The following is a 560,656-nucleotide window of genomic DNA, read 5'->3' as shown; positions in this document are numbered from 1 at the left end:
AGCTCTGGGAATGGAATGTGACCCTTATGGAGAGCCTATAAATGACCCTAAATCCCTCACTAACCTACCCCCACTCTCACTAAACTTAATAATAAATGCTGGTGTATCCAGTGCATTGGCAGCATTGCAGGACCAGAAGGCGGTGACACCCCTGGACACAGCTTTCATTATCTTGTGTGTGTCCTTTATTTCTCAATCTGCCTGGGAACAAAGAAAGAGCCCTGTTGCATTGCAGGTTGCTGGCCAGATCCCACAATATAGTCCCAGATAGTTGGGATGCTGAGGCATCTGTAGAGGGAGAGCTGCCCCAAATCATAAATCACAAATAAAAGCCAATTACATCTATAACTAAATTAGTTGTAATTTTGTCTTATCACACATGTTCACAGCAAGCAATGGCCAGTGGAGTCTTTCAGACTGCATCATTCTCACCCTGACCCTCCTGCCTTTCTCTTTCACTTACAAGGACCCTTATGATGACACTGGGAGCCACCCAGATAAGCCAGAATAAGCTTTCCATCTCAAGATACTCAACTTCATCACCTTTGAACAGTGTTTTTGCCAAGAAAAGTAAATGCATGTGTTCCAAGAGTTAGGATGTGGATTTTTTTTTTGTTGCTGCTGTTTTTGTTTTGAGACAGAGTTTCACTCATGTTGCCCTGGCTGGAGTGCAGTGGACAATCTAGGTTCACTGCAATCTCCGCCTCCCAGGTTCAAATGATTTTCCTGCCTCAGCCTCCCAAGTAGCTGGCATTACAGTTGCCCGCCACCACGCCCAGCTAATTTTTGCATTTTTAGTAGAAATGGGGTTTCACCATGTTGGCCAGGCTGGTCTTGAACTCCTGACCTCGTGATCCACCCGTATCAGCCTCCCAAAGTGCTGGGATGACAGGTGTGAGCCCCTGCGCCCAGCCCGGATGTGGACATTTTTAAGAGGCCATTATTCTCCCTCATAAGGGTCACTTTCGTAAACATCACCCAGAGCAAAAATGTTTTGCCTTCCTTCCATGTCTCACTTTTCTGTCTGCACAAACCACAGTGAAACACACTAGCTCTGCTATGAAGTGGCTGGATGACCCTGGGCCACTCATTTGACCTCCCTCAGCCTCTTTCCTCATCTGCAGTGTAAGGCTGACTCTTACTGCATCAGAAAATGACAGTGGAAGAGTAAATTAACATGTGTAAGACATTAGTCACAGAGCCTGGTACCTGATGAGCCCTTGGTAAACATTCCTTTCAGTCCTTTCCTTTCACCTTCCCATTTTTCTTGCCCGCACCCATCTTCTCCTTCAACTCCTTTCTCTTCAGTAACTTACTCAGTCTAACCTGCCAATTAAAGAAGCCACACTACCCATTCTCTCGTGATTCTGCTGGAACGTTCTTGTGATGCCATCTGCTATCCACTCAAGGCAATGGGTACTATTTATATGGAGAGGTCTGTTTGCAACAAGAAATCCTTTTTCTGTTCACAAAAATTTATACACAGTTTCTCTTAACTTACATGTAGCAGTCTCAATTCTACCCTGTTATTTCACACATGTACTTCATTATTTTATTCTTCGGTCTTTCTCCTTACACCTTAAAAATTAGGATAGCACAAAAACAAAAATAATGGCCTGGACCAGAAGAGGGGATTCCTTTAGCAAGATGAATGCTTTCCTTTTTCAAGATGAATGAATGCTATGTGCAAGGCAGCCCTGAAGCCCATTTCTGGGTTTGGCTTACATCAAAGCCATTTGACTCTAGAACACATTCTTAGATTCCCAGGAGATAATGATTGTCACGGAAGCCACACCCACTCTGAGTATTCCTACTGTTGGGTAAAGGAATGTTTACAGAATGTTGTGCATTCTGTTTACTCCTCCTAAATTCTTCCACTCCTGGAAGTTAAGCTTCCCTACTAATCAGCTTCATCTCCAGCTGGCCTGCCTGGACCCTGACCAGAAAATATCTCCCCACTCTGGATGGCCAGGGTGATACCTTTGTATATTCCCATAATTATAATAGCTCACACTGATGCAGCACTCACTATGCACCAGGCACTATCCTAAGAGCTTTCCAGGTAACTATAGTGCTCACCAAAAAATCCCAAGGGCCACAATCACCATTTTTACAGATAAAAAAAAAAACTGAGGCAGAGAATTATATACCCACTGTCACCTAAATCCATAATTCAACCTCAACCTCCAATTCTTCTGGTAAGAGGACACGCTAAGATGTACAAGGTCTCCTGAATGACCTCCTCCTTCAAAAATGATTTTTGTCCCATTTACTTTCAGGATTTGACAAATAGCCAGCATTTTGTTTTCTGTCTCACCCTTCACTTATGCATCTGTTCCCTAAAACTACACTCACAACTGCACAGCCCTGCATAAAAGCTAGCTTTTAGAAACCCCAATCTCTTTTGGAAAAAAGAAAGGCCAGCTTCCAAATCTCAGAAAACGTCATTTTTTATTCTATTGTCAACTATTTACATGGCCATTCTCTGGCCATAAATGAGTGCACTAGAAACAGAAAGAGTAATGAGAAGAAAGTAGGAGGAGGGTGAGTTTCTAGATAGACACACAGGGAAAAGATTATGAATCCAGAAAAATTCGTAAAATGCACCCAGGGTGTGTGGCTTTGAGCAATGACAGCCCCACCTGCCACTTTCCATGGCTGTTCACTTCTTACTTCCTTCTCAACCTGCCCCTCCTGGTCTTGCTTTCTTAGACCAATACAAACAACCTGGGAGCTGGGGTCAGATCAGAGCACACAGCACTGAGTGGTAGGGTTGGGAAAGACAGAAAGGAAGATGAGTGTTTGACTCATGAAGACCTGACTCACCTTACACATCACCTAGGCAGGCAATAGATTACTGAAGGGCTTTGCAGGACTCATGGTGGTTATCCAGAATCACTGACTGAGGCAAGCGTCTTGATAAATTGAGATTTATTGAGCCAGAACTTGAAAGTACACCCTGGGAATACATGAGTTGCAAAAAAACCTCTGTGGCTTGTGTTTTCTCTGAAGAGGTTTCAGGAGGCTTAGTATTTATACATTTGATTAAAGGAGATAAGGCATGTCGGAAGAGATGGTGTGGGCAGAAAAACAATTCATCTAATCTTGTCTTTCTTCTTTGCCTCAGAAAATAAATATTATCAGAATGAGAGTTAAAATACTTCAGTTTTAGGAGCTAGATTTTGATTGTTCACTTAAAGTTACAATTGGCATGTCCTTCTTTTACAAAGAAATATACATCTTGAAAGGTTTTGAAGCCAAGAGAAAACAATTTGTTCAGGCAATCATCTAGAGATGCCCGAGATCTTTGGCTTTCCTGCTTACCCCGTTCTTTTCCTTTCCTTTTTTTTTTCTTTTAGAGACACAACCTTGCTCTGTCACCAAGACTGGAGTGTACTCACTACAGCCTTGAACTCCTGGGCTGAAGTGGTCCTCCCGCCTTAGCCTCCCAAGTATATGAGACTATAGGCATGCATCACTGCACCTGGCTAATTTGATTTATTTTATGTTTGGTAGACACATGGTCTCCCTTTGTTGCTCAGGCTGGTCTTAAACTCCAGGTTTCAAGTGATCCTCCTGCCTTAGACTCTCAAACTGCTGGGATTACAGGTCTGTGTCAGCACACCTGGTCCCTCGATTCTTCAAAAGCTTTCAGAGAAAGCATTGTAGAGGACATGACTTTGTGACTGTATGTTTCATCTGATCCTACATCACTAGGAAGGCTCATTCTTAAGAAGTCATGCCCCATGGAAAAGGGGATGAAGACAAATCAGAAAAGGGCAAAGGGAAGTCTCAGCAACAAAGGGACAGTATAATCCTGGAACCTTATTAAAGTCACACAACTGCTGCTTCAATTAGAGCAATTCGTTTGACAAACATCACTCTAACCCTATAGACTAGGTTTTCTAGAGTTTCTGAAGCATCTTCTAATTGCAATGGAAATCTGACACATTTTTCTGAATTGCAGTCTGAATCCAGTGTTCATGTGTACCTTTTGTATAGTACACATCAGCAGGCACAAAGGTTGTTTATATATAAGTTGCTATGATTTCTCCAGAAGTTTACATAAGTCATCGAGTTTCAGCTTGCAAGGTTTAACCTATCCATCTGACAAAAGGCTAATATCCAAAATCTACAAGAAACTTAAACAAATTTACAAGAAAAAAAAAAGCCCATCAAAAAGTGGGTGAAGCACATGAACAGACACTTCTCAAAATAGGACATTTTTGTGACCAACAAACATACAAAAAAAAGCTCATCATCACTGGTCATTAGAGAAATGCAAATCAAAACCACAATGAGATACCGTCTCATGCTAGTTACAATGGTGATCATTAAAAGGTCAGGAAACAACAGATGCTGGAGACGATGTGGAGAAATAGGAACTCTTTTACACTGTTGGTAGGAATGTAAATTAGTTCAACCATTGTGAAAGACAGTGTGGCGATTCCTCAAGGATGTAGAACAAGAAATATCATTTGACCCAGTGATCCCATTACTGGGTATATACCCAAAGATTATAGATCATTCTACTGTAAAGACACATGCACACATATGTTTATTGCAGCACTATTCACAATAGCAAAGACTTGGAACCAACCCAAATGCCTATCAATGATAGACTGGATAAAGAAAATATGGTACATATACACCATGGAATTCAATGCAGCCATAAAAAAGGATGAGTTCATGTCCTTTGCAAGGACATGGATGAAACTGGAAACCACCATTCTCAGCAAACTAACACAGGAACAGAAAACCAAACACCGCATGTTCTCACTTATAAGTGGGAGTAGAACAATGAGAACACATAGACACAGGGAGGGGAACATCACACACTGGGGCCTGTTGAGGGGTGGGGGACTAGGGGAGGGATAGCATTAGGAGAAATACCTAAGGTGGATGATGGGTTAATGGGTGCAGCAAAACACCATGGCACGTGTATACCTATGTAACAGACCTGCAGGTTCTGCACATGTATCCCAGAACTTAAAAGTGTAATAAAAAAATGATAAAAATTTAAAAAGCACAGTTTTAATTTATAATATACCAAAATGGAAGAAAAATGGAAGAAAATTCTGAAACCATTAGTTTTGAAATTTGTAGCCAGGAAAAAATTTAGGATTCAGTCCAAATTGTAGGTAAATAACAAAATTCAAAAAAAAAATGAACAGATCTAAAATGTAATAACCATTTTTCTGTTGTTTCCTTCTGAAAAATAATTTTCCCCCTCCTGTCTCCCATTTTTATGAAACAGAAATTATATGGGACCAATGTATTTCCAAAATAAGTTTTAGTCTTATACCTGGATTGTTTACATGAAGTGCAGCAAGAATGTAGATTCAAGGCCTCTATGAATACATAAATTTTATATATAATATATAAATATAAGAATATATATATTCTATCATGTAGAATGGCATTAAAGTATATTAATGGCAGCAAATCTGTACAAGTCTGTAGCAGCCTCAATTCTTGCTTCTTCAGAAGAAAGAATTCAACTAAGTGTCATAAGGCAGAAGAAGAGATTTAGGCAAATTTTAGAGCAGGAGTGAAAGTTTATTTAAAAGCTTTAGAGCAGAAATTAAAGAAAGTAAAGCACACTTAAAACAGGGCCAAACAGGCGATGAGATTTCAAGTGTGTGGTTTGACCTTTGACTTAGGCTTTTGTACGTTGGCATAATTCTGGGGTCTGCATCTCTTCTCCCCTGATTCTTCCCTTAAAGTGGGCTGTCTGCATGTGCAGTGGCCCACCAGCACTTAAGAAGGGAGCCTGTGTAGTGTGTTTCCTGGAGTACAGTTGGAAAACAGAGACCAAAATAAAAGCTATGTATGGAAATAAAATTGGTCTCCTTATAAAATCCTGTTATAAATTTCTATCATTTTTGTGTTACCTTGACATCTACTTTTAATCTTCCATGAACACACCCAAACTCCTTCTCTGTGTGTGTGTGTGTGTGTGTGTGTGTGTGTTTGTGTGTGCTTTGAGATGTAAATTTACTACCTACTTTCTCTAAAACTCAGCAAGGGCTTCCTCAGATAAATGTTAACTTTTTCTATTTACAAAAGCACAATTTAAATCCAGCTTTTTTTTTAACAGTGAGTTTTACGTGTTCATGCATAAAGTATTAAAATCAAAAATCTGAAGTATTTCTGTCTCCCTCTATCTTTATGTGCACAAGTATATGTTCTATGCTGTATCACATATCACATATGTATATGTCCATACCTATGTTTATATATTGTTTATACATGGTATCAAATTAATGTAAAAATAAATGAGTACTCATCAATTAAGTAAATAATCCCAAATGCTTTTCAACACATGTGATTTTAGTAATCTTCAATAAGGGAAGAACACCTCAAATGAGCATGCATACCCACCTGCAGCCTCCTTAAAAAAAAATTATCAGGCCGGGCACGGTGGCTCACACTTGTAGTCCCAGCACTTTGGGAGGCCAAGACGGGTGGATCACAAGGTCAGGAGATCAAGACCATCCTGGCTAACATGGTGAAACCCCATCTCTACTAAAAATACAAAAAAATTAGCTGGGCCTGGTGGCAGGCGCCTGTAGTCCCAGCTACTCGGGAGGCTGAGGCAGGAGAATGGCGTGAATCCAGGAGGCGGAGGTTGCAGTGAGCCCAGATCGCACCACTGCACTCCAGCCTGGGTGACGGAACAAGACTCTGTCTCAGAAAAAAAAAAAAAAAAATTATCAGCCAAGAATTTTGTATCCAGCAAAACTAAAGTTCATAAATAAAGGAAAGATAACAGTCTTTTTCAGACAAACAAATGCTGAGAGAATTTGCCACTACCAAGCCAGCATCACAATAACTACTAAAAGGAGCTCCAAATCTTGAAACAAATCCTGGAAACACATCAAAACAGAACCTCTTTGAGCATGAATCTCACAGGACATATAAAACACAAATACAATAAATAAATGAATAAAACCAAGGTATTCAGGCAACAAATAGCAGGATGAATGGAACAGTACCTCACATCTCAATACTAACATTGAATGTAAGTGGCCCAAATGCTCCACTTAAAAGACACAGAATTGCAGAATTGATAATAGTTCACCAAGCAAGTATCTGCTGCCCTCAAGAGACTCCCCTAACCATAAAGTGTCACATGAACTTAAGGTAAAAGGGTAGAAAAAGACACCCCATGCAAATGGCCACAAAAGTGAGCAGGAGTAACTATTCTTATATCAAAAAAACTAACTTTAAAGCAACAGCAGTTAAAAAAGACAAAGAGGGACATTATATAACAATGGAACAGGGAGTGGCATTTGATGCTTTGTGTCATCCTAACCCCCACAGTCCCTGTAGTAGTTTGCTAGGGCTGCCATGACAAAATACTGCAGAGGAGTAGATAAGCAACAGGATTTTATTGTATCACAGTTCTAGAAGCTGGAAGTCCATGCACTTTCCTCCTCTGTAAGAGGTCACAGTGCTTCCCATGAGCTCATATATATGGCAGAGGGAGAAACAGAAGGAGCAAGTGCCATGGGAGTCTGAGTCACCCATTGGGTCACTGGTGCCCTGAGACCTGCTTGAGCCTGACCCCATACACAGCTCTCCCTGGGATGCTGGAGGCTGCTGTGCACACCCCAGGTAACTCAGATGTCACCAGGACACGATGTGCCACTCAGGTCCTAAAGCCCTTGGTGTCCTATGGTCAGGTATTCCAATTCCACTAAGCCCAGGGATAAGCCAAGAGCTGCTTCCTGAATGAAGAGTTACCTGCAGGAGGAGGCGTGGTCCTTCTCTAGAACCTCCAGTTCTACACGGTGAATCTTTAGGAGCTTGTGAAAGCCTGCATAAAATAATACACTGCATTTGGAACATAGATGCTCTTACATTCGTTAATTTCTTTTTTTTTTTTTTTTTTTTGGTTGAGATGGAGTTTCACTCTGTCGTCCAGGATGGAGTGCAGTGGTGCCATCTTGGCTCACTGCAACCTCCACCTCCTGGGTTCAAGCGATTCTCCTGCCTCAGCCTCCCAAGTAGCTGGGATTACAGGTGCCTGCCACGATGCCTGGATAATTTTTGTATTTTTAGTAGAGACGGGGTTTCACCATATTGGCCAGGCTGGTCTCAAACTCCTAACCTCAAGTGATCTGCCCGTCTCGGCCTCCCAAAGTGCTGGAATTAGAGGTGTGAGCCACTGCTCCCAGCCTCATTAATTTATTAGTAGGCTCTTCCAGGAGTTATTGAGAAGAATATTTTACAATTCTAAGTGGAATATTTTAGCAGGAAGGACCGTGGTTTATTTCTACGATAATTCTGTTGTGGCTTAAACAGTTAGTTCTTTTATAATTTGGGGTATTCCCTCTACCACCTATTGTTTACTTTTGACCTTTGATATTTACCCTATGCAGATTTATCAACCCCTGATTTTACTTCTTCAAAGCCAGCATGAGGCTAGTCAAGCCTGGTTTCCTCTTACAGGAAGTAAGGCTTTTGCCCCATGATATTTGAGTAGCCAGGTTACAGGAATTAAAAATCTATTGCAAGTGACAGTAATTAAAAAAAAAATCAAATGTGGGCTACTCTGGAAGAAGAAAGCATTGGAATGTAGATTTTATTTGTTTATTTGCAGAGAGATGAACCAGCTTATACTCATTTGATTTCCACATTATTCATGGAGAGTCTAAAATCAATTTCTGGGAACAAAAAACCAACTTGAAAAGCTGTTTAAATTCTATTAGTGCGACTTCCAAAGGTACAAGGGTTAAGAAAAAAAGAGGAGAAAAGAGAAAAGAGGGGTAGGGAGAAATGAAAAAGTGACACGAATGTGAGCCAGACAATGGAGATGGAGAAAAAGCAGTCGAGAGGGACAGAGGGCGCGGTGGAGGTCTGCAGGATCTGAAGATCCGCCTCTCTTCTCCGGACGCTCACCTCTTACCTGATCCCAGAAACAGACTGAGCTTTAACTCTGACCACACACTCCTCAGGGTGACGGAGAGTGGGGCCACCTGCACCCCGCCAGCCTTCCACAGCCCCTCTGCAAGGCCTCTGCTCCACACTCTACACGTGCTCTGAGGCCCCTTATTGCAACATATGACTTCCTCAGGCTTCCATTCCCTCCACCGCCTCTTTCTTCTCACTCAAGCATCTTCAATGGGCTGGATACGTTTCTTTGCTTCCATTTGTCGCCTTCCACTCACTCGTCCTTGTCCACTTCCATCTTCCCCTTTCTCTAACATTGCTTGTACTGAGATCAGCAACATCCTCCTTTATTGCTAAACCTGCCAGGAACTCACAGGTTAGTTTTGCATCCTTTGACACTGAGGGCCACTTCTTTTCCTGGAATAATCTCTGTGAGGCAAATATACATTTTTAAAAACTTTGTTTAGCCTGTTGCAAAAAGATAAAGAGACTCTCCTCTTTTCACTCAGAGCATTTTCTATTCATTCATTTATTCATTCATTCATTCATTGACAGAGTCTCACTCTGTCACCCAGGCTGGAGTGCAGTGCTGCCATCTAAGCTTACTGCAGCCTTAACATCCTGGGCTCAGGTGATCCTCCCTCCTTAGCCTCCTGAGTAGCTGGGACTACACGCACACCCCACCATGCCCAGCAAATTTATTATTATTATTGTGTGTGTGGAGATAGGATCTTGCTATGTTGCCTAGGCTGGACTTTGAGATCATTTTTTTTAGAAGAGGTGTAATTGAATACTCTTTCTCTATCCCTTAAAGATGTATGCAAAGCTTTCTAAAGCATACATAAGTATCTTGCCTGCCTCACAACCCAGAATTCTCCTCCTCAAGGCCATAGGAGACCTCTCTTTGAAAGGCAGGCATCCGGGCAGAAAGCGCCCCTGTCTCCCAGTTTCTGTGAGAAGGAAGGAACCTCAGTTCTGGGGGCATCTCACTCCCAGTTGCAAAACTACCTCCTGTCATAGATGAGAGGTTTGTTTTTCCTGTGGATAAAGCCAATTAACCACAGAGAGAATCAACACAGTTACTGGGTGAATTTAGGATGAACTATGTGTGACAAATGGTGCCGTTGAGTCCTCTCAACTGGGAACTAGTCACCATCTATCTGGAGACCACGTGTGTAATGGGTTGCACCTGCTTGGCTGGATACAAAGGTGGGATTTCTTTCTGTCTTTGTCATCTCTTAGCAGATTGCATCACATTTTGGCTTAATGCTTACTCAATCATAAGACAAGTTTCTTTTACTTCTACGGATGTGAGGGGGGTTTCTGGGCTGAGCAGAAATTTGTTTCTTAATTATATTTTTCCAGCAACCCCCACCCAAGCTACCCCACCTTCTCTGAAGCTACTTCCCCCAGGCTTTAAAGGACGCTGCCCCCCCGGGGTTCCTCCCGGGCCCTGCCTCTCCTGGTTCATCTGATCTCCCACCCTCGAGGCATCGTAGCTTCCCTCCCTTCCATGTGCTGATGCCTCTCGGATCTCTAACTCTAGGCAGAAGCTGGCTTCTCAGTTCCTCAGCTCAAATACCCACCTTGGGACAGGCTTCTGCACCGGGACATCCCTCCAGGAACTCTCCCGGTGGAACACGGTGCATGTTCTCTGGCTGCCCTGCAGTTCTTATATGCCACCAGTACACATGGGGAATGTTCTGCCTTCCCAAGGAGGAAGCCGGAAAGTTCATTTTCCCAGCACTCCTTGCAGGAGGGACACCGACACGGGTCCAGGCTTTCCCCATCAGGTGCTCCCGTGAAAGACTCAGGATCCCGAACAGCACCAGGAAGCAGAGGGTGCATGGCACCGATTTGTTATCGTTTTTGTTTTAATTTTTTGAGTACGGATGGGGGACAGAAGCTTCTGGTGTAGAAGCTTCTGGACTCCAGGGCCAGCCTCAGCAGTGCGGGGTGCAGGGTGTGGTTTCTGCCTCCTGCAGTAGCCAGAAGATCTTGACCGGAGCTGTCCTGTGCCTGTGGTTTGTCCTTGCCCTGAGCCCTGTGGCCTCCAAGCCGGATTCATGAGGGCCCTTGGAGCTTGGTGACCTTCCTACCCTCTCCTTTAACCGGTCCTTTTCTGCTTCTTGCTGGAGTGAGCTGGGCGGTTTTCTCTGAATCTGCTCCTGGGGTTCTCCCTTAGGGAAGGGCACCCTGGGCACCCAACCCCTCAGCCGGATGCCCAGCAGATGTTATCATGCTTCCACTTTCCTTGCCCCTTTACGTCCTGTGGTCACTCCTTTCTGTCCCTTCCATGTCCTACATCTCTCTCTGCTGTGTCCTGTCTTCTGCACCCTGTGGCCTCCACCCAAGTTTGCATCACCACCCATTCCTCCTTGAATGAATACAGTTGTCTCCCCGGGTCTCCCTGCCTCCACTGGGGCCAGCAGCATCTGAGCCAGCTTCTTCTCTGTGGCAGAGATGATCTTTTTCAGGCCTCCTCCGGCCATGGCCCTTTCCTGCTCCTCTTTCCAGAGCTCCCAAGTCCCCGGGATGCACTCCAGCTGCTAAGAGAGGCCTGGAAGGTTGGGCGATGTGGCATCCACAGTCCTCCTCAGCAACTGCCCCACCTACCCTCATCCTTCAGCCCCATTACATTTCCTTTTTCTGTTTGATTTTTTGAATAGGTGTTGTATTTAGATGGCTCAGTAATTTCCATCTGTGTGTATCTGTATATGTGTGCAGGCATGAAGAGCCTGTGTCTCATCCCTGTTCCCTATGCACCCAGGTCCTAGCCCCACACCAGCCACAGTGGCCAGCTGTGCTGTTCATGACCTGCAAAGCTTTCTACAGCTGTTTTATGCAAAACAATAGGAATTATTGTAAATTATTGTGAAATATATATAACATAGAATTCACCATTTTAACCATTTTTTTCTTTTCTTTTCTTTTTCTCTCTCTCTCTTTTTTTTTTTTTTTTTTTTTTTTTTTTGAGAAGGGTTCTTCTTCTGTCACTCAGGCTGGAATGTAATGGCATGATCTCAGCTCACTGCAAACTTGACCTCCCGGGTTCAACCACTTCTCCTGCTTCAGCCTCCTGAGTAGCTGGGAATACAGGTGCATGCCACCACGCCTGGCTAATTTTTTGTATTTTTAGTAGAGCGGAGATTTCATCATGTTAGCCAGGATGGTCTCGATCTCCTGACCTCATGATCTGCCCACCTCGACCTCACAAAGTGCTGGGATTAGACGCAAGCCACCTCGCTCGGCCCATTTTAACCACTTTTAAGTGTACATCCAGTGGCAGGAAGTACATTTAGGTTGTTGTTCAACCACCACCACTGTCCATCCCCACCCAGAACTTTTTCATATTCCCCAACTGGAATTCTGTACCCATTAAACACCAACTCCTCTTTCCCCCTCCCTCCAGCTGCTGACAACCACCTTTTCATTTTCTGCCTATGCATTTCATGACGTTAGGCACCTCTGTTAAGTGGAATCATGTAATATTTGTCTTTCTGAGTCTGATTATTTCACTTAGCAGAAAGAACTCAAGGCTTAATCATGTTGAAGCACGCATCAGAATCACCCTTCTTGTTACAGTTGAATCCCATTTGTTTGTATGCATAGACCACGTTTTGTTTATTCATTCATGGATGGATGGACACTGGGCTTGTTTCCAACTTTTAGCTATTGTGAATAATGCTGCTATGAACAAAGACATGCAAATATCTGCTGGGGCCCCTGCTTTCCGTTCTTTTTGGAATACACCAGAAGCCGAATTGCTGCATCTTGTGGTAAGTTTATGATTAATTTTTTGAGAAACAACCACAGTTGTTGTGCCATATTACAAACCCACAAACACTACACAAGCATTCCAATTCCTCCTCACCAACACTTTTCTTTTCTGTTTTTCTTTTTTTTCTTTGAGAACAACCATCGTAATGGATGTAAGGTGGTATCCCACTGTAGTTGTGATTTTTATTTTCCTAATGATTAGTGATGTTGAGCATCTTTTCATGTGCTTATTGGCCATTTGTAAATTAATTTTACATTTCCTCCTTTGTAATGTAAGAGCTAGCACACCATGCATTGTTCTGCTTCTTGTTTTTCTCACTCTGCAGTGTATCTTGGAAACCTTTCCTGGTGCACAGACAGAAGGATACCTCATTCATTGCCACAGCTGCACAGTATCCATGATGTGGATCATGGCTCATGGCCCAGTTCCCTAGGGATAAACATCAAGGTCGTTCCTGGTCTGTGGCCATCACCAACACTGCCGCGACTAGTCTAGAATGGGTGCCATTTCATGCATTTGCAATTCCCAGAAGTACATTGGTTAGTCAACAGGTGAGTGCATTGGTGAGACGATGTGACTCCAATCTCAGGAAATATGGAAAACTTCTTCCCTTTCTAGCTGCAGCACCCCTAGTCTGGACAGCATATGGAAAGCACCCATGATCATTTGAAAATCACAAAATAACTCTAAATTTCTGCACAAGTAGGTCATCTACCACTTGTCATTCTAATACCACACTAGGCACTTTAAGAACATGCACCCCTGGGCTTTTGCTACACTCTTTTCTTATGCTGGTACCCACCTTGTGGTGACTGAGGGTACTCTTAATATCCCCAAGTCTGAGGAAACTGAGGCACAATTCGATTATCCACTTATGAAGTGGTGAAGCTGTGGATTAAACTTATAAGACATATCCACTTCACACTCCAGAAAACTTCATCATTCCCAACATTATTGTCTTCCACCATTGGGAAAGAAGTACTTTTCTTGGTAATTAGAGGAGAAAAGGTGTTTGGTGTTTCATTGTCACTTTCCTGGTGTGGACCAGATACTTGCGGGTCTTTCCTAGGGCCAGTGAGTCCTAACATGTTTGAACATCTACCCATGCTATTTAAGGCAGCACACCAAACAGATTCCTGCTTCGACTGCAGTATCTGTTTCATCAAGAAGAGTATTTTCCTTAAATAAGTTTGAGGTGCCTACTACTTGGGGAAATACTAAGCCTTTGGTATGCTTCTGCTCATCTAGGCATGAGACGGCTCCCTCATTACTTTGGTCTTCAGTTTTCTGAATCTGCTTCTGGAAAACACTGCAAAATGTCATTTTTGAGAACTGCTGCTTTGCAAATACTTTTCATGCCTATGTGATGTGCTGTTATTCTCTCTCATTTCCTTGCTAACGTACAGTCATGTATATGAAGCAAGTTATGAGCCAGTTAAGACTGGATCTGAGTCAACTAGATTTGCATGCATCTTCAGTCCCAGTGCAGGTTCCTAAAAGTCATCACATGTCTAGTCTCAAAGTACTTATAGAATAGCATCTGATTATTATTAAGTAGATTTTTTAAGGCCTCTCAAGGATAAAGATCTGAGGTGTTATATCCATTGCTTTCCTCCCTCACACTGTTTTTGACTTTTAATTCTTCCCTTTCTCCACTTTAATTTCTAGTCTCCCACTGCTAATTCTCCATATGACCCATCCCCACCACCACCATCCTCAACAGCCACCAGTAAGAATTCTTACTACCTGAACTTCACTGTGACAAAAATCAGCCTTGGACCTGTGGGCTAAATTGTTCCAAGAGTCCTGATGAAGTTCTCAGATTCAGGCAAAGCTAGGTCTCCTGATACCCTGTCTTAGTCAGTTTTGCATTGCTATAAAGGAATACCTGAGTGAGGCTGGATAATTTATAAAGAAAAGAGGTTTATTTGGCTCACAGTTCTACAGGCTGTACAAGAAGCATTGCACCAGCATCTGCTTCTGGTGAGGCTTCAGGGAGCTTCCACTCATGGTGGAATGGGAAGGGGAGCTGCTGTGTGCACAGATGACATGGTGAGAGAAGAAGCAAGAGAAAGAGGAGAGGAAGGTGCCAGGCTCTTTCTAACAATCAGCTCTTGCAGGATTGAAAAGAGAACGCACTCATTACCATGAGGGCAGCACCAAGCCATTCATGAGGGATCCGCCCCCATGACCCAAACACCCCCCTGTAAATCCTCATCTCCAACATTGGGGATCAAATTTCAACGTGGGGTTTGCATTTTCCAGCAAACTCATGTGCTGTGCACTCCCTCATATCATCTATGAATGATCACCTGCCCCAGGACTTCCTTGAAGGAATAGCTCAAATTATTTTCTAAGAGTTCTGGGGGTAAAAAAGCAAAAAACTAACTCTACTGACACCCTTCTTTGTCTCCCAGTGTTTATGGAGTGTAACCAGTGTTCATAGCCCTCTGCCAGGCATCGCAGATACAGAGGTCAAGGAGATAGACATAGCCCTTCCCCTGTGGAACTTGTAATATAGTTGGGGAGACATGAAACCATTGCTCACATAAAGGTCTGATTGCCAATTATTACACAGGCTAGCAAGGGAAAGAACAGAGTCGATGACAGAACGGCTCTGGGCACCTAACTTAATTCAGGTCTTGTAAGGCCAAGGAGTGGGCCTCACTACAGAAATGGTGTGGAAGGTGAAATCAGGAAGCAGTAGAAGTCCAGCTTCTGAAATGTTAGAACACAGACTCATCATACAACACAGCAATTCTATTCTTTGATGTCTAACCCCCAATAAAAATGAAAACATATGTCCACCCAGAAACTTGTGCATGCATGTTCACAGCAGCTCTATTGATAATAAAAGGAGGAAATGACAAGAAACTACCAAAAGAGAACAATGTGAAGGACTAGGTGGAAGCTGGTTCTTCAATGAAAACTCACAAATTCCAGTGTTTCTAGTACTTCTTACCAACACTTACATGTATTCACCCTAATTAGCTCATGTGAAAAGGATCTTCCTGTATTTCTAACAAGTGTAATTTGGAGAGTAGATAGATCTCAGGTGAGGACTTCAGAACATGCCAAATGAATTAATGGACTCAGTCCATTCTCTAACTTAATATCACTCGCTTACTTAACAATACATGATGTTGGTAAGAAGAACCAGTGGAGGACACAGGAAGCAGAAGATGAGCTCACATCTGTCCATGATTTATATTGCATTTCAGTTTATGTTGTCATTGGAGACTCAGTTTGTGAAGGTAAGCCAATCCTTGCTTTGAGGAAAATATACATCTTTAGGGGATGATGGGTCTTACTAGATGAAAAGATAATAAATGAAAAGAGGGAGAAGGCAATGCACGGTGGCCCCGAGAAGCCAGAGAAGACAATTACATGAACATGGACATCAACTACCAAATGTTGTATAGGTCAAAAAAGAAAAGCAAAGGACTGGAGACCAAGCAGAAGGGCTCACACCCCTACCAGCTACTCAGGAAGATGAGGCCGGAGGATCTTTAGAGCTCAACAGTTTGAGATCAACCTGGGCAACAGAGTGACACCCCTGTCTCAAAAAAAAAAAAGAGAGAGAGGAATGGGAAGTAGAAGCTGAGATGATAGGAGGGTCACCTGTGGCTTGGACAGGATTAATGCAGGGACCATTGGACATCAGGGACAAACTGGAGAAGGTTGCACTGAAGAAGCAGAGATCATGAATGTAGAAAGCTTCAGAAGTTTTTCCAATCAGGAAAGCCAAGACATGGGGCTGTCACTACAGGGCAAAATGGAGCCTGCAGGGAGTCATGCAAAAGTATTTGTCTCTTTTGAAGTTTGGTGTGACATGAGGGATTCAAAGAGAGTTGACAGAGGAGGGGAAGCTTTTAAACTCCAGAGGATGAAAGAGCTCAGAAAGGAATCTTAACTTTCTTCCAAAGCGGATGAGATGGACGGAGTTTAAATTTCTCTTTAAAAAATGATGCCTTCAAGGGAACAATAAGAGGAGAGCAGGCTAAGAGGTCAGCCAGGTGGACAAAAAGCATGCTTTTTACACTTAAATGTGTGTAGTCCTGCAAGTGTAACACAGCCAGATAATTCCAGAGCTCCTGGGTCACCATTGCCTCTATCTTCTCAGACTTCACTCAGCAGAAGAGATGTTTGTTTATGGCTCTGCCCAGGAAGCAACTGCAAGCTCCTATGACTTCAGCATCTGAAAAGCACTTCAGATCCAAACTCTCACTTCCTGCCCTGAATGGAGCTCATCGCCACTCCCCTGTCACTCTGCATAAGATTCCAGGGTGGCATTTTCAGATGTGGTCATTAATGTCCTTTTAAAAATGCAAATCCCCTCAGAATGTGACTCTGCTCATCACCTGTTTGATCAGATCGCTTCCTTCTCATTTGTAGCTGAGAAGTGCTTTGAAGAGTGAAGCAGGGAAGAGGGCAAGGAAAGAAGGGGAGGATGAGAAGCAAAGCACTTTTGAAGAAGAAGCACAGCATGAGAGGAAATAGGTTTGAGTGGGTACTTGTTAGGACGCTGGAGAGGTTGGGTGTTAACAGGCCGGAAAGAAAGAGGGAGCTAAGAAGAGGGGTGTCAAGAGATGGGGAGAGGGGGTCTTAGGAAGGGGATGACAGTAGACAGCATGATGTCCCAAGCACTCATGTCTGTTATTCAGTTCTTGGGCGGAGGAGGTAAATGTGCATGTGGGAAGACAGGATTAGAAAACTACCATCTGAGCTGTCAGGGGCCTTTCTTGAATATCAGAGGAGCCTGGTACCATTCTTAAAAGTAGAACACTGCATGCATGCTACAAAATTCAAGCACTTATTTTCCTTGCACAATTCAGGGCCTGCTGTCTTCTTTGAAAACTCAGTGGTGCCCCTACTGTGGGCAGCACAAATGTAGCAAGATCAGGTTTGGAGAGGAGCATGCCCTGTACTCTCCAGGGAAGAGTGTCCAGTGTCTGGAGGCAAATCACTGCGACCTTTTTCTGTTCCCCTGCCCTTTCCTGGGACACTTCCCCAGGGCAGCTTTTCCATGTGTGAAGAGCCCTGTAGTAGCAGGCACTTGGCTGGCTCTTTTCTATGGTGGGCACAGATTGGATGGGAATATCCTGTCCTGAACCAGCTCCTAGAGCAGACCCCCAGCTCCGGGTAGGCACAGGTGCCCAGACATGAGGGTCTGCATATGAGGGTGATGTTGTGTGGGTCCAGCTTTCCAGGGAAAGCAGAATTGGGGCCCGAGTTCATAAAGAATCCCACCCCCACACCACTGCCCAGGGTGGGGATGCAGGTCAAGGGGCCGACCACGGGTGCTGGGAGAGTTCCTCCATGCTGAATGTTCAGCCTTTGTTTGGATAGAGAGTTATATGAAAATGGCAGATGTCTGTGTGATGGTCCCTTACCTGTGAAGGTCAGAGGTGGTGAACTCACAGAAAGAAACCCAAAATTCTGTGTTTTAGGATGGGAATGGTTAGTATTCCTCCTCCTAACCCAACCATGTTATGGCCTGGAGGGCATTTTTAAACATTATTCTGTGCCATTTTCTGCACTGATTGGAGTCTGCATTTCTCCCGAAGAATGTCAATATTATGCCCCCAAATTAGACACTCACTCATAGCAGCACCCATAAAGATAAAGTTTTGAACTCAACACTGGATAGTCATTTCCAAACCAACATTGTTATACATTATTTAAAGAAAGTCTTTGCACTCCCATTAGGCTGCTCAGGCAGCCATAACAAAGTCCCACATATGGGAATGCTTAAACAGCAGAAATTGTTCTTACAGTTCTAGAAGCTAGAGGTCTGAGATCAAGGTGTCAGCAGGGATGGTGCCTCCTGAGGCCTCTCTCCTGGGCTTGTAGATGGTGTCTTCTCCCTATATCCTCACAGGGTCATCTCTCTGTGTGTGTCTGTGTCCTCATCTCCTCCTCTTATAAGGACACCAGTCCTATTGGATTAGGGCCCACCCATGTGACCTCATTTTACTTTAATTTCCTCCTTAATGACCCATCTCCAAATACAATCACATTCCAGGTACTGGGTGTTAGGATTTCAACATAAGAGTTTTGGGGTAGGTGTGGCACAATTCAGTCTGTAACATTTCTGTTATATAATGCACTTGTAAATATCAGATTAATTTTCAAGTAAACCTTGTTGATGGTTGCTCAAATCTGCCTTTCTTTTAAAAATATCTGTTGTGAGATATTCAAAGGAAAACCTTCCTTCATTAGAAATGAAGGGACACACCTGTAATCCCAGCACTTTGGGAGGCCAGGGCAGAAGATCGCTGAGCTGAAAAGTTAAAGGCCAGCATGGGAAACATAGGGAAACCCAATCAATACAAAAAAAACTTAAAAATTAGTGGGGCATGGTGGCAAACACCTGCAGTCCCAGCTACTCAGGAGGCTGATGCAGGAGCATCACTTAAGCCCAGGAGTTCAAGGCTGCAGTGAGCTATGATTGTGCCACTATACTCCAGCCTGGGCAACAGAGCAATACTTCATCAATAAATAAATAAATAAATACAGAAATAGACCCCATCTCTAAATAAATAAATGCATACATAAGTGAATGAATGAAATGAACGCACAATCCGAGGAAAGAACAATACTCATCCCAATGGGATCTTGAGCTCTGAGTAAACCTAGGATTTTCTTCCATCCTTTAAATGTATGAGTTTTTTTCCTATAATTTCCTTTTTGTTGTGTTAATATAAGTATATGGTGATATGATGTGACTAAGTAATATGTATTCATTTCTTCCCAATCACAATGGTATGAGTTTTGAGAATAATATTGGTCTATTTATCAATTTTGAACTTTTTTTCCCTACCCATTGCACTATACCACTGGGAAGAATCCCTGTTCTTTTTAAACCTTTTAGTTTGTTTATGTCGGTCAAATGCTACAAGCAAGAGGTATCAAAACTAATGTCTTTCTGTAATCTCTCAGAAATCTACACACTTCACCTAATTTTAATTATTTTTAAAGATTATATTAAGCATCATGAAAATGAAAAGAACCCCCTATGTGTTCACTGCTGGGGGCTCTGAGGGTGATTTATACAACAAATCGGAATCCTCTTTCGTGTATTGCCAGCCTAAGTCACATAGCCCAGATGGATGCTCCCTAATATTTCATGTAAATATCTGCTGGGCTCACCTGGGCCAAATGTCTGCTGCACTCATCTGGGCCAACATTTTGGGAACTCCCAAGAGAAGGCTTTCTGCACAACAGCATGTTGAGCTCAAGTGGGAAAAATGTACTCTATAGCACTGATAAAATGTGAGGGAAAGAATAAAATGGAAGCTAAGGTAAAAGGATATATATATATATATATATATCTGCATCTTCTGGTGCATTTCAATCAAATACCCTAGAATTGAATGTGGCTGTGTATATAAGCAATCTAATTGTTTTGGATTAAAGAAAAAAAGGATGGCTATATACATCCCTCTAATAGAATTACAGTTCCTCATCAGGTTTGTTCCTGTAGCTCCTCATCCTCATTAATAGCATTTTTGCATAGTCTGTCCTTATATAGCATTAAAACTGCCATCATTAGACTGGTGAAATTTTCTGTGCCTTATACCTGTGACTTTTTGGATTTGAGTAGATTGGACATTCCCTTCAGTGCTCCCCTCACCCCATGAGATTCATTGGAAAGAAACAAAAAGGAATGAATTTGAAAGAAGGAATTTATCTTTTCTTTTCAAATGGTAGTATAAGTATATTTTTGTCTCATTTCCTTTATGAAACCAATCCAAAGCAAACAAGAGAAGAAGAAACAAACAAATGTTATCTTTGATGAAGCTACAGATCCCCTGTAACCCTGGATCACAGGAGATGCAGGAAGACAGCCAAGTGTATGAGAAGTGGATGGAGGTATTTGGGAACTCCAAGAGAAGTTGTCTTTCTATGTGTGACTCAGGCAGAGTGGACCCAGCTCGTAGTTATCCAAAGTGGATGGGTGGCACACATTGAAAGGGAATGTGTCTATCCTGTGCTTAGAAAGTTAAGATCAAGGTTCATGTCCTGGTTTTGGAAGCCTACATCATGTTTCAATCATGGTATAGGATAGAAGGAAGAGTCAATAAGATAAAAGCTACCTGGCCGTCTTTGCCCAAAGCTGCCTGGTGAAGATAAGTGAAGGTAAAATAATCACATTAAAATGTTCTGTAAAATGCACAGCCTCCTTGTGAGCCTGGAAGATGTCCTGCTATGCTGGACCAGATAACCCACAGGCCGAGTCCAGCTGAGAAACATCCTAGAGATAACAGACTGAAACCCAATCTTCCCATTTGTTTAGCACATTCCTCTTCCCCTTTCCCCAGAACTTTGCCCAAAATTCTAGTTTAAAAAGATGAGGAACAATGCTACTTAAAAAGGGCAGAGCCAGCTGGGGGCCTTTAAAATGATGCTGAAATAAAAAAGAACAGAACATGATTTACGAAGATGAGAACCGTAAAGATTATATACCACAACGCAGCCAAAAACCATGAACAAAGTTATTTCTAAGGAATCAATTAAAGACACTATTGTTTCTCTGAAATGAGAATTTAAAGAAGCAATATAAGGCTTTAAGGAAGAACTGATAATACATTAGGTTAGATGGGAATTAAAAGTGAGTGGGTAAAGCCTCAGAAATAAATTAGTAATATATGAGAATGAGAAGGGAGTAGACAGAGTCTTGGAAACAAATTACAAACAAATGAGAATAAAAATGGAATAGGCAGAGCCTCAGAATCTCAGAGAGAGAGAGAGAGAGAGAGACACAAAAAGAGACCAAAATCAAAGGTCATGATAGAAGCAGCAAAAGGGAGATGAGACACCAGTGAAGGAATTTAAAGGATGGTTTTGAGAAGAAAAAATGAGCATGTGAGATGGAAAAGAACGAAAAGTAAAAGATGGAAGACAGAGATAGAGAAAAAGAGGGGGATGGGAGGTGGTGGTAGGGAAGAGATCAAATATCATTAACACTAAATGCCTTGCATGGGTTAAAAAATGAATGGAACATGAAAACAAATTTTCAAAGATACAATTCAAGGTGAAATTCCTGAAATACAGTGAAATTTGAATCTGCAGACAGAAATAGCCCAAGAATTACAAGGCTGTGTTTATATTGAATAATTAACAAATACCCCAATAAATTCCTGGTATTTGAAGTTATGGAAAGAATTCTGTGGATATTCAGAAAAAAGAAAAACCTAGGAGGCTAAGATTCTTTATGGGACACATGAAATGCTAGAAGACAGTGGGGCAAGATATAAAAAGTCCTGTCCCTTTTGTGTTGCTATAAAGAATACCCGAGGGTGGATAATTTATAAAGGCAAAGGGATGATTTGGCGTATGATTCTGGTGGCTAGAAAGTTCAAAATTGGGCATCTTCATCTGGTGATGGCCACAGTCTTCTCCCACCCATGGCAGAAGAGGAGGGGAAGCCAGCATGTGCAGAGATTACATGAGAGAGGAAGCAAGAGAGAAACCGGGGAGGTGGCCCGCTCTTTTAACAACCAGGTCTTGCAGGAACTAATAGAGGAAGAATTCATTCACCATCAGGAGAGGACATTAATCTATTCAATGGGAGGGATCTGTCCCCATGACCCAAACACCTTCTATTAGGCCCAGCCTCCAATATTGGGGACTAAATTTCAACATGAGCTTTGGAAGGGTCAAATATCCTAACCTTAACAGTCCTCAGGGAAAGAAAATGTGCCCCAAGAATGCAACCAAACAAACTTCCATAAATTTCAAAGGCTACAAATAGCTATGTACAAACATACAATTCAGGAAATATATATTCATGAAGAAAACAAATGAGTAAAGGTTGGATCCTCAGCAACTGAGAGGAGCTGTGTCTAAAAGATTTCTTGTAATCTTTAACGATGCATTATGGTTAAATCTGTGCAAATTATGGTCACAGAGAAGAAAACAAATACCATCAACTGTGACAATGTACAGATAATTTAAGTAACCGATTAAAAATAAAATACCAAGTGCAGTTGAAACTGAAACTGACATCAAGGGGACACTGATTTTCTCATTTTTAGTTCCAAGATTCCAATATACGTTGTTTTAAAACTTATATCAGGCAAAACTGCACATACAGCATGTGTATTCATTTCAGAAAAATAATTGCATAAGTGGTTAATGACACCAGGAAACCTAATTTTTGCAGACTATATATATATATTACCTAAAAATAAGAATATTATAGCATTATATTCATTTTAAGAATATTTAGTAGTAAACCCATATGTATCTTATAAAAAGTTATAGTCTATTTTGTTCCAATAAAATAAAAATCATTGATATTAATAAAGCAACTTCTATACAGAAGGTGAGCAGTTTTCATCTGTGAGTCTGTTTTGTCTTAAGGAAGTTAATATCCCTTAATCCAAACTTTCAAAATAGTGTTCAAGGAACAGGAATATTATTCTTAAGTTGAAAATACTTTGCCCATACACATAATCTAGTTGAATCCATAAAGAGATTGTGGTATTTTGATACCTAATAATTTCTTTATAAAAAAAGAATTTATCCCCTAATAAAATTAAAAATAACTCTCTATGAAGATAGAGAACTAGACTTGCTGATATTAAAAATGAAAAACTCAGTTGGATGTTGCAGGTTTTCATGAGCAGCAGAGTCTCAGACCATTGGACATGAGCTGTTTCACTTGCATTTCATAGCCCTGAGTCCAGAAACTTGATTTTGAAGATTAGACAAAGTGGGGAGCAGAGGGCGGTATGGGCCAGTCCTGTAAATTTTGCAGTTCTGCATAGATAATTAGATGGATACACAATAGATAGATCATAGATGGATAATTATGATGAGGAAGACAGATAGATACATGCATATATACATACATACATAGATGCATGGATGGACACATTTGTTTTTTGTAAAAATTAAAATTATAAGAAACACCCACAAGACTCTACAATAATAATTAGAACTAAATCTCTAAGAGATGTATGTCTTGACATTCCAGGCCAGAAATGATATTTTTCTTCTTTTTTAAATACCTTTCCTAGAAAGAGTTGCATGATGAATACTTCTTAAGGATACTGTTGAAAAAAATCGGCCGGGCGCGGTGGCTCACGCCTGTAATCCCAGCACTTTGGGAGGCCGAGGTGGGCGGATCACGAGGTCAGCAGATCGAGACCATCCTGGCTAAAATGGTGAAACCCTGTCCCTACTAAAAATACAAAAAATTAGCCAGGCGTGGTGGCAGGCGCCTGTAGTCCCAACTACTCGGGAGGCTGAGGCAGGAGAATGGCGTGAATCCGGGAGGCACAGCTTGCAGTGAGCCAAGATTGCACCACTGCACTCCAGCCTGGGTGACAGAGCGAGATTCCATCTCAAAAAAAAAAAAAAACAAAAAAAGAAACAAAAAAGAGAAAAAAAATCTCCACATAGAAGTTTGAACTTTTCATGTAAAAAAAAGTGCATGTGTGAATCCAGAAAGCATATTTGTGTTACTCAGTATCACCACTTATATCAGTTGGGATGGTTCAACTTCAAGTTACATAATACCTGAGTCAGATTGGCTGAATCAACATGGACATGGCTGTCTCAAGTTAAGGAAAGGTCCAAGGTAGGGCTGGTGCCCTGCTTTGTCTTGTCCCATCCATACACTTTATTCCAAATCTCTCTCTTCCACCCTACCCTACCCCATAGCCAGCAAACTGTAATATGTCCTCAAATGTTTCTTAGAATATTCTTCTCAACTTCTATCCTTAATTAAAACTAGGTTGTCCTCTGAAGACCCTGACTCTGTTCCTATCTGTCATTGCTTAGGGATTGGGTGGGTCATAGACATGATTGCTGCTTCAGAACCATCTCCCTTCCTTTCACCTTGAAAAGTCCTGTCTCTTGACAAGTCATGCTATTCTGCTCTATTGGCATTCACCCCTCTCTCTTTGCTGTCTTCTATCAATCTGCTGGTCACACCCCAATATGTATTGACAATTGAAGCTCTGGGGTTCACATGATACTTTCCACCTCACTCTTAGCAGTACATCGGCTTCGTTCAGCATCCATGTTGATGCCCTCCCTCCGCTCCAGTTGTTCTTCCCTGAACTTTCTCATCACCACCTTTGGCACCCCCTTTAAAATCCCAATGTACCAATTCTCTCCAACCCCTAGACCATGAGCTCTAGGGAGCCAGGAACTATACATTCCTTACATTCACCCACTCCACACCCCACACTCAGCCCCTGCCACATAGGACATGCTCAACAGATATTTGTTGAACAAATTAATGCCAAAATCAATTTTCCTGTCTTTTACAAATTCATTATTAAGTGAAAACTTTAGACTTATTCTCAAGTTTCAGACAGAAAGTCTTTTTGGAGGTTGAGAAGATATTTATTGTTAATTAAGGCATAATTTACATTTAATAAAAATGCATAACTGTATTACTCAAGGTTCTCTAGACGGACAGAAGTAGTAGGATAGATGTATATATAAAGGGGAGTTTGTTAAGGAGCATTGACTCACATGATCACAAGGTGAGGTTGCACAATAGGCCATCTGCAAGCTGAGGATCCAGGAAGTCAGTCCAAGTCCCAAAGCCTCAAAAGTAGGGAAGCCAACAGTGCAGGCTTCAGTCTGTGCTCAAAGGTCTGAGTCCCAAAGTTGAAGAACTTGGAGTCTGATTTTTGAGGGCAGGAAGCATCCAGCTGGGAGAAAGGTGTAGGCCAGAAGACTAAACCCATCTAGTCCTTTCCCGTTCCTCTGCCTGCTTTTATCCTACCATGCTGGCAGCTGATTAGATGGTGCACACCCAAATTGAGGAAGGGGCTGCCTCTCCCAGTCCACTGACTCAAATATTAATCTCCTTTGACAATACCCTCGTAGACACACCCAGGAGCAATACTTATATCCTTTCAATCCAATCAAGTTGACACTCAATATTAACCATCACAATAACTTTTTGTGGTTTTTTAAAATTCTATTTTGAGTTGTAGAATCTTTTTATATATTCTGATGAGTTTACACAAATATATTCACCTGTGAAAACATCATCCTAATAAAGATATAGAATATTTCCGTCACTCCAGAAAATTTCCCCACATCGCCAAACCCCAAAACTTCAGGCAACTGCTGTTCTTATTACCATGGCGTTCATGTTGTCTCTTCTAGAACTTTATATAAATGGAATCATGCAACATATTCTCTATTGTATCTGGCCTATTTAACAACATACTATTTCTGAGATTTATATGTGTTTCCGTTGCAGGTAACAATAGTTATTCCTTTTATTATCTGTTAGTATTATGTCATTATATGAATATGAAACACTATGTTTATCCATTCATCCTTTGATAAGCATTTGGGTTCTGCTCCAATTGAAGTTATCATGAATAATGCTACAATGAATATCTGTGTACAGGTCTTTGTGTGGATGAATATATGCTTTCATATCTCTTTGGTATATATCTATAATTGGAATTGTTGAGCCATAGGGTAGTTATTAAAAGTGTTTGCACCATTTTATATTCTCACCTCAATACATGAGCATTCCAATTGCTCCACATCCTCATCAAAACTTAGTATTGTCAGTCGTTTTAACTGTAGCCATTCTAATGGGTATGAGTGTCTCATGGTTTTACTTTTTATTTCCTTGATAACTAATAATATTGAGCATCTTTTCCTGTGATTGCTAGCTATTTGCATTTCCTTTTTTGGGAGCTTTTTGTCCAAATAATTTGCTCATTTTCTATTTTTTTATTTTTTGCATGTGTTTTTGTTTTCTTTTTGTCTTTTTCTATTGAGTTTTAGAATTCCTTTACATATTCTGAACAGAAATACTTGGTCTCAAAGTCAGTGAATTGCCTTTTCATCTATCTTGAAGAACAGATGTATTTTTGATGAAGCACAATTTATGATTTTTTAATGGTTAGTGCCAGCTATTTGTAGAAGGAGTCTTTGTCTACCTTGGTTTTATTGTAAAAGCTTCGCAATTTTAGATTTTACGTTCAGATCAAATCTCAGTTAATCTTAATTTAATGCTTGTGCAGAGTATGGGGTAAGGGATCAAAGTTCATTTTTATCCATATAGGTATCCAGTTTTTCCAATTCCATGTGTTGAAAAAGACTATTCTTTTCCCATTGACTTGCATTGCCAGCTTTGTTTAAAAATCCATGGACTGCGTAAGTGGCAGGCAGTTTTTTTTTAATATAATTGAGCCTTTAAAAAGGCCAATCTTTGTTAAAAGTTAAACAAAAGTTAAAAGTGATGATGACAAAGGCCTAACTGGCTGTCCTTTGGCTTTAAAGCAGATGATGGAACAGTGGAGCGAGTTTAGCGTGGAAGGGTGACGCAAGCTTTAGGAACACTCATCATTACGTCTCAGGGGAAAGCTGAGACTTTCTTTATACCCAGAGATATATGTCAGCCAATTCTGTTCAGGTTGCATTGCCTCTGATGTCAGTGTCTGAGCATTATCTATTACATCTGTCAGAGACATTTGAACAAGAGCAACTCCATCTTGAATAAAGGCTGGGTAAAATGAGGGTGAGACCCACTGGGCTGCATTCCCAGACAGTTAAGGCATTCTAAGTCACAGGATGAGACAGGAGGTCAGCACAAGATACAGGTCATAAAGACCTTGCTGATAAAACAGGTTGCACAGAAGGCAGTGAAACTCCACCAAAGCCAAGATGACAAGAGTGACCTCTAGTCATCCTCACTACTACATTCCCACCAGCGCCCTGACAGTTTACAAATGCCATGGCAACATCAGGAAGTTACCCTATATGGACTAAAAAGGGGAGGTATGAATAATACACCCCTCGTTTACCATATCATCAAGAAATAACCATAAAAATGGGCAAGCAGCAGCCATTGGGGCTGCTCTGTCTATGGAGTAGCCATTCTTTTATTCCTTTACTTTCTTCATAAACTTGCTTTCATTTTATGGACTCGACCTGAATTCTTTCTTGGTGAAATCCAAGAACCCTCTCTTGGGGTCTGGATCTGGACCACTTTCCTGTAACACATCCACCCTAATTATTTTATTTTTGGCAAAATAATGTTAGAGCCAGTAACGTCTGAGAGGCCAACGTTCCATGGCCTCTCGCATATGAGGAAGCGCAGTTTACAGAGGGACTAAATGAGTCACCCAGTGTCACCTTGTCAGTGTGTGCCAGAGCCAGAACTGTGCCCAAGCTAGAGAGTGGCCTCCCCTCTCTTCAAGCATGTTCCAGAATGTGTGTTTTGCATACTGTTCGTCCCACAAGATGGCCTGAGCAGGGGCTGTGCAGGTCTGGGATGCGGGTGCTATGCCATTCTCCTGGAAATACTCTAAGATTTTCAGCATGGTTAAGGATTTGAGAAGCGTCCAACACAGAACACTGTTTGATTTTGTTTAACTCAGCTTCCCCATTCTCATTTCATCATGGAAGCCTTTTATCAAGTAGCTTGTATTAACTTGCTTCAAAACATTCCCCAAGAGATGTGGATCTAGCACACCATGGGGCAGGTCATGTTAGTTTTGTCATTATCCTTGTCATCTGGATGGCAAACATTTACATGGGCTATCAATACTAGGTTGTGTTGGCCGCCATGAATCTAAAACCCTGGTAGGTCTTGGTATTTCCTAAAGGTGATTTACTTAGATTCCTATAGCAGAGTAAAATGAGAAGGAAAGACAGAAATAGCCAGTGTTTCGGTGAGGACAGACAATGATTTTTTTAAAATACACCTGATTCTGCATTCTGAATCCTCCAGCCTCCTCAGCATGGGGATGGAGAATTGGAATGGGGCAAGACACACACATGCACACACACACACACACAAGCAGACACACACCCACAGAAATAGTCCTCTGAGGATTCATTTAAGATTGGCTTAGAAGAGTTTTAGAAAAAAAAGTCAACCTTTCTGAAACTCTCAATACCTCAAAATTAATCTTTGTTGAAATAACATTTTCAAGACCCTTTTTAGGAGCCTGCTCCCAGTCTCCATCATCCCTCCAGCCAATGAGTGTTGGGTAAAGTGAATGAGATCAAATTGCCAGTTAAGAATCTAAATGAAGCCTACTGCATGGCAATGAACAGGTTATCCCCAGAAGGTGGACTGTGAAATGCTTCACTGAATTCCACAAATAAATAAGGGAATTTCTCCCCACCACTGTAATCCCTCAAGTGCCAGTGTCTGCAGGGATATTTTCTTTTACAGCATACTAAATGAAAATCTATCAGGAGATTGAAATAGGCACTAATAAGTGAGCATTTCTCACCTCTATCACTTTGGGCTTGGGGAATGTCCTTGATATGTTTGATTCCTCCCCCTACATGGGGTTTGCCTGGGAAGTCTCTATTACTTAAATTGTATCTTTTCCATATTTCGTTATTTAAGCGACCACTTTCCTCAAAACAAAGACTGAGAACCACCATTAGAAGTATGCTGTTATGAGCTGAGTCAAGGCCCCCTCACCCAATCCATCCATGGAAGTCCTAGCCCCCAAGACCTCAGAATGTGACTGCATTTGTAGGTAAGGCCTTTAAAGAAGTGATTAAGGCAAAGGAGTCCAATCTTTTGGCTTCCCTGGGCCACAATGGAAGAAGAAGAATTGTTGTGGGCCAAACATAAAATACACTAACAATAGCTGATGAGCGAAAAAACAGGTCCGTGTATAAATCTCATGTTTTAAAAAAGTATGAATTTGTGTTGGGCAACATTCAAAGCTGTCCTGGGCTGCATGTGGCCCTAGGGCTGCAGAATGGACAAGACTGGATTAAGGTAAAACAAGGTCACTAGAGTGGGCCCTAATCCAACAGGACTGGTGTCCTTATAAGAAGAGGAGATGAGGACATAGACCTACACAGAGAGGAACAACCATGGGAGAACACAGGGAGAAGACAGCATCTCCAAGCCCAGGAGAGAGGCCTCAGGAGGAACCAGCCCCGCTCACACCTTGTCTCAGATTTCCAGCCTCCAGGACTGCGAGAGAATCAATGTCTGTGGTAAGCAGCCCCTTTAAGGAAAGCCTCATTTCCTGGCTCAACATGGTGGCATCCCATTCAAATGGAAACCATCTTCCATATCCAGAGAAGCTCTAAAAAATAATTCCGTTGTTTCACCAGTGTCTCGAATAGGCACGCATTAGAACCTCTTAAGCTCATATTCCACCAACTGGTCTCCTCACTATCTCTCCAGCATGTCAGACGTCCACAAACCCTCCTTCCACCTCACTTTGCCCAATCTCTCTTTCTCTCTCTCTCTCTCATTCTTCCTGCATCCTCCTTCCAGTACTATTCCTTTTTTTCCCCCTAAGATAAATTCCTGGATCTTTAAAAAAAATTCTCCCAATCTTTCCTAAGTTTTTCATGTTACATCTGAACTAATTATCCTTGCAGAGGCCAAGGTAAAACCTTCCTTTTTGCTCTGAAGTTTTGCTGGAAAATAAACTCATGAAAGGCAAAATTAATTGGAGAAAAGTCAAACAAATATACTCTCCTGCACACAGGGACCATCGTAGGGTAACTCATAGGGTGATTACCCAACCACATGCCCCGGATGGAGTGCAGAAGCTTTCACACCATCTTGAGGTTGAAGAATGGAGGCTTGCATTGTGGCAACACAGGCTATGGGAGAAAGAGAAGAAGAGGCCAAGCTAGCCGAGGTGGTCTTGTCATATACATGAAACCTCCCGGGTAGCAGGCCTCAGAGAGAATAGATGGCGAATGTTTCTTTCGTTTTTTTTTTTTTTTTTTTTTTTATACTTTAAGTTTTAGGGTACATGTGCACATTGTGCAGGTCAGTTACATATGTATACATGTGCCATGCTGGTATGCTGCACCCACTAACTCGTCATCTAGCATTAGGTACATCTCCCAATGCTATCCCTCCCCCCTCCCCCCACCCCACAACAGTCCCCAGAGTGTGATATTCCCCTTCCTGTGTCCATGTGATCTCATTGTTCAATTCCCACCTATGAGTGAGAATATGCGGTGTTTGGTTTTTTGTTCCTGTGATAGTTTACTGAGAATGATGGTTTCCAGTTTCATCCATGTCCCTACAAAGGACATGAACTCATCATTTTTTATGGCTGCATAGTATTCCATGGTGTATATGTGCCACATTTTCTTAATCCAGTCTATCATTGTTGGACATTTGGGTTGGTTCCAAGTCTTTGCTATTGTGAATAATGCCGCAATAAACATACGTGTGCATGTGTCTTTATAGCAGCATGATTTATAGTCCTTTGGGTATATACCCAGTAATGGGATGGCTGGGTCAAATGGTATTTCTAGTTCTAGATCCCTGAGGAATCGCCACACTGACTTCCACAATGGTTGAACTAGTTTACAGTCCCACCAACAGTGTCAAAGTCTTCCTATTTCTCCACATCCTCTCCAGCACCTGTTGTTTCCTGACTTTTTAATGATTGCCATTCTAACTGGTGTGAGATGATATCTCATAGTGGTTTTGATTTGCATTTCTCTGATGGCCAGTGATGATGAGCATTTTTTCATGTGTTTTTTGGCTGCATAAATGTCTTCTTTTGAGAAGTGTCTGTTCATATCCTTCGCCCACTTTTTGATGGGGTTGTTTGTTTTTTTCTTGTAAATTTGTTTGAGTTCATTGTAGATTCTGGATATTAGCCCTTTGTCAGATGAGTAGGTTGCGAAAATTTTCTCCCATGTTGTAGGTTGCCTGTTCACTCTGATGGTAGTTTCTTTTGCTGTGCAGAAGCTCTTTAGTTTAATTAGATCCCATTTGTCAATTTTGTCTTTTGTTGCCATTGCTTTTGGTGTTTTGGACATGAAGTCCTTGCCCACGCCTATGTCCTGAATGGTAATGCCTAGGTTTTCTTCTAGGGTTTTTATGGTTTTAGGTCTAACATTTAAATCTTTAATCCATCTTGAATTGATTTTTGTATAAGGTGTAAGGAAGGGATCCAGTTTCAGCTTTCTACATATGGCTAGCCAGTTTTCCCAGCACCATTTATTAAATAGGGAATCCTTTCCCCATTGCTTGTTTTTCTCAGGTTTGTCAAAGATCAGATAGTTGTAGGTATGCGGCATTATTTCTGAGGGCTCTGTTCTGTTCCATTGATCTATATCTCTGTTTTGGTACCAGTACCATGCTGTTTTGGTTACTGTAGCCTTGTAGTATAGTTTGAAGTCAGGTAGTGTGATGCCTCCAGCTTTGTTCTTTTGGCTTAGGATTGACTTGGCAATGCGGGCTCTTTTTTGGTTCCATATGAACTTTAAAGTAGTTTTTTCCAATTCTGTGAAGAAAGTCATTGGTAGCTTGATGGGGATGGCATTGAATCTGTAAATGACCTTGGGCAGCATGGCCATTTTCACGATATTGATTCTTTCTACCCATGAGCATGGAATGTTCTTCCATTTGTTTGTATCCTCTTTTATTTCCTTGAGCAGTGGTTTGTAGTTCTCCTTGAAGAGGTCCTTCACATCCCTTGTAAGTTGGATTCCTAGGTATTTTATTCTCTTTGAAGCAATTGTGAATGGGAGTTCACTCATGATTTGGCTCTCTGTCTGTTGTTGGTTTATAAGAATGCTTGTGATTTTTGTACATTGATTTTGTATCCTGAGACTTTGCTGAAGTTGCTTATCAGCTTAAGGAGATTTTGGGCTGAGACAATGGGGTTCTCTAGATAAACAATCATGTTGTCTGCAAACAGGGACAATTTGACTTCCTCTTTTCCTAACTGAATGCCCTTTATTTCCTTCTCCTGCCTGATTGCCCTGGCCAGAACTTCCAACACTATGTTGAATCGGAGCGGTGAGAGAGGGCATCCCTGTCTTGTGCCAGTTTTCAAAGGGAATGCTTCCAGTTTTTGCCCATTCAGTATGATATTGGTTGTGGGTTTGTCATAGATAGCTCTTATTATTTTGAAATACGTCCCATCAATACCTAATTTATTGAGAGTTTTTAGCATGAAGGGTTGTTGAATTTTGTCAAAGGCTTTTTCTGCATCTATTGAGATAATCATGTGGTTTTTGTCTTTGGCTCTGTTTATATGCTGGATTACATTTATTGATTTGCGTATATTGAACCAGCCTTGCATCCCAGGGATGAAGCCCACTTGATCATGGTGGATAAGCTTTTTGATGTGCTGCTGGATTCGGTTTGCCAGTATTTTATTGAGGATTTTTGCATCAATGTTCATCAAGGATATTGGTCTAAAATTCTCTTTTTTGGTTGTGTCTCTGCCCGGCTTTGGTATCAGAATGATTCTGGCCTCATAAAATGAGTTAGGGAGGATTCCCTCTTTTTCTATTGATTGGAATAGTTTCAGAAGCAATGGTACCAGTTCCTCCTTGTACCTCTGGTAGAATTCGGCTGTGAATCCATCTGGTCCTGGACTCTTTTTGGTTGGTAAACTATTGATTATTGCCACAATTTCAGATCCTGTTATTGGTCTATTCAGAGATTCAACTTCTTCCTGGTTTAGTCTTGGGAGAGTGTATGTGTCGAGGAATGTATCCATTTCTTCTAGATTTTCTAGTTTATTTGCGTAGAGGTGTTTGTAGTATTCTCTGATGGTAGTTTGTATTTCTGTGGGATCGGTGGTGATATCCCCTTTATCATTTTTTATTGTGTCTATTTGATTCTTCTCTTTTTTCTTTATTAGTCTTGCTAGCGGTCTATCAATCTTGTTGATCCTTTCAAAAAACCAGCTCCTGGATTCATTGATTTTTTGAAGGGTTTTTTGTGTCTCTATTTCCTTCAGTTCTGCTCTGATTTTAGGTATTTCTTGCCGTCTGCTAGCTTTTGAATGTGTTTGCTCTTGCTTTTCTAGTTCTTTTAATTGTGATGTTAGGGTGTCAATTTTGGATCTTTCCTGCTTTCTCTTGTGGGCGTTTAGTGCTATAAATTTCCCGCTACACATTGCTTTGAATGCATCCCAGAGATTCTGGTATGTTGTGTCTTTGTTCTTGTTGGTTTCAAAGAACATCTTTATTTCTGCCTTCATTTCGTTATGTACCCAGTAGTCATTCAGGAGCAGGTTATTCAGTTTCCATGTAGTTGAGCGGCTTTGAGCGAGATTTTTAATCCTGAGTTCTAGTTTGATTGCACTGTGGTCTGAGAGATAGTTTGTTACAATTTCTGTTCTTTTACATTTGCTGAGGAGAGCTTTACTTCCAACTATGTGGTCAATTTTGGAATAGGTGTGGTGTGGTGCTGAAAAAAATGTATATTCTGTTGATTTGGGGTGGAGAGTTCTGTAGATGTCTATTAGGTCCACTTGGTGCAGAGCTGAGTTCAATTCCTGGGTATCCTTGTTGACTTTCTGTCTCGTTGATCTGTCTAATGTTGACAGTGGGGTGTTAAAGTCTCCCATTATTAATGTGTGGGAGTCTAAGTCTCTTTGTAGGTCACTCAGGACTTGCTTTATGAATCTGGGTGCTCCTGTATTTGGTGCATATATATTTAGGATAGTTAGCTCTTCTTGTTGAATTGATCCCTCTACCATTATGTAATGGCCTTCTTTGTCTCTTCTGATCTTTGTTGGTTTAAAGTCTGTTTTATCAGAGACTAGGATTGCAACCCCTGCCTTTTTTTGTTTTCCATTTGCTTGGTAGATCTTCCTCCATCCTTTTATTTTGAGCCTATGTGTGTCTCTGCATGTGAGATGGGTTTCCTGAATACAGCACACTGATGGGTCTTGACTCTTTATCCAACTTGCCAGTCTGTGTCTTTTAATTGGAGCATTTAGTCCATTTACATTTAAAGTCAATATTGTTATGTGTGAATTTGATCCTGTCATTATGATGTTAGCTGGTGATTTTACTCATTAGTTGATGCAGTTTCTTCCTAGTCTCGATGGTCTTTACATTTTGGCATGATTTTGCAGCGGCTGGTACCGGTTGTTCCTTTCCATGTTTAGCGCTTCCTTCAGGAGTTCTTTTAGGGCAGGCCTGGTGGTGACAAAATCTCTCAGCATTTGCTTGTCTGTAAAGTATTTTATTCCTCCTTCACTTATGAAGCTTAGTTTGGCTGGATATGAAATTCTGGGTTGAAAATTCTTTTCTTTAAGAATGTTGAATATTGGCCCCCACTCTCTTCTGGCTTGTAGGGTTTCTGCCGAGAAATCCGCTGTTAGTCTGATGGGCTTCCCTTTGAGGGTAACCCGACCTTTCTCTCTGGCTGCCCTTAACATTTTTTCCTTCATTTCAACTTTGGTGAATCTGACAATTATGTGTCTTGGAGTTGCTCTTCTCGAGGAGTATCTTTGTGGCGTTCTCTGTATTTCCTGAATCTGAATGTTGGCCTGCCTTGCTAGATTGGGGAAGTTCTCCTGGATAATATCCTGCAGAGTGTTTTCCAACTTGGTTCCATTCTCCCCGTCACTTTCAGGTACACCAATCAGACGTAGATTTGGTCTTTTCACATAGTCCCATATTTCTTGGAGGCTTTGCTCATTTCTTTTTATTCTTTTTTCTCTAGACTTCCCTTCTCGCTTCATTTCATTCATTTCATCTTCCATTGCTGATACCCTTTCTTCCAGTTGATCGCATCGGCTCCTGAGGCTTCTGCATTCTTCACGTAGTTCTCGAGCCTTGGTTTTCAGCTCCATCAGCTCCTTTAAGCACTTCTCTGTATTGGTTATTCTAGTTCTACATTCGTCTAAATTTTTTTCAAAGTTTTCAACTTCTTTGCCTTTGGTTTGAATGTCCTCCCGTAGCTCAGAGTAATTTGATCGTCTGAAGCCTTCTTCTCTCAGCTCCTCAAAATCATTCTCCATCCAGCTTTGTTCCGTTGCTGGTGAGGAACTGCGTTCCTTTGGAGGAGGAGAGGTGCTCTGCGTTTTAGAGTTTCCAGTTTTTCTGTTCTGTTTTTTCCCCATCTTTGTGGTTTTATCTACTTTTGGTCTTTGATGATGGTGATGTACAGATGGGTTTTCGGTGTGGATGTCCTTTCTGTTTGTTAGTTTTCCTTCTAACAGACAGGACCCTCAGCTGCAGGTCTGTTGGAATACCCTGCCTTGTGAGGTGTCAGTGTGCCTCTGCTGGGGGGTGCCTCCCAGTTAGGCTGCTCGGGGGTCAGGGGTCAGGGACCCACTTGAGGAGGCAGTCTGCCCGTTCTCAGATCTCCAGCTGTGTGCTGGGAGAACCACTGCTCTCTTCAAAGCTGTCAGACAGGGACATTTAAGTCTGCAGAGGTTACTGCTGTCTTTTTGTTTGTCTGTGCCCTGCCCCCAGAGGTGGAGCCTACAGAGGCAGGCAAGCCTCCTTGAGCTGCGGTGGGCTCCACCCAGTTCGAGCTTCCCGGCTGCTTTGTTTACCTAAGCAAGTCTGGGCAATGGCGGGCGCCCCTCCCCCAGCCTCGCTGCCGCCTTGCAGTTTGATCTCAGACTGCTGTGCTAGCAATCAGCGAGATTCCGTGGGCGTAGGACCCTCCGAGTCAGGTGTGGGATATAGTCTCATGGTGCGCCGTTTTTTAAGCCGGTCTGAAAAGCGCAATATTCGGGTGGGAGTGACCCGATTTTCCAGGTGCGTCCGTCACCCCTTTCTTTGACTCGGAAAGGGAACTCCCTTACCCCTTGCGCTTCCCAGGTGAGGCTATGCCTCGCCCTGCTTCGGCTCGCGCACGGTGCGCGCACCCACTGGCCTGCACCCACTGTCTGGCACTCCCTAGTGAGATGAACCCCGTACCTCAGATGGAAATGCAGAAATCACCCGTCTTCTGCGTTGCTCACGCTGGGAGCTGTAGACCGGAGCTGTTCCTATTCGGCCATCTTGGCTCCTCCCCCGAATGTTTCTTTCAGACCTTTAAAGATGTCGGACTCTCTGTCCATCTTTCCTACAGTAGGACGAGGGAGGATGGCCTCTGAGAAAGCCTGGCTGCATCCATGCAGAATTTATCTGCAGATGCAAATCGCCCCATACAAGACTGCTTTGCAGGGCTCCTCCTGTTTGCTGGCTTTCTGAACAGCCATCTCAAACTATATCATAGAAATACATTTTGAAGTAAAAGAGTTTTATTTTCTTCATCCTGATAAACATAACAGCTGCCTCCTAAATTGACCAGGTGGATATGTTACAGGAAAGGGGTCTCAATCCAGACCCCAAGAGAGGGTTCTTAGGTCTTGGGCAAGAAAATTCAGGGCAAGTCCACAGTGCAAAGTGAAAGCAAGTTTATTAAAAGAGTAAAGTGGTGAAAGTACAGTGACTCCATAGACAGAGTAGGCCATTCCAGAAAGTAAGAGAAGGAACACACCCACCCCAAGGTACAGTGCTTATCTATATAGAGAATTAAAAAAGATCATGGGGAGATGTGCTCTGCTACAAGGGTTTGTGATAAAGGATTAATTTTTTCAATTACTATATTTTTCAAGAATCAACATTATTATCTTTAAAGCAAAATTAGGAATGCTTCTGTTCTCAAGATATTGGGATATCAGGACACTCCCAATTCTGGGTCTGTTTAGTGAATGTTATCAATCTATTGCCTTAACTGTAAACATCTAGAGGCTAGGAACACCTAACTTTCTGGGAATGCCGACCAGCAAGTTCAAGCCTCATTTTCCTAGCCCTCACTCAAGATGGAGCCACTCTGGTTAAAATGCCTCTGACAGATAAAACACCCTTCTTGGAAAGGGAGGGAGGAAGGAAGGCCATGGAGAACCAGCAAGTTAGCATTCATTAGCATTTTTGCATTTATCAATAAACACAATCTCAAAGGAGAAGACCACACTCTCATTGTGTTCCATGGGAATCAACCACATCGCCATTGCAGAAATGAAAAACACGTGGCCTGATCTATAAACAATGAGTTTTTGTTTCTTTAGCTTTTCGCAACAGTTGGTTTTCTCCAACGTGCATTAAGATATCAAAACGTCGTTCGTTCAACTCCTCAAGTTTTTCTTTGATTTAGACCCAATACACCAAAGGTGTGCTGGTCACGAGAGACATTTGGGATTATGAGTAAAATTACAATCATACATTATTTTCCTTATTTATAATTGTGTTTGCTTGGTGATGACCAAAAGATAAAATGAATAGTTCTTTTACTGGAAAGGGGTCCAGATCCAGACCCCAAGAGAGGGTTCTTGGATCTCGCCAAGAAAGAATTCAGGTCGAGTCCATAAAGTGAAAGCAAGTTTATTAAGAAAGCAAAGGAATGAAACAATGGCTACTCCATAGACAGAGCAGCCCCAAGGGCTGCTGCTTGCCCATTTCATGGTTATTTCCTGACAATATGCTAAACAAGGGGTGGATTATTCATGCCTCCCCTTTTTAGACCATATAGGGTAATTTTCTGACGTTGCCACGGCATTTGTAAACTGTCATGGTGCTGGTGAGAGTGTAGCAATGAGGACCACCAGAGGTCACTCTTGTGGCCATCTTGGTTTTGGTGGGTTTTAGCTGGCTTCTTTACTGAACCTGTTTTATCAGCAAGGTCTTTATGACCTGTATCTTGTGCCGACCTCCTATCTCATCCTGTGACTTAGAAGGCCTTAACTGTCTGGGAATGCAGCACAGTAGGTCTCAGCCTCATTTTACCCTGCTCCTATTCAAGATGCAGTTGCTCTGGTTCAAACACCTCTGACAATTCCACATGGGCTCATGTTACTTCTGTTTTGAGGGAAAACATTGGGTGGGTTTATACCACTCATCAGGCTTTGGTGTGTATGCAGGTTGGCATGAGTAAAGTAGATCATATATAACATCCAATTCTAGGAAGAACTCTGAGAAATCTCAGCTGACAGGAGAAAAGAAAGACTTGTTTTTTCTGCTGATGCATAGCAGGTAAAATGAAATCTATTCTCACTTCCCACAGTCCTACCAGCAAAAGCTGTTTTAACAGCAGGAAAACTGAAAGCAAGATTGCAACTGGAACATAGAACCAAGAACTAGCAATTTACTCTGTCCCATTCCCCATTGCAGTGGGATGTGTGGCCTGAGAAACTTGACAATAAATAATATCTCAGGATGCTGCTGTCATGGGCTGTGAAATACACAGACTTTATGGTCATAACAGCCTTTAAAGCAAGGACCTTTGTTTATTCACCGGTTCCCTCACCCTTCCCGAAATAGAGTGAATAGAAGGGCCTTTGAGGAGACCTAAAGAATGTGGTGCATTCGATATGTTTAATTGCAGAAAAAATGCTCTCCTGGCTACTCAGAAACTAACAACATCTATGCAACAATATAACATGAAAATGTGTAAGTGCAATGCCTTAGGCTTCGACTCTGTGTGCAGTGGCAGCTAATAGTGGAGGGTTTCGGCCAGTGGGGTGAAGCCCTGTGACTTTTCTTCAAAAACAATGTTTGCTGTAACGTCAACTCCAGAGCCAGGTTATCAATTAGGGGGTCATTGCAGAAGTTGAAGCCCAAGGTGATGGTGCATGGGACCACAGCCATACCATGGCAGGTGGTGGAAAGTGCTGGATTCTCGCAGATGGATCTTGTACATGGAAACAATATGCTGGACCCCTGTGGAACTGGAGTCTCAAGGTCTGGGGCTGTGGCCAGCCAAACACCACATCTTTGCTTGCACGAGAATTATTCCCAACATTGGCTCCAGTGTTCCTCTGCCCATAGTCTTGACCTCCCCACTGTCCAGCACCCAAAAAGATACTTCCTTCCAGTGCTCCATGAGCAGAGAGAAGACCCTCCTTACCCCCACTCTCATCTTAATCACAGCATCCTGGGCTCCGTGGCATTAGGGTCACTGAACCTCGTGTGGGCTGGAGGTCATGGAGAAAGGTATAGACCACTCTCTAACACTGTATGAATCCTGAAGTTTAGGAAGGGTCTCAGATTGGCATATGATAAATGTGGATCCCATTATTGAAATGGGTGGGGTGGGGAGGACTTTATCTTATGCTACTCAATCTCTTTTCCTGTCCCTACCCACCAAAGATGTATGACAGGCCTATGGGTGAAAGCATTCCCAAGTGGCCCAAGTGGGAGTCACAGTTTGATAGTTAAAAAATAGAGATTCTTATATGAACTTCCCCCATGACCTGAATACTGGTTCTAGGTCTAAGGCTCAGAAAGCAGTACCCCAAAATCAAAGCCTCAGAAGTTCACCACACCTTAAACTCCTGGCCTCAAGCAATCCTCCCGCCTCAGCCTCTCAAGTAGTTAGGACTGCAGGTACATGCCACATACCAGGCTATTTTTTCAAAATTTTTTGCAGAGATGGAGTCTTCAAGTGTTACCCAGGCTGGTCTCGAACTCCTGAGCTCAAGCAATCCTTCTGAAAGAGCCTCAGAAGCAAAACTTTCTCTCTATCTTAAATCTCTAAATGAAATCCAGAACCAAGTGGGCTACTTCCTAACTGATAACCATGATTGCATGGAGAGAAGATTCTGTTGTTTTGCAAGCAACAAAACTGGAGGGAAGTAATGATATCAGAAGATACCTAGACAGTTCATCTCACTATCATGAGGACGTCCTCATTTTCTGCAATTGGCCTTGTCTCTCATGGGTTCTTACAAACAAGAGGCAGAAAGGTACTCGATATCTCTACAATTCAGTTAATTAATAATCATGGTAGCAATCAAATCCAAAGGGCACATCTGCCCCAATCATTATCAACCGGAGATGTTTCTAATGAAGAGCCTTTAGAACCTGGGTTGAAAGTAGTAATTGATAGTTGAATGGCCAAGCCTTGGCACTGGTTTTCTTGAAGACATTTAATCAGATCCGACTCCAGGTTCTCTGTCATAACAGTGCTCACCCTCTTGGATTGTGCTGTGCTGTATTGAATAAAGGAAAGGGTCAGAGTGAGAAACTGTCATCCCATACCCATGGGGGGATGTCAGGAAGGCCGGGCTGGGCACATTGCTGAGGACAGTGGGCTTCAGTCTTGGTTTCATGTTAAATGAGCCTGGGCAGATTCCAAACATCCTGATGTCCAGATCTCACCCTATAGCATTACATCAGAATCTTGGTGGGTGGGATTCAGTATGGGTATCTTTCAAAGTTCCCCAGGCAGTTCTGGTGGGTGGCTAAGTTTGAGAAACACTGCTGCAAGGACTTCACTCTGCTCTTTGTCTCTATGGGCATCTTTTGGATGAAGATTTATGGACATTGAATCACATGAGTCAAAAAGTGTGTCTCCCATAAGAGGCTCTGCACATCTGCTGACAGACCAGTGTATCACGTTTAAGACTTTTAAAGGGGCTGTTCATAACAATCTGCCCTTGGATTCAGAACCCTTGGTGCAGCATCCACAGTGGTGCAGTGTCCATAGTGAATGCATAACATGGTGTGTGGCCAAGATGGTAGAGAATCTTGGAAATCAAGCCCCGTGAAGAATGGATGAAGATGCGGAGAGTCTTGGGCTCTAGGGACAGAAGATTTGGGTAGAATGACTGTTCCAGGATATTGAAGTGATGCTTCATGAAACAGGGATGGATTAGCCTTCTCCTACACTAGATGTGAGCAATTTGAGGTATTTTCTGATTGCTCTGAAAGTGCCAATGGGTCCTCACCAGATACGTCTTAAGTGACTATTCCAGGAAAGATTGCTAGGATGAATTGTGGCTGTGACAGTGTATTGACTTCCATGAATGTTTACTCAGCCTTTTTGGTAGACACTGGGGAGGGAGGAGAGCAAAGACAAAATTCAATATGACTTTTTTCATTATTCCAAACATTGGAAACTTCATTCAATGACATATTAAATTTTGACCTTGGGACATCCAAGGACACAATTCTTCTAGCTTGAATTCTGCACCTCTAGAATGTTTTCTTTTTTATTTAGATATAGTTTTCTTTCTTTTTTTAATTATACTTTAAGTTCTAGGGTACATGTGCACAACACGCAGGTTTGTTACATATGTATACCTGTGCCATGTTGGTGTGCTGCACCCATTAACTCGTCATAGATATTGTTTTCACTATTTACCCCAAATAAAGTTCAAAGGACATGCAGCTCCCTCATACCTAGCTCCACTCCAAAAGTAGGAAACATCACCAAACCAATGATGCTGCTAATAATAATAATAATAAAAAACAGTGCATTCTATGCTTACATCGGTCCTTCATCATAAAGTTCCTTGCTAGATTGATTTGTCTTCCTCAGAATCTGTTTTATGCAATCTTTCCATTCTTTCTGTATGGCCACGGAATTAATTGTCCTTTTCTGAACACTTAAAATAACACCACCTTCATTGTACCCCAGATTAACTAGTAGATGATGCCTGTTTTCTTCAAACTACCTTAGCTTTTCTTTTGAATCAAAAACACTTTTTACCCTCCGAAGTATCTGCCTTCCCTTCACTTCACTGCTTCCCTAATTTCCTAAATCCTTAAAATTGTCTCATGTCCCTCATTACTTATGATCATAACACTGTATTCCTTTGATTCATAGGAAGAATATACCAACTAAACAAAGTTCTCTAGAAGGCAACTTCGGAGACAATTTGATGCCCGACATTTACATAACATAAATCTTTTCATTTCTATCTGTAGTAGATATTTGTTGGCCATTCCAAGTGTTTTCTTTGACATTGCATTTTTCTAAAGGTGTTTATTTCATATGTGATAGAGATTATATTTTTCTTAATTAGGTCAGAAATGACTTTATAAAAATCTCTGTCTTATTACTTTCAAGTACTCCTATTTCAGTGTCTACTTCTATCTCAAAAATTCCATGAAACCACACATTAGAAAATGTAAATAGTTAAGTAGTAAATTTTATTTGTGCTTAACTGGTGTTTGACTACATTGTAAACCTCCCAACAAGCATTCAAGTAGTTTTAGTCCTTCTAAATTTTTATACTTACTGCTCCAAATGCTATTTTCAATGTTTCATGACCACAATGTCAGATTATTTGGACAAAAACCTTTGAGAGCAGGACTTTTCCTTAGGCAGAATGTATTTCTTGATTGTCGTCTTAAGGCATGGGTTCGGTTTATTTCATTTTAAAGCATGGGTTCTGGTAAAGAGAGAATGCCATTTGAATGATGTCTAGGTCTATGTCCCCATTAGTTACTCTGGGCACAGAATTAGCAAGAAACACCCTTTTAAGTAAAGCAGTTAGGAAAGCATTTTCCTACTTCCAGAGAAAAATCAGACATTGAAAAATATTTCTTTGAATGCCAGTGGCCTGGGCTATAGAGAAAGAATGTGCCCTGCCATAGTCATCCTGGTGTTGACCACCGAGGAGCACCACCTGTCCCTGGGTGTTTATGTGTTGTGCAAAGATCATGCAAATATTAGTTGAACTAAATTTAAGTTGTGCCAACACTAAGGCAGTATCAGGTAAGATAAACACCTGACTTAGAGGTGATTCACCGACCTTGGGATTATATGGAAAAGAGAGCACATTAAAAAAATATTTTTTTGGTCCGGTGCGGAGGTTCACGCCTGTAATCCCAGCGCTTTGAGTGGCCAAGGCAGGCTGATCACAAGGTCAGGAGATTGAGACCATCCTGGCTAACATGGGGAAACCCCGTCTCTACTAAAAATACAAAAAAAATTAGCTGGGTATGGGGGTGGGTTCCTGTAGTCCCAGCTACTCCAGAGGCTGAGACAGGACAATGGTGGAGCTTGCAGTGAGCCAATATCGCACCATTGCACTCCAGCCTGGGCAACAGAGCAAGACTCCCTCTCAAAAAAGAAAACAAATTTTCTGGGGGGGAGGAGCCAAGATGGCCGAATAGGAACAGCTCCTGTCTACAGCTCCCAGCGTGAGCGACACAGAAGATGGGTGATTTCTGCATTTCCATCTGAGGTACCGGGTTCATCTCACTTGGGAGTGCCAGACAGTGGGCACAGGTCAGTGGGTGCATGCACTGTGCGCCAGCCAAAGCAGGGTGAGGCATTGCCTCACTTGGGAAGCACAAGGGGTCAGGGAGTTCCCTTTCTGAGTCAAAGAAAGGGGTGACGGACGCACCTCGAAAATCGGGTCACTCCCACCCGAATACTGCGCTAATCCGACAAGCTTAAAAAACGGTGCACCACGAGATTATATCCCACACCTGGCTCGGAGGGTCCTACACCCACGGAGTCTCGCTGATTGCTAGCACAGCAGTCTGAAATCAAACTGCAAGGCGGCAGCCAGGCTGGGGGAGGGGTGCCCGCCATTGCCCAGGCTTGATTACGTAAACAAAGCAGGCGGGAAGCTCCAACTGGGTGGAGCCCACCACAGCTCAAGGAGGCCTGCCTGCCTTTGTAGGCTCCACCTCTGGGGGCAGGGCACAGACAAACAAAAAGACAGCAGTAACCTCTGCAGACTTAAATGTCCCTATCTGACAGCTTTGAAGAGAGCAGTGGTTCTCCCAGCATGCAGCTGGAGATCTGAGAATGGGCAGACTGCCTCCTCAAGTGGGTCCCTGACCCCCGAGCAGCCTAACTGGGAGACACCCCCCAGGAGGGGCACACTGACACCTCTCATGGCAGGGTACTCCAACAGACCTGCAGCTGAGGGTCCCGTCTGTTAGAAGGAAAACTAACAAACAGAAAGGACATCCACACCAAAAACCCATCTGTACCTCACCGTCATCAAAGACCAAAAGTAGATAAAACCACAAAGATGGGGAAAAAACAGAACAGAAAAACTGGAAACTCTAAAACGCAGAGCACCTCTCCTCCTCCAAAGGAACGCAGTTCCTCACCAGCAACGGAACAAAGCTGGATGGAGAATGACTTTGAGGAGCTGAGAGAAGAAGGCTTCAGACGATCAAATTACTCTGAGCTACGGGAGGACATTCAAACCAAAGGCAAAGAAGTTGAAAACTTTGAAAAAAATTTAGACGAATGTAGAACTAGAATAACCAATACAGAGAAGTGCTTAAAGGAGCTGATGGAGCTGAAAACCAAGGCTGAGAACTACGTGAAGAATGCAGAAGCCTCAGGAGCCAATGCGATCAACTGGAAGAAAGGGTATCAGCAATGGAAGATGAAATGAATGAAATGAAGCGAGAAGGGAAGTTTAGAGAAAAAAGAATAAAAAGAAATGAGCAAAGCCTCCAAGAAATACGGGACTACGTGAACAGACCAAATCTACATCTGATTGGTGTACCTGAAAGTGATGGGGAGAATGGAACCAAGATGGAAAACACTCTGCAGGATATTATCCAGGAGAACTTCCCCAATCTAGCAAGGCAGGCCAACGTTCAGATTCAGGAAATACAGAGAATGCCACAAAGATACTCCTCAAGAAGAGCAACTCCAAGACATATAATTGTCAGAATCACCAAAGTTGAAATGAAGGAAAAAATGTTAAGGGCAGCCAGAGAGAAAGGTCGGGTTACCCTCAAAGGGAAGCCCATCAGACTAACAGCGGATCTCTCAGCAGAAACCCTACAAGCCAGAAGAGAGTGGGGGCCAATATTCAACATTCTTAAAGAAAAGAATTTTCAACCCAGAATTTCATATCCAGCCAAACAAAGCTTCATAAGCAAAGGAGAAATAAAATACTTTACAGACAAGAAAACGCGGAGAGATTGTGTCACCAAAAGGCCTGCCCTAAAAAACCTCCTGAAGGAAGCACTAAACATGGAAAGGAATAACCAGTACCAGCCACTGCAACATCATGCCAAATTGTAAAGACCATCGAGACTAGGAAGAAACTGTATCAACTAACCAGCAAAAGAACCAGCTAACATCATAATGACAGGATCAAATTCACACATAACAATATTAACTTTAAATGTAAATGGACTAAATGCTCCAATTAAAAGACACAGACTGGCAAATTGGATAAAGAGTCAAGACCCATCACTGTGTTGTATTCAGGAAACCCATCTCACATGCAGAGACACACATAGGCTCAAAATAAAGAGATGGAGGAAGATCTACCAAGCAAATGGAAAACAGAAAAAGGCAGGGGTTGCAATCCTAGTCTCTGATAAAACAGACTTTAAACCAACAAAGATCAAAAGAGACAAAGAAGGCCATTACATAATGGTAAAGGGATCAATTCAACAAGAAGAGCTAACTATCCTAAATATATATGCACCAAATACAGGAGCACCCAGATTCATAAAGCAAGTCCTGAGTGACCTACAAAGAGACTTAGACTCCCACACATTAATAATGGGAGACTTTAACACCCCACTGTCAACATTAGACAGATCAACGAGACAGAAAGTCAACAAGGATACCCAGGAATTGAACACAGCTCTGCACCAAGCGGACCTAATAGACATCTACAGAACTCTCCACCACAAATCAACAGAATATACATTTTTTTCACCACCGCACCACAGCTATTCCAAAATTGACCACATACTTGGAAGTAAAGCTCTCCTCAGCAAATGTAAAAGAACAGAGATTATAACAAACTATCTCTCAGACCACAGTGCAATCAAACTAGAACTCAGGATTAAGAATCTCACTCAAAACCGCTCAACTACATGGAAACTGAATAACCTGCTCCTGAATGACTACTGGGTACATAGCGAAATGAAGGCAGAAATAAAGATGTTCTTTGAAACCAATGAGAGCAAAGACACAACACAACATACCAGAATCTCTAGGACGCATTCAAAGCAGTGTGTAGAGGGAAGTTTATAGCACGAAATGCCCACAAGAGAAAGCAGGAAAGATCCAAAATTGACATCCTAACATCACAATTAAAAGAACTAGAAAAGCAAGAGCAAACACATTCAAAAGTTAGCAGATGGCAAGAAATAACTAAAATCAGAGCAGAACTGAAGGAAATAGAGACACAAAAAACCCTTCAAAAAATTAATGAATCCAGGAGCTGGTTTTTTGAAAGGATCAACAAAATTGATAGACTGCTAGCAAGACTAATAAAGAAGAAAAGAGAGAAGAATCAAATAGACGCAATAAAAAATGGTAAAGGGGATATCACCAACAATCCCACAGAAATACAGACTACTATCAGAGAATACTACAAACACCTCTACGCAAATAAACTAGAAAATCTGGAAGAAATGGATAAATTCCTCGACACATACGTTCTCCCAAGACTAAACCAGGAAGAAGTTGAATCTCTGAATAGACCAATAACAGGATCTGAAATTGTGGCAATAATCAATAGCTTACCAACCGAAAAGAGTCCAGGACCAGATGGATTCACAGCCGAATTCTACCAGAGGTATAAGGAGGAGCTGGTACCATTCCTTCTGAAACTATTCCAATCAATAGAAAAAGAGGGAATCCTCCCTAACTCATTTTATGAGGCCAGAATCATTCTGATACCAAAGCCGGGCAGAGACACAACCAAAAAAGAGAATTTTAGACCAATATCCTTGATCAACATTGATGCAAAAATCCTCAATAAAATACTGGCAAACCAAATCCAGCAGCACATCAAAAAGCTTATCCACCATGATCAAGTGGGCTTCATCCCTGGGATGCAAGGCTGGTTCAATATACACAAAACAAAAACTGTAATCCAGCATATAAACAAAGCCAAAGACAAAAACCACATGAGTATCTCAATAGATGCAGAAAAAGACTTTGACAAAATTCAACAGCCCTTCATGCTAAAAACTCTCAATAAATTAGGTATTGATGGGACGTATCTCAAAATAATAAGAGCTATCTATGACAAACCCACAACCAATATCATACTGAACGGGCAAAAACTGGAAGCATTCCCTTTGAAAACTGGCACAAGACAGGGATGCCCTCTCTCACCACTCCTATTCAACATAGTGTTGGAAGTTCTGGACAGGGCAATTAGGCAGGAGAAGGAAATAAAGGGTATTCAATTAGGAAAAGAGGAAGTCAAATTGTCCCTGTTTGCAGACGACATGATTTTATCTCTAGAAAACCCCAGTGTCTCAGCCCAAAATCTCCTTAAGCTGATAAGCAACTTCAGCAAAGTCTCAGGATACAAAATCAATGTACAAAAATCACAAGCATTCTTATACACCAACAACAGACAAACAGAGAGCCAAATCATGAGTGAAATCCCATTCACAATTGCTTCAAAGAGAATAAAATACCTAGGAATCCAACTTAAAAGGGATGTGAAGGACCTCTTCAAGGAGAACTACAAACCACTGCTCAAGGAAATAAAAGAGGATACAAACAAATGGAAGAACATTCCATGCTCATGGGTAGGAAGAATCAATATCGTGAAAATGGCCATACTGCCCAAGGTAATTTACACATTCAATGCCATCCCCATCAAGCTACCAATGACTTTCTTCACAGAATTGGAAAAAACTACTTTAAAGTTCATATGGAACCAAAAAAGAGCCCGCATCACCAAGTCAATCCTAAGCCAAAAGAACAAAGCTGGAGGCATCACACTACCTGACTTCAAACTATACTACAAGGCTACAGTAACCAAAACAGCATGGTACAGGTACCAAAATGGAGATATAGATAAATGGAACAGAACAGAGCCCTCAGAAATAACGCCGCATGTCTACAACTGTCTGATCTTTGACAAACCTGAGAAAAACAAGCAATGGGGATAGGATTCCCTATTTAATAAATGGTTCTGGGAAAACCGGCTAGCCATATGTAGAAAGCTGAAACTGGATCCCTTCCTTACATCTTATACAAAAATCAATTCAAGATGGATTAAAGACTTACATGTTAGACCTAAAACCATAAAAACCCTAGAAGAAAACCTAGGCATTACCATTCAGGACATAGGCATGGGCAAGGACTTCATGTCTAAAACACCAAAAGCTATGTCAACAAAAGACAAAATTGACAAATGGGATCTAATTAAACTAAAGAGCTTCTGCACAGCAAAAGAAACTACCATCAGAGTGAACAGGCAACCTACAAAATGGGAGAAAATTTTCACAACCTACTCATCTGACAAAGGGCTGATATCCAGAATCTACAATGAACTCAAACAAATTTACAAGAAAAAAACAAACAACCCCATCAAAAAGTGGTTGAAGGACATGAACAGACACTTCTCAAAAGTAGACATTTATGCAGCCAAAAAACACATGAAAAAATGCTCATCAGCACTGGCCATCAGAGAAATGCAAATCAAAACCACAATGAGATACCATCTCACACCACTTCAATGGCAATCATTAAAAAGTCAGGAAACAACAGGTGCTGGAGAGGATGTGGAGAAATAGGAACACTTTGACACTGTTGGTGGGACTGTAAACTAGTTCAACCATTGTGGAAGTCAGTGTGGTGATTCCTCAGGGATCTAGAACTAAAAATACCATTTGACCCAGCCATCCCATTACTGGGTATATACCCAAAGGACTATAAATCATGCTGCCATAAAGACACATGCACACGTATGTTTACTGCAGCACTATTCACAATAGCAAAGACTTGGAACCAACCCAAATGTCCAACAATGATAGACTGGATTAAGAAAATGTGGCACATATACACCATGGAATGCTATGCAGCCATAAAAAATGACGAGTTCATGTCCTTTGTAGGGACATGGATGAAATTGGAAATCATCATTCTCAGTAAACTATCGCAAGAACAAAAAACCAAACACCGCATATTCTCACTCATAGGTGGGAATGGAAAAATGAGATCACATGGACACAGGAAGGGGAACATCACACTCTGGGGACTGTTGTGGGGTGGGGGGAGGGGGGAGGGATAGCATTGGGAGATATACCTAATGCTAGATGATGAGTTAGTGGGTGCAGCGCACCAGCATGGCACATGTATACATATGTAACTGACCTGCACAATGTGCACATGTACCCTAAAACTTAAAGTATAATAATAAAAGAAAAAAATAAAAAATAATAAAAAATTTAAAAAAAAGAAAATGTGGCACATATACACCATGGAATACTATGCAGCCATAAAAAATGATGAGTTCATGTCCTTTGTAGGGACATGGATGAAATTGGAAATCATCATTCTCAGTAAACTATCGCAAGAACAAAAAACCAAACACCGCAAATTCTCACTCATAGGTGGGAATTGAACAATGAGATCACACGGACACAGGAAGGGGAATATCACACTCTGGGGACTGTTGTGGGGTAGGGGGAGGGGGGAGGTATAGCATTGGGAGATATACCTAATGCTAGATGCCGAGTTAGTGGGTGCAGCGCACCAGCATGGCACATGTATACATATGTAACTAACCTGCACAATGTGCACATGTACCCTAAAACTTAAAGTATAATAAAAAAAAATCAAAAAATTAATCAAAAAAATAAAAAGAAAAAAAATTTTTTTTTGGTTTAGCATCCTTTGAAACTTCATCATCCATAATAAAGCCCTTGTGTACCTATTAGACTTTGGAATTTGTATAGTTTTCTTGGGGTTTCAAAGAATAAGATAATCGTTAATGAATGATGAAAATCCCCACAATCCTTTTACATTAGGCAGCAGCATGATGACCTTCATTAAATAGAGGACCAAGATTAAAGGACTAATCCTGAAGTCTGTCTGTGTCATCAGTCGTGGAGCTGGCAGCAGGATTTGGACTTCTGTGCCTGTTTTGGTGCCAAATGATTTGCCTGCACAGGAAATACGGGGAATGATTTAAGCTAAGTCCCCACTTGCAGTGCTCATATGGCTGGATCTGGTGAAATTATCAGGGGAAAAGTAGCAAAGTGGCATCTTCAGAGATGCCTCATCGCTCAATATAACTGAGTAAACAAATGGAGTTCACTGAGCTATATTGTCCCAACACACCACTTGTGTCATGCACTCTGTGTGTGTGTCAGAAACTGCTGGTGTTTTACTTACATTGCATCATTTAACCCTAACTGTGATAACTGGGGGGAAACCAGCTCAAGTTCCACACAGAACTGATATTTACAGGGTTTTTGAATAAACATAGAAATTGACCCATCTGGTCTTAAAACTTGAAACTTAACATTTGTCAGTCATCTGAGTTAGGAAACAGACCTTCAGGCAAGAGACTGAAATTCACCACATCACCATCAGACAATGAGACACCAGACCCCTCATTTATCATGATTGCTTCCTTACCCCTACTTAATTGCTGTTTTCCCTGCAGGTAGTTACCTCCCTTCCCAGCTATATAAACCCTCCAATTTGAGTCGGCTGCAGAGATGAATTTAAGACTGATCTCCCACCTCCTTGGCTGCAGCACCCAAATAAAGCCTTCTTCCCTGGCAATGCTCATTGTCTCAGTGGTTGGCTTTCCGTGCAGTGAGCAATGGGACCTAGACCCAACCCCTGGTGTTTCAGTAGCGTGGGAAAACCAAGGCATGTTGTTATCTCACAGAGCCAGGATTTGAACCTCAGATTCTGGACCTAGTGTCTTCTTGCCTGGCCACTGTGCCATTGTCTATTTTTCTGCTTACTTGTTCCTTGAAGGTGATTCTGCATGTTAGAATCACCTTCTTCCAGTGGAAAGTCTCCCTCTCCACCTATTCTTGCGTCAGTCTCATGTGTAGCCTGCTCACTGTCATCAGGCTGAAATTCTTTAGCAGAGAGCAGTCACACCATGTTCTTGCTCCTGGACCCTTTGTGGCTTCTGGTGAAATTCACACTGAATTTTGGAAAAGGCATTCAACCCCAGCCATGATTGAAACCAAACACACATTCTAATATCTCATACAACTTCTTGTGAAATCAATGGCCCAGCATTAGTGAAACACCACTGGTATTCAAAGATTGCCTTCTCTACCTAAACAACAGCAAAAAAAATATCAAACCAATTTAAACAAATAGGCAGATGACCTGAATAAACATTTCTCCAAAGAAGATGTACAAATGGCCAGCAAGCATAGAAAATATTGATCAATATCACTAATCATTAAGGAAATGAAAATGTAAACCACAATGAAATTACACCTTATGCCAATTTAAATGGCTACTCTCAAGTACAAAGCAAAAGCCCCAGAAAATAATAAGTGTTAATGAAACTGTGGAAAAATTGGAACCCCTGTGCACTATTCATAAGAATTAAAATGGTGCAGCCACTGTGAAAAACATTATGGTGGTTCCTCAGAAAACTAAAACTAGAGGTACTGTATGACTTGGCCATTCCACTCCCGGGTATAAACCCAAAATAATTGAAAGCAGAGACCCAAACAGATATTGGTACCTCCATGTTTATAGCAGCATTATTTACAATAGCCAAAAAGTGAAGGCAACCCAAGTGTCCAGGGATAGATGAACAGATAAACAAAATGTGGTCTATCCATACAACGAAATATTATTCAGCCTTCAAAAGAAAAAATTCTCACATATGTTACAACATGGATGAACCTTGAGGACATTATGCTAAGTGAAATAAGCCAGTCACAAAAAGATACACAGTGTATGATCTCATTTATATAAGTCCCTAGAGCAGTCAAAATCATAGAGACACTGCAATAGTGGTTACCTGGGGTGGGGAGGAGGAAGACTGAGGAGTTAGTGTTTCATGGATATGAATTTTCCCTGTTACAAGATGAAAAATACTCTCTGAAGATGGTTGGCGTGGATGGTTGCACAATGCGAATGTATTTCTGAACTGTGCACTTAAAAATTTTTAAGATGGGGTCAGGTGCAGTGGCTCATACCTGTAGTCCCAGCACTTTGGGGCTAAGGCAGGAGGATCATTTGAGTCCAGCAGTTCGAGACCAGCCTGGCCAACATAGGAAGACCTTGTCACTCCCAAAAATATAAAAATTAGCTGGGCATGGTGGTATATGTTTGTGGTCCCAGCTACTCAGGAGGATGATGTATGAGGATTGCTTGAGCCCAGGAGGTGGAGGCTACAGAAAGCCATGATTGAGCTACTGCACTCCAGCCTGGGCAACAGAGCCAGACACTGTCTCCAAAATAATAATATGGCAAATATTGATGTGTATTTTATAATACCACCATTAAAAAATTAAAACTGCTCACCCTTGCCTCACTCCTGTACCTCTGCTCACTTTCACTCTTCCTGCTTCCATATCCTTGCTTTTAAATTCTACCAACTTTTTAAGGTCTAGTCCAACATGACCTCCTCCATGAAATAGTCCTTCTTGCAAACTGTGGAATGGAACTCTACCTTCTCTGAACGGCCATCAGTTTACTTAGGTTTTGATAGCCCTTGACTCACAAGTCCATACTTAGCGCTGCTCCAGGCAGGTCACACCACCACCCCTAGTGGCCCCCACAAGACTGTGAGTTCCCTAGGGGTAGAAGTCATATTTCCTGCCTCTCTTCATCTGCCGACTGACTTATACATGCATAATAAGCATTCGAGTTGAATAATTTGATAGTTATTTTCCTTTTTGTCAGAACTTTAGGGAAGATACTGGAATTGTCTCCTGTGCTTCTAAGGCTTTGCATTCTTTCATCATTGGACTATATATGGTTTCTCAGATAGCAATTTACATTTTCCAGAAAGACCTCAAACTCGCCTAAAGCTCTTTGAATGAATCCAGATAAGCTGCTTCCTAAAGAAAGAACCTCCTGTCTTCCTAATACTCCTTTCATACCCTAATCTTTAAACAATGTTTCTAGCAATGATTCCATTTTCCACATATGTTGCAGAAGATCTGAGTATCATCTAAATATAAAATCACTATTTTTCAAATTTTATTAGGTTTCTGCTTAATGGAGAATTATTGCTGTCAGTACATCAGATCTAAACATATGGTCATTTAAAGGAATAAAAGGCAAACCTTTCATTATGATCTTTATGTTGTGGTAAGTTGTATATGTTTGTATAGAAAATTTTGGGAAATGAGCAAACTGTTTGGGTTGGATCAACTATTTCATATCAGCCTTTGTTTGTAAGCCACGTTATTGTTAAGGAGTCAGTCAGAAGCACCCTTTTTGGTAATTTTACCTGGCTCACACTTGGCAGATCTGGCTGTGAGCAGGGTTTAAAGCTGGCTTACTATATGGAATTATTTTTAGGACACCTTCAATGCACTCTACACTGAGCTAAAACAAAAAAAAAATCAGGCTTAGCTCCTGACTCTGGAGAATCTAAATCTACATTTGTTACATCCAAAGCAAATAATTTCATTTATTTATTTATTATTACATAAGGAGTTTATTCTTACTATAAAAAGCATAAAACCGGCAGGAGTGGTGGCTCACACCTGTAATCCCTACACTTTGGGAAGTCAAGGCGGGTGGATAACTTGAGTCCAGGAGTTCAAAACAAGCCTCAACAACATGGTAAAAGCCCATGTCTACAAAAAAATACAAAAATTAAGCATGCATGGTGGTGTGTGCCTGTAGTCCCAGCTACACAGGAGGGCGAGGTGTGAGGACTGCTTGAGCCTGGGAGGCACAGGTTTCAGTGAGCTGAGATTGTACCACTGCACTCCAGCCTAGGCAACAGAGTGAGACCCTATCTCAAAAAATAATTGGTTAAAACCCTTGCTGTCTTTATTATTTATTCCTTCTCCTCTTTTTTTTCCATGACAGCTGCTTCAGGACAAGAAAATTCTTTTGGTCTCTCAGTTGGGGCCACTGTCAGCATCATGACTGGAGTACTGGCCGGAGTTACTCCCTTTCTTATACCAAACTCTTATCAGAGTTTTAGCAATACTCATTTTACATGTTGGTCATTCACAGATAGTTGTTTTGATTCTTCCTGAAAGCATCTGTAATCAGCTACAGTTCAAAATTGCTTCTATTTCAAAAGATTTATGGAAAAGATACTGACAACTACTCTTGCATACATGTTTCTGAGCAGTTCAAGATTATATCACTGGACCGTCTATAGACTTCCAAAACTTTAACAAACAGGATGATGCCTTCATGAAATATGCCAACCTAGACCAAGCAGAACAAAAATAATTTCATTAAAATAAATGATAATGTGGATAATGTTTTTATAATTTTTATTTGAAAATTTGCTGATTCTTTAAATGATTTTTTCCAGATTTATGGAAATTTTCTCCTTTTAAGCTATCTACATCTAAAGCAATTTGGTAAAGTATACTTTTGGAAACAATAATTGAAGCCCATTGATTTTTGCTCTTTACCTAACTGTCCCAGGATTGGGAAACTATTCATGAGTATTCATATGATTATGCTAATACAGTTATTTGCACAAGTTTAGTAAGAATCTTCTCTCTTTACGAAAGGACACGTTTCAAAACATTGGTTTTATTACCAAGGCTTTGACTGAGATGTTATATTTGAGAATATACACAGAATGGACCCATAAGTACTGCAGGCAAAGTCTGAAGATGGCTTTCATTTGGCTTCCTCATCTCAAGAGGTTTGTAAAAGTTTAATCTGAGACTACTTATAAAAACTTCTAGCAAACCAAACTTTAGGAAGAGCCTCTGTGGTCCATTGCTACTCTTGATGCGCTTATGTAAAGAATCCCGGCAAAGGTTCATAAGACTAAACCTACTTCGTAAACAAATTTGTCCTACTGGGATTCTCTTTGGTAAAAATAGATATGCCTATAGAGAGAAAAATAATGTTGAAAATAAAAAGTGTAGTATACCTGCTATGACATTGCAGCTCTGTTCATTGTTTTTGAGTTTTTATTATTCACCGGTAGACTGGACTAGACCCTGAATTCTTCTAGTTCCTCCCATCCAGCTTTTTCTTATTGAATCAGTAAGAACAAAATCTGCTCTGTTACTGAAGTCCTATAAGCTGGAGGTGGAAAGCTCAATGTAAATTTCACAGGAAAACCCTCGTGCCTGAAGTATGAGTCACTCGGAGCTCACCAATATGTTTGATACCATAACTACAGACACTCAAACTGAAAACCAGGATAAGAAGTTGACAACTTCACACTGTCAAAAGCTTTTCCCAAGTTGTCAGAAGAAGTCTCCACATCAAAATCAGGCTCTTACCCCTCTTAATTTGTCCATGCTTATGCCTGCCTCTTTCACTTGGCAGGATGATGGTATCATTAGAATCTCACGTGAAGTAGCTTCTGAGAGTAGCATAACAGAGTGACAGATATATCATGTCACCCTCAAATTTTTACATAAGATATCATTTAGTCCACCCAATGGCTGACATTAGCAGCATTTTTAACACAATTGTTTCTTCAAATGTACAGTGGTCCCTTTTAAAGTTACACTTTCAGACTCACTTGTTCTCACTCCCTGTTTTAATTTAATGAGCCGTCGAATGCTACATAATAAAATTGTTCCCTACCAGCTGAAGAGGGAGGAGCCTGTGCAGTTTCTGACACTGATTGTTGCACATAAACAAATACATCGATTTCATAATGACTCAATCACAGAAGTTAACAAAGATACTACTTGGTTAAAATTGCTAGACTCTTCTGGCTCATTCTTTGATCTATTCTATTTTACTTGCTTTGCATCTTGCCTAAAGTGCATACTCCAAACTTTTGGTATTATCCTCCTAATAGTCATACTAGCAGCCTCTCTGGTGTGATAAATTCTACAGGCTTTTAAATTCTACATTTTGTTGTGGTGAATTCTACAAAAGTTTTTAAAAAGTTTTGTGTGCAGCCATCAACAAATACCAAAGGGTCTCTCTTTGGCTGAAATGACAAAAACTCAAAGAAATGTGTGATCAGGAAGACATCATAAACCTATAAATGATGGAAGCCCAATATGATGGTTACTGAGATGAATGCCAATGCTTTAAATTTTGGTCACACTCTCACCTAAGTGAGAGCCTAGAGACTCGAAAATAGAACCACTCCTGCTAAATGCTACAGTCTACAACTGAAATTTTAATGAAGCAAAGAGATACCAGAACAGACCTTTGTTTTTTGTTGAAAACAGGAGGTTCCACTCTACCTGAGACAGCATAATAAAAGTTTCCTCTGCTTTAACTTTTACAGAAAAGCGACCTGAAGTACCCTAATGTTAACCAATTTATTTATTTATATGGCTTTGTTTACTGGTTCCCACTTGACAAAACCCACTGTTTTGTTATTGTATAGCCCAGGGAGGGCTGTCACTATATTTGTAGAGTGAGAGCTGCCTCAAATAATAAATGAAAAATAAAATCTATAACTACATTAGTTGTAATTTTGTCTTTTGATGCATGCTCACAGCCAGCATTGGCCAGTGGAGTTTCACAGGCTCATCATTCTCACACTGATGCCCCTGCTTTTCTTTGTCACTTACAAGGACACTTCTGATTACAATGGGCCCACCCAGATAATCTAGAATAACGTCTACATCTTAAGATTTTAATTTTATCACCCCTGCACTGTGTTTTTACCAAGAAAAGTAAATGCACAGGTTCTGGAGCTAGGGCACAAACATTTTAGGAGTGCATTATTCTGCAAACACAGGTAACTTTCATAAATGTCACCCACAGCAAAAACTTGCTTTGCCTTCCATGTCTCGCTTTTCTGTCTGTGCACAAACGTCAAGGTGAAACACACAAGCTCTGTGAAGTAGCTGGATGACTCTAGACCACTCATTTGAGCTCCCTCAGCCTCTTTTCTCATCTTCAGCAGAAGGGTGACCCTTTGCACATCAGAAAATGAAAGTGGAAGAGTAAATCAAAATGTGTAAGATATTAGTCACAGAGCAAGGTACCAGATGAGCCCTTGGGTAACCTTTTTTTTTTTTTTTTTTTGAGATGGAGTCTCACTCTGTCACCCAGGCTGGAGTGCAATGCTGCATTCTAAGGTCACTGCAACCTTCGCATCCCAAGTTCAAGTGATTCTCCTGCCTTCAGCCTCCTGAGTAGCTGGGATTACAGGTGCATGCCACCACACCCGGCTAATTTTTGTATTTTTAGTAGAGATGGGGTTTCACCTTGTTACTCAGGCTGGTCTCAAACTCCTGACCTTGTGATCTGCCCGCCTCGGCCTCCCAAAGTGCTGGGATGGATTACAGGCGTGAGCCACCATGCCCAGCCGGTAAACATTTTTATCAGACCTTTCCTTTCACCATTCCATTTCTGTCACCCTCACCCATCTTCTCCTCTGACTTTTTTCTCTTCAGTGACTTACTTGGTCTAATACGCTGTTTAGCATCAAAAGCCACACTACAAATTCTTTTGTGACTCTCTTGGAATGTTCCTGTGATGCCCAGAACCTTGGAAGCCTAAGCCTTACATCAGTGTGCCCTGAATATGAGATATGGGGTCAATGGAGATTATTTTGGAGCTTTAAGTTTTAAAGACTGTGCTGCAAGGTTTCAGACTTTCATGGGGCCTGTATCTTATTTACTTCAGCCTATTTCTTCTCTTTGGAATGGGAGCATTTACCCAATGCCTAGATCTCCCTTGTGTCTTGAAAGTAACTAACTTGTTTTTGAATTCACAGGCTCATAGGTAAAAGGAACTTGCCTTGTCTCAGATGAAACTTGCTATTTTGGGCTTTTGAGTTAATGCTGGAATGAGTTAAGACTCTAGAGACGGTTGGGAAGCCATTCTTATATTATTAAATGTGAGAAAGACATGAGATTTGGGAGAGACGATGGAGAGAATAATAATTTTTTGGACCTTTACCCCCACCTAAATCTCATGTCAAATTGTAATCTCCAAAGTTGGAGGTGGAGCCTGGTTGGATGTGATTGGATCATGGAGGTGGTTTCTCATATTTTAACACCATTCTCCTTGGTGCTGTTGTAGCAACAGTGAGTTTTTATCTGGTTGTTTACCAGTGTGCAATCCTTGCTCTCTTCCTCCAGCTACCATTATATAAGATGTCTTCCTCCACCATTGGCTTTCTCCGTGATTGTAAGTTTTCTGAGGCCTCCCCAAAAGCTGAGCAGATGCCAGAATCACGCTTACTCTACAACCTGCTGAATCATGAGACCATTCAAACTTTTTTCTTTATAAATTATTCAGGTTCATGTATTTGTCTGTAGCAATGTAAAAACAGACTTATACAGCCTTATTTTCAGTAGAAAAAAACTAGGGAGTAAATCATTCTAACTATGTACCAGATGCAAAGCCCAAGACAAAGAACAGAGCTATGAAGAAAATGCCTGGATAATCTCACCTCTCCCAGCATGGCCAAAAGGCACAGCCGGAGGATGGGATGGGTTTTGTCCCCAGTTCTTATTATGGTCACTTATCTAGAACTCAGAATTTAAAGCTTCAAATATAAAGACATAAGCTCACAGACAAATTAAGAAAATGTATATATATGGAAGCAACTCTTTGATGACCTTAAAACATCTAGTAAAGACAATATAAACCTGCCTGCCAACAGACATAGGCAAAAACGTATAAATTATGAAGACGTTTATACTTTATTTTACCAACAATTTTAAAACTATCTATATTCACCAAAGGTTATTAAAATCACATGTATAGAAAAGCATTTGGGCTTATTCACTTAATTTGTGAGTACTCATTTATTTTTACATTAATTTGAAACTATGTGTCAACAGTATATAAATGTGTGACATATACATATATGTGATAAAACATATAACATATACATGTTCACATAAAGATAGAGAGAGACAAAAGGATTTTAGAATTTTGATTTTAGGACTTTAGGCATGAGATCAGTAAAACCCACCATTTTAAAGGATAGTTGGATTCAAATTGCTTTCTTGTAAATTGTAAAGTTTAACATTTATCTGAGGAAGGCTTTACCGAGTTTTGGAGAAAATAAATAGCACATTTACATCTCGAAGCAAAGAGAGAGAGAGAGAACTTAAGCTTTTTCAAGAAAAAATTTGGTGTGTTCAAGGAAGATTAAAAAGAGATGCCAAGGTAACACAAAAATAATAGAAATTTACCATGGGGTTTTATTTATTTATTTTTTAGTATACTTTAAGTTTTAGGGTACATGTGCACAATGTGCAGGTTAGTTACATATGTATACATGTGCCATGTTGGTGTGCTGCACCCATTAACTCGTCATTTAACATTAGGTATATCTCCTAATGCCATCCCTCCCCTCTCTTCCCACCCCACAACAGGCCCTGGTGTGTGATGTTCCCCTTCCTGTGTCCATGTGTTCTCACTGTTCAATTCCCACCTATGAGTGAGAACATGCAGTGTTTGATTTTTTGTCCTTGCGATAGTTTGCTGAGAATGATGGTTTCCAGCTTCATCCATGTCCCTACAAAGGACATGAAGTCATCATTTTTATGGCTGCATAGTGTTCCATGGTGTATATGTGCCACATTTTCTTAATCCAGTCTATCATTGTTGGACATTTGGGTTGGCTCCAAGTCTTTGCTATTGTGAATAGTGCCGCAATAAACATATGTGCGCACGTGTCTTTATAGCAGCATGATATATAATCCTTTGGGTATATACCCAGTAATGGGATGGCTGGGTCAAATGGTATTTCTACTTCTAGATCCCTGAGGAATCACCACACTGACTTCCACAATGGTTGAATTAGTTTACACTCCCACCAACACTGTAAAAGTGTTCCTATTTCTCCATATCCTCTCCAGCACCTGTTGTTTATTTAGAGATGTAGCTTTTAATTTGGTCTCTGTTCTTCAACTGAATCACTGTGCTCAAGGTAGAGCCCATTAAGGAAGAGGGCCAACAAAGTCTTTGCAATTTTTAGATTCTAATCATTTAAATATGTAAAAAAGGGAACCAGTTGGAAGGGACAACATTTAGACATTAAAAATCAAGGATTTCACTGAATCCCAGGTCCCCAAGAAGAGGACAATGCAGTGGGGACCATACTGTGCAACACTTCCACAGAGTACTTTGCTACAAAGGCATTTCCCTAATTGTTTAAACTGTGTCTTTTGCATCTAAACATGCAAGGAAATGAGTAGCACTCTGAAGCCAGAATAATTTATTATAATCACTGTTAGTCACCTTCAAAACCATAGCTCTTACCACTGACCCAGCAACCATTACACACACAAGGTCAAATATTTTTACAGTTCAAAGTAATGTAAAAGGCAAAGAGGTCAGGTAACACAATGGAGAAAAGAGCGGAGTTTTAGACCTGAGAGAAATCCGTTCACTTGCAACTCTTGGGGCTCCATGACAAAAAAAACTATGGTTACTTTCCTACAGGACAGTCTGTGTCTTCTTTTCTGTTTTCCTAAAGGGGTCCTAATACAGGAGTTATTGAGAAATTATTTTTAGGCAGCTAGAAAGGGTAAAAGAATTCTTGGTGGAATTTTCCTTTAATAAAACGCAGCCCCCAAACCATTTCTAACAGAAAACTGAATGATCAGGCTGCAAGCATAGATAGGCATATACAGATGCAGGCAACTAAGAGCCAGGTACTCCCAATATGGCAGTTCCTGCACTTTTTTCCTTGTCACCACATGTGCAGGTGTCATGGTGACCACCAAGTAGAAGCCACATTGGCATAATAAAAGATTAAGGTGGGAGGGCCAGTCTTTTCTCGGGCTATGTAAACAGCACACCTGGTCAAAACAATACCCTGGACCCTATGTAAATCAATCACTGCCTCCTCAAGTCTCCATACAAAATCAATTGCATTCCACCCCAAATTGGAGACCCTCTCTTGGGTGACTGCTTTCTCAGTATGAGAAAGCTTTTTCTCTCTCTCTTCTTTATTGTCTGTTAAATTTTTCACTCCTAAACCCACTCCTCATGTGTTTCCATGTCCTGAATTCTTTCTCAGTGTGTGACAAAGAACCATGAATAGATTCCCAAACAGAGCCATTTTATTTGGGAGTTCTCATCCGGGATTGTGATCAGAACAGAAGATAGAAACATCAGAATGGTGAGTATGGAGCAAACCTCAAATCTGTCCTTTAATTTCAAGGTTCTCTTCAAACTAGTTTCCTTTCATGGAGAACCTCACCATCACACGACGCTGGGGGATGTCATGGAGCAGCTGAGAATTTCTGGCCAGGAAACACCCTGATGTTATTCAAAGGCTTCTGGACTGAACACAGCCTCCGGCAGCTCATCCAGATGTTGGTAATGGGTCTCCTAATTTGCTACCCTGTTGCAAATTTGTTCTTCCTTTCTATCCATGGTCTCTATGTCTCCTGTTCTTTTTGTGTTTGCAATATGTGGAAATTTTTACAGTTCAGGGAAACAGTTCTGTTAGGAAAAATCGGTACATGCTATAATAACTAACCCAATAGGTCCCTCCCTCCCTCCCTCTCTCTCTCTCTCTCCTTCCTTTGGTAAGCACATGGTATTTCTAAGCCAACAGTGTCACCTAGTGGAAACAGAAATCCTCCTCATGAGGCACATTGTTGGTCCTTTGCCATAACACTGCACTTTTCCAATTCTTTCTTTTTGCACTGATGGAAAAGCCCTTTCTGTGAATGGGAAAGCTCTGCTTTCAACAGTTAGGAGTAAAATGTCTTCCATAGCCAAATTTTAGTTCCGATACTGTCCCATCAGCAGGAAAAACTGCCATTAGGTCCCTATGTTCATTTAAGGTACTTATTCTATCTCCAATTAGAACAGTATTTAATTAGTAAGGACATTTTAAGAACAGAGTCAACCAGGACCACTTTTCTGAGGGTAAGTGTTTTAGCATGGGCCATAACTGGCAACTGGCACATTCCCTCTCTTAAAGAAAGCTTGCTCAAAGGCAACTATTACAATTTCACCGGAGATCCATTTTTCAGGAAGCCAGGCAGATCACAGGCAGATAAGCTAAGGTTGCATGGGTAAAGTGTGGCTAATGCCATCACTTCATTTATCCAGTTCCATGGCTTAGAGGGCCACACCTACAACCATGGGTGGCACATTTAACACAGTGCCAGGACTCAGGAACCAAGGAGAGAAAACAGTTGGGGGGATGCTCCCACTGTCTTCCACACGACTCTGGGTTACAACGAAAGAAGGGGGACTATAAGGACACTTTTATTCTCACTTCTTTTTCTCGATGGCTAACAGAGCATCTTCAGCTTGCACCCCTCTGGAGTGCACTCTGAGGCACTAGAACTCTTTTAACCTCAGGACTTTGAAGAGAAAAGCAACTCATTCTATTTTGCACAATGACAGGGCATTTTTACTAAACCTTTACAAGCATTGTAACAGCAACCCAGATTTTTTTAACAGCCATATCAGGAAGGCCTATAAAGAATACTCCCCTAGAATTAGAAAAGCAACTTCCAAGGGAACCATCTGAGAAGAATCCCCATAATTTGGGGTCCCTCCAAGTTCCCTTCTCATTACAGGACCTTAGGCAAATAAAGTAAGACTTAGGCTGATTTTCAGACAATCCTGATAGGTATATAGAAGCTTTCCAGAATTTAAGTCAGGTGTTTCACCTCACATGGAAGGATGTTATGCTGCTCCTAAACCAAACCCTAACTGTAGCTGAAAAACAGCCAGCTCTACAAGCACCAGAGAGTTTTGAAGATGAGCAACATATCTCCTATAATACACCAAAAGGGAAGGAAGGAGATACAGAAAGTGAAGAAATAGCAGAAACACCATTCCAAATAAGAAGTGAAGCAGTACCTCTTGGCAACCCTGATTGAAACCCCAATAGCTCTGCAGATGAATGGAAAAGAAAAACTAAGGCCAGACCTCTTAATTCCTCTAAACTGTCTATGATAGACTCAAAGCCAGATGAGAATCCTGCAGCCTTTATGGATAGGTTAAGACGGGCACTATTAGCACACACCTTTTTATCTCCTGATTCACTCAAGCGACAGCCCATTCAAAAAGATAAGTTTATTATACAGAAAGCTCCCAATATTAGAAGGAACCTGTAAAAGGCAAGCTATAGTAGCAGATAGCACCTTGGAAAACCTTCTGAGGGTAGCCACTTCAGTCTTTTATAATAGGGACCAGGAGAAGGCCCAGAAGAAAGAGAGAAAGCTCAAGAGAAGGACAAAGCCTCTAGTAGCTGCTTTGCAGAGTTGCAAAGTCCAAGATCCCAGAGGTGTATCCACTAGTTGCTCTTGGTGTGGCAAGCCAGGGCATTTTAGGAAGGAGTGTCCAAACAGCAAGAGGAAGCCACCTTGACCCTGACCAGCCTGTGGTGGAGACCACTGGAGATGCAACTGCTCCCAGAGATGGAGGTCACTGGGTTCAGAACCAGTCTCACAGTGGTCCAGCAGGACTGATGGGTCCTGGGGCTCAAACCCCTGGCTCCAGCAGCTCAAACTGCCATTACAGCACAGGCGACACAGGTCATTCTGGAAATTATAGGGAGGAAAGTAGACCTCCTTCTAAACACTAGATCTAGTCTCTCTCTTTTCTCCTTTCTTATCCAGGCCTCCCCTCTTCCCATAGCACAACCATAAGGGGTGTCTCAGGAAAAATTCTAATCCAATATTTTTCTCAACCTCTTATTTGCCATTAGGAGGACCTATTGTTTACATCTGCTTCCAAACCACTGTCACAATAGCTCTACTAGTCAGAAAAACCTCCAAATTAACCCTAGGAAAAAACGGTTTACATCCCCACTTAATGTGGCAAAATTACTTTCCTCTAGAGGGAGCTCTTAGCTAACAAACAGCTGGTAAAGCAAGAAATACATATGGCAGGATAAGCAGTAGTCACTCTAAATAACATCTCCCTTCAGGTGCAGGTGCTCAATCAGCTAAACAAATGGTTCTTACAAGAGCACTTAAATTAAGCAAGGGAAAGGTAGCTAACATTTACACTGATTCCAAGTATGCTTTTTTAGTTCTTCATGCTCATGCAGCCATTTAAAATAAAAGGCATTTTCTTACCACTAATGGATTTCCTGTAAAATATCACCAAAAAATTAACAGGTTATTATCCTCAGTTTTCTTCCATGAGAAATCGCAGTGATACATTATAGGGAACATCAAAAGGGGAACAGATGATGTAGCCAAAGGAAATAGGTTCGCTGATCAGGCAGCTAAGTCACTGGCAAGGCATCAACACACCTCAAAGCCTTCTAATCTAGGAAGACTCCATAAGATAAATTAAACCTCAGTACCTTCCTGCAGAAATAAAACAGGCCCCTTCTCAGGGTATTCTTTCCAGTCCTCAGAATGGCTGCAGTCAGAGGATAGCAAACTCCATTTGCCAGCCTTCAGCCAATGGGAAGTCCTTAAAATCTTTCACCAAGCTTTTCACCTAGAAAAGGATAAAACTTATCAGTGTGCTCACAGATTATTTTCATACAGAAAATCTCTACATTGGTTAAGCATATAACCTCTCTAGCTCACTTCCAACAGGAATTGACACATCTAGCAAAAGCCCAAACCCAGGAAACAGGACCACCCTTATTTAACCCAGATTTGGTATTAGCAGAAACTCTCTTCTCTCTCTCTCTCCCCTTAAGTGGTTAAAATGGCACATTTTATATATATATATATACACACACACACACACACATATATATACCCATATACATACATATACATATATACATATACATATATACACATATACATATATGTGTATATTTATAGAAATGTATCTGTATATTAAATTTATATAAATATATAGTCACATCTAATGAATATAAGTATGTATGTGTTTCTATATACACACTCAACCACAATTTTTTGAAAAGTGTTTGGTGAAAAAAAAAACCCACTATGTAAAACACACCCATCCTAATCAGAGAGCCCTCATATACTTCCATGCAGACCTCTCATGACATTATCTGCAGACAGGTTCAAGAAGTTAGGGACATGAAACAGTCCAGGAAACAGCACATGCACAACATAAATGTATTTGCAGAGACTGAGAACTAAGCTGGAGGCAGGAACCTCAGCACTGCCAGGACACATACCCTCCCCCATGGATTTTGAATTTATCTGACCAAGCCCACTATCCAGATCTTGCTGTGGGGCTGGGGCAGAGAAAGTCACAAAGCCTGTTCCCTGGACACTCTGTGTGACACACAAGACCACCCCCACCCCATCATTAGGTCTCCCCACACAGGTCTGACAATCAGGCATCATGAGGAGGACTGTAGCATGGGCTCAGAAATCACACAAAAGAATTAGCCACAGAGAGAAACACTGAGCTAGAGGAGCTGGTTGCTGACATGGAACAGGGTCCCTGTAGTTCACCAGTCCAACCTGGTCTGAATTCCCCTCACTTCATAAGCCAGGCACCCCTGAAAAACAGCTTTATCCCACGGTCTCCTCTGTGGTAACACATTAGGGTCCCTCACTTTCAAGATTCCAGGGATGCAAGAAACCTGGACAGCACACATCCCAGCTTCACCCTTCCTCCCTCCCTCCCTCCCAGGAATCACGGCTCAGGGCTCAGGGCTCAGAAGGAAAGGCAGAGCCCAGTGAGGCCAGAGTTGGTGAGATATCTGAAAGGTGTTCAGTGAAAAAAGTGCATCCCCCTTTCATTCTACCTGACGAGCCCTGTCCTGCACAGCTTCCTCCACCCTGAGGACTTCCCCAGACACCCTCTCTAACAAGATTGACGGTTCCATTTCCTTCCTGCTCACACGGAGGACTGTCCTGCCTTCTGGAAAATGTAAAATGCACCAAAATCAGCCAGAGTAGCCACTCTGCCAGGATCCATAATGAGGCAATGTCCCCGGGTCACCAGGAGAATGAGCTTCCACTGTGTCCCAGTCCAGGGCTCTTTCCCTCTGAGAGGCTGACTCATGGAACAGGCCACCTGAAAGAGATCAGTGACTCCTCCATCCATTCTTATAATCACCTGACAGGTTCTTGCCCTCTGCACAGGCAAAGCCAATTTATTGTGAAGGTGATGTGTAGTAAAAAATGGTTTTGCTTAGCCCAAGGCTGCCAAACAGGAGGACAGAAATTTATTATGACTCAAATCACCTTCCCCAATGGCTCTGAGGTTAGAGTTTTTCAAAAACTTTGAGGGGCAAAGGTGTAAGGAATAAGTACTGTTGACTGGCTGGAGATGAAATGATGCAGGTAGGGAAAATGGTCTGTATTTGTTGAATCTGCCTCTGAGTGGGGGCCACATGACTGCTTGAGCAATTGGTCATGAGTCTAGATGAGGTCAGCTGGTTGCCAAAATGCAAAAGTCAGAAACATCTCAAAAGATAAATCTCAGATTCTATAGTAGTCTTGCTATCTATAGGAGCAACTAGAAAAGTCACAAATCTTGTGACCTCTGGATACATGACTCCTGAGCAGTAAGGGATTATAGAAACTATGCCTGCATTTTAGCAGAATTTGGGCCCCTCCCATAATTCGTGGTCTTTTCTTAGATTTACCAAGGTAGGCCCCGACAAGGAGGAGCTAATTTTAGGGAGAGACTATTATCATCCTTGCTTCAAAGTTAAACTATAAATTCCTCCCATGCTTACCCTGGCCTATGTCCAGGAACCAGAGAACAGAGCCAGTTTGAGGCTAGAGGTGAGATGCGGTCAGCCAAGCTAGCTTCCTCTCACCATCATATGCTTTGCAAAGGTGGTTTCACTTTCTACATGGACTCACCAGGGGGTCAGAGGCCGAAGGACAGATCTGCAGTTTCCAAAGCCCATGGGCTCATTTCACCAATTTCACTCATGACTCCATCCTCAACCTGCTGTGGGGCTCATATCCTCCAGTCATGCCCTAGAGACTTCGAATTTCCGTCAGGCATGTAAGTAGCTTAAAAATTTTCACTCAGTTCTAACAACAAGTAAAAAGCTGAACAAACTGAAAAATCAACAACTCGTTTAGATTTCTCAGGAAGCAAGGTCTCAGTGCTAACTGGTCCACATATTGGAGAGACCCACAGACAAATACAGAGCAGCGCACCGTACCTGAGCAGAAACACAGGCACAGAAACCCCAGCGGGAACCAGTGCTGGAGTCAGAAAACCTGAACTCTAATTGAGGAAATTCTGGAGGCTCAGTGTCGACACACTGCAGAGATAAATACATCAGAGGATGGATTAGTCTTGGGAGTAGGGGGACAGATTTATGACTCTTAGCTCCTGGAGCTCTACCAGTTTCTCACACTCAATATCCAAAAAGAATCCACATCCTTCTTCTAGGAAGAAGGGAAAAAAACACTTGGAAAGTTGTCGGTGAATTATATTCTTCTTAGTAAGACCTAAATTTAAGAGAAACTATTTTACTGCAGCCTAATTAGCTCGGGTTTGATGGGAGCTTAACTGGCCAGGGGGAGGGGAAGTATCCAACTCCAGCCTCCTCAAGTCATCATATCCCACCTAATGGAAAGAAAAACCTGAGAGGCACTTGTGACATTCACAGCCCAGGACACAGATCTCATCCAGAACCACAAAACCCTTCCCTCCCAACACTCACCACCGTGTCACTGAATGCCCGCCCACTCAAGTCCCTTTTACCCAGTACATCATGTGTGGTTTTCAAAAAAATACAAGACAGACTATCGCAAAAAAAAAAAAAAAAAAATGCAGTTTGAAAGACAGAGCAAGGATTGGAACCAGACACAGATGTGGTAGGGATGTTGAAATTATCAGACTGGAAATTTAAAACAACTCTGGTTAAGGATTATGATGGAAAAAGGAGACATCTTTCAGGAATGGATGGGTGATTTAAATAGAGATGGCTATTCTAAGAAAGAAGCAAAAGAAATGCTAGAGATTAAAAACACTTTAAGAGAAATAAAGAATGCCCTCCATGGGCTTACTGTTAGGCTGCACACAGCTGAGGAAAGAATCTCTAGCTTAAGTGTGTGTCAATAGAAACTTCCAAAACTGAATCAGCAAAGTTTAACGAGAGTGAGAAAAAGTGGAACAACATATTCAGCTTCATATTCAATATTTTGTATTGACAATAGCGTATTTTATATTCTGTGACTGTATTTTATATTTTGTAGCCTAAAAAGCTGTAACATACACATAATGGGAATACTGATGGTTCCTAGGACCAGGTGGAGCTGGCCAGGTGGGTCCTGTCTGATTTACTGCCTGTTTCATTCACACCTGTGTATTCATAATAACAACATTGTCATAAGGTGGGGTGCTTCGGTTGGGGAGATGCATGAGCCACTGCTGCCTCACTTGGGCTCTGCTCAATTTAAACAAAGTTAATCAAACTCTAATTGTTTGACCCTGCTCAATTCACACTTCACCAATATTGCTGCTCGATCCACACTTCAGAAGTCTGTGCATCTCCCACACAGAGCAGGTGGCCCCATGGCCTCTGAGCCTTCAGATCATCATGCATCCATCTGTCTTTTGACACACAGACCTGCTGTGGGCTTTTAAGGACTTAGATTGGCTGAGAGGTGGGAGATGTCAACTCTGATTGGAAAATGCTCGTGGAGAAATCAGTGGTGCCACACAGGGGAATCTTCTCTGTTATCTGCACAGCGAATCTGCCCAAGCCCTATGTCACCAGCAACCCCACAGAGGATGAGGAGGCTGTGGTCTTAACCTGTGAACCTGAGATTCATGGCACAATCTACATGTGGTGGGTAAATGGTCATAGACTCACACTCAGTCCCAGGCTAAAGATGTCCAATGACAACAGGATCCTTGCTCTACTCAGTATCACAAGGAGTGACACAGGACTCTATGAATGTCAAAGGAAGAATGTAGTGAGTACCAGCCACAGTGACCCAGGCACCTGGATGTTCTCTGTGAGTATCCTCTTTTCCTTCATGGACAAGGCTGCCAGCCCAAATCCACATAACATGAGGCCAGGCCTCTCAGTCCCTCTCAGGTCCAAGTATAAAGACACTTACCCCTGGACCCCCAAGCTGGCCATGACTTCCTGCCCCAGAAAAACCTGGGTAGGCCCAGGAGGGGAGGGGCTTCTCCGGTCTTAGGAGACTCTGGTTCCACAGCTTGTGATGGGAGAACACGTGAATTTCTTAGACTCCTCCAGTTCAGTGAACACAGAGGAAGTTTGGCTGGGACTTCGGAGTTGTGACTTGGCAAAAAGGAACACTGTGCCCCTTTCACAGACCAGGAGCTTCCCATTCCCTCTGATAACATTACCTGTGGCATTATTCTCTTTGCTCCAGATGGCCCAGATGAACCCACAACTTATTCTTCAGACACCTATTACTATCCAGGGTCAAACCTCAACCTCTCCTGCCTCATGGGCTCTAACCCATCAGCAGAGTATTCTTGGCTGCTGAATAGGAATAACCAGCAAACAGGACAAGAGCTCTTTATCCCCCAAGTCACTACTGAGAATAGTGGGGACTATCTGTGTTATGTCCATAACCCAGTGACTAATGGCAAAAACTTCGCAACCAAGAAAATCAGAGTCCCTGGTAAGTGGATCGCTGGAGCATTGGCAATATGCTTTCAGGTGAAGCCTATCTGGCTTTCCAAGAAAGAGCCAGGAAAACATTTTTATTCTCAGCCTGTATCCCATGCACAAAAGTAAATCCCGAATTTTTCTCCTGAACACTCCCAATTCATATCTACAGATTCTCTTCCCTTTGTTTTCCGGATTTCTGGCGGATGACCTTGGGTCCAGCCTGAGAAAGGTAGGGAAATGGCTTTATCAGCCCCAAGCCCTATGCAGTGTAAGGGCCTTCACAGAGGGAGAAAGAGGAGGGTCCTCATGGTCAAGCTGTTTCTGTCACCAAAAAATCCCTTCTGTCTCCTTTGTGTGTGTGTCTCTGTGTGTGTACTCCATGAGCTGCAATGAACATCAGAGGCTTCAAAACAAGCCCACACTTTTCTCCAATGAGAGGAGGAAGCCCATTGGGTGAGGGAGAAGCAGCTCAGACTCTGCTCCCTGCATTACTGTGGGCTCGCCCAGTGAATGACCCTGCCCTGACTCCACCTGGGCTGGGGCCAGGGCATGTGGATAAGGTGCCTGGGTGGCCGGTTCTGAATCTGGCTAAATCGAGCTGCCAGTAGAAGCCAAGCCTCCCATGGGTAAGGCTTTAAAAAAAATGGGAATAGGGCTGTGTCCTGGCTCTGAAGTCACTGCCTGTCTGAGTCTGTGGACACAGCTCTTGGAACACAGCACAGAGGACAGTGAGTGATGCACACTTGGAGAAATAGGGAGATTAACTCACAGAAACTCTCTATGGCAGGGAAGGAACAGTGACAAAAAGTGTGTATTTATAGAGAGGGTAAGAGTACCAGACACTATACATCTGAGACTTACTGTTAACTGTTTCTAAGCGTGCAATTTAGTGTTGTGTTACTATCAACACTATCCATTTCCAGAGCTTTTTTTATCCCACTATACTAAACCTCTGAACCCAATAAATGATAACTCTCATTCCTTCTCCCCTTAACCCCTGGTAATCACCATTCTAATTTCTGTCTCTATGTAACTGACTATTCTAACTATCTTACATAAATGGAAGTATATAACAATTATCCTTTTGTGTCTGGCTTATTTCACTTCGCATAATGACTTCAAGGTTCATCCATTTTGCACCATGTGTCAAAATTTTATACCTTGCTAAGATTGAAGAACATTCCAAAGTGTGGATATTGCTTTTTGTTCATCCACTTATCTTTCAATAGACTTTTCGGTTGTTTCCACCCATTGGCTATTGTGAGTGATGCTGCTGTGAACATCAGTGTACAAATATCTGTTCAAATATTTTTCAATACTTTTGGCTGTATGTCCAGAAGTAGAATTGCTGGTTCAAGTGGTAATGCTTTAATTTTTTTTAAGAAACTGACATACCATTTTCTTTTCTGTTGTTGATGTTGAGACAGGGTCTTGCTCTGTCACCCAGACTGGAGTGCAATGGTGCAATCTTGGCTCACTGCAACCTCCACCTCCAAGGTTCAAGTGATTCTCATGCCTCAGCATCCTGAGTAGCTGGGATTACAGGCGCATGCCACCATACCCAGCTAATTTTTGTATTTTTAGTAGAGATGGGGTTTCACCATGCTTGCCGGGCTGTTCTCAAACTCCTGACCTCAAGAGATCCACCCATCTCAGCTCCCAAAGTGCTGGGATTACAGGCATGAGCCGGCCGTGCCATGCCATTTTTTCCACAGTGGCTATAACACTTCCCATTCCCATCGGCAATACACAAATAGCTTCAATTTTTCCTCGTACTTGAAAACTTGTTTTGTGATGTTGTTGTTCATGTTGTTTTTATCAAAGCCATCCTAATGTGTGTGAGGTCGTGTATCACTCTGGTTTTGCTTTGCATATCTCTAAATATTAGTAATATTGAGAATCCTTGCGTGTCCTCGTTGGCCATTTGTATATCTTCTTTAATAAAATCTCTCTTTCAGTCTTTTGTCCATTTTTTAATTGGGCTTTTGTGTTTTTGCTGTTTTTGATTTGTAGTGTTCTTCATGTATTCTGGAAATTAATCCCTTATCAGATATATGATTTGCAGATATTTTCCCTATGTCATAGTTTGCCTTTTTACATTCTTGATAATGGCCTTTGATATATAAAAGTTTTTAATTTTCATGAAGTCCAATTTATCCCTTTTTTGTTGCCTATGCTTTTGTAGTTATAACTAATAAATCATTCTGAAATTCAATATCATGAAGCTTTTTCCTTATGTTTTCTTCTAAGAGTCTGGTAGTCTTCACTCTTCCATTTAGGTCTTTGATCCATTGTGGGTTCCTTTTTTTTGTATATGGTGTGAGGTAAAGGTTCAACTCATACTTGTCCATGGATAGCCAGCTTTCCCAGTATCACTTGTTAAAAAGACTGTCCTTTCCCCATGGAATGGTCTTGGCACTCTTGACAAAAATCATTTGGCCATATATGCAAGCTTTCTTTCTGGGTTCTCTATTCTATGTCATTCGTTTCTATGTCCTCTTTTATGCCAGTACCACACTATATTGATTACTGTAGCTTTGCAGTAGATGCTAAAATCTGAAAGTGTGAATCCTCCAGCTTCCTTTTTCCTTTTCAAGATTGAAGTTTTTAATTCCATCTTGGACATGCTGAACTCAGATATTTTTGAAGGTTTTGGGATGTGAGAAAGGCTGATTGCCATTTTCTATGACTTTAGAACTTTTCACCTTTTCATAGTTGCATCTTTCTCCCAGTGTCTCAGTTGTGGCAGCCATGAATGGCCTCCATGGCAGGGACTTGACTGACAGAGGGCCCAGGTCAGGGCATTCCAAATTCACCTTATATATGATAAGTCTATTGTGTATATACTTATTTATATATGATAAAATTGGCATTTATATTACATATGTGGATTTTATATATAAATGGCCTAGTGTTTATGTGTTACGTTTTTTCATAGATATGGAAATATGCATATATTTTAAATTGTTATATATTCTATATTTTTAGATATATTGTATATAAATATATACAGAGAAATATGTATATGCTTTTTCCATATATATATAGAAAAAGAGAACACATAAAACACTAGGAGGCTGTGGACACAGCACATGGGACATAGCACAGAGGACAGTGAATGACACAAACTTGGAGAAGTAGGGAGATTTGGCCATAGGAACTCTGCATGGGAAGGAAGGAAGGGGCAGTGACAAAAAGTGTGTATTTATAAAGAGGGTAAGACTACCAGACACTACATACATATATAACATATGTCAATTTTGTTATATGTAAATGTCCTGGTGTTTTATGTGTTACCTCTTTTTCCATATACATATATGGAAAATATGTATATGTTTTACATTATACATTTTACATTACACATTTTATTATATATATTACATATAAATAAGTATATGGAAATATATATTTTTTTCCTATACACATGAAAAAAGAGGTAACACATGAAACACTAGGACATGGTTACTGGCTACATGTGGGAGAGACAGAAAAAAGCTAAGTGCAAAAAATTCAAGCCTGGTATGTTAGTTTATGCGCACTGAGATGCATCCAAGATGAGATTAGACATGCAGGATAATTTATTAGGAAAAATGCCTGGGAGGGAAAGTGGGGCAGGCATGAAAAAAGTCTGGGGAACTTTGGGACCACTATGCAAATCTCATTCCTGTGAAGGAGAAAGACAAAGATTTAGCTACAGTTCAAAGAGAGCATGGGAAGACTGATAGGGAGTCTTCCCACCAGTCACCCAGGAGAATAAAGCAGAGTCTCATAGAACTGGGCTTGCTTTCATATCCCTGCTGAGAGCTTCAGGAAAGTGAGGACTCTATGCAAAGTAGGTTGTCAGTTTGGAATGCACTGATCTGGGCCTTCTGTCAATCAAGTCAGTTCATTATTAATTAATCAATTATTAGCTGAGAGTGCTAGAATTACCTAGCGAAATTTTTCAACATACATAAGCTTATACTTTCTCGGCCCTATTCATTAATGGGCTCCAACAAGGACTCAGTAATCCTCTTGAGAAACACAAGCTGCCATGGAGACCTGACAGAGTCTTATTCATGCCTACCACAACTGACACACTGAGAAAAAGATGCAACCATGAAAGGGTAGAAAGTTCTAGTGACACAGAAAATAGCAGTCACCCTTTCTCACATCATAAAGCTTTCGAAAATATCTGAGTGCAGCATGGTCAGGATGAAATTGACAGAAGACTGATCACTAACTTAGAAACACATTGAGAGAGAAAAAAGCTGCAAGAATATAGTTGGCTAATCATCTACCAGCAACCCTCCCACAAAATTAATGTAATCCCCGAAGGAAAAAGTAGAAACTACTTCATACTTAGTGATGGTTCCTAAGGTACCACCCTGTAAAATAACATCACCTTTATTCCTTCTCTTCTTTTCTTTCCATGACAGATACTTCAGTACAAGGAAGTTCTCCTGGCCTTTCAGGAAGAGCCACTGGCAGCATCATGATTGAAGTACTGGTCAGTGTGGCTCTGATCTAGCAGCCCTGGTGTAGTTTATTTCAGGAAGACTGGCAAGTATGATGGCTTTTCCTTTTGTCCTGTTTCCTGCAGGGCTGACTGCCATGCTTGGGAGAGAGAAAGGACTTCTTTGCCAGTATTTGGGACTGGATCTCCTCCTCCTCCCACTAAACTCCTGCTTCTCAGCACTCATTCCTGCAGGTCTCTTCTCCCCTGTTCTTCATGATCCCTGTACCCCACTGTCTCCTACAAATGATGATCCTCAGCCTCTGCTCATTTGTTTCCCAGATTCAATACCTTATAAAACCCTCTTGATCCTTTTTTATAACATTTCTCACTTTTGTCATTCTCTCCATTCCCACAACCTCAACAACTGCTAGAGGTACTGCTTGACTTATCTCCAGTCTTTGAAATCTTCCTTGTGTATGACTGTCTTATTGCCTTCCTAAATTCTAGTTAACTCACCTATTCAAAAATCTTCAGGGATCTACTCTTGCCTATTTGATAAGTTCACATTTCTTCTCTTTACTAATTTTTCTTGCTTTAATTACTTCTATTCCCTAGTATAATTCCTCCATTCTAATTAAATCTGTCTTTCTACACATCCCTTCCCCACCACCTGATACACATATAGAATGCTTAGTTCCAATGCTATAGCTGAAAACAGGGTGATCTCCCATCTACCATCTGCAGTATGGGCTTACCCATACCCTTCATCACAAGCAACCTCTGACCTCCCAGAGAACAATGACTCAAGCATTAATGTGTAAACCTGAGACTCAGAACACAACCTATATGTGATTGAGAACCTTTTCCTGATGACCAACTCATATGTTCGTGAAAGATACAGAAAAGAAGAAGGCAAGGTTTCTACCCCAAGGAACATAAAGCCTAAGATAGATGATAAGACCCAAAAAATAATTATAATAGCAAAATAGAAAAAAGTGAATGTCACAAGAAATCAGAGAAATCTGATGGGAAATACAGCTACACATTGGAATCACCGGAAAACGTTTTTTTAAATGGATGCCCAAGCCCCACCCATAGGATCCAATTTAATGGTCTAAAGCGAGACTCAGGCATTGGTAATTTTTAAGTCTTCCCAGATGCTACTAATGTGTAACCAGGATAAAGAACAGCTGTTCTAATAGGAAAAACTTAGACATAAATTCATGATTATTAGCTGGGAGTATTGGAATTATCTAGGGAAATTTTTCAGCATACATAAGCCTATACTTTCTTGGCCCAATTCATTAACGGCCTCCACAAAGAACTCAGTAATCCTGCTGAGAAACACAAGCTACATGGAAAAGCCACTTTATTCGATATGTAAAATTATATGAAAAGCATTTTCAAATCATAAGTGGTAAAGGATGCTAAACCTTCTCTATGTTATATTTATGGATATGTTACTGATATGATTGTTCCAGAAATTGTATGAGATTCCTAGAAATTAAGTATGTTATCAGCCACAATGTCATATACCACAGAAGTAACTAACTTTTTATGTGAGCTGTGTTATCAATGAATTCTCATCAGAGTTTTAACCATAGTCACTTAAAATCTTCCCCACTAACACACGTTGATTTCATTCTTCCTCAAAGCGTTTCCAATCAGCTACAGTCCAAAATTGCTTCCTTTTCAAGGAGATTCATGGAAAAGATGCTGACAAGTACTCTTTAACACAAGTTTCTGATAACTTTCACGTTACCCTACCGGACTGTCTAAGAACTTCCAAAAACTTTAACAAACAGGCTGATATCTTCATAAAACTCTCAGCCTACCAAGCAGGAAAAACATTGATTTCATTGAAATATTGATAATAATGAGGATAATGTTTTTATGATTTTTATTTGAAAATTTGCTGATTCTTTAAATGGTTTGTATTCTACATTTATGGAATTTTTTTCTTTTAATCTATCTATAGCTTATAGCAGTTCAATAAACTATACTTCTGGGAACAATTATTGAAACATTTACTTTTCTCTCTACCTGACTGCCCCAGAATTGGGCAACTATTCATGAGAATTGATATGTTTATGGTAATACACATATTTGCACAAGTACAGTAACAATCTGCTTTCTTTGTAACAGGACATATTTCAAATCATTGGTTATATTACCAAGGCTTTGACTGGGATGTTATATTTAAGAATATAGATAGAATGAACCAATATGAACTGCAGGCAAAGTCTGAAGTCAGCCTTCGTTTGGTTTCCTATTCTCAAGAGGTTTGTAAAAGTTTAATCTGAGATTCCTTATAAAAACTTAGAGCAAAGAAAATTTTAAAAGAGATCCTACACGGTCCATTGCTACTCTTGCTGCACTTATGTAAAGAATCAGACCATGTTTGCAGAAACTCAACCTATTTTGCAAACAAACTTATTCTACTGAAATTATCATTGGTAAAACTAGAGATGCCCATAGAGACAAAAATTATGTGGAAAATAAAAACTGTAGTACACCGGTTATGAGATTGCAGCTCTGTTCATTGTTTGTGTTTTTATTATGCACCTGTAGACTGAACACCACCCTGAATTCTACTAGTTCCTCCAATTCCATTTTCTCCCATGGAAGCACTAAGAACAAGACCCACTCTGTTCCAGAAGCCCTATAAGCTGGAGGTGGACAACTCAATGTAAATTTCATGGGAAAACCCTTGTACCTGAAACGTGAGCCACTCAGAACTCACCAAAATGTTCGACACCATAACAACAGCCACTCAAACTGTAAACCAGGACAACAAGTTGATGACTTCACACTGTGGACACTTTTTCCCAAGATGTCAGAACAAGACTCCCCATCATGATGAGGCTCTCACCCCTCTTAACTGTCCTTGCTCATGCCTACCTCTTTCACTTGGCAGGATAATGCAGTCATTAGAATTTCACATGTAGTAGCTTCTGAGGGTAACAACAGAGTGTCATATGTCATCTCAACCTCAAACTTTTACATAACATCTCAGAGGGAAATGTGGCACTCTCCACCTTGCATACAGGGCTCCCAATAGAAATGAACACAGAGATATTGCCTGTGTGTTTGCAGAGAAGATGGTTTCTATAAAGAGTAGGAAAGCTGAAATTATACTAGAGTCCCCTTTAAATCCACATAGTGTGTGGATGGCTCTCACCATTTCCTAAGAGATACTTTGTAAAACGTGACAGTAATACTGATTCTAGCAGAATAAAACATGTACCACATTTGCTAATACTGTTCTCTTAAAATAATTTTAAAAGAATGGGGTGGGCCCTCCCATGTGTCCAGGCCTGGTCTCTGAACAGAATCCTCCATCTGCAGTAACAATGCCTAAGAAGATGACATGGACTTGGTCCTGATATGCAGCCATTCCTGTGTACCCTTCCCCTGCTGCAGGGCCGTACCAGCCCAGGGCCCAAATCTTCAGCTGCAGAGCTGAGAGAGAACATGGGATACCCAGAATCCCTTACCTTCTTCCAGTCCACTGCAGTGGCTACCGGCATCGCCCATGTACCCGTGAGGACACCCATCTGCTGACCCACGGTTTCTAAGAGTCAGACTTTCCTGGCCTCTCTGAGCCTCAGCTACTTTCACTCTGCTGAACCTTTCTTCTCCCCACAGGTGGCATTGCCTTAGCAGACACCTCTTTCAGCTGCAGCTAACAGGCAAGCCAAGACCAAGACCCCAGAGGATAAACAAGGATTTCAAAACCTACTGTGTCCAATGGAGATGCCCACTTGTGGGCGGCAAGCCACCCAGGTGCTGAGGCAAAAGACTGAGGGCACGAGCCATTCCAGTATAATAAAATACAAAAGAAGAATAGTTATACCAGATATAGATCTTAGATATAATTATATGTGAATATCATTAATCATTACTTGGTAGCAATTACTCTTTATTCCAATATTATAAAAATCCTTGGTCTATAATCATAACCTAGGAAAAGCCAGGCCATACAAAGACAGGAGCTGGGGAGACATAGTGAGAAGTGACCAGAAGACAAGAGTGCGAGCCTTCTGTTATGCCCAGACAGGGCCACTAGAGGGCTCCTTCGTCTAGCGGTAATGCCAGCGTCTGGGAAGATGCCCACTGCCAAGCGGACCGTGGTCTAGTGGTAGCCTCAGTGTCAAGGAAAAACACCCACTACTTAGCAGACCGGGAAAGTGAGTCTCCCTTTCCCCGGGGGAGTTTAGAGAAGACTCTACTCCTCCACTTCTTGTGGAGGGCCTGACATTAGTCAGGTCCACCCGCAGTTATCCGAAGGCCTGACCGCCTCCCTGTGATGCTGTGCTTCAGTGGTCACGCTCCTACTCCCCCTTCATGTTCCATCCTGTACACCTGGCTCTGCCCTTTACTTAGCAATAGCAAATTAGTGAAAGTACTAAAAGTCTCTAATAAGCAGAAATAATGCTGTAAGCTCTCTCTCTTTCTCCTCTCTCTCTCTGCCTTGCCTGCCAGGCAGGGAAGGGCCCCCTGTCCAGTGGACATGTGACACATGTGGCCTTACCTATCATTGGAGATGGCTCACACTCCTTATCCTGACACTTTGTCTTGTATCCAATAAATATCAGTGCAGCCTAGCATTCGGGGCTACTACCGGTCTCCGCATCTTGGTGGTAGTGGTCCCCCAGGCCCATTTGTCTTTTCTTTTGTCTCTTTGTCTTGTGTCTTTATTTCTACAATCTCTCATCTCCACACACGGGGAGAAAAACCCATCGACCCTGTGTGGCTGGTCCCTACACCCACTGTACAGAGACATAAAGAAGTAGAGATGTATACATCTCCCCCAACAACATTGTATCCCAAAACACTGTCCTCTCTGCCCCTCATCATGGAATTCACTATCTCTCACCATCTGGGCAAGAGCTTCCAGGGTCTCACAATTCTTCCACAAGAGGCAATGCACACTTTAACATAGCACTTCAGCAAATAAAATGGTGACAGTTTACCTACTTAGATTAAGTTTCTTAAAAGATTCTCCCAAATTTCCCCATGAAGAAGACAGAAAAGGCTTTCCCAATTGTGAAATATTGGCCTCCCCACCTTTCAAAAAAGGACCCCTGAATAGCCAAAACAATCTTGCCAAAATAAATTGTAGGACTTGAACTTTCTTATTTGAAATCTCACAAACGAGTACACTTATTAAAACAGAAGCTGCTGCCAAAGAATAGACGTAAGCTGCTGGCAAAAGAATAGACATAAAGACAAATGGGATAGAATTGAGAGTCTAGAAATAAACCCTGACACTTATGGTGAATTACTCTTTGAAGAGGATGTCAAGACAATTTAATGGAGGAACAATTCTCCTTTCCAATGATAGTGCAGAAACAACTAGATAACCACAGGCAAAACAGTGAATTTAGATAACTCTACCTCCCACCATATCAAACCATTCTCTAAAAAATTCATCAGTGAGTTAAATATAAGACCTATAACAATAAAAACATCTCATAATAGACATAGAGGTAAATATTGATGACCTCAAATGTGCAATGGATTCTTAGATATGATACAAAAGCATGAGAAACAAGAAAAACAAGATAAATAGGGCTTTATCAAGATGTGAGCATTTTGTGCATCAAAGGAAATTATTAAGACAATAATTAATAGACACAGAATGAGAGAAAATATCTGCAAACCACATATAGGCAGTTTTCATGTCCAAATAATATCAAGAACTAGCTACAACTCAATAACAAAAGGACAAACCATCCAGTTTATAAATGGGCAAAAGACTCAAATAGACATTTCTTCAAAGAAGGTATACAAATAGTCAAGAAGGACATGAAAAGATACTCAACATCATTAGTCATTAGGAAAATACAAAGTCAAAGCTGCAATGAGACACCACACCACACCTACAAAACTGGCTACAATTCTTTTAAAATGTTAAATAACAAGTAGCAGCATTATGTAGAATTTGGAATCCTCATACATTGCTGGTGAGAATATAAAAAGGTACAGCCACTAGGAGAAACAGTTTTGCTATTCCTCAAAAAGCTAATCACAGAATTCTCATTTGAAACAACATCCATTCCTGGGTATAGGCCCAAAGAATTTAATCCAGGGACTCAAACAGGTACTTGCATGGAAATGTTGATTGCAGCATTATTCACAAAAGATAAAATATGAAAATAAGGAGTAGGAGCCAAGATGGCCGAACAGGAACAGCTCCAGTCTATAGCTCCCAGCGTGAGTGATGCAGAAGACGGGTGATTTCTTCATTTCCATCTGAGGAACCGGGTTCATCTCACTAGGGAGTGCCAGACAGTGGGCGCAGGTCAGTGGGTGCGCGCAACGTGCGCAAACCAAAGCAGGGAGAGGCATTGCCTCACTCGGGAAGTGCAAGGGGTCAGGGAGTTCCCTTTCCTAGTCAAAGAAAGGGGTGACAGATGGCACCTGGAAAATCGGGTCACTCCCACCTGAACACTGCGCTTTTCCGACGGGCTTAAAAAAAGGCACACCAGATTATATCCCGCACCTGTCTCAGAGGGTCCTACGCCCACGGAGTCTCACTGATTGCCAGCACAGCAGCCTGAGATCAAACTGCAAGGCAGCAGCGCAGCTGGGGGAGGGGCGCCCGCCATTGCCCAGGCTTGCTTAGGTAAACAAAGCAGCTGGGAAGCTCCAACTGGGTGGAGCCCACCACAGCTCAAGGAGGCCTGCCTGCCTCTGTAGGCTCCACCTCTGGGGGTAGGGCACAGACAAACAAAAAGACAGCAGTAACCTCTGCAGACTTAAATGTCCCTGTCTGACAGCTTTGAAGAGACCAGTGGTTCTCCCAGCACACAGCTAGAGATCTGAGAACTGCCAGACTGCCTCCTCAAGTGGCTCCCTGACCCCTGACCCCCGAGCAGCCTAATTGGGAGGCACCCCCCAGCAGGGGAAGACGGACACCTCACACGGCCGGGTACTCCAACAGACCTGCAGCTGAGGGTCCTGTCTGTTAGAAGGAAAACTAAGAAACAGAAAGGACATCCACACCAAAAACCCATCTGTACGTCACCATCATCAAAGACCAAAAGTAGATAAAACCACAAAGATGGGGAAAAAACAGAGCAGAAAAACTGGAAACTCTAAAAAGCAGAGCGCCTCTCCTCCTCCAAAGGAACGCAGTTCCTCACCAGAAACGGAACAAAGCTGGACGGAGAACGACTTTGACGAGCTGAGAGAAGAAGGCTTCAGACAATCAACTTACTCCGAGCTATGGGAGGACGTTCAAACCAAAGGCAAAGAAGTTGAAAACTTTGAAAAACATTTAGAAGAATGTATAATTAGAATAACCAATACAGAGAAGTGCTTAAAGGAGCTGACGGAACTGAAAACCAAGGCTCAAGAACTACGTGAAGAATGCAGAAGCCTCAGGAGCCAACGTGATCAACTGGAAGAAAGGTATCAGTGATGGAAGATGAAATGAATGAAATGAAGTGAGAAGGGAAGTTTAGAGAAAAAAGAATAAAGAGAAATGAGCAAAGCCTCCAAGAAATATGAGACTATGTGAAAAGACCAAATCTACATCTGATTGGTGTACCTGAAAGTGACGGGGAGAATGGAACCAAGTTGGAAAACACTCTGCAGGATATTATCCAGGAGAACTTCCCCAATCTAGCAAGGCAGGCCAACGTTCAGATTCAGGAAATACAGAGAACGCCACAAAGATACTCCTCGAGAAGAGCAACTCCAAGGCACATAATTGTCAGACTCACCAAAGTTGAAATGAAGGAAAAAATGTTAAGGGCAGCCAGAGAGAAAGGTCGGGTTACCCTCAAAGGGAAGCCCATCAGACTAACAGCGGATCTCTTGGCAAAAACTCTACAAGCCAGAAGAGAGTGGGGGCCAATATTCAACATTCTTAAAGAAAAGAATTTTCAACCCAGAATTTAATATCCAGCAAAACTAAGCTTCATAAGTGAAGGAGAAATAAAATACTTAACAGAGAAGCAAATGCTGAGAGATTTTGTCACCACCAGGCCTACCCTAAAAGACCTCCTGAAGGAAGCACTAAACATGGAAAGGAACAACTGGTACCAGCCACTGCACAATCATGCCAAAATGTAAGGACCATCGAGACTAGGAAGAAACAGCATCAACTAACCAGCAAAAGAGCCAGCTAACATCATAATGACAGGATCAAATTCACACATAACAATATTAACTTTAAATGTAAATGGACTAAATGCTCCAATTAAAAGACACAGACTGGCAAATTGGATAAAGAGTCAAGACCCATCAGTGTGCTGTATTCAGGAAACCCATCTCAAGTGCAGAGACACACATAGGCTCAAAATAAAGGGATGGAGGAAGATCTACCAAGAAAATGGAGAACAAAAAAAGGCAGGGGTTGCAATCCTAGTCTCCAAGGAAACAGACTTTAAACCAACAAACATCAAAAGAGACAAAGAAGGCCATTACATAATGGTAAAGGGATCAATTCACAAGAAGACCTAACTATCCTAAATATATATGGACCGAATACAGGAGCACCCAGATTCATAAAGCAAGTCCTGTGTGACTTACAAAGAGACTTAGACTCCCACACATTAATAATGGGAGACTTTAACACCCCACTGTCAACATTAGACAGATCAACAAGACAGAAAGTCAACAAGGATACCCAGGAATTGAACTCAGCTCTGCACCAAGTGGACCTAATAGACATCTACAGAACTCTCTACCCCAAATCAACAGAATATACATTTTTTTCAGCACCAAACCACACCTATTACAAAATTGACCACATAATTGGAAGTAAAGCTCTCCTCAGCAAATGTAAAAGAACAGAAATTGTAACAAACTATCTCTCAGACCACAGTGCAATTAAACTAGAACTCAGGATTAAGAATCTCACTCAAAACCGCTCAACTACATGGAAACTGAATAACCTGCTCCTGAATGACTACTGGGTACATAACAAAATGAAGGCAGAAATAAAGACGTTCTTTGAAACCAACGAGAACAAAAACACAACATACCAGAATCTCTGGGACGCATTCAAAGCAGTGTGTACAGGGAAATTTATAGCGCAAAATGCCCACAAGAGAAAGCAAGAAAGATCCAAAATTGACACCCTAACATCACAATTAAAAGAACTAGAAAAGCAAGAGCAAACACATTCAAAAGCTAGCAGAAGGCAAGAAATAACTAAAATCAGAGCAGAACTGAAGGAAATAGAGACACAAAAAACCCTTCAAAAAATTAATGAATCCAGGAGCTGGTTTTTTGAAAGGATCAACAAAATTGATAGACCGCTAGCAAGACTAATAAAGAAGAAAAGAGAGAAGAATCAAATAGATGCAATAAAAAATGATAAAGGGGTTATCACCAGCAGTTCCATAGAAATACAGACTACCATCAGAGAATACTACAAGCACGTCTACGCAAATAAACTAGAAAATCTAGAAGAAATGGATAAATTCCTCGACACATACACCCTCCGAAGACTGAACCAGGAAGAAGTTGAATCTCTGAATAGACCAATAACAGGATCTGAAATTGTGGCAATAATCAATAGCTTACCAACCAAAAAGAGTCCAGGACCAGATGGATTGACAGCCGAATTTTACCAGACGTACAAGCAGGAACTGGTACCATTCCTTCTGAAACTATTCCAATCAATAGAAAAAGAGGGAATCCTCCCTAACTCATTTCATGAGGCCAGCATCATCCTGATACCAAAGCCAGGCAGAGACACAACCAAAAAAGAGAATTTCAGACCAATATCCTTGATCAACATTGATGCAAAAATCCTCAATAAAATACTGGCAAACCGAATCCAGCAGCACATCAAAAAGCTTATCCACCATGATCAAGTGGGCTTCATCCCTGGGATGCAAGGCTGGTTCAATATACACAAATCAATAAATGTAATCCAGCATATAAACAGAACCAAAGACAAGAACCACATGATTATCTCAATAGATGCAGAAAAGGCCTTTGACAAAATTCAACAATGCTTCATGCTAAAAACTCTCCATAAATTAGGTATTGATGGGACATATCTCAAACTAATAAGAGCTATCTATGACAAACCCACAGCCAATATCATACTGAATGGGCAAAAACTGGAAGCATTCCCTTTGAAAACTGGCACAAGACAGGGATGCCCTCTCTCACCACTCCTATTCAACATAGTGTTGGAAGTTCTGGACAGGGCAATTAGTCAGGAGAAGGAAATAAAGGGTATTCAATTAGGAAAAGAGGAAGTCAAATTGTCCCTGTTTGCAGACGACGTGATTGTATATCTAGAAAACCCCATTGTCTCAGCCCAAAATCTCCTTAAGCTGATAAGAAACTTCAGCAAAGTCTCAGGATACAAAATCAATCTACAAAAACCACAAGCATTCTTATACACCAACAACAGACAAACAGAGAGCCAAATCATCAGTGAACTCCCATTCACAATTGCTTCAAACAGAATAAAATACCTCGGAATCCAACTTAAAAGGGATGTGAAGGACCTCTTCAAGGAGAACTACAAACCACTGCTCCAGGAAATAAATGAGGATACAAACAAATGGAAGAACATTCCATGCTCATGGGTAGGAAGAATCAATATCGTGAAAATGGCCATACTGCCCAAGGTAATTTACAGATTCAATGCCATACCCATCAAGCTACCAACGACTTTCTTCACAGAATTGGAAAAAACTACTTTAAAGTTCATATGGAACCAAAAAAGAGCCCACATCGCCAAGTCAATCCTAAGCCAAAAGAACAAAGCTGGAGGCATCACACTACCTGACTTCAAACTATACTACAAGGCTACAGTAACCAAAACAGCATGGTACTGGTACCAAAACAGAGATATAGATCAATGGAATAGAACAGACCCCTCAGAAATAACACCGCATGTCTACAACTATCTGATCTTTGACAAACCTGAGAAAAACAAGCAATGGGGAAAGGATTCCCTATTTAATAAATGGTGCTGGGAAAACTGGCTAGCCATATGTAGAAAGCTGAAACTGGATCCCTTCCTTACACCTTATACAAAAATCAATTCAAGATGGATTAAAGACGTAAATGTTAGACCTAAAACCATAAAAACCCTAGAAGAAAACCTAGGCATTACCATTCAGGACACAGGCATGGGCAAGGACTTCAAGTCTAAAACACCAAAAGCAATGGCAACAAAAGCCAAAATTGACAAATGGGATCTAATTAAACTAAAGAGCTTCTGCACAGCAAAAGAAACTACCATCAGAGTGAACAGGCAACCTACAACATGGGAGAAAATTTTCGCAACCTACTCATCTGACAAATGGCTAATATCCAGAATCTACAATGAACTCAAACAAATTTACAAGAAAAAAACAAACAACCCCATCAAAAAGTGGGTGAAGGACATGAACAGACACTTCTCAACAGAAGACATATATGCAGCCAAAAAACACATGAAAAAATGCTCACCATCACTGGCCATCAGAGAAATGCTAATCAAAACCATAATGAGATATCATCTCATGCCAGTTAGAATGGCAATCATTAAAAAGTCAGGAAACAACAGGTGCTGGAGAGGATGGAGAGAAATAGGAAGACTTTAACACTGTTGGTGGGACTGTAAACTAGTTCAACCATTGTGGAAGTCAGTGTGGTGATTCTGGAACTGGAAATACCATTCGACCCAGCCATCCCATTACTGGGTATATACCCAAAGGACTATAAATCACGCTGCTATAAAGACACATACACACGTATGTATATTGCGGCACTATTCACAATAGCAAAGACTTGGAACCAACCCAAACGTCCAACAATGATAGACTGGATTAAGAAAATGTGGCACATACACCATGGAATACTATGCAGCCATAAAAAATGACGAGTTCATGTCCTTTGTAGGGACATGGATGAAATTGGAAATCATCATTCTCAGTAAACTATCGCAAGAACAAAAAACCAAACACCGCATATTCTCACTCACAAGTGGGAATTGAACAATGAGAACACATGGACACAGGAAGGGGAACATCACACTTTGGGGACTGTTGTGGGGTGGAGGGGGGGAGGGACAGCATTGAGAGATATACCTAATGCTAGATGATGAGTTAGTGGGTGCAGCACACCAGCATGGCACATGTATACATATGTAACTAACCTGCACATTGTGCACATGTACTCTAAAACGTAAAGTATAAGAATAATAATGATAAAAAACAGACTATTAAACAGAAAAAGAAAAAAGAAAAAAATATGAAAATAATCCAAGTGCTCATCAACACATAAATAAATAAATATGGTGACACATACAACAGAATGTTAATCTGCCATACAGAGGAATGAAGCTCTGACACCCGCTGGAACATGCATGCACTTTGGAAACATTATGCTAAGTGAAATATGTCAGAAACAAAATAACATAATTGTATAATTCCATTTATATGAAACATCAAGAATAGGCAAATTCATAGAGACAGAGTAGAGAAGATCAAGGTCTAGGGTGGGACATACAGGGAGTTATTGTTTAAAAGATACAAAGTTTCAGTTTAAAATGATAAAAATTTTCTAGGAAAAATACTGGTGACGGTAATTTAACACTGTGTATGTGGTTAATTTCATTTGATTATGCATTTTAAAGTGGTTAAAATAGCACATTATTCACAGAACTGTGAAAAATAGATTTCTATTATTTAATTCACCCAGGCTAAGGTGTTTGTTATGGCAGTTGAAGCCCATGAATACATCATCTGACCCAGTGTTTCAATGAAATGCATCAGATTTTCAATCAAGTTAGCTGGAAGCTACTGTCCCCAGGAGAACCAGAGGCCCCAAAACAAGAGCTCCAGCAGGGGCTCAACCAGCACAGGTCCCATAAGGCAGCCTCAATGTCAGGCCCTGGATGGCATGTGAGGCTACAATGATACAACCACAACGTGAAAATGTAAGTACTTTTACTACTTACAGACACTAGGGAGCACTCAGCAAACCTGGAGACCACAGACAGAGGTCAGTGAGCCCAGACAGGGAGGAGAGAAGAGACCAGTGAGCCAATGGCTTTATTAAGTCCAGGGTGTTATCTGACAGGTTTCCAGCAGGGAGCTTTAATGGATGTGTTCAAAGCAAGCAGCAAACACTGGGACCAGGAGCTCACGCTGTGACTGAGAGGTGGTCACTTTAAATGTGAGGGCGAATGTCAGAATTATCAGTTTAAAGAAGCAGCTGGAGAGAGGGAAACCCAGCACACCAAGCAGCAGAGATGCCTCTAAGATTTTATCTCTGGCCACCAACTGGAGCCACTTGAACCAGACACAGTATTGAAAACTGCCATGGTGAACAAGCCCTGCCTCTGATTTGAGGCAAATAAACTTACACCTTATAAAAATGAATGCCAAGACAACATGACACTGTGAGCATCATGACATCCAGGGACACCAGCAGGGTGTGGTACTGTGCCCTGGAGTCAGAATCCTAGGTTCTGGTCCCTGGGAGTAAGAAAATGAAAATGACTTGTCCCTGCCCCCTGACATTGATCTTCCCACCCTGCTGCTCCCTCTTCTGCTTCCAAGCCCAATTGCAGTGCTCAGCCCCAGACATCACTGCCCCCAGGGTATACACAGTGCCGCCTACTGCACACAAACACAAACTCACAGAAGGTGACAAAAATCTGCGTTTGGGACATCTGATTGTGAAAAAGGGAGAACAGTGAACGTAGAGCCACACAGACTGGGACTCACGGGGCTGGAAGGTGAAGGAGCTGTAACATAACATATGTGTGACCTCGTGTGAAGTGTGCAGATCCATGTGGAACAAAACATGCAGCCTGGCCTGGGATTGCTGCCGTTCACACTTCCCTCCCTGTCCACCAGAGGGGGACAGAGTCCCTCCCAGCCTGGAGCCTTCCCAGGGGATGCCAACCGCCCTCAGCGGAACCCACAGCCCAGCAGGTTCCACCCTTACCAGGGTCACTTCGGCCCAAGTCCTCAGCGCCCTCCATGCTCCCCACACGGACTCTGCCAGCTCCTCCCTGACCTGGTGGCCGCCAACCTAACACCACTCCCTCTGCAGGGAGCTCCTCCCCACACACCTGCTCCTTCCCTGGGCCCAGCTAAAGGCATCTCCCAGGGCAGCGCTGGTGCACGCGACGCCACACTAGGCGCTTTCCCCTGGTGGCCTCCCTCCATCCTCATCAACTCTTTCTGTCACTGCTCCCTAAATGCCCGCCCCTGCCCCATCTATCCTGTTCTCTGGGGCATCCCAGGCCAAGCCTAGCACTGACACAGAACAGCGGCTGCCTGAGGGCCCACAGCCTCCCCGGGAATCAGCCAGGCACCCTATGACCTGCCTGCCAGCTGCACCACGGGGTGCTCAGAGCGCGTGTGATGGTCACACACAGGCACCATCCGGGATGTGGCCACCTGCCCCAGCTGTCCCTTGGGAAGGCAGACCTCTCCTGTGTGCTTGCAGGGAGAAGCGGGATGTTATTGGTCTTTGCTCCCAGAACACAACTCACCCCCACACGCCCTCTCAGGTGTGAGCAAGGTCCCTCCAGACAGGCTCTCTGGCCACTGCCTGTTCCTCCTCTACACACAGCAGCTTGGCCAGGTCAAAACCCTCAGGACAGACCGCTGGGTATGTCAGCACATGGAGGGCTAAGCCCATCATGGCCACGGAGTAAGTCAAGATGAATCTCTCCAGCTCTGAACCCCTGCTCTGTCCCAGGCCCCCCCTCCTGCGTCTCAACGAGCCATCTCCCGCGGGGTTCCTGGGTAACTCCCCACTTCCTCCTGCACCACCACGGGGAAGGTGTGGTGACCACAGGACAATCAGCTGGGCAGAGAAGAGAGGACATCAAAGATGGTCAGGAAGAACATGAGAAACCATGAGCTCCAGCTCAGCCGCCAGACCCCAGGGAGCCATAGAGTGACCGAGAACTGTCCCTTTGACTATGGGACTCACAGCCCCCACTGAGCAACCGGCACAGGCCTCTCCTCACAAGAGGCATGAGAGATTCACCCTGCACACCTCCAGGAAGGACAGTTTCCTCTGGGACACCCAGGTCCTGAATGTCCATCCTTGGAAGCTGCAGCCAAGCTAGACACGATTAGAGAAAGGAAGGGTCCCTCTCACCAGGCAACACACAGCTCACCCACAGCACAATGGGGCGTCACTCTGACAGGGACCTGGTATAGCTCCAGCCTCCTGCACTGAAGGGGAGAGCCAGATGGGGATGAAAGAGGCCAAAGGGCATGAATGTGCACCCCGACCCAGAGCCATGGGGACAGCAGGAGGCTGAGGCCCAGGACTCTGCTTGCCCAACCTGCAGGGTATGTTTCTGACTGTGTGGGTCTGTGTGTGTCTCTTCTGTGTGTGTGTGTGTGTGTGTGTGTGTGTGTGTGTGTGTGTGTGTGTGTGTGTGTCTGCACAAAGTGTGTGTTGAGGTTTGGTGAAAGAATCACTGCTGAAAAAGGCAGAGGCCTCCACAATTCCCAGGGACCCGAAACACAGACAAAAGTAAAAACAGGAGGGACAAGGAGGCAGGACTGAGAGAGGAGGGGACAGAGAGATGTCCTGGGCCTGACCCCGCCCATGAACCTGAGAAGTGCTCCTGCCCCGGGAAGAGGCTCAGCACAGAAGGAGGAAGGACAGCACAGCTGAGAGCCGTGCTCAGGAAGTTTCTGGATCCTAGGCTCATCTCCACAGAGGAGAACACGCAGGCAGCAGAGACCATGGGGCCCCTCTCAGCCCCTCCCTGCACACAGCGCATCGCCTGGAAGGGGCTCCTGCTCACAGGTGAGGAGAGAACTTCCTGGGAGAGGACAGGAGGAGGAAGCAGAGTGACTGGATGGGGTCTACTGGAGAGACTCCTGGGGTTCTAAAAAATAAAAGAAGCCAGCACTTAGGGAGGCTGAGGTGGGTGGATCACGAGATCAGGAGTTCAAGATCAGTCTGGCCAACACAGTGAAGCCCTGTCTCTACTAAAAATACAAAAATTTAACCAGATATTGTGGTGTGCTCCAGTAATCGTAGCTACCCGGGAGGCTGAGGCAGGAGAATCACGTGAATCCGGGAGGAAGAAATTGCAGTGAGCCGAGATAGCGCCACTGCACGCCAGCCTGGGCGACAGTACAAGACTCCGTCTCAAAAAAAAAAAAAGAATGGAAAGAAAAAAGAAAAAAAAGGAAAGAAGTCTCTGTTGGAGCCTGGATAGGGGAAAATACACCAGAGAGGGACAGGGGTCAAAACAGGAAAGTCACAGGAACCAGAATTGGTAAGAAGTAGGAAAATCTTAAGTGTTCTGTTTTCCTGATTAATCATCAGGGGCCACCACATTTTGAAAAATGATAATAATAACTATATCAGATGACACTTCAAATAAAAATATAAGCAGGACATGAAACACTGTCCTCAGCAAAAAACCTCAACAATTGGGGAAAAAAAACACCCAGGGCATGGAGGGCCCTAAGAACTCTCACATCTACAGGAGTCTGCAGCCTGTTCCAGGCACTGGGGTGCAACCAAGATCACAAAAGTCCCTGTCCTCATGGAGCTCACGCTGTCATGGGGGGGGGAAGACAGACATGCAAAGAGATCTAGAATGTGAGGTCAGGTGTTGACAAGAACCCTGGAGGGAGCAGAGCAGGGAAAGGTCAGAAAGGGAAGACCCAGGGCCTCTGAAGGAGGTGTCAGGAAAGAAGTCTAAGGATGCCCTGATGTGAGCAGGACCTGAGGGCAGTGTGGAAGGGGCCTTGCGGACCCCTGGGGAAGAGGATTCCAAACAGAAAATTGCCAAGGTCAGAAGTGTTGAAGGAATGGGGGTCATGTTGCTGACCTTCACCTAGTAGGACAGTAGGACACAAACACATATACACATGCCCCTTTTGTGTGTGTGTGTGTGTTTGTATGTGTGTTTGTGTGTCTCTTCAAAGCTGAGGATTGAAGAGACCTTCTCAGGACCCAGGGCCACATCTTTTCACCCCAATGCATAGGTCTCAATATTAACTGATGCTCTCTCTACTTCCTAGCATCACTTTTAAACTTCTGGAACCCGCCCACCACTGCCCAAGTCACGATTGAAGCTGAGCCAACCAAAGTTTCCAAGGGGAAGGATGTTCTTCTACTTGTCCACAATTTGCCCCAGAATCTTGCTGGCTACATCTGGTACAAAGGGCAAATGACGGACCTCTACCATTACATTACATCATACGTAGTAGATGGTCAAATAATTATATATGGGCCGGCATACAGTGGACGAGAAACAGTATATTCCAATGCATCCCTGCTGATCCAGAATGTCACCCGGGAGGACGCAGGATCCTACACCTTACACATCGTAAAGCGAGGTGATGGGACTAGAGGAGAAACTGGACATTTCACCTTCACCTTATACCGTGAGTGATTCCACGTCATCACTGGGTGTTGGGGGATGGGGTCTTCACTTCAGACACAAAGGATTGTCAGGCCTGGACTGTGCCTGTGTCCCTCTCTGCATTATGTCCCATGCTGGGGTTTGGGCACTTAGTGCAGGACACACACAGAGGAGACAAATTTCAACAGATCAAAATTCCATTCCCGCATCCAGACCCTGCAGACACTTGCTGCAGAGGAAGGACAGTCTGATGGGGGACTCAGCAGGAGGAGATCAGTCTCAGCCAGGCACCTCATGCCCTCTTCATAAATTTGACCCTGAGAAAGACCCTGGAGAACTGAGTAGGGCTTGGCCTCAGGTGCCCCATGAAATACTCTCAGAGAAGCTCAGCCCTAGAAGCCTCAACCCCAGAACCATGTCCCTAAATCCTTGCTCCAGATAAATCTGAGGAGCCTGTGCTGGGGCTGGGTTGTGGCTTCTTGGGCAGGGCTTACTGGGACCAAGGATTTACCAGCTGTCTGAGGACTGTGTCTCCTGGAGCTGTTCACCAGCCAGGGCTCAGCCCTCAGAGCCTCATCTGGGCAAGGACAGAGCTTTCTTCACCTGACACTCAGAGTGGAGAGGACAGAAAGACAAGCTTTGTAGGCCATCAGACAACTACCTTAGGAGGCTTAGGATAGTCCATAGAAAGTCTAATGTCCCCAGAAGCAGAAACAGAGGAGAGAAGATATACCAGGTAGCAGCTTGTCCACAGGCATCTGACATAAACGTGCTTTCTCATGGAAGCAAATTAATAATAAATGCTGTTTGTGTGAAACTTCCACTGAGCCAAGCATTAGGTCAGGTGACTGTGAATCATTTAACATTTATTCACAGATAGCATGAAAAGCCACAGTCCATTTGCCATTTAGCTTCTTTGTTTGAGAGAAAACTGAGGCACAGGAAGCCACAGTCACTGAACCACAGTCACACAAACACAAAGGGGAGATCAGGGTCACATGAGGTGTGTCTGGAGCCAAAGGCCCATCCTCTCCTCCACCAGAAGTGAGGGCTTACTGGCTTCCAAGCACCCTATAGTCATTTATTGGCTCAAATCCTCTCTTCTTAGGTATCCAAACCTCAGAGGAGTGAGAGCAAACGGTCAACTGATTAGTCTGTACTCCAGAACTAAATCACCTGCCTCAACCGTGAGAGTCAGTGGAAAAAACACGTCCAGGCCTCCCCCTCAGATCTTAACCGCCATCACTGAACCTGAAATCCTGTGTTTCCCAAAGTGTCCATGTCACTGTCACGAGAGGACAAAGGAGAGGACCTTGTTTTCTTTCCCCACTCACACCCTACACCACCATAGGCCCAGCGAGACAGACACACTTAGGAGCTCTTACATAATAAAAGAAGAAATGGAATGAAGAAATGAATGATCCAAAACCTCTTTAGAGACTGAATCTTGCATGCAGAATCCTAGGAGGTTCTAGCCACACCTGTCCCTTGTCCTTCAGAGGCTGATACCCACGTTTCATCCCCCGACTACCTCTTGACCCTAAAGCAACCCCACCTCATGTAACTCTGAAGCTCTTTGGCCACCAGAGGGTTCTCAGGGCTCCTTGGTCCTGGACTGTGGAACTCGGGGTACCTGGTCCCTGGGGTCTCTGAAGTCAGTGTAACCCTCGCTGCTCACTGCCATGGTGTCTCTGCCTCTCTCTGCTTCTCTGTGTCCCTCATCTTCCTCCCACTTCATTCTGACTGGCAAGCCCTGTCCTGCACAGCTTCTTCCTCCACCCCTAGGTCTTCCCCAGACACTCCCTCTAACTAGTCTGGCTGTTCAGTTCCTTTCCCGCTAACACTGTGGCCTGGCCCACCTCCCAGGAAACAGGAAAGGTGCAGAAATCACCTGGAGTTGCCACTCCTGACAGGCTTCATCTTGAGCCAATGACCCCAGGTCACTAAGAGAATGAGTTTCCACTGTATTCCCTTCAAGGGCTCTTTCCCTTTGTGAGGCTGACCTGTGGACAAGACCATGGGACAGGGATAGGCCGTTCCTCCATCCACTGTTATCATTGCCAGACAAGTTTTTCTGGCCTCCTGCACACACACACACACACACACACACACATGCACAAAATTTATTGAAATGGTGGTTTGTAGTAAAGAAAGATTTTAATGACTCCAAGTCTGCCAAACAGGAGGACAGAGGTTTATTATTACTCAAATCAGCCGCCCCAGTGGATCAGGGATTAGAGATTTTCAAGGGTAGTTTCAGGGGCACAGGACTAAAAAATGAGTACTGCTGATTGTTTGGTGATGGAATCATGCGAGCGGAGGGAAATGATGTGTTTGTGCTTGAATCTGCCTCCAGGTAGGGGCCACATGACTGGCTGAGCCATTAGTCATAGGTATGGATGAGGTCAGCCAGTTGCCAGAATGCAAAAGAATGAGAAACATCTCAAAAGACCAATCTCACGTTCTACAATAGTGATGTTATCTATAGGAGCAATTAGTTACAAATTTTGTAAACTCTGGCCCAACGACATTTGAGCAGTCAAGGATTATAGAAACTGTGCCAACATTTTAGCAGAATTCAGTTCCCTCCTATAATCTTAATCTCATGGTCTTTCACTAGTTTTACAAAGGCAGCCATTGGGCAAAGTAAGGGTGTTAGTTTTACAGAGGAACTATTATCATTCTTGCTTCAAACTTAAACAATAAACTAAATTCCTCCCAAGGTTAGCCTGGCCTATGCCCAGGAATGAGTGAGGACAGCCAGCCTGAGACTAGATACCAGATGGAGTCAGCCATGCTAGTTTGCTGTCACTGTTGTAATCTTAGCACTGACTCACCAGGGTGTCAGAGGCTGGACAGGCCTGCAGTCCCCAAAGCCCATGGGCTCATTTCACCCGTTTCACTCGTGACTCCATCCTCAACCTGCTATAAAGCTCACATTCTCCAGTCACTTCCTAGAGACTTCCGGCTTCCTGTCAGGCATATAACAAGCTTGAAATTTGTTCCTCAGTTCTAACACTAAGTAAAAAGTTGAACAAACTCAAAAGTCAACAACTCATTAAAATCCCTCAGAGATGGCTGGGCACAGTGGCTCATGCCTATAATCCCAGGACTTTGGGAGGCCGAGGCAGGCACAAGGTCAGGAGATGGAGACTATCCTGGCTAACATGGTGAAACCCCGTCTCTACTAAAAACACAAAAAATTAGCTGGGCGTGGTGGCAGGCGCTTGTAGTCCCAGCTATTTGGGAGGCCAAGCCAGGAGAATGCCATGAACCCAGGAGGCGGAGCTTGCAGTGAGTTGAGATCATGCCACTGCACTCCAGCCTAGGTGACAGAGCGAGACTTTGTCTCAGAAAAAAAAAAAAAAATGTTTTTAGAGAAATGAAGAATGCTTTTGATACTTAATGGTAGACTGCTCATAGCTGACGAAAGAATCCCTAACTTGAGGATATGTCAATAGAAACTTCCAAAACTGAAACAGGAAAGTTCAACAAGAGTGGGGAAAAAAAGTGGAACAACATTTCAACTTCATATTTAATATTTTGATTTGACAATAGCAATTTTTAAACTTTGTAGCTGTGGGACAGCTACAAAGGCTGTAACATACACGTAATGGGAATACTGGTGGCTTTGGGGACCAGTTGGAGGTGGCCAGGTGGGTGCTATCTGATGGCTTTACTGCCTGTGCCACATACAACTGTTTCCTCATGATGATGCCGTTTTCATAAGTTGGAGTTCCGCGTGTGGGGAGACACACGAACCATTGGCATCTCACTTAGACTCTTCCTAATTCACACAAACTTAAACACTAGTGGTGTTTCCTGAGCTTAAGAGAAAATGAAGAAAGCATTTCACATACCTGTTTTGGGGTCCTCCCCATTTTTCCTAACTCTGCACAGAATTTAGAAGCAGGGAGTTCTTTCTGTATTTACTAACATAACACACATCACTTCTTTTAATTTGGCATCATTCCTCCCTTTATGTAATTGACACACTAACCAGTTCGGTCCTTTTAACGGGACTCTCTCTACTTAAGGAGTTGCTAATTTCAAATCACCTTTGGCATTTTTCTTTGACCATAATGTGATCCTGCTGGAATTCATGGCACACCTAAACCTTATTTTGGTCTCAAGAGAAATACTACTACCAGCAATTGATCTTAGATGTTTGGACCATCAGTAAAAATTTCCACTTATGAAAACATTTTAATGTTTCCTCCAAATTTTTTGATGTTGTTGTTACTAGAGTCAGAACATAAGGTCTAAACTCCTGACAAATTTTTATGGGAAAATTACAGTATTACAAATTGAGCATCCCAAATCCAGAAATCCACAATCTGAAATGCTCCAAAACTCAACACTTCTGACCACTGATGTGATGCTAAAAAGAAGAGCTCACTGGTGCATTGTGGATTTTAAATTTTTCAGATTTGGGATGCTAAACCAGTACATATACGGCAAATATTCCAAAATAAAAAAAAATTAGAAATCCAAAACACTTGGTTTTAAGCTTTCTGAATAAGGAGCACTGTATCTGTATGAACTATAGGCATGAAGCTGTACAGGAGATCTCTAGAACCTCCTTGTCCTGCATAACTGAAACCGCACACCCACAGAACAACGCCCTATTCCCCTGATCCCAGCTCCTGGAAACTACTATTCTACTCTCTGATTCACTCTGGAATCCACTGATATCAGGTACATAGAGTAGTCAAACTCAGAATCAGAGAGTAGAATGTCTAATGAGAGAAAGTATCTGCAAGACTTCTTCCCAAATATTGGTCTAATATCCACCAAACACATATGGTCCATGAGGGCCAGACTTCCATCATCTGTTCATGTTCGCCCTTTCCACCAGTCGGTTCTGCATTTGCAAACATCCACATGTATTTCCAGAAAGATCCACATGGTCCTCACCTGCCCTCTACAGGGGGAAGGGAGCATCATGGACCCACAACAGGGAACGTGGTCTTGGTCCAAAGCTGTCAGCTCTTGCCTGTCCCCTTCACTCTTTGTAGGTCATTCCTTGGACTCTGCTCTATCTTTAGAGGTCACTGGCTCAAGTCAGTCACTATGAGACACCTGGGAAAACTGCCCCACCTTGTGGCTCCACTGCCTGATGACTGAACTGACCTCCAGGCTTGACTCTGTTCTCCCCTGTGTTATTTCTGCTGAAGTACCCAGTCCCAGGCCAGGCTTTCCAGTATCCAAAGGGTTTAAAGACAATGGGAAGTTCCATCACCCATCTCTAGGATGTCCTTGGCAAGGGAAGCTGCAGAGAAAACATACCTCGGGGGGCAAAGTAAGACTGAAACTAAGAAGATTCCAGCACTGCATGCTCCAAGTGAGGACCACAAGGTGGGCCAGGCAGGCACTTGGAGATGGAGGGACTCAGAGAGGCACCAGGGGCTGTGACTGCTGGTCCTGTGTCTTTCCGTGACCCAATGCTGCCGCTCAATTCACACTTAAGAAAGTCTGTGCTTCTCCCACATGAAGCAGGCAGCCTCACAATCTCTGAGCTCTCAGATTGCCACGCATCTGTGTTGTAACACACACACCTGCCATGGGCTTTTAAGGAACTTGGGTGGGCTGAGAGGTTGGAAATGCCAACTCTGATTGAAAAATGCCTTTGGCGGAATCAAAGGTGCCACACAGGGCAATCTTCTCTCTGTTTTCTGCACAGTGGAGACTCCCAAGCCCTCCATCTCCAGCAGCAACTTATACCCCAGGGAGGGCATGGAGGCTGTGAGCTTAACCTGTGATCCTGAGACTCCGGATGCAAGCTACCTGTGGTGGATGAATGGTCAGAGCCTTCCTATGACTCACAGCTTGCAGTTGTCCAAAAACAAAAGGACCCTCTTTCTATTTGGTGTCACAAAGTATACTGCAGGACCCTATGAATGTGAAATACGGAACCCAGTGAGTGCCAGCCGCAGTGACCCAGTCACCCTGAATCTCCTCCGTGAGTATCTCCTGTTCCTCTGTGAGCCAGGCTGCCATCCCAAATACACATGGCCAGAGGCCGGGCCTCTCAGTCCCTCTCAGGTCCAAGTACAGAGACCTTTACCCCTGGACATCAAACCTGGCCATGGCTTTCTGCCCCAGGCAAACCAGAGTAGGCCTAGGCTTGATCAACAGTAGGAGAAAAGAGGCTGCTCCTGTCATGGGAGACTCAGGGTCCACAGCTTGTGATGGGCAAAACAGGTGAATGTCTCAGGCTCCAGATCAGTGAACACAGCTGGGATTTGGCTGGGACTTCAGTGTTGCGGCTTGGCTCACAGGGTCACTGTGGCCCTTCCACAGACCAGGATTTTCCCTTCCCTCTGACAATACCACCTATGACATTATTCTCTTTGCTCCACATGGCCTGGATGCCATCACCATTTCCTCCTCATACACCTATTACCATACAGGGGAAGTCCCGAAGCTCTCCTGCCTCACAGACTCTCACCCACTGGCAGAGCATTCTTGGCTGATTGATGGGAAGTTCCAGCAATCAGCACAAGTGTTCTTTATCCCCCAATTCACTAAAACATATACAGGGGTCTATGTCTGTTTCATCCATAGCTCAGCCACTGGTGGAACAAATCTCATAATCAAGAGGATCATAGTCCCTCGTAAGTGGATCCCTGGAGCATTGGCACTATGTTTTCCAGTGAAGTCTATCTAGCTATCAGGGAAGAGCCACATGCCCTCTGCAAAGGGAGAGGGAAAATCAAAATCCCAGGACAGGGAATATGTTTCTGCTCCAAAACCACCAGCTTTTGCCTGTCCCCTTCACTCTTTCTAGAGCATTCTTTAGACTATACACTAACAATGAACAATCTGAAAGGAAATTAAGGAAAGAATTTCAGGTCACATTAACATCAAAAGGAATAAAATATTTTGGAATAAGTTTAACGACAAGGGTCAAATGATTATACCCTGAAAACTACAAAAGATTGCTGAAACAAGTTAAAGACGATATCAGTATATGGAAACATATTTCATTTTCATGGATTGGAAGAATCAATATTGTTAGAAAGATAATATTCCCAAAGTGAGTTGCGGATTCAATGTAACCCCTAACAGAATCCCAGTAACATTTTTTGCAGAATTAGAAAACACTGTCCTAAATCTCACCTGACAGGCTCTTATTAATGATTGCCACAACAGAAACACTGAGAAAAAGAGGCAACCATGAAAAGGTGGAAAGTTCTGATGACATAGAAAATAGCAATCACCCTTTCTCACATCCCAAGGCCTTCAAAAATATACAAGTGCAGCATGGCCAGTATGGAATTCACCGAAAACTAATCACCAAGCTAGAAAAGTGGTGAGAGAAAAAAAAAGGGCAAGAATATCTTTGGCTTATCACCTCCCACTTTTGCCTACTAATCTGATGCTGAAAAGAAATGCTCACTGAAGCATTTTAGATTTTGAATCTTTCAGATTTGGGATGCTAAACCAGTAAGTATATGACAAATATTTCAGAATCAAAAAATGTCAGAAATCCAAAACACTTTTTGTCCTAAGTCTTATGCATAAGAAATACTCAATCTGTGTGAACTATAGGCATCAAGCTCTACAGCAGATCTCTAGAACCTCCCCACCTTGCATAAATGAAACTGCACACCCACGAACAACTTCTGATTCTCCCCACTCCCAGCTCCTGGCAACCAGCAGTCTCTTCTCATATTCACTCTGGAATCCACTTACATGAGGTCCCTAGAGTAGTCAAACCCATGGAATCAGAGAGTAGAATGTCCAATGAAAGAAAATATTTGCAAAACTTCTCTCCAAATTTGTCTCATATCCATCAAACACACATGGTCCATGAGGACCAGATTTCCAGCAGTTCATTCCCACCCTTTCCACCAGTCAGTTCTGCATTTGCAAATGTCCACATATATTTCTGGAAAGATCCACATGGTCCTCACCTGCCCTCTGCAGAAGGAGAGGAAACTTAAAGAACCCAGGACAGGGAACATGGTTCTGCTCCAAAGCCACCAGCTCTTGCCTGTCACCTTCACTCTTTCTAGATCATTCCTTGCACTCTGCTCTATCTTTAGAGGTCACTGGTTCATGTAAGTCATCATGAAACACCTGCAAAAAACTGCCCCACCTTGAGCCTCCAATGCCTGATGACTGAACTGACCTCCAGGCTTGATTCTGGTCTCCCCTGTGTTATTTCTGCTGAAACATCCAGTCCCAGGCCAGGCTGCTCAGTATCTTCAGGGTTTCAGGACAATGGGAAGTCCCATTATTACTCATCTCTAGAATGTCCTTGGAAATGGAAGTTGCAGAGAAATCACATCTAGGGGGGCAAAGTAGGATGGAATTTGGAAGGGGCCCACCAGTTGCACATTCCAGGTAAGGAACCCAGGGTGAGCCAGCCAGTCAACTGATTAGGGAGGGACTGGGAGGGATACCAGAGGCTGTGACTCCCATTGTCGTGTCTGTCCATGACCCAACACTGCTGCTCAATTGACACTTCAGAAAGTCTGTGCTTCCCTAAGACAGAGCAGGTGGCCTCATAGGCTTTGAGCCCTTAGATCATCATGCATCTGTCTTGTGACACATGCACCAGCTATTGGCTTTCAAGGACTTGGGTGGGCTGAGAGGTGGGAGATGCCAACTCTGATTGAAGGATGCCTGTGGAGGAATCAAAGGTGCCACACAGGACAATCTTCTCTCTGTTATCCACACAGCGAAGCTGCCCAAGCCCTACATCACCATCAACAACTTAAACCCCAGGGAGAATAAGGATGTCTTAGCCTTCACCTGTGAACCTAAGAGTGAGAACTACACCTACATTTGGTGGCTAAATGGTCAGAGCCTCCCGGTCAGTCCCAGGGTAAAGCGACCCAATGAAAACAGGATCCTCATTCTACCCAGTGTCACGAGAAATGAAACAGGACCCTATCAATGTGAAATACGGGACCGATATGGTGGCATCCGCAGTTACCCAGTCACCCTGAATGTCCTCTGTGAGTATCTTTTGTTCCTCTGTGGGCCAGGACACCAGCTTAAATCCAAACGACCAGAGGCCAGGCCTCTCAGTCTCTCTCTGGTCCAAGTATAGATACCTTTACTTATGGACATCCGAGCTGGCCATGACTTCCTGCCCTGGGAAGATCTGGGTAGGCACAGCCTTAACCAAGAATATAAAGGGAGGGGACGCTCTTGTCATGGGAGACTTGGGGCCCACAGCTTGTGACGGGAGAAACAGGGGAATACCTCAGGCTTCAGCTCAGTGAACATAGAGGGCGTTTGGCTGGCACTTGAGGGTATGTCTTGGCTCAGAGGGTCACTGTGTCCCTTTAAGAGACCAGGAGCATCCCCTTCCCTCGGATGACATCACCTGTGGCTTTATTCTCTTTGCTCCAGATGGTCCAGACCTCCCCAGAATTTACCCTTCACTCACATATTACCATTCAGGAGAAAACCTCTACTTGTCCTGCTTCGCGGACTCTAACCCACCAGCAGAGTATTCTTGGACAATTAATGGGAAGTTTCAGCAATCAGGACAAAAGCTCTTTATCCCCCAAATTACTACAAAGCATAGCGGGCTCTATGCTTGCTCTGTTCGTAACTCAGCCACTGGCATGGAAAGCTCCAAATCCGTGACAGTCAAAGTCTCTGGTAAGTGGATCCCAGCATCCTTGGCAATAGAGTTTCAGGTGGAGTCTCTCTGGCTTTCAGAGAAGAGTCAGGAAAATATTTTTATTCCCAGCCTGTGTCCCATGGGCACAAGCAAATCCCAAATTCTCCTCCTGAACCCTCCCAATTTGTCTCTACAGACTCTCTTCTCCTTGTTTTTCTGTTTTCTCATGGCTGACCTTGTGTCTGGCCTGAAAAAGGTAGGGAGGGGGCTTTATCAGCCCTGAGCCCTATGTGGTAGAAGAGGCTTCACAGAGGGACAAGAAGGAGAGTCCTCAAGATCAAGTTGCTTCTCGCTGTCACCGACACATCCCCTTCTGCCACGTCTTTGTTTTCTTCTACCTATTCCATGAGCTACAAGGAACAGCTGAGGCTTTGAAACAGGCTCACACTTTTCCCCCAGATGAGAGGAGGAAGCCCCTTGGGTGAGGGAGGAGCAGCTCAGACTCTGCTTCCTGCTCTGCTCCGGGATCCTCTGGTGACTGGCCCTGCCTGACTCCACCTGGGTGGGACCAGCATGTGTGGAGAAAGAGCCCTGGTGGCCTGTCCTGAATTTGGCTAAATCGAGTTCCCAGTTGAAGCCAAGCCTCCCCCGGGCCAGGCTGCAGGGAAACAAAAAGAGAGGGAGCTTCAGGGCAGACTCCTGAGCTGTGTCCTGGCTCTGAAGTCACCGGCTGTATGAGGCTGTGGGCACAGCACCTGGGACACAGCACGGAGGACAGTGACTGATGCAGAGCTGGAGAAATAGGGAGATTCACCCCTAGGGCTCTGCATGGCAGGAAAGGGGCAGTGCCAAAAAGTGTGTAATTATAGAGAGGGTAAGACTACCGGACACTTTATATATATCTAATATAAGACTTACCATTAACTATTTCTAAGTGTGCAATTTAGTGTTGTGTAACCATCACACTATCCATTTCCAGAACTTTTTCCTCTTACCATATTAAACCTCTGTAGCCAATAAACAGTAACTCTCACTCCTTCTCCCCCTAACCCTTAGCACCCACCATTCTACTTTCTGTCTCTATGTAACTGGCTATTCTAACTATCTTTTATAAATGGAATTATATAATAATTATCCTTTTGTGTCTGGCTTATTTCAGTTAGCATAATATCTTCAAGGTTCATCCACTTTGCACGATGTATTGGAATTTTATTCCTTGTTAAGGTTGAACAACATTTCTATGTATAGCTACACCTCATTTGCCTACCCACTTATCTTTCAATGGACTTTTCAGTTGTTTCCATTTTTTGGCTAGTGTGAGTAATGCTTCTCTGAACATCAGTTTACAAATATTTGTTCAAGTTTCTTTCAATTCTATGGGAAGTATGTCCAGAAGTGGAATTGCTGGATCAAATGGTAATTTATTGTTTAATTTTTTGAGAGAGAGCCACACCACTTCTTACAGTGGCTATAACATTTCCCATCCCCATCAGCAATGCACTAGAGCTCCAATTTTTCCATCTACTTGAAAACACCTGTTGTTTTGTGTTGCTGTCATTGTTGTTGTTTATCAAAACCATCCTAAAGTGTGTGAGGTGGTGTAACAATGTGGTTTGATTTGCATATCTCTAAGTATTCCTGATGCTGAGGAACTTTGCATGGGCTTATTGGATATTTGTATATCTTCCTTGGAGAAAACTCCATTTTAATCCTTTGTTCATTTTTTAATTGGGTTTTTGGATGTCTGCTGTTGTTGACTTGTAGCTTTTCATGTATTCTGGAAATTAATTTCTTATCACACATATAATTTGCAAATATTTTTATCATTTCGTGGGTTGCTTTTTACTTTCTTGATAGTGTTCTTTGATATATAAAAGGTTTTGATTTTTATGAAGTCCGATTTATCCATTTTATTTGTTGCCTATGCTTTTGTTGTTACAACCAAGAAATCATTGTGAAATCCAGTATCATGAAGCTTTTCTTCTAAGAGTTGTATAGTTTTTGCCCTTACATTTAGATCTTTGATCTATTGTGGGTTACTTTTTGTACATGGTGTTAGGTAAAGGTTCCACTCTTCTTGCCCTTGGATATCCACCTTTCCCAATACCGTTTGGTGAGAACACTGTCCCTTCCCCATTGAATGATCTTGGCACACTCGATGAAAATCATTTGGCCATATATGCAAGCATTTCTTTCTGGGCTATGATATTTCATTAATTTCTATGTCCTCCTTTATGCCAGTACCACACTGTATTGATTACTGGGGCTTCGTAGTAAATGCTGAAATCAGGAAGTGTGAGTCCTCCAGCTTCATTCTTCCTCTTCAAAGCTGTGTGTCTATTTAGAGTCATGAGATGCAATATAAATTTTAGGACAGATTTTTCTTTTTCTGCAAAAATGTCACTGAGATTCTGATAGGAATTTTATTGACTCTACAGCTCACTTTGGGTAGCACTGTCCTCCTAACAATATTGAGTCTTCCACTTCATGAAAACAAAATGTCTTTCAATTTATTGATGTCATCTTTCATTTCTTTCAGCCATATTTTGTAGATTTCAGGTATAATCATTTCACCTCTTTGGTTAAACTCATTCCTAAATATTTTATTCTTTTTGAAGTTAATATAAATTGAATTTTTTTTTCTTAATTTCCCTTCAGATTGTTCATGGTTAGTGTATTGAAATACAACTGATGTTTGAATGTTGATTTTGTATTGTGCAACATTACTGAATTTATTTATTAATTCTAATAGGATTGTTCCATCTTTAGGATTTTCTACATATAAGTTCAAGTTATCTGTAAACAGAAATAATTTTACTCCTTCCTTCCAATTTGAATGTCTTTTTTTAAATTCTTGCCTAATTTTTCTGATTAGACCTTTCAATACTATGTTGAATAAAAGTGTCAAAAGCAGGCACCCTTGTCTTGTTCCTGCTCATACAGGGAAAGCTTTCAGTCTTTCTCCATTGAGTATGATGCTAGCATTGGGTTTTTCACATATTGCCTTTATGTTGAGGTGGTTTCCTTCCATTCTTAGAAAGTTTTTATTATGAAAAAATATTGAATTTCATCAAATGTTTTATTGATTCAATCTTATTACTGATTATAGTTCCATTCATATTTTTGTGTGTTTCTAGGGGTTTGTCTACTTCATCTAGGTTATCCAATTTATTGGCATACAATTATTTATAGTACTTTTGTAATCATTAGTTTATTAGAATTGGTAGTAATCGCTCCATTTTTCTTTTTTTTTTTTTTTTTTTTTGGTTGTTGTTATTGAAGAGAGAGAGACAGGCTCTCACTCTGTAGGCCACCCTAGGATGGAATACAGTGGTGTGATTATGGCTCACTGCAGCCTCAACCTCCTGGGCTCAATTAATTCTCCTTCTTCAGCCTCCCAAGATGCTAGGACTACAGGTGCATGTCACCATGCGCAGCTAATTGGCTTTTTTATTTTTTTGTAGAGACAGGGTCTCCTCAGGTTACCAACGCTGGTCCAAACACCTGGTCTCAAGAAATCCTTCTGCTGTGACCTCCCAAAGTGCTAGGATTAAAACATGACCCACCATGCTCAGAGTCCATTTTCATTTCTGATTTGAGTAATTTTAAACTTTTCTCTTTTTTTCTTAGTCAATCTAGTTAATGGTTGTCAATTTTGTTGATTTTATTTTGAAGAATCAACTTTTGGTTTCATTAATTTCCTCTATTCTTTTTCCATTCTCCATTTTATTTATATCCACTCTAATCCTTATTATTTCCCTCATTCACTGTGCTTCGGTTTAGTTTGTTCTTCTTTCATATCCTGAAGTATTAAAGTAGGTTGTTGACCTGAGATCTTTCTTCTTTTTTAATGTAAGAGTTTACAGTTATAAATTTCTTGCACAAGACTCAACTTCTCTGAACCTCTGATACCTCACCTGAAAACTGCAATAAGAGTGCTTTCTTCATACCTTTCTTTTAAAGGTTTAATGCAGTCAATAAAACAAGATGCCACACACAGAGGAACCAATGTCAGCTACTATATTACTACCATCATCATTAGCCTTCAGGTCAAATAGTCCTAGAATGAAATCTCAGATCCACCTGTCACTAGCCATATGACACCAGGAAAGTTTTACACCACTCTAAGCTTCTGTCTTTTCATCGGCAAAATGGAAATAATGTCTACCTGACAGGGTTATTTTGTGGATTAAATGAGATACAGGGAAAGTATTTAGCACAGGGCCTGGCACATAGGAAGTGCCCCTCAACAGTACCTTCCTTTTTCCATATATACATATATATATATATATATATATATATATATATATATATATATATATATGGAAAAAGAGGTAACACATAAAACACTAGGACATGGTTACTGACTACTTATGGGAGAGAAAGAAAAAAAGCTAAGTGCAAAGAATCAAGCCTGGTATGTTAGTTTTTACTAACTGAGATGCATCCAAGATGGGATTAGACATACAAGATAATTTATCAGGGAAGACACCTGTGAGGGAATGTGGGGCAGGCATGAAGGTAGTATGGGAGAACCCACAGACCACTATGCAGAGCTGATTCCTGTGAAAAAGAAAGAGAAAGAAGTTTCAGGTACCAACGCAATTCTAAGAGTTTTTGCAAGGCTGATGGGGAGTCCTCCAACCAGTCACCCATTAGAGTTAAAGAGAGCCTTAGAGAACTAGGCTTGCTTTCACACCCTTGCTGGGAGCCTGTAGGAAAGCTTTCTGTGCAAAGGAGGTGGTGAATTTGAAATGTACTGATCTGGGCCTTCTGTCAATCAAGTCCCTGCCATGGAGACCTGGCAGGGTCTCATTCATGACTGCCACAACAAAGACACTGAGAAAAAGATGCAACCATGAAAAGGTGCAAAGGTGGCAAGTTCTAATGACATAGAAAATAGCAATCAGCCTTTCTCACATCTGAAAGCCTTCCAAATATCTGAGTGCAGTAGAGAATTGACAGAGGACTGATCACCAACTGAGAAACATGGTGAGAGGGAAAACAAAACTGCAAGAATATAATCATCTCCCATCAAATTTCCAACAGAAATAACGTAGTCCTTGAAGAAAGAATTATAGAGTACCTCATGTTACATGCTTGTTCCTGAGGCTCCCCCATGTAAAATAACATCATCTTCATTCCTTCTTTTCTTTTTTTTCCATGACAGCTCCTTCAGGAACAGGACATCTTCCTGGCCTTAATCCATTATAGCAGCCGTGATGTCATTTCTGTATTTCAGGAAGACTGGCAGGTATGATGACCTTTCCTCTTATCCTGGTTCCTGCAGGGCTGACTGCCATGCTTGGGAGAGGGAAAAGACTTATTTGCCTGTATCTGGGCCTGGATCTCCTCCTTCCTCCACTAACTCCTGCTTCTCAGCACTAATTCCTGCAGTTCCCTTTCTCCCTGGCCTTTATTCTCCCTGTACCCCACTGTCTTTTAGACATAATTATCTCCAGCCTCTGCTCATTTGTTTCTCAGATTCAAATGAGAAACACAATTTCACATGGTGAAACCCTCTTCATTATTCTTAACATCTCTCAATAGTGTAATTCTCTCCATTCCCATAAAGCTCAACCACTTCTCAAAGTATTGCTTGCCTTCTTGTCTCCAGACTTTGAAATCTTCCTTGCATATGACTGCCTCATTACCTTTCTAAAATCTAGTTAATTCACTTAATCAAGAATCTCCAGGGGTCTACTCTAGCCACTTTGATAAGTTCACATTTCTTCTATTTACTAAGCCTTCTCACTTCCTTTACCTCTACTTCCTAGTATAATTCCTCCATCCTAATTAGAACTGTCTTCCTACACATCCCTGCCCCTTCACCCATATAGACATAAAATTCTTAGTTCCAATGCTATATCTGAAAACAGAGTGAAATCCCCTTTACCATCTGGACTGCAGACTTAACCACACCCTTCATCACAAGCAACATCTGACCTCGTGGAGAACTAATACTTTAGGATTAACATGTGAACCTGAGACTCAGAACACAACCTATGTGTGGTTGAGATCTTTTCCTGATGACCAGTTCATGTGTTTAAAAAAGATACAGAAATGAAGAAGGCAAGGTCCCTACCCCAGGAGACATAAAGCCTAAGACAGGAAATGAGACCTGAAAATAATCATGATACCAAAATAGAAAAAATTGAATGCCACAAGAAATCAGAGAAATCTGATGGGAAATAGAGCTACACATTGGAATCACTGGAAAACATTTTTAAAAGTGGATGCTCAAGCCCCACCCATTAGTTCCAGTTTAAAGGTCTGGAGAGGGACCCAGGCATTGGTAATTTTTAAGTCTTCCCTGACACTACTAACATGTAACAAGGATGGAGAACCCTTATTGTAATAGATAGAACTTAAAACTAAATCAATAATTTTCTGCTGGAAGTACTGGAATTACCTAAGGACCTTTTTCAACATACATAAGACTATACTTTTTTGGCCCTATTTATGAATGGGCTACACCAAGAACTCAGTAATCCAGTTAACAAACAGAAGCTGAAAGGAAAAGCCACCTTATTTGATAAGTTAAATTATGTAGAAAGCATTTTCAAATAAGTGATAAGTGATGCTAAACCTTCTCTAAATAATATTTATGGGAATGTTAATAATATGAGTATTCTAGGCTGGGTGCGATGGCTCACGCCTGTCATCCCAGCACTTTGGGAGGCCGAGGTGGGCGGATCACAAGGTCAGGAGATCGAGACCATCCTGGCTAACACGGTGAAACCCCATCTCTACTAAAAATGCAAAAACAAAATTAGCCGGGCGTGGTGGCAGGCACCTGTAGTCCCAGCTACTCAGGAGGCTGAGGCAGGAGAATGGCAGGAACCCGGGAGGCGGAGCTTGCAGTGAACTGGGATCGCACCACTGCACTCCAGCCTGGGTGACAGAGTGAGACTCCGTCTCAAAAAAAAAATTTTTTTAATGAGTATTCTAAAAATTATATGAAATTTCTGGAAATCAAATATGTTATCATAGTGTCATATGCCACAGAAGTAACTAGATTTTGTGAGCTGTGTCTTTACCATAATAAATTCTCATTAGATTTTTAACCATAGTCATTTTAAATCTTTGTCATTCCCAGACAGTTGCTTTCATTCTTCCTCAAAGTATTTACAATCAGCTACAGTCCAAAATTGCTTTTTCTTCAAGGAGATTTATGGAAAAGACTCTGACAAGGACTCTTGAATACAAGCTCCTGATAACTTCAAGATCATACCACTGGACTAAGAACTTTCAAAATTTTAATGAACAGGCTGATACCTTCATGAAATTCAAGACAAAGAAAAAAACCCAATTTTATTGGATTAAATAATCAAAACAATGTTTTCATAATTTTCTATTTGAAAATGTGCTGATTCTTTGAATGTTTTATTCTCCAGATTTATGCACTTTTTTTCTTCAGCAATTGGTAAAGTATACTTTTGTAAATAAAAATTGAAACATTTGCTTTTGCTCCCTAAGCGCCCCAGAATTGGGGAACTATTCATGAGTATTCATATGTTTATGGTAATAAAGTTATTTGCACAAGTTCAGTAAGGATCTGCTCTCTTTATAACAGGACACATTTGAAAACATTGGTTATATTACCAAGGCTTTGACTGGGATGTTATATTTGAGAATATACATAGAATAAACCCATAGGGAATGCAGGCAAAGTCTGAAGTGGGCCTTGGTTTGGCTTCCTAGTCTCAAGAGGTTTTTGGAAGTTTAATCTGAGATTCTTACTAAAAACTTCTAGCAAAGGGGAGTTTAAAAAGAGCCTCTATGGTCCATCGCTACTCTTGAAGCACTTAGGTAAAAAATCTGGGCAAGTTCGGTGAGACTCAACCTATTTTGCAAACGAGTTCATCCTACTGGAATTATCTTTGGTAAAAATAGAGACTCCTATAGACAGAAAAACTATGTTGAAAAGAAAAACTGTAGTACACCTGTTACCAGATTGAACCACTGTTCATTATCTTTGAGTACTTATAATCCACTGGTAGACTGGACTGGACCCTGAATTCTTTTAGTTCTTCCAATTCAATTTTCTCCAATGAAATCATTAAGAACAAGAGCAGCTCTGTTCCTCAGGCCATATAAGATGGAGGTGGACAACTCAATGTAAATTTCATGGAGAAACCCTCGTGTCTGAAGTGTGGGCCACTAAGAGCTCACCAAATGTTCAACACCATAACTTAGAGACACTCAAACTGCAAACCACGACAAGATGATGACTTTACACTGTGGACAGCTTTTCTCAAGATGTCAGAACAAGACTATCAGTCATGATGAGACTGTCACCTGTCTTAATTTGTCCTTGCTTCTACCTGTCTCCTTTGCTTCCCAGAATAATGCTGTACTTAGGATTTCACCAGAAGTAGCTTCTGAGAGTAAGTTAACAGTGTCCGATATATCATGTCAACCACACTTTTTTTTTTTATAAGATGGAGTTTCGCTCTTGTTGCCTGTGCCGGACTGCAATGGCACAATCTTGGCTCACTGCAACCTCCGCGTCCTGGGTTCAAGTGATTCTCCTGCTTCAGCCTCCCCAGTAGCTGGGATTACAGGCATGCGCCACCACGCCCACCTAATTTTGTATTTTCAGTAGAGACAGGGTTTCTCCATGTTGGTCAGTCTGGTCTCGAACACCCGACCTCAGGTGATCTGCACGCCTCAGCCTCCCAAAGTGCTGGGATTACAGGCGTGAGCCACCGCACCCAGCCCACGCATTTTTACATAAAAAGACATCCTTTAATCCACCCAAAGGCTTATGTTAGCTGCATCTGTAACACAACTTTTTCCTCAAATGTATGGAGTTTTTTTTAGGCTTCCACTTCTATACTTGCCTATTCTCACTCCCTGTTTTAATTTATTTTTTAATTAATTTATTATTATTATACTTTAAGTTTTAGGGTACATGCGCACAGTGTGCAGGTTAGTTACATATGTATACATGTGCCATGCTGGTGTGCTGCACCCACCAACTCATCATCTAGCATTAGGTATATCTCCCAATGCCATCCCTCCCACCTCCCCCCACCCCACAACAGACCCCAGAGTGTGATGTTCCCTTTCCTGTGTCCATGTGTTCCCATTGTTCAATTCCCACCTATGAGTGAGAATATGCAGTGTTTGATTTTTTGTTCTTGTGATAGTTTACTCAGAATGATGATTTCCAATTTCATCCATGTCCCTACAAAGGACATGAACTCATCATTTTTTATGGCTGCATAGTATTCCATGGTGTATATGTGCCACATTTTCTTTTTTTTTTTTTTATTATACTTTAAGTTTTAGGGTACATGTGCACATTGTGCAGGTTAGTTACATATGTATACATGTGCCATGCTGGTGCGCTGCACCCACTAACTCGTCATCTAGCATTAGGTATATCTCCCAGTGCTATCCCTCCCCGCTCCCCCCACCCCACAACAGTCCCCAGAGTGTGATATTCCCCTTCCTGTGTCCATGTGATCTTATTGTTCAATTCCCACCTATGAGTGAGAATATGCGGTGTTTGGTTTTTTGTTCTTGCGATAGTTTACTGAGAATGATGGTTTCCAATTTCATCCATGTCCCTACAAAGGACATGAACTCATCATTTTTTATGGCTGCATAGTATTCCATGGTGTATATGTGCCACATTTTCTTAATCCAGTCTATCATTGTTGGACATTTGGGTTGGTTCCAAGTCTTTGCTATTGTGAATAATGCCGCAATAAACATACGTGTGCATGTGTCTTTATAGCAGCATGATTTATAGTCCTTTGGGTATATACCCAGTAATGGGATGGCTGGGTCAAATGGTATTTCTAGTTCTAGATCCCTGAGGAATCGCCACACTGACTTCCACAATGGTTGAACTAGTTTACAGTCCCACCAACAGTGTAAAAGTGTTCCTATTTCTATCTCTGAATAGACCAATAACAGGATCTGAAATTGTGGCAATAATCAGTAGCTTCCCAACCAAAAAGAGTCCAGGACCAGATGGCTTCACAGCCGAATGCTACCAGAGGTACAAGGAGAAACTGGTACCATTCCTTCTGAAACTATTCCAATCAATAGAAAAAGAGGGAATCCTCCCTAACTCATTTTATGAGGCCAGCATCATCCTGATACCAAAGCCGGGCAGAGACACAACCAAAAAAGAGAATTTTAGACCAATATCCTTGATCAACATTGATGCAAAAATCCTCAATAAAATACTGGCAAACCGAATCCAGCAGCACATCAAAAAGCTTATCCAACATGATCAAGTGTGCTTCATCCCTGGGATGCAAGGCTGGTTCAATATGCACAAATCAATAAATGTAATCCAGCATATAAACAGAACCAAAGACAAGAACCACATGATTATCTCAATAGATGCAGAAAAGGCCTTTGACAAAATTCATCAACCCTTCATGCTAAAAACTCAATAAATTAGGTATTGATGGGACATATCTCAAACTAATAAGAGCTATCTATGACAAACCCACAGCCAATATCATACTGAATGGGCAAAAACTGGAAGCATTGCCTTTGAAAACCTGCACAAGACAGGGATGCCCTCTCTCACCACTCCTATTCAACATAGTGTTGGAAGTTCTGGCCAGGGCAATTAGGCAGGAGAAGAAAATAAAGGGTATTCAATTAGGAAAAGAGGAAGTCAAATTGCCCCTGTTTGCAGACGACACGATTATATCTCTAGAAAACCCCATTGTCTCAGCCCAAAATCTCCTTAAGCTGATAAACAACTTCAGCAAAGTCTCAGGATTCAAAATCAATGTACAAAAAATCACAAGCATTCTTATACAGCAACAACAGACAAACAGAGCCAAATCATAAGTTAATTCCCATTCACAATTGCTTCAAAGAGAATAAAATACCTAGGAATCCATCTTACAAGGGATGTGAAGGACCTCTTCAAGGAGAACTACAAACCACTGCTCCAGGAAATAAAAGAGGATACAAACAAATGGAAGAACATTCCATGCTCACGGGTAGGAAGAATCAATATCGTGAAAATGGCCATACTGCCCAAGGTAATTTACAGATTCAATGCCATCCCCATCAAGCTACCAATGACTTTCTTCACAGAATTGGAAAAAACTACTTTAAAGTTCATATGGAACCAAAAAACAGCCCGCATCGCCAAGTCAATCCTCAGCCAAAAGAAAAAAGCTGGAGGCATCACACTACCTGACTTCAAAGTATACTACAAGGCTACAGTAACCAAAACAGCATGGTACAGGTACCAAAACAGAGATATAGATAAATGGAACAGAACAGAGCCCTCAGAAATAACGCCGCATATCTACAACTATCTGATCTTTGACAAACCTGAGAAAAACAAGCAATGGGGAAAGGATTCCCTATTTAATAAATGGTGCTGGGAAAACTGGCTAGCCATATGTAGAAAGCTGAAACTGGATCCCTTCCTTACACCTTATACAAAAATCAATTCAAGATGGATTAAAGACTTAAACGTTAGACATAAAACCATAAAAACCCTAGGAGAAAACCTAGGCATTACCATTCAGGACATAGGCATGGGCAAGGACTTCGTGTCTAAAACACCAAAAGCAATGGCAACCAAAGCCAAAATTGACAAATGGGATCTAATTAAACTAAAGAGCTTCTGCACAGCAAAAGAAACTACCGTCAGAGTGAACAGGCAACCTACAAAATGGGAGAAAATTTTCACAACCTACTTATCTGACAAAGGGCTAATATCCAGAATCTACAATGAACTCAAACAAATTTACAAGGAAAAAACAACTGCATCAAAAAGTGGGCGAAGGACATGAACAGACACTTCTCAAAAGAAGACATTTATGCAGCCAAAAAACACATGAAAAAATGCTCACCATCACTGGCCATCAGAGAAATGCAAATCAAAACCACAATGAGATACCATCTCACACCACTTAGAATGGCAATCATTAAAAAGGCAGGAAACAACAGGTGCTGGAGAGGATGTGGAGAAATAGGAAGACTTTTACACTTGGTGGGACTGTATACTGGTTCAACCATTGTGGAAGTCAGTGTAGTGATGCCTCAGGGATCTAGAACTGGAAATACCATTTGACCCAGCCATCCCATTACTGGGTATATACCGAAAGGACTATAAACCATGCTGCTATTAAGACACATGCACATGTATGTTTATTGCGGCATTATTCACAATAGCAAAGACTTGGAACCAACCCAAATGTCCAACAATGATAGAATGGATTAAGAAAATGTGGGATCGGTGGTGATATCCCCTTTATCATTTTTTATTGTGTCTATTTGATTATTCTCTCTTTTTTTCTTTATTAATCTTGCTAGCGGTCTATCAATTTTGTTGATCCTTTCAAAAAACCAGCTCCTGGATTCATTAATTTTTTGAAGGGTTTTTTGTGTCTCTATTTCCTTCAGTTCTGCTCTGATTTTAGTTATTTCTTGCCTTCTGCTAGCTTTTGAATGTGTTTGCTCTTGCTTTTCTGGTTCTTTTAATTGTGATGTTAGGGTGTCAATTTTGGATCTTTCCTGCTTTCTCTTGTGGGCATTTAGTGCTATAAATTTCCCTGTACACACTGCTTTGAATGCATCCCAGAGATTCTAGTATGTTGTGTCTTTGTTCTCGTTGGTTTCAAAGAACATATTTATTTCTGCCTTCATTTCGTTATGTACCCAGTAGTCATTCAGGAGCAGGTTGTTCAGTTTCCATGTAGTTGAGCGGCTTTGAGTGAGATTTTTAATCCTGAGTTCTAGTTTGATTGCACTGTGGTCTGAGAGATGGTTTGTTATAATTTCTGTTCTTTTACATTTGCTGAGGAGAGCTTTACTTCCAAGTATGTGGTCAATTTTGGAATAGGTGTGGTGTGGTGCTGAAAAAAATATATATTCTGTTGATCTGTGGTAGAGAGTTCTGTAGATGTCTATTAGGTCTGCTCGGTGCAGAGCTGAGTTCAATTCCTGGGTATCCTTGTTAACTTTCTGTCTCTTTGATCTGTCTAATGTTGACAGTGGGGTGTTAAAGTCTCCCATTATTAATGTGTGGGAGTCTAAGTCTCTTTGTAGGTCACACAGGGCTTGCTTTATGAATCTGGGTGCTCCTGTATTCGGTGCATATATATTTAGGATAGTTAGCTCTTCTTGTTGAATTGATCCCTTTACCATTATGTAATGGCCTTCTTTGTCTCTTTTGATCTTTGTTGGTTTAAAGTCTGTTTTATCAGAGACTAGGATTGCAACCCCTGCCTTTTTTTGTTTTCCATTTGCTTGGTAGATCTTCCTCCATCCTTTTATTTTGAGCCTATGTGTGTCTCTGCACGTGAGATGCGTTTCTTGAATACAGCACACTGATGGGTCTTGACTCTTTATCCAATTTGCCAGTCTGTGTCTTTTAATTGGAGCATTTAGTCTATTTACATTTAAAGTTAATATTGTTATGTGTGAATTTGATCCTGTCATTATGATGTTAGCTGGCTCTTTTGCTGGTTAGTTGATGCTGTTTCTTCCTAGTCTCGATGGTCCTTACATTTTGGCATGATTGTGCAGTGGCTGGTACCAGTTGTTCCTTTCCATGTTTAGTGCTTCCTTCAGGAGGTCTTTTAGGGCAGGCCTGGTGGTGACAAAATCTCTCAGCATTTGCTTGTCTGTTAAGTATTTTATTTCTCCTTCACTTATGAAGCTTAGTTTGTCTGGATATTAAATTCTGGGTTGAAAATTCTTTTCTTTAAGAATGTTGAATATTGGCCCCCACTCTCTTCTGGCTTGTAGAGTTTCTGCCAAGAGATCCGCTGTTAGTCTGATGGGCTTCCCTTTGTGGGTAACCCCAACCTTTCTCTCTGGCTGCCCTTAACATTTTTTCCTTCATTTCAACTTTGGTGAATCTGACAATTATGTGTCTTGGAGTTGCTCTTCTCGAGGAGTATCTTTGTGGCATTCTCTGTATTTCCTGAATCTGAATGTTGGCCTGCCTTGCTAGATTGGGGAAGTTCTCCTGGATAATATCCTGCAGAGTGTTTTCCAACTTGGTTCCATTCTCCCCGTCACTTTCAGGTACACCAATCAGACGTAGATTTTGTCTTTTCACATAGTCCCATATTTCTTGGAGGCTTTGCTCATTTCTTTTTATTCTTTTTTCTCTAAACTTCCCTTCTCGCTTCATTTCATTCATTTCATCTTCCATCGCTGATAATCTTTCTTCCAGTTGATCGCATCGGCTCCTGAGGCTTCTGCATTCTTCACATAGTTCACAAGCCTTGGTTTTCAGCTCCATCAGCTCCTTTAAGCACTTCTCTGTATTGGTTATTCTAGTTATACATTCTTCTAAACTTTTTTCAAAGTTTTCAACTTCTTTGCCTTTGGTTAGAATTTCCTCCTGTAGCTCGGAGTAATTTGATTGTCTGAAGCCTTCTTCTCTCAGCTCGTCAAAGTCATTCTCCGTCCAGTTTTGTTCCGTTGCTGGTGAGGAACTGCGTTCCTTTGGAGGAGGAGAGGCGCTCTGCTTTTTAGAGTTTCCAGTTTTTCTGCTCTGTTTTTACCCCATCTTTGTGGTTTTATCTACTTTTGGTCTTTGATGATGGTGATGTACAGATGGGTTTTTGGTGTGGATGTCCTTTCTGTTTGTTAGTTTTCCTTCTAACAGACAGGACCCTCAGCTGCAGGTCTGTTGGAGTACCCTGCCGTGTGAGGTGTCAGTCTGCCCCTGCTGGGGGGTGCCTCCCAGTTAGGCTGCTCGGGGGTCAGGGGTCAGGGACCCACTTGAGGAGGCAGTCTGCCTGTTCTCAGATCTCTAGCTGCGTGCTGGGAGAACCACTGCTCTCTTCAACACTGTCAGACAGGGACATTTAAGTCTGCAGAGGTTACTGCTGTCTTTTTGTTTGTCTGTGCCCTGCCCCCAGACGTGGAGCCTACAGAGGCAGGCAGGCCTCCTTGAGCTGTGGTGGGTTCCACCCAGTTCGAGCTTCCATGCTGTTTTGTTTACCTAAGCAAGCCTTGGCAATGGCAGGCGCCCCTCCCCCAGCCTCGCTGCTGCCTTGCAGTTTGATCTCAGACTGCTGTGCTAGCAATCAGCGAGACTCCGTGGGCATAGGACCCTCCGAGCTAGGTGACGGATATAATCTCCTGGTACGCCATTTTTTAAGCCCGTTGGAAAAGGGCAGTATTCGGGTGGGAGTGACCCGATTTTCCAGGTGTCATCTGTCACCCCTTTCTTTGACTAGGAAAGGGAACTCCTTGACCCCTTGGGCTTCCCGAGTGAGGCAATGCCTCGCCCTGCTTCGGCTCGTGCACGGTGTGCGCATCCACTGACCTGCGCCCACTGTCTGGCACTCCCTAGCGAGATGAACCCGGTACCTCAGATGGAAATGCAGAAATCACCCGTCTTCTGCGTCACTCACGCTGGGAGCTGTAGACCGGAGCTGTTCCTATTTGGCCATCTTGGCTCCTCCCCTTTTTTAATTTAACATAGACATGCAATGATAGATAATAGAATTGTTCTCTACCAGCTGAACAGCAGGAAGCCTGTGCAGTTTCTGACACTTCTTGTTGCACATGGATAAATACATTGGGTATTATAAAGACTCGGTTGTAAAAATGAATAAATTTGCTGCCTGGTTAAAATGACTAGACTCTTCTGGCTTCTTCTTTGATCTATCCTATTGTAGTTTGTTTGCATCTTTCCTAAGGTGCATATTCCAAACTCTTGATATTTTCCTCCTGATAGTCATACTGGTAGTCTCCCTCGTGTGGTGCAATCTACAGATGTTTTTATTTGTGTGAAAATATTTGTGTGCAGCCATTCTTGAAATATCAAATGGTTTCTCTTGGGCTAGAATTACAAAAACTCAAAGAAATGTGTGATTTGTGGGCTGGGCGCAGTAGCTCACATCTGTAATCCCAGCACTTTGGGAGGCCAAGGCAGGCAGATCACCAGGTCAGGAGTTCGAGATCAGCCCGTTCAATATGGTGAAACCCTGTCTCTACTAAAAATACAAAAATTAGCCAGGCATGGTGGTGCGCACCTGTAGTCCTGTAGGGAGAACCCCTGAAACTATTGTTACAGAATAAAAGATGAAATGCTCCTGATTATTGTAAATACAAAGTTGCATGCAGGATTGTGTAAAGACAATGCCAGATTGGCTGCCAGAATGAGCCTACAGCGCGTGATGTGCTTTGTTATATGGATGGGAGATAGAATTATGAGTTTAGAACATAGATTACAAATTTAGTGTGATAGGAATACTTCTGATTTTTTTATAACTCCGTTCCAATATAATGAGTCTGTTCACAGTTGGGAATCAGTAAAATCCCATTTACAAGGAAGTGAAGATAATTTAAGTTTAGACATAAGCAAGCTAAAAGAACAGATTTTTGAAGCCTCTCAAGCACACTTAACTGCTTTACCCAGTGCTGAAGTTTTAGACAGTGTCTCTGAGGGGTTATCTAATCTCAACCCCATTCAATAGGTAAAATCTTTGGGAGGATCCACTATCGTTAATTTTGTTCTGTGTATAATTTGTGCTATTGGTTTATTGTTCATATGTAAAATTGGAAAAAAATATTCTTCAATCCAATCGTGATCAGTGCCAAGCTATGATTGCTATGGTTCATTTAAATCAGAGAAAAGGGGGAGATGTAGGGAGACCCCCTGAAACTATTGCTAAGGAATAAAAGATGAAATGCTCCTGATTATTGTAAATACAAAATTGCATGCAGGATTGTGTAAAGACAAATGCCAGGTTGGACTGCCAGAATGAGCCAACAGCACGTGATGTGCTTCCCCCTGCAGAGAGCCTATGAATGGATGGGCAGTCAGGGAGGTTTCACATTACCAAGATTCCTATCCCAGAAAAGCAGATGTCCATAGCTCTGGGAATGGAATGCAACGCTTGTGTAGAGCCTATAAATGACCCTAAATCCCTCACTAACCTAACCCCATTCTCACTAAACTTAATAATAAATGCTGGTATATCCAGTGCATTGGCAGCATTGCAGGACCAGAAGGCGGTGACCCCTCTGGACCCAGTTTTCACTATCTTGTGTGTGTCTTTTATTTCCCAACATGCTGATCTGCCTGGGAACAAAGAAAGAGCCCCGTTGCATTGCAGGCTGCTGGCCAGATCCCGCAATATAGTCCCAGCTACTTGGGATGCTGAGGCATCTGTAGAGGGAGAGCTGCCCCAAATCATAAATCACAAATAAAAGCCAATTACATCTGTAACTTAATTAGTTGTAATTTTGTCTTATCACACATGTTCACAGGAAGCAATGGCCAGTGGAGTCTCTCAGGCTGCATCTTTCTCACCCTGACCCTCCTGCCTTTCTCTTTCACTTACAAGGACGCTTATGATGACACTGGGAGTCACCCAGATAAGCCAGAATAAGCTTTCCATCTCAAGATACTCAACTTCATTACCTTTGAACAGTGTTTTTGCCAAGAAAAGTAAATGCATGTGTTCCAAGAGTTAGGATGTGGATTTTTTTTTTTTTTGAGACAGAGTTTCACTCATGTTGCCCTGGCTGGAGTGCAGTGGGACAATCTCAGCTCACTGCAATCTCCGCCTCCCAGGTTCAAATGATTCTCCTGCCTCAGCCTCCCAAGTAGCTGGCATTACAGGTGCCCGCCACCACGCCCAGATAATTTTTGCATTTTTAGTAGAAATGGGGTTTCACCATCTTGGCCAGGCTGGTCTCGAACTCCTGACCTCGTGATCCACCCGTCTCAGCCTCCCAAAGTGCTGGGATTACAGGTGTGAGCCCCTGCGCCCGGCCCGGATGTGGACATTTTTAAGAGGCCATTATTCTGCCTCATACGGGTCACTTTCATAAACATCACCCACAACAAAAATGTTTTGCCTTCCTTCCACGTCTCACTTTTCTGTCTGCACAAACCACAGTGAAACACACTAGCTCTGCTATGAAGTGGCTGGATGACCCTGGGCCACTCATTTGACCTCCCTCAGCCTCTTTCCTCACCTGTAGTGTAAGACTGACTCTTTCTGCATCAGAAAATGACAGTGGAAGAGTAAATTAACATGTGTAAGACATTAGTCACAGAGCCTGGTACCTGATGAGCCCTTGGTAAACATTCCTTTCAGTCCTTTCCTTTCACCTTCCCATTTTTCTTGCCCTCACCCATCTTCTCCTTCAACTCCTTTCTCTTCAGGAACTTACTCAGTCTAACCTGCCAATTAAAGAAGCCACACTAACCATTCTCTCATGACTCTGCTGGAATGTTCTTGTGATGCGGTCTGCTATCCACTAAAGGCAATGGGTATTATTTATATAGAGAGAGGTCAGTTTGCAACAAGAAATCCTTTTTCTCTTCACCCAAAATTTATACACAATTTCTCTTAACTTACACGTACCAATCTCAATTCTACCCTGTTATTTCATACATGTACTTCATTATTTTATTATTTGGTCTTTCTCCTTACACCTTAAAAATTAGGATAGTACAAAAGCAAAAATAATGGCCTGGACCAGAAGAGGGGATTCCTTTAGCAAGATGAATGCTTTCCTTTTTCAAGATGAATGAATGCTATGTGCAAGGCAGCCCTGAAGCCCATTTCCGGGTTTGGCTTACATCAAAGCCATTTGACTCTAGGACACATTCTTAGATTCCCAGGAGATAATGATTGCCATGGAAGCCACACCCACTCTGAGTATTCCTACTGTTGGGTAAAGGCATGTTTACAGAATGTTGTGCATTCTGTTTACTCCTCCTAAATTCTTCCGCTCCTGGAAGTTAAGCTTCCCCACTAATCAGCTTCATCTCCAGCTGGCCTGCCTGGACCCTGACCAGAAAATACCTCTCCACTCTGGATGGCCAGGGTGGCACCTTTGCCTATTCCCATAATTATAATAGCTCACACTGATGCAGCACTCACTATGCACCGGGCACTATCCTAAGGGCTTTCCAGGTAACTACAGTCCTCACCAAAAAATCCTGAGTGCTATCATCCCCATTTTTACAGATTTAAAAAAAAAACTGAGGCAGAGAAGTATGTGCCCACTGTCACCTAACTCCCTAATTCAACCTCATCCTCCACTTCGTCTGGTAAGAGGACACTCTAAGATGTACAAGGTCTCCTGAATAACATCCTCCTTCAAACATGATTTCGGCCCCCTCTACTTTCAGGATTTGACAAACAGCCAGCATTTTGTTTTCTGTCTCACCCTTCACTTATGCACCTGTTCCCTAAAACTACACTCACAAATACACAGCCCTGCATAAAAGCTAGTTTTTATGGAAACCTCAATCTCTTTTGGAAAAAAGAAAGGCCAGCTTCCAAGTCTCACAAAAAGTCATTTTTTATTCTATTGTCAACTATTTGCATGGCCATTCTCTGGCCATAAACGAGTGCACTAGAAACAGAAAGTGTACTGAGAAGAAAGTAGGAGGAAGGTGAGTTTCTAGACAGACACACAGGGAAAAGATTCCGAATCCAGAAAAATTCACAAAATGCACCCAGGGTGTGTGGCTTTGAGCAATGACAGCCCCACCTGCCACTTTCCATGGCTGTTGGCCTCTTACTTCCTTCTCAACCTGCCCCTCCTGGTCTTGCTTTCTTAGACCAATACAAACAACCTGGGAGCTGGGGTCAGATCAGAGCACACAGCACTGAGTGGTAGGGTTGGGAAAGACAGAAAAGGAAGACGAGTGTTTCACTCATGAAGACCTGACTCACCTGGGTACACATCACCTAGGCAGGCAATAGATTACTGAAGGGCTTTGCAGGACTCATGGTGGTTATCCAGAATGACTGACTGAGGCAAGCGTCTTGATAAATTGAGATTTATTGAGCCAGAACTTGAAAGTACACCCTGGGAATACATGAGTTGCAAAAAAACCTCTGTGGCTTGTGTTTTCTCTGAAGAGGTTTCAGGAGGCTTAGTATTTATATATTTGATTAAAGGGGAGAAGGCAGTTTGGAAGAGATGGAGTGGGCAGAGAAACAATTGATCTAACGTTGTCTTTCTTCTTTGCCTCAGAAAATAAATATTATCAGAATGAGAGTTAAAATACTTCAGTTTTAGGAGCTAAATTTTGATTACTCACTTAAATTTACAATTGGCATGCCCTTCTTTTACAAAGAAATATACATCTTGAAAGGTTTTGAAGCCAAGAAAAAACAATTTGTTCAGGCAATCATCTGGAGATGCCCGAGATCTCTGGCTTTCCTGTTTACCCCGTTCTTTTTCTTTTCTTTTTTTTTTTTTCTTTTAGAGACACAACCTTGCTCTGTCACCCAGACTGGAGTGCACTCACTACAGCCTTGAACTCCTGGGCTGAAGCAGTCCTCCCACCTTAGCCTCCCAAGTATCTGAGACTATAGGCATGCACCACTGCACCTGGCTAATTTGATTTATTTTATGTTTTGTAGAGACGTGGTCTCCCTTTGTTGCTCAGGCTGGTCTTAAACTCCTGGTTTCAAGTGATCCTCCTGCCTTAGACCCTCAAAGTGCTGGGATTACCGGCCTGTGCCAGCACACCTGGCCCCCCGATTCTTCAAAAGCTTTCAGAGAAAGCATTGTAGAAGACATGACTTTGTGACTGTATGTTTCATCTCATCCTACATCACTAGGAAGGCTCATTCTTAAGAAGTCATGCCCCATAGAAAAGGGGATGAAGACAAATCAGAAAAGGGCAAAGGGAAGTCACAGCAAAAAAGGGACAGTATAATCCTGGAACCTTATTAAAGTCACACAACTGCTGCTTCAATTAGAGCAATTCGTTTGGCAAACACTGCTCTAACCCTTTCAGTTGTATGTTGGCTCACCTGTAATGTCTGGAGCAGTCTATAGACTAGGTTTTCTAGAGTTTCTGAAGCATCTTCCAATTACAACGGCAATCTGACACATTTCTGAATTGCAGTCTGAATCCAGTGTTCATGTGTACCTTTTGTGTAGTCCACATCAGCAGGCACAAAGGTTGTTTATATATAAGTTGCTATGATTTCTCCAGAAGTTTACATAAGTCGTCGAGTTTCAGCTTGCAAGGTTTAATCTATCCATCTTACAAAAGGCTAATATCCAGAATCTACAAGAAACTTAAACAAATTTACAAGAAAAAAACAAACAACTCCATCAAAAAGTGTGCAAAGCACATGAACAGACACTTCTCAAAATAAGACATTTATGTGACCAACAAACATATGAAAAAAAGCCCATCATCACTGGTCATTAGAGAAATGAAAATCAAAGCCACAATGAGATATCATCTCATGCCAGTTAGAATGGTGATCATTAAAAGGTCAGAAAACAACAGATGCTGGAGAGGATGTGGAGAAATAGGAATGCTTTTACACTGTTGGTGGGAGTGTAAATTAGTTCAACCATTGTGGAAGACAGTGTGGCGATTCCTCAAGGATCTAGAACAAGAAATATCACTTGACCCAGTAATCCCATTACTGGGTATATACCCAAAGGATTATAGATCATTCTGCTATAAAGACACATACACACATACATTTATTGCAGCACTATTCACAATAGCAAAGACTTGGAATCAACTCAAATGCCTATCAATGATAGACTGGATAAAGATAATGTGGTACATGTACACCACAGAATTCGATGTAGCCATAAAAAACGATGAGTTCATATCCTTTGCAGGGACATGGATGAAGCTGGAAACCACCATTCTCAGCAATCTAACACAGGAACGGAAAACCAAACACCGCATGTTCTCACTCATAAGTGGGAGTTGAACAAGGAGAACACATGGACACAGGGAGGGGAACATCACACACTGGGGCCTGTTGAGGGGTGGGGGACTAGGGGAGGGATAGCATTAGGAGAAATACCCAAGGTAGATGATGGGTTAATGGGTGCAGCAAAACACCATGGCACGTGTATACCTATGTAACAGACCTGCAGGTTCTGCACATGTATCCCAGAACTTAAAAGTGTAATAAAAAAAGATAAAAATTTTAAAAGCACAGTTTTAATTTACAATATACCAAAATGTAAGAAAAATGGAAGAAAATTCTGAAACCATTAGTTTTGAAATTTGTAGCCAGGAAAAAATTTAGGATTCAGTCCAAATTGTAGGTAAATAACAAAGTTCAAAAAAAAAAAGAACAGATCTAAAATTCAATAACCGTTGTTCTGTTGTTTTCTTCTGAAAAATAATTTTCCCCCTCCTGTCTCCCATTTTTATGAAATAGAAATCATATGGGACCAATGTATTTCCAAAATAAGTTTTAGTCTTATACCTGGATTGTTTACATAAAGTGCAGCAAGAATGTAGATTCAAGGCCTCTATGAATACATAAATTTTATATATATGTATAAATATAAAAATATATATATTCTATCATGTAGAATGGCACTAAAGTATATTAGTGGCAGCAAATCTGTAGAAGTCTGCAGCAGCCTCAATTCTTGCTTCTTCAGAAGAAAGAATTCAACCAAGAGTCATAAAGCAGAAGAAAAGACTGAGACAAGTTTTAGAGCAAGAGTGAAAGTTTATTTAAAAGCTTTAGAGCAGAAATTAAAGAAAGTAAAGTACACTTAAAACAGGGCCAAACAGGCGATGAGATTTCAAGTGTGTGGTTTGACCTTTGACTTAGGCTTTTGTATGTTGGCATAATTCTGGGGTCTGCATCTCTTCTCCCCTGATTCTTCCCTTAAAGTGGGCTATCTGCATGTGCAGTGGCCCACCAGCACTTAAGGGAGCCTGTGTAGTGTGTTTCCTGGAGTACAGTTGGAAAACAGAGACCAAAATAAAAGCTATGTATGGAAATAAAATTGGTCTCCTTATAAAATCCTGTTATAAATTTCTATCATTTTTGTGTTACCTTGGCATCTATTTTTAATCTTCCTTGAACACACCCAAATTCCTTCTCTCTCTCTCTCTCTCTCTCTGTGCTTTGAGATGTAGATTTACTACCTACTTTCTCTAAAACTCAGCAAGGGCTTCCTCAGATAAATGTTAACTTTTTCTGTTTACAAAAGCACAATTTAAATCCAACTTTTTTTTTAATAGTGAGTTGTATGGGTTCTATGCATAAAGTTTTAAAATCAAAAATCTAAAGTATTTCTGTCTCCCTCTATCTTTATGTGCACATGTATATGTTCTATGTTGTATCACATATATGTATATGTCCATACCTATGTTTATATATTGTTTATACATGGTATCAAATTAATGCAAAAATAAATGAGTACTCATCAATTAAGTAAATAATCCCAAATGCTTTTCAACACATGTGATTTTAGCAATCTTCAATAAGGGAAGAACACCTCAAATGAGCATGCATACCTATCTGCAGCCTCCTTAAAAAAAAATTATCAGCCAAGAATTTTGTATCCAGCAAAACTAAAGTTCATAAATAAAGGAAAGATAACAGTCTTTTTCAGACAAACAAATACTGAGAGAATTTGCCACTACCAAGCCTGCACTACAATAACTGCTAAAAGGAGCTCCAAATCTTGAAACAAATCCTGGAAACACATCAGAACAGAACCTCTTTAAGCATGAATCTCACAGGACCTATAAAACAAAAATACAATAAATAAATATATAAAACCAAGGTATTCAGGCAACAAATAGCAGGATGAATGGAACAGTACTTCATGTCTCAATACTAACATTGAATGTAAGTAGTCTAAATGCTTCACTTAAAAGATACAGAATTGCAGAATTGATGATAATTCACCAAGCAAGTATCTGCAGCCCTCAAGAGACTCCCCTAACCACAAAGTGTCACGTAAACTTAAGGTAAAAGGGTAGAAAAAGACACCCCATGCAAATGGCCAAAAAGTGAGCAGGAGTAACCATTCCTATATCAAAAAAACTAACCTTAAGGCAACAGCAGTTAAAAAAGACAAAGAGGGACATTATACAATAATAACAGGACTTGTCCAACAGGAAAATATCACAATCCTAAATATATATACATCTAACACCAGAGCTCCCAAATTTATATAGCTATTACTACTAGACCTAAGAAATGAGATAGACAGTAACACAATAATAGTGAGGGACTTCATTAGTCCACTGACAGCACTAGACAGGTCATCAAGACAGAAAGTCAAGAAAGAAACAATGGATTTAAACTATGCCCTCGAGCAAATAGACTTAAGAGATATTTACAGAATATTCTACCCAACAACCACAGAATATACATTCTATTCATCAGCACATGGAACTTTCTTTAAGATAGGCTATACTATAGGCCACAAAACAAGTCTCAATAAATTTAAGAAAATTGAAATTATATGAAGTACTCTCTCAGACAACAGTAGAATAAAACTGGAAATCAACTCCAAAAGGAACCTTCAAAACCATGCAACCACATGGAAATTAAATAACTTGCTCCTGAATGATCATTGGGTCAAATATGAAATCAAAATGAAAATTTAAAAATTCTTTGAACTGAACAATAGTGATGCATCCTATCAAAACATCTGGAATACAGCAAAGACCATGCTAAAAGTTCATAGCCTTTAATGCCTACATCAAAAAGACTGAAAGAGCACAAATAGACAATCTAAGGTTACATTTCTAGAAACTCAAGAAACAAGAACACACCAAACCCAAACCCAGCAGAAGAAAGAAAATAACCAAGATCAGAGCAGAACTAAATGAAACTGAAACAAAATAATACAAAATATAAATAAAATATAAAGCTGGTTTCTTGGAAAAATAAATAAAATTGATAGACCATTGGCAAGATTAACCAAGAAAAGAAGAGAGAAGAGCCAAATAAGCTCAATCAGAAATGAAATGGGAGCTATTACAACGAATGCCACAGAAATACAAAAGATCATTCAAAGGTACTATGAACACGTTTATGTGCATAAACTAGAAAACCTAGAGGGGATGAATAAATTCCTGGAAATGTAAAACTCTCCTAGATTAAATCAGAAAGAATTAGAAACCCTGAGCAGACCAACAAAAAGCAGCAAGATTGAAAAGATAATTAAAAAATTAACAACAAAACAAATTCCAGGACCAGACAGATTCACAGCTGAATTCTACCAGACATTCAAAGAAGAGGTGGTACCAATTTAATTGACACTATTCCACAAGCTAGAAAGAGAGGGAATTCTCCCTAAATCATACTATGAATCCAGTATCACCCTAATACCAAAACCAGGAAAGGACATAACAAAGAAAACTACAGACCAATATCCCTGATGCACACAGATGCAGAAATTCTTAACAAAATACTAGCTAACTGAATCCAATAGTACATCAAAAACATAATCCACCATGATCAAGTAGGTTTCATACTAGGGATGCAGGAATGGTTCCACATACACAAGTCAATAATGTGGTACACCACATAAACATAATTTAAAAATCACATGATCCTCTCAATAGACACTGAAAACGCACTTGACAACATCCAGCATCATTTTATGATTAAAACTCTCAGCAAAATTGGCACACAAACCAACAGCCAACACGATACTGAATGAGAAAAAGTTGAAAGCATTCACTCTGAGCAGGGGAACAAGAAAAGGATGCCTGCTCTCACCACTTTTATTCAACAGAGTACTGAAAGCCCTAGCCAAATCAATCAAACAAGGGAAATAAATAAAGGGCATCCAAATCGGCAAAGAGGAAGTAAAACTGTCTCTGTTTGCTGATGATATAATCGTATACCTAGAATACCCTAAAGACTCCTCCAAAAAGCTCCTAGAACTGACAAATGAATTCAGCAAAGTTTCTGTATACAAAATTAATGCGCACAAATCAGTAGCTCTGCTACACACCAACAGCGACCAAGCAGAGAATCAAATCAAGAACTGAACCCCTTTTATGACAGCAGTTATAAAAAAATAATAACTAGGAATGTATCTAAACAAGGAGGTGAAAGACCTCTACAAGAAAAACTACAAAACACTGCTGAAAGAAATCACAGATGACGCAAAAAATGAAAATGCACCCCATGCTCATAGATGAATAGAATCATTATTGTGAAAATGACCACGCTGACAAAAGCAATCTACAAATTCAATGCAAGTCCTATTAAAATGCCACCATCGTTCTTCACAGAACTAGAAAAAACAATTCTAAAATTCATATGGAACCAAACAAGAGCCCACATAGCCAAAGCAAGACTAAGCAAAAAGAACAAATGCGGTGGTGTCATATCACCTGACTTCAAACAATACTCTAAGTCCATAGTCACCAAAACAGCATGGTGCTGGTATAAAAATAGACACATAGACCAACGGAACAGAATACAGATCCCAGAAATAAACCTAAATACTTACAGCCAACTTATCTTTGACAAAGCACACAAAAACATAAAATGGGTAAGGGTCACCCTATTCAACAAATGGTGCTGAAATAATTGGCAAGCCGAATGTAGGAGAATAAAACTGGATCCCCATCTCTCACCTTATACAAAAATCAACTCAAAATGAATCTAGGACTTAAATCTAAGACCTGAAACTATAAAAATTCTAGAAGATAACATTGGAAAAACCCTTCTAGACATTGGCTTAGGCGAAAAGTTCATGACCAAGAACCCAAAAGCAAATGCAACAAAAGCAAAAATAAATAGGTGAGACTTAAACTAAAGAGCTTCTGCACAGCAAAGCAACAGTCAGCAGACTAAACATATAACCCACAGAGTGAAAGAAAATCTTCACAATCTATATATCTGAAAGATAACCAATATCCAGAATCTACAAGAAACTCAGATTAGCAAACAAACAAACAAACAATCCCATCAAAAAGTGAGCTAAGAACGTGAATAAACAATTCTCAAAAGAAGACATAGAAATGGCTAACAAACATAAGAAAAAATGCTCAATATCACTAATGATCAGGGAAATGCAAATCAAAACCATAATGTGATACCACCTTACTCCTGCAAGAATGTTCATAATCAAAAAATGAAAAAATAATAGTTGTTGGCCAGGCGCGGTAGCTCACACCTGTAATCCCAACACTTTGGGAGGCCAAGGTGGGTGGATCACCTAAGGTCAGGGGTTTGACACCAGTGTGTACAACATGGTAAAACCCTGTCTCTACTAAAAATACAAAAAAATTACCCGGGTGAGGTGGCACATGCCTGTAATCCCAGCTACTCCAGAGGCTGAGGCAGAAGAATGGCTTGAACCTGGGAGGCAGAAGTTACAGCGAGCCAAGATCATGCCACTGCACTCCAGCCTGGGCGACAGAGCAAGACTCCATCCATCTCAAAAATAAATAAATAAAAATAATAGATGTTGGTGTGGAAGCAGTGAAAAGGGAACACATCTACACTGCTGGTGCGAATGTAAACTATAAATGAGTGGATAAAGAAATTGTAGTATATATATATGATTTAATACTACTCAGCCATAAAAGGAATTAATTAATGGCATTCGCAGCAACCTGGAAGAAACTGGAGACTATTATTCTAAGTAACTCAGGAATGGAAAACCAAACACTATGTTCTCACTCGTAAGTGGGAGCTAAGCTCTGTATCATCTAAGAATGATACAACGGACTTGGGGAAAATGGTGGGAAGGGGGTGAGGGATAAAAGACTACAAATTGAGTTCAGTGTATACTGCTCAGGTGATGGGTGCACCAAAATCTCACAAATCACCCCTAGAGAACTTATGTAATTAAATACCAAATCCCTAAAAACCTATGGAAATAAAAGATTTACAGATTTAAAAATAAAATAAAATAATAAAAAATTTAAAAACATAGTTCCTAAAAAATGATGCTTCTAAAATGTAAAAAAAAAAAAAAAAGTCCCTAGAAGGTCATATACCAGAAACTCTATTATGTTGCCTCTTAATGTGTATATTTGAGCCCACTTGCTCAGCTTCTGAGAACTTATTGGGAAGCTGCTGATCACCTGTTTCAGGTGTTTTCTATCTATTGTGAGACTATATCTCCCTGGCACTACCTGCAACCAATTATTACTTTAGAGACAGTTAACAACCACCTGACTTGACCATCACCTGGTGATGATCACTTGACATTTCTAGTGTGTGGGGGTGGAAAGCTCTCTCCTGCCCTGCTCATGTCTAACCAGCTACCTACTGTAACACTTTCAGATTTTCTTTTCTTTTTTTTTTTTTTTTTGAGATGGAATCTCGCTCTGTCACCCAGGCTGGAGTGCAGTGGCACGATCTTGGCTCACTGCCACCTCTGCCTCCTGGGTTTATGCCATTCTCCTGCCTCAGCCTCCTGAGCCGTTGGGATTACAGGTGCCCGCCACCATGCCAGGCTAATTTTTTGTATTTTTAGTAGAGACGAGATTTCACCGTGTTAGACAGGATGGTCTTGATCTCCTAACCTCCTGATCCGCCTGTCTCGGCCTCCTAAAGTGCTGGGATTACAGGTGTAAGCCACCGTGCCCAGTGTCAGACTTCTTAATATCAGATTTTAGGTAGGACAAACAGCTGATATTTCTGGCTTTTGATTTTTTTTTTTTTTAACCGAAAGTATCCTCCCAAATGAAACTAATAAGCCTTAACCAAGATTATGGCTTAGCCAAGGATGTATGAGGCATCTCCAAAGAGGTGAAGGAGCACCTCAAAAACTCAAAAATCACACAAATATCAGAACAAGTAAGGCTGGTTCCCTGACCCAAAATTAAATCCAGGCTACAGCAGTAAAAGCATAAGATTTTAACTATTCAATGACAAGGTAAAGTGGCTTCTATTCTTATTTTCTCAAATGATCTAAGTCAAGCAGTTTGAGCTTACAAAAAAATAACTTTGTTTTAGGTGAGATTTTTGCTCTGTAATTTAGTCAAAAGAAATTTTAAGGCTAGCCATAACACTATCAGGTGTCTTTCTTTGAAATTCAATCCTCTGATCAACTGTTTGGAACAAGAGATCTCTAAAATATTTTTTAACTTAGATGTCCCAATTTAAAGAATCCATCTTCTGGCCATGGACAATTAGAATTTCCAGTGGTGTACTGATTCTAAGTGACTCAATCCAACAGCCTCTTCAGTGAAAAGCCAATCCCAATTATCTTTTCCCCCACCCCAAAATAAAATATGTACTCTCAGGAATAGGCTTAGGAAAGCAAAAGACTCTTGTTGCCACAGCCCTATCCAAGCAACAAGACTTGGGAATGACAAAAGTCCCTGATGGATGGGACTTTTTTTTTTTTTTTTTTTTTTTTTGAGAGGGAGTCTCACTCTGTCGCCCAGGCTGGAGTGCAGTGATGCAATCTCGGCTCACTGTAAGCTCCGCCTCCCAGGTCCACGCCATTCTCCTGCCTCAGCCTCCCGAGTAGCTGGGACTACAGGCACCCTCTACCATGCCCGGCTAATTTTTTTGTATTTTTAGTAGAGACGGGGTTTCACCGTGTTAGCCAGGATGGTCTCAATCTCCTGACCTCGTGATCCGCCCACCTCGGCCTCCCAAAGTGCTGGGATTACAGGGTTGAGCCACCGCACCCAGCCTGGATGGGACTTCTTATGACAAGCCCTCCTGGGAGCTTAACACATTTGGAAAACAAAACAAATAAAAAACCTCAGGGTCTCAGCCATGTTACAGCTGGTCACCTAATGTGACTCAAAAATGACTCCTCCCCCTGATGGTGGAGACCAAGAGTGAGTGCTCTGACTTGGTCACAAATCAAGCCCTCAAGGACATATCACAAGATGAGAGAAAACTTTATCCAGTACCTCCCTTTATGAGCAACACAGAATGAAAGAGATAAAGGAAAAGACTACTTCTGGGAGGAAATGGATTAAACAATCAAAATACTCATACCCCAACATTACTAAAAAGTACACCAGAATTACTACACCAAGACTAGTCCAACACAAATCTCCCATTAATCAAAATTTGGTGGAGGAAACAGTGATTTTTACCATCCAATTGGAAAGAATGCACAGAGGGAAGCCAAGAAACTTGAGACTAATACATTTTTACCCTTTAGCTGGCTGATTACTTTTCTGCATTTCTGCATGTTCAAAACGAGGTTATGGAGGTAAATCAGGTTTTAGTGGTAATACAGGTAATGGGAGAAAGAAAGGAAGTTCAGTTAGCAAAGCTGGTCTTGTGTCAGTAAAACCTTGCAGGTAGCAGCCCTCAGAGAAAAATCAATGCTAAACTTGTTTATCTTTAAGGTATCAGATTCAGTCCATTTTTCCCAGATCCAGATAAGGGAAGACAAGCCTGCATTAATAATGATTCTCTATGATGTAGATTTTTTCCACAAAAGGCAACTGTGCAGGGCCACTTCTATTTGCTGGCCCTCTGACAGACATGTCAAAATTTGTCAAAGAAATATATTGCAGGTTAAAATATTGTTATTTTCTTCAACAAACAGGTGTTTCTAGAGGTGGAGTTGGATGTTCTGCCATTACAGAATTTTAGCCAGTTTAAAGGCCTGCTTCACCATACTTTAGAGCTCCTGTTAGATTTGGATTTGACCAAGTGAAAGGTGTTCTGGACATTAGACAAGGTGAAGAGTTGGTCAAATCCAAAGGAAGAATGATAAAAACCAAAAACACAAATAGCAATTGCAGTATTTACATACTGTTGAACACTCTAAGCATAAGGAGAGGTTAGAATGAAGTAGTAATAAGCCTTATCCTGCAGCTACCAAATTCTAAAAACCCCAAACCAGCTCCTTAGTTGAGCAGGGACCAAGCTGTAGTCTGCTCTCCATTGTTACAGGAGCAGGAAACTCATGTTCCTTTTAGGAAGTGAGCAAAGCTCCATGAGGAGAGCTCCATGAAGAAACAAAACTCAGATCTCAAACAAAAAAATCGGAGAGAGCAGGGACCTCAAGAGAAAGTAGGATCCAATTCTCAGAAAGTCACACGACTGGTCACAACTAAAGCTCTATAGTTGGTACAGAGCATGAACAAAAGAAGCACTGCAGGTCAAAGGTTCTAAACTCCATTAAGAGGACCCATTCATGGTTGGCAAAATGTTAACCAAATTGAGTGCCTGATTCAAGTGTCTGAATCAGTTGAGGTTTGTGTCTGAATCAATTGAGGTTTATTGGACCAGAGCTTGAGGGCATACCCTGGAAAAACACAAGTTGTAGAAACCCTCTATGGCTTGTTGTGTCCTTGAGGTGGTTTTCAGGAGGCCTGGCATTTACACATCTTCTTAAAGGAGGGAAAGCAGGTAGGAAGAGACAAGTAGGGGGAAGAATATTTGGTCTCATCTTGTGTTTATTCTGCACATAAAAAGAAAAAGCATTATCAGTGTAAAATCTGACAGACTTTAATAGCTGGTAATGTAAACGCAAATTTTTCTCTGTTCTGCGAGAGGAATAGTATAAAAACAGTCTTTTAAGTCAATAACAATTATAGGCCAATCTAGAGGAATCGCCGCGGGGGAAGGGGTCCCATAGGCTGTAGATTAGCATTAATAACACGTAAGTCATGCAAAAGTTTCCATTTGCCAGACGTTTGGGAATGACGAAATGGGCGAATTCCAATGGCTGTTAGATGGTTCTATATGGCCGGCTTTTAATCGTTCCTCAACTAATTCATGGGCTCTTTGTAATTTTTCTCCCTTCAGAGGTCACTCTTACCCAATTAAGATTTTCAGAGAGCCATATCAGGGGTAGCAGAGGAAAAACAGTGGCCATAATTATAATTTAACTTAAATTTTAACAGAGAATTATAATTTGGGATGTTCCTTGTATACAAAGAACACAGGCGATTTTACCATGGGCCCCACGTGGAGCCGGAGGGCAGCCGGGCGGGTCCTGGGCGGCGGCGGCACTGTGCTTGTTTAGGCGCCACTTTTTGTCTGTGCGGCTTTTTGTCTGCACCGCTCCCTCCTCCCACCGCGGGGCGGATGCTGACGCCTGGGCGAACCCTGTCAGCGGCGAGCTTTTTTGCAGCTAAGGCTTTCCTTTCGCCCTCCGCCCGCTTGGCTGCGCAGCTTCGGCTTCTAATGCCTTTTCTCCCTTTTTCATTATACTTTAAGTTCTAGGGTACACGTGCACAACGTACAGGTTTGTTACATATATATACATGTGCCATGTTGGTGTGCTGCACCCCATTAATGCCTTTCCTTATCTCTTTATAAACATACACCTGATTACCTTAGTGATTTTGCATCACCGGGCAGGCTAAAAGCTCCCCTTCTAATGCCGCTTGCTTAAGACAGGGTCCCACAGCTGTAGTGTATCCCTTGTCTTTTTTCTTATTTATTGGAGGAGGGGGCTCAGGCAAAACCTTCGTTTCCTCTTTGTTATTTTGTCCTGGTGATAGTGGGGCTGAGGGAATCAGAGGTGGTAAAATAGGTGACGGTTCTTCCTCCTTCCCCTTTTTAGGATCTTCTGTGTATAATGGGACCAGAGTCGCCCTCACTAAAGCCCATAGCGTTAAAGATTATACTGGGACCCGTTGCTCTTGCGCACGAGGTCAGGAGATCGAGACCATCCTGGCTAACACGGTGAAATCCTGTCTCTACTAAAAATACAAAAAAATTAGTCGGGCGTGGTAGCCGGCGCCTGTAGTCCCAGCTACTCAGGGGGCTGAGGCAGGAGAATGGCGTGAACCCAGGAGGCGGAGTTTGCAGTGAGCCGAGATCACGCCACTGCACTCCAGCGTGGGCGACAGAGGGAGACTCTGTCTCCAAAAAAAAAAAAAAAATTCGGCCGGGAGCTGTGGCTCACGCCTGTAATCCCAGCACTCTGGGAGGCTGAGGCGGGCGGATCACAAGGTCAGGAGATCAAGACCATCCTGGCTAACATAGTGAAACCCCGTCTGTACTAAAAATACAAAAATTAGCCGGGCGTGGTGGCTGGCGCCTGTAGTCCCAGCTACTCAGGAGGCTGAGGCAGGAGAATGGCATGAACCCAGGAGGCGGAGTTTGCAGTGAGCCGAGATCGCGCCACTGCACTCCAGCCTGGGCGAAGAAGCCAGACTCCGTCTCAAAAAAAAAAAAAAAAAAAAAAAAAATTTCTTCCCACTTGTTCCCAAAGCTCTATGTCTAGTGTACCTTCTTCTGGGAACCATGGGTTAAGTGATACAATTTGCATTAGGTCCCTTAATTGAGCCTGCAAAACCGAGGCTCCAGTGGCTTTAAGCAGCTGTTTGAATACTTTTATATACTGCTTCTGTTGTGCTGATAACTGTTGTCCCATGATCAAACCCTAGCCTCAACAATTCCCTCGAACTTGGAGATCCCAAGCGGGCACCAATGACCTACTGACTTACTGGCTTACCAACGGCACAGTCTTCTTCGTTTTCGAGGGTTCCCGATTCTTTGCAGCTATACCTCAGACCTGGGCACCAACATGCCAGGTCCTCACACAGGGCACTAACTGTCTGGGTCCGACCGGCAGACCCTGACCCAGCAACAGATGAACAAATACACTCAGACACAAATATCTGGCGAAAGAGCAGGCTAGGCGGCCGAGTCACTACTCACCGATACCAAGAAGGGGCTAGACCCTTCCGGTAAAGAGTCAGCAGCTGAGGCCCTGATCAGCCAGCGAGGTTCACATTTATTTAGCACAGATTAAATGACAAAGGTCTTGAGTAAACACCACTAGAAGGTAATTGACATTGCCGACCTCCCGAGTAGTTCCCCGAGCATAGGATTAAATGTTGGTTTTAGGACCGCCTGAGTAAACAAGCTATTTAGATAAACTCCTCTACGTTTCTATGTATCTACACCCTAAGCTTTTAAGATAATTCAGCTGCCTTCAGCCAAACCTTTTACTGAAGCTATGCAAACCACCCGGCCTTCCAAGAAGGTTTGTGACTATTTCCTATAACTATCTTTATAATTTTTCTTCTAAAATCTTTCCCACCACCTTGACTGAACTCCCACAGTTGAGAAGACAGGGAAGGGCATTACATAAGCAAGAAAAAATTCGAACAGGTTTGGACATAAGAAAGTAAAATGTTGGTCAGGTCTTTCAACACAGATCAGAAAAAAGGGAGATCAGGGATATGCTATGAGGGCACTGAATGGCAGCCTACATAATGGGAACTTCATCCTACAGATAAGAGAAGTCACTGGAAAGCTTTGAGGTCACAAACATGACAAACAGCATTTCCAGGAAGATTACTCTGACAGTATTAGGCAAGATAAGTTGGGAAATGGTCTTCAACTTTGGCAACTTAATAGAAATATCTAAAAGATCTATATTTCTTTTCTTTTAATGTTTAATTTTGAAATAATTTCAGACTTTCAAAAATGTTCCAAAAATAGGCAAAGTCCTCATATGCTTTTCATTCAACTTCCCCAAATATTAACATTATAGATATGCACCTAATCATCAAAATCAATAAATGATTATTAACACTGTAAAATGAATGCCTGTACAGACCTTATTCAAATCCCCTCTATCTTCTAACTAATGTCCTTTTTCTGGACCAGGATCCAATCTGGTATCACATATTGCATTTCATTGTACTGTTCTCTCAGTCTCCTTTAATCTGGGAAAGTTAATCAGGATTTCTTTTACCTTTAAGACCTTCACATTTCTTAACAGTGTTGGTGACTTACTTTGTAGAATGACCCTCAGTTTGGACTTTTCTAATATTTTCTCATGATTAAACTCAGGTTATATGCTTTGTACAAGAATACTACAGGGGTGATGCTGCACCCTCTCCATCCATCATATTTAGAATGCCCTAAGATGTCGTTATCTCTGATTACTGGGGATGTTAACTTTGATCACTGGGCTAAAGTTCCTCCACTGCAAAATGACCCTTTTCCTTGAAAGCATTTTTAAACAACCAATCCCTGAGCCACATCACACATCAGCCAAATCAGATACACTTGAGGGATGGTACAGGCATTGGTAGGCTTTAAATGCCCTACAAGTGACTCTAATCAGTATCCAGAGTTGGAAACCTATGGCTTAGACAGTGAAGATTAGCATCCTGAAAATCAGCTAGGAGACCATTTCTAAGGCTTCTCTTTAACAAAAAAAAAAAATTAATTCTAGACAAAAGCAAATACATCTGGATTTTGGCATGGACATATGGTAGAGAAATAGAGGAAAATTAGAAATCACCTGATGGGAAAAGTGATGAGTGAGTAGACTGCAGTCCAATTAAAAAAAAAAAAAAAAAAAAGGCAGAATCAGGTGTGATGACACTTGCTTGTAATTCCAGCATTTTGGGAATGAAAGTGGGCAGATCACTTGAGCCCAGAAGTTTGAGAGCAGCCTGGGTTTTCACCAGCCTGGGTGAAACCCCATCTCTACAGAAACAAACACAAAAAATTAGCTAGGCATGGTGGCAAGTGCCTGTGATTCCAGCTATTCAGGAGGCTGAGGCAGGAGGATCGCTTGAGCTCACAAGGTTGAGGCTGCAGTCAATTATGATCTTGCCACTGCACTTCAGCCTGGGTATGAGAGTGAGACCCTCTCTCTTAAAAAAACAAAACAAAAAAAACAGTAAAAATAATGTTCTAAGGTCAGATCTAGTACAAAAACTGCATCTTATTCTGTGATGTTTAGATGCTATAATTAAAACAGAACATGGTGGTGTTTCCATATGAATAGCTAAAAGATTCCATACTTTTTATGCAGCTGCATCATATTCTATTGTATAGATATAAGGTAACCTGTTTAATTAGCATTCTGCTGGTGAAAGTCTAGGTTGTTCCCAATATTTTGCTGTTAAACAATACAGTGAATAACTCTGATTAGGTGTCATTTTTTATGACTGTGACTGTGATAAATTTTTCCCAGTAAAGTTTGGGAGGCAAAAATATATATTTTTTAAATTTTCACATGCTTTAAGAAATTTTACTCTACAAGGTTTGCACAAATTTTTATGTTCCAAGAAAAGTAAGGGAGGGTAATATCACCTCAGTTGCTCTCACACAAAGGTCGTGAGTGACAGGACCTTTAGGGACACAGGCACACGGCCGTATCCCTGGTGCCCACACAGGGCAGGTGCATCTGGATCCTGGGAAGCTACAGGAAAGGTGAGGGTGCCCTCTAGAGGACACCCTGCTAAGGATCAGAAAGGGGCCAGGGGAGTTGAGAGATTACAGAAGGTCTTAAACTAAGGGCAAGTTCAAGTGGAGGGCATTAAGCTTCAAGGAGAAAGCTGAGGTGAGAAAGTGGTAGAGACTGATGGAAGGAGAAGGTAAAAAGCTCCAGAGAAGCTAGGGGAGGCATATCAGGGCTCTCCACTCCTCCTCAGCATTGAACTTTGTAGTGGTCATGCTGGTGGGGGCTCTGTGAGCTCTAGAATGTTCAGCACTATCTGGGGACTCTACCCACTCAAGGCCAGCAGGACTCCCTCCCCCAGCTCTGACAACCAGCAGTGTCTCCAGACTTTGCCAAATGCTTTTCCAAATGAAAAAATTGCCCGTGGCAGAAGCATTAATCTACACTAATCTATAAAAGCAAATCACCACTAAAATCCATCACCTCTTGGTAGAAGAATTACAAGTGTGAGAGGGGTAAAATTGAGGTCTTCAATATCGATTGAAATGACTTTTACTTAATCAGCAATTTGATGTCCCAGAAGGCATGTTTAGAGATGATGCCACATGGCTGCCTGTACCTCACAGCAGAAATGGTATGGGTTTTCCAAGGGTCTGTAACCATGAACCAGAAAGATCTGTAACTGCGAATGGGAATGACACCCACTGGGTTACATTACAAAGTGCAATGTAGGGAATTCTGTAGATATTGGGAGAAAAAAATATACAACGTAAACCCAAACCCCATTCTGATTCTCTCACCATCTTAGGGCCATCTTAGCTATCTATGAATGGTAGCATAGGGATTTTTGTATATTTTTGAAATTGTATACTGTTGGATCATTTTTAAAATATGAATAAATCCCAAAATGGACCAAGTAACTGGACACTGCTGGAGTCTCACTTTTGGCCAGGAGAGCTGACAACATCCTGCTCCCCCTGTCCTGGACACTGTCTGACTCAGGGGCTTAAATGCTCCCTTATTATGGAGAAAGAAGATGTTTTGAACATTCTCACCATTCACCCATCCACCTCTCACACCCGTCGACCTCTCAAACCTCTTGCCCACTCTTGGATTTCATTCTTAATTTACTGAGCTCTATTTCTGTCCCTCATCCATTCCAACATGTGTTGGGTCCAGGTGGTGGCTTCTGCCCATGATTTTGTTAAAAAAAAAAAAAGACTCTCAAAATTACTTTCCCTGACACCCACCTCCAGCCTGACCTCCACCTGCAGCCCCATGATCATTTCCAGCAGCATTTGGACACTTTCTGGTAGTCAGATGCTTTCCATCTCTCATTAGGAAATGTGACTCTCTCCACCCTGCATAAATGTTTCCCAGTAGAAATGAACACAGAGATACTGTCTGTGTGTTCCCAAAGAAAATGGTTTCTATAAGAACATATGAAAGCTGCAATTATAGAAAAGACCACTAAAAACATACATTATGTAGCTGATTCTCACCATTCCTTTAAGAGATACATTGTAAAACATGACATTAATAATTATTCTAGAAAAATAAAGCATGCATACTGTTTTCTTAAATTAATTTTAACAAGGTGGTTCCTCCCATGTGCCCAGGCTGGGCCTCTGAACAAAATTCTCCATCTTCAGTGGCAATGCCTGAGAGGATGACATGGACATAGGCCTGATATGCAGCCATTCCTGTCTACCCTGCCCCTGCTGCAGGACAGTACCAGCCCAGGGCCCAAATCTCCTGCTGAAGAGCTGAGAGAGAAAATGAGATACCCAAAGCCTCTTACCTTTTTCCAGTCCACTGCAATGGCTACCAGTGCAGTCCATTTGCCCCTGAGGACACCCACCTGCTGGTCTTTGACTTCTAACAGTCAGACCTCCCTGGCTTCTCTGGGTCCCAGCTGCTTTCACTCTGCTGAGCCCTGCTTTTTCCCATGGGGGTCACTCCCCTGCCAGGCATGTCCTCCAGCTCCAGCTGACAGGTCAGCCAACCCAGAACCAAGAGAATGAACAAAGATTTCAATATCTAGTATGTCCAGCAGAGATGCAAGTTGTACAAAAAAATAAAGAAGTAGAGATGCACACAGCTACCCTGACAACATTGTGTCCCAAAGCAATGTCTTCTGTGCCCCTAATTATGGAGCTCACTGTCCTTCACCACATGGGCAAGTGCTTCCAGGGTCTCTCAATTCTTCAACGGGAGGCAACACACATTTTAACACAGTACCTCAGCAAAGGAAGTGGTGATAATTTACCTACTTTGATAAAGTTCCTGAAAAGATCCCTAGACAGCAAAATTTGCCTCCAAAAGAAGACAGAAAAGGCTTTCCCAATTGCAAAACATTGGCCTCCTTGCTTTTCAAAAAAGTACCCTTGAAATAGCCAAAACAATTTTGCCAAAATAAATTGCAGAACTTGAACTTTCTTATTTGAAATCTCACAAAACATTACAACTATTAAAAAGAGAAGCTGCTGGCATAAGAATACAAATAGAGACCAAAGGGATAGAATTGACAGTCCAGAAATAAACCCTCACCCTTAAAGTCAATTGCTCTTGCACAAGGGTGTCAAGATAATTTAATGGAGGAACAATCATCCTTTCAAATAACGGTGCAGAAACAACTAGATAACCACATGCAAAACAATAAACTTAGAGAATTATACTCCAACCATATCAAACAATTATCTAAAAATGGATCAGTGAGTTAACTACAAGATCTATAACCATAAAAACATCTTAGAAAAAGACATAGGGGTAAAACTTAATGACCTCAAATGTGCAATGGATTCTCAGGTATGACCCAAAAGCATGAGAAACAAAAAGGAAAAATAGATAAATTGGGCTAAAGATGCAAGACTTTTGTGCATCAAAGGATATTATTGAAAAAGCTCTCCCTCTCCCTCTCCCCCTCCCCCTCCCCCTCCCTCTCCCTCTCCCCTTTCCACGGTCTCCCTCTCATGCTGAACCCTCTCCCTCTCCTTCCACGGTCTCCCTCTCATGCCGAACCGAAGCTGGACTGTGCTGCTGCCATCTCGGCTCACTGCAACCTCCCTGCCTGATTCTCCTCCCTCAGCCTGCCCAGTGCCTGCCATTGCAGGCGCCCGCCGCCACGCCTGACTGGTTTTCATATTTTTTTGGTGGAGACGGGGTTTCGCTGTGTTGGCCGGGCTGGTCTCTAGCTCCTAACCGCGAGTGATCCGCCAGCCTCGGCCTCCCGAGGTGCCGGGATTGCAGACGGAGTCTCGTTAACTCAGTGCTCAATGGTGCCCAGGCTGGAGTGCAGTGGCGTGATCTCGGCTCGCTACAACCTCCACCTCCCAGCCGCCTGCCTTGGCCTCTCAAAGTGCCGAGATTGCAGCCTCTGCCCGGCCGCCACCCCGTCTGGGAAGTGAGGAGCGTCTCTGCCTGGCCGCCCATCGTCTGGGATCTGAGGAGCCCCTCTGCCTGGCTGCCCAGTCTGGAAAGTGAGGAGCGTCTCTGCCCAGCCGCCATCCCACCTAGGAAGTGAGAAGCGCCTCTTTCCGGCCGCCATCCCATCTAGGAAGTGAGGAGCGTCTCTGCCCGGCCGCCCATCATCTGAGATGTGGGGAGCGCCTCTGCCCCGCCACCCCGTCTGGGATGTGAGGAGCGCCTCGGCCCGGCCGCGACCCCATCTGGGAGGTGAGGAGCATCTCTGCCCGGCCACCCCGTCTGAGAAGTGAGGAGACCCTCTGCCCGGCTGCCACCCCATCTGGGAAGTGAGGAGCGTCTCCGCCCAGCAGCCACCCCGTCCGGGAGGGAGGTGGGGGCCAGCCCCCCGCCTGGCCAGCCGCCCAGTCCAGGAGGTGAGGTGCGCCTCTGCCCGGCCGCCCCTACTGGGAAGTGAGGAGCCCCTCTGCCCGGCCAGCCGCCCCGTCCGGGAGGGAGGTGGGGGGGTGAGCCCCCCGCCTGGCCAGCTGCCCCTCCAGGAGAGAGGTGGGGGGGTCAGCCCCCCACCTGGCCAGCCGCCCCGTCCGGGAGGTGAGGGGCGCCTCTGCCCGGCTGCCCCTACTGGGAAGTGAGGAGCCCCTCTGCCCGGCCAGCCGCCCCGTCCGGGAGGGAGGTGGGGGAGTCAGCCCCCCGCCCGGCCAGCCGCCCCGTCCGGGAGGGAGGTGGGGGTGTCAGCCCCCCGCCCGGCCAGACGCCCCGTCCGGGAGAGAGGTGGTGGGGTCAGCCCCCCGCCCGGCCAGCCGCCCCGTCCGGGAGGTGAGGGTCGGCTCTGCCCGGCCGCCCCTGCTGGGAAGTGAGGAGCCCCTCTGCCCGGCCACCACCCTGTCTGGGAGGTGTAACCAACAGCTCATTGAGAACGGGCCATGATGACAATGGCGGTTTTGTGGAATAGAAAGGGGGGAAAGGTGGGGAAAAGATTGAGAAATCGGATGGTTGCTGTGTCTGTGTAGGGGGAGGTAGACATGGGAGACTTTTCATTTTGTTCTGTACTAAGAAAAATTCTTCTGCCTTGGGATCCTGTTGATCTATGACCTTACCCCCAACCCTGTGCTCTCTGAAACATGTGCTGTGTCCACTCAGGGTTAAATGGATTAAGGGCGGTGCAAGATGTGCTTTGTTAAACAGATGCTTGAAGGCAGCATGCTCGTTAAGAGTCATCACCACTGCCTAATCTCAAGTACCCAGGGACACAAACACTGCGGAAGGCCGCAGGGTCCTCTGCCTAGGAAAACCAGAGAACTTTGTTCACTTGTTTATCTCCTGACCTTCCTTCCACTATTGTCCTATGACCCTGCCAAATCCCCCTCTGTGAGAAACACCCAAGAATGATCAATAAAAATAAAATAAAATAACATTTAAAAAAAGGATATTATCAAGAAAATAAAAAGACCAAACACAGAATGAGACATAATATTTGCAAATCACATAGACAACGGTTTCATGCCCAGAATATATAAAGAACTGCTACAACTCAATAACAAAAATACAAACCACCCAATTTATATAAATGGGCAAAGGACTCAAATAGACATTTCTTCAAAGAAGATATGCAAATCATCAAGAGGGACATGAAAAGAAACTCAACATCATTAGTCATTAGGAAAATACAAAGTCAAAGCCACAATAAGATACCACATTACACCTATAAATATGGCTACCATTCTTTTAAAATGTTAAATAACAAGTGAAAGCCTTATGTAGAATTTAGAATCCTCATACATTGCTGGTGAGATTATAAAAAGGTACAGCCACTAGGAGAAACAGTTGTGCTGTTCCTCAAGAAGCTAATCATAGAATTCTCATACAAAACAGCATCCATTCCTAGGTATATACCCAAAGAATTGAATCCAGGGACTCAAAGAGGTACTCACATGGGAATGTTGATTGTAGCATTATTCACAAAAGATAAAATATGAAAACAATCCAAGTGTTCATCAACACATGGATAAACAAATGTGGTGACATATACAACAGAATGTTAATCTGCCATAAAGAGGAACAAAACTCTGACACACACTGGAACGTTCACAGAACTTGAAAACATTATGGTAAGTGAAAAACGCGAGAAGCAAAATGACATATATGTATGATTCCATTTATATGAAACATCAAAAATAGGCAAATTCATAAAGACAGAGAGTAGACTAGAGATTATCAAGGTCTAGGGTGGAAAAAATAGGGAGTTATTGTTTAAAAGATACAGACCTTTAGTTTAAAATGATAAAAATTTTCTAGGAAAAATAGTGGTGATGGTAATGTAATGCTGTGTGTGTGGTTAATTTTATTTGATTGCACATTTTAAAGTGGTTAAAATGGCACATTATATATAAATTTAATATATATTTATATTTCTATAAATATACGTCTATTTATATTTCTATAAATAGACGTATATTTATAGAAATATATATTAACATCTAACACATATAAATATGCATGTGTGTCTATATATACATTCTACTACAGCTTTTTGAAACGTCTTTGGTGAAAAATATCTCCACTATGTAAAACACACCCACCCTGATCAGATAGTTTTTATATACTTATATGCAGACTCTTTATTACCTTATCCACAGGGTGATACAAGAATTTAGAGACATGAGACTGACCAGCCAACAACACATGCAAAACATAAATGTATTTGCAAAGAAACTGAGGGTTAATCTGGGGCACAGACCTCAGCACTGCCAGGACACACACCCATGCTGGGGATTCTGACTTTATCTGACCCGGCCTACTATCCAGATCTTGTTGTGGGGTTGAGGCAGGGGAGGTCATGAAGCCTGTCCCCTGGACACTCTGTGTGAGCACAAAAGACCCTTCATTAGGTCTCCACACACAGCCCTGACCATCAGGTATTGTGAGGAGGACTCTAGAACAGGCTCAGGAATCAGGCCAAGAGAATCGGCTACAAAGAGGGACACAAAGTTGAAGGAGCTGGTTGCTGACATGAAGCAGAATTCCTGTAATTCACAGGTCCAGCCAAGTCAAAAGTGCCGCCACCTTGTGATCCAGGCCACCCTGAGAAACAGCTTTTTCCCACAGCCTCCTCCGTAGTGACGCATCAGGGTTCCTCATTATCAAGCTTCAGGAGAGGGCAGCAACCTGGACAGCGCCCATTCCATCAGACTGCCCCTAGAGATGGAGGTCACTGAGATCAGAATCAGTTTCACAGATGGTCCAATGGGACCGATGGGTCCCAGGATTCAAACCCCTGGCTCCAGCAGCTTAAGCTGCCATTACTGCACAGGAACCCCAGGTGATACTGGAAATTAAAAGAAGCGTGGACCTCCTTCTGGGCACTGGAGGCAGCCTCTCTCTTCTCTCTAATCCAGGCCTCCCCTCTTCCTGTAGCATGACTGTGATAGACATCTCAGGAAAGGTTCTAACCCGGTATTTTTCTCAACCCCTTAGTTGTAGAGTGGGAGACCTATTATTTATACATGCCTTCTTAAGTATGTCTGAAAGTCTCACTCCTTTATTAGGTAGAAATATTTTTAATCACATGGGGGCCAACATCCTTACAGCCCCAGGATAAACACTTTGTCTCCCCCAGTGGAAGCGAATATTAATCCAGAAGCGTGGGCCGTTCAAGGAAGGATAGGTTGAGTCCTCCTCAAACCCGGTAACAGCCCCTGCAACACCCCAATATTAGGAGTGCAAAAACTCAGTGGGGCATGTACGCTAGTTCAGGACCTCTGCCTCATTAATAAGGCCACAGTCCCAATTCATCCTGTGGTCCCTAATCCCTATATCTTGCTAACTCAAATACCTGAGGGAACTAAATTGTTCACAATCCTAGATATAAAGGATGGCTTTTTCTGTATACCATTACATCCTCACTCTCAATACTTGTTTGCCTTTGAAGATCCCTCTGGCCAGACCACCCAGTTAACATGGATGGTGCTGCCTCAGGGATTTTGAGACAGTCCTCACTTCTTTTGACAGGCATTGTCAAAGGACCTCTCTGAGTTTTCCCATCCTCAGGTCAGGGTCTTGCAATATATGAGTGACATGCTGCTCTGTGCTGCAACTGAGGAAGCTTCTCAGGAAGGCACTGAAAACTCTTCTTAATTTCTTAGCAGACAGAGGTTTCAGAATCCAAGGCCCAGCTTTGCCAAACCTCAGTGAAGTACCTAGGCTTAATATTGTCTGAAGGGACCAGATCATTAGGAGAAGAAAGGATTAAGTCCATTTCCTTTTTCCCACTCTCTAAAACCCTCAAGCAACTAAAGATTTTTGGGCATCACAGGATTTTGCAGACTATGGATACCTGGGTACGGTGAGATAGAACATCCCTTATATCACCTCATAAAAGAAACTCAAGTGGCTAAAACTCATTTTCTAACCTGGGAACCTGAAGCTCAAAAGGCCTTCAACCAGCTAAAACAAGCCTTACTTAAGGCACCATCCCTCAGCTTTCCCATAGGGAGGGCCTCCAATCTTTATGTATCAGAAATGCAGGGAACGGCCCTGGGAGTTTTAACTCAAGCCCGAGGACCAACTCAACAGCCAGCGGGCTACCTAAGCAAAGAACTTGATTTGATGGCTAAAGGATGGCCAGCATGCCTCCGAGCAGTTGCCACAATGGCCCTACTGGTATTGAAGGCCACCAAATTGACCCTTTGAAATGGCTTAACTCTTTATACCCCACATAATGTAGCAAGATTGCTGTCTTCTAGGGGAAGCCTTCAGCTAACAGACAGCTGGCTCCTTAAATATTACATTCTGCTGTTAGAAGGGTCTACAATCCAACTGAAAACTTGTTCTCACCTAAACCTAACCACTTTCCACCCTGAGGAACCTGAACATGACTATGAAGAAGATCTGGTAAAGACCTGCATAGCCAGGGAGGATCTCAGGGAACCTCCTCTAGAAAATCCAAACTGCAGCCTCTTCATGGATGGAAATTTCTTTGGAAAGCAGAGTCCATAAGGCAGGATATGTCATAGTCACTCTGAATGATGTTACTGAAAGTGGGCCCCTCTCTCCAGGCACAAATGCTCAACTAGCTGAACTGATAGCTCTTACAAGAACACTTGAATTAAGCAAGGGAAAGGTAGCTAACATTTACACTGACTCCAAGTATGCTTTCTTAGTTCTCCATGCTTGTTGCAGGAAGTCAGGGACCCTGAACGGAGGGACCAGCTGGAGCCATGGCAGAGGAAAATAAATTGTGAAGATTTCATGGACATTTATCACTTCCCAAATAATACTTTCATAATTTCTTACACCTGTCTTACTTTAATCTCTTAATCCTGTTATCTTTGTAAGCTGAGGACGTACCTCACCTCAGGACCCTGTGATAATTGTATCTAACTGTACAAATTGATTGTAAAACATGTGTGTTTGAACAATATGAAATCAGTGCACCTTGAAAAAGAACAGAATAACAGCGATTTTAGGGAACAAGGGAAGACAACCATAAGGTCTGACTGCCTGCGGGGTCAGGCAAAAAGAGCCATATTTTTCTTCTTGCAGAGAGCCTATAAATGGACGTGCAAGTAGGGAAGATATCACTAAATTCTTTTCCTAGAAAGGAATATTAATATTAATACTCTGGGAAAATAATTGCATTCCTGGGGGGAGGTCTATAAACGGCCGCTCTGGGAGTGTCTGTCTTATGTGGTTGAGATAAGGACTGAAATATGCCCTAGTCTCCTGCAGTACCCTCAGACTTATTAGGGTGGGGAAAAAAACCCGCCCTGGTAAATTTGAGGTCAGACCAGTTCTCTGCTCTCAAACCCTGTTTTCTGTTGTTTAAGATGCTTATCAAGACAATACATGCACAGCTGAACATAGACCCTTATCAGTAGTTCTGTTTTGCCTTTTGTCCTGTTTCCTCAGAAGCATGTGATCTTTGTTCTCCTTTTTGCCCTTTGAAGCATGTGATCTTGTGACCTACTCCCTGTTCTTGCACTCCCTCCCCTTTTGAAATCCTTAATAAAAACGGCTGGTTTTGTGGCTCAGGTGGGCATCACGGTCCTACCGATATGTAATATCACCCCCAGAGGCCCAGCTGTAAAATTCCTCTCTTTGTACTCTTTATTTCTCAGCCGGCCAAAACTTATGAAAAATAGAAAGAACCTACATTGAAATATTGAGGGCAGGTTCCCCTGATGCATGTTCATGCTGCAATTTGGAAGGAAAGAGTCTTACCACTAATGGATCTCCTATAAAATACCATCGGGAAATTAACAGGTTATTATCCTCAGTTTTCCTTCCACAACAGGTAGCAGTAATGCATTGTAAGGGACATGAGAAGGGAAGAGATGAATTAGCCAAAAGAAACAAGTTAGCTGATCAGGCAGCCAAGTCAATGGCAAGAAAGCCTCAGGATCTTAACACACTAAAAGGCTCTCTAATCTGGGAAGGCTCCATAAGAAAAATTAAGCCTCAGTACTCCCCTGCAGAGATAGCTTGGGCCATCTCTCAAGGGTACACTTTCCAGCCCTCAGGATGGCAATAGTCAGAGGATGGCAAACTCCACTTGCCAGCCTCCAGCCAGTGGAACACCCTTAATATCCTTCACCAAGATTTTCACTTGAGAAATGATAAAACTTATCAGTGTGCCCAGAGATTGTTTTCAGGAGATAACTTACTAAAAACAGTTGAGCATGTTGTTAACACTTGTGAAGTCTGTCTTAAAAATAATTCCAACAGGCGGCTTCTTCCTCCTCAAACTTAAAGGATGAGAAACTATCCAGGGGAGTACTGGCAGATAGACTTCACCCACATGCCAAAGACGAAGGGCATCCAATACCTCCTGGTATAGGTAGATATTTTCACTAACTGGGTAGAAGCATTTCTATGCCTTACAGAAAAGGCCTCTGAGGTAATAAAAGTGTTAGCTAATAAAATAACTCCCTGCTTTGGTCTACCTAAGTACCTCAAAATTGACAGTGGCCCCTCATTTAAGGCAACCATCACACAGGGGGTCTCAAAGGCATTAGGCATACAGTGTCATCTCCATTGTGCTTGGAGACCCCCATTCTCAGGAAAGGTAGAAAAGACAAATGATATTATCAAAAGACACCTCAGAAAATTGTCCCAAGAAACCCACTTTCCTTGGGTCACTCTTCTACCCATGGCTTTACTGTGGGTAAGAAATACCTTTTCAAAGTTAGGCCTAAGCCCTTTCAAAATGCTGTATGGATGACCTTTCCTTACCAATGATTTTCTTTTTTTTCTTCTTTTTTTTTTTTTTTTGAGATGGAGTTTTGCTCTTGTTGCCCAGACTGGCGTGCAGTGGCACAATCTCCACTCACTGCAACCTCTGCCTCCCAGGTTCAAGCCATTCTCCTGCCTCAGCCTCCCAAGTAGCTGGGATTACAGGTGCCTGCCACCATGCCTGGCTAATTTTTTTTTAATTTTTAGTACAGATGGGGTTTCGCCATGTTGGCCAGGCTGGTCTTGAACTCCTGACCTCAGGCAATCCGCCCGACTCGGCCTCCCAAAATGCTAGGATTACAGGCATGAGACACCATGCCCGGCCTTACCAATAATTTTCTATTAAACCTCTGAATTGGTTAAACATGTAACCTCTCTGGCTCACTTTCAACAGAAATTAACACAACTAGCAGAAGTCCAACTACAGAAAATAAGACCACCTTTATGTAACCCAGGAGATTTGGTATTAGGAAAGCTCTCCTTTCTCTCTCTCCTTCCCTAAGCTCAAGCTGGGAAGAAACTTACACTGTTCTTCTTTCAACACCCTCAGTGGTAAAAGTTACAATTATTGACTCTTGGATACGTGACACTCGAGCCGAAGTCTGGAAAGCTGAGGGAGCAACTCCTGACAGCCTAGAGGAATGTCCCAGATATCAATGTGAAGAGAGAGGAGAACTTAAGCTAAAAATCATAAAAGATAAGTAAATGAGTGAGGTCTACTCATCCTCCTCAGTCCCACCCCTACCTCACCAGATACTTTGTCATTTCTACCTTTCCTCTCAAGATTCACCACCAGACACTAGAACTTCTTTTTGACACATACTTGCAGGGAGATTTTGATTATCCATGGGATTACATTTGTAATTTCATAGACCCCTAAAGGGAAATTGTATATCTTGGGGAGTAAAATTTTACATGAAAATTATTTACTACACCACCCTTGTGGGAATTGTTATACTCACTCTACTATTTGCAGCATGACTATACACTGTGGCACTCACAATGTGAAACTCTGGATGGAAAATTCTAATTGCTGTAATATTCCACTTAATTATCATCTTTATAGCAGGACTAATCATTACAGAAAAGATTTAGCCAAAGTTAACACTAAAGTTATTCCCAGCACCCAATCCAATGTCACTTATCCAAAAAAAAGTTTCCATATTAACGCTTCTGGTGAGGTGCAGTGACATCTGGTGAAGGAAATCAGTATTACAACCCATCGGAACAGCTAACAGGTATCAAACTCTACTGTTATGGTTGTGGCCTGTAGTACCCCAACTAATAATGATAATCTTAATACTCATATTCAAACTCTATACTCTAAACCATCTTGTAACATTTATCTCTTCTCATCTAGGAGCTATTAAACTCCAAATGGTGCTGCACACAATGGAACCACACATGGACATGCATCTCTTCTGAGGACACTTAGATTGACCTCAGGAGGAAACTTAACTGTTGTTTCCCACACTACACCCCTTTTCAGCAGGAAGTAGCCAGAAAGAGTCATTGTCCAACATCCCTTAACAGCAGTTAGGGTTACTACTCCTAAGGGGGGAAATATGATACAGGAGATAGAAAGAAGATATTTAGGCAGATAGTAAAAGCAACAGAGTCCTTGGTGAAATTTCCCTTTTAACAAAAAAGCAGCCCCAAATCATTTCTTTTCTAACAAAGAGCAGCCTGAAAAATCGAACTGCAGAAATAGATAAGCAAGCTGGAATCTTGCACAGGTGAATGCCAGCAGCTGTGCCAATAGAAAGGAGCTACCGGCGGGTGGGGGGCAGACATGTTCTACATGGAGGCTCCATCTTTCCTTTTGTCACCACATGTACAGTAAAGAAACTGGCAACATGGTGCCAGTCAGGTAGAAAACCCATCTGCATAATAAAAGATAAGGGTGGGGGCAGCCAGATTTTCACACCCTATGTGAATGGCACACCTAGCCCTAACCAGCTTTTTGCACCTTATGCAAATGGAACACCTGGTCTGACTAATATCTCACGCCCTTTGTAAATCAGACACCACCTCCTCAAGCTCATCTATAAAACCTGCTGCTTTTCACCACAGAAGCAGCAACCCATTTCTCCAGGACCCCTCTCTGCTGCAGAGAGTTCTTCTCTTTCTTTCACCTATTAAACTTCCACGCTAAACCTAGTTTTCTGTGGCCATGAGACAATAAATCTTGGGAATTTACGCCAGACAATGATGCTGCTTCACTTTTCTGCTTTTCTTATTTGTTTCTTGAATTTTTTTTTTCAGGTGACTGGAATCATTTTAAATCATGTGCTTACTCTCTCTGTTCCTTTCTTAACAATTGTTCTTTTATTCATTCCTCTCTTTATCTCCCTCTTGCTACCATTGATGCCACATGAAGGGACCTAAAGAATTCTGAACAGCCTGGTACCACTTAGGAAAAACAGGAAAGATGCCACAGACTTTTCTGTTTGGGAAGATTCTGTGTTTTTCCACATGGAACCCCAAGAGTTGCGAGTGAATGGATTCCTTTCTGGTCTAAAACCCTGCTCTGTTTTCTGTTGTGTTACCTGACCTCTGGCTTTTAGGGTCATCAGCGATTACTTTGTACTGTACAAATACTTCATCTTGTGTGTGTGCTGGCTGCTGGGTCAGTGGTAAATCTATGGTTTTGGAGGTGACTAACAGTGGTTATAATAAATGAATACTACTTCAGAAGACTACTTATATCTTTGCATGTTTAGATAAGAAAGACACAGTTCAAACAATGAGAAAAATGCCTTTGTAGCAAAGTAAACTGTGGAATTGTTGCACATTATGGTTCCCATGGCATTTTACTCTTCTTGGGGACCTGGGATTCAGTGAAATCCTTGATTTTTAAAGGTCTAGGTCCTCTCCCTTACAATTGTGTCTTCTTTTCACATATTTAAATTATTAGGATCTAAAAATTGCAAAGACTTTGTCATCCCTCTTCTTTAATGAGCTCTGTCCTGAGCTCAGTGGTCCAGTTGGTAAACAGAGACCAAATTAAAGCTACCTATTAAAATAAAATTAGTTTTCTTATAAAATCTTATGGTAAATTTCTATCTTTTTTGTGTTACCTTAGCATCTATTTTTAACCTTTCTTGAACACATCCAAAGTCCTTCTTGTAAAAGCTTAAATTCTATCCCTTTCTGTGTTTTGAGAGGTAAATTTGCTACCCATTTTTTCTAAAACTCAGTAAGGGCTTCTTCAGATAAATGTTACCTTTTTCATTTACAAAGGCACAATTTGAATCCAACTGTCCTTTTAAAATAGTGAGTTTTACCCATCCCATGCTTAAAGTCCTAAAATTAAAACCCTACAGTCTTTTTGTCACCCTTTATCTTTATGGGTAAATGTATATGCAATATGTTACATTACATATATGTACATGTCTATCCATATGTTTGTATATAGTTTACACATGGTATCAATTTAATGTAAAGATAAATGAGTACTCATAAATAAAGTAAATAAGCACAAATGCTTTTCAGTTCATGCAATTTTAGTAATCTTTAAATAAAGATAGTTTTTAAATTATTGGTAAAATAAAGTAGAAATGTCTTCAGAATTTAATTTAGATATTTGTGCCTGGGTCTGTTGGCAGACAGGTTTATAATATCTACTAGATGTCTTAAGGTCATCAAACAGCTGCTCTGCATATATACATTTCCTTAATTTGTCTGTAGGCTTATGTCTTTAGATTTGAGCTCTTAGATTCTGAGTTCAAGTGATGTAACCATAGCAAAGCCAGTCCATGTCCCAGCTATGCCTCTTGGCCGTGCTGTGAGAGATTCCAGGCATTATCTTCATAGCTCTGTTTTTTGTCCTGAACTTCACATCAGGTACATAATTAGAACTGCTTACTTTCTAGTTTGTTCTACTGAATGTAAGGGTGTATTAGTCTGTTCCCATGTTGCTACCAAGAAATATGTGAGACTGGGTAATTTATAAAGAAAAGAGGTTGAGGCCAGGCATGGTGGCTCACGCCTGTAATCCCAGCACTTTGGGAGACTGAGGCGGGCGGATCACAAGGTCAGGAGATCGAGACCATCCTGGCTAACACGGTGAAACCCCGCCTCTACTAAAAATACAAAAAATTAGCCAGGCGTGGTGGTGGGCGCCTATAGTCCCAACTACTCGGGAGGCTGAGGCAGGAGAATGGAGTGAACCCAGGAGGCAGAGCTTGCAGTGAGCCGACATCATGCCACTGCACTCCAGCCTGGGTGACAGAGTGAGACTCTGTGTCAAAAGAAAAAAAAAAAGAAAAAGAAAGAAAGAAAAAAGAAAAAGAAAAGAGGTTGAATTCACCCACGGTTTGGCAGGCTGTACAGGAAGCATAATTCTGGCACCTGCTCTGCTTCTGGGGAGGCCTCAGAAAACTTACAATGCAGGAAGGCAAAGAGGGAGCAAGGCATCTCACATGATGGAAGCAGGAAGAAGAGAGCAAGGGGGAGGTGCTACACATGGTTAAACAATCAGATCTCACAAGAATTCTCAATCATTATGGCAGCACCAAGGGCAATGATGTTATATCATGAGAGACCTCCCCCATATTTCAATCACCTCTCACCAGGCCCCACCTCCAGCATTGGAGATTATAATTTGATATGAGATTTGGGCAAAGACACAGATCCAAACCATATCAAAGGGTTACTAGGAGCTTATTATGTAATTACACTATGTGATTAAAACAGATATAGACAAAACAACCCTATATGCAAAGTATATTATAAAAAGTAAAATATGTTTTTAGTTTAAAAAGGTACTAGAAGAAATGGATAAATTCCTGGACACATACACCCTCCCAAGTCTAAACCAGGAAGAAGTCGAATCCCTGAAGAGACCAATAACAAGTTCTGAAATTGAGGCAGTAATTAATAGCCTACTAAGCACAAAAAAGCCCAGGACCAGATGGATTCACAGCCAAATTCTGCCAGAGGTACAAAGAGGAGCTGATACCGTTCCTTCTGAAACTATTCCAAGCAATAGAAAAAGAGGGACTCCTCCCTAACTCATTTTATGAGGCCAGCATCATCCTGATACCAAAACCTGGCAGAGACACAACCAAAAAAGAAAATTTCAGGCCAATATCCCTGATGAACATCGATGCAAAAATCCTCAATAAAATATTGCCAAACCGAATTCAGCAGCACATCAAAAAGCTTATCCACCACGATCAAGTCGGCTTCATCCCTGGGATACAAGGCTCATTCAACATATGCAAATCAATACACATAATCCATTACATAAACAAAACCCATGACAAGAACCACAGATTATCTCAATAGATGCAGAAAAGGCTTTCAATAAAATTCAACACCCCTTCATGCTAAAAACTCTCAATAAACTAGGTGTTGATGGAATATGTCTCAAAATAATAAGAGCTATTTATGACAAACCCACAGCCAATATCATACTGAATGGGCAAAAGCTGGAAGCATTCCCTTTGAAAACCAGCACAAGACAAGGATGCCCTCTCTCACCACTCCTATTCAACATAGTATTGGAAGTTCTGGCCAGGGCAATCAGGCAAGAGAAAGAAATAAAGGGTATTCATACAGGAAAAGAGGAAGTCAAATTGTCTCTGTTTGTAAATGGCATGATGGTATATTTAGAAAACCCCATCATCTCAGCCCAAAATCTCCTTAAGCTGATAACCAACTTCAGCAAAGTCTCAGGATACAAAATCAATATGCAAAAATTACAAGCATTCCCACACACCAATAACAGGCAAACAGAGAGCCAAATCATGAGTGAACTCCCATTCACAATTGCTACAAAGCGAATAAAATACCTAGGAATACAACTTACAAGGGATGTGAAGGACCTCTTCAAAGAAAACTACAAACCACTGCTCAAGGAAATAAGAGAAGACACAAACAAATGGAGAAACATTCCATGCTCGTGGATAGGAAGAATCAATATCGTGAAAATGGCCATACTGCCCAAAGTAATGTATAGATTCAATGCTATCCCCATCAAGCTACCATTGACTTTCTTCTCAGAAAAAACTACTTTAAATTTCATATGGAACCAAAAAAGAGCCCGTATAGCCAAGACAATTGTAAGCAAAAAGACCAAAGCTGGAGGCATCATGCTACCTGACTTCAAACTTACTACAAGGCTACAGTAACCAAAAAAAAAATTGTACTAGTACCAAAACAGATATATAGACCAATGGAACAGAACAGAGGCCTCAGAAGTAACACCACACATCTACAACCATGACAAACCTGACAAAAACAAGCAATGGGGAAAGGATTCCCTATTTAATAAATGGTGTTGGGAAAACTGGCTAGCCATATGCAGAAAACTGAAACTGGACCCCTTCCTTATACGTTACACAAAAATTAACTCAAGATGAATTAAAGAGTTAAACGTAAGGCCTAAAACCATCAAAACCCTAGAAGAAAACCTAGGCAATACCATTCAGGACGTAGGCATGGGCAAAGACTTCATGACTAAAACACCAAAAGCAATGGCAACAAAAGCCAGAAATGACCAATGGGATCTAATTAAACCAAAAAGCTTCTGCACAGCAAAAGAAACTACCGTCAGAGTGAACAGGCAACCTACAGAATAGGAGAAAATTTTTACAATCAATCCATCTGACAAAGGGCTAATATCCAGAATCTACAAGGAACTTAAACAAATTTACAAGAAAAAACAAACATCCCCATCAAAAAGTGGGAGAAGGATATGAACAGGCACTTCTCAAAAGAAGACATTTATTGACCAACAAACATATGGAAAAAAGCTCATCATCACTGGTCATTAGAGAAATGCAAATCAAAATCACAATGAGATACCATCTCATGCCAGTTAGGATGGCAATCATTAAAAAGTCAGGAAACAGATGGTGGAGAGGATGTGGAGAAATAGGAACATGTTTACACTGTTGGTGGGAGTGTAAATTAGTTCAACCATTGTGGAAGACAATGTGTCAATTCCTCAAGGATCTAGAACAAGAAATACCATTTGACCCAGTAATTCCATTACTGGGTATATACTCAAAGGATTATAAATTATTCTACCATAAAGACACATGCACACGTATGTTTATTGCAGCACTATTTACAATAGCAAAGACTTGGAACCAACCCAAATGCCCATCAATGATAGACTGGATAAAGAAAATGTGGCACATATATACCATGGAATACAACACAGCCATAAAAAAGGATGAGTTCATGTCTTTGCAGGGACATGGATGAAGCTTGAAGCCATTATTCTCGGCAAACTAACACAGGAACAGAAAACCAAACACCGCATGTTCTAACTCGTAAGTGGGAGTTGAACAATGAGAACACATGGACACAGGGAGGGGAACATCACACACCGGGGCCTGTTGGGGGATGGCGGACTAAGAGAGGGATAGCATTAGGAGAAATACCTAATGTAGGTGATCGATTGATGGGTGCAGCAAACCATCATGGCACATGTATACCTACGTAACAAACCTGCATGTTCTGCACATGTATCCCAGAACTTTAAGTATAATTTAAAAAAAAGAAAAGAAAAAGTAAAAAAAAAAAAAAAAGAGTCACCTTCTACTGCAGATGAGAAGAAGCTGAGGGAATTTAAGTAACAAACCTGCACGTTCTGCACATGTATCCCAGAACTTAAAGTATAATAATAAAAAAAAAAGAAAATAAAAAAAGTAAAAAAAAAAAAAAGAGTCATCTTCTACTGCAGATGAGAAGAAGCTGAGGGAATTTAAGTCAGTGGTCCATGGTCATCCAGCCAGTTCATAGCAGAACTACTGTGTTTCATCTTAAAGTTTATGCACAGTCAGAAAAGTGAGACACAGAAGGAAGGCAAAGCTAATTTTTGTTGTAGTTGATGTTCATGAAGGGTACGTGTGTTACACAGAATCATGGCCTCCTAAAAATGTCCACATCCTGACCCCTGGAACCAGTGCATGTTACTATATTTGGCAAAAACACTTTGAAGATGTGATGAGGTTAAGAATCTTGAGATGGGAAGGTTATTCTGGATTATCTCAGTGGGCCCAGTGTATCACAAGGGTACTTGTAAGTGAAAGAGGGAGGCAGGAGGGTCAGGGTGAGAATGATGCAGCGTGAGAGACACCATTGGCCATCGCTGGCTGTGAACGTGCATCAAAAGACAAAATTACTATAGATCTATAACTAATTTAGTTATAAATCTAATTGGCTTTTTTTTTTCCTGAGACAGAGTCTCGCTTTGTCGCCCAGGCTGGAGTGCAGTGGCACGATCTCAGCTCACTGCAAGCTCCGCCTCCCAGGTTCACACCATTCTCCTGCCTCAGCCTCGAGGCGCCTACCACCATGCCCGGCTAATTTTTTTTTTTTTTTTTTTGTATTTTTAGTAGAGATGGGGTTTCACCATGTTAGCCAGGATGGTCTCGATCTCCTGACCTTGTGGTCCACCCGCCTCAGCCTCCCAAAGTGCTGGGTTTACAGGCGTGAGCCACCGCACCCGGCCAGATCAAATTGGCTTTTAATTGTGATTCATGATTTGGGGCAGAACTCATTCTATAAATACAGTGATAGCTCCCCCTGGGCAATACAATAACAGAACAGTGGATTTTGTCAAATGAGAACCAGTAAACACAGCCATAGAAATGGATTGGTTAACATCAGTGTACTTCAGGTCACTTTTTTTGTAAAAGTTAAAGCAGAGGTGACTTCCTTATTATGCTGACTCAGGTAGACTGGAATCTCCTGTTCTCAGAAAAAAAAAAAACTGGTCTGTTTTGGAATCTGTCTGCTTCCTTAAAATTTCAGTCAGAGTATGTAGCATTTAGCATGAGTGGCTCTGTTTTGGAGTCTCTAGGACCTCACTAAGGGACCAGAACTTAAGACATTAGCAATCCTTTCCATCACCATCATTTTGGGCTTCCATCATTCATAGGTTATAATGTCCTCCTGATCACACATTTCTTTGAGTTTTTGTAACTCCAGCCAAAGAGACACCATTTGATATTCAATGGATGGCTGCATGCAAACATTTAAAAACTTTTGGAGAATACAACAGAATACAACACACCAGGAGACTACTAATATGACTATCAGGAAGATAATACCAAGAGTTTGGAGTATGCACCTTAGGCAAGATGCAAACCAACTAAAATAGAACACATCAAAGAGTGAGCCAGAAGAGCCTAGCCATTTTAACCAAGCAGCACATTTGTTAATTTTTGCAACTAAGTCTCTATAATATCCGATGTATTTATCCATGTGCAACAAGAAGTGTCAGAAACTGCACAGACTCCTTCCTGTTCAGCTAGTAGTGGCCAATTTATTAACTAGCATCCCATGGCTGGGTTAAATTAAACAGGGAGTGAGAACAGGTGAGTCTGAAGGTCTAAAGTCTAAAAGGGACCACTGTACCTCTGAAAAAACAGCTGTGTTAAAGATGCTGCTAATGAGCCTGAGGCTCTCACCAGAGGCAGATGCCCAATTTTGAACTTTACAGCCACCAGAATCATAAGCCATATAAACCTGTTTTCTTTATAAGCTACCCAGTCTCAGGTATTTTGCTATAGCAACATAAAATGGACTAAGACAAGTATACAGCTGTAAAAAGACTAAGAGATTTTTTATATCCTGATGTGGAATGACCTGCAAGATGTATTGTTAAATGAAGAAGCCAGATGCAAACAGTGTGCCTCAAATGTTTACCATTTACTTTTGAAAAAAAGAAGAAAGACTAGACCAATGTGCTTATAAGATGTGTTGGTGGTATAGTGGGGAGCATAGCTGCCTTCCAATGTGCTTGTAAATATTAGGTTGTTGCAAAAGTAATTGTGGTTTTTGCCATTAAAAGTACGGGCAAAACCGCAATTGCTTTTGCACCAACCTAACACATAGAATATGTCTGGATAAGACATAAGAAACAGATATTCCTGGTTGCCTCTGCAGAGGGAAACCAGGTGATAGGATGGAGGAGGGATACGTGTTATGAGGAACACTTTCAGTATACGCTTTTCTACCTGTTGAAATTTGTACTGTTAATGCATTACCTGTTCAAACAAGTAAAATTTATGATTATAAAAATATACACTAAATCATTAAAAGTGGTTATTGCTGAAGGAAAAAAAAGATGCTGCTAATGTCAGCCATTGGGTAGACTAAAGGATCTCTTATGTTATGTGGAAATAAGGGAATGAATTCATCCCAGATTCAACACTCTGTTAAGCTACCCTCAGAAGATACTTCTTGTGAAATTCTAATGACAGCATTATCTCACCAAGAAAAAGAGGCAGACATGAGCAAGGACAAATTAAGAGGGGCAAGAGCCTCATCAGGATGGGGAGTCTTGTTTTGACATCTTGGGAAAAGCTGTCCACAGTGTGAGGTCATCAACTTCTTGTCCTGGTTTGCAGTTAAGTGCCTCTAGTTATGATGTCAAACATTTTGGTGAGCTCTGAGTGGCCCATACCTCAGACATGAAGGTTTTCCCATGAAATTTACATTGAGTTGTCCCCCTCCAGCTTATAGGGCTTCAGGAACACAGCAGATCTTGTTCTTACTGATTCCATAGGAGAAATTGGGTTGGAGAAACTAGAAGAATTCAGGGTCCAGTCCAGTCTACAGGTGGATTATAAAAACTCAAAAACAATGAACAGAGCTGAAATCTCATAAAAGTTGTGCTACAGTTTTTCTTCTCAACATAATTTTTCTCTCTATGGGCATCTCTATTTCTACCAAAGATAATACCACTAAGGCAAATTTGTTTGCAAAATAGATTGAGTCTCATCAAACTTGGCCTGACTGTTTACATAAGTGCAGAAAGAGTTGTAATGGATCACATAGGCTCTTCTTAAACTTTGCTTTGCTGGATATTTTTTATAAGGAATCTCAGATTAAACTTTCAAAAACCTCTCGAGACCAGGAAGCCAAACCAAGGCTTACTTTACACTTGCCTGCAGTATCTGTGGTTTCATTCTATTTATATTTTCAAATGTAATATCCCAGTCAAAGCCTTGGTAATATAACCAATGTTTTCAAATGTATCCTGTTATAAAGAGAGCAGATATTTATTGAACTTAAGCAAATATCTGTATTACCATAAACATATGAATACTCATGAATAGTTGCCCAATTCTAAGGCAGTCAGGTAGGGAGCAAAAGTAAATGCTTCAATTTTTGTTCACAAAAGTATACTTTGTCAAATTACTGTGTGCTATAGATTGGTTAAAAGAAAAAATTCCATAAATCTGGAAAACAAACCACTTAAAGAATCAGCAAAACTCCAAACAAAAAATCATAAAAACATTCTCATCATTATTATTATTTAGTCCAATGAAATTGAGTTTTTTTTCTGCTTGGTCTTGGCTGGCAATTTCATGAAGGTATCAGAAGAACTTGGAAGTTCTTAGACAGTCCAGTGGTATCTTAAATTCATCAGAAACTTGTATTAAAGAATCCTTGTCAGAGTCTTTTCTGTAAATCTCCTTGAAGCAAGAAGCAATTTTGGACTGTAGCTGATTGGAAATACTTTGAGGAAGAATCAAAACAACTGTCTATGAATGACAGATTTAAAATAACTATGGTTAAAAATCTGATGAGCGTTCATTACGATAAAGACATGGCTCATATAGAAATCTAGTTGATTCTGTGGCATATGACATTATGACTGATATTAGATTTCTATGAATCTCATATAATTTTTGGAAGATTCATATCAGTAACATACCCATAAATTAACATTGAGAATACTTAGCATCACTTACCATTTGACAATGCTTCCCATATAATTTAACATATCAAATAAAGTGGCTTTTCCATTTAGCTTGTGTTTTTTAACTGGATTACTGAGTTCTCGGTGTAGCCCATTAACGAATATGGCCAACAAAGTATAGGCTTATGTATGTTGAAAAACCTCCCTAGGTCATCTAGCTAAAAACCATTAATTTAGCCCTACGTCCTACCTATTTAAACAGGAGAGTTCTCCGTCCTGGTTACACGTTAGTAGCATCTGGGGAAGCTTAAAAATTATCAATGCCTGGGTCCCACGCCAGACCACTAAATCAGAAGGTATGGGGAGTGAGGGCTTCAGCATCCATTTTTTAAAAATGTTTCCCAGTGATTCCAATGTGTGGCTGTATTTCCCATCAGATTTATCTGAATTCTTGTGGCATTCACTTTGTTCTATTTTGGTATTATAATTACTTTTTTTTTCTTTTTGGTTGTAGGTTTATTCAATGCAAAATAATCCTCTCCAATTTTTCTGAGGTGGTTGACCACGTCCACATCCAAATCCGCCTCTAAACTGGAATTTGGTTGCTGACCCGGCCCCAGCCTTGGTTTTCTTGTCGGCACCAGGGGGCACAGCACTCCGTCTGTAGGTATCTCTGTCGGTTTCCTCTCTTTTGAGTCTTGCAGGTCGCTCACCCTCCAGACCTTTAGGCGGAGGCCTGCCAGTCTCTGGACGGTTGTGGCGTAGGGTGGCAGGCACAATCTCCAGGGGCAGATGAAGATAATCACGGAGATACTGGATGCCTTCATTGGTAACGTACCAGTAGAAATGTCTCCAGGCAAACTGTTCCTTCACGTAGTCTCGGGACTTGAGAGACTGCATGGCCTTCATGACATGAAGGTTGGGCACATTCTTGTCTGCCAGCTCCGGGTGCTTAGGCATGTGGACATCCTTCTTAGCCACGTGACTCCTTCCTTAAAAAGGAGTTCATGGCTGGGCGCGGTGGCTCACACCTGTAATCCCAGCACTTTGGGAGGCCGAGGCAGGTGGATCTCGAGGTCAGGAGATCGAGATCATCCTGGCTAACACAGTAAAACCCCGTCTCTACTAAAAATACAAAAACAAAATTAGCCGAGCGTGGTGGCGGGCGCCTGTAGTCCCAGCTACTCGGGAGGCTGAGGAGGGAGAATGGCGTGAACCTGGGAGGCTGAGCTTGCCGTGAGCCCAGATCACGCCACTGCACTCCAGCCTGGGCGACAGAGTGAGACTCTGTCTCAAAAAAAAAAAAAAGTTCATTAATGGCAATCCGATTCTTCTTAGGCATTAACATCTTGGCGGCTGTAGGGTCCAGGGCCAGAGTTTATAATTACTTTTAAGGTCCTATCTTGTGTCTTAGGCTTTACGATCCCTGGGGTAGGGACCTTGCCTTCTTCATTTCTGTATTTTTCATGAACACATAAATTGGTTATCAGGGAAAGCTTCCCAACCACATGTATATTGTGTCCTAAGTCTTAGATTCACACATTAATGCTAGAGTCATTGTTCTCCATGAGGTCAGAGGTTGCTTGTGATGAAGGCTGTGGGTAACTTTGCAGTGCAGATGATGGAGGGCGGTCACCCTGTTTTAGGCATACAATTGGAACTAATAATCCCTTGTGTATATGGCATGGGTGGGCAGGCATATGTAGGGAGACAGATGTAATTAGGATAGAGGAATTATATAAGGGAGTGGTGGTAAAGGAAGTAAGAAGGATTAGTAAAGAGAAGAAATGTAAACTTATCTAATAGGCCAGAGTCGGCCCCTGTAGATTCTTGAGTAGGTGAGTGAACTAGATTTTAGGAAGGTAATGAGGAAGTCATATGCAAGGAAGATTTCAAATACTGGAGACAAGGAGTCAAGCAGGAATTCAAGCAGTTGTTGAGGTCTATGAGAATGGAGAGAATGACACAAGTGAGAGATATTAAGAAAGGATCAAAAGACTTTCATAGTGTATTGAATCTGGGAAACAAATGAGCAGAGGCTGGGGATAATCACATCTAAGAGACAGTGGGGTACAGGCAGCATGCAGACCAGGGAAGAAGAGACCTGCAGGAATTAGTGCTGAGAAGCAGGAGTTTATTGGGAGGAGGAGGAGATCCAGTCCCGGGATATAGGTCCCTCTCCCAAGCATGGCGGTCAGCCCTGCAGGAAACAGGACAAGAGGAAAGGCCATCATACCTGCCAGTCTTCCTGAAATGCAGAAACTACCCCAAAGCTGCTACATCAGAGCCACTCTGGCCAGTACTCCAATCATGATGCTGACAGTGGCCTTAGTTGGGAGGCCAGGAGAACTTCCTTGTGCTGAAACATCTGTAATGGAAGGAAAATAAAAGAAGGAATAAAAGTGATGTTGTTTTACAGTGGGTTGCCCCAAGAACCAGCTCTCGGCATGGAGTACTGTACTTGTTCCTTCAAGGAATAAATTATTTGTATAAGAAGGCTGATGAGAGATGATTAGCCAACCACATTTTTGCCATTTTTTCCTTCTCTCACCATGTTTCTAGGTTGGTGATAGTCTGTCATTCCTTCCTGGCCTTTCTGCACTCAGATATTTTTGAAGGCTTTGGGATGTGAGAAAGGCTGATGGCTATTTGCTATGTCATTAGAACCTTCCACCTTTTCATGGTTGCATCTTTTTCTCAGTGTCTCAGTTTTGGCAGCCATGAATTAGACCCTGTCAGTCTCTATGGCAGGGAGTTGCTTGACAGAAGGGCCAGGTCAGTGCATTTCAAATTCACCACCTCCCTTGCAGAGACCTCACTTCCCAGGGCCTCCCAGCAGGGGTATGAAAGCAAGCCCAGTTCTGTGAGACTCTGTGTAACTCTAATGGGTGACTGGTGAAGGGACTCCCCTTCAGCCCTGCAGAAACTCTTTTTGAACTGCATTGCTATCCAAAATTTCTTTCTCTTTATCTTCAACAGAAATCAGATCTGCGTTGTGGTCTGAGAGCTCTCTCAGGCTTCTCTCACACTTGCCTTCCTTTCCCTCACAGGCATTTACCCTAATAAATTCTCTTCCATGTCTAATCCACTATTGGCTGCATCTGAATGGGTTAAAAACTAACATTCCAGGCTTGATTCTTTGCACTTAGTTTTTTTTCTCTCTCCCACATGTAGTCAGTAACAGTGTCCTAGTATTTTCTGTGTTACCTCTTTTTCCATATTTCCATATGTGTGTGTGTGTGTGTTGGGAAAAGGGATTGTGGGGTGCCTGTATAAACTGGCCACAAAAATATGGGACAATAAGTTGTGGAAAGCCACAAGAGGGCTCTGAGGAGGAAAGCCTCCTAATTGCCATCATATTCCCATGTTCAGAGTGAGACCTGCTCTCTTATCTATAAACACTGTGTTCAAGGAGAAAGACACTCCTTTGAAACACTGGAATGTGGACAGACATGCAGGCTCCCAGTTAAGCCCACTCCCACTAGCTACTCTCCGATAAGTTAAAGATATGCTGTTTGAGCACAAAGGAGATTCATTTAAACTGCTATTGCTATAGATTACACCTATGACATACTGCCTCCCTTTCACTGTTTTGCCCTGAACATCTGCTTCTTAGATCTAAGTAACTGTACTCAATAAACAGTATGGAGACCAGAGCTTGGCATCTTTTGCAGCCTCCATTTTGCAACTGGCCCCCTGGCTCCCACCTTTATGAACTCTTAACCTGTCTCTGCTCATTCCTTTGTCGCCACCAGACTTCAGGTACCCTACGGGTGGTGTTGAGGCTGGTCCCCAACAGTGTATTTGTATTTACATAAAATACCTTTTACACATACACACACACACACACACACACACACACATTTTTGGCATATGTTTCTTTATTTTTGTTGCAACCATTTACTTTTAGCCCTTAACAGTCAACTCAGGCTGATGAATAATGCTATGTTAGCTATGGCTGAGGGGCAATTCCTATGTGCCAGATTCTGTGCTAAGTACTTTGCCTGTATCTTACTTGATTCATACAATAACCCTGCCTGGTAGACATTACTTCCATTTTACAGATGAAAAGACAGAGGCTTGGAGTAGTGAAAAAACTTTTCAGATGTCATATGGCTAGTGAGAAGTGAATCTAAGATTTGATTCTAGGATTACCTGACTTCAAAGCTAATGATAATAGTAGTAATATAGCAGCTAACATTAACCATTTGCTGTGTGCATGGCATTTTTCTGAAGGTTAAATTGATGATTACATTAAACCTTTAAAACAATAGTATAAAGAAAGCGCTGTTACTGCAATTTTCAATTGAGGAATCAGAAGCTCAGATAACTTAAGAATTTTGTGCAAGAAATTTATAACTGTTAACTCTCATATTAAAAAAGAAGAAGGATCTCAAGTCAACAATCTACTTTACAACTTCAGGATATAGGAGAAGAACAAACTAAACCCAAACACAGTGAATGAAGGAAATAATAAGGTTTAGAGTGGATATAAATAAAATGGACAATAGAAAAACAATAGAGGAAATCAATGAAACCAAAAGTTGGCTCTTCAGAATAAGATCAACAAAATTGACAATCATTAACTAGATTGACTAACAGAAGAGAGAGAATATTGAAATTATTTAAAATCAGAAATGAAAATAAAGTCTTGGCATGGCTCATGTTTTAATCCTGTCACTTTGGGAGGCCATAGTGGGAGGATCACTTGAGGTAAGGAGTTTGAGACCAGTCTGGGCAACAAAGGGAGATGGTGTCCCTACAAAAAAAAGTTTTTAAACTAGCGGAGCATGATAACATGCACCTGTAGTCCAAGCTACTTGGGAGGCTGAGGTGAGAGGATCACTTGAGCTCAGGAGGTTGAGTCTGCAGTGAGCCCTGATCATGCCACTGCACTCCAGCATGGTGTGGCCTATAGAGTACAAGCCTGTCTCTCTATGCAAAAAGAAAAGAAAGGAAAATTTAGATATTACTATCAATTATACATAAATAATGATTAGAAAAATACTAGGAATAATTGTATACCAATAAATTGGATAAACTAGATGAAATGGACAAATTCCTAGAGACACACAAAATATCTGAATAGACCTATAGTTAGTAAGAAGATTGAACAACTAAAAGCATTTGACAAAATTTAATAATTTTTCATAATAACATTCTCCATATGAATGAAAAAAAACACCTCAACATAATATGTGAAAAGCCCAAGGCAAACATCATATTCAATGGAGAAAAACTGAAAGCTTTTTCCCTATGATCAGGAACAAGACAAGGATGCCTGCTTTCAGCACTTCTATTCAACATGGTATTAGATGTCCTAGCCAAAGAAATTAGGCAAGAAAAAAAAAAGATTCAAATTGGAAAAAGTAGTTATATTATCTATCTGTTCACAGGTAACTTTACCTTGTATGTAGAAAAACCTAAAGATGAAAAAAACCTGTAAGAATTAATAAATAAATTCAGTAATGTTGCCGGATACTAAATTAACATGCAACATCAGTTGTATTTCTATAAACTAATAATGAACACTCTGAAAGGAAATTAAGAAAAAATTTTCATTTCAAATTAACCTCAAAAGGAATAAAATATTTAGGAATAAGTTTAACCAAGGAGGTGACAGAATTGTATGCTGTAAACTACAAAACATTGCTGAAAGAAATTAAAGACAACACTAATAAATGGAAAAACATTTCATTTTATATGGATTGGAAGACTCAATATTGTTAGGAGGACAATATGCAAAGTGAGCTGCAGATTCAATGCAATTTCCACCAGAATTTTAGTGACATTTTTGGCAGAAATAGAAAAATCTATCCTAAAATTTATATAGAATCTCAGGACCCTAAATAACCAAGCAACCTTAAAAAGAAAGAACAAAGCTGGAAGTCTCACACTTCCTTATTTCAGCAAAGCCACAGTAATCAATACAGTGTGCTACTGGCATATAAAGGAGGACATAGAAACCAATGGCGTAGAATAGAGAGCTCAGAAAGAAATGCTTGCATATATAGCCAAATGATTATCAACAAGTGTGCCAGGACCATTCAATGGGGAAAGGACAGTCTTTTCAAAAAATAATATTGGGAAAGCTGGATATCCATGGACAAAAATGAATTGAACCTTTACCTAACACTGTATACAAAAATTAATCCACAATGGATCAAGGACCTAAATGGAAGAGTGAAAACTACCAAACTCTTAGAAGAAAACAAAGAAAAAAAGCTTCATGACATTGGATTTCACAATGATATATTGGTTATAACAACAGAAACATAGGCAACAAAAGAAAATGCATAAATTGTACTTCATAAAAGCTAAAAACTTTCAAATTTCTTTTTTTTTTTTTTTCCGAGACAGAGTCTCGCTCTGTCGCCAGGTTGGAGTGCAATGGTGCGATCTCCGCTCACTGCAAGCTCCGCCTCCTGGGTTCATGCCATTCTCCTGCCTCAGCCTCCCGAGTAGCTGGGACTACAGGCGCCCTCCACCAAAGCCCGGCTAATTTTTTTTGTATTTTTAGTAGAGACGGGGTTTCACCGTGTTAGCCAGGATGGTCTCGATCTCCTGACCTCGTGATCCACCCACCTCGGCCTCCCAAAGTGCTGGGATAACAGGCGTGAGCCACCGCACCCGGCCAAAACTTTCAAATTTCAAAAAACATTATTGAGAAAAGTGAAAAGGCAACCCATGAAATGGGAAAAATATTTGCAAATTATATATCTGATAAGGGATTAATTTCCAGAATATATGAAGAACTATTACAAATCAACAACAGCACAAATCCAAAAAAAAAAAAATTAAAAAATGAACAAAGGACTAAAATAGAGATTTCTCCAAGGAAGATATACAAATAACCAATAAGCACATCTAGAGATGCTCGACATCACTAATACTTAGAGATATGCAAATCAAAACCACAAGTATACTCCACCTCACACACTTTAGGATAGCTTTGATAAAAACAACAACAGCACAAAGCAAAAAGTATCTTCAAGTAAGTGGAAAAATTGGAGCTGTAGTGCATTGCTGATGGAAATGGGAAATGCTATAGCTGCTGTGGAAAATGGTATGGCTATTTCCCAAAAAATTAAACAAAGAATTACCATTTGATCCAGCAATCCCACTTCTGGACATACACCCAAAACAACGGAAAGAAATCTGATTAGATATTTATGCACTGCCATTCACAACAGCATTACTCACAATAGCCAAAATGGTGGAAACAACTGAAAAGTTTATTGAAAGATAAGTGGATAGAAAAATGAGGTGTATCCACACATTGCAATGTTATTCAATCTTAACAAGGAATAAAATTCCAATACAAGGTGCAAAATGAATGAACCTTGAAGACATGATGCTAAGTGAAAAAAGCCAGACACCAAAGGACAACTATTATATAATTCCATTTATGTAAGATAGTTAGAAAAGTCGATCACATAGACACAAAAAGTAGAATGGTGAGTAGTAAGGGTTGGGGGGGAGGGAGTGAGAGTTATCATGTATTGAGTACAGAGGTTTAGTATGGTAAGATGAAAAAGTTCTGGAAATGGATAGTGATAACTTTTACACAACACTAAATTGCATGCTTAGAAATAGTTAACGGTAAGACTTATTTTATGTGTATATATATATAGTGCCTGGTAGTCTTACCCTCTCTACAAATACACACTTTTTGACACTGCCCGTTCCCTGACCCCAAGGGTTAATCTCCAAATGTTTCCATTGTGTATCACTCACTGTCCTCTGTGCTGTGTCCCATGTGCTGTGCCCACAGCCTCATACAGCCAGTGACTTCAGAGCCAGGACAGAGCTCAGGAGTCTGCCCTGAGGCTCCCTCTCTTCCTATTTCCCTGCAGCCTAACCTGGGGGAGGCTTTGCTTCTGCTGGCAGCTAGATTTAGCCAGATTCGGGACAGGCCACCCAGGCACCTTTCCACCACCCTGTTCTCACACCAGGTGGAGTCAGGGCAGGGCCAGTCACCAAGTGAGCCTGAAGCAGAGCAGAGAGCAGAGTCTAAGCTGCTTCTTCCTCATCCAAGGGGTGTCCTCCTCTCATTTGGGAAAAAGTGTGAGCTTGTTTCAAAGCTTCAGATGTTCCTTGTAGCTGAAGGAGTAGGTAAAAGAAAACAAAGAGGTAACAGAAAAAAATGTGTTGGTAATAGAGAGAAGCAACGTGGCCTTGAGAATCCTCCTCCTTCCCCCTCAGTGAAGTGCTCTGGGGCTGACAAAGCCCCCTCCACATATTTCTCAGGCTGGACCCAAGGGCAGCCATGAGAAAGAAAAACAAGGGGCAGGGAGTCATATAGATGCATCGGGAGGGTCCAAGAGAAAAATTTGGGATTTCCTTTTGTCCATTGGACATTGACTGAGAATAAAATATTTTTCCTCACTGATCTCTAAAAGCCAGATAGACTCCACCCAAAAACATATTGCCAATGATGCAGGGATCCACTTATCAGAGACTGTGATCCTCTTGACTGTGAACTTACTGAGGTCAGTGGCTGAGTTACGGACAAAACAGGCATAGACCCCACTATTCTTTGCAGTGATTTTGGGGATAAAGAGCTCTTGTGTGTATTGCTGGAGCTTTTCATTGATAAGCCAAGAATACTCCTGGTCTGTAGAAAGGCCACAGTGTCCCTCTGAGCCAAAGAAGAAGAATCCTTAAGTCCCAACCAAACTCCTGCTGTGTCCACTGAGCTGGAGTCTGAGACATCCACCTGTTTCCCCATCACAAACTGGGGACCTCGAGTCTCCTGTGACAGGAGCATCCCATTCCTCTCTTATTCTTGGTTAAGGCTGGGCCTACCAAAATTTGCCTGGCGCAGGCAGTCATGGACAGCTTTGATATCCAGGGCTGAGAGTCTCTGTTCTTGGACCTGAGAGGGACTGAGAGGCCTGGATTCTGGCCATATCAATTTGGGTTGGCAGCCTGGGCTACAGAGGACATCCAGGGTGACAGGGTAACTGTGACTGGCACTCACTCGATTCCGGATTTCACACTCATAGGGTCCTGTGTAATTCCTTGTGACATTGAGTACAGTGAGGGTCCTGTTGTTATTGGACAGCTGCAGCCTGGAACTGGCCGGGAGGCTCTGACCATTTACCCACCACAGGTAGGTTGTGCCCTGGGTCTCAGGTTTACAAGTTAAGGCCACAGCATCCTTGTCCTCCATGGGGTTGGAGTTGTTGCTGGTGACAGAGGGCTTGGGCAGCTCTGCTGTGCAGATAACAGAAGATTGCCCTGCGTGGCACCTTTGATTCCCCCATGGGCATCTTTCAATCAGAGTTGGCATCTCCCACCTCTCAGCCCACCCAACTCTTTAAAAACCCATGGCAGGTGTGTGTGTCACAAGACAGATGCATGATGATCTGAGGGCTCAGAGACCATGAGTCTGCCTGCTCTGTCTTAGAGAAGCACAGGCTTTCTCAAGTATAAATTGAGCAGCAGCACTGGGTCATGGACAAACACAAAAGCAGAAGTCACCGCTCCTGGTGCCTCTCCTGGTCCCTCCCTGACTTGCTGCCTGCCTGGCCCACCTTGGTATCCACACCTGGAATGTGCAGGTGCTGTGCTCCTTCCAGCTTCACAGTCCTACTTTGCCCCCCACCCCCACCCACCGCCACCCAGTTGTTTTCTCTGTGGCTTCCCTTTCCAAGAGCATCTTAGAGATGGGTGACAATGGGACTTTTCACTGTCCTTAGCCTGGGACTGGATGCTTTAGTAGAACTAACACAGAAGAGACCAGGCGCAAGCCTGGAGGCCAACTCAGTCATCAGGCAGTGGAGCCACTAGGTGGAACAATTTTCACCAAATATTTCATGGTGAATGACTTGAACCAGTGACCTCTGAAGATAGAGCAGAGTCTAAAGAATGATCTAGAAAGAGTGAAGAGGACAAGCAAAAGCTGGTGGCTTTGGAGCAGAAACATATTCCCCATCCTGGGTTTTTGATGTTCCCTCTCCCTTTGCAGAGGGCAGGTGAGGACCATGTGGATCTTTCTAGAAATACATGTGGATGTTTGCAAATGCAGAACTGACTGGTGGAGACAGGGAACATAAACTGTTGGAAATCTGGTCCTCATGGACCATGTGTGTTTGATGGAATATGAGACAGACATTTGGGAGGAAGTTTTGCAAATATTTTCTCCTGTTGGACATTCTACACTCAGATTTCATGAGTTTGACTACTCTAGGGACCTCATATAAGTGGATTCCAGAGTGAATCAGAGAGTAGAATGGTGGGTGCCAGGAGCTGGGACTGAGGTGAATAGGGAGTTTTTCAATGGATATGCAGTTTTAGTTATGCAAGATGAGGAGGTTCTAGAGATCTGCTGTACAGCTTGGTTCCTATAGTTCATTAAGACTGAGTAGTTCTTATGCATAAGGCTTAAGACCAAATGTGTTTCGGGTTTCTAACTTTTTTAGATTTGTGAATATTTGTAGTATGCTTACTGGTTTAGCATCCTGAATCTGAACATTTTAAAATTCAAAGTGTTCCAGTGAGCATTTCTTTGGAGCATTACATCAGCAGCTGATAAATGTTGAATTTTGGAGTATTGCAGATTTTGGATTTTTGAATTTGGGGAGCTCCATGTGTAATACTGTAATCTGCCCTTAAAATTTTGTCTGGAGTTTAGAACTCATGTTATGTTCTGACTATAGTAACAAAAAAAAATTGGAGGAAACATTAAATTTTTTCCATAAGTGGAAATTGTTATTAATAGTGCAAATATCTAAGTTCGATTGATGGAAGTAGTATTTCTCTAGATACCAAAATAAGGTTAAGGTGTGCTGTGAATTCCAGCAGGATGGCATTATGCTCAAAGAAAGATGCTGAAGGTGGTTTGAAATTAGCAACTCCCTGAATAGAGAGAGGATCATGGGTCCTGTTAGGAGGACAGTACCAGTCAAAGAAGTCTTATGTGTGTCAATTACAATACATAAAGGGAGGAAAGATGCCGAATTAGGAGAAGCAATGTGTGTTATATTAGCAAATTTAGAAAGACCTCCCTATCCCTAATTCCTGTGCCGACTTAGGAAAAATGGGGAAGAGCCTGAAACAGGCATGTGAAATGCTTTCCTCATTTTCCCTAGACCTCAGGAAACACAACTAGAGTTTAAGTTCGTTTAAACTGGGCAGAGTCTAAGTAAGATGCCAGTGGCTTGTGCATCTCCCCACCTGAAAGACCCCACCTTATGGCAATGGCATCACGATGAGGACACAGATGTGTGTGAAACAGGCAGTAAACCCATCAGATAGCACCCACCTGGCCACCTCTGCCTGGTCCCAGTATTCCCATTATGTGTATGTTACAGCCTTTGTAGTTGTCCCACAACTACAAAACATAAAATATGCTATTGTCAATACAAAATATTCAGTATGAACTTGAATATGTTCTTCCACTTTTTTGTCACTCTTTTTAAACTTTACTGTTTCAGTTTTTGAAGTTTCTATTAACACACCAGAAAGCTAAAGATCTTTTCCTCAGCTGTGTTAAGCCTACCAGTATACACACTTTCAAAAGCTTATCAAGGGCATTTTTCATTTCTCTTACAGTGTTTTTTATCTCTAGCACTTCTCTTGGTTCTTTCTTAGAATATCCATCTCTCTACTTATGTCACCCATCTGTTTCTGCGTAGTGTCTAATGTTGCCTCTTAGTCTGCCTTGTATGGTTTTTTTGCAAATCAGACATGATGTACTGGGTAAAAGAAACTTGGGTGAGCAGGCATTCAGTGATGCCATGGAGGGAAGGGTTCTGTGGTATTGCATTAGAGCTGTGTCCTGGGCTGTGAACGCTGTAAGTGCCTCTCAGTTTTTTCTTTCCCTTAGGTGGGACATGATGGCTACAGGGGGCTAGAGTTGGCTATTTCCCCTTCCCCAGGGCATTTAGGCTCCGATCAAACCCCAGCTGATTAGACTCTGGTAAAATAGTTTCTCTTAAAGGCAGGTCTTGCCCAGAATAGAATTCACTGGCATCTTTCAAAGTGGTTTCTTTTCCCCTTCCCCTGCAGGAAGGATGAGCTGATTTTTACTGGGTATTACTATAGGAACCTGGTAGGGCTCCAGAAGCTAAGAGTCACAAACATGTTCCCCTACCCCCAGAAGTAATCCATTCCCCTGAGTGTTTAACTCTGGATCTTGTTCACACTGACCCTCCAGCAATTCATTAGTGACAGTTCAGGTTTTTCTGACCCCAGTACTGGTTCCCACTGAGGTTTCTGTGCCAGGGGTTTCTGCTCAGGTAAAGTGTGCTGTCTGTCTTTGCCTGTTGGTCTCTTCAATATATGGGTCAGTTAGCATTGAGACCTCACTTCTCTGTGGGATCTAAAAGAGTTGTTGATTTTTGAGTTTGTTCAGCTTTTTACTTGTTGTTAAAACTGAGTGACAAATTTCAAGCTTGCTATAGGCCTGACAGGAAACCAGAAGTCTCTAGGAAATGACTGGAGGATGTGAGCCTCACAGCTAGCAGGATGAGGATGGAGTCATAAGTGAAATGGATGAAAGGAGCCCGTGGGCTTTGGGGACTGCAGACCTGTACCCCTGCCTCTGACCCCCCTGCTGAGTCAATGTAGAGAGTGAAATCACCTTTGCAAAGATTAGGACAGTGGGAGCAAGCTAGCATGGCTGACTCCATCTGGCCTCTATCCTGACTGGATGTGTTTGCTCATTCCTGGGAATAAGCCAGGCTAACGCTGGAAGGAATTTAGTTTATAGGTTAACATTGAAGCAAGGATGATAATAGTCCCTTTCTAAAACTAACTCCCTCCTTGCTCAGGGACTGGCTTTCTAAAACTAATGAAAGACCACGAGATTATGATTACAGGAGCAGCTCAAATTCTGCTAAAATGTAGGCATAGTTTCTGCAATGCCTTACTGCTCAGGACTCATGTGTATAGAGGTCACAAGACTTGTGACTCCCCTAATTGCTCCTATAGAAAACATCACTATCGTAGAACCTGAGATTTATCTTTTGAGATGTTTCTCAGACTTTTGCATCCTGGAAACCAGCTGACCTCATCCAGACCCATGACTAATGGCTCAACCAGTCATGTGGCCTCCACTCAGAGGTGGATTCAGAAAATACAGGCCATTTTCCCCATCCTCATGATTTCATACCTGAGCAATCAGCAGTACCCATTCCTTAGACCTCTGCCACTGAAACTATGCTTGAAAAACTATAACCTCTGAGCAACTAGGGAGGCTGATTTGAGTCATAATAACCTCTGTCCTCCTGCTTGGCAAACAGAGTAATTAAAATCTTCCTTTTCTACAAATCACCATCTCAATAAATTGGTTTTGTCTGTGCAGTCGGGCAAGAAGAACTTCTCAGGTGATTATAAGAGTCGATAGAGGAGCTGTTCATCCCTGTCTAGTGGCCTGTTCCACATGTTGGCCTCATAAAGGGAAAGAGCCCTGGATGGGGACTCAATGGAAGCTCATTCTCCTGGTGACCTGGGGACACTGGTTCATGATGGAGCCTAGCAGGGCCTGCAGATCCAGCTGAATTTATGTGCCTTTCCTATTTCCTGGGAGCTGAGCCAGGCCACGGTGTAAGCAGGAAGGGAAACAGAACAATCAGCCTTTTTAGAGGGAATGTCGGGGGGAGTCCCAAGGGTAGAGGAGGCTGTGCAGGACAGGGCATGGCAGCTAAAATTAAGGAGAAAGAAGATGAGAGACACAGAGGAGCAGAGAGAGCCAGAAACACCCATGTCAGTGAGCAGTGGGGGTTACAATGACCTTAGTGACTCCAGGGACCAGGTGCACCTAGTGCCCCAGACCAGGACCAGGGAGCCCTGAAAACCCTCCCATGGCCAAGGAACTCCAGAGTCACATGAGGTGGGATGGCTTTAGGGGCAGGGGTTCAGAGGGATGGAACATGGGTCTCAGCCCCTGAGAAACAGGGAATGGGTACGGCCAGCAATTTCTATTATATTAGGATTCTGCATCCAGGATCCAGTCTCTAAAGAGGTTATGGATACTTCATTCAATCCCTCTATCCTTCATACAAGAACTAGAGTGTGTGTCTCACGTTGGGCCTGTGCTGGCACAGGGTGTGAATGGGGAGAGAAAGCAAAGTCTTCTCCTTTAGCCTCCCATGAGAGTGACACTGATACTCTGAAAAACACAGGATTTCGGGTGCAGTAAGGGAGATTAGGATCTGAGGAGGAAGTCTGGACATTCCTTGCACTGACTCTGATAGCTGAAGCAGGTGATTTAGTTCTGGAGTACAAACTAATCGGTTGTCCATTTACTCTCACTCCTCTGAGGTTTGGATGCCAAAGAAGAAAGGATGTGAGCCAATGGATGACGGTGGGGGTTCCTGGAAACCAATAAGCCCCCACTTCTGCTGGAGGAGAGGGTCATGTGACTCTGATCTGCCCCTCATGTTTGTGTGACTCTGGTTCAGTGACTGTATCTCCCTGTGGCTTAGTTTTCTCTCAGTCAAATAAGCTAAATGGCAAGTGGTGTATGGCTTGCTATGTTGTTGGTGAATGAACTTTAAATCATTCACAGTCATCTGACCTAATGCTTGGCACAGAAGAAGTGTTCATACAAACAGCATTTATTATTATTTGCCTCCATGAGAGGGTACCCATAGGCCTGATCCCTGTGAAAAAGGGATGCTAGGAACATCTTTTCTCTTCTGTTTCTGTCCCTGGGGACACTGAACTTTCTATGGAGTCTACTAAGCTTCCCACGGCAGCTGGCTGATGGACTAAGAAGCTTGTCCCTCTGTCCTCTCTACTCCGAGTCTCAGGTGGAGAAGGCTCTGTCCTTGCCCAGATGAGGCTCTGGGAACTAAACCATAGCTGGTAAGCAGCTCTAGGAGCCACAGCCTGTGGACAGCTGGTAAATATTTGCTTCCAGTAAGCCTTGCCCAGGAAGCCACAACCCAGGCCTGGCACAGGCTCCCCAGGGTCACGTGGAGTCAGGATCCTGAGACACAAGTCTGGAGCTGGGGCCTTCAGGGCTGAGCTTCTCTAAGAGAATCCCAGGGTGTCCCTCAGGCCAGGCCTTGGCCCAGCTCCAGGGTCTTTCTCAGAGTCAGGTCCATGGGGGAGGCATGAGGTGCTTGGCTGAGACTGATCTCCGGCTGAGTCCCCACATCAGACTGTCCTTTCTGTACAGTGAATGTCTCCAGGATCTGGATGCAGGAAAGGAATTCTGATCTGCTGAAGTCTGTCTCCCCTCTGTGTGTCCTGCACTAAATGTCCAAACCCTAAAATGAGACATAATGCAGAGGGAAATAAGGCACAGCTCAGGCCTGACAATCCTGTGTGTGTGAGGTAGAACTGACCCCCAACACCCAGAGGACATAAGGAATCACTCACGGTGTACGCTGAACTGTATGGTTATTTCTTCATTCATAAGATTTAGCTTTATAACTTGAAGGGTGTAGAATCCTGTGTCATTTTGGGTCACGTTATGGATCAGCAGGCATGCATAGGAGTTTATCATCTCCTGATCACTGTATGCAGGCCCTGGGGTAGTTACTTAAGTGTCGATTACATATCCTATAATTTGGTGGTTGGCAGCTACTCGGTCCCCTTTGTACCACTTGTAGCCAAGACAATCCTGGGGCAGATGATAAACAAGTAGAACAACTTCCTGCCCCTCTGCAGCATCAGACAGCAGGGCTTCAACAGTGACATGGGCAGTGGTAGGCAGGTTTCAGAAAATTCAAAGTAAGGCTAGGAAGGGGAAAGAGCATCAGACAATTTGGGGACCTATCTATTGGTATCAAAAGATGGGACCCTGGGTGTTGAGAAGGTCTCTTCAACCCTCCACCTTAGAGTGTGTGTGTGTCCTACTGGGTCAAGGTCAGAAGCATGACCCTGATTTTTTCAACACCTCTGACCTTGGCATTTCCCTGTGTGGAATCCTCTTCCCCAGGAGTCTGCATGCCTCCCTCCCCACTGCCCTCAGGTCCTGCTCACATCAGGATGTCCTTGGGAGACTTCTTCCCTGAAGCCTCTTCTAGAGACCCTGGGTCTTCCCTTTCCGACCTTTCCCTGCTCTGCTCCCTCCAGAGCTCTTGTCAACACCTGACCTCACATTCTAGATTGCTTTGTATGTCTGTCTTCCTCCCCAGGAGAGTGTGAGCTCTGTGAGGACAGGGGCTTGTGTGATCTTGGTTGCATCCCAGTGCCTGGGACAGTCTGTAGACTCCTGTGGATGAGTTCATGAGCGTTCCCAGTGCTATACACATCCCGGGGTTTACGTTCCAATTTCTGGGGTTGGTGGCTGAGGACAATGTTTCATGCCCTGGTTATGTTTTTATGTGAAGTGTCATCTGACATAGTTATTAATATCATTTTTCAAAATATAGTGGCCAGTGATGATTAACCAGGAAAATAAAACACTTGAGATTTTCCTGCTTCTTACCTATTCCAGATCAATGTGATTTTTTTTGTTTTGACCCCTGTCCCTCTTCCGTATCTTCTTACCTATTCAGACTCCAACAGAAGCCCTCTGTCCCCTCTCAGAGCCCCTTCCTTCCAGGAGACCCCAGCCAGTCACTGTGCTTCCTCCTCCTGTCCTCTCCCAGGAAGGCCTTCCCTCACCTACCTGTGAGCAGGAGCCTCTGCCAGGGAACATGCCATCTGCAGGAAGGAGCTGAGGAACTCACCATGGTCTCTGCTGCCTGCTTGTCCTCCTTTGTGGAGATGAGCATGGGATCCAGAAACTTTCTGAACACAGCTGTCAGCTGTGCTGTTTTCCTTCTTCTGCATTGAGCCTCTTCCCAGGGCAGGAGCATTTCTCAGGCTCATGGGCGGGGTCTGTGCCCCGGACACCTCCCTGTCCCCTCCCCTCTCAGTCCTGCCCCCTTTTTCCTCCCTCCCCTTCCCCTTCTGTCTGTGTTTCAAGCCTCTCAGAATTGCTGAGTCCTCTGCCTCTTTCACCAGTGATTCTCTCACCCAACCTCTACACACATTATGTGCAGACACACACACACACACAGAGACACAGACACTCACAGTCACACACACTTTGTAGGTTGGGTGAGCCCAGCCCTGGACCCTCAGCATTCAGCCATTTTCATGGCTCCAAGTTGGGGTGCACAGTCACTCCCCCTGCCCTCTCCCATCCCCATCTGTCTCTTCCCTTCAGAGCAGGAGGACAGGCTGCACCAGGACCCTGTCACGAGGACACCCCTACTGTGCTTTGGGTGAGCTGAGTGCTGGCTAGCGAGAAGGACCCTCCTTTTCTCTAATTGTGTCAAGCTTACTGCAGCTTCCAAGGATAAACTTTCAGGACCCTGGTGTTCCAGAGGGAACTGTCCTTCCTGCAGGTGTACAGGGTTAATCTCTCATGTCTCCTGGGAGGAGAGGCCTGTGCTGGTTATTCACTGGGGGCTGTGAACCTCGTGGTCACCAGGGACAAGTCTCAGCCACTCTCTTGCTCCCTGGAGTCTGGTGGCTGAGCTGGGGTTCAGGCTCCTCCATGTCCTCCCTGACCATCTTGGGTGTCCTCTGTTCTCTGCACGGCTGATTGTCCTGTGGTCACCCCACCTTCCCCATGGCTGGCAGAGCAAGGAGTGGGGAGCTGCCCAGGGACCCTGTAGGACACAGCTCTCTGAGACCCAGGAGAGGTAGCTTGGGACATAGCAGGGGCTCTGAGCTGGAGACACTAGTCCCGACTTACTCTGAAGCCAGGATGTGCTCAGCCCTTTTCATGTTGACATCTCCTGGGGTCTGTCCTGAGGATTTGGACCTGGTCAAGCCCCTTTGTGTAGAGGAAGCACAAGTAGTGGTCAGATAGCCCATCTGGGAGGACGGTGCTCACACCTAAGAGGGCGGGTGAAGGTGGGTTGTGTTCTAACCCAGGGAGCTCATGCTTACTCCCCACCCCATACACACCGGAGAGCTCTGTCCTCCCTCCTGACTTCATGAGGGACAGCAGGGGACAGGTGGACAAATCCCAGATGGTGCCTGTGTGTGACCGGCACATGTGCTCTGAGCCTCCTAGGGTGCAGAGGACAGGTTACAGGATATCTGGTTGATTCCCATTGGTACTGTGGGCACTCAGGCAGATGCTGTTCTGGAAGCCTGGAATGCCCCAGAGAACAGGAAAGATGGAGCAGGGGCAGGCATTTAGGGAGGAGTCACAGAAGGAGTTGATGAGGATGGAAGGAGGTCATGAGGGGAAAGTGCCCAGTGTGGCATCACATGCACCAGCACTGCCCCAGGAAAAATGGGGTGTGAGGGCAGGAGCTGCCTGCAGAGAGAGTGGCCTCAGGTGGGTGGCCGCTGGGCTGCAGGGAAAAGCTGACAGACTCGGGTGGGGAGCTTGGAGGAGCAAGGAGGACATGGGCCAAGTGACCCTGGTGAGGGCGGACCCTGCTGGCCTGTGGGCCCTGCCAAGGGAGGTCAGCAGTCTCTAGGGAGGTTCCAGGCTGGGAGGGACCCTGCTGACTTCTGTTGGAAGATGAGGGAAATGTGGACGGCAGCAGCCACAGGCTAGGCTGTGTTTTATTCCACGCGGATCTGCACATTTCACACAAAGTCACACGTCTGTTATGTCAGAGCTCCATCACGTTCCAGCCCCGTTCCATCACGTTCCAGTTTCAGTCTCTGTGGCTGCAAGTATGCTGTCCTCCCTCTTTCACAATCAGACGTCCCAAACACAAATTGTCATCACCTTCTGTGAGTTTGTAGTTTGTGTGCAGTGGGCTGCACTGTGCATGCCCTGCAGGCAGTGATGTCTGGGACTGAGCACTGGGTGGGGGTTTGGGAGCAGAAGAGGGAGGTGCAGGGTGGGAAGATCAGTGTCAGGGGAGGAGAGAGGGAGCAGGGAAAAGTTATCTTTATTTCTCACTTCCCTGGGTAAGAACCCAGGACCCTGACTTTGGGGCACAGCACCATACCCTGTTGGTGTCCCTGGGTCTTGTTTATGTTGTCTTGACATCCATTTTTAAGGTGTAAATTTAACTGCATCACGTCAGAGTGATTCCCATGTTTGTCACCATCACAGAGTTTCCACTGCTGTACCCGGTCCAAATGGCTCCAGTTGGTGGCCACAGATAAAATCTTAGAGGCATCTCTCTTGCATAGTGTGCTGGGCTCCCCTCTCGCCAGCTGCTTCCTTTAAACTGAAACAGTTGTGACATTTGCCCTCCAATTTAAAGTGACCACCTCTCAGTCACAGTGTGGTCTTCTTGCCCCAGTGTTTGCCTGCTTTAAACACACCCATTAAAGCTCCCTTCTGGAAACCTGTCAACAACACCCTGGACCCAATAAAGCCACTGGCCTACAGTTCCCTTCTCTCCTCCCTGCCTGGGCTCTCTGACCCCAGTGTCTGTGGTCTCCAGGTGTGCCCTGTGCTTTCCAGTATCTGTAAGTAGTTAAAAACTCTTACACTTTCACATTGTGGTTGTGTCACTGGAGCCTCACCTGCCATCCAGGCCCTGACACTGAGGCTGCCGCATGGGACCCGTGCAGGCTGAGCCCCTGCTGGAGCTCTTTTCTTGGGGCCTCTGATGCTGCTGGGGACACGAGCTGCCAGCTACGTTGATGAAGAAACTGAAGAGTTTGATTCAAAACAGTGAGTCAGATGATGTATTCCTGGGCTTGGGCTGCTATTAAAAACACCGTAGCCTTGGTGACTTAAACAATAAAAATCTATACCTCACAGTTCAGGAAGCTGGGAAGTCCAAGGTTGAGGTGTCAGCTGATTTGGTCCTGGTGAGGGCTTTCTTGCAGATGCTGCTTTCTTGCTGTATCTGCACATGGTGGAGGGTTGGGAGGGGGTGGAGGGACAGAAAAAAGGAGAGAGGGAGATCATTTTCCTGGGTCTTCCACTTTTTATAGGGGCATTAATTCCATAATGAAGCCCCTACCTTTATGACTGACTCTTATTCTAATTATCTCCCAAAGGCCCCACCTCCAAATTTTTTTTTTTTTTTTTGAGATGGAATCTCACTGTGTCACCCAGGCTGGAGCGTAGTAGCGTAATCTCGGCTCACTGCAACATCAGCCTCCCAGGTTCAAGCATTTCTCCTGCCTCAGCCTCCCAAGTAGCTGGAATTACAGGCACCCGCCACCACACTCAGCTAATTTTTGTATTTTTAGTAGAGATGGGGTTTTGCCATGTTGGCCAGGCTGGTCTTGAACTCCTGACCTCAGGTGATCTGCCTGCCTCGGCCTCCCAAAGTGCTGGGATTACAGACGTGAGCCACCATGCCTGGCACCACCTCCACCACCTTCACATTAAAAATGAAAGCTTCAAAATTTGGGAGTGTACACATTCAGTTCCTAGCAGGGGAGGTGGGAGTTGCTTCCCCTCCTGTTCACACCACCTGGGCTTCCCTGCTAAGATAGCCTCACAAAGGCTCACACTGGGCTATAGCCCCACAGAGCGTGTCTCCTCCTCTCCTCTCCTCTCCTGCCCATTCCTTCCTGTGCCACCTTCTCCTGTGGCCCCACCTGCTCCTGTTCCAGGCAGCTGTCCCTAGGTCCCTACCCCATTCACCATGTCTCCTCTCACTGCCCTCTGCCATTTCTGCTGAGCCCTGAGCCCCAAGGCACAGATGTTATGGGCACTATCCAAGTTGCTTTTCTCTCTGGACAGCTTGACAGTGAGAAACCTTGATGTGTTACCAAGGAGGAGGTCCTTGGAAAAAGCTGCTTTTCAGAGGTTCCTGGATCATGGCAGGAGTGGGAGTGGGGCTGGGAACTTAAGACTAGGCTAGACCCATGAACAACAGGGACCCTGCTCTGCGTTAGCAACCAGCTCCTCCAACTCTATGTTTCTCTCTGTAGATGATTCTCATGCATGATTCCTAATCCCTTGCTAGAGTCCCCCTAAAAATGCCTGATGACCAGAGCTGTGTGTGGAGATGTAATGGGTGTTGCTCGTGTACTCACACAGAGTGTCCAGGTGACAGGCTTCATGACCTCCCCTCCCCAAACCTAGCCATTCCAAGTGCCAGGTTACCTCCATTCTGATCTCTAGCACTACAGATGGGTTTTGCCTCTTGGGAACTTTATAGAGGTGGAATCAGTCTTCATTTTCCCCTCTGCACTGGCTCTTCTCTTGCAACTCTTTGTGTGAGATCATCCATGATTTACGCAGCAGGAATCCATTTATTTTTCATGTTGTAAATATCCGTTAGTTTGAATGCACCACAGTTTTATCCCCTGTAGTGTTACACATTCAAACTGCAACACTATTTGTGTCTTCTGAATCATGTTAATGTGGACATATCTACATATGTATCTTGGTGGTCTCATTTATTTCCTTGGGTGTAGAGACCATTGTATATGCTGGGACATCTTCTAAGATAGCTACAAATTATAGATTCTCTTGTTAGAGAGCTGAACACATCTAAATTCCCACCAGCAACATCTCTCTGTAGAGTTGTTCCAACTCTTGGGATTGTCAGCCCATTGAATTTTAGCCTTTCTTCTGTGGTTGGGATGAGATTTCAAAATGGTTTTAATATGCTTTTCCTAAGTAAACAATAGTGCAAATGCATCTTTTCATGTACTCACAGGCCATTACACATGTTCTAACATCTGGTGCCTCTTAAGAGTTTTCCGCCATTTAAAAACATTGTGTTATCAATGTTCCTCTTACTGTTTCTGTTGGATTTTCATATGTACCTTGGCTATGGCTTCTTTGTCGTATAGTAGATACACAGATCTGTCTCTGTATGTCTTGTGTATGTAGAAGTAACGAAGAAAATTAGGATCCTTTTGAAGAACATTCTCAATAACTTTATTGTGAAAAGATTATCGGCTGGGCACGGCGGCTCATGCCTGTAATCCCAGCACTTTGGGAGGCCGAGGCAGGCGAATCACGAGGTCAGGAGATCGAGACCGTCCTGGCTAATACAGTGAAACCCTGTCTCTGCTAAAAATACAAAAAAAATTAGCTGGGCATGGTAGCGGGCACCTGTAGTCCCAGCTACTCAGGAGGCTGAGGCAGGAGAATGGCGTGAACCTGGGAGGCAGAGCTTGCAGTGAGCCGAGATCACACCACTGCACTCCAGACTGGGCGACAGAGCAAGACTCCATCTCAAAAAAAAAAAAAAAGATTAGCATGTGGTGTGAATTACAGATGTAGATTTATTTTTTTTCCACTGTAGAAATATTCATCATCGTCTTAAAGTCATCTGCTTTTTCTGAGTATCCACATGTATGTATGTGTGTTTGTGTATGTTTGTGAATATTTAAAATATTAAGTAAAATTTCAAGATTGGGGCCGGGTATGATGGCTCACACCTGTAATCTCAGGACTTTCAAAGGCCAAGGAAGAACTTGAGCCTAAGAGTTCCAGACAAGCCTGGGCAGTATGATGAATCCCTGTCTCTACTAAAAATAGAAAAAAATAGCCAGCCATGGTGGCATGCACCTGTGGTCCCAGCTCCTTATGAGGCTGAGGTGGGAGGATCACCTGAGCCTGGGAAGTTGAGGTTGCAGTGATCCATTATTGCACCACTACACTCCAACTGGAGAAACAGGAATGAGGCCCTGTCACACACACAAAAGAAATTTTTTTAAACATAGTTATAGGACAGGTCAGAATTTCCATTTATTCCTGTGCTACTTTTTATTATACCTAATTTTCTAGGAACTTGTCAATTTTGTTTAAATTATCAATTAACTTAGTGTCGTGAAATTTTGAAAAGAAACTTTCAACTCCTGCTGCAGATGAGATTACATCCACTCTCTCTCACTGCTAAATCTGTTTCTTTTTTCTTTCTTTATTGTTTTGTTAATGAATTAGTCCAGAAGTTTAAATAACTTATCTTTTTCAACAACATTATTTTTGGGTCTATTCATGTTCTTGTTTTTTTTTTTAATTTGTCTTCTAGCTTATTATTTTCTACTTTTAGGTTTCTTATCAATTTTATTCTCCTTGCTTTGTTTTTCTCTCACTTCTTAAGGTGAGGATTAACTCATCTTTAATCAACCTTTTCTAGTATAAGCCTTTTGGGTCATGAATTCCCTGGGGCTCCACTGTGGCTGCATCTTACGAGTTTTGGCAAATGAACTGTCAGTCAAGTACCAAGTATTTGAATGTTCATCACTGTGTCTTGATTGACATGTGCTTTTAAAATCTCCAAATGCCTAATATTTAAAATTCATGTTTTAGAGAATAGTACCCACATTGCACAGTATACTAAATAGGTGATTGGGTAAAAATGATTCAATACTATTAATATTTATATTAATATTAATATTTGCTAATATATGACTTAGTTCAGTCTTCATAAATGTTCCATGTGGACTTGAAGAGAACATCTATGGTGCAGGGCATATGGACGTAGTGTGCTATTCTTGCTGCCTGTTGATTGTGTGGTTCAAATGCATATTCTTGTAGAGATTATGAATTTTTGCTAGAGTACTGACAAAGTCTTTTAAGTGACTTATTGTGAACAACATGGACATTCACAGTGTTAGATGGATAACTGGTAACCATCTTGAACAGGACAACATATTACTGGACATGTTCCAAATGGATAAAAATTGAAACCAAATCAAAGCCACTAAACCACCCCAAGGTGAAGAAAGACTTTCTTATTGTGTAGCCAAGAAAGAAATATTGATATACCTGAACCTTTCAAAAAGAGTGTTCATGTGGAAAAATTCTCTGTAAGAAAAGCAAATAACATCTTGCAATTATAATAAACAGATAATAAGCTCATATATAAAGAACACATAAAATTAATATAACCAAAATGTAGCAGAAAAGAGGGTAAATATATAATAGTTCACAGAAAAAAATGTTCATTCTCATTTTTTTCAGTGATAACTTTTATTTAACACTGTATTGGAGTTCCTACCCAAAAGCAGTAAGAAATAAATGACAAATAAGAGGTATGAAGGTAGGAAAAGTAGAAATAAAACTGTCATTATTTTCAGAGAATAGCATTGTTTATATAGAAAAATCCTAAAGACTAATAAAAAAGTAGAAATAAGAGAGTTTAGGGAGCTGAGTACTATAAGAATAGACTAAAATACATTAATTTCTCTATAGCAACAACAGGCAGCTAGATAGTGTAAAGGGAATACAATAGTGTCAGAAAATATAAAATATTTAGGACTCAATCCAACCAAAGACCAAAATCACCGCAATCTCTTCAGACAAAATTATAACAATCAACAGACATTAAAGAAGGCCTAAATAGAGAAATATACCATATTCATGGATCCGAAAAAATAAGTATTCTTAAGATATCAATTCCATCCAAGTAGATCTTTTGAATAAATATAAGTAGTTTCACAGCATTGATTACAAAGTTCTTGAGACTGTAAACTTGTAAAACTTTTCTCTTTATTCTTCAACTTTTATTTTAGATTCAGAGGTTACATGTGCACACCTATTCCCTGGGTATACTGCACAATGCTGAGGTTAGGGGTATGAATAATCCTCTCAACCAGATATTGTGCATAGCACTCAACACTTAGTTTTTCATTTCTTACTCCCTTCCTTGCTTCTCCCCTCTAGTAGTTCCTAGCTTCTCTTTTTGCCATTTTTATGTCCCTCAATATCCGACATTTGTTCTCACTTACTAGGTTATGGTTTATGGTTTTCTCTTCCTTTGTTATTTGCTTAGGATAATGGCCTCCAGCTGCAAACATATTACTGGGAAGGAAATGATTTTTTTTCTTTTTTTATGGCTGCCTAGTATTCCATGGAGCATAGGTATAGATTTCATCATCTAATCCACTGTTGATGGACAGCTGGGTTGATTTAATAGCTCTGAGACTTGTGAACAAAACACCCTCCTATACAGAAGAGAAATGGAAGTTGATGTCCTGGGACAGCAAATGTTAAAGTAAAATTCTGTGGCCTCAAATGTCCCCATATCCACATGTTTGATAACACAAAACATGGGAGCAAAACTCCACTCAGAGTATCCCTTAATGGTCACCAGAATGTTAACCAAAATGAGTGACTGAGGCAAGTGTCTGAATCAATTGAGGTTTCTTAAGCCAGAGCTTGAGGGCACACCCTGGAAAAACACAAATCATAGAAACCCTCCATGTCTTATGTTCTCTCTGAAAAAGGTTTTTAGGAGGCCTGGTATTTATACATCTCCTTAAAGGGGGAAAGGCAGGTAGGAAGGGACAAGTACAGTAAAGAATAATTGGTCTCATCTTGTCTTTCTTCTGTACTTAGAAAGATAAGCATTATCAGTGTGAAATCTAACAGGCTTTCATTTTAGAAGCTGGACTTAGATTGCACACCTAAAGTTACAATTGATGTGTCTTTGTTTTATGGATGGATATACATCTTGAAAGGCTTCAAGGTCACCAAAGGACAATTTGAGGACAGTCATCCAGAGATGCCTGAGGTCTTCTTGTAGGGGTCTGGCTATTGAACACTGCTTTCACACAAGATTGTAAATTAACAGTTGTTCACTGGGTAAAAAGATGGTGGCATTGCATGACTCAGTCTCCAGGCTGAACTATCCCTTTGGTGTAATGAGTTTGAAAGTCCTGAGATTTTTGTCTTCTCTTACATAATTTTAAGAGTTGTACTTCCTTAACGCTGCCCGACTGAGAGCAAAGGAATGGGTGCGGAAAGCATCACAGCTATCTCTTATTTAGAATCCCATTGACCTTCCCTTTTTCCTCCATTGGGTTACATTCCTGTCCATAGATCACTTATTTAGTTTGTTGTGTTCTTGAAAAAACAAATCTCAATGGAACTCCTTAAAGCCCTAAGCACTCAGTTCAGTTCAAGGTCATCTTAGTGATGGCCAGATAAAAATATTTTTTAAAAGCTCTACAAAAAAATTTGATAAGAGTCTTCACAGCACCCACAACACATTTGGGGACCACTGGGCTACAAAAATGATGAGGAAGGAAGCTACTATGTGCTGGGAACCTTTATGTTTGCACCTCATCCAATGCTCACAATGACCCTTTCAGTAGGCACTATTATCCTTGTATCCAAAGACATCAATAAACTTGTCCCTTATATCAGACCTGATAAAAAGTGGAAACAAAACTCAGACTCACTTATTTCTGAATCTAAAACTTCTGCTTTTAGCAAAAGAAACTATCAACAGAATAAACAGACAATGTACAGAATGGGAGAAACTATTTGCAAACTGCATCTGATAAAGGTCTAATATCTATCAGCTACGAGGAACTTATACAAATTAAAAAGAATAAAACAACCAGTAGAAAGTAGACAAAAGATATGAACAGACACTTCTCAAAAAAGACACACATGTGGCCAACAGCATATGAAAAAAAGCCCAATATCACTGATCAGTAGAGAAATGCACATCAAAACCACAATGAGATACCATCTCATACCAGTCAGAATGTCTATTATAAAAAATGCAAAAGATAACATGCTGTCAAGTTTGTGGAGAAAAGGGAATGTTTATACACTGTTGGTGGGAATTTCAACTGGTTCAACCACTGTGGGAAGCAGTGTGGCAATTCTTCAAATAGTTAAAAACAGAACTACCATTTGACCCAGCAATCTCATTACTTGATATATACCCAGAGGAATATAAATTATTCTACCATAAAGACACATGCACACAAATGTTCATTGCAACACTATTCACAATAGAAAAGGTATGGAATCAACCTAAATGCCCAACAATGAAAGACTGTACTTTTAAATGTGGTACCTATACACCATGGAATACTATGCAGCCATAAAAAAGAATAAGATCATGTCCTTTGCAGGAACATGGATAGAGCTACAGGATATTAACCTTAGCAAACTAATGTGGGAAAAGAAGCCGAATAGTACATGCTCTCACTTATATGTCTGAGCTAAATGATGAGAATACATGAACACAAAGGGAAACAACAGACACTGGAGGCTACCAGAGGGTGGAGGGTGAAAGGAGGGAGAGGAGCAGAAAAAAATTACTATTGGTTACTAGGCTTAGTATCTGAGTGATGAAATAATCTGTATATCAAATCCCTGTGACATGGGTTTACCTACATAACAAACCTGCACATGTACCCCTGAACCTAAAATAAAAATTTTTTTAATCCCAATGAAATTCAAACATCAATTTAATCTCTAATCCTTCTCCAATTAAAATTTTAAAAAATTTTTTACAAAAGAAACCTTTTTTCCTTTTTTTTTTTTTTGTGAGATGGAGTCTCACCCACTCTGTCACCCAGGCTGAAGTGTAGTGGCACGATCTTGGCTCCCTACAACCTCTGTCTTCCGGGTTCAAGCAATTCTCCTACCTCAGCCTCCAGAGTAGCTAGGATTACAGGTGTGGACCACCATGCCCAGCTAATTTTTATACTTTTTTGTGGAGGCAGGGTACCACCATGTGGGCTAGGCTTGTCTCAAACACCTGACCTCAAGTCATCCACCCACCTCGGCCTCCCAAAGTGCTGGGATTACAGGCGTGAGCCATCATGCCTGCCCTAAAAAAGGAAAACTTTTAATAAGCATACTAAATTGGCTTCTTTTTTTCTAAAATATAATAATAATAATAAAATAAAACTCACGTTTCACTCCACACCATTATATCTACCAGAATTCAAAGAGTGGAAAGTTAGCTGCTTCTAATAGAAATGAGCATACAGGATTCAGACAGGGTCTGAAGTGGGCCTTGGGACAAAGAACAACTCAAGAGGCTGAGAAGACAGGCAAGGGTGCTATATTAACAAGGAAAATAATTGGAAAATGTTTAGACATGATAAAGTAAAATGTGGTCCTTCAATGCAGATCAAAGAAGTAGATTGATCAAGGGGCCATTCTATGAGGGCTTTGAATGGCAGGATAAGGAATGGGAACTTCATCCTGTAGATAAGAGAAGTCACTGGAAATCTTTGAAAAGGACACAAATATGATAAACAACATTCCCAGGAAGATTATTCTGACAGTATTAGGCAAGATAACTTGGGAAATGGTCTTCAACTCTGGCAACTTGATGAAAATATCTGGAAGATTTCTTCTCCTTTTTTTCCTTTTTCTTTTTATTTTGAAATATATTCAAACTTTCAAAAATATCCCAAAAATAGTCAGAGTCCTCATATGCTTTTCATTCGACTTCCCCAAATATTAACATTATAGATATTTACCCAATCATCAAAATCAATAAATGATCTCTGACACTGCACAATTAATGAATCTATAGACCTTATTCAAATCTTCCCTATCTTCCCACTAATGTCCAAAAATAGTCAGAGTCCTCATATGCTTTTCATTCGACTTCCCCAAATATTAACATTATAGATATCTACCCAATCATCAAAATCAATAAATGATCTCTGACACTGCACAATTAATGAATCTATAGACCTTATTCAAATCTTCCCTATCTTCCCACTAATGTCCTTTTTCTGGACCATGATCCAATCTAGGATCACAAATTGCATCTCTTTGTTCTGTCCTCTCAGTCTCCTTTAATCTGGAATAGTGCCTGAAAATTTCTTTAGCATTCATGACCTTAACATTTTTGAAGAGTATTGGTGAGTTATTTTGTAGAATAACCCTCAGTTTAGGCTTTTCTAATTTTTTCTCATAATTAAACTAAGGTTATGCACTTTGGGCAAGAATACCACAGAGGTGATGCTGCGCATTATTCATCCATCATATTAGGATGCCCTAAGATGTCCATATCACTGATTACTGGGGATGTTAACTTTGAGCACTGGGCTAAGGTTGCTCCACTGCAAAATTACCATTTTTCTTGGAAGCATTTTTTAAAAACCAGTGCCCAGGACATACCACACACCAATCAAATCAGACATTCTTAGGGGAAGTCACATGTATGGGTAGGTTTTAGATGCCTTATGGTGACTCTAACCAGTATCCATGGTTGGAAACCTACAGCTTAGACCATGAAGATTAGAATCCTGGAAATCAGCTAGGAGGCCATTCCTTAGACCGCTCTTTTTACAAGAACATCCAATTCTAGACAAATAAATACATCTGGACATTGGCATGGACCCACAGTAGAGAAATGGGAAGGTTAAAAATCCCCTGATGAGGCCAGGCGCAGTGGCTCATGCCTGTAATCCCAGCACTTTGGGAGGCTGACACAGGCGGATCACGAAGTCAGGAGATCGAGACCATCCTGGCTAACACGGTGAAACCCCGTCTCTACTAAAAATACAAAAAATTAGCTGGGCGTGGCGGTGTGCACCTGTAGTCCCGGCTGCTGGGGAGGCTGAGGAAGGAGAATGGCGTGAACCCGGGAGGCAGAGCTTGCAGTGAGCCGAGATTGCGCCACTACACTCCAGCCTGGGTGACAGAGCGAGACTCCGTCTCAAAAAAAAAAAAAAATAAAAAATTCCCCTGATAGGGAAAGTAATGAGTGAGTAGACTGCTGTCCCATAAAAAAAGAATGCAGGGCCAGATGTAGTGGCTCAAGCTTATAATCCCAGCATTTTGGGAGGCCAAGGCTGGTGGATCACTTGAGCCCAGGAGTTGAAGACGAGCCTGGGCAATATGGTGAAACCCTATCTCTACAAAAACAAACAAAACACAAAATTATATGGGCATAATAGCACATACTGTGGTCCCAGCTACTCAGAAGGGGGAGTTGGGAGGATCACTTCAGCCTAGGAAATCAAAGCCACAGTAAACTATAATCACACCACTGCAAATTCAGCCTGGGTGGGAGAGCAAGACCCTGTCTCTGAAAAAATAAATAAAGATAACATTTTAAGGTAAGATCTAGTTCAAAAAATGCATCACATTTTAGGTTGTTTATATGCTACAATCAGAACAGAACATGGAGGTGTTTCCATATGAATAGCCAAAGGATTCTCTACTTTTTATACAGCCGTATCATATTCCATTGTGTAGATATAAAATAACCTGTTTAATTAGGATTATACTGGTGTAAAATCTAGGTTCTTCTCAATATTTTGCTGTGAAACCATCACTACAGTGAATAACTATGATTAGGTGTCATTTTTCATTACTGCAAATGTAATAAATTCTTCCCAGTGAAGTTTGGGAGGCAAAGAGAAATATATTTTAAATTTTGACATGCATTTAGAAATTTTACTCCACAAGGTGTGTACAAATGTTTATGTTTCCAAGAAAAGTAGGGGATGGTGCTATCACCTCAGTTGCTCCCACACATTATGTGATCAAACATGTGTATTTGGGGACATTTGAGGCTGAGGTTGTATTTTAACATTTGCTGTCCCTGGACCTCAAATTTCATTTCTCCTGTGTATAGGAGGCTGAGTTGTGTTCATATGTCTAAGAGTCATTAAATCAATCTAGGTGTCCATCAAGAGTAGATTAGATAAGGAATCCCTACCTACACACCATGGAATACTAGGCACCCATTAAAAAAGAAAAAAAAATCATTCCTTTGCAGCAATATGTTCACAGCTGGAGACCATTATCCTAAGCAAATTAACACAGGAAGAAAAATCTAAAAACCATAACCTGATAAGAGGGAGCTAAACATAGGGTATTCAATGACATAAAAAATGGCAACAGGAGAAGCTAGGAACTACTAAAGGGGGAGGGAAGAAAGCAGGCAAGAAATGAAAAACGAAATGTTCAGTGCTATGCACAATACCTGGATGAGAGCACCATTTGTACCCCAAACCTCAGCATCACACAATATACCCAGGAACAAACCTGAACATGTACCCTCTGAATCTAAAATAAATGTTGAGACAAAAGGAAAGTTTTACAACTTTTTGGCCTCAGAGATTCGTAATCAGTGTGGTGAACCTATTTATATGTAATCACTACATCAATTCAGACAGAATTGATATCTTTAGAAAATTTATTTTTCTGATGCATAAATATGGTATAGTTCTCCATTTAGTAAGGCCTGCTTTAGTGTTTCTTGATTGCTATAATTTTGTCTGAAGAGACTGTGTGCATTTTGGTTTTGGTTGAATTGATTCCTAAATATTTTATATTCTCTGGCACTATTATGTTCTCTTTAATTACACTATCTAGTTGTTTGTTGTTAAATTAATATATTTTAGTCTATTCTTATACTACTCAGCTCCCTAAACTCTCTTATTATTTCTAATTATTTCCATTAGATTATTTTGAATCTTTCTATATAAACTGTTATTCTTTGAAATTAATGATGGTTTTATTTCTAGTTTTTTAATCCTCATACCACTGATTTATCTTTCATTTCTTATTGCTTCAGGCTAGGAACTCTAATATGTTAAATAAACATCACGATCTTGAAAACAGTGAGCATTAACATTTCTTCTGTGAACTGATTTTCATATATTTGCCTTCTGCTATTCTTTAGTCTTGTTAATTTTGTGTATTCTTTATATAATAGCACATTATCTGTTTATTATAATGGCAAATATTTTAAGATAGTATTTGTTTTTCTTAAAGAGAATTTTTTGACATGAAGACTGTTTTTGAAATTTTCATGGGTATCAATCTTTTCTTCCTTGGCTATACAATAATAAAGTCCTTCCCCACTTTGAGGTGCTTTGGTGGCTTTGATTTGACATTTAATTTTTATTCATTTGGAACATGTCCAGGAATACGTTGTTCTGTTCAAGACAGTTGCTAGTTACCCACCTAACACTCTGAATGTCCATGTTGTCCACAATAAGTCACTTTAAAGACTTTGCCAGTACTCAATGAACATGCCTAATCTCTACAAATGATACACATTTCAACCACACAATCAACAGGCAATGACAATGGCACACTACAGCCAAATACCCTGCAGCATAGACGTTCTCTTCAAGTCCACAAGGAACATTTATGAAGACTGGGCTTACTCATATATTAGCAGATATTATTGAATAATTTTTACTCAAGCACCTATTTTGTATACAGTTCGATCTAGATGTAATCTCTATAACATAAATTTTAGAAATTAGAAAAATTAGACATCTGGGGATTTTCAAAGCACAGGTCAATCAAGACACAGTGATGAACATATTAAGTACCTGGTACTTGACTAACAGCTACATCTACCAAAAGTCGTAAGATGCAGCCACAGTGATGCCCCAGGGAATTCACAACCCAAAATGCTTCTACTGAAAACATTGATTAAAAATGAGTTAATCATCCAAATAAGAAGTGAGTGAAAAACAAAGCAAGTAGAATAAAAGTGTAAGAAACTTAAAAGTAGAAAATAATAAACTAGAAGACAAATTAAAAAACCCAAAGCATCCAAAAGGTTATTTAAACTTCTGGACTAATTCATCAACAAAGCAATAGAAGAAGAAGAAATAAACTGCATTAGCAGTGAGAAAGAATGGGTATAAACGCAGCTGTGGCAGGGTTGAAAGCTCCTATTTAATAAATGGTATTGGGAAAACTGGCTGGCCATATGCGGAAAACTGAAACTGGACCCCTCCCTTACATCTTATACAAAAATTAACTCGAGCTGGATTAAAGACTTAAACGTAAGACCTAAAACCGTAAAAACCCAAGAAGAAAACCTAGGCAATACCATTCAGGACATAGATATGGGCAAAGACTTCATGACTAAATCACCAAAAGCAATGGCAACAAAAGCCAAAATTGGCCAATTGGATCTAATTAAACTAAAGAGCTTCTGCACAGCAAAAGAAACTATCATCAGCGTGAAGAGGCAACCTACAGAATAGGAGAAAAGTTTTGCAATTTATCCATCTGACAAAGGGCTAATATCCAGAATCTACACAGAACTTAAACAAATTAAAAGAAAAAAATCAAACAACCCCATCAAAAAGCAGGCAAAGGATATGAACAGACACTTCTAAAAAGAAGACATTTATGCAGCCAACAAACATGAAAAAAAGCCCATCATCACTGGTCATTAAAGGAATGTAAATCAAAACCACAATGAGATACCATGTCATACCAGTTAGAATGGTAATCATTAAAAAGTCAGGAAACAAGAGATGCTGGAGAGGATGTGGAGAAATAGGAATGCTTTTACACTGTTGGTGGGAGTGTAAATTAGCTCAACCATTGTGGAAGACGGTGTGGCAATTCCTCAAGGATCTAGAACCAGAAATATCATTTGACCCAGCAATCCCATTATAACCCAAAGGATTATAAATCATTCTACTATAAAGACACATGCACACATATGTTTATGCTGCACTATTCTCAATAGCAAAGACTTGAAACCAACCCAAATGCCCAAATGCCCATCAATGATAGACTGGATAAAGAAAATGTGGCACATATACACCATGAAATACTATGCAGCCATAAAAAAGATGAGTTCGTGTCCTTTGAAGAGACATAGATGAAGCTGGAAACCATCATTCTCAGCAAACTAACACAGGAACAGAAAACGAATCACCGCATGTTCTCACTCATAAGTGGGAGTTGAACAATGAGAACACATGGACACAGGGAGGTGAACATCACGCAGTGAAAAAGTAAAACTGCATGCCTTACTTGGGAACAGAGAGGGAAAATCCACAAATGAAATATGACCCCAAAAAAGTCAGGATTTACCACATTGAGTTTGTTCCCCAAAAATGAAAGGTGAGTTTAACACCCAAAAGCAACAATTGCCTTTACTTCAAAAGATTAATTAGAAAAAAAATTATTAGCAGAACAGAAGCAAAATGACCTTGCATGAAATTCCACATCATTCCATCCTGATGCAGACAGTGCAGACATGAGTGGCAAATGATGAAAAGAGGTCCCTTTTTTCAGGCCCTGAGAGGAACCTGCACCTGGTGGCTGTCACATTCCTTCTGAGTCTTCCAGGCAACGGCCCTCCTTGAAATCCCTGGGAGGACTCGTGCTCCACTGGGAAAGGCCCCATGTGGAAAGCTCCACAGCAGCTCTGCCAAAGCCCTCAGGCACAGATCCTGAGTGACAAGACCTTTAGGGACACAGACAAATGGACATGTCCCCAGTGCCCACACTAGGCAGGGGCATCTGGACCGAGTGTGCAGCTCCCTCACCTGGACCCAGCCTCTCCCCAGTGACTTGGGCCTTGGGGTGGCTTCAGGTCTCCAGTCCATGCTACCAAAATCTCCAGAGTGACAGTCCTCCCTGGGGTCCATGATGCCTGTCCAGGTGCTGCTGCCTGAGCAAATCTAAAGAATGCGGAGGGCTGGAGTTGTGACAGTAAAAGCAGCCATATTTGTCTCAAAATTGAAAGGGAGGGCATGAGCTCCAGGAAGGGTGAGGGTGCCCTCTAGTGGTTCCCTCCTGCTAAGGAGCAAAAAGGGGCCAAGAGAGTTGAGAGATCAGGGCTGGCCTTGGACTAAGTGTGAGTTCAGATGGAGGGAACTAAGGTGCAAGGAGGGGGCTGAGATGGGAAAGCAGTCCAGAAAGATGAAAGGATCAGGTCTGGGGAAGACCCAGGGAAGCTAAAGAAGGGCACAGCAGGGTTCTGCACTCCTCAGCATTGACACAGGGGTGGTCATGCTAATGGGGCTCTGTGAGCAGCAGGGTGTTCAGCACCCTCTGGGAACTCTACCCACTCAGTGCCACAGGACTCCCTCCCCCAGTTCTGTCAACCAACAATTTCTCCAGACTTTGCCAAATGCCCACTCGGAGGGCAAAATTGGCCCTGACAGAATCATAGATCTACGCTAACCTCTCAAAGCAACTCACCAGTAAAATCCTTCATCTCTTGGTGAAAGAATTGTGGGTATGTGAGGGGTACAACTGACATCTTCAGTATCTGTTGAAATGACTTTTACTTAATCAGCAATTTGATGTCGCGGGAGAAGGCATGTTTAGAGCTGATGCCACATTGCTGCCTGTACCTCGCAGCAGAGAGGGTACGGGTTTTCCAATGGTCTGTAACCACAAACCAGAATGACACCCACTGAGTTACATTACAAAATGGAATATGGAGAATTCTGTAGATACGGCGTGGGAGAAATAAAGCATGAAACCACACCACAAGACACCAAACAGTCCACTCTGATGTTCTCACCATTTTAGGTCATCTTAGCTATCTATGAATGAAAAGTCAATTCTCTTATTAAGAAAAAATACCTTATGCAGAATAAACTTATAGCATAGGAATTTCTGTACATTTTCAAAATTGTCTACTGTTGGATCATTCCTTAAATATGAATCCATCCCAAAATTCCACCCCATCTGCCCTCTCAGGTGTGAGCAGTGACCCCCACATGGGGTCTGCCGCCACTGCCTGTTCTTCCTCTACACTGAGGGCCTTGACAAGGTCGAAACCCTCAGGACAGACCCCAGGGAATGTCAGCACAGGGAGGGCTGAGCCCATCCTGGCCACAGAGTAAGTCAGATTGAATGTCTTCAGCTCTGAGCCCCTGCTCTGTCCCAGGTTCTCTGTCCTGGGTCTCAGAGAGCCATGTCCTGTGAAGTCCCTGGGCAGCCCCCTACTCCCTGCTGCATCAGCCTTGGGGAAGGTGGAGTGACCACAGGACAGTCAGCTGGGCAGACAACGGGACACCAAAGATAGTCAGAGAAAACATGGATGGGCCTCAGCCCCAGCTCAGCAACCAGAACCCAGGGTTCCAGACAGTGGCTGAGACCAGTTCCTGGGACCACAGCCCCCACTGACCAACCAGCAGAGGCCTCTCTTCCCAGAAGGCATGAGAGATTCATCCTGCACACCTCCAGGAAGGACAGTCTCTTCTGGGACACCCGGGTCATTGAATGTCCATCCTTGGAAACTGTAGCCAATATTGACACTATGAGAAAAAGGGTCCCTCTCACCAGCCAGCACTCAGCTCACCCAAAGCACAGTGAGGGTAGATCCCTGTGACAGGGCCCTGGTGCAGTCCAAGCCTCCTGCTCTGAACGGAAGAGCCAGGTGGGGATGGAAGAGGGCAGAAGGGGTAACTGTGCACACTGACCTGGAGCCATAAACATGGCTGGATGCTGAGGACCCAGGACTGGGCTCACCCAAACTACAGGGTTTCTGTGTGACTATGTGTATCTGTGTGTCTCTTTGTGTGTGTGTCTGTGTGTCTGCACATAGCGTGTGTAGAGGTTGGGTGAGAGAATCACTGCTGAAGGAGGCACAGGCCTCAGCAATTCCCAGGGGCCTGAAACACAGACAGAAGAGAAAGGTAGAAAAGAGACAAGGAGGCAGGACTGAGAGGGGAGGGGACAGAGAGGTGTCCTGGGCACAGACCCCAACCATGAGCCTGAGAGGCGCTCCTGCCCTGGGAAGAGGCTCAGCGCAGAAGGAGGAAGCACAGCACAGCTGACAACCATGCTCAGAAAGTTTCCGGATCCCAGGCTCACCTCCACAGAAGAGAACACTCAGGCAGCACAAGCCATGAGGCCCCTCTCAGCCCCTCCCTGCACACAGCGCATCCCCTGACAGGGGCTCCTGCTCACAGGTGAAGAGAGAACTTTCTGGGAGTGAACACAAGGAGGAAGCAGAGTGACTGGCTGGGGTCTCCTGGGGAGGACAGAGCTCTGAGCGGGGACTGAGGGCTTCTGTTGGAGCCTGGATACGGGAGAGGACACCAGAGAGGGACAGGGGTCACAACAGGAAAATCATATAGAACTGGAATTGGTAAGAGGTAGGAAAATCTTAAGTATTCTGTTTTCCTGGTTAATCATCACTGGCCACTAAATTTTGAAAAATGATAATAATAACTATATCAGATGACACTTCAAATAAAAACATAACCAGGGCATGAAACATTATCCTCAGCCTCCAACCTCAGAAACTGGTCCAGGACATGGAGGACCTTGGGAACGCTCATGAGCTCATCCACAGGAGTCTGCAGCCTGTCCCAGGAACTGAGGTGCAACCAAGATCACACAAGACCCTGCTCTCACAGAGCTCATGCTTTCATGGGAAGGAAGACAGACATGCAAAGAGATCTAGAATGTGAGGTCAGGTGTTGACAGGAGTTGTGGAGTAAACAGAACAGGGAAAGGTCAGCAAGGGAAGACCCAGGGTCTCTAGAGGAGGTGTCAGGGGAAGAGTCTCCCAAGGATGCCCTGATGTGAGCAGGACCTGAGGGCAGTGGGGAGGGGGCCAAGCAGACCCCTGGGGAAGAGGATTCCAAACAGGAAAATGCCAAGGTCTGAGATGTTGAAGGAATAGGGATCACGCTGCTAACCTTGACTCAGTAGGACACACACACACACATACACATACACACTCAAAGGCTGAGGGGTGAAGAGACCTTCTCAGGACCCAGGGCCCCATCTTTCCCCCCCAATACATAGGTCCCAATGTTGATTGATGCTCTCTCTCTCTCTCCTAGCCTCACTTTTAACCTTCTGGAACCCACCCACCACTGCCCAAGTTACAGTTGAAGTTCTGCCATCCAATGCGGTAGAGGAGAAGGAGGTTGTTCTATTTGTCTACACTCTGCCCCAGGATATACTTGGCCACAACTGGTACAAAGGGGAAACAATAGATGCCGACCACCGAATTGCAGGATATGTAATACACAATGAAGTAACTATCCCAGGGCCTGCACACAGTGGCCAAGAGACAGTATACCCCAAAGCATGCCTGGAGATCTGGAACATCGCCCTGAATGACTCAGGATCCTACACCCTACAAATTTTAAAGGCAGATCTTACGACTGAAAAAGTAACTGCACAGATCAGCGTACACCGTGAGTGATTCCTCACGACTTCTGGGTGTCGGGAGTCAGTTCTACTTCAAACACACAGAACTGTTAGACCTGGACTGTGCCTGTGTAGCCCTCTGCATTATGTCCCATTTTAGGGTTTGAGCATTTAGTGCAGGACACACACAGGGGAGACAAACATCTGCAGATCAAAATTGTTTCCCCAAATCCAGACTCTGCAGACATTCACTGCAGAGGAAGGACAGTCTGATGGGAGGGACACAGCAGGTGGAGAACAGTCTCAGCCAAGCACTCCGTGCCTTCCCCATGGACATGACCCTGAGAAATTCCCTGGAGAACTGGGTCAGGGCCTGGCCGGGGGGCCCTCGGGGATTCTCTTAGAGAAGTTCAACCCTGGAAGCCTCAGCCCCAGAATCCGGTCCCAGAATCCTGACTTCATGTGACCCTCGGGAATGTGTGCCAGGGTTAGGTTGTGGCCTCCTGGGCAGGGCTGACTGGGAGCAAAGGTTTACCAGCTGTACAAGGGCCGTGGTTCCTGGAGCTGTTTAACAGCCAGGGCTCAGCACCCAGAGCCTCATCTGGGCATAGACAGAGCCTAGTCCTTCATCTGAGACTCAGAGTGCAGAGGACAGATGGACAAGCTTCTTAGGCCATCAGCCAACTGCCCTGGGAGACTTAAGAGACTCCGTAGATAATTCAATGTCTTCAGGGGCAGAAACAGAAGAGAGAAGATGTTCCTGGTAGCATCTTGTTCATCATGGATCAGGCCTAGATATGCTCTTTCATGCAGGCAAATAATAATAAACATTGTTTGTGTGAACACGTCCTCTGTGCCAAGCATTAGGTCAGGTGACTGTGAATAATTTAAACTTCATTCACAGACAACACGACAAGCCACAGACCATTTGCCGTTTAGCTTATCTGACTGAGAGAAAACTGAGACACAGGAAGGCATAGTCACTGAACCAGGGTCACACAAACACAAGGGGCAGATCAGAGTCACTAGAGGTCTGGCTGCAGCCACAGCCCCATCCTCTCCTCCACCAGAAGTGGGGATTTGGGGGTTCTGGGGACCCCACAGTCATCCATTGGCTCAAATCCTTTCTTCATACTTATCTAGACCTCAGAGGAGTGAGAGCAAATGGACAACTGATAAGTTTTTACTCCAGAACTAAATTGCCTGCCTCAATGATCAAAGTCAGTGCAAGGAATATCCAGTCCTCCCCCTCAGATCCTAATGCCCCTCACTGGACCTGAAATCTTGTATCCTGATGTGTTGGTGTCACTCCCATGGGAGGATAAAAGAGAGGACATTGCTTTCTCTCCCCACTGGTACCCTGCAGCAGCACAGGCCCAATGTAACATACACACTCAGAAGCTTTCTCGTGAAGGAGGAAGGGAATGAATGAAGGAATGAATAATCTATAACCTCTTTAGATACCTGATTCTGGATACAGAATCCTAGGAGTTTCTGTCCACACTGGTTTTCTGTCCTTCAGGGCCTGAGACCCATGTTCTATCCCTACGAACCCCTACCCCTAAAGCCACCCCATCTCATGTGACACTGAGGCTCCCTGGGCATAGAAGGGTTTCCAGGGCTCCCTGGTCCTGGACTAAGTAAGTGGGGGCCCCTGGACCTCGAGGTCTCTTAGGTCACTGTAGCCCCCACTGCTCACTGCCATGGGTGTCTCTGCTCCTCCCTGTCCCTCATTTTCCTCCCCCTTCATTCCAGCTACGATACCCCGCCCTGCACAGCTTCCCCCACACGTAGGCCTTCCCCAGACACTCCCTCTAACAAGGCTGACTGTTCTGTTCCCTTCCTATTCACACTGTGGCCTGGCCCACCTCCTGGACAATAGGAAAGGCACAGAAATCAGCCAGAGCAGTCACCCCTGCCAGGCTCCATCATGAGCCAATATCCCCAGATCACCAGGAGAACAAGCTTCTACTGTGTCCCCATACAGGGATCTCTTTGTCTATGAGCCAAAACATGAAACAAGCCACTGGAAAGAAATGAGCAACTCCTCAGGCCACTCTTATAATCACCTGATGGGTTCCTCTTGCACCCTGCACAGACAAAACCAATTTACTGAGATGGCGACTTGCAGTTACAAAAGATTTTAGTTAGGCCAAGACTGTCAAACAGGAGGACAGAAGCTTATTATTGTACAAATTAGCCTCCCTAGTGGCTCAGAAATTAGAGGTTTTCAAGGATAGTTTCAGCTGCAGAGGTCTAAGGAATGAGTACTGCTGACTGGTTGGGGATGAAATCATGCAGGTGGGGAAAATGATCTGTTCGTGTTAAATCTGCCTCTGGATGGAAGCCACATGAATGGATGAATCATTACTCATGGGTCTAGATGAGTTATGCTGGTTGCCAAAATGCAAAAGTCTGAGGAACATCTTAAAAGACCAATCTCAGGTTCTACAATAGTGATGTTATCTATAGGAACAATTAAGGAAGTCATAAATCTTGTGACCTCTGTACACATGAGTCCTGAGCAGTAAGGGACTGCAGAAACTATGCCTACATTTTAGCAAAATTTGGGACCCTCCAATAATCTTAATCTCGTGGTCTTTCATTAGTTTTACAAAGGCAGTCCCTGAGCAAGGAGGGGGTAAATTTTAAGGGGGACTATTATCATCATTGCTTCAAAGTTAAACTATAAATTCTTCCCACGGTTAGCCTGGCCTACGCCTGGGAATTAATGAGGATGGCCAGCCTGAAGCTAGAGGCTAGATGGAGTCAGCCATGCTAGCTTGCTCTCACTGTCATAATCTTTACAAAGGTGGTTTCAGTTTCTACACTGACTCACCAGGGAGTTAGAGTCAGAAGCGCAGGTCTGCAGTCCCCAAAGCTCATGGGCTCAATTTGTAACCACCCAGTGGGTTCACCTTGCCCACTGCCTAGACAGAGACAATTTATCAAGACAATGGATTGGCAGTAGAGAAAGAGTAATTCATGTAGAACTGGCTGTGCAGGAGACCAGAGTTTTATTAGTACTCAAATAAGTCTCTGAGCATTCGGGCATCAGAGATTTTAAAGATAATTTGGTGAGTGGGAGAAGGCAAGTGAGTCAAGAGTGCTGATTGGTTGGGTCAGAGATGAAATCATGGAAAGTTGAAGCTGTCCTCTTGTGCTGAGTCAGTTCCTGCATGGGGGCTACAAGGTCAGATGAGCCAGTTTATTGATCTGGTTGGTGCCAGCTGATCCACCAAGGGCAGGGTCTGCAAAATACCTCAAGCACTGACATGAGGGTCAAAATCTTGTAGCCTCCAGCTGTGTGACTCCTAAACCATAATTTCTAATCCTGTGGTTGTTAGTCCTACAAAGGCATTCTAGTCCCTAGGCAAGAGGGAGGTTTGTTTGGGGAAAGAGCTGTTATCATCTTGTTTTAAACCATAAACCAAGTTCCTCCCAAAGTTAGTTCAGCCTATACCCAGGAAGGAACACGAACAGCTTAAAGGTCAGAAGCAAGATGGGATTGATTCGGTTAGATCTCTTTCACTGTTTCAGTCATAACTTTGCAAAGACATCTTCAATCCCTTCCTCTGAGTTTTAAGACACTTTAAGATTAAGGTGTAGGCCATGAAGATAGAAAAAGGTCATCAATTGCTCTGGCTTCCTGCTGACAGGGGACATAGTGGGAATGGGAGTTGATCCCAAGGTGAGAGGAGTAAAACCACTTTGCAGCTGTCTAAGCATACTCATGTGAGCCACGCTAAAGCTCCAAGGCTTGCATGACAAAGGCATTAGTACTCTCATTTACAGTTTTAGTATTTAAGTTAACAGCATAGTATAAGGTAAATAATGACTACTAGGATGAAGAGTACAATTCCCAATTTTTAAGGTAAAGTTTTGAAAGCTTTAGTTTGGGAACTTGAAGCCCACTAAGAATCTATGATTTGGTCCAAACTGCAGAATAAAACTCAAGAACAACCAACAACAGGTGTACTATAGAATTTCTTTTAAAGCATAATTTTTCTCTCTCCAGACCCCATTTATTAAAAACAAATCATGATAGAAGTGTACTCTGGAATCCACTTATATGAGGTCCCTAGGGTAGTCAAACTCATGGAATCAGAGAGTAGAATGTCCAATGGGAGAAAACATTTGCAAAACTTCTTCCCAAATTTCTGTCTCATATCCACCAAATAAACATGATCTATGAGGGCCAGATTTCCAGCATTTTATGCTCCCCCTTTCCACCAGTCAATTCTGCATTTGCGAATGTCTACATATATTTCTAGAAAGATCCACATGGTCCTCACCTGCAGGGGGAGAGAAAGCATCAAGCACCCAGGACAGGGAACGTGATTCTGATCCAAAGCTACCAGCTCTTTTCTGTTCTCTTCACTTTTTCTAGATCATTCCTTAGACTCTCCTCTATCTTTAGGGGTCACTGGCTCAAGTCAGTCACTATGAAACATCTCAGGAAAACTGCCCTGACTTGTGGCTCCACTGCCTGAAGACCAAACTGATCTTCAGGCTTGCCCCTGGTCTCCCCTGCGTTATTTCTGCTGAAACATCTAGTTCCAGGCCAGGCTGCCCAGTATCCACAGGGTTTAAGGACAATGGAAAGTCTATCAACACCCATCTCTAGGATGTTCTTGAAAGAGAAGTCACAGAGAAAACACACCTAGGAGGGCAAAGTAGAACTGAAGCTGGAAGGGGCCCAGCAGCTGCACGTTCCAGGTGAGGACCCTAAGTTGGGCCAGCCAGTCAGCTGGACAGGGAGAAACCAGGAGAGACACCAGGGGCTGTGACTGTTGGTCATGTGTCAGTCCATGACCCAACACTGCTGCTCAATTTACACTTCAGAAAGTCTATGCTTCTCTAAGACAGAACGGGTGGCCTCATGGTCTCTGAGCCCTCAGATTGCCATGCATCTGTTTTCTGACATACACACCTGCCATGGGCTTTCAAGGACTCAATTGGGCTGAGAGACAGGAAATTCCAACTCTGATCAAAAAGTGTCCATGGAGCGATAAAAGTTGCCACACAGGGCAATCTTCTGTTTTCTGCACAGCGAAACTATCCAAGTCCTTCGTCACCATCAGCAACTCCAACCCCGTGGAGAATGAGGATGCTGTGGCTTTAACCTGTGAACCTGAGATTCAGAGCACAACTTACCTGTGGTGGGTAAATGATCGGAGCCTCCCGGTCAGTCCCAGGCTGAAGCTGTCCAATGACAACAGGACCCTCACTCTACCCAGAGTCACAAGGAAGGATGCAGGAACATATGAATGTGAAATCCGGAATCTAGTGAGTGCCAACCACAGTGACCCAGTCACCCTGAATGTCCTCTGTGAGTATCTTCTATTCCTCTGTAGCCCAGGCTGCCAGCCCAAATCCACATGGCCAGAGGCCAGGCCTCTCAGTCCCTCTCAGGTCCAAGTACAGAGACCTTTACTCCTGGGCACCCAGGCTGGCCATGACTTCCTGCCCCAGGCAAACCTGGGTAGGCCCAGCCTTGACCATGAATCCAAGGGGAGGGGCTGCTCCTGTCATGGGAGACCTCAGGGTCCACAGCTTGTAATGGGAGAAACAGGTGAATTCTCAGACTCTGGCTCAGTGACCACAGCGGGGGTTTGGCTGGGACTTCAGGGTTGTGACTTGGCTCAGAGGGACACTGTGGCTCTTCCACAGACCAGGAGCTTTTCCTTCCCTCTGATGACATGACGTTTGGCTCTATTTTCTTTGCTCCAGATGGCCCAGACAACCCCAACATTTCCCCCTCATACTCCTATTACCATCCAGGGGAAAACCTCAACCTCTCCTGCAACACAGCCTCTAACCCACCCCCACAGTATTTTTGGCAGATTAATGGGAAGTTCCAAAAATCAGCACAAGAGCTCTTTATCTCCAAAATCACTAAAAAGAATAGTGGAATCTACATCTGTTTCGTTCACAACTCAGCCACTGACAGCAGGCGTTTCACGATCAAGAAGATCACAGTCACTGGTAAGGGGAGCATTGGCAATAGGTTTTCAAGTGAAGTCTATTTGGCTTTCTGAGAAGAAGCAGGAAAACATTTTTATTCCCAGCCTGTGTCCCATGGGCACAAGCAAACCCCAAATTTTTCTCCTGACCCCTCCCAATTCGTCTCTACAGACTCTTCCCTTTGTTTTACTGATTTCTCATGGATGAACTCAGGTCCAGCCTGAGAAATGTAGGAAGGAGGCTTCATCAGCCCCAAGCCCAATGTAGTGGAAGGAGCTTTACAGAGAGGGAAGAAGGAGGGTCCTCAAGGTCAAGTTTCTTCTCTATCTCACCAACACATCCTTTTCTGTGCACCCCTTGGTTTACTTTTACCCACACTTGAGCTGCAGGGAACATCCAAGGCTTGAAACAAGCTCACATTTTTTCCTCAAATGAGAGAAGAAAGCCCCTCAGATGAGGAAGGAGTAGCTGAGACTCTGCTCCCAGCTGTGACTGGCCTTGCCCTGACTCTACCTGGGGTGGGGCCGGGGTGTGTCAAGAAGGTGCCCAGGTGGCCTGTCTGGAATCTGGCTAAACTGAGCTGCCAGTGGAAGCAAAGTTTTCCCCCCAGGTAAGGATGTAGAAAAATGGGAAGAAAAGGAGCCTTGGGGCAGACTCCTGAGCTGTGTCCTGGTTCTGAAGTCACTGGCTGTATGAGGCTGTGGGCACAGCACACGGGACACAGCACAGAGGACAGTGAGTGATGCACACTTGGAGACACACAGAGATGCATGGGAGGGAAAGGGCAGTACCAAAAAGTGTGTATTTATAGAGGGTAAGACTACCAGCCACTGTATACCCGATGTAAGACTTACCATTAACTATTTCTAAGTGTGCAATTTAGTGTTGTGTAACCATCACACTATCCATTTCCAGAACTTTTTCATCTCACCATACTAAACCTCTGTACCCAATAAACAGAAACTCTCACTCCTTCTCCCCCTAACCCTTGGTAACCATCATTCTACTTTCTGTCTCAATGTAATTGGCTATTCTATCTTTTTCTTTTCTTTTCTTTTTAAGACAGACCCTTAAGAGTAAGAGTCTGTCGCCCAGGCTTGAGTGCAGTGGCATAATCTTGGCTCACTACAACCTCTGCTTCCCAGGTTCAAGCGATTCTCGTGCTTAAGCCTCCTGAGTAGCTGGGATTATAGGCGCACACCACCATGCCTGGATAATTTTTGTATTTTTAGTAGAGACTGGGTTTCAACATGCGGGCCAGGCTGGTCTTGAACTCCTAACCTCAAGTGATCCGCCTGCCTTAGCCTCCCAAAGTGTTGGGATTACAGGCGTCAGCCACCTACAAATGAAATTATCTAATAATTGTCCTTTTGTGTCTGGCTTATTTCACTTAGCATAAATGTCTTCAAGGTTCCTTCATTTTGCACAACGTATCTGAATTGTATTCCTTGTTAAGATTGAATAACATTCCAGTGTATGGATATACCTCAGTTTTCTATGCACTTATCTTTCAATTAACTTTTCAGTTCAGTTCATCACAACAACCTGTTGGCTATTGTCAGTGATGCTGCTGTGAACATCAGTGTACAAATATCTGTTCAAATTCGTTTCAGTTCTTTGGGTATATGTCCAGAAGCAGAATTGCTGGATCAAATGGTAATTCTTTAATTTTTTGAGAAACAGCCATACCATTTTCCACAGCAGTATAACATTTTACATTGCCATCAGCAATGCAATAGAGCTTCAATTTTTGCACCTACTTGAAAACACTTGTTTTGTGGTGGTGGTGTTGTTGCTGTTGTTGTTTTATCAAAGCTATCCTAATGTGTGTGAGGTGGTGCATCCTTGTGGTTTTAATTTGCATATCCCTAAGTATTAGTGATGTTGAGCATCTTTGCATGTGCTTATTGGCCATTTGTATATCTTCCTTGGAGAAATTTCTATTTTAGTCCTTTGTTCATTTTTTAATCGGGTTTTTGGATTTTTGCTGTTGTTCATTTGTAGTAGTTCTTCATATATTCTGGAAATTAATCCCTTATCAGATATATGATTTACAAATATTTTTCCCATTTCATGGGTTGCCTTTTCATTTCACTTTCTTGATAATGTTCTTTGATATATAAAAGTTTTTAATTTTCATGAAGTCCAATTTACCCATTTTTTTAGTTGCCTATGCTTTTGTTGTTATAACCAAAAAATCATTGTGAAATCCAATGTCATGTAGCTTTTCCCCTATGTTTTCTTCTAAGAGTTTTATTTTTGCTATGACATTTAGGTCTTTGATCCATTGTGGGTTAATTTTTGTACATGGTGTTAGATAAAGGTTCCACTCATTCTTGCCCATTGCTATCCAGCTTGTCCAATATCATTTGTTGAAAAGACTGTCCTTTTTCCATTGAATGGTCTTGGCAGCCTTGTTGATAATCATTTGGCCATATATGCAAGCATTTCTTTCTGGGATCTCTATTCTATGCCATTGGTTTCTATGTCCTCCTTTATGCCAGTAGCACACTGTATTGATTACTGTGGCTTTGTAGTAAATGCTGAAATCAGAAAGTATGAGTCCTTTGCCTTTGCTCTTCATTTTCAGAATTGTTTGGCTATTTAGAGCCCTGAGATTCCATATGAATTTTAGGATAGATTTTTCTGTTTCTACAAATAATGTTACTGGGATTCTAATATAAATTTCTTTCAATCTGACGTTTTTGGATAGTATTGTCCTCCTAACAATGTTGAGTCTTCTAGTCCATGAAAACAAAGTGTCTTTCCATTTACTGATGTCATTTTTAATTTCTTTCAGCAATATTTTGTAGTTTTCAGGGTAGAATTCTTTCACCTCCTTGTTTAAACTTATAAATATTTTGTTCTTTTTGCTGTTAATGTGAATTAAAATTTTTTTCTTAATTTCCTTTCAGATGGCTTATTGTTAGTTTATAGAAATATAACTAATGTTTTCACGTTGATTTTGAATCCCGCAATATTGTTGAATTGATTTCTTACTTCTAATGGTTTTTTCTATCTTCAGAGTTTTCTAAATGTACATTCAAGTTATCTGCAAACAGAGATAATTCTACTCCTTTCCAATTTGAATGTCTTTTTTCTTCCTTGTCTAATTTTTCTGACTAGGACTTTCAATACTATGTTTAATGAAAGTAGATAAAGCAGGAATCATTGTCTTGTTTCTGATAATACAGAAAAAACTTACACTCTTTCTCCCTTAAGTATGATGTTAGCATTGGGCTTTTCACGTATTACCTTTACTATGTTGAGGTGGTTTCCTTCCATTTATAGTTAGAATGTTTTTATTATGAAAGAATATTGAATTTTGTCAAATGCTTTTATTGGTTCAATCTTATTACTAATTGTATGTCTACTCAGGTTTTCTTGTGTGTTTCCAGAAATTTGTCCATTTCATCTAGGTTATATAATTTATTGGCATACATTATTCACAGTACTTTTGTAATCATTATTTCTTTAGAATTGGTAGTAATGTCTCCTAAGAGAGACAGGGTCTCACTCTATAGGCCAGCCCAGGCTGGAATGCAGAGGCACAATCATGGGTCACTGCAGCCTCAACCTCTTGGGCTCATGCAATCTTTTTTCTTCAGCCTCCCAAGTAGCTGGGACTAGAGGTGCATGCCACCATGCCCTGCAAATTATGTTTTGAATTTTTTATACAGACTGGATATTCATGTGTTTCCCAGCCTGGTCATGAACTCCTGGCCTTAAGTGATCCTCCCACACTGGCCTCTGAAAGTGCTAGAATTAAAATATGAGCCGCTATGCCCAGACTCCATTTTCATTTCTGATTTTAGTAATTTAAACCTTCTCTCTTTTTTCTTAGTCAATCAAGTTAATGGTTGTCAATTTTGTTGATCTTATTTTGAAGAACCAACTTTTGGTTTCATTAATCTCTTCTATTTTTTTATTCTCCATTTTATTTATATTCACTCTAATCCTTATTATTTTTTTCATTCACTATGGCTGGGTTTAGTTTGTTCTTCTCCTATATCCTGAAGTTGTAAATTATGTTGTTGATTTGAGATCTTTCTTCTTTTCTAATGTAAGAGTTTACAGTTATAAATTTCTTGTACAAGATTTTTAACTTCTCTGAGCCTCTGATTCCTCAACTGAAATTTGCAATGAAAGTGCTTGCTTCATAGTATTGTTCTAAAGGTTTAATGTAATTATCAATGAAATCTTCCATAAAATGCAGAGGAAATGTCTTATAAATGTTACCTGCTTTATTACTACTATTATTATTAGCCTCGAAGTGAGGCCTAGAGTCAAATCTCAGATTCGCCTTTCACTAGCCATATGACATCAGGAAAGTTTCTTCACCACTCTAAGCCTCCAGCTTTTCGTCTGTAAAATGGAAACAATGTCTACCTGACAGGGTTATTGTACAAATCAAATAATACACAGGTAAAGTATTTACCACAGGGCCTGGCATATAGGAGGTGCCCCTCAACCGTAACTAACATAGCATTAATCACCAGCCTGAGTTGACTAGGGAGGGCTAAAAGTAAATGCTTGTAACAGAAATAAAGAAACAGATGCAAAAGGTATTGCGTGTGTGTATGTGTTTGTGTGTGTGTGTGTAGACAAGTTATTTTATGTAAATACACACACACACACACGTATACGTATATGGAAGCAGAGGTAACACAGAAAACACTAGAACATGGTTACTGACTACATGTGGGAGAGAAAGAACAAAAGCTAAGTGCAAACAATCAAGCCTGGTATGTTCATTTTTACCCACTGAGATGCAGCCAAGATGGGATTAGATATGCAAGATAATTTATTAGGAAAAATGCAGGTGAGGGAAAGTGGGGCAGGCATGGAAGGAGCCTGGGAAAGCCCTCAGACCATGATGCAGACCTGATTCCTGTGAAGGAGAAAGACAAAGAAGTTTTAGGTATCAAGGCAGTTCTAAGAGAGTTTCAGCAAGGCTGATGGGGAGTCCTCCAACCAGTCACACATGAGAATAAAACAAAGTCTCACAGAACTGGGCTTGCTTTCATACCCCTGCTGGGAGTCCCTGAGAAGCAAGGTCTCTGTGCAAAGGAGTGGGTGAATTTGGAATGCGCTGACCTGAACCTTCTGTCAATCAAGTCCCTGCCATAGAGATCTGACAGGGTCTAATTCATGCCTGCCCAAACTGAGACACTGAGAAAAAAAGATGCAATCATGAAAAGGTGGAAAGTTCTAATGATGTAGAAAATAGCAATCAGCCTTTCTCATATCCCAAAGCCTTCAAAAATATCTGAGTGCAGAAAGGCCAGGACAGAATTGACAGAAGACTGATGGCCAACATAGAAACAGTGAGAAGAAGACAAATTTCAAGGATATAGCTGGCTAACCACCTCCCAGCAACTTCCCCACAAAAATAATGTATTCCTTGAAGAAACAAGTAGAAATTACTTCATCCTGAGAGTTGGCACTCCACTGTAAAATAACATCACCTTCATTTATTCTCTTCTTTTCTTTCCATGACAGCTGCTTCAGGATAAGGAAGTTCTCCTGGCCTCTCAGCTGGGATCACTGTCGGCATCATGACTGGAGTACTGGCTGGGGTGGCTCTAATATAGCAACCCAGGTGTAGTTTCTGCATTTCACTAAGACTGGCAAGTATGATGGCCTTTCTTCTTGTCCTGTTTACTCCAAGGATGACTGCCATGCTTGGGAGAGGGAGAGAACTTCTTTGCCTGTATCTGGGAGTGGATCTACTCCTCCTTCCACCAATCTGCTTCTCAGCACTAATTCCTGTAGGTCTTCTCCCTGGTCTTTATGCTCCCTGTACCCCCACTGTCTTTTAAATGTAATTATCCCCAGCCTCTGCTCATTCGTTTCTCAGATTCAACACATTGCCAAAGCCTCTTGATCCTTTTTTAACATCTCTCACTTGTGTCATTCTCTCCATGCCCATAAACCTCAACAACTGCTCGAAGTCCTGCTTGACTTCTTGTCTCCAGACTTTGAAATCTTCCTTGCATATGACTGTCTCATTACCTTCCTAAAATCTAGTTAATTCACCTAATCAAGAATCTACAGGAGTCTACTCTGGCCAATTTGATAAGTTCACATTTCTTCTCTTTATTAATACTTCTTACTTCCTTTACTTCATCTATTCCCTAGTATAATTCCCTAGTATAATTCCTCCATCCTAATTAGAACTGTCTTCCTACACATCCCTGACTCTTCACCCCATATATAAATAATATTCTTAGTTCCAATGCTATATACAAAAACAGGGTGATCTCTCCTCCACCATCTGCACTGCAGACTTACCCACAGCCTCCATCACAAGCAACCTCTGATCTCATGGAGAACAATGACGCTAGCACTAATGTGTAAAGCTGAGACTCAGAACACAACCAACATGTGGTTGAGAACCTTTTCCTGATGACCAATTCATGTGTTCATGAAAGATACAGAAATGAAGAAGGCAAGGTCCCTACCCCAGGGAACATAAAACCCAAGAGAAGAGATAAGACCTGAAAAATAATCATAATACCAAAAAAGAAAGGAGCGAATGCCACAAAAATTCAGATAAATCTGATGGGAAATATAGCTACACATTGGAATCACTCAGAAACATTTTTCAAAATGAACGCTGAAGCCCCACCTATGAAGTCAAGTTTGATTACTTAAAGGAATCTACCATTCCAGTCAAAGCCTTGGTAAAAATAACCAGTTTTTCCAATTGTGTCCTGTTACAAAAGAAGACAGATTCTTACTGCACTTATGCAAATAACTATATTGCCATAACTTAAGAATACTCAGAGATAGTTTCCAAATTATCGAGAAAATCAGGTAGAGAGAAACAAATATGCTCCAAATTTTATTCATGGGAGTATGCTAAATTGTTAAAAACTGTCAATAGCTTAAAAGAGAAGTTTCTTTGACTCTGAACAGCAAAACAAAGGATTAGCAATGTTTTCAGCAAAACATTAAAAAGATCACTCCAGTCTGCTATTATTTCAGTTCATGCAGTTAATTCCTGTCCTGCTTGATATTAATGAACATTTTAGCTCTTCAAGAGTTCTGAACGTTTTTCCTCTATTCTGATGTCACCATCTTATCTCCAAACTTATCAGAAACCTGCATTCAAGAGCACCTGTTAGACCTTTATAGCTGATTATAAAATCTCCTTTTAAAGAGGACCAAAACAAGACAACTGTTTGTGGATGACAAAAAGTTTTAGGGTAGCCACAGTTAAAGACACAACTGACAAGGAAATCTGTTAACTCTGTGTCACACAATAATTTAACATAACAATAATAATTATTACTTATAATGTACACTAAGATATATCAGAATTATAGGAGTCTTCCATAACTTTAGAACACATACCAATAACATATTTATACAAATATAGCCCAAAGAAAGCAAAACACCATTTCATATGTGACAATGCTTCCTGTGTGATTTTATGAAATATTATATTCATAATACTTGATTAATATGATTTTATGAAATATTCATTGTTATTATGAAATAGAATTCCAGATTACCATGTTATTTATTTTGCCAAAAATGATGACTCATAAATTTGAAAGAAGCAAAAGCCTTTTATAACCCTTTAGAAATTTTGCCAAAGAACAGATTAGCACCTCAGGAAAACCTTGTTAAGCTTTTATTTCAAGAATAAGTATTTCTTTTTCTTTTTTTCTTTTTTTTTTCGTTTTTTGAGATGGAGTCTTGCTCTGTCACCCAGGCTGGAGTGCAGTGGCGCGATCTCGACTCACTGCAACCTCCGCCTCCTGGGTTCAAGCGATTCACCTGCCTCAGCCTCCTGAGCAGCTGGGACTACAGGCGCATGCCACTATGCCCAGCTAATTTTTTGTATTTTTAGTAGAGACAGTGTTTCACCGTGTTAGCCAGGATGGTCTTGATCTCCTGACCTCATGATCCGCATGCCTTGGCCTCCCAAAGTGCTGGGATTACAGGCGTGAGCCACTGCACCCGGCCAAGAATAATTATTTCTACATAGGCCTTTTGGATTGACTATGATGGAACTCTGTTCCCCAAGGAATCTCAGATGAGACTTTTTTTTTTTTTTTTTTTTTTGAGACAGAGTCATGCTCTGTCGCCCAGGCTGGAGTGCAGTGGCGCGATCTCAGCTCACTGCAAGCTCTGCCTCCCCGGTTCATGCCATTCTCCTGCCTCAGCCTCCTGCAGATAAGACCTTTTAAAGCTAAGCCCAGCCATAGGTTTGCATCCTTAAATACCCCCGAGTTTGGTGATCCTCTCCTCTTAAAGTCACATAATAAACTTGGAACTCCTGGACCTGTTAGAAAGTGACATTCTTTACTGACCATAAGTCATGAACCCTGTACAGGGACCGTGTAAACAAGGGTATGAGGCCAGTCTCCTCCTGGGGCTTTTATTGGTTCTCCAAGTGAAGACTGACTCCTTCAAGGGAAGCATAGCCTTCCAATCAAAGCCCTGGTAAAATAACCACTTTCTCCAAGTGTGTCCTGTTGCAAAAGAAAAATGAATTCTTATTGCACTGATTCAAACAACTGTATTGCCATAGGAATACTCACAGATAGTTTCCAAATTTTAGAGGAACCAGGCAGAGAGAAACAAACATGCTCCCAATCTTGATCACAGAAGTGTATACCTTACTTAATTATTAAAGGCTGTAAATAATTCAAAATAAGTTTTCTTGACTCTGAAAAGCAAAACAAGAATCAGCAAAATATTCCAAACAAATGTTGCTTCAGCTTTCTGAGTTCAGTTCATTTAATTAACTCTTGTTTTGCTTGATATTCTTGAACATTTAAGCTCTTTATGAGTCCTGTAAATTTTCCTTTATTCCAATGTTATGATCTCCAAAGTTATCAGAAGCTTGTATTTGAGAGCGCCTGTTAAAGTTCTATAGCTCATTATAAACCATCTTTGAAAAGGATTAAAACAAGATAACAATTGTCTGTGAATAGCAAAATGTCCAGGGTAGTTACAGTTAGAAACACAATTGACAAAGAAGTTTGGTTATCTCCGTGGTTTACAAAAACTTAACATAAAAACCTTAATTATGGCCGGGCGCAGTGGCTCATGAATGTAATCCCAGCACTTTGGGAGGCAGAGGTGAGCGGATCATGAGGTCAGGAGATCAACATCCTGGCTAACACAGTGAAACCCCATCTCTATTAAAAATACAAAAAATTAGCCGGGCGTGGTGGCATGTGCCTGTAGTCCCAGCTACTCAGGAGGCAGAGGCAGGAGAATTACTTAAACCAGGAGGCAGAGGTTGCAATGAGCCAAGATCATGCCACTGCACTCCAGCCTGGGCAACAGAGCAAGACTCCGTCTAAAAAGAAAAAAAAAAAAAAACTTAATTATTATTGATAGCATATACTCAGACATTAGAATTTTAGAAATCCCATACAATGTTGGAACATATATTAGCATTATTCACCAAGATATAATCTAAAAAAGATTGAGCATCATTTTGGCAATCCCATGTACCTAAACGTGTCAAATAATCCTATTTACCTCTCTTTCCTGGACACTTCAGGGGCCATCTGAAATATTTGAAAAGCCAGGTGCCATGCAAGACAATTTTGAAACTGAAGTTTGATTTTGGGAAGGTTGTTAAATGTTCAAGGTGTTTTAAGACATTTCTACTTCATTCTACCAATAATTTTTAAACTATATTTATAAAAGATTACTATAATTACATGTATTGAAAAAAGCATTTGAGCTTATTTACTTAATTTATGAGTACTCATTTATTTTTACATTAATTTGATACCATGTGTAAATAATAAACATATGTATAGACATATACACATATGTGATACAACATATATACATGTCCACATAAACATAGAGGGAGACAGATGTTAGTGTTTTGATTTTAGGAGTTTAAACATGGGACCAGTAAAACTATTTTTAAAAAGACAGTTGAATTCAAATTGTGCCTTTGTAAATGGAAAAGGTTAACATTTATCTGAGGAAGCCTTTACTGAGTTTTAGAGAAAGTGGGTAGCAAATTTATACCTCAAAGCACAGAGAGATTGAGAATTTAAGGTTTTACAAGAAGGCATTTGGGTGTGTTCAAGGAAGATTAAAAATAGATGCCAAGGTAACACCAAAATGATAAAAATTTACCATAGGATTTTATAAGGAGATAAATTTTATTTAGATATGTAGCTTTTAATTTGGTCTCCGTTTTCCAACTGGTCCAGGGAGCTTGGGGAGGAGCGCATTAAAGAAGAGGGCCAACGAAGTATTTGTAATTTTTAGATCTTAATAATTTCAATGTGTAAAGGGAGACCCAGTTGTAAGGGACAGCATCTAGACTTTTAAAACTCAAGGATTTCACTGAATCCCACGTCCCTAAGAAGAGGAACATGCCATGGGGATCATACTGTGAAACACTTCCATAGTGTACTTTGCCAAAATGGACTTTTTCTGTTGTTTAAACCATGTCTTTCTTATCTAAACATGCAAAGAGATGAGTAGCCCTCTGAAGTAATAATCACTGACTAACCACTGTTAGTCACCTCAAAAACCAAAGCTCTTACCACTGACCCAGCAGCCATTACACAAGGAAGGTCAAGTCTTTTTACAGTACAAAGTAAACTCTGAGCCGGGCACAGTGGCTCAAGTCTGTAATCCCAGCACTTTGGGAGGCTGAGTTGGGCGGATCACGAGGTCAGAAGTTTGAGACCAGCCTGACCAACATGGTGAAACCCCGTCTCTACTAAAAATACACTAAAAACACAAAAATTAGCCGGGTGTGGTGGCATGTGCCTGTAGTCCCAGCTACTTGGGAGGCTGAGGCAGGAGAATCGCTTGAACCTGAGAGGCAGAGGTCTCAGTGAGCTGAGATCGCGCCATTGCACTCCAGCCTCGGCGACAGAGAGAGATTCCATCTCATTAAAAAAAAAAAAAAAAAAAAAGTAAACTCTGATCCCCCAGAAGCCAAAAAGGTCAGTCAACACAGTTGAAAAGAGAGCAGAGTTTTAGACCTGAGAGGAATCCATTCACTTACAACTCTTGGGATTCCATGAGGAAAAACTGTGGTTCTTCCCAAACAGTGGAGTCTGTGGCATCTTTTCTGTTTTCTTTAAGGGGTACCAGGCTGTTAGAAATTCTTTAGGTCCCCTCATGTAGCATCAAGGGTAGCAAAAGAAAGGAGGAACGGAAAGAAATAAACTGAAAAAGAATCCTTGAGAAAGAAACAGAGAGACTAAGTATATGATTTTGAAAGATTTCAGTCAACTGGAAAAAATCTTTTAAAGATACAAAAAAGAAAAGCAGAAAGGCCTTGAGGCCTTCAAGCCCTTTCTGAATGTATATACAATATGAATATATATATCCTATATATTCTATAGGAATATCTATATCCTATACATACATTCTATAGGAATATCTATATGTCCTATACATACATTCTATAGGAATATCTACATATCCTATATATATTCTATAGGAATATATATTCCTATATGAAGATACATATTTAATATAAAATAAATATATGGCTTGAATATCAGCTTTTAATTAAGCTGACTTTTAACAATAGAGCTCTTTTTAAAAATTCTTTGCTTAGCAGCCAAATGTAGCTGAGTCATGGCACCAAAGAATATTAGCAGCAGCAAATTTGTACAAGCCTATAGCAACCTCAATTCTTGCCTCTTCAGAAGAAAGAATTTGACTAAGGGGCATAAGGCAGAAGCAAAGACTGAGGCAAGTTTTATAGCAGGAGTGAAGTTTTATTAAAAAGGTTTAGAGCAGAAATTAAAGGAAGTAAAGTACGCTTAAAAGAGGGCTAAGCAGGTGACAAGAGATCAAGTATGAGGTTTGACATTTGACTTAGGCTTTTGTATGTTGGACTAATTCTGGGGTCTGCATCTCTTCTCCCCTGATTGTTTCCTTGGAGTGGGCTGTCGGCATGCACAGTGGCCTGCCAGCACTTCGGAGAGGAGCATGTGCAGTGTGTTTACTGGAGCTGTGCGCATGATCACTTGAGGCTTTCTTCCCTTACCAGTCAAAGGTCCCTGGAAGGTCATATACCAATTAAACTCTGCAATTTTGCCTCTTAACGCACATGCTTGAGCCCACTCACCCAACTTCTGAGAACTTATCGGGAAGCTGCTAATCACCAGTTTCAGGTGTTTCCTATGTATTGGGAGACTGCCTTTTTCTGGCACTGGCTGTGGCCAATTATTATTTTAGAAAGACAGTTAACAACTGCCTGACCATCACCTAATAGTCACCTGATAGTCCTGATGCGGGGAACGGGAGGCTCTCTCCTGCCCTGCTCATGTCTGACTAACTACATGTAACACTTTCAGATTTCTTACTATCAGATTTTAGCTAGGACAAACAGGTGAAATTTCTGGTTTTTGAAACTTTTTTACCAAAAGTATCCTCCCATCTGAAACTAATAAGCCTTAATCAAGATTACGACTTAGCCAAGACTTAGCCAAGGATGTATGAGGCATCTCCAAAGAGGTAAATGAGTACCTTAAAAAGTCAAAAATCACATAAATATCAAAACAAAAGAGGCTGGTTCCTTGACTTGAAACAAAATCCAGGTCAGGAGTGAAAGCATGGAATTTTAACTATTCCATGAAATGGAATATTGGAGTGGCTTTTATTCTTACTCCCTCAGGGGATCTAAAGCAAGCAGTTTGAGCTTACAAAAACATTTAACTTTGTTTTAGGTCAGATTTTTGCTCTGAAATTTAGTCAAGAGAATTTTTAAGGCTAGCCAGAACATGATTACGTGTCTTTCTTTGAAATTTGATCCTCCTACCAACTGTTTAGAATAAGAGATCTCTAAAATACTTTTAACATAGGAGTCTGATTTCAGGAATCCATCTTCTGGCCATAGACAATTAGAATTTCCAGTGGTATATTGATTCTAAATAGCCCTCAAGTCAATAGCCCTCTTCAATGAAGAAGCAATTGTAGAGGTCTTTCCCCCAACCCCAACAAAATAAAATATTCACTCCCAGCAATAGGCTAGGATAGCAAAAGACTCTTGTTGCCACAGCCCTATCCAGACAACAGAAGTTGGAATGACAAAAGCCCCTTATGGATGGGACTTCTTATGACAAGCCCTCCTGGGAGCTTGACACATTTGGAACAAACAAAACAAAACAAAAAATCTCGGGTTCCCAACCATTTTAAGGCTGGTCACCTAATGTGACTCAAAAATCACACACTCCTGATAATGGAGACCAAGAGTGAGTGCTCCCACTTGGTCACAAATCAAGCCCTCAAGGGCATATGGCAAGATGAGACAAGGAATATGACAAGGAAACTTTATCCAGTACCCCACTTTATGAACAACACAGAAGAAAAGAGATGAAGGAAAAGACTGTCGATGAAAAGAGCCAAACTCTGTAAAGTATTTGAGGAGATTTAGTCTGAGCCAAATATGAGTGACCCAGCCCTCAGTAGGTCCTGAGAACCTGTGCCCAAGGTGGTCGGGGTGCGGCTTGGTTCTATACATTTTAGGGAGGCATGAGACATCAATCAAATACATTTAAGAAATATATTGGTTTGGTTCAGAAAGGTGGGACAATTCAAAGTGAGGACTTCCAGGCTACAAGTAAATTTAAACATTTTCTGATGGACAGTTGGTTGAGTTTGTCTAAATACCTTGGATCAATAGAAAGGAAATGTTCAGGTTGAGATAAAAAATTGCGGAGACCAAGGTTCTTTTGAAGTCTTATAGTGGCTGCCCTTAGAGCCAGTAGATGACAAATGTTTCCTATTCAGACCTTCAAAAAGGTGGTAGGCTCTTACTTAATTTCTTCAGGATTGGGAGGGCCTGGAAGAAGAAGACCTAGCTATGTTAACAGAGATTCTTTACAGATGCACATTTTCCTCCACAAAGGACAGCTTTGCAGGACCATTTCAAAACATGGCAAAGAAACATGTTTTGGGGTAAAATATGTTGATCTTCTTTGTCACATAATGTTATGCCAGAGTCAGACTGGAAAGTAAGTCATGATATTTAGGGTTAAATGAAACCCATCTGCTGAGAATTTACGGTTTGTAGGGTATGACTTCCCAGACCACTTAGGAATTTGGGCAAGATAAAAAGATCAGAGCTTAGTTAGCAAGACTACCTCTGGGAAAAAAGGGATTAAACAATATGAATATTCACACCCAAAAATTACTAAAAAGTATACCAGAGTCACTACATGAAGACTAGTCATAAACAAATCTTCCATTCCCATTAATCAAAATGTAGTGGAAGAAACGCTGATTTTTACCATCTGATTAAAAAGATTGCACAGACAGAAGCCAGCAGCCTTGAGTGTAATAAATTCTTACTGTTTTGCTGGCTGATTATTTTCTTGCATTCCTGCATGGCCAAAAACAGGTTATGGTGGTAAATCACGTTTCAGTGGCAAGACAAGTTATAGATGAAAGAAAAACTGTTTTTTTCTAGCAAAGCTGGTCTTGTTATGTACATGAAACCTTGTAGGTGGCAGCCCTCCTAGAGCATGGATGGTAAATATTTCTTTTTGATATATAAGTTAGAAGATTCAGTTGGTTTTTCCCAGATCCAGATAAAGGAAGACCTGCCTGCATTAATAAAGATTCTCTACAGATGTAAATTTTCCCATGAGAGACAGCTCTGCAGGGCCACTTCTGTTTGCTGACCCTCTATCAGCCACCTCAAAATTTGTCAAGGAACTACACTACTATATTTTGGGTTAAAATATTTTTATTTCCTTCAACCAGCAGGTGTTTCTAGAGCTAAAATTTGATGTTATGCAGTTGGGGTTTTTCCATTTTAGAGGCCTGGTTCATCATAATGTGGAGCTCCTGTTGGATTTGACCAACTTGGAAGGTGTTTTAAACTCTAGACACGGTGAAGGGTTGGTTAAATCCAAAAGAAGAATGATAAAAACCAAAATCACAAAAAGCAATTGCACAAATTACATACTGTTGAACACTCTAGGCATAAGGAGAGGTTAGAGCCAAGTATCAAGAAACCTTAACCCTTAACCTACAACTACCAAATTCTAAAACAAAACCCCAAACCAGCTCCTTAGCTGAGAGGAAACCAAGCTGAAGGCTGTTCTCCATTGTCACAGGAACAGGAAACTCATCTTCCTTATAAGAAGTGAGCAAAGCTGGGTGGGACTACAGGGGCATGCCATCATGCCTGGCTAATTTTTTATATTTTTAATAGAGACAGGGATTCATCATGTTGCCCAGGCTGGTCTGCACCACCTAGGCTCAAATCCTGCCTCAGCCTCCCAAAGTGCTGGGATTACAGGGATGAGCCACAATGCCCAGCCACCCATCTTAAAATCTTACTTAATAATTACCATATTTGCACACATGCAAACATATGCACACGTGTGCATACTCACAAAAAGCAGATGATTTGAGATGACCATGAATATCTCTACAGAGAAAAAAAGATAAATCTACATCTCTAATTCACATGACATGACAATCTTTTAACAACAGATAAAATTCATTGACATTGAGAATGTCTGTTCTTCAAAAGGCTCCCAGTTTTCCCTCTCTCCTACATACACAAGACGTATACAGACATGTGTATCTATCTAAATGACAAAGAAGCCACACCCAAGGTACATAACAAAATAACAATAAGAGAAAGACTGACAACACAATGTTTTTAAATGGCAGAAAACTCTAAGAGGCACCAGATGGTAGAACATGTGTAATGGCCCATGAGGACATGAAAAGATGCATTTACACTATTGTTTATTTAGGAAAGGCATATTAAAACCATTACGAAATCTCATCCCAACAACATAAGAAAGGCTAAAATTCAGTCGACTGCCAATAACAAGAGTTGGAACAACTGGACACGGAGATGTTGCTGGTGGGAATTTAGATGTGATCAACTCTCTAACAGGAAAATCTACAATCTTAGAAGTTCCAGCACATGCAATGGTCTCTACACCCAAGGAAATGAGTAAGGCCACCAAAATATGTGTGTAGAAACGTCCACATCAGCATGATTCAGAAGACCCAAATAGTGTCGCAGTCCAAATGTGCAACAATACAGGGGATAAAACTGTGGTGTATTCAAACTAATGGATAATTTACAACATGAAAATAAATGGATTCCTGCTACATAAAACATGCATGATCTCACACAACTAGTTGCAAGAAAGGAGCCAATGCAGAAGGGAAAATGAAGCCGGATTCTACAGCTATAAAGTTCGCAAGAGGCAAAACTCATCTCTGGTGATAGAGATCAGAATGACAGTGACCTGGTGCTTGCAGTGGCTGGGAGGGGCGCAGGACTGTCGCTTGGTGCAGACAATGTGCTCTGTCTTGATCTGGACAGGGCTGTCATTGGCACACACAAACATGCAGACATTATGCTATGTCCATGTTACTTCACCAAACAAGAAGTATAAAATCTCTTCAGTTTAAATTTTTAAAATCTACAAAACAATCAAAGACCAGCTCCTATCAACCTTACACAACACTTCCAGAGAAAAAGAAAATAAACAATACTCATTAACTCATTTTTGTGGAAGTAGAACCTTCTTATCAAAGGCCAACCAGGAAACAATGAAAAAGTAAAATTGCAGGCCCTACTCAGAAACAAAGACGGAAAATCCACAAATGAAGTACAACCAAAATGAGTCAGAATTTACCACCTTGAGTTGCTTCCCCAGAAATGCAAGGTTTAACATAGTGTTTTAACATCGTGTTAAAATGCCACACTTTAACATAGCAACGTTAACAATTGTTTTTACTACATCAACAGATTAGCTAGAAACAAAATTATTATTAGCAGAACAGAAGCAAAATGGCATCATTCCATCATGATGGAGACAGTACAAATACTCTGGGCAAATGATGAAGAGAGGTGCATCTTTTCAGGCCCTGGGGGGAAACTACACCCTGGTGGCTGTCACATTCCTCCTGATTCTTCCTGGTGAAGGCCCTCCTTGAAATCTCTGGGAGGACTCGTGCCCCACTGGGAAAGGCTCCATCTGGAAGTTTACACAGCAGCCCAGCCAAGGTCCTCAGGCACAAATCCTGAGTGACAGAGGCTTTAGGGACACAGGCGCATGGCCATGTCCCCAGCACCCACACAGGGCAGGAGTGTCTGGACCCTGAGTGTGCGGCCCCGTGCACGGACCCAGCCCCTCCCCAGTGACTTGGGCCCTGGGGTGGCTCCGGGTCCCCAGTCCATGCACAAAAATCTCCAGAGTCAGGCTCCTCCCTGGGGTTCCTGATGCCTGTCCAAGAGCTGCCCCGTGAGCAAACCTAAAGACTGTTGAGGGCTGGGATTGTGCCAGCCACGCTTGTCTTAGAAAGGAAAGGTAGAGCCTGAGTGCCGGGAAGGGCGAGTGCGCCCTCTAGTGGGCACCTCCTGCTAAGGAGCAAAATGAAGCCAGGAGAGTTCAGAGATCAGGGCTCGCCTTGGACTAAGAGCAAGTTCAGGTGGAGAGGACTGTTGGGCAACGACGGAACTGAGGTGAAGGAGTGGTCGGGAGAGATGGGAGAAGCAGGTGAGAGGAAGCCCCAGGGAAGCTGAGGAAGGGCACCGCAGGGCTCTCCACTCCTCAGCAATGACATTTGGGGTGGTCATGCTGGTGGGGCTGTCTGTGAGCTCTAGGATGTTCAGCACCATTTGTGGGCTCTCCCCCAGCTCTGACAACCAACAATGTCTCCGGACATTGCCAGATGCCCCCTGGAGGGCAAAATTTCCCGTCCGAATCACTGATCTACCTTAATATCTACAAACAAGTCACCAGTAAAATCTTTCATCTCTTGGTAGAAGAATTGTGAGTGTGAGAGTAAAACTGACATCTTCAATATCTGTTGAAATGACTTTGACTTAATCAGAAACTTGATGTCTCAGGAGAAGACACGTTTAGAGGTGATGCCACATGACTACCTGTACCTCACTCACAGCAGGAAGGGTGAGGCTTTTCCAAGGGTCTGTAACCACAAATCAAAAGGGTCTACAGTCCACCTCACTCATGCCTGTAATCCCAGCACTTTGAGAGGCCAAGGCAGGCGGATCACGAGGTCAGGAGTTCGAGATCAGCCTGATCACCATGGTGAAACCCTGTCTTTACTAAAAATACAAAAATTAGCCTGGCTTGGTGGTGTATGCCTATAATCCCAGCTACTCAGGAGGCTGAGGCAGGAGAATCGCTTGAACCCAGGAGGTGGAGGTTACAGTGAGTCGAGATCATGCCACTGTACTCCAGCCTGGGTGACAGATTGTGACTCCATCTCAAAAAAAAAATCAATTCTCTCATTAAGAAGAAATATCTTATGAAGAAGAAATTCATAGCAAAGGAATTTCTATATATTTTCAAAATTGTATACTGTTAGATTATTCCTTAAATATGAATCCATCCCAAAATAGACATAGTAGCTAGACTGTGCTAAAGTCTCATGCCGGCCCTGTGAGCTCACAGCATTCTGCTGCCCCTGCTCTGGACACTGTCTCAACCTCAGGGGCTCAATATGGGGTAGGAAGGTGTTTTGAACATCTTCACCATTCACCCGTCCACCTCTCACACCCATTCACATCTCAAACCTGTTGCCCACTCTTGAATTTGATCTTTAAATTACTGACCTCTATTTCTGTCCCTCATTCATCCCAACATGAGGTGGGCCAAGGTTGTTCCTTCTGCACATTATTTTGAGAAAAAGTACTCAACATTAGTTTCCCTCACCTCTCTTGAACTGACCTCCACCTGCAGCCCTATAATCATTACCAGCAGCTTTTAGACACTTTTTCTGATAGTCAAATGCTTTCCATCTTTTATGGGGAAATGTAACTCGCTCCACCCTGAATGCAGAGTTCCAAGTAGAAATGAACACAGGGATATTACCTTTGTGTTCACAGAGAAAATAGTTTCTATAAGAATGTATAAAAGTTGAAATTATAGGAGAGTCCACTTAAAACACACATTGTGTTCACGGTTCTCACCATTTCCCTAAGAGACATGTAAAACATGACATTAATAATGATTCTAGAAAAATAAACATTGATCACATTTGCTGATATTGTTTTCTTAAAATAATTTTAAAAGAATAAGGTGGTCCCTTACATGTGCCCAGGCCAGACGTCTGAACAGAATTCTCCATCTGCAGTGACAATGCCTGACAAGATGTCATAGACTGTGGCCTGATATGCAGCCATCCCTGTCTACCCGCTGCCTGCTACAGGACAGAACCAGCCCAGGCCCCAAATCTTCAGTTAGGGAGCTAAGAGAGGACATAGGATACCCAGTGTCTCTTACCTTCTTCCAGTCCACTGCAATGGGTACCACTGTGATCCATTTGCCCCTGAGGACACCCACTTCCTGGCCCCTAGTTTCTAAGAGTCAGACCTTTCTGGCTTCTCTGGGTCCCAGCTGCTTTCACCCTGCTGAGCCCTGCTCCTCCCCTGCCTTGCCAGGTATCACTTCTAGCTCCTGCTGACAGGTCAGCCAAGATCCCTGCACCAGAGGATAAACAATGATTTTAATATCTACTGTGTCTGGTGGAGATGTTGGTTGTACAGAGAAATAAAGAAGTAGAGGTACATACAGCTCCTCCAACAACACTGTGTTCCAAACGATGTTGTCTCTGCCCATCATCATGGAACTTGCTGTCCCTCACCACATGGCCAAGTGCTTCCAGGATCTCTCAATTTTTCCACAGGAGGCAATGCACACTTTAACACAATACCTCAGCAAGGGAAATGGGGATAATTTATCTATTTAGATTAGGTTCCTAAAAAGGTCTCTAGACAGCCAAATTCCCTCCAGGAGGAAAGAGAAAAGCCTTCCCCAATTGTGAACCATTGACCTAGTTGTTTTTCAAAAAAAAAAAAAAAAGTACCCCTAAATAGCCAAAACAATCTTGCCAAAATAAATTGGAGGACTTGTACTTTCTTATTTGAAATCTCATGAACAGTACAATTATTAAAAGGGTGTGCTACTGGCATAAGGATACACACAGAGACCAATGGGATAGAACTCAGAGTCTGGAAATAAACCCTCATACTTATGGTCAATTGCTCCTTAACAAGAGTGTCAAGATAATTTCATGGGGTATGAATAGTCTTCTCAAATAATGGTTTAGGGACAACTGGATAACCACATGAAAAACAACTTATGGAACTCTTCATCCCACCATATCATACAATTACCTCAAAATTGATCAGTGACTTAAATATAAAAGCTAAAACCATAAAAATGTCTTAGAAAAGATGTAGGGGTGAACCGTGATGACCTCAAATGTGACAAAAAATTCTTAGATATGACATGAATGCAGGAGACACAAAAATGAAAAATAGATAAATTGGGTTTTATCAAGATGCAAGTATTTTTTATGTCAATGGACGTTATCCAGAAAGTGAAAAGACCAGACACAGAATGGGAGAAAAAAATTGCAAATCTTATAGACAAGGGTTTCACGTCCAGAATATATAAATAACTGCTACAACTCAATAACAAAAAGACAAACCTCCCAATTTATAAATGGGAAAAGGACTCAAGTAGACATTTATTCAAAGAAGATATACAAATAGTTGAGGACATGAAAAGACCCTCAACTTCATTAGTCATTAGGGAAATAGTTACCGTTCTTTTAAAATGTTAAATAACAAGTGGGAGACTTATGTAGAATTTGGAATCCTTATACATTGCTGGTGAGAATACAAAAAGGTACAGCCACTATGAGAAACAGTTGTGCTCTTCCTCAAAGAGCTAATCATAGACTTCCCATATAAAACAACATTCTTTCCTAGGTATATACCCAAAAAATTGAATCCAGGGACTCAAAGAAGTACTTGAATGGGAATGTTGATTGCAGCGCTATTCACAATAGACAAAATATAGAAACAACCCAAGTGTCCATCAACACATGAATAGATAAACAAATATGGCGATACATACAACAGCAAGTTAATCAGCTATAAAGAAGAACAAAACTCTGACGCACACTGGAACATGGATGGACCTTGGAAACATTATGCTATTGAAATATGCCAGAAACAAAATGACGTATGTGTATGACACCACTTATATGAAACATCAAGAATAGGCAAATTCATAGAGACAGAAAGCAGACTAGAGATTACCGAGGTCTAGGGTGGACAAAATGGGAAGTTATTGTTTAAAAGATACACGGTTGGCCGGGCACAGTGGCTCAAGCCTGTAATCCCAGAACTTTGGGAGGCCGAAGCAGGCAGACTACAAGGTCAGGAGTTTGAGACCAGCCTGGCCAAAACAGTTCAAACCCCATCTCTACTAAAAATACAAAAAAATTAGCTGGGCGCGGTGGCACACGCCTGTAATCCCAGCTACTCTGGAGGCTGAGGCAGGAGAATCGCTTGAACCCAGGAGGCAGAGGTAGTAGTGAGCCGAGATCGCGCCATTGCACTCCAGCCTGGGCAATAGAGAGAGACTTTGTTTCAAAACAAAACAAAAAAAAAAAAAGATAAAGCGTTTCAGTTTGGAATGATGAGAAATTTCTAGGAAAGATAGTGGTGATGGTGGTTAATTCCATTTGATTGCACATTTTAAAGTGGTTAAAATGGCATAATACATAATAAATGTATTATGCATATTTGTAAATATGTATCATATATGTATATGTAAAACCCACCCTGATCAGATAGCCCTCCCTGATCAGATAGCCCTCATATACTTATATGCAAACCCTTCATGACTTTATCCAGAGGGAGATCCAAGAATTTGGAGACATGAGGCTGCCCAGCCAACTGCAGATGCACAACTTAAATGTATTTGCAAAGAGACTGAGAATTAAGCTGGGGGCACAGACCTCAGCACTGCCAGGACAACACCCTCCCCATGGATTCTGACTTTATCTGACCTGGTGCACTATCCAGACCTTGATGTGGGGGTGGGGCAGGGGAGGTCATGAAGCCTGTTCTCTGGACACTCTGTGTAAGCACACAAGACCCCCCATTAGGTCTCCAAACACAGCTCTGACTCTCTGGACATTGTGGGAAGGAATCTATCTTGGGCTCAGGGAGCACACAAGGCAGTCAGTTACAGAGAATAACATGGAGCTTGAGGAGCTGGTCGCTGACACAGAACAGGGTCCCTGCAGTCCATGGTCCAGCCCACTCTAATGTACCCACCCCACTACAATCCAGGCACCCCTGAGAAACAGCTTTTGGGCCTCCTCTGGGGTGACACATCAGGTTCCCTCACTGTCAAACTGTCCACAGAGAGCAGCACCTTGGACAGCACCCATTCCAGCTTCACACTTCCTCCCTGCCAGGGATCAGTGTTCAGGGCTCAGAAGAAATGGCAGAGGCCAGTGAGCCCAAAGATGGTGAGAGGGGCAGCAACCCAGGGGCAGCAACCCAGGGGCAGCTCCCTGGAACGAGAGCAGGTGGGGCCACACGGAGAACGTGGTGCAGGAAGGAATACCCAGGAATGGGCAGGAAAGGAGTCGAGGACACAGGCTCTGTGGGTCTGCAGCCTAGGGTGAGATTATGAGTGTGAAGCCATCTCAGCAGAAAAGGCCAGGTCCCATGAACAGGAGGGAAAGCAGCTCTCACCTCCCCTGCTAGAAATTGAATAAGTCAGCCTGTAATCCCAGCACTTTGGGAGACCAAGGCAAGTGGCTCATTTGAGGTCAGAAGTTTGTGACCAACCTGGCCAACATGGGGAGACCCCATCTCTACTAAAAATACAAAAATTAGCCAAGGCGTGGTAGTGCATGCCTGTAATCCTAGCTACTGGGGATGCTGAGGGAGGAGAATCACTTGAACCCGGGAGACAGAGGTGGTAGTGAGCCAAGATCATGCCGCTGTACTTTAGCCTGGATGACAGAGTGAGGCTCCATCTCAAAAAAAAGAAAAAAGAAACTTAATGTGTCCCCCACAAAATTGTTGAAACTCTCATCCTTAATGAAATGGAATTTGGAGGTGGGGTCTTTAGGAGGTAATTAGAGAATGACTAGGTCATAAAGCTGGGGGCTTCATGATGGAATTAATTCCCTTATAATAAAAGGAAAATACAAGAGAATGGCATCTCTCCTTCTCCCTCGCTCTGTCTCTCCACCCCCTCAAAAACCCGCACCATGTGCAGATACAAAAAGAAAGTAGGCATCTGCAAGGAAGCCCTCACCAGGGCTGAGTCACCTGTCTCCTTGACCTTGGATTTCCCAGCCTCCATAACGATGAGAAATAGATCTCTATTGTTTAAGTCACCCAGGCTATGGTGTTTGTTATAGCAGCCCAAGCCCAGAAATACATCATCTAGCCCAGGGTTTTGAGTGAAACTCTTCAGGTTCTCTATCAAATTAGCTGGCAGCTCCTGTCCCCAGCAGCACCAAGGCCTCAAGAAAAGCACTCCAGCAGGGGCTCAACCTGCATGGGTCCCTTGGGTCAGCCTCGATGTCAGGCCCCAGATGGCAGGTGAGGCTTCAGTGAGTGACACAACCACAATGTAAAAGTGTAAGAGTTCTGGACAGGTGCACTGGCTCACGTCTGTAATCCCAACACTTTAAGAGGCAGGTGGATTACCTGAGGTCAGTAGTTTGAAACCCGCCTGGCCACCACAATGAAACTCCATCTCCACTAAAAATACAAAAAATTAGCCAGACATGGTGGCACAAGCCTGTAATCCCAGCTACTCGCGAGGCTGAGGCAAAAATGAACCCAGGAGGCAGAGGTTGCCATGAGCAGAGATTGTACTGCTACATTCCAGCCTGGGTGACAGAAAGAGACTCTGTCTCAAAAAATTAGAAATAATAATAATAAAATAAAGTGTAAGAGTTTTACTACTTACAGACATGGGGGAGCACACAGCACACCTGGAGACCACAGACACAGAGGTCAGGGAGCCCAGGGAGGGAGGAGAGAAGAGTCCTGTAAGCCAGTGGCTTTACTGGGTCCACAGAGTTATCCTACAGGTTTACAACAGGGAGCTTTAATGGACAGGTTTAAAACAAGTGAACACTGGGTCAAGGAGATCATACTGTGACTGAGAGGTGGTCACTTTAAATTTGAGGACAAATGTCAGAACGATCAGTTTAAAGGAAGCAGCTGGAGGGAGGGGAGCCCAAGAGAGATGCCTCTAAGATTTTATCTCTGGCCACCAACTGGAGCCTTTTTGACCGGGTACAGCACTGGAAACTGTCATGGTGACCAAGTCCTGCCTCTGATATGAGGCAGTTAAGCTTACACCTTAAGAAATGGATGCCAAGGACACATGAAATTATGAGCACTCACAACACCCAGGAACACAAACAGTGGGTTGCTGTGCCCCAGAACCAGGTGCTGTGCCCCAGAATTTGTCCCTGACAACAAGAAATAAAGATGACTTGTCCCTGCTCCCCGTCTGCTCCCCTAACATTGATATTCCCGCCCTGCACCTCCCTCTTCTGCTCCCAAACCCCTGCCCAGTGCTCAGCTCAAGGCATCATTGCACCCCGGGCATACACAGTACAACCTACTGCACACAAACACAAACTCACAGAAGGTGACACAAAATCTGCATTTGGAACATCTGATTGTGAAAGGGGCAGGGCAGTGAACTTGCAATCACAGAGACGGACTCATGGGTCTGGAATGTGATGGAGCTCTCCTATACACCAACAGTGACCAGGCTGAGAATCAAATCAAGAACTCAACTCCTTTTACAATACTGGAAAAAAATACTTAGCAATATACCTAACCAAGGTGGTAAAAGATCTCTACAAGGAAAACTACAAAACACTCCTGAAGTAAATCATAGATGACACAAACAAATGGAAACACATCCCATGCTCATGGATGGGTAGAATCAATATTGTGAAAATGACCATACTGCAAAAAGCAATCTACAAATCCAATGCAATTCCCATCAAAATACCACCATTATTCTTCACAGAACTAGAAAAAAAAATTCTAAAATTCATATAGAACCAAAAAGAGCCCACATAGCCGAAGCAAGACTAAGCAAAAAGAACAAATCTGGAGGCATCACATTACCTGATTTCAAACTATACTAGTACCAAAACAGCATGGTACTAGTATAAAAATAGGCAGATGAAACAATAGAACAGAACAGAGAACCCAGAAACAAACCCAAATACTTACAGTCAACTGATCTTTGACAAAGCAAACAAAAACATAATGTAGAAAAATGACACCCTATTCAACAAATGGTGCTGGAATAATTGACAAGCCACATGTAGAAGAATGAAAGTGGATCCTCATCTCTCACCTTATACAAAAATCAACTCAAGATTGATAAGGACTTAAATCTAAGACCTGAAACTATAAAAATTATAGAAGATAACATCAGAAAAACCCTTCTAGACATTGGCTTAGGAAAGAGTTCATGACAACCCAAAAGCAAATGCAATAAAAACAAAGATAAATAGCTGGGACTTAATTAAACTAAAGAGCATTTGCACGACAAAAGGAACAGTCAGCAGAGTAAACAGACAACCCACAGAGTGGGAGAAAATCTTCACAATCTATACATCTGACAAAGGACTAATATCTAGAATCTATAATGAACTCAATCAAATTAGCAAGGAAAAAACAAACAAACAATCCCATCAAAAAGTGGGCAAAGGACATGAATAGACAATTCTTGAAGAAAGATATATAAATGGCCAATAAACATATAAAAATACTCAACATCACTAATAATCAGGGAATGCAAATCAAAACCACAATGCAATACCACCTTTCTCCTGCAACGATGGCCATAATAAAAAATAATAGATGTTGGTATGAATGTGGTGAAAAGGGAACACTTCTACACTGCTGGTGGGAATGTAAACTAGTGCAACCATTATGGAAACCAGTGTGGAGATTCCTTAAAGAACTAAAAGTAGAACTACCATTTGATCCAGCAATCCCACTTTTGGTATCTACCCAGAAGAAAAGAAGTCATTATACAAAAAGATACTTGCACATGCATGTTTATAGCAGCACAATTTGCAATTGCAAAAATGTGGAACCAACAAAAATGTCCATCAATCAATGAGTAGATAAAGAAACTTGGTATGTATATATATATATATGTGTGTGTGTGTGTGTGTGTGTGTGTGTGTGTGTGTGTATGATGGAATACTACTCAGCCATAAAAAGGAATGAATTAATGGCATCCTCAGCAACCTGGATGGGATTGAAGACTATTATTCTAAGTGAAGTGACTCAGGAATGGAAAACCAAACATCGTATGTTCTCATTCATAAGTGGGAGCTAAGTGATGAGGATGTAAAGGCATAAGAATTACAAAATGGATTTTGGGGACTCAGGTAAAAAGGGTGGGAAGGGAGTGAGGGAAAAAATACTACAAATTGGGTTCAGTGTATACTGCTTGGGTGATGGGTGCACCAAAATCTCAAAAATCACCACTAAAGAACTTACTCATGTAACCAAATACCAATCGGTTCCCCAAAAAACCTATGTAAATAAAATATATATTTTTTAAAAAAAGAAAAAGAGGGGTAGATCTTGATGACTTCGAATGTGGTAATGGATTGTTAGATATGACACAAAAGCATGAGCAACAACAAGGAAAAAGAGATAAATTAAGCCTTATAAAGATGCAAGCCTTTTGTGCATCAAAGGACGTTATGAAGAAAGTGAAAAGACCAGGCACAGAATGGGAGAAAAAAATTGCAAATTACATATAGAAGAGCTTCCTGTCCAGAATATATAAAGAACTGCTACAACTCAATAACAAAAAGACAAACCACCCCGTTTATAAATGGGCAAAAACTCAAATAGACATTTCTTCAAAGAAGATATACAGGCCGTGTGCAGTGGCTCACGCCTGTAATCCCAGCACTTTGGGAGGCTGAGGCAGGTAGATCACAAGTTCAGGAGTTTGAGACCAGCCTGGCCAGCATGGTGAAACCCCATCTCTACTAAAAATACAAAAATTAGCCCGGCATGGTGGTGCACGCTTGTAGTCCCAGCTACTTGGGAGGCTGAGGCAGGAGAATCGCTTGAACTCAGGAAGTGGAGGTGATATATGAATGTACATATATACACTCTACCACAATTTTTTGAAAAGTCTTTGGTGAAGAAAACCTACTCTGTAAAACATATCCACCCTAATCAGATAGCCCTCATACACTTACATGCAGTCCCTACATGACCTTATCCACAGAGAGATTCAAGGATTCAGAGACGTGAAACTGCCCAGCCAACTGCAGATGCACAACATAAATGTATTTGCAAAGAGACTGAGAGTTAAGCTGGAGACACAGACCTCAGCACCGCCAGGACTCTCACCCTCCCCCATGGATTCTGACTTTATCTTACTTGGCGCATTATTCAGATCTTGTTGTGGAGTTGGGGCAGGGTAGGTCATAAAGCCTGACCCCAGGACACTCTGTGTGAGCACATGAGCCACACACACCCCATTAGATCTCCACACACAGCTGTGACCATTGTGAGGAGGACTAACACAGGCTCAGAGATCACACCAGAGAATCAGCCACAGAGAAAAACACGGATGTGGAATGTGATGGAGCTCTGACATAACATGTGGGTGACCTCGTGTGAAATGTGCAGATCCATGTGGAATAAAACACGCAGCCTGACCTGGGACTGCGGCCACCCACACTTCCCTTCCAGTCCACCAGAGGGCGACAGAGTCCCTCCAGCCTGGAGCCTTCCCAGGGGCTGCTGACCTCCCTCAGCGGAACCCACAGCCCAGCAGGGTCCACCCTCACCAGGGCACCTCGGCCCACGTCCTCCTTACCCTCCAAGCTCCCCGTACGGACTCTGTCAGCTCCTCCCTGCAGCCAGGCGGCCGGCAACATGAGGCCGCTCCCTTTGCAGGCAGCTCCTGCCCCACACACCCAATCCTTCCCTGGGCCTAGTTAAGGCATCACCCAGGGCAGCGCTGGTGCACGCGATGCCACACTGGGCGCTTTCCCCTCGTGACCTCCCTCCATCCTCATCAACTCTTTCTGTGACTGCTCCCTAAATACCCGCCCCTGCTCCGTGTGTCCTGTTCTCTACGGCATGGCAGGCTGAGCCCAGCGCTGACAGAACCACAGCTGCCTGAGGGCCCACAGTGCCTCTGGGGAATCAGCCAGGCACCCTATGACCTTCCCTCTGCACCCCAGGAGGCTCGGAGAGTATGTGATGGTCACGCCCAGGCACTATCTGGGATGTAGCCACCTGCCCCCTGCTGTCCTTCGTGAAGCCAGGAGGGAGGACAGCGCTCTCTCATGTACACAAGCTGGGGGGCAAGGGATGAGCTCCCTTTGTTCCCAGAACATGGCCCACCCCTACCTGCCCTCTCAGGTGTGAGCAACGTCCCCCCAGACGGGCTCCCCGGCCGCTGCCCATCCTTTCTCTACACAGAGGGGCCTGACCAGGTCCAAACCCTTAGGACAGACCCCAGGGGATATCAGCATGGGGAGGGCTGAGCCCATCCTGGCTGCAGAGTAAGTTGGGATGAGTCTCTCCAGCTCTGAGCCCCTGCTCTGTCCCAGGCTCCCTCTCCTGGATCTCAGAGAGCACTGTCTTGTGGGGCCCCTGGGCAACTCCCCACTTCCTGCTGCACCAACCATAGGGAAGGTGGGGTGACCACAGGACAGTCAGCCGGGCGAAAACAGAGGACACCCAAGATGGTCAGAGAGAACATGGAAGGCCCAAGCCCCAGCTCAGCTGCCAGAACCCAAAGAGCAAGAGAATGGCTGATACCTGTCCCTGATGACCACTAGGCCCACAGCCCCCACTGACCAACCAGAACAGCCCTCTCTCTCAGGAGGCATAAGAGATTATTTGCCCTGCACACCACCAGTAAGGACAGTCCCCTCTGAGATATCCAGGGCATTGAATGTCCATCCTTGGAAGCTGCAACCAAGCTTGACACAATGAGAGAGGGGGAGGATCCCTCTCACCAGTGAGCACACACCTCCCCAAAGCTCAGTGGTGGTGTCCCTGTGACAGGGTCCTTGCGGAGCCCTGACCTCCTGATCTGAAGGGAAGAGCCAGATGGGGATGGGAGAGGGCAGGGGGAGCGACTGTGCACCCCGACCTGGAGACATAGGCTGCAGGATGCTGAGGGCACAGGGCTGTGCTCACCCAATCTCCAGGGTGTGTGTGTGACTGTGTGTGTCTCTTTGTGTATGTGTGTGTCTCTGTGTGTGTGTGTCTGCATAGTGTGTGCAGAGGTTGGGTGAGAGAATCACTGCTGAAGGAGTCAGAGACCTCAGCAATTCCCAGGGGCCTGAAACACAGACAGAAAATAAAGGGAAAGGAGGGACAGGGAGGCAGGACTGAGAGGGGAGGGGACAGAGAGGTGTCCTGGGCACAGACCCCGCCCATGAGCCTGAGAAGTGCTCCTGCCCTGGGAAGAGGCTCAGCACAAAAGGAGGAAGGACAGCACAGCTGACAGCCGTGCTCAGAAAGTTTCTGGATCCCAGGCTCATCTCCACAGAGGAGAACACGCAGGCAGCAGAGACCATGGGGCCCATCTCAGCCCCTTCCTGCAGATGGCGCATCCCCTGGCAGGGGCTCCTGCTCACAGGTGAGGAGAGGACTTCCTGGGAAAGGACAGGAGGAGGAAACACAGTGACTGGCTGGGGTCTCCTGGGGAGGACGGGGCTCTGAGAGGGGACAGAGGACTTCTGTTGGAGCCTTAATAGAGGAGAGGACACAAGAGAGGGGAAGGGGTCACAACAGGAAAATCACATTGAACTGGAATTGGTAAGAGGCAGGAACATCTCAAGTGTTCCATATTCCTGGTTAATCATCACTGGCCACTACATTTTGAAAAATGATAATAATAACCATACCAGATGACACTTCAAATAAAGCATAACCAGGGTATGAAACATTGTCCTCAGCCAACAATGTCAGACATTGGCAAATAAGCCTCAGGAAGCAGAGGGCTCAGGGAATGCTCAGGAACTCATCCACAGGAGTCTGAAGCCTGTCCCAGGCACTGGGGTGCAGCCAACACCACACAAGTCCCTGCCCTCACAGAGCTCACACTCTCCCGGGGAGGAAGACAGACAAAGAGATCTAGAATGTGAGGTCAGGCACTGACAGGAGCCCTGGAGGGAACACAGCAGGGAAAGGTCAGAAAGAGAAGACCCAGTGTCTCTAGAGGAGGTGTCAGAGAAAGGGTCTCCCAAGGATGCCCTGATGTGAGCAGGATCTGAGGGCAGTGTGGAGGGAGCCGTGCAGAACCCTGAAGAAGAGGATTCCACCAGGGAAATGCCAAGGTCAGAGGTGTTGAAGAAATGGGGGCTGTGCTGCTGACATTGACTCAGTAGGACACACACACACACACACACACACACACACACACACACACATAAAAACACACAAACTCCAAAGCTGATGTCCCCATTTTTCCACTCCAATACATATGTTGCAATATTGCTTGATGCTCTTTCCCCCTCCTAGCCTCACTTTTCACCTTCTGGAACCCGCCCACCACTGCTCAGCTCACTATTGAAGCCGTGCCATCCAATGCTGCAGAGGGGAAGGAGGTTCTTCTACTTGTCCACAATCTGCCCCAGGACCCTCGTGGCTACAACTGGTACAAAGGGGAAACGGTGGATGCCAACCGTCGAATTACAGGATATGTAATATCAAATCAACAAATTACCCCAGGGCCTGCATACAGCAATCGAGAGACAATATACCCCAATGCATCCCTGCTGATGCGGAATGTCACCAGAAATGACACAGGATCCTACACCCTACAAGTCATAAAGCTAAATCTTATGAGTGAAGAAGTAACTGGCCAGTTCAGCGTACATCGTGAGTGATTCCCCATGACCTCTGGGTGTTGGGGGTCAGTTCTACTTCCCACACACAGGATTGTTAGGCCTGGGCTGTGCCCATGTCCCTCTCTGCATTACATCCCACTTTAGGGTTTGGACATTTAGTGCAGGACACACTCAGGGGAGATAGACTTCCACAGATCAGAATTCCTTTCCTGCATCCAGACCCTGCAGACACTCATGGCAGAGGAATGACAGTCTGATGGGGGCACTCAGCAGGAGGAGATCAGACTCAGCCAGGCACCCCGTGCCCTCCCCATGGACCTGACCCTGAGAAAGACTCTAAAGAACTGGGTCAGGGCCTGACCTGAGGGGCTCCCTGGGATCCTCACAGAGAAGTTCATCCCTGGAAGCCCCTGCTCCAGACCCGTGTCCCAGGATCCTGACTCCAGGTAACCCTGGGAAACCTGTGCCAGCACTGGGTTGTAGCCTCCTGGGCAGGGCCAACTAGGAGCAAAAATTTACCAGCCATCCAAGGGCTGTGGCTCCTGGAGCTGCTCACCAGCCAGGGCTCAGACCCCAGAGCCTCATCTGGGCAAGGACAGAGTCTTGTCCTTCACCTGAGACTCAGAGTGGAGAGGACAGATGGACAAGCTTCTTAGGCCATCAGCCAACTGGCCTGGGAGGCTTAGGAGACTCCACAGAAAGTTCAGTGTCCCCAGGGACAGAAATAGAAGAAAGATGTTCCTAACAGCAACTTGTCCAGCAGGGATCATGCCAAGGGGACCCTCTCATGGAGGCAAATAATAACCCGTGCTGTTTGTGTGAGCGCCTCCTCCGTGCAAGCTTCAGGTCAGGTGACTATGGATAATTTAATGCTAATTCATAGAAAACCTGGCAGAAAATATCATTTTCCTATTGAGAAAGAAATAATAATTCTTTTTATTTCTTTTTTTTTTTTTTTTTTTTTTGAGACGGAGTCTCTGTGGCCACGCTGGAGTGCAGTGGTGCGATCTCAGCTCACTGCAACCTCTGCCTCCCGGGTTCAAGCGATTCTCCTGCCTCAGCCTCCCGAGTAGCTGGGACTACAGGTGCATGACACCACCCCTAGCTAATTTTGGTATTTTTATTAGAGACAGGGTTTTACCATGTTGGCCAGGATGGTCTCGATTTCTTGACCTCATGATCCGCCTGCCTCGGCCTCCCAAAATGCTGGGATTATAGGCATGAGCCACTGCGCTCAGCCTATTATTTCTTTTAATAGAAGCTTATTATTGAGAAGAAACGGAGGCACAGGAAGACACAGTCACTGAACCAGGGTCACACAAACACGAGGGATAGATCAGGGTCACATGAGGTCTCTCTCCAGCCACAGCCCCGTCCTCTCTTCCACAAGAAGGCAGGGCTTATTGCGTTCCACGGACCCCATGGTCATCCATTGGCTCAAATCCTTTCTTCCTGAGCATCCAAAGCTCAGAGAAGTGAGAGCAAATAAGCAACTGATTAATTCGTACTCCAGAACTAAATCACCTGCCCCAACTGTCAGAGCCGGTACGAGGAATGTCCAGGCTCCCTCTAAGATCCTAACCCCCCTCACTGAACCTGAAATCCTGTTTCCTGATGTGTTGCTGTCACTCCCATGGGAGGACAAAAGAGAGGACTTTGCTTTCTCTCCCCACTCACACCCTGCACCAGGACAGGCCCAACATGTGACACACACTCGATCGTTCTCTCATGGAGAGGGAATGAATGAGAGAATGAATGATGCAAAACCTCTTTAGAGACTAGATCCTGGATGGCCAGGCAGGTGCTGTCTGATGGGCTTACTGCCTATTCCACACACATCTGTGTCCTCATGATGGCACCATTGTGATAAGATGGGGTCCTTCAGGTGGGGAGACGCATGAGCCACTGGCGTCTCACTTAGACTCTGTCCAATTCGCAAAAACCTAATCCAACTCTACTTGTGTCTCCCGAGGTCAAGAGAAAATGAAGAAAGCATTGTGCATGCCTGTTTTGGGCTCCTCCCAATTTTGCCTAACTCTGCATAGGAATTAGGGGCAGGAAGCTTTCTAAATTTACTAACATAACACACATCGCTTCTCCTAATTTGGCATTGTTCCTCCCTTTATGGAATTGACACACCTAAGACTTCCTCTCTGACCGGTTCTGTCCTCTTAACAGGGCTCACGTGCCTCCCTCTGCCTGGGAGTTGCTAATTTCAAGCGAACTTCAGGATCTTCCTTTGAGCATAATGTGATCCTGCTGGAATTCACAGGATGCCTAAACCTTATTTTGTTATCAAGAGAAATATTCCTTCCACCAGTTGATTTTAGATCTGTGGACAATTAATAGCAACTTCTACTTATGGAAAAAAATTCATGTTTCCTCCAATTTTGTTTTTGACTATAGTCAAAACATAATATCTAAACTCCTGACAAATTTTAAAATGCAAATTAGAGTTACACATTGACCATCAAAAATCCCAAATCTGAAATGCTCCAAAATTCCACATTTTTTGGCCACTAACATGATTCTCAAAAGAAATGCTCACTGGAGCATTTTGGATTTGGGATTTTCAGATATGAGATGCTAAACCAGTAAGTATACTGCAAATGTTCAAAAATTTATAAAAGTTAGAAATTCAAAACACTTTTGGTCCTAAGCCTTATGCATAAGAAATACTCACTGTATATGAGCTATAGGCACAAAGCTGTACAGCAGATCTCTAGAACCTCCTCATCCTGTGTAACTGAAACTGCAGACCCATGAACAACTCTCCATTCCCCCCCACTCCCAGCCCATAGCAACCACCATTCTACTACGTGATTCCATGAGTGTGACTACCCTAGGAACCTCATGTAAGTGGAATCCTACAGTATCTGTCCTGTCAGTGGCTTATTTCACTTTGTATAATGTCCAGTGGGAGAAAATATTTGCAAAACTTCTTCCCAAACTTCTCTCTCATAACTGTCAAACACCCATGGTCCATGAGGGCCAAATTTCCAGCACTTCGGGCTCCCCCTTCCCACCAGTCAGTTTGCATTTGCAAATGTCCACATGTATTTATGGGAGGATCCACAGCTCTTCATCTGCCCCCCACAGGGAAAGAAGGGACATTAAAAACCAAGGAAAGGAAACAGGGTTCTGCTCCAAAGCCACCTGTTCTTGCCTGTCCCCTTCACTCCTTCTAGATCATTCCTTGGACTCTGCTCTATCTTTAGAGGTCACTGACTCAAGTAAGTCACGATGAAACACCTGGGAAAAACTGCCCCACCTTGTGGCTCCACTGCCTGACGACGGAACCGACCTCCAGGCTTGCCCCGGCCCCCCTGTGTTATTTCTGTTGAAACACCCAGTCAGGAATTAAGGACAGTGGCATGTCCCATCATCTCCCATCTCTAGAATGTTCTTGGAAACAGAACCCTCAAAAACATACCTCGAAGGGCAAAGTAGGACTGTGAAGCTGGAAGGGACCCAGCACCTACATGTTCCAGGTGAGGACCCCTAAGTAGGCCAGGCAGGCAGCCGGTCAGGGAGGGACCAGAAGAGGCACCGGGATCTGTAACTCCCAGTCCTGGGTCTGTCCACAACCCAGCGCTGCTGCCCAATTCACATTTGAGAAAGTCTGTGATTCTCCCACACAGAGAAAGTGGCCTCATGGTCTCTGAGCCCTGATCATTGTGCATCTGTCTTGTGACACACACACCCACCGTGGGCTTTTAAGGACTCAAGTAGGCTGAGAGGTGGGAGATGCCAACTCTAGTTGAAATTTGCCTGTGGAGGAATCAAAGGTGCCACACAGGGTAATCTTCTCTCTGTTTTCTGCACAGCGGAGACTCCCAAGCCCTCCATCTCCAGCAACAACTCCAACCCCGTGGAGGACAAGGATGCTGTGGCCTTCACCTGTGAACCTGAGACTCAGAACACAACCTACCTGTGGTGGGTAAATGGTCAGAGCCTCCCAGTCAGTCCCAGGCTGCAGCTGTCCAATGGCAACAGGACCCTCACTCTACTCAGTGTCACAAGGAATGACGTAGGACCCTATGAATGTGAAATACGGAACCCAGCGAGTGCAAACTTCAGTGACCCAGTCACCCTGAATGTCCTCTGTGAGTATCTTCTGTTCCTCTGTGGCCCAGGCCACCAGCCCAAATCCACGCAGCCAGAGGCCAGGCCTCTCAGTCCCTCTCAGCTCCAAAAATGCAGATTCCCCACCCACCCCTAGAAACCCAGCTCGTCATGACTTTCTGCCCCAGGCAAACATGGGTAGGCCTAGCCTTGACCAAGAATAAGAGGGGAGGGGGTGCTCCTGTCATGGGAGACTTGGAGTCCACATCTTCTGATGGGAGAAACAGGTAAATGTCTCGGACTCTGTCTCAGTAGAAACAGCAGGGGTTTGGTTGGGGTTGGTTGGGACTTGGCTCAGGGTTGTGACTTGGCTCAGAGGGACACTGTGGCTCTTCCACAGACCAGGAGCTTCCCCTTCCCTCTGATGACATCACCTGTGACTTTATTCTTTTGCTCTAGATGGCCCAGATGCCCCCACCATTTCCCCTTCAGACACCTATTACCATGCAGGGGTAAATCTCAACCTCTCCTGCCATGCGGCCTCTAATCCACCCTCACAGTATTCTTGGTCTGTCAATGGCACATTCCAGCAACACACACAAAAGCTCTTTATCCCCAACATCACTACAAAGAACAGCGGATCCTATGCCTGCCACGCCACTAACTCAGCCACTGGCCGCAACAGGACCACAGTCAGGATGATCACAGTCTCTGGTAAGTGGATCCCTGGAGCACTGGCAGTATGTTTTCTGGTAGAGTCTATCTGGCTTTCAGAGATGAGCCAGAAAAAAAGTTTTATTCCCAGCCTGTGTCCAACAGCACAAGCAAATCCCCAACTTTTCTCCTAAACCCTCCCAGTTTATCTCTATAGACTCTCTTCTGCCTGTTTTTCTGATTTCTCTTGGCTGACCTTGGGGCTGACCTGAGAAACGTGGAGAGGGGCCTTCGTCAGCCCCAGAGCCCTATGTCATGGAAAGGACTTCACCAAGGGGGAAGAAGGAGGGTCCTCAAGGTCAAGTTGCTTTTCTTTGTCACCAACACATGGCACCCCTGTTTCTGTTACCCCTTTGTTTTCTTTTACCTATGCCATTAGCTGCAAGAAACATCCAAGGCTTTGAAACAAGCCCACAACGTTCCCCAAATGAGAGGAGGAGCCCCTTGGATGATGGAGGAGCAGCTCAGGCTGCTCCCATCTCTGCTCCCAGCTCCCTGGTGACAGGCCCTGCCCTGACTCCACCTGGGGTGGGACCCAGGTGTATGGAAAAGGTGCTCAGGTGGCCTATCCCAAATCTGGCTAAATCAAGTTGCCAGTTGAAGCCAAGCCTCCCCCCAGTCAGGCTGCATAAAAATGGGAAGACAGGGAGCCTCCGGGAAGACTCCTGAGCAGTGTCCTAGCTCTGAAGTCACGGGCTGCATGAGGCTGTGGACACAACACAGAGGACAGTGAGTGATGCACATTTGGAGACACAGGGAGATTCAGCCACAGGGTCTCTGCATGAGAGGGAAGGGGTAGTGCCAGTTGCCCAGGCTGGAGTGCAATGGCACTATCTCGGCTCACCCTCCACCTCCTGGGTTCAAGCAATTCTCCTGCCTCAGCCTCCCAAGTAGCTGGATTACAGGCATGTGCCAACACGCCCAGCTAATTTTGTATTTTTAGTAGAGATGGGGTTTCTCCATGTTGATCAGGCTGGTCTCGAACTCCCGACCTCAGGTGATCCGCCCGCCTTGGCTTCCCAAAGTGCTGGGATTACAGGCATGAGTCACTGCTCCCGGCCACCATTAACTATTTCTATGCGTGCAATTTAGTGTTATGTAACCATCACCACCATCCATTTCCAGAACTTTTTCATCTTACCATATTAAATAAACTTCTCTGCCCAATAAAGAGTAACTCTCACTCCTTCTCCCCCTAACCCCTGGCAACCTCCATTCTACTTTCTGTCTCTATGTAATTGACTATTCTAACAACCTTATATAAATGGAATTATATAATAGGTGGCCTTTTGTGTCTGGCTTGTTTCACTTAACATAATGTTTTTAAGGTTCATCCATTTTGCACCATGTATCAGAATTTTCTTCCTTGTTAAGATTGAAGAACATTCCATTGTATGGATACACCTCATTTTTCTATCCACTTATCTTTCAATGGACTTTTCAGTTGTTTCCACCTTTTGGCTATTGTGTGACTAATGCTGCTGTGAACATCAGTGTACAAATATCTGTTCAAATCCCTTCCAATTCTCTTGCATATATGTCCAGAAGTGGAATTGCTGGATCCAAGGGTAATTCTTTGTTTAATTGTTTGAGAAACAGCCATACTGTTTTCCACAGTGGCTATAACATTTCACACTTCCATCAGCAATGCACTAGAGCTCCAATTTTTCCACCTCCTTAAAAACACTTGTTGTTTGTGTGTGTGTGGTTTTTTTTTTAATCAAAGCCATCCTAATGTGTTTGAGGTATTCTATCATTGGGGTTTTGTTTTGCATATCTCTAAGTATCAGTGATGTTGAGCATCTTTGCATGTGCTAATTGGCCATTTGTATATCTTCCTTGGAGAAATCCCTATTTCAGTCTTTTGTCCTTTTTTAGTTGGATTTTTGGATTTTTGCTGTTGTGGATTTGCAGTAGTTCTTCATATATTCTGAAAATTGATCCCTTATCATACATGATTTACAAATATTTTTCCCACTTCAAGGGTTGCCTTTTCACTTCCTCGACAATGTTCTTTGATATATAAAAGTTATTGATTTTCATGAAGTCCAACTTATCCATTTTTTCTTTTGTTGCCTATGATTTTGTTGTTATAACCAAGAAACCACCATGAAATCCAATGTCATGGAGGTTTTTTTCCCTGTGTTTTCTTCGGAGAGTTTTATAGTTTTTACTCTTACATTTGGTCTTTGATCTACTGTGGGTTAGTTTTTTGTATATGGTGTCAGGTAAAGGTTCAGCTCATCTTTCTGCATGGATTTCCAGCTTTCCCAAAATCATTTGCTGAAAAGACTGCACTTTCCCCACTGAGTGGTATTGGCATCCTTATCAAATATCATTTGGCCATATATGCAAGCATTCCTTTCTGGGCTTTCTATTCTATTCCGCTGGTTTCTATGTCTTCCTTTACGCAAGTACTGCATTGTATTGATTACTGTGGCTTTGTAGTAAATGCTGAAATCAGGATTCAGCACTTTTTTTTCAAGGTTCCTTTTTTCACGATTGGTTGGCTATTTTGAGTCCTGAAATTTCATATGAACTTTAGGATAGATTTTTCTATTTCTGCAAAAAAAAAGTCATTGGAATTCTGATAGAAATTGTGTTGAATCCATAGCTCACTTTGGGTGGTATTATCCTCCTAACAATACCGAGTCTTCCAATCCATGAAAACAAAATGTCTTCCCATTTATTGAGGTCATCTTTAATTTCCTTCAGCAATGTTTTCTAGTTTTCAGAATACAATCCTTTCACCTCCTTGGTTAAACTTATGCCTAAGTATTTTATTCTTTTTGATGTTAATGTGAATTAAAATTTTTTTCTTAATTTCCTTTTTAGATTGTTCATTGTTAGTGTATAGAAATGCAACTGATGTTTGCATGTTGATTTTGTATCCTGCAACATTACTGAATTTATTAATAAATTCTAACAGGTTTTTTTCATCCTTAGAGTTTTCTACATAGAAGTTCAAGTTGTCTGTGAACAGACAGATAATTTTACTTCTTCTTTCCAATCTGAAAGTCTTCTTTTTTTCTTGCCTAATTTCTCTGGCTAGGACTTGTAATACTATGTTAAATAGGCATGGCAAAAGCAGGCATCTTTGTCTTGTTCCTGATCATAGGGGGAAAGCTTTCAGTCTTTCTCTATTGAGTATGATGTTAGCCTTGGGCTTTTCACATACTGCCTTTATTATATTGAGATAGTTTCCTTCCATTCATACTTAGCATGTTTTTATTAAGAAAGAATGTTGAATTTTGTCAAATGAAATTTTTATTCAATCTTCCTACTAATTATAGGTCTATTCAGATTTTTTGTGTGTGTTTCTTGGAATTTGTCCATTTCATCTAGGCTATCCAATTTATTGGCATACAATTATTCATAGTACTTTTGTAAACAATATTTCTCTAGAATTGATATATAATATCTCCATTTTCTTTTCTTTCTTTCTTTTTTTTTTTTTTTTTTTTTTTTTTTGAGAGAGAGAGAAAGACAAGAGTCTCACTCCTTAGGCCAGCCCAGGCTGGAGTGCAGAGGTGCGATCAAAACTCACTGCAGCCTCAACCTCCTGGGCTCAAGCAATCCTCCCAACTCAGCTTCCCAGGTAGCTAAAACTACAGGTGCATACCATCATGCCCAGCTGAATTTTTTTTTTAATTTTGTAGAGACAGGGTCTCCCTATGTTGCCCCAGCTGGTTTCAAACTCCAGGCCTCAAGCAATCCTCCTAATTTGCCTTCCCAAAGTGCTGGGATTGAAGGTGTAAGCCACCATGCTGGGAGTCCATTTTCATTTCTGATTTTAGTAATTTCCATCTTGTCTCTTTTTTTCTTAGTCAGTCTAGTTAATGGTTGGCAATTTTGTTGATCTTATTTTGAAGAACCAACTTTTGGTTTCATTGATTTCCTCTATTGTTTGTCCATTCTCCATTTCATTTATATCCACTCTAATCCTTATTACTTCCTTCATTCAATATATTTGGGTTTAGTTTGTTTTTCTCCTGTACCATGAAGTTGCAAATTAGGTTGTTGATTTGAGATGTTTCTTCTTTTTTAATGTAAGACTTTACAGTTATAAATTTCTTGCACAAGATTCTTAACTTCTCTGAGCCTCTGATTCCTCAACTGAAAATTGCAGTAACAGTGTTTGCTTCATAGCATTGTTTTAAGAGTTTTACGTAATCATCAATGAAACCTTCAGCAAAATGCCCCACACAGAGGAAATGTTTCATAAATTTTAGCTGGTATATTACTACTGTTATCATTAGCTAGAAGTTGAGTAGTCCTAGAATCAAATCTCAAGTCTACTTCTCACCAGCCATATGACATCAGGAAAGTTTGTTCACCACTCTAAGCCTCTGTCGTTTCATCTGTAAAATGGAAATAATGTTCTACCCAAGAGAGTTATTGTATAAATCAAATGAGGTAAAGTATTTAGCACAGGGCCTGGCCCATAGGAGCTGCCCCTCAACAGTAGCTAACATAGCATTAATCATCAGCCTGAGTTGACTGGTGAGGGCCAAAAGTAAATGGTTCCAATAGAAATAAAGAAACAGATGCAAAAGGTTGTGTGTGTGTGTGTGTGTGTGTGTGTGTGTGTGTGTAAAAGGTATCTTAGGTAAATACACACACATATAAAAAAAAGGCAACACAGGAAACACGAGGACATGGTTACTGGTTACACGTGAAAGAGAGAAAAAAAGCTAAGTGCAAAGAATCAAACCTGGTATGTTAGTTTTTAACCCACTGAGATGCAACCAAGATGAGATTAGACATGCAAGATAATTTACTAGGAAAAACACCTGTGAGAGAAAATGGGGCGGGTGTGAGAGGAGCCTGGGAGAGCCCTCAGACCACGATGCAGATTTGATTCCTGTGAAGGAGAAAGAAAAAGAAGTTTTAGATAGCAGTGCAGTTCTAAGTGAGTTTAGGCAAGGCTGATGGGGCGTCCTCCAACTAGTCACCCATCAGAGTTAAACAGAGTCTCACAAAACTGGGCTTGCTTCCATACCCCTGCTGGGAGCCCCTGGGAAGAGAGGTCTCTGTGCAAAGGAGGTGGTCAATTTGGAATGCACTGACCTGGGCCTTCTGTCAATCAGCTCCCTGCCATAGAGACCTGCCACAACTAAGACACTGAGAAAAAGATGCAACCATGAAAAGGTGGAAAGTTCTAATGACACATAAAATAGCAATCAGCTTTTTCACATCACAAAGCCTTCAAAATATCTGAGTAAAGAAATGCCAGGATGAAATTGACAGAAGACTGATCGTCAACCTAGAAACATGGTGAGAGGAAAAAATCCTGCAAGAATATAGTTGGCTAATCACGTCCCAGCAACCTTCCCACAAAAATAATGTATTCCTTGAAAAAACAAGTAGAGACTACTTCATGCTAGGAGCTGGTTCCTGGGGTACCCCACTGTAAAATGGCATCAACTTCATTCCTTCTTTTCTTTCCATGACAGATGCTTTAGTACAAGGAAGTTCTCCTGGCCTCTCAGCTAGGGCCACTGTCAGCATCATGATTGGAGTACTTGCCAGGGTGGCTCTGATATAGTAGCCCTGGTGTAGTTTCTGCATTTCAAGAAGACTGGCAGGTATGATGGCCTTTCCTCTTGTCCTCTTTCCTGCAGGGCTGACCGCCATGCTTGGGAGAGAGACCTGTATCCCAGGAATGGATCTCCTCCTCCTCCCAATAAACTTCTGCTTCTCAGCACTAATTCCTGCAGGTCTCTTCTTCCCTGGTCTGCATGCTCCCTATACCCCACTGTCTCTTAGATGTGATTATTCCCAGCCTCTGCTCATTTGTTTCCCAGATTCAATACACTATGAAAGTCTTTTGATCCTTTCTTAACATCTCTCACTTGTGTCATTTTCTCCATTCCCATAGACCTCAACAACTGCTCGAAGTCCTGCTTGACTTCTTATCTCTAGTATTTGAAATCTTCCTTGCATATGATTGTCTCATTACCTTCCGAAAATCTAGTTCACTCACTTACTCAAGAATCTTCAGAGGCCTACTCTGGCCTATTTGATAAGTTCACATTTCTTCTCTTTACTAATTCTTCTCACTTCCATTCCCTCTACTCCCTAGTATAATTCCTCCATCCTAATTAGAACTGTCTTCCTACACATCCCTGCGCATCTACCCCATATACACATAGAATTCTTACTTCCAATGCTGTGCCTAGAAACAGGGTAATCTCCCATCCACTATCTGAACTGTGGAGTTGCCCACATACCCTTCAAAGCAAGCAACCTCTGACCTCATGGAGAACAACGACTCTAGCATTAATGTGTGAACCTGAGATTCAGGACACAGCCTACGTGTGGTTGAGAACCTTTTCCTGATGACCAATTCATGTGTTCATGAAAGATACAGAAATGAAAAAGGCAAGATCCCTACCCCAGAGAACATACAGCCTAAGACAGGAGATAAGATATGAAAAATAATCATAATACCAAAATAGAAAAAAGTGAATGCCACAAGAAATCAGAGAAATCTGATGGGAAATATAGCCACACATTGGAATCACTGAGAAATGTTTTTTTAAATGATGCTCAAGCCCCATCCATAAATTCTGACCTACTGTCTGGAGTGGGACCCAGGCATTGGTAATTTTTAAGCCTTCCCAGATGCTACTAACATGTAACCAGGATGGAGAACTCCTGTTCTAATAGGTAGAACATGAGGCTAAAACAATGGTTCTTTAGCTGGGAGTATTAGAATTTCCTAGAAAACTTTTTCAACATATACAAGCCTATATTTTGCTGGCCCTGTTCGTTAACGGGCTCCACCAAGAACTCAGTAATCCAGTTGAGAAACAGAAGCTAAGTGGAAAAGCCACCTTATTTGATATATATATATATATTTTTTTTTTTTTTTTTTTGAGACGGAGTCTCGCTCTGTCGCCAGGCTGGAGTGCAGTGGCACAATCTCGGCTCACTGCAACCTCTGCTTCCCAGGTTCAAGCAATTCTCCTGCCTCAGCCTCCTGAGTAGCTGGGATTACAGGCGCCCGCCACCACGCCCAGCTAATTTTTCTATTTTTAGTAGAGATGGGGTTTCACCATGTTGGTCAGGCTGGTCTCGATCTCGTGACCTTGTGATCCACCCGCCTCGGCCTCCCAAAGTGCTGGGATTACAGGCATGAGCCACCGCGCCCAGCCTTACTTGATATGTTAAATTACATGGAAAGCATTGTCAATTGATAAGTGGTGCTAAACCTTCTCTAAGTTATATTTACGGTTATGTTACCGATACGAGTGTTCCAAAAATTATGAGATTCCTAGAAATCGAATATGTTATCAGTCATAATGTCATATGCCACAGAAGTAAATAAATTTCTATGTGAGCTGTGTCTTTATCATAATGAGCTCTCCTCAGAGTTTTAACCATAGTCATTTTCAATCTTTGTCATTCACAGACAGTTGTTTTTATTCTTCTTCAAAGCATTTGCAATCAGCTACCATTCAAAATTGCTTCTTCTTCAAGATTTATGGAAAAGACTCTGACGAGTACTCTTGAACACAAGTTCCGGATAACTTTAAGATCACGCCACTGGACTGTCTATGAACTTGCAAACAGGCTGATACCTTTGTGAAGTTGCCCACCAAAACACAGAAGGAAAAAAACATGAATTTCATTGAACTAAATAATAATGAGGATAATGTTTTTAAGATTTTTTTTTTTTTTTTTTTTTTGAGATGGAATCTCACTCTGTCACCCAGGCTGGAGTGCAGTGGCACGATCTCCACTCACTGCAAGCTCCGCCTCCTGGGTTCACACCATTCTCCTGCCTCAGCCTCCTGAGTAGCTGGGACTACAGGTGCCTGCCACAACACCCGGCTAATTTTTTGTATGTTTAGTAGAGACGGGGTTTCACCGTGGTCTTGATCTCCTGACTTCATGGTCCGCCTGCCTCGGCCTCCCAAAGTTCTGGGATTACAGGTGTGAGCCACCGCGCCCAGACCATTTTTAAGATTTTTTATTTGAAAAATTGCCAATTCTTTAAGTGTTTTCTTTTTCAGATTTATGAATTTCTTTATCTTTTAAGCTATCTATACCTTACTGCAATTTGGTAAAGTAGACTTTTGTGAACAAAAATTATAACATTTACTTTTGCTCCCTACCTGACTGCCACAGAACTAGGCAACTATTCATGAGTATTCATATGTTTATTGTAATTCAGTTATTTGCACAAGTTCAGTGAGAATCTGCTGTCTTTATAATGGGATATATTTTAAAACATTGGTTATATTACCAAGGCTTTGATTGGGATGTTATATTTGAGAAAATACAGAGAATGATAGATTAACGGAGTGTCTAATCTATCGTGTCAACCCCAAATTTTTACGTATGAGATCCTTTAGTCCACCCAATGGCTGACGGTAGCAGCATCTTTAACACAACTCTTTGTTCAAATGTACTATGGTCTCTTTTAGAGTCAGACTCCTAGACTCACTTGTTCTCACTGCCTGTTTTAATTTAACCCAGGCATGCAATGCTAGATAATACAATTGCTCCCTACTGGCTGATCAGAGAGGAGTCTGTGTAGTTTATGATGCTTCTTGTTGCACATGGATAAATATATCGGGTATTATAGAGTCTCAGTTGCAAAAATTAACAAACATGCTACTTGGTTAAAATGGCTACATTCATCTGGTTCATTCTTTTATCTATTCTATTTCAGTTGGTTTGCATCTTACCAAAGGTGCATACTCCAAACTCTTAACATTATCTTCCTCATAGTCATACTAGTGGTCTCCCTGGTGTGCTGTAATCTCTAAAAGTTTTAACTGTTTGCGTGCTGCCATCCATCAAATATCAAATGGTCTCTATTTGGCTGGAATTACATAAACTCAAAGAAATGTGTGATCAGGAGGATATCATAACCTATAAACAATGGAAGCCAAAAATGGTGATAACTGAGAGTAATGCTAATGCTTTAAGTTTTGGTCACACTCTCACTTAAGTGAGAGTCTAAAGACTCCAAATTAGAGCCACTCACGCTAAATGCTGCGTACTCCAACTGGAATTTTAAGGAAGCAGATCTCAAAACAGACCAATGTTTTCTGAAAACAGAAGATTTCAGTCTCCCTGAGTCAACATCATAAGGAAGTCCCCTCTGCTTTAACATTTACCCCAAAAAGAGTAACCTGAAGTACCCTGATGTTAACCAATCCATTTATTTCTATGGCTCTGTCTCCTGGTTCCAATTTGACAAAACCCATTGCTCTGTTATTATATTGCCCAGGGGGAGCTATCACTCTATGTGTAGAGTGAGAGCTGCCCCAAATCCTGAATCACAATTAAAAGCCAATTAGATCTATAACTACATTAGTTGAAATTTTGTCTTCTGATGCATGTTCACAGCCAGCAATGGTTAGTGGAGTCTCTCAGACTGCAGCATTTTCACCCTGACCTTCCTGCCTCACTCTTTCACTTACAAGGACCCTTCTGATTACACTGGGCCACCCCAGATTATCCAGAATAACCTCCCCATCTCAAGAGTGAAGTCTTTTTGCCAAATAAAGTAACATGCACAGGTTCCATGGATAAGGATGTGGACATTTTGGGGAGGCCATTATTCTGCCTAACACTGGTAACTTCCATAAACATCACCCACAACAAAAATTTCATTTGCCTTCTTTCTATATCTCATTGTTTTGTGTGAATCACAGGCAAGAGCACAAACTTTGAGGTGAAACACACCAGCTCTGCTATGAACTGGCTGGATGATCCTGGACCACTCACTTCACCTCCCACAGCGTTTTCTCATCTGCAGCACAAAAATGACTCTTACTGTACCAGAAAATGACAGTCAAAGAGTAAATTAAGATGTGTAAGGTATTAGACACAGAGGCTGGTACCTGATGAGCACTTGGTAAACATTCCTTTCAGTCTGTTCTTTTCTCTATCCCATTTCTCTCATCCTCACCCATCTTCTCCTTCATCTCCTCTCTCTTCATCGACTTACACACTCTTAACTTGCCATTTAGAAAGAAGTCATGCTCCCCATTCTCTCGTGACTCTGCTAGAATGTTCTTGTGATAGAGTCTGCCATCCACTCAAGACAGCCCACATTATTTATACAAAGAGGTCTGCTTAAAACAAGAAGTCCTCTTTATGTTCACATAAATTTATATGCACTTTCTCTTAACTTACGCATACCAGTCCCAATTCTGCCCTGTTAATTCATACATGCACTTCCGTATTTCACACTTCTTCAGTATTTCTCTTTACAAACTATAAACAAGAATAGTACTGAGACAAAAATAATAACCAGGGCTACAAGTGGGGATTCCTTTAGCAAAATGAATGTTTTCCTTTAACAAGATGAATGTTATGTGCAAGGCAGCCCTGAAGCCCTTTTCTGTACTTGGCTTATATCAAAGCCATTTGAGTCTACGACACATTTTTAGACAATAATTGTGACAGAAGCCACACCCATTCTGGGTATTTCTGCTGTTAGGTAAAGGCATTTTCACAGAATCTTGTGCATGAACTACTGCTCCCCAATCCTTCCACTCCTGAAGTTAAGCTGCTTCTGCTTAACCATCTTCATCTCCGGTTGGCCTGCTAGGACCCTGGCTGGAAACTACCTCCTCATCCTACATGTCCAGGGTGGCACCTTTTCCTATTCCCATAATCATAATAGTTTGCACTGACTTAAAACTCAGTATGTGCCAGGCACTATCCTAAGATCTTTCCATGTAGCTAACATCTTCACAAAAATTCCGGGATGCTATCCCCATTTTTACAGATTAAAAAAATGAGGCAGGCTGGGCACGGTGGCTCACACCTGTAATCCCAGAACTCTGGGAGGTTGAGGCAGGTGGATCACGAGGTCAGAAGTTGGAGACTATCCTGGCCAACATCGTAACCCCATCTCTACTAAAAATACAAAATAATTAGCCAGGCGTGGTGGCGGGCACCTATAGTTCCAGCTGTTCGGGAGGCTGAGGCAGGAGAATGGCGTGAACCCTGGAGGCAGAGCTTGCAGTGAGCCAAGATCGTGCCACTGCACTCCAGCCTGGGCAACAGAGCGAGACTCCATAAAAAAAAAACAAAAAAACAAAAAAAACAAAAAAAAAAAAACAAGGCAGAGAAGTAATGTACCCAGTATCACCCACCCAACTCCATAATTTAACCTCATCCTCCACTTCGTCTGGGAAGAGGATACCCTGAGATTTCCAAGGTCTCCTGAATGACATACACCTTCCAGAATGATTTTTGCCCCCTCTACTTTCAGGATTTGACAAAGAGCCAGCATTTTGTTTTCTGTCTCACCCTTCACTTATGTACCTGTTCCCTAATGCTACACTCACAACTGCACAGCCCTGCATAAAAGCTGGCTTTGAGGAATCTGTCTCTTTTGGAAAAAAACAGAGCCAGGTTCCCAGTCATTATAAAGTCAGTTTTACTCAATTGTCAACTATTTTTACAGCCTTTCTCTGGTCATAAAAGGAGTTCCCTATGAATAGAAAGTGTAATGGGAAGGAAGTAGGAGAAGGGTGAGTTCCCATTATGGCCACAAAGAGGAAAAGATTCCAAATCCAGTAGCAGTCATAAAACACACCCAGAGTGGGTGGCTCTGAGAAATGACAGTCCCATCTGCCTCTTTTCATGCCTGTTGGCCTCTGATTTCCTTCTCAGCCTGTTCATCCTGGCCTTGCCTTCTTAGGCTAATACTAATGGCCTGGAGCTGGGGCCAGACCAGGGCACACGGCACTGAATGAGGAGAGGGAGGTAGAGGAGGCAGAAAGGGAGAAGAGTGTTTGACTCGTGGGGACCTGACTCACCTAGGTACACATCACCTGGGCAGCAAAGAGATCAGTGAAGGCCTGTGCAAGACTCATGGTGGTCATCCAGAATGACTGACTGAGGCAAGGGTCTTGACCAGTTAAGGTTTATTGAGCCAGAGCTTGAGGGTGCACCCTGGGAAAACATGAATCACAGAAAACCTCTGTGGGTGTGTTCTCTCTGAAGAGGTTGCAGAAGGCTTAGTATTTATATATTTCCTTACAGGGGGGAAGACAGGTAGAAAGAGATGGGATAGGTGGAAGAATAATTGATCTCATCTTGCCTTTGTTCTGTGCCTGGGAAGATAAATATTATCAGAATAAAACTTAACAGGCTTTAGTTTTAGGAGCTAGATTTTGATTGCACACCTGAAGTTATAATTGACATGCCTTGTTTTATGAAATGCTATACATCTTGAAAGATTTTGAGGCCAGCAAAGAACTATTTAGAGGTCAGTCATCTGGAGATCCCTGAGGCTTTTTGCCTTCCTGTTGCCCCAACCCCGCCTCCCACTTTTTTTTTAAGAAGCAAGGTCTTGCTCTGTCACCCAGGCTAGGGTATAGTGACATGATCGTAGCTCACTGCAGCCTGGAACTCCTGGGCTCAGGAAGTCCTCCCACATCAGCCTCCTGAATAGCTGAGACTACAGGCATGCACCACTGCACCCAGCTAATTTATTTTAGTTTATTTTTTGTAGAGATGTGGTCTCATTTTGTTGCTCAGGCTAGTCTTGAACTCCTGGCTTCAAGCGATCCTTCCACCTTGGCCTTTCAAAATGTGAAGATTACAGGCCTGTGCCACCAAACCTGCCCACCCCCAACATTCTTCTAACTCTTTCAGAGAAATCACTGTTAAATACATGACTTTGTGGCTATGTTTCATCTGATCTTACATCACTATGAAGGCTCATTCCTAGGAAGTCATCTCCCATGGAAAAGGGGGTGAAGCCAAATCAGAAAAGGACCAAGGACTAACTACAGCAACAACAACAACAACAAAAAAGTATAATCCTGGAATCCAATTGCAGATACACAACTGCCTCCTCAATTAGAGCAATTCTTTGGGCCATGATCACTAACACTTTCAGTTGCATGTTGGCTCACCTCTAACGTCTACAGCAGTCTATAGACTCATTTTTCTTTTTTCTTTTTTTTTGAGACAGAGTCTGGCTCTGTCGCCCAGGCTGGAGTGCAGTGGTGTGATCTCAGCTCACTGCAAGCTCCACCTCCCAGGTTCATGCCATTCTCCTGCCTCAGCCTCCCGAAAAGCTGGGACTACAGGCTCCCGCCACCACACCCAGCTAATTTTTTGTATTTTTTAATACAGATGGGGTTTCACCGTGTTAGCCAGGATGGTCTCGATCTCCTGACCTCGTGATCCGCCCGCTTCAGCCTCCCAAAGTGCTGGGATTACAGGCATGAGCCACCACGCCCAGCCTATAGACTCATTTTTCTAGAGTCTCTGAATAATCTTCTAACTGCAGTGACAATCTCACAGATTTCTCTGAATTTCAGTACAAATCCAGTATTCATGTGACCCTTTCGTGTAGTCCATACATCAATGGGCACAAAGGTTGTTTATATATAAGTTGCTGTGATTTCTCCAAAAGTTCACTTAACTTGTCTAGTTTCAGTTTGCAGGGCTTGAAGAAAAGCACAGTTTTAATTTCTAATATTCCAAAATGGAAGAAAATCTTGAAATCATTACTTTTGATATTTATAGCCAGGAAAGAATTTAGGATTCAGTCCAAATTATAGGCAAATAATAAAACTCAAAAATAATGAACAAGCCTAGAATTTAATAACAGTTGTATTGAAGTTTTCTTTTGAAACACAAATTTTTCTCTCTCCAGGCTCCCATTTTTATGAAAGACAAATCATAGTAGGACAAATGTATTTGCAAAATAAGTTTTTGTGGTTTTTTTTTATAGTATTTATTGATCGTTCTTGGGTGTTTCTCGGAGAGGGGGATTTGGCAGGGTCATAGGACAATAGTGGAGGGAAGGTCAGCAGATAAACATGTGAACAAGGGTCTCTGGTTTTCCTAGGCAGAGGACCCTGCGGCCTTCCGCAGTGTTTGTGTCCCTGGGTACTTGAGATTAGGGAGTGGTGATGACTCTTAACGAGCATGCTGCCTTCAAGCATCTGTTTAACAAAGCACATCTTGCACCGCCCTTAATCCATTTAACCCTGAGTGGACACAGCACATGTTTCAGAGAGCACGGGGTTGGGGGTAAGGTTATAGATTAACAGCATCCCAAGGCAGAAGAATTTTTCTTAGTACAGAACAAAATGGAGTCTCCCATGTCTACTTCTTTCCACACAGACACAGTAACAATCCGATCTCTCCTTCTTTTCCCCACACTTCCTCCTTTTCTATTCGACAAAACCGCCATCGTCATCATGGCCCGTTCTTAATGAGCTGTTGGGTACACCTCCCAGACGGGGTGGCGGCCGGGCAGAGGGGCTCCTCACTTCCCAGACGGGGCGGCCGGGCAGAGGCGCCCCCCACCTCCCTCCAGGATGGGGCGGCTGTGCAAAATAAGTTTTAGTCTTATACCTGGCCTGATTATTTGCATAAAGTATGGCAAGAATAGTGGTTGGCCATAGACAGTCTTTTTAAATTGGCTTTGCTGAGACTTTTTTTCATAAGGAATCTCAGATTAGACTTCCAAAAGCCTCTCAAGGCTATGCAAGCCAGGAATTTATCTGTGCCTGTAGATACCTGTATGAATTTGGTGAAGTCCTCTTTTCTTGAGGTCTCAAAATAACTTGGGGGTTCCTGGACCTATCAGAAAGTGACATTCTTTACTTACCACAGATCATTAACTTTTTATAGAAACTGCATAGACAAGGTAACCAGGTCAGTCTGTCCAAGAGGCTTTTTGTCAGTTCTATAAAGTCAATCTCAATTCCTCAAAGCATTCTGGTCATATCTGAAAATATACCATTTCACTCAAAGCCTCTATAAAATAACCAATGTCTCCAATTGTGTCCTGTTATAAAAGAAAACAAATTCTTATGGAATGTATGCAAATATCTATATTGCCATAAATTAAGAATATGCACAAATAGTTTATTTTTGTAGAAATTGGGTAGAGAGAAAGATAAATCTTTCAAATTTAGCTCACAAAATTATACTTTACCCAATTTGTTGTAAGCTAAAAAGCTCAAAAGAAAAAATAAAGCTTTTTTGACTCTGGAGAACAAAACATAAAAAAAGTCGGCAATGTTTTTTTTTAAAAAAAGGTCATGAAAAAATCATTTTAGTCCTGTATCAATTTATCCTCATGTAATTAACTCTTGTTCTGCTTCATGTTGGGTTAGCAATCATCATGAATGCATTTATTTTTAACTAAAGTCCTGGGTTTTTTTTCCAGTCCAATGACATGAGCTCCATAGTTATGAGAAGCCAACATTTAAGAGTACTTGTAAGAGTCTGTTCCACAAATATACTTCAAATGTGGTTCAAGGACAGCAAAAAACAATTTGTGAGGGAGGTCATCCAGATATGCCTAGGGCCTTTTTGTCTTCTCCTGGGGCTCTGGATAATGTACAATGCTTTGACACAAGGTTGTAAAGTAACAGTTGTTCATTTGGGGAAAAAATGGTGGTCTTGCATGACTCAATCTCCAGGCTGAAGTATCCCTTTGGTGTAATGAGTTTGGCAGTCCTGAGGTGCTTATTTTCCTTTACATAATTTTAGAAGTTGTACTTCCTTGTTATTGTCTGACTGAGAACAAAGGGATGGGTGTGGAAGGCATCACAGCTTTCTCCCATTTACAATCCCATTGTCATTCCCTTCTTCCTCTGTGGGGTTACATTCCTCTATTGATAGATAACTTATTTACTGAGTTGTTTTCACAAAAATCCAAATGTCAGTTGAACTTCTTAAAGTCCTAAGCATTCAGTTCAGTTCAAGGTCATCTTTGTTGAAGGATCTATAGAAAATTTTGATAAGAAAGTTCACACCACCAACAATACCTTTGGAACTGAAAGGAGCCGGGCACATTCCTCAGCCCCGGGCTCAAAACAAACAAGCCCAGTACAAACACATCCCATCCTCCCATCCCACCACATATCGCCATATATCTCTCAAACTTCCTGAGCCCAGTACAAACACCACCAGGAAAGTCTCCGATAAGGGGACAGCCGTTCAAAGTTTTACTGAAAGAGCGGGAACCAAAAGAATTCCTTTGTTCCCCTGTAACTTTCAGGCTATAAAAAGCAAACACTCGCATTGTTCAGGGCCCTCTTGTATGCTGTGGAATGGAGGGACCAGGTTCGAACTTGTAGTAAAGATCCTTGCTGCTTGGCTTTGACTCTGGACTCTGGTGGTCTTCTTTGGGGAACTAACGGTCTGGGCATAACATCACCACTGAGCTACAGGAATGAAGAGGAAGTAATCTGCTACATGCTGGGGACCTTTATGTTTGTACCTCATCCAATGCTCACAATGACCCTTTAAATAGGCATTATTATCCCTCTATTCCAAGACATCAATTAACTTGTCCCTTATCTCACCTGATAAAAGGTGGAACTAGGACTCAGACTCATATTTCTGAATCCAAAACTCATGCTTCCAGCAAAAGACACTATCAACAGAGTAAACAGACAACTTACAGAGTGGGAAAACATATTTGCAAACTATGCATTTGACTAAAATGTAATATCCAGCATCTACAGGTAATTTAAACAAATTTACAAGAAAAAAAAATTCCCACTAACAAGTGGGCAAAGGACATGAACACACTTTTTTTTTTTTTTAGTGCAGTGGTGCAATCTCGGCTCACTGCAACCTCCACCTCCCAAGTTCAAGAAATTCTCCTGCTTCAGCCTCCCAAGTAGCTTGGATTACAGGTGCCCACCACCACACCCAACTAATTTTTTTGTATTTTTAGTAGAGATAAAGTTTCACCATATTGACCAGGCTGGTTTTGAACTCCTGACCTCAAGTGATCCACCCACCTCAGCCTCCCAAAGTGCTAGGATTACAGGTGTGAGCCACTCTGCCTGGCGAACACTTTTCAAAAGAACACATACATGTGGCCAACAGCATAGGAAAGAAAGCTCACTATCACTGATCATCAGAGAAATGCAAATCAAAACTACAGTGAGATACCATCTCACACCAGTCAGAATGGCTATTATCAAAAATGTCAAAAAAAAGTAACATGCTGGCAAGGTTGTGGAGAAAAGGGGGTGCTTATACACTGTTGGTGGGAGTGTCAATTATTAGTTCAATCATTGTGGAAAGCAGTATGGCAATTCCTCAAAGAGCTAAAAACAGAACTACCATTTGACCCAGCAATCTCATTACTGGGTATACACCCAGAGGAATATAAATCATTCTATCATAAAGACACATGCACATGAATGTTCACTGCAGCACTGTTCACAATAGAGAAGACATAGAATCAACCGAAATGCCTCTCAATGGAAAGCTGCATTTTTAAAATGTGGTACATATACACCACAGAATACTATGCAGCCATAAAAAATAATGTGATCATCTCTTTTGCAGGAACATGGGCGGAGCTAGAGGACATTATGCTCAGCAAACTAATGCAGAAACAGAAAAACAAATACTGCATGTTCTCACTTATAAGTGGGGCTAAGGCCAGGCGCAGTGGCTCACGCCTGTAATCCCAACACTTTGGGAGGCTGAGGTGGGTGGATCACGAGGTCAAGAGAATGAGACCATCCTGGCTAACACAGTGAAACCCCGTCTCTACTAAAAATACAAAAAAATTAGCCGGGCATGGTGGCGGGCACCTGTAGGCCCAGCTATTCAGGAGGCTGAGGCAGGAGAATGGCATGAACCTGGGAGGTGGAGCTTGCAGTGAGCAGAGATCGTGCCACTGCACTCCAGCCTGGGTGACAGAGAGAGACTCCGTCTCAAAAAAAAAAAAATTTAAATTAAATTAAAATTAAAAAATAAGTGGGAGCTAAATGATGAGAACACATGGACATAAAAAGGGAAACAACAGACACTGGGGCCTACAAGAGGGTGGAGAGTGGGAGGAAGAAGAGGAGCAGGAAACATAACTACTGAGTATTAGGCCTAGTAGCTGAGTGATGAAATAATTTGTACATCAAACCCCTGTGACACAGGTTCACCTACATAACAAAGCTGCACATGTACCCTGAACCTAAAATAAAAGTTTTTTTAAACCACAACAAAATTCAAACATCAACAATTTAATCTCTAATCCTTCTCCAATGAAAATTTTAAGATTTTTTTAAAAGAAAAACTTTTAATGAGCAGAATAAATTGATTTTTTTCTAAAATATAATATAATGAAATAAAACTCATGTTTCACTCCACACCATTGTACCTACAAGAATTCAAAGAAAGGAAAGATGACTGCTTCTAACAGAAATAACTATACAGGCTTCAATGAAGAGACAGGGTCTGAAATGGGGCTTTAGGACAAAGAACAACTCAGGAGGCTGAGAAGACAGGCAAGGGTGTGATATGAACAGAGAAAAGACTTAGAAAATGTTTGGAAATGAGAAAGTAAAATGTGGGTCAGGTCCTTCAATGTAAATCAAGGGAGTAGATTGGGGCCAGGCTATGAGGGCTCTGAGTGGCATCCTAAGGAATGGGAACTTCATCCTATAGATAAGAGAAGTCACTGGAAAGCTCTGAGAAGCTCACAAACGTGACAAACAGCATTTCCAGGAAGATTACTCTACAATATTAGGCAAGATAACTTGGGAAATGGTCTTCAAGTCTGGCAACTTAATAGAAATATCTAGATTTCTTCTCCTTTTTTTTTTTCAAGCTTTTCATTTTGAAATAATTTCAGACTTTCAAAAATGTTCCAAAAATACAGTCCCCATATATTTTTCACTCAACTTCCCCAAACATTGTTTTAGATAACCACAGTGCAAACATTAAAATCAATAAATTATAGCTGACATCATACAGTGAATGAATCTGCAGACCTTATTCAAATCCTCTTTATCTTCCCTCCAATGTCCTTTCTCTGGAACAGGGTCCAATGTACAATTACACATTGCATCTCATTGTTTTGTCCTCTCAGTCTCCTTTAATCTGGGACAGTTCCTCAGAATTTCTTTTGCCTTCATGACCTTAACATTTTTGAAAAGTATTGGCGTGTTATTTTGTAGTTACCCTCAGTTTAAATTTTTCTAATTTTTTCTCATGATTAAACTGAGGTTATATACTTCGGTCAAGAAAACCAAAGAGGCGATTTTGTGCCTTCTCCGTCCATTATATTAGGATGCCCTAAGATGTCGATATCTCTAATTAATGGGATGTTAACTTTGAGCCCTGGGCTAAAATTCCTCCACAATAAAATGACCGTTTTCCTTGGAAGCATTCTTAAACAACCAATGCCTGGGCCACACAATGCACCAATCCAATCAGACATACTTGGGGAAAGCACAGACATTGGTACATTTTAAATGCCCTACAAGTTACTCTAACCAGTATCCAGGAATGGAAACCCAAAGTTTAGACAATGAAGATTAGAATCCTGGATATCAGCTAAGAAGCCATTCCTTGGGCTGCTCTTTTCAAAAAGAACATCCAATTCTAGACACAATTAAACACATATGGACTTTGGCATGGACCCCTGGTAGGAAAATGAGAAGGTTAAAAATCCCCTTACTGGGAACATGATGAGTGAGTAGACTGCTGTCTAATAAAAAGAGAAGGCAGGGCCGGGAATGGTGGCTCACACTTGTAATCCCAGCATTTGGAAGAGGCCAAAATGGCTAGATCACTGGAGCCCAGAAGTTCGAGACCAACCTGGGCAATATGGTGAAACCCCATCTCTACAAAAACAGACAAACAAATAAACAAAACAAAAAATTAGCTGGGCATGATGGCATGTGCTTGTGGTCCCAGCTAATCAGGAGGCTGATATGGGAGGATCACTTGAGCCCAGGAGGTGGAGGTTGAAGTGAGCTATAGTCCACTACACTCCAGCCTGGATGTCAGAGTGAGACTCTGTCTCAAAAAGAGAGAGAGAGAAAGGCAGGGCACTAAGTAAAGTGACCAGCCCTCCTGGCCTATTTTCTCTCCAGATATCAGAAACCCTGGCTTCAGTAATAGTGCACACCCATATATTTTATCCTCATAAGCCTAACATGAACTCCTAATTGCCACTGACAGGGACAGAATTATGAATCATGTGATCCAAATATACCACCACACATGCAAAGATGCACACTTCCACACAGAGTTGAATGAACAATTGATAGACTCCAGATTGAAAGTACATGACCTCCCTTAAACAAACCTGTCCTCCCCATTTGGTCCTTTGTCCTTAATCTCTTCTGAATCTGTTGTAAATTTTATGAAATAGGAAAGTGTACACATCTCCTGCCACCAAGCTGTTTAAGTTAGAAAATACTGTGCTCAACTTCCTTAGAGTTATTACCTTAGGGTTTCCATAAAGGGATATCATCAATAACCTCCTCAGAGGGGCCATCTGATAAGATGCAAAAGAAAACGCCAGTTTCACCAAAACCCAGAGGCAGGAGCGACCCTGACAGGAACAATCCCTAAGGTATTCACTTGCCTGCCCAGGGTCTGGTGCAGCTGGCGCAGGAGGAACTGCTGCTGGCAATAGCTGAAAAAAAAAAAAAGAGACGGCAGCTCTAACACTCAGGGGGTAGTAAGAAAGGAGCTCACTCAATTCACCTTCAGTTCTCACACAGCCAACACCCTTCCAGCCTCCCTATGGGGTCTCACTGGGACATAATTAAATGCCAATACATGGGTGAAACAATTTATAGAAGGGTGGGATCAATTGGGTCAGAAATTCTCATAAGGCCGGGCGTGGTGGTTCATGCCTGTAGTCCTAACACTTTGGGAGGCCGAGGCGGGCAGATCATTTGAGGTCAGGAGTTCGAGACCATCCTGACCAACACGGTGAAACCCCATCTCTACTAAAATACAAAAAAAAAAAAAAAATTAGCTGTGCATGGTGGCATGCACCTGTAATCCCAGCTACTCAGGAGGCTGAGGCAGGAGAATAGCTTGAACCCGGAAGGCGGAGGTTACAGTGGGCCGAGGTTGCACCACTGCACTCCAGCCTGGGGGACAGAGTGAGACTCCGTCTCAAAACAAAACAAAAAAGAAAAAAGAAAGAAAGAAAGAAATGCTCACAAAAGAGACAGGGTTCAGGTTAGGCCTTGAATGGTTCAGCCTTAGGAAAGCAGAGACATGGAGAAACATAAGCCAGGGAACCAGGTGTCAGGCACCACTGTAGATGCTAGTTTTTTTTGGTTTTGGTTTTTTTTTTTTTAATTATACTTTAAGTTCCAGGGTACATGTGCACAATGTGCAGGTTTGTTACATATGTATACATGTGCCATGTTGGTGTGCTGCACCCCATTTACTCGTCATTTACATTAGGTATCTCTCCTAGTGCTATTCCTCCCCCCTCCCTCCACCCCACGACAGGCCCCGGTGTGTGATGTTCCCCACCCTGTGTAGATGCTAGTTTTAAAGAGGGTCCGAGGAATGACAGTGGGCTTGCAGATGTTATTTTATTTACTCTATCAATACATGAAATTATTTCAGAGGAGGATGCTCATCCTCAGAAAGGGGAAGTAACTTGCCAAGGTCGGTGGTGGATATGGGATTAGAAACTCGGTGAGTCTAACACCAGAGACCATGTAACCACCACTACCATTGAGAGACCTGAACGAAGTATGTGTAGGGAACAGGAAGGAGCAGGGAGAGCTAGAGCAGAAAGAGTCAGTTAAAAAAACAGGGAAGTTATGTAAGCTTGCTAAAGGGGGAATCACATGTTGTAGAGGCATGAACAGTAGACACAGAGGTTCAAACTTGATCTTGTGATTATAGAAGAGCCCCTCAAGGTTTTGAGGAAGGGCAGACCCAGTCAAAGTGAAACCTTGAGCCAAGATCAGTGGGTGGTGGAAACGGAGTTCTGGGTTCCTAAGGTAAAGAGATGCCACCAACAACAGTGTAGGGGCCACGTGATGCATGAAACGAGAATTGGACGGAGAAGCTGAAACCCTGGGTTTAAATGCAAAAAGTCATGCAGTGAGGGCATAGCTATGGAAGGCAAGTTATATTCTCTCTCTGTAGTTTGGTCTCTCTTCAGCCATAAATCACATGGAATGAGAATTAATCTCTAAATGACCCTCAAGCCTTGCTGCTGAAAGTGTGGTCCACCAACCAGCAGCAATGACATCATCCAAAAGCTCCTTAGAAATTGAGAATCTCAGGCCCCACCAAAAGAATCCGAATCTGTATTTAATCAAGATCTTCAGGTGATCCATGAACACATTAAGATTTGTGAAGCACTTCTCTCCAGTGTCTTCCAGTTCTAAAATGCAACTATTTCACACTCAACTATGTCACCTCACAAGAGAAAAATAATAATGAAGTTTACCTTTCACCTCATTCGTGACCTTTTCTTAATCCTAAAAGCCTCTTAGGCTTGCCCACATTCAGGTAGAGGTTTTAGAAAAAACCAGAGAGGGCCGGGCGCGGTGGCTCACACCTGTAATCCTAGCACTTTGAGAGGCAGAGGCGGGCGGATCGCAAAGTCAGAAGATCAAGATCATCCTGGCTAACACGGTGAAACCCTGTCTTTACCAAAAATATAAAAAATTAGCTGGGTGTGGTGGCATGCACCTGTAATCCCAGCTACGTGGCTACTCGGGAGACTGACGCAGGAGAATCGCTTGAACCCGGGAGGCGGAGGTTGCAGTGAGCCGAGATCGCACCGCTGCACTCCAGCCTGGGCAACAGAGTGAGACTCCGTCTCAGAAAAAGAAAAAAGAAAAAAAAAGAGAAGAAGAAGAAGCACTGCCGCCTTGTGGCCATCATTAGTTAATGCACCTAACTCCTGGGGTAAAAGAGGGCATAGGGCTGGCAGGGGCAGCCTGCCAGAAGTAGTTGGTGAAGTCCAAGTCACGGACTGGATAAGAGAATCACAGCTGCCCACATGACTGAAAGTAACTGTCATAGAGAGCTCAGCCTGCATCATTGAGCAATGTCCCATTGCAAAGGACATTTTTTAAATATGTGATATCAGTGGAAAACCACATTCCTAGCCAAGCTCTGCCCTTGTTACCTTAAAAATCATTCTGAGAGGTATTTTCAGACACCCAGCCCTGGCTTGAATTCTGCCAGTAAACTTGTAATTTTCCAAGGAAACTTCCTTTACTGTAACAGTTCTTTTTCGTCTTGAGTCAAAATGTGTCTGATTCACACTCACCAATCCTCATCTTACTCTCCATAGGCTGAAATAAGTTTAACATCTTTTCATACAATTGACCTTCAAATATGGGTAAACCATCCCATGCACCACCCACCCAATCTTCCCTCGGCCATTTCCCATATAGGGTCACCTGAAGCCCCACACCCTCTGGTCACTTTCCCATGGTCAAGTGAAGTGCAGCAACCACAGCAGACACTCCAAATCCTAGGGGTGTTCCCCAGAGCAGCAGAGCCACAGGACCCCCGTCCCTGTCCGGGCACCTCACCCCTATCTAGAAGCCAAATGCCACATCAGCTGATCTGGGGACGCTGACTCTTCCTGCTTCTGCTGCTGCTCAGTCATCCCACACCTGTGCAGATGTCTACTTTTCATTCTGTTTTATTTTGTAAGAAATATTTATCGGAGGGCCGGGCGTGGTGGCTCACGCCTGTAATCCCAGCACTTTGGGAGGCTGAGGCGGGCGGATCACGAGGTCAAGAGATCGAGACCATCCTGGCTAACACGGTGAAACCCCTTCTCTACTAAAAACATTTAAAAAAAAAATTAGCCAGGCATGGTGGCAGGCACCTGTAATCCCAGCTACTCAGGAGGCTGAGGCAGGAGAATGGCGTGAACCCTGGAGGCAGAGCTTGCAGTGAGCCGAGATCATACCACTACACTCCAGCCTGGGCATCAGAGCGAGACTCCGTCTCAAAAAAAAAAAAAAATACTTATCGGAGTCTGCTGTGTACTGTCACTGGAGAGACAAAGGTGAATCACACCTGGTCCCTGCCTCACAGAGCTCCAAGCTACAGATGGAACCCACTCAAAGTCAGACCATTACTATTCAGTGACAAACATGATGACAGACATCAACACAGGATTTTCTGACCCATCTCACCAATGCCCTGTGAAATACCTTCCACTCTTGGTTTTCTGGGATCAGTTTTCTTCATTTCAAGCTCAAAGTGAAAAAGAGAATTCAAATGTTCCCGATGGTCCTCTGTGCAGTCATAGCTGGACCCGGCATGTCCTCCTGGTTAATCCAGGGTGCTCAGGGCTCCCACTTCACTCTGAGCATCCTCGCTCCTATCGGAGCTCACCATGTCTGCACCTGCCGCAGCCAGGTGGCTGCACACTAACAGAAAATCCAGCAAGTCAGAAAACTTGATTTACTCCTATAACTTTGAGGCTAGTGACCTTGTGGCATTGAACTAGTCCTATGACTTGCCTGCACTTTAATTTCCATGTCTGTAAAGTGGGGCAGGTGGATTCGGTCACCTAGGTGCAGCTATATAGTGAAAGCTCCTCAGAGACAGCAGCACATCTGATCTTCTCAGCATCCACCATCTAGCAAATACCAGGCACACACTAGGCGCTCAAAGCCTCACTGAATATGTGTGTGAATAAATGACTATATGAGAGCCATGTGGATCATGGACAAAGTCAACAAATATTTTTGAACGTCTACCAAATACACTGCAGAATAGGGAAATAAGTAACCCAGACAGGCCACTGTTTTCTCCTAACTTCCCCTGGCCTCCTTCCTGGGGGAGGGAGGGCCTCTGTACATCAGAGAGACTCTTGACACAAATAATGTTCTTGAAATGCGTTATAAGAAGTTGTCATGTTAACAAGAGGAAAGTCCATTTGTTTTAGAGGTGTTTTAATCAATGGACCTGAGGGACCCAAAGCCCCCCGTGATGAGACACAGGATGTGATACCCACCCCAAGCGCATGGAGGGGAAACCAGATGGAGTGAACTGACAGGGAGCAGGACCTGGGAGAATAGGGGGGTAAAGAGATTGAGGGACCCAGAGGAAGGTCTGAGGAGGAGCTCCCGGCCCCTGTGGTGGCCTCGGTGTGGACTGATGCAGAACTCAGCAGCGTAAGTAAAGCGGCCGCACCAGGCTCCATGTGTACATGGGATCGTTTTTCAGTAAGATTTTCTTTCTGCTCATAGGCTGTACTTTCACATATTTTCTAATACACAGGCTGCACTTTTACATATTTTCTAACACATCAGTCCCAGTTAACAGGTTACAAAATGATCATTCCATTCAACAGTCAATTATAGAATACTCCCAAAGTGCTAGGCTCTATGAATTCAGGGAATACAAAAATGAACACAAACAGCCCCTACCCTCAATGATCTCCATACAAAGAGCTCCAAAGAGTGCCTTTCCTACAACACACCCCTGCTCCACACAGCCGTTCTCTCTGCCCTCCGCCAACCCAAATCCTACCCTGCCCTGTGAGGCCAGCTCAAGTTCCACCCAACTCGGAGTCCCCCATGCACTTCTGCCACTTTGAGAGATTACTGCACTCATATCTCTAGGCTTTATAAAGTGGATGTCATCTCCCTCATTAGACTTGAGGCTCCTGAAGGCAGAGATTATTTTTAGCATTTTCAAGAAAGAAGTCACATCAGTGGTTTGCATCAGACCACGCTGAGGCCCTGCCTGACCCTTCAATTCACACACAGGCTCCACTGCCTAGCACAGTCCCTGGACCCTGCAGGTGCTTTATAACCCCTGCAGTAGCAAAGCCCACAACCAACTCTGTGACAACACAACAGGCTGGGATAATTTGAAAACACAGAGAGAAGAATTGTCAAACAAAAATCAAAGGGCTTTGACTCATGGCTTGCCTCTTCCCTCCTCTCAGGGAAACAAAATCACGCCACCTGTTCTCACTCCTGCCTCATTCCAGGCCTCTTCATATTCCATGATGATCCTTGCCTACAAATAACAATTCCTGTGTTGTGAGCCAAATAGTGATTTTCCATTTCCACCACTCCTTCTACATTTATTAACTGGAATTCTGCTACGGGAAAAAACTATTTCTGCTCCCTCATTTATTTAATTTATTCAATTATTTATTTATATCAACATGGATTCATGGGTATTTATGAACTGGAATCCATTACTATCATTATTTATTATGTTGTTCATATTGTCCCAAAATTGACCATTGAGAGTTCCTTGGAAATCTGTGACCTTTTGACACATCCCCACCATTTTTCGTGTAGTTCCTTACTTTCTGGCCCCACAAGAAGCTCCAGGTTCCTCTATGCTTTCCTGACCCAGCCCTGGAATCAGCTATTTCTCCAGGGAGCCCTGGTTCCTTTCATGGGAGAACGATGTTTGCAGGCCATCGGCACTGATAGGCCCACGGTTAGAAGGTGCTGGTGCTTCTGTGCCCTCTAGTGGTCAGATCTGGGAAATACACACTCACACTAGTTTACTGTTACCCACATTTTACAAATCAGGTAAATGAGGCACAGAAAAGTTACACAACTTGACCAAAATCGCAGAGCAAATAGATAGTAAAACTGTGACATGAAAATAATGACAGATTCACCACAAGTCCTAACAAGCGAAAAAGTAACTTATCACACATGTACATTAGCAGAAAGCCACAAACCCAATATTCCAGCATAGACACTCTCTCTGGAAAATAACCAGAATTTCACAGCAATAACCACAATGATAACCACCATGTACTCAACACCCGCCTGGGCACGGGGCTCCCACAGCAGCTCACTTATTCCCAACAACTCTGCAAGGTGGATTTTACCATCCTCCTTTTACAAATCAGGGAATCAAGGATCACAGAAGCCAAGTGACGCGTCCAAGTTGACATAGTTAAGTGATGGAGCCAGTAATTGACCCCAGGTCTATCTGGATATAAAGTGCATGCTTATGCCACTGTATCAGCGTTTCCCAAAACTGATTTTAGGTGAAAGTTAAATAAGCTGCTTTTTAATTTTAATACTCATGTGTTTATTTTAATGCATGTTAGAAAAACATTTAAGCACACATCAAATCTGTAATTTCATGGACAATACTGCATAAGACAAGGATGTTTTGTCTCCAACTCCTGGCCTCAAGCAATCCTTCCACCTCAGCCACTCGAGTAGCTGGGATCACAGGTGTGAGCCACCGTGCCCTGATAAACAAAGATGTTTTGTAAACTAAATTTATTTAGAAAAAAATAGTATGGGCTGGCCACGGTGGCTCATGCCTGTAATCCCAGCACTCTGGGAGGCCAAGGTGGGCAGATCACTTGAAGTCAGGAGTTCAAGACCAGCCTGGCCAACATAGTGAAACCCCGTCTCTACTAAAAATACAAAAAATTAGCTGGGTATGGTGTCGCATGCCTGTAATCCCAGCTACTCGGGAGGCTGAGGCAGGAGAATCGCTTGAACCTGGGAGGCAGAGGTTGGACATTGAGCTCAGATCGCACCATTGCACTCCAGCCTGGGCAACAAGAGCAAAATCCCATCTCAAAAAAAGAAAAATAGTATGAAGTAAATAATAAATGTGGTACAAGCTGTAGAGAAAATCATAAAGGCGATCTAGAAATGTCTGAGGTCTGGATGACATAATACTACAGCAACGTGCAGCTTCATTCTCAGTTACTCCCAGGAAATTAGGGCCACATAGCACTGCAGAAAGAACAAGTAAGACTCTTAGACCCGGGCTTTAGCCCCAGATGTGTCCATTCCTAGGACCCCCGACATCTTTGTGACCTCCTTGCTGGGAGAAAATCCAATCTTCCCAGACATTTAAGAACACTAAGAAGACCCTGAATAATACACCGAGGGATTTCTTTGTCATAGAGACAACAAACCAGGTTCGGGGACCCCAGGGACTCTCTGTGTGGTGTTGACAGACCCAAGGCCAAGACACAGCAGAGATCAGTGCTGGGGAGGGTGATTTGTCCTGTTAAGGGACAGGGGTCCAAATAAACCTTGCTTCTCAAAGCATAGTCTGGGGAATTTAAATGAAGACAGAAAGGAAAAAAGAAGAATGGACAAGAAGGCAGGACTGAGAGGGGAGGGGGCAGAGAGGCTTCCTGGGCAGAGCCCACCCCCACCCATGACCCTGGGAAGTGCTCCTGCCCTGGGAGGAGGCTCAGCACACAGGGAGGAAGGACAGCAGAGCCGACAGTCACAGCAGCCCTGACAAGAGCGTTCCTGGAGCTCAAGCTCTTCCCTCAGCCCTCCCTGCAGAGGGCGCATCCCCTGGCAGGGTTTCCTTCTCACAGGTGAGGGGAGGACTCCTTGGGAGTGGGTGGGAGGAGGGAGCACAGAGACTGACTGGGATCTCCTGGGAAGGATGGGACTCTGAGGGGGGACAGAGGGCTTCTGTTGGAGCCTCAGAGGAGAGGACACCAGAGAGGGACACGGGTCACACCAGGAAAATCTCAATGATCTGAAGCTGTTAATGGAGAAACAATCTCCACTGTTAATATACTGCAAGTGAATCATCACTGATCAATAAATTCTGAAAACTGATGACAATAAAATGTTATGTCAGAGTAACACTCCAGAAAAAAACAGAACCAGGGCCAATAAACACTGTCCTTACCCACAAACCTCAGGCCATGGAGGACCCTGGGAACACTCATGAACTCATCCACAGGAGTCTGCAGCCTGTCCCAGACACTGTGGTGCAACCAAGATCACACAAGTCCCCACCCTCACGGAGCTCACACTCTCATGGGAGGAAGACAGACACCCAAAGAGATCTAGAATGTGAGGTCAGGTGCTGACAAGAGCCCTGGAGGGAACAGAGCTGGGAAAGGTCAGAAAGAGAAGAGCAAGGGTCTCTAGAGGAGGTGTCAGGGGAAGGGTCTCCCAAGGATGTCCTGATGTGAGCAGGATCTGAGGGCAATAAGGGGTGGGGGCTTGTGCAGACTCCTGGAGAAGAGGATTCCAAACTGGGAAGTGCCAAGGTCAGAGGTGCTGAGGGAATGGGGGTTATGCTGCTGACCTTGACTCAGCAGGACCCACGCATGCACGTGCACGTTCTCTCTCTCTCTCTCTCTCTCTCTCTCTCTCTCTCCAGGGCTAGGGGGTGAAGAGGCCTCCTCAGAACCCAGGGCCCCATCTTTCCATCCAAATACATAGGTCCCAATATTGGCTGATGTTCTCTCCCCCACCTTAGCCTCAGTTTTAACTTTCTGGAACCCACCCACTACTGCCATGATCACTGTTGAAGCCATGCTGTCCAATGCCGCAAAGGGGAAGGAGGTTCTTCTACTCACTCACAATCTGCCCCATGATCTTATTGGCTATAACTGGTACAAAGGGGAAAGGGTGGAGGCCAACCACCATATTACAGGATATGTAATAGGAACTCTAATAACTACCCCCAGGGCCTGCCCACAGCATTCAAGGGACAATATACCCCAATGCATCCCTGCTAATTCAGAATGTCACCCAGGACACAGGATTCTACACCCTACACGCCATAAAGATAAACCCTGAGAAAAAAGAAGTATCTGGCCAGTTCCATGTATACTGAGTGATTCTCCCACAGCCTCTGACTGTTGGGGGTCAGTTCTACTTAACATACATGGGATTGTCAGGCCTGGGCTGTGCCTGTGTCCCCTTCTGTATTACGTCCCATGTTGGGGTTTGAACATTTACTGCAGGACACATACAGGGTAGACAAACTTCAACAGATCAGAATTCCTTTCCCGTATCCAGACCCTGCAGGCATTCACTGCTGAGGAAGGACAGTCTGATGGGGGGGACTCAGCAGGGGGAGGTCAGTCTCAGCCAAGCACCCCGTGCCCTCCCTATGGACATGACCTTGAGAAGACCCTGGAGAATTAAGTCAGGGTCTGGCCTGAGGGGTCTATGGAATCCTGTGGAGCCCTGAGGAGCCTATGCCAGAGCTGGATTGTTGCCTCCTGGGCTGACCGGGAGCCACAATTTACCAGCTGTCCAAGGGCAGTGGCTCCTGGAGCTGGTCACTAGCCAGGGCTCAGCCCCCAGGCCCTCATCTGGGCAAAGACAGAGCCTCAACATTCACCTGAGACTCAGCATGTAGAGCACAGATGGACAAGATTACTAGGGCATGAGCCCATTGCCCTGGGGGACTTAGGTGACTCCATTGGAAGTTCAGGGTCCCTAGGGGGAGGAACAAAGAGAGGATGCTCCCAGCAGCTCCTTCTCCACCTGAAATCAGGCCCAGGGCCCTTTCTCTTACAGGCAAATAAGCATATGTAAAAAGTAAAGTAGAGGTTCCTCTTCAAAGACTTTCCTCCCTGTCTAATTAGGAATAAATAGCAACTTCTCTTAGAAACAAAATGTACTCAAAGATGTGTGCTAACATTCTTAAATATCTGCTAGCTGTAATAAAAAAAAAACAATGTATTTTATGTTCTTAGCTCCCACAATTTAGCCTAAATATTTGCCCTGGCATGCTTATACTGGTCCAAGCAAGCATTAGGTCATAGCCTGTTCCTCTTCTTTATTTGAAGATGGTTTTTACCTTTCTCAGCATTCCACAAGTTACTTCCTCCTTCCTTTGTTCTCCTCTGCCTTTGCCTCTTTTAAAAAGTTCTAAGTTGCTAGCCAATCAGGACAAATACGAAATGTGAGGTCCTGTTCCAGCCAGTGGAAACCGGACACAGCAGTAAGGTAGACACGTCAGATTATAAATGACCCTGTCTCCTTTGTTCGGTGTACTCTCGTCACAGAATTGCTGGTGAGTATACCCTTCCTGCAGAAAATATAAAAATGGCCTTGCTGAGAAAATTAAATTTATGTTCAAGTGCTATTTCTTTACAGCACTGGGGAACAAGCATTTCAAATACATACATGCTGTTCATCTGGGCAGCTGCTCTGTGCAGAGCTGAGATCAAGTAATTGTAAACATTTTGAGGTTAATTCATAAACAACCTTGTAGCCAAATAGCATTTATCTTATTTATTGAAAGGAAACTGAGGCACAGGGAGACAGTCACTGACTAGGGTCACACTGATATGGCTCTGATGACTGGAGCAATACCAGGATCCTCGGTCTTGTGCCAATTTAGATAAAACAACACAGACACATGTGGAGCAAAGAGTTTAATAAGCAAAAAAGAAGGAAAAAGCTCCCCCATACAGGGACAGACGGAGGGGGGTTCCAAGCAAAGAGAGGAAACCCTAAGTGCAGCAGAAAACAGCCAGTTATATGAGGAGGCCAGAGGACGTGGTGTCTGATTTGCATAGGGCTCAGGGGATTGGTTTGACCAGCCATGTCATTCACGTAGCCCAAGAAGAAACTGGCCCTCCACCCTGGCCTTTTAATATGCAAATGCAGGGAGCCTTGATGGTTCTACACACGTGGGGATATGTGAGGGCAACCATGTTGCCAGGCACATATGGAAGCAAGGGCAAGAAGAGGGCAGGAATCCCCATGTTTGGGTGGACCCAGTTTCTAATGGCCTTCATTTGTATATCAAAGCTTGCCAGCCAGGCTCTAAGAGCTGGGGCTTTTCTGCTAGACAAGCAACATTTCTGGAACTGCTTTAAAAGAAACAAAAACTGGCCAAGCAGTGGCTCATGCCTGTAATCCCAGCACTTTGGGAGGCTGAGGTGGGTGGATCACCTGAGGTCAGGAGTTGGAGGCCAGCCTGGGCAACATGGTGAAACTCCGTCTCTACTAAACACACAAAAATTAGCCGGGCATGGTGGTGCGTGCCTGTAATCCCAGCTACTGGGGAGGCTGAGGCAGAAGAATCGCTTGAACCTGGGAGGCGGAGGTTGCAGTGAGCCGAGACCACGCCACTGCACTCCAGCCTGGGCAACAGAGCAAGACTCCGTCTCAAAAAAAGAAAAAGAAAAACTTCCCAAGGACCCCCTTTCCTCTCTATCTCCCTAAAATAACTTCCTAATAACTCCTATAACAACACAGTCCATAGGTGGCAGATTAGTCATGCGAGGTCTGTCTGCAGCCACAGCCCCCTCCTCTCCTCCACTGGGGTTGTGTGAGGCTGCTTGTTATTAGGCATCTGCAGACCTGAGACCAGTCATGGGTTCATCTCCCTTCATCTTGGGCATCCACAGTGCAGAGGGGGAGATTCTGATCTGAGGAGTGAGGAACAAAAGGAGAATTCACCAGTTTTTACCTGGAACTAAATCCCTTGTGTCAACTATCAGGGTCAGTGTTACGCACATCTGTGTGAAGAGACCACCAAACAGGCTTTGTGTGAGCAACGAGGCTGTTTATTCACTTGGGTGCAAGTGGGCTGAATCTGAAAAAGTCAGCAAAGGGAGATGGGGGTGGGGCAGTTTTACAGGATTTGGGTAGGTAGCGGAAAATTACAGTTAAAGGTAGTTATCTCTTGTGGGCAGGGGGCGGATCACAAGGTGCACGGTGGAGAGATCATGAGATTCATTGTCCGGGGGGGAATGTCACAAGGTCAATTGATTAGTTAGGGTGCGGCAGAAACAAATCACAATGGTAGACTGTCATCAGTTAAGGCAGGAATTGGCTGTTTCACTTCTTTTGTGGTTCTTCAGTTGCTCCAGGCCATCTGGATGTATACATGCAGGTCACAGGTTATGATGGCTTAGCAGTGGGCTCAGAGGCCTGACAGTCAGTGCCGGGAATATACCAGGTGTTTGACCTTGAGCAAGACACTCAACCTCCTAGGCCTCAGTTTCCTCATCTGTAGAATTTTAACAAACATTTGGATCTCAGGATGGTTGTGAGGATGTTTATTTGAAGAGTAATGTAATTAAAGCCCTTAACAGGGTAGTGCACAGAGCCAGGGCTCAATCAGTGCTATCAACTAGTATTATTATTTTTATGAGCTTTGTTATTAGCTAAGTCAAGGAGACCTTGGTTAAAATTTGGTTTTATCATGTACGAGTTCTGTGACCTTCCTTGACTTACTGAGGCACTGTAAGTCTCAGATTCTAACTCTGCAGATGGCGGTGATGCCCCCCTCCCTCAAAGTGATAGGAGGATGAGATGAGCTGTAGGTAGGTTGGTGCCCACTGTGCCTGGCACATGGAAGACCCCTGAAAACAGTCAAAGAGCATCATCCCCGCTCATCAGCATTGACTTGACAGCGAGGGCTAGCTCTGTATGACAATCATGGAATGGAAAAGAAGAAACAGAGGGAAGACTGGGTACTGTGGCTCACGCCTGTAATCCCAGCACTTTGGGAGGCTGAGGCAGATGGATCGCCTGAGGTCAGGAGTTTGAGACCAGCCTGGCCAACATGGTGAAACTCCGTCTCTACTAAAAATACAAAAATTAGCCTGGCATGATGGCACATTCCTGTAATCCCAGTTACGAGGGAGGCTGAGACAGGAGAACCGTCTGACCTCGGGAGATGGAGGTTGCAGTGAGCTGAGATCGTGCCACTCTACTCCAGCCTGGACGAGACTCCGTCTAAAAAAACAAAAGAAGAAAAGGCCAGGTGCGGTGGCTCACACCTGTAATCTTAGCACTTTAGGAGGCCGAGGTGGGTGGATCAAGAGGTCAAGAGATCGAGACCATCCTGGCCAACATGGTGAAACCCTGTCTCTGCTTAAAATACAAAAAATTAGCTGGGGGTGGTGGTGCACGCCTGAAATCCCAGTTACTCAGGAGGCTGAGGCAGAAGAATCGCTTTAACCTGGGAGGTGGAAGTTGCAGTGAGCCGAGATCACACAACTGCACTCCAGTCTGGCGATAGAGCGAGACTCCGTTTCAAAAAAAAAAGAAAATTAAAGAAAAAAGCGGGAAGAGGCATGAAGTGAGAGGAAGAAGGGATTTAAAGGCACAGGAGCAGGGCGAGGTGCAGGCTCCTGGGGGAGAACGTAGGAGTCAGTGCATCCCAGTGTTTCAAGCCTGAGACACAGAAAATGGTGCAGCCATGGAGAGCAAGGGAGTCAGCTATGAGGACAGCAAAACAGACCACACTCAAACTCCGTGGCATTTCCTTCCTCCCTGAACAAGCCCCTGCCCTGCAAGGCCCCTCATGGTTCCGCCTGGAACAGACTTGGGCTTCATCCCCTTTGCCTTCCCCTTTCTGCAGAAAAAAATGCCCCAGGCCTTCCTGCGGGGGCCGTCGCTGGCATCGTGACCAGGGTTCTGGTCAGGGTGGCACCGGTGGCCACCCTGGCATGTTTCCTGCTCCTCGTCAGGACTGGAAGGTACTACAGCTTTTCCCTGGCCTCCATCCCACCCCCCAGGCTGACCCCACGCCAGGAGGAAGGAGACTCCCCCCAGTATTCAGGGCCAGGCTCTCTGAGCCCTCCCCAAGTGATCCTTCCCTCTCATTCCACAGCTCCTCCCTCACCAGCTGCTGATCCTGGGCTGCTTCAACAGCTTCCTCCTCTGTGAATTCGTCCCGGTTAAGGTCTCACCCCTGAGTGTGGTCCTAGTTCCCTCACACAGCAAAGCCATAGCTGCCTGGAGGAAGGGAGCGGGGGAGGGAGTGCTCAGTAACCCCGGTACCTCCTGCTGTTTATTGAATCCACCCACCAAGCGAGGGGGGATTTGCAGGCTCGGCATCCGAGAGGGAGTCCTGGGCATGGTCACACGGTGAAGGGTGTAACAGCTTGGACAGGCTGGGTAGGGTCAGTGCCCCCATGGCTAATGCAGTTCCCGCAGCCCCTGAGCTGTGAGACAAGAGAAACTGGGCCCCAGGATGGCATGTCCTGGAATGTCCTTTATGTCTCTTGCCAAGGGGTAGAGAGAGAAGACAAGGCTGTTGTCCCATTTCAGCATCACTGGCCCTGAGTGCAGGGTCTGGCCACAGCAGGGACACTGAGTTCTGGGAGAATCCAAGACACCTGTTTTCTGTGGTCCTCTCAGTGTCCTGTACATGTGCCTGGCCCTGCTTTCCCTCTGGGGCGTTAACCCTTCCTCTCAGGCAAACCCCCATGATCTGGTTCCTTCCCTGGGCCCTCAGTTCCTTTCCTGTGTCCCCGGGTCAATGTTCTCCTGGCCCAGCATCTGGCTGAGGGTCCTTCCCCTCTGGCCAGGACAGATGTGCCTTTGTAAAGTCTTCGATCCCCTCACCTGGCTCACCTCCTGCTACAGAACCAATGGAGAAAGGAGATCTCCATGCCCCTCTTTGGAAATAGGGTCCCCTCTTCATCCCCTGTTCTAACTCCAAAGTTTGGTTTTTAATCTTGTACTCCTCACAAATAAGCCTGACCTCTCCTAGGGCCAGTGGCCAGCATGACTTTAGAGAGCAGCTCCCCGGTGTCCCTTCAGCCTGGGTGTGGCTGGGAACCCCTAGGCCTGGCCCACAGTGTCCACTCCTGCCAGTCACCCTCTGAGGTCCTCTGATCCTTTCCATGGGGCTTCAAGGAGGAGTCTCATAAAACATCATTGCAGGGGACCCCAACTGGCCAGGTCAGCCCTGACCTGTGGGCTCTTGGTCATGGGTCACCTCTGCAAACTCACTTGCTCACTTGGCCCCTAAAATGGCTGGAGGGGTCTCTCCTGGTAAGATGCCCTGTCTCCCTGACTCTCTGGGAGTTCAGGACCCCAATGCCCTCCTCCGTGAGAGGCCCAGGCTCTCCTCCCACCCGGCTGCTGACTCCTGTCTCTGTCCCCCAGGCCATGGTCCCTCAAACAACTCCACCTACCCTGTAAGCCCATCCGCTCCCCAGCCCCTTTCTACTGGGGTCCCAGCAGTACAGGTTCAGGGCAGGGGGACCATCAACCCCACAGCATAGCACAAACCCACCTTTCCCCAGAACAGTCAGGTCAAAGTGAGTGCCTCCGGCCAAGATCCAGGCCTCCCTACATGGCCAGGACCACCCATGCCCTGTGCTGACCCCACCCCGGGGCCCTCCGTCACCTGAGACCCCTGGAGTGCAGCAGGTGCAGAGTGGACACTGGAAGAATCAGTCAGGGGTCCACATTAACAAGGTTGCAGGGTGGGCCCAGCCAGGACAGGGGTCGGGGTGCTGTGTCCACACTGGGAGGCTGAGCTCAAGGGCAGAGCTGGTCACTCCTGAGGGGAAATGACCATAAGTAGACCCAGGGAAGTAAGTCCTGGCCGATCAGAGACAGGAACCTTCCATGTCTCTCCCTCTCTGTCCCCTGACATCCCCTCTCTCTCCTGCCCAGGCCCCGCTACCCGACCCCAGGACAGCCGCTCCCATCTATGAGGTGAGCGTGGGCCACAGGTGTTCTGGTCCCACAGGCTCCAGGGGGACCCAGGATCTGCCCCCACCCACACCTGGCTGAGCTCTAAGATTCAGGAAACTGCAAACGCAACAGGGGGTGGTGAGCAGATGAGGAAGGGGCCTGGGAACAGGAACCCCCTGAGCACAGCCAGGTTCAGCATCAGAGCAGCCCTGGATGGGCCCAGAGCCTGGGAGACACCAGACTCTGTTCTCAGAAAGCCACAGGGGTCAAGGCCTCTTCTCTTTTTTTTTTTTTTTGCAGGAATTGCTAAACCATGACACAAACATTTACTGCTGGGTCAACCACAAAGCAGATGTGGTTTCTTAGGTTCCTCTGGGAGCTGCTCCTGTGGGTTGTTGGAGCGTCCCCAAAGCTCCCAGCCCTGGGGATGGGGAAGGACATGGAGCCTGAGCCAGAGAACCAGCTCTGAGTCCTGAGGAGACACTGGCCTGGGGACAGGGAGGGATGGGGGTCCCTGCTGAATATATGGAGACCTCAACAGACTGCCCTGGGCTCTGGGTGGGTCAGGACAAAGGCTTCCGATCACCACAGGAAGTGGGGGCTTGCAGGGAAAGTGAATGGGCCTATGGCCCACCCAGGGTCACCTGGAAAGGATCTGAATAAAGGGGAACCTTCCTCTCATTGGCTCTTTTTCTGCTCGTGGGAACTTAGCAGAAACTCACCTGAAACTCCACGTCCATTCTCTCCCAGCTCACACAGGGAAAATATCTCCACCTTTTCTCAACCCCAGTCTCTCTTTCCTGGGAGACAGGAGTAGGGGGTTGGGAGTCAGGCTGGGGTGGACCCTACACAGGAAAGGGCGGGATTCACAGGAGCCCTGCCCAGCCAGCCAAGCACTCAGCTGTCTTTCCACTACCCCAGGGACCAAGGCCATGCACCGCCCCAGCCTGGGTTCCTCTGTGAATGCATGTGGGGTCTCAGGAGCGTGGAAGATGGGGCCATCTGATGTCCACACAAAGGTGAGCAATGCACGAGCATACATGGGTGGTATAGATCGTGGGTGTGACCCCCACACAGCCTCCAGCGTCCTGAGCCCTCCTGCCCTCTTCACCCAGGCCCTGGCGGCCCTGTCTATAACTGTCCTCCACAAGTGAGTTTGCCTGTCCCCAAATCCAGGATCCTGGATGCTTAGCCCTGGCCACCAGGTTCTCCTCTGTCCCAGTGGCCACTGCTCAGGACATTTTTACCCCTGGTGGGACACAGAGAGGGGCTGTCAGAGTAATCAAGGTGGGGACAGACCAAAAATTCAGTCCTCGAGCAAGGTCCTCCAAGGCATTACCCAGGACTCTAGCCCCTCATTTCCCATCAGTTCCCAATTTACCCCCTGGCGTGGATCTCATTGAGCAAGCCTCTTTTCCACACAGGAGCATCCAGGTCAGAGGAGCAGGGCTCCCCAACCTAAAGCTCATGCAGGCTCCCATGGTGACAGGACAACCTGTCTGCTCCTCTGCCTGGCCCCTCCAGCCCTGCCTCACCTGCAGCTCCTCCACACACCTGGGCCAGTGGTTCTCAGACCTTCCCTGAGGGCCCCTGGAAGGGTGACGATCTCATGTAGGTTCACTTGGACCAGGCAGCACCTTCCAACAAACAAGCCAGTCCCTGCACTAAAGCACAGAACCATGGTTCCCATGGGTGTTCTGCCACTGCCACAGGCTGTTCGTCATGAGATGAGAGGTAAGAAAACAACTGGTAATGGGTTGATTTACATCAGGATTTGCATCAGGATTTAACTCTAAATGACCCCTTATCCCACCTGCACACACCGTCAGATGAGGAAAGGTGACACCTTTTTAGTTTCTTGTTGATGCTATGACAAATTACCACAAGCTGAGTGACATAAAAACATGAACCAAGGTGCCCTCATGGCTGTGTGCTTTCTGGAAGCTCCAGGTCAGAGTCCGTTTCTTCTCCTTTTCCACCTCCTAGAAGGTGCCTACATCTTTGGTTGTGTCCTTTCTCCATCTTCAGAGACAGCAGTGCAGCATCTTGAAACCACTCTGTCCTCTGCTTCTGTCTCCACATCTCCACCCACACCTGCCTCCCTCTCTTACTTATAAGAAAGGGGCCTTGTGGTTATTTTGGACACATCTTGGATAAACCACAATAATCTCCCTGTATTAGTCCATTTTCATGCTGCTGATAAAGACACACCTGAGACTGGGCAATTTACAAAAGAAATAGGTTTAATGGACTTACAGTTCCACATGGCTGGGGAGGCCTCACAATCATGGCAGAAGGTGGAGGACCAAGTCATGTCTTACATGGATGGCAGCAGGCAAAAAGAGAGAGCTTGTTCAGGGAAACTCCCCCTTATAAAACCATCAGATCTCATAAGACCCACTCACCATCACAAGAACAGCATGGGAAAGACCTGCCCCCATGATTCAATTACCTCCCACCAGGCTCCTCCCACAACATGTGGTAATTCAAAATGAGATTTGGGTGGGGACAGAGCCAAACCATATTATTCCACCCTGGCCCCTCCCAAATCTCATGTCCTCACATTTCAAAACCAATCATGCCTTCCAAACAGTCCCCCAAAGTCTTAACTCATTTCAGCATTAACTCAAAAGTCCACAGCCCAAAGTCTCATCCGAGACAAGGCAAGTCCCTTCTGCCTATGAACCTGCAAAATCAAAAGCAAGTTAGTTACTTCCTAGATACAAGGGTGGCACACACATTAGGTAAATACAGCCATTCCAAATGGGAGAAATTGGCCAAAACGAATGGGCCATAGGCTCCATGCTAGTCTGAAATCCAGTGGGGCAGTCAAATCTTAAAGCTCCAAAATGATCTCCTTTGACTCCATGTCTCACATCCAGGTCATGCTGATGCAAGAGGGGGGTTCCTACGGTCTTGGGCAGCTCCGCCCCTGTGGCTTTGCAAGATACAGCCTCCCTCCTGGCTACTTTCATGGGCTGGCATTGAGTGTCTGCAGCTTTTCCAGGCACATGGTACAAGCTGTCAGTGGATATACCATTCTGGGATCTGGAGGACGGTGGCCCTCTTCTCACAGCGCCACTAGGTGGTGCCCCAGTAGGGACTCTGTGTGGGGGCTCCAACCCCATATTTCTCTTCTGCACTGCCCTAGAAGAGGTTCTCCATGAGGGCCCTGCCCCTGCAGCAAACTCCTGTCTGAGCATCCAGGCGTTTCCATACCTCTTCTGAAATCTAGGCGGAGGTTCTGAAACCCCAGTTCTTGACTTCTGTGCACCCATAGGCTCAACACCACATGCAAGCTGCCAAGGCTTGGGGCGTGCGCCCTCTGAAGTCATGGCCCAAGCTCTATGTTGGCCCCTTTCAGCCACAGCTAGAGCAGATGGGATGCAGGGCACCAAGTCTCTACACTGCACACAACACAGAGACCTTGGGCCCAACCCATGAAACTTTTTCCTCCTAAGCCTCTGGGCCTGTGATGGGAGGGGCTGCTGTGAAGAACTCTGACGTGCCCTGAAGATATTTTCCCCATTGTCTTGGGGATTAACATTCGGCTCCTCATTACTTATGCAAATTTCTTCAGCCAGCTTGAATTTCTCCTCAGAAAATGGGATTTTCTTTTCTATTGCATTGTCAGGCTGCAAATTTTCCAAATGTTTATGCTCCACTTCCCTTATAAAACTGAATGCCTTTAACAGCACCCAAGTCATTTCTTGAATGCTTCACTGCTTAGAAATTTCTTCCACCAGAAGGCTGGGTGTGGTGGCTCATGCCTGTAATCCCAACACTTTGGGTGGCCGAGGTGGCCAGATCACCTGAGGTTAGGAGTTCAAGACCAGCCTGACCAACATGGAGAAACCCCATCTCTACTAAAAATACAAAATTAGCCAGGTGTGGTGGTGCATGCCTGTAATCCCAGCTACTCGGGAGGCTGAGGCAGGAGAATCACTTGAACCCAGGAGGCGGAGGTTGCAGTGAGCCAAGATCGTACCATTGCACACCAGCCTAGGCAACAAGAGTGAAACTCTGTCTCAAAAAAAAAAAAGAAAAAGAAAAAGAAATTTCTTCCCCCAGATACCCTAAATCATCTCTTTCAAGCTCAAAGTTCCACAAATCTCTAGGGCTGGAGCAAAATGCCACCAGTCTCTTTGCTAAAACAAAACAAGAGTCACCTTTGCTCCAGTTCCTAACAAGTTCCTCACTTCCATCTGAGACCACCTCAGTCTGGACTTTATTGTCCATATTGCTATCGGCATTTTGGGCAAAGCTATTCAACAAGTCTCTAAGAGGTTCCAAACTTTCCCATATTTTCCTGTCTTTTTCTGACCCCTCCAAACTGTTCCAACCCCTGCCTGTTACCCAATTCCAAAGTTGCTTCCACATTTTGGGGTATCTTTTCAGCAGCACCCCACTCTACTGGTACCAATTTACTGTATTAGTCTGTTTTCATGCTGCTGATAAAGACATACCTGAGACTGGGCAATTTACAAAAGAAAGAGGTTTAATGGACTTACAGTTCCACATGGCTGGGGAGGCCTCAAAATCATGGCAGAAGGGAAGGAGGAGCAAGTCATGTCTTACATGGATGGCAGCAGGCAAAAAGAGAGTTTGTACAGGGAAACTCCCCCTTATAAACCTATCAGATCTTCTGAGACCCACTCACCATCACAAGAACAGCATGGGGCCGGGCGTGGTGGCTCACGCCTGTAATCCCAGCACTTTGGGAGGCCGAGGCGGGCGGATCACGAGGTCAGGAGATCGAGACCATCCTGGCTAACATAGTGAAACCCCATCTCTACTAAAAGTACAAAAAATTAGCCGGGTGTGGTGGCGGGCACCTGTAGTCCCAGCTACTCGGGAGGCTGAGGCAGGAGAATGGCGTGAATCCGGGAGGCGGAGTTTGCAGTGAGCTGAGATTGCGCCACTGCACTCCAGCCTGGGCGACAGAGCCAGACTCCGTCTCAAAAAAAAAAAAAAAAAAAAACAGCATGGGAAAGACTTGCCCCCATGATTCAATTACCTCCCACCAGGCCCCTCCCACAATACATAGGAATTCAAGATGAGATTTGGGTGGGGACACAGCCAAGCCTTATCACTCCCCATCTCATGATCTTTCCTTTAATCTGTAAAGTGTCTTTTACCATGAGACTTATTCACAGATATGGGGATGAGGATGAGCACATCTTTGAGAGGTTGTTGTTCTGCCCATCACTCCTCTCAAGGCCATTTTCTCATCATCATTCACTACAAACTATACATGGGTACCTGGATGAGGTCATCCTGACTGTAGTGATGTCCCCAGCACCCTCCACGTCCTGAGAGAGAGAGACAGAGGGCTCTCCATGCCCCTAGTACCTCTCTATCTTTTCCTTGGTGACATGCTCAGTTGTTAAGAATAAAAGAAAGCAGAAGTAACTGGGAGATGACAACTCATTAGCTCTTCAACAGTTCATGGACATCAGAACCCTGGACAGTGACTCAGTGCCCCCCCACCCCCCTGCCATTCCCAGGCATCACAGCAGGCAGCACATGGATGGAAAGAGACTGCAGGAAAAGCTGCCTGTATTAGTCCGTTCCGAAGCTGCTATAAAGAACTGCTGGAGACTGGGTAATCTAAAAAGGAAAGAGGTTTAATTGACTCACCTTCAGCATGGCTGGGAAGGCCTCAGGAAACTTACAATCATGGCAGAAGGGGAAGCAAACATGTCCTTCAAATGGCAGCATCAATGAGAAGAATGAGAGCCATCCAAAGGGGGAGGCTCTTTATAAAACCATCAGATCTCATGAGAACTTACTATCATTAGACTAGCATGGGGGAACGACCCCCATGATTCAATTACCTCTCACCAGGTCCCTCCCACAACATGTAGGGATTATAGGAATTACAATTCAAGATGAGATTTGGGTGGGGACACAGCCAAACCATATCACTGCCCATTCTATTCCACATGAGAAAGATGCAATGAGGGAGAAACATTTGTTGCAGGTGCCTGGACATTAGGGTTGTAGGCACATCTGTTGCCACTCCCTGCAGGGCTGAGTGCTGCACCCCGGGTGTGGCCTCTGGGAGGCTGAGTGCCTGCTCCTGCCTCATGATGCATCTTTCTGCCCCTGACACTCAGGCCACTATCTCTGCCTACAAAAGGTGGGAATTTTTCATGATTAATTTTTTACCCTCTTGCCTGACCCTGGAACCACACACATCACCCTGCCTGGAGCACGCCCTGAGCACAGCATCCTGCTCCTCCAGCCCCAGCTGAGCCCCTGGGAAGCGGAGCTGACCCAAGCCCCTGGGCTCCTCTACCAGCTCCTCCAAGCCAAGCCTTATCTTGCTCATTCCTGCTTACATCACACCCACAGAGAAGACTCTGGCCCTACAGACCATCCCTGCCCTTCAGGGACTCAGGTCCAGCCAATCCAGTGTCCCTTCTGGGCACACACAGCACTCAGAATCCCCAGTGTAAGGGTCACCTGTGGGCTCAGGGGTGGGGGGATCCTGTAACTTGCATGAGTCAGAGCCCTCCTCACATCCCACATCTGAGCAGCCACCAGGGTCCTCTCTGCCCTGTCCTCATATCCAATGTCTCGATGACTCACTCAATGTCCTGGGTCACCCTTGTCATCTCTCCTGGACACAGCCACAGCTCCTGACAGGAAGAGTTGAGGTTCAGTCTCTCCAGGAGTCCCTCCCACTCTGACCACTTGAACCTGCTCATTCTCATCTGACCCTCCCCTCACCAGGGGTCTTGTGCTCTCGATCCCTGGATACCTGGGTCCTTGTCAGGCAAACATCATAACAATAACAACCACCTGAACCCTGAAACTGTCACCCAAGGCACATGTCTGATGACAGTCACCAGGTGAGACACCTGTGGCTTCACATACCTGAAGCTTCACTGTAAAGAGGCTTCCTCATCCCTTTCCTCTCATCCCTAGGGACAGTAAGCACCACAGGCTGCCTCGGACCACCAGCCCCTTCCCCCAGACACAGCATCAGATCTATACTGACCCTCTATATGGAGAGGCTTTGGGGAACAGCAGACACTAGGAAATCCCACTGACCCAGGTGTCACCCACAGCCCCACCCCTCCTCATATCAATGGCAGGGACAGACACACGTAACATACCTCTGCTCACCGCCCAGCCCCCAAGATCAATCACAGTCTGCTTCTCCCTTGACCCACTACTCCCCACATCTTCCCTCCCCAGCTGCAGCCTGGATGGCCTCCCTGCTGTTCTTGGTCCATGAAGGCAAGTTCCAACCTCTGTATCATTCCCTTCTCTTCCCTCCCCTTCCCTCTCCTCCCCTCCCCTCCCCTCCCCTCTCCATTCCTTCCCAGGAGCCCACATCAGCCTGTCCACCTGCCTTACAGCCAAAGTCATCAGCCACTTGCTCCCTTCCACCTTCCCCAACCCTGTACATGGAGGTGACGGCCCCTCCTGGAACACCCACCACTCACTGTCAGCCTTCAGTGGTAATCACAGGTTCTACAGGGGTCACCTGTGGAACCAGAACTCTTGGAAGGACGAGCAGAGGGAGCTGCTCAGGACATCTTGGGGCTCCTGGCATCTGGTCCACCACAGGGACATAATCAATAGCACTTAGTGAAAGGGTAAGTGGTGGATGACTAAGTGTAAGTGAAGACGGTGTGTGGGCAGAGGTAGGCACAAGAACACGGGCACTTTCTACTTCAATCATTATTCCAAGAAAGGTGGGGATACTGGAGATGGACATTTTCATATATTCCTGATGGGACTGCAATACTTACAACAACAACTTTGGCCCATGATTTTTTAGGTCTTGTGGAGGTTTTTGAGATGGAGTCTCGCTCTGTTGCCTAGGCAGGAGTACAGTGGCATGATCATAGCTCACTGCAGCCTTCAACTCCTAGCTTCAAGCAACCTCCTGCCTTGGCCTCCCAAAGCTCTGGAATTGCAGGTTTGAGCTCAGCCATCACACCCAGCCCTGGCCTCATTGTGTTCAGTGTGCATACACTTTGACCACTATCCCACTTCTGAGAGCCCCACTGAGCGGTGAGCTCTGAGAAGGCAGGACTGTGCCTGCCCTGTCTCTGTTAAAGCCCTTGACCTGCCCACAGCCTGGTCAGGGTACTTTATAAGAGCTGAATGAATGAGTTCCTGGATTAATACTCCAGGTGGGGAAAAGATATGTGTATGAGGATAGTCACTGCAGAATGTCTTGTCAACATGAAGAGTGGGACACAGCGTCAAATCCAATAGGCGAGTGGATAAAGCATCACAGTGTAGCCATGCAATAAAATAAATAAGGGGAAAGCAATTAAAAAACACAACTGGGGCAAAGAACATCAACAGATGCTTTTCAAAAGCTTGAACATATGGACCAACATGCATATGAAAAAATGCTCAACATCACTAATTATTAGAGAAATGCAAATCAAAACCACAGTAAGATACCGTTTCACACCACAGTGGCTATTATTAAAAAGTCAAAAAATAACAGATGCTGCTGAGGTTGCAGAGAAAAAGGAATGTGCTGGGCACGGTGGCTCATACCTGTAATCCCAGCAATTTGGGAAGCCAAGGAGGGAGGATCACTTGAGGCCAGGAGTTCAAGAGCAGCCTGCCCAACAGGATGAAACCTCGACTCTACTAAGAATACAAAAATCAGCCAGGCATGGTGGTGCACGCCTGTAGTCCCAGCTACTTAGGAGGCTGAGGCACGAGAATCACTTGAACCCAGGAGGTGGAGGTTGCAGAGAGCTGAGGCTGTGCCACTACACTCCAGCCTGGGCAACAAAGCAAGACTGTCTAAAAAAGAAAAAAGAGAGAGAAAATGGAACGTTTATACACTGTTGGTGAGAATGTAAATTAGTTTAGCGATTGTGAAAAGCAGTATGGCAATTCCTCAAAGAGCTAAAAACAAAAGTACCATTTGACCCTGCAACCCCATTACTGGATATACACCCAGAGGAATATAAATCATTCTACCATAAGGACACATGCACACAAATGTTCACTGCAGCACTATTCACAATAGCAAAGACATGGAATCAACATAAATGTCCATCAATGGTAGACTGGATAAAGAAAATGTGGTACATACACACCATGGAATACTACACAGCTACAAAAAAGAATGAGGTCATTTCCTTTGCAGAAACATGGATGGAGCTGGAGGCCATTATCCTTACCAAATTAACAGAGGAACAGAAAACCAAATATCACATGTTCTCATTTTTGCATTTTTAGTAGAGATGGGGTTTCACCATACTGGGCAGGCTGGTCTCGAACTCCTGACCTCATGATCCACCCCCCTCAGCCACCCAAAGTGCTGGGATTACAGGCGTAAGCCACCATGCCCAGCCGCATGTTCTCACTTTTAAGTGGGACCTAAATGATTGGAACCCATGGACACAAAGAGAAGAACAAACACTGGGGCCTACTTGAGGGTGGAGGGTGGGAGGAGGGAGAGGATCAGACAAAACACCTGTTGGGTACTAGGTTTAATACCTGGGTAACAAAATCATCTGTACACCAAACCCCTGTGACATGCAGTTTATGTATATAATAAACCTGTACATGTACCCCTGAACCTAAAATAAAACCTCTAAAACAGAAAAAGAAACACAATTGGAGCAAATCCACATGTGTTGAGAAAGGAAGTGTCCACCATACATGCTTCACTATAAAACAACATTACCAATTAATAATATAATTCATTAATGTTTGGCTGTATAAACAATGAGTGGGACAAATGAGAAAGTATTATTGAAAGATTCATGCCAACTGCAAACAGTGGTTACATCCTGGAAATGGAATTGGAGTGGGGTGGGGTCAGGGATCTGACACATCATTTTACAAGCACTTATATTGCTGGAATTTACAATAAGTGTGCTTTCCTATGTGACCGTTTTTTGTTTTGTTTTTTTTTTTTTTGTTTTTGTTTTTTGAGATGGAGTCTCCCTCTGTTGCCCAGGCTGGAGTGCAGTGGTGTGATCTCAGCTCACTGCAAGCTCCACCTCCCGAGTTCACGCCATTCTCCTGCCTCAGCCTCCTGAGTAGCTGGGACTACAGGCGCCTGCCACCATACCTGGCTAATTTTTTGTAATTTTAATAGAGATGGGGTTTCACCATGTTAACCAGGATGGTCTCAATCTCCTGACCTCATGATCCGCCCGCCTCAGCCTCCCAAAGTGCTGGGATTACAGGCGTGAGCCACTATGCCCAGCCACCTATATGATTTTCAAAATAACAGATGAAACCATTTCAAAAGACTCAAGAGGTGTGTGACATCCTCGGGCCCCAGAACCCAGGCCTCCTCCAGCCCCAACACTGTTGAGTCCCCTCTGAGATGGCCCTTTGAGGTCTCCTCATCCCACCACTCAGGTACAGAGACACCAAGACTCCCAGGAGGGGATCCTTGCTGCAGATCCCACAGCAGACAGGGATAAAGTGAGGTTCTGTCCAGTCTGACACACATACTGAGTGAGCACACACACTGTAGGCTTGTCCTGGATAGTGGGACAGTCCCTGCTATACAAGCACCATTCAGTGGACACTGGGAGCGAACAGATGAGACCAAACCGCCCTGCAGGTCCTAAGACAGGGGCAGCACAGAGCCCTAGGGGACATGGGTCCCATCCAGCCCTGAGCCTCCCCCTCACCCCATGGCCTCTCCCTCTCCCTGCTCCTGACCCAGGAAGAGCTACATAATGTGGGGGATTCAGTGCAACCTGAAAATGCAGTATCCTTCTTCAAGACAGGATTAAGAGGGTTTCAACACAGCCACAGAAGGGCACTATATTAAGTGCAGGACCCTTCTAAGCACAGGCCCCCATGTGATAACACAGGTCACATGCCAAGAAGCTGGCCCCGTCCTACCCTCCTGCCTCAGGTCTAGATGCCCACATTTGGGAGTGACCTCAGGGACTAAGAAGACAAAAGTTCACAGAGCTCAAGAAGAGACACGGCTCTACTGCTTCCTATGCCCCTTACTCTGTTCAACTCTTCTGCAGACCCTCAGGGCAGAAAGCCCCTTAGATGATGTGACAGGGATGGGCCTGGCCTCCTCCCTGGCCAGGAGAACACTGCAGGCAAAGGCCTGTGGAGTGCTGAGGTGACCCAGCCCTGCACTGACTGTCCTGCAGGGGGAGGTTGTTGTCCATCTCTGCCCAGGGCTCTGCAGGTAGAGCACTAATTTGAACCCTGGTCAATGCCTGGTTCTGGACGCAACAGGTGAGTCTAAGCCCTGAGACCATCAAGATGTGGTTATTGTGCCTCTGTCCTGATGAAACCATCTGTGGCTCCCACCATCTGTGGGACACAACCCCCACCCCCCTGCAGGTGTCCCTTGATACTGCCTCATGCCATCCTACCTTGGGTGATAACTATTCCCTGAGTCCCCAGTATTCCCACTGGGCATATCCCAGACGTCTGCATTCACAGACTTGATGCATGCCCATGACAATGGTCAGATTTTAAAAGGAATTATAAGAAACGTGCGCTGAGGCCGGGCGCAGTGGCTCACGCCTATAATCCCAGAACTTTGGGAGGTGGAGACAGGTGGATCACCTGAGTTCGAGACCACCCTGGCTAAAATGGTGAAACCCCATCTCTACTAAAAATACAAAAATTAGCTGGGTGTGGTGGCACCCACCTGTAATCCCAGCTACTCAGGAGGCTGAGGCAGGAAAATCGCTGGAACCCAGGAGGCGGAGGTTGCAAGAGCCGAGATAGAACCACTGCACTCCAGCCTCGGCGACAGAGCGAGACTCCGTCTCGAAAAAGAAACATGCACTGAAGTAAGAAAGTGGCACGGCATCAGACTTTGAACATCTGAGTTTAGTGTAAGCTTGTTTTAAAACACCAGAGAGGCTGGGCGCGGTGGCTCACGCCTGTAATCCCAGCACGTTGGGAGGCCGAGGCGGGCGGATCAAGAGGTCAGGAGATCGAGACCATACTGGCTAACACGGTGAAACCCCGTCTCTACTAAAAATACAAAAAATTAGCCGGGTGAGGTGGCGGGCGCCTGTAGTCCCAGCTACTACTCGGGAGGCTGAGGCAGGAGAATGGCGTGAACCCCGGGGGGCGGAGCCTGCAGTGAGCCGAGATCGCGCCACTACACTGCAACCTGGGCGACAGCGAGACTCCGTCTCAAAAAAAAAAAAAAAAAAAAACACACACACACCAGAGAAGAGCTAGAATCAAAGAACACTGCGAAAGAAAATATATGGAACATGACAGTGTTGAAATTTTGTCTAGACACATTAAAAACAAAGGATTTTTTTTAAAACAAACCAGTCTGGCATGACTTTTTCGTCTACAATTTCCTCACTGTCCACCAGAGGGCCCCAGCCAAGGGCCTTTCCAGGGGGCTGCTGACCTCCCCTCTGCGGGGCCCACAGGTCCCAGCGGAACTGTCTCTTTGAAAGTACATTTATTTCATGCATCTGCAGTTGTCTGGTCAGTCTCATGTCTAAATCATTGGATCTCTGCACAGAACGTCATGAGGGGTCCGCACATGAGTTTGAGGACTATCTGCCCAGGGTGGGTATTTTATATGGTGGGGTTTTTTTCACCAAATACTTATTTAAAACTGTAATAAAATACACATATCAAAAAATGTATCTTTTAACCATTTTAAACTGTACAATTAAATGGAATTTACTACAGAACCCTGATGGAGGGCTCCTGTAGCCCCAGCTACTCAGGAGGCTGAGGAGGGAGGATTGCTTGAGGCCAGGAGTTGGAGTCTAGTCCGGGCAACATGGTGAGACCCTGTCTCTAAATACACAAGTGGAATTAACTATATTCACAATGTTAAACCACCATCACCACTAATTTTTCCAGAAAATTTTCATCACCCCAAACAGCCAGACAGTAGAATAGATGCCTACACCATTTGTCCCCTCAGCCCCACACCACTGGAACACTACATTTTAATCTGCACAGAGAAAAGCACTGTCACAAGAACCAAAAACCAGGGGAGCAATCACAGTACCTGGTTTTAACTTCATATCGCTGAAAGAGGCATTGGGCCAGGTGCAGTGGCTCATGCCTGTAATCCCAGCACTGTGGGAGGCCAAGGCAGGTGGATCACTTGAGGTCAGGAGCATGAGACCAGCCTGGGCTACATAGACCCCATCTCTACTAAAAATACAAAAATTAGGCCGGACACAGTGGCTCACACCTGTAATCCCAGCACTTTGGAAGGCTGAGGAGGGCGGATCACAAGGTCAGGAATTTGAGACCACCCTGGCCAACATGGTGAAACCCCATCTCTATTAAAAATACAAAAATTAGCCAGGCACGGTGGCACGTGCCTGTAGTCCCAGCTACTCGGGAGGCTGAGGCAGAAGAATCGCTTGAACCCAGGAGGCGGAGGTTGTAGAGAGCCGAGATTGCACCACTGCACTCCAGCCTGGGCAACAGAGTGAGACTCCACCTCAAAAAAAAAAAAAAAAATACAAAAATTAGCCAGGTGTGGTGGCGCACTTTCATAATCCCAGCTACTCGAGAGGCTGAGGCGTCAGAATCACTTAAACCCAGGAGGCAGAGGCTGCAGTAAGCTGAGATTGCACCACTACACTCCAGCCTGGGCGACAGAGCAAGGCTCTGTCTTACAAAAAGAAAGAAAAAAGGCACTGAAGAGGGCCGGAGAGAGGCCACACCACCCCTCACCCATCCCCCACCAACCCGCAGCAGCCCTGCAACATGGAGAGAGAATCTGCACTTTGGGAAGGGTGAGTGCGGCCACTGGAGGACCTTACATTGATTGAATTCAGTGCTGCCCCATCACAGCAAAGAATAAAGCCATGCTGGGCTCAGCCAGTGCCCACACACAGAGGCAGTATTTGGACCAGCCCTAGCCAGACAGGTATCACCCATCCCAGCAGTCAGAACTTCAGTTTTTCAGCAAGCCTCCCCACGGTGGGCTGATGTGCTCTGGAGTCCTAGGTAAACTTAAAAGGCAACTCCTAGTTAGGCTGGGCTTAAAGCCAGTGGACTAGGGTGGCGTGTAACCAAGGGAGACACCAGCTGGCATGGCTAAGGGAATGCTTTCACCACCCCTCCCCCAACCCCAGGCAATGCAGTTAGAGGCAACGAAAGTGACTCCCTCCTTCTGCTTAAGGAGAGAAGAGAGAAGAGTAAAGAGGATTTTGTCTTGCATCTTGGATACCAGCTCAGCCACAGCAGGACAGGGAACTGGGCAGAGTCATGAGGCCCTTATTCTAGGCCCTAGCTCCCAGATGACATCTCTAGACACACCGTGAGCCAAAAGGGAGCCCACTGCCTTGAAGGAAAGGACCCAATCCTGGCAGAACTCATCACCTGCTGACTAAAGAGCCCCTGGGCCCTGAATAACCAGTAGTGATACCCAGGTAATATGCAGTAGGCCTTGGGCTCTGAGACATGCTGGCTTCAGGGGTGACCCAGTGCATTCCCAGCTGTGGTAGCCATGGGGAAAGACTCCTTCTACTTGAGAAAAATAGAGGAAAAAGTAAAGGGGACTTTGTCTTGTGCCTCAGGTACCAGCTCAGCCACAGTGGGATAGAGTAACAAGCAGTCTCTTGGGGTCCCCGAGTCCAGGCCTATGTTCCTGGAGAACATTTCTGGACCTTCCCTGGGCCAGAGGGGAGCCCACTGCCCTGAAGAGTGAGTCCCAGGCCCGGCAGCATTCACCACAAGCTGATGGAAGAATCCCTGGGCTTTAAGTGAACATCAGCAGAGGACGGGTGGAATCCCCTGTGGAACAGTGGTGGTGCTGGAGAAAGGGGAAGGAAGAGCAGGAAGGACTTTGCATTGTTTGAGTGCCAGATTAGCCACAGTTTGTTTATTCATTTGTTTGTTGCAATGGAGTCTCATTCTTGTTGCCCAGGCTGGAGTGCAATGGCATGATCTCTGATCACTGCAACCTCTGCCTCCCAGGTTCAAGCGATTCTCCTGCCTCAGCTTCCTGAGTAGCTGGGATTACAGGCACCCACAACCATGCCTGGCTAATCAGCCACAGTTTTTTACTCCAATCCCTGCCTCCCAGACAGCATTTCTAGACACATCTGAGGCTTGGGAGACCTCACCACCCTGAAGGGAAGGGCCTTGGGCAAGACCCAGTGCGGTGCTTAGGTCTGACCCAGCACAATCCCAGTGGTGGTGGCCACAGGGTGCTTGCATCACCACACTCCCAGTTCCAGGTGGCTCTGCACAAACGGAGAGATTCCATTTGTTTGAAACAAATTAAGGGAAAAGAACAAGAGTCTCTACCTGGTAATCCAGATAATTCTTCCAGATCTTATCCAAGATTGCCAAGGCAGTACCTATGTAAGTCTGCAAAAACCACAGCATTCTTGGGCTTGGGACCCAAGTGCCTTCAAATACCTGGAAAGCCTTCCCAAGAAAGACAGGCATAAACAAGCCCAGACTATGACATGAAGACTACAATAAATACCTAACTTTTCAGTGACCAGACACCAACAAACACCTATAAGCATCAACACCATCCATGAAAACACGACCTCACTAAACAGGCTAAATAAGACACCAGGAACCAATCCTGGAGAAAGAGAAATATGTGACCTTTCAGACAGAGAATTCAAAATAATTGTTTTGAGCAAACTCAAATTCAAGACGACACAGAGAAGGAATTCAGAATCCTATCAGATAAATTTAACAAAGAGGCTGGGCACAGTGGCTCGTGCCTGTAATCCTAACACTTCGGGAGACAGAGGCCAGAGGATCACTTCAACTCAGGAGTTTGAGACCAGCCTGGGCAACAGAGTGAGACCTTGTCTCTATAAAATAAATAAAATTAAAATGTTAACAAAGAGATTAAAATAATTAAAAAGATTCAAGCAGAAATTCTAGAGTTGAAAAATGCAATTGACATGTTGAAGAATGCAACAGAGTCTCTTAATAGCAGAATTGATCAAGCAGAAGAATTTGTGAGCTTGAAGACAGTCTATTTGAAAACACAGAGGAGACAAAAAAAAAAGAAGCATATCTATAAGATCTAGAAAATAGGCTCAAAATGGCAAATCTAAGAGTTATTGGCCGTAGGCCAGGCACGGTGGCTCACGCCTGTAATCCCAGCACTTTGGGAGGCCTAGGCGGGTGGATCACGAGGTCAGGAGATCGAGACCATCCTGGCTAATACGGTGAAACCCCGTCTCTATTAAAAAATACAAAAAAATTAGCCAGGCATGGTGGCAGGTGCCTGTAGTCCCAGCTACTCAGGAGGCTGAGGCAGGAGAATGGCGTGAACCTGGGAGGTGGAGCTTGCCGTGAGCTGAGACTGTGCCACTGCACTCCAGCCTGGTGACAGAGCAAGACTCCATCTCCGGGAAAAAAAAAAAAAAAAAGGTTATTGGCCTTAAAGAGGAGGTAGAGAAAAAGATAGGCACACAGGGTTTATTCAAAGGAATAATATAAGAGAACTTCCCAACCCTAGAGAAAGATATCAACATTCAAATACAAGAAGGTTATAGAACACCAAGCAGATTTAACACAAAGAAGACTACCTCAAGGCGTTTAACAATCAAACTCCCTAAGATCAAAGATGAAAGGATCCTAAAAGCAGCGAGAGAAAAGAAACAACATACAATGGAGCTCCAATACATCTGGCAGCAGACTTTTCAGTGGAAACCTTACAGGCCAGGAGAGAGTGTATGGCATATTTAAAGTGCTGAAGGAAAACAACTTTTACCCTAGAATAGTATATCAGGCAAAAATATCCTTCAAACACGAAGGAGAAATAAAGACCTTCCCAAACAAAAGCTGAGGGATTTCATCAACACCAGACCTGTCCTATGAGAAATGCTAAATTTAATCCTTTAATCTGAAAGGAAAGGATGTTAATGATGAAGAAGAAATCACGTAAAGGTACAAAACTCACTGGTAATAGTTAAGCACACAGAATAGTATAACACTGTAATTGTGGTGTATAAACTTCTCTTATGTAGAAAGACTAAATGATGAACCAATCAAAAATCACAACTACATTAACTTTTCAGGACACAGACAGTACAATACGACATAAACAGAAACAACAAAACATTAAAAAGTGGGGTGACGAAGTTGAAGTGTAGAGCTTTTATTAGTTTTCTTTTTGCATGTTTGTTTGTTTATGTAATCAGTGTTAAGTTGTCACCAGTTTAAAATAATGGTTTTAAGATAGTATTTGCAAGCCTCATAGTAACCACAAATCAAAAACCATACAACAGACGCACAAAAAATAAAAAGCTAGAAATTAAAGTATACCACCAGAGGAAATCACCTTCACTAAAAGGAAGACAGGAAGGAAGGAAAGAAGAAAGAGAAGACTGCAATAAATAAAAACTGAAAAACAAATAACAAAATGACAGGAGTAAGTCCCTACTTATCAGTAATAACATTGAATGTAAATGGACTAAATTCTCCAAAAAAAAGATACAGTATGGCTGAATGGCTGAAAAATAAGACCCAATTATCTGTTGCCTGCAAGAAACACAGTTCAACCATAAAGATACACATAGACTGAAATTAAAGGGATGGAAAAAGATATTCCATGCCAATGGAAACCAATAAAAGAGTAGGAGTAGCTATACTTATATCAGACAAAATAGATTGAAAGACAAAAACTGTTAGAAGGGAAAAAGGAGGTCATTATACAATGATAAAAGGGTCAATTCAGCAAGAGGATATAACAATTGTAAACATATATGCACCCAAAACTGGAGCACCCAAATATATAAATCAAATATTAGAGAGATAGACCCCAATACCATAATAGCTGGAGACTTCAACACCCCACTTTCAGCATTAGACAGATCTCCCAGACAGAAAATCAACAAAGAAACATCAGACTTAATCTGAACTATAGAACAAATGGAACTATAGAACATTTCATTCAATGGCTGCAAAATACACATTCTTCTCCTCAGTACATGGATCATTCTCAAAAATAGGCTATATATTAGGTCACAAAACAAGTCTTAAAACATTCAGAAAAATTGAAGTAATATCAAGTATCTTCCCTGACTACAATGGAATAAAACTAGAAATCAATAACAAGAGGTATTTTGGAAACTATACAAACACATGGAAATTAAATGATATACTCCTAAACGGCCAGTGGGTCAACAAAGAAATTAAGAAGGAAATTGGAAAATTTCTCAAAACAAATGATAATGAAAACACAACATACCAAAACCTGTGGGATACAATGAAAGCAGTACCAAGATGGAAGTTTATAGCTCTAAGTGCCTACATCAAAAAAGAAAGAGAAGAACTTCAAATAAATAACCTAAAACCTAACGATGCATCTTAAAGAACTAGAAATGCTAATAACGAGAATATATAAGGAGCTCAAACAACTCTATGGAAAAAAATCTAATAATCCAATTAAAAGAAAGGCAAAATATCTGAACAGACTTTCTCAAAAGAAAACATACGAATAACAGACAGGCATATGAAAAGGTGCTGAACATCACTGATCATCAGAGAAATGCAAATCAAAACTACAATGAGATATTATCTTGCCCCAGTTAAAATGGCTTTTATTCAAAAGACAGGCAATAAAAAATGCTAGCAAGGATATGGAGTAAAGGGAACCCTTGTACACTGTTGGTGGGAATGTAAATTAGTACAACCACAATGAAGAACTGTTTGGAGATTCCTCATAAAACTAAAAATAGAACTACCATACAATCCAGCAATCCTACTACTGGGTATATACCCAAAAGAAAGAAAATCAGTATATCAAAGAGATATCTGCACTCCCATGTTTGTTGCAGAGCTGTTCATAACAGCCATGATTTGGACGTAACCTAAGTGTCCATCAACAGATGAATGAATGAAGAAAAGGTGGCACTTATACACAATAGAGTATTATTCAGCCATTAAAAAATGAGATTCTATCATTTGCAACGATATGGATGGAGCTAAGGGTCATCATATTAAGTGAAATAAACCAGGCACAGGAAGAAAAACATCACATGTTCTCACTTATTTGTGGGATCTAAAAATCAAAACAATTGAACTCATGGAGATAAAGAAGAGAAGGATGGTTCACAGAAACTAGGAAGGGTAGTGGCGGGACAGGGGAGAGGTGGGTATATAGTTAATGGATATAAAAAAATAGAAAAAATGAATAAGACCTACTATTCAATAGCACAAGGGGATTATAGTCAACAATAATCTAATTATACATTTTAAAGTAACTAAAAGAATGCAATTGGATTGTTTGTAACACAAAGGATAAATGCTTGAGGGGATGGATACCCAATTTTCCATGATATGATTATTATACAGTGCATGCCTGTACTAAAATGTCTCATGTACCTCATATATATATATACACCTACTATGTACCCACAAAAATTAAAGATTAAAAAACAATAATTCCCCATTGCTCCCTGCCCCCAGATCTTGATAATCTCTAATCTACTTTCTGTCTCTGAATTTACTTATTCTTGATTTTTCATATAAATGGCATCATACACATGTCACTTTGTTTCTGGCTTATTTCACTTAGCATAATGTTTCCAAGGTCCATCTATGTTGCAGCAGATGTCAGAGCTTCACTCCATTTTAAGGCTGATTGACATTCTGTTGTATGTATCACCATATTTGTTTATCCATTCATGTGTTGATGGACACTTGGGTTGTTTCTACACTTTACCTATTGTGAATAATGCTGCAGTGAACATTCCCATGCAAATATCTGTTTGAGTCCCTGTTTTCAATTCTTTGGACATATACCTAACAATGAAATTGCTATTTCATATAATTCTGTGATCAGCTTTTTGAGGAAAAGCCAAACCGTTTCCCACAGTGACTGTGCCATTTTATATTCCCACCAGCAATGTATGAGGATTCCAACTTCTCCACATATTGCCAACATTTCTTATTTAACATTTTAAATGAATTGTAGCAATTGTTATAGGTGTGATGTGGTGTCTTACTGTGGTTTTGATTTGCATTTCACTAGTGACTATTGATGCTAAGTGTCTTTTCATGTGCTTATTGACTATTTGTATATCATTTAGACAAATACCATCTGAGTCCTTTGCCCATTTTTGTTGTTGTTGTTGAGATCGAGTCTCACTCTGTTGCCCAGGCTGGAGTGCAGTGGCGCAATCTTGGCTCACTGCAAGCTCCGCCTCCTGGGTTCACCCCATTCTCCTGCCTCAGCCTCCCAAATAGCTGGGACTACAGGCGCCTGCCACCACGCCCGGCTAATTTTTTGTATTTTTAGTAGAGACAGGGTTTCACCGTGTAAGCCAGGATGGTCTTGAACTCCTGACCTCGTGATCTGCCTGCCTCAGCCTCCCAAAGTGCTGGGATTACAGGCGTGAGCCACCGCGCCCAGACCCTTTGCCCATTTTTAATCAGGTTTTTGGGTTTTTCTTATTATTGAGTTGTAGCAGTTCTTTATATTTTCTGAACATAAAACCTTATTCATATAATGGTCTGCAAATTTCTTCTCCCATTCAGTGGGTGATCTTTTCACTTTCTTGATAATGTCCTTTGATGCACAAAAGGCTTTCATCTTGATAAAGTCCAGTTTATTTTTCCTTTTGTTGTTCATGTTTTTGTGTCATATCTAAAAAGTCCATTGCCACATCTGAGGTGATAAAGACTTATCCTTATGTTTTCTTCTGAGAGTTTCTTATGATTTTAGCTCTTATACTTAACTCATTGATCTGTTTTAATTTTTGAATATGGTGAGAAATAGAGTTCCAAAATTTCATTTCTCTGCAGGTGGTTATCCAGTTGTCCCAGCATCATTATTTGAAAAGATTATTCTTCCCCCATTCAATTAACTTGGCACCTGTATTAGTCGGGGTCCTCAGAGAGACAGAGAAAACCAGATAGAGATATAGTTGTAGATATAGAAATAGATCTAAATATATGAGGGGATTTGTTAGAGGAATTGGCTTGTGTGAATACGGAGGCTGAGAAGTCCCATGATTAGCCAGTTACATGCTGGAAAACCAGGGAAGCTGGCAGCATGGCTCAGTTCTGACCAAAGAAGCCATGGTGTACCCTCAGTCCGTGGCCAAAGGCCAAACAACCTGGAGTTCTAATGTCCAAAGACAAAAGGAAAAGGGTGTCCCAGCTCCAGGAGAGAGAGAGAGAGAATTCATCATCCCTCTGCCTTTGTGCTCTATCCAGGCCCTCAGCCAAGTGGATGGTGCCCACCCACAGTGAGTGAGGGCAGGTCTTCCTTACTGAGTTCACTGACTCCAATGCCAGTCTCTTCGGGAAACACCCTGACAGTCATACCCAGATACAAGGCTTTACCAGCTATGAGGGTGTCTCTTAATCCAGGCAAATTGACACCTAAAAAACCACAGCACCCTTGTCAAAGATCAACTGACTGTAAATGTGAGGGTTTACTTCCAGACTGTCAAATCTAATCCACTGGTGTAAGTGTATCTTTATGCCAGTTCCACACTCTTCAGATTACAGTAACTTTGTAGTAAATTTTCTTTTTTAAAAATATGTGCATAATCATAGGGTACAAGTCCAATTTTGCTATTCTGATATATTGCATTGTGGTAAAGTCAAGGCCTTCAGTGCATTCGTCACTGGAGCAAGGCACACTGTACACACCATATAGTAAGTTTTCGGATAAGGAAATGTGAGTCCTGGCCGGGCGCGGTGGCTCACGCCTGTAATCCCAGAACTTTGGGAGGCTGAGTCAGGCAGATCACCTGAGGTCGGGAGTTCGAGATTAGCCTGACTAACATGAAGAAACCCCGTCTCTACTAAAAATACAAAAAATTAGCCGGGCGTGTTGGTGCATGCCTGTAATTCCAGCTACTCGGGAGCTGAGGCAGGAGAACCGCTTGAACCCGGGAGGCGGAGGTTGCGGTGAGCTGAGATCGTGCCATTGCACTCCAGCCTGGGCAACAAGAGTGAAACTCCATCTCAAAAAAAAAAGAAGAAAGAAAGAAATGTGAGTCCTCCAATTTTCTTTTTCAAGACTGTTTCAGCTATTCTATCTGTCTTTATTTTTTGTTAATGTATTTCAATAGTTCTTTTTTTTTTTTTTTTTTTTTTTTTTTTTTGAGACGGAGTCTCGCTCTGTCGCCCAGGCTGGAGTGCAGTGGTGCAATCTCGGCTCACTGCAAGCTCCGCCTCCCGGGTTCACGCCATTCTCCTGCCTCAGCCTCCCGAGTAGCTGGGACTACAGGCGCCCGCCACTGCGCCCGGCTAATTTTTTGTATTTTTAGTAGAGATGGGGTTTCACCGTGGTCTCGATCTCCTGACCTCGTGATCCGCCCACCTCGGCCTCCCAAAGTGCTGGGATTACAGGCGTGAGCCACAGCGCCCGGCCTTCAATAGTTCTTAATGGGGACCATTCCCTGACCTGCTTCCAGGGAAATCTGGCAAGCTGGAGACCTCTTTAGGAACTTGAACTAAGTAGAAAAAATATTTTTTTTTCTTTTTTTTAAGACAGAGTTTCGCTCTAGTCACCCAGGCTGGAATGCAATGGCGCAGTCTTGGTTCACTGCAACCTCCGCCTCCTGGGTTCAAGCGATTCTCCTGCCTCAGCCTCCAGAGTAGATGGGATTACAGGTGTCCACCACCACGCCCAGCTAATCTTTGTATTTTTAGTAGAGACGGGGTTTCACCATGTTGGCCAGGCTGGTCTTGAACTCCTGACCTCAGGTGATCCACCCACCTCAGCCTCCCAAAGTGCTGGGATTACAGGCATGAGCCACTGCGCCCAGTCAATATCCTCATTTTATTTGCTGAGTTGCTATGTTAAAGTGTGAGTTGCCTGCCATGAATGAATGAAGAGACACTTAAAGCACTTGCCTGCATGACGATGTGCACCACCTTCTCTCTCCCCTTGTCCTGTGCCCTCAGGCCCTCTTCACCCAGGCCCAGGTGGCCCCATCCATCCAGTGGCCTCTACAAATGGATTCCTCCTCAAGCTGGCCCACAGACCTTCCTTCCAGCAAGTGACTCACCTGCAACCTCCTCCACACACCTGAGCCAGCGGTTCTCAGTTCTTCTCTGAGGTCCCGCAGGAAGGGTGATGATCTCATGTAGGTTCACTCGTATTAGGTGACACATTCTCACAAACTGATCTGTGCACTAAAGCACACAGCCACAACTCCTGAGGATGTTTTGCCATTGCCAAGTGTTGTTTGTCATGAGATGAGAGGTAAGAAAACAACATTTCACATCATGATTTAGCTCTAAATGACTTTTTTAATTGTATTTTTTAATTGACACCTAATAATTGTACATATTTATGGGTCCATAGCGATGTGATACATATAAGGTACAGTGATCAGGTCAGGGTGATTAGCATATCCATCATCTCAAACATTTAGCATTTCTTTGTGTTAGGAACATTCAACATCCCCTTTCTAGCTACTTGGAACTATATATTATTGTTAACTATAGTCAGGCCGGTTGCGGTGGGTCACACCTATAATCTTAGCACTTTGGAAGGCCGAGACGGGAGGATTGCTTGAGTCCAGGAGTTCGAGACCAGCCTGACCAACATAATGAGATCAGTCTCTACAAAAAAATCAAACACTTGGCTGGGCATGGTGGCTGTAATCCTAGCACTTTGGGAGGCCTAGGTGGAGGATCACTTGAGCTTAGGAGTTCAAGGCCAGCCTGGGCAACATAGTGATACCCTGTCTCTTTATTTAAAAAAAAATTGAAAAATAAAACAAAAAATTAGCCAGGCGTGGTGGCGTGCACCTATAGTTCCAGCTACATGGGAGACTGAGGCAGGAAGATCACCTGATCGCAGGAGGTTGAGGCTGCAGTGTACTCCAGACCCTGTCTCAAAAAAAAAAAAAAAAATCTGTAGTCATCCTACAGTGGTATAGAACATTAGAACTTATTCCTCCTCTTATCTAGCTGTATTTTATTTTTTTTTAAGATGGAGTCTCACTCTGTCGCCACACTGAAGTGCAATGGTGCAATCTTGGCTCATTGTAACCTCTGCCTCCCAGGTTCCAGTGATTCTCCTGCCTCAGCCTCCAAGTAGCTGGGACTACAGGCGCCCACCACCACACCTGGCTAATTTTTTGTATTTTCAGTAGAGATGGGGTTTCACCATGTTGGCCAGGATGGTCTCAATCTCTTGACCTCATGATCCACCCGCCTCAGCCTCCCAAAGTGCTGGGATTACAGGCATGAGCCACTGTGCCCGGCCTATCTAGCTGTAATTTTATATCCTTTAACACATCTTTCCCTGTCCCTCCCTTCCTCTACCCTTCCCAGCCTCTGGTATGCTCTGTTCTACTTTTTCCTTCCATGAGATCAACTGTTTTTAGGTTCCACATATTAGTAAGAACATGTGATGTTTAACTTTCTGTTCCTAGCCCACTTCCATTCATGTTGCCACACGTGACAGGATTTCATTCTCAAGCCCCCAAAGGCACCTCACTGGGCCTTTGTTTTTTCGTTTTGTTTTGTTTTGTTTTGTTTTGTTTTTGCTTTTGTTTTTCAAACCTCTGGGACAGATGGCTCCTTTTAAGGCAGCCCACCCCCCTGGTGGACAGTTCTCTCCAATCTTGACAGAAGTCCTCTGGACAACTCACGTCCTCTCCCTGGGCTCATCCTGCACCGCATGGAGCTGGGCAGCCTGGGGACCCGCAGTGAACAGGACCTGGGGTGACTTGACCTTGAAGCCTGGAGGTCAGAGCCCACATCTGCCCAGGGGTCAGGGCCAGCTCACATCATGTAGACCCTGGTCAGCATCCCTGGGGCAGCCCTTGACAAGGCTGCAGGTCTTGTCTTGCCCTCCAGGGGGAGACACTGCACACAGACAACACTCAGGAAACATTCCCCTGGTCATGAACCTGGCTTTGCTAAGGAGGTGAAGGTAGAGCCCACTTTCCATCCCTTGCTCCAAAAACACCCTTCCAGGCCCTCCCATGTACCTGCTCTGTCCCTTCCTGGGTCCTCTGAGGACCCTGTTCTGTGAGGGGTCCCTGTGCAGCTCCCCATTCCCTCCTGGCACCACCTGTGGGGAAGGTGCGGTGACCACAGGACAATCAGCCTCGCAGAGGACAGAGACCACCCAGGATGGTCAGGGAGAACATGGATAGGCCTTGAGCCTCAGGTCAAGGGAGGGAGGGTCCCCCTGAAGCCTTCCCCAAGGACAGTAGAGCCCAGAGCCACCCACCTCCCTCTATCACAGTCCTCTCTTCCCAGGACACACAGGACACCTCCCCCTCCATATCCGGGAGCTGCAGCTCCACCTGAGACCCCTGGACTTGGGTCTCTGTCCCTGGGTTAGAGGCCAGGCTGGTGACACTAGAGACAGAGGGCTGGTCCCTCCCCAGTCATCCCCCAGTGAGCCCCTTTCCATCCCCCAGAGCCACCTCTGTCACCTTCCTGCTGGGTGTCTTCCTACCTTCCCAGCACACTGAAGAGCATGGGGAGACCTGGCAGCTCACTGTGTTGCAAAGAAAATAATTACCACATTTGGATATGCCAGGGTTCTCTGTGTGCTGCTGACAGACCCATGGCCAGGACACAATAGACGTCAGTGCTGGAGAGGGGGGATCCTCCTCCCCTGATGGGGACAGAGGTCTCATCAGCCTTGATTCTCAAAGTGTGGTCTGGGAAACCAAAATGTAGACAGAAAGGAAAGAGAAACTAAGGACAAAGGTAGGAATGAGAGGAGAGGAAACAGAGCTTCCTGGACAAACCCCGCCCCAACACACATGATCAGACAAAGCTCTGGGCCCCAGGGAGGAGGCTCAGCACAGAGGGTGGAAAATAGCAGAGCTGACAGAGCAGCCGTGCTCGAAGCGTTCCTGGAGCCCAAGCTCTCCTCCACAGGTGAAGACAGGGCCAGCAGGAGACACCATGGGGCACCTCTCAGCCCCACTTCACAGAGTGCGTGTACCCTGGCAGGGGCTTCTGCTCACAGGTGAGGGGAGGACTCCCTGGGAAGGGGCAGAAAAAGGGCGCACAGAGAATGGCTAGGGTCCTCTGGGGAGGATGGAGCTCTAAGAGGGGACAGAGGGCTTCTCTTGGAGCCAAATAGGAGAGAGGACATGAAAGGGATAGAGATCATAAAAGGAAAGTCTCAGTGATCTGAAACTGTTAGTGAATAAACGATCTCCCATTTTTTACCTTTTCCAACTGAATCATCAATGAGCAATAAATTTCAAAAACTGGTGACAATAATCACAATTTAAGTCAGCGTGACAATTAAGGAAAACATTTTAAAAGGGGCATTAAACAGAGCCCTGAGCCACCAACCTCAGATATTGGCAAATAAACCCCAGGACATGAAGAGCCCTGGGAATGCTCACTAACTCATCCACAGGAGTCTGCAGCCTATCCCAGGCACTGGGGTGCAACCAACATCACACAAATCCCTGCCCTCACGGAGCTCACGCTGTCATGGGTGGGGAAGACAGACAAGCAAAGAGATCTAGAATGTGAGGTCAGGTGTTGACAAGAGCCCTGGAGGGAACAGAGCAGAAAAAGGTCAGAAAGGGAATATCCAGGGTCTCTAGGGGAGGTGTCAGGGAAAGGATCTCCCAAGAGCACCCTGATGTGATCAAGATCTGAGGGCAGTGGGGAGGGAGCCATGCGGATCCCTGGGGAAGAGCATTCCACAGAAATGACAAGGTCAGAGGCACTAAGGGAATGGGAGTCACACTGTTGACCTTGACCCAGTAGGACACACACACACACACACACCCACACACACACACTCCAAGGTGGAGGGGTGAAGACACCTGCTCAGGACCCAAGGCCCCATTTTTCCACCCTAATGCATAGGTCCCAATATTGACTGATGCTCTCTCCTCTCTCCTAGCCTCACTTCTAACCTTCTGGAACCCGCCCACCACTGCCCAGCTCACTATTGAATCCATGCCATTCAATGTCGCAGAGGGGAAGGAGGTTCTTCTACTTGTCCACAATCTGCCCCAGCCTCTTTTTGGCTACAGCTGGTACAAAGGGGAAAGAGTGGATGGCAACCGTCAAATTGTAGGATATGTAATAGCAACTCAACAAGCTACCCCAGGGCCCGCATACAGTGGTCGAGAGACAATAAACCCCAATGCATCCCTGCTGATCCAGAACGTCACCCAGAATGACACAGGATTCTATACCCTACAAGTCATAAAGTCAGATCTTGTGAATGAAGAAGCAACTGGACAGTTCCATGTATACCGTGAGTATTTCCCCATGACCTCTGGGTATTGGGGGGTTAGTTCTACTTCCCACACATGGGATTGTCAGGCCTGGGCTGTGCCTGTGTCCTCCTCTGCATTATACCCCATGTTAAGGTTTGAGCATTTAGTGCAGGACACACTATGGGACAGACATCAAAATACCGAATGTCTTACTCTGGAGTCCTGATCCTGCAGACATTTGCTTCAGAGGAAGGACAATCTGATGTGGGTAACTTATCGAGGGGAGACCAGTCTCAATCTAGCCCCCCGGGACCCTCCTGGTGAACATGTCCCTAAGAAAGACCCAGTAGGACTCAGTCAGGGTCTGGCCTGAAGGGCCTTCTGGGATCCTCACAGACAAGCTCAGCCCTGGGAATCCCCTGCTCCAAAACACTATCCCAAGGTTCTCAACTCCTGGTGACCCTGAGGAGCCTGGGCCAGGGCTAGATTGTGGCCTCCTGGGCAGGGCTGACTAGGAACAAGAATTTGAGCTATCCGAGGGCTGTGGCTCCTGGAGCTGGTAACCAGCCAGGGTTCAAGCACTAGAGCCTCATTTGGGCAAGGACGGAGCCTCATCCTTCACCTTAGTCTCAGCCTGGAGAGGACAGATGGACAAGCTCCCCAGACCATCAGCCAACTGCCCTGGGGGCTTAGGAGATGCCATAGGAAGTTTAGCATCCCCAGGAGGAGGAACAGAGGAGACAGGATGCTCCTGAAAGCTCCCTGTCCACCAGGGATCAGGCTGAGAGGCACTGTCATGGAATCCAACAATAATAGATGCTGCGGCCGGGAGCGGTGGCTCACGCCTGTAATCCCAGTACTTTGGGAGGCCAAGGTGGACGGACTATGAGGTCAGGAGTTCAAGACCAGCCTGACCAACATGGTCAAATGCCAACTCTACTAAAAATACAAAAAAATTAGCCGGGCGTGGTGGTGCGTGCCTGTAATCCCAGCTACTCAGGAGGCTGAGGCAGGAGAATTGCTTGAACCTGGGAGGCAGAGGTTGCAGTAAGCCAAGATCACACCACTGCACCCTAGCCTGGGTGACAGAGCGAGACTCCGTCTCAAAAAAATAAAATAAAATAAAATAAGATTGTTTATTTGGGCAGCTCCCCTATGCAGAGCTGAGGTCAAACAATTATAAATATTTTAAGGTTAATTCACAGACCACAAGATAAGCCAAAACCATTAACCATTTATACTATTTCACTGAGGGGAAACTGAGCCACATGGCAATAAATACAGTCACTATATCAAGGTCACACAGACCGTAACTGGAAGATCAGTTACAGGAGATTTGTCTTCAGCCACAGTCTTAACCTCTCCTCTACTCCAGGGGCCTTATTTGGCATCTGTGGACCCCAATACCAGAGTTGGTTCAGTTCCTTTCTTCTTAGGCATCTGCAGCCCAGAGGGGAGATCCTGGTCTGGGGAGTGAGATCAAATGGAGAATTAACCAAGTTTTATTCTGGAACTTATTCAACAATTAGAGTCAGTGTCAGAAATGTTCAGGCCTGGGTCAGGTGTGGTGGCTCACACCTGTAATCCCAGCACTTTGGGATGCCAAGGTGGGCGGATCACTTGAGGTCAGGAGTTCAAGACCAGCCTGGCCAACATGGTGAAACCCCATCTCTACTAAAAATACAAAAAAAATTAGTCGGGCATGGTGATGCGTGCCTCTAATCCCAGCTACTTGGGAGGCTGAGGTGGTAGAATCGCTTGAACCCAGGAGGCAGAGGTTGCAGTGAGCCAAGATCATGTCACTGTGCTCCAGCCTGGGAGACAGAGTGAGACTCTATCTCAAGAAAAAAAAAAAAAATGTTCAGGCCTATCCCCTCAGACCCACACCTCTGCTCCCCGGACTTGAAATCCTGTGTTTCCTGATGTGTTGGTGTCACTCCCACAGGAGGATAAAGGAAAGGACTTTGCTTTCTCTCCTCACTCACACCCTGCACCAGCCAGGGCCCAATATGAAACACACACTCAGTAGTTCTCTCACGAATGAATGAATGATTGAATGATCCATAACCTCTTTAGAGACTGGATCTGGTTGCAGAATCCTGGGAGGTTCTTGCCATACCTTCTCCCCATCCCTCCAGAGACTGAGACCCATGTTCCATCCCCTGACCATCTACCCCTAAAGCCACCCCAAGTACCATATTTCATGTGACTCTGGGGCTGCTCGGCTGTGGGAAGGTTTTCAGGGCTCCCTGGTCTTGGTTCTGGGACACCAGAGGCTCCTGGTTGCTGGGGTCTCTAAGGTCACTTAGCCCCCACTGCTCACTGTCATGGGCATCTCTGACTCTCTCTGCTCCTCCATGTCCTCATTTTCCTCTCCTTTTATCCCAGCTGAACTGCACAGTTTCCTCCACCCTTAGGCCTTTCCCAGACACTCTGTCTAACAAGGTTGACTGTCCTGTTCCCTTCCCGCTCACACTGTGGCCAGGCCCACCTCCCAGGCAATAGGAAAGGCACAGAAATGAGCCCAGAGCAGCCACCCCTGCCAGGTCCATCATAAGCCACTGCCCACGTCCCTCAGTGAGGCTGACATGTGGAACAGGCCAGGGGACAGGGACGAGCGACTCCTCCATACACTCTCTATACTGACTCACCAGGGGATCAGAGGCAGAAGGACAGGTCTGCAGTCCCCAAAGCCCATGGGCTCATTTCACCCATTTGACTCCTAACTCCATCCCTGTTCTGCTGTGGGCTCACATCCTCTAGTGGTTCCTGGGACCTTCCTCAGGTAGAGCTAGCCAGGCAGGTGCTGTCTGATGGGTTTGCTGCCCATTCCACCTACACCTGTGTCCTCATGATGACACCATTGTCATAAGGTGGGATCTCTCAGACAGGGAGATGCATTAGCCACTGGTGTCTCACTTAGACTCTGCCCAATTTGGATGAATTTGGTCAAACTCTAGTTGTGTTTCCTGAGGTTGAGAGAAAAGGAAGAAAGCATTTCACATGACTGTTTTGGGTTCCTCTTTTCACCTGAATTTCCACAGGAATTTGTAACATAGAACTCTTTCTAAATTTACTAACATAACATACATCACTTCTCCTCATATGGCATCGTTTCTCTCTTAATGCAACTGAGAACTCTCAGATATCCTTTCTGACAAGTTCTGTCTTCCTAACAGGACGCATGAGTCCCTTCTACCCAGGGAGTCACTGATTTCAAACTGACTTCAGCATCTTTCTTTGATCATAACATGATCCTACTGGACTTCAGAGCTTGGTTTAAGAGTTTATCATGCTCTCTAGAGAATATTCCTCTTATTAATTGGTGTTAGATCCAGAGTATTAATAACAATTTTCACAAATGGAATAATTTAACTTCTCAAATTTATATCCCAGATCTACCAAACACACACGGTCCATGAGGGTCAGGCTTTCAGCAAGTTCATGCTCCTTCCATTCCACTAGCTGGTTATTCTGCATTTGCAAAAAACCCACATATTTCAGAAAAGATCCACAGTGTCATCATCTTCTCTTTTCAGGGGGAAAAGGGACATTAAAGACCAAAGACAAGGACCATAGATATGCTGTTAAATCCAGGCAGCCCCTGCCTGTCACCCTCACTCTTTTCTAGATCATTCCTCGGACTCTGCTCTATCTTTAGGGGGTCACTGGCTCAAGTCAGTCATCATCAAACACCTGGGAAAAACTGCCCCACCTTGTGGTTCTGCTGCCTGACGACTGAGCTGACCTTCAGGCTTGCCCCTGGTGTCCCCTATTATTTCTGCTGAAACATACAGTCCCAGGCCAGGCTGCTCAGTATCCTCAGGGTTTAAGGACAATAGGAAGTCCCATCATCACCCATCTCTAGGATGTCCTCAGACAGGGAAGCTGCAGAGAAAACACACCTAGTGGGGCAAAGTAGGACTGTGAAGCTGGAAGGGACCCAGCACCTGTATGTTCCAGGTGAGGACCCACAGGTGGGTCAGGCAGGCATCAGCCAGTCAGGGAAGGACCAGAAGTGCCTGGGGCTGTGACTCCCAGTCCTGGGTCTGTCCACGACCCAACACTGCTGCTCAGTTCACACTTGAGAAAGTCTGTGCTTCTCTCACACAGAGCAGGCGGCCTCACAGTCTCTGAGCCCTCAGATCATTGCACATCTGTCTTGTGAAACACACACTTGCCATGGGCTTTTAAGGACTTGGGTTGGCTGAGAGGTGGGGAGATGCCAACTCTGATTGAAAAATGCCCGGACGGAATCCCAGCACTTTGGGAGGCCTAGGCGGGCAGATCACGAGGTCAGGAGGTCGAGACCATCCTGGCTAAAATACAAAAAACTAGCCGGGCATGGTGGCACGCACCTGTAGTCCCAGCTACTCAGGAGGCTGAGGCAGGAGAATCGCTTGAACCTGGGAGGAAGAGGTTGCAGTGAGCCAAGATCGTGCCACTGCACCCCAGCCTCGGCAACAAAGCGAGACTCTGTCTCAAAAAAAAAAAAAAAAAGAAAGAAAGAAAAATGCCCAGCCAGGCACTGTGGCTCACGCCTGTAATCCCAGCACTTTGAGAGGCCGAATCGGGCGGATTGCCAGAGCTCAGGAGTTTGAGACCAGCCTGGGCAACACGGTGAAACCCCGTCAGGCATGGTGGCATGTGCCTGTAATCCCAGCTACTCAGGAAGCTGAGGCAGGAGAATTGCTTGAATCCAGGAGGTGGAGGTTGCAGTGAGCCAAGATCCTGCCATTGCACTCCAGCCTGGGTGACAGAGCGAGGCTCCATCTCCAAAAAAAAAAAAAAAAATAGAGAAAAGAAAAATGCCTGTGGAGGAATCAAAGGTGCCACACAGGGCAATCTTCTCTCTGTTTTCTGCATAGCGGAGCTGCCCAAGCCCTCCATCTCCAGCAACAACTCCAACCCCGTGGAGGACAAGGATGCTGTGGCCTTCACCTGTGAACCTGAGACTCAGGACACAACCTACCTGTGGTGGATAAACAATCAGAGCCTCCCGGTCAGTCCCAGGCTGCAGCTGTCCAATGGCAACAGGACCCTCACTCTACTCAGTGTCACAAGGAATGACACAGGACCCTATGAGTGTGAAATACAGAACCCAGTGAGTGCAAACCGCAGTGACCCAGTCACCTTGAATGTCACCTGTGAGTATCTTCTGTTCCTCTGTGGCCCAGGCTGCCAGCCCAAATCCACGCAGCCAGAGGCCAGGCCTCTCAGTCCCTCTCAGGTCTAAGGACGCAGACCCTTAACCCTGGACACCCAGGCTGGCCATGACTTCCTTTCCCCAGGCAAACCTGGGCAGCCCCAGCCTGAACCAAGAATAGGAGGGGAGAGGCTGCTCCTGTCCTGGGAGGCTCAGGGTCCACAGCCTGTGACGGGAGAAATAGGTGAATGTCTCAGACCCAGACTCAGTGGACACAATGGAGGTTTGGTTAGGACTTCAGGGTTGTGACTTAGTAGAGAGGAACACTGTGGCCCTTCTCCAGACCAGCAGCTTCCCCTTCCCTCTGATGACATCACCTGTGGCTTTATTCTCTTTGCTCCAGATGGCCCGGACACCCCCACCATTTCCCCTTCAGACACCTATTACCATCCAGGGGCAAACCTCAGCCTCTCCTGCTATGCAGCCTCTAACCCACCTGCACAGTACTCCTGGCTTATCAATGGAACATTCCAGCAAAGCACACAAGAGCTCTTTATCCCCAACATCACTGTGAATAATAGTGGATCCTATACCTGCCACGCCAATAACTCAGTCACTGGCCGCAACAGGACCACAGTCAAGACGATCATAGTCACTGGTAAGTAATTCCTGGAGCATCGACACTAAGATCTGGGGTACAAGCTTTCTGGTTTTCAAATAGGAGCAGAGAAGAAATTTTCTTTTCCAGCCTGTATCCAACAGGCACAAACAAGTCCAAATTCTCCCCTGAACCCTCTCAATTCATCTCTGCAGACTCTCTTCCCTTTGTTTTTCTGATTTCTCACAGCTGACCTTAGGTCCAGCCTGGAATGTAGGGAGGGGGTTCTCTCAGCCCCAGAAAGCCCCATGTAGCAGGAGGGGCTTCACAGAGGGGGAAGCAGAAAGGGTCCTCAAGGTCAATTTGCTTCTGTCACTAACATGTCCCTTTCTGTAACTTCTTGGCCTTCTTTTACCTATTCCATGAGATATAAGGAATATGTGAGGTTTTAAAACAGACTCACAATAGTTTTCCCTAAATGAGAGAAGGAAATGCCCTTCATCAGGGATGAGCAGCTCAGACTCTGCTCCCTGCTCTACTCCCGGCTTGCCCGGTGATTGGCTCTGCCCTGACCCCATGTGGGGTAGGACGCAGGTGTGTGCGGAAGGTGTCCAGGTGGCCTGTCATGAATCCAGCTAAATCAAGATGGCAGTCAATGGCTGGGCGCTGTGGTTCATGCCTGTGATCCCAGCACTTTGGAAGGCCGAGGTGAGAAGATCACCTGAGGTCAGGAGTTCGAGACCAGCCTGACCAACATGGCAAAACTCCATCTCTACTAAAAATACAAAAAAAAAAAATTAGCCAGGCATGGTTGCACATGCCACTAGGCATGCCACTAGGGAGGCTGAGGCACAAGAATCACTTGAACCTGGGAGGCAGAGGTTGCAATGAGCCGAGATGGCACCACTGCACTCCAGCCTGGACTACAGAGAGAGACTCTGTCTCAAAAAATAAATAAATAAATAAATAAATAAAGGCAGTCAACACCTGAGCCTCCCCTGGGTCAGGCTGCCTCCCTGAGCTTGTCCTGGCTCTGAAGTCACCAGCTGTATGAGGCTGTGGGCACAGCACATGGGATAGCACAGAGCACAGCAAGTGACCCACACTTGGAAAAATCGGGAGATTCAGCCACAGGGGCTCTGCATTGGAGAGAATGGGCAATGCCAAACAGCGTGTATTTGTAGAGAAGGTAAGAATATCAGCCTTTTGTTAACACTGTGCCTACTCTAGGAATCTCCTTCACCGTGATATTCTATCCACAGACCAGGAAGTAAAACTCCTCTTTACAGTGGGAAATCCTTCGGATTGGAACTCCAGATAGTAAGGTCATGAAGACTGGATGGGGCATCATCATTCCCTAAAAAATTATTTAATGAAAAAAAACACTACCTTCCCTTTTGTATGTACAGTGACAGTCACAGGAAGGATGCCTGATCACAGAAAGCTCCAGGAAAGGGTCAGTGGGAGGCCAGGCACGGTGGCTCACGCCTGTAATCCCAGCACTTTGGGAGGCCGAGGCGGGTGGATCACGAGGTCAGGAGATCAAGACCATCCTGGCTAACACGGTAAAACCCCGTCTCTACTAAAAATACAAAAAATTAGCTGGGCATGGTGGCACATGCCTTTAGTCCCAGCTACTCGGGAGGCTGAGGCAGGAGAATGGCTTGAACCCGGGAGGCAGAGCTTGCAGTGAGCTGAGATCATGCCACTGCATTCCGGCCTGGGTGACAGAGCGAGACTCCGTCTGAAAAAAAAAAAAAAAGTCAGTGGGAAAAACATTCTACCTGATGATGAGGTTGCTCGGTCTGTGCGCTGAGAAGAGGATTCCAAGTGGAGATATAGAGATATCCAGAGGGTCACTCTGAGATGATCTGGGGTCAGGAGGGAGGTGCAGCCCTCTCCTTACAATTCATCACCTGAACAAAGACACTCGACCTTCTGCAGAGGGTCACTCTGAGACGATCTGGGGTCAGGAGGGAGGTGCAGCCCTCTCCTTACAATTCATCACCTGAACAAAGACACTCGACCTTCTGCAGAGGGTCAGGGCTATCCCCTGGTTGGTGACCTTTGCACAGCTCACTGTGGGACCTGAGAGCTGGCTAAAATCTCAGGGAAAGGAGCATAGCCCTAGGCCCCAGGCCCCAACCCTATTCTCAGTAGGTTATCTCAGATACTCTGCTTGTCCACAGAGCTAAGTCCAGTAGTAGCAAAGCCCCAAATCAAAGCCAGCAAGACCACAGTCACAGGAGATAAGGACTCTGTGAACCTGACCTGCTCCACAAATGACACTGGAATCTCCATCCGTTGGTTCTTCAAAAACCAGAGTCTCCCGTCCTCAGAGAGGATGAAGCTGTCCCAGGGCAACACCACCCTCAGCATAAACCCTGTCAAGAGGGAGGATGCTGGGACGTATTGGTGTGAGGTCTTCAACCCAATCAGTAAGAACCAAAGCGACCCCATCATGCTGAACGTAAACTGTAAGTGACTCCTCACCCCTTCCTATATGTCCCTCTAGGATTACTCTGTCAATGATGTGCAAAATGGATAAAACTCACAGGAGGCAGAATATCAATGAAGAGACCATTATAGCAAACAGAATTGCAAAGTGGTTAAGAGCTCAGCTCAGGCCGGGCACAGTGGCTCACGCCTGTAATCCCAGCAATTTGGGAGGCCAAGGCGGGCGGATCACGAGGGCAGGAGATCGAGACCATCCTGGCTAATATGGTGAAACCCCGTGTCTACTAAAAATACAAAAAAAAATTAGCTGGGCGTGGTGGCGGGCGCCTGTAGTCCCAGCTACTCAGGAGGCTGAGGCGGGAGAATGGCGTAAACCCGGGAGGCAGAGCTTTCAGTGAGCCGAGATGGCGCCACTGCACTCCAGTCTGGGCAACAGAGCAAGACTCTGTCTCAAAAAAAAAAAAAAGAAAAAAAGAAAAAGAGCTCAGGCTCTGAATCAAATATACATATACTTAGTTGGTTTTTTTTTGGTTGGTTGGGTTTGTTTGTTTTGTTGTTTTGAGACAGGGTCTCACTCTGTCACCCAGGCTGGAGTGCTGTGGTGTGATCAAAGCTCACTCCCGCCTCAATCCCCTGGGCTCAAGCAATCCTGCCACCTCAGCCTCCAGAGTAGCTGGGACTACGGGTTGCACCACCATGCCTGGCTAAGTTTTTAAGTTTTTTTGTAGAGATGGGGTTTCACTGTGTTGCCCAGGCTGGTCTCAATCTCCTGGTCTCAGCCTCAGCCTCCCAAAGTGCTGGGATTACAGGAATGAGCCACTCTGCCCACCCCATATTTAACTATTCTAAGTACCTCTCATACAGATGGAAGCATGCAATATTTGTCCTTTTGTGTCTGGCTTACTTCATTTAGCACAATGTCTTCAAGCTCCATCTATGTTGTAGAATGTATCAGAATTTCATTCCTTTTGGAGACTGAATAATATTATGCTGTGTAGATAGATACATCACATTTTGCTTATCCACTCATCCATCTATGGACAGTTAGGTTGCTTCCACCTTTTGGCTATTATGAATAATGCTATTACAAACATGGGTATACAAATATCTGTTCAAATCCCTGCTTTCAGTTCTTTTAAATAGATACTCAGAAGTGGAATTGCTGGATCAGATGGTAATCCTGTTTAATTTTGAAGAACCATCATACCATTTTCCACAGTGGCTATACCATTTCACATTCCCACCAGCAATGCACTAGAGTTCCAATTTCTCTACATCCTCAAAAACATTTGTTGCTTTCTGGTTTTGTTTTGTTTTGTTTTTTATAATGGCCATCCTAATGGTTATAAGGTGGTATATCATTGGAGTTTTGATTTGCACTTCCCTAATGATTAGCAATATTTAGCATCTTTTCATGTGCTTATTCGCCATTTATCTTCTTTGGAGAAATGTTTATTCAAGTCCTTTGCCCATGTTTTAATTAGGTTGTTTGGGGATTTTTTGTTGAGTTGCAGTAGTTCTTTATATATTTTGGACATTAATCCCTTATCATATATATGATTCTCAAATATTTTCTCCCATTCTATAAGAAGTCTTTTCACTTTTGTGATAATGTGCTTTGATACACAAAAGCTTTTAATTTTCATGAAGTCCAATTTCTCTACTTCTTCTTTCGTTGCCTGTGCTTTTAGTGTCATAGCCAAGAAATCATTGCCAAATTCAATGTTCCAAAGTTTTCACTCTATCTTCCAAGAGCTTTATAGTTTTAGCTCTTACATTTAGGTCTTTTATGCATTTTGAATTAATTTTTATATATGGTGTTTCATAAAGGTTCAATTTCATTCTTTTGCATGGATATCCAATTTCTTCAATGCCATTTGTTGAAAAGACTATCCTTTCCCCACTGAATGATCTTGGCACACTTGTCAAAAACCATTTGGCTATGTATGCAAACATTTCTTTCTGGGCTCTATATTTTATTCCACTGGTTTCTATTTCTTTTTGCCAGTACCATACTGTTTTGATTACTGTAGCTTTTGGATTTTGTTTGTTTGTTTGTTTTATTGTTGTTGTTTGGGGTTTTTTTTGGTTTTGTTTTTTTGCTTTTCTTTGTAGAGATGGGGTTTCACCATGTTGCCGAGGCTGGTCTCAAACTCCTGAGCTCAAGCAATCCACCCGCCTCCACCTCCCAAAGTGCTAAGATTATGGGTGTGATGATTACCGTAGCTTTGTAAAAAATTCTGAAACCAGGAAGTGTGAGCCCTTCAACTTTGTTTTTTTCAAGATTGCTTTGGCTATCCATGGTCCCTTCAGAGTCTATATAAATTTTAGAATGAATTTTTCTATTTCTGCAAAAAAATATTACTGGAATTTTGATAGAGATTGCACTGAATCTGTAGATCACTTTGGGTAGTACTGTCATCTTAACAATATTAAGTCTTCTAATCCATGAAAATGGGGTGTCTTTTCCATTTATGTCTTATTTAATTTCTTTTGGCAATGTTTTGTATTTTCAGGGTACAAATCTTTCACCTCTTTGGTTAAGTCTATTTCTAAGTATTTTTAAAGCTCTTATAAACAGAATTTTTTTCTTAATTTTCCTTTGAATTGTTATTAGTATACAAAAATACAACTGATTTTTGCATGTGGATTTTGTATCCTGCCACTTTGCTGAATTTATTATTCTAATAGTTTTTTTGTGGAATCTCTAGTGTTTTCTATATATAAGTTAGTGTATTCTGCAAACAGGTATAATTTTACTTCTGTCCAATCTAGATGCTTTTTTTTTCTTGCCTAATTGTTCTGTCTAGGTCTTCCAATACTACATTGAATAGAAGTCGCAAAAGCAGGCATCCTTGTCTTGTTCTTGATCTTAAAGGAAAAGTTTTCAATCTTTCACCATTGACTATGATGGTAGCTGGGGGTTTTCACATGTAGCATTTATTATGTTGAGAATTTCCTTCTATTCCTAGTTTCAGTGTTTTTTAGCATGAAAGAATGTTGAATTTTGTCAAATGCTTTTATCGACTCATTTTCATTACTCGTTATAGGTCTATTCGGATTTTCTATTTATTCATGATTCTATCATGGCAGGTTTTGTGTTTCTAGGAATTTGTTCATTTCATCCAGGTTATCCAATTTGTTGGCATTCAATTACTCATAGTACTCTTATAATCCTTATTATTTCTGCAGAATTAGTAGTAATGTTTTACTTTCATTTCTGACTTCAGTAATTTGAATCTTCTTTCTTTCTTAGTCAATCTAGTTAAAAGTTGTCAATTATAGTGATCTTTTTTGAAGAACAACTTTTTTTTTTCGGTTTGAGACAGGTTCTCACTCTGTCACCGAGGCTGATCGTGGCTCACCGCAGCCTCAACCTCCCAGGTTCAAGCAATCCTCCTGCTTCAGCCTCCTGGGTAGTTGAAACTACAGACACGCACTACCACCTCCGGCTAATTTTTGTAATTTTTTGTAGAGACAGGGTTTCACCATCTTGCCCAGCTGGTCTCAAATTCCTGAGCTCAAGTGATACACCTGCCTCAGCCTCCCAAATTGCTGGGATTACAGTTGTACACCACTGTACCTGGCCTACAGTTATAAATTTCTTTCTTGCACAAGATTCTTAACTACTCTGAGCCTCGGATTCCTCAACCGAAAATTGCACTGAGAATGCCTGCTCCATAGTATTGCACGGGTTTGGGGTTTTTGTTTTGTTTTTGAGACAGGGTCTCACTCTGTCACCCAGACTGGAGTGCAGTGGTGCAAACACAGCTCACTGCAGCCTCAACCTCCTGGGCTCAAGCAATTCCCTCACCTTAGCCTCCTAAGTAGTACATACTACCACACCTGGCTAATTTATTTTTATTTTTGTTTTCGGAGAGACAGAATCTCACCATGTTACCCAGGCTGGACTCGAACTCCTGGGATCAAGCAATCCTCCCATCTGTTTCCCAAAGTGCTGAGATTACAGGTGTGAGCCACCACACCTGGCCCCATAGTGTTATTTTAAAGATTTAATGTAATAATAAACCTTCAGCAAAACACCACGCACAGAGGAAATGTTTCATAAATGTTAGCTGCTATTACTACTACTATTATCATTAGCCTTGAAATCAGGTAGTCCTAGGGTCAAATCTCAGATCCACCTCTCACTAGCCATCTGACTTTAGGTAAGCTTTTTACCACTCTAAGCTTCCATTTTTTCATGTTTAAAATGGAAATAATGTCTACCTGACAGCACTATTTTATGGATCAAATAAGATACATGTAAAGCATTTAGCAGCACAGGGCCTGGCACACATGAAGTACTCCACAAAAGTAGCTAACATAGCATTAGTCACCAGCCTGAGTTGACTGGTGAGGGTTAAGCCCCAAATAGTTGCAACAGATATAAAGAAGAAATAGGCTAGACACAGTGGCTCACACCTGTAATCCCAACACTTGGGAGGCCGAGGCTGGAGGATCTCTTGAGCCCAGGAGTCCAAGACCAGCCTGGGCAATATAGTGGAACCCTATCTCTACAAAAATTATTTTTTTTAATTAGCCAGGTGGGTGGGCGTGGTGGCTCACGCCTGTAATCCCAACACTTTGGGAGGTTGAGGCAGGCGGGTCACCTGAGGTCGGGAGTTCAAGACCAGCCTGACCAGGATGGAGAAACCCCATCTCTACTAAAAATACAAAATTAGCCAGGCGTGGTGGCGCATGCCTGTAATCCCAACAACTCAGGAGGCTGAGGTAGGAGAATCGCTTGAACCTGGGAGGCAGAGGTTGCAGTGAGCTGAGATCACGCCATTGCACTCTAGCCTGGGCAACAAGAGCAAAACTCGGTCTCAAAAAAAAAAAAAAGAAAGAAAAAAATTAGCCAGGTGTGGTGGCATGTGCTTATAGTCTCAGCTACTGAGGAGACTGAGGTGGGAGGATCACTTGATCCCAAGAGGCTACAATGAGCCATGATTGTGCCACTGCACTCCAGCCTGGGTGACAGAGTGAGAACCTGCCTCAAAAAAAAAAAAAAGAAGAAGAACAAATAGATGCAAAAGGTATTATTTATATATTTTATATATATATTTATGGGGGGAGAAGCATTATACAAGAAACCCACTGGGACATGGCTATGATCAAATATGGGAAAGGGGGAAAAAAGGAGGTAAAGCAAAGTCTCAAGCCTGGTATGTTAGTTTCCATCTACTGAGATACAGTGAAGATGGGATTAAACATACGAGATAATTTATTAGGGAAAATGCCTGTGAGGGAAAGTAAGGCGAGAGTGAGAGGAACCTCAGACCATGATGCAGATCTGATTCCTGTGGAAGAGAAAGAGAGGAAGGAAGTTTTAGATTGCAGTGCAGTTTTTGTTTGTTTGTTTTTTGAGACAGAGTCTCACTCTGTTGCCCAGGCTTGAGTGCAGTAGTGTGATCTCGGCTCACTGAAACCTCTGCCCTCCAGGTTCAAGCGATTCTCCTGCCTCAGCCTCTCAAGTAGCTGGGATTATAGGCACCTGCCACCGCACCCAGCTAAATTTTGTATTTTTAGTAGAGATGGGGTTTCACCATCTTGGCCAGGCTGGTCTTGAACTCCTGACCTCGTGATCCACCCACCTCAGCCTCCCAAAGTTCTGGGATTACAGGCGTGAGCCACCGCGCCCGGCCTGCAGTGCAGTTCTAAGAGCGTTTCTGCAAGGCTGACAGGGAGTCCTCCAGCCATTCACACTTCAGAATAAAACAGTCACACAAAACTGGGCTAGCTTTCATACCCCTGCTGGGAGCCTGTGGGAAGCCAGTTCTCTATGCAAAAGAGGTGATGAATTCAGAATGCACCAACTGCCACAACTGAGACACTGAGAAAAAGATGCAACCACGAAAAAGGTGGAAAGTTCTAATCACATACAAAATAGCAATCAGCCTTTCTCATATTTCAAAGCCTTAAAAATGTCTGAGTGCAGAAAAGCCAGGGTGGAATTGACAGAAGAGAGATCATCAACCTAGAAACATGGTGATTGGGGTTGGGCGCAGCGGCTCACGCCTATAATCCAAGCACTTTGGGAGGCCGAGGCAGGCGGATCATGAGGTCAGGAGTTCAAGACCAGTCTGACCAATATGGTGAAACCCCGTCTCTACTAACAAAATACAGAAATTAGCCAGGTGTGGTGGCACGTGCCTGTAGTCCAGCCTGAGGCAGGAGAATCGCTTGAACCTGGGAGGCGGAGGTTGCAGTGAGCCAAGATCATGCTACTGCACTCCAGCCTGAGAGACAGAGCAAGACTCTGTCTCAAGGCCGGGCACGGTGGCTCACGCTTGTAATCCCAGCACTTTGGGAGGCCGAGGCGGGCGGATCACGAGGTCAAGAGATCGAGACCATCCTGGCTAACACGGTGAAACCCCGTCTCTACTAAAAATACAAAAAAATTAGCCGGGCGTGATGGCGGGCGCCTGTAGTCCCAGCTACTCGGGAGGCTGAGGCAGGAGAATGGCGTGAACCCGGGAGGCGGAGCTTGCAGTGAGCTGAGATTGCGCCACTGCACTCCCGCCTGGGCCACAGAGCGAGACTTCGCCTCAAAAAAAAAAAAAAAAAAGACTCTGTCTCAAAAAAAAAAAAAAAGAAAAGAAAAAAAGAAACATGGTGATTGAAAAAAAAAAAAAATTGCAACGATATAGTTAGCTAATCACCTTCCAGCAACCTTCCCACAACGAAACTGTATTCCTTGAAGGAACAATTAGAAACTACTTCATTCTGAGAGTTGTTTCCCAGCCCCCATTGTAAAATAATTTCACTTTCGTTTCTTCTCCTCTTTTCTCTCCATGACAGATAATGCTCTACCACAAGAAAATGGCCTCTCACCTGGGGCCATTGCTGGCATTGTGATTGGAGTACTGGCCCTGGTTGTTCTGATAGCAGTAGCCCTGGCATGTTTTCTGCATTTCGGGAAGACCGGCAGGTATGATGACCTTTCCTCTTGTTCTGTTTCCTCCAAGGCTGACTGCCATGCTTGGGAGAGGGAAAGAATTCTTTGCCGGTCTCTGGGCCTGGATCTCATACTCCTCCCACTAAACTCCTGCTTCTCGGCACTAATTCCCACAGGTTTCCTCTTCCCTGGTCTTCGTGCTCCCTGTCTCCCATTATCTCTTGGACATGGGTATTCCAATCCCCATCTAATCTAGAGGAAGAGACTCAAGTATGTTCCTCTGTCCCCTAGTCAGGGAAAGCAAGGTCTAAGAAGGAAAACAAATGAAAAAATGAAAGAAGCAGCAGGAGAAAGCAAGTCATGTGCTCTGTTGACCACATTGGAAGAGGAGGAAGAAATAACATAGGAAGAGAACCTAAGAGAAAGCAAAAACAACCAAAGTCCTCTTGAACAATAAATAGAGAAAAAAAAAAGTATCTACCCCGGAAAACAAAATGGGAAAGGTTTTAAGGATAGAAGTAGGCACAGAAGCAGCTGATAAAGAATGAAATGAAATGTGAACATCCAGCAAACAGGAAAAGAGTAAACACTAGAAGGGATTGTAGTTAGACTGAAGAACGAGGCCCTCAGAAGGCAGGCAGTATGAACATCAAGGACTCTAAGGAATTACCTGCTCACAGTGTCCTTCCTAACTTAAGGAACAAAGATCCTGTGCTTGGGAATAGCAGTCACAATGTCTGATATTTATTTAGGGCAAGCGACCAGCGTGATCTCACAGAGCACAAACCCTCAGTCTCCAACCACAGTAAGTAAAGCCACTTACCCCAGTGAGAACTGGTATGTTCCACCACGTGCCCTCCCCTGGCAGGGAATCCTGGATTCCCAAACCACTCCCTCCCTTCTGAATTTTCACAGAAAGGATCTCTATTTCCCAACCCTAAGGTGGCATAGGTCTTCCCACCCTTCCTAGCCACAGGAGTCCCCTGAGACACATCTGAGGAGAGAGGCTCACTCTGCCTAGGCCAGGCAGGCCTGAGGAAGATCCCATGTTTCCAGGAGCCATTTCCTCAGCCTTACTCCTTCCGCCTCCTGCCTCTATTACGGATGTGGGCACTCTCCCTTGGTGAGACTTTCCTTATCTTGTGGGTGCTGTGGGTGCTACAAGTCTCAATGCCCCTCCTTGCCACTGAAGCATGTTGCTGAGAAACACATCTGGGCAAAAATCAAGGCCTTGTGAACTGGTAGAACTCTTCACAAGTGGATTGTGGCCTCCTGTGGTTCTGCCCCTGCCCCCTCTCTGGTACTAACATGCTGGGTCTGGACCATACACTCTGAGGGAAGTAAATTCCTTAACTGATCCTTAAACTCCCCACCCTCCAACTGCCACCTCCTTCAGCTAGAATCACCTGAAGTCAGCTTTGCATTTCCATGGATCGCTAACTCTTCTTTTGCTTCTCCAGCTCAGGACCACTCCAATGACCCACCTAACAAGGTAAGCATAGCCGGTTTTCATGGGCTTATTTTCTCATGGAAATGATTCTGTGTAGAATTGATTATTCATGAAGACACAATGTAACATCAAGTTTGGGTTAATGTTCCTCAGTGCAACAACAAAGACGTATTTGTAATCACTCCCATGAGTCTACTTTGCAGCAAGAACATGCATTTTGGAATTATTCCCATCCTGTGTCTGAATACTGGATGTGACTCTTAGTAGCTCTGTGACCCTTGTCAAGTAACTTAACCTCTTTGATCCTCAGCTTTGTCATCTGTAAAATGGGCATTCTGCCTACTTCAAAGAGAAGTTGAAGGGATTAAACGAGATAACCTACAAAGAGCACCCAGCACAATGGCCTAAAAAAGGAAGGCACTGAATCATTCTCACTCCCCTACCTTCAGTCTGATCCTGCTCTTATTGTCAAAAGGATAATTTCAATTTTAATAGATCTGAGATCCTGTTTTTTATAATAATTTTATAGAATTTTTCATTTTATGGCCAGGCACAGTGGCTCATGCCTGTAATCCCAGCACTTTGGGAGGCCAAGGCAGGCGAATCACAAGGTCAGGAGATCGAGACCATTCTGGCTAACATGGTGAAACCCCAGCTCTACTAAAAATACAAAAAAATTAGCCAGCTGTGGTGGGGGGCGCCTGTAGTCCCAGCTACTTGGGAGGCTGAGGCAGGAGAATGGCGTGAACCCAGGAGGTGGAGTTTGCAGTGAGCCAAGATTGCGCCATTGCGCTCCAGCCTGGGCGACAGAGGGAAACTCTGTCTCAAAAAAAAAAGAATTTTTCATTTTACCTTTTCAACAGAGCAAACATACATACTGAAAAGTGCTAAATCATAATTATACTTTCACAATGTATGAACTTTCACAAGTTGAACACACCCAGGTAAGCAGCACCCAAATCATGAAATACTACATGACCTCCCCTTAAAAAGAGACCCTTCCAGCCAGGCGCAGTGGCTCACACCTGTAATCCCAGCACTCTGGGAGGCCAAGGCAGGTGGATCACTAGAAGTCAGGAGTTGTAAACCAGCCTGGCCAACATGGTGAAACCTTGTTCTACTAAAAATACAAAAAATTAGCCGGGCGTGGTAGCGGATGCCTGTAATCCCAGCTACTTGGGAGGCTGAGACAGGAGCATCGTTTGAACCCGGGAGGCAGAGCTTGCAGTGAGCCGAGATCGTGCCATTGCACTCCAGCCTGGGCGACAGAGCGAGACTCCATCTCAAAAAAAAAAAAAAAAAAAAAAAACTCTACCAGTCATTTCCCTCCAAAGAGGAGTAACCACTATCCTGACTTCTAATGCTCCAGATTAGTATTGCTTGGTTTTGTTCTTATCTAAAGGAGAAATACAACATATCCTTATATGTGGCTTCTTCAACATTGCTTTGTGAGACTCATCCATATTGTATGTATTTGTGGTTTGCTGGTTCTCATTGCTGCATTATCCTATCCCATTGCATATATACCATAATTTCTCTCTTCTAATGATCATTCATCAGGAGGTGAGCAAGCAGAGAATGGGTAACAACAAAAGCCCTTCTCCAGAGCTAAAATTTCAAAGTGGTAACAGCTTGTGGTGCTGAATCACACCAGGCAAGGTGAGGCCCTGCCCTGTGTCACTGACTTAACTGATCATTACTTGTGCTTTTCAGATGAATGAAGTTACTTATTCTACCCTGAACTTCGAAGCCCAGCAACCCACACAACCAACTTCAGCCTCCCCATCCCCAACAGCCACAGAAATAATTTATTCAGAAGTAAAAAAGTAGTAATGAAACCTGTCCTGCTCACTGAAGTGCTGATGTATTTCAAGTCTCTCACCCTCATCACTAGGAGATTCCTTTCCCCTGTAGGGGTAGAGGGGTGGGGACAGAAACAATTTTCTCCTACTCTTCCTTCCTAATAGGCACCTCCAGGCTGCCTGGTCACTGCCCCTCCCTCAGTGTCAATAGATGAAAGTACATTGGGAGTCTGTAGGAAACCCAACCTTCTTGTCATTGAAATTTGGCAAAGCTGACTTTGGGAAAGAGGGACCAGAACTTCCCCTCCCTTCCCCTTTTCCCAACCTGGACTTGTTTTAAACTTGCCTGTTCAGAGCACTCATTCCTTCCCACCCCAGTCCTGTCCTATCACTCTAATTCGGATTTGCCATAGCCTTGAGGTTATGTCCTTTTCCATTAAGTACATGTGCCAGGAAACAAGACAGAGAGAAAGTAAAGGCAGTAATGCCTTCTCCTATTTCTCCAAAGCCTTGTGTGAACTCACCAAACACAAGAAAATCAAGTATATAACCAATAGTGAAATGCCACACCTTTGTCCACTATCAGGGTTGTCTACCTGTAGGATCAGGGTCTAAGCACCTTGGTGCTTAGCTAGAATACCATCTAATCCTTCTGGCAAGCCTGTCTTCAGAGAACCCACTAGAAGCAACTAGGAAAATCACTTGACAAAATCCAAGGCAATTCCTGATGGAAAATGCAAAAGCACGTATATGTTTTAATATCTTTATGGGCTCTGTTCAAGGCAGTGCTGAGAGGGAGGGGTTATAGCTTCAGGAGGGAACCAGCTTCTGATAAACACAATCTGCTAGGAACTTGGGAAAGGAATCAGAGAGCTGCCCTTCAGCGATTATTTAAATTATTGTTAAAGAATACACAATATGGGGTATTGGGATTTTTCTCCTTTTCTCTGAGACATTCTACCATTTTAATTTTTGTAACTGCTTATTTATGTGAAAAGGGTTATTTTTATTTAGCTTAGCTATGTCAGCCAATCCGATTGCCTTAGGTGAAAGAAACCACCGAAATCCCTCAGGTCCCTTGGTCAGGAGCCTCTCAAGATTTTTTTTGTCAGAGGCTCCAAATAGAAAATAATAAAAGGTTTTCTTCATTCATGGCTAGAGCTAGATTAAACTCAGTTTCTAGGCACCTCAGACCAATCATCAACTACCATTCTATTCCATGTTTGCACCTGTGCATTTTCTGTTTGCCCCCATTCACTTTGTCAGGAAACCTTGGCCTCTGCTAAGGTGTATTTGGTCCTTGAGAAGTGGGAGCACCCTACAGGGACACTATCACTCATGCTGGCGGCATTGTTTACAGCTAGAAAGCTGCACTGGTGCTAATGCCCCTTGGGGAAACAGGGCTGTGAGGAGGAGGATTATAACTTAGGCCTAGCCTCTTTTAACAGCCTCTGAAATTTATCTTTTCTTCTATGGGTTCTATAAATGTATCTTATAATAAAAAGGAATGACAGGAGGAAGACAGGCAAATGTACTTCTCACCCAGTCTTCTACACAGATGGAATCTCTTTGGGGCTAAGAGAAAGGTTTTATTCTATATTGCTTACCTGATCTCATGTTAGGCCTAAGAGGCTTTCTCCAGGAGGATTAGCTTGGAGTTCTCTACACTCAGGTACCTATTTCAGGGTTTTCTAACCCTGACATGGACTGTGCATACTTTCCCTCATCCATGCTGTGCTGTGTTATTTAATTTTTCCTGGCTAAGATCATGTCTGAATTATGTATGAAAATTATTCTATGTTTTTATAATAAAAATAATATATCAGACATCGACATGCTGCCTCATGGTTGATACTACCTTAGACAGTGTTTTTCTCTACAGGCAGAATAAACAAATTGTTCAATGGGGAGTCAGAGTAAAACTCTTTTTTTTTTTTTTTTTTTTTTTTTTGAGACAGAGTCTCACTGTGTCGCCCAGGCTGGAGTGCAGTGGCGCAATCTCCGCTCACTGCAACCTCCACTTCCCTGGTTCAAGCAATTCCCCTGCCCCAGCCTCCCCAAGTAGCTGGGATTACAGGTGCATGCCACCATGCCCAGCTAATTTTTTTGTATTTTTAGTAGAGACGGGGTTTCACCATATTGGCCAGACTGGTCTCAAACTCCTGACCTCAGGCAGTCTGCCCGCCTTGGCCTCCCAAAGTGCTGGGATTACAGGCGTGAGCCACTGCGCCCGGCCGTGAAACTATTTTTAAGCCTACAGATATTTGATCTAGTGATCAGAGAATTAGCTAAATTCATTTGCATACCTGCTAACAAAGTGAGTATATCTGGGAGCAACAGACCACAGCTCCAACTTGCCTGGGAGGAAGTGCCTATCTTCCTCTGGGAGGGAAGATGATCTCATGAGTAAAAGACCTCCCAGCCTCTTCATTAGGGGCCAACAACACTTCCCACACCGGCGGCTCCAGTGAATCAGATGTAGCTATACAAGGGTCTCCACAGGTTCATTCACATAGAAATCCCTCTAGACCTTCTAACTCTTCCTGGTTCCCAATTCCTTTATTCTGCCCTCTAGGAGGGTCGGATCTCTTCTAACCCGAATAGCCTTCATTTATTAATTCTGCTAAGTACTAAGCTATAACCTCATTTCCTTCACTTCCAAGCAATTGAAACACATATGTTGTCTTTGCCTTTCCTCATCACCTAATTTTTCCTGGCCCTCTGCAGTGCCTCCCTACCCAAGATCGCTGGAAACAGCACAAAATCAGTATCCATGTCTTGGCCAAATCCAAAGGCATTTTTAGGGACCTCACACTTTTTCCTTTTACAATATCTAAGATCACAGACAACTTTTCCCTTCTGGAAAGCTCTCCTCCCTCCATTTCCCACTTACATACTGCTCCCCCACAACAGATTTAGTACTCAGACCCTTCTTGTCTCCCTCCATCTACCCTCTTCCATCAGCTTAGTGACCTCTCTGGAGATGGCTCTTAATTTATATCTCTAGCCCCAACTACTTCCAGAACTCATGACACCCACATCCAAATACTGTCTGAAGTTACCCATTTAAACAAGCTCTCCCACACAGCTCACTCATTTCTCCCAGTGACACCCCCTAAGTTTCCACAGCCCCTGCTCATTTGTTTCCAGATTCAATACATTGTGAAAGCCTCTTGATCCTTTTTTAACAACTCTCAGTTATGCTGTTCTCACCATTCCCATAAACCTAACTGACCCAGACCCTCAACAACACTCAAAGTCTTGCTTGACTTCTTGTCTCCAGTCTCTCCGAAATCTTTCTTGCATATGACTGCCTCATTACCCTCCTAGTTCACTCTCCTATTCAAAAATCTACAGTGGCCTACTCTGGCCTATTAGATAAGTTCAAACTTCTTCTAAAGAGAAGATGTTTCTGGCCGAGTGGGGTGGCTCATGCCTGTAATCCCAGCACTTTGGGAGGCCGACACGGGTGTATCACTTGAGGTCAGGAGTTCGAGACCAGCCTGGCCAACATGGTGAAATTCTGTCTCTACTAAAAATACAAAAATTCACTGAGTGTGGTAGTGGGCGCCTGTAATCCCAGCTACTCTGGAGGCTGAGGCAGGAGAATCACTTGAACCTGGAAGGCAGAGGTTGCAGTGAGCCGAGATCATGCTATTGCACCCTACCCTGGATGACAGAGCCAGACTCCATCTCAAAAAAAAGAAAAAAAAGAAGTTTCTTCCTTCCTTTATCACTACTTCCTTGTATAATTCCTCCATCCTAATTAGATCTCTCTCCCTACATGTCCCTGCCCCTCCACCCCACACACATAGAATTCTTACTTCCAATGCTACACCTAAAAACATACCAAACAGGGTGACCTCCGTCTACCAGCTGCACTGTGGAGTTACCCACATCCTTCATAGCAAGCAACCTCTGATCTTGTGGAGAACAAAGACTGTAGCATTAACATGTGAACCTGAGACCCAGGACACAACCTATGTGTGGCTGAGAATCTCTTCCTGATGACCAATTCATGTGTTCATGAAAGATACAGAAATGAAAAAGGCAAGGTCCCTACCCCAAGGAATATAAAGCCCAAGACAGGAGATAAGACCTGAAAAATAATTATAATACCAAAAAAGAAAGGCGTAAATGCCACAAGAACTCAGAGAAATCTAATGGGAAATGTGGCTACACGTTGGAATAACTGGGGAATTTTTTAAAAGAACAACTGATGCTCAGACTCCATCCACAAATTCCAATATAATTGGTCTGGAGAGGGACCCAGGCTTTGTAAACTTTTTTTTTTTTTTTTTTTTTTTGAGACAAGTTTCACTCTGTTGCCCAGACTGGAGTGCAGTGGCGTGATCTCAGCTCACTGCAAGCTCTGCCTCCCAGGTTCAAACAATTCTCCTGCCTCAGCCTCCTGAGTAGCTGGGACTACAGGCGCCTGCCACCACACCCAGCTAATTTTTTTGTATTTTTAGTAGAGACAGGGTTTCACTGTTAGCCAGGATGGTCTCAATCTCCTGACCTTGTTATCCACCCCGCTCAGCCTCCCAAAGTGCTGGAATGACAGGCATGAGCCACAGCGCCCGGCCCAGGCTTTGTAATTTTTAAGCCTTCCCAGACACTACTAACATATAGCCAGGATGGAGCTAATAGGTAAGACCTGGGGCTAAATCAATGGTTTTTAGCTAGGGGTATGCATCAGAATTACCTAGGGAACGTTTTCAACATATGTAAGTATATATACCATCCCTGGAAAAGCTGATACACTATGCCTGTAGTGAGACCTGGGCTTGTGTATTCTGAAACACTCCCAAGTGATTCTCACATTTATTCCGTGTCAGGAAACGGTGTCCTGAAGCATAGGTAGGAATTAAATTATAAAAAGAGTTGGAAGGACATACTATATGATGGGCATGAGATGAATAATCTATTCTGCAAACCACAGAGAGGTACTCAAGAAGAAATTGTTAGCAACTGGCTGAACTTTAAAAGATTTGGATAAAGAATAAGTCACTCCCTCTCCCTCTCCCTCTCCCTCTCATGCCGAGCCGAAGCTGGACTATACTGCTGCCATCTCGGCTCACTGCAACCTCCCTGCCTGATTCTCCTGCCTCAGCCTGATTGGTTTTCGTATTTTTTTTGGTGGAGACGGGGTTTCGCTGTGTTGGCTGGGCTGGTCTCCAGCTCCTAACCGCGAGTGATCTGCCAGCCTCGGCCTCCCGAGGTGCCGGGATTGCAGATGGAGTCTCGTTCACTCAGTGCTCAATGGTGCCCAGGCTGGAGTGCAGTGGCGTGATCTCGGCTCGCTACAACCACCTCCCAGCCGCCTGCCTTGGCCTCCCAAACAGCCGAGATTACAGCCTCTGCCCGGCCGCCACCCCGTCTGAGAAGTGAGGAGCGTCTCTGCCTGGCCGCCCATTGTCTGGGATGTGAGGAGCCCCTCTGCCTGGCTGCCCAGTCTGGAAAGTGAGGAGCGTCTCTGCCCGGCCGCCATCCCATCTAGGAAGCGAGGAGCGCCTCTTCCCCGCCACCATCCCATCTAGGAAGTGAGGAGCGTCTCTGCCCGGCTGCCCATCGTCTGAGATGTGGGGAGCACCTCTGCCCCGCCGCCCCGTCTGGGATGTGAGGAGCGCCTCTACCCAGCCGCGACCGCGTCTGGGAGGTGAGGAGCGTCTCTGCCCGGCCGCCCTGTCTGAGAAGTGAGGAGACCCTCTGCCTGGCAACCGCCCCATCTGAGAAGTGAGGAGCCCCTCCGCCCAGCAGCCGCCCCGTCTGAGAAGTGAGGAGCCCCTCCGTCCGGCAGCCACCCCGTCTGGGAAGTGAGGAGCGTCTCTGCCCGGCAGCCACCCCGTCCGGGAGGGAGGTGGGGGTCAGCCCCCCACCCGGCCAGCCGCCCCGTCCGGGAGGGAGGTGGGGGGGTCAGCCCCCCGCCTGACCAGCCGCCCCGTCCGGGAGGGAGGTGGGGGGGTCAGCCCCCCGCCAGGCCAGCCGCCCCGTCTGGGAGGTGAGGGGCTCCTCTGCCCGGCCGCCCCTACTGGGAAGTGAGGAGCCCCTCTGCCCGGCCAGTCGCCCCGTCCAGGAGGGAGGTGGTGGGGTCAGCCCGCTGCCTGGCCAGCCGCCCCATCCGGGAGGGAGGTGGGGGGGTCAGCCCCCTGCCCGGCCAGCCGCCCCATCCGGGAGGGAGGTGGGGGGGTTCGGCCCCCCGCCCGGCCAGCCACCCCGTCCGTGAGGGGCTCCTCTGCCCGGCCGCCCCTACTGGGAAGTGAGGAGCCCCTCTGCCCGGCCAGTGGCCCCGTCCAGGAGGGAGGTTGGGGGGTCAGCCCCCCGCCCGGCCAGCTGCCCCGTCCGGGAGGGAGGTGGGGGGGTCAGCCCCCCGCCCGGCCAGCCGCCCCGTCCGGGAGGTGAGGGGCGCCTCTGCCCGGCCGCCCCTACTGGGAAGTGAGGAGCCCCTCTGCCCGGCCAGCCGCCCCGTCCGGGAGGGAGGCGGGGGGGGGTCGGCCCCCCGCCTGGCCAGCCGCCCCATCCGGGAGGGAGGTGGGGGGGTCAGCCCCCCGCCCGGCCAGTCGCCCCGTCCGGGAGGGAGGTGGGGGGGTCAGCCCCCCGCCAGGCCAGCCGCCCCGTCCAGGAGGTGAGGGGCGCCTCTGCCCAGCCGCCCCTACTGGGAAGTGAGGAGCCCCTCTGCCCGGCCGGCCAGCCGCCCCGTCCGGGAGGGAGGTGGGGGGGTCAGCCCCCCGCCCGGCCAGCCGCCCCGTCCAGGAGGTGAGGGGCGCCTCTGCCCGGCCGCCCCTACTGGGAAGTGAGGAGCCCCTCTGCCCGGCCAGTCGCCCCGTCCGGGAGGGAGGTGGTGGGGTCAGCCCCCCGCCCGGCCAGCCGCCCCGTCCAGGAGGTGAGGGGCGCCTCTGCCCGGCCGCCCCTACTGGGAAGTGAGGAGCCCCTCTGCCCGGCCAGCCGCCCGGTCCGGGAGGGAGGTGGTGGGGTCAGCCCCCCGCCCGGCCAGCCGCCCCATCTGGGAGGTGAGGGGCGCTTCTGCCCGGCCGCCCCTACTGGGAAGTGAGGAGCCCCTCTGCCCGGCCACCACCCCGTCTGGGAGGTGTACCCAGCGGCTCATTGGGGACGGGCCATGATGACAATGGCGGTTTTGTGGAATAGAAAGGCGGGAAGGGTGGGGAAAAGATTGAGAAATCGGACGGTTGCCGGGTCTGTGTGGAGAGAAGTAGACAAGGGAGACTTTTCATTTTGTTCTGTACCAAGAAAAATTCTTCTGCCTTGGGATCCTGTTGATCTGTGACCTTACCCCCAACCCTGTGCTCTCTGAAACATGTGCTGTGTCCACTCAGGGTTAAATGGATTAAGGGCGGTGCAAGATGTGCTTTGTTAAACAGATGCTTGAAGGCAGCATGCTCGTTAACAGTCATCACCACTCCCTAATCTTAAGTACCCAGGGACACAAACACTGCAGAAGGCCGCAGGGTCCTCTGCCTAGGAAAACCAGAGACCTTTGTTCACTTGTTTATCTGCTGACCTTCCCTCCACTATTGTCCTATGACCCTGCCAAATCCCCCTCTGCGAGAAACACCCAAGAATGATCAATAAATAAATAAATAAATAAAATATTTCAAAAAAATAAAAGATTTGACCATACCAAGTAAGGATGGGGAATGATTGGTATTCTTATGTATTGCTAGGGGAAATATAAAACGGCACACCCACTCTAGAAAACAGTTGACACTTTCTTATAAAGTTCAATATGCACTTTTACAATCCAGCAATCCTACTCCTAGATATTTACCCAAGAGAAATGAAAATACATATCCACACAAACAGTTATACATGAATGCTCATAGCAGTATTATTCATAATAGCCAAAAACTGGAAACCCAAATGTCTATCAGCAGATGAATGGATTAACAAATTACGGAATATCCATACAATAGTATACTAATCAGCAATCAAAGGGTACAATCTACAGACAAAACAAAATGGATGGGCTGGCTCATACCTTCAATCTCAGCACTTTAGGAGGCCAAGGTGGAAGGATCTGCTTGAGACCAGGAGTTCAAAGCTGCAGTGAGCTATGATCATACTATGGCACTCCGGCCTGCACAACAGAATGAGACCCTCCCTGTAAGGACGCGTGGTGGCTCACGCCTGTAATCCTAGCACTTTGGGAGGCCGAGGCAGGCGGATCATGAGGTCAAGAGATCGAGACCATCCTGGCCAACATGGTGAAACCCTGTCTGTACGAAAAATACAAAAATTAGCTGGGCATGGTGGCGCGCGCCTGTAGTCCCAGCTTCTTGGGAGGCTAAAGCAGGAGAATCGCTTGAACCCAGGACGCGGAGGTTGCAGTGAGCCGACATCGCACCACTGCACTCCAGCCTGGTGACAGAGCAAGACTGCATCTCAAAAAAAAAAAAGATAAATCTTGAAAACATTATACCATGCAAAAGAAGCCAGACACAAAGGAGCGCATGCTATATAATGTCATTGTTCTTTTTCAGAGGGGGTCTCGCTCTGTCACCCAGGCCGAGTGTAGTGGCACGATCACGGCTTACTGCAGCCTTGACCTCCCAGGCTCAAGTAATCCTCCCACTTCAACCTCCTCAGTAGCTGGGACTACAGATGCATGCCACCACCACACCCAGCTAATTTTTTATTTTTTGTAGAGAGGAGGTCTCGCTATGTTGCCCAGACTGGTCTTGAACTCCTGGAGGCAAGTGATCTTCCTGCCTCGGCCCTCCCAAAGTGCTGGAATTACAAGCATGAGCCATTATGCCCAGCCTATATGATGCCATTTAAATGAAGCTCAAGAATAGGCAATTACAATTAAAGATGTTAAGAATTCGCCCTAGGCCAGGCGCGATGGCTCACACCTGTAATCCCAGCACTTTGGGAGGCCGAGGCAGGTGGATCACAAAGTCAGGAGATCTAGACCATCCTGCTAACACGGTGAAACCCCGTCTCTACTAAAAAATACAAAAAATTAGCCGGGCGTGTTGACAAGCGCCTGTAGTCCCAGCTAATCGTGAGGCTGAGGCAGGAGAATGAGATGAACCCAGGAGGCGGAGCTTGCAGTGAGCTGAGATCGAGCCATTGCACTCCAGCCTGGGTGACAGAGGAGCGAGACTCTCTCTCAAAAAAAAAAAAAAAAAAAAAAACAGAATTCGCCCTAGAGGGTGGGATTAATGACAAAGATGCTCAAGGGAGCTCTGGGGCTGATGGAAATGTTCTACATCTCAATTCAGGTAGTGACTGCATGGGTATACACATTTACCAAAAATCAACTTGTATACTTGAGATCTACAGACATTTCAATGTATTTTAATTTTACTTCAAGTTTTAAATATAAACTAAGGAAAGGAGCCACTAATTCAATCTATCAGGTACAAAGCACCTGTATTCATGTTCTATTGCTATACAATAAACCGCCACTAATTTAGTGGCTTAAAACAACACTTACTCATTAGTTTGCAGAATTCAGTTCCTTGAAGTCATAGTTTGAGTTCCCCACTGTCCTGTTGTCGGCCAGGGACTATTATTAGCTCCTAGAAGACCTTCTCAGGTCCTAGCACTGTGACCTCCTCCATCTTAGCCATGGAGAACCTCTCTCAAGTCAAATCCCTCTCACACTTCTACTATCTCTGATTTTCCCTTCTGAGACCAGCCTGAGAAAACGCTCTGATTTTGCTTTTAAAAACCTCATGTGATTACATTAGGTCCACTCAGATCATTTCCCTTCTGATTAATTCAAAATCAACTAAGTTGTAACCTTAATTATGTCTTCAAAATCCTGTCTGCCACACAAGGTAACATAATCGTGGGTGTGGTATCTCATCATATTCATAGTTCTAGGTATTAGGGGCCATCTTAGAATTCTGTGTACCAAGCACACATAAAGCCACTGGTGCTTTCTGGAAGCTCCTTTACAATCCTGTTCTGAGGAAGTGGCAAAGAAGCCAAAAATGATCAATCCAACTTTTTTTTTTTTTTTTTTTGACACAGTCTCACTCTGTCACCCAAGCTGGAGTACAGTGGCACAATCTCAGCCCAATGCAACCTCAGTATCCTGGGCTCAAGTGATTCTCGTGCCTCAGCCTCCTGAGTAGCTGGGATTACAGGTGCATGCTACCACACCAGGCTAATTTTTGTATTCTTTTTAGTAGAGATGGGGTTTTGCCATGTTGGTCAGGCTGGTCTCAAACTCCTGGCCTCAAGTGATCCACCTACCTTGGCCTCCCAGAGTGCTGGGATTATAGGTGTCCGCCACTGTGCCTGGCCCCCAACTTTTATTTTTTGAGACAGGATCTCACTATGTTGCCCAGGCTGGAGCGTAGTGGCACAATCATGGCTAAGTGCAGTCTTGACCTCCCAGACTCAGGCGATTCCCAGGCTCAGCCTCCTGAATAGGTGGGACCACAAGCGCATACCACCACATGGGGCTAATATTTTTACTTGTTGTAGAGACAGGGTCTCACTATGTTGCCCAGGCTGTTCTTGAACTTCTGAACAGAAGCAATCTTCCTGCCTCGGCCTAAACAAGTGCTGGGATTACAGGAGTGAGCGACAATTTAACGTGCAATAAGATACTGTTATTAGTCTGCTATAACACTATATGGCTGCCATATGACTATATGGCTGAGTACCAGAAAGCCTGAATTGCTTAAACAACAGAAATTTATTTCTCATAGTTTTGGAGGTGCCTTCTTGCTGTCTCCTCACATGGTCTCTTCTCTGTACCTACACATCTGTGGTGTCTCTCTTTGTGTCCCAATTTCCTCTTCTTTAAGGACATCAGTCAGAATGAATTAGGGCCCACCCTACAGGCATTATCTTAATCACCTTTAAAGCCCCTATTTCCAAATAAAGTCACATTCTGAGACACCAGGGGTTAGGGTTTCAACAGAAGAATTTTAAGGGAACACAATTCAGCCCATGACAGAGACCAAGGACAAAAAACAGAAACAAGAAAGCAAGGACCAGGCCAGGCGCAGTGGCTCACACCTGTAATCCCAACACTTTGGGAGGCCGAGGCAGGCGGATCACCTGAGGCCAGGAGTTCAAGACCAGCCTTGGCAACATGGTGAAACCCTGTCTCTACTAAAAATACAAAAAATTAGCTGGGTATGGTGGTGCGTGCCTGTAATCCCAGCTACTTGGGAGGCTGGGGCGCAAGAATCACTTGAACTTGGAAGGTAGAGGTTGCAGTGAGCCAAGGTCATGCCACTGTACTGCAACCTGGGTGACAGCATGAGACTCTGTCTCAAAGCAAAAAAAAAAAAAAAGAAAGGACCCCCCATTTCCTCCTAGCCTAGAAATGTCTGAGTCAAGGATATACCCATTGCCCTCAAACCTCTAGCAATGTTCATACACTGACAATAGCTAGCACCAAAGTTAGCCCCTGAAAAACTAAGGTTATCAGAAATTGAAAGGCATTCCAAGAAACCAACCAAATATCAAACAGGACCTTTTCTAGGTTTCTGATTATTTGTTTAACAAACATTTATTGAGGACTTACTATACGTCAAATACTAAGCTAGGTATTGAAGAGAATATGAACATTAAAAAATAAAGTCCTCCTGATTTGGATTCTGGTTCAAACAATCTTACTATTTAAAAAAGAGGAGGAGGGAGGGAAAGAACAAAGAAAGGAATCAAAGAACAAATAAATGAAAAACGGAAAGGAAGAACAATTATAAGGTAATTGCAGAAATTTGATCATTGGCTGGATATTTTATGATATTAAGGAGGAAATAATCTTTTTTTTTTTTTTTTTTGAGATGGAGTCTCGCTCTGTCACCCAGGCTGGAGTGCAGTGGTGTGATCTACGCTCACTGCAAGCTCCACCTCCCAGGTTCACACCATTCTCCTGCCTCAGCCTCCCGAGTAGCTGGGACTACAGCCGCCCACCACCACACCCGGCTAATTTTTTTGTATTTTTAGTAGAGACGGGGTTTCACCGTGCTAGCCAGGATGGTCTCGATCTCCTGACCTTGTGATTCACCTGCCTCGGCCTCCCAAAGTGCTGGGATTACAGGTGTGAGCCACCGCGCCCAGCCCAGGAGGAAATAATCTTTTACTGTGATAATGTTTTCTGATATGTTTGTGATACTGTTTCTTAAAATGCCCTTGTATTTTAGGAGTAAGTTGAAATATCTACAGATGAAATGATTTGATGTCTATGATTTTCTACAAAATAATTCATGGTTGGAAGGGGGAATATAGATGACCTAAGATTGAACTGAAATGTTCATCACTGAAGCTGGATGATAAGTACATGTAAACTCATTATATTATTGGCTCTACTTTTATAACTGTTTTCCGAGAATAAAAATTCCTTGCTCTCCAGAAGCTTATAATAAAAGGAGTCAGACATTCCAACAAATAGAATACAATGACAAAGTGTTGGGTAAGCTCCAAGGGCAGCAATGGCTCTGGGATAGGCAGAAGGAGTCAGAGAAGATATCAAAGAAGAGTCCCTCGTTGACCAGAGGCTTTAAGGAAGAGTATCTCAGGCCAAGGAAAGACAAGTGGGTACAAAGGCATGTAGACATGAAGTGGCAGAGCTTCCTCACATGACTTATTAGCAGCTATGTTAGTGTGAGCGTAGGTTCTAGAACCAGACTACCTGTGCTGGAGTTCTGCTTCTGAGTGCCTGCTGTGAGACCTCAGGCAGGCTATGTGTAATGTCTCTGTGCCTCAGATTCTTTACCTATAAAACAAGGATTATAGCAATAGTAATATATACTTCAAGGGGCCGATGTCAGGAGTTGATGAGTTATTTAATGCATAAAATGCTTAGAAGACGGTGGGTAAAAAATAAATGCCAGCTATTAGCAACGGTAGCAGACTCCTAGCCCACAATACCACACATTCTGAAAAATCTCCTCCAATTTGTTAATTTATCTCCTTTTTGTTAGACTGTAAACTTGTAAAATAAGGACTGTGTCTTATTTCTCTCTTTATGCCTAAAACCTAGCCTAAGACCATGCCCATAGTAGGCCTTGATCAGGCAATTCTTTCAGGTGTCAGGGTAGGGACCACCAACAGCCTCTAACTCGCTCTTTATTTCTCCATGTGATACCCTCAATTCCTGAAATTCTCTGGCTTCCTTTAGCTTCCTTCCTGTGTCTAACTCATCCCCTATTCTGCTCCAGGGTTGTTCATTTATTAATTATGCCCTCTGGTCCCTCCCCTGGCAAGTGTTCCAGTGCTTCCTCTCCCTCTCCCCACAGATAAGATACTCTCTGAACAGCCTCTGCATTGCTTATTCTGCAATTAGTGAAGGGTGAGGGAGGCTGAACTCCTAGATCATACCTATTTGTGAAAAGTAGAATCCTCTGGAAAAGAGAAAAGCAGGTCAGATGGCCAAAATATAAAGCCTTCAAATGTAGCCCCAGCTTGACGAAATCCTGTAGACGTGTTTGTACCATCAGCTAAAATCTCACTGCAATGTTCTGGGGGTTTAGAAACTGCTAGGGAGGAAGGAGGCATGATGAGCAGGGATCCCAGCTTTCTATCAATTTTTGCAAACTTCAGTATTTCTTTTTCCTCTGCTAGTAAACGTCCTCATTTTCCCTCAGAGCAGACTCAGAGAGAAAGAAAATTGAAAGATCCATTTTCATATCCGGAGCCTGAAAACTGAGAACATGCAAGACCACAGATTGGCTACTGACTCTACAGATGAAGTAGGAAAGTCAGATGCAGCTCCCTCTGTGTACAAAGTGCCCTCTGCCCTAAGCTGTGATGTGGGGCTGGAACATGATCCCAGTCTCCCCAAGAGTGGGGACTGCTGGTAGATCATTAACTAACTACCCACGAGCAGAAGGAAAAAGAGACCTCTGAAGTACCTCTCTCTACCCATTCTCCCAGTTTCCTCTGAGAGGACAATTCAAGGCCATGTCCCCAGCCTCAGGTTTAAGGGTTCTTTAATACAAAAAGAGTGGGGCAGGGGATCACAAAGCAGAAACAGGACACTGGAGAAAACAGACTGACCATGCTTTGTTTAAAGGTCAAAGTCTTGTGAAGCATGCCGATCTTTCTTCATTGCTTAGGCTCTGTATGATGTGAGCCTTGTCCTGTACTTGGAGCACTATGTGAACCCAGAGTTTTCCTTGCTTGGGGCTAGAGAAATAAAAAGGGGTAACTATTTAAAAAAGGCCAATAAACATAAACAGAGTAGCAAGTATCTGAAATCCTAAGTGTGATTATAAGGAAGTGAAACTGATTTTCTTGTAGGCCTCAGACTGGTTTTGAAAGTAACTCTACATGGCAAGTTGACCAAAATATTTTGAGTAATGATGACAGAATTTTTTGAATAGATGTGTACTTATTCCCAGGACAACTACTTTTAAGGTGCCCATATTTATCTGGATATGATATACTTGTTAACAGAATCCTATACCTGTAACTCACATGAGTTTCATAACTTTTTTGTCTTAACTTACATAGGACTGAGGAACAGTTTAATACTAGCAGGAGTTTAAATGAGCCAATTTCCCCATTTGAAGCCTTCCTGGTTAACTCCATCAGCCAGCCCTGTTTCGTCCAGAGGAGAAGGAGCAGGAATGGAAATGGACAGAAACAGACATGACATTCTCCCACTTCCATTTAACTCAAGAAGGGCTTTATTATCTTTATTGGAGAATTAGGCTTTGCTTATTCACTGGCTACTTCACATCAGACAGAGAAACTTCATTAATGTAAATTATTCAAAGAACCAGCTGTAAAATTTATCACTAAAGTAACAAAGTACAGGGCAAGAGTCATTAGTGCTTCATGCATGTTTCAGCTTATTCTCTAAAGCTCAGCAACTTCTCTCTTCTTAAGAATTGTAAACCCTCCATACTGTCAGAGGTGTTTGAACCAGAGCAACTCCATATTGAACTGGGGCTGGGTAAAATGAGGCTGAGACCTGCTGGGCTGCGTTCCCAGGAGGTTAGGCATTCTTAGCTGCAGGATGAGCTAGAAGGTCAACACAAGATACAGGTCACAAATCCCCTGCTGATAAAACAGGATGCAGTAAAGAAGGTGGTCAAAACCCACCAAAACCAAGATAGCGATGAAACTGACCTCTGGTTGCTCTCACTGCTCATTATACACTAATTATAATGTATTAGCATGCTAGAAGACACTCCCCCCAGCACCACGGCAGTTTGCAAATGCCATGGCAATGTCTGGAAGTTACCCTATATGGTCTAAAAAAAAAGAGGAGCCCTCAGTTCTGAGAAATCCCTGCCCCTTCCTTGGAAAACTCGTGAATAATTCACCCTATATTTAGCACATGATCAAAAAATAACCATAGAAATAGCCAACTAGCAGCACTCAGGGCTGCTCTACCTATGGAGCAGCCATTCTTTTGTTTCTTTACTTCTCTAATAAATTTGCTTTCACTTTATGGACTTGCCCTGAATTCTTTCTTGTGCAAGATCCAATAACCCTCTCTTGGGGTCTGGATTGGGACCCATTTCCCATAACATCTTCCAGAGAACCATGAAGGGACAATACTGGAGAGACCACCGACTCCAAAGGAAAATTATCCACGCAGCACCAATTGGCTGACTCTGGGTAAGTGCTGGGGTACATTTTATCCTCGGTAAAGGACAAAATTGGGTTAGAGGCCCAACCTGAAAGGGTTAGAATACCTCCTAAGACATAGCGGGTTGTGCTCGCTTCAGCAACACATATACTAAAATTGGACTGATACAGAGAAGATTAGCTAAAAATTTTTATATATTAAAAGAGAAAAGGAAGGAAGGAAGGGAGGGAGGGAGGAAGGAAGATGGAAGGGAAGGAGGGAAAGGGGGAGAGAGGGAGGGAGGGAGGGAGGAAGGAAGGAAGGAAGGAAGGAAGGAAGGAAGGAAGGAAGGAAGGAAGGCAGGCAGGCAGGAAGGAAGGCAGGCAGACAGACAGACAGACAGACAGACAGGCAGGCATAAGGGGTTAAAAGGCCCATCACAGTAAAGGGCAAAGACGCTTGTCCGAACTTGGGTTAAAGGCTCAACTTAGGAAGGTCAGAGTCCCTCCTAAGACATAGGGAGTTAGAGGTCTCCCTTGGTAACATTGTTCTTGGTTAAAAATGGATTTGGTACTACGGGATGTTAACCACTATTCTCTTTGGATTAATCTGCCTTGCGCTCTTTGCTGAAGGCTATGAGTGATAGGATTAGGCATGTACAGGATCGTGGGACACAGGGAGCTTTTTTCTCCCTAAAGGGGGAAACTTGAGAGCCAATGAGACTACCAGAAAAGATCCCTTCAAGACTGACGATCAGCTGCCTGAACATTTGATCCAGTGTCGCTGCAATGGGTGGGTCTTTCCCTGGCCCCCCGAGCTCCTTGCCTCCCCTGCCCTGCTGCAGGCAATGCTTTTCTCCCTCTCCCTTCCCTTTCCTCTCTCTCTCTGCGCAAACCAGTTGAATGCATAGTAAAAATCACTTTTTATCTCCTCTGCAAAGTTTTCATTACTGGGAAAAAGGATTTATGAAGCTAATCTTAGGCTGTAACAAATCCAGTGTAATTTGTGCTATGAATTTGTCTTTCTGTGTCGTTCTGTCATAAAAAGAGATACCACAGGATAGAATGCAGGCCAAGGACCCCTGTAAGGCCTCTGTTCAAGCCACCCCAGAAAGCTGTTCAGTTACAAATTGCTGCTGGTTAATGAAACCAAAAAACAAAACAACCAAACCAAAAACCTGGATGAGGTTTCTCCTTCATCTTGTTTTATGTCCTTGGGAGTCTGACATTGTAACCATGGTACTTTCTCTTGGTCTCTGCCATCTGGAGGGCAGGAATTTGGGGGCTCATGTCACAGCCCTAAAAATTATCTTGAGCAGTTAAAAGCCTTAGCAAGTTCAAAATTGGCTGCTCTAGGCTCCTTCTGGGAAGAATAACAGAAACTGCCCAATGTTGTAGCTCAGTAGCTAAGATTTCATCTTTTCACAATGGTGGCCTGGGTTCAATTTCCAGCCTGGGGAATAAGTCCTTTCTGGTTTATTTGTGTGACCTTTACCATTTATTAATTCTTTTCCTCTCCATGAACTTCTTTTTTATTTTTTATTTTTATTACTTTTTGTTTGTTTGTTTTTGCCCATGACATAACCCTCAGGAGATCCTGAGAACATGTGCCCCCATCCATGAACAACTTCTGGCTTCCCTTCTCAAATTTTCCTTTCTCTGTGCTACCTTTAGAGATTCTATATCTTGTAAAAACTGCTTACCAACTCTTTGGAAATACCCGGTACACCCACAGTTAAGTCATAACCTTAGTTAAAACTTATTGGTTTCATCTGGGAAGTTACCTTTGGTAAAGTCCAAAAGCCAGAAATATTGGCTGTCTTAACTAGAGTCCAGTAATAAGAGATTTGGTTAAAAGCTGGCTTAATTTAAAGCAGATGTCCAAGCTATGCATACGTTTTAAAGGCCTTTATGGTTTTTTTCTTGGATCTTACTTTTCTGGAAAAAACAAAAACAAAAACTTTTTCTTCTCAGACGACTGAATTCTCTTTCTCCAGTTTTTATTCTTGCCACCTTCATGCCCACATAAGAGGACCTAAGATAATTTCTAACAGCTGGGACTCCTTGGGAAAAACAGGGGTGACATAGACCCCATTTTAGGGAAACTTCTCTTTTCTTCATGGAACCCCAGCAATTAGAAGTGGATAGGCCGGGCACGGTGGCTCACACCTGTAATCCCAGCACTTTGGGAGGCCGAGGCAGGTGGATCACGAGGTCAGGAGTTCAAGACCAGCCTGGCCAAGATACTGAAACCTCATCTCTACTAAAAATACAAAAATTAGCTGAGCATGGTGGCGGGCGCCTGTAATCCCAGCTACTTGGGAGGCTGAGGCAGAGAATTGCTTTAACTCATGAGGCGGAGTTTGCAGTGAGCTGAGATTACACCACTGCACTCCAGCCTGGGTGACAGAGCAAGACTCTGTCTCAAAAAATATAAAATAAAAGCGGATAGATGCCTCTCAAAATCTAAGGCTGTGTTCTGTTTTGCATTGCATTACCTGACATTTTTATTTTTGGGGGGTATCAGAAATTACTTTGCATTGGCTGGGTGCAGTGGCTCACGCCTGTAATCCCCGCACTTTGGGAGGCCGAGGCAGGTGGATCACCTGAGGTCAGGAGTTTGAGACCAGCCTCAACATGGAGAAACCCCGTCTCTACTAAAAATACAAAATTAGCCGGGCATGGTGGCACATGCCTATAATCCCAGCTACTCGGGAGGCTGAGGCAGGAGAATTGCTTGAACCTGGGAGGCGGAGGTTGCAGTGAGCCGAGATTGCACCATTGCACTCCAGCCTGGGCAACAAGAGAGAAACTCTGTCTCAAAAAAGAAAAAAAAGAAATTACTTTGCATTATGAGAGAGCTTTTAGCCTCCATGTGTAATAACCAGGTAGGAAATACATTTAAGGGACGGCTAATGGCAGTTATGGGGGGATACTCAGCTCTTTGCATGTTTGGATCAGAGAAACATGCTCTCAGCCACCTAAAAGGTATGGAAACATCAGCAACTCCCACTGAGAGATAAGTCTCCCATGGTAGATGGGCTGATTACCTCTTTTTTGGGATCCAGGATCCAGTACAAAAATGGGTCCCTTGGCAGGGCGTGGTGGCTCATGCCTGTAATCCCAGCACTTTGGGAGGCCGAGGCGGGCGGATCACGAGGTCAGGAGATTAGAGACCATCCTGGCTGGCATGGTGAAACCCCGTCTCTACTAAAAATACAAAAAATTAGCCAGGTGTGGTGGCGGGCACCTGTGGTCCCAGCTACTCGGGAGGCTGAGGCAGGAGAATGGTGTGAACCCAGGATGGGGAGCTTGCAGTGAGCTGAGACCGTGCCACTGCACTCCAGCCTGGACGACAGAGCGAGACTCCATCTCAAAAAAAAAAAAATGGGTCCGTTAATTCTTGGGGAATCTGTTTTGCCTTCCAGCTGTGTCTGCTTATTAGGCTCTAGAAACCGCATGCTTTCCTGGCATTGTTCTTTAAAAGGCTCCACCCTAAAGCCAGTCAGTAATTAACTTAACTTACATCCTTAGAGAAATCTCCATGTGTAAGAGTGTATGTTTTTCCTAGCTGTCTTTTTTTTTTTTTTTTTTTTTTTTTTTTGAGACAGAGTTTTGCTCTTGTTTCCAAGGCTGGAGTGCAATGGTGCAATCTCGGCTCACTGCAACCTCCACCTCCCAGGTTCAAGTGTTTCTCCTGCCTCAGCCTCCCGAGTAGCTGGGATTACAGGCACCCGCCATCACGTCCAGCTAATTTTGTATTTTTTTATTAGAGACGGGGTTTCACCATGTTGGCCAGGCTGATCACAAACTCCTGACCTCAGGTAATCCACCCAACTTGGCCTCCCAAAGTGCTGGGATTACAGGCATAAGCCACCACGCCTGGCCCTGGCTGTCTTAACTGAACTGTTATTCACACCATTTTTCCTTGGTTTGAATAAAATATGAATTCTCTATTTTGTTTCATCTAAGAGTTGGCCCTTTGGAAATGTAATTTAGTATTGCTTAGCTGACAATTAGGACAGGGGACAGAAGAAAACAGAAAAAAGGTAGAAAGAGAAAAAAACAGTAGGGGAGAGAGGTGTGAAGAAACTTATGGATATGAAGATGTATTTTTGGTAAGGAAAGTTATAAAGAAAAGAAATATTATGTGAGAAAAGATCTTGTATGGTAAATCCTTGTCCTAAAGTAGAATGACTGATTATTTAGGAAAAAGGGAAATGTAAGACAAGTTAGAAAGTCTAGATGGTCTGTGTAAGTCATGATAGGGTTCATAAAATGGGAAAGAAAAACTTAAAAACTGGCAAATGAAAAATCTTACAACTATTGGTTCTGCTTCTGTCTGTGTATCTAAGTTTTGTTTTTTGTTCTTGTTTTTGTTTTTCTTGTCTGTGTATTTATATGTGTTGTGTGTGTGGTATTTATATAAAAAGCTCCAATTAATTGGCTTTAAGAAAAGTGCTGAAATCAAATATTTTGTCAGAAAAATAAAAACTTTAATGCCTTTTAGTTCACGTGACTTTAGTAATCTTTATAAAATAAAGACACTTTTCAAGATTATTGGTAAAATAAAAACATCTTCAACACTTAAGACATTTAGTCTAAATTAGGCAGGTCAAATACTATCTTTGCTAGATGGTTTAAGGTTATAAACTACTTCTTTGACTTTTGATACTTGTACAACTTACCTGCTTTGTAGCTAGATTCTAGGTAAGGCCTGGGGACATACGGAGTTATCCATGCCCATCTATGTTGGAAATAGTCAGACCTTATCTGCATTTCTGTCTGGTGTCCTAGGCTACACACCTGGTACATAAATAAAATTGCTTACTTACCAGGTCTTTCACCAAAAATAAAAGTTGCTAAGAGTTAACATTGTAACATATGTAATTGAGACTACTAGAGAAACAGTTTTACATGCAAGGTATATAAGGAAAGTAGAATGTGTTTTTGGTAAAAGATTATAAGAAAGTATGGGGATGTGTTTTTTTCCCTAATTTAGAGAGTTAAAGGATAGGATAAAGCTGATGTTTGAGTAAGTTGTGAAAGGTTTATGAAAGATTAGTGTTGTAAAAGAAATTCTGTATGAAAAGATATTGGCTAAAATTAAAGGGGTATTATTCAATTTATCTGTAAATTGAACATTGGAATAAAAGCATAACATGGCTTTCTTAGAGCATGGTTCTATTCTTTAACCAAAAAAAAACTGTAAAGAGTTATAAAAGGTTTATAAGAACCTTACCTTATGATAAAACGATTAAGATTAGGCAGATTTGTGTATAAGATTTTTTTTTTTGGCCAGGCACGGTGGCTTACGCCTGTAATCCCAGCACTGCGGGAGGCCAAGGCGGGTGGATCATAAGGTCAGGAGATGAAGACCATCCTGGCCAACATGGTGAAATCCTGTCTCTACTAAAAATACAAAAATTAGCTGGGTGTGGCGATGCACACCTGTAATCCCAGCTACTCGGGAGGCTGAGGCAGGGGAATGGCATGAACCTGGAAGGCAGAAATTGCAGTGAGCCAAGATCACACCACTGCACTCCAGCCTGGTGACAGAGTAAGACTCCGTCTCAAAAAAAAAAAAAGATTTTTTTTTTTTAAGAGACAGGGTCTCACTGTGTTGCCCAGGCTGGTCTTGAACTCCTGGGCTCAAGTGATTCTCCTGCCTCAGCCTCCCAAAGTGTTAGGATTACAGGCATGAGCCATTGCACCTGAACAGATCTGTCTATTAGGTTTTATTAAGAACTGGATTTAACATCAATATAGTACACTAACATAAAGGTGAGACTTGGCTTTCACTCTTGAACAAGATTTTTGTGTAATTTTTTTTAATGAAAGATTTTTGTTTGCCTTTTGAATAAACTACAGGAAAAAGAATGAAAGAAAAGAGAAAATTATTTGGAAAGCTAAGTCTTCCCTCTATCAATGAGTAAAGGTTTTCCCCCCTTTTTTTTTTTTTCAGGTAGAGTCTCACTCTGTCACCCAGGCTGGAGTGCAGTGGCACAATCTTGACTCACTGAAACCTCCGCCTCCCAGGTTCAAGCAAATCTCCTGCCTCAGCCTCCCGAGTAGCTGGGATTACAGGCATGCACCATCATGCCTGGCTAATTTTTTGTATTTTTAGTGAGACGGGGTTTCACCATATTGGCCAGGCTGATCTCAAACTCCTGACCTTATGATCCGCCCACCTCAGCCTCCCAAAGTGCTGGGATTACAGGCATGAGCCACCATTCCCGGCCAGGTTTTTCCCTTTTTAAAATCTTTGAGTTATCATTTTGGCTCAATGACTTACGGTGTGCTGGGATTCTATTTTATATCAAGTATTTTAAACCTTTAATATTTGAAAACTTTCCAAAATCAAATTATAAGTTGCCTTTTTCTGACCTGATTAATCCTTTAGATATCAGGTACCCTAAAGTCCAAAAGAGACATATTTGGCTTATTTGGTATATTAAAATCATACAGGAAGCACTGTCAAATATGAAATAGTGTTTGGCTTTCTTTGGGGTGTATTTGTATAAATGTGTTATTGGTATGTTTTCCAAAATTATGCTATACTCCTATAATACTGATATGACTTAGTGTATATTATCAGTAATAATTATAATTGTTTTGTAAAATTGTTGTATGCCACAGAAGTAACCATGACTGCCATAATAATTTTTGTCATCCACAGACAATTGTTGTCTTATTTTGATCCTCTTTAAAGGACAGTTTATAATCAGCTATAGGACTCTGATGAGTACTCTTAAATGCAGGCCTTTGATAACTTTGGAAAGTGTGCCATTAAAATAGAGAAGAAAGAACTTCAAAGACTCTCTTGGAAAACTAATGTGTACATAAATGTTGAGTGAAACAGGAACTAATTGCATAGACTGAACTAACAAAAGATGAAAATAATCTTTTTATGACTTTTTGCCTAAAACATTGCTGATCCTTTCTGTCTTTTCAGAGTCAAGAATACTTTTCTTTTGAGCTATTTACAGCTTTTAACAAGTAAAATACATTCCTATAAAGAAAATTTGGAGCATATTTCTTTCTCCCTACCTCATTTCTCCAAAATTTGGAAACTGTAAGTATTCTTAACTATGGCAATATTTGCACAAGTACAATAAGAATGTTTTCTTTCGTAACAGGACACCATTGGAGACAATGGTTCTTTTATGAAGGCTTTGACTGGAATGGCATGCCAGGTACAAAAAGACTACTTTTAAGGAATCAAAGTTGACTTACAGAGTCAGAAAAAGCCCCCTGGGAAAACTGGCCTCGTGCCTTGTCTATGCAGTCCTTGTACAGGGATCCTGACCTGTGGTAAGTAAAGAATGTCACTTTCTTTTTTTTTTTTTTTTTTTGAGAGAGTGTTTCACTCTGTCACCCAGGCTGGAGTGCAGTGATATGATCTTGGCTTACTGCAACCTCCGCCTCCCAGGTTCAAGTGATTCTCCTAACTCAGCCTCTGAGCAGCTGGGATTACAGGCATGTGCCACGATGCCAGGCTAAATATTTTTTTGTATTATTAGTAGAGACAGGCTTTTCACCATGTTGGCCAGGCTGGTCTCAAACTCCTGACATCAAGTAATCAACCCACCTCAGCCTCCAAAAGTGCTGGGGTTACAGGTGTGACGACCACACCTGGCCAAAAATGTCACTTTCTGGCCCAGGAGTCCCAGTTATCCTGGGAAATTGAGAGGAAAGAAATGTACCCAATTCATACAAGTATTTGAAGGTACAAACCCGTGGCTAGGATCAGTGCTTTAAAAGCTCTAATCTGAGATTCCTTATGGAACAAAGTTCCATCAAATCCAATTTAAAAAGAGCCTATATGGCAAATAATTACTCTTGCTGCACTTTATACAAATAATCAGACCTAGTATAATAAGACTAAAACTTAGTTTGCAAATAAATGAGTCCTACCATGATTTGTTTTTAATAAAAATGGGAATTAGAGAAAAATTATTTTTCAAAAACCGTGATACACCTGTTATTAGATTCTAGTCTCATCTGTTGAGTTTTTTCTGCAATTTAGACTGACTCTGCTTCTTCCTGTGAACCAACCAGTGATCTCTGGCTGCTGCTCAAAAGAAACAAAAGAGGAAGGTAATGTAAAAATCTGGATCAGTATCTTAATTCTGGGCATGTATTGGAATCAGCGAGTGACTGTATCAGCTTGGTTCCAACAACTGCCCCGTTCATGAAAAGCTTTCTTATTTAGTTCACTTGGAATAATTTTACTTATTTCGCTTTACTTTTGTGGAATATATTGCTGTCATATTCTTTGTGTAAAAATGCAAGATAAGCTTATTCAATGTTTTCTTAAATTGAGCACTTATTAGTCTTTCAGATATCACCTTTTGTCAGAACTCAGAGTTATGAAGGGCCCTCACCATACTGAGGCTTTCTGACTGAGCTCCTCTCTACCCTGGATACAAGAGACCCTAATAGGCAGGAATATCATTGCCCCTAGTCAGCCTAAAGAAGTTACAGTAGATGGATCTTTGCCCCTCCGCAACCCTTAGGATTAAAGATCCCCTTGTAAAAAGGAGGGGGGAAATATGTCAGAGGTGTTTGAACCAGAGCAACTCCATCTTCAACAGGGTCTGGGTAAAATAAAGCTGAGACCTGCTGGGCTGCATTCCCAGATTAGGCATTCTTAGTTGCAGGATGAGATAGGTGGTCAGCACAAAATACAGGTCACAAAGACCCCACTGATAAAACAGGATGCAGTAAAGAAGCTGGCCAAAACACGCCCAAACCAAGATACAGATGGAACTGACTTCTGGTTGTCCTCATTGCTCTTTATACACTAATTATAATGTGTAACCATGCTAGAAGACACTCCCACCAGTGCCACGACAGTTTACAAATACCATGGCAATGTCTAGAAGTTACCCTAAATGGTCAAAAAGGAAAAGGAACCCTCAGTTCCAAGAAATCGCCACCCCTTTCCTGGAAAACTCATGAATAATCCACCCCATATGTAGCATATAATCAAGAAATAACCATAAAAATATCCAACCAGCAGCCCTCAGGGCTGCTCTGCCTATGGACCAGCCATTCTTTTGTTTCTTCTCTAATAAACTTGCTTTCACTTTACTCTACAGACTTACCCTGACTTCTTTCCTGTGTAAGATCCAAGAACCCTCTGTTGGGGACTTGATCAGGACCCCATTCTGGTAATAATATGACCCAACAATTGCACTCCTAGGTATATACCCAAGAGAAATAAAAACATGTCTATACAAAAACTCATACACAGATGTCCACGGCTGGGCTTGATGGCTCACCCCTGTAATCCCAGCACTTTGGGAGGCTGAGGTGGGCAGATCACTTGAGCTCAGGAGTTCAAGACCAGCCTGGCCAACATGGTGAAACTGCGTCTCTACTAAAAATACCAATATTAGCTGGGTGTAGTTGTGTACACCTGTAATCCCAGCTACTCCGGAGGCTGGGCCAGGAGAATCATTTGAACTGGAAAGACGGAGGTTTCAGTGAGCCGAACAACACTCCATCTCTTAGAAAGAAAAAAAATGTTCATAAGCAGCATTGTTTGTAATAGCCAAAAGCAGAAACAACTCAAATGTCCACCAACTGATGAATGGATTTACAAAACGTGGTATATACATATAACGGAAGATTATTTGGCAATAAAAAGAAACGGGGCTGGGCACAGTGGCTCACACCTATAATCCCAACAATTTGAAAGGCCAAGGTGGGAGGATCGCTAGAGCCCAGTTGTTTGAGACCAGCCTGGGTAATACAGTGAGACTTCATCTGTATAGGAAAAGAATTTTAAGTAAAAAATAAAAAGAAATAAAGTATTGATACATGATACAACATGGATAAAGCTTGAAAATATTATGCTAAGTGAAAGAAGCCAGTCACAAGAACACATACTATTCCATTTATATGAAATATTGAGAATAGGCAAGTTCACAGAAACAAACAAGTAGATTAGGGTTCCCAGGGGCTGGAGAGAGGAGGCTGAAGGGTGGGGTGAAAAAAGGAGTGATTACTAATGGGTATGGGGTCTCTTGTTGGGGTGATGAATATGTTCTGAAGATTGATTATGGTGACAGTTACACAATTCTGTGACTATACTAAAAATCAGGCAGTTGTTCTTCAAGTCACGCAGTTGGGTGTCTTCCAAGCATACTTTCTCTTTTTTTATTTTCTGAAGACTTTTAAAAATAAACTTCCAGCCAGGCGTGGTGGCTTACACCTGTAATCCCAAGCACTTTGGGAAGCCGAGGTGGGTGGTTCACCTGAGGTCAGGAGTTGGAGACCAGCCTGGCCAACATGGTGAAACCCCATCTCTATTAAAAATACAAAAAAAAAAAATTAGCTGGGCGTGGTGGCAGGCGCCTGTAATCCCAGCTGCTCAGGAGGCTGAGGCAGGAGAATCGTTTGAACCCAGGAGGCAGAGGTTGCAGTGAGCCGAAATCACACCATTGCACTCCACCCTGGACGACAAGAGCAAGACTCCATCTTAAAAATAAAATAAAATCCCTTTGGCCATGGGGATGGTTGGAACTCAGACCTGGCAGAAAAATATGGCTCAGGAGACTAACCAGACCCCGGGGCCCATGCTGTGTAGCACAGGATGTGGCTTTTATGGAAATCCTAGGACAAATGGAATGTGTTCAGTTTGCTACAAAGAACATCTTCAGAGGCAGCAGAATAGTGGCAGAATGAGCCCAATGGGGACAGCTAGTGGTTCCAACAGTCCTACCTCAGATTCTGCATCTGTACAGAGAGCAGACACTAGCTTAAACAACTGTGAAGGTGCTGCTGGCAGCACATCTGAAAAATCAAGAAATGTGCCTGCGGCTGCCTTGCCTGTAACTCAGCAAATGACAGAAATGAGCATTTCAACAGAGGACAAAATAACTACCCCGAAAACAGAGGTGTGAGAGCCAGTTGTCACTCAGCCCAGTCCATCAGTTTTTCAGCCCAGTACTTCTCAGAGTGAAGAAAAAGCTCCTGAATTGCCCAAACCAAAGAAAAACAGATGTTTCATGTGCAGAAAGAAAGTTGGTCTTACAGGGTTTGACTGCCGACGTGGAAATTTGTTTTGTGGACTTCACCGTTAACTCTGACAAGCACAACTGTCCATATGATTACAAAGCAGAAGCTGCAGCAAAAATCAGAAAAGAGAATCCAGTTGTTGTGGCTGAAAAAATTCAGAGAATATAAATTACTTCTTGTGAAGAGACTGAAACTTTGTTTTTATTTTAATATATCATAGAAAAACATTAAAGAGCAGACGCATGGCCATTTTTTAAAAAAATAAATAAATAAAAATAAAATAAAATTCCACTCTTGCTCTGGAAAAAAATCATTGAGGAATATACTTTAAATGGGTGAGTGGTATGGCATATAAATTATATCTCAATAAAGCTTTTTTTTTTTTTAAGAAAAAAAAAGAACACTGACGCCTGGATAAAGACTGTACCAGCTGGACAGAGTTTAGATTCAGTTGTAATATCCCATAAGCCCATTAAGACCCATAGCCAACCTGTAAAACTGCAATAATCTGAACTTTGACTTTACTTTTTTTAAAAAAAAACCTAACATCAAAGCCTAGGACCCCATTTTTGGTCATTCCCTACCAGCTTTGTACCACTTGTTTAATTGATTTAATGGCAAACATAGCCAAAGTAACGATGTGTATTTACTGAGCATCTATTATGTGATAGCTACTTTTCTAGGACCCAGGATTCAACAGTGAGACATGTAGTCCCTGCATACAAAATGCTTACAATACATTCACCAGGTAATCTTGAGAGGGCATGGTAAGCGCTACACAGGGGTAAGTACTGGGTACTTCAGAAGCATGACCTGGGGTTGGGGTGTTAGCATAGCATAGCACAGAAGAAGGGATGTCTAAACCAAAGATAACTAAAGTTGATAAGAAAGAGGCGTAACAGGAGCATTCTAGGCAGATAGAATAAGTGTAAAGGCCCAGATACAATAGAGAACAGGGGTATTTAAGGAATTAAAGTATGTGTTGTGTACCTGGAGTACAAGAATGGGGGAAAGGTGGGGGCAGGATTAGCACAGATGAAGCTGGAGAAGACTGAGTTCTTTTAAATTTGTAATATAACAACAACAACAAAAAAGCTTGGGGGCCCTATTGAAGAGATCAAAGTGCATCCTGAGGGCAACAGAGAACCATTTAAAGGGCTTTAATATTAGGGAAAATGTGATTAGAATTTTGTTTCATACATCCACTTCACCCACACTGCAGAAAATGAATTAGAGTGGCATGGAATTAGACTGAAGACAAAAAAGTGGAATCAGAGAGAAGGCTGCTGCAGTGATCTAGAAAAGGAAATGGCTGAATCAGTAGTGTGAGTAAGGTTGGAAAAAGAAGTGGACAGCTTGAGAGATATTTAGCAGGTAGTATTGTCAAGACTGAGTGATTGACTAGATGTGGGGATGATAAAAGAGTAATCAAAGATGGTGGCCAGATTTCTGGTGTGGATCATTGTGGGGTACCATCCACTAAAATTTTTTTTTTAATTTTTTGAGACAGGGTCTCACTCTGTCCCCTAGGCTACAGTGCAGTCATGTGATCACAGTTCACTGCAGACTCAACCTCCGGGGCTCAAGCAATCCCGACCTCCTGAGTACCTGGTACTATAGGCACATGCCACCACGGCGAGCTAATTTTTTTTTTTAAGACATGAAGTCTTATTATGTTGCCCAGGTCACAGGCATGAGCCATCGCGCCCAGCCATCTCTGTCTCTCTTTAAATAGAGATGGGGTCTTACTCTTTGCTTGGTCACAAACTCCTGGACTCAAGCAATCCTCCCGCCTCAGCCTCCCAAAAGTGCTGGGATTACAGGTGTGAGCTGCTGCACCTGGCTAAAATTTTGTTTTAAACAATCAAGTTTAGAGGCAAGAAAAGTTCGGTTTTTTTGGACATGTTGCATATTCAAAAGCAGATGTCCAATAAACTGTTGAGATATACAATTCCAGAGAGATGGAGGGCTGGGTGCAGTGGCTCACACCTGTAATTCCAGCACTTTGGGAGGCCAAGGCAGGCGGAGCACTTGAGGTCAGTAGTTGGAGACCAGCCTGGCCAACAAGGGGAAACGCTGTCTCCACTAAAAATACAAAAACTAGCCAGGTGTGGTGGTGGGCACCCGTAATCTCAGCTACCTGGGAGGCTGAGGCAGGAGAATCGCTTGAACCCGGGAGGCAGAGGTTTCAGTGAGCAGAGATCATGTCACTGCACTCCAGCCTGGGCGACAAACGGAGACTCTGTCTCAAAAAAAAAAAAAAGAGAGAGAGAACGAGAGAGATGGAGGACAGGCACAGTCGCTCACACCTGTAACCCCAGCCCTTTGAAAGGCTTAGGTAGCTGAATAGCTCGAAGCCAGAGGAGTTCAAGATCAGCCTGTGCAACATAGCAAGACCCTGTCTCTACCAAAAAAAAAAAAAAAAGTTTTTAATTAGCTGGGCACAGTTGGCCAGGCACGGTGGCTCACACCTGTAATCCCAGCACTTTGGGAGGCCGAGGTGGGCGGATCACGAGGTCAGGAGATGGAGACCATCCTGGCTAACACGGTGAAACCCCATCTCTACTAAAAATACAAAAAAATTAGCTGGGCGTGGTGGCGGGCACCTGTAGTCCCAGCTACTCGGGAGGCTGAGGCAGGAGAATGGAGTGAACCCGGGAGGCAGAGCTTGCAGTGAGCTGAGATTGCGCCACTGCATTCCAGCCCGGGCAACAGAGCGAGACTCTGTCTCTAAAAAAAAAAAAAAAAAAAAAAATTAGCTGGGCACAGTGGCTCACATCTGTATCCCAGCACTTTGGGATGCTAAAGTGGAAGGATTGCTTGAGTCCAGGAGTTAAAAGTTATAGTGAGCTATGATCGCACCACTGCATTCTAGCCTGGGCGAAAGAGTAAGACCCCACCTCTGTTTAAAGAGAGAGAGAGATGGCTGGCGTGATGGCTCACGCCTGTAATCCCAGCACTTTGGGAGGCCGAGGCGGGCAGATCACAAGGTCAGGAGATCGAGACCATCCTGGCTAACACAGTGAAACCCCGTCTCTCCTAAAAATACAAAAAATTAGCCAGGCGTGGTGGTGGGCACCTGTAGTCCCAGCTACTCGGGAGGCTGAGGCAGGAAAATGGCATGAACCCAGGAGGCAGAGGTTGCAGTGAGCCGAGATCACACCACTGCATTCCAGCCGGGGCAACAGAGCAAGACACCATCTCAAAAAAAAAAAAAGAGAGAGAGAGAGAGATGGGCCATTCATCAGGTATCAATTATAACTGAAGTCACAGAGGGAACATGAGTATATAGAAAGAGAAGAGGACATTAGGACAGAACCCTAAAGACAAATGACATTTAAGGAATGGAATGGACACATCAGAGAAGGTGGTAAGGAAAACTCAAAAGGAACGGCCGAAGAGGTAGAAGAGAACCCAACAGTGTGAGGGCCAGAGCGGCAGTTCCAAAGCAAAGCACTGGCAGACTGTGGTAAGTGGGCTGCAACGCCAAGTAAAACAAGGGTGAAAGGGTCATTCTATTTTGCAACTGTGTCATCATTGGCGACGCTGGTAAGAGTAGTTTTGGTTGCGCAACGGGAATAAATCTACTCTAGGATGCTCAGGAGTAGATGGGAGATAAGTAAATGGAGATAGTAACTATAAACTCTTTTTAAGTATTAGTTTAGGCCAGGCACGGTGGCTCAAGCCTGTAATCCCAGCAATCTGGGAGGCCGAGGAGAGCGGATCACCTGAGGTCAGGAGTTTGAGACCAGCATGGCCAATATAGTGAAACCCCGTCTCTACTAAAAATACAAAAATTAGCCGGGCGTGGTGGTACATGCCTGTAGTCCCAGCTACTTGAGAGGCTGAGGCAGGAGAATTGCTTGAACTCGGTAGTAGGTTGCGGTAAACCGAGATTGCAACACTGCACTCCAGCCTGGGCAACAGAGCGAGATACTGTCTCAAAAAAAAATAATAACCATAAATAAATAAATGTTTGTTTCTAAAAAAAGAAGAGAGTGATACGGTAGAAGCCAGTAAGAGAAGTAGAGTTCAAAAAGGGGATTTTTTAATATAAGACAGGCTTAAATATATTGAAATATTGAAATAGATGCAGAGTTTTTAGTTTCCTATTACGATCATGCTCTTTCTTCTAACTACTTCTTCCTTCTCACAGGAAATTATTACTGAAATACCAAGCATTCAGCCTAGTCCTGCGGTTTGCTGCATAGAATGCCAGTCACTGAGTCAACAAGTATTTCCAGGAAGGAGGGCTTGAATCCAGTGCTGCGGTGAAGGACAACAAGAGATAAAGTCTCAGATCAGTCTCTGACAGACTGAAACTGGGGAGTTTATATAGCAGGGAAGGTGGGAAAACAGAAATTAGGGAGGGGTAGGGAAGCAGTCACAATGGATGAGGAGTCTGGTATCTCATTGTCTGGGTGTGAGGATCTGATGAGTTTCAGTTCCTTGCCTGAGGGTAGGTTTCCTAAGGAAGGAACTCAGATGAGACAGATACAAGTTTAGAGTTCTAAGACTAGGGAAGGTCAATTTCTATGTTTATTAAAAAAACCTGTAAACATTAGTCCTGTGGGACAATTGCACTGGTTTCAAAATCTGGAAGGGAAGAGCTAGCTGAAGATAAGACAGATCCTAAGTATTTTAAGCCAGACCAGCTTCACGACAGATTTGATTTACCAACATTTCAAACATAATGCCTCCATACCGCATTAAAATCTGCTCTCCTATAACCAGGTCTTTTCTCTGCTTATGACCACATATAATATAAAACTACTGATTTGCTCATCATCTTTTAAACAAATCATATTCTTCTAAAATAGGACTTTCAAAACTATAAATAGTTGCTAACTTAGAAAAATCCAGTGGAGACTGCTAATGGTTTCCTTCTTTCTCTCTTCCTATGCTAGCAGTAGAATCTCCATTGCTACTTCTGTGGGAGTGCTTGTTTGTTATTTGAGAGAAACTGTGGTTTCTTTTTTTTTCTTTTTCTTTTTTTTTTTTTTTGAGACAGAGTCTCTTGTTGCCCAGGCTGGAGTGCAATGGTGCGATCTCCACTCACCGCAACCTCTGCCTCCCGGGTTCAAGTGATTCTCCTGCCTCAGCCTCCTGAGTAGCTGGGATTGCAGGTATGTACCACCATGCCCAGCTAATTTCATATTTTTAGTAGAGACGAGGTTTCTCCATGTTGGTCAGGCTGGTCTCGAATTCCCTACCACAGGTGATCCGCCCTCCTCAGCCTCCCAAAGTGCTAGGATTACAGGCGTGAGCCACCGCCCCTGGTGAAACTGGTTTCAAAGATGGAAAAGGGAAGAATCTGTCAAAGCAGTAAGCGCACAGGAATGCTAACCCTAGGACTGACTCCAGGTAGGGTTGAGTAACTCCCATTGGGCAGTTACTCAAAGATTTTACCCCCACTCTGCCTAAAATTTTCATCCCACTTTATTAAACTACATGGTATTTCATCCAATTCATTTAGCAAATGATTCTGAGAAGATTACAGAGCTTTCAGCTATACATGAATCACTTGTACAAACTGCTTTTCCCTCACCACCCAGCTTCCATCTAACACACTGAGTTGGGAGCTTTAATGGGAATGGGGTAGGATCGGGAAAATGACTCAAAAGCAAAGGAAATTTGGGCCAAAAGGAAATTTGGGCCATAAATGAGGAGGAAGATAGACCTGGATCAGATATTAAAGTAGAGGGATAAGGGTAGCATCAAAGTCCTATATACCTTAAATCTTAGAAGAGGGAGAAGAGTTCATAAAAAGGGTTCAAGAGATGAAAAGATATCAAAGGTAAGCATCATTTTTAAAGTGTGCCTCATGTTAATCCTGTGCCAGGAATGGTAGATAGGACTCTTTTCCCTTCCCTGGGATATTTCTAACATTTAGAACCCAAGTGTAGTAGGGTTCTCCAGAGAAGCAGAACCAACAAGGTGTGTGTGTGTGTGTGTGTGTGTGTGTATAAAAAGAGCTTTATTATAAAGAATTGTCTCACACAATTATGGAGGCTGACAAGTCCCAAGAGCTTCAGGGTGAGCTGGAAAGCTAGAGACCCAAGAGAGCCAGTTGTATAGTTTCAGTCCAAAGGCCAGCAAGGCTCAAGAGCTGATGATTCAGTTTGAGTCTGGAGACAGGAAGAAGCCAATATCCCAGTTTGAAAGTGGTCAGGCAGGAGGAATTCCTTTACTCAAGGGAGGATAAGTCTTTTTATTCTATTCAGGCTTTCAACTGATTGGATGAGGCCTACCCATATTAGGGAGAGCAATCTACTTTATTCAATCTATCAATTTAAATCTTAATCTCATGCAAAAATATCTTCACAGAAATACCCAGAATAGGCCGGGAGCAGTGGCTCAGGCCTGTAATCCAGCACTTTGGGAGGACAAGGTAGGCAGATCATGAGGTCAGGAGTTCAAGACCAGCCTGGCCAACATGTAGAAACCCCGTCTCTACCAAAAATACAAAAATTAGCCAGGTGTGGTGGCATGAGCCTGTAATCCCAGCTACTCAGGAGACTGAGGCAGGAGAATTGCTTGAACTTGGGAGGTGGAGGTTGCAGTGAGCCGAGATCACGCCATTGCACTCCAGCCTGGGCGACAGAGCAAGGTTCCATCTTGGGGGGAAAAAAAAAAAACACCCAGAATAATGTCTGACCAAATCCCTGGGCACATCATGGTCCAGCTAGGTTGACAAGTAAAAGTAACCATAACACTAAGTTAGTAATACAGCTCAGCCACATTGTCCATTCAACATTTACAAAGACCTGTGCTAGACACTCTGGAATACTCATAGCTAAATTACATATGATTCCTTCCTTCTAGTGTAAGAATGATAACCCATATACAATTCTAGGCAGAGAGCATTAAGTACCACAAGGGGGTCTAAAAATTGAGATGACTTCGGTAGGGAGAGATTTTTTTTCCATAAGGTTTCATGAAAAGCATTTCAGCAGGGCACTGAAGAATGATGACAATGGCATAAAGGAAAAAACATTCCTAACGAAGAAAGGAAACATAAAAAGACAAAGAATCAGGAAACCATGGCAAGTCATGTAGTTTAACTGTTATTTATTTATTTATTTATTTATTTATTTATTTATTTATATTTAGATGGGGTCTCACTCTGTTGCCCAGGCTGGAGTGCAGTGATACGATCTTGGCTCACTGAGGCCTTGACCTCCTGGGCTCACAAGTGATCTTCTCACCTCAGCCTCTCAAGTAGCTGGAACTATAGGTGTGCACCACCATGCCCAGCTAATTTTGTTTATTTTTTGTAAAGACAAGGTCTCGGCCAGGCGTGGTGGCTCACGCCTGTAATCCTAACACTTTGGGAGACCAAGGCAGGCAGATCACGAGGTCAAGAGATCGAGACCATCCTGGCCAACATGGTGAAACCCTGTCTCTACTAAAAATACAAAAATTAGCTGGGTGTGGTGGTGCATGCCTGTAGTTCCAGCTACTGGGGAGGCTGAGGCAAAAGAATCGCTTGAACCCGGGAGGCGGAGGTTGCAGTGAGCCGAGATCGCACAACTGCACTCCAGCCTAGTGACAGAAAGAGACTCTGTCTCAAAAGAAAAAAAAAAAAAAAGACAAGGTCTCTCTACATTGCTCAGGTTGCTCTAGAACTCCTGGGCTCAAGTGATCCTCCCACTTTAGCCTCCCAACGTGCTGGGATTATAGGTGTGGGCCACCGCACCCTGCCAATTTTATTCTTTTTTTTTTTTTTTCCCCCAGAAACAAGGTCTCACTCTGTCACCCAGGCTGGAGTGCAGTGGTATAATCATGGCTCACTCAGCCTTGACCTGCTGGGCTCAAGTGATCCTCTCACCTCAGCCTCCCAAGTAGCTGGGACAACAGGTGCATGCCACCACACCTGGCTAATTTTTTAATGGAGATCTTGCTGTGTTGCCCAGGCTGCTCTTGGACTCCTGGCCTCAAGCAATCTTCCTACCTTGGCCTTCCAAAGTGTTGGGATTACAGGCATCAGCCACTGTGCCAGCCAAATGTATTTTAAAGTATATGAGGAAGAACAAAAGCGATTTGTATAACAGTAGGTAGCAAAAGGAATTCAGAACTTCCCAATCTCCCCAGTAGGTCTTTCTAAAAACCTTTGGCCCAGAATCTTTCTGAAACTGTCTCAGTTCAACTGCTAAATACTTCTGGGAAGTAACTTACTTCCATTCTGCTAATTCCTGCCATTTCCTAGAGTTTCCCTCCTTCTCAGGCCTTAGATATGCCCAGTACCCCATTAGGCTCTAGATTTAAAAGGCTTTTGAGGGGGAATCTGAGCACCTAATCAACATTTACAGCATATTTCATGAAACATATTTCAAATACAAAACATGAATTTCAAATTCATGAAACAAATATCTATCATTGCCTAGTATGTATCATGTATTGTGATAAGTCCAGGGACTAAAAAAATGAATAAAAATATGTTTCCTGCCCTAAAGGAACCCACTGTCAACTTTGGAACAAAGACTCTTCACAAAATGGAAAATGCCTATGGAGACATCTTGAGACGAGCCAAACATATCTTCTGGCTGGGCACGATGGCTCACGCCTATAATCTCAGCACTTTGGGAGGCTGAGGTAGGGGGATCATTTGAGGTCAGGAGTTCAAGACCAGCCTGGCCAACATGGTGAAACCTCGTCTCAACTGAAAATACAAAAATTAGCTGGGCGTGTTGGCACACACCTGTAACCCCAGCTACTCAGGAGGCTAAGGCAGAAGAATTGCTTGAACCCAGGAGGCAGAGACTGCAGTGAGCCAAGATCACACCACTGCACTCCAACCTGGGCGATTGAGTGAGACTCTGTCTCAAAAAATGTGTGTGTGTGTGTGTGTGTGTGTGTGTGTGTGTGTGTGTGTGTGTATCTTCCATGTCAGTTCTAACCAAGAAAGCAATTTTGCCTGATTTGTGACCACAGGAAAAAGGGTGCTCACTTTACTTTCAAATCAGTGCCCCAGTCACTGTTAGCACAAGCCACAGCAGTGGAGTAACCAACACATGATGTAAAATGCCTTCTATTTGCCTGGTGCTATGGCAAGTACTACAGGCAAGATCTGTAAAGATGGAAAGGGGCATCCCAGAGAAGAAAGCAGCAATCACAGCTAACGCAACTTATCCTGCTTCTGGGCTTCATCTTCCTCTAACTCATTGATTCAATCTGTCCTCCACTTTGACAGTCAAAGAGATCACCCTAAAACACAAGTCTGCTAATGTCAATGATACTGCCTTTGGAAAAATTATAACAGTGAAAAAAATATGGCAGTAAGAGATCTTATCTAACCCATGCTCCCCCACCTTGCCTTTCCCTTAATCATTCCTATGCTTAGGCTAAACTAACTTTGGGAGACATTTAGTTTATAGTTTAAATGATAAGAAACCTTCCCCAAAACTCAACCACCTTTGTAAAGCTTATGAAAGGCCATCAGGCTAGAGGGAGGAGAGGAACCTGAATTCCGCTAAGCTGTAGACTGGTCACCAGATATGTCCTGCACATAACATCACTGTTGTAGATTGGCCTTTTGAGATATCTTTTCAGGTTTTTTGCATGTCTGACACCCAGAGCTCCACCTGGACCAGCCAACTCCACTCCTGTGGCCCTAGCCAGAAGCAACTCGCTCAAGAGAGCAGCTTCAAGATCCTATGATTTCATCTCCACCCAAACCAATCAGCAGCAAGCACTCCAACCCCTTCCCCCAAACTGCCTTTGAAAAACCTCTAACCTGGGGGGAGGTGGAAGGGATAGCATTTGGAGATATACCTAATGCTAAATGACGAGTTAAATGGTTGCAGCACACCAACATGGCACACCTATACATATGTAACAAACCTGCACATTGTGCACATGTACCCTAAAACTTAAAGTATAATAATAATAAAATAAAATAAGAAAAAAAGAAAAACCTCTAACCTATGAGCTGAAGATGAGGTTGATTTGAATAACAACTCCATCTCCCATGTGGTGTGGCCAGCCTTGTGTCAATTAAACTCTTTCGTCCCACCCCATAAACTCTTTCTTTACTGCAATGCTGTGGTCATTATTTGTACAGCAGGCAGGAAGAACCCGTTGGGTGGTTACATCAATACCCTGCCTAAAATCTAGGTGTAGTTCTCCATCACCTTGAGGATAAAATCTAAACTTCTTCACCAAGCATTCCAGGCTCTTCGTAATCTGGTCCCTGATTATTTCTAATCACTGTGCCTGTGTACTCTCTGTGACAACAGGCTCAGCTACTTGCAGTTCCCTGAACACATCACTGACTGCACTCCCTCACATCACAGACTTTGCGTGTATTGTTCCTTCTCCCTAGACGGCCCTCCTCTCAATTTCTACTCCTCTTTCAGAACTTAGCTCTTAAAAATAGAAAGAAAAGAGAAGAAAAGAAAAGGTTTCTCTGTTCTCAGCATTCTCATCCCAGGATGAGTTAGTAAGCCCTCCCCTATGCTCCTGTAACACTTGATTTGTCCTTTAATCATAACGCTTGTCATTCTTTTCTTTTTTTTTTGCGACAGAGTCTCGCTCTTGTCGCCCAGGCTGGAGTACAATGGCACAATCTCAGCTCACTGCAACTTCCGCCTCCCAAGTTCAAACAATTCTCCTGCCTCAGCCTCCCAAGTAGCTGGGATTACAGGCGCCCATCATCACGCCTGGCTAATTTTTGTGTTTTTAGTAGAGATGGGGTTTCTCCATGTTGGCCAAGCTAGTCTCAAACTCCTGACCTCAGGTGATCCAACTGCCTCAGCCTCCCAAAGTGCTGGGATTACAGGCATGAGCCACCGCGCCTGACCCATGCTTGTCATTCTGTTCTGTAACTGTTTGACTTGTCTCCCTTATAAGACTATGAGCTCCTTAAGGGCCACCATGTTTTTATTTCCATTAATACACTTAGTACCTAATATATTGCTTAGTATCTAGTAGGCATTCAGGAAACTACATGCTTATTAAGGAATTCAATGAATGAATAAATAGCACCAAACATTTACTGGATTCCATGTGTGAGGCACATGGTGAAGTCTTAAACTTAATCAATGTATTGAGTTTGTGAAAGGAAAATAAAATGTTGGGATCCCAAATTCACTATGCCAAAGGGAAAAGTTAAGCTTGGGAACTGACTCATGCAGAAACTGCCTTCTTTTTGTTCCTAAACAGATAGCTGTAATTTCACAGGCTTACATTATCTTGTGTAAAATGTAGATCTATTGAGCACTAGATAAATGCATAATTGACTTCCCCTCCATTCCTTTCTTTTCACATGTAAAATGTGAATTCACTGAGTGCTAATCAAAGCCTCCCAAGAATGTAACTGTTTGCCTCACTGCCTACCCTCCCCTTTCTTTTTCTTTCCTCCTCCTCCTCCTGCCTGTTCTTTCTCCTTTAAATATTGAAGTCCTCGGCTGGGCATGGTGGCTTACGCCTGTAATCCCAGCACTTTAGGAGGCCGAGGGGGGCGGATCACGAGGTCAGGAGATTGAGACCATCCTGGCTAACATGGTGAAACCCTGTCTCTACTAAAAATACAAAAAAAAAAAAATTAGCCAGGCATGGTGGTGGGCACCTGTAGTCCCAGCTACTCAGGAGGCTGAAGCAGGAGAATGGCGTGAACCCGGGAGGTGGAGCTTGCAGTGAGCCCTGAGATCGTGCCACTGCACTCCAGCCGGGGCAACAGAGCGAGACTCCGTATCCAAAAATATATATATATTATATTATATTATATATAATATGTTATATATATATAATATATATAACGTATTATATATAATATAATATAATATATATATACAGAAGTCCTCAAAACCCTCTTTGGAAAAAGCAAGGCCACAGATCCTACTGCAACATGGCTCTTTTTCTCCAGGTGCATCCTCAGCATCCTCAACCTTGGCAAAATAAACCTCTAAATTGATTGAGATCTGTCTCAGGCACTCTTTGGTTTATAGGTGTCTATAATATAAATAGTATCTGGCCACATACTAAAAAAATCAGTAACTCCAGGTGCAGTGGTTCATGCCTGTAATCCTAACACTTTGGGAGGCCAAGGTGGGAAGATCACTTAAGCCCAGGAGTTCAAGATTAGCCTGGGCAACAAGAGGAGACCCTCTGTCTCTACAAAGAAGAAAGAAGAGAGAAGGAAGAAGAAGGAGGAGGAGGAAGAGGAGGGAGAGGAGGGGGAGGGGGAAGGAGGAGGAGGAGGAAGAATAGGAAAAGAAAAGAGAAAGGAAAAGAAAGAATGAAGAGGCCTAGATTTGAGGGGGGGGGAAAAATAAAAAAACTCTGAAAAAGCACCTGCCTAACCTCCCTCAGGAGACTCTGGTGAAAAGCAAATGTGATAATACCTGTGAAACTATTTTATAAATTGAAAAAGCATACAAAACATCTAAAGAGAAGCAATAATGTTATTTCTGCCCTTCTTAGGTTATTTCAGAACAGGAATGGTATAAACCTGAAGCCTACCAAATAATCACTCCTTTCCTGAAACATTTTATCTATTTATCCACTTCTCCAGGTGCCCCAAGTTAGGTGTCTCCTGAGATGTATCTTGCAGAACTCAAACTGTTAATAGAGTTATAATGTCAAAGTATCTATAACATACAATAAAGGTCTTCCTCACCCACACACAGAGTCTCTTAAAAGAGGCTTCTTCTCTGATATTGCACTGGCTTTCTAAACAATCCTCCACCTATAGTTTTTCCCCTTCATACCGATTCTGCGTTTTATCATTAAAATAATCTTCCTGTCCAGGTGCGGTGGCTCACGCTTGTAATCCTAGCACTTTGGGAGGCCAAGACAGGAAGATCACAGGTTCAAGACCAGCCTGGCCAACATGGTGAAACCCCATCTCTACTAAAAATACAAAAATCAGCCAGGCGTGATGGCATGTGTCGGTAATCCCAGCTACTCGGGAGGCTGAGGCACGAGAATTGCTGAACCCGGGAAGGCGGAGGTTGCAGTGAGCCGAGATCACACACCACTGCACTCTAGCCTGGTGACAGAGCAAGACACCATCTCAAAAATAAATAAATAAATAAAGACAAAAATAAAATAGTCTTCCTGTATCATAGAATCATAAACTCTCTAGCTAGAGAAACTCCTCTACAATCACATGATCCAAACTTCTTACTGTATAGATAAGGGATCTAAGGTCCAGAGAAATTAAAAGAATACATGGCCAAATCAAGGTCACAATATGAACATCATTCCCCTCCTCAAAAACCTTCAGATAAATTCCAAACTCCTTAGCACGGCATTCAAAGCTCTTTACAACCTGACCTCAACCCACCTATTCAATCTCATCTCCCTCTCATGTCCCCTACAAGCCCTTGGTTCCAATCTGTTTTCTTCCTATCCTCTGAACTTATGCTACTTGGCCTCATTCTGTTCTTTTTCTGGAGTGTCCCTCCACCTTCCTCTCCAACCTTTGCAGGTTTGCAACACTCACTTGTTCAGAAAGCCTTCCCTGGCTTAGCCCATGGGGCAGCTCTCATAGCTCTGAACTCCCAAAGCCTTCACGGTCCATGACACTTGTTGGCTGATGTTATTGCGAAAGTTTCCCATTCACAATAATTGCACCTCGGATAAACCTCATTGGCTACAATAATACCACTGCGCACAACCAGCCAGTATTATGTTACATGCATTCCCAACACTGTGATTTACATGATTTTCTATCTTATTACCTCTCACCCCATCTAGACTGCAACCTCCTTAAAGGCAAGAGATTGTACTTTATATTTCTCCACAGCTCCCAACTGCACCTAACCTGTGACTGTGAGCATTTACTGAGCACCTATAATGTGTAAGTTGCTGTTCTTTTTTTTTTTTTTTGAGACGGAGTCTCGCTCTGTCGCCCAGGCTGGAGTGCAGTGGCGCGATCTCGGCTCACTGCAAGCTCCGCCTCCTGGGTTCACGCCATTCTCCTGCCTCAGCCTCCCGAGTAGCTGGGACTACAGGCGCCTGCCACCACACCCAGCTAATTTTTTGTATTTTTAGTAGAGGCGGGGTTTCACTGTGTTAGCCAGGACGGTCTCGATCTCCTGACCTCATGATCCGCCCGCCTCTGCCTCCCAAAGTGCTGGGATTACAGGCGTGAGCCACCGCGCCCGGCCAAGTTGCTGTTCTAAGGCCTTTGTGTACGTGATGTCATTTGATCCTCATAAATCAGCCAGGCACGGTGGCTCACGCCTATAATTCCAGAACTTTAGGTGGCTGAGGTGGGAGGACTGCTTGAGCCCAGCAGTTTCAGACGAGCCTGGGCAATATAGAGAGACTTCATCTCCACAAGAAATTTAAAAATTAGCCAGGCATGGTGGCACACATCTGTAGTCCCAGCTACTTGGGAGGCTGAGATGGGAAAATTGCTTGAGCCCAGGAAGACGAGGCTACAGTGAGCTGTGATCAAGCCACTGCACTCCAGCCTGGTAACAGAATGAGACTCTGTCTCAAAAAAGATCTTCATAATTTTCTCACAAATGAGAAAAGTGAGGCTCACAAAAGAGTAAACTGTCAAGATCACACAACTTAACTAAAAAGTGGCAGAGCTATAGTGAAATGCAGGTTCCTCGGCTTCCATAAAAACATTTAGCCAAAAACCATGCTGCCTCTAACCCAGTTGGTGTCTTGAATGGGACAGGTGCGCCCGAACTGCTCAGTGACTAACCAAGACATTCACAAGCCCAGGCAGAGGGCCAAAGTATACATGACAAAGAATCAGAGCAGGCTTGATGCTCCCTTCCCCTGAAGCCCAGATTTGGGTTTCCCCAGGTCCCTGCAGGGTCTCCTTTGTTTCTTGGCATTGACTCTTCACCTTGTGCCAATTTAGGCAGAGGCCCCACTCTGTTCCCCAGGTAGCTTATCCGGGAGCCCTGACCAAATGGGTAAGACAGCAGGATACAAAAAGCCAGATTCCTCTGAAGCAGTGAGAAAAGTGATCTTGAGCAACTGGCTCACTGGAAGGGAGCCCTTTCCTATGGCCACCCTGCTCCTGTGTTTTCCTTTCGGGGCCTGTTAGGCAACTTTGGGATTACAGAAACAAGACTTCTGCCAACAAACTGTGTCTAACAGAGTCTGAGTGGAAGAAGCCCTGACACCTTGCAAACCCTGGACAGCGGGAAGACCCGTCTCTCTCCTGCCTTGCCCTGACTGAGGGCCACATCCTCCATGTGCCCATGGGGAAACACAGCTTGGAAAACAGGCTTTTCTACCCTGGTGGCAACAGCTGCCATTTACTGCCATCAGTTATGTAATTTAATAACTTATTGCCAAGCTCTATACCTGGTGCTTTAAATGCTTTGTGGTTTTGGGGGGCTTTTTTGTTTTTCTCCCCCCACCTCAATCCTTGTTAACATTCTGTGGACTATAGTCCACTGCAGTAGTTAAGGACATAGGCTCTGAGGTTGGGCTTCCATGTTCAGAATCCCAGCTCCACAACTTAAGAATTGTGTTAATGTTGGCATGCTGCTTAACCTCTCTATGCCTCAGTTTTCTTATCTGAGAAATGACAACTACAATAGTACCTAATTCCTAGAGATATATGGGGATTAACTGTATTAATAAATATAAAGTGCTCAATACAGTAGCTATTATAACTATTACATGGTATCATCTTCATTTTACAAATGTCGCAATTGAGCCCTGGAGAGCTTAAGTCAGTTGTCCAAGATCACGCAGATAATAGAGGACAAAGTGGATTTAAATCCAGGTCCAGTCTGTCTGACCCCGAAGGCACCAAACACCCAGTGCTTGAAGTTTCTCTCTCTGTGTCTCTTTCTCTCAAGCTGAACTATACTTACAGAGCTGTTGGGGTGGTTAAAGAGCTACAATAGGACCCAAGTTAGAATTAAGTTCCCAGGGTCACCCTGAAGAAGTGAAATTATGTAGGGCCCAGAGCTGCCATTAAGAATGTGGGGTTTGGGGCCAGGCGTGGTGGCTCGGACCTGTAATCCCAGCATTTTGGGAGGCCCAAGTGGGTGGATCAGCTGAGGTCAGGAGTTCGAGACCATCCTGGCCAATATGGTGAAACCCTGTCTCTACTAAAAATACAAACAAAAATTAGCTGGGTGTGGTGGTGGGCACCTATAATCCTGGCTACTAGGGAGGCTGAGGCAGGAGAATCACTTGAACCCAAGAGGCAGAGATTGCAGTGAGCCAAGATCACACCATCGCACTGCAGCCTAGGCGACAGAGAATCCGTCTCAAAAAAAAAAAAAAATGTGGGGTTTGGGCCAGACGCAGTGGCTCATGCCTATAATCCCAGCACTATGGGAGGCTGAGGCAGGAGGATCACTTGACCCCAGGAGCTAGAGACTAACCTGAACAATATAGCAAGACCCCGTCCCTACAAAAATAAGTTAAAAAGTTAGCCACATGTGGTGGCACACGCCTCACACCTGTGGTCTCAGCTACCCAGGAGGCTGAGGTGGGAGGATCGCTTGAGCCCAGGAGGTTGAGACTACAGTGAGGTATGTTCACACCACTGCACTTCAGCCTGGGTGATATAGCAAGACCCTGTCTCAAAAAATAAAAAATAAAAATAAAAAAAGAATGTGGGGTTTGGGCTGAGCACAGCAGCTCAAGCTGATATATAATCCTAGCACTTTGGGAGGCTGATGCAGGAGGATCACATGAGCCCAGGAGTTTGAGACCAGTGTAGGCAACAAAGTGAGACCCTGTCTCTACAAAAAATTAGCCAAGTGTGGTCGCATGCGCCAGCTGCTCTGGAAGCTGAGGCAGGAAAATCACTTAAGCCCAAAAGGTTGTGGCTGCAGTGAGTCGTGATTGTGACAGGGTACTCCAGCCTGTGCAACAGAGTGAGACTCTGTCCCAAAAAAAAAAAAAGAATGTGTGGTTTGGAAAATTTTCACCCACCCTACCCCCAGTGATTTTACACAAGTGACATCAGGCTGAAATGATATCAAAAGCAGTATTAAAGGGGGAAAGAAGTCACAAAAGGGCATCATGAAGAATTAGAAGAATGGGAGAAAACGGGGAAGGAAGTCCCAGCTGCCACTGCCTTTGTGCCTCTGTGTGGTGGAGGGGACAGCAGCTTAATGTATGAGCCTCCAACAAAAATTTGGCACCAGTTGGTCTGAGCATGCCTTTTTTATTTTCTTATTTTGAAACAGACTCTGCCCTCTGTCACTCAGGCTGGAGTGCTGTGGGGCAATCATGACTCACTGCAGCCTCGACCACCAAGGCTCTAGTGATCTTCTTGCCTCAGCCTCTCAAGTAGCTGGGACTACAGGCATGTGTCACCATACTCAGCTAAATTAAAAAAATTTTTTTTTTTTTTTTTTAGAGATAAGGTCTCGCTATGTTGCCCAGACTGGTCTTGAATTCCTGGGCTCAAGGAGTCCTCCCACCTCGGCCTCCCAAAGGATTGGGATTACAGGCATGTGTCACCATGCCTGGCCTGAGCATTTCTTGTGCATCTTTCTCCACAAATGCCCCTCCCTCCCTTTTTTTGAGATGGAGTCTCACTCTGTTACGCAGGCTGGAGTGCAGTGGTATGATCTCAGCTCACTGCAACCTCCACCTGCTGGGTTCAAGTGATTCTCATGCCTCAGCCTCCCGAGTAGCTAGGATTACAAGTGTGCACCACCATGCCCAGCTAATTTTTATATATAGATAGATACCTATATATATAGATATCTATGTCTATCTGTGCATGTGTGCGTATGTGTGTGTATAAATATATATATATATATATATATTTTTTTTTTTAGACAAAGTCTCACTCTGTCACCCAGGCTGGAGTACACTGGCAAGATTTTAGCTCCCTGCAACCTCCTCCTCCCGGGTTCAAGCAATTCTCCTGCCTCAGCCTCCTGAGTAGCTGGGATTATAGGCGTGTGCCACCTCGCCCAGCAAATTTTTGTATTTTTGATAGAGATGGGGGTTCACCATGTTGGCCAGGCTGGTCTCAAACTCCTGACCTCAGGTGATCCACCTACCTCGGCCTCCCAAAGTACAGGGATTACAGGCATGAGCCACCACGCCCAGCCTTAATTTTTATATTTTTAGTAGACAAGGTTTCACCAAGTTGGCCAGTCTAGTCTCAAACTCTTGGCCTCAAGCAATCCTCCCACTTCAGCCTCCCAAATTGCTGGGATTAAAGCCATGAGCCACCGTGCCTGACCCTGCCCCATTTAACTACTGCCTAGCATCCTGGTCTGAATGGACAGAAGTAATTATAGTTCCCTACGGATGACTCATGACTCCGCAAGGCTCAAATTGCCCTGCCATCTCACTACCACTGTTTGTAAGAACAACTAACAAATCCCATTTCTGGTCCCCCAGGGAACATACACTCATTCTCCACCTCTGGGTGTGCTTGAGGCCATGCTGTTGTATCTGGAGAGATGAGGGGCAAGCTGAGGGATAATTGCAGTTGCCACCTCCACCACATTCCCCCCACAGCCTTTCATAAGGAGCCCAGTGTCTTGCCTTCCCATGGCCACTGTGTCCTAAAAGGGAGAGTCAGAAAGTGGCAAGGGGCTGGATTCACACCCCACTCTCCTGTGTCAGCTGCTGCATGACTGAGCTAGCCTGTCTGGTTCTGAGAGCTCCCAAAGGCTTGCAAGACAGACAGATGGGTACTGTGAGAATTAGCCCCAGAAGGCAATGTTCAAGAAAAGACAAACCGTTTGTTCCTGAGGAAAGAGATCCTATTTTATTTATCTTTTTTTGAGATGGAGTCTCACTCTGTCGCCCAGGCTGGAGTGCAGTGGCACGATCTCGGCTCACTGCAACCTCCGCCTCCTGGGTTCAAGCGATTCTCCTGCCTCAGCCTCCCAAGTAGCTGGGATTACAGGTGCCCGCCACCATGCCCGGCTAATTTTTGTATTTTTAGTAGAAGTGGGGTTTCACCATCTTGGTCAGGCTTGTCTTGAACTCCTGACCTAGTGATCCACCCGCCTCAGCCTCCCAAAGTGCTGGGATTACAGGCGTGAGCCACCGCACCCGGCTTATTTTATTTATCTTGGAGAATTCAGCACCTGGCCCTTGTTAGATACGTGAAAAACATCAGTGAAATTTAATTGTTTTTAAAGGGCAGAATGCCTACATGTTGGTTAGAAACAAGCCATAAATCTAACCAATTTCCTGCATGTCAACGTGTCGCCAGTTTTCCGGGAACAGGATGACACCTCTGTCACAGAAGCGATCAAATCCTCTAGGTCCAACTCATAAATCTAAGGGTGTGATGGCTAAACAACCAACATCTGATTTCTTTCTTTTTTATTTTATTTTATTTTATTTTATTTTTGAGACGGAGTCTCGCTCTGTCGCCCAGGCTGGAGTGCAGTGGCGCGATCTCGGCTCACTGCAAGCTCCGCCTCCCAGGTTCACGCCATTCTCCTGCCTCAGCCTCCCGCGTAGCTGGGACTACAGGCGCCCGCCACCACGCCCGGCTAATTTTTTGTATTTTTTAGTAGAGACGGGGTTTCACTGTGTTAGCCAGGATGGTCTCGATCTCCTGACCTCGTGATCCGCCCGCCTCGGCCTCCCAAAGTGCTGGGATTACAGGCGTGAGCCACCGCGCCCGGCCCAACATCTGATTTCTGAGAACTGACCTTGGACTATTCAGAAGGTATGGGAATTTCATCCTCCACCTCCCAACCCCTCACATGATTCATACCCAGGAATAAAACAAGGCGGATTTCAGACTGGATTAAGAAAATTTCTAACATCTTATCCAGCCTCTGACAAGTTACCAGGACATTGCACAAAAAGCAGAAACATAAAGAGAGCAAGCCCAGCTCCTAAATCACTTCCTCTCAGCATCAGCACATCAGCAGCCACTGATCCACATTCTGACCCACACGCATGCACCAGACACATGTAATACACTCACAAAGCTTCACCTTAAACTCTTAAGTAGCAGTGACATACAAGACATTATCACAGAACACAGAATCTCACATGTGTTACAGGAGCTCCCCAGACAATACTAACCAAACCGTAAGAATCTAACTCCACCTACCCTTCACCATATCTGTATGAATACTGGGAGCTGGAGCATGCACATGTGTCTCTCTGTGCCCTGGATCTGTCAGGTTCTATGGAAAAGGGGAAATACGAAACAGAGACCCTGATGGCTATGAAAAGAATTTCCTGCTATTTGCTTCAAAGACCCATAGGCAGGAAACAGTTGGGAAATCTATCAAAACAATCATAGCCTACTCTAGAAACTGAATATTAGAGAGGCAGGCAGAACAGGGAGGGGAGTCATGTTATTACTGGAACATGAGAAGTCTGTGCAATGGCAGGGAAGCTACCAACTGGGCCTCCTTCCCCAGAGCCAAAGGAAGCTCCTGCCTCCAGACTCTCCTCACCACACCCACAGTGGGCCTCTTCAGCCCTTAGAAACACAGAGCTATTCAAGAAGAGATGCAAATAAAACTCACTACTTGTTCCTTTTGGGGGAGGGAGGCACATGTGACATAAAAAGCAGCATTCGGGGCTCTGCCACACCTGCCTCAACCTACCACTGTTAATCACAGAATCAGAACTTGAGAACACAAAAGATGATCTCACTCAAATCCAACAGCTTACAGATAAGAAAACTCCCGTCCAGAGTGAGCGAGTGACTTTCTCATGGTAACAAGGAAAGTTGGTAGCTTAGCTGACACAGAACAAGGCCTCCTCACTCCCAGCCCAGAGCCTTTCCCTCACTTCTGGATCTTCCTGAGGCCAGAGTGTATGAACATCCCCAAAACTGAGCTGCATAAAACTCTCTGATGTCCTCACCCGAGGCAGTGGGTATAACTGGATTGGCCCTCCAAACTTGCTAGTGGATGAGATGGAAGCAGAAAGATTAATACTTCCTCCTGTTTGTCTGTCTTGCTCAGCTCAGGGCCCTAGGGGAGTCACAAAAGATGAGGACACGTGAAGAGTACAGCAGCAGGTAACAGGATGCCCGTTTCACATCCCAGGCTGCAATTCCACTGTCCCCCATTCACTGCTCTCAGCAGTCCCCACTGTTGAGCAGACTGAGGTGAAGCAGCTAAACTTCATGTCACTCCACCTCCATGGCAGAGCATGGCAGGCCCGAGAGAAGTCACTACAACTGCTCCCCTCCCAATGCTCATCGCCCAACCGAGCACCAAACCACATGGAGGTCCTCAGCTGGGAAGTTCCCCAACGGGACAGAGAGAGAAGTGAAACCCATCTGGGGGAGAAAAATAAATGAAAGGCAAATGTAAGAGATGCTGCCTCACATTGCCTCCTCTGGTATAAAGGCAAGTGCAATTTTAGCCACTCTTGGTCCTCCCACCCCACCCCTCCAAGAGCCCAAAGAAAGAAAGAGAGCACGGACCACATTATTGTTTTGGGTTTTGTTTGTTTGTTTGTTTGAAATGGAGTCTCGCTCTGTCGCCCAGGCTGGAGTGCAGTGGCGTGATCTTGGCTCACTGCTACCTCTACCCCCTAGGTTCAAGCAATTCTCCTGCCTCAGCCTCCCTAGTAGCCAGGATTACAGGCATGCGCTACCAAAGCCTGGCTAATTTTTGTATTTTTAGTAGAGACAGGGTTCCACCATGTTGGCCAGGCTGGTCTCAAACTCCTGACATCAGGGATCCACCCGCCTCAGACTCCCAAAGTGCTGGGATTACAGGCGTGAACCACCGTGCCGGCCTACATTGTTAATTTTACAGAGGAACAAGACCCAAACTGTGGTGACTGAAGAAGCCAAGATTCCATTTCCTTCCAGAACCAGATATTCAGCCTTAAATCAGTAGGCCTCAAACATCAATGTTTGAGAAATTCTTCTTTCAGTTGGCCCAAGTGACAACTATAGATCTCAGGGTTTTTTTTGTTTTGTTTGTTTGTTTGTTGTTGTTGTTGTTGTTGTTTTGAGACCGTCTCACTCTGTTGCCCAGGCTGGAGTGCAGTGGCGCAATCTCGGCTCACTGCAACCTCTGCCTCCTGGGTTCAAGCAATTCTCCCACCTCATCTTCCTGAGTAGCTGAGAGTACAGGTGCACACCCCCATGCTTAGCTAATTTTTATATTTTTAGTAGAGACAGGGTTTCACCATGTTGGCCAGGCTCGTCTTGAACTCCTGACCTCAAGAGATCCCCCACCTCGGCCTCCCAAAGTGCTGGGATTACAGGCATGAGCCATCGCACCTGGCCTAGATCTCGGTTGTTTGTTTTTGAGATGGAGTCTCGCTCTGTTGCCCAGGCTGGAGTGCAGTGGCGTGATCTCGGCTCACTGCAGGCTCCGCCTCCTGGGTTCACGCCATTCTCCTACCTCAGCCTCCCCATCAGCCAGGACTATAGGCGCCCGCCGCCATGCCCGGCTGATTTTTGTATTTTTAGTAAAGACGGGTTTTCACCGTGTTAGCCAGGATGGTCTCAATCTCCTGACCTTGTGATCTGCCCACTTCGGCCTCCCAAAGTGCTGGGATTACAGGTGTGAGCCACCACGCCCGGCCTAGATCTCAGTTTTTAATAAACATCTTCGAAGATTCCAATACAGATGATCCAAGGACCACTCTATGAGAAGTCCTACCCTGTTGCTTTCCTCAGCATTCCTGCTCTCAATCTGGGAGTCAACCTGAAAGTTGACACTTTCTGTACCTGAGCTGCATTTTATCTATGTCTTCGTTAGAGGTAAAAGGAAACAAAAGAAAACAAACAAAAAAAAACACAGAAAAGGCCAGGCACGGTGGCTCATATCTGTAATCCCAGCACTTTGGGAGGCTGAGGTGGGCAGACCACGAGGTCAGGAGTTCAAGACCACCCTGGCCAACACAGTGAAACCCTGTCTCTACTAAAAATACAAAAATTAGCCGGGCGTGGTGGCGCGTGCCTGTAGTCCCAGCTACTCGGGAGGCTGAGGCAGGAGAATCACTTGAACCTGGGAGGCAGAGGTTGCAGTGAGCCGAGATTGCACCACTGCACTCCAGCCTGGGTGACAGAGCAAGACTCCATCTCAAAAAAAAAAAAAAAAAAAAAAAAACAGAAAAGTATAGAATGTACTGAACTACCCTGAACTGCTGAGTGATTAAGACCACATGCTATATAGTCCCCCAGGCGGCCTGGCTTCATATTCTGGCTCCAGCATACAAGCTGCAAGGCCCTGGGCAAATGACTATACCTCACTCCCCTCATCTGTAAAATGGGGCCAATAAAAGTACCCGCCACATGTGCTGTTGTGAGGATCAACTGAGGTAATCTAGTTAAAGTGTTTAGCACACTGCTTGGTATGTACTGAGTACACAATATTTGTTGGCCACTCATTGTACTATTAGTACACAATATTAGTTACACTAGCTGTGTTAGATGTACTAATTGTAAGCATACAATATTTGTTGGCTATTAGCATTTAATATTGTCATATAAACATATAAAACCCATTACTCATTACACCCAGGCCAGGCACAGTGGCTCATGCCTATAATCCCAGCACTTTGGGAGGCCAAGGCGGGCGGATCACCTGAGGTCGGGAGTTCAAGACCAGCCTGGCCAACATGGCAAAACCCCCTCTCTACTAAAAATACAAAATTAGCCGGGTGTGGTGGCACATGCCTGTAATCCCTTCTACTCCAGAGGCTGAGGCAGAAGAATCACTTGAATCCGGTAGGTGGAGGTTGCGGTGAGTCAAGATTGTGCCATTGCACTCCAGCCTGGGCAACAAGAGCAAAACTCTGTCTCAAAACAAAACAAAAAAAAACTCATTACACCAAAGAGAGTGGATAGGCCAAGTAATTTTTAAGCAGTAGAGAGCCTTCCAAGGAGACATCTAGATCTAGTAGCCTGGCTTTTGGCTTCATCCTTCTAAGCTACTTCTTCCCCTTTACCCTCCTAGTCTCACCTCTCCCCCTTCCAACCCATGGTCACAGTGTTCTCAGCAGAACTCTACATTTGCATTGTGCTTTTTATAGTTTATAATGAATGCTAACACATTTTATAGCATGTGTTTCACCTGCCTCCTCTTCCCTATTATCTTTCTCCAAAAGTCCTTCCTTCACTCTCTTTTCACCTCTCCATTCATTGATTCACAGTCCCCATTTTCCAAAAGACCTATTGGTAGTAAATATGTGACCCCTGGGCTAATAATATCTATCCAGCCAAAACCCTGAAAAATTGCTCTGATCAGAGAACAGAGAGGGAAAGAGTAGAACACAGCCACGAGCTCGACGCAGGAGAGCAGGTGTGAAGTTACCACAGAGGCAGAGACCCCCCCCAGCTCACTCCCTCTTTCCTCTTCACCCTCTACCACTCCCTGGCTCCAGCCCCAGCTGTATTCTTCCCACTCCCCACACAGTAGTTCCACCTGGATGGCCCATAGGCATCTTATCTAACATTCAAAACTAGGTTTAGCATTTCAGCCCCTAATCAACCTAGCCCCACCCTTATCTTGGGGCTAATGACATCTGGTCCACCCAAAATCCCAAACTAGACACAGCTCAGAGCCATCTTCAGGCCCCTCCTTCCCATCTCCTCCCGTCTGGTCACTCACAAAGACCTCCAACTCTTCCTCAAATGGCTCACGCCTATGCCCCTGTTCTTCATGCCCTCTGATTTCTCACTTCAGATCTGAGTCTCTCATGTGGACTCTGCACAGCCACACTTCTCCTAGAGTATGTGTCCTGAGACACAGGTCACTTCCCACTTTAAGCCTCTGGTAGTTCCACACTCACAAGAGTCCAGACTCCTTAAGCTGGTGGTCAAGACTTTCACAGTCTGTCAGGACTCTGCCCTTCCTGCTATCAAAGAGCACCAAAAGAAGACCAGAACAAAAATATCCACCCTCTCCACTCTTGCGTAAAAGGCCAAAGAGCACATAAAGCCTGAGGGTTGGTCCCCTCTCATAAGGACATTAGCCAAATTGATTTCTTCTGAGCGTGGGTCCTTGGGCCCTGAAGGAATGATATAGATTTCAATGAGGAAGAGAAAAGAAAACGTATGGCCAGAGCAGTCAAGCTGTAAGGGCTTGAGTTCATCTCAAATCTCATTTTGCAGCAGGCACAGCTAAGGCCTAGATAGGCAAATCTACTCATTCAAAGTCAGAGCTCAGTCACCAACACCAGGACCCAGGTCCTGGCCCACAATTCTGCTTCTTCTGCCAACAGGCCTAGAAGACTCTCTCAAGAACAACTGTCTTGGATTCCCACAGCTTTCCCCTTTCTGTGGTCACAACTCAGGACTCCCTACCCTGCCCCACAAGCCTGCAGATTCTGAGATGACCTGGAAGGAACGGAACAGGAAGGTGTGAGCTTTGGCACCAGTTCAAGGTAGAACTGTACGGGCCAAACACAGGGCCTCTGATTATAGAAAAAAATAGGCCCATTGTCTTGGTGGGTGGAACCAAAGCATAGCAGCATCTAAGAAACCAGTTTCTTTGTGTCCAGTGATGAGGGCTTAGCCCTAAAATATTAGGGTGGGGAGGGAGGAGGGGTGAAAGGGAAACATACTTTAATAAAATAGATTAGCAAACTAATACAGGAACAGAAAACCAAATACTGTGTCTTCTCACTTATAAGTGGAAGCTAAATGAGAACACATGGACAGAAAGAGGGGAACAACAGACACTGGGGCCTACTTGAGGGTGGAGGGTGGGAAGAGGGAGAGGATCAGAAAAAAAAAACAAAAAACCTGTTGGGTACTAAGTACCCGAGTGACAAAATAGTCTGTATACGAAACCCCTGAGTCACAAGTTTACCTGTATAACAAACCTGCAGGCCAGGCACGGTAGCTCACGCCTGTAATTCCAGCATTTTGGGAGGCCGCGGATTGCCTCAGGTCAGGAGTTCCAGACCAGCCTGGCCAACATGGTGAAACCCCATCTCTAACAAAAATATAAAAATTAGCTGGAAGTGGTGGCTGGCACCTGTAATCCCAGCTACTCGGGAGGCTGAGGTGGGAGAACTGCTTGAACTCAGGAGATGGAGGTTGCAGTGAGCAGAGATCGCGCCACTACACTCCAGCATGGGCGACAGAGCGAGACTCTGTCTCAAAAAACAAAAACAAAAACAAAAAACCTGTACATGGAGCCCTGAACCTAAAATAAAAGTTTAAAATATTTTAAAAGAGAGAAAAAAAAATAGAGGCAATTACAAGAGTTCTTACCCCTAGGTTTTCTGGTTTCCTCACATAGTGCTTACACAAGGTCCTCTGATTCCCCCAGGATCTAGGAGGACTGGGGAAAGCTGTGGCTCCCTGGAGGTTAGAGGAATCAGTAAGAGATTTAGATGGCTCCATTATGAGGCTATTAGTAGAGAAAGGAGCCACTCTATGTTTCCCTAATTGCTAGTAAAGAAAAACAAAAAAAAAACAAACTCAGGGCTATATACCCACCCCTTTCAACAAAGGAAACAAACCTTCCTATTAAGTACAGGTGACCTGTTCCGGGACTGGGGCCCTGCCCACCTCAGCATTGTTAAGAAATAATAGGAGGAAAAAAGCAGAAAAGGCTGAGCCCTAAACAACAGATTTTAGGAGCACATTCTCCCCTGCCACCAAGTCTGAAACTACTTCACATTGATTCCAGGCTCCCGGAATGTCTCAGTTTACCCCCATAAGATGTCACTGAACACATTCCTTGATGACTAGTCATTCCTTTGAGTTTGATCCATGGAAATGATGGACCATTTACATTGAAGGATAAGGCCCTCTCTTCCTGCCTTTGCAAAAACTGTGCCTATAACGTCACTCCTGTCCTTGGCAAATTCATCCTTACACTCAAAGATATGCCTTCTCAGTGATCGCCCAGAGGATTTAACAGGTACATTGAAATACTTCTATTATAACATCGCAATGTAATTGTTACTCACGTCCATGTGAAGACAGTCTACTATACAGGCACTTGGGTGCAAGTGGGCTGAGTCTGAAAAGAGAGTCAGCAAAGGGAGAATGGGGGGGACAGTTTTACAGGATTTGGGTAGGTAGTGGAAAATTACAGTTAAAGGTGGTTTTCTCTTGTGGGGAGTGGTGGAGGTCACAAGGTGCACGGTGGAGAGATCATGAGACTCACTGTCCAAGAAAAAGAATGTCACAAGGTCAATTGATCAGTTAGAGTGGGGCAGAAACAAATCACAATGGTAGAATGTCATCAGTTAAGGCAGGAACTGGCTCTTTTTACTTTTGTGGTTCTTCAGTTGCTTCGGGCCAGCTGGATGTATACATGCAGATCACTGGAGATATGATGACTTAGCTTGGGCTCAGAGGCCTGACAGTAATTACCTTTAATTTCTTACCTTTGAAAATTAAGACATAAAGTATGAAAGAAAAAATAACTATCACTTATATTCTATTTTCCACCCATAATCTAGACCTAATCGTTGTTTAACATTTTGGCCTATTTTTTCCAGTCCCTTTTCACTATGTAGCAGACTGCAACCTCCTGGAATGTAAAAACTACATACATTTTTCCCAGTTCTTATAGTTCTGGAGGTCAAAAGTCCAAAATAGATTTCTCTGGGCTAAAATCAAGGCATTTATCTTGATTTTATCTTTGAGTTTGCTGAGGAAAGAATCTGCTATATGCTGTGCGGAGGACCTTTATGTTTGCATCTGATCTAATGGTCACAATGACCCTTTGATGCAGGTACTCTATTACCCCTCTATTCCAAGATGTTGATAAACTTGTCTCTTATCTCAGAACTGGTTAAAGGTGGAACTGTCAAAGGATTCAAACTCACATATTTCTGAATCTAAAGCTCGTGGTTCACTCCACACCACAGTACCTACCAGAATTCAAAGAAAGGAAGGATGATTGCTTCTAACAGGAATAACTATACAGGCTTCAATGAAGAGACAGGGTCTGAAATGGGCCACAGCACAAAGAACAGCTCAGGAGGCTGAACAGGAAGGCAAGGGTATTATATAGGAAGGAGTAAAAGAATTAGAATAAGCTCAGGCATGAGAAAGTAAAATGTAGGTTAAGTCCTTCCACGTAGATCAACGGAGTAGATTGAGGCCATGCTATGGGGCTTTAAATGGTAGCCTAAGGAGCAGGAACTTCATCCTAGATGACAGCAATCACTGGAAAGCTTTGAAAAGGTCACAAACATAACAATATGGTATTTCCAGGAAGATTACTCTTGACAGTATTATTAAGCAAGATAACTTAGAGAAGTGGTTTTCAGCTTTGGCAACTCAGTAGAATTACCTGGAAGCTTTCTTTTCCTTTCTTTAGTTTCATCTGAAATAATTTCAGACTTTCAAAAAACTTCTACAAAATAGTCAGGGTCTTCATATACTTTTCACTCAGCCTCCCCAAATATTAACATTTTAGATAACCACAGTATAATCATCAAAATCAGTAAATGATCACTGATACTGTACAATGAATCAATCTGTAGACCTTATTCAAATCCCCTTTATCTTCCCACTAATGTTCTTTTTCTGGACCAGGATCCAATCTAGGATCAGACATTGCATCTCATTGCTCTGTCCTCCCAGTTTCCTTTAATCTGGGACAGTTCCTCAGAATTTCTCTTGCCTTCATGACCTTAACATTTGCGAAGAGTATTGGTGAGTTATTTTGTATAATGACACTCGGTTTGGGCTTTTCTAGTTGTTTCTCATGATGAAACTAAAGTTATATACATTGGGCAAGAATACTACAGAGGTGATGCTGCGCCTTCTCCATCCATCATATTAGGATGCCCTAAGATGTCAGTATCTCTGATTACTGGAGATGTTAACTTTGAGCACTGGGCTACAGTTCCCCCACTGTAAAATGACCATTTTCCTTGGAAGCATTCATAAACAACCAGTGCGTGGGCCACATCATGCATCAATCAAATCACACTCTCTTGCGGGAAGGCACAAGCATTGGTAGGTTTTAAATGCCCTACAAGCGACTCTAATCAGTATCCAAGGTTGGAAACCCACAGTTTAGACAGTGAAGATTAGAATCCTGGAAATCTGCTAGGAAGCCATCCTTGGGATTCACTTTTTAAAAGAACATCCAGTTCCAGGCACAATAAATATATCTGAACATTGGCATGGACCCTTTATAGGAAAATGGGAAGGTTAAAAAGCCCCTAATTGGCCGGGCGCGGTGGCTCATGCCTGTAATCCCAGCACTTTGGGAGGCTGAGGTGGGTGGATCATGAGCTCAGGAGATCAAGACCATCCTGGCTAACACGGTGAAACCCCGTCTCTACTAAAAATACAAAAAATTAGCCAGGCATGGTGGCGGGCGCCTGTAGTCCCAACTACTCAGGAGGCTGAGGCAGAAGAATGGCATGAACCCGGGAGGTGGAGCTTGCAGTGAGCCGAGATCGTGCCACTGCACTCCAGCCTGGACGACAGAGCGAGACTCCATCTCAAAAAAAAAAAAAAAAAGCCCCTGATTGGGAAAGTGATGGCTGAGTAGGCTGCTGTCCAATAAAAAGAGAAGGCAGGACCTCAAGTAAAGGGTCCAGCCCTACTGGTCCATTTTCTCTCCAGACTTCAGAGAAACCTTTGCTCCAGTGAAAGCACATACTATATAATTTTAATATCCTAAGCCTGACTGACGTGATCTCCTAATTGCCACTGACAGGCAGGGAATTATGAGTGATGTGATATAAATATATGACCACACATACAAAGATGTACACTTCCAGACATGATTGAAAGAACAATTCAGAGAATCCAGGTTAGAGGTACATTAACTCCCCTAAACCACCCTGTCCTCCCCACTTGTTTTTTTTTCTTTCTTGGTCTATCACCCAGGCCAGAGTGCAATAGCGTGATCATAGTTCACTGCAGCTTTGAGCTCCTGGGTTCAAACAATCCTCACACCTCGACCTCCAAAGTAGCTGGGACTATAGGCACACACCACCACACCCAGCTAATTTTTTTTTTGTAGAGATGGGGTCTCGCTATGTTGCCCACACTCCCACTTGGTCTTTTGTCCCCAGTCTCTTCTGAAGTAAGAGAGTAAAGACTGTTGTAACTTTAATGAAACAAGAAAGTGTGTACACATCTCCTGTAACCAGGCTGGTTAAGCAATAAGATATTGAGTTCAACTTCCTCAGTTATTATCTTGGCATTTCCATAAAGAGATATCATCAATCTCTCCCTTAGAGGGACCACTGATATCGTGCAAAAGGAAACACCAATTTAACCAAAACCCAGAGGCAGGAAGGACCCTGACAAGAGCAATCCCTAAGGTATTCACATGCCTGCCAGGGTCTGGTGCAGCTGGTGCAGGAGGAACTGCTGCTGGGACTAGCTGAAAAAAAGAGACGGCAGCTCTAACCCTCAGTGGGTAGTAAGAAAAGAATTCATTCAATTAACCTTCAATTCGCACACATCCAATACCCTTCCAGCCTCCCTATGGGGTCTCACTGAGAGGGCTGGCATGTAATTAAATGCCCATACATGGGTAAAATAATTTATAGAAGCGAGGGATCAACTGCGTCAGGAATGGCTGGGAAAGGTTTCATGGAACAGACGGGATTCAGGTGAGGTCCTGAAGGGTTCAACCTTAGGAAAGCAGAGACAAGGAGAAACACACGCCAAGGAAACCAGGTGGCAGGCACTGCTGTAGATGCTAGCTTTGAAGAGGGTCTCAGGAATGAGAGTGGGTTTGCAGATGTTGTTTTACTTTTTTTTTTAATTTCTACATTTGGGGGTACATAGTAGGTATATATATTTATAAGGTACAGATGATTTTTTATTTACTCCTCTCAACCACCATGTGGGGTTTTTTCACAGGAGGATGCTGATCCTCAAAAAGGTGAAGTAACTTGCCAAGGTTGTTGGTGGATGTTGGATTAGAAACTCAGTGAGTCTAACACCAGAGCCCATGCCACCACCACTACCACTGAGAGAGACCAGAACGGAGTATGTGTAGGGAACAGGAAGGAGCAGGGAGAGCTAGAGCAGAAAGAGATGGTTTAAAAACAGGGAAGTGGCCAGGCGCGGTGGGCTCACGCCTGTAATCCCAGCACTTTTGAGGCTGAGGCAGACAGATCACGAGATCAGGAGATCGAGACCATCACCACCCTGGCTAACACGGTGAAACCCCGTCTCTACTAAAAGTACAAAAAATTAGCCAGGCATGGTGGCAAGCACCTGTAGTCCCAGCTACTAGGGAGGCTGAGGCAGGAGAATGGCGTGAACCCGGGAGGCGGAGCTTGCAGTGAGCCAAGATGGTGCCACTGCACTCCAGCCTGGGCAACAGAGCAAGACTCCGTCTCAAAAACAAAAACAAAAACAAAAATAAACCAGGGAAGTTAGGTAAGCTTGCTAAAGGGGGATCATACATATGTTATAGAGGCATGAACACTGGACACAGACATTCGAACTTGATCTTGTGAATTACAGAAGAGTCAGTGAAGGTTTTGAGTAAGGGGAAAACCAGTCAAAGTGACATGTTGAGCCAAGCCCAGAGTGGGTGATAAAAATGGGGTTCTGAGTTCCTAAGCTAAAGAGATGCCACCAACAACAGTGAAGGGGCCATGTGATGCATGAGGCAAGGACTGGACAAAGAGCTGAAGCCCTGGGTTTAAACGCAAAAAGTCATGCGGTGAGGGCATGGCTATGGAGGGCAAGCTCTATTCCATCTCCACACCTCAGTTTCTCCTCATCCATAAATCAGATGCAGTGAGAATTAATCTCTAAATGATACTCAAGCCTTGCTACTCAAAGTGTGCTCCACCAACCAGCAGCAATGACATCGTCCAAATTCTCCTTAGAAATGCAGAATCTTGTGAAAATGCCAATCATAAAAAAAAGAAATGCAGACTCTCAGGCCCCACCAGAAGAATCAGAATCTGCATTTAAACAAGATCTTTGGGTGATCTGTGAGCACATTAAAGTTTGTGAAGCATTTCTACCAGACTTTTTAATTTTGTATTCATTTTTGGAGTTTTTTGAGACAGAGTCTCATTCTGTCACCCAGGCTGGATGGAATGCAGTGACAGGATCATAGCTTAATGCAGCCTGGACCTCCTGGGTTCAAGGGAATCCTCCTGCCTCAGGCTCTCAAGTAGCTGGGACCACAGGCATGTGTCACCGTGCCCGGCTAATTTTTTTATTTTTTGTAGAGATGAGGTCTCACCATGTTGCCCAGGCTGGTCTGGAACTCCTGGGCTCAAACCATCCTCCTGCTTCAGCCTCCCAAAGTGTTGGGATTACAGGCATGAGCCACCGCACATGGCACTTCCAGTTCTAAAATGCAATTATTTCACACTCACCTCAAATTCTGTTACTTCACAGGATAAAAAAAGGAAAATAAAGTTTACCTTTAGCCTCATTCATGCCCTTAATCCTAACAGCATCTTAGACTGGCCCACGTCCGAGCAGAGGTCTTAGGAAACACCAGTGAGGCAGTGCTGCCACCTTGTGACCATCATCAGTAAATGCACTTAAACCTTGTCACCAGTAAAGGAAGTGGGAGGGCTGGCAAGAGCAAAGGGTAGGAGGCAAAGTCCAGGTCACAAAGGAGATAAAATCACAACCGCCCACAAAGACAGGAAGTAACTGTCAGAGAGCTCAGCCTGCATCATAGGGCCGTGTCTCATTGCAAAGGACAGTTTGTATAATACCTAATATGTGGTATCAGTGGGAAACCTAGTTTCAAGCCAAGCTCTGCCCATGTAACCTTAGAAATCACTCTTAACAGGTATTTTCAGACACCCAGCTCAGGCCTGAACTCCACCAGTAAACTTGTAATTTCCCAAGGAAACTTACTTTACTGTGACAGTTCTTTTCCATCCTGAGCCAAAATGTGTCTGATACACACTCACCAATTCTCATCCTACTCTCTGTAGGCTGAAATAAGTCTAACTTCATACCCCTTACCGTCCTCAATCTTCAGGAAAAGTAGAACGGACTAATGGTCTTTTAAAGACATACCTCACCAAGCTCAGTCTCCAACTTAAAAAGGACTGGACAGTACTTTTACCTCTTGCCCTTCTCAGAATTAGAGCCTGTCCTCGAGATGCTACAGGGTACAGTCCATTTGAACTTTTACATGGACACACTTTCTTGCTTGGCCCCAACCTTGTCCCAGACACTGGCCCTCTAAGCAACTATCTTCCAGGCCTCCAGCAGGCTAGACAGGAAATTCCCCAGGCTGCTAATCTTCTCTTGCCTACTCCAGATTCCCAGCCATATGAAGACACCCTAGCTGGACAACCCGTTCTTGTTAAGAATCTGACCCCTCAAACTCTACAACCTCAATGGACTGGACCCTACTTAGTCATCTCTAGCACCCCAACTGCTGTCCGCCTGCAGGATCCTCCCCATTGGGTTCACCGTTCCAGAATAAAGCTGTGTCCATCAAACAGCCAGCCTAATCTCTCGTCTTCCTCCTGGAAGTCGCAAGTACTCTCCCCTACTTCCCTTAAACTCACTCGTATTTCTGAAGAACAGTAATAACCCTCATGAGCCTAATATGTCCCTTCATTCTATTAGGTCTGTTCATCCTTACCCTACTTTTTGCAACAGGGCTTTATGCAGTCACCCCCACTACTTGGACTGCACCCCAAAAAACTTGTCATCCCTACTATCTTCTGTCTAGTCATACTCTTATTCACCATTCTCAACTACTCATAAATGCCCTGCTCTTGTTTACACTGCCGGTTTACACTGTTCCTCCAAACCATCACAGTGGATATCTCCTGGTGCTATCCCCAAACTGCCACTCTTAACTCCCTCTTAGAGTGGATAGATGATCTTTGCTGGCAGGGCACCCTCCAATACTTCCACCCTGATGAAGTTCTATTCTTTACTTTTATACTCACTCTTATTCTCATTCCCATTCTTATGCCACCCTCTACCTCTCCCCAGCTATCTCCACCACACTATCAGTCTCATTCACTCTCTCCTAGCCGTCTCTGATCCCTCCTTAGAGAACAATTGCTGGCTTTGCATTTCCCTTTCTTCCTGTGCCTACATAGCTGTCCCCGCCTTACATACAGACTAAGCAACATCTCCTGTCTCCCTACACCTCCGAACTTCCTTTAACAGCCCTCACACCTTAACCCTCCTAAAGAAATTCTTTACTTTCTAGACAGGTCCAGCGAGACCTCCCCAGACATTTCACATCAGCAAGCTGCCGCCCTTCTCCGCACTTACTTAAAAAATCTTTCTCCTTATATCAATTCTACTCCCCCCATATTTGGACCCCTCACAACACAAACTACTATTCCTGTGGCCACTCCTTTATGTATCTCTTGGCAAAGACCCACTGGAATTCCCCTAAGTAACCTTTCACCTTCTCCATGTTCCTTCACTCTTCATCTCCAAAGCCCAACTACACATATCACTGAAACAATTGGGGCCTCCCAGCTCCGTATTACAGAAAAGCCCTCTATCAATACTGGCAAACTTAAAAACATTAGCAGTTATTATTGCCTAGGAAGACACTTACCCTGTATTTCACTCCATCCTTGACTACCTTCCCCTTGCTCGTCAGACTCTCCTCCCAGGCCCTCTTCTTGTTTGCTTATACCCAGCCCTGTAAATATTCAGTGAAAGGTTGCTCGTAGACACTCAACGTTTTCTCATACACCATGAAAATCGAACCTCCCCCTCTATGCAGTTACCCCATCAGTCCCCATTACAACCTCTGACAGCTGCCGCCCTAGCTGGATCCCTAGGAGTCTGAGTACAAGACACCTCTTTTAGTATTCCTTCTCATCTTTTTACTTTGCATTTCCAGTTTTGCCTTGCACAAGGTCTCTTCTTCCTCTGTGGATCCTCTGCCTACATGTGTCTACCTGCTAATTGGACAAGCACATGCACACTAGTTTACCTTACTTCCAAAATTCAATTTGCGAATGGGACTGAAAAGCTTCCTGTTCCCCTCATGACAACGACATGACAAAAAAAAGGTTATTCCACTAATTCCCTTACTTGTCGGTTTAGGACTTTCTGCCTCCGCTATTGCGCTCAGAACTGGAATAGCAGGCATTTCAGCCTCTGTCACGACCTTCCAGAGCCTCTCTAATGACTTCTCTGCTAGCATCACAGACATATCACAAACTCTATGAGTCCTTCAGGCCAAGGTTGACTCTTTAGCTGCAGTTGTCCTCCAAAACCGCCGAGGCCTTGACTTACTCACTGCTGAAAAAGGAGGACTCTCTATATTTTTAAATGAAGAGTGTTGCTTTTACCTAAATCAATCTGGCCTAGTATATGACAACATAAAAAAAACTCAAGGATATAGCCCAAAAACTCGCCAACAAGCAAGTAATTATGCTGAACCCCCTTGGGCACTCTCTAATTGGACATCCTGGGTCCTCCCAATTCTTAGTCCTCTGGTACCTCTTTTTCTCCTCTTATTCGGGCCTTGTGTCTTCCGTTTGGTTTCTCAATTCACACAAAACTGCATTCAGACCATCACTAATCATTCTATATGACAAATGCTACTTTTAACAACCCCATAGTACCATCCTCTGCCCCAAGATCTCCCCACAGCCTAAACTCCTATTCCATGCAACCTATTATAAAATTTTCTTTAAGGTGTCCACGCAGCCCTTAATCCCGTTCGAAGCAGCCCTGAGAAACATGGCCCATTATCTCTCCATACCACCCCAAAAACAATTTTTTCGCCACCCCAACACTTCAACACTATTTTGTTTTATTTTTCTTATTAATATAAGAAGACAGGAATGTCAGGCCTCTGAACCCAAGCCTGCATGTATACATCCAGATGGCCTGAGGCAACCGAAAAGTACAAAAGAAGGGAAACAGCCAACTCCTATCTTAACCGATTGACCAGCCTTATGCCATTCTGTCATGACTTGATCCTGCCCTGTCCCAATTGATCTATTGATCAACCTCGTGACATTCTTCTTCTGGACAATGAGTCTTATGATCTCCCCACCATGCCCGCAAGAGAAAAACCCCCTTTAACTGTAACTTTCCACTGCTTACCCTAGTCCTATAAAACTGCCCCATCCTAACTCCCTTCACTGACTCTCTTTTCAGACTCAGCCTGCCTGCACCAGGTGATTAAAAGCTTTATTGCTCACACAAAGCCTGTTTGGTGGTCTCTTCACATGGATGCATGTGACACTAACATTTTTTCTTTTCCTTTTTTTTTTTTTTTTTTGAGATGGAGTCTGGCTCTGTCACCCAGGATGGAGTGCAGTGGCACAATCTTGGCTCACTGCAACCTCCCCCTCCTGGGTTCAAGCAATTTTCCTGCCTCAGCCTCCTGAATAGCTGCGATTACAGGTGCCCGCCACTGCACCCGGCTAATTTTTGTATTTTTAGTAGAGACAGGGTTTTGCCATGTTGGCCAGGTTGGTCTCAAACTCCCGACCTCAGGTGATCTGCCTGCCTCAGCCTCCCAAAGTGTTGAGATTACAGGCATGAGCCAATGCACCCGGCCAAGTCTAACACTTTTTCATACAACCGACCTTCAAATATTGGTAAACAGCCTTGGCCGGGCACAGTGGCTCATGCCTGTAATCCCAGCACTTTGGGAGGCCAAGGTGGGTGGATCACCTGAGGTCGGGAGATCAAGATCAGCCTGACCAACATGGAGAAATCCTGTCTCTACTAAAAATACAAAAAAAAAAAATAGCCGGGCATGGTGGCGCATGCCTGTAATCCTAGCTACTTGGGAGGCTGAGGCAAGGAGAATTGCTTGAACCTGGGAAGCAGAGGTTGCGGTGAGCCAAGATTGCACCATTGCACTCCAGCCTGGGCAATAAGAACAAAACTTCGTCTCAAAAATAAAAATAAAAAAATAAAAAAACAACCTCTATGTGCCACCTACCCCATCTTCCCTCGGCCGTTTCCCACGTAGGGTCACCTGAAGCCCCACACCCACTGCTCACTTTCCCACGGGCTAGTGAAGTGCAGCAACCACAGCCGACACTCTGAATCCTAGGGGTGTTCCCCAGAGCAGCAGAGCCACAGGAACCCCATCCCCGTCCTGGCACCTCACCCCTATCTAGAAGCTGAACGCTGTATCAGCTGATCTGGGGACGCTGACTTTTCCTGCTCCTGCTGCTGCTTAGTCATCCCACACCTGTGCAGATGTCTACTTTTTATTCAGTTTTATTTTGTAAGAAATATTTATCGGATCCTGCTGTGTACTGTCACTGGAGAGACAAAGGTAAATCACACCTGGTCCCTGCCTCACAGAGCTCCAGGCTATGGATGAAACCCACTCAAAGTCAGACCATTACCATTCAGTGAGAAACACTGTGACAGACATCAGAAAAGGGTTTTCTTTTTAAAACAAAAACCAAAAAAACTTTTTATAGAGACAAGGTCTCACCATGTTGTCCACACTGGTCTCAAACTCCTGGGCCCAAGCCATCCTCCTTCCTCAGCTTCCCAAAGTGCTGGGATTACAAGCACCCATCCAACACAGGCTTTTTGATGCATCTCACTAATCCCCTGTGAAAAATCTTCCACTCTTGGTTTCCTGGGATCAGTTTTCTTCATTTCAAGCTCAAAGTGAAAAAGAGAATACAAATATCCCTGATGGTCCTTTGTGCGGTCACAGCTGGACCCGGCATGTCCTCCTGGCTAATCCAGAGTGCTCAGGGCTCCCATTTCACTCTGAACGTCCTCTCTCCTATCAGAGCTCACCACGTCTGCACCTGCAGCAGCCAGGTAGCTGCACACTAATAGAAAATCCAGCAAGTCAGAAAACTTGATTTACTCCTGTAACTTTGAGGCTACTGACTGTGTTGTTGAACTAATCCTATAACTTCCCTGCACTTTAATTTCCATGTCTGTAAAGTGGGGCAGGTGGATTCAGTCACCCTAGGTGCCACTGTATAGTGAGAGCTCCTCAGAGACAGCAGCACACCTGATCTCAGCATCTACCATCTAGCAAATACCAGGCACACACTAGGCGCTCAAAGTCTCACTGAATGTATGTATGAATAAATGACTATATGAGAGCCATGTGGATCATGGACAAAGTCAACAAATATTTTTGAATGTCTACCAAGTACACTGTAGAATAGGGAAATAAGTAACCCAGGCAGGGCGGTGTTTTCTCCCAAATTCCCCTTACCTCCTTCCTGGGGAAGGGAGGGCCTCTGTACATCAGAGAGACTCTTGACACAAATAATGTTCTTGAGATGCGTCATAAGAAGGTGTGATGTTAACAAGAAAAAAGTCCATTTGTCTTGGGGGTGTTTTATATTACTAGACCTAACAGACCAGAAGCCCCCTCCAATGGGACACAGGATGCAACACCCACCCCAAGTGCATGGAGGGGAAACCAGAGGGAGCAGGACCTGGAAGAACAGAGGGGTAAAGAGACTGAGGCACCGGAGGTAGGTCTGAGGAGGAGCTCCCGGCCCCTGCGGTGGCCTCGGTGTGGACTGATGCAGAACTCAGCAGCATAAGTAAAGTGGCCACACCAGGCTCCATTTGTACATGGGATGGTTTTTCAGTAAGATTTTCTTTCTGCTAATGGGCTACATTTTCGCACACTTTCTAATACATCAGGCCCAGTTAACGGGCTACAAAACCATCATTCCATTCAACAGTCATTTATAGAATACTCCCAAAGTGCCAGGCCCTGTGTGAGTTCAGGCAATACAAAAATGAACATGAGCAGCTCCTGTCCTCTAAAATCCCCATCCAATGAGCTACAGGAGGCACCTCTCCTACAACACGCCCCTGCTCTGCACGGCCCTCCTCTCTGCCCTCCACCAACCCAAATCCTCCCCCAACTCCAGCTCAAGTTCCACCCGACCAAGTCCCTCTCAGTCCCCCTGCACTCCTGCCACTTTGAGAGATGACTGCACCCATATCTCTAGGCTTTATGAAGTGGATGTCATCTCCCTGATTTTAGAATTTTCCAGAAATAAGACACATCAGTGATTTGCATCAGAACAAGCTTAGGCCCACCCAGAGCCTTCAACTTGGACACAGGCTCAGTCATAGCAGTCCCTGGCCCCTGCAGTGCTTTATAAACACTGCAGTAGCAAAGTCCACAATCAACTCTGTGACAAGTCAACAGGCCGAGATAATTTGAAAACGTGGAGAAAAAAGAATGGTCAAACAAAATCAAAGGGCTTTGACTCATGCCTTTCCTCTTTCCTTCTCTCAGGGAAATAAAGTCACACCCCCTGCTCTCACTCCTGCCTGGAGGCTTCCAAAAAAAGGGCTCCCTTGTTAGCCTTCCCTTCAGCCCCCATAAATATCACCCAGCATTCAAGCCCAGCCTCTCCTCTCCCTTTGAGCACATTTCCTAAAGTCTCAAATAAATGTCAAGTTTAGTGAGTGCTGATATTCTATGCCCCTAATGTTTACTTCAAGTATTATTACCTTTCTTCTTTTGCCCGGGGCCATTTCCAAACAAGGGCTGGAGCCAGGCGCCCCAGCAGCTGGGCAAACACACTTCAGGGCTCCTTCCCTCCTGTGGCTCCTGTTTCTCAAACCCTCTGGGACCTGCAGCTCTCTGGGGGTCTCTTCTCCCAACCCAGTTCCCTCCCTTTTAGACCAGAACAACTAAGCCATGGCCACCTTCCCGATGGACACACAAGGAGGCCTGGTGTCACCCACTGCTCCAGGGGCGGTGTTCTCGGCAGGGGAGCTGCCTCTTGTCCCGGATCCTGCTCTGCTGCCATCTTATGTGGCTGCAGAATTGGAGGGAATTGTGAACAGAGAGAGGACTGGGCAACTTCCCAGGCAACAACACTACTATTGCCGATATTTTGCCAAGGATGGGAGCAGGAGCACAGAGGGGAAACAGACCTTGTCAAAGTCTCTTCTACCAACACTTAGTATCCACTTTCCTGCCAAATATTCAGATAGAGAGGCTCATTGAAAGGTATAAGGAAATCCAAGCAAGAAAAAAAGATTTGAGGAAGAAATCATGAGGCATTGGGGTGTGAGGAGGCGGGAAAGAGTACAGGAGAGAACCGGCACTGCTGCCAAGTTATCAGTCACCTTCTTATGTTCTTAAGAATGCTGAATTTCTTTTGTTTGACCAGTTTCACCTCCCAGATTCCCATAAAGCACATGGTCTAATCTGTTACGTAACAGCAAGACAGCGTCACCTCACCTGTTCTCGCCCTCAAATGGGAACGCTGGCCTGGGACTAAAGCATAGACCACCAGGCTGAGTACCCTGACCTGAGTCATCCCCAGGGATCAGGAGCCTCCAACAGGGAACCTTCCATTATACTCTTCAAGCAACTTACAGCTGCACCGACAGTTGCAATGAAAGTTCTAATCTCTTCCCTCCTCCTGTTGCTGCCACTAATGCTGATGTCCATGGTCTCTAGCAGCCTGAATCCAGGTAAACAAGACTGTCTATGAAGGGGAAAATGGGGGGAGGAAATGTGGCAAAACAGGCCACAGGCACATCAAAATGCAGCTTCTCTTAGCTATGGGGGATGGGGCAAGTGAGCCTTTCTCAATGCCAGTTTCCTCCTTTACAAAAAAACAGCAAACTGTACTTACACCCAAACGATGTTGAGAGAGTTAAACGAGATATTGTATGTGAAAATATCTGCAACTGGCCGGGCGCGGTGGCTCACGCCTGTAATCCCAGCACTTTGGGAGGCCAAGGCAGGGCGGATTACAAGGTCAGGAGATCGAGACCATCCTGGCTAACACGGTGAAACCCCATCTCTACTAAAAATACAAAAAATTAGCCAGACCTGGTGGCACGCACCTATAGTCCCAGCTACTCAGGGGGCTGAGGCCAGAGAATTGCTGGAACCCGGGAGGCGGAGGCTGCAGTGAGCCAAGACAGCACCACTGTACTCCAGCCTGGGTGACAGAGTGAGACTCCATCTCAAAAAAAAAAAAAAAAGGAAAGAAAGAAAAGAAAAGAAGATATCTGCAATTGTAGCTGATCCCCCTCACACACACATGTATGTATGTATGTATATACTAGCTCAACAAAGATTTGCTCCCATGCCTTCTCCCCCAACACTTTTCCAAAAGAGTAACATAATTCTCATGGCTAAACTTAATGATGATGGTGGGAGGGTGTTGAAGGCAATGGTACCTTTATAGAAGATCAGGAAGTCCTTGCTTCTATTCTTTACAGTGCACCAGAATGCCACCAACATGTCTTAATGCTATTTACTGGTAACGTAATAAACTAGAAAAAGCCTGTCACCAGGTAGTGTCCATATTTGAAGCTTTATCCATAGCAAGCCCTGCTGTAACAGCTCACATTTTGGGAAGCCGACTTTAGCTTAGGGGTTCCAAATCTGCTCCAGCTTTCACTATAAAGTGGCCCAGCCCTGCACAGAGCAACCACGCAGAAGAGACCTGATCCCCATGTATATTTCTGCTTGTGAGCACCATCTCCCCAAAGGCCACTTTGAGGTGAAATGGCTATGTTACATACTCAGCATCAACTTGGTCCTAAAATCAGGAGGCATTCTCCCTTCTCCACCCCAATTTCCAACATCCCCTCCTTTGTAGAGAGAGTGCTCTGGAAGCTGTTAAGCCCCATATCCCTAGGGCCTAGACCACTGTTCTGAAAGGGAAGACTTTTCCATCACTATGACAGACACCCAGGCTAGAGTCCTCTGCCTGGATTCAAAGCTGTAGCCCAACCTGCCTTTCTAGTGTACCTCCCTCTACTCACTAAAAATACTATTTCTCCACCCAAACTAACCTGTCTGCCCTTCCCTGAACAGGTATTGTGTTTTTCCACCAGTTCAACTTTGCTCACACACCCAGCTCAAAACCACCTTCCCACAGCTTCCTTCAGTTCCTCCCACAGCCAGACATGTGGTCTCCCTCCTGAGTGCTGGCTTAGCCCTGCTGGACACTCTCTTCTTGCACTTATCATCTGCTGCCTTATATTGAGGGCCTTCATGTGCCTTTCCTGCCTCCACCCCCTGTCTTTCTAGGCTGCAAACTACTTGGTGACACAGACTGGTGCACTGTTTCCATATCCCTCACGCTATCCAGCTCAGTACTCAGCAAACATTAGCTAACGGCAAGAATGCATCCTCAGGTTGCTAAATCAAACCAGGGCTTCATAGCAGCTCTACTGACATTTGGGCTGAACAGTTCCTTGCGGTGGGGGCTGTTCTGTGTATTGTGAGATGTTCAGCAGCATCCGCGTGACCTCTCTCCCCTACATGCCAATAGCAGCCTCCCCTCTCCCTCATCCAAACCCCTGTTATGGAAGCCAAAAATATCTCTAGACATCGCCAAATGTCCCCGGAGGGGGAACCACCCTTGGTCAACAACCACTGCTCTACACCAATAGTTCTCTGCATGGCCACACTTTTAGACTCACCTAGACCTTTACACTCAGCTTGGAAGTCAGGGGGACCTAGATCCTGGCTCTGCCACACACTTTGCAACCCTAGACAAGTCGCCTCACTTTTGAGTTTCAGTTTTATCATCTTAAAATGAAGAAAATACCACTTGTCACACACAATTGTGAAGATTAAATGATCCGCAGCGTGACCTAGAAAGGGTTTAATAAATGGACTGAGTAGTTTCTAAGTCGCTCCTAAAGCACGAGGGTGAGGAACTGGGGAAAGCTCCCTGCGCCACCAGGGGGCGCCATCACAAACCACGTCGGGTGGGTGGCGGCCCGGCTCAAATCTTGTTTCCCAGCCAAGCAAAGTTTTGCAGTGCAGGCCTGAGTCTGAGCTACTTAGTGGCTAAAGGAAATAATAGCTCCTCCATCCCCAAAATAAATCTCAGAATAAAGTCTAATCTTATTTTATCTCTTAATCACATACATGCTCAATATGCTTTTCACAGGGTTAAGGGAAATAGAAATAAGTGAGAATATATGAGGTCATTAGGAAATAAATTACTTAAAATAACAGATTATTCATTAATTGTAATATTATTTAATTATAAAATTACTTATATCAGACACATTAAGAACTCCTATATCACAAGCATTGTTCTAATCACTTCACACTTACTATCTCATTTGTCCTCACAAATCTAATGCATTTCTTACTTTTTCTTACTTTTCATTTTTCAGACTTTGAAAAATATTGTAAAAATAGAGTTCCAGTACAGCCTTCATCCAATTGTTTTCAAACAATATCTTATGTAACCATAATACAATTATCAAAACCAGGAGATTAGCATTGATACCATAATATTAACTAATCTACAAATGTTCAAATCTTGCTAATCATCCCACTCATGTCCTTTTTCTGCTCCAGACTCCAATCTGGGATCCCACTGAATAAAATGTCAGATCTCCTAGTTCTCCTCCAACCTGGGATAGTTTCTCAGTCTTTCCCTCTCTTTCAGGACCTTGACACTTTTGAAGAGTTCTAGCCAGTTGTTTTGTAGAATGCCCCCTGAATATGGGTTTGTCTGATATTTCCGGCTACACATTTTGGGCAAGAATACTTCAGAAGTGATGTATCCTTCTCTGGACATCCCAGCAAGAGCCCCAGGATGTCGATATCTCTCATTACTGATGAGGTTCACTTTAAGCACTTGGTTCTGGTGGTGTTTGCCAGGTTTCTCTACTGTAAAGTTACTATTCATCTCATTGTAATTAATAAGTATCTTGTGGAGAGACACTTTGGAAATATGTAAATAGCCTGTTTCTTCTCATCATACTTCTTTTCTTGTTATTCACCAGTTACGGCATCATCATACTTTTAACATTAACTTTTAGAATCTATGGATGATTGTTTCCTATAAAGAATTATTACTGTGGTGCTGGCCAAATAGTGATTTTCTACTTCCATTGTTCCTTCTACATTTATTTAATCGGAATTCTGCCATAAGAAAGAGTTATTCCTTTTTCTTTTTCTTTTTTTTTTTTTTTTTTGAGATAGAGTCTTGCTCTGTTGCCTAGGCTGTAGTGCAGTGGTGTGATCTTGGCTCACTGCCGCCTCCACCTTCTGGGCTCAAGCGATCCTCCCACCTCAGCCTCCTGAGTAGCTGGGACTACAGGCAGACACCACCACACCTAGCTAATTTTTGTATTTTTAGTAGAGACGGGGTTTTGTCATGTTAGCCAGGCTGGTCTCTAATTCCTGGCCTCAAGTGATCCCCCCACTTTGGCCTCCCAAAGTGCTGGGATTACAGGCGTGAGCCACCATGCCTAGCCTCTTCCTTATTTATTTATTTGTTCAGTTATTTATTTATATCAGCATGGACTCATGAGTATTTATGGGTTGGAATCCATTACTATCATTATTTATTATGTTGCTCATATTGTCCCAAAATTGGCCATTGGGAGCTCCTTCTAGTTGGCTTCTGTGACCTTTAGACACATCTCCATCATTTTTTGAGCAGTTCCTTACTTTCTGACACCACAAGAAGCTTTGGGCTCCTCTTGTGTTTTTCTGCCCCAGCCCTGGATCAGCTATTTTTCCTGGAAGCCCTAGTTCCTTTCATGGGACAATGATATTTACAGACCATGGGCACTGACTGATAGGTCCATTGCTAGTAGGTGCTGGTGCTTCTAGGCCCTCTAGTGGTCAGAGCTGGGAAATAACACACACGCACACTCGTGTACAGCAGTCCCCACTTAATCGCAGTTTCAGTTACCCGCCAACAGTGGTCCAAAAATATTGTTATCTTGAGAAAGAGACAAAGAGAGAGAGAGACCACATTCACGTCATTTTCATTACAGTATATATATATATGTGTGTGTGTGTGTGTATATATATATATATAATTTTTTTTTTTTTTGAGACGGAGTCTCTTGTCGCCCAGGCTGGAGTGCAGTGGTGCAATCTCGGCTCACTGCAAGCTCTGCCTCCTGGGTTCACACCATTCTCCTGCCTCAGCCTCCCAAGTAGCTGGGACTAAAGGCGTGCGCCACCACACCTGGCTAATTTTTTGTATTTTTAGAAGAGACGGGGTTTCACCGTGTTAGCCAGGATGGTCTCGATCTCCTGACCTCGTGATCCGCCTGCCTCGGCCTCCCAAAGTGCTGGGATTACAGGCGTGAGCCCCCACCCGGCCTATTACAGTATATTTTTAAAATTGTTCTATCTTATTAGTTATTGTTAATCTCTTACTGTGCCTAATTCATAAATAAGACTTTATCATAAGTGTATATGTGTAGAAAAAATATATATATAGGGTTTGGTACTATCTGAGACTTGAAGTATCTTGGGGGTCTTGGAATGCATCCCCTGTGGATAAGGGAGGACTACTGTACTATTATTAACCACATCTTACAAATTAGGAAAATGAGGCACAGAAAAGTTACACAACTTTGTCCAAAATCACAAAGCAAATATGTAGTGGATCTGGGAAATGAAAATAATGACAGATGCACCACAAATCCTAACAAGTGGAAGTAACTTCTTTACACATCCAAATCAGCAGAAAGCCACAAGCCCAATATTCCAGCATAGACATTCACTTTGGAAAATAACCAGAATTCCACGGCAATAAACACAATGATAACCATCATGTACTCAACACCCGCCTAGGCACGGGGCTCCCACAGCAGCTCACTTATTCCCAACAACTCTGCAAGGAGGATTTTACCATCCTCCTTTCACAAATCAGGGAATCAAGGATCATAGAAGCCAAGTGACTTGTCCAAGTCAACAGTTAAGTGACAGAGCCAGTAGCTGACCCCAGGCCTATGTGGATATAAAGTGCATGCTTATGCCACTGTATCAGTGGTTCCCAAAACTGATTTTAGGTGGAAAGTAAATAAGCTTCTTTTTACTTTAATACTTATGTGTTTATTTCAATGCATGTTAGGAAAAAACTAATCATACATCAAACCTGTAATTTCACAGATAATATTGCATAGGATGAGGATGTTTTGCAAAATAAATTTGTTTAGAGAAAAAGTATAAAGTGGCCAGGCATAGCATCTCATGCCTGTAATCCCAACACTTTGGGAGGCCGAGGGGAGCGTATCACTTGAGGTTAAGAGTTCAAGACCAGCCTGACCAACATGGTAAAACCTGCCTCTACTAAAAATACAAAAATTAGCCAGGCATGGTGGTGGGTGCCTGTAATCCCAGCTACTTGGGAGGCTGAGGAAGGAGAATTGCTTGAACCCGGGAGGCAGAGGTTGCAGTGAGCCGAGATCACAACACTGCACTCCAGCCTGGGAGACAGAGCGAGACTCCGTCTCAAAAAAAATAAATAAATAATTAAATGAAAAAAAATTTAAACATTAGTACAGCTCTTCTGAAAGCAATTCTTAACTTTTGACCCAGTAATTCCACTTTGGGAACTCTCTCTCAAGAAAATAATCTAAAATTTGGAAAACAGTTACAAGAACAAAGAAATTTACCAACATCTAAAAAATAAAACTTTCTAAATATTCAGCAATGGGAAAGCAGTTAAATAATTTGGAACACATAATTATTGAGAGTATTATGCATTCATTAAAAATGTGTTATGAAGATGACACAGCAACATGCCTATGAATGGAAAAAGACAATGTGTTTACATGCTATGGTTATCACTATATTAATAAAAAACATATGTAGGTAACAAATATGCCAAAATACCAACAGTTGGTAAGAACAATAATTTCTCTGTTTGTACTTTCAAAATTTTCTCCAACAGTTAAATTACATTTAGACTGAAAAAAAAAAACTTCAGAATTAAGGAATTCAATTAAATAATCTCTGGGATTTCCTTCAAGGTCTAATATTCTGTGGTTTTTCTCTGGAACTAGGAGTAGAGGTCAGGCAAGAGTAAAAATGTTAGAAAAGTTTAGATGGCAGGAGCTATGCCTGCTTAAATTACTTTGATAACACTCAAAACAGCACATGAGAACACTGGAAAAGCAGCCCTTGGGAAAATGACGCAACCCCCTCCATCTGTGTGGCAGAAGTCTGGGAAGTAGAAGGCCTGAATTGAACCATATGATCTCTAAGGGTCCTCTCCAAACAACTTATCCATCCACGTGTTGAACAAACATTTACCAAATGCCTACCATGTGTTAGGAACCACGTAGCTGAATGACTACTGAACCAATGGTTCAGAGTCTAGTGAAGGAGAAAGATTTTATTTTAGTTTGCTAGGACTGCCATAACACAATACCACAGACTGGGTGGCATAAACAAGAGAAATTTATTCCTCACAGTTCTGCAGGCTGGATATATGAAATCAGGGTGCCAGCACAGCTGGGTTCTGGCAAGGGTCCTCTTCCAGGCTGCAGACAGTGGACTTCTCCTCTTATCTTCAAGAGGTGGAAAGAGAATGAAAGAGCTCTCAAGGATCCCCCCTACTTTTTTTTTTTCTTTTTAGACAAAGTCTTGCTTTGTTGCCCATGCTGGAGTGCAATGAATGGTACGATCTCAGCTCACTGCAACCTTTGCCTCCCGGGTTCAAGCGATTCTCCTGCCTCAGCCTTCCAAGTAGCTGGGACTACAGGCGCGCGCCACCATGCCCTGCTCATTTTTGTATTTTTAGTAAAGACAGGGTTTCATTATGTTGGCCAGGCTGGTCTCAGACTCCTGACCTGTGATTCACCCACCTCGGCCTCCCAAATTGCTGAGATTATAGGCGTCAGCCACCATGCCCAGCCCAAATCTCCTTTTCTTATAAGGACACCAGCCAGACTGGCGTAGGGCCCACCATAACAGCCTCATTTTAATCACCTCTTTAAAGGTCCTATCTCCATATACAGTCATTCTGAGGTACTGGGGGTTACGGATTCAACATGTGAATTTCGGGAGACACAATTCAGTCCATAAAAGATTTCAAACAACAACATTACAGTGCAATAACAGAACTGCATTCAACAACAATGGGAACCATATGAAGGTATAATTCATGTTGACAGGAAATATCAGAAACTACCATAAAGGAAGTGTCATCTGAGCCAAGTTCTTACTTGAGAATCTCAACTCTATAAATCATCATCCTTGATTGTCTTAGGAATTTTTTTTTTTTTTTTTTGAGATCGTGTCTCGCTCTGTTGCCCAGGCTGGAGTACAGTGGTGCGATCTCAGCTCACTGTAACTTCCGCCTCCTGGGTTCAAGAGATTCTCCTGCCTCAGCCTCCTGAGTAGCTGGGACTAAAGGCGTGCACCACCACGCCCGCCTAATTTTTTGTATTTTTAGTAGAGACGGGGTTTCACCATGTTAGCCAGGATGGTCTTGACCTCCTGACCTCATGATCCACCTGCCTCAGCCTCCCAAAGTGCTGGGATTCCAGGCATGAGCCACCGTGCCCGGCCTGTCATAGGAATATTTTAAGTATCAAAAAATGGAGATAAGATAGAATCAGAAAATAAAACAGGCTCGGATAGAGGCCAAAAGAAGAATGTATTTGTTCCAGAGGAACAAAGGTAAATACCATCGTTTAATAGTTGAACTGGGACTTTGGATTCAAATAAGCTACTTGGGGTGGGTGTGGTGGCTCATGCCTATAATCACAGCACTTTGGGAGTCCAAGACGGGCAGATCGCTTACGCCCATGAGCTCCAGACCAACCTGGGCAACTTGGCAAAACCCTATCTTTACAAAAAATATAAAAAACTAGCCAGGAGTGGTGGTGCATGCCTGAAGCCTCAGCTACCCAGGAGGCTGAGATGGGAGGACCAACCAAACCGAGGAGGTCAACGCTGCAGTGAGCCGTGATTGCACCACTACACTCCAGCCTGGATGACAGAGTGAGACTCTGTCTCAAAAAACAAACAAACAAACAAAAAACCCAGCAACTTGGAGGTCAAGGGAAAATCTTGATTTAAGGAATAATCTCCTCCTCGCTCTCACTCTTTTAAGTCACGAGGGTTTTAATGTGAGGTATGAGGAGAGGGCAGGAGGTTTCGACAAACCCCTGCCTTTTATCCTCTCTTCCATCTAGAAGCCATTCTTTCTCCACCTACCTTCAGCTAAGCTTTTCTCTAGGCCAGATTTTTTTAATCATTAAATTTTTGAATATGCTTATGTATAGGCCAGATTTTAAACCTCAATCCCTTATCGATTAAAATACCCCTCAGCTGGGCACAGTGTCTCACGCCTATAATCCTAGCACTTTGGGAGGCCAAGGCAGGAGGACCACTGGAGCCCAAGAGTTCAAGACCAGCCTAGGCAACATAGCAAGACCCCATCTCAAAAATATAAATAAAAATAAAATATTCGTCTCTTGAAGTAACCTAGATTCTTGAAGTAAAAATGGAAAAATGGAACTGTGCTGACCTAGGCAGAACAATGCTGGGAGGATCATTTCTGTTCCCTTTCCAGTGTCTGGATGTGACCTGTTTCCTTCCGACAGGGGTCGCCAGAGGCCACAGGGACCGAGGCCAGGCTTCTAGGAGATGGCTCCAGGAAGGCGGCCAAGAATGTGAGTGCAAAGGTCAGTAATTCAGCAACAACAACAGCGATGGCATCACCATGACCCCAGCTCTTTCCCTTGGGCCCCTCTGAGACCAGTGCAGATGTTATCTCAGCTGACCTCACCCATTCCCCTCTCCACAGCCTGCCACATGCAGCACCTGTGCCCACTTTCTTCCTGACTCTCAGGCAAGAACTGGACTTCTCCAAGGTCTAGGGGAAAGCCGGCCAAATGTCAGGCTGCCCCCTGCCCCTTATCCTTTTCCTGAAGAACCCAGAGCTACCGTCCAAAAGCCTTTTTATTTTTTCCTGGCCTTCCAAAAGCTTCCTGAATCCTATTCTCAGCCTTATTTTACTCATAGGCAAGACTGAAAGCAGAGAGGCAAAATGGCTTCCCCAAGGGAAAGCAGCCACTGGAAAGCAGACACCCAAGCCTTACTCCTCCTCCTTTGGAGTATTGATATTCTGATGCACCCTCCAAACCTGCCACCAAACCCTTGCCCAAACCCTTGCCCAAACCTTGCCCAAAGTTGTCAGGAAAAACAACTCAGAAATACTGGCATTCAAATAGCTGGATGGACACTGTTCTCTGTTGACCCCTTTTCCCACCCCATTGCAGTGGAAATGCAAGGCACAGAAGATGGCGATTAAAGCTCTGTCCTACTCCCTCCTATCAAATGTATTAACTCTCCCATCTAAGCAGCAATGCTGTTGTTCCAGATTGGTTCCTGAGAGCCCCCAGAAGAAAACTCATGACAGTGTCTGGGCTGCCAAAGAAGCAGTGCCCCTGTGATCATTTCAAGGGCAATGTGAAGAAAACAAGTAAGTTTCCAAAGGATGATTTTCCTTATACCAGAGTCACTCCGTGAAATCACTAGGGAAGAAGCACGTTGAGAATAGAAAAAAGAGGTGAAATTAAGACCAGGATAAGCACACAACTCAGCCCTTTCTACTCAATGTCAACTTGTCGGGAAATAGGAAGAGAGGAAAAGCAGGATACAATTTTCCTGATACTGGAAAGGTTTAACCAAATTCTTAGATTTTAAAACCTCACTGCTTACCAAAGTGGGGGTAGATGGAGCTGTTGGAGACCTGGTCATTAATCTCTGAAGATTACACCAGTGTCAGCATCAAACAGAATTTGACTCCTCCCTAGTCTAGCAGTTTTGTGTTTGTTATTTTGTTCTGTTTTTTGAGTAGGGGGTCTTGCCATGTTGCCCAGGTTGGTCTCAAACTCCTGGGCTCAAGTGATCCTCCCACCGCAGCCTCCCAAGGATCTGGGGTTAGAGGTACACACCACCACACCCAGTTTAGTCTACCAGTTTTTAAGTGTCATATAAAAAGTAAATTGGCAGCCGGGCACAGTGGCTCATGCCTGTAATCCCAGTACTTTGAGAGGCCGAGGCAGGTGGATTGCTTGAGGCCAGGAGTTCAAGACCAGCCTGGCCAACATGGTGAAACCCCGTCTCTACTAAAAATACAAAAATTAGCAGGGCATAGTGGTGCATGCCTGTAAACCCAGCTACTCGGGAGGTTGAGGCACGAGAATTGCTTTAATCTGGGAGGTGGAAGTTGCAGAGAGTTGAGATCATGCCACTGCACTCCAGCCTGGGCGAGAGTGAGACTCTGTCTCAAAAAAAAAAAAAAAAAAAAAAAAACTAAATTGGCAAACGTTAAACTGATTGATATTATGATATTATCAAGAATGGGATATATCAGGATCCTTATACACTATTGACGGAAGTAAAATAAATTTGGCTGTATCAAAATTGTAAATGAGTATAATAACTTTAATCTAGTAATCTCACTTTAGGAAATCTCAACAATAGAATACTAGCACGGATGCTCAAAGATATAGGTACAAGAATATTAATTATAGCAGTATTTGTATTGACAAATAAATGGGGGAAATTTTCTTTAAAGGCAAATTGGGAAAAACTAATTACTGTCAAAAATAATTAGGTAAACCAGGGGCAGTGGCTCAGGCCTATAATCCTAGCTACTCAGGAGGCTGAGGCAGGAGGATCCAGTAAGCCAAGGAGCTCAAGACCAGCCTGGGAAACATAGCAAGATCCTGTCTCTAAAATAAATATAATAATAATAATAATGAGATAAATCATTATATGTTGGCTGGAGAGATAGCCACAATATATTAATGAGAAAAAAACACGTAGAGACCCCCTATTTCACATCCTTCATTAACGTTAAGTTTCAGGTGGATTACAGATCTAAATTTGAAAGACAAATTTACAAGGAAATACAGGAGAATATATTCACAACCTTGAGGTATGAAAGCCTTTCTTAAACAAAATACAAAATGCACAAACCATAAAGTAAAAGAGTAAATAAATCTGACTTCACTGAGATTATGAAATTTTGATCATCAAAAGAATAAAATGACAAGCTGCCAAATAGGAGACGATATCTGTAACATACACAACCTTCAAAGGATTAGTATTCAGAATACATATGTAAGGAATTGCTACAGACCAGTGAGAGGAGGGCAGGAAATACAACAGACAAACGGGCAAAAATACTTGAATAGCCACTTCACAGATGATGAAACCCAAACAGCTAATAAACAGATGCAATGGCACTCAACCTTATTATTACAAGAAAATGTGAATTAAAACTAAAGTGAGGCCAGGTGCAGTGGTTCATGCCTGTAATCCCAGCACTTTTGGGAGGCCAAGGCAGGGGGATCACCTGAGGTCAGGAGTTCGAGACCAGCCTGGCCAACATGGTGAAACCCCGTCTCTACTTAAAATACAAAAAAATTAGCCAGGCGTGATGGTGCACATCTGTAATCCCAGCTACATAGGAGGCTGAGACAGGAGAATTATTTGAACCCGGGAGGCAGAGGTTGCAGTGAGCCAAGATCACGCCACTGCACTCCAGCCTGGACAACAGAGTGAGACTCCATCTCAAAAACAAAAACAAAAAAAATGGGGAGAGACATAAACATTCAGACCATAATATATACATAAAGTTTAAAAATGAGAAAAAATAAACTAAATTATTTAGGAATCTATACACATAGGTGGTAAATAATAAAGAAAAGAAAGTAAATAATTACTATAAAAGTCAGGATTATCACTGTGAGGGGGAGAGAAAGCAGTGATCAGAAAAGGAGGGGTGCTGTTGGCAATATTCTATTTCTTTCTTTCTTTCTTTCTTTTTTTTTGAGATGGAGTTCTGCTCTTGTTGCCCAGGCTGGAGTGCAATAGCGCAATCTCGGCTCACTGCAACCTCCGCCTCCCGGGTTGAAGCAATTCTCCTGCCTCAGCCTCCTGAGTAGCTGGGATTACAGGGATGCGCCACCACACCCAGCTAATTTTGTATTTTTAGTAGAGATGGATTTCTCCATGTTGGTCAGGCTGGTCTCGAACCCCTGACCTCAGGTGATCTGCCTGCCTCGGCCTCCCCAGGTGCTGGGATTACAGGCGTGAGCCACCGTGCCCGGACACAATATTCTATTTCTAAGCCTAGGTAGTAGTTTCATGAATATCTGCTTTATAACTATTTATTGAATTGCATGTATAGGTTTCTATGAACTTCTATAGATATATAATACTTTGCAATAACAGATTCAGTTGTTTTTTTTGCAGAGGGAGGGGCGCAGTTGAGACAAGGTCTTGCTCTGTCACCCAGGCTGGAGTGCAGTGGCATGATCACGGCTCACCTCCTGGGCTGAAACATTCCTCCTGCCTCAGTCTCCCCAGCAACTGGAACCACAGGTACACACCACCATGCCTGGCTAATTTTTGTATTTTTGTAGAGATAGGATTTCGCCATGTTGCTCAGGCTGGTCTTTAACTCCTGGGCTCAAGCAATCTGCCCACGTCGGCCTCCCAAAGTGCTGAGATTACAGGCACAAGCCACTATGCCCGGCCAGATTTCTTAAAGGTGTCAACTAAGGCAATACGTATAGTATAATCTCATTTTTGTTTTTAAAATAAAACATTGTATTTATATACCAGAAGGTATGGAAAAATACGTAGCAAACTATTAACAGTGGTTAGCCCTGGAAAATGTGTTGTAGAGGCTGGGGTGGGAAGAGTCCTTTTACTTTTTACTGGATTTTAAATTTTTTTTCCACTGGATGAGTCTTATTTTTATAATTTTTAAAACTCTCATAAAAATTAAATGTTGGCTGGGCACAGTGGCTCACACCTGTAATCCTAGCATTTTGGGAGGCAAAAGCGGGTGGATCACCTGAGGTCAGGAGTTCAAGACCAGCCTGGCCAACATGGTGAAACCCCATCTCTACTAAAATACAAAAATTAGCCAGGCATGATGGTGGGTGCCTGTAATCCCAGCTACTCGAGAGGCTGAGACAGGAGAATTGCTTGAATCTGGGAGACAGTGGTTGCAGTGAGCCAAGATTGCACCACTGCACTCCAGCCTGGGCAACTGAATGAGACTCCATCTCAAAAAAAAATTAAATGTGAAGGCCAGGCATGGTGGCTCATGCCTGTAATCCTAGCACTTTGGGAGGCCGAGGCGGGTGGATCACATGAGGTCAGGAGTTCCAAACCAGCCTGGCCAAAATGTTGAAACCCTGTCTCTACTAAAATACAAAAATTAGCCAGCCATGGTGGCAGGCACCTGTAATCCCAGCTACTCGGGAGGCTGAGGCAGGAGAATCACTTGAACCCGGGAGGCAGAGGTTGCAGTGAGTTGAGATCCTGCCACTGCACTCCAGCCTGGGCAATAGAGCAAGACTCCATCTCCAAAAAAAAAAAAAAGAAATGTTAAAAATGGTTTTAACACTAGCCTCTCCCCTTTATTTGCACCCTAGGACACCAAAGGCACCACAGAAAGCCAAACAAGCATTCCAGAGCCTGCCAGCAATTTCTCAAACAATGTCAGCTAAGAAGCTTTGCTCTGCCTTTGTAGGAGCTCTGAGCGCCCACTCTTCCAATTAAACATTCTCAGCCAAGAAGACAGTGAGCATACCTACCAGAAACTCTTCTTCTCCCACCTCACTCTCCCACTGTACCCACCCCTAAATCATTCCAGTGCTCTCAAAAAGCATGTTTCTCAAGATCATTTTGTTTGTTGCTCTCTCTAGTGTCTTCTTCTCTCGTCAGTCTTATCCTGTGCCCTCCCCTTACCCAGGCTTAGGCTTAATTACCTGAAAGATTCCAGGAAACTGTAGCTTCCTAGCTAGTGTCATTTAACCTTAAATGCAATCAGGAAAGTAGCAAACAGAAGTCAATAAATATTTTTAAATGTCACAGATCAAAATTGTTTCCTTCAAATGGGGTCTGCCAATTCACAACCAGATGACCCATTTTACCCTATTCACTGCAGACTGAATCCAGATTCTACACATACTTATCCCCACCAAGACCCTCACTCTGTCTCCATTGGCCTACTTGTTCATCTTTCATTCATTCGACAAATCTTTCTGAGGTAAGAGCTAGGTGGGACAAAAAAAAAAAAGCATACCAATGAACCAGACATGGTCTTATTAAAGATAATATAGGTTTAAAAAAAAAAACTTGGCCCAGTTTCTTAGCACTTAGGCAGCCTTTGGTATTTATGACTACTATCATCACCATTACCACCATCATTATCAGTCATTGTCATCAGTGGTCACTGTCTTCTGTGAGTTTCCAATCTAGTACAGGATCATAGTTCAGGGCTAGAGAGATGGCATGGAGTATCCCAAATGCCATTCAGAAGGGCCTCAAGCTATAAAAGTGGGAGGGCATGACATTAGTTTTTAACATGAGAGTTAAAAGATCAGAGTGACAATATAAGGAAATTAAACTAGCAACCTGGCTGGGCGTGGTGGCTCACACCTGTAAACCCAGCACTTTGGGAGGCCCAGGGGCGGGGGGTGGGGGTGGATCACTTAAGGTCAGGAGTTTGAGACCAGCCTGGCCAACATGGCAAAACCCCATCTCTACTAAAAATATAAAAATTAGCCGGGTGTGGCAGTGCATGCCTGTAGTCCCAGCTACTTGGGAGGCTGAGGCAGGAGAGTCGCTTGAACCCAGGAGGTGGAGGCTTCAGTGAGCCAAAATGGCACCACTGCACTCCAGCCTGGGCAACAGAGAAAGACTTCTCTCAATAAGTAAATAAATAAATAATCTGGCAACCATTTGTAGGAATGAACAAAGAGGGAAATAATTATTACAACAACTACAGAGACTGCCCCCTGAATGATGCTTTCCTCAGACATCAGAAGGAAAGAGAAAAAAGGAACACTCATCCAGCATCTGGCTTCTGTCATCCCAGATGACACGGAGGCCTAAATTGGGATGCTTGCCTTATGAAAAGAAACATTTTAACGGAGTGGTGGGTGGGGTGGGGCCCTATTTATGACACAAGAGAGCAAGCCCCTCCCTTCTTATAAGAGAGTGCTAGGCACATAGCCTCCTCCTATTCCTAATCCTCCCACCAAAGAAAGAGGCACAGAGTTCATTACTTAGTGGGGGCCAGCTGTGATCGGCCAACTGCCAGCTGCCTTAAAAAGGAAGACCAGTGATGCTAGGATGGAGTGAAACCCAAGAGGAAGTGCCATCATGAGGAATCAATGAGAGATCTGTGAAGAGAGAGGGCTGGGTGGGAGCCCAGAAGGATGAAACCTGGAAGATCAATATCTCCCGTGAGGGAAATAACAATGGAGCCAGGTTCTAAGTCAGTGTCTAGGTCAGACTGGCAACCTGAACCACACCAGAGGCCTATAACCCCGCCAGAGCCTGGGTCAGAAAAGACACCCATAGCCCAGCCAGAATCAAAGACTCTGCAGGGATCCAATACCCAACAGAAGCCTGCTTCAAACCAAAGACCCCTCACCCAGCAGGAGACCCCTGCACAACATGATGCTGAATCCCAGAAGGAACCTAGAGCCCAACAAAAATCTGCTTCACAAGAGGAATTTCTTGCCCCACAGAAGCCCGCACCACAGCAATCACCTCACATCCAAAGGGTGCCGCTCACTCAACAGGAAGCTGCCTCCCAGCAGGGACCTGGGCTAGGAAAAGAATCTACAACTCAACAGGAGCCAGCATTGAGACGAAGACATGTAGCCCAGCCAGGGCCTGGGCCAGGAGAGCCACCTCCAGCTCAACAAGAAGCTGAATCAACACCTGCGGCCCAGGCTAAACCTGGAGCCAAAAGGGAGCCATCTGCCCCGACTGAATCTACGTCCCAAGAGACACCTGAACAGTCAGACAAGCAAACAACGCCAGTCCAGGGAGCCAAATCCAGGCAGGGATCTTTGACAGAGCTGGGATTTCTAACAAAACTTCAGGAACTATCCATACAGCGATCAGCCCTAGAGTGGAAGGCACTTTCTGAGTGGGTCACAGATTCTGAGTCAGAATCAGATGTGGGATCATCTTCAGACACAGATTCTCCAGCCACGATGGGTGGAATGGTGGCCCAGGGAGTGAAGCTAGGCTTCAAAAGAAAATCTGGTTATAAAGTGATGTCAGGATACGGTGGGACGTCGCCACATGAGAAAACCAGTGCTCGGAATCACAGACACTACCAGGATACAGGTGAGTTTGAATCTGGAGGAATTGAAGCCTCTCAGGGACAGTCACTCATTTACTTAAGAAATACTAAAAACTTACGGTGTATCAGGTTAGCTCTGGTCATCCTTCAACAATCTTGAGATAAAGATCAACATCCCCATTATTTAAAAAAAAAAAAAAAAAAAAAAAGGCTGGGCGCAGTGGCTCACGCCTGTAATCCCAGCACTTTGGGAGGCCGAGGCAGGTGGATTGCTTGAGGCCAGGAATTCAAGACCAGCCTAGCCAAGATGGTGAAACACCGTCTCTACTAAAAATACAAAAATTAGCCAGGCGTGGTGGCAGGTGCCTGTAATCCCAGCTACTCGGGAGGCTGAGGCAGAGAAACACTTGAACCCGGGAGGCAGAGGTTGCAATGAGCTGAGGTCGTGCCACTGCACTCCAGCCTGGGCGACAGAGTAAGACTCCATCTCAAAAAAAGAAAAAAACGAAGTCTCACTCTGTCGCCCAGGCTGGGGCGCACTGGTATGATCATAGCTCACTGCAGCCTCAAACTCCTGGGCTCAAGCGATCCTCCTACCTCAGCCTCCCGAGTAGGTGGGACTACAAGTGCACCACCATGCCCTGCTAATTTTTACATTTTCCATAGAGACGTGGCCTCGCTATGTTGCCCAGGCTGGTCTCGAACTCCTGGCCCCAAGCAAGCCTCCCACCTCAGCTTCCCAAAGTGCTGAGATTACAGGCATGAGCCACCGAGCACCTGGCCAACATCCTCATTTTAGAAATGAGGACATCAGGTAGAAAAATAAAGAAGTAAGGGTTCTTGCACAGGGCCATGCAGTTAGGAAGTGGCAAAGTCAGGATTTGAAGCCGGGGTCTTTCTCCCCTGGACCAGGCTGCCTCCCTACAGAGGATTTGGGGAAAATCAAATCCCAGAGTGGGAAGGCACTCTGAGCTAGGGACCAGGAGACCAGGAAAGCGGCCCTCTTGCCAGTGTTCGTTCATCCATCCACAGAAACTGACCGAGCACCAGCTCTGGGGCAGACACGGGCGTAAGTCCCAGCAATACAATACAAAGACGGTACCTTACCCTTCTGGAGTTTCCAGGCAGGCTAGGCAGAACATCGGGGCATCAACAGTCCCTCAGTTTACCAGGTCTGTCCTCTTCTGCCAGGAAGACACCTGCTCCCTGCCAGGCTGCCTCCATAGGGGACTCAGTCCAGCCAGGCGGAAGGGCCTTGCGGGTTGTGTTCTCAGCAAGGAGGAGCCGGGAGAGAGGTGCGGGAGCCGCCAAGGTCTCAGGCAAGGTCAGGGACTGACGGCAGGAAAGTTGGGGGAGCAGCATCAGAGGATAACGGGCCCAAGGCTCTGGGCTCACCGCAGGCACTCCCTCGCCTTCTCCGCCTCTTCCCGGGGCCCAGTGCTGCCCCCTGCCTGCTTCACAGGAGCCCCAGGAAGCTCCGATCTTCCTTCTCTAGGCTCAAAACCCCTGCCATGGAGAAGGGGGGAATGCAAGTTTTATCTATGGAACTGGAGGTTACTTGTTGAAGTCCCCTGATGTGGGCGGAAAAAGCAACGCAGCCCTAATCCTGAAGCTGAGGGTATCTGTGAGGCCCTGGTCCAGAGGGCAGGCAATGGCGGCCCCTCCGCCCAGAGGCCAGTCTGTCTTGTCTCTCCCACAGCTGATAAGAGGGTAACGCGTTTCTCAGCACCGGGGCTGCTGAGTATGCTTTGAGAGGGAAGGAGGAGGGGCGGCAGGCAAAGACAGGGATTGAGGCCTGCTCTCCCCAGTGCTGAGGATAGAAAGCTGTTTCTCCAGGCCTCCAGAGCACAGTCTCAAGGGATGCCCGCCCCACACCACCGCGGCGGGCGAGGTTGCTTCTCAGGCGGTCCAGAAGCAGTTGGCTGTGTGCGTGTGCGCAAGCCTCGAGCCTCCTCTGTTTCCCGCCATTTCTCAAGCATGCGTCGTTCCCTCTACCTCCGCTCTTGGGCCAGCCCGCGGCCTGAAGCTAGTGCGCAGGCGCCGAGCGTTCTCCTACCACCATCCCCCACCCTCATTATCGGGAGCATGGATTAGGGGGCGGAGACAGAGAGAGAAAGATCCCCTAGGAAAAGCTCCATAGGAGAACTAGAAGACAGGAGAGGGAAGGCGGGGCTCCCTCCTCCAACGGCCCTCAGGCACAGCCACGCCTCCAGCGCTGGCGCCCCGCCTCGTCTTTGAGTTGGCAGAGGACCTGGCCCGCCCCCACCCCAGGCAGAGGCTCAGAGGCGCCCCACTTTCCCCCTTCAAAAGGCGGGCCGGGCCGCGTTCTAGGGCATCCCTCCCTGGGAAGGTGAGTGGGATGGCGAGACTGAGCCAGCACATGGGAGGCTTCCCAGCACGTGGGAAGATCGGGACTTCCCTGCTGGGGTGCTCCCCGCGGGGCTCCGCACCAGTCCTGCCCGAAGGACGCTTTTCGCCACCCCCGGGGTTGCCTTTTTGTTGGCCGCGAGCCCTTTAATGCGCGATAGGGGGCGGAGCCAGATCTTAAATTCTGGCGGTTGGGGGCGGAGCACGGCAGCGGAGGGAAACCAGAATTGGTTAGGGAGCTGGACCCAGAGAAGAGCAAGCTCGGGATTGGGTAATAGGGGGGCCCGACGGTAGTGTGTAGCGAGGATTGGCCCTCCGGGCAGGGCCTCGCAGCTGGAATTGGCCCCCGCGCGAGGACCGCGGGGAATTGATGGAGTTGGCCGGGGGAACAGAGCCCGCCGAGGCCGCTATGGCCCCGGCCTCGAAGAATGCCAAAGAGGGCTCGAGGAGCCACGGTCGCCGGCGGTGGCGAAAAGGCAAGGCCAAAGGTGAGCGCGCGGAGACCGGCAGCAGCCCGGAAGGAACCTCGTACATCCTGCGGGGCAGTGAGGACAGCGTGGACTGGCCCACTGCCACAGGGAGTTGGGGGGGTCCGCGGACTGGCCCATTGCCGCTTGCGGGGACAACGGGATGATCCATTGTGAGAAGGGGGTGATGTGACAGCCGAGAGGCCCACCTTGGCACAGGGACTAGCTGACGCCCGGATCGGCCTGGGAGCAGAGTCCGGAATGCGAGCTTCGTGGACCAGGGTTCCCGCTCGGATTCCGTATTCGCTGTGTGACCAAGGGCAACGGCTGCCCTCAGTGTTTCCCACCTGGGGAATGGTTCAAGTGCCGATGTTCAGGGCTCCAGCGCTCTTGAGAGGATAAGGGGGAAGGAGGTTAGCAGGTGTTACTCAAAGAGGAAGTCTAGGGGTGAGTCAAGGAGAGGTAGGAGGAAGGGGTGCCCATAGTGGAGAGTGCAGCGGGGCCAGTAAAGTTCATCGCAGTCCCGGCCTCCCACCCGGCAAGTCAGTCTATCCATCCATCCATTCATTGTCAGTCCACCCCCTTCAGCCGGCTCCACTGGGGCCTAGCCCTGACCCCTACCCTTTCCAGGACAACGGGCCCTGGCTTGGCTTCAGACCTCCACACCTGCTTCAGCAAAAGGGAAGGCCTGATTTCTCTAGGGTGTCACATTATTTTCAGGTCTCAAAAGGCGGAACAAAGGCTGACAGACCAACAGAAATGCTGCAAGCCTCAGGCAGGGGCAGGTCCTCAGTTACAAGCATTTATCAATCAGCATGGGGACCCGTGGGAAGTTCCCATGCAGGAAGGAAACTAACACCACCCCTCAGCCCCAGGGACCCCAAACTCATTGCTTTCCCTGCCGTAGAACACATCATCAGCCCAGAATAGACCTGGAGTTGGCTCCAGACACACGCAGGCTCAGACAGGCTCAGAGGGCAGACGGACTGGAGCCCAAGGGCACTCGCTGTCACAGCAAGACACTGAGCCTCACACCAGTATAGCATACCCAGAGGCAGTACAGACTGTAGTTAAGAAACGTGGGCGTCGGAGATCTGGTTCCTCAGGCTGGGAGCTGTGATGTTCTGGGCAGGAGACTCCCTCTTTCCCTGCCTCAGCTTTCTGAGCTCTAAAATGGGTATGATGATAGGAGTACCTCCTTTTGTGAGGTTAGAATGAATGTAGAGCGTTTGGCACAGGCACACAGCAAACCCTCAGGAGAAGTGAAGGTTATTGTTACTGTTAGTCCCCACCGGACAGTGAACATCCTAAAAGCAGGGCTGTATCTGCCTTGTTTACCCTGTATTTCCAGAGCCTGGTATGCCAGGCAAATAGACACTCAAATATTTATTGGATTAATAAGTGAAGGAATGTGTGAACTGTAACAGAGATCATAATAATCACGCTTCCCTTAGGGTTGTCATGAGGAGTCAGAATCCAGTTGGGCAGGGCTCCCTGCAAAACGAGCCATTCACAAAGGCTCATTCCTGCAAACTCCAAGATTTGCCTGTCATTTCCTGAAGCCCCGCCCTCGTGCCAGGCTTTAGATAAATTAATCAGACCTCACTCCTGCCTCAAGGGCATCTGGGCTGGCTGGAGCAATCCTCGTCATCAGTTTCATCTTGCCAGTAACTGGATGAGGCTAGTGTCCTTATGATCACTCCATTTCCCAGATGACGACACTGGGGCTCTGAGGGACCAAGGCCGCCTGGGCTTCCTTACTTGGCCAGTGAGGGCAAAGAGATGGCTGCCTCAGCCTCCTCGGGGCAGGGAGTTTGTGGACGCACAACTGTTGTGGGCCCAAACTTGATTCTGGGCCCAAGAGGTTCCAGTCACACAGATTCATTCAGCAGACATTCACTGAACACTGAGCTGTGCCAGGCCTGGGCTCTCAGTAGCAAAAAGGACAGATTCACAGTTGAGCTGGGGACACAGATATTACTCAGATAAGACTATGATTGTAAACTGTGATAAATACAACAGAGAAAAATACCCTGGGAAGATAGAATTGGGAGGCTTCCCAAGGAGGCGATATTGGTCCCAAGATGGACAGGCGTTAAGTGCTGTGCAGGGGGCAGGCAGGGGAACAGAGAGGACAGTATGGAGAAAGACCTGAGGCTTGAGGAAACACTGAGTTACAGTGCAGAGGGAGCTCAGCCAGGGCCAGGAGGAAGAGGAAGAGGAAACAGGGCAGGCAGTTTAAGAGAGGAGGATGGTAGCTGGGTACAGTGGCTCACACCTGTAATCCTGGCACTTTGGGAGGCCAAGGTGGGAGGACCCCTTGAGTCCAGGAGTTTGAGGCCAGCGTGGGCAACATAGCGAGACCCCGTCTCTACCAAAAACACAAACATTAGCCGGGCACGGTGGGGTGTACCTGTAGTCCCAGCTACTTGGGAGGCTGAGGTGGGAGGATCAATTGAGCCCAGGAGGTTGAGGCTGCAGTGAGCTGTGATTGTACCACTCTACTCCAGCCTGGGCAACAATGAGACTTTGTCTCAAAAAGAGAGAGAGAGAGGAGGATGGTACCTGGCTTGGGAGGCCATGTGCAGGATTGGGGGCTTTATCCTGAAAGCAAGGGAGGGGGTGTTGAAGGGTTGGAAGTGTGTGAACAGATTTGTGTGCTAAAAAGATCCTGTGGCTGCTATGTGGACAACAAATCAAAGAGAACAAAATCAGAAATATATAAAGATCTGTCACAGTCACCCAGATAATGATGCTACCGCCTGGACCAGGGAGGAGGCAGTGGAGTTGGGGAGAAGGGCCAGGTTCCAGAGGCCTTTAGTAGGCATAGTGGGCAGGACTAGGGGATGGATTGCATGGGAGTTGGGGGGTGGGGAGGTGGCCAGGATGACATCCTAGGTTCCAGCTTGAGCAAATGGGGAGAGGTTTGTTCTCAACACACACACAGAGACCAAGACACGCACAAGCATGTATATCCATTCATACATAAACAAACACGCCCACACAAGCTCACAGGCCAAGAGAAACAGAGACACAGATACATTCACAGGCATACAAACATTCATACCTTCAAATGTACCAGTGCCGACGGACACAGGCCAGGACACACGCCAGCCATGACACATACCTGCAGAGGTACATATGTACACGTGAACCCCAGACACACTCACACCCGACCAGAAAGCATATACTTTGAAGCACAGACAGAGGGAGCAGCACACAGAAACACAGCAGAGATCAGCAGCGCTGCCCTGGAGCTGCCCCCTGCTGGCCGTGTGACCCTGGGGGTTATGTCACCTTTCTGTGCCTCAATTTTGTCATCTGCCAAAAAGGATGATAATGGTCTCTCTCTCTTGGGTTGTGGGGCAGGCGACATGAGTCACTTCACATAAAACACATAAAGAAATCTCATCACCTCCTTTGAGAATGAAAAAAAAAAAAAGAAAAGAAATCCCAGCACTTTGGGAGACCAAGGTAGGAGGATTGCTTGAGCACAGGAGTTCGAGACCAGTTTAGGCAACACAGCTAGACTCGATCCCTTTTTTTAAATTAAACACACACACAGAGAGAGAAAGAGACCAGGCACGCAGAGGCTGTTGGTGCAATGTTTGCTCTTTTATGCAGACACTCTCGGGGATCCAGCCACTCATTGTCCCCACCTGCATCTGATTCCAGGCTTCCTGGCTTCAGAAGCCTTTGCTTCCTCCCAGGCCCCACACCTGGCCCTTCCTCCATCCCCCATCCACCCCCACCCCACTTCCTTCCCCACCGCCCTCCTTACCCCTGCTCAGTCCCCAGGAGTCGGATTCAGCTGTCCAGAAACTCTTTAGGGCAAAGAAAGGTCCAGTGCCCAGTCAGTGGGACACCACCCAAAGCCAAATCCCCTCTGCCCTACCTCTCCCCTAGTCCTTACCCACGGCCCCAGTGGGCCTGCCCCTGCCCCAGTGCCCTCTGCCAGGGATTCCTGGCGAGTTGCTGGCAACCTCAGCATCCCTTCCTGCCAGCTCCACCCAGCCCAGTCCTCAGGGAGCCGCCTGGAACAGGACAAAGGGCAGAGCTCTGGAGTCCCTAGGGCCTGGGTCCATCCCCTTCCCCACTCCTTTGTGCAGTCACTTGTTTTGTCGGAAATGTCCTCTCTCCTCATCTTTTTATTTATTTTATTTTATTTTTATTTTTTTGAGACAGAGTTTCTGTCTTGTTGCCGAGGCTGGAGTGCAATGGCGCGATCTTGACTCACCGCAACCTCTGCCTCGCAGGTTCAAGTGATTCTCCTGCCTCAGCCTCCCGAGTAGCTGGGACTACAGGCATGCGCCACCATGCCCGGCTAATTTTGTATTTTTAGTAGAGACAGGGTTTCTCCATGTTGGCCAGGCTGGTCTCGAACTCCCGACCTCAGGTGATCCACCCGCCTCAGCCTCCCAAAGTGGTGGGATTACAGGTGTGAGCCACGGCGCCCGGCCCCCACTCCTCATCTTAAAAGATCCCTACCGGCATGGATGCTACCACTTTACCAAGGGGCGGCAGTGCACCAGGCACTGTCCAAAGGCTGAATAAAAAAGGCAAAAGTCCCTGCCCTCAGGGAGTTTACAATCTAGTGGGGGGATCAGAGAGCAAACAATATAAATTCAGGCATGTCTCAGAGATATTTGGGGTTCAGTTCCAGACCACTTGATAAAGCGAGTCACACAAATTTGTTGGTTTCCCAGTGCATAGAAAAGTTATGTTTACACTATCCTATAGTCTATTAAAGTGTACAACAGCATATGTCTAAAAATACCATGTACATATTTTAATTTTTTTTTTTTCTGTAGAGACGGAATCTCACTATGTTGCCCAGGCTAGTCTCGAACTCCTAGCCTCAAGTGAGCCTCCTGCTTTGACCTCCCAAAGTGCCGGGATTACAAGCATGAGCTACCACGCCTGGCCCCATACTATGCTAATGATCATCTGAGCCTTCAGCAAATCCTCATCTTTTTGCTGGTGGAGGGTCTTGCCCCAGTGGTGGTGGCTGCTGACTCACGAGGGTGGTGGTTGTAGAAAGTGGCTGTGGCAGTTTCTTAAAGTAAGGTAACAATGAAGTTTTCTGCTTCGATTAACTCACAAAACTGTTCTCTGTAACATGTGATGCTGTTTGATACCATTTGGCCCACAGTAGAACTTTCAAAATTGGGGTCAGGCCAGGCACGGTGGCTCACACCTATAATCCCAGCACTTTGGGAGGCCGAGGTGGGCAAATCACCCAAGGTCAGGAGTTTGAGGCCAGCCTGGCCAACATGGTAAAACCCCGTCTCTACTAAAAATACTAAAATTAGCCAGGTGCGGTGGCAGGCACCTGTAGTCCCAGCTACTCAGGAGGCTGAGGTAGGAGAATCACTTGAACCTGGGAGGCGGAGGTTGCAGTGAGCTGAGATCGCACCATTGCACTCCAGCCTGGGCAACAAGAGTGAAACTTGTCTCAAAAAAAAAAAAAAAAAATGGGGGTCAGTCCTGTCAAAGCCTGCTGGTGCTCTATCAGCCAAGTCTATGTCGTAGTCTAAATCCTTTGTTGCCATTGTTCCTGCTATCAAATGTATTTCTTTTTTTTATTTTTTTATTTATTTTTTGTAGAGGGGGAGGGTCTCACTATGTTACCCAGGTTGATCTCAAACTGGCCTCAAGCTATCTTCCTGCCTTGGCCTCCCAAAGTGCTGCGATTACAAGTATGAGCCACTGCACTCAGCCTACAAAATGTATTTCTATTTTTTATTATTTAATAAGACTTAGAGCTGGGCATAGTGGCACATGCCTGTAATCCCAGCTATTCAAGAGGCTGAGGCAGGATGATCACTTGAGGTCCGGTGTTCAAGACCAGGCTAGGCAACACAGCCCTGTCTCTTAAAAAACACAAAAAATTAGCCAGATGCAGTGACTCTCACCTGTAATCCCAGCTACTCAAGAGGCCAAGGCAGGAGGATCTCTTGAGGCCTGGAATTCAAAACCAGCCTAGGCAATATAGCAAGACTCTGTCTCTGAAAACCTGGAAAAAAAAAAATGAACCAGGCATAGTGGTGCCCATCTGTAGTCCCCACTACTCGGGAGGCTGAAGTAGGAGGATCACTTGAGCCCAGAAGTTCAAGGCTGCAGTGAGATATGATCGTGCCACTGCACTCCAGCCCAGGTGACACAGCAAGAATCCATCTCTAAAACCAAAAATTTTAAAAATAACAAATAATAAGACTTAAAAGTTGAAATTGGCCGGGCGCAGTGGCTCACGCCTGTAATCCCAGCACTTTGGGAGGCCGAGGCAGGCGAATCACGAGGTCAGGAGATCGAGACCATCCTAGCTAACATGGTGAAACCCCGTCTCTACTAAAAATACAAAAAATTAGCCAGGCGTGGTGGCGGGCGCCTGTCGTCCCAGCTACTCAGGAGGCTGAGGCAGGAGAATGGCGTGAACCCGGGAGGCGGAGCTTGCAGTGAGCTGAGATTGCGCCACTGCACTCCAACCTGGGCTACAGAGCGAGACTCCGTCTCAAAAAAATATAATAATAATAACAAATAACAAGACTTAAAAGTCGAAATTACTCCTTGGCTGGTGGGCTGCAGAACAGATCATGTGTTAGCGGGCAGGAAAACACATTAATCTACTCCACCAGGGCCCTTTGGTAACCACATGCATTGTCATTGAGAAATATTTTGTTGTTTTCTGTGCAGTCCGTCTCAACAGTGGGCTTGAAATATTCAGTAAACCATGTTGTAAACAGACGTGCTGTCATCCAGGCTTTGTTCCATTTAAGAGCATAGGCAGAGTACATTTGGCGTAATCCTGAGGGCCCTAGAATTTCTGGAATGATAAATGAACACCGGCTTCAACTGAGTCACCAGCTGCATTAGCCCCTAACAAGGGGGTCAGCCTGGCCTTGAAGCTTTGGCGCCCAGGCACTGACCTCCCCTCCAGCTAGGAAAGTCCTGGATGGCATCTTCTTCCAGTACCTGGTGGTTTTATCTACAGTGAAAATATGTTGCTTAATGTAGCCGTCTTCATCAATGATCTTAGCTAGATCTTCTGCATAACTTGCTGCGGCTCCTCCAGCAGCACTTGCTACATCACCTTGCACTTTTTTTTTTTTTTTTTTTTTTTTTTTTGAGACAAAGTTTCACTCTTGTTGCTCAGGCTGGAGTGCAATGGCACGATCTCGGCTCACTGCAACCACCGCCTCCCAGGTTCAAGTGATTCTCCTGCCTCAGCCTCCCAAGTAGCTGGGATTACAGGCATGCGCCACCACGCCTGGCTTCTTTTTTGTATTTTAAGTTGAGATGGGGTTTCTCCATGTTGGTCAGGCTGGTCTCAAACTCCCGACCTCAGGTGATTCACCTGCCTCAGCCTCCCAAAGTGCTGGGATTACAATCGTGAGCCACGATGCCCGGCCGTCACCCTGCACTTTTATGTTACAGAGATGCCTTCTTTCCTTAAATCTCATGAATCCACCTTTGCTAGCTTCCAACCTTTTTTCTGCAGCTTCCTCACCTCTCTCACCCTTCAAAGAATTGAAGAGGGATAGGGCTTTGCTTGGGATTAGGCTTTGGCTTAAGGAAATGTGGCTGGTTTGACCTTCTATCCAGACCGTTCAAACTTTCTCCATATCCACAATAAGCCTAGTTCACTTTTTTTTTTTTTTTTTTTTCCAGACCGAGTCTCACTCTGTCGCCCAGGCTGGAGTGCAGTGGCGCGATCTCGGCTCACTACAAGCTCCGCTTCCCAGGTTCACGCCATTCTCCTGCCTCAGCCTCCCTAGTAGCTGGGACTACAGGCACCCACCACGCCCGGCTGATTTTTTGTGTTTTTAGTAGAGCTGGGGTTTCACCGTGTTAGCCAGGATGGTCCCGATCTCCTGACTTCGTGATCCGCCCGCCTCGGCCTCCCAAAGTGCTGGGATTACAGGCATGAGCCACCATGCCCAGCTAAGACTGGTTCACTTTCTTATCATTCATGTGTTCACTGGAGTAGCACTTTTAATTACTTTCATGAATTTTTCCTTTGCATTCACAACTTAGCTAACTGGCAGAAGAGGCCTAGTTTTTAGCCCGTTTCAGCACTGGACATGCTTTCCTCACTAAGCTTAATCACTTCTAGCTTTTGATTTAAAGTGAGAGACATAAGACTCTTCTTTCACTTGAACACTTTGAGGTCATTGTAGGGTTGTTAATTGGCCTGATTTCTATTTTATTTTATTCTATTTTTCATCTCATTTCATTTATTTGAGACAGACTCTCGCTCTATTGCCCAGGCTGGAGTACAATGGTGTGATCTTGGCTCACTACAACCTCCACCTCCCGGGTTCAAGCGATTCTCCTGCCTCAGCCTCCCCAGTAGCTGGGATTACAGGCACACACCACCACGCCCGGCTAATTTTTGTATTTTTAGTAGAGATGGGGTTTCACCATGTTTGCCAGGCTGGTCTCAACCTCCTGACCTCAAGTGATCCACCTGCCTCAGCCTCCCAAAGTGCTGGGATTACAGGCATTAGCCACCGTGCCCGGCCTCAATATTGTATGTCTTAGGGAATATGGAGGCTCGAGAAGAGAGATGGGGGAAATGGCTGGTCAGTGGAGCAGTCAGAACACACACAGCATTAATCGGTAAAGTTTGCCCTCTTACGTGGACATGGTTGGTGGTGCCCCCACTCACAATAGTAACACCAGAGATCATTGATCACAGATCATCATAACAAATATAATAATAATGAAAAAGTGTGAAACACTGTGAAAATTACCAGAATGTGACACAGAGACACAAAGTGAGCACCTGCTGTCAGAAAAATGGTGCCAACAGACTTGTTTGACACAGGGTTGCCACAAACCTTCAATTTGTAAAAAATGCAGTATGTGCGAGGCACAGTGAAGCAAGGTATTCCTGTAGTAAACTGTATAGTGTGCTAGATGGTGACAAGTGCCGCAGAGAAAAATCACCCAATACACCATCTCAGGAAGGCCAAGTGAGCCCACAAAGCAAACCACATGCAGAACATGCCGGCCATGGCCCCACTTATAAATTCTGTCTCCCACCCTGAGCCAGCAGAACAGCCAAGTGCAGTTTCCAGATGAGGAAAACAGACTCATCCAGGGTCGCCAGCAAGGGCTTGGGCCATCTTTCTTTCCTTTTCTTTTCTTTTCTTCTTTCCTTTCTTTCTTTCCTTCCTTCCTTTCCTTTCTTTTCTGACAGAGTCTCGCTTTATCGCCAGGCTGGAGTACAGTGGCGTGATCTCAGCTCACTGCAACCTCTGCCTCCTGGGTTCAAGTGATTCTCCTGTCTCAGCCTCCCAATAGTGGGGACTATAGGCATCCACCACCATACTGCTAATTTTTGTATTTTTAGTAGAGACGGGGTTTCACCATGTTGGCCAGGATGGTCTCGATCTCCTGACCTCGTGGTCCACCCACGTCGGCCTCCCAACGTGCTGGCATTATAGGCATGAGCCACTGTGCCTGGCCCACATCGTCCCATTTTCACAGCTGCAAGCCTAACACTGCCTCCTGAGGCCTCTGCCTATCCATCTGTCTGCCACCCCTGGGGAGGGGCCGTCCTCTCCTGAGCTAACTAGCCCCTCTGCCCTCACTCTGCCTCTTCATGCCTTCCTTCCTGCTTCAGATATCCACTGAGCACCTGCTATGTGCCAGGTCCCATGATAGGCCCCAGGGCCACCTGGGGGATGACAGTCCGGGACAGAAGATTCACTTCCAGCCAAGCAAATGACCCTGAGGCCTCAGAGCCCCTCAGTCACACAGGCCCCTTTCAAGGCCCTAATCTTTTTTGCTTTGTTTTGTTTTAAGACAGAGTCTCGCTCTGTCACCCAGGCTGGAGTGCAGTGGCACGATCTTGGCTCAGTGCAAGCTCCACCTCCCAGGTTCACGCCATTCTCCTGCCTCCGCCTCCCGAGTAGCTGGGACTACAGGTGCCCGCCACCATGCCCGGCTAATTTTTTTGTATTTTTAGTAGAGACGGGGTTTCACCGTGTTAGCCAGGATGGTCTTGATCTGCTGACCTCATGATCCGCCCGCCTCAGCCTCCCAAAATGCTGGGATTACAGGCGTGAGCCACCGCGCCTGGCCCAAGGCCCTAATCTTGTATTTGTAATTCTGTATTTCTTCTTCCTAAAGGGCCACACCCCTGTACCTTATAAGTTTCATGGCTCCATAAAACCTAGTCCTGTCCTGGGGGAGATGAACAAACATGTAAACAAATTATAAAGTGTCAAATGGCAGGATGGAACAGAACTAAATATCATGGCAGAAAATAATGGGGGCGTGCATATCTTAGCTGGGGAGAGGCAACTGGGGAGTACCTCTTGGAAGTGACAAGCTGAGGCCAGACAAGGAATCTGTGGAATGACACGGGTGAATGACATGGGTGAAGCATCTCTCTCTCTGAGCCTCTGTTTCCCTGTGTGAGGTGGGGATGCCAGTCACAGCAGGGTGGGCTGAGAGGGGTAAGTGGCAGGTCCAGGGTACCCAGTGTGGTCACACCACCCAGTAGGACCGGCAGGCAGCTCAGGCCCCTAGCTGAGCCTGGCACTGCCCTTAATCGGCTTTTGTCCTTCCAGGAGGGACAGGCAGGGCTGGCTACCTCCTCTCTCCCCCCAACAGCTGGGGCTGGCTGTGCCAGGGCCAGACTAGGAGGCGGGAGCTGAGATCACTGGGCCTTTGGCTCCCTGAGTCCTCTCTGGGGACAGAGGGCAGCCTGGCTGGGTGAGAGGGGACGGTTTGTTCAGGACTGGGGCTAGGACTCCTAGGACTGGGGCTAGGACTCCTAAAGGATGAAAGGGCTGGGGGCCTGGACTCCTGGGTCTGAGGGAGGAGGGGCTGTGGGTGTGGACTCCTGGGTTCTAAGGCAGAGGAGCCTGTAACAGGACTACCAGTTGAGCTGAGTCTGGGAGCAGGTGGGGGGCAGGGCAGGGAGCTGAGCCCTCTACTCTGTTTACAGCACGTGGTCCTCACTGATCTTTCTGGGTGGGAGGTGGCTTGTGCGGCTACACCCTGGGCAGGCCAGCCCCGCCCCCGGGTTTATTGCCCCAGGCTGCTACTGGCACAAGCCACAGACCGGCAGTCCCAGCCCAGGGAAGCTCGGAAGATGCCTAGGAGGGGTGAGTGTCCAGCCAGCTGAGAGACAGGAATGGCCGCTGCCAGTCCCCAGGACCTAGAAGGGAAAGGAAATACCTTCTTCTAGGGGAACAGGCAAGGTGCTGGGCTTTGGGAGGGAAGTCACTGGAGCAGATGGTAGCATTCCACCAAGGGCAGCTTGTTCAGGACCTGGGTGACAGGGCATCCAAGAAACAGGGCAGCCTGAATGGCTGGGAAAGGATCTCAGAGGAAAGATCACTGGGGACTGGAAAGTGTGGAGATCAGACGTAGTCCAGGGCAAGTTTTGAGATGTGGCTTCTAGAGTCCTAGCGGGGAGCCCCACATAAGTGTGGCTGTGGACCCAGAGAGCTGGGTTTACAAAAGCTCTGCCACTTGCAGTGCAACTTTAACCTCCTCACTTAAAACCTGAGCCTCAGTTTCCTCTCCTGTAAAAGGGGGATGCTGGCAATAATAGAGATTTGAACCTAGGTGGTGTGGGTCCCAGAGGGTTAGCACGCTAAAGCAGCAAACACACAGAAAACTCTCAGCACGGGACCTGCAAGGATATGCTCAAGGTCGACACCAGTGATGAGTATCGCTGTTCCAGGCAGGGGAGCAGGGCCGGCCATGCAACCCAGGACCAGTGGACAAGGCTGAAGGCCAGGGGACCCCACTGGGGGAGAAGCAAGACTGAGTTTTGGGGATCTCACAGAGAAACAGAGGGAACTGGGATTTGGAGGGGGTTCCACAGCCAGACTTGAAGGACGAGGAATGACTCTTCAGTGAAGTCTAGAATTGTGAACTCCTGAGTTCAGGGAGAGCTGCACTTGGGGACCAGGGTCCCGAGAGATGGGAATGGGAGGGCTGGGGCTGAACTCTCCCAAATGTTGTTGGAGGGGAAGGGCCTGTGGGTAGCACTTGGGGCCTAAGAAGGAAAGATGGGATGGGGGACCCGGACTCCTGGGTCCTGAGAATGAGGACCAACTGGAGGTCTAGACTTCTTGGAATCTAGGAGAAGGAGTCTTGGGCCCCAGGAGAGTTCATGGAGACAGGTGACTGGACTCTTGGGTTCCTGGAAAGAAGAAAGAAGGACCGGCAGCCTCCTGGATCACAGGAGAGGTGAATGAGTTAGGGAAGCAGAGTCGTGTGGGCTCAGGGAATGTCTGGATTCAGGAGGCCAGGGCAGCAAGTTTCTGAGTCCCAAAGAGGTGACAGCAGGGGCTCCTGGGTCCTAAAGAGGAAGGGCTTGGGGCTTGGACTCCTGGGTCTGAGGGAGGAGGGAGCTGAGGGCCCAAACTCCTGGCTCCCGAGGAGGGACAAAGGCACTGGGAACTGGGGCCCCAAACTTCTGATTCCCAGAGACAAGAGGGTGACCTCTTATGTCTAAGGGAGGAGGAACCTGGGGTCCTGGGCCCCTGGAACTGAAAGAAGACAGCACTGAGGTTTGAAAGAGGAGCAGGTAAGCTATGGCCCAGACTCCTGGGCCCCAGCTGATCAAGGCTTGATCCAGCCCCACCTAACAGGCCTCCCCACCTGCCCACAGCCTCAAGGTTCATCCACAACATGGACCTGCGCACAATGACACAGTCGCTGGTGACTCTGGCGGAGGACAACATAGCCTTCTTCTCGAGCCAGGGTCCTGGGGAAACGGCCCAGCGGCTGTCAGGCGTTTTTGCCGGTGTACGGGAGCAGGCGCTGGGGCTGGAGCCGGCCCTGGGCCGCCTGCTGGGTGTGGCGCACCTCTTTGACCTGGACCCAGAGACACCGGCCAACGGGTACCGCAGCCTGGTGCACACAGCCCGCTGCTGCCTGGCGCACCTCCTGCACAAATCCCGCTATGTGGCCTCCAACCGCCGCAGCATCTTCTTCCGCACCAGCCACAACCTGGCCGAGCTGGAGGCCTACCTGGCTGCCCTCACCCAGCTCCGCGCTCTGGTCTACTACGCCCAGCGCCTGCTGGTTACCAATCGGCCGGGGGTACTCTTCTTTGAGGGCGACGAGGGGCTCACCGCCGACTTCCTCCGGGAGTATGTCACGCTGCATAAGGGATGCTTCTATGGCCGCTGCCTGGGCTTCCAGGTGAGCCCCCTGCCGCATGCCCCTCTGGGCCCACAGTGAAGGCACCTGGTGGCCCCTGGCCTGGCCTATAGTATGGTAAAGTAACCAGTCAGCATTATCGGACCCAGCAAACAGCAGGTACAGAAAGGGGAAGTTGGCTGGAACTCAGACAGAGCTGCACCAGGGGTCTCAAACTCATGGTCCCTAGGTCATATCTGCTGGGTGGTAAGAAATGCAACTTGCAGAGCTTTTTTCACCAGGATATCCACTACTCTCTATTGTCCTACATGCAGGAGATGCATTCACTCTTTGTTACCTGTCTGGCCCCTGAAGTCACTTGAGTTTGAGACCCCTCAGGGAGGGATCTGGAGCCATGTGACCCTATAGTCCTTCTGGCCCTCTCTGGGCCTCCCCGCACCTCAGCCTCCCCCTCCCACCCCACATGTCCAGGCTTCCCTGCGAGCTAGCCTATCCTCAGCAACCCAGCCCAGGCATTCCTGGAAACCTCCCCTCACCAGGGCTGAACCCACAAGTATTGATCAGCCCAGCTGGGCCAGCCAGCTCCTCCCTGTGTCCCAGCCGTGACCCTAGAGTCATGAGAAAGAGATCCCGGGGCTGCCCAAACCAGCATCCCAGCCACAATAGCCAGGCATCAGGTGCCCTCTGGCCTACTGGGCGCACAGCCAGGGGCAGGGCCCAGCTCTGCCTTGGTGCAGGGCAGTCTCCCCTCTAAAATGTCCGTCCCCGGGAGGGCAGAGGCCTCCCCTGTCTTGGTCACTGCTCCAGCCCGGTGTCTAGCATGCAGTAGGAACTTGGCCAGTACAGAGTGAACAAAAGAACCCGCCAATCCCTTGCCTTGGCCTCCTATGGCTCCATTTCCTCTAATCCTGTGTCCCGATTGTCTTTTTTTTTTTTTTTTTGTATTTTGTTTAGTAGAGATGGGGTTTCACCATGTTGGCCAGGCTGGTCTCAAACTCCTGACCTCAAGTGATCCACCCACCTTGGCCTCCCAAAGTACTGGGTTTACAGGCATGAGCCACCGCACCTGGACCCCACTGTCTTTCCTTAACAGCCTGTCTGCTCTGTCAGATGCTGTCTCTCCCTGCCCCCGTGGTGGCCGGCTGGTCCCATGTTTGGCCTCAGTTTCCCTCTCTGGCTGTCTTTTTGCCTCAGGTCCCTGTGCCTGGGGGGCTGTCTCTGGCCATCTCCCTGTTCCTGTCTTCCAGCTGCCTCCTCTCCCCATCCATCCTCTCTCTGACTTTCAGGAAGTCCCTGCACTATCCTACTCCCCACCTCACAGCCTACCAGTGGCACCACCCCGCACTGGGAATGAAATCCAAATTCCTCTGCCCAGGCCCTATATGAGCCCCCTTTGCGTCTCCAATGTCACCGCCTGCCCCTCTCCCCACTGCTCACTCTGCTCCAGCCACACTGGCCCCCTGACTGTCGCTATCCAGGTCAAGCACCAAGCATGAGCTCACCTTTTTTTTTTTTTTTTTTTTTTTTGAGACAGAGTCTCGCTCTGTCGCCCAGGCTGGAATGCAGTGGTGTGATCTCCACTCACTGCAACCTCTGCCTCCTGGGTTCAAGCAATTCTCCTGCCTCAGCCTCCTATGAGCTCACCTTTAAGCCTTCATGCTCTCTGTGCCCTGTGCAGGGAACACCCTCCCCTCGCTTCAGTCAGATCTCTCCTCCAAGACCCGCTAAGTAGCCTGACGCCTAGTCATCACTGGTGCCCTCTCCACCTATTGCCTTTTTTTTTTCCAAACCATTCGTCATTCCTTGTCATGATACTGCGCATGGCTTTGCTTATCTGCTGATCATTTGTTTTCCCTTTGAGAACATCGGGTCCATGAACCAGGCGAGAGCTATGCCCAGCACACAGTAGGAGCTCATGAAACATTTACTGAATGAATGTGTCTTCCCCGCACATCCCTGCGCCTCGCTCCTGCCCTGTCCCCATCCCTCTCTTGAGCGGTGGGTGACGCAGCCACATCTCTCCACAGTTCACGCCTGCTATCCGGCCATTCCTGCAGACCATCTCCATTGGGCTGGTGTCCTTCGGGGAGCACTACAAACGCAACGAGACAGGCCTCAGTGAGTCCCAGCCAGGTTCTACTCGCAGCCTACTTTCTTGGCCCTCCTCCCCACTCCTGCCCAAGCAGCCTGACCCACTGGGGCTCCCTGACACCCCTTCTGACCCCTAGGTGTGGCCGCCAGCTCTCTCTTCACCAGTGGCCGCTTTGCCATCGACCCCGAGCTGCGTGGGGCTGAGTTTGAGCGGATCACACAGAACCTGGACGTGCACTTCTGGAAAGCCTTCTGGAACATCACCGAGATGGAAGTGCTATCGGTGAGGGCCTGTTACAGATGGGGACACTGAGGCCTAGAGACTCATCTGAGGCCACAGTAGGTCTCTGTGGGGCTCCAGGCCCAGGGATGGCACACAAGGGGAAAGACTGGGGATCAGAGGGAGAGGTGAAGGGCGCCCCTGCAGGCAGACCCTCCCCAGCACGCCTTCTGTCCCCTCCCTCCAGTCTCTGGCCAACATGGCATCGGCCACCGTGAGGGTAAGCCGCCTGCTCAGCCTGCCACCCGAAGCCTTTGAGATGCCACTGACTGCCGACCCCAGGCTCACGGTCACCATCTCACCCCCACTGGCCCACACGGGCCCTGGGCCCGTCCTCTTCAGGCTCATCTCCTATGACCTGCGTGAAGGACAGGTAGGGTTCCAGCCTCAGCCAGGGACAGGGACAGAGCCGAGGAGCGTGGGCAGCCCCCACCTTGGCATCCCCATGGAGGGGTGCAGCCCTGGCCAGCTCTCCCCAACCTCACACACCGTCTCCCTCCTCACCCCCAGGACAGTGAGGAGCTCAGCAGCCTGGTAAAGTCCAACGGCCAACGGAGCCTGGAGCTGTGGCCGCGCCCCCAGCAGGCACCCCGCTCGCGGTCCCTGATAGTGCACTTCCACGGCGGTGGCTTTGTGGCCCAGACCTCCAGATCCCACGAGCCCTACCTCAAGAGCTGGGCCCAGGAGCTGGGCGCCCCCATCATCTCCATCGACTACTCCCTGGCCCCTGAGGCCCCCTTCCCCCGTGCGCTGGAGGAGTGCTTCTTTGCCTACTGCTGGGCCATCAAGCACTGCGCCCTCCTTGGTGAGCCTCAGGCCCCCACAGCCACCTGCGCCTGCTCCCATCCCACCCAGCTTGCTTTAAGCTCCTCCAGCCTCAGCCTCACACCCTCTACCTTTTTCTCCCCCCACACCTCCCAGCTCCTGCTCACCCAGGTCCTGCCCAATCTTCCACCTCAGCCACTTTATCCTCTGTCCCCAACTGTGGCACCCAGACTCTCCATCTCCTCCACCTCCACTTCCCACCCACCGTCCTGTCTCCTTGGGCCTCTGTCGTCCCCCTCTGATAGCTCCAGGCCCTGCTCTCCTGTCCTGCCAGCCTCCTGGCCCACAGTCCAGCTTCTCTGACCTCCCTCTTCGAAGATCAACATCTTGGGAGAACACTGAGGCACAGAGCAGAGTGTGGCCATGCCCCAGGGCACAGAGCCTGCAGCCCAGCCCCTCTGTACTGACCCTGAACCCTGACCTGCCATTCCCACCCTCTGAGGCCCCCCTCCTGCAACAGGCCTGAGCTCAGCTCCCCTTTCCCACCACCTGCCCTCCCTGCTCCCAACCTCCAGCCCCGACAGACTTTCCCAGTGCTTCCCTGGGCCTCTCCAGGTCCTGAGTCATCCTGACCCTCTGTCTACCACATGAGCCCAAATCTGTGCCTCAGTCTGCCAGTCTCTAAAACTGCAGTCTGCTAGGCCTTGGAGTGCCCCACACCCCACCTTGGAGAGCCCAGTTCTCCCAGCTTGAGTTCCTCCCTGCCCTCCTCCCCAGGCCTCTGCCCCTGCCAGGTTGTCACCAACCACCCCTCTCCCAAACCAGGCTCAACAGGGGAACGAATCTGCCTTGCGGGGGACAGTGCAGGCGGGAACCTCTGCTTCACCGTGGCTCTTCGGGCAGCAGCCTACGGGGTGCGGGTGCCAGATGGCATCATGGCAGCCTACCCGGCCACAATGCTGCAGCCTGCCGCCTCTCCCTCCCGCCTGCTGAGCCTCATGGACCCCTTGCTGCCCCTCAGCGTGCTCTCCAAGTGTGTCAGCGCCTATGCTGGTGAGGCCCACACCCTCGGCAGGGAAACAGGACTGCATGGATGTCTGAGTCCTGCAGGGACGGGCTGGGGACCAGGACTCCTGTGACTGAGGAAGGAGAGGCCAGGCAGAGGAATCTAAGACTCCTTGTCCCTTTTTTTTTCTTGTGTGTGTGTGTGTGTGTGTGTGAGAGAGAGAGAGAGAGACAGACAGACACAAGGTGTCATGTCGCTCAGGCTGAGTGCAGTGGCTCAAACACACCTCACTGCAGCCTTGACCTCCCAGGCTGAAGCAATCATCCTGCCTCAGCTTCCCAAGTAGCTGGAACTACAGGCGTGCACCACCACGACCACGCCCAGCTAATTTTTGTGTTTTTTGCTATGTTGCCCAGGCTGGTCTTGAACTCCTGGGCTCAAGCCATCCTCTCGCCTTGGCCTCCCAAAGTACTGGGACTACAGGCGTGAGCCACTGCGCCCAGCCTCCTTATCCCTTTTGAAGCAATTGGATATTCTCGGGTCCCTGGGACCACAGATGCCTGAAGTTCTGGGCGTTAAAACTGGGCCCAGAAAGGGGAAAACAACTCAGCTACCCACATATACTCTGCAGGTGCAAAGACGGAGGACCACTCCAACTCAGACCAGAAAGCCCTGGGCATGATGGGGCTGGTGAGGCGGGACACAGCCCTGCTCCTCCGAGACTTCCGCCTGGGTGCCTCCTCATGGCTCAACTCCTTCCTGGAGTTAAGTGGGCGCAAGTCCCAGAAGATGTCGGAGCCCATAGCAGGTGAGTGATTCACTCCCATCACATGCCCAGCCAAGGTGGGCAGGAGGGACAGCCTAGCACAGCAAAAGTCCCAGGGAAGATGCTGGGCATGGTGGTTCAGACCTGCAATCCCAGCACTTTGGGAGGCTGAAGTGGGCAGACCACTTGAGGTCAGGGGTTCAAGATCAGCCTGGTCAACATGACGAAACCCTGTCTCTAGTAAAAGTACAAAAATATTAGCCAGGTGTGGTGGTGCACGCCTGTAATCCCAGCACTTTGGGAGGCCAAGGTGGGCAGATCACTTGAGGTCAGGAGTTCGAGACCAGCCTGGCCAATATGGCAAAACCCCTTCTCTACAAAAAAATAAATTAGCAGGGTATGGTGGAGTACACCTGTAGTCCCAGCTACCAGAGAGGCTGAAGCATGAGAACCGCTTGAACCTGGGTAGCAGAGGTTGCAGTGAGCCAAGACTGAGCCTCTGTACTCCAGCCTGGGTGACACAGCGATACCTTGTCTCAAAAAAAAAATTTAAAAAAAGAGTACCCTTACTGGGCTGTGGTGAGGTCTGCCTCCAACCATTTGGGTCAAGTGGCCAGTACAATAAATGGCACCCAGTAGGTGCTATTAGAAGATGCCAGCACCCCTGGTGTGCCCATTCTGTTCCAGTGACCCTCTGGGCCACAAAGTACTTAAGTAGTTATTCTCACATTGTTTTGCACCTCACCTTCGCAGATTTATAAAGTAAGGCTGGGTGTGGTGGCTCACGCCCATAATCCCAACACTTTGGGAAGCCAAGGCAGGCGGATCACTTGAGGTCAGGAGTTCAAGACCAGCTTGGCCAACATAGTGAAACCCCATCTCTATTAAAAATACAAAAATGGGCCAGGCGCAATGGCTCATACCTGTAATCCCAGCACTTTGGGAGGCCGAGGCGGGCGGATCACGAGGTCAGGAGTTTGAGACCAGCCTCACCAACATGGTGAAACCCCATCCCTACTAAAAATACAAAAATTAGCCGGGCATGGTGGCATGCATCTGTAATCCCAGCTACTCAGGAGGCTGAGGCAGGAGAATCACCTGAACCCAAGAGATGAGGTTGCAGTGAGCCGAGATCACGCCACTGCACTCAAGCCTGGGTAATAGAGTGAGACTGTCTCAAAAAAAAAAAAAAAAAATACAAAAAGTAGCTGGACATGGTGGCATGCCTGTAATCCCAGCTACTCAGGAGGCTGTGGCGGGAGAATTGCTTGAACCCGGGAGGTGGAGGTTGCAGTGAGCCGAGATCGCACCACTGCACTCCAGCCTGGGCGACAGAGCAAGACTGCATCTCAAAAAAAAAAAAAAAAAGTAAAAAACTAAAACTGTAGCATCTTGGCCCTCATGGTAGGCAATGTGAGTCTGATAAAATGAACAGAGCTGAGGCCACGCTGGGCACGCCAGGTGGGCTGGAAGTGTATCTTTAGCATCGTTTGGGCACTTGCTTGCCTGGTCACGTGAAGGGATAAAACTGAAGAACACAAAGGAAATTTGGGGAAGCAGATCCATGTGGCTACAGGTGCCAGACCCCTAGAAATGTGATACACCCTGGAGACTTGTTAGCTCCCTGTGAACAGAGCCTCCCTTCAAGCCACTGGGCCTGCTTACTATTCAAATCATTTTGATCCATTTACACCTTGTGGTAAGTATAATCCCAGCACTATGGGAGGCCGAGGCGAGCGGATCACTTGAGGCCAGGAATTCGAGAACAGCCTGGCCAACATGGCGAAACCCCATCTCTGCTAAATAAAAAACACAAAAATTAGCCGGGCATGGTGGCACATGCCTATAGTCCCAGCTACTCAGGAAGCTGAGGCACGAGAATCACTTGAACCTGGGAGGTGGAGGTTGCACTGAGCCATGTTCTTGCCACTGCACTCCAGCCTGGGTGACAGAGCAAGACTTTGTCTCAAAAAAAAAAAAAAAACCCGATATATTATGATCCCCAGTGGGTAGCGGTACCTAATCCCACATCTTATCCCACTGAGTCCTGCCACCTATGAACCAAGGACTATTTTCATTTCCTTGATCTAGAAGAAAAAATAGGTTCCTAGAGGTAAACTGCACCTAATCTTCCCAGTCACACACACACACACACACACACACACACACACACACACACACACACACACATCCTTCACTAGGACACACTGCCCCACTGCCAAGACCCCCACCATGACCACCTGGGGCATCTGGAACTCCACCCATCCCCTAGGCAAGAGTCTGGGGAAACACAGCCTTTCACAGGGCTCCACAGGCGACTGCCCTTCCCATGGCATTCCCTGCCAGCCACACACACACCCAAACTAACGGAGCCAGTCCTATCTGCTCTCCCTCTCTCAGAGCCGATGCGCCGCAGTGTGTCTGAAGCAGCACTGGCCCAGCCCCAGGGCCCACTGGGCACGGATTCCCTCAAGAACCTGACCCTGAGGGACTTGAGCCTGAGGGGAAACTCTGAGACGTCGTCGGACACCCCCGAGATATCGCTGTCAGCTGAGACACTTGGCCCCTCCACACCCTCCGATGTCAACTTCTTATTACTGCCTGAGGATGCAGGGGAAGAGGCTGAGGCCAAAAATGAGCTGAGCCCCATGGACGGAGGCCTGGGCGTCCGTGCCGCCTTCCCCGAGGGTTTCCACCCCCGACGCTCCAGCCAGGGTGCCACACAGATGCCCCTCTACTCCTCACCCATAGTCAAGAACCCCTTCATGTCGCCGCTGCTGGCACCCGACAGCATGCTCAAGAGCCTGCCACCTGTGCACATCGTGGTGAGCGACAGAGGGGGCCGGTACAGGTGCATTTAGAGAGGAGCAGGGCACCCGGGGAGGAGGGGGACTGGGCACGGGTGCACCTGGGAAAAAGAGCTCCGGAGTGGGGAGAAAGGGACAGGCGTGTCCCCAGGGGAGAACAATGGCCCGAACGAACGGGAGGAGGACAAGAGTCAGGGCTGCCTCCGTTTTACTTTGCAATTTTGAGTACCAAGAGACAGGATCAGTGGGGCAGCCCCTTGGGCTTGGAGAATCAAGAGAAAAAAAGGTGGGTTTGGCGGGGTGGGGAGGGAGAGGCTGGAGAGAGGCCAGGGATCGCAGTTAAAGTCATTCTCCCATCCTTCCCACAACTCCCCCCATTCCCTCCATTCTCTCCCCAACTCCTCACCCACCATGTCTCCTGCCTCCGTCCACTCCTGTCTGTATCCGTATTTCCCGCTCCCTTTGTTCATCAAACCCCTCCTCGCTCTACCCGACCCCGGTCTGTCTGTCCCCCACCCTCTCTCCACGTCCGTCCCCGCTGTCCCGTAGGCGTGCGCGCTGGACCCCATGCTGGACGACTCGGTCATGCTCGCGCGGCGACTGCGCAACCTGGGCCAGCCGGTGACGCTGCGCGTGGTGGAGGACCTGCCGCACGGCTTCCTGACCCTGGCGGCGCTGTGCCGTGAGACACGCCAGGCCGCAGAGCTGTGCGTGGAGCGCATCCGCCTCGTCCTCACTCCGACCGCCGGAGCCGGGCCGAGCGGGGAGACGGGGGCTGCGGGGGTAGACGAGGGCTGCGGGGGGCGACACTAAAAGCCTGTTGTTCCCATTTGCGCCGGCCTCCGTCATGAATGCGTTCCGGGCCGGGCGGAAGGGGACGCGGGCTGTGCCTTACTTAAGTCGGGGGTGGCAAGGGGGCGGGGCGGGGCGGGGGCCCGAAAGCTGAGACCCGCGCCGCGGGGAGGGGGACGCGCGCACACACCGGTCACCGAGACGGCTGGACCTGCACGCCACCGCTGCCTTTTGCTGCTGCTGCTGCGGCGACCGCCGCAGGGACGGGGACTGGCCCTCCCTTGCAGGTCGGTTTGCTTGTTGTAAATAAAAGTATTTAATTAGTTTGGCCTCTCTCAAATACGGTGGGGTGTTTGCCCACCAGGTGGCAGCATCGGACTCAAGCGGCTGGGAACCAAGAAACCTGGAATGAGGGGTATGGGGGCCTGGATTTTTGGGACCAGAAGGGAGTGGACTCCTTGGTAACCCGGACCCACCTCCCCTCGGACTTCATCCAGGTACACTGCCAGGAGATGCTGGGTCCTCAGCTCCTCCCCTTGAAGACCTTCGGTTAGCTGGACTCACCCTGGTCCCAGGGAGACCAGGCTCAGCATCCATCAGGGGGATATAAAAGTTAAAAATAATCTCTCGGGTCTCAAAGGCTCCAGTGACCCAAACACCCTACAGAACTGGAGCAAAGTTAGCAGGAAATCAGAAACAAACTGGCGCTCAAAATACTGTAAATGCAGCCGGGCACGGAGGTTCACGCCTGTAATCCCAGCACTTTGGGAGGCAAGACAGGAGGATAGCTTGAGTCCAGGGGTTTGAGACCAGCCTGGGCAACATAGACCAGTCTCTACAAAAACATTTAAAAATTAGCCGGGCATGGTGGCACACTCCTGCAGTCCTACCTACTCAGGAGGGTGAGGCAGGAGGATCACTTAAGCCCAGGAGTTCGAGGTTGCAGTGAGCTATGATCGCACCACTGCACTCCAACGTGGGCAAGAGTGGGACCCTGTTTCCAAAAAAAACAAAAACTGGAAATGCAAGCTCTGTCCAGCTGTGACAATCAACTCTTGGACCAACTCTCTGGCCCCTTGTAAGCCCTGAGTTTGGAGTTGAGATGATTTATACCCAAGACGTGCCTTCAAAGGGCTTCTGATCCTGGATTCAGAGAGGGTGGAAGAACAGACACAGGCTGTCACAGTCCCCAGGGGTTCCACCTGTGGTAGTCAGGGAGGGCTTCACAGAGGTGGTGATCTGAGCCTGACACTACAGGATGAACAAAAGTCTGCTAGGAAGAAAAAACATGCCAGGTTGTGAGAGCCAGCTGGCAGTGATCAAAGCTGCCACCTGGCTAGAAAAAGCTTCCACCTGACCAGAAGGTCAGGTGCAAAGTGGGGAGGGGCGTGAGGGGCCTGGAGTGGTCAGCAGGAGCAGGGCCTGAAGAGCCTGGAGTACGATTTGGACTAAACTGGAGGGCAGTGGGGAGCCACAGGAGCGCTTTGAGCAGGAAAGGGCCAGGGTCAGCTCAGGGCACTGAAAGATCCTGCTGGGACACTGGGGGATGGACAGAAAAGGGCAAAACTGGAGTCCTACAGGCCAAGGAGGATGCCTGAGCTGGGGCAGGAGCCGTAAGGGTAGGGAGTGTAGGTGTAGCATCCCAGAGCCATAAAAGGTGGGAAGAACAGCACCTACTGATGAGGTTACAGGAGAGCAAGGGGACAGAGATGACAGCCAGGTCTGGCCATGGAAGCAGGTGGACAGTGAAGCTGTCTCTTCAATGGGAGGAGGCTCAGGTGTGTGTGTGACAGGTGGGACCTGTGGAGGGCCATTCTGGACATGGTGAGCTGGAAGGTCTCAGGAAGACAATCCAGGAGGCAACAAGGGTCAGAAGTGCAGTCTGGGGCTGGGTGTGGTGGCTCACACCTGTAATCCCAGCACTTTGGGAGGCTGAGGCGGGTGGATCACCTGAGGTCAGGAGTTCAAGACCAGCCCGGCCAACATGGTGAAACCCTGTCTCTACTAAAAATACAAAAATTAGCCACGTGTGGTGGTGCACGCCTGTAATCCCAACTAATTGAGAGGCTGAGGCAAGAGAATCGCTTGAACATGGAAGGCAGAAGTTGCAGTCGGCCGAGACTGCACCACTGCACTCCAGCCTGGGCAATAGAATGAGACTCTGCCTCAAAAAAAAAAAAAAAAAAAAAAAGTGCAGTCTAGGTGGAACCAAGGGACTAGAACCTTTCCAGGAAGCCTGGGCAGGTGGGACAAGCAACAAGAGGGCCAGGACAGAGACAGCCCTGAGGATCACGCCCCTAGTAAAGGGGTGGGCGGGGGTGGGCAGTGGAAGGCAAGGCTGGTGGGTTCTAAAGAGCAGCCAGAGAGGGAGGAAGCTGCCCAGGAAGGAGGATGTAGGGTGAAGGGAGTTTCAGGGAGTGGACCAGGTCAGATGAGGATTGAAATGTTACCCTCAGGTGTCAGCAATGAGCAGGTGACCTCAGTGACCTTGTCCAGAGCCACTGCAGGGTCACGGCCATTAGGCAGCCATAGTGGGTTGAAGAGGGAGTGGAAGGTAAGGGATTGAGCCAGTGGGCGCCACAAGAGAGCCTGATACAGGGCACATGTGTTTAGAGATGATGGACATGTTTGAATGCTGGAGGAGTGGGAGAGACTGAAGATGCAGAAACAAGAAAGCCGTTTCCTCACGGGGTGCGAAGCAAGGGTTCCTCAGCTCAGAGGTCCTCGTTCACCCAGCAAGTGACTTCTGAGTCAGGGCCTGTGCTGGGGCAGGGAGCTGTAGCCCAGAAAGAACTCTTCCTGAAGGTCCAGATCCACTGGCCTGAGTCACCACTCTCCTTGTCCAACTTGTAGAACCCCTTGGTCACCTCTGTCAAAACAGTCACTACCCATCAACCTGCTCCTCTTTCTTGTCCCCACCTCAGAGATGGCTCCACTGTCCTCCAGACTAGAGCTCTGGATCTCATCCTGGACAACCCCTTGTCCCATAGCCCATCAATCCCCACTTTCTGTTCTCTCTGCCTCCTGAATCTCCTTATTTATTTTTCTTTCTTTTTTTTTTTTTTTTTTTTTTGAGATAAGGTCTCACTCTTGTGCAGGTTGGAGTGCAGTGGCACCATCTTGGCTCACTGCAGCCTCGACTTCCCAGGCTCAAGTGATCCTCCTGCTTCAGCCTCCTCAGTAGCTTGGACCATAGGCATGCACCACCACACCTGGCTAATTTTTCTTTTTCTTTTTTTTTTTATTTTGAGTCTCACTCTGTGGCCCAGGCTGGGGTGCAGTGGTGCGATCTCAGCTCACTGCAACCTCCCTGTCCTGGGTTCAAGCAATTTTCTGCCTTAGCCTCCCGAGTAGCTGGGATTACAGGTGCCCACAACCAAGCCTGGCTAACTTTTTGCATTTTTAGTAAAGACGGGGTTTCACCATCTTGGCCAGGCTGGTCTTGAACTCCTGACCTTGTGATCCACCCGCCTTGGTCTCCCAAAGTGCTGGGACTACAGGAGTGAGTCACCGCGCCTGGCCACACCTGGCTAATTTTTTGTAGAGATGAGGCTGTCACTGTGTTGCCCAGGCTGGTCTTGAACTCCTTGGCTCAAGTGATCTTCCCGCCTCAACTTTCCAAAGTGCTAGGATTACAGACATGAGCCACAGCGCCAAGCCTTGCCTCCTGAATCTCTATCTTATCCCCTCAGCCTCTTCCCTGATCCAGGCTCCACTCTCTCCTACCTGAATCCCTGCCAGAGCCACCTCCTGGGCTACTGGCTTCCAGTCTCATTCCTCCAGTTCTGGACCAACTATGACCTTGTCCTCCACTACTCTCAACCCTTCCATGGCTCTCCACTACCCCCTCACCCTCAGGACAAAGTCCAAGCTCCTCAGCCTGGCCTCTGCTCATCTCTTCGGCCTCCTCCAGCCTTACAGTTCCCCTGCTGGCTATACAGACTTGACTGGCCTTCCACTTAGACACCTGCACGCAGTACTGCTCCTGCATGCCTCCCTGTCTTTGGTCACGCTGAAACACCCTCCCCACACCCATTTTGCCTGGCATCTCCACTTTGCCTGGCACCTTCTGCTCCTCCAAGATCCAGCTCCAATGGCCCCTCCCCTGGAAACCCTTTCCCGACCACGCCAAACTCAAAAAAGTCTCTCCTGGGCTCCCCACCGTCTCCGCACACCCGTTCCCATCAACGTCCATCCTCCCATCTGACCCGGGCTCCTTGAGGGCACGGCCCAGGCCTGACTCATCTTGGTCACCAGCATCGCCCAGCACGAGGCTTGGCACACCAGAAGCCTCAGGAAATGTTTGTCTAACTAATAGGTGGGAGAGTGTGTGAGTGAGTGGCTAGACGAGGGAATCCGTGAGAGAATTGAGGCCAGGAAGGGCAGAACGGATGAAGGAACAGGAAGGCAGGAGCAGACGAGAATCAGGCTTAGGGTGGGAGGAACGGATGGATGAATAACAGATCCAGTATCCCGGTCTCAGTTTCTCCAAGAAAGCAAGATGGGTTCGCCGGGACTGAGCTCCCCTCTCCGCCTCAAGCCTCACTAAGCCTCACGGTTTCCCACCCGAGCTATGTGCAGAATCCAAATACTAGGCGTGCTGGAAAGGGCTTACCCGGCCAGACTCGGAGAACCGGTTCCCTCGCGAGCCCGCTCGGGCCTCTGCGGAGTGGACCAGGATTCCGATCCCTCAGGTTCCGGGTCTATTGGCCGACTGACGGGGCCTGGCAGAGACTGGCGTCTCCGAAAGCCTATCGCTGTCCGAGTTGGGCTGTGGGCCCCGCCTACCAGGCAAAGGGTCCTGAGTGGCCCAGGGAGGTAGAAGGCCGAGTGTCCATTGGCTGGAAGATAGTGACTGACGTCATGGATAGCTTTCGCCGCCAGACTCAAAGGAAGCGCCTCGCGTGTCGGACCCGCCTCCGGAGGGACTGAGTCGGGGTGGGATCCCTGGGCGTAGACGGTCGCAGAATGGTCGTGAATGGAGTTTCTGGCCCCACATACCTAGGCTGTTTGCTGACCCAATCCTTGGGTCTTGAGGAAGGTTGGGGATTTGAGAGTTCAGACTCCTTGGTTCTGAAGGAGGAGAAGTCTGGGACCCGAGGAAGGAGGGACTAGGGGTCCGGACTCCTGGGTCAGAGGGAGGAGGGGGCTGGAAACCTGAAGGTTTGGTGTCTAGGAGCGGGAACTCCGGGATCTTGAGTCACTCGCCCGCCCAGGGATGACAGGTTTGGGGTTCAGGATTTTATGAGGCTATTTATGGGAAGGGAGCCAGGCCTTACCCCCAGGCAAGTGTTCTGGGTAATGAGGCGGAGCTTGGAATGGAGAGGGAGAAGGAAGAGGCTCAGGGGAAGCTCTGGCCTGGATGTGCCCTTTCCTCATCCCGAAAAGGGAAGTCAGAGGCAGGTGCTGTCTGCAAAAGGAACCCAGAGCTAGAGGAGACTGGAGACTCACGTGAGACTAAGAGAAAAACAGAGATACCAAAGGGGAGATGGCAAAAATAAAACAGTAATAATAACAGAGCTCTCTTGTACTGAGTTTACTGTGGCCTGGTTCTGTGCTGAGCATTTTACATAATTATCTCATGTCTTCCTCGCCACAGCTCTGAGAGATTGGATTATTATTAGTAGTATTATCCCCAGTTTACAAGTGAGAAAATTGAGGCCTAGTGAGGGAGAATCCAGATACAGATGTAAAGATACAAGAGAGACACAAAACACAGATGGAGATAAACAAAGAGTTACAGGCCCAGAGACAAAAAAGAAAACGCAGGCAACAAACAAAAGGAGAGGGGCTGAGAGCTGGAACTCCTGGGGCTGGGGGACTGGAGAGCTGGGGACTCGGACTCCTGGGTCCTGGGGAAAGCAGGGCCAAGGATGGGGTCTCCCAGATATTTTCTCCCGTGAATCCACGATACTAAGCTTGTCCAACCCTTCTGACTGTGGGCGTGAGCCTGGTTGGGGTTGAAAATAGTGATTAGGAGGTGCACTTGCATCATGAGCCTATTAGGAGGTGATAAGAACATGATTCATGGCGGTCTCCTTCGCCTGGAAGGGACCTTTCCCCCATGGCCTCTGTTCTTTGATCTGGACAGATCTGGCCTTCTCTGTCCCTCCCCATCACTGCATCTCGGTCACTCAGAACTGTCACTGAGGCCCATTGTGGAGGCAGTGGGCCACCTTGGGGCAGCAACAGCTTTCCTGGTGGGGGTCATCTCTCTGGGTCTCTCTGCTTTCCCCCAGACCCTGAACCGACCAGAGGTCCTGGCACATTGCAGAGGCTCAGGAAATGCTCATGGAATGAGTGGACAGAGATCCCCATCTCTGGGCAGCTCTTCCTCTGTCCCCATCCAGCCATCGTTTTTCTGTGTCACCATCACGTCTCTTACCCTCTCCCTGACCTCACTGGTCTCCTCCCACCTTTCCTTTCAATCTCCCGTTTCTCCTTGAGCCACTGGGCCCACTATCCCCATTAGGGAGAAACCAAGGCTCATCTTGGAAGGATCTCTCCCAGGGGTCACCTATGGGATGTTATGTAAGGGAGTGGCCTCACAGCTGAGAGAAGGGTTCTCAAGATTCCAATTATAGACACACTCCCAGCACCTCAGAGTCAGAAATGCAAGATCACACCAAACACGTGCCACCACAATTTGTGTTAGATTTGATCTTGCATTTGCACCCACACAAAGAATCACACACATGCAGCAATATAATCACCTACAAGCACAAACACAAATATAGGCACACAACCACAGAATCGCCCGTGATCACAGCACACCAGAAATATCCTATTCCACATGCAAAACAGACACCCCAGCGATGCAGTTACATGGCCAGTCACTGAGAGGCCACTCATCCAGCTCCTACCAGGAGGACCATGAGCAAAGACCTGGGTTAATTCCCTACTGTATCCCCGGCAACCAGAAGAACACATCATCGTCATCAGCAGCAGCAACAAAAAATGTTTCCTATGTGACAGGCACAATTCCAAGCACTTTTTTTTTTTTTTTTGAGGCGGGGTCTCACTCTGTTGCCCAAGCTGGAGTGCAGTGGTGCGATCTCAGCTCACTGCAACCTCTGCCTCCTGGGTTCAAGTGATTATCTTGCCCCAGCCTCCCAAGTGGCTGGGACTACAGGCACCCACCACCATGCCCGGCTAGTTTTTGTATTTTTAGTAGAGATGGGGTTTCACCATGTTGGCCAGGCTGGTCATGAACTCCTGACCTCAGGTGATCCGCCCACCTCCACCTCCCAAGGTGCTGGGATTATAGGCGTGAGCCACTGTGCCTGGCCGCACTTTTTATTTAATGCTCTCAACAACCTTATTTGCAACAACCCATCTTATAGGTGGGAAAATTGATATCCGAAGAAGTTTAGTGACTTGCCCAAGGTTTCACAGCCACTGACAGGCGGTCAGAATTTGGTGGGTTTTGTTTTTTTTTTTTTTGAGATGGAGTCTCGCTCTGTCACCCAGGCTAGAGTGCAGTGGCACAATCTTGGCTCACTACAGCCTCCGCCTCCTGGGTTCAAGCAATTCTCCTGCCTCAACTTCCCAAATAGCTGGGACTACAGGCACATGCCACCACACCTGGGTTTTTGTGTGCGTTTTTAGTGGAGACGGGTTTTCACCATATTGACCAGGCTGGTCTTGAACTCCTGACCTCAAGTGACCTGCCTGCCTCAGCCTCCCAAAGTGCTGGGATTACAGGTGTGAGCCACCGTGCCCAGCCAGCAGTCAGAAATTGAACCCAGGCTGGGCATAGTGGCTCATGCCTTTAATCCCAACACTTTAGGAGGCCAAAGCAGAAGGATTGCTTGGGCCCAGGAGTTTGAGACCAGCCTGAGCAACATAGCAAGACTCCGTCACTACAAAAAAATTTTAGAAATTAGCTGGCATGGTGGTGCACACCTGTGGCCCCAGCTACTCAGGAGGCTCAAGTGGGAGGATCACTTGAGTCGGGGAGGTCAAGGCTGCAGTGAGTCCTCCCACTCATTGCACTCCAGCCTAGGGAACAGAGTGAGACTTTGTCTCAATAAAAAAAGAATTTGAGGGTGGGCACGGTGGCTCACGCCTATAATCCCAGCACTTTGGGAGGCCGAGGTGGGAGGATCACCTGAGGTCGGGAGTTCGAGACCAGCCTGCCAACATGGAGAAACTCCATCTCTACTAAAAATACAAAAAATTAGCCGGGCATGGTGGTGCATGCCTGTAATCCCAGCTACTCGGGAGGCTGAGGCAGGTGAATTGCTTGAACCTGGGAGGTGGAGGTTGTGGTGAGCTGAGATCACACCATTGCACTCCAGCCTGGGCAACAGGAGTGAAACTCCATCTCAAAAAAAAAAAAAAAAAAAAAAAGAATTTGAACCCAGGCTTTCTGGCTCCACAGTCCATCACATAAGGCTGCCATTCAATAAATAATTGCTGCCTTAATCCAACCGGAATTACAGAATCACAGTAACTGCGAACACACCCAAACAGCAGTGCACAGTGTGTAGACTCACAGGAGGGCAATACAGACACACAAATAGAAGAGACCCTCTCATATCACACCGCAGACCACAGAAAAAGCACAGAGACACATCATGACAGTCGGGGGTTGTCATGACAATTGGTCACAACCACACACAGAGACACAATACACCCAAACACAGGGGCACACCCAGAGCTCCCCAAGTCCCTCCTGTTCCGCTCCCAGCCCCGCTGGGCTGGCCTTCAAGGAAACAGCAGGTTGAGGAAGGGAAGGGGGGCCACGCCACTTGTCCGCTCAGCCGGACCGGTTCCACCAGGGCCACAGATGGCACAACCCACCTTGTGAAACCCAAAGTGATGACTGACCCACATTGGGCAACTGGACTGAGACCTGGTCTGGATGCCTGGGTTCTGGGGAGAAAGGGGCTGGGAGCCTGGACTCCTGTATTTCCAAAGGAGGAGGGGGTTGGGTGCCCCATTCCTTCTAAGGGGGAGCAGGAGGACTGGGACCTGGACTCGCAGATCCTAAGGAGGGAAGGCTGGGGCCTGGACTCCTAGGTTCTGGGAAAAGAGGGGGCTGGAGTCCTGAATTCCTCTGTCTTTGATGGTAGGGTTCCAGATTTAGCAAATAAAACTATAGGAAGCCCAATTTAATTTGAATTTTAGATAAATAACAAATACTTTTTTAGTATAAATATGTCCCAAATACTGCATGAAACATGCTAAAAAAAAACCTGTTTGTTGCTTATTTGAATTTCAGATTTTATAGGACAGCCTGTATTTTATGTGGCAACCCTGTTTGAGGAGGATGTAGGCCGATGCCTGGTGACTGGGCCACCATCACTCCTCAGCCCCCCAGGAGCTCCTCCTCCTGCTCACGGCCCTCCTCACCCCCAAGCAGGCCACCTCACAGCTTCCCCAGTCTCTATTTCCTCACCTGCATGAATTGCTAGATCTAATTGGGGCCCCCAGGCTGTGTCAGGAGTGAGAGAGGAAACTTGAGGACAACTCAGAGTGTCATGCTGGGAGCCCTAGGGTCCTCGGAGATGACTGACCTTGAGTCACCTGCACCCTTAGTCTGGACAGCAGGGGGGATGGGGCCCTGTGGCTGCCTCCATGGGGCAGGTCTGGAGATGAAGAGAGATGGGAAGTGAGATTCAGAAGAGATTTTGACATAGGAGACAGAGACCCCGGGATAAGGGCACAGAGACACAGAGCCTGGAAGGAGAGGGACCCAGAGATGGAGAGACAGAGATTTGGAAAGAGATTTGCAGAGATGAGGAAAGAAAGACAGATTCACAGCTGGAAAGGTGAAGATGCAGGGTGAGAGACGAAGATTCAGAGATGAGGAGACAGGGATGTTAGGACACAAGTGAGGAGATGTTCCCCAGACATCCAGGCTCTAGGACCAATGACGGACGTGCACCGGCAAGACAGTGAGCGCTGCCGGGAGTTCTGGGGACAAGAAGACCCAACCATCTGGGTGGTGCTGGGAGACCAAGGCTTGGGTCCCAATGTGTTTGAGGGAGGGAGGGGATACCTAGGATCCCAGGCTAGCAGGGTGATCCACCTGCCATCACCCCATACCCAGCAGGGTGATGACACCACCTTCTCTGCAGGTGACACCCCAGTTTTCTAGTGCCTCCTACATTTTTGGGGTGACACCCGTGCTGAGAACCCCACCCAGCTCTAACGCTGCTTCCCTCACTGAGTCACCTCCCAACCCCGTCAGGCCTGTTGGGGGAAACTTTGGCGACTCAGGCACCCAGACCCCCAGCTCCTTCCCTGCTCAGAAGCCCAGCAGTGTGGAATCCCAGGACCCCTACCCTACTGAGGGATGTGCAGCCTGGCCTCATGAGACGCAGGAGTCCGGGGCCCCAGCCCCTCCTCCCTCAGACCCAGGGGTCCAAGCCCCCAGTCCTTTGCTCCATTAGGACCCAGGAGTGCCAGGTGACGTCCACGTCCTTCAGGAACTGCGGCTTTTCAGTTCCCAGCCTCCTCCCTTCCCAATTTGGAGCTGGGGTGAGGTGTGTTTATTTACTTTGGTTCCAACATGAGTCATTCCCCAAAACACACTGCCCCCCATGTGTCTCCTGGCTTGAATGGGGAGGACACTGCCCCCCTCTCCCAGGGAAGTGGGGACATCACTGAGAGAGATGAGCGAGACCCTGAAAGGGGAGTCCCACACGGCACTCTCTCCCACTCCACCCGGACTTTTTCTCTCCCCACCCATCACCTCTCCCCATTTCCCTGCCCTCTAAGACTGTTCAGTGATCCCCCCACCTGCCTCTCCAGTTTTCCATCTCCGTCTCTCTTCTGTCTCCCATCTCCCCTTTTCTTTCCTTTTTTTTTTTTAAGACAGGGTCTCACTCTGTCACTGAGGCCGGAGTGTAGTGGCGGGAACATGGCTCACTGCAGCCTCAAACTTCTGGACTCAAGCGATCCTCCTGCCTCAGCCTCTCAAGTAGCTGGGACTACAGGCACATGCCACCATGCCCGGCTAATTTTATTTGTATTTTTTGTAGAGATGGGGTCTCCCTATGTTGCCCAGGCTGTTCTTCAACTCCTGGGCTCCAGCAATCCTCTCACCTCAGGCGATTACAGGGTTGGGATTACAGGCGAGAGCCACCATGCCTGGCCCATCTCCCCTCTTCTTGTTATTTCTTTTCACATTTTTGTGCCCCTCTGTTTCTTGGCACCTCTCCATCTCTCTACATCTTCCTGCGTCTCTCCATCTCTCTGAATCTCCTCTCTCTCCCTTCTGTCTAGAGGGACTTCCCTGCCTGCCTTTCTGACACTGTGTTTCTGTCTCTCCCTCTCTTTTGGTCTCTGCACATTGACCCGGCTGTGGCCCCCCAGACCCCCCCCAAACCTCCCACCCGCCGCCGCCTTCTTTCCCCTGGGTCCTGGGAGCTGAGGCAGGAGGAGAAGTGGGGGGATGGGAGTGGAGAGGGAGGGCGGGAAATCCCAGTGTGGGGAGAGGGTCGATCAGACCGGCTTGGCTCCCTGGGCACCTCTGTCAGAGCCCCGCCCAGGGCTGCGTGGCCGCCCATATAAGTGGCTCTGGGCTGAGAGGGAGAAGTCAGTGCCCGTGTCTCCACACGTCTGCCTCCATCACTGCCATCGCGGTCCTGCAGGTAGGAGCATCCCCTCCACAGCCCTCTTCTTTGAGGTTGGGCACCTCTGCTCTGTTCTCCCTCCTCCTCATCCCACTCATATCACTCTGTCTCCTTTCATATCTCTGATTGTCTGTCTCTCGGGACATCTCTGTCCTTCCCAATGCCCCCAAATCTGTCCTTCTTAACTGGGGTGTGCTGAGCTGAATTTAGAAGTCTTGGGGCCCAGCATCACCTCTATGAACCCCTTGGCCTGGGCCGTCAGACATGGGGCATTCCTCCTCATGTCTCTGAGACTCAGTGCTCATCTGTGAGATGGGCTTGCAGAGGAGTCAAAGTGCTGGGCACATGTGGGCATTACTGGTGACATCTCTACGGGCACCTGACGCTGATCTTTCTCCCCTTGTCTCTGACTCTGTCCATCTCCATTTCTTGTTCTCCCTCAAGCTCTATCTCAGGTATGGGGAGGGTCCTCTGCAATCTGTCGGGCAGTTGGAAAGAGATGGGCGAGTTTCTCGCCCCCGCCCTATCCATTCCCTATTCCATGTCTCTCCTGGTTGGCAGGCTGACTTGGCCTCTTTCTCCCCAGCTCCCCTCCCCCTGAGAGCCCAGCCCCCGGTGCCCCAGTCCCTTGCCCCCACCTCCCCAGTATCCAGCGTCCCTTGGACAGACTCTGCCACAGTCGCCGCAGCCACTTCTGCCGTCCCCAACGCCACCTCCTCAGGGCCAGCAAGATGCAGTTTGAGATGCACGACAACGTGAAAGGCAAAGGTGGGACCGCTGGGTGGACCAGCAACCCTCTCAGTACTGGAACCTGGCCGCCTCCCTCCCCTGGGCACCCTTGCTTCGAAGACAGACGGCGCCTGCTTCCACCCCAGAGGCCCCAGAAATGCTGCAACCCAGAACCCAGGCCCAGACGTGGAGGAGGAGGCGGCACCGCCAGGCCCCACCCAGATGTGGTCCCCACCCTTCCTCAGATGTGCAGGAGACCCCCACCCCCAGACTAACCAGACGTGCAGGAGCCAGCAGCAACAGGGACAGACTGGGGTTGCCGGTGCCCAGATGTAGCAGAAGGGAAGGGGGAGGCACAGTGGTGTCCCTTCAGTGGGCGGCCTGGCAGCCCCGCCCAGACTGCCCGGCAGATGGAAGGGTGGCCGAAGTGCGGGGCCCAGGAGGTGCTGCGAGGCTGCCAGCTGACCCCTACCCTCCCACCTCTGCAGCTATGTCCTACCCCGTGACCAGTCAGCCCCAGTGCGCCACCACCAGCTGCTACCAGACCCAGCTCAGTGACTGGCACACAGGTCTCACGGACTGCTGCAACGACATGCCTGTCTGTGAGTGCCTGCCTGCTCCCTCTCCAGGCCTGGTGGAAGACGGGTTTGGGGGGAATCAGGAGAGGGAAGCTCACCTCCAACCTCCTCCCACCGCTTGCTAACCCCACTCCCACCTCCCTTCCCTGGACTTGGAATTCCCACTCTAACAGTCACCCTTTCCTCAGACCCCCAACACTCCTTAGGATACTACCTCATGCCTTCCTACACTCAACTTCTCGGGCCCTCAACCTCCCCTTTGCATGCTCAGCTTTCCTCACTGTGACCCCCAACTCCCTCTTCAAACCCTAGCTCCTGGCCCAGTGCAGTGGCTCATGCCTGTAATCCCAACACTTTGGGAGGCCAAGGCATGACAATCCCTTGAGGCCAGGAATTCAAGATCAGCCTGGGCAACATAATGAGATCCCCATCTCTACAAAAATAAAAATAAAAAATAGGTCGGGTGCAGTGGCTCACGCCTGTAATCCCAGGACTTTGGGAGGCTGTGGCAGGTGGACCACAAGGTCAGGAGTTCAAGACCAGTCTGGCCAAGATGGTGAAACCCCGTCTCTACTAAAAATACAAAAAAATAACCAGGCATGGTGGCAGGCGCCTGTAAACTCAGCTACTTGGGAGGCTGAGACAGAGAATTGATTGAACCCGGGAGACAGAGGTTGCAGCGAGCCGAGATCACACCACTGCACTCCAGTCTGGGCAACAGAGCGAGATTCCGTCTCAAAAATAAAAAATAAAAAATAAAATTAGCCCGAGGTGGTGGCACACACCAGTAGTCCCAGCTACTCGGGAGGCTGAGGCGGGAGGATTGCTTGAGCCCAGGAGGTCGATGCTACATTGAGACATGTGATCACACCACTGCACTCCAGCCTGGATGACAGACCGAGACTTTAATTTCTTTTTCTTTTTTTTCTTTCTTTCGTTCTTTTTTTTTTTTTTTTTTTTTTTTTGAGACGGAGTATTGCTCTGTCGCCCGGGCTGGAATGCAATGGCACAGTCTATGCTCACTGCAACCTCCGCTTCCCGGGTTCAAGCGATTCTCCTGCCTCAGCCTCCCTAGTAGCTGGGATTACAGGCACACACCACCACGCCCGGCTAATTTTTGTATTTTTAGTAAAGACGGGGTTTCACTGTGTTGGGTAGGCTGGTCTCAAACCCCTGACCTCGTGATCCTCCCGCCTAGGCCTCCCAAAGTGCTGGCATTACAGGCGTAAGCCACTGCACCCAGCCTCCAATTTCTAAAAAAAAAAAAAAAAGAAGAAAAAAAAGAAAAACCCTGTCTTCCAATCACTAAGCCATCCTCTCCTCGGACCTCTGATTCCCTCTGGGACCTCTCCTTGGCTGGGACCCTCAATGCCCCTCCGCGGCGAATCAACCGCGCCCCTCCCCGGGGCGGAGCCGTCGGGAGGCCCCGGCTGGCCCCGCCCCTGAGCGCCTGCGCCCCGCCCAGGTCTGTGCGGCACTTTTGCTCCTCTGTGCCTTGCCTGCCGCATCTCCGACGACTTCGGCGAGTGCTGCTGCGCGCCGTACCTGCCCGGAGGCCTGCACTCCATCCGCACCGGCATGCGGGAGCGCTACCATATCCAGGTGCGCGCCGGGCTGGGGACCCGCGGGAGCAGGGAGCTGGGGACTGGCCTCCTGGGACCCACCGCGGGGCTCCTGACCGCTCTCTCCCACCCTCTAGGGCTCCGTCGGGCACGACTGGGCGGCCCTCACCTTTTGTCTGCCCTGCGCCCTCTGCCAGATGGCTCGGGAGCTGAAGATCCGAGAGTAAGGAAGTTCCCTGTCTTCCCCGTCCTTTTCCACCAGTCTCGCCTCTGGCCTTCTCTGGCCACTCCTGGGAGGGACTGCCTCACCACCCCTGTCCCGCTGCCAGAAATACACCCACAATAAAAACCTGAAAACCAACTCCGCCTACATCCATTTTGTCCCAGGGTAGGAATCTGGGTGGAGAGAGAGGATTGGTGAGAGAGGTGGGGACAAGACAGATGCCTACGTGTGACCCCGCCAGGCAGTGTGTGACTTTGGCAAGTTATCCCTCCCAAACCCCAGTTGCCCTCACCCTAACAAAGTAAAACCACTAACTCTTTAGCTGCAGACTCCCTGCCTGAAGCTGCCTGCATTCTGAAAATAAGCAAAACCAGAAAGTCAGTCTTGGGAGGACGGGGCACTGAAGTTCAAAGAAAAAACAGGAGAGCGCCCTTGCTTGCTCCATACCTATGGACTGTTGGCCTGCACACAATTCAAACAGGCGTGGGGGACTTTTGTCTCCAAAGCAGAGAACTTATAAGCTTAAGGCTCTCTGGAGCTAAAAACGAATTTTTTTTCTTTTTTTTTTGAGACGGAGTCTCACTCTGTCGCCCAGGCTGGAGTGCAGTGGCGCGATCTTGGCTCACTGTAAGCTCCGGGTTCACGCCATTCTCCTGCCTCAGCCTCCCGAGTAGCTGGGACTAAAGGTGCCCGCCACCACGCCCAGCTAATTTTTTTTTCTGTTTTTTTTTTTTTTTTTTTTTTTAGCAGAGACAGGGTTTCACCGTGTTAGCCAGGATGGTCTTAATCGCATGACCTCGTGATCCGCCTGCCTTGGCCTCCCAAAGTGCTGGGATTACAGGAGTGAGCCACCGCACCCGGACCTTTTTTTTTTTTTTTTGAGACATAGTTTCGCTCTTGTTGCCCAGGCTGGAGTGCAGTGTTGTGATCTCAGCTCACTGCAACCTCCACCTCCCGGGTTCAAGCGATTCTCCTGCCTCAGCCTCCCGAGTAGTTGGGATTACAGGCATGCGCCACCATCCCCAGCTAATTTTGCATTTTTAGTAGAGACGGGGTTTCTCCATGTTGGTCAGGCTGATCTCGAACTCCTGACCTCAGGTGATCCTCCTGCCTCGGCCTCCCAAAGTGCTGGGATTACAGGCATGAGCCACCGCGCCTGGCCTAAAAAGGAATTTTTAGGGACTGTCTACTTCAATCAACCCTCTTTCCTGCAAAAGCAACCAACAGCAGATCAAAAAATGTTCAGGTCTCAAAATTGGACAGACCTGGGATCTAATCTTGACTCCTCACCATTTAGCTGTGTTATCTTAGTGAATTCATAAACCTTTCTGAACCTGATTCCCCCTATAGGACTAACAATCCCTAGCATGTCATATGGCTATTGTGAGAACAAGAGATGGAACACAGGGAAAGGCCAAAGTGTGAACTCAAATCACTGTGGGCTGGATGTGTTGGCTCCTGCCTCTAATCTCAATGCTTTCCGAGGGCTGAGGCAGGAGGATCACTTCAGGCCAGGATTTGGAGACTAGCCTGGGCGACACAGCGAGACATCTCTATGAAAAAAAAATTTTTTTTTTTTTTTTTTTTTTTGAGATGGAGTCTCACTCTGTCGCCCAGGCTGGAGTGCAGTGGCGCAATCTTGGCTCACTGCAAGCTCCACCTCCCAGGTTCACGCCATTCTTCTGTCTCAGCCTCCCGAGTAGCTGGGACTACAGGCGCCCGCCACCACACCCGGCTAATTTTTTTATTTTTTAGTAGAGACAGGGTTTCACCGTGTTAGCCAGGATGGTCTCAATCTCCTGACCTCGTGATCCGCCCACCTTGGCCTCCCAAAGTGCTGGGATTACAGGCGTGAGTCACTGCACCTGGCATTTATGAAAAATTTTTGAGCCAGGAGCAGTCACGCCTATAATCCCAGCACTTTGGGAGGCTGAGGCAGGAGGATCGCTTGAGCCCAGGAATTCGAGACCAGCCTGGGCAACATGGCAAAACTGTGTCTACAAAAAATACACAAAAATTAACCAGGCATGAGGCGGGGCGTGGTGGCTCATGCCTGTAATCCCGGCACTTTGGGAGGCGGAGGCAGGTGGATCACCTGAGGTCAGGAGTGCAAGACCAGCCTGGCCAACATGGTGAAACCCCGCCTCTATTAAAAATACAAAAATTAGCCAGGCATGGTGGTGGGTGCCTGTAATCCCAGCACTTGGGAGGCTGAGGCAGGAGAATCACTTGAACCCGGGAGGCAGAGGTTGCAGTGAGCCGAGATTGCACCACTACACTCCAGCCTGGATGACAGAGCAAGACTCCTTCTCAAAAAAAAAGAAAAAAATTAGCTGGGCATGGTGAGATGCACCTGAAGTCCCAGCTAACTGAGAGGCTAAGGTAGGATGATCACTTGAGCCCAGAAGGTGAAGCCTGCAATGAGCTCACAAGATGAGACCCTGTCTAAGAAAAAGAAAAAGAAAAAAATTCTTAAAAATTAGCTGGGCAAGGGCACGGTGGCTCACGCCTGTAATCCCAGCACTTTGGGAGGCGGAGGTGGGCGGATCACGAGGCCAGGAGATCAAGACCATCCTGGCTAACACAGTGAAACCCCGTCTCTAATAAAAACACAAAAAATTAGCTGGGCGTGGTGGCGGGCACCTGTAGTCCCAGCTACTCGGGAGGCTGAGGCAGGAGAATGGCATGAACCCGGGAGGCGGAGCTTGCAGTGAGCCGAGATCACGCCACTGCACTCCAGCCTGGGCGACAGAGCGAGACTCCGTCTCAAAAAAAAAAAAAAAAAATTAGCTGTGCATGTGGCTCACACCTATAGTTCCAACTATTCTGGAGGCTATGGCAGGAGGATTGCTTGAGTCCAGAAAGTCAAGGCTGCAGTGAGCTGTGATCACGCCACTGCACTCCAGCCTAGGTGACAGAGAGAGACCCTGTCTCAAAACAAAACAAAATCATTGTTTTTTGTTTTCTTAAGACAATCTCACTCTGTCACCCAAACTGGAATGCAGTGGCATGATCTCAGCTTACTGCAACCTCCACCTCCTGGGCTCAAGCAATTCTCGTGTCTCAGCCCTACAAGTAGCTAGGATTGCAAGCGTGTGCCACCACGCCTGGCTAATTTTTCTATTTTTAGTAGAGACAGGGTTTCGCCATGTTGGCCAGGCTGGTCTCGAACTCCTGACCTCAAACAATCTGCCTATCTTGGCCTACCAAAGTGCTGGGATTACAGGGGTGAGCTGCCACACCTGGCCAAAATCATTGTTAATATTACTATAATATGTATAATATAGTAACTATTCTTTTTTTTTTTTTGAGACAGAGTCTCACTCTGTCGCCCAGGCTGGAGTGCAGTGGCATGATCTTGGCTCACTGCAAGCTCCGCCTCCCGGGTTCAAGCGATTCTCCTGCCTCAGCGTCCTGAGTAGCTGGGACTATAGGCGCCCGCCATCACGCACAGCTAATGTTTTTGTATTTTTAGTAGAGATGGGGTTTCACTGTGGTAGCCAGGATGGTCTCGATCTCCTGACCTCGTGATCCACCCGCCTTGGCCTCCCAAAATGCTGGGATTACAGGCGTGAGCCACCACGCCCGGCCTATTCTAATATTAATATATTACTATTATTTGCTGTTATCTCTCTCTCTCTCTTTCTGGAGCTGTATCCACTCATTGAGTGACATCTTCCCTCGGGGTATCTAACAGCCATCTCAAATTTAACATATATAAAACCTAACTGCTGATGTACCCCAACCCCCAAACTGACTCTGCCTAGTCTTTGCCGTGCCAGGAAAGAGCAAACTCTACCCGTTCCATTGCTCAGTCACTTTCTCTCTCACCCAACGTCCAATCTGTCAACAAATTCTGCTGGTTCTGCTTTCAGAATATATCCAGAATCTCACCACTTCTCTCCACTCTGCTATCCCGACCTTGTTGCAGCCACTCTCCTCTTCAACACGGACACAGGGGCTTCCTCAATGGGCTTCCCCCCCTCTCCTACCCCATTAGCCTCTTCCTCCCAGGGGAATCCTGTGAACACCTGCGTCAGAGCTCATTCTTCCCAAGCTCAGAATCCTCCCATGGTGCCATCTCTGACAGAGTGGAAGCTTGAGTCCTCACCGTGGTGCAGAGACCTACAGGACATGGCTCTTGTTCCCTCTGTGACCTTGTCTCCCTATCTCCCCTTATTCCTTCTTTGCTCCAACCACATGAGTCTTGTTTCTCTGAAATGTCAGGCACACTCCAACTCAGGGCCTTTGCACTGGCTGTTCCCTTGGCCTGGAATTGCTCCTCCCTCAAATGTCCCTCTGGCTCGCTCCCTAATTTCTGCTCATGTATCGTCTTACGAGAGAGGCCTTCCCATCCCACCTATGTTAAATAGCAAGTCCCAGGCCGGGTGCAGTGGCTCATGCCTGTAATTCCAGCACTTTGGGAGGCCATGGTGGGTGCATCACCTGAGATCAGGAGTTCACGACCAGCCTGGCTAACATAGTGAAACCCTGTCTCTACTAAAAATACAACAATTAGCCAGGTGTGGTGACAGGCACCTGTAATCCCAGCTACTTGGGAGGCTGAGGCAAGAGAATCGTTTGAACCCGGGAGGCAGAGATTGCAGGGAGCTGAGACCACGCCATTGCACTCCAGCCTGGGCAACAAGAGCGAAACTCCATCTCAAAAAAAAAAAAAAAGCAAAATAGCAAGTGCCAAACCCCTGCTCTCTCACTGCCTTTTCTGATCACTTTCCAGCATGCAGCACCATTTACTTATTATTGGGCACCACACTGGCTTATGAGCTCCATGAGGGCAGAGACCTTATTCACTACTCTGTCCCCAGCTCCCAGCACAATGCGGGGCCCATTGTAGGTAATCAGAAGACATTGACTTAGAAAAGGAAAGCAACTTTGGAGGTAACGTGTGGGGCAACAGAGACAGGCTTGTGTCACAATCTGGCTCGTCTCTTAATTAGCCCTGAGTTCTTAGTCAACAGAGCTTTCGAATGGGCAAAATGGAAAACCAAGCTGGCACCTCCCAGTGATGTTGGCAAGATAAGATTCACACCAAGCACCCAGCACAGTGCCTGGAGGGCTGTAGGCCCTCAGTACAATATTCCCTCTATCCCTGAAATCCCCAGGGGGTTTGGAGCTGTACATAGCCTAGAACCAGGCATCCAGCCTTCCATGCCCAGACTCTCTCCCACCTCAGCATACGCCACTTGCACTCAGGTATGTGCAGGGAGAAGTGACGGCAGAGGGCTGACGTGGAGGGAGGAACACGTACCATAGAGCATTTGTGAGAGTCGGAGGGAGTGTGGCTATGCATCCCACAGAAAAGGCCCAGTCGTGGTGCAAATCATCTGCTTAGGAGGGCAAAGTCACAGGATGACTGCTAGGAAGACACTTCACCTGAGAGGTCCACACATAACACAGAGGAGTCCTAAAGAATCTTAGCTCCTTTCTGCTCATGCAGGAGGAACTCCAAGGCCTCAGGACTCCCTCTCTCAGGGCAGCACATCTCACACTCCTTAGCTTTCTAGTTGGTATATTCTGCATTATCCCTAGCAGAAATTGGCTATCGTTTTTGTTTTTTGAGACGGAGTCTCGCTCTTGTTGCCCAGGCTGGAGTACAGTGGCGCGATCTCGGCTCACTGCAACCTCCACCTCCCGGGTTCAAGCGATTCTCCTGCCTCAGCCTCCTGAGTAGCTGGGATTATAGGCATTCGCCACCACGCCCAGCTAATTTTTGTACTTTTATTTATTTATTTTTATTTTTACTTATTTATTTTTTGAGACAGAGTCTTGCTCTGTTGCCCAGGCTGGAGTACAGTGGCATAATCTTGGCTCACTGCAACCTCTGCCTCCAGGTTCAAGCAATTCTCCTGCCTCAGCCTCCTGAGTAGCTGAGATTACAGGCGCCCGCCACCATGCCCAACTAATTTTTGTATTTTTAGTAGACACAGGGTTTCACCATGTGGATCAGGCTGATCTCGAACTCCTGACCTCGTGATCCGCCTGCCTTGGCCTCTCAAAGTGCTGGGATTACAGGCATGAGTGAGGTGGACTGTTGACCCTTTTGATTTGTGGTTACAGACGCTTGGAAAAGCCTCACCCTTCCTGCTGTGAGGTACAGGTAGTCATGTGGCATCACCTCTAAACGTGTGCTGGGACAGCTTTCAGCTATGTCGACCTAATTTAAGGGGTCCTTCCTTGGGAGGTGGAAGAGCCTGGTGGTCAGGCACATGGATCTGACAGTCAATTGACAGCTCTCATGCAACAGCTAAACCATGTCTATGACCTTTTGTTCTCATCTGCAAATGGGGATTACAGGTTACTGACCTCATATGATTGCTGGAGAGACCAAATGAAACCACAGCAGTATGTTATGCAAACTGTCCAGCATGTGCTGCTCAGTTCATATAAATGCAAGTCCACGGTCATATCCTGGAGGGTAGGTGCTACTATTAGCTCATAAAGGCAAAACTCATGTGAGGTCAAGGTAACCCCTGGAAATCCCTTAAATTGCCCACAAAGTATGAAGATACCATGTTAAACCTGGGCAATACAGCGAAAACTTGTCTCTACAAAAATACAAAAAAAATAGCCGGGCCTGGTGGCGTGCATCTGTAGTCCCAGCTACTTAGGAGGCTGAGGTGGGAGGATCACTTGACCCCAGGAGGTTGAAGCTACAGTGCACCAAGATCACATCACTGCACTCCAGCCTGAGTGACGAAGCAAGAGCATCTCCGAAAAAAAAGAAAAAGAAAATACAGTGTTATTCCTGGCCCATAATGGAGACTCACACACTCTCTGGGTCCCACACATCATCCTCCGCTGAGCACCTGATGAAGAAACCAGCTTGCACTTTGGAGCCGGGACGTGCAGAAAAGATACATTGTTTAACACACCCAGCAAGATGCCTATGCTGCTGAGGCTGATGGAGAGGACAGAGATCTCCAGCTCCCACCTGGGAGGAATCAGGGATTTTGTTTGCCTAGGTGCATGCTAGGTAAAGCAGCTCTCACGATGCTTTCGGTTTTGACTGTGACTCTAATGAATTAGAGAAAGCTATTGGGCTGGGCGCGGTGGCTCACGCCTGTAATCCCAGCACTTTGGGAGGCCGAGGCGGGCGGATCACAAGGTCAGGAGATCAAGACCATCCTGGCTACCACGAAGAAACCCCGTCTCTACTAAAAATACAAAAAATTAACCAGGCGAGGTGGTGGGCACCTGTAGTCCCAGCTACTCGGGAGGCTGAGGCGAGAGAATGGCGTGAACCCCGGGGGCAGAGCCTGCAGTGAGCCGAGATTGCACCACTGCACTCCAGCCTGGGCAACAGAGCAAGACTCCGTCTCAGAAAAAAAAAAAAAAGAGAAAGCTCATTGTGCTAGGGTCTCATTTCATTCTCGGCCCTGTCTGGTTTGAACCCTTCTACTGGGGCCCAGAATAAAATCTGTGCCTGGGCTAGGCATGGTGGCTCACACCTATAATCCCAACACTTTGGGAAGCCAAGGTGGGAGGATCACTTGAGCTCCAGAATTCAAGACCAGCCTGGGCAACATGGTGAAACCTCATCTCTACCAAAATTACAAAAATTAGCTGGGTGAGGTGGTACACGTCTGTAGTTCCAGCTACTCGGGAGACTGAAGTGGGGGGATTGCCTGAGCCCAGGAAGTTGGGGCTTCAGTGAGCAATGATTCCATCACTTCACTCCAGCCTGTGTCACAGAAAAAGAGACACCCTGTCTCAAAAAAAAAAAAAAAAAAAAAAAAAAGGCCAAGTGCAGTGGCTCATGACTGTAATCCCAGCACTTTGGGAGTCAAGATGGGCGGACCATTTGAGGTCAGGAGTTTGAAACCAGCCTGGCCAACATGGTGAAACCTTGTCTCCTCCAAAGATAGAAAAAAATTAGCCAGGCATGGTGGCGCGTGCCTGTAATCCCAGCTACTTGGGAGGCTGAGACATGCAAATCACTTGAACCCGGGATATAGAGGTTGCAGTGAGCCAAGATCACACCACTGCACACTAGCCTGGGCAACAGAGTGAGACTCTGTCCCCTCAAAAAGCAAAACAAAACAACAACAAAAAGCCATAGCTGGGACCAAGGCAGCCTGTTTTCCCTCCTGAGCCAAACTGGGTTCTCCCTGAGGAAGATCTAGGGAAGGGTCAAAAGCCACTGCCCACGTCTGCCCTCAGCGCATCCCTTCTGGGAAACAAGAGCTGTTTATTTGTATTTATTATGCTTCTGTTGTGGCATACCCTTCCCCCTTCCCCCTTTAAGAGGGGCAGCCAGGAACAAAGCCACCCCAGCTTGGAAGTGGCACCATCATAAGGGCAATTATCCAAGTTATCCAGCATGCGGGGCTGGGTCAGAGTTGAGACCTAGCCCTGCTGGGACACGTGCAGATGCACTCAGACACCTGGGTTTTCCCCATACTTTTTATTTGTTAATTTCATCACCCCCCTTCTTCCGATGTGGTCCCCACCGCCTCTGACATGCACGCATTGGCAGGGCCTCTCACACTGAGGCTCCACGCGAAGGGAAGATGCAGAGTCCAGTCCCTCCAGGAGCTAGTGATGGAAGTCTTGGGAAAGGAGAGTCCCAAGTTCAAGAAGACAGCTAGGGTAGAAGGGAGGGAGGTCCTCAAGGGGTAGAGGACAGGAGTCTGAGGTGGCTCAGGTGTGGGGTGGCGCCTCAGGAGAGCCCAGAAATCTTCCAGGTAGCACTGTCTGGAACAGGGCTGTGCACTGACGGTACCGGCATTTTCATCCCCAAACTCAGTGGCCCCCATGCCCACCTGGGGTGGGATCTCAGGCAGAGGTTTTGTCCCCTCTGAGGCTCCCCCACAACACGCCTCTGTTGTTCCAGCTTTGCTGCATGACCCTGGTCCCCGGTAACACCACCGCTGAGCTTTATCCCTGCAGCCTGGGGGTCCTATTCACCTCTGGGCTGTCTCATGGTGCCATCTCTTTCCAGCTGCTTCCCTCGCCAGCACTATCAATCCCCCCATTCAATTTCTGCTGTTGAAATATTCAGTGTTTCTGTATCCCTAGTTGGACCTGAGTGAAGAGATGTCTGAAGGGCATCTCATGTCAAGAACCAGACTCTGATCTTCCTCACAAGCCCCAGTCTGCCCCATTCAATGAACAACCCCCTCAGCCACCCACAGTTCAGGCCACAAAGCTAGGGGTCATCGTGATTTTGTCTCCTCCCTCACCCTGATGTCCACACCATCATTTATATTCTTCCACACACACCCCACATCTGAGCCAGACTCCCTCATTGCCAGCACCCTACTCCAGCCCACCATCCCTGCTGCCCCTCTTGTCCCTCCGGTCCATTCTCCACAGCATAACTGAGTGACCTCTTAAATTTTTTTTTTTTTTGAGGTGGAGTCTCGCTCTGTCACCCAGGTTGGAGTGCAGTGACGCAATCTGAGCTCACTGCAACCTCCGCCTCCTGGGTTCAAGCGACTCTTCTGCCTCAGCCTCCCGAGTAGCTCGGACTACAAGTGTGTGCCACCATGCCCAGCTAATTTTTGTATTTTTAATAGACATGGGGTTTCACCATATTGGCCAGGCTGGTCACGAACTCTTGACCTTGTGATCAGCCCGCCTTGGCCTCTCAAAGTGCTAGGATTATAGGCATGAGCCACCACACCCGACCCTCTTAAATTCTTAAATAGGTACATCGGATCCTGTCACTCCCCTTCATCAAACCATCCAACAGCTTCCCGTTGCCCTGAGAATAAAACCCAAAACCCTATGTGGGTCCCACAAGGCCCTGGGTGATCCAGCCCCTGCCTGTCCCCAGCCTCATCTCCTCACACTTGATCTGGGTCACACTTACCAGTTTTCTGGTCCTTCCAATAAAACAAGCCTGCTCCCACCCCAGGGCCTCTGCCTTCGCTTCCCAAAGCTCTTCCCGTAGCTGGTTCTTCTCAGGCGTTCTCAGTCTAGCTTCTTTGAATGCCCAGCTTACTTCACCCCATCGTCCCTCACTGCCACATCCTCTGGAGGCCTCACAGCGCTTCTCCCTCTCTGAAGCCATCTTACTTGTGTGTGCACATGTGCATGTGTTCATGTGTGTGTGCGTGTGGGGTGTGTGCGTGTGCACTGATTGTCTCCCTTCACCAGAACCCAAGTCCCATGAGATCAGGGAACCTCGTCTCTTGGTTCCTGCTTTGCCCCACGCCTATGACAGTGCCTGACAGAGTAGGTACTCAATAAATAGCTGCTGAATGCAGAACAAAGGAGGCCCCATCTGGGCACCCCTCGGGGAAGGGAGCCAGCCGTCTCCAAGTAGACAGTGTCCAGGGGCCCCCAGGTGGAGGGACCCCAAGTCCAGGGCGGCCCTATCAGGTGACCCAGCTGCTGTGGATGAGAACCCTGGGCATGTCAGAGGGACATGCTGGTGAGGTTGTCCTGGCTCAACAGTCCCTTCCGGCCCGCACCAGTCCCATGCCCACTGCCCCCAGCACCCCCACCACCCCCACAGTACTCGTGCAGCCTGTGCCGCAGTGTGACGAGGGCTGACCCCAGGCAGGCGCCGTTGGGTGCATGGGGCCCACCAGGCAGCTGGAGCAGCAGTGTGGCCACGCCGGCCATGCCATCTTCTGTGGGCTCGAGAGTGATGGGCCCAGCTCGCAGCCCAGCAGTGGTGGCGGGGATGGCTGGTGGGCAGCAGCCCCCTCCCATGGGTCCCCAGGGCCCACCGGTCCCTGTCAGCAGCAGGGGTGCCAGGAAGGGCTCAGAGCGGCGGAAGGCGGGAGGTGGGAGCCCAGCCGGCTTCCAGGCGGAGGCCGGGGCAGTAGGGTCAGGTGGGAAGCAGACGGTGACCTTGGCGAAGGGGCGGCTGGCCATCTTGGTCATCTCCTGCAAGTGCCGGCGCTGCTCCTGCCGCTGGTCCAGGGCTTGCTTGGCCTTCCAGAGGAGCACACAGAGTGAGAGGAAGAGGAAGAAGCAGGAGAAGAAGACGGAGAAGAAGACAAACAGGTCGATGTGGGCCTGGTCCTGCCGGAAGAAGAGCAGGCCCTGCGAGTCGGCTGAGCCGTTGGCGCCGGGCCCACTTGGGTCTCCCACGCCCAGCAGCAGCAGGTAGAAGCGGCTCGACTTGAGGGCATGGTGCTCGTGTGGGTAGGTGATGACCAGCCGGTCCCGCACGCTGCGGACCACCAGCACTGCCGACGGCTCCGTCACTGTCACGTAGGTAATCAGGCCCCGCGGCCATACCTCCCGTACCCGTGGCTCTGCTGGGGTGCCCGGCCCACTGCTGGCCCCTGCTCCTCCTGGATCCCCGGCCCCCCGGGGCCCACCATCTGCAGGGGGTGGTGGAGGTGGTGGGGCTGGGGGTGGCTGGATGTGTACAGTATGGACGCCAGTGTCAGGGGCCACACGGACCACGAAGGTGTCATAGGAGGTGGAGACATAGAGGTCCACGGCCCCGAAGGTCACGTCCAGCGTCAGGCGGATGTCCACATTGGTGAATTTGGGCTGCACGCCAAAGAGGACAGTGCGGCCGGGGCCTAGTGCCCGGCGTTTGGGCTCATGGAAGCAGTTGGTCTGGGACGTGGGGTCCAGGCAGCACTCCTGCTCCACCGAGATGAGGCGGTAGCACTGCTGGCCGCCCAGCGGACTCCCGTGAAATGATTCCCGGCACTTGGCGCACTGCGGGCAGGGTTAGAGGCGGTGACCATCAGGGCTGAGCGCGGTGCCAGCCTGTCCCCCAAGCAGCAGTGACGAATACTCTATACCCACTGCTAAGTAGCCATTGCCCTGGGCCTCACCCCCACTGCCCCAGTCACTTCCCTGTGACCCCCCGGACCTTCTCTGCCACAGTGTAGACCTTGCCAGGACCTGACACTCCAGCACTGCTGCCCCTGGTGCCACCCTAGTGACCTGAGCACCCTGATACTGAGGCCTCTGGCACTCTGAGGCACAGCAATGAAGAACGCTGCTGCATTCCGGCTCTACCTCCTTGTTAGCTGTGTGGCCTTGGACTAGTGACTTAACCTCACTGAGCCTGAGCACACAGACTTAACCCATGAGCTCTGCACACAGGGAGTAACCACGGCTCGCTCACAGGACCACTGAGATCATGTGCATGGCACTCGGCGCAGGGTCAGCCAGCCTCGCCTGCCTGCCTGGATGCTTCTATACTGTGCCAGGCGCCCTCCCACCCTGGGGCCTTTGCACTGGCGGACCCTCTGCCTGCATGGTTCTCCTGTCACTTGTCAGCTTGTCAAGCCCCCTTGCCTCCTTCAGGTCTTTGCTCAAGAGCCTCCTTCTCACCTAGGCCTTGCCTGGCCACTGTGTCCTGTGTCTACCATTCCCACTCCCCAACAGCCCTAGCCCTCGCTTCCTACTTAACTTTCCTTAGCGCTCATCGCTGTCTAACACACGAGCATCTGACTTGTTTGTTCATTTCTGATGCCTCCATGAGAATGCAAACTCCTAAAGACAGAACATTTGCCTGCTTTGTTCCCTACTGTGTCCCCAGCAACCTGCACAGTGCTTGCCATATACTAGGTGCTCAATGACTGTGTGCTGAATGAATGTGTGGCTGGATAGATGACGGCTATGATTCCTGTGGCTTAGTGGAAACCACTCAAGTTCTGAGATCAGACCACGGTCACTCCAGGCACCAAGCCTAACTGACCACGTGATCTGGGGTGAGACTTTTTTTTTTTTTTTTTTTTTTGAGACAGAGTCTCGCTCTGTTACCCAGGCTGGAGTGCAGTGGTGTGATATCGGCTCACTGCAACCTCTGCCTCCCGGGTTCAAGCGATTCTCTTGCCTCAGCCTCCCGAGTAGCTGGGATTACAGGTGTCCGCCACCACACCCAACTAATTTTTGTATTTTTAGTAGAGAAGGGGTTTCACCATGTTGGCCAGGCTGGTCTCGAACTCCTGACCTTAAGTGATCTGCCCGCCTCAGCCTCTCAAAGTGCTGGCATGAGCCACTGTGCCCAGCTAGGATATTTAATGTCTCTGAATCTGTCTTCCTCTTAAGTCTGTACCCCACTGAGGCCCCAGCACAGTCTTGCAAAGCCTTTCATATCTATGCTGTCACCACTGTCTACACAGCACAGCATCCAGCTCTGTGGCAGGCGCTCCTGGCATTCTAGTTATTACTGCAATCACTATTAGAACCAAGAGAAAACAGACCCAGTGGCTCATGCTTGTAATCCCAGTGCTTCAGGAGGCTGAGGTAGGAGTGCCGCTTGAGCCCAGGAGTTCGAGACCAGTCTGGGCAACATAGTAAGACCTCCATCTTTAAAATTTTTTTTTAAATTAGCCAGGCATGGTGGTGTGTGCCTATAGTTACAGTTACTCAGGAGGCTGAGGCAGGAGGATCACTTGAGCTCAGGAGTTCAAGGCTGCAGTGAACTATGATTGCGCCATTATACTCTAGCCTGGGTGACAGAGTAAGCCCTGTATAAAAAAAAACAAAAAAACAAAAAAAAAAACCCAAAAGCCCAACCAGGCACGGTGGCTCATGCCTAGAATCCCAACACTTTGAGAAGCCAAGGTGAGTGGATTGCTTGAGCTCAGGAGTTCAAGACTAGCCTGGGCAACATGGTTAAAACCCCATCTCTACAAAAAAAAATTAGCCAGGTATGATAGCACATGCTTGTAGTCTCAGCTACTCAGGAGGCTGAGGTGGGAGGATGATGGAAACCAGGGAGGCAGAGGTTGCAATGAGCTGAGATTGCACCACTGCACTCTAGCCTGGGTGAAAGAGCCAGACCCTGTCTTAAAAATAAATATATTAAAAAAAAGAACCGGCCGGGGGTGGTGGCTCACACCTGTGATCCCAGCACTCTGGAAGGCCAAGGTGGGCAGATCACAAGGTTAAGAGATCAAGACCATCCTGGCCAACATGGTGAAACCCCGTCTCTACTAAAAATACAAAAATTAGCCGGGGGTGGTGGTACGCACCTGTAGTCCCAGCTATCGGGGGGGCTGAGGCAGGAGAATCGCTTGAACCTGGGAGGCGGAGGTTGCAGTGAGCCGAGATCATGCCACTGCACTCCAGCCTGGCGACAGAGTGAGACTCCGTCTCAAAAAAAAAAAAGGAACCAAGAAAAACTGCTACTTCTAAGCAGCCAACAGACCTGGTAGAGGAGGAGGTCTGATTTAATCTCTGAGACTCCCTGGTAAAAGCCAACAGGCCTTTCCCTTATCAAGAAAGCAGAAACTCTGGGCTGGGTGTGGTGGCTCACGCCTGTAATCCCAGCACTTTGGGGGGCCAAGGTAGGTGGATTGCCTGAGCTCAGAAGTTTGAGACTAGCCTGGGCAACATGGTGAAACCCCATCTCTACTAAAATACAGAAAACTAGCCAGGCATGGTGGCACACGCCTGTAGTCCCAGCTACTCAGGAAGCTGAGGCAGGATAATCACTTGAACCCAGGAGGTGGAGGCTGCCTCGAGCAAAGATCACACCACTGCACTCCAGCCTGGGAGACAGAGCAATACTCTGTGTCCAAAAAAAATTAAATTAAATTAAAAATTAAAAAAAAAATAAAAAAGCAGAAATTCTGGCCCAGGATAGAAATGTTAAGGGTCAGTAAGGCTTGTAAAACTGTTTCCATTTGGGGTGGCAGCTATTATGTTTGCAGCTATTATGTTTCTGTAGATGGGTAAGGAAGACTGAGAGCAAGGGACTTTCTCTTCCCTCTGGGACTGGAGAGAGAAGGTGGCGGGGAGGTGGCAGGAGTTGTCCTCTGAGGAAGGAGCCTGGGACATCATGGAGGCAAGTCTGGAACACAGCAGCCAGCCAGGTGGCCAGTGCAGGCGCTCCAGGAGCCTCTGTGCAGAAGAAAAAGGGAAATGCACTCGAGGGGAATTTGAATCTGGGTTTTAAATGATATGAGATCTCTGCTAGCCTCAGTTCATCAGAGGGGGTCTGCCAACTGGGAAGAATCTGCCTGAAAATGAAGCCAATGCAGAGGAAAGCAGAGTCAAGATGCAGAGAGACTTCTGATGGCATTGTGTGAGCACCCGGATATAGCCAGTCCTGAAGGCAGACCCCAGACCCTCAGTTCTAAGAGTCAATACATTTTATTTTCTTCTGTTTTGTGTGTGTGTGTGTGTGTGTGTGTGTGTGTGTGTGTGTGTGTGTGTGTTTTGTTGTTGTTGTTGTTGTTGTTTTGAGACAGAGTCCTGCAGCCTCGACCTCCTGGCCTCAAGCAATCCTCCCACTTCCACCTCCCAAGTAGCTGGGACCACAGATGTGCACCACCATGCCAGGCTAATTTTTAAATTTTTTTCAGAGATGGGGTTGCACTATATGGCCCAGGCTGGTCTTGAACTCCCAGGCTCAAGTGATCCTCCCGCCTCAGCCTCCCAAAGTTCTGGGATTACAGACATGAGCAACCATGCCCAGCCCATTTTCTTTTTTCGGTTGAGCTACCATGGGATAGATTTTCTGGCATGTGCTACCTTTAGCTGTGACTACCTGTAATGGAGACTGTCTCCCCACCAGTCTGAGAGTCCCCCAGAGGCTCATATCTTGGTCCCCAGCATCACTGCCTAGGGCCTGTAACTGAATGGGGCTCAGGAACAGTCTGTCAAGCTGCACTTGATCCCAAAACCACTGATTCGGAACCATGTTGTCAGTCCTGCCCGAGCCTGGCTACCTCATCCCAGCCCTGACCTCCACAAGGTGCAGGGCCCTCGGCCCACCACTAGCTTCTGCAGCCGCACCTGGTACTTGTAGCAGTCTCGACGGTCACTGGGGGAGCTGCCCTGGCATGTGCCCGTCTCTGTGTTATTCTGACACGGACAGCCCGTCCCATCCTGCTCGTTACATGTGTCCGCGTGGCCATTACACTGGCATCTGGGGAAGAAGTTGAGGGTTACGGAGCCCCCATGGCCTGCAGTGGTCCAGGATGGACACCCCATATGTGAGCTCAACTCTGTGCAACAGGTCAGAAGAGGAAACTGAGGTTCACAGAGGTCAAGCTGTTTGCCCAAGGCCACAAAGCAGTTAAATTACCATTGGGATTAGAACCCGAGTTGCACAGACTCCAGCACTCACTGAACACTCAGAAAGAAGGAGATGGAAAGGGGAGGTTGTTCCAAGGCCTCTGCCCTCAGCCGCCCCATCTTGTTCTCGATCGGGCCGCTCTGTGGACTGCACTTCAGCACTAGCCTTGGAGGTAGGGAGTGGCATCACATTCCAGCTCCTTCCCTACCCTGACCCCAGCCTGGGCGCTCCCTGGGGATGTCATCCTCTCCTGACTGGGTGTGGAGTACTAAAGAGGGGGCCTGGCTCCAGAGCTACTCCCAGTGAGAAGGGTGGGATCCCCGGCCCCCCCGTTCCTCTTACTTGGTGCACTTCCCGTCCAGGAGGAAGTAGCCCTGCAGGCAGCTCTCGCATTTCTCCCCATAGCTGTTATTCTGGCAGTTCACGCACACGGCCTCGTCTTCACTAGGACCCTCTGTCACCCAGTTTTCAATCTGGCCAAGGAAGGACAGTGTGTTCATAGAAAGGCCTGGACCAACCCCCTCCTCCCTCAGACCCAGGAGTCCAGGCTCCCACCCACTCCTCCCTCAGACCCAGGAGTCCAGGCCCCAGCTCCTCTTCCCTCAGACCCAGGAGTTCAAGACCCCCGCCTCTACTCTCTCAGACCCAGGAATCCAGGCCTCCAGCCCCTCCTCCTTCAACCCAAGGGTCCAGGTCTCCAGCCCCCTCCTCCCTCAGACCCAGGAGCTCCCCAGCCCCTCCTCCCTCAGACCCAGGCATCTGACCCCTCTCTTTCACCTCCTCTGGGTCCAGTGAGTACTTCTTTGGCTCTCCCTTGGACATTTGTAACTCCTTCCTGGAGATGCAGATGTGGCTATTCCCACGACAAAAGGCGTGGCAGGGCCGGCAGGTCCCACCTCCGACAGCTGAACCCACAAACAGCGGGAGGCACTGCTCACAGTGGCTGCCCTGAGAACCCAGGACAGGGTAGTTAGAGAGGCTGGAGAGTCATCAGGGGTAGGAGGGCGTTGGGGGCACAGGGGCAGGTTCTGAGAGCCCACGGGAGGGCAGCAGAGGCTCGGGTACCTAGTTTGGACAATCCCAGCCTCCCTGGGATTTAGCCCCCGCCTTCCCTTGCACACCTGCAGCCCAAAGTGCTGAGTTCAAAAGCCCTTCCCTCCATTATCTCAAATCCTCCTCCACGTGCCTGTCCGCCTGGCCCAGCACCCACTCCGTCCACTATTCCAGGGCAGACCCTCTGGGATCCAAACCCAGGCAGCGTCCCCCAAGTCTCCACACATCTCCCTGGGACAGGGCTCTGGCTTATCTGTCCCTGGCTTATCAGGGCTCAGGATGAGATGCGAGCCGCCTGAGCATGGGATGAAGGCAAGTGAGGGCCTGGGTCCCAGGGTCGGGGGTCTGAGGCCCCGGGCGGCCCACCTTGGTGTGGTTGCGGCAGAGCAGGCAGTGGTCACGCGCCCCGACACCAGCGCATTCACTGTGGCGGTTGCAGCGGCATTCCGTGGAGCAGTTGCGGCCCACAAAGCCAAAGTGGCAGCGGCAGTGGTCGGGCTCCACACATGAGCCGTTCACGCAGCCCTGGGCGCACACAGGGCGGCACAGCCCTGTCATGCTGCAGGGGCAAAGTGGGGGTCAGGGCAGGTGGCCACCCTCCTCGTGGCTTCATGGCCTAGCACCCAACCAACTACCCCACCCTCTTCTCAACTGGTTGCTCATCCCTGCTCTGTCCCGTTGCTATCTTCTCTTCAGGATCTAGCCCATCACCCCCTCCAGGTGTAGCCCACAACCCTCTCTCCTCTTTTGAGGGTACCCTATTTTCTTTTTTATTTTTTTGTAGAGATGGGGTCTCCCTGTGGACTGGTCTCGAACTCCTGGCCTTAAGTGATCCACCTGCCTCGGCCTCCCAAAGTGCTGGGATTACAGGCATCAGCCACTGTGCCCGGCCATTGGGGTACCCTATGAAACTCACTCTTCCCTGCTCAGCCTCACCACTCTTGACCTTCAGGAATCAATCCCACTGCCTTCATGCCTCAAGCTTTCTTTTCTTCTGTCCTGCTTGGCTCTAGGCCTCATCCATTACTGCTCCCCACAGACTCTCCCACCCTAGCCTGTCTGGCCCCCGCGCCGCCTGCGGCCTCACTTGTCCATGGTGTAGCCGGTCTTGCAGCTGCACTCATAGCCGTGGGGCTGGTCGTGGCAATTCTGTGTCTCGTTGCAGTCGTGGTGCCCGTTTGCACACTCGTCCTCAGGGGGGCAGGACAGGAAGGCCCAGGAGGCCCCCGGACGCCCACATGTCAGCCCTAGCACCGGGGATATAGCATTTTACCTGGACCTCTGTACCACCTGCCCCAGTTGCCTAGGCCCTCCCTCCTGCCTCCTCTGAGCCCCACCTCTGGGTCTGGCCCAGTATCCCTATGTTCACTGTATCAGACCCCAGCCAAGGGCCAGCCCCTCTCCCCCCATGCCCAAAGCCCTCTCACCATCACGGGGGCCGCTGAGTCCACCCTCCATGCAGCGGCCACCCCCATCCTGGCCCCCCCAGGCACACCAGCCGCAATGGGGGCGCCGCAGGCACAAGGCGCACTGGGTTGCCTGAGCACAGCCCAGGGAGCAGCTCTCAGGTCCCCGGAGCAGCCGCCCACAGCCTCCGGCCATACATCGCAGGGGCAGGTAGGAAGGGCTCAGACACTGTATGCGGGGGAGGGGATGGGGATGCAGGGAAGAGAGAGATGGGGAAATAAGCTTAAACAAACACATTCTGGGTATCTTCCCAGATCACACCCTCTTTGAGGTCTCACCCCTCCCTGGCCACAGGTAGAGCAAAGTGGACACTAGCTGGGGTCATCACGTTTTCCCTCTCAAGCGTTTGTAACTACACACCAAGGCGGGAAGTCAGGCTGGGGAGGATCTTGAAACTGGAAGGTTGCCTGGCCGCAGTGGCTCACACCTGTAATCCCAATACTTTGGGAGGCTACAGTGGGAGGATCACTTGAGCCCAAGAGTTCCAGACCAGCCTGGGCAGCACAGTGAGACACCATCTCTACAAAATATAAAAAATTAGCTGGGCGTGGTGGCACACATCTGTAGACCCAGCTACCTGGGGGGCTGAGGTAGGATTTTTTGAGCCCGGGAGTTTGAGGCTGCAATGAGTCATGACTGCACCACTGCACTCCAGCCTGGACAACAGAGTAAGACTCTGTCTCAAAAAAAGAAAATAAACTGGAAGATCGCGTAGACTTGGGTTGAAGGGATTGTTTAGATAAGCAAATGATGATCAAATAAAGAGGACGCAGACAGGCAGGAAAAGAGCAGGCTGTAGAAAGAGACAGAGATGAGAACCACGTGCCCTAAAGACAGATAGAAAGGCAGCTTTCCAGTCTGTCTCCAGTTCCTTGTGAGGCCCTGCTGTACTTTCTATCCTGGGTTCCAACAGGTACTATTGCATTGGTGGAGGGAGTTCCCCTCCTCACTAAGGGCGCTTCTGTTTCTTCCAGGTAAAGGAACAATGGCAATGATCCCAGAAGGAGACAGAAAAGAGTATCAGGAGTGGGGTTGCAAACCACAGTTTCTTAGAAAAATGTAATCCCAGCACTTTGGGAGGCCGAGGCGGGCGGATCACGAGGTCAGGAGACCAACACCATCCTGGCTAACATGGTGAAACCCCGTCTCTACTAAAAATAGAAAAAATTAGCCAGGCATGGTGGCGGGCGCCTGTAGTCCCAGCTACGCAGGAGGCTGAGGCAGGAGAATGGCGTGAACCCAGGAGGCGGAGCTTGCAGTGAGCGGAGATCACGCCACTGCACTCCAGCCTGGATGACAGAGCGAGACTCCATCTCAAAAAAAAAAAAAAAAAGAAAGAAAGAAAAGACAAGAAAAAGAAAAAATGTGGCTGCTGAGGCAAAAAGGCTTCTCTCACCCCACACTGAGAACCTGAAGAGTCCTTGGTTAGGGGCTGGGTAGCAACTCACAAGCCATATTTGTATGTCAGGACCCCAAAAATGTGCACAATGAGATTCAGGCTCTTGGGAACTTACCTCAGTGTATAAGGCATTTTATTTATTGCTTGGGCCATAAGTGAAGAATAAGAGGAAAGAGGTTAATTTGGGCCGGCTGCCTGAAAGCACTTAGGAAAAGGCAAAGCAACCATGGAATCCTGAAATAGAAAACCCTGACTGCTGTGGCTGGAGCTCTGAGCCCACTGAGGGGCCTGCAAATCACTGAGACTTGCTGAACTGCCAGAGGCAAATTCTCTGCTGGGCTGGGCTTCCAGATCTAAATTTAGGGCACTTGTTGGCAGATGGTGGGACAATCTGGGAGGGGTAGAGAACCCTGAATCCTCAGTCCTGGACAGCACTTTCTGCTGTGATCTCCCTAGTGACCAAATGTAAAGATGCCCAACACCATACACTGCATTTCCTGAGTTCATGGAAAAGGTGTATGAACATAAGTTCTGAGAGCAGGACTCTAGCTCATCTGCTGACACTCCACCCTGTCTAGCAAAGCACCCAGCAGAAAGAAGGTGCTCAATGATAAATTCGCTGAAGAGAGGGAGGGAGGATGAGAGGAAGGAGGCAGACCAGAGAAGGAGTGTCTCCGCTGCCTGCCCCAGACTCACAGGCCAAAGCCATTAAAAAGAACAATGCTGGGCCAGGCGTGGTGGCTCATGCCTGTAATCCCAGCACTTTGGGAGGCCAAGGCAGGTGGATCACAAAGTCAGGAGTTCGAGACCAGCCTGGCCAATATGGTGACACCCAGTCTCTACTAAAGATACAAAAATTAGCCAGGTGTGGTGGCGTGCACCTATAGTCCCAGATGCTTGGGAGGCTGAAGCAGGATAATCACTTGAACCTGGGAGGTGGAGACTGCAGTGAGCCGAGATCATGCCACTGCACTACAGCCTGGGCGACAGAGCGAGACTCTGTTTCAAAAAAAGAAAAAAAGAACAATGCCGGATGGTTAGAATCAGGCAGCCCTTGAGCCAAATCATAACAGGTATCACCTGCACGCCTATTATGTTTGATTTGTGCGGTGGAATCTAAGCCAACCCTTCTTTTTTTTTTTTTTTTTTAGACGGAGTCTCACTCTGTCACCCAGGCTGGAGTACAGTGGTGCGATCTCAGTTCACTGCAACCTCTGCCACCCAGGTTCAAGCGACTCTCCTGCCTCAGCCTCCCGAGTAGCTGGGATTACAGGCACCTGCCACCATGCCTGGTTAATTTTTGTATTTTTAGTAGAGACAGGGTTTCACCATATTGGTCAAGCTGGTCTTGAACTCCTGACCTCACGATCCACCCACCTCAGCCTCCCAAAGTGCTGGGATTACAGGTGTGAGCCACTGCACCTGGCCTAATTTTTTTTTTTTTTTTAGAGATGGGATCTCGCTCTGTCACCCATGCTGGAGTGCAGTGCTGTAATAATGGCTCACTGCAGTCTCAACCTCCCAGGCACAAGTGATCCTCCCACCTCAGCCTCCCAAGTAGGTGGGACTACAGACACACACCATTATGCCTGGCTAATTTTTTTTTTGTAGAGATGAGGGTCTTGCTATGTTGCCCAGGCAGGTCTCGAACTCCTGGCCTCAAGTAATCAATCTGTCTCAGCTTCTTGAAGTGTTGGGATTACAGGCCTGAGCCACCCCACCCAGCTAAGCCATCACTTTAAAGCTAGGAGGTTTCATAGAAAGTCTGGTAAAAGTCCCCTCTCACATTCACATACACCATCAACACTGTGCTCGTCTGGCCCCTGGGGACAGGCTGTGCTCTCCAATTCACTGGCCCCACCTCTTCCCCTTGCCACCCTCCTGGCCACTCCCCCATCTCCTTAGCCGCCCCAGCTCTTCAGCGTGTGAGAACTTGGCAGGCACCGAGAGGCTGGGGGAAGAGCGCATGCCTACAGGACTGTGGGTATGCCTTCTGCTCCCTGGAGCTCCTACAAAGATAAATGATGGAAATTTCAATAATATCTGGGGAGAACCCATACTACCATTAGGACCCCAGGCTTGGAGACGAGAGGCCTCTGCTTACCACAGACCAAAATCACAGGGGCTTCTGCCCTTCTGGCCACATTGACAGCCCCCATGGGGAACTCCCGCAGCCACCCTCTTGGTGTGTCCCATACAGTGGAGACTGGGAATCCTCCCAGTGGCAGGACTTGGGTCAGCCAGATTGGCCCTCTCACCACTGCTCATTACAGTAACAATGATCACGAACATTAGCCATTTTTTAGTGCTTCCTGAATGGCAGGCATTGCTCTATGCTCTAAGCAAATTCTCCCCCATTTAACTGGTACAACCTCCCTAGGGGACAGGATCTAGTGAAATGATTCCCATTTTAGCAAACTCTCCCTGAGGTCTTGGAGAGGGGAAGTCACTCATCCAAAGTCAAACAGCCAGGAAGTGGCCAAGTTGGAGTCAAACCCAGATCCCACTGACTTCACAGCCTGAGCTTTTGATCGCAAGGCAAACTACCTCCGGGTGAGAGCTAATGTACCACTCCCAGGCAGGGCTCCTGGCACTGGATGCCAAGGTCTGTGGGATTCTTGGTCCTCCACACCCTGCCCTCCTGGTCTCGAATTTCCACGAAGTGCTGTTGGTTTCTTTAGTCCACCTCTCAAAATGGCAAGTGTCCCACATCCCTGCACTGTTGTCTACTAGTGTCTGGGTGGTGGCTGGACGGATCACTTAGTTCATGGGTTGTCGGATGGTGAGTAGTTTTGCCTCAATTGGGTCTTGCATAATCGAGGTATGAATGAGGAGTGGGCTCTGGCTGAGTGACATTGCTTCCACACGTGACAGTGGGAGGTGAATGTGTCTTATCTCCCACGGGGGGGCAGTGGGGTGGGGTGCGAATGCCTTTGCCACCGCAACAGTTTAATCATGTCAGGTGGAAGCATCTTTGGAATGGAGTTTCTGGAAACAAGAGAGCATGTGCCAGGCACTCCAAGGGGTGGACTGTCACGGGTACACACATGCCTGCCTAGGCCACACCCACCTTCAGGAATCATCTCTCCACCCCACAGCCTAGAAGAGGCCTAGATCTGACGTGCCACGTTTGAACCACGTGCTCCTAGCCCTCCCTGGCCACATCCCACTACACCAAGGCTGGACATGTAGCTCGTGCACTAAGTCAGAGTTTCTCCTCGAGAATGTGAGCTAACCGACAAACACAGAGATGAACGTGGTCTCTGGAATTAGAAGGCATCTAGACTGGGGGTCAAGGCTGCCATCTGAGGCCATGTGTGTTGACTATCAGACCGACAGAAACCCGACAATGGAGAAGTGCGGAGAACAGCTGAGATTACGGGTCATGTGGCCTGAGAGCGACAGAGCAGAAACACTTCCTGCTCTCAGAGTCCATCAAATACCCACACTTCCTTATAAGAAAACCAGCTCGAGGGAGTGTCTGTTTCTTACAACCAAAAGTTCCATAAGTAGAGAGAGAAAGAGAGAGAGGAGGGAAGCAGAAAAGGTTTGGGAGGTTGAAGGAAGAAGCATTAAGAGTCATGGATGTGAACCTATGAATTATATCGACAAAATTAAAAACAAAAAATTAAATTAAAAATTTTTTAAAGTCATGGAAAGTATGAGGAGACCATGATACCATGGACAAGAGTTGGAGAGGCAGAGGCCGGGGGTTGAGAAAGTGGCACACACAGAAGCATGGCTGGAGGACACAACAGGGACCCTCATGAGGCAACAAGGGAGGAAAGAGATGGTGGCACGAGAAGGAAGCATGACTGCGGCTAGAGCCAGGGAGATGGAAGGAGGAGGGTGGAGGAGATGGTGGAAGAAAGGTCCCTGCCAGGGCAGAGAGGAGGGAGACCTGCCCGGGCCCTTGCCTGGCACGGTCCTGGCCAGGTGCAGTACCTGCTGCAGGCTGCTGCTCCAGACACAGTGCTGCCAGCCCCCATCTGCTCCCTTAGAGTCCAGGCAGGAGGTACAGTTGGGTAGGAGGTGACAAGGGGTGGGGCAGGGCAGTGGGGGTGATGATTCCACCGGCATGGGGGACACATTCAGCAGAGAGTGGCTGAAGCACGTCCAGTCATAGGTGGGCTGCACGGAGAGGATGCGGCGGGTTTCCCCTGGGGGTGGGGCACGGGGATTAGAACCTCAGACCCAGGAGATCGCAAGCCCAGCCCCTCCTCCCTCAGACCCAGGAGCTCAGGCCCAGCCCCTCCTCCCTTAAACCCAGGAATCCAGCCCCTCCTCCCTTAAACCCAGGAATCCAGCCCCAGCCCCTCCTCCCTCAGACCCAAGAGATCAGGTGCCCAGCCCCTCCTCCCTCAGATCCAGGAATCAAGGCCCAGTCCCTCCTCCCTCAGACCCAGGAGTCCAGGCCCCCAGCCCCTCCTCCCTCAGACCCAGGAGTCCAGGCCCCAGTCCATCCTCCCTCAGACCCAGGAGATCAGGGGCCCAGCCCCTTCTCCCTCAGACCCAGGAGTCCAGGCCCCCATCCCCTCCTCCCTCAGACCCAGGAGTCCAGGCCCCCATCCCCTCCTCCCTCAGACCCAGGAGTCCAGGCCCCCATCCCCTCCTCCCTCAGACCCAGGAGTCCAGGCCCCCAGCCCCTCCTCCCTCAAACCCAGGAGACCAGGCCCCCAGCCCCTCCTCCCTCAGACCCAGGAGTCCAGGCCCCAAGACTCCCCTCTCAGGAACTAGGCCCACTGCTCACCTGTCCTCTTGAACTGCCGCGTCCACATGCACTTGCCCTCCCGCGTGCACTGCTCGCAGTCAGCAGCCCCGCACGCAGCCTCGGAGCAGTTCCCTGCCCAGAAGACCTCTCGCTGGTTGATCCGACAGTCATTCTCAGAGGTGCAAGACCCATTGCGTCCAATGCAAGCACCTTCGGGGCAGTTGGTACACCACTTACAGCGGGGGGTGGATGCCTGGTGAGGGAAGACAGGCTAGATGGAACCCTCAGCACCCCTCCTGAACCAGCTGAGAACTCGGTGGTTCCTGAGACCCTGGGGTGGGTGGGACAGCTGACCAGAGTGGAGACCAGGACCTCCCTGCCCTACACCTGCTGCTTCTCATCCCTGCCTTCCCCACCACTCACCTCTCCATCTCCAGGTTGCAGGGTCCGAGGATGGCGGGCCAGGCACTCACTGCAGGTCCGGAGACGTCGACATTCCTCCGGGGAGCGAGGCATTGGGGAGCAGGGGGAGCCCCCGCAGCCCAGCCTAAAGGACATGAGGCCTGGCTCATTCACACCGATCCAGACCCCCTCCTTCTGCCTCCCAGACACTGTCCTGCAGGCCCCCAACCCTGCATCCCAAGCTGGACATAGCACAGGCCTCCTGAGCCTGGCTGTCCCCACCACCATTTGGTAATAGATGGTCCCACATCCACCTGTCACCCAGGCTGGAGACGCTGGACCACACCCCGGGTCCTCATGCCCATGCAGCCACCGAAGCCTTCTGCCTCCTGGATTTCTCTCTGACCGTCCCCTCCTCCCCACCCCTGCAGCCCCTTGCCCAACTTGGTCCCCACCTGCAGCCTCTCGTCACTCTACCCCTCACAACAGCGCCAGGGATCTCACTGCCCAGGCCCGTCCCTGCCCTGTTCTGCTCAGGCCTTCCATGGCTCCCTGTCCTGCACAGGAGGGCTCCACAATCCCTTACCCCAAATCCCAAGAGGTACACACGTTTCAGACTGTTCTGGATTTTAGAAAAGCAGTGGGTGTACCCACTGTTACACAATACCTCCAGTGGGGTCTGGGGGAAGGAGCGCCCCGAAATCAGACCATTAACATTCCTGTAGTAACTGACAACACACCCTTCGGGCAAATAAGGCCAACTAATAGCCTCATATCAGTGAGGGTGACTGGGCAGCGAAGTGAGTCTGTGCTAAGCCTAAGAAAACACTTTCAGTGTCCAGGATGTCTGCATTCCCGGAAGCGCAGCTGAGGGATCTGTGGAGCTGGACAGAGCCAGTGCCTCTGCCAGGCATGGGAAGCCCTTTCTGAGCTGATCCCCTCCAGCTTCCGGCCTCAGCCTCACTTCTGAATCACTGATGGTCCCCACTCTACCGTTCTTTTAGGGCCCAGTTCAGACCCAGCTCCTCCAGCAAGCATTCTTGCATGAGACCCCAGTCCCAGGCAGGGATCCCCACTCAGAGCTCCCCCGGCCACCCTGCCTGCGGTGATTCACCCCTTTCCTGAACCAGACGGTATACTCCTGAGGCCTCCGTCCTGGTGCGGCCTAGCACAGGAACCCCATTAGAGGGCTCCACTCCCCACCGCCTGTCATGGTCGCCATGGTTACCTGTGGGCCTGATCCCCGGACAAGCAGGCCCCATGGCACCAGGTGCAGGCCCCAGACTGGTTACAAGCTTCAGGTGAGGACAGCAGGCGGCAGGGGTCAGGGGGCAGGGTCAGTGCCAGCAGGCGGCCCAGGGCCACTCCCCCGAAACCCCCAGAGATATACAGGCGGCTCCCGACTGCTGCCACAGCATGGGCCACAGACTCCTCCATTGGGGGCCCCACAGAGGCCGGGCCTGAGGAAAGATGGCGTATTCAGACAGATAGAGAGCAGGAGACTCCAGGAAGAGACCCATACCATGATGCCAGTCAGAGAAGGATGCAGGGAAAGAGGAGAAACACAGGGTCAAAGGACAGCAGAAACAAGGCCAAGGGCGGTGGCTCACACCTGTGATCCCAACACTTTGGGAGGCTGAGGCAGGAAGACTGCTTGAGCCCAGGAGTTCAAGACCAGCCTGGGCAACGTAGAAGGACCCCGTCTCTACAAACAATAAAAAATTAGCTGGGCATGGTGGTGCGCACCTGTGGCCCCAGCTACTTGGGAAGCTAAATTAGGAGGATCACTTGAGCCCAGGAGGTTGAGGCTGCAGTGAGCTGAGATTGCACCACTGCACTCCAGCCTGGGCAACAGAACAACACCATGTCTCCAAAAAAAAAAAAGCAGAAGCAGAGAGGAAACACATGAGGATAGACAGCAAGCAAAAAAAAAAAAAGAGAGGGAGAGAGACACAAGCAGAGAACAAAGGAACACAAAGAAGGAAATAAGAAGAGAGACAAATGTTTTGGAACCAGATAGATGTGGCGGCTGGACAACTCTCTGAAGGCACTAAATGCCAATGCATTTTTTTTCTTTTGAGAAAGAGTCTTGCTCTGTCACCCAGGCTGCAGCCAATGCATTTTTAAGATGGCTAATTTTATGTTATGTGACTTTCACCTCAATTTTTTTAAATCCTCAAAAAATAACTGAGAGACACAGACATGAAGTAGTCTCTGTCTACTGAATCTGAAAAGACAGATTAAGAGAAAAAGGGAATTAAATCCCAGCACTTTGGGAGGCTGAGGCAGGTGGACTGCTTGGGCCCAGGAGTTCAAGACCAGCCTGGGCAACATAGCAAAACCCTGTCTCTACAAAAAAAAAAAAAAAAAAAAAAAAATTATCCAGGCGTGGTGGCATGCCTGTAGTCCCAGCTTCTTGGGAGGCTGAGGAGGGAAGATTGCTTGCTTGAGCCTGGGAGGCAGAGGCTACAGTGAGCCAAGATAGCATCACTGCACTCCAGCCTAGGCAACACAGTTAGACCCTGTTGCTAATAAAAATAGAAAAAGAGACAAAGGGTCAGAGAGAGAAGCAAAAAGAAAAGGAGACAGACCCAGAAACACACTCACAACAGTCACTCACAACATTGAAATAAAAAGGCAAGTGACAGGCATGCTTCTAACCTATGAACAGCAAAGACTGGTAGGAAACACCCCAATGTCTAATAGTGGTTGTCTCTAGAGAGGGGGATTATGGGTGTTTTTTTTCTTTCCTATTTTACAAATTATATACAGTGAACATTGTTACTTTTACAGAGTAAAAAATAAACTTCTCTAAGAAAAAAAAAGGAAGGAGGGCATGTCCTGGTGTTCAGATAATCCAAAAGGGCGGGAGTTCTGCCAGTGGGTCTGCAGGGGCCCAGTGACTCCTAAGAAGTGGGAGTCCCAGGATGGGGATGGGGCTCCTCCTGGATGTCCCTCAGCCTCCTGGGAGCCACAATGGGGACTTACGGGTGAGGTCGGGCAGAAGCCAGGCATTGCAGTTGACCTGGTAGAGCAGAACGTCGCTGCTGAACTCGTCAGGGTCCGAGCGCCCCCCAAGAACCACCATGGTGTCCCCTAACAGGGCTGAGGCGTGGAAAAGCCGGGGGCGGGGCTGTTGGGGAGACAGGGGGTGGGGAGACAGGACAGCCTGTCAGAGCTGTCCTCTGCTCCCTCTTAGCCCTCCAGCCACCCCTGTACTTCCCTACCTGTCCCCCACTACCAGCCCACCCAATCCTAACCCTCTTCAAATCTCACCTCCTTCAGGTGAGGTGAGATTTCCTCCAGGAAACCTCCTGTACCAGCAAGAGCAGCCCACAGAGCCATCTCCTTCCTGACTTCCCAGAACCCCCATGACCCAGGCTGCTCCCCAGGAACTTGGCCCAGACCCCGAGATGAGCCACGCACATTCCTCATACGATCTCGCTAGTGACAGTGGGGGCGTCCTGGGGTTGAGGCTCCTCGAGTCTCTTGCTTCTAGCCCCCTGCCTCCAAGATGGGCTTGGAAACGTGTGGACTGAAACCGCCAGCCTCTCTAACCAGTGCAGACGGGGCTCCCTGCCCTCCCACACACATTCTCCTTGGCCGTGAAGGCAGAAAGAGCGGGGAGCCTCAGTCCTGGTTTATACGAGTGGAAAAACCCAGGATGGGGAAGGGGCCTGCCAGGGCCACACCAAGACTCAGGGCAGAGCTGGGCAGAACTCATGCCTCTGACCTCCTGGCCTCGGGTTCTCTCCTCCAAATCAGGGATGGAAGCAGGGGAGATGTGGGGGTGTCGCTTAGTTAGGGAACATAGAAAGGAGGGGAAGCAGGAATCTGGGATGGAGCCAGTCCCTGGGGCACTGGGAAAGAGGCCCCCTCCCTCCTGTCCCATACATCCTTGGGTCTGAGCCTCTTTTCCTAACCTTTGCCCCCTGAGAAGGGGCCAGCAGACTCCAGGTGCGGTCAGGACAGTGCAGGGAGTAGAGCTCGGGGGATGGGGCCGCCAGCTCCACATGGAATCGGAACCCCCCAAACACGTAGAGGGAGTCAGTGGCCTCGTGGTAGACAGCAGAGTGACCATAGAGACCTGGTGAGGGGCACGGTGACAGGCTGGGGGAGGGGCTGACAACAGCACTGACCCCGCCGATCTCCCGGTCCCCTGTTCGGTGACCACTCCCTTCCCCGGCCCTGAGACTGGAGGCCTGGGAGCCCCTCTCCACCTGTCCCTCTCAGTTGGGTTCAAATGGACAATCATTAGAGACTCTAGGAAAGAGAAGGGAGTCCTCAACTGGCAGTAAGTTCTGCCAGGCTCTCAGGAGGGAGACAGGGCGTCCAGAATGTCTAGGGGACAGTGATCAAAGAAAGGAGGTGTGATCGAGGAAGAACCCCTGAGTAGCAGGGAGCTCAGACCCTGGGGGCAGGGGACGGTGGCCACATGTGGCCGGGAGTGGGCAGTTAGTTGTGGAGTCTGGGAAGGACAGTCAGAAAATCTGAACATTCAAGAGGGTGCCCTGAGAATCTGCATGGGGACGGGAAAGAGAGGGAGACAGGTGGCCACAGAGCACAGGAATGGATGGAGAGCCCACAGGAAGCCCGGATGTCCGGGAGGTCCCCGGGGGCTGTCCCCTCCCGGTCCCCAGCCCCACCTGTGGGGGGTGTCCCACTCTGGGCTCCTGACACCCAGGTGCCGGTTGCCAGCTGGTACTCGAGCAGCTGCTGGTTGAAGCCATTTTCCGGGGAGTAACCGCCCACCAGGAGCAGAGACAGACCTCGGCGGGCAGTAAGGGTGTGACCAGCAACAGCTGGCAGCTCCACGGTCTGGGGGGCCTGAGGGATGGAGGGGCAAGGTCACCGATGGGGCTAGAGGTCAGGGGTCACCTTGTGGGTAGAAGCGAGCCTCAGCCCCCCACAGTCCTCCCTGAAGTACTAAGGAGGGAATGACCCCCCCGAGGCCAGTCGGACCAGCCTGGGTCCTGGCAGAGGCACAGTGGGCCCCTTGGCATTTCCACCTGCTCAAGCCTGGTATGGCTTTGGGAAGCCCTTGCTCCCCTGGCCTCTCTCTGCTGCGGAGTGAAGCTGTGTCCCAGCCCAGGACTGGCTCAGGACAACAGCGTGACCCAGGATGGCCGAGGAAATTCAAGTTTGGGGCTTCTGTTTCCTCTGGGGGTGGAGCTGGCAGGAGCTACCACAGCTGTCTCTGTCAGGGCCCAGTGTGAGGGCTGGGGAGTGGGCTGGGGAGAGATGCTCACCTTCTCCTGCCGCCATTGCAGGGTGGTGAGGTTGAGGACCCAGAAATCACGGGTGACGCCTCCAGCAGTAAGTCCCCCCAGCAGATACATGGCACCACGGCCAGCGGGCACATATGCGGCCGCATGGAAGGAGCGGGGCGATGGGCCTGGGCCCCCGTCCTCAGCTCCCGCCAGCATCTGTGTCCACCGCCGCTCACTCACTGAGTACCTGGGGCCAGGGTGCAAAAAAGCAGCCTCATTACAGTCATCCCAGCATCCTTCAAGGTGACCCTGCCTGACAGATGTCCCCGCATCCCCTGGGGTGACCTTCCTATGACAGTCCTCTCACCATTCCCTGGGGTAGCACCACCCAAATAAGTACCCTGGTCCCCAAGTGTCCCCGGGTGAGCCTCCTGTGACAAGTGTCCCAGCATCCTTTGGGCTGTCCTTTACCTTAGAGGCTTTTCTGCACTCCTCTGAGGTGACTCTTAGCATCCCGAGGTGACCTTCTCTTATTTGCGAATCCCACCTGCCCAGGGCAGTCCTCACCTGTACAGGTTTCCCAGCAGCCCCTGGGGCAGGCCCAGGCCCCCAAACATCCACAAGGTGGCATCGGGTCCATCCACCATGGTGTGGCCCAGGCGGTGCAGGAAGCGGCTGGCAGTGTCCTAGGGGTGGGTGCGGACATCGGGGATCAGGCTAGGGTCAGGACAAAGTGCCAGGCCTGGGTGTAGGGGTGATCCCAGGAGTGGAGGTGGGAGAACGACCTGGGGACAACCATCCCTAGACAGCGGGTACCCACAACTCACGGCTGAGAGGCGGCTGTCCATGAGGGTCTCCCAGACCAGCTGCCCGCCATCCAGCTTGGTGGCGCAGTCAGGGCCCCCGAAGCCCTCAGCACAGATGCACACGCCCAGGCTCTGGGGGATGACAAGGGACTCAGGGGAGCCCTGATCACCAGCCCTGTCCCACCAGGCTTGACCTCTCCCACCCGTACCTGGTTACAAGTTCCTGCCCCAGTGTGGGCATTGCAGTTCTCAGGACACAGAGCCATGCGGCAGTGTGGGCCAGCCCAGCCCTGAGGACATCGGCAGAGCCCCGCACCTGCAGCACCGTCCTGGGGCACACATTCCTGGGGGACGGGACAGCTCCCAGGGCCCCCTGACCCACAGCGGGCAGAGCCCACCGAAGCATTGAAGCCCCACGATGAGGAGCCATTGGCCTCCCAGTGCAGCACGAGCAGCCCTGTGAAGAGAGAGGCCAGAGGCTGGTAGCAAAGCCATGCTCCTGGCCCCTTCCACCCCCAGATGCTGAGAAAACTCAGTGTGACTGGGCATGAAGGAAGGCACCATATTATTCATAATCATCGCCAGGATGAACCATTCTGCACCCCCTCCCTCAGCCAACCCATCAAGATTGATCTTCAAGCCTAAATCTCTCACCAACTGCTAGCTACCTCCTGAGCTGCTATCCAAGCCCAAGTCCTGTCCCACCTGGACACCGGCACCCACCCCCTACTGGTCCTCCTGGCTGCCTACACTCCCCACTCATGGTGGCCCAGCGATCCTCAAAACGTGAATTGGGCCCTGTAATCAGCAAGCTCCAAACCTTCCACAACTCCTACTGCCCTTACATGAGATTGGATCTCTTTAGAAAAGATACTGATTTGGGGGTAGGTGTGACAGGAATTACTTGATATGTTAGTATATATAAAATATGCCTCAATAAAGTTATATATATATATACGCCGGGCGCAGCGGCTTATGTCTGTAATCCCAGCATTTTGGGAGGCCAAGGTCGGCGAATCACTTGAGGTCAGGAGTTCAAGACCAGACTGGCCAACATGGTGGAACCCCGTCTCTACTAAAAATACAAAAATTAGCCAGGCATGGTGGCATGCGCCTGTAATCCCAGCTACTCGGGAGGCTGAGGCAGGAGAATCGCTGGAGCCCAGGAGGCAGAAGTTGCAGTGAGCTGAGATTGCGCTACTACACTCCTGCCTAGCTGGAAAGAGTGAGTGGTGTGGGGTCCTCACACCAGCCACACTCTATGTGCCCCAGAGACATGTCTCATTCAGCCCTTCTCTCTGCAGACGTAGCTCAGCTGGCGCAATCCTATTTTCCTCTCAACTAAGGACACTGAGGTCCAGAGATGGTGAGGGACTACATCACCCCATAAGCAGCGGCAGAGCTGGGTCCTGAGCCCACTTCAGGTGGTGAGTTCAGGGGCAAGGGATACATAGCCCAGGACTAAGAGGTCCCACTTCCCCTAGCCCCCGTACCAGACAGGGCCTGAACAGTGAGGGGCCTGTCCCGTCGCTGGCCGCAGAAGGCAGCTATGAGGCTGCGGTCCGACTGGACAACACCAGTGTCCAGGAAGCGTGGGAATCCATCGAACGCCAGGACGTAGCTCAGCTAGAGGGGTGCAGAATCGAGGATTAGGAGACAATGAGGATGAGAACGACCCCTGGGGTCTGGGAGGAGGAGGGGTTCAAGAGGGGAGGGCAATCTGCGACTGGGAAATGGGCTGTTTGAACATCCAGGAGAGACTGTCAAACTATGGCATAAGGCCACCACTCCCCTTCCTGTGTCCAAAGTAGACACGGCTCATCTATCAGGCACTCTTGCATTGAGCCCCTTTCTCAACATGCAGCTCCTGGCAGTCAGTACCAATCAATCAGAGTTGGTGTACAAGGTGTAACAATTTACCATTCCTGCTCTAGGAATGGGGAGATTGAGGATCTGGAGAATTGGAGATGGGAGCTGAGGAAATAGGAAGCTATCTGGGAAATGGGGGGGGTCTGTCTGTGGGCCTAGGAACAAAGTGCTGGGGATCTGAGGAGGAGTTTGGGTTTTGAAGGATTAAAAAAACAAACAAAAAAAAACAGCAATACTAGGGTCAGGGTCTGAGGATGCAGGCTAGGTCAGGGGACACGGTTCTGGCTCATGCGCCTGAACCCTCGTTTCCTCAGTGCTCACCGTGCAGGGGGTGCTGCTGTCGGGGGAGAAGGTGAGGGTGAGTGGGGGACAGAGGGTCCCGGGAGCACAGGGCTGTAGCTCCTCAGTGGCCGAGACAACCCACACACAGTAGGACAGGCCAGGCCCGGCTCTTGCAGCCCCGCCACCTGGAGGCAGCAGCCCCCCGACCCGGCGTGAGCCCAGTGCCACTGAGGACACGTTGGTGAGGAGGGCGCGACCCCCACACTCCCGAAAGCAGGAACCACCGGCCCTGGGGAGATGGAGAAGAGCCAGTGTCAGACCAGTCCTGCCCCTCCCCACTGTGTCCCCAAGCACACCCTACCCAGCCCTGGCTGGCCCGCTGGCTCACCGGGGATCCCCATAATAGCCTGGGGAACAGAGCTGACAGTGGGCACCCTCGGTGTGGTCCTGGCAGAAGCAGAGCCCACTGAGGTTGTCGCAGTGGCCACGGCGTGGGTCCCCGTGCCCGTTGCACTGGCAGGGCCGGCAGCCCCTAGAGCCTGTGGCGTTGCCGAAGCTGCCGGGCCGGCATCGTTCGCAGTGCTCTCCCCATGTCCAGTCTGTGGAGGCCCCAGCAGGTGGGACAGAGTCAAGTCAAAGGTGGAAACAGGCCCAGGCCTACTGGCTCAGCTAAACCCTGACCCCACCCAGCTGCTTCAAAGGTGAGAAACCAAGGCCCAGATCAGGGGAAACAGCAAGTCCCAGGAGGGGGAACTGAAGCCCAGCCAGAGCGATGGGTGGCACTGAAACCTGTTTGAGTCAGGAACAGGAATGGGGCAGGGGACCTAGAGCTGCATGAGAGGACACTGAGGCCCCCTCCGAGAAGAGCAAACTGGAGACCCAAGAAGGGAGGAGGCTCTCTGGGTCCAGGCTGGGCCCAGGACAAGGGCTGCTTACCCTGGCACTCGTCGCAGAAGCCAGGGCCCCGCTTGCGGCAGTGGCTGTGGAAGCTGCAGCCACAGTCCCGGGAGCAGCGGGGGGCTGGCGGACCCGGGGCGGGTGTGGGCGGGGGCAGGTCTGATGTCCAGCCCAGGTCACACACGCAGGTAAAGTCCGGGGGGCCACTGCACACACCATGGCCACAGTCCTCCAAGCACCTGAGGGGCCGTGTTGGGGGGTGGGGAAAGCGCCAGGCAGGCCCAGAGCCCCTAAAGCACCCCATCACCTCCACCCACCATGACACCATCAAAGCCACTGGCTGTTTCCATGGTTTTGGGCTATGTGGGTGACCCTGTCTCCAAGGTAACTCCATGCATCACCAAGCCTGTCTCTATAGCAACCACATAGCACCACTGTGAAAACCTCTTTCAACTAGGTCCTCCTCCGCCTCCATGGCAACGCTGAAGACTATGGCCCACAGCCTATGGGTGCCCCATTTCCATGGTAACCAGGGTTACAATGGGGACCCTGTCACTCTAACAAGGACCTAGTGTGCAAGGTAAAAACCCCTGGCTAACTGGGGATGCTGGTTCCACAGGAGGGGACCCAGTGCCATGATGGCTTCCTCCCTCCACCTCCATGTGCCCCAGCCTGGGGCAACATCTCCATAGCAACCCCCGCCTCACTCACGTGCGGTTGCAGTGTGAGATGCCATCACCCTGGTAGCCCCGCTGGCAGTGACACTCGTAGCTGAGGGGCGTGTTCAGGCAGGTTGCCCGAGGGTGGCACCGGGCCAGGCCCAGGCGACACTCATCCACGTCAGGACAGCGGGCGTATGCCCAGCGGGCAGGGAGGGCCACGGGAAGCCCCAGGCCCTCCCCCACCCACAGGGAGCAGTTACCCCCACCGAGGGGCCCTGAGAAGTCCCCCTGTAGGCACCTGCAGGGTGGGAGAGTGAAGAAGCAGGGGACAACATAGAAACAGGAGCCATACATAGAAACAATGACAAGGAGAGAGGAGGCCAATTGGAAGGAGAGGGACGCAAATATAAATTTGGAAAGAGAGACAGAGAAACCAGGAGAAGTCGCAGACAAAAACAATTTTGGAAGACAGAAGAGAGACATAGACGGAGATGCAGTGAAAGGGAGAGCGGAGAGACAGAAACAGACAAGGAGAAAGAAAACGAATCGCAGAGACCCGGAAAAGGAGGAAAAATGGAGAAAAAAGAGCGGGAGGGTAAAATAAACAACAGAAAACAGTACGGAAAAGGGAAGGTGGCCATGGGATGGGGTCAGGGCAAGAGGGCAGAGAAGCAAAGAGGCCATTAGAATGACCGGTCATGGAGGAAGGACACAGCCGGGCACCCTGCCCACCCGCCTGCCTGGGCTCACCGTCCCAGTGTGGGGTTGTCCTCATTGCCACACCAGCCACACTCGTGGCTCTGCAGACACTCATGGCAGGTCAGGAAGCCATCACAGCTCCGGCACCGTGGCTCCGAGTGCACACTGCAGGATGGCAGGGGTGGGGGTCAGAGACCCAGCCCCTTGCCGGTGGGGAATCTTCCTCTGTTAGCCCTGCCCCAGGGACCATACCTGTCATCCCAGCCTCGACAGCCCCCGTGTGGGTACCGGGCCAAGTAGGCGGCAAACAGGAAGCAGGTGTGGGTGGACTGGCACCAGGCGCACTGGCTAGAGTTGGCCAGGCAGTCCTCACAGGTCAGTCGCCTGGGGCGGGGAGCAGGGGGCCAGGTCACTCCACAGCCAGCACACATCCCCGGGCACATCCACCCACCCACTCCCTGCACCCAGCCGGACTCACTGGCTGCAGAGCGGAGGACACTCCTCTGGACTCTTCAGGGCACCCCGACCCCGGCCCCGCCGGCTGCATGCCGCGTCCCCTTTGCGGCTGGTGCTCTGATGCCACTCACAGAAGGGGTCCTGGGGGTCAGTTGGGCAGAGGAGTCAGAACCCCACTCAGCCCTTTCCTTTGGGCTCCCAGTGCCCATCCCACCCCCTGCCCCACCCTGCAGACTGTCCCTGTAAGGCCATCTCCCTCCTCAGCTGCCTGCGTCTCTGGACCCCTCCCTTCGACCACAGACACCCATGGGTCGGCCTGCCCAGCACCCACTGTCTCCTTTGGGCAATAGCACCCCTTCTGTGTGGTCCGGGTGGGGCTTATTCAATCCTCAGGATCCAGAGGTGGGCAAGGGGCCACATTCCCTCCCCACAACTCCAGTCATTGGCCCAGGAGCCTGTACAAGGCCCAACCAGAGCCACAGAAGTGCAATTCTGGGACTTCTGTTGAGCTCCTGGATGGTGGTGGGGTGGGGGGAGAGAAATAGGAAGCCTCACTCTGTTTGAGACAGAGCAGGGACTTAGAGCCTGGACCCTTAACGGCTCCTTTGCCACTCACAAGGAAACAAACCCTCCCAGGGAACAAGAGGAAGCAGGGTGTCGAGGGCTGCCTGACATCACTTGGAGGTGGCAGGCCTGAAGGCCTACTCCTGGGCTCCAGTGCCTATGCTGAGAAACTCCCCGCTAGTGGAAAAGGATGGAGTTGCATTCTCTGGCCCCTACAACAGGGAGAGTCCGGACTCCCAGGTGCCTCTCTCTCCAGCTCCATCTCACCCTCCCCACCAGGCTCTGCAGATCAAGGCCAAAAGCCCTTGCTGTTTCCCCCACACACCCCCCACCAGGGATTCCCTTGGCTGCCCATTGCCTGCTCTGGCTCCCTCCACCTTGTGACCTCCCCTGGTGGCCCCACAGGCACCTGGGTGCAGGCGTGGCAGTCCCGATGCTCCTCGCAGAGTGGGCAGAGGGTAGGCACCAGCACCAGCAGGGACCCACCAGCCCCGTCATCCCCGCAATGGGCTCCGCCCTGGCGCAGGTGGCAGGTGGCACTGGTCAGGCACCAGCCACAGCCCTGGTCTGCCAAGCAGCCCAGGCAGGAAGAATAGGAGGTGCAGGACGACGAGCGGTAGGGCTCCAGGAAGAAGAAGGAGATCTCCTGGGGAAGGGGTCACAGGAAGGCAGCAGTCAAGGTCTGGGGCAGGGGTCAGAGTCTGGCGCTAACTGGAAGTAAGGGTTTGGAGCCCAGGTTGAGAACTCAGGCACATAGGAAGTCAGGATTTAGGAAATCAGTAAAGAGGTCCAAGGTCTGGAGGAATCTGGAGATTATTATAGGTCAAAGTATGGAGGGCAGAGGTCAGGGTCAGCAGGGTCAAGGGTGAGGAGTCAGAAGATGGGGGTCAAAATATGGGATCAGGTTAGGGTCTATAGGCAGACGTCAGGGGCCACAGGGTTCAAGAGGAGGTCCAGAGTTCAGAGGCCAAGAGTTAAGGAGTCCGAGGCCAGAATCTAGGGATTTCAGAGTTTGTGGCCTGGGGTTCAGAAAGCCCAGGTGATCTGAGGCTGGGGCCTGCGGCTAGGGTTGGAGGTAGGTCCTGGGTACTCACGCTGCCTCCTGGCACACCAGTCCGATCCCACAGCAAAGTTAGCTCGCTATGCCCAGGGCCTGCCGAGCCGTTGAGCTGGCCCTGGATCTCTACTGCATACTTGTGGTCCCGCCCAGGCAGAGGGAAGAGGCGAGCAGACCCAGGGCGCTGAAGCCGCCGCGTCTCCTTCTCCTGATGAGCCACCCAGCGCCCCACCTCCTCCTGGGGTAGGTGTGAGTGAGAGGCAGGGGCCTCAGAACCCTTCTCATTCCTTCCTCAGACCCCTGATACCTCCAAACCCACACTGTACCCCACCCCCTCCTAAGAAGAGGGCCTCAGAGCTCCTTAGATCCTGAGAACCTCAGAGGTGAGACCCCCAGGGACCCTCCTCCTCAGGGGCTTTTTTTTTTTTTTTTTTTTTTCTTGAGACAGGGTCTCATTCCATCACCCAGGCTGAAGTGCAGTGATGCGATCATGGCTCACTGCAGCCTCAACTTCCCAGGTTCAAGTGATCCTCCCACCTCAGCCTCCCAAATAGCTGGGACTACAGGTGCATGCTACCATGGCCAGCTAATTTTTGTATTTTTTGGAGAGATGATGTCTCACCACGTTTCCCAGGCTAGTCCCAAACTTCTGGGTTCAGGCAATCCACCTGCCCCTACCTCCCAAAGGGCTGGGATTACAGGTGTACACCTCCATGCCCAGCCTTCAGGGGCCTTTCAAGTCTGACTCAGACCTTCCTCACCTGCTTCAAAGTTTCCCTCAAATTCTGCTCACAATTGAAAACCTCAGCACCCTCCCTCCTCTACTAAAGATCCATTCCCAGCCAGGCGCAGTGGCTTACGCCTGTAATCCCAGCACTTTGGGAGGCCAAGGTGGCGGATCATCTGAGGTCAGGAGTTCCAAACCAGCCTGGCCAACATGGTGAAAACCCATCTTTACTTAAAATGCAAAAAAATTAGCCAGGAGTGCTGATGCACATCTGTAATCCCAGCTACTCGGGAGGCTGAGGCAGGAGAATTGCTTGAACCTGGGAGGTGAAGGTAGCAGTGAGCTGAGATCGCGCCACTGCACTCCAGCCTGGACAACAGAGTGAGACTCTGTCTCACACACACACAAAAAATCCATCTCCTGCCTCTAATTTCTCCCCAGCCCTTCCCCAGAACCTTCAAATCACCACAGATGCCCTATACCACACCCCTAACTCCCATATTTACCATAAACACCCCATGAATGTCCCAGGCGGCCTCACCATGTTCTCTGTGTCAGGGCCACGGGCCATCCGGGCCAGGACGTGTAGGCGCTGGGCCCGCGTCCACACGGCCACATCCTCAGCCCCTGGTCCACCTGGCCCTCCAGGCAGCATTGGGTAGATGAAGCCACGGTAGACCAGGGACACATCTGTCTCTGCGCTGGGTGTCAGGGTGATGGTCGTGCTGCGGACAATTGAGACCTGTGCCACCAGGGATGGGTGTATGTGTGAGTCCCTTTCTGGACTCACAGGCCACATCAGAGCCAGAAAAGACTGGTCAACCCAACCTTCTTCCCCATTTTACCAAATGAGAGACTGAGGCAGAGGGACAGGGGTTAGGTGGCTTCTCAAAGGTCACTCTGGGAAAAGAGGCAAGACCTAAATTCAGACAATAGACGACAGGGTCCCAGAGCCCACCTTTACCCCTGGCCTCTCGCCATTTCCATCTCACATTAAAACTCCAGGACTGGACACTTCAGTGTCTTCTTATCCAACTCCTCACCTTTCCAGCTAAGCACTTCAAAGCCCAGATCTAATATTCAAAGTGGCAGACAAAGTGCAAGATTTATTTTCCAGGTGTGTGATTTTGTAATAGCAGAAGAGTGGAACAGTCCAAGTGTTCACCAGTGGGAGGCTATTTAAATAAACTACAAATGTAAATGGAATATTATACAACTTAAAAAAAAAAAAGAAGAATGAAGGCTGGGCACGGCCGGCACTTTGGGAGGCCGAGGTGGGCAGGTCACTTGAGGTCAGGAGTTCAAGACCAGCCTGACCAACATGGTGAAACCCCATCTCTACTAAATACAAAAAATTAGCAGGGAGTGGTAGCGTGCACTTGTAATCCCAGCTACTTGGGAGCCTGAGGCAGGAGAATCGTTCAAACCCGGGAGGCAGAGGTTGCAGTGAGCCGAGATTGTGCCATTGCACTCCAGCCTGTGCAACAAGAGCAAAACTCCGTCTCAAAACAAACAAAAATATACAAAAAACAGCCAGGCATGGTGGTGCATGTTTGTAATCCCAGCTACTTGGGAGGCTAAGGTGGGAAGATCACTTAAGCCCGGGAGGCAGGGTTGCAGTGAGCTGAAATCGCTTGCCACTGCACTCCAGCCTGGGCGATAGAGAGAGACTCCATCTCAAAAAAAAAAAAAAAAAAGAATGAGAGTGTTTCTTAAGTTCTGTTATGGGAAGCTTGCCAGGAAGAAAAAAAGGAAGCAGTCGTATAATGTTCATAGTACATTACTTTTGTGAGAAAGAAAAATGATATGATGTCATGCTTACTTGCACCTGAATAGGTAAATTCTGGAATAAGATCAAAGAAACCCAAATGGATCTTCCAGGGAGGTATGGTGGCCTTAAGTTGCAGCCATGCTGGAGCTAGATAATTTTGGACCACTTAAGGGGTAGGGAGTGGGGTAAATGAGAGAGACTGTTCATTTAGTGACTTTTTTTTCTTTTTCTTTTTCTTTTTTTTTTTTTTTTTTGAGACAGAGTCTCTCTCTGTCACCCAGGCTGGAGTGCAGTGGCATGATCTCAGCTGACTGCAAGCTCCACCTCTCGGGTTCACGCCATTCTCCTGCCTCAGACTCCTGAGTAGCTGGGACTACAGGTGCTCACCACCACACCCAGCTAATTTTTTTGTATTTTTATTAGAGACAGGGCTTCACTGTGTTAGCCAGGATGGTCTCGCTCTCCTGACCTTGTAATCCGCCTGCCTTGGCCTCACAAAGTGCTGGGATTACCGGCGTAAGCCACCGTGCCCAGCCTTTTATTTATTTATTTATTTTTAATTAAAATGGAGTCTCACTCTGTCACCCAGGCTGCAATGCAGTGGCGTGATCTTGGGTCACTGTAACCTCTGCCTCCCAGGCTCAAGAGATACTCCTCCCTCAGCCTCCCAGGTAGCTGGGACTACAGGCACGCATCACCATGAGCAGCTAATTTTTGTATTTTTAGTAGAGATGGGATTTCGTAATGTTGGCCAGGCTGATCTCAAACTCCTGACCCCAAGAGATCCGCCCACCTCGGCCTCCCAAAGTGCTGGAATTACAGGCGTGAGCCACCGTGCCCAGCCCCAACGACTTTTGATATCACTGTGATTTTTGAACCATGTGAATATATGAGCTATTTTTAAAATCAATAAAGAGGCCGGGCGTGGTGGCTCACGCCTGTAATCCCAGCACTTTGGGAGGCTGAGGCAGGCAGATCATGAGGTCAGGAGATCGAGACCATGCTAGCTAACATGGTGAAACCCCATCTCTACTAAAAATACAAAAAATTAGCCGAGTGTGGTGGCAAGTGCCTGTAGTTCCAGCTACTCAGCAGGCTGAGACAGGAGAATCACTTGAACCCGGGAGCTGGAGGTTGCAGTGAGCCGAGATCGTGCCACTGCACTCCAGCCTGGGCGACAGAGAGAGACTCTGTCTCAACAACAACAACAAAAAATCAATAAAGAGGTACTGTGGAAAACAGTTTGGACATTCCTCAATAAGATGAATATGGAATTAACATATAACCCAGCAATTCTGCTCCTAGGTATACAGCCACAAGAATTGAAAACAGATGTTCAAACAAAAACGTGTACACAAGTGCTCATAGCAGCATTATTCACAATAGTCAAAAGATGGAAACAGCCCAAACGTCCATCAGCTGACGAATGGATAAACAAAATGTGGTACATCTATACAATGGAATATTACTCAACCATAAAAAGGAATAGAGTTCCTTTCCAAATGAAGTTATAAAATGAATGAGCCTTGAAAACATTATGCTGAGTGAAAGAAGCCAGACACAAAAGGCCACATAGTACAGGCCTCCATGTACATGAAATGTCCAGAACTGGCAAATCCAGAGATGGAAAACAGATTAGTAGCTGCCAGGGACCGGGGGGGAGAGTGGAATAGAGAGTGACTACTTAGTGAGTCCAGGGTTGTCCTCTGGGGTGATGAAAATGTTCTGTAACAAGATAGTGGTGATGGTTGCACAATATTGTAAATGTGCTAAATGTCACTGATGAAAAATTTTATGTGTATTTTACCACAATGCAAAAATTCTTTTTAAAATCTATAAGGAGGCCAGGCACAGTGGCTCATGCCTGTAATCCCAGCGTTTTGGGAGGCCAAGGCAGGCAGATCATTTAAGGTCAAGAGCTCAAGACCAGCCTGACCAACATGGTGAAACTTCGTCTTCTACTAAAATACAAAAATTAGCTGGGTGCAGTGGCGGGCATCTGTAATCTCGGCTACTCAGGAGGCTGAGGCAGGAGAATCGCTTGAACCCAGGAGGCAGAGGTTACAGTGAGCTGAGACTGCGCCACCGCACTTCAGCCTGGGTGACAGAGCAAGACTCCCTCTCAAAAAAAATAAAAAATAAAGTCCATGAGGAAAATAAGACCCTTGAATGTAAAGAGTTTTGGAGTAAACATAAGAGTGATAAAGATGCATTTGAGAAAAAACAAACCCTAGGATCAGGATCATCAACACCCCACCCAGGGCCACGCCTCCTACCCACCTTGTCGGGCTGGGAGGTATTGGGTGGCTGCTGAAAGGTGAGCAAGTGCAGGCCAGGCAGGAAGCTCTGGGTGACGCAGGCCTCCAGGGACGTGACGAAGACAGGCGCAGGCCCCCACCAGCCCACAGTGCCTGAGATCTGCTCCCCTCGGCAGCGGGCCTGCTCTGAGAGGACAGGGGGTGGGGGCCGGTGGGTCAGTGTGGAGTGCTCTGGCCCCCTCCCGCCGGCCCACTGCTGCGGACACTCACCAGGCCTAGGGAGGCAGCTCTCATTGTGCACGCACCAGCCCAGGGTGCCAGGTCCCCGTGGAGGGGCTGTGGGGCTGCTGAAGGCCAGGCAGGCCTGGCAGTCACCCAGGAGGCGGCCCAGGCCCAGGCAGCTGGCGGCTGGACACTGCGAGGAGGAGAGGGGAAAGGGCTCACTGTCGACTGGAGCTCAAGAGATCTGGGAAGGAAGGGCTGTGGATATAGGGTCCTGCGATGGAAAGAGCCAAACAACTGAAGAACAGGGAGTTGACTTGGAATGTGGGAGATCCAGAGGACGGGGGATGCGGGGATGGGGTCACGGGCTCAAAGGGGTCGGGCTGGGTGGGATAGGCAAAGGTTCAGGGCTCCACAGTCAGGAATCAGGAAGGAGGATCTCCGGCATGAAAACAAGTCTCCCAGTTGAGGGAAAGTTCTTGTCCGTCTGGTTAGGCAGAGGGAGACACTGAGGGCAGGTCTCTGTGCTAGGGAACAGAGGGTCTAGGGCTGTCACTCACAGCCCCCAAGGGGGTCCCAGGAGGGGGTGCAGCTTGGCAGGCTCCTTGGCACCAACTGCATTCCGGGTCCCGGGAGCAGACGCTGTGGTCTGTGTACATGGAGCAGTAGTCCAAGTGGTACTGCAGGGAGGCAAGGGGACAGAGGGGGAGGCAAGGGGACGGAGGAGGAGGCCTCTCAGACCTGGGCCGGCCTCCCAAGTCCCCGCTCGCTTTAGCTATCCCAGAGGACCCTGAGTGCTCAGCATGCCCATCCATTCCTCCCCCAGGCCCAGGGACCTCTAGCTCCTCTTTCCTCTGCCCCAGGGACCTCCTTCCCTTCTCTCATGGCCCTAGGGATCCCCACTCCTTCTCCCAGGGATCCCCTCCTGCCTTTCCCCTCACCTGTGGAAACCCCACTACCTCCTCCCCCCAGCCACCCTTTCCCTGTCACCCCAGTGCTCACGTCAGGGGCAGGTGCCTGGAACACAAAGGGGGGCACCTTGTACGCCATCAAGTCCCCACGGGGCCGGCCGCTGTACCCCCCAGCCACCAACAGGACGCTGCCACCAAGCACCGCAGCTACATGTGAGTACCGACCACTGGGAGGCGCTGCTCGGCCTAGGGGAATAGAGACCCCAATGACATTATTAGACCCCCAGCCCCTCCACCACCTCCATGGCTCCTGACTCTCCTGGGCCACAGCCCAGCCTTCTATTCCGGTGGCTGCTTCAACCTCACCTGCCCAAGGACACTCTCCCAGCCCACCTGGCCCTGAACAAGCTGAGCTCCCTCACCCCTACCCAAATCATCTTTCTGATCTTTAGGGTCAGAAAGACTTGGGTTCAAATCCTGCATCTACCACTTACTTGGGTTCAAATCGTGGATCAACTACTGACTAGCTGTGTGACCCTGGACAGGAGACTGAACTTCTCTGAGTCTTGGTTTCCTCCTCTATAAAAAGAACCATCATCTCGTCCTCAGGGAGCTGGGAGGACTGAAGAATCTGCTGAGCCCCCAGTAGGCTGCCTCAGTCTCCCATTTTTGTCTGTCTAGTACCAGCCTCTCTTCTGGTGATAGCGCCTGATTTTCCTCTGGAAAACCAATCTTTCCCTCTCCCAATCTGTGAGACTTAGGTGGAGTTGTACCTGGTTCTGGCAGAAGTGAGGCCTTAGCCCAGGCCCATCAGTCTCAGTGACTGGCTCAGGGAGGGGTACAGGGACTGATTCTCAATTCTTGGGGCAAAGACACTCCCTTCTTTCTGGGCATTTTATGGCAGAAGATAATCCACGAGCTGCCTGTGACCATCTACACAAGGCAAGAGACTGAAGTGAACCCAGCTGAAAAACTGAGTGAGAAATGGCTGATGCCATTTTGTGAGCACCTAGATCCAGCCCAGCCTGAAGACAGCCCCTACAGTTTTCACTCAAGTGAGCCAGGAAATTCCCCTTCTTTTTTTTTTTTTTTTGAGACAGAGTCTCGCTCTGTCACCCAGGCTGCAGTGCAGTGCCACGATCTCAGCTCACTGCAAGCTCTGCCTCCCGGGTTCACACCATTCTCCTGCCTCAGCCTCCCAAGTAGCTGAGACTACAGGCGCCCGCCACCATGCCCGGCTAATTTTTTGTGTTTTTAGTAAAAACGGGGTTTTACTGTGTTAGCCAGGACAGTCTCGATCTCCTGACCTCGTGATCCACCCGCCTCGGCCTCCCAAAGTGCTGGGATTACAGGCATGAGCCACCGTGCCCAGCCAGAAATTCTCCTTTTTGCTTAAGCCAGCTGGGTTGGGTTTCTGTCAGTTACAGCCAAGAATCCTGACTGACAGGTAAGTGGTCAGTGAATGGTGACTTCCCTACCCTCTTACCGACCTGCATGCACTGTAAACGTGTGGGACTTGGCCCAGGGAATCACAAACTGCGAAGCAGGAAGAGGCCTCCAGAAACATCACACTCCTGACTCCTGCCCAGTGAAGGGGACCAAGGGATACGCAGACGAGACCTAGAATGACGGCCTCAGACACCAGGCCTGGACTTTATTCCTGATGGTCACACAGGGTTCCTCTGGGGCCTTTCCTCCTTCCCATCCCTTAAGTGCTAAGGTTCCTTCCTTACGCTTGTCCTCTCCTCTCTCTCCTTTTCAGGGAGGAGGAGTGAACAGATGCGACTCTGGGAAGCTCACACGTCCCCGAAGTGATACGCCCAACTTGCGGGTATAAGCATCTTCTGAAGAGAGAGCCTGTGGCTTTCATCCGATTTCAAAGCAGTGTCTGATTTAATGAGAGTGAAAGGTTTCTCCATATCTCCTCCCTGGTGACCCCTCTGGCCCTGAGACAGGACCCTAACTGCTATAAGAAAGACAATATGTCTGGGCGTGGTAGTTCACGTCTATAATCACAGCACGTTGGGAGGCTGGATCTCACGAGGCTCGCTTGAGGCCAGGAGTTCAACACTAGCCTGGACAACAGAGCAAGACCCTATCTCTAAAAACAAAAATATTTTATTTAATTAGCCAGGCGTGGTATTGTGTGCCTATGGTCACAGCTATTTGGGAGGCTGAGATGGAAGGATGACTTGAGCCTAGGAGCTCAAGACCACTCTGGGCAACATAGGGAGGCCTCATCTCTACAAAAAATTTTAAAAAATCTGTTTTTGTGTGTTGTTTTTTTTTTTTTTTTGGAGATGGAGTTTCCCTCTGTTACCCAGGCTGGAGTGCAGTGGCATGATCTTGGCTCACTGCAACCTCCGCCTCCTGGGTTCAAGCGATTCTCCTGCCTCAGCCTCCTGAGTAGCTGTGACCACAGGCATCTACCACCACGCCAGCTAATTTTTGTATTTTTAGTAGAGACAGGGTTTCACCATATTGACCAGGCTGGTCTCGAACTCCTGACCTCATGATTTGCCCGCCTTGGCCTCCCAAAGTGCTGGCATTACAGGAATGAGCCACAGTGCCTGGCCAAAAATTCTGTTTTTAATTAGCTGGGAAGGGTAGCATGGGCCTGTGGTCCCAACTACTTGGGAGGCAGAGGTGGGAGGACTGCTTGAGCCCGGGAGGTCAAGGCTGCAGTGGGCTATGACTACACCACTGCACTCCAGGTTGGGCAACAGAACAAGACTCTGCCTCTAAAATAGTAACAACAGGCCGGGCGTGGTGGCTCATGCCTGTAATCCCAGAACTTTGGGAGGCCCAGGCAGGCAGATTACTTAAGGTCAGGACTTCAAGACCAGCCTGGCAAACATGGCAAAACTTCAACTCTACCAAAAATACAAAAATTAGCCAGGAGTGGTGGTGCACATCTATAATCCCAGCTACTCAGGAGGCTGAGGCAGGAGAATAGCTTGAACACGGGAGGTGGAGGTTGCAGTGAGTGGAGACTGTGCTACCGCACTCCAGCCTGGGTGACAGAGCAAGACTCCATCTCAAGTAAAATAAAATAAAATAGTAACAACAATAATAATAATGCCTGGCCAGGCACGGTGGCTCATGCTTATAATCCTAGCACTTTGGGAGGCCCAGGCGGGCAGATCACAAGGTCAACACAGTGAAACCCCATCTCTACTAAAAAAATACAAAAATTAGGCCAGGCATGGTGGCTCAGGCCTGTAATCCCAGCACTTTGGGAAGCCGAGGCAGATGGATCACTTGAGGCCAGGAGTTCGAGACCCACCTGGTCAACATGGCAAACCCCATCTCTACTAAAAATACAAAAATTAGCCGGGTGTGGTGGCACACGCCTCTAGTCCCAGCTACTCAGAAGGCTGAAGCATGAGAATTGCTTGAACCTCGGAGGCAGAGATTGGAGTGAGCCAAGATCACACCACTGCACTTCAGTCTGGGCAACAGAGCAAGACTCTGTCTCAAAAATAAATAATAAAAATTTTAAAAAAGAAAGGAAATGTGTGGAGCACTTCACTGGGCATCATTCTTGAAGGATCATCTCAATTTACTCTTACAGCTATCCAATGGCGTAAGTGTTATAATTTTCATTTCACAGATGAGCAAACTGAGGCACAGAGATTAAGTAATAGTTTTTTGTTTTTGTTTTTGTTTTTTTGGGGACGGAATCTCACTCTGTTGCCCAGGTGGGAGTGCAGTGGTGTGAACTCAGCTCACTGCAAGCTCTGCCTCCCAGGTTCAAGCAATTCTCCTGCCTCAGTCTCCCGAGTAGCTGGGACTGCAGGCGCATGCCACCATGACTGGCTAATTTTTTGTATTTTTAGTGGAGATGGGGTTTTACCATGTTAACCAGGATGGCCTCAAACTCCTGACCTCATGATCTGCCCGCCATGGCGTCCTAAAGTGCTGGGATTACAGGTGTGAGCCACTGCACCCAGCCTTAAGTGATAGTTTTATACAGATTGTTGTTTGGGGATAGCCATGCTGGCTCTGTCACTTATCTACTGTGATCTTGAAAAAGTTGCTGCTAAAGATACTATCAACAGAGTAAACAAACAATGTACAGAATGTGAGAAAATATTTGCAAACTATGCATCCAACAAAGATCTAACATCCAGAACCTATAAGGAGCTTAAATAAACTAACAAGCAAAAAACAACCCCATTAAAAAGTAGACAAAGGACATGAACAGACATTTTTCAAAAGAAGACATATGCGTGGCCAATAAGCATATGAAAAAATGCTCAATATCACTAATCATGAGAGAAATGCAAATCAAAACCACAATGAGATACCATCTCACACCAGTCAGAATGGCTATTATCAAAAAGTCAAAAAATAACACATGCGAGTGAGGTTGCAGATGGGAATGTAAATTAGTTCAGGCATTGTGGAAAGCAGTTTGAAGATTTCTCAAATAACTTAAAACAGAATTACCATTTGACCCAGCAATCCCATTATCGGGTATATACCCCAAGGAATATAAATTGTTCTAACATGTGTATGTTCATCGCAGCACTGTTCACAATAGCAAAGACATGGAATCAACCTAAATGCCCATCAGTGATAGACTGGATAAAGAAAATGGAGGCCAGGTGCATTGGCTCACGCCTGTAATCCCAGCAATTTGGGAGGCCGAGGCAGGTGGATCACCTGAGGTCAGGAGTTTGAGACCAGCCTGGCCAACATGGTGAAACCCCGTCTCTACTAAAAATACAAAAATTAGCTGGCTGTGGTGGTAGGCACCTGTAATCCTATCTACTCGGGAGGCTGAGGCAGGAGAATCGCTTGAATCTGGGAGGTGGAGGTTGCAGTGAGCTGAGATCGTGCCATTGCACTCCAGCCTGGGTGACAAGAGTGAAACTCCATCTCAAAAAAAAATACATAGAAAGAAAAAAAAAAAAGAAAATGTGGTACGTATACATCATAGAATACTATGTGGCTATAAAAAAGAATGAGATCATGTTCTTTGCATCAGCATGGATGGAGCTGGAGGCCCTTATCCTCAGCAGACTAATACAGGAACAGAAAACCAAATACTGCGTGTTCTCACAAGTGGGAACCAAACATCGAGTGTACATGGACACAAAGAAGGGAACAACAAACACTTGAGGGGCCTACCTGAGGGTTGGAGGAGGGAGAGGATCAAAAAACTACCTACTGGGGCTGGGCACAGTGGCTCACGCCTGTAATCGCAGCACTTTGGGAGGCCGAGGTGGGCGGATCACCTGAGGTCAGGAGTTCCAGACCAGCCTGGCCAACATGGCAAAACCTCGTCTCTACTAAAAATACAAAAAGATTAGCCGGGTGTGGTGGCATGCGCCTATACTCCCAGCTACTTAGGAGGCTGAGGCGGGAGGATCACTTGAACCCAGGAGGTGGAAGTTGCAGTGAGCCAAGACTGCACCACTGCATTCCAGCCTGGGCAACACAGTAAGACTCCATCCCAAAACAAAAAACAAAAAACAAAAAAAAACCTACCTGTTGAGTACTAGGCTTAATACCTGGGTGATGAAATAATCAGTACACCAAATCCCCATGACACACAATTTACCTATATAATAAACCTGTACTTGTACCACTGAACCTAAATTGAAAGTTAAAAAGGCCAAGCATGGTGGCTCACACATGTGATCCCAGTACTTTGGGAGGCTGAGGTGGGCGGATCACTTGAGGTCAGGAGTTTGAGACTGGCCTGGCCAACATGATGAAACACTGTCTCTACTAAAAACACAAAAAAATTAGCCAGGCATGGAGATGCATGCCTATAATCCCAGCTACTCAGGAGACTGAGACAGGAGAATCGCTTGAACCCGGGAGGTGGAGGTCGCAGTGAGCTGAGATCATGCTACTGCACTCTAGCCCGGGCGACGGAGCGAGACTCTCTCTCAAAAAAACAGAAAAGAGGCCAGGCATGGTGGCTCACGCCTGTAATCCCAGCACTTTGGGAGGCCGAGGCGGGCAGATCATGAGGTCAGGAAATCGAGACCACCCTGGCCAACACGGTGAAACCCCGTCTCTACTAAAAATACAAAAAATTAGCCAGGTGAGGTGGCGGGCGCCTGTAGTCCCAGCGACGCGGGAGGCTGAGGCAGGAGAATGGCGTGAAACCCGGGGGGTGGAGCCTGCAGTGAGCTGAGATCACATCACTGCACTCTAGCCTGGGCAACAGCGAGACTCCGTCTCAAAAAAAAAAAAAAAGAAAAGAAAAGAAAGTTAAAAAGAAGGAAAAGTTGCTGCCTCTTAGGCATTTCCCTGGGGCAGCTGGAAACTGGCAAAACCTGGATTGGAACCCACATTGGATACTGCGGTAAGGGCCTCCCATCTCCATGGTGACGATGCCCTAGTCCCATCTCCATCCCAGGCTTGCCTCCTAAGGCTGGCACCAACTGGCCTGGATGTCAGGCTCACCCTTACGGACTGAGGTGGCTTGAGCCCAGAATCACTATGGAGAGAGGTGGGACCCTCAGGAGCCCCTAGGGAAGAACAGGGACCACTCACCCTCAGGGGTTCCTGGAGGGGCAAGCTCAGCTCCTGACACCCACTGATGGCAGCCAAGGTGGTAGAAGAAGATGCCATCTTCATAGCACTTTTCCTCCTGGTAATGGGTGTGCACATTGCCCCCTGGGAAAGGAGGAAAGGGGCATAGCTGGCAAGCCTAGGGGAGGTGGGGGGACTCCCCTGCAGGGAGCCTCAGCTCAGGGTTGGCTCAGGCCCTCAGCAGGCAGGCAGGCAGGATTGGGGAGCCTCCTCACCATAGACCACCATGTAATTGCCCAGAACACTGGCTGTGTGGAAGGCTCGCTCCCTTGGGCCCTGAAGCCCATCCCGCCCCTTCAGCGTCGTCCACACATGCCGATCCACGTGGAAAAGCTCAGTGGAGTTCACTCGCACAGAGAACCTACCGAACGAGAAGCAGGGCAGGGGCTCAGGGCAGGAAGCGTCTCTCTCCCTCCTCCAGGCTCTTTGGAGCCATGTGATCACCCAGGGATGAGACTGGCCATGACTGACTCTATGTCCCCTCCAAACTAGAAGTTCCCTGTGGGCAGGACCCTGAGTCATCTCTGAGTTACCTGCATAAGCTAGCAAGGGTTGGACACAAAGCAGGGCTCTGTTGAATGGATACATGGGTGGGAGTGTGTGGGAGGCAATTCATCAAGAGATTGAATAAAACATCAGAGAATGTGTGAGTGGGTGAATGAATGAATGAGTGAACGAAGGAATAAGTAAATACATGAAGGAAGGAGTGACTGAGAGACCACAGGAGTCCGACAGTGGGCAAAGACCTCTAAAGACTAAAGGCCTATGGTGTTGAGCTGGGCCTGGCCTGTGGAGCATGGGTTATGGGACAGGTCACTTACCGGGCAGTGGAGGGCCGGTGTCCACCATGGACCAGCAGGGCACGGGAGGGGGCATGGAACACCATGGAGTGGCCAGTGGCAGCAGGGGGCCGTCCGCCTGCCGGAATCACCTGCTCCCAATAGCCCCTGCTGGTGCTGTCAAGGCGGAAACGGAAGAGGCCAGAGGAGAAGAGGTCGTGCTGGGTGCGGCCTCCAGACACATATAGCCAGACATCATCCACCAGGGCAGCCGCGTGACCTGCCAGGCCTGGGGGCCCCGAGGAGCTGGAGGCAGGTGGTGCCAGGAGCTCCCAGTGTCCCCTGCCCAGTGGACTGAAGGCCCACACGTCGTTGGTGAGCGAGCCGTCAGCCAGCTCACCACCCATCAGCACCAGGGAGCCGGCCCAGGCCACGGCCACATGGGAGTGACGGGCAGCCTGTGAGGAAGAGAAAAGAGACAGAGGTAGAGACACAGCAAGAGAGCCAGAGCCAGGCTTAGACAGAGAGATGCAGAGCCAGAGAAACATGGAGAGAAGGCGAGATAAAGACAGAGACAAAGAGAAAGGCAGAGACCGGCAGAGAGAGAAAAGAAGAGACAGACTCATAGAAACAGAGAAATACAATAAGAGAGAGAAGAGGCAAGGAGACAGAGTTAAAGGGACAAATGGCAGAGAGAAACAGACCCAGAGAGATGGAGACACAGAAACAGAGAACACAGAAGCCCAAAAGTCAGACAGATGAAAACAGAGACTGATTGAGCAACAGGAGACACGTGGAAAAATAAGATGCACAAAGGCAGATAAAGGAAGAGGAAGAAGAAAAAAGAAAACCAGAGAGAGAAGGCAGAAACAGGGAGAAGTAGGTTCCTATATCAAGCTGCAGGAACTGGGGGAGCACTAGGTGATAGGGGATCATTCTGGGGGTCCCCGGCTGGGTCTGATTGGGTGGAAAGGCTCCTCCAGGGCAGAGAAGGGGTCCATACCGGGGCAGGACTCAGGTCCCAAGAATCCCAGGTGTTGGCGGAGAAGTTGTATAGGACGAGGTCACCCAGGGCATTGTTGAGGTCCTGGCCTGTGGAGGGGTGGATAGTCTCATGCCCTGGCCATAGGCTGCCGGGCCTCCAGATCCCAGATACTCGCCCCATCTGCTCACCTCCGAAAACTGCCAGCAGCCCCGGTGGGGACAGGAAGGCGCCAGCTGCCCCAATACGGGCAGAGAAGGCAGGGTCCCTGGCACTCACGTTGTGCCACCACCCAGCCCCCTGGTTCTCCCACAGGTGCAGGTCACAGGCACGTCCCAAGAAGCCAGGCTCACAGCGGCATGGTCCCAGGGGCTGCGGGAAAGGAGACATAAAGGCAGAGATAAGAGAGGGAGAGACAAGGACAGAGAGACAAAGAAGACACAAAGAGGAAAAGAGGCAGAATGAGACAGACAGGGCACAAAGGGAGAGAGAAAGAGACAGACAGGAAGGGAGAGGATGGAAAAGGAAAGAGAGAGAGAGAAAGGGAGACAGAGAGAGACAGGAAGAGGGGAAAGGCAAACTGTCAGACAGAAACAAGAGACAAAGAGAAACAACCAGAAGGAAGCAGACAGATGGAAAAAAGAAGACCAACAGAAAAAGGAAAAGACACACAGAGAAAAAGGAGAAAAGACAGAAAGACGGCAGGCTGGGAGAAGACAGACAGCATAGTTGACGTTCAGCCTGAACTGAAAGAGCTCAGATCTGGGGAGGTCAAGGCGGGGAGGGCTCAAAGCGCAATCCAGATTGAAAGCTTGATGTGCACAGCTTCGGCGTAAGGTCAGTGGTGCGAGGCTGGAAGTCATGGCGGGGGTCCAAGGCCACACAGAGTGGCTGGATGGGAGGACGGATTTGGGCCTGGCTGAAGGAAGGAGGGTGGTGTTCACAGGTGAGAGTGGGGTATAGACGAGAGTGGGATATGCTCAGCAGAGGAGGGCCTGCAGGTGAAGGTGGGGTGGGGTTGGAGTAACAGGTGGGGGGCAAGCTCTGGAAGGAGAGGGAAGTGGGTGTCACAGAGGAGGGTGGGGTGGTGGGGGGAGTTTCATGCAGGAGCAAGGTCAGACCTAGGAGATGGGCGTGGAGGGTGCGCTCACAGATCAGGGCCCCAGGGGAAACAGGGCTGGGGACCGGCTCACCGAGGCGCAGGTGCCGTGGCTGCCACAGTAGGCTGAGCACTCCTGCAGGCCACAGTCAGGACCCCCCCAGCCCGGCTCGCAGGCACACACACCCGGTGGCTGGCACTGCCCGTGGCTCTGGCAGCCACCAGGGCACAGGGAGAAGCGGAATGAGGCGTTAAAGCCCAGCAGGTTGTAGTTGGCATCACTGAAGAGGTGCAGCAGCATCTGCGGGCACAAGGTGTGCTGGGTAAGGTGGGCAGGGCCTGGGGATTGTCCTGGGAGGGTGGCCCACTCCTGCCCCCTTCCACCCTGGGGGACCCAGAGCCTCATCTCCTTCCTTTGCCTCTCTCCACCTTCCCTTGTCTCTGTGCTCTGCTCTTGGATGCCCTCTTACTGACTCTCTGTCCCTCCTTTCTTCTTCCATTTCCCTCGGTGTATCTACCCACGGCCCCATCCCCACTAACCTTGCCTGAGGAAGCTTCGATGGGCGGAGGTCGGGTGCTACCGCTTAGACTGGCAAGCAGCGGCCCTCGCGGGGAGTCACCGTCATACACGAACAGGTAGTCATACGTGCACTCTGTGTCCAGGAAAAGGAAGTCCAGCAGGATCCGGTGCTGGGGGCTTGGGGCTGGGAGGTGAGCACAGAGGGACCAAGCTCTAAAGCGGACCTTCTCCCCACACCTCCCTGCAGCCTCCCACAATTGTACACCAAACCCTGCTCCAGGTGATGCTGGGGGCTCAAGAATGAGTCAGACCTGGGCCCCGCCTTGAAGGGGCTCCCAGTCTCATAACCTAGGGCAGTCAAGGGCTGTGACAGCCAGAGGGACAGGAGCCCAGTGAAAGAATCATAATATTCCAGACCTCTAGAAAGGTCACCTGAGATCAGAATGAACACTCGCACCATTCAGATGGGAAAATAAAGTACAGAGAAAACCCCATCCCAGTGGCCACACAGAGCAGAATCCACAGTGTTCCTGATGCCTCTCTCTTCCTGTCCATGCCTGAGTTTCAGACATGTCCAGGCTGGAGGGTCAAGGTCATAATCCCAGTGAGACGAGCACCTCCGTGATACCACCCCTGGCCCATGCTGAATAGAGCTGCAAGAGAAGAGTCCAGCTTCTTCCCCCAGAACAGAGGCCTAACCCTGGAGCGGCATAGTTCCCCTCTGTCCCCATCCAGAGTCTCACCTCTGCTTATTGTGATGGCTACAAGCACAAACTCTGGAACCAGACTGCCTGAGCTTATGTCTTGGCTCTGCCACCAAATAGCTACCAGCTGTGTGATCTTGGCCAAGTAACCCACCCCCTCTGGATCGGTCTCCTCATCTCTAAAGTGGGATATAGTGGTACTGTGGTGGAATCAAACTTATAGGCCACTCCTGCCATTGAAAGTTAATTCCCTGCCTCTCGTATCTGGGAAGAGCCTTAGTGACTTGCTTGACCAATAAAAAAACAGCAGAAATTCTGAAACTTCCAAGGCTAGATCATAAGAAGACTTGTACCTTTCACCTGGGCCTCGTAGAATGCTCCTTCTCAGAACACAGCTGTCATGATAGGAAAAGCCAAAGCCGGCTGGGCACGGTGGCTCACACCTGTAATCCCAGCACTTTTGGAGGCCAAGGCGGGCAGATCACGAGGTCAGGAGTTTGAGACCAGCCTAGCCAACATGGCGAAACCCCGTCTCTACTAAAAATACAAAAATTAGCTGGGCATGGTGGCGGGTGCCTGTAATCCCAGCTACTTGGGAGGCTGAGGCAGGAGAATTGCTTGAACCTGGGAGGCAGAGGTTGCAGTGAGCCGAGATTGTGCCATTGCACTCTAGCCTGGGGGACAAGAGCGAGACTTCATCTCAAAAAAAAAACAAAGAAAAGCCAAAGCCACAAGAAAAGGCCACACACAGGCATTCCGGCTGACAGTCCCAACTGAGCTTCCAGCTGACAGCCAGCATCAACTGCTAGCCCTGGGAGGGACCTTCCTGGATGTCCAGCCAAGGTGAACATTCAGCTGACTGCAGCCCCAGCTGACATCTGACTGCAACCTCATGAGGAGCAATAATGCACACGAAATGGTGACAACGGAGTGGGGTGGGTGGCTCACGCCTGTAATCCCAACACTTTTGAGAGGCCAGGGCAGGTGGATCACCTGAGGTCAGGAGTTCCAGAACAGCCTGGCCAACATGGTGAAACCCTGTCTCTTACTAAAAAAAAAATACAAAAATTAGCCGGGCATGGTGGTGCGAGTCCCAGCTACTCAGGAGGCTGAGGCAGGAGAATTGCTTGAACCCGGGAGGCAGAGGTTGCAGTGAGCCAAGATTGCACCACTGCACTCCAGCCTGGGCGACAGAGGGGACTCAAAAAAAAAAAAAGAGGCTGGGTGCCATGGGTCACGCCTATAATCCCAGCACTTTGGGAGGCCAAGGTGGGTGGATCGCTTGAGGTCAGGAGTTCGAGACCAGCCTGGCCAACATGGTGAAACCCCGTCTCTACTAAAAATATAAAAAATTAGCTGGATATGGTGGCACATGCTTATAATCCCAGCTATTTGGGAGGCTGAGGCAGGAGAATTCTTGAACCCGGGAGGCAGAGGTTACAGTGAGCTGAGATCATGCCATTGCACTCCAGCCTGGGCGACAAGAGTGAAACTCTGTTTCAAAAAAAAAAAAAAAGAAATGCTGACAACGGGGCCCACATATCTTGGTGAGTGCCACTACCCCTAACACTGTCACTGTCTTGTTTTCTGCCAGTCCTAGTTCAGGTAGCCTCTCTCATTCCACATCCCACATGAGAAGCCTTCTGAACAGGCAGCTCAGGGGAGTCCTCTGGGTGAGGGAAATTAGGAGGCCTAGGCTCCGGCTCTGGCTCTGCCCATGACCAGCTGGAGGACCCTGGGCCAGCCCTTTCCCCCATGACCCTCAGTGTGCCTATCTGGATCCTGGAGACACTCAGCCACCACTGCCAATGGCTGGGTGATCCTGGGCCAGTTCCATGGGCTCTCTGAGCCTTAGTTTCCATGACTGTAAAATGGGGATAATTCCCCCCACCCACAAAGGCTGGGGTGAACATTCAACGAGGTGATGACTCCAGCCTGCCAGCTTAGAGCCAGAGTGTGCCCTGGCTGCCCGGCCTCATCCTGTCTCACCAGAACCACTGATCCAACCTCCTTCTTCCCCTGACATGAGTCTCTGATCTTCCCAACTCAACATCTGGCCCCGTCCCTCCCCTGCCCCAAAGCCCTGCATGGCTCCCTACCACCCTAGGAGAAAGTCCAGGTCCCTAACCTGCTGTTCAGACCCTCGCTTTGTCTCAAATCACCCCACTGCTTACAGCTCTAATGGGAGCTGGGCCTTTGTACAAGCTTCTACCTCTGTCTGCAACATATTATCCCTTCCCACCACCAGGCCTCTTACTGATGCCCCCTAGCTGGGTTAGATGCCCCCTCTCCAGGGTTCTCACATCCCATTATAACCTTCATTCCTCTGGGCCAGGAACATCTATGTCCAGGTCTGTCTCCCTGCAGCCTACAAGGCCCATAGAGCAGGGCCTGGATGTGGACCTAATTCCCTCTGCAGCATTGCCCAGACCCGGGCTTGGCAAAGGCTCAGGAAATGCTGGATGATGGAATGAAGAAATACACAAAAGACAGAATACTAAAGCTGGAAGCTCTCCCTCAGGCTCTGACCAGAGCCCCCAAGACATCAGACGCAGACCCCACCCATGCTTTGGGGAATGCAGAAGAACCATTCAGCACGGCCACACAACCAGACCTCCCAGAATCTTACCAGCCTCAACCAAACTATAAAGCTCTGTTTCTGGAATCACAAGTACATGTTTGTTAAGTGCCTGCTGGAGGCCAGCTCACCATCTGCCTCCCCAAGTTCTTCCCTAAGTTGAAGGTCTTCTGTTTCCACCCAACCCCCATACCACTCCAGACAGAAATCTGATCCCAAACTCCCTCCTGCTCAAAAGCAGGATGCCTCTTATCCATGAGGATGTTATAAGGACTAGGACTGGGCTGGACGTGGTGGCTCACGTCTGTAATCCCAGGGCAGATCATTTGAGGCCAGGAGTTTGAGACCAGCCTGGCCAACACAGAGAAACCCCGCCTCTACTAAAAATACAAAAATTAGCCCGGCATGGTGGCACATGCCTGTAATCCCAGCTGCTCAGGAAACCAAGGCACAAGAATCACTTGAACCTGGGAAGCAGAAGCTGCAGTGAGCCGAGATCAAGCCACTGCACTCCAGCCTGGGCAACAGAGCAAGATTCTCTCTCGGAAAAAAAAAGAAAAGTCTAGGACTAGATAAAGTATGAACATAATACAAAAGTTAGTAGGTTGGTTGTTTATCTTTTTTTTTTTTTTTTTCCCTGAGACAGGGTCTCGCTCTGCTGCCCAGGCTGGAGTATAGCAGCGCAATCTCGGCTCACTGAGACCTCAGCTTCCTAGGCTCAAGGGATCTGCCCACCTCAGCCTCCCCGGTAGCTGGAGCTATAGGCACATGCCACCACCCACCACGCCCAGCTAATCTTTTGTAATTTTTTTGTAGAGATAGTGTCTTACCATGTTGTTCAGGCTAGTCTCTAACTCCTGGGCTCAAGTAATCCTTGCATCTCAGATTCCCAAAGTGCTGGGATTACAGGCATGTGCCACTGCCCTGGCTGGTTGTTTATTTTATAATAGATAGAGGAATATGTTGGTTCTTATAGGTAAGAAGTGACAGGCATTGGTAAGAACAGAAGATCATCAAGGGGGGTCTGGAGGTCTCCCAGCCTCCTCCCTCACCCCAACATCTACCCAGTTGGTCCCCAAGTCTTATAGGTGAAACTCCACAAACATCAATTGCACTGTCTACACCTCTCCACCCCTCTAAGCCCCTGCCCTAGTTAGGAACTCATCCTCTCTTGCCAGATCAGCTCATCAAGTCTCCAGTCTGCCCCCCACCCAACCTGAGGGCAATGCCCTACTCCTGCTCAAAACCTCCTGTGGCTGCCCATCAACCCCAAGGGGAAGGCCAGGCTGCTCAGTGTGACATTCAAGGCCCCTCTTCCCTGCTTCTGGCTCTCATTACCTCCCAGTCAAAAGTGCCATAAGACCAGGCAAACCTAGATAGGGATCCTGAGACACTCCAGCCACCCTCATGTCTTCATAGAGGCTGTTTGTTCCCTTTTCCCACTCAATAACCTCCTATGCATGCTTCAGAACCCTGTTTTAGTGGCTCCTGCTCTGTTATCTGCAGCACAGTCCTCTTTCCTCCCTAGGTACATCCACCCCACCCCTCCACTTCCCTTCTTAGCCCTGAGCACTGTCTCAGTGAACACACTGGGGGCTGAATATCTGTGTCCAGCCCCACCATTCCCAACCAGTCTGAGACGTTTTTTCTTTTTTTTGAGGTAGAGTCTCGCTCTGTCACCCAGGCTGGAACCTCGGATGTGCGCCACCACGCAGGGCTAATTTTTGTAGTTTTAGTAGAGAGGGGGTTTCTTCATGTTGGCCAGGCTGGTCTCTAACGCCTGACGTCAGGTGATCCGCCCCACTTGGTCTCCCAAAGTGCTGGGATTACAGGCGTGAGCCACCGCACCTGGCCTAACCAGTCTGGGACTCTTTAAGGCCAGAGAGTGATTTATATCCAGCACACAGACCCCTTCGCCACACACACACACACACACACTTCCTATTCTGTTCTCATCCCACTAGCTTGACAGGAATGGCCCCCAACCTGGGAACAGGTAGACATGCTGTCACTGAGAAACAGGCCTTCATCCATACCCCACACAGCAGCCAGAGAGATCTTCTAAAACATAAATCAGATCATGTCCTCTCCCTGCTCAAAACCCTTCCATAGCTCCCCAGAGCCCCCAGACAAAGACAAAGCTCCACAGCCTCCCAAGGGAGGCCCTGCATGATCCAGGCTCTGTCACACCTCTGGCCTTTGCCCAGGACCTCCCCTGTCTGGAGGCCAGCTTCTACATCCACTACTCTGTGAGGCCTTCCTGGGCTTCTGCAGGTACTGCCTTTCAACTTCTCTTCCACCCCTGTATTGCCCTCAGGATACAGCTCAAAATCACAGAGCCCTACACCTGCTGGCTCCTCCCACCCTGCAGCCTCTGGCTCATTCGTTGTCTTGTATTCTATGTTTTTGTTTTTGTTTAAGATGGAGTCTCGCTCTGCCGCCCAGACTGGAGCGTAGTGGCACAATATCGGCTCACTGCAACCTCCAGGTTCAAGTGATTCTTGTGCCTCAGCCTCCTGAGAAGCTGGGACTACAGGCGCGCGCCATCACACCCAGCTAATTTTTGTATTTTTAGTAGAGATGGGGTTTCACCATACTGCCCAGGCTGGTCTCAAACTCCTGACTTCAGGTGATCTGCTGGCCTCAGCCTCCCAAAGTGCTGGGATTACAGGCATGAGCCACCATGCCCTGCCAGTATTCTATGTTTTAACACACTGGATTTCTAGTTCTTCAAAAGCATCACTCTCCCGCTTCCCCGCCTTTGCACGGCTATTCTTGCCCGGAATGCCCTTCTGCTCCCTCGTACAGATGCCTCTGATCTCAGCTATACCCCAGGTTAAGTCACATGTCTTCACAGAGAAAGAGCCACTGAGGCAGGGTTCTGAGGCATGCATAGGAGTTTATTGGGTGGAAAAGGAAAACAAACAGCCTTGGAGTGGGTTTGTCTCTCCCACTGACTGGGAGCCCAGAAGGGTAGGGCTGGGGCCTTTCCTCCCACTCCTGACAGATTCCTATTGGTCCTTTAAGTCTCAGCTTAGACATTTCCTCCTCCAGGAAGCCTCTCTCTGTTCTCCCCGGCCCCAGATCAGGCACTTTCTCTGGGCTCTCCCAGGCCTCTGGGGTTCCTCCATCAAAGACCACTCTTGTCTCTCACTATTAACGTGTTTGTCTCCCCAACTAGACTCCAAGACCTAAGTCACCAGGGACTGCTGGAGCTGTCTCAGTCTGGGCTATGTCCAATGGGAAACATAATGTCTGGCACATGAATGACTGAAGAAAAATGCTTTTATTGAAGTACTTCACAAATAACAACAACAATAATCCTAATGCCATTTATTGAACAGTTACTATATGCCACACATCAGGCATGTTAAATACCTGTTTTCATTTCATTCCAACAACTCTATGAGGTGAGTACTGTTGTTATCCCATTTGTGGGGGAAGGAAACAGAACCTCAGAGAAAGAAAACCACCTGCTCAAAGTCACAAAGCTAATAATAAGAAGCCAGGCACAGTGGCTCACACCTACAATCCCAACACTTTGGGAGGCTGAGGTGCGAGGATCGTTTGAGCCCAGGAGTTCGGGACTAGCCTGGGCAACATGGTGAGACTCTGTCTCTACACACTCAGTTACTTGGGAGGCTGAGGTGGGAGGATCACTTGAGCCCAGGAGGTCGAGGCTGCAGTAAGTAAATTGTGTTGGTACCATTGCACTCCAGCCTGGGTGACAGAGTGAGGCCCCCATCTCAAAAAAAAAAAAAAAAAAAAAATAGTAGTAGTAGTAGAACCAAATTCAAAGCCAGATGATTGGACCCAGACCCTGAGTTCTTAACAGTTACTCAGAAGACCCGGCACTGATGCTCCTGTCTTGTAATTGTAAATCTGGGTGTAGGTGCATCTCCCCCACCAGACTTGGAGGCCTTCCAGGGCAGGGCCCAGGTTGGCTGCAACCCTGGGTGTCAGGCATTTTAGAGCAAAAGGCCTGGACCAGAACCGAGCTCTGGGAATGTGGTGAGTGGATGAATGCACACATGAACTACCAGCGAATTAGTGAGTGACCCACGCGGCCCCACTCACCCTCGATGAGCCACTCGCAGTTGCCATTGACGCTGTAGTTGCCCGCACCATCCGTCACGAAGCCTGGCGCCTCCCGCAGCACCTGCCGCTGCCCCTTGCAGTCCCCCGCCCGGGCCCCAGGGGACAGCGACCCCAGCACGGCCAAGGCCAAAGCCAGTGCCGTGGCCAGAACCTTGCCCAGGGCCATCGCCGCCTCCTGCACTGACCCTTAGAGCGGGGACGGGCCGTAAAAACCTGGAGAGGACCCTCTACCCGGGGTGAGGCCCTGCAAATGCGACCTCTATAGGCATAACATGACCTTGTAGACCGAAGAGGTCCCGGAGACGCAGTCCCGGCGAAGGGAACGGCCACTGCTGACAGGCTCTGGAAGCCGAGGGCTGGGCCCTATAGAGCGATGGAAGGCCCTGTATATGGAGTCATTATGGACGGGGCCGACCCCTAGGGACCGTGGGGGTCCCCTATAGACACGGGCCTCCAGAGGGGGCCGATCCCATGAACAGTGCCCAGCATTACGGACTCAGGCTGCTGCAGGCCAAACGGACCTTATAGACGGGTGGGTCCCCAGGGGGCGAAGGGCTCTACGGCCCGGCAGGAGCCTCCATAGAGGCTGCGGGCCGGGACAGGCTAGGCTCGGATGGTCCAGGAGAGACTCCTCCAGCCGGGGGCGGGGCGCGAGCGGGTGCCGGGGGCGGAGCCCGTCTTCAGGGGCTCGGGCCTGGACCCCACAGACCCAATCCCTTTGCTCACCCACCCTCTCCTCCCTCCGAAGCCGGATGGGCCAGATCAGAGAGACGAGGGGACGCTTGGGCCAGAGCGGCCGCGGGAAGACCCGCTGTGGGAGGGCGAGGGGGCGGGAGCCGAGCAGCCGCTGTGGGAGGGACGGCGAAGAGGAGGCGAGAAGTTACAGAGCGGCCGGTCAGAGCGGCCCTGGGAGGACTGCGGAGCGCCCAACCCCAACCCTCCATAAAGGGAGACTTCCGGGGAAATTCCCCGCCCATTTGTTCCCAACCGCATGCGCAGCAGCGTCCTCCTGGAGGGAGAGAAATACACATATGCGCAGTGCTAAGATCGTAACCCAAACTCTGGGTGCCTGTGGTTCAGCAAAGCATGGGCCACTGGAGGGCGCCTCTACCTCTGAGTGAGGAAAGAAAGGCAAAAATAAAGGAGCGGTGCAAGACCCTGCTAGATGTTTGATCATCTTCAATGTTCCCACATTCTGGGGCAACATAAAGATCAGGTTATACAGGCCCCTGCCTCGGGTTCCAAATTCCCATTTCACAGATGGACACACTGAGGTCCCGAGCCTGACATAGTTCTGGCTCAGCCCCGCCGCTGAACACCATCAAGATGCAAAAGAAGCCATGTTATAGATAAAAACGAATCCTTTTTTATTTTGGCAAGAAGGGGTAAAATGTCTTTCTGCCAGGGACCCGAGGGAAGGCCCCCGGAATGGAGATAGGGGCAGACGGAGTACGGGTCCGAGGTCACAGATCCGAGGGAGGGTTTCAGGGTCGAGACCAGCATCGCAATATCCATCCCGGGGTCGCAGAGTCCTGGAGAGTCACAGGCAGGGTCCCGGCGGTCACCACGGGTGATCCGGAGTCCAGCGGGGTCAGAGGTCTCGAAGGGGGCCAGGGGGCCGGAGGTCACGGAACAGCGGGAGCCCAGAATCCGGCGCCGCTCGGGGCAGGGGCTGAGGGAGGGGACGGGGAGAGCGGCTCCCGCGGGACCGTTTGGCACAGAGGGGAGGGGGGCGGGACGCAGCGTACCCAACCTGGGCGCGCGGGGTGGGAAGGGTCGGGAAGGCCGGGGATGGCCGAGCTCTCGGGCCGGGATAAAGCAGGGGTCCGGAGCCCGGCCGGGGCCCGGTCACGGCCCATGGGGCAGGGGCGGGCAGGGGTGCTCAGACCGGGGGTGCAGTGCCCCCGGCCGTGTGCATGCTGAAGTATTCGGTGAAGCCGGTGTGCGGCGCTGCCGTCTGGGGCACGAGCGGCTGGTAGGGCGGCGTCGGGCTGTCCCAGCCCGAGTCGGCCGCCTTGGGGAACCGAGCGGGAAGTGGGGGGGAGGCTGCGCCCGGCTCGGCCATGGTCACCACGCGGCCCCTCGGGGCCACCGCCGCCGCCACCGCTGTCTCCTCCACCTGCTTCCCGGCCTGGGAGGGGGGTCAGGGTCAGAGGCCGTCCGGGACCCTCGGGGGGCAGATGCGGCCCCGAAGGCCCGTCCCCCTCCCCCGGAGAACCCTTCCACCCCAGGTGTGGACGCACGTTGTCAGTCAGGGAAGGACTGGGTGGCGGGGCGCCTGGGCAGCGGAGCCAGGTACTCAAAGGGCGGCGTCGGGGCGCGCGGGGCGAACTCCGGCGGCGGCCGGGGAGCTGGGGGAGAGCCGCGGAAGGCGGGCGGTGGGGGCACGGCGCAGGGAGTCTGCGGGGGTGTGCGCAACAGCGCCAGAACCCAGTCAGGCAGGGTGGGCGCGGGCGCCAGGGGACGGTCGCGGCGCGGTGTTGGGGCGCGGGGAGTGCGAAAGGCAGGAGGAGGGCTCAGGGGTCCGGGCGCTGGGGGCGGCGGCGGGGCCGGGAGCGGGGTCAGGTACTCCAGGGGCGGCGCCAGCAGCTCCTCGGGCGCTGGGGCCGCGGGGCTTACGGAGGTGGCGGGCGGGGGGATGGAGAAGAGCTCCGTGAAGTTGGGCACAGAGTCGCTGATAAACGTCACGTTCCCATAGACGTGCTGCGGGAAGGCCTTGTCAGCGGATTGGCTCCCTCCGGGTCCAGGGACTCCGGCTGATGCGATCTGCGACGTGCGCACGTGGTACGGGAAGTTCTTGTTGGCCGCTGATGGGCGGGTCATGATCTGAGGCCAGGGCCAGGAGCAGGTGTGAGAGGCACTGTCAGGCCGGAGGCTGTCCCCATAAACTTGGGGTCCGAAGGATTCCCTTTCAATTGACATCCACCACACTTCCCTGAAGCCATTCACACTGGATTATGCGCCCCCTCTGGGCTCTCCAAATGCCCTGGACCCTCACCTTTTCCCTTCAACAAAACTCGGCCTGTGCTTCCTCCATCAGAGGGCTGATCACTGAGCTGTCACTGATTGGTTAGGATCAGCGTCCTGCACTGTATGATAGCCACTGGCTGCATGTAGCTTAAATTTAATCAAAATAAAATTTAAATTTTGGTCAGTCACACTCCTCACTACACACTCACTATGCACTACCCACATTCAAGTGCTCAACAGCCACATGTGGTTAGTAGCTCCCATATTGGAAAGTGCAGGTAATAGGATATTTTCATAAATACAGAAAGTTCAATTGGACAGCAAGTAATAGACTCTAAAATGTCTCGATGAGGCAGGAACCAGACTCTTCTGTTCCCTACTGAGTCCCTAGTACCTTCTAGAACCATGTCTGGCGCATATAAGCCTTCAGTAAATATTGGTGGGCCGGGCGCCATGGCTCACGCCTGTAATCCCAGCACTTGGGGAGGCCGAGGCGGGCGGATCACCTGAGGTCAGGAGTTTGAGACCAGCATGGCCAACATGGTGAAACTCCATCTCTACTAAAAATACAAAAATTAGCCAGGTGTGGTGGTGCGCCTGTAATCCCAGCTACTTGGGAGGCTAAGGCAGGAGAATTGCTTGAACCCAGGAGGCAGAGGTTGCAGTGAGCTGAGATCATGCCACTGCACTCCAACCTGGACGACAGAGCAAGATTCCATCTCAAAAAAAAAAATTTTAATAAATAAATAAATATTGGTGGAATGTAGGGATGTCTGGTACCAGTTAGTCTGATAGGCTGTGAAGGCAGGGACTGGGTGTGACTCCACCGCCATATCCCGGAAACCTAACACAGCTCTTCTAAGGTTGTGCTGAAAAAAATGAACAAGGAGCTGAAAGCAATGAGCATTGAGATACCCAGGTGGAGCTGTGCTGAGCTAACGTGAGCATCCTTAGGAAGGAAGCTGGCTGAGATACAGCAGGAAGGGCGCTGTGCTTGCTGTTCTGAGCCTGCATCCCGCCTCTGGGATCTGTAGCTCACTGAGTATGGGATCTGGGGCATGTTGATTAAACTCCCTGAGCCTCGCTGTGGGGAGAAGGGATTGTAGCGCCTACTTGGAAAGATGAGAGGGTGGAAATGAAAACCACTGGTGCAGAGCCCAGCACATGATGGGTTCTCAGCATTTCTCCTCTTTCTGTCCCTTTCTGACTTCCTGCAGAGCTTCAGGATGGACCAGCCTGGGAAGGTGAGCGAGTCTGTACGTGTGTCAGCCTCTGAGGCAAAGGATGGGGACCTGTCCCCTCCCTCGGTGGCTGGGCCCACTCCCTACATGGGGTACGTTGTAGATCCCTGGAGTCAGAAGCTGGGACACTGGGTCATGCCTGTTGCCCTTTCTGGTTCCCCTTCATTTCAGACCTTGTGGTCTGCTGGAGAAGGATAGGGTTCAAAGTATTTGCCTGCCGCCAAAGGCCACGGAGCCCTAGCACGTCACTTCTCCTCTCTGGGCCTTAGCTTCCCCGCTCTGTGTAGTGGGTACAATGTCAATTATCCACCCTCTCCTGGAGCTGCTCTGACAATTAAACAACAGGGCAGGAGTAAATGCATATGGATGTTCCTAGAATGAAACAGACTGGTTCAAGACAGGTGCCCAGTGAACAATTGATGAATACATTAATGAATATTAGAACTGTCACCAAGAATGTCAGCTAGGATGTGAACCAGGGCAAAGAACAGACGTGGTGGGGGCCAGGCGCAGTGGCTCACGCCTGTAATCCCAGCACTTTGGGAGGCCGAGGCGGGCGGATCATGAGGTCAGGAGATCGAGACCATCCTGGCCAACACGGTGAAACCCCGTCTCTACTAAAAATACAAAAAAATTTTGCTAGGCGTGGTGGTGGGCGCCTGTAGTCCCAGCTACTAGGGAAGCTGAGGCAGGGGAATGGCATGAACTCGGGAGGCAGAAGTTGCAGTGAGCCGAGATCGCACCTCTGCACTCCAGCCTGGGCAACAGAGCAAGACTCCGTCTCAAAAAAAAAAAAAACAAAAAAAACAAAAAAAAAACACTTAGCCGGGCATGGTGGCATGCTCCTGTAGTCCCAGCTACTCCGCAGGCTGAGGCAGGAGAACCTGGGAGGTGGAGGTTGCAGTGAGCCAAGATCACGCCACTGCACTCCAGCCTAGTGACAGAGTGAGACTCCGTCTCAAAAAAAAAAAAAAAAAGATGTGGTGCTGTACCCTCCTGATGCCGACCCAGGAGCCCAAAAGCTTCACCCGGTGCCACCCCAGATGCTTCTTCCTGAACAGTGGCCTGTGATGGCAGAATTTGGGCAGGGGCAGGGAGAGAGTGAAGAGATCAAGGAGGGTGGGGAAGGCAGTGGGGATACAGAAGAGAAATGGAAGAATCTGGGGACACAGGGTCAGGAATGAAAATGGGAAGGGAGGGCAAAGAGAGAGGATGGGGGTTGAGGAAAGAAGCCAGGACACAAAGTGGGAGAGGGGAACAGAAGAAAATGGGCATGGGCCCGGCGAGGTGGCCGATGCCTGTAATCCCAGCACTTTGGGAGGCTGAGACGGGTGGATCACCTGAGGTCAGGAGTTTGAGACCAGCCTGACCAACATGGTGAAACCCCGCCTTTACTAAAAATACAAAAAATTAGCTGCATGTGGTGGTGGGCACCTGTAATCCCAGCTACTCGGGAGGCTGAGGCAGAAGAATCACTTGAACCCGGGAGGCGGAGTTTGCAGGGAGCCGAGATCAAGCCATTGCACTCCAGCCTGGGAGACAGAGTGAGACTCTGTCTCGAAAAAAAAAAAGAGAAGAAAATGGACTCTGAGGAGCACAATAGAGGAGACTGCAGGAACCAAGCAGGCTCTCAATAAAGGGAGAATGACTAAAAGGAAAATGGATCAAAACCTCGGAACAGGAGGTCCAGCAGATCAGGTATAGGAGCCTCACACATCTTCTGCCCTCGGGTCCTCCCCTCCGCCCCCCACAGATGCCCATCCTCACCAGAAACACGCCATGGGCGTACAAGTGGATCCCCAGCTGGATGCCATTGACAATCTTCTCCCGGGCCCACTTGGGGATGCCGAAATTGGCAATCAGGGCCATGACAGGAACTGCAAAGAACCTGAAGGGCAAGTATTGGGTCAGTAGAGACACTGCTCCTGTCCTCCACCCCACCCTATAGCCCCACCTCGCCTGCCATGTACACACGCAGACCCCAGGCAGGTCCCAAACTGGAGGGAAGCCAGTGTGACCTTCAGAAGCCAGAGACTGAAATGGGGCAGGACTGGACTGGGAAATTCTGAGGGGCAAGAACGAGGTTCAATTTAACTCAGTTCCACACCACCCCAAATCCTGGCATCTGATAAGAAATCAATAGACAGGCCGGGCACAGTGGCTCACACCTATAATCCCAGCACTTTGGGAGGCCAAGGCAGGCAGATCACCTGAGGTTGGGAGTTCGAGACCAGCCTGACCAACATGGTGAAACCCCGTCTCTATTAAAAATACAAAATTAGTTGGGTGTGGTGGCATGCACCTGTAATCCCAGCTATTTGGGAGGCTGAAGCAGGGGAATCACTTGAACCTGGGAGGCGGAGGCTGCAGTGAGCGGAGATTGTACCACTGCACTCCAGCCTGGGCAACAATAGCGAAATTCCATCTCAAAAAAAAAAAAAAAAAATCAGGCCGGGCACAGTGGCTCATGCCTGTAATCCCAGTACTTTGGGAGGCCAAGGCAGGTGGATCACCTGAGGTCAGGAGTTCCAGACCAGCCTGGCCAATATGGTGGAAACCACATCTCTACTAAAAATACATAAATTAGCGGGGCATGGTGGCATGCGCCTGTAGTCCCAGCTACTGGGGAGGCTGAGGCAGAAGAATCACTTGAACTCAGGAGGCGGAGGTTGCAGTGAGCTGAGATCATGCCACTGCACTCCAGCCTGGGTGACAGAGCAAGACTCCGTCTCAAAAAAAAAAAAAAAATAGATATTTGACGAATGAATGAACAAATGATAATAAGAAGTAAGGACTTATTGCATGCCAGGCCTGTTTCTAAGCATTTGATGTATATAAACTCATTTAACTCTCACAGTGACTCTATGAAGCAGATAAAATTTCCATCCCCATTAAAAGGTGAGGAAACTGAGGCAGAGAGAAGTTAATGGGCTTGTCTGAGGTCACATCATCTATAAGCTTTAGAGCTGAGATCTGAACCCAGATAGTCTGGCTCAGAATCTGCCAACCTTATTGCTATGTTATGGTGAACGATAATAATTACAATAGTTTTGGGTGTTTTTTTGTTTTGTTTGTTGTTGTTGTTTTTTGTTTGTTTTTGAGATGGAGTCTCACTCTGTTGCCCAGGCTAGAGTACAGGGGCATGATCTCAACTCACTGCAACCTCAGTCTCCCAGGTTCAAGCTATTCTCCTGCTTCAGCTTCCCGAGTAACTGACAGTACAGGCGTGCACCACCATGCCTGGCTAATTTTTTTGTATTTTTAGTAAAGACGGGATTTTACCATGTTGGCCAGGCTGGTCTTGAACTCCTGACCTCAAATGATCCACCCACCTTGGCCTCCCAAAGTGCTGGGGGTACAGGCATGAGCCACCGCACCCAGCCTACGATAGTTTTTTACTGAACATTTACTACGTGCCAGACACTCGGCCCTCATATAGTGGCCTATGCTTGCTCAAGATATCCCTTTGAGGAGATCCTGTTTTTTTTGTTTGTTTTTTTTTTTTTTTTTTGATGAAGTCTTGCTCTATTGCCCAGGTTGGAATGCAATGATGTGATCTCGGCTCACTGCAACCTCTGCCTCCTGGGTTCAAGCAATTCTCCTGCCTCAGCCTCCTGAGTAGCTGGGATTACAGGTGCCCACCAGCATGCCCGGCTAATTTTTTTATTTTTTGGTAGAGATGGGGTTTCACCATGTTGATCAGGCTGGTCTCGAACTCCTGACCTCAGGTGATCCACCCGCCTTGGCCTCCCAAAGTGATGGAATTACAGATGTGAGCCACCACGCCCGGCCTGAGGAGATCCTGTTTGGTTTTTGTTTTTTTTTTTGAGATGGAGTCTTGCTCTGTGGCCCAGGCTGGAGTGCAGTGGCACGATCTTGGTTCACTGCAAGCTCCGCCTCCTGGGTTCATGCCATTCTCCTGCCTCAGCCTCCCCAGCAGCTGGAACTACAGGTGCACACTGCCATGGCCGGCTAATTTTTTTGTATTTTTAGTAGAGACGGGGTTTCACTGTGTTAGCCAGGATGGTCTCAATCTCCTGACCTTGTGATCCGCCCACCTCGGCCTCCCAAAGTGCTGGGATTATAGGCGTGAGCCACCACGCCTGGCGAGATCCTGTTGTTTTGTGGGTAAACCTGATGCACTTCTTGTGAAAGTAATTTTTCACAAAGTGAGTAAGTGGCAGATTCTGGGCGACAGCTGCCTGAGTGAAAAGTCCATCTCCCTCACTATGGAGGGTCTGAGATGGGGGCAACCACTTCTGGGGAGCCCCGAGAGGGAGGCAGGGACAGGCTGGGGCCCACCAATTCTCACCAGAGGGTATAGGCAGCAAAGAAGGGCACATAAAAAGGCTGCTTCTCGGGAAAGTGTCGCAGTGAGACAAGCACAGCATAGCAGAACCACACGTAGGCCGCCACCTGCAGTCCAATGAGCCCGTAGCCGGCCGGCGACTCATACGTGTACAGTACCTGGCCTGGGTCAAAGAACTAGACCCGCAGGAGAGGGTCCATCACAGCCTGGCCTCCTCCCCTCTATTAGGGTCCCCGGACCCCACCCCTGGGCACTTGGGAACAGAGGTACTCGGTCAGAACACAAGCAACAGGAAAGCCAGGCACGGAGACAGAAGCATATTGAGGTAGAGAGAGAGGGTGAAAAAGACAGGAAGAGAATAAATCAGTTACTGTTTGCTCAACACAGGGCTAAACCCCTCCCATGTGTGAGTTTTTCCATCAGCATCTACTCAACGAGGTAGGTCTTATTACTGCTCCATCTCACAGAAGAGGAATCTAAGGCTAAGAGGGAAGCCCTTTGGCCAAAGCCATACAGACGATAGAAAGCCTTAGAGGGGCTCCATGGGGTAGGTAAGATCCTCCCAATTTTCCAAGAAGAAAATGGGCCCAGAGACGGGGGTCGTCACCCAAGGTCAGGCAGCTAGGAAGTGGGAGAGCTGGTGTGGAATCCAGGTCTGTGTGACTCCTGAACTCTTAGTCACGATATTGAGCACAAATGTGACAGACAGTGAGAGACAGAGGGAGGAGAAAGAAAGCTGCTGCGGGATGGTGAAGAGAGGAGGAATCACTTAGACAGATGGGAAAGCAGAAAATCGAAGAGTGGGAGAGAGAGCGAGCCAGCAGGAGCAGGATGTGGGCAAGGGCGAGCAGACAGGTCAAGGGGGAGGCGGCGCCAAAAGCAGGGGAAGGCGGGGCCCGGCCAGGGGCCAGTCGGACTCACTTCCGCCTCGTAGATGAGCAGCACCACATGGGTGAGCGTGTACAGGGTCATGTAGACAGACAACTTCACGGAGCCCGCGTGGCTGATGCGGCCCCTGGCAGCAGGCCATGAGGGGAGACAGCAGGGTGGGGGCCGTCAGGGAGGAGGATGCACCCAGCCCCCCAACCCTGCCCCTGCCCTGCTCCCCCACCAGCCGCCCCACGAGCACGCCCTGCCCGGGCACCGTGTCACCGTGAATCCCTTCCCCAGGAGGATAAGCATCAGCAGGAAGATGAGGAAGCTGGAGGAGAAGAGCAGCTTGGCTGGGAGAAGGGAGGAGGGGGCGGCTCAGAGCCAGGCTCAGACCTGATGCCCAACCTGAGCCCTGGGCTCCACCCTCTCCCCACCCGGCTTCATTCTCACCCAAGATCTTCACACTCTTGTTGCCAATGCCATCAGTGGCATATTGACCCCAGTAGATGCAGAAAAACAGGAGGCTCAGGACTGGGGGGAGGATGGGCAGAGAAGAAAGGATAGAAAGCAGCTCTGGGGCATCACTGTCCTGTAGCACTACCATCCAGGCAGTCTGAACCCCGCCTCCTCCCTCAGGACTCCAGACCTTCTACCCCGACTCACCTGCTAGGAGAATCTGGAGTCCAGCCCCCAACCCTGCTCCCCAAGGACCCAGGGGTCCAGGCCCCCACCCCCTCCTCCTTCAGACCCAGGGGCTCAGGCCCCCAGGCCCTCCTCCTCCAGGACCCAGGGGTCCAGACCCCCAGCTCCTCCTCCCTCAGACCCAGGAGTCCAGGCTCCCAGCCCCTCCTCCCCCAGACTCAGGAGTTCAGGCCTTTATTGTTTTGTTTTGTTTTGTTTTGTTTTTTTGAGACAGAGTCTTTCTCTGTCACCCAGGTTGGAATGCAGTGGCGTGATCTCGGCTCACTGCAATCTCCACCTCCCGGGTTCAAGCAATTCTCCTGCCTCAGCCTCCTGAGTAGCTAGGATTACAGGCACACGCCACCATGTCCAGCTAATTTTTGTAGTTTTAGTGGAGACAGGGTTTCACCATGTTGGTCAGGCTGGTCTTGAACTCCTGGCCTCGTGATCCGCCCACCTTGGCCTCCCCAAGTGCTAGGATTACAGGTGTGAGCCACCGTGCCCAGCCTAGTTCAGGCCTTTATACTCCCTCAAGGACCCAGGGGTGTCAGGTCCCACCCCCTCCTGCCCCAGGAACCAGGGGTCCAGGTCCCCAGCCCATCCTCCCCCAGGAACTAGGGCTCCAGCCCCTTCTCCCCCAGGACCCAGGAGTCCAAGCCCACAGGCCCTTCTCCCTTGGACCCAGGAGTCCAGGCCCCCAGCCCCTCCTCCCCCAGGACCCAGGAGTCCAGGCCCCCAGGCATTCCTCTTAGGCCCAGGTGTCTGGCCCCAAGTGCCTTCTCTTTCAGAACCCAAAAGTTGGGACACGGAACCTCACCCTCTACTCCTGCTGCGGCCATGAACATTTTATAAGTTGTGTGGAGCAACTGACGACCTTTCAGCAAATCTAGGAAGCAAGGTAGGGAAAGGCTGTCCACAGGCAGAAAGGGAGAGCAGCTCACCTCCCCCAACCCTGCTCCCTCCTATCTCTTCCCCCACACCCCATGTGCCAGACTCACATCCAAAGTAACAAGAGAGGAAGAAGATGAGGATGAAGATGAGGAGGAAGGTCACATCTGTCTCCAGGATCCCTGCCGATTTGGTAGGAGGAGTAAGGTTCATTCAGGTGGATGTCCCCTCAGTGGGCACCCAGCTCTGGTGTCCCACAGAGAGCCTGGTTTCTAGGTCCCCATGTGCTCACCAAACTCATCAGCGGAGAAGTGTCGTGTCCAGAAGGACTTGCCATTGGTGAGGACCATCTCATACTCCAGCTGCAATCCATCACCCTGTGGGGGGTAGGGAGGCCTAAGGGGGGCCCTGGGCAAGTTGGGGGTTGGCAGGAAGGCAAAGAGAAGGTGGTCCAGGTGGCCACCCCAGCCCCTTACCCCACACTTGCTGAGCGCAATATACCACCACCGTTCACGCACTGAGCGGAAGCTGCGGCCACTGGAGCAGCTCAGGTAGCGAGTTCCCTCCTCTGATACCACCTGGGGACAAACGAGAAGGCTGAAGCCTGTCCTTGATGCCCTGAAGGCCTCATCCTTCAGCACCTGCCCACTCCCCCAGGCTGAGCCTGCACCTGACAGCCGGACCAGGCATACTGGGTGGTGAGGTTGATGACCTGGTTGTTCTCCGGCCGGATCACTGACTCCTTGGCCAGGCAGTCCTGGGGAAGGCAGGGACAGGGTCACTCCCCCGGCCAGCAACGACCTTCTCCCCTCTCCCCCTATGCCCTCTTCACAGCCCTCACCTTGTCCCCTGCCTTGTACACGGCTGGCCACTGGGATGGGTCGTCAAAATAGAGGAGGATGTTCTGACAGCACTTGGCCTGCAGACCAGAGATGTTGGGGACCAGGAGCTGGGGCAGCCTGTGCCTTTGGAGGCCAAGGGAAGTACCCAGCCTCAGCATGGCGAGTGTTGGGGGAGACTCACCTCAGGGTAGCGGAAACGGAAGTCCAGTCGGCCGTAATCCGAGAGGAAACAAAATCTTGTCAGGAACACCCAGTCCTGAAAAAGGGGCCCAGTCTGACCCTCTGCTGAGTCCTTCAAGAACTCTTTACTCCATAGACCCCCAACTTTTCTTCCCTACCCCCCAGGTACCTGGCTTCCCAAGTACTAGAAGGAGACCAGGTCACCTCCAAACTCCTTCCCTGATCCCGTCACTGCAGGTCCAGGATTCCTGCCGCCCTGATTTTCTCCCTCCATTGCCCCCCCAAGTTTCCTCCCCACCATTCAAACACTCCTCCCTGCATTTCCCGGGATCTCTCTGGGGAGAAAGACCTTAGGGGCCAGATGCTCATCCTGGCCACCTCATGTCCTGGCCAATATCTAACCCCGTTCCCCCAATATCCACACTCCCCTGCACCCCACCCGTGCTCCCAAAGACCATCCCGCGCGGGGGAATCTTCCAAACGGCCCCCTCCCGGTCCTGAGCGGGAGTGTGGCGGCGAGCTCGGGGCTCTCTGCTGAGTGAAAAGTGCTGTCCCTTCAGCACCACCTCTGCACCACCCCCCCTTCCCAAACTCTGACTCTCCCAACCCGCTCCCCCTCCCCGCTCAGCTCTGACCTCAACGTCCCTCCTACAACCCCCAAGTCTGGCCGCGACCCTACGGCTCCCCTTAGCCTCGACTCTGGCCCAGTCCCCCATCGCCCTCGGCCCCATTCCCCCGAGGCTCCCGGAGTCCGCCAGGAGGGGCGGCAGGGGGCGGGGCGGTACCCGCTCCTCTCGCCTCCCTTGCGTCCCCCGGGGGCCGGCGGGCGGCAGAGGAGGGCTCGGCATGCTCACCTCCTTGGAACTAAGGTTGCCCCGCACGTACTTGGCCCGGGCGCGGGGGGGCAGTGACAGCAGCAGGAGCAGCAGCGGTGGCAGCAGGCGGCGCAGCGCGGGCGCGCGCAGGGGCTCCATTCCGCCCGCTCCGGCCCCGGCTCCGCTCCGGCTCCCGCACTGGCCCGGCGACGGAGGCGAGAGTGCGCGGGCTGGCCAGCGCGCGCCCCCGATTAAAGGGGCCGCCGGGCGCCGCGCTCCCTGCCCCCTCCTCCAAGAGGGCCCAACCTGACTCCTATCTTCTCCGCGTGGGAGGGGGACGTTCATCCTCTGTCACCCCGCCCCAGCCCTCCCCTCCTGGAGTCCCGTAGATACCTATGGTTTCCTGTGTCCTAAACTGAACTCACGTCTTCCAAAGCCATGCCTCCTCCAGACTGCCTTCTTCGGATCCCCAGACCCATGCTCTGTCCTGGCCTCCCCTCAATGTAGTCCCCAAACTAATTTTTTTTTTGAGACAGAGTCTTGCTTTGTCACCCAGGCTGGAGTGCAGTGGCGCGACCTCGGCTCACTGCAACCTCCACCTCCCAGGTTCAAGCGATTCTCCTGCCTCAGCCTCCTGAGTAGCGGGGATTACAGGCGCCCACCACCATGCCCGGATGATTTTTTCGTATTTTTAGTAGAGACAGAGTTTCACCATGTTGGCCAGGCTGGTTTCGAACTTCTAACCTAAAGTGATCTGCTCACCTCGGCCTCCCAGAGTGCTAGGATTACAGGCGTGAGCCACCGCGCCTGGCCAACAAGTCTTTGATTGCCCATCACCACCTCTATTGCAGCCATCCCCAGCTGTGTCCATCCTGGAGTTGCCAGCGTTCTAGATCTGATGCACCCTGCAAAGTGCCCATGGAGGCACAGAGAGGGGAAGCCATTTGTTACACCACATGGTGGTGGTGGAGGCTTCAGTATAACCACCGTACCCCTCTGCCTGACCATGACCTGTCACTGCTTACCATGCTGTGAAGCTGGGTTGCTGTGAGAGACAGAGGTGGTAGTGTGAGATAGCCAAAAGCATGTTTCAGATCCAAGTTGAAATAACTTGCTTGGGTTCATTCAAATCCCAGCCTGACCCCTACTTTGTCACTTGTCCACCATAAGACCTGGGCCAAGTCATTCAGCCCTATGATCTCCTAGCCCAGTCCCCTCTATGCAGATATCAACCCTATGGTTTCCCAGTGGACAACAGCAAGCCCTAGAAAGGCTTTTCCAGAGTAGAAGCCACGCCCTTCACCTTAATTTTCCTGATCAGACTCCAACAAACATTTCTAGCTTCATCCTTCTCCACTGCAGAAAACGGGGGCTGCTCAAAATACCATTTTTTACAAATTTTCTAAGCCAAGGGGCCAAGCTGGAAATATAAGTGAAACATTTTTAATGGAGAGCGTGGATCCCACAAAGAGGGGGCCTCTGCTACTTGGCCAGTTGTTGCCAGGAAGGATTGTAGTTCTGCTGCCAGATCCTTTTTTATTTTTTCTTTCTTTCTGAAAGAAGCCAGAAATGCAATTAAAAAAAAAAAAAAGCAAACTGCCTGGTTTGTAACAGTAGGCAATTGATTCCAACATTTAAAACATATCGTGGGTGAAATTAAAAAAAGCCTGTGGGCCAGATTCAGCCCTGATCTGTCACTCCTGCCCTGAGCCTGCACATACACTGTTCCCTGTGTTCACAGACCAGGAGGCGCTCAAGGGCAGGCCCAGATGTGGCTTACTCTAGGTCCCAGCATGGCCTAGGGATTTGCTGAGTGAAAATGGCCCTGTATCTGCTATGCAGCCTCCTCCAGGACTTGCATATGCTGTTCCCCTTGCCTGAAATGTTCTTTTCCTCAAGTACCAAGTTTCCACCAACCTTGAAAAATACAGGGTTGGCAGGGCACGGTGGCTCATGCCTGTAATTGCAGCTCTTTGGGAGGCCAAGGTAGGAGGATCACTTGAGACCAGGAGTTCGAGACCAGCCTGGCCAACATGGCGAAACCCCATCTCTGCTTAAAATACAAAAATTAGCCGTGTATGGTGGCACACACCTGTAATCTGAGCTCCTCGGGAGGCTGAGGCAGGAGAATCGCTTGAACCTGGGTAGCGGAGGTTGCAGTGAGCCAAGATTGTGCCATTGCACTCTAGCCTGGGCAAGAAAACAAGACTCTGTCTCCAAAAAAAAAAGAAAAGAAAAGGAAAGAAAGAAAGAGAGAAGGAAAGGAAGGAAGGAAGGAAGGAAGGAAGGAAGGAAGGAAAGAAAGAAAGAAAGAAAGAAAGAAAGAAAGAAAGAAAGAAAGAAAGAAAGAAAGAAAGAAAAGAAAGAAAGAAAGAGAGAAAGAAAGAAATAAAAACACAGCTCTTCTACGAAGAATTCCCTCCTCACTAGGGCAGCCATCACTCCCTCCTTGGACTGCCCCAGCCCCTGCACCTCTCTTGCTCTCCTAGACACAACCATTGGAGCTGGGGTTGTGTGTGCCGACCACCAAACTGGGAGCCTCATGAGGACAAGGACTTTGTCTCACTCACTCTGGAGCCCCAGCATCACCAGAGCTCAGGGTCAGGTACACAGTTAGCCACAGTGGGCATTATGTGTTGGACTAATTGAAGTCCCAATTTTCCCCACCATGCTGGCTCCTCAGGCCCTATGAAGGTAACAAGCAACAGTACCTTCCCCTCCATCTTGGACCTAGAACTCAGAGCTAAGAAAAGCTGCTCTTCTGAGTCAGCAACTCACTGAAAATCAAGAGGACCATGAAAAGTACTTTATTGAGGTCACTGGGAGTACAAGATATCTGTCCCCAGCCCTAGCCTCAGCCTCTCCTCAGTACAGTCTCATGGGTGGAAAAGACCAGGCTTCCGGACTGCTCTGGGCCACTACCCAGGAGAGGCTGGGCAGTGGGGAAGGGGGGCTGGGGCTCCAGTCCAGGACAGAGGTTCGGGGCAACAGGGGTGATGAAGGCTGAGGCAGGGGCTGAGGGAGGCCAACCCCCCAGGGCCGAGGAGGGGGTGGCGTGGCTACCAGCCAGATGCTTTTTAACAAGTCAAACGCTGTTGGGGGACCCCAGGCTGTTCCAGATGGCGAAGACAGTGAGGGAAAGTGTGGTGGCCAGGGACCTCTTGGCGGTGCCAGACTCCCCCTGTGTGCAGTGGGCATGCTGGAGGTGTAGGGCATGGGGAAGGTGAACTCCTTTGTCCCTTGTTGCTTCCTTTGCCTCTCCTGCTCTGGGACTTGATCAGGGCTATTAATCCAGAAGGGTGTCATCTTTCTCTCAGAGACCCCAGGCTTGGCCCCTGGCACAGAGGAAAGAAGCATAGAGGCTAGCTGAGCTAGAGCCGACAAAGGAAAAGGGAGTACAGGGGCAGGAGGGATGCTCACCTGGCAAGGGTGGCTGGCAGCCCTGAAGCACCAGGGCAAGGTCAGGCACACAACCATGACAGGCCTGCAAGGTGTGCACGATGGCATCCCTGGCATCCTGAATCAGGTTCCTCCGGGGGAAGGCCTGTGGCAAACTCAGCTGACACTGCAGCTCTGCCAGCAGCTGCCCCACGCCAGACAACTCTGGGGAACTGGGTGGGCCTGGGCCCGAACCTCCAGGCACCTGGTTCTCTTTGTCCCTGGACTGCGGGGCTGGTTCCTGGGCCCTGCCTGGGCTTGGGGAGGGCTTGGCGGGGAGTGTGGGGCTGCCTGGCACCAGGGTCCCACTGCTAAGCAGCCTTGCAACATCTAGGGATTTCACCTCGTGGTTGAAGAGACCCCGGTGCTCCCGGCTCAGCCGGCCCTGGGTTATGACCACGAGCTTGGAGGCAGTAGGGACCACAGGTGGATCCCGAATGGCCACAGGAGGATCGTGGTGGGCTAATGGCCGGCGGCTGCCCACCAGGGCCTTGTTACGTTCCCGCCTAGTCTTCCGACGACGGACACGACCAGGTTTCTCAGGCTGCTGAAAAGGCTGGGAGACTGGTCCCTGGGTATCCATGGTGTCCTGGAATATAAAGATAGGGTGGCCATCAGCATGCAGATAAGTCAAGGGGAGTAGCAAAGTGAATAGGGAGGGCTGGGCGCGGTGGCTTATGCCTGTAATACCAACACTGGGGTAGGCCAAGGCAGGCGGATCACTTAGGCCAGGTCACTTTAGACCAGCCTAGCCAACATGGCAAAACCCTGTCTTTACTGAAAATACAAAAATTGGCCAGCCGCAGTGGCCCATACCTATAATCCTAGTACTTTGGGAGGCCAAGGCAGGTGGATCACCTGAGGTCAGGAGTTCGAGACCAGCCTGGCCAACATGCCGAAACCCCGTCTCTACTAAAAATACAAAAATTAGCCAGATGTGGTGGCATGCACCTGTAATTCCAGCTACTCAGGAGGCTGAGGCAGGAGAATCACTTGAACCCAGGAGGTGGAGGTTGCGGTGAGCTGAGATCATGCCATTGCACTCCAGCCTGGGCAACAGAGCAAGACTCCACCTCAAAAAAAAAAAAAAAAATTAGCTGGGCGTGGTGGTGCACGCCTGTAATCCCAGCTACTCAGGAGGCTGAGGCAGGAGGCTGAGGCAGGAGAATCGCTTGAACCCAGAAGGCAGAAGTTGCAGTGAGTCAAGATTGTGCCACTGCACTTCAGTCTGGGCAATAGAGTGAGACTCCATCTCAAAAACAAAACAAAACAAAACAAGTGAATAGGGAGATGTTTTGGGGTGCGGTGGGAATACTATTTAGAATGACCAGATGAGGCCAGGCATGGTGGCTCAAATCTGTAATCCTAGCACTTTGGGAGGCTGAGGCGGGAGTATCGCTTGAGGCTAGGAATTCAAGACCAACCTGAGCAGCAAAGTGAGACCCTCATCTCTACAAAAAATAAAAATAAAAATTAGCTGGATGATGCCAGGTGTGGTGGCTCATGCCTGTAATCCCAGCACTTTGGGAGGCCAAGGCGAGCAGATCACTTGAGGCCAGGAGTTCGAGACCAGCCTGGCCAACATGCCGAAATCCTGTCTCTACTAAAAATACAAAAATTAGCTGCATGTGATGGTGCGCGCCTGTAATCCCAGCTACTCTGGAGGCTGAGGCAGGAGAATCGCTTGAACCCAGGAGACGGAGGTTGCAGTAAGCCGAGATTGCGCCACTGCGCTTTAACCTGAGTGACAGAGTGAGACTCCATCTCAAAAAAAAAAAAAAAAAAAAGCTGGATTCGGTGGGCCACACCTGTAGTCCCAGCTGCTAGGGAAGCTGAGGTAGGAGGATCACTTGAGCCCAGGAGTTGGAGGTTACTCTGAGCTATGATTGCATCACTGTGCCCCAGCCTGGGCAAGAGAGTGAGACCTTGTCTCTTAAAAGAGAGAGAGAAGATGAGAGAAAATAAGTGAGCAGAGAGAGATTGGAAAAGGTTTGGTCAGATAAGGAATCACAGGGGTAAGATGAAGTCGAAGGAGTCACAGCTAATGGGAAGATAAGTCAGGAAATAGAGAGAGGCTATTAGGAACAGGGACATGGGGAAACAGTTAAAAGATGGAGGGTGAGCCGGGCGCGGTGACTCACACCTGTAATCCCAGCACTTTGGGAGGCCGAGGTGGGCGGATCACCAGGTCAGGAGACGGAGACCATCCTGGCTAACACGGTGAAATCCCATCTCTACTAAAAATACCAAAAATTAGCCGGGTGCGGTGGCGGGCGCCTGTAGTCCCAGCTACTCGGGAGGCTGAGGCAGGAGAATGGCGTGAACCCAGGAGGCGGAGCTTGCAGTGAGCCGAGATCGCGCCACTGCCCTCCAGCCTGGATGACCGAGCGAGACTCCATCTCAAAAAAAAAAAAAAAAAAAAGATGGAGGGTGGGGGCCAGGCGCAGTGGCTCACGCCTGTAGTCCCAGCACTTTGGGAGGCCGAGGTGGGTGGATCATTTGAGGTCAGGAGTTCGAGACCAGCCTGGGCAACATGTGAAACCTCGCCTCTACTAAAAATACAAAAATTAGCCGGCGTGGTGGTGAATGTCTGTAATCGCACCTACTCAAGAGGCTGAGGCAGGAGAATCGCTTGAAATCGGGAGGCGGAGGTTGCAGTGAGCCGAGATCGCGCCACTGCACTCCAGCCTGGGGGACACAACGAGACTCTGTCTCAACAACAACAAAACAACAACAACAACAACAACAAAAGATGGAGGGTGGTGAAGGGGTCATGAGATTGGAGGGATTTGGGGGACCAGAAAGTGATTCTGGACGGAGAAATCCAGGGGTAGACGAGGTACAGGGGAATGCAGAAAGTGGAAAGAGATGGTAGAGAAAGAAAAGCAGGAGAGGGAGAGCAGCATGAGAAGTCTGGAAAGCCTGAGAAAACCTCGAGAGAACAGGAAGGGAGACAGAGGCGCGATCAGGGACAGGGCCTGATCACAAAGGAAGGGCCTAGGGCAGGAGAGGAAGCATGGTGGCCAGCCGCGGTAGGGCAGGGTGGGCAGAGTGAAGGGAGTGGGGTACGGTTGGTAGGAGCAGGGTGGGGGAAGGGCACCTCTCTCGCCCCAACGAACCCCGGCACTTCCCACTTCACGTAGCTGTGGGGCGCAATGGCTTCTTTTCCGCGGTGACCCCAGCTCTCGAAGTCACCTGGCGCTGTTCCGGGCCTCGGGCTCCCCCACACGCATGCGCGTGCCCTTTCCATGCCCTTTGGCTTCGTGGCTCTGAGAAGACGGAAACCTAGAGGCGCGTGCCAGGGAAGCGCCGGTTATAGCCCCTCCCCTCCCAGCCTCAATTTCAGAAATCTCCCTTTCTTGGTCTCAGCACCTCCCAGCCCTCAATTGGCTGTGAGGTTCACTAGGTCCGCCCCCTTCCTGAATGCTGATTGGTTCAGATAGCTATCAGCGGTCTTTCGAGGGCTAGTTGAGACCAGGCGTGCCAAAGGGAAGAAGGGTCATGGTAGCCCCCATGCACAGCTGTCCCCCAAGCAGCCACAGACATAATCCCTAGAAAACTTATATAGCTGGCCGGGCGTGGTGGCTCACGTCTGTAATCCCAGCACTTTGGGAGGCAGAGGCAGGAGGCTGGCTTGAGCCCAAGAGTTCAAGACCACCCTGGACAACATAGGGAGACCCTCACTACAAAAAATAAATTAGCTTTGGGCGTGGTGGCTCACGCCTGTAATCCCAGCACTTTGGGAGGCCGAGGTGGGCGGATCACAAGGTCAGGAGATCGAGACCATCCTGGCTAACACGGTGAAACCCCGTCTCTACTAAAAATACAAAAAATTAGCCGGGCGTGGTGGCGGGCGCCTGTAGTCCTAACTACTCGGGAGGCTGAGGCAGGAGAATGGCGTGAACTCGGGAGGCGGAGCTTGCAGTGAGCCGAGATGCATTTCAGCCTGGGCGACAGAGCGAGACTCCGTCTCTAAATAAACAAATAAGTTGGGCGCAGTGGCTCTTGCCTGTGGGCCCAGCTACTTGGGAGGCTGATGCAGGAGGATCACTTAAGCCTAGGAGGTGGAGGCAGCAGTGAGCCATGATCACGCCCGCCTGAGGGAGACGGCAAGACCCTGTAAAAGAACAAAAATTAGGCCAGGCACATTGGCTCACGACTGTATATTCAGCGACTCAGCAGGCTGGGGCAGGAGAATTGCTTGAACCTGGGAAGTGGAGGATGCAGTGAGCCGAGATCACACCACTGCATTCCAGCCTGGGTGACAGAGTAAGACTCCATCTCAAAAAAAAGTTAGTGTAGTGTTGTGATTCATAGCTAGGCTTGGTTTAAATGCCCAAAATGGCACAACTGGGCTGTGTGACCTTGGAAATGTTTGTAACTGGTCAGACTTAGTTTTCTGACCCGTAAAATTGGGTTGGTAATAAAACTACCTTCGTCATTTGGTTGCTAGAAGGATAAACTAGACCAATATGTCTAGCTTGAAATGGGCCTGGTGAATGAAGAATGCCTGGAAGCTTTGTTTCTCACTAAGCTTTGCTTCAGGAACTGCTCCAACTTATCCTCTAAGACTTTATTTTAAAAAATTTTTTTCTCGGTTGGGTATGGTGGCTCACGCCTGTAATCCCAGCACTTTGGGAGGCCAAGGCAGGTAGATCATGAGGTCAGGAGATCGAGACCATCCTGGCTAACACAGTGAAACCTCTTCTCTATTAAAAATACAAAAAATTAGCTGGGCATGGTGGCACACGCCTGTAGTCCCAGCTACTCAGGAGTCTGAGGCAGGAGAATCACTTGAACCTGGGAGGCAGAGGTTGCAGTGAGCCGAGATCACGTCATTGCAGTCCAGCCTAGGCGACAGAGCAAGACTCTATCAAAAAAAAAAAAAAAAAAATTCTCTCTTATTATATCACTGACTTGAAGGCATAATTATGACTTTTTTTTTCTTTTCTTTTCTTTCCTTTTCTTTTTGAGATGGAATTTAAATCTGTCACCGAGGCTGGAGTGCAGTGGCACAGTCTGAACTCACTGCAACCTCCACCTCCCGGGTTCAAGCGATTCTCTTGCCTCAGCCTCCCAGGTAGCTGGGACTACAGGCGCAGACCACCTTGCCCAGCTAATCTTTGTATTTTTTAATAGAGATGGGGTTTTGCTATGTTGGTCAGACTGGTCTTGAACTCCTGACGCCAAGTGATCTGCCCACCTCAGCCTCCCAAAGTGCTGGGATTATAGGAGTGAGCCACCGTGCCTAGCTGATTATGACTTCTTTTTTGGAGACAGGGACTCACTCTGTCACCCAACCTGGAGTGCAGTGACACTATCATGGCCCACTGCCACCTCATCTCCCAGGCTCAAGCTATCCTCCTGCCTCAGCCTCCCAACTAACTGGGACTACAGGCACTTGCCTTTTTTTTTTTTTTTTTTGAGACAGCGTCTCGCTCTGTCTCCCAGGCTGAAGTGCAGTGGTGCCATCTCGGCTCACTGCAAGCTCTGCCTCCCAGGTTCACGCAATTCTCCTGCCTCAGCCTCCCGAGTAGCTGGGACTACAGGCGCCTGCCACCACGCGCAGCTAATTTTTTGTATTTTTAGTAGAGACGGGGTTTCACCGTGTTAGCCAGGATGGTCTCGATCTCCTGACCTCATGATCCGCCCACCTCGGCCTCCCAAAGTGCTGGGATTACAGGCGTGAGCCACCGGGCCCGGCCTTTTTTTTTTTTTTTTTTAGACAGGGTCTCACTATGTTACCCCGGCTGGTCTCAAACTTCTGGGTTCAAGCGATCCTCGCACCTCAGCCTCCCCAGTAGCTGGGACTACAGGCATGCATCACTGCACCTGGCTCCCTCAGACTTTATTTGTTTGTTTATTTTTGTAATTAAGACAGAGTCTCGCTGTGTCACCCAAGCTGGGCCACTGTCGTCCAGGCTGGGCTGCGGTGGCGCGATCTCAGCTCACTGCAACCTCTGCCTCCCAGACTCAAGCAATTCTCCTGCCTCAGCCTTCCCAAGTAGCTGGGACTACAGGCGTGTGCCGCCATGCCTAGCTAATTTTTTTTTTTTTTGTATATTTAGTAGACACGTGGTTTCGCCATGTTGGCCAGGCTGGTTGACCTCAAGTGATCCAACCATGTCAGCCTCCCAAAGTGCTGGGATTACAGGCGTGAGCCTCCACGCTGGCCTCCCTCAGACTTTAAAATCAAGCTATTCCACGATATTCCCCACACCTAATAAGAAAGTGATTACCTGTGTCTTTTCTTTCTGCTTGCCCATTCTTCATTATCTTTCAGACCCAGCTGAGATACTACTCCTAGGAAACCCATAGTCCTCAGAGTCCTTCTCCTCTTCCTCCCCAGAGGTCCCTGTCTCTCCCTCAAACACAACTTTGACACCCCTACACCTCTGTGTCTGGATCTGTCTCCCTAAACACATTGGGACAAGGTCAGGAGCTGACCCACTCATTTACTACTCATTCAGCAAGCACTTGTGGAATAACCACTGTGTGCCCGGCCCCGTTCCAGGGAAGTGGATTGAAAAAGAACATAAACACAATGAATAACACTCATCTCTGTCTCAGTATCAATCCACCTCGAAGGAATGAATACATGGGAAGGTCCCACCTGGAGTGAGGCTACAAGAACATGACCAGGACGTTTAGCATGAAGTGGGCCCCCCACCTGGTCCCAGAGAAGAGGGAGATCTGAGAAGACACTGAGGTCTGAGATTAATTTGGGGCAGCGTTGGGGGAGAGGCGCGACCCTAGGTGGCCTTGGCTATGGATGTAGGTTTCAGAGCTCAGACATACCCAGTTGGCCTGTGGGTTTAGAGAGAGTGTAGAGGCTGCAGATCTGCAAGATGATCTGCCGGAGGGACGCCAGACTGGACCTGAGCCCTGGAGGCGTCTCTAATTTCCTTTCTCTTTCTGCACCTTCTTCTACCCTCCACGCAGGTCCTATGGTGTCTTGAATGCAAAGATATGTAGTTTATATGTTATGCCACGCGCGCGCACACACACACGGTGTTTTGAGTAGGGGTCCTGTGATGTCTTGAATGCAAAGATATGTACTTTAGATTTCAACACACACACACACACACACACACACACACACGGTGTTTTGAGTAGGGGAAGCCCACGAGTAGATAGGCTCACTAAAGCCCTGGCGCGGCCTTAGAGTGGCTCCTTAAAAGGGAGCCTCGAATTTTCACATTTTGTCATCTTCCTTTTCTGTCCCCCACATCAGTAGAAAATGGGAGCGTCCCCCCCAGCCAGGTGCATTCGAGCCACCCCTTCAAGGGAATATAAGAATGGACTCGTCCACTCGCTCCCCTCCCCCCACCACGTGAATGGGTCACCCCCACCCCGCAACAGTAGGTGGTCCCTTCCGCACATTTCGCTCTGTACAGCAAATGGTTTCTTCCCATTTGCTAGACAGAGGGCTAGATTTTCCCCGCCCACTCTCGACTCTTCAGGTAGTTCGCCCCTCCCCGTGACCGGTGGGTGGTTTCTCCCTCCTCCCCGCCTCGGGAGCTAGATGGTCTCGCCTCTCCCTCCCCCCACCCCGTGCCGGGTGCGCGGCCTGGGAGTCAGCGGCCCGAGCGGGAAGCGCCGGGCGAGCCCACTGTGCGGCCGTCGTGGGGGAAGCGAAGGTTCCTGATTCCACCTACCTCCTAAGTGAAGGCTTCCGTCCCTGGAGAGGAGGCGGCGCCCTGTATCGGCCTTCGTCCTCCGCGGGTGTGCTAGCGTTGGGACGGTCCTTTGTTGCCGCGAGGGGTAGGAGTGGGCGTGGCGGAGCCAGCTCCGTCCGGAACACTCTCGGGCCGACCCGACTCGCTCATCCTGCAGGAGCTGCGGCGCCAAGATGAGTGGCGAGGAGAACCCAGCCAGCAAGCCCACGCCGGTGCAGGACGTACAGGGCGACGGGCGCTGGATGTCCCTGGTGAGCGTTCCCACCTGGGATATTGAGGAGTCCGGGGGGCGGGGGGTGGCTCAGGAGAACGGCTGGTTCGTGCCACTCTCACTACCTGATTGGGAAACTGAGGGCAGTTGAGGAGGCGCTGCCTAAGGGAGCAGGGCGGGGCGGGCGGGGCGGGCGGGGCGGGCCTTGGAGCGTGCGTGCCATTGACTCCCTCTCGCGCGCTCCCGCAGCACCATCGGTTCGTGGCTGACAGCAAAGATAAGGAACCCGAAGTCGTCTTCATCGGGGACTCCTTGGTCCAGCTCATGCACCAGTGCGAGGTGAGGGCAGTCCCTCTCCCCCTGCCCCATCCAGCCCTGTGTCCATGCTGACACATCTGGACCAGAACCCAGGCCAGGTGAGGTATTATGGGAGTACCCAGATTGGCCTGAGGCAGCCCGAGGCTCTGAGAATCTTGGTGTAAGGTGCAACATTCTATTGAGAAAGAAATGTATGCCTTGGTTTTATCAGATTGGATTTGTGTATAATGTACTAAGACCTAAAATGAGGCTTTCCTGCCATAGGCTTGCCTAAAGTGAGGCTCTTTCTTGTTTGCTTTAAGTAGTGCACAGCCCTGTTGGGTTTACACAAAGCTATAGTCACTTTACAGGAAGCGAAGGTCAACTCTAATGGCACTCTACAAAGAGGACTCAATCATAATAATATCTTTCCACGAAGCATGTCCAACTGTAATGGGTTTGATCAAAATAAGTTTCAACTGTAATGCCATTGATTCAATGCATGGCTCAAGCAGACTGGATTTTCATAAAGTGAGTCGCTTCTATGGGGCTTGGTTTGTTTTATTTGTTGGTTGGTTGGTTTTTGAGACAGGGTCTTGCTCTGTCACCCAGGCTGGCGTGCAGTGGTATGATCTCTGTTCACTGCAACCTCTGCCTCCTGGGCTCAAGTGATCCTCCCACCTCAGCCTCCCGAGTAGCTGGGACTACAGGTGCACATCACTATGCACCTGGCTAATTTTTGTAATTTTTGTAGAGATGGGGTTTTGCCCTGTTGTGTAGGTTGGTCTTGAACTCCTGGGCTCAAGCAGTCCGCCCACCTCAGCATGAGCAACAGAGCCTGGGGCTTGGTTTAAAGTGAGAGACTCTAGGCAGGGTGTGGTGGCTTACGCCTGTAATCCCAGCACTTTGGGAGGCCAAGGCAGGCGGATGACCTGAGGCCAGGAGTTCGAGACCACCCTGGCCAACATGGCGAAACCCTGTCTCTACTAAAAATACAAAAATTAGCTGGGCATGGTGTCACATGCCTATAGTCCCAGCTACTTGGGAGGCTGAGGCAGGAGAATCACTTGAACCTGGGAAGCAGAGATTGCAATGAGCCGAGATCGCACTACTGCACTCCAGCCTGGGCGACAAGAGCAAAACTCCGTCTCAAAAAATAAATAGGCTGGGCACCATGGGCTCACGCCTGTAATCCCAACACTTTGGGAGGCCGAGGCAGGTGGATCACCTGAGGTCAGGAGTTCGAGACCAGTCTGGCCCACATGGTGAAACCCCATCTCTACTAAAAATACAAAAAATTAGCTGGACGTGGTGGCGTACACCTGTAGTCCCAGCTGCTCGGGAGGCTGAGACATGAGAATCACTTGAACTAGGGAGGTGGAGGTTGCAGTGAGCCGAGATAGTGCCACTGCACTCCAGCCTGGGTGACACAGTGAGACTCTGTCTCAAAAATAAAATAACTCTGTCTCAAAAATATAAAATAAAATAAGTGAGAGACTCTAATAGATTTCTATAAAGTGAGGTTCAGCCATGCTGGAGTTTGCTCCAGGTGAAATTTTAAGACTGCTTCCATGAAGTAAGGTTCTTCCATAATGGCATTTGGTTAACACCTGGACAGAGGGGGATGGTCCATGCGGACAGTGCCCTTGTGCCCATACCACTTCTTGCCCACAGATCTGGCGCGAGCTTTTCTCTCCTCTGCATGCACTTAACTTTGGCATCGGTGGTGACGGCACACAGCATGTACTGTGGCGGCTGGAGAATGGGGAGCTGGAACACATCCGGCCCAAGGTGAGCGGGGCTTGGGTGGGGCTCTAAAACATCTTTTGGCTGCCCCCTCACCGCTGCTTCATGTCTCTTTTTCGACAGATTGTGGTGGTCTGGGTGGGCACCAACAACCACGGACACACAGCAGAGCAGGTGACTGGTGGCATCAAGGCCATTGTGCAACTGGTGAATGAGCGACAGCCCCAGGCCCGGGTTGTGGTGCTGGTGAGAGGCTGGGAGAGTGGGAAAGGAAGAATGGCAGTGGTCTGGGACCCCCTCAGATATAGCCACAGTTGGCACAGTTCTAGGCAGCTTGACATAGAGCAGTGGCTTTTAGGCAGAATCTCACGTTGGAGCTTGCTATACTCTTCAGAGTGGCTGTGGTTGAGAATATGCTCAGAGACCAATTAGCCTTTTTTGCCCAGGGATGGCTTAAGACTTTGGGGGTATTGAAAAACTAAAAAACAGGCCAGGCACGGTGGCTCACGCCTGTAATCCCAGCACTTTGGGAGACTGAGGCAGGTGGATCACGAGGTCAGGAGATCAAGACCATCCTGGCTAACACAGTGAAACCCCATTTCTACTAAAAATACAAAAAAAAATTAGCCGGGCGTGGTGGCGGGCACCTGTAGTTCGAGCTAACTTGGCAGGCTGAGGCAGGAGAATGGTGTGAACCTGGGAGGCGGAGCTTGCAGTGAGCTGATACTGTGCCACTGCACTCCAGCCTGGGCGACAGAGGGAGACTCCGTCTCAAAAAAAAAAAAAAATTAGTTGGGCATGGGCTGGGCGCAGTGGCTCATGCCTGTAATCCCAGCACTTTGGGAGGCCGAGGCAAGCAGATCACCTGAGGTCGGGAGTTCAAGACCAGCCTGACCACACGTGGAGAAACCCCATCTCTACTAAAAATACAAAATTAGCTGGGCGTGGTGGCACATGCCTGTAATCCCAGCTACTTGGGAGGCTAAGGCAGGAGAATCGCTTGAACCCAGGAGGTGGAGGTTGGGGTGAGCCAAGATTGCACCATTGCACTCCAGCCTGGGCAACAAGAGCGAAACTCTGTCTCAAAAAAAAAAAAAAAAAAAAAAAAGCCGGGTGCGGTGGCTCACGCCTGTAAACCTATAATCCCAGCACTTTGGGAGGCTGAAGAGGGTGGATCACGAGGTCAGGAGATCAAGACCATCCTGGCTAACAAGGTGAAACCCTGTTTCTACTAAAAATACAAAAAATTAGCCGGGCGTGGTGGCAGGCGTCTGTAGTCCCAGCTACTTGGGAGGCTGAGGCAGGAGAATGGCATGAACCTGGGGGGGCGGAGCTTGCAGTGAGCCGAGATTGCGCCACTGCACTCCAGCCTGGGCAACAGAGCAAGACTCCATCTCAAAAAAAAAAAGAATTAGCTGAGTATGATGGTGCACAAAACCTGTAACCCCAGCTACTTGGGAGGCTAAAGGGGAAGGATCACTTGAGCCCAGGAATTCAAGGTAACAGCTGTGATCATGCTACCGCACTCCAGCCTGGGTGACAGAGACCCTGTCTCACCAGAAAACAAAAGAAAAACCCTCAAAAAACCTTGAATAGGCCAAAAGTTGTCAGGCATTCCTGGGGTAAATCTAGGCTCCATCACTTGTAGGTAGCTAGGACATTTCCTCTTCTGAAAGGGGATTGATCCCTTGGCATAAACCGTGATGTTGATATCTTTTATTTATTTTTTTGGGGACAGAGTCTTGCTCTGTTGCCAGGCCAGAGTGCAGTGACGCAATCTGGCCTCACTACAACCTCCTCCTGGGTTCAAGCGATTCTCCTGCCTCAGCCTCCACAGTAGCTGAGACTGCAGGCGCGTGCCACCACGCCTGGCTAATTTTTGTATTTTTAGTAGAGATGGCATTTCACCATTTTGGCCGGGCTGGTCTCAAACTCCTGACCTCAAGTGATCCACCCGTCTCAGCCTCCCAAAGTGCTGGGATTACAGGCGTGAGCAACCTCCCTTGGCCTATTTATTTTTTGAGACAGGATCTGGCTCTGTTGCCCAGGCTGGAGTGCGGTGGCATGATCTCAGCTCACTGCAAATTCTGCTTCCAGGGCTCAAGTGATTCTCCCATGTCAGCCTCCCGAGTAGCTGGGACTACAGGCACATGCCATCATGTCCCACTAATTTTTGTGTATTTTTGTTAGAGATGGGGTTTCACCATGTTGCCCAGGTTGGTCTCGAACTCCTGGGCTCAAGCGACCTATCCAGCTCTGCCTCCCATCATGCTGGGATTACAGGCGTGAGCCACTGAACCTAGCCAATGTCAACATTTTTCTAAGTGATACTTTGAAAGAGGCTAGGCTGGGCGCGGTGGCTCACGCCTGTAATCCCAACACTTTAGGAGGCCGAGGCGGGCGGATCATGAAGTCAGGAGATCGAGACCATCCTGGCTAACATGGTGAAACCCCGTCTCTAATAAAAATACAAAAAATTAGCCAGGCATGATGGTGGGTGCCCGTAGTCCCAGCTACTTGGGAGGCTGAGGCAGGAGAATGGCCTGAACCTGGGAGGCGGAGCTTGCAGTGAGTCGAGATCGCGCCACTGCACTCCAGTCTGGGCGACAGAGCAAGACTCTGTCTCAAAAAAAAAAAAGAAAAGAAAAGGAAAGAGGCTAAAATCCAGAAGTCTCTTGCTAAATGAGGGCTAGGATGTGATATTTAGGAACTACCCTCCCACCCTCCCCACTTGCCCATCCCTAGTGTTTTCTGCAGCTGGAAACTTCATGGTGGTGGGTGGAGGACAGGTTGGCACAGAGAACAAGATACTCAAATGCTTGTTTCCTTACTACGCCTCGTGTTCCTGCTCAGGGCCTGCTTCCGCGAGGCCAACATCCCAACCCACTTCGGGAGAAGAACCGACAGGTGAACGAGCTGGTACGGGTGGCACTGGCTGGCCACCCTCGGGCCCACTTCCTAGATGCCGACCCTGGCTTTGTGCACTCAGATGGCACCATCAGCCACCATGACATGTATGATTACCTGCATCTGAGCCGCCTGGGCTACACACCTGTTTGCCGGGCTCTGCACTCCCTGCTTCTGCGTCTGCTGGCCCAAGACCAGGGCCAAGGTGCTCCCCTGCTGGAGCCTGCACCCTAAGCATCCTGCTGCCTTCCCACAACATTAAACTCTCCTTCCTCAGTGTGCTGTTTCCTGCTTTATGGTCGAACCTGTCTGGGTATCTGGGTACCACCATTAGTCCTTATCCTGATCTGTGACCCTGCAGTTCTGCAAGGTTTTTTGTGTGAGACAGGGTCTCTCTCCGTCACCCAGGCTAGAGTACAGTGGTGAGACCACAGCCCACTGCAACTTCAACCTCCCAGGCTCAAGTGATCCACCCACCTCAGCCTCCTGAATAGCTGCTACTATAAGCATGTGCCACTACGTCCAGCTTATTGTATTTTTTGTAGAGAAGTGGTTTTGCCATGTTGCCCAGGCTGGTCTGACTCCTGAGCTCAAGCAATCCACCTGCCTCGGCCTCCCAGGGTGCTGGCATTACAGACATGAGCCACCATGCCTGGCTGTGGTTCTATTTCTGCCCAGGGCAGGTATCACTGATCCATTAAGGCACTGTGATTTTTGTGGTTAGGTTAATTTCCACTATCACAATAGTGTGCTTCAGGCAGGCGTTACCAATCAGTAAACACTAGTTAAGACCAGCTTTCCAGCACTATCCTACAGGACCAAGGTCAAGCAAGAATTCTGGGAACATAGTGACCCAGTGCATATGCTGTTGCCCTGGCTGGAACTTCCTGCCGCTCCATCTCTAGCTTAGACGCCACTTCTGTGGAGGCGTCCTGACCCTCCCACTCCTAGTTGTCATCCCTCCACACAGGGTGTAGGTATCTTGTCACCTCAGGTGGGCACTGTGTCCACATGCTGAGCGGGAGGGGTGTCACCCAGGGGAGATTCCTTCAAGCCCAGTTGCAGTGCAGGCCCAGGCCACATGGGGGCAGCAGGGGTCACACTGAGGACCAAGGGTACTCCAGGTAGGCTAGGCTCCCTCCCACCCACTGCCACCTCTGGGCTAGGACCTCTTGGGACCTGTTTCCTGAGTACGAATGACCCCAGAGCCAGTGAGGGTAAACCATCCGGTGGCATCTTGCCTCAGGCCTTCCCCAAACTCACGCAGTCCAATGGCTGAGAACAGGGCCAGCAGGCATTGAGGCTCCCGGAGCACACAGGCTCCTAAACTGGAGAGGGGCCATCTGGTCCACAGCAAGTCAGGGACCTGGCCTATGCGGTTCCTCTGAAGTTGGGGGCAGTGGTACTGGAATTGTTGCCCCCACCTCATGGAAAGCCTGCCGCTCCATGACAACTCACGACAGGACTGGTACAACCAACAGCCCTCCCTGTTAAGAGCCTGCAGCCACACAGGTGTGTTAAACAGCTTTAATCTCGCTCATTGCGGCTTCTCGGCACAGTAAGAAATATTGCACATGATCAACATGTTTTGTTCTGGGGAAGGGGGCAAGGGCAGGGGGAAATCACCTTCTTAGAAAGTACAACCCAAGTTGGGAGGGCAGAGGGGGTGAGGAGAAAACCCTCCCCGTGCCTGTGGCAAAGTGCAGGAGCCCCCACCCCCAAACTAACCTGAGTCCAGCCCCTCTGGGGAAAAAAGGGGTGCATGAACTCCCCCTATTCCACAGGCGCCTCCCTGTGGCCCAAGGCCCGCACCACCCTCCAGCTTGCAGCCCTCACAGGAGCCATTTTGCATAAAGTGAAAAGCTCTGAAGGTCACACGCTCCAGGTTATGTACAGGGGCTTGGAGGAGGGAGACTGCCCCTGCAGCCCCTCAGCTGCCCCCCAGCACCGGGAGGGAGCTTCGAGGGAAGGGGGTATTTACAAGAGGAGCAGGCCTCATTCCGCCCCAAACTGGAGAGGACGAAATGGCTTTACCCGGGAGGAGATAACCTTCCTGCCCCCACATACTGTCCATGTCCTGAGGGGGTACTATAAGTCCTGGGATCTTCTCAGGGGTCCCTCACCTGCCTGTGGCAGCTGTGGAGGGACCTGGGGGTGGGGGGGAGGGCTGGGGAGCCCCCTCCCAGCCAGGCTGTCCAGGCCCCGACTCTGGGGGTGGAGGCAGTGGCGGGGCAGCCTGGGCCGTGCCAGAGTCCGAGCTGGGTGAGGTGGGGTCAGGGCCCCCCGCAGGGCTGGGAGTGGGGGCAGGGGCAGCAGCGGTGCCAGTGGGGGGCGGTACAGGGAGAGGAGCCTCAGCTCCAGGGGGCTGCTCCGTGGGAGTGGCAGCCTGCATGATCTTCTGGCGCACCTCACGGATCTTCAACTGCAGACAAACCTTGGAGGGAAAGATGTCTGCATAGCGGGCCTGGAAGGCGGCTGTGGCCTGGGCTGGAGACAGAAAAACGGTGGGGAGCACAGGATGAGATGTACAGATAAGTCCCACCCGAGTGACCCCAAGACTCCGAGACAGGCTCACCTGACGGGAAGAAGCCATGGTCCTGAAAGAGCTGCATGACCAGGGCCCGGCGCTGGTCCAGGGTGCGCCGCAGGGAGGAGTATGGCACCTTGTCATACTCTAGCTCCCCAAGCACGTCCTCGGCTTCTGTACCTGTGCAGGGCACGGGCAGCATGGCAAGGCTGCAGCAGCGGCAGGGCCTTCCTGCCACCGTCTGAGTGCCCACCCAAGCCCTCACTGCATTCTATTTCACGGGGGAGTCAGAGAGGGGTCCTGCCCACAGTCACAGGGCAACCTAGGGGCCTGCCAGACTCCAGAACCCACCACTGACAGGCTGTGCTTCCTCCCAGCCTGGATGGACCCACCCTACCTCTCTCACTCTCTAACCGCCTTCCAGAGACCCACTCCTTTTGCAGGCCCCCAGGCTCCCAAAGTTCTGCCCACCACGGCACCTGTACGGTCAAAGGTGAAGATGTCCCCCTCGCACTTGGCACTCTTGGGGGTGTTGGGCTCCGAGCTGCAGCTGGAGCGTCTTCTCATCTTGCGCTTGGGCGAGGTGGGGTCCTCGGGTGCTGAATCCAGGTCTGGCCAAACAGAAGCAGACTCAGTGCAGGTAGCCCCAGTCTGCCCTCCACCTAAGGACCCTGGGTGCCCGATGCTCGCCTACCCGTGGAGTTCTTCCTCTTCTTGCGGTAAGAGCCCAGGATGGCCCGGGGTGAGGTGGCCAGAGACTGCAGGGTGGGGGAGGGCAGCACCTCCTCAGGCCGAAACTCAGGCAGCTCAGCAAAGCGCTCTTCGAAGTCCACTTCTGACAGGACCCTGCTGGAGGGCCGGCAGGGTCACCTCCCCCGCCTCAGCCTGCAGCTGCTCCCACTCCCGCCACCCTAACACGCTCCACCAAGGCCCCAGCCCATGCTCACTTGTCCACAGAGTCAAAGGTCTTCTTCAGGGGCGGGGGCCGCACCTTCACCTTCTTGCCAGTACCAGCCGCCTCCTTGCGCTCGGGGGTGTCCCCAGCTGCCCGCCCACTGCTGCTCTCGCTGCTGCCACCAGGAGCTACGGCTGGAGCTGGGGCCGGGCTGGGAGGAGTGGGAGGCTCCCCACGATTCTCCAGGCCCTGCCCAGGGACGCGCCAGTCTGAAGATGAGCTGGGGAATTTGCTGGCCTGGGGTGGAGATGGGCAGGGAGATGGCGAACACTGAGCTCAGACTCTGGGGCAAAGGCCAGAAACAAAGAGTTGGATCTCAGCCCGCCCAGCAGACCCTTGAGAAGGCTGTCACACGGCTTCAGGAAGGCCAAGACAGGGGCCTCAGATGGGAGAGGAGACAACACAGGCAGGCAGAAGGGACAGAGGGGACCCTTTAACCTGAGAAACACACAGGCATGGAAAGAAGAGTAGGACAGAAAAGCAAAGACGTCAATGGAGAGGCACAGCCAAGTGGCAGTGGGAGCCCCACGGCCTGCAGGTGCTCACCATGGTCTCAGGGCCCTTGGCGCTGGTCCGCTCCTCAGCAGGTGGGGGCAGTGGGGGGCTGCTCCGGGCCGTGGGAGTCCAGGTCTCTGGCAGGGGTGGAGGGGCTGGTGGTGTGGGCTGCCCCTCAAGCTCAGACTCTGGGGCAGTTGGCTCTCGGACTGGGCCAGGCTCCAGAGGCTGCCGGGGTGCAGGGCCAGGCCGCCCAGAGGCACCTGCCTCAAAGGACCCCACGGGAATGCTGGCGATGGCTGCCTTCACTTTCTGGGGGGCCTTCGGGCTGGGCCGCTGGGCCTTGGGGGCCACTAAGCTGTAGGTCATGGAACCTGCTAGTGGGGAGAAAAGTGTTTGCTGAGCCAGGCCTGACTGGAGCCCATCCCCTGGGTCCCCCAACTCACTCTGCTCTGGGTTGATCTGACACCTACCTGTGGCACTGGGGAAAGGGCTAGTCGGGGCTGGGGTGGCAGTGGCAGGGGCTGGCGGGCCCTTGGGCAGAATGGTGGCTGCAGGTGGGGTTGTGCTGGTGGCCACAGTGTAGACCAGGCTTGGGGGGGCCTGGGATGGCTGGGCCAGGGGTGCTGAGGAGGTGGGTGCAGGGCTGCCAGAGTAAAACGCTGTTATGACAGGACCTCCGGGGGCTGCACAGGCAGGCGGCAGCTGGGGACTGGGCACAGGTGACACGCCCACCTGACCGGGAGCCAGCAGTGGGGCTTGGCCTGCTGAAAGACAGAGAAGGAGAAGCAGGAGACCAAGTTAGGGCCCGGACTGCCTCAGCCCCACCCTGGGTCCCCAGCACTGCCTGCCAGGCCGCCCCTCACCTGAGAGCAGGGGCTGCACGAAGGCGGGGCCGCTGGGCCCCAGCGAGGTGAAGCCTAGAGCTACAGAGCTCGTGGGCCCGTACGAGGTGACTGTTCCAGCCTGGCTGGACGCAGGGCTGGTACCCAGGGGCAGCGCGTGCCCGCCCGCTGACTGCACATAGGTGATTCTGCCGCAGGAGAGGAAATGGGGAGGAGTGAGGTAAGCCGGCCCCGCCCCACCCCTTCCCTGGCCTCTGAGTATGGGCTCAGCTGCAATTACCTAGTGGAGGAGGGCAACAGGACCTTCTGAGGCTGCGAGGTGGGTCCAGGGAGTGTGGCTGGGCTCAGGGGCGGCACCAGGCCGCTGGGTGTGCTCACAGGCACCGGGGTCAGCTGTATGATCTGTGGAGAAGGGCACCCATAGGCCAGGGTTAGCTGTGGCCCCAGACTGGGGCAGGGGAAGACCAAGACCTCAAGTGGGACTCTAAGCAAAAGCAAGGAACACAGAACTTGGGGTGAGAACAGGATGGGCAAGATGACAGTGAGAGGTGGGGACACAGAGAAGGAGGAGGGTACAGACGCTGAGGACTTGAGTCAGGATGCACAGAGACATCACGGAAGATGGCAAGACAAAGAACCAGATACATGGAGAAGGAGAAAAGACTGAAAAAAAGACAAAGAAATGATGGGGTACAGGGGCCAACATCCAGCAGGTAGAGAGACAGGCAGGCCCTCACCTTGCTGGGGGGCTGGGCACCATTCTGCACAGGTACTGAGAAGGGCGGGCTCACCAGTGGCAGCGGCTGGCCGGCCCCTCCACCCCGCACTGACATGCTAGGGGCGGCCAGAGGCACTAGGACCTTCCCAGGCAGCAGCTGGGCTGAGCCACCCGGGGGCGGGGCCTGCACGGGAGAAACTGACTGGGCTGGAAGTTAAAAGGCAAGAAAGGAAAAGGTTACAAGGGAGCCAAACAGGACTATGGCCCCTCTCCTAGTGCTGCCCGGCCCAGGTCTCACCTTTGGGGGGTGGGGCGGAGGGTACAGACTGCAGGATGGGGATGCCAGGAGTGGGTGCAGTGGCGGCCAGGACTTTGCCGTTGGTGGAAGTGCCCGGTGGGAGGGTGAAACGGATGCTGGTGGTGGGTGCAGGGCCGCTGGGAGCCGCTGCCTTGGTCCCAGGGGCTGGTGCTGGGGCAGGTGCCACCTGAAGCTGCTGGGGCAGCGTGGGCAGGATGTACTGTACCTGGGTGATTCCCCCAGCCTTGCCCAGGGCACCTGGTTGCAGGATGCCCAGGGGTACTGGCCCATTGGGGCCACTCCCAGCACCTGCTCCTGAGCCCGCAGTGGTCCCACCACCAGGGGCCCCCTGGGCAATGAACTGGACAGCAGGGGGTGCAGGGGCCCCATACCCCGGGGTGCCCACCAGTAGGTTAGTGACAGTGGCAGGCGCCTTCCCCACAGTGCCCAGCAGGGGTCCAGCCACCAAGTGTGGGGCTGGTGAGGTGGCTGCTGCCGACTTCTTGTCCGAATACACTAAGCTGACACCCAGCGGGGAGCCCCCAGGCACCCGAGACCCAGTGCCCATTTCAGTCCTGGCACCTGCTGTGTCATTTGGAGATGCCTCAGCCCGGCCAGAGGTGGGGAAGGGCTTAGAGGCGATGGGCACAGGAGTGCTGCTGACAGGCCGCACCACATTGGTGACCATGGTGGCGGCAGGACGGGACAGGGGAGCTGCTGGGGCCCCGTAGGCCAGTGATGGGGCGGGGGCGGAGGGCACTCTGGCTCCGCCGCCCTCTTGCTCCTCCTTGTTTGGGGGCAGCACCAGTGTCTGCAGGATGTTTCCTCCTCCGCTGGGAGGGGCCGCGATGACTGAGGGGCCTGGTGGCTCCAGGCCACCCACACTTTCAGGTCTCTTGCGCCGGAAGGTGGCAGGATCCGTTTGGAGGAACCGGGTTGCCTTGGAAGGTGTCGCTGGACCCCCAGCCCCAGGGGGTGGGGGCCGTAGGGGGCCCGCTGTGCTGCCCTGACCAGACTCCTGGGCCTTGAAGGTTCCTGAGCCCAGTGAGAAGGAGGTGGCTGCCGAGGCTGAGGAGGAAGCAGGCGAGGACGCAGAGGAGGATGGGGCGGAACCATAGCCTTTGCCAAAGGCTACAGGAGGATCCGGGGGCCCTGGGGGCTCAGGGTCCAGTGGGGGGCGGCAGTGGGTAAAGGAGGAACGGATCACAGGTGAAAACACCTTCCGACCAAAGCCCTGCATGAAAGGAAGGGAGACACCCCAGGTCAGGACACTCCGACACCTCGATAGCAGCCCCCTAGCCATGCCCATCTAGCCTGTCAGCCAGGCCAGCCTAGGGCTGCACCCCTGCCAGCTGAAGGCCTCAATTCATCCTGACTATGACCCAACTCCCCACGGGGCAAGCAGCTTGCCCTCTCTGGACCTTAATCTCCCCCTCTCTCAAGCCCGGGAGAAACAGACATTCCCATGGCTTAGGAGGGAGTGTGATGGGACAGCACCGTGACCCAAGCCCTCACCTTGTTGCCCTCTGGGTCCTCCCCAGAGCTGTCCCCACTCTCGCTGTCGGTCACCCGCTCCTTGCACTTGAGATCAATGTCAGTGGTGCCGAAGCCATCGTCAGCTGAGGGAATGGAGGGAACAGTATGGGGAGGGGGCTAGATGCAAGGAGACCCAGGAGAAACAGTCTGGAGCCTGGATCTCAGCTCTGCTCCAAACCGGCAGGGAGTGCTGTCCAGGAAGGCTACTCCTCAACCCAGGGCTGTGCCCACATGCCCAGTGCCCAATGCCCAGTGCAGGAGCCTATGAGCCTGCAGGAAAGAGCCCCTAACACTGCACCTGAAGATCTGGTCACGCCCCCTGTCCTCTAGATTTCCTGCAGGGCTGGGGGCTTCCTGAGGGCAGGGCTGGGTTTACTCGGCAGGGCCTGAACTGGCCACATGCAAACATAAACCAAGTGGAAAAGAAAACAAAGGGGCCTAGGGGCCTGGATCCAAGTTCTGCCCACCCTCTGAGCCTTGGCCTGCTAGGTCCTGGGCAAGATTCTGGGTCCTGCAATGCTCACCAATGACATCATCATCTCCTTCCTCCTCACAGATGACCATGCGCTCCTCATCACTCGTCATGTCCTCACTGGCCGCACGCTGAGAACGAGAAGCTCGGGTGGGCAGCAGCGGGGGCCGCCCGGTGGCCGCCAAGGCACCTCCCTCACCAGGGGCTGCAAAGGGTCCTGGAGCTCCATACTGGGTAGAAGGCTTTGGGCCAGAGTACGATGCAGGGCCAGACACCATCTGCAGGATAGGTGGCAGAGAGGGTTCAGCGGGGCTGCTGCCCTGGACAGGTTCCCTGCCCACCCTCACTAGGTGGCCTGCACCCCAAACCTGCGTCAGTTCCTGTAGCGCCTGACTGTCTACTTCTCCGCCGTCCAGGCTGTGTACCCCACTGTGGGAGAAAGCTCGGGGCCGGGCTGAGCCAGGTCCCCCAACTGTGTGTAGCCGTTCTGCCCCACAGGAGCTGCTCCCCGGAGCCTTGGCGTCTGAGCTCAGGAGTGTCTGGGCTGCAACGGACAGGAGCTCAGAGGACACTGTAAAGTAGAGGGTGGCGCTATGACAGTCAGTAAGCCTGTCACCAGCACCTAGACTGGCCCAACAACCTATAGATATTTCTAGGTACTAGGCAGAAGCAGGCTAGAATTTCTGGGCCACTTGGTGAAAAAAAAAAAAACCACCACCCACCACCAGCCCAGCATCTCCTTCCTGCTGATTCCTGCCCTCTGGGGTTGCAGCAGGCCCATTCCCTGCGGGAGCAGCCCTCCTGAAAGTAAGGAGGCCTGGAGAGAGGTTCATGTGGTGCTGGCTAGCCAACCGCTGGCCTGAGCCTCGGTTCCCTCATCTCAAAGAGGAAGTAACTAGTGTCCCCACTCTCATAGAAGTGCATATCCATAGCAACTATCCGTCTAACCTCACAGAACTGCCATACCCATAGGCTCACTCCAAAAATGTGCCCCAGAACACCGCCAGGCACACCAGACACCCTCAATAAGTGGAAGCAGCCGCCCATCAGGGGTGTTTGCGAGCTGCAGTGGCTCCAACTATGGTGCTGAGGGCCGGCCGAACTGGGGTTTACATTCTGGCTCTGTCATTTGCTTGTTTATGACTTTAAGCAAGTGATTTTGCCTCTCTGAACCTCAGTTTCTTCTTCTAGAAATAGAATGGGGTTTTGCAGACTACAGCTTATATTCCCTGTAGTGCCTGGCACATAGTAAACACTCGTTAAACAACAGTTGATAATAAGAGTGCTGTTTGGGAATCTTAGTATCTGTGTGGATCTCCCTGGCTCCGTCACATGAATCAACTGCCGGTTCCTTTACGGATAAGGGTCGCCAAATTAAAGCGATAGAGCAGAGAGGAGCTGCTGGGGCAGGGGAGGAGCAAGCAAGGGGGTAGCTGGTGGCTCTCGGGGAGGGAGGTGGCAGGGTGGGAGAGCCAAGGGGCTGACTAACCCCCAGGGGCAGCAGCAGTGCCCGTCTCCGACATGCTCCGCTCCCGCGTCTCCTTGTGCCCTCCTGCCAGCCCCAGGCTCGTGGGCTTGGCCTCTGAGCTGGACTTCTTTCGGTCCTTGTTGCACCACTTCCAATCTGGGTGGGCCTTGAAGTGGGCCTCCTTCACCTGGCAGGAGAGGGCAGGGCAACCCTTCACTCACCCACCCCACCAGAAGAAGCTGGGAGGAGCCAAGAGGCAACAGCGTTACCTGGAAGGCCAGGTCGTGGTACTTCTGCTTCTCCTTGGGCCCCAGGGCGTACCACCACTCGCCCAGGATCTTGCTGACGGTCCGGTTGTCCTGGTTGGGATGACGCTGGTGGACCAGGGCCCGGTGCCGCTTGCTGAAGATCATGAAGGCATTCATGGGCCGCCGGATGTGGTCCTTCTCCCGCTGCATTAAACGCAGCCCAGAGCGGGACAGTTAGGACCTGGCAGACAGGTGTGGGTGGCCACGGGGTGAGCACGGGACAGGCAGGGATAAAGTACCTTGTTGGGGCTGCGTCCATCCTTCTCAGAAGATGAGTCCCGTTCCTTGGGTAGGGCACTGAGGGACTGGGTCCGACGTTTTCCGGGCGGTAGAGGCAACTGGATCTCAGGAGACATGATGGAGAGGAAGCTGCGGCGGGGCAGCAGGGACAGTGAGGGCCATGTCTCTGGCCATCCCACCCCCAAGTCCCAGGCCTCAGGGAACTCACGCATCATCATGGTCACTCTCTGTCTCACTGTCCAGCCGGGGCTCTCCTGGGGGGCCGGAGGCCTCCTCCTCCGTGGTGGGAGGCGGACCCTTACCAGGTTCCACCACCCCCAAAGGGTGTGGGGGTCCGGGTCCTGGGCTCTCAGGGCATGTGGCTCCAGGGGGCCGCCCAGGGTCAGCACTCCCTGTCCCACCTGGTGGCCGTTCATGAGCAACAGCTGCCGACTCAGCAGGTTCTGGGGACACAGAGGTAGATCAGAGGGCTCCTAGGCCACCTGGACCCCACACCCTTGCCTCCCCCCCAGTCCCCCCCAGCCCTCACCTTTGCTCTGGTTGGAGGCCACTGGGTGGCTGGCAGGTTGCTGGGCCTCGCTCGGCTGCACGGAGGGGTCAGGCTGGCTGGGTGCCAGGAAGGGGACTAAGGAGTGCCAAGGGAACACAGCCACAGAGCGAGGTTCCACATTCGTCCACACTGTGGAAAGGAGCCAGGTGAGCTGTGCAGCAGGACAGCCTGGCCCCAACCCCAACTCAAGCTCTTCCCCACCCTAGATGAGGTAGCCCCACCCCTTTTGTCTACCCCCCACCCCCAACACCAGAGCCTCTTGGACTCGTCCATGCAACGTCACTCAGGAAAAACTCCTCCCTGAAAGGTTTCTAGATTTATAAAAAAGAAAACAGAAGCGGGGAAGGGAAATAGTACTCACGCCCCACTCCTCCCCCCCACCAATCTCCACCAGCCCTGCCACCAGGGACCAGGCCAGAGGAACGATTTGCTCCTGCCACAAACCAGGTCATGCTTGGCTGCCATCCCACACTCCCAAGGCCCCAGACCTCTACGGGCTGGGACCCCCACCCCCGTCATGCCACATTCCCAGCAACCCAGTCGCCACCCAACACAGCCTCTCATCTTGGCCTCATGCTCTCTTTACCTTTCCTGAGGCATACGGCCCCACGTCCCCTCCCCTCCAACTCTCCGTTCACTATGCACAGGCTGTGGGGTCTCTTACAACTGTGGTGTGGGAGAGGTCCTGCTCCTTGCCTTCCTCCCCCACCACAGAGTGCCAGACCTGCCCTTCCTGGCTGGGCACAGGTGGCTCCAGCAGCTCTCTCTTTTGCCCCCACAAAGACAATGCACCATCCAGAAATCGGCCTCCCAGCCTCCCTTCCCCATCAGCCCCTCAGCTTATCTGTAGTCCAGGGTCCAGCCCCCTTGCCCAAAACAGGGGAGGGTGTGGTAAACTCCTTGGAAGAAAAACCACAGACAATGGGCCAGAAGAGAGAATTGTAACAAGTCTCTACCCAGAGAGGGCACAAGTGCCAGGTGTTTCCTTGAGGATATGCACAAGAAGATGCTTCCTCACCAAGAGGCTGGTCCCAGGGGTCCAACCTTCAGCCCCAAGAGGTGGGTGGTGGAAGAGCAAGCCCTAGGCTGGGACCTACCCCTGGTTGGACTTTTGGGGTGGGCCTAGGATACCAGTGGGCTTCCCCTCGCACTGCCTGGCTCCCTGGGGGAAGTGCAACCAGCAGAGGAAAGAGGCCCCTGCTCGGGGAAGATGAAGGGAGGAGGGAACCGCCCTAGCCCTGCTCTCCATCATTCCAGGCCTTCCCTTGATCCAGATCAACCTGACCTGAGGTGACCTCCCCATGCCTTCAGAAGCCTGGACAGTGGGGAGCTCTGTGCGAGGCACTGGCCTCGAGACCTGATTCTGTGAGGGGCTGACAAAGGAAACAGTAGACCTCAGGAAACAAGGGACTGGGATCACGAAGACAGCACTGAAGAGCACTCAAGACTACGATGACCCTGTCCCTTACCCCTGAAAACCCGCTGGGCTCTCCAACCCCATATAAAAACCTCCAGGGACTTAGACCTGTGCCTCTCTTTGCAAACATCTTTCCCATCAAGGCCTCCTCTTTTCTGGGGGGTGGGGAAAAGGGACCCAGCAGACAATGGAGGGCAGTCCTTTGGTCCTGCTCCCTCCTGAACCCCTCCCCAGTGCACAACCCTCCAGGTTCTTAGGTGTCGCGCTCTCTGCAAACTACACCACACACACTGCAGCCTGTCACTCTGATCTCAGCTAACAGTGCCTCACTCGCTTCCTGAGCCCTTTCCTTAGCCCCACTACCCAATCCAAGCCTCCTCCCCTAGGACCAGCAGGTCTCGTGCTGTTCCTATTCTACCCCATGCTCCAGAGCCAGTTACTCTGCACCCCTCACCTTTCTATTACAGCGGACCTGTGCCATCCCATCACTTTAACATCACAGCTGTCCCCAGATACGCCCCACTCCGCTACACTCCCACCTGCCATCACTAACCACTCGGCCCGGCCGAGCTCCGTAACTTTCCCCGTCATCCCTTTACTCTGCCTCTACTGTTCTCTCCCCTACTATACCCCCACCACCGTTACTCCGCACTTAGCACCCCGACACCTTGACCCCTGCAGTCCCAGGGCCCAGGCGCTACTGACCGAACATGCCGAGGCCACGGGAGGCCGCGCTGGACGCGGGCATCAGGGGCCTGTGGGCCGAATACATGGTCCGGCGCAGGGGGGACCCGGCAGGGGCTCGCACCTCCTCAGCGGCCGACGCCGCTCCGCCCGCAGCCCGCTCCTCGGCCGTCGCCGCTTGGGCCCGGGGGGAGCGGGAGGCCGTCGCCGCATGCCCCCCCCCCCGCCGCCCCCCTCCGGCCGCCCCACGCGGGGGTCTCCGCCGGGCGCGCCTGCGCACAGCGCCGCCTGCCTCCCGCCGCCCGGGGGGCGGGGGAGGTCAGCGCGCACCGGCCCCGCCCCGCCCCCCGGCGCGCGCGGGGGCCGTCACGGGGCGCGCGGCACGGGGGCCATCGGCACCGCCCCCTCCCTCTCCCTCCTCCCTCGCGGAGTCTGGCGGGCGGGGCAGGCGGGGCAGGCGGGGCGGGGCGCGGCGCGCGTGCGCGGGGGCGGCCCCCTCCCTTCCCCGCTCGCTGGCTCTCTCGCTCCCTCCCTCCCTCGCAGCTCCGGCGGGTAACGGCTCTGGCCCCGCGCGTCCCGGCTGCCGGCGCCGCCGCCCCGCCTTTCCGGGCCCCGGGCCCGAGGCTCAGCGCCGGGTCGACCTCCGGCCCCGGGCGGGCAGATGGACCAGCGTGCGTGCGTCCGTGCGCTCCGAGCGAGCCCCGCGCCGAACCACCGCCGCCTCCCCGCCCCGCCACTACTACGCGCTCCCCTCCCCCCGCCGCGCCTCCCCCCGCCCCTTCCCCGCTTCCCCCGCGGCCTTCCGCGCAAGCCCGGCCCCCCGCGCGTGAGCCCATTGGCTGCCGCCGCCGCGCGCGGGTCAGGCCCCGCCGCGCCCGCCCCCATTGGCCGCCCCGGGGGAACGTCAGTCATATGCAAATAAGGGCAGGGCGGGGCGGGCTCCGGTTGGCCCCGAGCCGGCCGGGGGCGGGGCCGCGGTAGGAGGGTGGCAGGGAGGGCGCACTGCAGTAAAGGCACCGAGCCAGGGGGGCGGTTCGGGGCGCCGCGCTGCGGAGGTCTCTGGGTTGTGCGTGTTGCTGTTGTGTGTCCAGTCCGCGCGAGGAACACGCTCACGCGCGGCTCGGCCCGCCTCCCGCACACCCGCCTGGGCGCGCCTGGCCCCGCTGGGCAGACAAACTGCGCGTAGGGCTGGGCGAGGCATCCTGAGCCCTCACCTACTCACACTCACACTCCTCACAGACATACACAGACACACTTTCGTGCCACACCCATTATCTCCTACACACCCCACGGGCACATATGCCCTCTGTCTTACACCCACACTGTCACACCTCACATACCTGCTCACACAGATGTACAACCTCACACGCTCACGGTCCATCGCTCCCCACCCACCATCGTGCATTCACCCATCCTGTTCACATCACGCATCTCATCCATGCCCTGTCACACATGCCTCGCCAACCCGCATCCTCATCACACCCCCACCAGCCCACATGAATCATGCAAACAGACAACATGTCAAACAGGAGGAACTCAGCATAGCCCTGCTTGTCCACTACACACACTCCACACCCCTCCCACACAACCACACACTCCTCCGTCACACACACAGCCTTCCTAGCACTCACAAAGCGCCTCCTATCCCCAGTGCACACTCAGCTCTCACAGACACCATCATACCGACCCCACCCTCTATATAATCCTACCCTAATGGGCGATACCTGCTTCAGTACCCAGGCACATCAGGTATACAGAGCTCAGTGGCCACCGCCATCATTCAGCCACCCACCCTGACACTCATTGGCCACTCTGGACCCTCTGTCTAGCAGCATAAGGCAGGGAACCACAGAGCACACCATGGCTGGCCCCACCACACTACTCTGCCAGCCACCCACTAACCCCGCCCCCCCTCCCAGAAAAAAAGGGCCAGGAAGAAAGGAAACTAACACTTACTGGGGCTGCTGTGTGCTGGGAGCTTGTATGTATTATCTGGTTCATTGAATCCTCACAGCCACCTAGGGAGGTATGCTTTATTACACCCATTGTTCAGGTGAGAAAATGAGCCTCAGAGATTGAATAAACTGTGGCAAGATCATGCAGTCAAGATGTACCAGCCCAGAGCTCTAACTCAAGTGCTGTTTCCATTACTCAAGGCTTAACCTCAGGGTGGACCCAGGGAGGGAACTCCAAACAGAGACTGGGGAATATAGTTAGACAATGATACAGAGCCACGTGGACCACAGAAAGGTGAGGGGGGCGCACACAAAGACACAGGCAAGGATGTGGAGCCCATCTGGCAGAGACCCAGAGGCCCTGGATCACCCAAGAGGGGCCCTGGAGCCATACCCAGTAAAGGCACAGGACTGGGGTCACACACTTGGGCACGTAAAGGTTGCACAGGCTCAGATGGACCAAGACTGGGCTCTTACACAGGTTGGATGGTCAACAGGAGCAGACGAGCCCTTTCCCCAATCTGCCTCATCCACTGACAGAGCTGAAGGAATGGAGAGGGGGCAAAAACTGGGTAACCTGAGCCCAAAAGGGAAGGGAAGGTCTGTAGCCCTCTGACCTCCAGAGACTGCAGGGCCAGACACTTGGCTGTGAGCCTGGAGGGGCAACCAGAGGGACTATTAGGTGACTGCCCCCTCCTTCCTATGCAGCCCCAGACTCAGACCCTCCATTACCTCACTGCCCCAGGGACTGCAATGTGAGGCACGAATTGAGGCTGAAATCAATGTGGCCCGCTATCTCCCCGCCACTGCCCCCACCACTGCCCCCTCCTCTCCCCACCGGTGAGTGAGTCACCTACTGGCAAGTTAACCCCTTCTCTACTGCAATGCAGTCCAAGGACAGAGCTCAGAGGAGCTCTGCTCCCCAGATCCCCCACTTCTGTTGGTTGAGAAAAAGAGCCAGGCATGGCACAGGAGGGAAAGAGGGCCCCACACATCTGGGAGGGGTGCACATCTGGTAGAATACACAGTGCCCACGGAGGAGAGATGGGAAGAGGCCCCGTCCGGGGCAGGGTACAACCAAGTGGGGGCCTAGCCTGGCAGGGAGGGGCGGGAATCCGGGCGGGAAGGGCCCCCCTGCCCTGGGCGCTGGGCCAGCCCTATACTTAGCTTCTATTGTTCAGGGTGGAGGAACCCTGGGTGGGGGTGGATTAGGAGCAGAGGAGAGGGAGCAGGTCCTATCCCTAGACAGCTCCCTCTCTCTTGCCATCCCCAACCCTAACTAGGGCCTCCCTAGTTGGACAAAGGTACTGAGCAGGACTGTGGTGGCAGCCACCCCCTGCACCAACCCCGAACCAACTCCACAGAAGGACTGCCCCTAAACAGCCCCCACTGTGCCACCACACCCAGGCCTGGGGACAGGGAACCCAGAGGAAGACATCAACAGCCACCCGGGCGGGCGGTACAGGCTGAGGCCTGCCCAGAGGCCTGGGGCGAGCAGCCAGGGATGCTGACAGACTGAGGGACAGGCAGACGCGCACTCTAAACTCACGGGGCCCATTTATTGAGCCCGCGAGGCACCGCACCCCTGCCGGCCGCCTGCGGCTCCCCACCCTGCTCTCCAGGCCCGGGTCCCCGCCTCAGCTCACCACCCCGGTGTCCCCAGCTCCCCTCACCCGCTTTCCACATACACACCCACCCACCCACCCCGGGCGGCGTCGGCGACGGCCAGGGTTGCCTGGGGAACGAGCCCAGGATTGGGCTGGCGCGGCTCGGCAAGGATGGGGGGCTAAAAATAGCGCCGGGGTGAGTCAGTGTGAGTGGGGCTGGGGTAGGCAGGGGGACCAGGAGGAAAAGAGAGACTGGGGAGAGTGTGTGGGGGATGGTCCCCAGGGATTGGGAGATGGGTGGGATGCGGGGGTGGGGGGTTGAGAGACGTGGGTTTGGGGAAGGGAAGGTGCGGGGGCGGGAAAGGGGTGTACAGGCGCTGGGGCTGGGAGGGTTGGTCGGCGCGGGCTGAGGGAGGCGCCAAGGCCCGAGCAGAGGAGGGGGCGCCGCCCTGCGTTCCCCTCCCCTCCCCGCGCTCACGAGATTTTCCACTCGCCGCCTGGCCCCTAGCCAACCCCCGGCAGGCCCCACAAAGCCGCTTTGTGCAGGGAGGGCGGGCGGGTGCCCGGCCGGCCTGACACCCACGCGGGCCGCGGCGGGGCGCCGGCCAGCTGGCACCCGAGCTGTCTGCGGTGGGAGGGAGGGTCCCCCACCCAGCTCGAGGACGCGGCCGCGCAGGGGTTAATCGCTCAGGGGCGGAGAAGCAGGTCTCGGCCAATCAGCGGTCAGCGGGCGAGACGGCAGCCAATGGGAAGGACGGAGGCCCAACACAGGAGGTCTGCACCCAGGGGCGCGCGGGAACCCACACCCCTAGGTGCCAGCGGGGGCTGGGCGCGGCCCTCGCTGGGTGCCAGTCCGCTTCTACACAGCCCCCGGAGCACCCGGTTTCCCCGACTACTTCGCAAGAAACAGGCTCAGAGGGGGGATAGCATCTTGCAGCCGCGAGGTGGCACGGCCGGGATTTGAACCCAAATCTATCTGGCTTCACAATCAGCTTTTCCGCCGAAATAGGCGGACGGGAGTTCCCTGCCCGGGCCCTCGTGGGGAGCGGGAACAGGGGATAGGGTGGGGGTGGAGGAGGCGGCGCGGCGGGCTAGGGTCCAGCCGCCTGCGGTGCAGCCGCTGCCGCCGGTGGTAATGGGAGCCAGACGCCGTCGCCGCCGCTAATGCGCCTCCCTCCCGGCCACTAATGGTGCCATTAATACGCGGGCACCGGGGGCTCCGGGACGTACCCCCCAACCCCCTCTGCCGCGCATGCGCGCGCCTGCTGTCCCGCCGCCGCCTGCCGCCAGGAGGCAGCCTGACGCCTCGCAGCTCCTGGTGCTGGGGGCTGCTAAGCTGGGGGAGCTGGGGTCTCTTCTACAGTTACCAAGACTCACTCCTGCACCTTCACAAGCTCTTCCTCCTCTCCTCCTCTTCCCCAAGCCATCTTCTTCCCAACTCCTGCCTTTCCAGGGCGGTCTCCAGGGGTGTCTGACACCTAGATCCAACATTTTCCCTCCCCTGCTCTAAATGCCTTCTTGGCTCTTTACTGGCCCGCGTAGAGCCCCAGCTTCTCAGCCTGGCATTCAAGCTGGGCCTGTCGTCCACGGCACCCTTCTGCTAAGCCTGGACTCTGGTGTCAGCTCCAGCCTCAACTAGCCACTCGGAGTTCATGCACTTTCACTCCTCCTGGTCTTTGTTCATGCAGCTGTTTCAGGTGGAATTGCCTTTTCCTTTCTTTGACTATTCTGAAGTCTACTCATTCCTCATACTTCAGCTCAAATGTCACCTCCAATGAGAAACCTACCTGATCCTCCCTTATCAGCCCCCATGAACCACTGAGTTGTCCCTGCCCCCTGGCTTCCCCAGACTCAGTACCTCCCTGGGTTCATCCTTGCCTGTGCCTGCATCCACATCTGCCTTCCTCACCCACTTGCCCCAGGACTGCTCAGCCCTGGGCCTGGCAGAGGGATGAGGAGGGAGCTGGCTCCTGCTGGTGGAGATAGGGTTCACTGTCTGAAACAAAATGGAAATTATGGTGGGCAGTACCTGTATCTGGGGAGTCAGGAGACCCAGGCTTAACCCCTTTGGCCCCTCTTTTTCCCCACCTGTCCAAGCATAGTTGGTGGGTACTGCCTCGTCTCTGAGGCCCTACCCATTGGGGTGCACTATATCTGGGACTCGTTTCAATGAAGCTGGCATCAAATGAAAGGCAAGGGGTAACGGGGGAGGTAGGATGACCTGGGTCATGCCCTCTGGCAGGTGGGTGGGCACTGAAGCTTCTTTCCTGCCGCCCCCTACAGCCGGATCTCCTAGCTTGGTCCATACAGCCCCCGCTTTCCTGCCTGTCTTGAGAACAGGTGCTTGGATGGTGGATGGGTCTGCAGGATGGATCTCAGCACTTCTCAGCAGATTTCAGGGACAGTAGTAGGCAGTTAATTTGTCAAAGAGCATGAGGGGGCTCCCTTGCCTGGACAACCTCCCAACACTCCCCAAGAAGGAAGTAGGAGACCTGGTGCTTGGCAACTGGCCACTGTCTTAAAAGAACAGAACACCTGATATGCACAGGGTGGGGCTGGGAGGCTGGCATGGGGGCAGCAAGTCCATCTAAAGAGCGGGAGTAGGAGGGCCAAAGAGAGGCCAAGGCTGGCTCAGAGACACAGGATGCCAGCTGGCAGCCAAAACAGAAAGAGGGTGGGCTGAAAGCTCAGACAAGGACTGAAGTCCAGAGAGGGACAAACCCAGGAAGGCATAGGGAGCCCCCAGACTCAAAGAAGAGTCAGACAGACAGAAGTCCAAAGAGAGACACACGTATAGACCTAGAAATAAGAGACCAGAGAGATATAGGAAGCCAAGGATAAGACAGACAGACAGAGCCAGACCGCCAGACAGAGGCCCAGGAGAAGGAGCAATGCCTGTCAACAAGGGGAAGCCAGGCAGGAAGCTGGGAGCTGGGAGGGAGGCCATACCAGGAATGGGGCTGAGACATCTGGCCTCCTGGACTGGGGCTGCAGGCCCTGGGGCGGGATCCTCTCCCGGGGAGCAGGCGGGAAGATTCAGAGGGAGGTGGCAACGGCAGCTGGTTGGCCATGCCATGCACAGAATGTAGAGAATGCCAGCCGCCTGCCCCAGCAAGTCCCCCAGCGGAAGCAAATGCCTGGCTGGGGGCAGGAGCAGGCAGGCTGCCCTGGGCCGCCCCCTCACACCTGCTGCCCTCTGATGGAGGGTCAGGCCCTGGCATGGGCCAGCAGAAGGGACCAGGCCTGCAACCTCACTATACCACTGAACACAGTCTGCCCTATCTGGGCCCCATGGGGAGAAGGCTCCAAGCTGCCTACCTCCCAAGGGCTTAGGGAGGCCTCTGGGAGAAGAATGAAAGGGCCGGCTGTTCAGGAACCTGAAGGCAGCCTGGATACCTCAGCATGGGTGTTGTTAGGGAGGCGCTCCTCAGAACTGCCAGGATAGGCACTGGACAAGTTATGACAACCAGGTGGCCCCCAGCAAGGGGCCTCCCTTCTCTGATCCTCAGTCTACCCCTGGACAACAGGCCTGGCAATCTACTTCACAGCATCAGGCGGAGCTGATGAAACGGCCCCAAGCCTGGGGTTAGGCACACAGTCTTCGCTCAGTAGAGTAGGTATTATTGTTATCATTGTTATTATTGAAAGTGCTTAAGGGCCTGGGATCTGGAGCCGCACAGTCTGAGTTCAAATCCTGGCTCTTGACAGCTGGGTGTGGTGACTCAAGCCTGTAATCCCAGCACTTTGGGAGGCCAAGGTAGGAGGACCACCTGAAGTCAGGAGTTGAAGACCAGCCTGGCCAACATGGTGAAACCTCGGCTCTACTAAAAATACAAAAATTAGCCGGGCTTGGTGGCACACTCCTGTAATCCCAGCTACTCGGGAGGCTGAGGCGGGAGAATCGCTGGAACCCAGGAGGCAGAGGTTGCAATGAACCAAGATTGTGCTACTGCACTGCAGCCTGGGTGACAGAGCCAGACTCTGTCTCAAAATCCTGGCTCTCTCTCTTCCTAGCTGGAGGACCCGGGCAAGTCACTTAGCCTTTCAGGCTATGGTTTCCTCCTCTGTCCAATGGAACTAATAATCATGGTACTAGCCTGGGGCATTGTGAGGATTCAGGGAGTAAAGGCTCAGCAGGACTCATTGAAGTGTGCCAGGCACGTGCATCACCAGTGCTGCTCGGTGAGTTATTATTACTGCCACTTTTGGTAGTGAGAGTCCCACAGTCTAGAGGTTGGGAGATGACTCAAGGCTCTCATCCTGCCCCTCACTGGCTGGCTAGCCTCAATCAAGACTCTCCATTTGTCAGGGCCTCACTTTTCCTCATCTGGAAAATGGTAACAAGAGCCCTGCTGGGCCTACTCTGGTAAGCCTCAGCATCCCCTGCACCAGAGCCATTCCTCCCCACACAGCAGGAGTGGCCACATGAGACAATGCTGTAGGGGCCGTGTTGGGGGTTGTGGGCATATGGGGGGGTGAAGGGTAGGGGAGTGGTTAGAGACCCTCTGATTTAGTTTCTTCATTGCCTAAGGACAGAAATCCCTGCCGTGAAATTTTGCTTGTACCACCTATAACAACAAATGTAAAAAATGTTGGTGTCAGGGTGAAACACACAGCTCACAGCCTCAGTTCTGTATATGAACATCAGGGGCAGGCATAACCCGTGTCCCTGTGCCCTGTCCCTCGGGACTGGCCTGGGCTGGAGCCCCAAAAGGGCAGGGCCAGGCCAGTGCTCCTTCCTGAAAGGGCTCTTGCCCCAAGCCCAAGCCACAGTGGCTCCTACCCACATCCACACCCAGCCTCCTTCCTCCCTGGTCTCCCTGCTTCTGGCCTCAGAGACTCAAACACACCCTCTATGGTGCAGCAGTGGTTGAATCTGCTCAAAACCTTCCGTGGCTCCCTAGTACCCTCAGGATACAGTTCATAATGATCTTACTTAAGGGTCCTCTCTGATCTGACCCTTGCTCACCAATCCAGCCACACATCCCCAACACTCACCTGCCATCTAGAGCCTTTGACTTTCCAGATTCAACATCTTACAAATATCTGCTTTTGCCTTAAGGCCTTTGCACAAACTCTTTCCTCTGCCTGAAGATCCTTCCTGCCTACCCTGACGGGCTCACATCTGCACACCCTTCAGGTTTCAGTTCATAGGCATCTGGCCCTTCTTCCAAGAAGCCTTCCCTGACTTCTCAGGCTGGACAGGCATCTTCTCTGGGCTCCCACGGCCTCCTGGCTTCCTCCACCCCATCTCTGACCACCCCAGACTGTTAGTGTCTAGGGAGGGGTCTGTTTTTTCCAGAGGCTGTGAGCCCTGTGTAAGTAGGGCTGTGTCCTCAGCACCATCCAGCACAGGGCCAGGCACAGCACAGGGCCAGGCCCTGAATCAACAGTAGATTACTAAATAAATAAAAATAAATAAGGCCAGGTGCAGTGGCTCACACCTGTAATCCCAGCATTTTGGGAGGCCAAGACAGGAAGACTGCTTGAGCCCAGGAATTCGAGACCAGCCTGAGCAATACAGCGAGACCCCATCTCTATAAAAATAAAAAAATACATACATAAATAAACAAATAAGAAAGAAATGCTAGGAAGGAGCTTCCGACAGGTCTGTCACCCTCTCTGTGTTGCTCCTACAAGGCCCAGCCTAGCCTGGGTCCGTGGCTGTTCAGCACCATCTCAGAAATGCTACTCTTCCACCCCCAGCCTCAGCTCTCCAGCCACCCTGGCCTTCCCTCTTCCCCTCCTAGGCTGTGCTCCTTCCGGCCTCGGGGCTGTCCCATTGCCCTCCTCCCAGGAGGCTCTTCCACCCCACGGTTGCAGGTTCCCACTCATCCTTCAACTCCTGGCTTACACGCCCTGTCCTCAGGGCAGCCAGGCTAGATTCACACCTGGAGAAGTGCCCAGCACACCCCCGCTGCCTTCCATGGCTGTGCCTGTGATGTTTACTGGACACAGTGGTAAAGATGAGGGCTCCAGTCCTGGTCCTGCCACCTCCTGGGAAGGACCTGTTAGAGCCTCCATCTGCCCATCTGTAATCCAGCACTATGACCACGTGGTCACGGGCCAGCCTGCCTGGGTTTGAGGGCTGCTCCAGGATTTACTAGCCATGTAACCCTGGACAAATTATGACCCTGGCCTTAGTTTCCTCTAAAGAAGCATAATCACAGCACTTTCCTGTTAGGGTGGTTATGAAGATAAAATGAGCTAATATTTGAAAAGGGTCTTTAGAACAGGTGGTAAGTGCTCTATGAGGTGGATGTGAAAATTTGGCAAGCTCACCTACATGCAGTGCTTACCATGGCAATGCCCTCACCCAGTCCCCCAAGACATGGAAGCTGTTGCCACAATTATCATTCTCTTATCCCATCAGCTCCATGGAGACCTGACTTAGTCTGCACTCAAGAAAGGTTTGCTGACTGATAGACCTCTTGAGACCACGTTCTCTGACAGGAGGCCTCTGGAAACGGTGCCTTGAGCCTTAAAAGTCCAATCCCTTTCCTGACATGTGAATTCCAACTGCAACATCTGTGCAGAGAGGAGGCCGGCCTCCCCTTGAAGCCCTCCCAAGGTGAGGAGCTCACCTCTCAAGAGTTCAGCTTGCAAGAGGCCCTCTACGAGGTGAGCCTGGCGCAGCCCATCCACTTCCACCTCTTACCTGTTCCAGGCCGGCCCATGATGACTTCCTTCTTGGGGGCAGGGTGGCTGGTATAGCTGCTGGGCACCAAAACGGGCAACAGGGCAGCAGGTGAGGGGTGGAAGGCCACAGGCTGAAAGGGTGAAGAAGCCAGGCCAAAGGTGGGCATCGGCTGGGCCACGGCAGTTGGTGCAGCTGGAGGCACGGTGATGGGCACGGGGGCTGGCAGAGGTGGGGGCAGGCCAGGCTTCCCACTGGCCATCCCAGAGGGCACTGGGGTTTCGCGGCAGCCCCGCCCAGGTCCCCCAGCCCGCACCTCACCAGCAGTGCCCACCTCCCCAGGGAATTTGGAGGGCAGTGGCACATCAGGGTTGCGGACAATAACAGGTGAGTCCCGCTGCACAGCAGGCACCCTGCGCACAGAGGGCCCCGGATCCGAGGTCAGGCCGGCAGGGGGTGGCAACAGCAGCAATGGTGAGGGCTGGCGGGAGCGAGAGAAGGGCACAGCAGGGGACACGGCCCGGAAGCCAGCCGGCGTGGAGGGTGTAGGTGTGTGGGACACTGAGTCCACACCAGAGTCTAAGCTGTCACTCTTGGGAAAGTCTGGGGCGGCTCCTCCACCCCCTGCGCCAGGGGCCCCCAAGGCCCCTGGATGCGGCAACAGCTCTGTCTTCCGTCGCCCAGGGCTGATGGGCACGGTGAAGGTCAGGTTGGTCTGGAAGGTGGGTAGGATTCCAGAGGAGTGGCGCTCTCGGGGGGCAGGTGGCGGTGGGTGGGGGCCCAGGTCTGGTGGCGTCAGCACGCCTGCCTTAGGGGTGCTGGCACTCAGGTGGCGACTGCGGACTGCAGTGCGCTGGATGACTGGCGAGGCATTGATGGGGCTGAAGTTGGCAGGTCGGAAGCCGAAGAGTGGCGAGGGTGAGGGTGACGGGGCTGGCGAGAAGGGCGATTGAGTAGAGACGGGTGAGAAGGAGGGCGTGCCTGAGCGCGAGCTGCCCAGCGACACCAGCATCACGGCCGCCTCACACTCGTCAAACTCAAAGCGTGACAAGTCAGCAGGGGCCACCAGGCGTGGCCGTGAGTCTCCACGAGCAGCCACACTGCTGGCCTCACTGTCCCTCGACGTCTCATCACCCCAGTCAAACTCCGTGCTGCCCTCACGGGCTGCCACGGCCGCGGGCCGGCCCGCCCCCCCAGGCCCACTGTCTGCCAGGCCTTCCATCTCTTTGGTTCGCATGGACAGGTGGCGTGAGCAGTAGCCTCGCCGCTGTGACTCCTTCATGCAGCCATCTCGTGAGCACAGCCGACGCCACTGCTTGCCGTTGAACTTCTTTCGTATTCCGCTGGGTGTGCAGACCACATCGCCCTTCTTGTACTTCTGCTGGGCGGCTGTCAGTGGCGTGCGGGCCCGGGCTGCCGGTGCTGTCCCCTTTTCCAGGGAGGCCACGCTGCTGCTGCGGCTGCCGCCCTGGCTCCCCTCCTGGCAGGGCGAGGGCTGCTCGCCAGGGCGGCCGGGGCCCACAAAGGCTGGAGACTTGGGTGGCGGTGACAGGAGCTGGGGTGGGGGTAGTGGGAGCAGGGCTGGGGTACCCAGGGCTGGAGGGTGCTTCTCCTCGCCCTCCTCACAGTGAGTACCCAGGTTGCCACCAAAGCTGATCTTAGAGACCTCAGCGTCCTCGGGCTGTTTGGGGTCCAGGGCAGCAGGGCAGGGTGGCAGGGTGGCCCCAGGCTCTGCCTGCTCTTCCTCAGGGCCTGTAGGGGGCTTCCTCAGCATGGTCTCAGGTTCCCAGGGGGGGCGCAGCAGGCGTAGGCTGGAGCGGGCCACCCACACAGCCTCCTCTGGCTCACGGTGCAGTGGCTGTGGGGGCTGCGGGAGGCTGCCTGGTGGGCCTGGCTGGGAGCTGGGGCCAGGGCTGAGACGGACTTTGTAGGCAGCTGGCTTGGTGGCCACCTCCACCACCACACCTTCCCGGTAGGCAGCCACGCCGGGCTCCACACAGGTACAGACAGCTGTGCCCACCACCAGGGCACCTGGTGGGGGTGTGGCATCCAAAACTACATCCACACCAGCGCCTGGCACCCCCTCATAGAAAGTCAGGGCTCGGTCACCAGGGAACTGCACACCCAGGTCCTGGCTTCGGCGCACCTGGCGCACCACAGCCGGCAGGAAGAGGCCGTCACCACGCCGAGCCAGCACCCGCTGGGACCGCAGCTGCCGCAGGTCATAGCTGCCACTGGTGCTGCCAGGGGGCCAAGGGCCTGGACCACAAGCCTCAGCCGGCTCATCCTCCAGGTCCGCTGAGTGCTCGCTGGCTGTGTCAGTGGAGGAGGAACGAGTGGAGGTGGGTGGCCGTGGAGGCACCCCCAGGCCACTGGCCTCCTCAGGGGTCCGCACCCGCTCTTCAGGGGCCCCAGCCACCCCACTGCTGCCAGCTCCGTGCTCCTCCACATACTTCTTCTTGGGTGCTCGAGACTTGAACGTGGCTGTCTTGCGGCTAAGTGAGGGCTCCCAGCGGCCTGCCTCCCCATCCCCTTTGGGGTCCTCTGCTGGGCCTGGAGCCGGGTCGCCAGGGTGCAGCTCCAGTGGAGGACCTTCAGCCCCAGGGCCCCGCTCAGCCTCCTCCTCCTCCCCTTCCTCAGCCTCTTCGGGCCCCGGCTGTGGTTGCGGCTGCTGTGCCTCGTCGTCCTCCTCCTCTGGCTTGTCACCCTCCCCAGCCCCTCGCCGCCTCAGAGCCTTGGCCCTGGTGGCTGGGGGGGACTTGCTGCCACTGCCAGGACCTGAAAGGCCAGTGCATGCCTTCTTCATTGGCTTCATTTTTGTCCACCTGCAGGGTGGGAGAGCAGAGGATTACGCGGAGCAACTCAGGAACCCCCCCCAGAGCCAGTGTACCCTAAGAGTTCCCACTTGCCGGTTCTACTGTCTCCATCCCACCATCCCCAAGGCCTCCTCTCTGGCTGCTGTCAACTCATGTGATGCCTCAGTCAGCATCAGGCACAGGTGAGCACCTGAGTCTCCTGAGTATACACACTCTGGCTCCTTGGGGAACAGACACCTGCTGGCTCTGCAAAGGACACAGAGCACATGCTCTGAACGCTCCAAGGGGACATCAAAAGCACTAACAGTTCACACCTATGGAGCACTCCCTGTGTCCTGAGCTCCATGCTAAGCTTGCCTTTATTAACCCATTTCATCCTCACAACAGCCCTAAAAACAGGTGCTACTATCGGCCTCATTTCACACCTGAGGAAACTGAGCCACAAAAAGATGAGGCAACTTGTCCAAGATCATCCAGGTGGGAAACAGCAGTGCTAGGGTCTGAACCCAGGCTCTCTGGCTCCAGAGTCCGTGCTCCTGACCATTTCAGTGTGCTGCCTGTCACATGATCCAGAGGGCACATTTACTCGCACTGTCACCATGCAGAGTACATGCACTCAGACACACACACACATGCACAAGTACCAAGTCACAAAAAGGGTGGTGACTGAGCTGTGATATGAGCCTTTCTCCACCCCCCCACCCTCCCTCTGCCCCTCTGGGCGGCCTGGCATGGCCAGGCACTGTGGGAAGAAGTGGGCAGCTGAGAGTCCCGAGGGACGGCTGCCCACTCTGCTCTGCACCCTAGGGCTGCCAGGTACAGCCATCTCCCCAGATCCTGGCAGGGAGCAGGCAGGGGCATGTCTGGGGCAAGAGCTCATACCCAGCACTGCCACGGGGCCGTGCATGAGCACACGCACGCGCACAAACACACACGCACAGAAGCACGCACACGTCATCACACAGTGGGACACAGAGCTACACCCCAGGGTTTCTCTGTCCCACTGGATGGGAGCCTGCTCCTCCCCCCACAGCACCCAGCGTGATACCCGCAAGCCCAGCCCCCCTCTTCTTGCCTGCATGCATCCCCGCCCTGGCTGGGCTGGCTCTGGCAGGGTGGCTGAGTCGGCTAGCCCCCCGCAGGCCCCCAAATATGCCCTCCAACTCCAAGTGGGGATAGGTGGGATAAGGTCAAAGAAAGCAGGACAAGCCCAACAGGCCAACCTCACCCACTTCCTGAACAGTCATTACTGCCCGCCCCCTTTCGAGCTGCCCTGAGAAAAGAAAAGGGGAAAAAACTTTACTCTGAAGTGACTAAGAGAACCTGAGAGGCCAAAACAGAGGCCTCTAGGAGGGTTGGGGGGCCCAGAACCATAAGCCAAACACAATGAGAGGCAACCCCGACTCAGTCTTCCAGCTACTGGGGGACCCTTGACCTCATGCTCTCTCACTAGGGGCCTGCTCCTCCTGTGGACCCTGGAGTCCCAGGCCTGCCCTTTCTTGGGCCAATCCTGGGGTCCTCACAGGCAGAGCCTGGAGGGCGTCCCGGGGCTGGTACCCAAATGCCCAGAAGTTGGGCAGCCATCACCACCTAATACCCACTGACCCACTAGACTACCATGTTGGGCACTGAGATCTGGCTCCAGTTTTTTCCAAACACAAACCTTTGCATACCCCACCCAGGGCCTACAACTATGCCGCCTGGCCCCCCTAGACCTTGCTGCCTGGCCCAGCCTCTCTTCGCCCCAGAGCTGCTTTCTTTCCCCTAGGGCCTACTCTCTTCCTGTCCACCCTGTCTGAATAACTCCCACCCAAGCCCCGGGGGCCCTCACCTTCCTCAGATCTGAGTAGTAACTCCCGGAGCCCAGGCCAGCCCAGGCCCTGGCTCTTTGGGGTCTCATACCCTCTGTTCCCATTAGCCCTCCTGGCACCAGCTTCTCTGACACTCTCTCTCCCATCCTGTCACTACCTCTATCTCTACCTCTCTGTTAAAATGCCCTAGGCCCCCTCCTGTCACCCCTCCTTGTCACCCCCATTTATCTCTGTCACCTATTCCTCCCAGTCACTCTCCTGTCAGCCATCTCCGGACCTGTCACCTTGTCTCCCCATCACCTCTCCTTGTCACACTCTCCAACTCTGTCCCCTCCCTCTCCCTGTCACCCTGATCTAGTCCTGTCACCCCTCCATTCCTGTTACCCTTCTTTGCCCACCACCCCCTCCCCCAGTTACCCTTTTTCTGTCAAACCCCCACCACTTCCTCCACTCCCTCCTCCCTTCCCACCATTCCGCCCACCCCTTTCCCCCTGTACCCCCTCCCCGTCCCTGCCACCTGTCCCCTCTCGGCCCCCAGCCCCCCGGACCCCCCTTTCCTGTGTCAACCCTGGCCCCGCCCCTCACCTTGGGCTCGGCGGGGTTTCGGGGCGGGGGGCCGTGGCCCCGGCTCGGTCCGGTCCGGTCCCTCCCCGCCCCCCCTCCGGCTCTCCCTCTCGATTCTCCCTTTTTTTTTTACTCCAACACACAAAATGGTGAATGGACCTGCAACAGCTGGAGCAGCCAGCCAATCAGCGATCACAACCCCGCTGACCGGCGCCAGCCTAGACCAATAGATATCCGCAGACTGGTCGGCTCCGCCTCTCGACGACGAGCGACGCTCGCGGCGACCAATTGGGCCCATCGGGCACCGCTAGGGGGCGGGGCCAAAGTCCAAGACCGGCCTCCCTCCGGGACCGACACCAACCTGAGCCTACGACTGCCTGATCTGCCTAGGGCCCTACCCTACAACAAGTGAAGGACACCAGCCGTGTCCAATTGCAGGCCGTCTTAGTTCCAAATGACAAATACAGTACCCAGTCGCCATGCAGCCTAGGCCGGAACCCAGCCTCTGTGAGGGACAGTAGCCAATGAAATGAAAGGAGGAGGGGCTAAGGGACAGGTTGTCCAATGAACGGAGGTAGAAGGCGTGGCCCGAACGTTTGTTGACCGGCTAGTCGCAGTTCCTGCTGGGAATCGTAGTCTTCTCACGTCTTCGGCCCATAGCCGACAGTACAAGGCAGACTACAACTCCCATGTGACAGAGTGCTTGGAGCACCAAAGAAACCCGGCGAGGAGAAAAAGTCGAAAAGGGCAGTTCGTCGTGAGTCTCACTGGACGCCAGGAGTATCTTAGACCCAGGGCCCCGACTCACCCGTATTCCTGGCTCTGGCGTCGCCGGTGGCTCCTCTCAGTGGCAGCGGTAGCGGCACGAGGGGGAGGTGCAAGGAGCAGCCAACCGCCACCCGCGAGCCCCGCAGCCAATCAGCAGCGGCCGGGGCGGTGCAATGACCTCACCGGTTCTACTCTCTTACCCCTCCCCCACGTGGTTGTTGCTGCCGGTAGACGGAGTAGGGAAGTTTGGATTGGGGGAGGGGAGGAGAACCAGTGATGTCACCTTTCCCCTTCTTGATTGGCTGCCGGGTGGCCGGGACTACGACCAATTGACGGTCTCGAAAAGTCTGGCGCGGCCCCGCGGAAAGCCCTGTTGCCACCGGGAGGGGAGAGAACGCGCGCTTGTGGGGTGTCGCGCGCTGCAGTATAGGCAACGCGCGCGGCCTGGGGCCCGGGGGACAGGTCACCTCCTCCAAGAGTTTGACATTTAGGACAGCGCAGTTTGACAGCCCACTAGGCATTGGGGCAGGGGGCCGAGATGACGAAATGCAGCGCTTCTTGGGGCTTCGCACTGCATTACGTGGAGAGCTACACTTTGTGGGTGTACGCCCCTGACAGAGGCAGATTTTTAAAGATCCCAGGGGTAGGGGGGTATCACGCTGGAGTGGAGGAGGACAGGGAGATGCCCTGTTTGTAGTAGATGCCCGCTGCCCAGATACGGGTTTACAACCAGATGTGAACCTGTCTGCAATGCATCTATGCCCTCCACTTTGTATTCGCCCTGGTCCGAGGCTAATGGGAAGCAATATGGGTACGCTGGCCGCAG

At 47.1% G+C, this 560,656-nt stretch overlaps 11 protein-coding genes, 3 long non-coding RNA genes, 1 other non-coding gene and 3 pseudogenes across 55 annotated transcripts; 9 read left to right on the top strand and 9 right to left on the bottom strand.

Annotated features, from left to right (window-relative positions):
• Window positions 1–7,376: 7,376 nt before the first annotated feature.
• On the bottom strand, window positions 7,377–12,488 carry LOC109024103 (uncharacterized). The gene is made up of 4 exons (XR_004068020.2): window positions 12,365–12,488; window positions 10,485–11,447; window positions 8,915–9,327; window positions 7,377–7,822 (listed from the first exon to the last, which is right to left on the bottom strand). It is a non-coding gene; the product is annotated as an uncharacterized lncRNA (long non-coding RNA).
• Window positions 12,489–89,505: 77,017 nt separating this feature from the next.
• Window positions 89,506–108,079, top strand: LOC101151083 (pregnancy-specific beta-1-glycoprotein 3). The gene is made up of 7 exons (XM_031003884.3): window positions 89,506–89,629; window positions 90,862–91,227; window positions 96,889–97,167; window positions 99,896–100,174; window positions 100,575–100,829; window positions 105,962–106,045; window positions 107,891–108,079. Exons 1-6 carry the CDS (start codon window positions 89,566–89,568, stop codon window positions 106,003–106,005), a joined length of 1,287 nt encoding a protein of 428 aa, XP_030859744.1. The 5' UTR covers window positions 89,506–89,565; the 3' UTR covers window positions 106,006–106,045; window positions 107,891–108,079.
• Window positions 108,080–167,696: 59,617 nt separating this feature from the next.
• Window positions 167,697–178,649, bottom strand: LOC129528550 (carcinoembryonic antigen-related cell adhesion molecule 8-like; annotated as a pseudogene).
• A 53,041-nt stretch (window positions 178,650–231,690) lies between these two features.
• LOC101148900 (carcinoembryonic antigen-related cell adhesion molecule 8) lies at window positions 231,691–243,334 on the top strand. 4 transcript variants are annotated; one of them, XM_063701397.1, is made up of 6 exons: window positions 231,691–231,754; window positions 232,639–232,998; window positions 236,795–237,073; window positions 237,492–237,746; window positions 240,943–240,945; window positions 243,203–243,294. In XM_063701397.1, exons 1-6 carry the CDS (start codon window positions 231,691–231,693, stop codon window positions 243,292–243,294), a joined length of 1,053 nt encoding a protein of 350 aa, XP_063557467.1. The 4 variants fall into 4 exon arrangements, with proteins under 4 accessions (XP_063557467.1, XP_004060904.3, XP_063557466.1 ...); XM_004060856.5 differs by lacking the exon at window positions 240,943–240,945 and having other exon boundaries at window positions 243,203–243,334; XM_063701396.1 differs by lacking the exon at window positions 240,943–240,945 and having other exon boundaries at window positions 243,218–243,294.
• Window positions 243,335–259,733: 16,399 nt separating this feature from the next.
• LOC101149620 (carcinoembryonic antigen-related cell adhesion molecule 3-like) lies at window positions 259,734–273,660 on the top strand (annotated as a pseudogene).
• Window positions 273,661–298,079: 24,419 nt separating this feature from the next.
• On the bottom strand, window positions 298,080–403,810 carry LOC129528551 (uncharacterized). Its single transcript, XR_008673819.2, has 3 exons — window positions 403,324–403,810; window positions 305,708–305,814; window positions 298,080–302,201 (listed from the first exon to the last, which is right to left on the bottom strand). It is a non-coding gene; the product is annotated as an uncharacterized lncRNA (long non-coding RNA).
• Window positions 299,391–320,921, top strand: CEACAM1 (CEA cell adhesion molecule 1). Of its 6 annotated transcripts, none has more exons than XM_031004080.3 (9): window positions 299,391–299,513; window positions 300,414–300,773; window positions 305,604–305,882; window positions 306,285–306,539; window positions 308,669–308,956; window positions 315,741–315,870; window positions 316,590–316,642; window positions 317,298–317,329; window positions 319,001–320,921. In XM_031004080.3, exons 1-9 carry the CDS (start codon window positions 299,450–299,452, stop codon window positions 319,115–319,117), a joined length of 1,578 nt encoding a protein of 525 aa, XP_030859940.2. In that variant the 5' UTR covers window positions 299,391–299,449; the 3' UTR covers window positions 319,118–320,921. The 6 variants fall into 6 exon arrangements, with proteins under 6 accessions (XP_030859940.2, XP_055225546.1, XP_030859942.2 ...); XM_055369571.2 differs by lacking the exon at window positions 308,669–308,956 and adding an exon at window positions 312,818–312,906 and having other exon boundaries at window positions 306,285–306,543; window positions 319,001–320,883; XM_031004082.3 differs by lacking the exon at window positions 308,669–308,956.
• LOC101149269 (AN1-type zinc finger protein 5-like) lies at window positions 345,140–345,820 on the top strand (annotated as a pseudogene).
• On the bottom strand, window positions 359,117–359,250 carry LOC115931667 (U4 spliceosomal RNA). Its single transcript, XR_004068115.2, has one exon. It is a non-coding gene; the product is annotated as a U4 spliceosomal RNA (small nuclear RNA).
• Window positions 385,618–400,248, top strand: CXCL17 (C-X-C motif chemokine ligand 17). Its single transcript, XM_004060847.5, has 4 exons — window positions 385,618–385,810; window positions 394,685–394,765; window positions 395,464–395,565; window positions 399,545–400,248. The coding sequence occupies exons 1-4, from the start codon at window positions 385,732–385,734 to the stop codon at window positions 399,640–399,642; spliced, it is 360 nt and encodes a 119-aa protein (XP_004060895.2). The 5' UTR covers window positions 385,618–385,731; the 3' UTR covers window positions 399,643–400,248.
• On the top strand, window positions 401,137–427,015 carry LIPE (lipase E, hormone sensitive type). Of its 8 annotated transcripts, none has more exons than XM_055369535.2 (11): window positions 404,944–405,071; window positions 409,862–410,117; window positions 417,691–418,226; window positions 420,212–420,302; window positions 420,413–420,558; window positions 420,743–420,928; window positions 421,066–421,360; window positions 422,146–422,373; window positions 422,958–423,134; window positions 425,493–425,917; window positions 426,449–427,015. In XM_055369535.2, exons 3-11 carry the CDS (start codon window positions 417,711–417,713, stop codon window positions 426,710–426,712), a joined length of 2,328 nt encoding a protein of 775 aa, XP_055225510.1. In that variant the 5' UTR covers window positions 404,944–405,071; window positions 409,862–410,117; window positions 417,691–417,710; the 3' UTR covers window positions 426,713–427,015. The 8 variants fall into 8 exon arrangements, with proteins under 8 accessions (XP_018870261.1, XP_030859927.1, XP_055225511.1 ...); XM_055369533.2 differs by lacking the exon at window positions 409,862–410,117 and adding an exon at window positions 412,719–412,792 and having other exon boundaries at window positions 404,965–405,071; XM_019014716.3 differs by lacking the exons at window positions 404,944–405,071; window positions 409,862–410,117 and adding an exon at window positions 401,137–402,260.
• Window positions 420,091–431,403, bottom strand: LOC129528548 (uncharacterized). The gene is made up of 2 exons (XR_008673816.2): window positions 431,307–431,403; window positions 420,091–420,276 (listed from the first exon to the last, which is right to left on the bottom strand). It is a non-coding gene; the product is annotated as an uncharacterized lncRNA (long non-coding RNA).
• A 6,833-nt stretch (window positions 431,404–438,236) lies between these two features.
• CNFN (cornifelin) lies at window positions 438,237–441,506 on the top strand. Of its 4 annotated transcripts, none has more exons than XM_004060845.5 (5): window positions 438,242–438,294; window positions 438,965–439,044; window positions 439,494–439,607; window positions 441,049–441,185; window positions 441,283–441,506. In XM_004060845.5, exons 2-5 carry the CDS (start codon window positions 439,008–439,010, stop codon window positions 441,370–441,372), a joined length of 378 nt encoding a protein of 125 aa, XP_004060893.1. In that variant the 5' UTR covers window positions 438,242–438,294; window positions 438,965–439,007; the 3' UTR covers window positions 441,373–441,506. The 4 variants fall into 4 exon arrangements, with proteins under 4 accessions (XP_004060892.1, XP_004060893.1, XP_055225566.1 ...); XM_055369591.1 differs by having other exon boundaries at window positions 438,254–438,294; window positions 438,863–439,044; XM_004060844.3 differs by lacking the exon at window positions 438,965–439,044 and having other exon boundaries at window positions 438,237–438,294.
• Window positions 441,507–449,778: 8,272 nt separating this feature from the next.
• Window positions 449,779–502,935, bottom strand: MEGF8 (multiple EGF like domains 8). 5 transcript variants are annotated; one of them, XM_055369518.2, is made up of 42 exons: window positions 502,813–502,935; window positions 502,062–502,445; window positions 494,723–494,886; window positions 494,277–494,483; window positions 493,275–493,455; window positions 493,105–493,193; window positions 492,144–492,559; window positions 491,538–491,683; window positions 491,284–491,406; window positions 484,859–485,013; window positions 484,417–484,536; window positions 483,905–484,049; window positions 483,657–483,820; window positions 480,147–480,347; window positions 478,916–479,116; window positions 478,231–478,467; window positions 477,280–477,398; window positions 477,054–477,185; window positions 476,853–476,966; window positions 476,152–476,400; window positions 475,480–475,679; window positions 474,932–475,142; window positions 474,583–474,832; window positions 473,886–474,018; window positions 472,602–472,849; window positions 472,414–472,524; window positions 472,154–472,272; window positions 471,626–471,833; window positions 471,023–471,203; window positions 470,300–470,463; window positions 469,365–469,509; window positions 467,605–467,836; window positions 466,398–466,521; window positions 466,014–466,227; window positions 465,209–465,423; window positions 459,825–460,032; window positions 459,485–459,644; window positions 458,764–458,956; window positions 458,122–458,292; window positions 457,687–457,817; window positions 457,062–457,194; window positions 449,779–453,020 (listed from the first exon to the last, which is right to left on the bottom strand). In XM_055369518.2, exons 2-42 carry the CDS (start codon window positions 502,246–502,248, stop codon window positions 451,752–451,754), a joined length of 8,370 nt encoding a protein of 2,789 aa, XP_055225493.1. In that variant the 5' UTR covers window positions 502,249–502,445; window positions 502,813–502,935; the 3' UTR covers window positions 449,779–451,751. The 5 variants fall into 5 exon arrangements, with proteins under 5 accessions (XP_055225493.1, XP_055225495.1, XP_055225492.1 ...); XM_055369520.2 differs by adding an exon at window positions 469,653–469,820 and having other exon boundaries at window positions 502,062–502,917; XM_055369517.2 differs by having other exon boundaries at window positions 502,604–502,915.
• A 490-nt stretch (window positions 502,936–503,425) lies between these two features.
• TMEM145 (transmembrane protein 145) lies at window positions 503,426–515,132 on the bottom strand. 4 transcript variants are annotated; one of them, XM_063701386.1, is made up of 15 exons: window positions 514,921–515,132; window positions 514,068–514,142; window positions 513,886–513,993; window positions 513,715–513,801; window positions 513,563–513,622; window positions 513,337–513,421; window positions 513,155–513,226; window positions 512,974–513,042; window positions 511,926–512,006; window positions 511,747–511,825; window positions 511,524–511,617; window positions 510,606–510,778; window positions 508,061–508,181; window positions 504,702–504,908; window positions 503,426–504,213 (listed from the first exon to the last, which is right to left on the bottom strand). In XM_063701386.1, the coding sequence occupies exons 1-15, from the start codon at window positions 515,038–515,040 to the stop codon at window positions 503,965–503,967; spliced, it is 1,680 nt and encodes a 559-aa protein (XP_063557456.1). In that variant the 5' UTR covers window positions 515,041–515,132; the 3' UTR covers window positions 503,426–503,964. The 4 variants fall into 4 exon arrangements, with proteins under 4 accessions (XP_063557456.1, XP_055225541.1, XP_055225543.1 ...); XM_055369566.2 differs by having other exon boundaries at window positions 513,521–513,622; window positions 514,921–515,128; XM_055369568.2 differs by having other exon boundaries at window positions 513,886–513,963; window positions 514,921–515,126.
• A 2,533-nt stretch (window positions 515,133–517,665) lies between these two features.
• Window positions 517,666–526,158, bottom strand: PRR19 (proline rich 19). Of its 6 annotated transcripts, none has more exons than XM_055369575.2 (5): window positions 525,978–526,158; window positions 525,118–525,273; window positions 521,420–521,604; window positions 518,302–518,908; window positions 517,666–518,216 (listed from the first exon to the last, which is right to left on the bottom strand). In XM_055369575.2, exons 3-5 carry the CDS (start codon window positions 521,567–521,569, stop codon window positions 517,747–517,749), a joined length of 1,227 nt encoding a protein of 408 aa, XP_055225550.1. In that variant the 5' UTR covers window positions 521,570–521,604; window positions 525,118–525,273; window positions 525,978–526,158; the 3' UTR covers window positions 517,666–517,746. The 6 variants fall into 6 exon arrangements, with proteins under 6 accessions (XP_055225550.1, XP_055225551.1, XP_018870294.1 ...); XM_055369576.2 differs by having other exon boundaries at window positions 521,420–521,588; XM_019014749.3 differs by lacking the exon at window positions 525,118–525,273.
• A 3-nt stretch (window positions 526,159–526,161) lies between these two features.
• PAFAH1B3 (platelet activating factor acetylhydrolase 1b catalytic subunit 3) lies at window positions 526,162–531,436 on the top strand. Its single transcript, XM_004060840.4, has 5 exons — window positions 526,162–526,249; window positions 526,459–526,548; window positions 528,181–528,297; window positions 528,376–528,498; window positions 531,106–531,436. The coding sequence occupies exons 1-5, from the start codon at window positions 526,172–526,174 to the stop codon at window positions 531,391–531,393; spliced, it is 696 nt and encodes a 231-aa protein (XP_004060888.1). The 5' UTR covers window positions 526,162–526,171; the 3' UTR covers window positions 531,394–531,436.
• Window positions 531,437–532,672: 1,236 nt separating this feature from the next.
• On the bottom strand, window positions 532,673–559,969 carry CIC (capicua transcriptional repressor). Of its 11 annotated transcripts, none has more exons than XM_019014708.4 (21): window positions 559,871–559,969; window positions 553,893–556,696; window positions 541,551–541,700; window positions 541,230–541,464; window positions 541,021–541,150; window positions 540,743–540,925; window positions 540,495–540,660; window positions 539,374–539,576; window positions 539,058–539,283; window positions 538,513–538,616; window positions 536,998–538,231; window positions 536,719–536,906; window positions 536,262–536,383; window positions 536,003–536,169; window positions 535,610–535,903; window positions 535,188–535,513; window positions 534,634–534,878; window positions 534,381–534,535; window positions 534,166–534,297; window positions 533,735–533,866; window positions 532,673–533,646 (listed from the first exon to the last, which is right to left on the bottom strand). In XM_019014708.4, exons 2-21 carry the CDS (start codon window positions 556,684–556,686, stop codon window positions 533,279–533,281), a joined length of 7,554 nt encoding a protein of 2,517 aa, XP_018870253.3. In that variant the 5' UTR covers window positions 556,687–556,696; window positions 559,871–559,969; the 3' UTR covers window positions 532,673–533,278. The 11 variants fall into 11 exon arrangements, with proteins under 11 accessions (XP_018870253.3, XP_018870254.3, XP_018870256.3 ...); XM_019014709.4 differs by lacking the exon at window positions 559,871–559,969 and adding an exon at window positions 559,084–559,224; XM_019014711.4 differs by lacking the exon at window positions 559,871–559,969 and adding an exon at window positions 559,084–559,224 and having other exon boundaries at window positions 534,381–534,532.
• Between the last annotated feature and the right edge of the window lie 687 nt (window positions 559,970–560,656).

This window comes from Gorilla gorilla, chromosome 20 (genome assembly GCF_029281585.2).
Source record: "Gorilla gorilla gorilla isolate KB3781 chromosome 20, NHGRI_mGorGor1-v2.1_pri, whole genome shotgun sequence".
Lineage (NCBI taxonomy): Eukaryota > Metazoa > Chordata > Mammalia > Primates > Hominidae > Gorilla > Gorilla gorilla.
Note: the sequence above shows the minus strand (reverse complement) of the source record. Positions and strands in the feature narration are given on the sequence as shown.

Excerpts from the sequence above, each read along its gene's own strand:
- CXCL17 (XM_004060847.5), top strand. The coding sequence starts at position 385,732 with ATGAAAGTTCTAATCTCTTCCCTCCTCCTGTTGCTGCCACTAATGCTG. Across the intron at positions 385,811-394,684 it reads CTCTAGCAGCCTGAATCCAG|GGGTCGCCAGAGGCCACAGG; the intron begins GTAAACAAGACT and ends TCCTTCCGACAG. Across the intron at positions 394,766-395,463 it reads CCAAGAATGTGAGTGCAAAG|ATTGGTTCCTGAGAGCCCCC; the intron begins GTCAGTAATTCA and ends CTGTTGTTCCAG.
- MEGF8 (XM_055369520.2), bottom strand. The coding sequence starts at position 502,248 with ATGGCCCTGGGCAAGGTTCTGGCCACGGCACTGGCTTTGGCCTTGGCC. Across the intron at positions 467,837-469,364 it reads GCTTCTGCCCGACCTCACCC|GCCCGGCCTCTGTGGGGCCC; the intron begins GTAAGTCCCCAT and ends ATCTTTCCTCAG. Across the intron at positions 453,021-457,061 it reads GAGACTGCTACAAGTACCAG|TGCGCCAAGTGCCGGGAATC; the intron begins GTGCGGCTGCAG and ends CCCTGCCCGCAG.
- CEACAM1 (XM_031004080.3), top strand. The coding sequence starts at position 299,450 with ATGGGGCACCTCTCAGCCCCACTTCACAGAGTGCGTGTACCCTGGCAG. Across the intron at positions 300,774-305,603 it reads TGGACAGTTCCATGTATACC|CGGAGCTGCCCAAGCCCTCC; the intron begins GTGAGTATTTCC and ends TTTTCTGCATAG. Across the intron at positions 316,643-317,297 it reads ACCCTCAGTCTCCAACCACA|CTCAGGACCACTCCAATGAC; the intron begins GTAAGTAAAGCC and ends TTGCTTCTCCAG.
- LOC101148900 (XM_063701397.1), top strand. The coding sequence starts at position 231,691 with ATGGGGCCCATCTCAGCCCCTTCCTGCAGATGGCGCATCCCCTGGCAG. Across the intron at positions 231,755-232,638 it reads GCAGGGGCTCCTGCTCACAG|CCTCACTTTTCACCTTCTGG; the intron begins GTGAGGAGAGGA and ends TCCCCCTCCTAG. Across the intron at positions 232,999-236,794 it reads TGGCCAGTTCAGCGTACATC|CGGAGACTCCCAAGCCCTCC; the intron begins GTGAGTGATTCC and ends TTTTCTGCACAG.
- CIC (XM_019014708.4), bottom strand. The coding sequence starts at position 556,686 with ATGAAGCCAATGAAGAAGGCATGCACTGGCCTTTCAGGTCCTGGCAGT. Across the intron at positions 539,577-540,494 it reads CACTGCTGCTGCCCCTGGGG|TGTCCTCTGAGCTCCTGTCC; the intron begins GTTAGTCAGCCC and ends TCTACTTTACAG. Across the intron at positions 536,170-536,261 it reads CTGTTGCCCTCCTCCACTAG|AATCACCTATGTGCAGTCAG; the intron begins GTAATTGCAGCT and ends CTCCTGCGGCAG.
- LIPE (XM_019014716.3), top strand. The coding sequence starts at position 401,336 with ATGAAACCTGGAAGATCAATATCTCCCGTGAGGGAAATAACAATGGAG. Across the intron at positions 420,303-420,412 it reads ACGCAACGAGACAGGCCTCA|GTGTGGCCGCCAGCTCTCTC; the intron begins GTGAGTCCCAGC and ends TCTGACCCCTAG. Across the intron at positions 420,559-420,742 it reads CCGAGATGGAAGTGCTATCG|TCTCTGGCCAACATGGCATC; the intron begins GTGAGGGCCTGT and ends CCCTCCCTCCAG.
- TMEM145 (XM_055369566.2), bottom strand. The coding sequence starts at position 515,040 with ATGGAGCCCCTGCGCGCGCCCGCGCTGCGCCGCCTGCTGCCACCGCTG. Across the intron at positions 511,826-511,925 it reads CAAGAGTGTGAAGATCTTGG|CCAAGCTGCTCTTCTCCTCC; the intron begins GTGAGAATGAAG and ends CCCTTCTCCCAG. Across the intron at positions 508,182-510,605 it reads TTTGCTGCCTATACCCTCTG|GTTCTTTGCAGTTCCTGTCA; the intron begins GTGAGAATTGGT and ends CTTGCCCTTCAG.
- PAFAH1B3 (XM_004060840.4), top strand. The coding sequence starts at position 526,172 with ATGAGTGGCGAGGAGAACCCAGCCAGCAAGCCCACGCCGGTGCAGGAC. Across the intron at positions 526,250-526,458 it reads ACGGGCGCTGGATGTCCCTG|CACCATCGGTTCGTGGCTGA; the intron begins GTGAGCGTTCCC and ends GCGCTCCCGCAG. Across the intron at positions 526,549-528,180 it reads AGCTCATGCACCAGTGCGAG|ATCTGGCGCGAGCTTTTCTC; the intron begins GTGAGGGCAGTC and ends TCTTGCCCACAG.
- CNFN (XM_055369590.2), top strand. The coding sequence starts at position 439,163 with ATGCTGCAACCCAGAACCCAGGCCCAGACGTGGAGGAGGAGGCGGCAC. Across the intron at positions 439,608-441,048 it reads CTGCAACGACATGCCTGTCT|GTCTGTGCGGCACTTTTGCT; the intron begins GTGAGTGCCTGC and ends CGCCCCGCCCAG. Across the intron at positions 441,186-441,282 it reads GGGAGCGCTACCATATCCAG|GGCTCCGTCGGGCACGACTG; the intron begins GTGCGCGCCGGG and ends CCCACCCTCTAG.
- LOC101151083 (XM_031003884.3), top strand. The coding sequence starts at position 89,566 with ATGGGGCCCCTCTCAGCCCCTCCCTGCACACAGCGCATCGCCTGGAAG. Across the intron at positions 89,630-90,861 it reads GAAGGGGCTCCTGCTCACAG|CATCACTTTTAAACTTCTGG; the intron begins GTGAGGAGAGAA and ends TCTACTTCCTAG. Across the intron at positions 97,168-99,895 it reads AGTCACCCTGAATCTCCTCC|CGAAGCTGCCCAAGCCCTAC; the intron begins GTGAGTATCTCC and ends TTATCCACACAG.
- PRR19 (XM_055369575.2), bottom strand. The coding sequence starts at position 521,569 with ATGGAAAGGGCACGCGCATGCGTGTGGGGGAGCCCGAGGCCCGGAACA. Across the intron at positions 518,909-521,419 it reads GGTTCGTTGGGGCGAGAGAG|GACACCATGGATACCCAGGG; the intron begins GTGCCCTTCCCC and ends TTTATATTCCAG. Across the intron at positions 518,217-518,301 it reads CTGCCAGCCACCCTTGCCAG|GGGCCAAGCCTGGGGTCTCT; the intron begins GTGAGCATCCCT and ends CCTCTGTGCCAG.